The sequence below is a fragment of the Lissotriton helveticus genome, chromosome 9 (genome assembly GCF_964261635.1).
Source record: "Lissotriton helveticus chromosome 9, aLisHel1.1, whole genome shotgun sequence".
In the NCBI taxonomy this organism is placed as follows: domain Eukaryota; kingdom Metazoa; phylum Chordata; class Amphibia; order Caudata; family Salamandridae; genus Lissotriton; species Lissotriton helveticus.
In genome coordinates this window covers 901,168,053-901,744,768 of record NC_136070.1, presented here as the reverse complement: position 1 = coordinate 901,744,768, position 576,716 = coordinate 901,168,053, and the positions used below count along the sequence as shown (strand labels likewise).

The following is a 576,716-nucleotide window of genomic DNA, read 5'->3' as shown; positions in this document are numbered from 1 at the left end:
AAGGCACGCTCAACTCCAACACATCCCCTTTATTATCAAATAAAAGAAAAAGAAATAAATAACAACATCACCCATTTTTTTGACAGGAAAGAGAAAGAGCATTATTGGCAAACAGTGCAAAAGTCAAATTTAACTAAAAGCACAGAGCAGACAAATGCAATGAAATGAGAACAGAAAAGAGCAATGGAACGGAAGTAGCATATGAGAATAAAAAGAGTGTATGAAAATGAAGGAAGAAAAACAGGAAAGATAAAACAACCAACTCATGTATCTTTCTCACAAAAGATAAGCACCCACTCCCTCACACAAATAAAATAAAACAACAACCGAGTACAAACATAATGAGAGCTGGCCAGGCTAACAAGAGTAAAGTACAGGGTTGAGACAATGTGTAGAAGGAGCGATAAGATGAAAATAATACTGGATGCAATGAAAGAGTGGAGGACTGGCGTGGACAGGACAAATGAAATGAAGTAGTGTTAAGCAGCAGCAAACAACTTAGTTGCGCAGAAAAACACTGTAAAGTAAAATGTAATAAAAATGAAGCTTTAAGTGAAGTAAAATGAAATTGATGAATCCACAGAGGGGCCGAAAGGTAAAACTACCTGTAAATAGTAGAATACATTGTAAGAGATGAATCCACTGAGGGTGGAACGATCAAACTAGTAGTGCACCATGAAACAATGTGTAAAATGCACAGATGAGGTGTAAAGTACATATGAAGTGTGTACATGGCACACTGAACCAAACACAATGTGCGTGTGAAGTGTGAACATGGCACACTGAACAACACAAAATGCACATATGAAGTTTGAACATGGCACACTGAACAAAACAGAATGTACGTATGAAGTGTGAACATGGCACACTAAACAAAACAAAATGTGCGTGTGAAGTGTGAACATGGCACACTGAACACAAAATGCACATATGAAGTGTGAACATAACGCACAGAACACAGCAAGATGTATATATGAAGTGTGAGCATGGCACACTGAACAAAGTAAAAAGTACATATGAGGTGTGAACATGGCACACTGAACAAAACAAAAATATGTATGAGTATATTAAGGTGTGTAGTATAAACCACATGGTAATAAACATTATATGCAAACTGTAAAACAGGAAATAAATGCATGTGAATGTACACCATATAAAATAACGTAACTGTAATGTAACTAGGTGTAGCATATGATAAAGAATATGGTAGCATATGGTAAACAATGCCTCATAGAATAATGTAAACCCCGTAGAATTACACCAATCCTAAACAGAAAAACTGAGCATGCACTCCATGAAATAACTTATTTCAAATATGAACTGTAAAATATTGAGAAAATACCGATCTTTAAATAAAACTGCTAAGAATATCACTCCCATTGAAAATTCCTAAATAAGATTGTGGTAAGGAATAAATCCACATGTACAATTAGGTTAACTGCTAAAAAATATCCACATGTACAACTAGGCTTTCTCAATAATAAAATGTATCGAATACATAGGGAAGAAGAAATACTGTCCCCAGAAAATAATAAATTAAAATAATTAAAGTGGTCACCGTGGTCTGGTGTCTGGATACTAGCAGAAGACATTAGTTTCAAATGGAACTGCTGCAGTCTTTTCAAAACAGTAAATATAGCAGTAGTAGTCATTGAGGGAAACAACAGAACAGAAATGGAAGGTATCAGCATGAAATATCAGTCCATGAGTTCCTTCGAGAGATACATAACTGCTAAAGTGCAGAATAACACTAAGATCTGTAAATAAAATATGCTGGTTGTGAACGCTGTAAAAAACAGTGCAGAAATAAGCGATGCGAATGCCATGGCTGTAGAATCCGGTGACTGTAATTGCCTGAGGTGATCTTGAACTTTCAACTTATCAAGTTCAAGATAGAGGGACGTACAGCACGCAGTGCCGAATGGCTCACGGGATTTTGAATCCTCTAAGCGTCCCTCCGCAGTGTTGTGCCCTGCGCTGATGAGGTGACTTGGGCCTTGCTCTGGTCGGTGGCGCAGCGCGGGGGCAGGTTGCGCACCAGCTAACGAACCACACCGACACAGTGTGCTAGTCGGAAGTGACGTCCACGAGCGGACGTCATCCTTTTATTCAACCCCGCAGGCCACGCCTGGCCTGCGGATGTGGGGATGCGTGTGTGCGTCCAGCGACTAGACCGCTGCGGACATTACATCCCTATCCAACTATATATTTTGAATGAACACGACAGTCCCGTAATGCAAACATTTGAAAACAAAAATGCCCAGGTACTTGCATGTCCCTTGGTAACAGCTTCAGGGTTTCAGCAGACAGGCATAGTCTCCTACAGCCTGATTCATGAAGCGAAATAGCGCCCGCAATGGCTGCGAAAACGCAATTGCGGGTGCAAAACACGGAATCGGCATTCAAGTACGAAATAGCGAAATCGCTAAAAAATAATAGCGAGCGGAATAGCGATTACGCTGTAAAAGTCGCAGACTCCGGGAAGTCGAGCATTAGCGATAATGAAATAGCGACCAACCACGGAATCTGCGAATTGAATAGCGAAACGCAATATTGTCTCAATCGGCATTCATGAAAGAAATACATTAGCGAAAAAGCGCTAAATCGCACATTTGCGCGGCGCAATTTAAGGACAACTCAAAGCAGGTGGTAACCATAAAAGCCATGATTAACCAAAATTTGAAAAACTGTTAGCCAATCACCAACAGGTCCAGGCCTGACCAATCACACATAAGGACATTCAGCAGCAGCAATAGGCGTTCCACAATGCCTGGGATGTACATGGTGGTGAGGCGGCGAAGGCTACAGCGAGCAGCACGGAAGAGACGCATGAGGCAGGCAAGGATTTACCGGCAGCGGGTCACCTTGCTGGGGCAAACCAGAGAACAGATTTATGCTAAATACAGGCTGAATGGGGAAATGATCACCTGGCTGATACAAGAACTCGACCCCATCATGCAGCACCCAACAAGGCGAAACAATTCTGTGCCCACACATGTGCAGGTATTGTGCAGCCTGCACCTCCTGGCATCCGGCAGTTTCCAGGGCATAGTAGCCGCTGCTGGGGGGATATCCCAGCCCACCATGTCACGCTGCCTCCACACTTTTGTTGACGCCATGCTCAGCCAGCTCCACCGGCACATCACATTTCCCACGAGCCAACAGGATTTGGACCTCACAAAACTACAATTTTATAATGTTGCCCATTTTCCCCATGTCCTTGGCTGCATAGACTGTACCCACGTCGCCATCTGCCCACCAGCTGGCACGGAGTATATGTACCGCAACAGGAAGTCGTACCACTCCCTCAACATACAGATGGTCTGCAATGCCAAGACCATCATCACTGACATTGTGGCCCAGTACCCAGGGAGTACCCATGACTCCTTCATCTTCAGGCACAGCGGACTCCACACACGACTGATCAGGGGAGAGTTTGGGGAAGGACACCTACTTGGTAAGTACACTTTGTCGACAATGTCACATTGCTATGAAGTAACTGCGCTGCACAGGCAATCAACATCTGCTCCTCTCATACAGGTGACAGTGGCTACGCCCTACGGGAATACCTCCTGACCCCTTACCTCAACCCTGCCACACCTCAGCAACGCCGCTACAATGTTGCGCACATCCGGACAAGGAACTGTATTGAAAGGACATTTGGCCTGCTCAAGAGCAGGTTCCGTATACTGCACAAGACAGGTGGGGCCATGTATTACAGTCCTGCAGCGTGCTGCCGCATTGTGGCTGTCTGTGCAATGCTTCATAACATTGCAACCAAGCGCCGGATACCAGTTGACATCTCAGGCAGTGAATCTGAGGGGGACGACCGGCCACCAGCACATGCGCACCATGCACGCGGGGAGAACCCAGCTGAAGGCCACAGACGTCGCAACCACATCACAGCTAACAATTTCTAGCCCACCCCCTTCCCCCACCCCACATATCACAATTGCATGCAAACTGTAATGATTACACAAGGCGTATGTGTGCACCAAAATAAATGTATTTGTTATAATCACAAAAAAATAATGGGTCTTGGAAACAACTATTTACAAAATGCAGTATTCATGCATACTGCATGAGACGGTCCATGGCAGGCTTAAGTTCAGCCTGTGTCCCTGACACAATGTCATTGGCGCCTCCGGCGCACAATTTGCAGGCGCCTGGGAGGCTCTTCCTCATCCTGGGCAGCTGGAGCAGGCGTAGCCCTTGTGCTGCGCCTAGGTGGGGGGGCCTGCGTGGCAGAGTGGCTGCTGACACTGGAGGCACCCTCACTAGCATCATCACCCCCCACAATTGCCGGTAGCACAGGTGCGTGCAGTGCGGTGACGGCGGTGGTCAAATGCTCCAGCACCCGGGTAATATCCTCGCAGCACTGGACCAGTTGGTGCTGCTGGGTCAAGGAGCGCCGCGCAAGCAGGGTGGTGGCATTTGCCGAGACATAATTGGAGCGGCTATAGGTGGACAGCCGGCTCAGCAACTGGTGGTGGCGCCTGCTTGCAACACTGCGGTGCTTCACCAGCGCTGCAGTGTTGTCTTCCATAGCCGCCGTCATGCGGTCCATGGCCGCCGTCATGCGGTCCATCCTCTCCCCGACTCCAGCCACATTGCGGCCTATCTTATGAAGCTGGAGCTGGATTGCTCCTTGCTGCTGGGACTGCCGCTGGTGTATGCGGAGCATGCGCCGCTCCACGCTCATGCAGGCATGGAGATGCCCATTGCCCCGCCTGCTGTTGGGCCGCTGTGTAGCGGATGTGGCTGGCCCAGATCTTATTGGACGTGCTGCAGGTGTTGTTGCAGCTGGTGTTGCAGGTGCCGCAGCCACTGGAGGCACATTGGTGGGGTGCCTGGCTCTGGCAGACGGTGGGCCTGCAGGTGTTGAAGCAGCAGAGGCGGGGGGCCTGGCCTTGGCAGACGGTGGGCCTGCAGGTGTTGAAGCAGCAGAGGCGGGGGGCCTGGCCTTGGCAGACGGTGGGCCTGCAGGTGTTGAAGCAGCAGAGGCGGGGGGCCTGGCCTTGGCAGACGGTGGGCCTGCAGGTGTTGAAGCAGCAGAGGCGGGGGGCCTGGCCTTGGCAGACGGTGGGCCTGCAGGTGTTGGAGCAGCAGAGGCGGGGGGCCTGGCTGCTGGTGTTGGCGCTGCTGCAGGGGCTGGTGGCTGTGTATCAGGTAGGGATTCCTCCTCCTGGGCCTCCTCATCGATCAGCAGCCTCTCACTGTCACTGCTGTCTCCCGCACCTGTGAGGGTAAGTGGATACTCATTAGGTGCATGTGACTGTCAGACGTGCAGATGTTACATGCATGCTGGGTGTCATTCCCTGGGTGGCTGTGTATTTGCGCACTTTGGAACCTTTCTGGCCGCATTGTGGTACTACTACATTGTGGACATACTACATCTCCCACAATGCTTCAGGGCATTTCCTGATGCACAACATAGGCATGACTAAGGGCCAATGAGTGAGCCTATTTGGTCAGGGGCGGTCATAGGGGACAGGGTCGCAGTCGCATGCCACTTACCTTGGGTGTCTTGGGTGGGGCGGGAGGAGTCCAGAGGGGTCACGCCAACACACGCCTCCCTCTCCAACGTGTCCTCTACCTGGTCCTCCAGGGGGGTGTTGGGTGGGACAGTCGGTCCACCACCTCCGGTGCCTGATGCCTCACCAAGGCGCTCCGCAACCCTCTCCTTGGCACGGCCTCGGAGGTCGTACCACCGCTTTTTGAGTTCCTCCAGAGACCTGTCCGCAACGCCCACAGAGTTCACACTGGAGGCAATCCCAACCCAGATCCTCCTCTTCTCCTGCTCTGGGACCCTCCGGGAGTTGGCACCAAACAGCTGGTCGTGGTTGGCCACCACCCCTTCGATGAGGTTCTCCAGCTCCTGTTCGGAGAATTTCAGTTTGCGCTTGCGGCCAGCGCTGTTGCTGGGGCCTGGCTGGGGTTCCTCCGACATGGCGGTCGCTATTTCGGCGGGGTTGTGAGTCGCTAACGGCGGTTTAGCGGCAGCTTTCGGTCTTCAACACTCGACTGATAGCGTCACTGTGTTGTTTGGGGGTGGGATTTGGCTGCTTCCTGGTTGTGATGTCATCACGGTGCTCGTAATGCGTCTTCCCGTTTTCCAGATCCCGCGAGATAGCGACTCGCATTCCCGATCCCACGGGATTGCGAGTCGCTATCCCGTGCGATCGGGATTGCGAGTCGCTATCCCGTGCGATCGGGATTGCGAGTCGCTATCCCGATCGCAGGTAGCCGGAAATAGCGATTTTTCTGCGTTTTTTGTCGGTCGCTCACGGCTTTAGCGCCCGCGTGCGAGTCGCTATTTTTTCCCCGAAAAGTACATGAATGCCGTTTTGCGTTTCCTCAATAGCGAGTTGCTATTAATCGCTATTAGGGACACGCAAAACGGCCCGTACATGAATCAGGCTGATAGTCTCTGACTTGGTGGTGGGTTGGGCCATAGGCTGTAACGCTGGGAGTTAGCCCTACCACCTTCGGCACCTTGGCAAACATTCCTGGTCGTGACAGGCGGTGTCGAAGGCACCAACGCCAGTTCGTGTCCTTCTACTTGGCTCCTCATCAGTGTGTTATCTTCTTCCTCAGGAGTTGTCATCACGTTTGAGTCGGTTTCCCCTTCATCTTCCTCTGAGTTTTGTCTGTCCCTTGGCGGAATGGCCTTGAACCAGGAGGCGTTCCTTGACACTTCCTCCTCTCCTTTCTGGGCTGTGACCATGGTGCCCCTTGTGGATGTAACCGTCCAGGTGCCCGGTTCATATCGAGTTTGGAATTTTCCCCCTGGACGTCTGTTCCGAATGATCACCCGGGTCCCCGGGCTTACTCTTCTGGGGGTGGCTTTTCTGCGACGACTAGCTCGTTGGTTCCCTTGGCACCTCCGTTCCTGAACTACACCAGTGGCGACTGGGGACGGTGTCCACCCCGGGGCACTGGGATGAAGGTCTCTTCATGGTCCTTGAAACATGAGGGTCCATGGGCTGCTTTGGGTGGTGCAGTGAGGAGTGCTCCTGTACTCCCGTAGGAATTCGTGTAGTCTCTGCTCCGGGTCAGCCTGTTCTACCATTGCTATCCGGAATACTTTATTTAGGGTCCGCATGAATCTTTCAACGTCTCCATTTGCCTGGGGCCACTGAAGCGTGATGCGGCGGTGCTGGATTCCCCTTTGTCGAAGGAACGTAGCAAAATCAGCCCCTTGGAAGGGTGGTCCATTGTCACTCCGTATCTCTGATGGATACCCGAACATGGAGAATATCTTTTCTAGTGCCGGCCCCACGTGTGTAAATGCAGTTGAAGCCACCTTTTCCACTAGTGGATATTTTGAGTAGGAGTCGATGACCACTAGTGTGTGTCCCTCCCCTGGAAAACTCCCAAAGTCTATGCTAACCTTGGTCCAGGGAGACGTGCATGCTTCTTCAGTGATCACAGGTAATGGTCTTTCAGGGCCACTGGTCAGCTGACAGGCCATGCATTTCCTCACATACTCCTCCACCATGCTCTCCAGCTCCGGGAACCATACCTTTTCCCTCATGCGTGTCTTCATCTTCGTCGTGCCCTGGTGACCCCCATGGGCAAGTTGCACTGCTCTGTGTCTCAGGCTCTGGGGAATGACCAGACGTGATCCTCTCAACAACACCCCTTCTTCGGTAGCGCTTAATTCATGCCGGATCCGCCACATCTTCGTGAGAGACTCTCTGTCTTCCGCTGACCAGGAGTTGGGTGGGCGGAGGTAGTCAGCCCACGAACCTTCTTGAACCGCCTGCAGCGACCTCAGATAGATGTTGTCGGTAGCGGCTGCTTCTTTCACTTCCTCTATTGTCATGCTTTGGGGGCACGACGTGAGTGCCACCCATTGGGCGTATTCCTCACAATCCTCGTCCACTGACTCTGGTTCTGGTAGGGACGGATGTCGCGATAAGAAGTCTGCAGGGTTTTTGGCCCCCGGCCGATATACCACTTCCATCTCATATGGTTGGAGTTGGATCACCCATCGTTCTATGCGAGGTGGCGTGTGTGGTGCCGTCCCCTTGAAGAGGGGTACCAGTGGTTGGTGGTCAGTGACCATGACAAAAGAATGTCCTCGCAAGTATAGGTGGAAGTGGCCACAGGCCCACTTGATAGCTAGGGCCTCCCTCTCGATCTGGGCATACCTGGTTTCGGTTGGGGTGAGGGCTTTACTGGTGAATGCTAGCGCCGTCCACTGGCCGGGTTCATGTTCTTGGGTCAACACCGCGCCGAGGCCCACCGGGCTGGCGTCCACTATCACCTCCATAGGTTTTGTGGGATCAAAGTATGAAAGGGTGGCTTTCTCCAGGAGAGCATCCTTGATTCCCTGGAATGCTTCGTCTTGCTTTGGGCCCCACTGCCAGATAGCCTCTGCCTTGGTCAGCGCTCGTAGAGGTTCACTCCAAGTGGCTAGGCCTGGTATGAATCGGCCACAGTAAGTGGCCATCCCGAGAAAACTTCTTATCTCCGTCGGGGATTTTGGCGCTAGGGCGTCCTTGATGGCCTTGGACTTTCTTGGGTCTACCTGGATACCCTCCTGATTGAAAATGTATCCGAAGAATTCGATGGAGGGCTGGAAAAATTGACACTTTTCCTTGTGAAGTGTTGCTCCGTGGACACTCAATCTCTTCAAGACATCCCGGAGGTGTTTGTGATGTTCCGATGCGGTTGCGGAATGTATCAGGATGTCATCGCTGACATTTATTACCCCAGGCAGCCCAGACAGGAGTTCTCTAATGGTGTTTTGGAACACCTCCGCCGCTGAGGAGATGCCGAAGTTCAACCGCTTGTACCGTCGTAGGCCAAGATGGGTGCTAAAAGTGGTGATGAAACGGCTCTCCTCTGCTAATGGTAGTTGGCGGTATCCGGCGTTTAGATCAATTTTCGAAAACCACTTTGACCCATTCACATCAGCAATAATATCATCCATAGTGGGAGTCAGGTGTCTCTCCCTCCGGATCGCAGCATTTGGTAACCGCATGTCAATACACAGGCGGATTTCACCCGGTTGCTTAGGCTTTTCCACAATAACCATCGGTGATACCCACGGGGTGGGCCCTGTGACCTTCTCTATGACGCCCAATCTTTCCAGCTTTTCAAGTTCTTTCTCCACCAGTGGACGTAGGTGAAAAGGTATCCGACGGTGTCGCAGGGCGGTGGGAGTGACAGACCTATCGATGTGTAATTTGATTGGTTCACATTTTATACAACCCAAGCCTCGGAACAGTTCGGGGAATCGTCCCAGTAGCTCATCTACCTGGTGTGCTCTGATGCGATTAGCAAACGCTATTAATTTCAGGTCTTCAGCTGTGTGACTACTTAGCAAAGTGTCAGCCTCTCGGTTAATTATGTGGATTGTCGCCATCACCTCCGACTCGTCGGCCTGGATGGGTATCGTGATTTTTCCTTTGAGTGGTAGTGGTGTGTCCGCTCCATATGCGAATATCCTCGTCTTGGACGGTAGTACCTGGGGGCGCGGGCGTAACTTTCTGAACTGCTGCAGACCCATTACATTCACAGTGGCTCCAGTGTCGATTATTGCCTTGACTTCATTTCCCGCCATTTGTACAGCCGCCGCTGTTTGAGTTCTCGTGCGAACGAGACGATGTAGGCCTCTTCATCCTCGGACTCCGAGTCGTCATCCACCGTGGGTAGGTGTCTCTCTGTCGTCGATGACGACGATTCAGCTAATGACAGCTGCCGAATAGGTTTGGTGGGCGTTCGTGATTTCTTGAAGTTCTTTGACGTGTTCCTCCTTCGGCACACTGTCGCGAAATGGTTTGGAATTCCGCAGTTCGAGCAGGTTTTGCCCTGGGCTGGGCAATCTTTGGCCGCGTGGGGCTCATGTCCACAATATCCGCACCGCGCCCGGGGCGGGTCTCTCCGATATCCTTTCTGGGGTGGTTCACGTTGCTGGGTCCTTACCGCGTCTGCCCACTCAGTCTTGACGGTTTCTGCTTTAATTTGGGGTTTGTGTAGTGCTTGTTCCATAGCTGTGGCCCTGACATTCGAGAGGTCATGAGACCTGGCCAAGATTAGAATGTCTTCCAGTGAGAACCCTGGTTTGCGTAGTATCGATCCTCTCAGTGCCTTGTCTCGACGCCCTTGGATGATCTGTCTCCTTCTGGCTTTCGGTTGATCCTCGTCGGTACAGGAGCTAGCTAGCTCCCTTACGCGGGCATAGAACTGGTCCATGGTCTCGCCTTCCCTCTGGCGTGCCTGTCCCAATTTGAAAACTTCAAAGTCCAAATTTAGTTGTGGGTCAAAACGACCGTTGAGGGCCTCCACTGCAGCGTCATAGTTATCCGCCGCCCCCGTATTGGGCAGGTGTTTGAATAGTCTGAATATCTCATCTCCTGCATAGTGTAATAAAAGCGACCTCTTCACTCTTTGTCTGTCTCTCTTGTGACTACAAAGTAATTTTCCAGTCTCTCGAGCCATATCTTCCACCTTGGTGAAGCTGTGGATGGGTCCTCCATTTCACTGAATGGTGGTAACACCCCAGACGCGGCGTGTTGAAACGGGATGTTGATGGTAGCTGCTGGCGCATCTTCGTCCCCCATGGTGGCAGCTCGTCAGGACGGCCTTCCTTTTCTTATCCTTTTCCCATGACTCTGCTAGGCAAGTGCGAGCCCTTGCTGATTGTTTCCCCTCTTGCGCCGGTTCAGCGGCGCCACGTGGCAGCTGGCGGCCTACCTCGGCTCCGTCGAGTGCGCTGTAGGCGTCTGGTGGCGTGGGGAAAGTTGAGGTCTTGGTTGGGGTCCTTCCCAAACCGAATTGCTGCTTACACTCCCTCCAGGGCGCAGTGGGACACACCCACGATTGTTTCCCGCGTCTCACGCGCAATGCGTGGGCATTGGCAGGGTGTCGCGCGGATCCGCGGCTCACGCGAGATGCGTGAGATATGGCATCTGGTCGCGTCTCCGGTCCGGTTCCGCTCTCCGCTGCGCCGCGTCTCCCGGGCAACCACAGGAGCCCCCAGTGGCCGGGTGTGGAGGGGCAGGGGTGGTCAGGCGGGCAGGCCAGACTGCTGCAGCGGCCGACAGATACACGGTGGGCACTGCGTGAGGGAGCAGGTTGCTCCGCCTTGGCCACCGGTGCACGGCGAGGGTTGGGCCCCCTCCGCTCGTCGCCAATGTTGTGCCCTGCGCTGATGAGGTGACTTGGGCCTTGCTCTGGTCGGTGGCGCAGAGCGGGGGCAGGTTGCGCACCAGCTAACGAACCACACCGTCACAGTGTGCTAGTCGGAAGTGACGTCCACGAGCGGACGTCATCCTTTTATTCAACCCCGCAGGCCACGCCTGGCCTGCGGATGTGGGGATGCATGTGTGCGTGCAGCGACTAGACCGCTGCGGACATTACAAGCAGTAACAAGAACTGACTCACAGACGTCACAGAGGGGCGAAGCAGGCAGCATGAGCAAGGTAACGCTGTGTGTGCTGATATGGCTCACGAGATGTGAGACTCATTGAAAGTTTGAAGGTAAACGGTCCAACTGCCAAAGTTCCACAGCAGACAGATGAGAAACCGCAACACCAAAATAAAGTGCGCACACACGAGAAGACACTGTGACAGTCACTCTAGGGAGGATAAGCTCACCTGTGGTGTGACCCCTCGTGAAACAAAACACTATGTAAGAGTCCAATGAGCTGATCTTGTACACTGATCAGGTGTTGACAATGCGGAAAGCGGAACGCAATGTCCTTTGAATTGTGCAGGAAGCAAGGAGTGCTCAACTCTGTGAATGAGCAGTATGAGGCAAACGGGAGGCAAATTAAAGAAAACTGTATACTTGAGTTATAGCGAAAAATGAAGAGGTCATAGTTGAGGAGGCAGTGCGAAATCCTTAGTTAGGTTCATGTAAAAATGTCTCTCATAGTTTTCCCTGTTACTTGCTTGAGTAAGTTGATTGAAGATGTTTACAATGAGCGTTAGAGTCGGTTGTGCTAAAGAGTGGGATACCAGGACTTTTAAATGCACAGCTCAAAGTAAGAAAAAGATTACCTTGTGAGTTCTTTAGTTAACGATTTTCCGTGGAAACATAGGTGGCAAGAGAAGGTTCTTTCATCAGTATCGTCGCCAAATGTTGAAAGAGGGTTCTTTCAGATGAAATGATGGTTCTTCAGCAGGGTTAGGTTTAAACACCTTTATTAGCTACATGCATGTTGTATAGCACAACAAACCCACAACCACTCATCCTGGTATCCCCGCAGTAACTGCCACTTACAGAGCAGCAGGGTTCGAACGAGAACTCCAGGATAAGTGACGTGTCACGTGTCACATAACAATAGCACATGAGGGCAAGCGTGAAGGCACGCTCAACTCCAACACAAATGCAGCTCAGAGGTCCAGAAGGTGCGGAGGGTGAGAGAGAGGCCCTCCTCAGTGCCACATCTTGGGCCGGGGTCTCATGTCTGCAGCTAGGCGAGTGCCCAGACTCCCTTGTTGCAAATAGGACCCGGCTCTGCCCTCCATTCGCCCCCCATACCTCCTCACCTGGTGGGGTGCCGGCCACGGACGGTGGGTCTTCTGAGTGCACCTCCAGTCTTTCTCCAGGGGCCTTCCGCGTGTCCACCTCCACCTCCACCTGAGGGCCATGGTTGGATTGGCAGCACCCGCCTCCTGGGTGCCACAGGGCCCGTAGCCTTTCGGGGGACCTCACTCCATCATTCGGGCAAGGCAGGTCACGACAGCTCAGTCACGTCTCTAGCTGGTGATTTGCCGCACATAGAACCACGGCTGCTCAATGCGGTCGACTGCTACCCTTGTCTCTCCCAGAGGCCACAATTTTGCATGGGGTGTCGGAGGGCAAGCAGCCGGACAGAGTAGATTCCTGGAGCCTCCGAGGCAGGACAAGGTCAGGATGGAACAATGACGGCCCCTGCGATCACTTTGTTATGTTTCGGGATCGCAGCTGTTCACTACCGCCGGATGAGATCTACTCCCCCTCTGGGCGCTGATATTTTGTGTCAGGGCTGTGTTGCTGATCTCCAGCTCCCGCCTGCACCTTCAGCCATCCCAGCAGGTCTGAGTGCCGCCACTCATCACCAGAGTGTCTAGGGATTGACGGGGATGTCCCCGGCTCCTTTCCTTCAGGTAAGATGCGAGCGGATGATGGAGGGGTCCGGAGAACTCTGAGTGTGACCGCCAACTTCACACTCATAGCCACGCCCCCAACTTTTTTTTTTATAGTTTACTTACTTTTTTATGTCTTTCTTTCTGGTGTGTTACCAGTGTAGTTTTTTGGTTGCTTAATACTTTCTGGATGTTGTAGTATTTTCTTTTAGTAAGTACATGCAAAGAGATAGAAGTAGTAGAGTGTTTTGTTAATTATTTTACAATTTTAAGTTTAATTTAAGGTACGTTTTAGTTTAAATATATACGTTATACTTACCTAGAAAATTAGTTCCCTCTTTTGCTATATATATATATATATATGTATATATATATATATATATATATATCATTTGTGTACCTTTTTATTATTTTAATTGTGTGTGTGATTTTATTGGTTAAGTTTGTTTATAGTTTCATTTTATTGTTTTATTGTTCTGTTCTGGTTCCCATTTTTTTCGGTTATGTCAGTCTATAGAAAATTATAATTGGTTTTATTTATAATGTTTCAAATGTAGTGCATTACTTGTAAGTTTTATTTTAACTATATATATGTTTATATAGATTAATATTTATATTGTAAAATGTGTGTAGTATATTTAAATGTTTTTAATTCATACTGTTATGTATTGAGTTATATTATTTTTTGCTGTGATTTATAATTATTTTTTAATATGATATTTGTTTTATTGTTAAACATGTATATGTTGTTTAAGGTAGAAACTAGTTATTTATATGTTTATTAATGACAATGTAATTATTTTTGTAAACAGGGAGATAGGTCCTGGGGAGTAAGGACAGCTGGACCCTATGTAAATTCTTAGAGAAAAATAGTGCTGACCATACAAAAATTATAATAACTCCGTATTTAGAGTAACAAATCAACCTTAATTAAAGATTTGTTTGGTATTATTTATTTATACCCTTTTAATTCATTTGTTTTTTCGTTAGAAAATAGTTCAGACAAAAAGACATACCTTGTACATACAATTATTCAAAAAAAGAGAGAAGGGGGGAAAAAAAGAAGAACAAACTTCAAATGACTGTACTTAATCACAATAACATTTACATAAAACATAGATCCACAACTATGTACATTTGCACAATTATTTGTGTACCAACACAAATACTCATTAACAGTTGATTTCTAATCCAAAGAATCAAGGAAATTCAAGAAAAAATCAGATGGAGAAAAGATAAATCAATATCATGCACAGTATAAACAAGGCTGAAATGCTTAATCAAACTTTCAGTCATGAAGGGAGCAATTTAATCCCAGATCTTTAAACGGTGCTTGTCTCCATTTGGCCGACGCGTTTCGAACTCGCTAAGGTAATTTGCGTGTTCTCATCAGGGCTTATTGAATTTTCCTGCATAATTTTGTGCAAAAAATAAATGAAAAACGAAAATTTGCGTCACTTCCTCTAAAATAGTGAATAGCCTCATTTTATCGCTCCAATATATACAGTGAGAGCAAGGGGATTACCTTACTGGGGTAGTCGGAATTGGCTGGGGTTCAATTATTTTGTGACGTTCTCGCCGTGGTGTCTGGAAGAGGAAAGACCTCATCAATACAGTGTTCCAAAAGAGAGGGGGTTGTCTGATGCCAACCTAATGTGCACCCCTACCTTGAGTCTTGGCTGTGTGATCATTTCTTAAAATCCAAACTCGGTAGACATTCAATGTGGTTTAGTAAAGATTTCCCAAATGCCAAGAGTCCCGTTTGTGAGCCTAAAAAAATTGGTAAAGGAGAGCTGTAACTCGTCCTCGTTGTATAATGAGGCGCTGCTAGCATCCTTGACTGGCAATAATCTACCTGTACTCCGGGGCTCAGCGGAAATATTCTCACTGCTGCAGGCGGCGTCAAGCAGGGACGGCTCAATACAAGTTAGAGCGGACCGGGTGCTGTAACAAAGACGAGCACTCAATTACTAGCTGCTTGCCATATATGACACAGTTCGAATTCAGCGCGACCGGGCAGACATCACTTACCCGTTGTCTTCAGTTTTTGGCTGTGCTTCCAACTCCTGGCGACCTAGCATCAAAGCGCCATGTTGGAAGGAGGCGGTGGTATTTTATCAAATCACATGCCATTTGGGAATTATGGGATATGTAGTCCCCTACAATGCCTATACTCGTGGGGCTTTGGATGAGATTAAAAGCCACTATTGCTCTTTTTACAATCTTGAAATCTCAGACATAGAATTCAACCCTGTCTGAAAGCTATTAAATCTCAGTATCAGATAAGCTTCCTTTTTGAGAAGGACATCATCAACATCTTGTACTCTTTTGTTATGCCCAATGGTGTACAAAACAGTCCATCTAAAGTCCATTTCTGAATGGCCTTGTTCAATAAAATGTTGAACCATGGGAGCAGACGCAACTTTGTTTTTGATGCGTGATCTGTGTTGTGTAACACGAGTGTTAATTTGCTGGTTAGTTTTGCCTATGTGCAGTTTGTCGCAACTGCATGTGATTGCATAAACCACATTTTTGGTTCTACAATTACTAAAATTCTCATTCTTCCATTTTATATTCCTGTGTAGAAATTCACTACCCTCCATTGTTGTGTCACATGACACACAGTTCCCACATCTGTGGTGGCCCGTGATCTGTTTTAGACCCCATACTGATAATAAATCATGTTTAGGTTTCTCTATCGTTACATCAGCACGAACAATATGTTGGCCTATGCTTCTGTTTTTTTTTAAAGCAAAAATGGGTTTTGGAAATGGGCATTCAAGTTCTTCTAACAAATGCCAATTTTTAAGAATGGTTTGTCGTATCTGATGGGCATGGGGGCCAAATGTTGTGACACAAACCATCTTGTCCAGTTCCTGTTTGATTCTACGGTCAAGAAGGCACTCACGTGGAGTGTTGCGTGCCCTCTTGCAGGCATGTTTCAACAATTTTTTGGGGTATCCTCTGGTGATCATTTCTTCACCGAGCCCCCTGGAAGACCGATTGTCTCGGGATGTGACTCGTGCTTGGAACCTCTCTCGAAGTACGTTGACTATTTCTTGAAGCCTTTTGTGAATACTGTAAAGTCGTATTTACAAGATACCACTGACTTTTTGGTCAAAATTGAAAACATGGAGTTCAATCCTTCTACTGAGATCATGGTCACGATGGACGTGACATCATTATATACGCAAATCCCACAAAGTGAAGCACTAGAGGTCATGGAGTTATACCTTGATAAAAGAACAAGACCCCACAGGGTCCCTACGTCGTTCATCTTAGAACTCGCTGAATTAACCTTGAAGAAGAATTATTTTCGCTTCAATGACGAGTTCTTTTTACAAACGAAGGGGACAGCCATGGGCTGTCCTTATGCGCCGGAGATGGCCATACTGTTTATGGCAGAATACGAGAATAAGTTTGTGGAGAACAACAATCCCTACAAGAAGCATATAAAACAGTGGCTCAGATATATTGATGACGTGTGGCTCCTGTGGCAGGGGAGCCACACCGAATTGACAGAATTCCAACAGTGGCTGAACAACAAGCATCATGACATCAAATTTTCACTGGAACAGAGTAACTCAAAAATGACATTTTTAGATGTCGAAATAAGATGTAGTGACGGTTGCCTAAAATTGTCCCTTTTCAGAAAAGAGACGGACAGAAATACCATCCTCCACCATCAGAGCGCACATCCCAGAAATTTGAGGACCAACTTACCGTACGGGCAGCTACTCCGCATCAGGAGAAACTGCTCAGATATGAAAGATTACGATTTGCACTCAAAAAGTTTTGGGAAGAAATGATCACCAGAGGATACCCCAAAAAATTGTTGAAACATGCCTGCAAGAGGGCACGCAACACTCCACGTGAGTGCCTTCTTGACCGTGGAATCAAACAGGAACTGGACAAGATGGTTTGTGTCACAACATTTGGCCCCCATGCCCATCAGATACGACAAACCATTCTTAAAAATTGGCATTTGTTAGAAGAACTTGAATGCCCATTTCCAAAACCCATTTTTGCTTTAAAAAAAAACAGAAGCATAGGCCAACATATTGTTCGTGCTGATGTAACGATAGAGAAACCTAAACATGATTTATTATCAGTATGGGGTCTAAAACAGATCACGGGCCACCATAGATGTGGGAACTGTGTGTCATGGGACACAACAATTGAGGGTAGTGAATTTCTACACAGGAATATAAAATGGAAGAATGAGAATTTTAGTAATTGTAGAACCAAAAATGTGGTTTATGCAATCACATGCAGTTGCGACAAACTGTACATAGGCAAAACGAACCAGCAAATTAACACTCGTGTTACACAACACAGATCACGCATCAAAAACAAAGTTGCGTCTGCTCCCATGGTTCAACATTTTATTGAACAAGGCCATTCAGAAATGGACTTTAGATGGACTGTTTTGTACACCATTGGGCATAACAAAAGAGTACAAGATGTTGATGATGTCCTTCTCAAAAAGGAAGCCTATCTGATACTGAGATTTAATAGCTTTCAGACAGGGTTGAATTCTATGTCTGAGATTTCAAGATTGTAAAAAGAGCAATATAGGCTTTTAATCTCATCCAAAGCCCCACGAGTATAGGCATTGTAGGGGACTACATATCCCATAATTCCCAAATGTCATGTGATTTGATAAAATACCACCGCCTCCTTCCAACATGGCGCTTTGATGCTAGGTCGCCAGGAGTTGGAAGCACAGCCAAAAACTGAAGACAACGGGTAAGTGACGTCTGCCCGGTCGCGCTGAATTCGAACTGTGTCATATATGGCAAGCAGCTAGTAATTGAGTGCTCGTCTTTGTTACAGCACCCGGTCCGCTCTAACTTGTATTGAGCCGTCCCTGCTTGACGCCGCCTGCAGCAGTGAGAATATTTCCGCTGAGCCCCGGAGTACAGGTAGATTATTGCCAGTCAAGGATGCTAGCAGCGCCTCATTATACAACGAGGACGAGTTACAGCTCTCCTTTACCAATTTTTTTAGGCTCACAAACGGGACTCTTGGCATTTGGGAAATCTTTACTAAACCACATTGAATGTCTACCGAGTTTGGATTTTAAGAAGGGATAACACAGACAAGACTCAAGGTAGGGGTGCACATTAGGTTGGCATCAGACAACCCGCTCTCTTTTGGAACACTGTATTGATGAGGTCTTTCCTCTTCCAGACACCACGGCGAGAACGTCACAAAATAATTGAACCCCAGCCAATTGCGACTACCCCAGTAAGGTAATCCCCTTGCTCTCACTGTATATATTGGAGCGATAAAATGAGGCTATTCACTATTTTAGAGGAAGTGACGCAAATTTTCATTTTTCATTTATTTTTTGCACAAAATTATGCAGGAAAATTCAATAAGCCCTGATGAGAACACGCAAATTACCTTAGCGAGTTCGAAACGCGTCGGCCAAATGGAGACAAGCACCGTTTAAAGATCTGGGATTAAATTGCTCCCTTCATGACTGAAAGTTTGATTAAGCATTTCAGCCTTGTTTATACTGTGCATGATATTGATTTATCTTTTCTCCATCTGATTTTTTTCTTGAATTTCCTTGATTCTTTGGATTAGAAATCAACTGTTAATGAGTATTTGTGTTGGTACACAAATAATTGTGCAAATGTACATAGTTGTGGATCTATGTTTTATGTAAATGTTATTGTGATTAAGTACAGTCATTTGAAGTTTGTTCTTCTTTTTTTCCCCCTTCTCTCTTTTTTTGAATAATTGTATGTACAAGGTATGTCTTTTTGTCTGAACTATTTTCTAACGAAAAAACAAATGAATTAAAAGGGTATAAATAAATAATACCAAACAAATCTTTAATTAAGGTTGATTTGTTACTCTAAATACGGAGTTATTATAATTTTTGTATGGTCAGCACTATTTTTCTCTAAGAATGTAATTATTTTGGCATTATTATTGTAGTCAATATTGTGTAAGCCAATATTTTTGACTATATGTATATTTAAAGGTAACTATATGTTTGGTTTCGATATTTTTGTTTTTGATATTAGTAAATAATTATATATTTAACAGTGATAGTTATGATTTTATTAGTTAAGTATAGGAAGATTATATTTTTTGTTAATGATATTTAATTTCCAATATTTTTGCATATCGATATTGTGTGCCTTGATGTTGTCATTGAACTGGTCAAAGACTACATACCCACAACATTCCACATAATCTGTACAAGACATTCAGAACCATTTTGGAGACAATGCAGAGGAAAGGGGACTTGATTACACATCCTGTGGTCATAACCAAAGGTCGAACCTTTCTGGAGAACTATCCTGGAGTAGGTTTACCAAATCACAAACATACAATACCAAGATAACTCCTCTGCTACGCTATTAGCATGGTAGCTAAAATGGGGGACAACGAAGGGAATAAGAAGCTGGATAACGGAGGAGTCAAGCTCGCGAGCGTAATGGTCGCCTTTTAGCTCGGCTCCCGCAGCCCTCCGGCCTGATCGTCTATCCTGTATCGTATCCTGTCCGGAGACGACACATTATCGTAGAATTGGAGACGGGACACCTCACTTGCACTTACCGTTTGGCCCGGAGGTTTTGACGTGCAGCGGTTCCGAAGTTGTGCCCTCCGCCAGACCGGGGCCTCCGTGGAGCCTAGACCGGGACCTAGCCTGTGGGATCCGACGACTGTCGGCCCCGGTCGAGAGAGTGAACCAATGGTGAGAGCCGTTGTGGGAACATCCCGGTGATCCTGATCCGGGCCTGCCCTGGTGGCCGCGAGGCTGAAGTGGGTGAGATGCACCGGGGACTGATTCTGTGAGGGGGTCCCCCCCGCCGCTGCTGTGTCCGGCGGCTCTGGACCTCTACGCCCGGACTCTGCTTGTTTGGGGCGCCGGTGCTGGCGTAGGCGGAGACCCGCATTGGTCGGACATCCTTTCTGCACCACGGCTGCCATTGCTGGGAGCCCCCCGGAGCTCTGTAAAGTCCTACATTTTGGAATTGTTATTGAGAGTCGTGGAGGGTGGCGACTGGGCTGACTTCGCGAAATGGCGGCCAACCATCTGGAACTTGTATCGCCTCGTGGCGGCGGGCTTGGGTTGCCTGATTGCGCGGGGGTCTGGTCTGGTGAGCGTGAGCCTACCCTCAGAGATATCCTGGAAGCTCTGCGATTCCTGCGCGCATTCCTGGCCCCCGATGTCCCCGTGAGCCCGCCACGATCTGCCGCCATTTTGAGCAGCCGTTTCTTCTTGCCTCCCTCTTGTTTCAGAGACTCCATTGCCTCGCCCCCCTCGACTGCTGCAAGTGTTGCCGCCGCTGATCGACGATCATTTGGTGTGCCGTTGACTGTGGGGCTCCCTGCTTTTCGAGGTTCTGACCCCAGGGACTTGGTCATTGTGCCGCGGCTCTGTTCGGCTGGGATGCCCGGGAATATTGGTGGACTGCCGCCTGCGCCTGCACTGATGGCTTCGCATTTGTCTATTGCAGAGAACCCCTCGCTTTCCCAAACGGCGAAACTAATCTCCTGCTCTTCATCACCCGTTCTGCGCTTGCTGATGCTCATAAACTCTCTACTCAGACTTTTGTTCACATGCGGACCGATTGACCCCCCCTGTCTACATGGCAGTGAAATTTTTTTTCGATTGTGTGCTGGTCTTGTATTGAGTAGCTCACTTTACATTGTCATGTGGTGGGTGGAATTTGTGGTTCGGAAGGGATGGGGGTGATATGCGCGACTCGTGGGGACTCTTGCTGTACGACTTCGTGGCGCCACTGTTTGTACCCATAGCGCGGTGGGAGGTCCTCTCCTCTGTAAGTTTTATGGCGCTTGAAAGGGTGTCGTCCTGGTCTGTTTTTGCTGCGATTGTTGGGTTGGGCGGAGGGCTGCGGCCGACCGTATTGATTTCTGTTCTCATGCTCCTCCCTCCTGTTTTCTCCATTTATGTTTATGTTTCTTTTTGTCTCGTTCTTCTCTCTTTCTTTCTTGCTATATTTCGGGTTCTGGTTTAGGGCGACAGGCACGCTGTCTGAAGGGTAGGCCATAGCCTTCTACAGGGGTGCAGGGTGGGATGGGTGGGTCGGGATCTATTTGTTGTTTGTTTTATGGTTCTATGGCCCTTTTGTATCTCTTTATAGTAATGCCGCGTCTGTCCTTGCATCCCGTGGTATGTTCGGGGTGGGGTATGTGGCGTCGTCGATCCTCCTCTTCTGGGTTGGTTACTTTTTGTCTCGGTTGCTGTACCCTCCTTGTTACGGATGCTCCTGTTTTCTCCTGTACTCTCGCCACGGGACGCCTGTTTCGGCGTGGTCTTCTTTCTTTCGTTTTTGTGTTTCATTTCCTTTTATCATTTTTCCCCTTTGTCCTCCTCTCCTCCCCCTCTTTTCCCCCTCTCTCCCCTTTTCCTGGCCCCCCCCCTTTTCCTAGAGGTCACTATGACGGGTTAGTTTTGATGTAATGTTTGTCCGATCCCTCTGTCCTGGCTTGGCTGTGGTTTGGGTGGTGGGCATGTAAAGATGATAATGAACACGTGTCGATTATGTCTAAAATGTCCCTGTCTCCCGGTGTGTACTGTGTTGCCTCTCCTGTATTGCGGCCCCGTGTCCCCTTAGTGTCGCTGAGGATGGTTTTGGGACTTCGGACGCCTCTATATTGAAAGTGAGCCTATCGTATTCCTTATCCCCATATTATAAAATTAACCTTTTTTTGCTCCTGTTTCTTGGCCGTCTGGTTCCTAGGTGTTTTCCTCCCTTTTTTACGATTGTTTTGCCTCTGCTTTTTGCTGATTGAATATGTACTGTTTGCCTTGGAACCCGTGACCGCTTTACATATTGATGCCGGCCGATTTGGTTGTAGGCCTAGAATTGTATATCCTTTTGATGCTAATAAAGGTTTTTAAAAAAAAAAAACAAAAGAAGAAAAAAAAAAAAGAAGCTGGATAACAACACTTTTACTCTCGACCAAGGAAAGCCTGTTGGCAGAATGGCAGTAGCCTGCATCCAAAATATAGGATTGACTTCAAAGACTATGTAGATTGCTGGGGATGGAAAAAGTATTACATGAAAAAGAGAGCACATAGATGGAATTTAAAACTATATGGGCACCAAGGATAGACTGCGTACCTAAAGATTTGAATTGTTAAACTTATCCTAGATCTCTGAGGGCCCAACAAATATTACTAACGGAATATGATGTAAGGTTGAGGAAAGAGGATGGCTATACCAGGACCTCTTCAATTTTGAGAACTGATAAGTGACGCAGGAATCACCTACTAGAAGAAGCATGAGGGGAGTGTGGTCGCCATTGGGTTATACATTTAGGTTTAGTAAGGGTAGGGATAATAATGTTCTCAATAATATACAGAGGGAGACATAATTGCTTTCACATAACTCAACCTGAGAATTGATCAAAGGTGGTGGTGGGGGGTGGGTGATGTGTTTGAAACGTACAATGAAAATGCCCACTTTTGTTTTAAATTCAAAACAAATTATTGAAACATAAAATCAGTGCCGGCTGAAACAATGAAGACGTGGTGAGTCGGGAGAAGGTGGCACGGGATCTTTGGATGGGGAGTGCATGGGGTTAATAATACAAATAAAACCCCACTTAACTGGAGCTGCGGCGGCCTCCAGCATCACTTCATGCCTTCGTCTTCTCTTCCTGGTCCCAGGCTCCCAGCAAACACTGAGACAGACTCCCTGTGCAATCCCCATGCTGCTCTCATGTGAGCAGTGCGGGGATTGGTCTGAGTGGGCTGAAAAGACTCTGGGGGTTTCTCCAGGCTGGATGTTCAATGCAGCTGGGCTGGAAAAACTTAATTGTGCATAGTACTCCTCCTCCCCCTCCCATGCCCCAGCCCCACCCCTCCCTGAACATGCTAGTTCAAAGCCGGCAAATGAAAAATAAAATGATTTAGGTAATCATTTTATTTTTCCCCTGCTGGCTCAGAGCCAGTGGGGCGACACTCCTCCACCACTGTGGAGGAGCTGTCCCTGCATGAAATAATCTCTGAATTTACCTCTCCCATTCCTCATAGAACATATATCAAACCCTTTGTGAGTTTGTGTTTGAACCTTGGTGATAGTAACATATTGCACTGCTTTGCTTACTCTCACATTGTTCTCTGGAGAACAATTTAGATACATTTTTCAATCCGTCTTGATGTCTCTTTTGATTTACACAAACGTGGCAAGTAATACTTCTGTCTTTAGTATGTTATTTATTTGAACTTATGTATTGAATAAGTATTTGAGAACTTTGTTTTCAGAGTATCCCACTCCCTCCAAAACCTGGGTTATAAAAAAAAAATAGAGGATGATGCACTTGTGATCTACTTAAATTATTTCAAATATATGTTCAATGATTCTAAAGATTACTCTTGGAGTCCCTCTTGTTGTTGCTTGCCTGTATCCAGTTTTCCCCGGGAGGAACACGGTCCTCGGGTTTTTTGGGGGAAAACATTTTGGAAACGAGGCACATTTAGTTTGGTTAACTTGAAGCTAGACTGGCACATGATATAGCATCGGATTGATTTATCATATCATCACTTTAGTTTGTAATTTAGCTGAATTGAGCCCATGTAGTCCTGGCACTCCAAGCAAGAGTTGTTCAGCTTCCTGTTAAACTAGACACTAAAGAAGAGTAATCTTGCTTTTTGCTTCGAAGGATGTGAATGAACTTAAATTCCCCACTCAACCACATCGCCTGATCCAGAGTAAATCATTTCACCTCCCTGTACCCCTTCCGTAACTAAAATTATTTGGTTGACCATATATGAAATGCACATCAAAAATGTAACTGTCTTTTGACTCACTCATAAAACAATTAGTGCATTCCTTCTATTCCTGAATCCCTGTTTAGAGATGATCAATATTAAATGCCACTCAATGCAGTAATGAGGTTTAATGAATTCAAGTGAAACGCAAACGTCAAAAGAACTACTTTGAATTTCTGTTGAAACATTTATGGGATAGCACTTTTGATGTCTCTGCCCCTACTTTGAATCTTTGATCCAGGGCCCCAGCTCGGTCTCCTGTGAATTTTGAGGCTTGTACAAGCAATCAGGAGCCATGAGGCACAGTTTGAACTGTCTTTTGGCACTATGGCACTACCTCCAACAATGAATCCAGGAGAGACTGGCCCACTTTTTTAATTAACTTAAGAAATGTGATTACATCGGAATAAAGCTAATCAAATATTCCAGATTGAGTTAATCCTAGAAGGAGACCAAGCACATAGCAGGCAGAAAATCGTTAGCTAGTACCTTTGACTGAACCTTGCGCTCGTTGGTATAGATTTTACTGAAAGTCGGGCAGTGCAGCAGAGCGTGAACCTCTGCATAGCAGCTTTGCGCCTAAAGTAAAAAAAAACAGTCATCGACAAAGCCAATCAGTTTGGCTGTTTGGCTCAATCTTGTTTTGCCATGGTTTTTTTTAAACGTTAATATTGTGGGAGCTGCTCGGCCCTTGCTAATATAAATTAAAATAAGAACATAGGAAAAATCAAAAATATTTTTTTTTTGTCTCAAAGTGCACACATTGCCATAGGAGTCATGGGCACAGAAGGGAACTACTATGTATGTGGATATGATCGTTGTTAAAGAACAGAATGCCATCACTCACAGTGCAGTTAGCTAATGGCTAAAGAGGAATGACCCATGCCTCCATGTTCAGGGACAGCGGTAATTTGGCTGCTGCCTACGGATTCATCCTGGAGTTTCAGGAAGCGGCAAGGCGAGGTGTGGCCTGCGCAAGAAAACATCGCTGGTGCCCAGGCAGGGCTAAATCACAAGAAGTGACTTGGGATGTGACAAGCCATTGAAGTAAGGACAATGATGAAATACTCCCCCCATTGAGGCAGAATGTGATATTAGGACATTGGAGTCTATGATTTATTGTGAACTGGGTAGTGGGACATTGCCTTTCCAACTTGGCGGCCTATATGGATCGAAAACTTCTGCAGTCCTTTCTTGCTGGCCATCATTTTAAACTCACCAATTAGATGGTTGTGTATTATACTTAAATGAACTCAATGTTTTGCGACATATATATATACATTTGGAGCTCTGTTGGAGCGTGAATATAGTACGTGAGTCCTACCCTCACGAATTGAGAGGCACCTGCCCTAAGAGCTCTGCAGCTGCTGGAGGGATTTGCAGCTGCTATATATATATATATATATATATATATATATATATATATTTATTTATATATATATATATATTTATACACCTTTCTTCATGTCCACAAAGAAAAACGGAACGGACTCCACTTGTTACGTGCTTGAATATATTTAATTTTGGGCTTCTTGCTGCCATGACGCGTTTCGGGCTACCCAGAGCCCTTGATCACATGACATGCTCTCGCTATATATATATATATATATATATATATATATATATATATATATATATATATATATATATATATATATATATATATTTCTCCAACCAAAACGCCCCTGCGCTCAGGTGGGCACACATCACTGTTCTTCACCATCAGGTGTTTGTAAGCCTCGATGCTGCTCCCCCTTCGTTTTCATTCATTATCTGGCCATTTCCGACGCGTTTCGAGGCAATCACGCCTCTTACTCATGGGCTGACACAAATTCACAGAAAAGCTTGCCTGTTTGCTGTTATCACTATTTATTAGATGGAACCGCCTTTAGTGGGTGTGGCATTATCGTCATTGCCACAATGCATGATGGTCCTTGCAGTTTCAAACAGGTAAGATCAATGTACTCCTTAGTAGGCTCCGTGTTTTTGTGTTTCTTTCAGCTTCTTAAATCCTTTAGTAGGGAAGAATTATTCGAGGGGGGAGTCCATTTGCGCTATAGAACAGTGCGCTTCTAGACGGGATGCATTGTCCTGCCACAGCCTTGTCTTCCATGGGAAATGGTGCTCCTCCTGTTACCGCGGCTCGGGCAGCCGCGTAATTATTTTTCCAACCAAAACGCCCCTGCGCTCAGGTGGGCACACATCACTGTTCTTCACCATCAGGTGTTTGTAAGCCTCGATGCTGCTCCCCCTTCGTTTTCATTCATTATCTGGCCATTTCCGACGCGTTTCGAGGCAATCACGCCTCTTACTCATGGGCTGACACAAATTCACAGAAAAGCTTGCCTGTTTGCTGTTATCACTATTTATTAGATGGAACCGCCTTTAGTGGGTGTGGCATTATCGTCATTGCCACAATGCATGATGGTCCTTGCAGTTTCAAACAGGTAAGATCAATGTACTCCTTAGTAGGCTCCGTGTTTTTGTGTTTCTTTCAGCTTCTTAAATCCTTTAGTAGGGAAGAATTATTCGAGGGGGGAGTCCATTTGCGCTATAGAACAGTGCGCTTCTAGACGGGATGCATTGTCCTGCCACAGCCTTGTCTTCCATGGGAAATGGTGCTCCTCCTGTTACCGCGGCTCGGGCAGCCGCGTAATTATTTTTCCAACCAAAACGCCCCTGCGCTCAGGTGGGCACACATCACTGTTCTTCACCATCAGGTGTTTGTAAGCCTCGATGCTGCTCCCCCTTCGTTTTCATTCATTATCTGGCCATTTCCGACGCGTTTCGAGGCAATCACGCCTCTTACTCATGGGCTGACACAAATTCACAGAAAAGCTTGCCTGTTTGCTGTTATCACTATTTATTAGATGGAACCGCCTTTAGTGGGTGTGGCATTATCGTCATTGCCACAATGCATGATGGTCCTTGCAGTTTCAAACAGGTAAGATCAATGTACTCCTTAGTAGGCTCCGTGTTTTTGTGTTTCTTTCAGCTTCTTAAATCCTTTAGTAGGGAAGAATTATTCGAGGGGGGAGTCCATTTGCGCTATAGAACAGTGCGCTTCTAGACGGGATGCATTGTCCTGCCACAGCCTTGTCTTCCATGGGAAATGGTGCTCCTCCTGTTACCGCGGCTCGGGCAGCCGCGTAATTATTTTTCCAACCAAAACGCCCCTGCGCTCAGGTGGGCACACATCACTGTTCTTCACCATCAGGTGTTTGTAAGCCTCGATGCTGCTCCCCCTTCGTTTTCATTCATTATCTGGCCATTTCCGACGCGTTTCGAGGCAATCACGCCTCTTACTCATGGGCTGACACAAATTCACAGAAAAGCTTGCCTGTTTGCTGTTATCACTATTTATTAGATGGAACCGCCTTTAGTGGGTGTGGCATTATCGTCATTGCCACAATGCATGATGGTCCTTGCAGTTTCAAACAGGTAAGATCAATGTACTCCTTAGTAGGCTCCGTGTTTTTGTGTTTCTTTCAGCTTCTTAAATCCTTTAGTAGGGAAGAATTATTCGAGGGGGGAGTCCATTTGCGCTATAGAACAGTGCGCTTCTAGACGGGATGCATTGTCCTGCCACAGCCTTGTCTTCCATGGGAAATGGTGCTCCTCCTGTTACCGCGGCTCGGAGGGGGAGCAGCATCGAGGCTTACAAACACCTGATGGTGAAGAACAGTGATGTGTGCCCACCTGAGCGCAGGGGCGTTTTGGTTGGAAAAATAATTACGCGGCTGCCCGAGCCGCGGTAACAGGAGGAGCACCATTTCCCATGGAAGACAAGGCTGTGGCAGGACAATGCATCCAGTCTAGAAGCGCACTGTTCTATAGCGTAAATGGACTCCCCCCTCGAATAATTCTTCCCTACTAAAGGATTTAAGAAGCTGAAAGAAACACAAAAACACGGAGCCTACTAAGGAGTACATTGATCTTACCTGTTTGAAACTGCAAGGACCATCATGCATTGTGGCAATGACGATAATGCCACACCCACTAAAGGCGGTTCCATCTAATAAATAGTGATAACAGCAAACAGGCAAGCTTTTCTGTGAATTTGTGTCAGCCCATGAGTAAGAGGCGTGATTGCCTCGAAACGCGTCGGAAATGGCCAGATAATGAATGAAAACGAAGGGGGAGCAGCATCGAGGCTTACAAACACCTGATGGTGAAGAACAGTGATGTGTGCCCACCTGAGCGCAGGGGCGTTTTGGTTGGAAAAATAATTACGCGGCTGCCCGAGCCGCGGTAACAGGAGGAGCACCATTTCCCATGGAAGACAAGGCTGTGGCAGGACAATGCATCCCGTCTAGAAGCGCACTGTTCTATAGCGTAAATGGACTCCCCCCTCGAATAATTCTTCCCTACTAAAGGATTTAAGAAGCTGAAAGAAACACAAAAACACGGAGCCTACTAAGGAGTACATTGATCTTACCTGTTTGAAACTGCAAGGACCATCATGCATTGTGGCAATGACGATAATGCCACACCCACTAAAGGCGGTTCCATCTAATAAATAGTGATAACAGCAAACAGGCAAGCTTTTCTGTGAATTTGTGTCAGCCCATGAGTAAGAGGCGTGATTGCCTCGAAACGCGTCGGAAATGGCCAGATAATGAATGAAAACGAAGGGGGAGCAGCATCGAGGCTTACAAACACCTGATGGTGAAGAACAGTGATGTGTGCCCACCTGAGCGCAGGGGCGTTTTGGTTGGAAAAATAATTACGCGGCTGCCCGAGCCGCGGTAACAGGAGGAGCACCATTTCCCATGGAAGACAAGGCTGTGGCAGGACAATGCATCCCGTCTAGAAGCGCACTGTTCTATAGCGTAAATGGACTCCCCCCTCGAATAATTCTTCCCTACTAAAGGATTTAAGAAGCTGAAAGAAACACAAAAACACGGAGCCTACTAAGGAGTACATTGATCTTACCTGTTTGAAACTGCAAGGACCATCATGCATTGTGGCAATGACGATAATGCCACACCCACTAAAGGCGGTTCCATCTAATAAATAGTGATAACAGCAAACAGGCAAGCTTTTCTGTGAATTTGTGTCAGCCCATGAGTAAGAGGCGTGATTGCCTCGAAACGCGTCGGAAATGGCCAGATAATGAATGAAAACGAAGGGGGAGCAGCATCGAGGCTTACAAACACCTGATGGTGAAGAACAGTGATGTGTGCCCACCTGAGCGCAGGGGCGTTTTGGTTGGAAAAATAATTACGCGGCTGCCCGAGCCGCGGTAACAGGAGGAGCACCATTTCCCATGGAAGACAAGGCTGTGGCAGGACAATGCATCCCGTCTAGAAGCGCACTGTTCTATAGCGTAAATGGACTCCCCCCTCGAATAATTCTTCCCTACTAAAGGATTTAAGAAGCTGAAAGAAACACAAAAACACGGAGCCTACTAAGGAGTACATTGATCTTACCTGTTTGAAACTGCAAGGACCATCATGCATTGTGGCAATGACGATAATGCCACACCCACTAAAGGCGGTTCCATCTAATAAATAGTGATAACAGCAAACAGGCAAGCTTTTCTGTGAATTTGTGTCAGCCCATGAGTAAGAGGCGTGATTGCCTCGAAACGCGTCGGAAATGGCCAGATAATGAATGAAAACGAAGGGGGAGCAGCATCGAGGCTTACAAACACCTGATGGTGAAGAACAGTGATGTGTGCCCACCTGAGCGCAGGGGCGTTTTGGTTGGAAAAATAATTACGCGACTGCCCGAGCCGCGGTAACAGGAGGAGCACCATTTCCCATGGAAGACAAGGCTGTGGCAGGACAATGCATCCCGTCTAGAAGCGCACTGTTCTATAGCGTAAATGGACTCCCCCTCGAATAATTCTTCCCTACTAAAGGATTTAAGAAGCTGAAAGAAACACAAAAACACGGAGCCTACTAAGGAGTACATTGATCTTACCTGTTTGAAACTGCAAGGACCATCATGCATTGTGGCAATGACGATAATGCCACACCCACTAAAGGCGGTTCCATCTAATAAATAGTGATAACAGCAAACAGGCAAGCTTTTCTGTGAATTTGTGTCAGCCCATGAGTAAGAGGCGTGATTGCCTCGAAACGCGTCGGAAATGGCCAGATAATGAATGAAAACGAAGGGGGAGCAGCATCGAGGCTTACAAACACCTGATGGTGAAGAACAGTGATGTGTGCCCACCTGAGCGCAGGGGCGTTTTGGTTGGAAAAATAATTACGCGGCTGCCCGAGCCGCGGTAACAGGAGGAGCACCATTTCCCATGGAAGACAAGGCTGTGGCAGGACAATGCATCCCGTCTAGAAGCGCACTGTTCTATAGCGTAAATGGACTCCCCCCTCGAATAATTCTTCCCTACTAAAGGATTTAAGAAGCTGAAAGAAACACAAAAACACGGAGCCTACTAAGGAGTACATTGATCTTACCTGTTTGAAACTGCAAGGACCATCATGCATTGTGGCAATGACGATAATGCCACACCCACTAAAGGCGGTTCCATCTAATAAATAGTGATAACAGCAAACAGGCAAGCTTTTCTGTGAATTTGTGTCAGCCCATGAGTAAGAGGCGTGATTGCCTCGAAACGCGTCGGAAATGGCCAGATAATGAATGAAAACGAAGGGGGAGCAGCATCGAGGCTTACAAACACCTGATGGTGAAGAACAGTGATGTGTGCCCACCTGAGCGCAGGGGCGTTTTGGTTGGAAAAATATATATATATATATACACTCACACACACACACCTCCTACTGTCAGTCGCACATAGGTAGATATATTTAGGATGTAGTTTCCATAGCAAAAGCATTTATTCATTTGCCAATAACTTTAGTGTTGTTTAATGAATCATCGTGAAACTTTCATAACTAGTTTGCCCCTCACTTTAGCTGCTGTTTTGAAAGTTTTGCAGTGATTCATCAAGCGAGGCCGAAAAAAGGGGGAGGGTCCCAAAACACGTTTTCCCCATATTAATTTCCATGGTAACTTTAGACACAGCCTGGCAGAAAAGTAGATGTTGATTCAGGAAAGTGCCTTTTTATGATTTGGTGTAAATCCGTTCAGTAGATTATGGAGTTATTTAAAGGGATTTCCAATTGTATCTATAGGGACTCGGAGGATCCACGACCCCTCCCACAAACTTGCTGAGATCTGATTGGCTACCAACACTTCAAACCAAGAAGTGTTGGCAACCATCTTAGGACTCAGCTTGACCCGAGTCCCCAAAAAATTGTTTAAAAAAATAAGAAGAAAAGGGGCAGGGTAGAGATACCCTAACCCCCCTAGACCTCTTTGGAGGGTCCCTTAGGCACCCCACAGGGCCAAAAATGCCTTTTTGTAAACAATTTTGGCGGGATTTGTGGATCCTGCCCCCAAAATAATTAAAAATAAAAACGAAGCACAGGCTCCTTCGCTTTGTTAGTAAGTGGCCCCCGGGTGGGCCAGGGGCATTTTCATAACAAGGGATGGGGGTGCACAGGCCCTCCAGGGGCTTATTAATACCCGGGGACCACCACCTCCCTGGGGCTTATTTATTTTGAAACAGAGCACCTATCGGATCCTCCCAAGATCACCTCCCAAGGGTCACATTGCTAAACGAAATCTGGGGGGACCTCGTGGACCCCCCCACAGTGCCCCGGGGACCAGCACCTCCCAGGGATTATTCTCCCAGGGATTATTTATTTTTAAACGGGAGGCCTCAGGGCCCTTCCCCTGACCCCAGGGACCACCACCTCCCAGGGCCCAACTTCTTTTTGTAAAGATGGGCCGTTCTCCGCCCGGGGACTGCCACCTCCCTGGGGCAGGCCCAACATCAAGAAAGTAGAAAAATAAATTTAAGCCGGGCCCCGGGAAGTCACCAGAGGCCCGCCCCCTTTTGCCACCACACTGCAAATGCATCTCCTGGTGCACTACTGGTTTCCGGATGAAGACTCCTTGGTTGCTGAGTGTCCTTGGGGGACCCAAGAACCCCTCGTGTTATTTAAAGTATGTCCCACACAGCGCAATTACTGAGAGCTGAACAGAGATCCCGTCCCCTTTCTTCTTCACTCTGAAATTGTGCCTCCCGGTGCACTACTGGTTGAGGGATGACATCCTCTTGGATGCTGACGTTCAATGGGGGCCAAGAAGCCCTCCTGTTACCTCCACTATGTCCAACACAGCAGGATTCCTGAGAGCTCGTCGGAAGCCCCGCCCCCGTTCTCTACCACTCTGCAAATGTGACTACTAGTTAAAAAACCATAGAAATAGAAAACCTTAGAAATTCACTGAAGAAACCAAAGGTTACAGGGATGTCATAGTTAGGCTCAGATTTCAGTCGTACACAACAAGTGAAATTCAGCAGTTATATTTACCTTGGCTAACTATAACTTATGCCCCCGCAATGCACTGCATATGACCTCACATAATACATCACTCATGACATGGACAGTGACTTCATTGATGGCATCTCAAATGACATCACTGATGACATCATCCACAGAACCACTCACACCCCATACAACCTCTTGCATGCCCTCTCCCACCCCCGCACAATCACACACATACCCATTCACAAACCCATGCCAGTGCTCACACACCAACTCACTCCTCAAAAGAGTCACTCACACACCTACTCACTCGTTCAGCCACTCACACAACCATTCACTCACCATACAGCCATTCATACAACCAGTCACTCACCCATACAGCCAGTCACATTGCCACACACTCACCCATATAGTTCCTCACACATCCACTTTCCTACACAGTCACTCACATACACTCACCCATAAAGCCTCTCAACACAGCCACTCACTCACCCATATAACCACTCACACACACACCAACTTCCATACCCAATCACACATCCGTACAAGCACTCACACATCTTCTCACTCACCCATACAGCCATTCACACAGCCACTCACTCTCCAATACAGCCACTCACACATCCAGTCACTCACTCATTCAACCTATCAGACACTCACTCACCCACTCACTACACACCCACTTACCCACCTATTGAGCCACTCACACCACCACTCACTCACCAATACAGCTACTGAAAGACCCACTTACTCACCAATACAGCCACTCACACAACATCTCACTCACCCACACAGCTACTTACACACCCTCTTATACACACAAGGATACATACGGTCACACAGTCACTTGCGTAATATATTTTAGAAGTAGTATCACTTAGTAGTAGTGCACCTAGTATACTAATTTAACTTTTGTAGTAGATTAGTATACATATTTAACGATCATAAACTCTTAGAAAACACATACACTTGCTTGATGATCTCATCAGTGATATCATTTGAGATGTCATCAGTGATGTCACTGACCATGTCATGAGTTAAGTAATATGCTAGAAATGTAGCTCCCTGTGTGTGGGAGCAGCAACCGTTTCATCTGTTTCCCTGCCCACATGACAGCGGGCAGGGAAACAGATGAAAACTCTGCTTCCAACAAGCGAGAGCAGGTTGACAGCTCCTGCTTGCTGGAAGAAGAGTTGTTTGGTCTTGCTAAGGGATGGGCACCCTGGGACATACCAGGAGGTGACCCGGGGGTGGAGGTCCCGCGAGCCATTAATGGCTCCAGGAGAGGGGCTGTGCGGTCCACCTCCTTTTGTTTTCATGGGCTGTCTATGGGGAGGTGGTTGTGCCCAGGCCATATATGGGGCCGCGCTGCCCCCAAACACTTTTTAATGTGATTTTACCCATCGAGATGGTGGTACTCTGGGCCTGAGGTGTCTGTGCAGCCCCCCATTACTTTTTATTTAGCTCCAGGAATGTGGTGGTCCCTGGGGCTCGAAAGAGCAGCAGAAGGGAGGTTGTGTGCAACCCAAACTCTCCTTTTCTTTTTTTATGCCCCTGGGATCTGGCCCACCAGGGGGCTATACAGTAAACAAGCGCAGGAGCCGTTGCTTGGTTTTTTTTTGTCATGGATTCAGGACTCCGTCGTGATTTCATGCCAGACATTTTTTTTAATGCTTTTTTATCCTCAGCAGTGGAAAAACATTAAGTTGAGAACATACCACGTCAACCCCCGCTTATTTATACAGTTTCAGTGCTATTGAATACAAGAGAAATCGATGAAGTTAAACGTTTTTTTTTTCTTTCTTTTCTTTGAACAATAGCTACCAAAATGAACTGGATGAACTGAAGCAATATAAACACCAATTGGCCTTTCTGAATACTTAAATATTCTTTAACAACAATGGCTAATTGAATAACAAATGGAATGGAAGAAGACGATGTTATAGGAGAGGTGGGTATTTATTAAAGATGGAAGAAAGCAAAGCTTACACTTTTTAATAATTGATTTTATTATTTTCAGTTTGAAAATCTAATAGAGGTCCAGAAACCAGCCTTGGTCCTGAAGATAATCTAAAGTAAAAAGGGAATTTTTAAATGGGTCGACCTGACTATACACTAGGGAGTCTGGACTAAATAGTGAACAAACTTAGGCAACTCTAAAAAGGAATGGGTGGCTGAGTTTGTTTTAGATTAACCCTTAAGTGTGCAACTACTATGAGTTCACTCTAGGACAATAAGCAAAAAAGAATATTCCAGAATGCAATGCACTGGTTACTGGGTTAATGTCATTGTTTTTGATTTAATGTAATGTTTTGCTATTTTGATTTAATTTATAATGAGATTGTTTTTGAGATTGTGACAAAACCTATTGCACAATGTTTTGATACCGTTGTCAGACGAATATGGAAAGTGTTCATGGATAATGCCATAATGAAATTATTGTAAAAAAACATACAGAAAATAAGAAAAAGGTAAATGAAAATTAAAATACTTGATCACAAATACAAATAGTGTGAGTGAATAATTATCAGCTTAGATATTTTGTTGTTGAATTTAAATGGTGGCCTAACCCAGATGATAGAATAGGCCCAACCCGCCTAATAAATAGTTACAAAGATGGCACTGACTGCACTAGCTCAAAAAAAGGCCATTTTAATGTGACACAAAAAAGTGTGCCACGGTACAAAGGTGAGAGTTTTTTTAGGTCGAGCCTGGGCAGCGCATGCGCTGGACTCTTCACAAACAAATTGGCAGTAGGGGAAAAGTGCGCAAAATAGTATATGAATTTTTTCAATATTCCAAAATAGCATATGCTCAAAGGTGAGAGTACAACCACTACCAAGAGTTGTATAAGCAGATAGACACAAGTCTTTCTTAAGGCACAAACACAATTTCCAACCTGAGCAATGCTAGCAAATATAAGTGTCCATGTCAATAACACTCTTTCCCAAATTGTAAAGTTTCGTTTCTTCTTTTATTATTCCAAATTCATGATTTCTTCATATTATGTCATTTCACAGTTCAATCCAGCCACAGGGTGACCAAATCATAGAAAGTTCTTCAGCAATTGAAAAGCCAAAAGATAATTTTAATGTGATGCAAAAAATTGCGCCACGGTACAAAGGTGAGAGCTTTTTTAGGTCGAGCCTGGGCAGCGCATGCGCTGCTCTGTGTGACATGTTGTATTGGGGTATGGCATAGAAGCTCCGCCCATTTCATGCCCATTTTTTAATTGGCTCCTGTTACTGTCCTTTTGAAATCATTGCTTTTCATTCGTGATTAGGCTTAGTAGTCCTTCCTGGGTATCGCCTTGTCTGCCTTTGCAACCTCCCATAACGACTGGATTTTTTACTTGTGTTGTTACACGATCTACTTTATCTAGTCCGTGGGCACTATTTTCTTTAATGATTTTCCCTATTCTACCCACGTTGTTGCAGCACACCGGCACTGTTTATATTGTTATTAGTCATGTATTTTTTTTAATTTCCAGCACGGGCCGCTTTAACTATAGCGGCATCGCTTGTTTAAATTACGGTGCGGTCTGCTTTCACTTTAGCAGCCATGCTTTTTTATTTAATTGATACAGCGCGGCTGCTTTCACTTTAGCGGCAGTGCTACAAATGGTTTTTTACTTGTTCATTTTAACACTTTGTGTAAAAGTGCTCCATACGCGCTTTCACTTTAATGTTGGCCACGCCCCTTTATTTAGGCGCTGCTTACTGTAACCTGAATACGGTGAGCATCATTTAAAGAAAGGGGTGTGACCACCATTAAAGTGATCATGCATTTGACGGAGTTTGAGCTATTAACCTTAGAAATGACAATGCCTTTTATATATGTGTTGCTTTGAAAAATACATAAATAAAAGGCATTATCATTTACAATGCCAATAGCTTAAAATCTTGCAATTTCAAAACCTATTGCATTGAAGTTACTTTTTTTACTCAATGTACACTTTTCAGTACCAATGTCTATGAACTGGAAACCACCCAAGGGTCCCCTTGAAAAAATGTTTAATTTTGCTAAAATTACAAGTCACTTGGACTATCAAGCGACATTCCGCATGTCCATTATTAGCATCTGGTTTCATTGTGCACTAGGATTCCACACAAACACGGGCCATGCTACTTCACGCAGCTACATGATGCAAAACCATTTGCATTGCGCTTGTGTCAACTTTTGCGTGTAAAGTCACATCCCTTTTTTTTCATAGATAGAAGTATTCAATTGGGCATGTATCCCTCGTTCTCCTTAATTTATTAATTACTATTGTTGTGCCCTGAATCACCTAAAATTATTATTTGACTAGTGACTTTCTCACTGTCGTGCAATCTGCGCGTCTGTGGATGTCGCTGGAGGTCGAAGAACATTGCTCACGGCTCGTTACCCCCCCTTGAAGTTAATAGCTCTGCCTTCCGCGAGCCACACAGGAATCTAAAAATGCTTTCTCGGAATCCAGCGCAGCTTTGGCTAGGACAAACAGCACTCGCTCTGTGATTGGGGAAGCTAGTGTCGACAGACCCCGCAGGTTGAATTCAGCCTGTCTGATTTTGTATCTCTGCTTGTTTTTTTTTGCCCTACATACCCATCCAGCTGTCAGACAGCCTCTTCTCCTTCCGGTTCCGTGCACGCGCCCCTCTCGGTATTTGCTGAATGGATGTATTTTCTGCATGCATCAGACTGCAGCATTAATGCCCCGGAACATGCATAATTCATGGGGTGTAATGCAATTGTGCTGTCTGCTGCCGTGGCCGGGTAGGCTCTTTGAGGTTTTAGCGCGCTCTATTTTTCTCTCTTTCTCTCCGCACGCTACAAAAATAGAAACAGTTTGTTCTAAGTTTAGCCTGTGAGATGGCCCTCAGGCGGCGAGCCGCTGCACAGAAGCGGGTGAACTTCAAACCGGAGGTTGCCTAGACTCTCGGAGCGGTCAACTCTCAGAGGCTGCCTGGATTCAAGGCACTGGTGCCTGGAGCGTGTGTGCAGAGCTCAGATGCTGAGATTTGAGCTTCTCCGACACTTCTAATTTAAGAAAGCCTTTACACTACACGTGTGTGCCACTTATTGATGGCATTTCTGCTGACCTGGCTGTGGTCACCAGCTTTAGGAATGGTGAGGTTGAAACAGAAGGACTGATCAAGCCAATAAATAGCCTTGTCTTTTTTTCTAGTGCTCTGTACACATTGTTAATTTCGATTTATATAGCACCAAATCACCGACAGGTCTCTTAGCGCTTGCTTTGGGAACCCGTCCTGGCTTTCCCTGCGAGATAACCCCTACTGGGCACCCCCAAGGTGAAGACCAGGCATCCCATCGCAGTGGGGCCGTAGTGGAGATTTAGCAAGCTATTGCCCAGAGTTGCAGAGTGTGAACTCATGATTCGAGTAGGCACCGAGGCGAGAATTATCGAGTCCGTGGACATTTTGAGCTCAAGACCCTGCCGCGTCGGGAATCGAACCCTGGTCCCGGGTCTGACCTCTGCATCAGGGTCTGCCTCCTCTAACCAGTGAGCCACACTTCTCCACATTAACATTGAGCAATTACATGCAACTACCCGCAGATCTTCTTGCACACACAAGCTAACATCCCCAAATACAGGGCTCGAGTCTGGGTACCACGCGGGTGGACGGCGTCCCCCCACTTATTTTACCGGGAGCTAGATAACTGGAGCAAATGGAGCCACATATTCACTCATTGGCCTCTCTGGGGCGAGATCGGAGCTCATTTAGAACGCTGCTCACGCGCTGGCTTCTCTGATGCAATCGCATCTCAGGGGTGAGCGAGGGGAGGCAGTGAGTCTGATGGTGCAAGCCACCTTTCGTGACGTCACTTCCTGTTGTGACGTCAGCGTCCCCCCACTTCTTTTTTAATGACTTGTGCCCTGCCCAAATACATACCACCAGATTTACGTGCACCCATGTGTAATGTTGTGCTAGATTCCATGCAAGGGAGGCTTGGACCAGCGGAAAAGGAAAGGACGAAGGGGAAATGAGATAAGGAGAAGGAAGAGCTGGCGGTCTTCAGATTAAGGTTGGGTTATGAGGAAAGAAGTTAGAGAATTAAAGCTCCGTTACACTCACCAACATTGCATCAGGGTCTGCCTCCTCTAACCAGTGAGCCACACTTCTCCACATTAACATTGAGCAATTACATGCAACTACCCGCAGATCTTCTTGCACACACAAGCTAACATCCCCAAATACAGGGCTCGAGTCTGGGTACCACGCGGGTGGACGGCGTCCCCCCACTTATTTTACCGGGAGCTAGATAACTGGAGCAAATGGAGCCACATATTCACTCATTGGCCTCTCTGGGGCGAGATCGGAGCTCATTTAGAACGCTGCTCACGCGCTGGCTTCTCTGATGCAATCGCATCTCAGGGGTGAGCGAGGGGAGGCAGTGAGTCTGATGGTGCAAGCCACCTTTCGTGACGTCACTTCCTGTTGTGACGTCAGCGTCCCCCCACTTCTTTTTTAATGACTTGTGCCCTGCCCAAATACATACCACCAGATTTACGTGCACCCATGTGTAATGTTGTGCTAGATTCCATGCAAGGGAGGCTTGGACCAGCGGAAAAGGAAAGGACGAAGGGGAAATGAGATAAGGAGAAGGAAGAGCTGGCGGTCTTCAGATTAAGGTTGGGTTATGAGGAAAGAAGTTAGAGAATTAAAGCTCCGTTACACTCACCAACATTGCATCAGGGTCTGCCTCCTCTAACCAGTGAGCCACACTTCTCCACATTAACATTGAGCAATTACATGCAACTACCCGCAGATCTTCTTGCACACACAAGCTAACATCCCCAAATACAGGGCTCGAGTCTGGGTACCACGCGGGTGGACGGCGTCCCCCCACTTATTTTACCGGGAGCTAGATAACTGGAGCAAATGGAGCCACATATTCACTCATTGGCCTCTCTGGGGCGAGATCGGAGCTCATTTAGAACGCTGCTCACGCGCTGGCTTCTCTGATGCAATCGCATCTCAGGGGTGAGCAAGGGGAGGCAGTGAGTCTGATGGTGCAAGCCAACTTTCGTGACGTCACTTCCTGTTGTGACGTCAGCGTCCCCCCACTTCTTTTTTAATGACTTGTGCCCTGCCCAAATACATACCACCAGATTTACGTGCACCCATGTGTAATGTTGTGCTAGATTCCATGCAAGGGAGGCTTGGACCAGCGGAAAAGGAAAGGACGAAGGGGAAATGAGATAAGGAGAAGGAAGAGCTGGCGGTCTTCAGATTAAGGTTGGGTTATGAGGAAAGAAGTTAGAGAATTAAAGCTCCGTTACACTTACCAACATTGTGTCCGTGTCGTCTATGCTGCTGGAACGACACGACAACTGGTGGTGAGGGTAGTCGTTGGAACCCTGCTTACAGCCCTCGTGTCGACGGCAAAGTGAAGTCGAGAGCCCACCCCAGTGCATACTCACTCCAGGAAATGCCAAATCGTTGTGACGCGGCATCCGGAGCCTGCCTCGAGCATGTGTACTTAGACAAAGTTCACTAGCTACCGAGCCACTCTCCCATGCACCAAGGCCAACGGGCACATTGCGAAGCGCTCAGAATGACCACAGACCATCACACCGGCATGTACCCTGACTACTAGACATGGAGTCGTCCGTGAACATTGGACAACATATATCCAGGTATTTGGCACCTGCACCTACATTCAGTGCCTAATTAAAACAAGCCTTTGCAATGCAATAGGTCTCACATTTACGAGAGTTTGAGCTTTTGGCATTGTAAATGACAATGCCTTTTATGTATGTGTTGTTAGGAGAGAGTGTGGCGGGACAAAGCTATCGGAGAAAATAGTGCTTGGAGGCTGTAATTAAAGCTACAGAGTAACAACACACGTAACTGGGGTGTCCTCATGGGAGGTTACAATATGAAACAAGGCGGTACTAAGGAGGGACTACTAAGCCTATTGACTAATGAAAAGCCACAGTTTACAGTGAACAATGACACAAGCCTTTGAAAAAGATAGGTGGAGAGTGGGCAGAGCTTCAAGTTCATACCTGAATCCAGCATGCATCGCAGGGCAGCGCATGTGCTACCAAGGCTCGATGTAAAAAAGTAAGTTACCCTTTTGAGAACATTTACTCTTTCAGTTTGTGAATATCACAAGTAGTAAACTTACTACAGAGTGTAAACTCACTAAAAAATGTGTAAGTTACCTGTTTCCAACCCAGAGTAAGGCAGTTGGTGTACTCTTGAATGGGTGGGAGACGACCCTCCTTAAACCTTTCAGTGGTCCTCAATAAACCCCTTTTGCTCCTCTCTAATCTCATCCCCTCTAATAGTAAGTCTTCCCCTGTTCCCACCCACTCCTGTGTGTCCCTACCACATTTACTACTTAAATCTATATTTACATGTACGAAGACTCTGCAATCAGGGTGGAGAACGTCGCACATGTAAATATAGACCAAACGTACATTTTGTAGTACATTTTGCAGTACATTTTGCAGTACTACAGATGAAAGTATACTTAATTAGTGCTTGGTAGAATTATACCGATTTTGTATTTAACCCCTCTGCAGATTAATTAATCTCTGTGCTTGAGAAATTAGTGCTGCATTAATGCGCATTCAGTTATTGACTGTAAATCGTGCATATCCGCTGTTGGCTACTTGTGTCAGATAGGCACAGGCCGACATACTCTGTTGCCAATACCCATGCACCCCACCAAAGGCAGAGAGCAGCTGGGTTTGTAAATTAAGTACAATATATATACAGCAATGAAATTCACTGGTGAAAACCAGATTAAAAACAGAGTTATATTTCTGACTTAAAAGTGCAAAACCAATGAAGTTCACCACTTGTGCTTTCCAATACATACAACATATGCAATAACTCGTGCTGTCTGCCATGCCTGGGCTTAATTGGTAAATTAATCATTGCCAGTGCGCAAAGCTCTGCTCAGAAACTTGTGGCCGTTGCAATTAAATTTCGGCGTGCCAAATACCAAGGCTATGTCATCTTAAATCAAGCTCATGCCTCATTAATTCACCAATAGACATTTCATACTACCTTATCTTACTCTTTCATATTCCTGTTTTCTCCCTTTGTGACAGTTTTTCCATCTTTCTTTTTTTCCCGTTTTTCTGGGTTGTGTGTTTTCTCCTCACCTGTTGGCAGTAAATTTCTGATGCGTAAAAATAAGTGCTGGTCCCCACAAATGAGTGCCAGTTGCCCCCACTGGCAACCACTAGCTCAAATTTAAGCACTGCAGCATGCTCAAAACACTGATTTGGCAAACATACAGAAACAAAGAAAAGAGCTATCAAGAGAACAACATGGCGGTTGACACGAGATAGGGTACTTGTATGTTTTGGTGTTCACAACTGCTGAATTTTATTGGTTTTAGACGTTTGAACAAGAATGATAACCAGGACCTCTGGAATGATATGATTTTTGTGGCCATTGCATTTTCCACAAAAATTTTGATTTGATGCAGTTTCCACATAATCAATCATCGGCTGTATAATCTGCAAATTTTAACAAAAAAACTGCTTCTGGCTCAAATGGATCAAAAGTTATTAAGAATGCTGCAACAAGTGTTACCACTCATGGAAGGGCCTTTGCATAGGTTGACCAGCCCCCTTCCCATTGCTTATTGCTGCATGTGGGTGTTAAACCGGTACTAATGAGGTGTAACCTTTGCCTAGACAGTTAAAGTATTACTGCTGCAAAATGTACCAAATTACGCAGCATAATTTGATTTTCTCGCTGCATAATTTTATTCTTTCCTGCCACATAAATCCAGTGGCCCTGCCGTTAGCTGTGTTTTTTTCACTGAAAAAAAATATATATTTTTACTGGAAAAAAAACAACAGTTAAAGTAAAGTTATAGTTAGGTCAACATATCAGTGACAACATTAACGTTTTGAACTCCAAAAACCACAGAAATGCATCAGTTATAGTTGCAGAGCTAACTATAATTAGCAGAGCTAACTATAACTTGCTCCAGCGCCATACACTGTTTATGACTTCACCTGTTCCATCACTCATGACATGTTCTATGACATCATTTAGGACTTCTCAAATGAATACCTTAATGACATCAGCCAAACAATGTGTTTGTTTTATAGTTTAGAGGTTAAAAATAAATGTTCCCCTCGGTAAGACCTACAAGAGATGATTCACACTAGATATGCGACCGCATTCATACTCGACACAATTATCATTCCACTCAGGATGTTTAAAGCACTTATATTCACACAAATAAATGTATATAAAACATCTTTTTAATAAACAAAAAATGTAAAGATTATGAATCCACACAAACTATTTTTTTTAACTTTAAAAACACATTGGTGCCTAAATAAAACTCTTCATATATCTAAAAAGGAGAATTCATTAAGACAATCACATTTGTCTTACACATGTTAATTTGGACACAATATAGACAGTACAAAGAATGGGTATAGATTCCCTGTCTAGAACTAACTGCTGACTTTGCCAAATTTAACACAAGGAGACACTAGCGTCGACACGTTTCGGTGGTACAATCACAATGGGACCACCTTCTTCAGGACACAACTATTTTCTCCTTTATAAATGGATCTCATTTCAATCAATAATCACACCTATTATAAAATAAAATGAAAATAATATACATATCACTTCAGCTGAATAAATTATCAAAGACAGACAGAAATTTGCTCATTCTGACTATTTAAAATAAACTAAACATTTTGTAAGACACCACAATGTAAACAAATTACATTTGTGATTTCTAGCTTATAAGTGCTCCCAATCATCCCATACTGAGAGCTTGCTTAAAACAACAAGAAACAATCCTCTACCAAACCATTTGTTCAACAGCACTCAGCATGGAACATTCGTCACCTCCTCTATACTCGCTATTTCAACTCACCGGTGCAACCGCACTCAAGTGGATGTTTCTCCAGATCAACGGGAGTAAATAGATGGTGCTTCAAGAGTTGCTAAAATAATAAAGCCCCATCAAAGGACAGGTTACTCCCATGTCCTTTGTCCAGTTTAGCACCAGAGCGTGAGCCAATGGCTCCCAGGACTGGTTTGAACTGGACTTTCAACATATGTCATCAATCTCTGCACATAAATGAGTTGGACTAATTGTATTTCAAAAAAGGATTGTCTTATGCTTTGTTGGAATATCAGATGATCATATAATTGTGACTCTATCAACAGGAGTGAATATTGATGTATCAAATTTATTTATGAAAACTTTTATTTATATATGGAAGCTATGTTTGTATTTAAAAATAATGATTTTATAATCCAAAAAAATAATAAAATGTGAATAAATTCACTGATGTTTTTGTATCAATTATATTGACAAAGAAATGTAACAAATAATTATCCAGAGTTCTTATGCCCTTGCCTTCAGGTTAATAAGTACTGTGCCCGGTAATTCTTTTTCTAACTTGTATTTTCCTTGGTAGGGTTCATCCTATTTTCCAGCGGCCCCGTTCTATGTCCAGCCATTGAACTGGACTCTGCACAGGGACACCAAATGTGCCCCTCATGCAGACTTTGAATCGCTTGCCAGCCAACCCACCCAGCCCTAATACACTAAATCCTGTCTGGGAGGTGGTCATAACTCCCTGCAACAGAAGGCCTATTGTTCTGCCTTCCCCTGCTCAAGCTTGGCTCAGCAGCAGGAGGGCGGAAATGTGTCTCTGGTCGGCAGCAACCATTTTGTGCTGCTCGGGACTAATAGGCTGGTACCGGGAACCCCAAGAGCCCCACGAAGGACGCTTCTGATGGGTGAAATCATACCTTCCACACCGGTTACCAGTGTGGGGGGTATGATTCCAACATTTTTGACACCAAACATGATAGGGGTTGTTTCAGCGGTTTTAGAGTTGGTCATCACGCGGTTGCATAATGCCCCTCTATATATAGTATATGGCTGCTTCACTGACAAGTCGGGAGAATGGACTGCGTAGGCTGTTGGGGTGTCCTGCTCATACAGGAGCACTCTCTCACTTAGAACCAAGCACCCTGCCCTCAGGATTGTGAAGGCCTGCTATAGGGGTGACGTACAGGTTTTAAGTGCAGTGACCCTTAGATATAATAAACCTATATCTTAAGTAAGTGTTGCATGCACCTACTTACACAGGCTATAATGGCAGGCCTACAGTTCCCTTTTGAATGGTCTCCCATGGGTGGCATAATACATGCTGCAGCCCATGGGGTACCTCTGGGGTACCTGTGCCCTGGGTACATGGGTACCATTTACTAGGGACTGACAAGGTTAACCAAGTATCCAATCTGGGGTATAGCTAAGTACATGCATAACATTTTTAAGGAAAAAGCAGATAGACTGGGGTCCTGATTAGCAGGATCCCAGTCGGACCAGTCAAAAACAGCATCACATCAAGCAAAAAGTAGGGGTGACCATAAGAAGCAGATCCTTTCCTACAAACATGTCATAAGTGATGTAATATATGAGGTCATAAAAAGTGAATGGCGGCGGTGCATGTTATAGTTAGCTGGTAAGTTTGTGTGTTTATTTTAGTTCAAAACGTTAATGTGGTCATTTACATATTCACCTCCCTATAATATTACTTTAACCATTGTTTTTTCAGGGAATTTCTAAGTTTATAAAAAATCTTTTTTTTTTTAAATCACACCCAAATATAACATTACTTTAACCGTTGGTTTTGTCAGTACATTTCTATTTTTTTTAAACTGAAAGTAATATTTTATTACCATACCTAAAGTCAACCCCCTGTCGTGCGCACTGGGGTGTTGTGTACAGGGCCTTGCCTGTGGCCAGGCCAAGTAGCAAACACCTCACAGGCAGCCAATCCCACTCTGCACATGGGATTTGCCGTGCACAGCAGTGATTAGCAACACATCCTGGCCAACACCAAACCCATCTGAAGGCAGACAACCCCCAGCAGGCAGCCAACCTCATGCTGTGCACGGGCTTTCGTCGCATGCTACATGGCACGCATGCTACATGGCACCAGGAGGCAGCCAAACCCACCCCACGCACAGGTTTTGCTTGTGTGTGATGTGGGGTTTACCGCAGGGCCTATGTTGTAGCCAGACCCTGCTTCCAACTCCCCACAGCCAGCCAACCCTGTGCTGCGCACAGCCTTCGCCCATGGGCAGCAGGGTATTGGTCAGAGGGCTTGGCCTGCTGCAAGGCCCTGTGGCCAAACTCCCAGCAGGCTGCCAACCCTACACCGCCTACAGCCTTTGAAGTGCACAGTGTAGGGTTGACCTTCAGGCCCAGGAGGCCCCATTCCCTGGGGCCAAACCACATATATTAAGGGGAGAGGGCATGCAGCCCGACCCTTAATTGGCCTGAGGCCCCATCCTCCAGGGCCAAATACAATTAAACAGAGAAGTAGGGCGTGCAGCCCCCTCACTGAGCCTTAATAGTTCCAGAGGACTACATCCCCCTGGGCCAAATATAATGAAAAACATGGGATGGGGGCCGCTCCCCCTCCCCAATCCTTGGGTCCAAGGGTTTCCATCCCCAGAGCCATAATCATTGTAAAGGGAAGGGGATTTACGAGGCCCCCTCCCAGAGCCTTATTGCGCCTTAGGACCCCCATCCCCAGGGCCATATTTACTTTAAAGGTGAAAGAGATAGCATTGCCCCCTTCCTGAACCTCCTCAGGCTCTGGGGACCCCATTCCCCAGAGCAATATTTATTTTATTGGGGAGGGAGTTGTAGCATGTCCTCCAATCCCTGGCCCTCATTAGGTACTTGGTATGCCACCCCCAGGACCATATTTTGTTTAAAGGAGAGGGTTGCCCCGTGGACCCCCTCCCCATGCCTATTGTGGCCGGGACACCATCCCCCGGGGCCTCTATTTTAAATAGGTGCGTGCCCATGTGCCCACCCGGGGCACCCACCATGTGCACGTTGTGGGTCGCGGGGTGAGCCCCAGGGCCCCCGCCACCTCAGCCTGCTTCCTGCATCCTGTGGGAGCAAGCATTGCTCCTGCCTGAAGCTAGCATCTATTTATACTGCTCTCTCTGGGCAGGAGCAATCTGTTTTGTTTTCGTGCCTGCTTCAGTGTGGGCAGGGAAAGAGAATACAAGTCTGCTTATTAAAGTTCCCGCCTGCTGGGAGCAGACTTTGTGGTTGCTTCCGTTTGGCAGGAGATTAAAAAATGCTCCTGCTACACAGGTTTCCCTGTCCGCGCCGCTTCATCCCACTCTGTGTTTGTTGAAGAATCAAGGTGATCTTTTTTCTGTTAGTCACTTTGGTTAGAGGTGGTGCATGTTTACTTCATTTATTGTACCATGACCCTCTTTTTAATAAAGCCTTCTTAAGCTTTCTATTGGTTCTCTATCAAGCTTTGCAAATTGGAGATGATTTACAGAGAAGCTCAACGCACCGAGAAAACTATTTAACAGACTACCTACCTGGAATGAAGTTTGTGACTAGTTTTTGGCAAGAACTTCTGCTTCTACTGACCACTGTGGTTCACATCACTATAGCCTGCTGAATGTCAAATGTCATCTCTCGCGTGATTACCCACTTCCCTCAAGATTGGAATTGCCAGCAGCAACTTTGACTAAACATTTCTCTTTCTTATGAGTTGGTAGGCCCACAGAAGTATGTATCCTGAAGTCAAGGGGGCATAGCTACCACATGTCATTATGCAATGATTTATTTGGCATAGATGTTGAACTTTTCTATTACAATGATAAGTACGATAACATTTTCAAGTGGATTGCATGTTACTCCTCACAGCACAGAAGCGCTGTTTAACCCACACGGTGGAGAAACATTCACCCTTTACTTTGCAGCTCCAATACTGTGATTTTGATGGAAACTATGGTGACCACCACATTCCCTAGTTCCGTACATTAGAATACTAATAACCAGGGCTTTAAGTGGTCTATGGGGGTCTGAGCCCCCCAGTTTTTTGGGGGGCCTCGAAAGGGAGCTCTAGGGGGCTCTAGGTCCTCAAAGGTCAAAGGTAGGGTGACCAGACGTCCCGTTTTTTTGGGGTGTTACTAGTGTGGGTAACATGTCTTGATAGTGAAATACTGCCAATTTCGTTTTTCACTATTGAAAGGCTATCTTGCCCATAGGATAACATCGGGAATGCTGTGTAACATGTTTACCTGCATATCTTCCTATAACAGCAAGATAGACATATGGAATCTGGTATCCCTGAACTCAGAATTTAACAACACATCCTTTAGTGAAGATGGTTTTTAAATTCTAAGTTTGGAAATAGCACTTTTAGAAAGTGGCTATTTTCCTGTTCAACCTTTCTGTGTGCCTCTGCCTGTTTGTGTATTGACTATCTGGTTTGTGAGTGACAGGGGCTGGGGGCGGCTCCAGGAGGCTGGCTGAGTCAGCACAGGGCTGAATAGACCCCTCTGCATGTACTCTACATGCAGATGGGTGCACTCTGCCAGTGCACATCTTCTTCCTTTGTGAGTATGGGCCATGGCCATCAGACGCACCGCAGGAGGTGGAGCCAGCATTGTGGCAGGCAGGCACAGCCCTATTGAGACCCAGGTGCTACTCCTCCCACCACTCTGGTAAAGTGTTTGGTATTTTATGGCTTGTACCTAATAAATATACCTATTTGCCTATTTTATTATCAATTGCTGGATGCGACTTCATGATTTTCTTAAGCACACAATGCTAGTTATCTTGATCAGGGCCGGCCCTAGGCATGTGCAAAGTGTGCACCTGCACAGGGCCGCCAAACCCAGGGGCCGCCACAACGAGGATCGGATCGGAATGATCAATGATACATCGTGGCACTGGCGGCCCCCTGGCAGGATTTGGCGGCCTCCGGCTCCGACCCCGGCTTCCAATACTTCTGGCAAATCGGACTGAAAATGCCGAGCCACCGTGCAAGATTTCTCAATACATCCTTTAACAAGCATCAGGCCCATGAATAAACACACTGCTAAATTTAATTGTCGTGAGCATGAACGCTGCCAACGCCGGGTTATTAAAAACGGACACAGGTTAAAGAGGTCAACCACATGTTGATTATGAGTCAGTTACAATAATCTAGCCGGCTTTGTCCTGTCAGGGGTGATTTAGCATGTGTTGAGATAGTTTGCCCTGTCCAACGAAATGATGAATCAACAAAAAACAAATGCCTATACTGATATTGTTTAACAAAGATTTTGCCACCAGAGCAAAGAATGTTTATCCAAGCTGGGGAGTGCTTATAAGTAGCCTTTTATTAAATTGTCTTGATCCAAAAAACACAGGGGTATATTTGTATTAGTCATATACATCTGAGAACAAAAGCAACACTTTTACATACACTAAATACAATACGGACAAAAAAGGGGGTAAATAGATTCTTTAAAAACAATTCAACAAACATACCAAAGTCAGTCGTATCACAATCATACCTTACCATTCATACGTGGAAAACATACAAAAACAAATACATACACGATTAAGTAAACAGATAAACAATCATGTAATGTATTAGGTCTGCTGCAATCTATACAATTTATATACACAATAATATTTACAAGTATAATTCCAAATTACTCAAAGAAATCAAGTATCAGCTTGAGATGTAAACAGCAATTTTTTATACGCCAGTAATGTGACACTGTATTCACACTAAAGGACAGAAACCTATCGAAGGAAAGCAGACACTGAGCATGGAACGGCCTACGCGTTTCAAATCCCAGGGTTTTTAGCCGGGATTTTCGTCAGGGCCAGGTCATTCTAAAAAAAGAAGAAGAGAAAAAAGAGAATTCTATCGTGTGGATCTATAAAACTATTGTAGTAGAATATCAAGAGCGCTCTTCAGCATAACCACCCAAGGAGCTTTCTGCTTACCACTATGGAAAATATCCAGGGAAGGAGTAAAACCTGTGTGATGAAAAGAACAACATGTAGAGGACTATATGAGTGAGTTGAAAAACACGCAACGAAAATGAGGTTTGCCATGTGTCAAAACAAAGTTTACCTTAGCGGTATCTTGTGTTGTTGCAAGTTCAAGTAGGGGGCCTGTAACAGAGCAACGTTCGTTTTAGTGTGGCATGATCGAAGACAGGGCTCATGAATCAAACCAAAAAAGGGGGTTGTAGAGTGCTTACCAGCCAGTTGTGGTCAAATGCGTCCTTGAACGAGGACAATGCGGGTACAGATTTAAATCAATTTCTTCCAAAAAAGCGGCCTCTATTTGAAAGGGAAAAACGAAGGGCTCGTTTATTCCATGTACCAGATTACTGTGGGCATATTTGACAAACAGCCTAGTCCTGTTCGGGCTTACCGGCATGAAGCTCCGTTGTTCTCAATCAATCGGCGTCCCCTGTAGCACTGCTCTCTCGCGCATGCGTGGAGAGTAGAGAAACTTTGCAAGGCTACTCAATATATGTAACGCAAGTGCGCATGCGTGGGACAAAGACAGGCCGAGAGGGCATTTCCTCGCGCATGCGTGGAGAGTAGGGAGACATTGCAGGTCTAATCAATATATAGCGCTATTGCGCGAAACAAAGGCAGGCCGGGGGGGCATTTCCTGGTGTAATATATATTGCGCATGTATAGCGTCCCATAGATTCATTGTGTGGTGTTATAACTCCCAAGTTATAGCTTATATATCTCTGAAATCTCATTAAGTCCTTTGACTGCTGTGTCAAACTTTACAATTAAGTGGGCTTCCCTTTTGGATAATTTCAGCTCCATGTCTCCTCCTCGTGCATCTTTTTCAACACGTGAGATCACAGTCCATTTAAGGTCACTGAGCAGATGTTTACAACGTTTCCAATGGTTAACTAACGAAAGTCACCAGTGCCTTGGTCTGCTATATTAAAACAAAAATGCTTTTTAAAGATGAAATATTTTCTTATAGTTCCAGTGAACTTTAACTTTCACACACACATGATTTTCTCAAAACAGGTGAATAAGTTCTTTTATCCACAGCCAGGGAGAAAAAATGTCAAAAGAGATCATTAGGTTAGAGTCTAGACAGCGCTTACACTGCCTCTTGCAGGCATATTAGTTTATTATATTAGGAACATAGAGGGGCTTGGGGCCTGCCCAATGCGTAACATTGGTTGGCTTTCCTTGTCACTCTCATTTTTAACTGCTTCTTATTTCTCTCCCAGCTTGCCAATCTTGTGTATGTCCTTCCCACGGAACATTGCCTTATTAGTTTCTTTGTTTGACTGACATTGCCGCTTCCACTGCTTGCTTTCGAAACACTACTTTTTTTTTCCTTTTCTGTGAAGCACTCTATTAACTGCTGTGTTTTGGAGCCATCTCTCGTATGTGTTTCTCCCTGCACTCTGTGTTGCTGTCTGTTGCCCAACTGCTTCTCCTCGCAGTCCTCCCTTCTGCTCTCACCAAAGTGCTTCTCCCCATTCTTTTCCCCACTCACATCCAGCGTGTTGCTTTCCCTCACCCCCTGTCTTGCTTTCACTCCCGCCTACACTCTCAGGGCCGGCTTTAGGCATGTGCAAAGTGTGCACCTGCACAGGGCCGCCAAACCCCAGGGGCCGCCACGAGGAATCGGATACATACATATTCGTGGCGGCCCCTGGCAGGGATTTGGCGGCCTCCCCGGCTTCCACTATTACTAACTTCCAAAGCCCTGAGGTGTTCCAGAGCTTTTCCACCTACACTAAGAATGTTTTTTATCTCAAAAGATGTTTTCTTGTTGGATGGCATGATTACACAAGATGATAGTCTTGAGAGGAGTGTTCTACTCTGTTTATCTGTGGAATTTAGCCAGCACATACAACAGATGTTTCACTTAGATGGCATTGTGGGAGATACCAATGCTTTCAAGGCACAATATCTTGCTACAAGTAGCTAGTGCATAATAGATCATGTCCAATGCCTTCCAGTGTTCATAGCGGCCGGCGCAATAGTATCGGGTGGTGTGTCTTTCAAATATTATACAGCAGCAGCTTAAAATGCGGGAGAGAAATCAATTATCGTATATGTGCAGTGTCTCTTCTAACAAAGTTGTCAAAGTTAAACTATGCCCAGAACGTTATAAAGGTACTAATTTTAAGATTGCTACATACTCCGCCCCGCCCGGACCCCCTCTTCCGGGGCCCCCTACCTACGCTCCCTGCACAGGGCCACCATGAGCCTAGAGCCGGCCCTGTCTTGATTTAGACCACACCCCTAATCGGATAGGCAACACCTCTTTAAGAAATTGGCCACTCCCCTTTTAGAGCACCACCAGTTTTTTTCCCCACTTAAAGCCCTGCTAATAACAATACTAAAGATAATAATAATATCAATAATAGTAAACTGTATGGATTGTATTTTCTTATTGCTTTTATGTATCAGTTGTTAAGTTTGGCATCATGAACGAAAAATATAAACCCACCTGCCTTTTTTCTACAGAGCCTGGGTCGACCAAATCTAAAATGAAAACACTCGTTCAGATCCTCTAAAAATGACTTAAAAGCTTTCCATGGGCTGAATCTAAGACAGTGTTACCATTTGATTGTCTTGGCTGGTAGGGGCAAAATGCTTTTTGTTATTTACCTGAAATTGTTTCTAGTGCATCACAATTTGGTTATTGTGATGAGCACCAGGAAGGGAGGCAGTGTTTAGAATACAGTTGCTGAGATGATCTGAGTATTATGGTAAAAAGAACCCTCCTTTTTGTCTGTACATGCCAGCAAAATGGGCATGTGTCTATATTATGTGACTCCTCTTAGGATTCTAGTAGTTTCTTGTGATTTCAGGGAGATGCTTGACCAATACATCAGACATTCATTAATTGCACTGCTTTAGTACGAAGGAACAGGACATTGTTATACTGAAAGAAAGCTACTTTTAATGAAAGAAGTGGTAAAGGTGATAATAAGTAATCTGGATTTTGTTATAGATGTGGGTTGTACTTGTTAATTCTAATAGTTGTCCAACCATAAACAAGAATTAGTCACATGACTAACATGTATCTCGAATTTAAGGTTTCACCATGTTTTGAACCATTTTTGGACATTGTCACTACTGCCACTAACCAAGAGCTTGTATGTACACTTCTGGCTGGGTACTCTACTATTGAAATCTGTCACTCGCAGGTGGAAGAATGATCTGGGCGCTAATTAGTGCCCTACCTGTAGTTTGATTCCTTAAACAGAGGAACCTGTCCTGTTCTTCTGGCCAGGGTATCTTGGTTCCCGCCGGAAGTGGACTTGGCCATTGTGTTTGAACCGGGGGGTGACTCGTATTCAACTGTGAAAGGGTCTTGAAAAGTGACACCTCTACCCCTGTTGTGTTTGCTGTGAACCGTTATCTGACCAATGTACGGTGCAAATTCTTATCCCATTCAACTTTCTGAATAGCGGGGGCGTGGCTTGCGTGCCAGCTGGTGAGGACGGCTTCTTCGTGAGCTCCGCGACGGACTCGACCCGCGGATGCCGTGAGAGCGCATTTTCCCGTTTTTCGAACGGTTGAGACGGCTCCAAGGTCGGCAGAAGGCTTCGTGACCCTGATTATGCTGCTGTGAGAGGATTTCCTTCTTTGGGGAGACTTTCATGTACAGCGGTAACTTTTCCCATTCCTGAGACGCGGGCGGCCGCCATTTTGGCCGCTGAGCCCGTGTCTGTGTTTTAGTCACCGCTTCGATTCCCCTGCAGTTTATTTGGCAATTAACCGTCGCACTGCCATTCTTTCTTGTCATTATTTCGCTTCAATGCATGTACTGTACCAAATTCTGCCCTTCATTCCGTTTTTAACGTCTAGAATGAATACTGTGACAGGAAGGGGTGCCGCCATTTTCGAAGTGCCGAATTCGAAGTGACAGTTTGTTTCTCCCTTGTCACATATGCAACAGTGTCTCAGCAATTGATGTTTTGGCCTTACTGCTTACTACCTTACATGTGCTGCTCCTTATAAGTGCTCCCTATGAAGATGGATACTCTTATTTTCAAGACCTAATGCGGCATTTCTCTAAAACTTTGCCTCACAGTTCGTAAACAACTTGTCATGAGTGCTGCGTTTCTTCCTTTCAGCCTCTATTGTCCAGTTTGTTCATTGTAGCCGCACCCATTGATATTTGACAACTTCTGAGTGAGGCCCTATCGACACTATTGTCACGTGCTGTTCTGTGCAGTGTCCTACTTATTTATCTAACCTTTGCCACGCCTTTTGGCTCCTTTTCACGTTATCACCATGGCCAATGACTCCAAATTGTCTCAAACTGGTACCAAACCTAAACGGCCTAAGAATGACCCGCCTTCTCCCATTAAGTCTTCCTCAAACCCTGTTTTGGACTCCATCCTTGAGGAGGTTCGAGGTCTCCAGCCGTTCATGATTGCCACTAATGAAAGGCTTAAACAGATTGAAGACCGCTGGGTTCTTATGGAGGGCAAAGTCTTAAATTTGGAGCAAAGGGTTAGCGACATTCAAGATGCCTCCACTAAAATCCCACTATTAGAGCAAGAGATCCACAAACTCAAGATGCACACGGAGGATTTGGAAAATCGTAATCGTAGAAACAACCTACGCGTTTATGGTATTCCGGAAAATGTGGAAGGTCCTGACATGGTGTCTTTCCTACGTAAATTTTTACAGGATCTTTTGGATCTCCAACCTACGTCACACCCCTTAACATTCAAAGGGCTCACCTCCTGGGCCGTATAAACTCTAACTCTAACAAACCTCGTGGTATTATCATGCTCTTTCTAGAATTCACGGAGTTAATGGCTGTCCTGAAAGCCGCGAGGCTTAAACGACGTCTTCAATGGTCTGGACATAACATCTTTATCTCACAGGATCTCTCGACTGCGACAAATGCCCGGTGAAAGGAATTCTTGAATCTACGGCCTCTTATGCGACAGCTAAACATTCAATATGGCATCCTACATCCTTGTTTTTGCAAGATCACTCACAATGGTCGGACCCGCTCATTTGATGATCCTCAAAAACTTCATGCCTACCTAGAGAGCATCTCTCCTTCAACTATGGACACTGCTAACTAATGTTATTTACTGTTACTTTTCATAGCATTCTTCCATGTAGCTCTTCTCATTCTCATTGTGGTTCTTTTCCTCTTCCTTTTGACTTCCCTTGATTCTTTTCTTTTGTCTTTTATTCATCTTCTGCTGATTTCGTTCTCACATTCTTTCCTCTTTTTCTATTTATGTCTTTTTTCTCGGTAGCTCGTGGGGATATGTCCCCTATCTGGTGTATCCTTGCTCCTGATGTTTTGGTTGTTCCTTTCCTCTCCGATCAGGCTTCTGTGCCTTGATCTGTTTACTCTTATCTCTCTTTTATCTGTTCTTTTTTCTACCTTTCCTCTTCTTTCTTTTTTCTTTTCTTCTTTCTGGGTTCTTTTCCTATTCTCCACTACTATATATTTTTCTCTTCCTATGCAGTCTCTTTCTCGATTCTTCTTCTTCATGGTGTATTTCGTCATCTTGACTAGATTTTACCTTTGTGCTATAAGTGTTTTGAGAGTTCCCTTCTCACGTATTTTTTGTCTTTGTTGTTTCCTTTTCTGTAGTGATTCCCTTGCCATGTGTTCACTCCATGTGTCGCCCGTCACCCCTTTCCTTAATGGTGTGTAATTTTGTCTCATGGAACGTGCGAGGTCTTAGTCACCCTGTCATGCGTCAAAAGGTATTGTCTCATTTATCCAAACTTAGGGGCTCATTAGGATCGCGGACGGACTTGAGTCCGTCCGCGACCCCAGAGTAGGAGGGAACGTCCGCATGGGCAGCGGCGTTCCCTCCGTGAAGATTAGGATGTGACCGCCAGGGTGGCGGTCACATCCTCTATCATTAACATTGCAGCGGGTGCAGCTTCAAGCTGCACCCGCCGCAATGTTAAAAATGCATACATTGCATTTGTATGCAGAAAGCGGCAGGCACCGCGCGGTGCCTGCCGATTTCTGCATACAAATGCAGGGGGGTACCATGGGTACCCCCCATGTGCACCCCCCACCCCCCTTCACCCAGGGGGCTCGCAACGGGCCCCCGAATTCAAATTCCGTATGCTTTTCCACAGCGGAAAAGCCGCCGTGGAAAAGCATCTCTTTTACACTATCCTAATATGGCTGGCGGTGTCTGATAGACACCGCCAGCCATGTTACAGCTTTTCTGCCGCGGTTGTAAGTCAACCGTGGCGGAAAAGCGGCGGACTGAAACCAGGACCCACCAGCCATCCTAATGTGGCGGTGGGTCTTTGGTGGGTCCGCTGAGGATTTTCCGCATACTCCGGGCCGGCGGTGGCTTCCGCCGGCCCGGAGGATGCGGAAAATCCTCCATCCTAATGAGCCCCTTAATTCTCAAGTTGTTTATAGTTCTGATGTTGAATCACTCAAGTTAAAGAGACAGTGGGTGGATCAAGTTGTATTTTCTCCTGCTGTTCTTAAAAAAGGGGGGTTTGCTATTTTATTTCACAAAGCTTTAAATGTACAGATTATTTCCTCTCAACATGATGATGAAGGACGTTGGGCAATGGCCAAGGTAATTATCCAAAATAAGACACTGATTCTGCTAAATATTTATGGTCCGGTACGTCCTGACCCTAAGTTTTGGAATGCTATTAAAGCCCTGATTTCATCCATTGATTGCCCCGATTTTGTTATTGCAGGTGATTTTAACCAATGGTTAGACCCCTTCTCTGATAGATTATCCTCCATTAAATTTCAACCTGACAAATCTCATAAGAGCTTTCAATCTGCCATTGCCTCACGTCCTTTGTATGATTCATGGAAACTGTGTAACCCTGATGTGCTGGAATATACTTTTTTCTCTAATGTTCATCACACCCGCTCCAGGATTGATTACATTATGGTTAGTAAATCTTTACTCCCTTCCATTCAAAAATCTGCAATAGGCTCCATATTTATTTCTGACCATGCCCCTGTTTATACTACACTTGACCTCTCCCTTATCTCCTCTAAATTTAGTCATTGGAAATTTAACTCCTTTCTTTTATCTGACTCAGTTTGTTTGAAAGAAAGTGCTGAGTTTTTCAACTAATTCTTTTCCTTCAATAATCCTTCTGACACTTCCATTCCAAATAATTGGGATGCTTTTAAGGCTGCTTTCCGAGCGTTTACCATATCCTATGTTGCTAAGAAAAAGAAACTTAATAGGAAAAAATATGAGGACCAACTTCGGAAAATCAAAAACCTTGAACATTTGTATTTTTCCTCTAAATCCTCCTCTACCCTTCAAGATTTAATATTAGCCAAAACAGAGCTCAAAAAGATTATCACTAATGAGGCTTGTAACACTCATTAAAATCAAATCCAAATTCCATGGTGGCCGAAATAAGGCGGGGAAAATGTTTGCGAACTATTTGAAAATTAAATCTGAACGCAAAAATGTAGGCCCAATTTTTAATGATTCTCTAAATAAATTAGTTTCGGCAGATGAAGACATCGCTGAAGTATTCCATACCTATTATCACTCCTTATACACCGATGACACGCACCCATCTTATGTAAACTTATCATCCTTTTTTGAGGGCCTTCCATCTCCCCCGTCCCTACCAGATGAATTTTCTCTCCTGGAAGAAGAAATTACTCTTCAGGAGGTAACTCGGGCCATTAACTCACTCAAACGATCAAAGGCACCTGGTCCGGATGGCCTACCTGTAGAATTTTATTCCTCGTTCCATACCTTTTTTGCTCCAAAACTCCTACAACTCTTCAATTCCTTTATTTCAGATGCGAACGCTTCTGGGTCCTTTTTGGATGCAGTAATTATCATAATCCCGAAACCTGATAAAGATCACTCTCATTGTAAAAATTATCCCCCTGTATCTCTAATTAATTACGACTGCAAAATTTTTGCTAAAAGTCTTGCTTCACGCCTTGATTCCCTTATCCCCCGTCTAATCAAAATGGATCAGGTGGGCTTTGTGAAAGGTAGACTTGCTGCGGACAATGCTCGTATGTTCTCCAATGTCATTGCCCACAGTAAACATCTTAAAGTCCCTTTAGCAGCACTCTCCTTAGATGCTGAAAAAGGTTTTGATCGTATTAACTGGCAGTTCCTGTTTAGTACCCTACAATGGTTTGGCTTTGTTCCCTCTTTTATCTCAATGGTCAAACTCCTATATTCATCTCCCCGTGCCAGTATTTTTGCTAACAACCAATTTTCCTAGTCTTTCTCCTTATCTAGAGGCACTCGTCAAGGATGTCCCCTCTCTCCCCTATTATTTATTCTATGTCTCGAACCCTTTTTAGAAAGGATTCGTTCTAATCCTAAGATGACTGGTTTTACATTGTCCTCTACTGAAACTAAATTGTCTGCATATGCGGATGATGTGCTAGTATATATGTCGAATCCTGAATCCTCCCTTCCACCTTTTATGGATGAGGTCCAGTTATATTCCTCTATATCAGGATATAAATTGAATCTATCCAAAACGGAAGTCCTCCCACCCAATTCGCTCTGTTATCAATACATGTTTAATAATACTGATTTTGGTTGATGTCCCTCTAAAATTAAGTACCTTGATATTTGGTTTGCACCCTCCTTGAGAGACACCCTTAAATTTACTTTTGATTCTCTCATAAAGAAAATCAAATCCCTTCTTCAAATCTGGTCCCCATTATTTCTTTCTTGGTGGGGCAGACTGGATACGATTAAAATGATGATTACCCCCCATGTTTTATATACTGTTTCTATGCTCCCTTTCAAAATTCCCTTTTCATATTTCTCCCGCATAAACGCTATTTGTTCTAAATTTTTATGGAATGACAAGCATCCTCGAATAGCATTGCATAAGCTGATTCGCCCTAAATCTGAAGGTGGAGTTCGATTTCCCAATTTTAAAACTTATCACTCCGCTTTCTTGATTAAACAATCCTTTTCTTTGGCCTATGATTTTATTGATACTCCTGTACCTACCTGGATTCTCCTAGAACACTCTCTTCTGAAAGATTTTTCCTTTCAACATATTGTTTTTATGTCAAACTGTTCTTTTTTAACCAAATTCCCTATCTTAAAATACTCCCAATCAGTGTTGCATAATGTCTTCTCTTCTAACCTATCCCCTTTACAATGTTTTTTATTATCTGTTGTATGGTATAACAAATTTCTTCGATATAAAGGCAAATCGTTTTATTTTAAACACTGGAAAGAAAAGAATATTTTATTTGTTCATCAGTTTTTTGATAATGACTCTATCATTACGTTTCCGAAATTGCAAAATTTATTTAACTTGCCTCCATCTTATGTTAATGAATATACCATTATTACGTCTGGTATTCAGTCACACATAGCTTCCCTCTCACTGCCTGATGTTTTACCCTCTTTTGTTCCTACCTCTTCACTTTATCCTTTATTCTCTAATCAACAACCTAAGGCTGCCCTTGTTTATACATTGTTAATGTCCACTGTTACAAATCGTCCTAAATCAATTGTTGAGACTGCATGGGAAAATGACCTTGATATTTCTTTTTCTGTCTTGTTGTGGGATCGTATATGGTCCAAACTGTTTAAAGTATCTCCTGCTGCTCGTATTACCCAATCTTTATTCTTCATATATCATAGAGTCCTTATTACCCCTGTTAGTAATCATAAGTTTTCCCAAACATCTTCTTTACTATGTTGGTCATGTTCTAAAGAAACTGGGACACTTAAACACCTACTATACGAATGTCTCCCTGTTTTATCATTTTGGAAGAAAGTTTGGAAGATATGTATGCAAATATTTTGTTGTTCTGCTCCGTTATCTTTACAGACTATTTTCTTAGGATTGTTGTCGTCTGAAGTTGATATTATCTCTTCTTCTGCAAGATTGTTGGACTTGTTTATTTCTCTTGCATTTAAAGTTATTTTATTATGTTGGAAAGATAATTCTACAATCTCAGTTCACACTTGGTGGAATTTTGTTTGCGATGAACATAGGATTGCTATCGCTTCATCCCTTTCTGTCCCCCTGAAAATTAATTCCGATCTCCTTTGGCTCCCTTTTACCTCTTATCTTTCTTCCAACTCTCTTCCTCAAATGACTCTTAGTTCTCCCACTTACTTTTACCTTCCCCTCTCTTCCTTCTCCCTTTCTCTCTTCTGTCTTTTCTTTCTTTTCCTTTGTGCTTCTCGTCTCTTTTCTATTCCACATGTATCTCCCTTTTTCCTTTTTCCTTCTCCCTATATCCTTTTTATTATTTGTTTATTGCTCATTGTATATGCTTTGTAATCCTTCTTAATATGTTTATTTTTCCACTAATTTATGACATATGTATTGTATTTTAATTCAAAATGCTAATAAAACTTTCTTAAACAAAAAAAACAAAAAACTTTCTGAATAGCAAAACTGTGTATAACTTTGCTAACCAGGGACTGTTTATGGTCTGGAATCTGTTGTCTGAAACATTATGTACATTTTGCACTGCTTGATATTACACTGATTGCCTCTTTGCACCTAGAGTTTCTTGCACTATAGCAAACTTAGGGGCCGATTAGGATGGCGTACGGACTTGCGTCCGTCCGCCATCCCAGAGGTGGAGGGACCGTCCGCATGGGCTGCGGCGGTCCCTCCGTGCAAATTAGGATGTGACCGCCACCCTGGCGGTCACATCCTGGATATTTAACATTGCGGCGGGTGCTGCTTCAAGCAGCACCCGCCGCAATGTTAAAAGTGCATGTTTAACATTTACATGCACAAAGCGTCAGGCACCGCGCGGTGCCTGCCGCTTTGTGCATGTAAATACTGGGGGGTACCATAGGTACCCCCCATGTGCACCCCCCACCCGCCTACACCCTGGGGGCCCGCAACGGGCCCCCAAATTCAAAAGTACACATGCTTTTCCACGGCGGAAAAACCGCAGCGGAAAAGCATGTTTACAAATGCATACTAATTTGGCTGGTGGTGTCTGATAGACACTGCCAGCCAAATGAGAGCTTTTCCGCCGCGGTTGTAATCCGACCGCGGCGGAAAAGCAGCAGACAGAAACCAAGACCCACCAGCCATCGTAATGCGGCGGTGGGTCTTTAGTGACTCCGCAGAGGATTTTCCGCCTCCTCCGGGCCGGAGGTGGCTTCCGCCGGCCCGGAGGAGGCGGAAAATCCTCCATCCTAATCGGCCCCTAAATTAGTTATGATGATTTGCACTCCCTGGCATTGCATCAACTAATCTTTATATTATAGTACATTGATGACTTTGTACGGTCTTTGGACTGGTGAGGCGGATTCACAATGCAATGCAAACTTTTTTATTGATCTTTTCTCTCTGAAGGAGAGCTGTGTCTTTTAACTTGTTTTTAATGTTTTAATATTTTTAAATGTGATGAGCGGTCTTTTATTTCTTGTGTGCTTTGTTGGTTATAATAACCGAATAAAGTACTTTGGACGAGAACAAGAATTGTAATAAGTCTCACAATTTAGGTAATTATGCTAAGATAAGTAACTCTTTTAATCGACCTGAACAACTCAGCAGTGTTCAGGAATGTGCTGATGATTTGGAAAAATGATTCAATAACGTGCTTGTTATTTATATGGGGAATTGGAACAGTAAGTCCATTTGTTGATTAACAATGGGAAAATTAAATGTATTGCTAGCATGGATTCAGGTTCTCATATTACTATTATTTTAGGCAAGACACTTTCACTAAAATGTATGTAGAAATTAAAGGTAACAATCTCTTTGGGTGGAAAAAATCAAGGCAAATTAAAAATCATTCTTTGTACCTCTACGTCTCCTCCTGTTATGGTGGTTGATGTCATTTGTGGCTAGGTGAGGGGTATGTATAATCCATGTTAGGACTTGTAGACTAATTTGATTGGATTGCTGAAAGAAATCCAAGTATAGGATTACTTTGAAGGAAAATGCTGATCATATGTCTTCAGGATCACAGTGTTCTGTTATGTGTGAGACAGGATTTGGAAACACATCTTTTCAAAGCAGTCTTGTGATTGGGTTTTTTAAAGTAAATTCTTCAGATGGTTCAGTCCTGTTGTGTTAGCAATAGAAATCAAGTGAGTTACGGTTGTGTGCTGATTTAAAGTTATTGAATAAGTTCATTTTGAATGACTCTCATCCTTTACCAACAATTTGAGAAATCTTAGCACAGCTGGGTGAATCTAAGTTGTTTTCATCTATAAAAGTGACAACAGCATATCAACAAATTAAAATGGCTTAACTTTTGTTCCAATATTAGGTGTGTTTAGATTTCCTGCAGATTCCATTCGAGCTTGCATCCGTGTTTGCAACGTTTCAGAAAAAGATTTATAAGTTAATTGAAGAGGTCAGAGGCATCTTAGCCTTCTAGAATTACATTTTCATCCATAAGAAGAAAATTAATTAGGCTGCATACCAAGATTTATAAATTGGTTCAAGTTCAATAATGTATAGATAATGGTCTTAAAAAAAAAAATACATGTATTTCACATAAAAATTTTGACCCCAACCCTACCGCCCCACCCCCAACCCTTCCAAGGTCCAAGCGCAGCCTGTTCACAGGACCCTACAGGGTCGGCTATGAATAGCAGGACTAAACTATGCATGTATTACTTTATATCCATTCTAATACTCATACCCAAGAATGCAACATCAACTCATCTAAAGGGTCTTAAGTCTACAATCATTGCATTGCTTACTCAAACTTCTTTTTTAAAAGTTTGCTAAGGCACATGCAACATCTAAAAATGTCATATTAAAAAAAGTGAAAGTGCTTCAGTACGATGAATTATATTATATTTTATAAAAATCGATTTAAAAATCTGAAAATTAACCCAATATAAAGAAAGACAGTCTAATAAAAAATTAACATTAACATTTTTCAACCTTAATCCACACGTGCAGTTATTCTCAGCATCCGAAAGCGCATAAAATTTCTCGAGCCTAAGGTGCCGAACTTTCAAATCAACCCGAAATTTTATTAATAGGTGCAGCTGGTCTTCGGGGATAGCAGATATGTATGGGAACAGCCTCTGGTTATCCCAGGATTCCATCGTATAATTTGCTGAGGATTTATTTCTTACATACACTACATTAGACAACGTTGACACTCTTCTACAGGCCTCTTTTAATTCACCGTTGAAAGGTGTGAGGCCTAAGTCATCTTAAATTTCTCAATTTTTAAGGTCAGAGTGATTGTTTTCTAATTTGTTCCTGACCTGCTCCGCCCATTTTGGTTCAGTCCTTTTAATTTCATTTGCACAGAGAACTGATACCTTTTGAACCTCCGAGGACCTGAGTTTGTCCCAGAATCCCAGGGTTGATTTGTAGGCCAGTAAATTCCAAGCCTGCAGATCCCCCTCAAGTCTTATTGCCCGGCCCATCACACCTTTTGAAAGATCTATCAGTTTTTTCAAACATTTACCCATACACTTCTCCCAGCTTGCCTCCATGCTTAGGGTCAATAGCTCGGCCCCATATAGGCATTGTTAGGGGACCATCTTGTTATAGGTTGTTAGATGTGGGGGTCCAAGATGGTCCACCAAAGATGTTCTTAAAACGTACTAGGCCTTCTATAGTTGAAGCTGCCCTTGCCTCCACAATATCTTTATGTAGGGCCCAGTTCAACTTTTTAGTGAACATCATTCTTAAAAATTTGTAAGTGGATACCACCTCTACCATCCTATTGCCCAAATGCTACTTATACGGTTTCAAGTTATTGCCAAAGGACATTTTCTATTTTCCAGGTTAACCCTGAGTTCATTGTCCTCACAATAGTTATTAAATATATTTAATATCCTCTGTAGGCCTACTTAGGCCAAATCTAAAATAGCCAGGTTGTCTGCGTAGAGGAGGCACTATATGTGCCTGCCCCCAATATTCGGCGAGAAAGAATTGGTGGAAGAAGGCACTCTAAGGAGATCTGCAAGGAACAAAGAAAGCAACGCAGGGGCTAGAACAGAGCCCTGCCTCAGCCCATTTTCTAAGGGTATTCTTTTCGATAAGGCCCCATTGAAGTCAAGTTCAACTTGGGTCCAATTCTGTGAGTGTAGCTCTTGCAGTATTGCTAGTAGGCTAGTGGGAATTGCCCTTTTATCCCACAGTATACTCCAATCCAAAGGATCAAAGGCCGAGCTAAAGTTGATTAAATAAAACAAATGCCCTGTTGTTTCCATCACTTTTTGCCCCAGGGCCCACAAGCTGAAACAGTGATCAACTGTTGAATGCTCTTGCCTGAAGCATACTTGTTCCATTGGGACAATATAATTGCACTCAATCCAGTTCTTAAGGAGGCAAGATGGCAGCCGTGAGTACGAACATGCGAGCTTGAGCTCCCGGAACTTCCCCCCCTGCTCCGCTTACCACGCTATGGGAGCAACAATGACCAGTTTGGGTTTATATAAGCAAAAACAGATGCGAGTAGTATTACAGGAATTATATGCTAGTCACACTGAAGCAGAAGAAAAACTTAAGCAGGGCATACAAGCTGGTCAGGAGATTACCGCTCTGCAAACAGAAGTAGCCCGGGGCAAGGCCAAAATAAATCTGTACTTGAGTAAAGAAGATAGCCAAGAAATACTCTATTAATAGGAAACTAAACTATGAATATGGGGAGGCAACCGGGCGGTGTTTGGCACAGATGCTGAGATCCAAAGAGGCGGCTCAGAGGATCAGCTCAGTGGTAGACTCTAGGGGCAATCTTATAGAAACTGACGTTGTGATTTTAAATGTGTTTCACGATTTTTATGAGGTACTGTATACTGGGGAGGGTTATGACTCACAGGCTGGGGAATCCCTCCTACAGAACCTCAATTGTAAAAACTTGGATTCGCAAGATGCAGAATTGCTAGAGGCCCCAATCACTATTGAGGAGTTGGAAAGAGCTATCAATAGCTTAGCCTCGGGCAAAGCAGAAGGGCCCGACAAACTTCCACTTGCAGTATATAGAACTTTTTTCAGAGTATTAAAAACCGACATGCTTGTCACCTTTCAACAGGCCCAGGCAGGAGCTGCGCCTCTAACATGGGATGAGGCTAGCATTATAGTTTTACAAAAAAAAGATAAACCCGCTGAGCAACCAGGCTCATACAGTCCCATATCGCTTTTTAAATTCAGATGGTAAAATTTATGCCAAAATTCTAGCGACCCGGTTGGCTGAAGTAATAAACCCATTGGTATCAATCCAACAGCACGGTTTCATCCCCAAAAGGGGGACAACTAATCATTTCAATAAGGTTGTAACCCTGTTAGATATAGCTAGTACCACGGGGAGTGAATTCAGTTTGATTTTACTAGACGCTGAAAAAGCATTCGACCGGGTCGCTTGAAAATTTTTATGGGCTCTACTACGCTGCATAGGTTTTAAACAAAGCTTTTTCACTGCCATACAAGTCTTATATTGCCGTCCAACAGCTAAAACTTGCATTATGGGCCTTGAATCAAGCCCAGTACACATCACACAGGGAACAAGGAAGGGACGTCCCTGCTCTCCTTTGTTGTTCTCATTGTATATAGATCTGTTTTTAAGAATATTAGAACAAAGCGCAGGGATAGAGTCGGTAATTTGAAGGCAAGAGCATTATCGTGTGTTTGCGTACGCAGATGATGTGGCAGTGGTAACGCCGAATCCCATTAAAGCTATGCCAGAAATAGAGCAATTGGCGGTAGAGTTAGGAGCCGCTTCAGGATACAAACTCAATGTGGCAAAGACACAAATTTTATGTTCTAACATAGTTGCATTTGACGACCAGCGGGTTCTGAGTGAGGTATCATATCTGGGGGTCATGTTGAGGACATGTTTAAAATCACTGGTGGAGGGTAATTGGCGTAATATTTTAAATTATGTGCGGAAGCAGTTGGACCCGTGTAAATGCCTACACCTTTCACTCGTGGGACGATGCAATGTTCTTAAAATGTTGATAATACCTTAAATGTTATCTTTGTTTAGATCTGTACCATTGGAAATTCCTCGGGCTCAACTTATAGTATTACAGTCAATCTGTGCAAGATTTCTGTGGGCTCATGGTGAGCCCCGTAGAGCTATGCGCTATATGACCCTCCCTCGGGAGAAAGGAGGCTGGGGTGTGCCTGATTTTACTTTATGTTACTTTGTATGTATTCTGCAGCACATGAATATATTATTAACAGGGGCAAAACCAATTAGCGCTGCCGAAGCCCCATCGATATATCAAATGTTACTGGGCAGTGATGCAAAAAATCGGCTGTTGGTTTTCTTGTAGTAGCTTGGCTCCAAGTTAACAAAGTTTAAGGTTTTAAATACCGCTTATAAGGTGTGGAAAGCTGTGTGAAAGTATTATAGATTAGAGAGGGTATCTCATTACACCCCGCTTACAGCCACGACACTCCTCCCACCAATATTTTGGGACAGGATCATAGATAGATGGCGGACTAAAGGGATTCAACATATTGGTGATTTTTATATGTTAATGAGGGGTTGATGTCCTTTGAAATGTTAAGTGATAAATATCACCTTTCCAGGCTTGAATTTTTTTAATATATGCAAGTTCGCAATTATTTATGTAAACATCACTGAAATAATAAAGTAAATCCTGTTATTGGAGCCGTGAGCAAAAACACACGCATTGGTACACAGTACAATTTACTGTTAGACACCAAGGGCAGCGATTTAGAGGTGCACAATACAAAATGAGACAATAGGCTAGGGTGCCTCGGTACTCGGGTAGAAGTATCCATTGAATTGGTGGGGAGACTGTTAATATCTGCTAAACTCCGGGCACAAAACTACAAGACCGTGTTTAACCTTTATTATACCACAACCAGGCTGTCTAAATGGGGTGGGGCAAATGATGGAAAATGTTTTTGTTGTAGAACAGAGGACACCGACATTGTACACATCTTTTTTACATGTAGGCCCTTAAGCAACTTTCTCGGGCATATAGAGAAATTTTTAGCGGAAATCTTGGGGGGTTCAGTTAGACTGTCAGCTGCTCATGTATTGTTGGGGGTAGCTGAGAGAGAGGGATCTGATCAATTGGCTTATAAATATCGGTATCTGATTTTTCTAGCTACAGCTGTGGCCAGGTTATGTATTGCCTCAATGTGGCTTCAGAAGGATGCACCAACTTTTGAATTATGGAGGGCTAGATTTTTATCCATGTTTAACATAGAATATAGTTTATATGTATTGAAAGGTATTCGGAAAAATAAATTAGGCATGGAGATCTGGGGGCCGGTGGTGTCCTATATGGATGAATGAGATGGTAGGCTGGGGATACATCTTCATGGTCCTATGCACACGCACTTTAAGGAACTCTCATGTATCTAGATCAATAATGTAAATGTATGTATCGCAAACTGCTTTTTAAGTCTGTGTACTGTTTTAAACCATTGAACAATCTTTGTCTTAATGTATTCTAATGTATTGTAAATATCATGGATTAAATAAAAAAAATTAAATAAATTAAAAAAAAGTTCTTAAGTGAGATGAGAATTACCTTAAAGTAAAACATTTCACCAATATCAAGCAGGCTTATCAAGCAAAAATTGCCCGGGACAACCGTCTCCCTTTTTTTATACATAGGTTTGATTATTGCACCCTTCCAGCTTGGCGGAAATATACCTGACTTTGTTATAGATACAAAGACCTTAGAGAAGAAAGTTGCCCACCACAGAGTTAGGCCTTATTAGAATTGCAGGAAGGTTATCTGGCCCAGCTGCCTTGGTTAGTTTTAGGGAGGATATCAGTTTTACCATAAATTGTACAGAAAATAAATCCAATGACTCCTCCCTTAATTTATGCCGAATGCCTCCCGCGGTTACCTCTCTGGCCTTATAAATCCTACTTAAATAGGTGACCCAAGTATTTTATGGGACTGTGCACTTTAATGGTGAGTTTGACTTACAAAACCCTCTCTGACCTAGCTTCCAAAATGCATTCATATCCTTATCCTGGTGGGTGCTAATCATAAGGTCCCAATTTGACTGGTACCAATCCTGCTTCTTAGCACAAATCAAGGCCTCATACTCCTTTTTATGCAGTTGTAACCCTCTCTTTCAGTAGGAGCCTCCAACGAGCGCCTCACCCCTCCCACTTTCCTCAACCTCTTTCTAGCGATTAGGCACTCTTTCTCGAACCAGGAATGTTTTGAGGGCCTACTAAGCTTATTTATAAACCTTTCACTCTTTTATCCCTCCACTATCCTTTTCAATCAAAAATAACAGACTAACATGTTCACTTCTCAAATTCCATATTCAACTATACTAATTCACCACTAATCCTTTATGGGTTCCTGGAGTGGCGTGCTACTCAACAGAAAAGCGCTTCAACACCAATCAGGGGTAACAAGTGCTAAATAAATGCAAACCTTTCTTTCCCTTTTATCCCTCCGGTATCCTTCTCACTCCAAATACCTGACTAATATCCACCACTGAAATTACTTCATATTTCACCATATTAATTCACTACTAATCCTTTATGGGCTTCCTGAATAGCTTAAAATGTACTTGCATGTTTCACTATTCTAATTCAACACTAATCCTCTATGGGTCCCGGAGTAGCGTGCTACTCGCTGAAAAAGCGATTTGATGACTTGTCAGGGGTAGTAAGCGCTATATAAATGCAATTACAATACAATAGTTGCACACTGCAATTATGGGGGTCAAAAGTTGGACTATGTCTCCTAAGATTTCAGCATACCATTCCAAAACTTTGGGTCCTTGTTCCCCACAAATCAATGGGCACTTGGAATCGACATGTTTCTGCCAAACTCTATAGCTCTCTAGGGGTCTTTGGCATTCCTCAGGATATAGATCCAGTTTTACTAGCCTCCAAAAATTCTCTATAAGTGAGGTGTACGTCATTCCGTGTCTCTTTTTCAGACTATGTATAGCGCAATCATGTTTGTGCACACTTACTGGCTATCCATGCGACAGTAGGCTGTGTCCTCCGGGTTCAGAACTCGCAGTATCATTAGGCGTGTAGGTAAGTACGCTACCACTCTGGACCTGCTTATATTTCGGTTACTTGTTTAGTTTTTGGGTTATCTGCCTATATATCTAAAGTCTGTTTTTTATCAACATTCCATATTGGATTTTAAAAGTTCTAGTACCTTTGAGCGCCTAGAGTGCTTGCATAATTGACAGTACTGTGCTGTTGCCCGCCACAGGAGCTGTGTCTCATTGAGACACATAGGTAAGTTGCCCGTTTTTTAGGGCATAAAACAACAGGTTAAATAACAAAGTGACCTGCAACTACATGCTTTTATTGTATTATATATATACTCACTGTGGTTTTTATTTGATCCCTGGGGCCACGTGAACCTCCTTACAGCTCTATATATTGGAGCTTTAGATAAGAGTAGTTAGTTTGTATACGAGACATTCGGTTGTACATAGACCATTTCAGTAATTGAGCTTTTTTCATTAGTCCATTCTAATGACCTTTTCAAATTCAACTACATTTTGTTGGGCTACTGATTTTTAAGATCCCTGGACCGATGGACACGACCCATACCCTGGCTTCAATTTTCCAGAACTTTAGGTATGTAGCCATACTAGGGATGATTATACCTCAGGTTAGACATACTCCATGCATTTGCTACATGATCATCTTTTCGCCTTAGATTTTACTTTGAACGAGTGACCTACATTGCAACCAAGAGAGTTTGAGGACTCCTTACCAATGAGCCATCCATTATTTGTGTCCGATAATGTGGCTTACCAGACATTTTGCTCAGTGAGACAGCATGATTTTTGGACACATTCTGCTTCTACCTCTAGACACACATCAATCGGTGAGATAGCATGACTCCCTCTTGATTCTCTAGGCTTCGCTAGTGCCCTTATCTTGTAATAGTATTTGGTGTACTTATTTTTTATTTTTCCCTGTTCTCCACACCACTGGTTTTGAACTTGTGTTTAGCACCCTGCAGTCGTATAACAAGTTAGAATGCATCCCCTGCAGATGGCTTTCTGCCACTGAACATATTACAACTCTGCTCACCCTGCTTTCCTCAGTCAAAAGCGGATCTCCTAGTCATCCAGCACCTTTTAACATCCTGAAACAAGCAGCAGCCACTCTAGCTCCCAATTTAACAGATCTGATTAACGCCTCACTTATTTCAGGAACAGTCCCCACTAGCTGTAAAAGGGCCATGGTTAAGGCCCTACTTAAGAAGCCCAACCTAGACCAAACTGAGCTAGACAACTTTCGTCCTATATCTCTTCTGCCAAGAATAAGCAAAGTAGCAGAGAAATATGTTAATCATATCCTCTCGGGCTTCCTCGAAACACATAATTTGCTTCATCCATCCCAAACCGGGTTTCGACCTCGCCAGAGCACCGAGACTGCTCTTTTAGCAGTGGTTGAAGAAAGCAGAAAAATTCTGGACTCATGAGTATCAACAGCTATTATCCTCCTGGACCTTAGTGCAGCGTTCGATACGGTCAGCCATAAGACCTTGATATACCGTCTGAGTAACATAGGAGTGAAAGGGATTGTACTTCAATGGCTTCGCTCCTTTTTGGAAGGAAGATCCTTTCAGGTTTCTGAGGATAATATCCTTTCGAAACCCACTCCTTTGACAAGTGGGGTCCCCCAGGGCTCCTCTCTTAGTCCTACCCTTTTTAATGTTTATATGTCCCCCCTTGCAGCTATTGTCGCCCCTTCCGGAATCCGCATAGTGACATACGCCGATGACACTCAATTGGTGGTCGCACTTAAACAAGCGGATAATAATTTGAACGGTCTGTACACCTGACTTGAAAATATATCACACTGGATGAACTTGTCCCAGCTTAAGCTCAATGGTGATAAAACAGAGATCATGATACTGGGAAACCCCCTCAGCTTCAATCCCAGTCTCATGTGGCCACCCTGTATGGGTCCCCAGCTCCTAAGACCGAGATTAAGAGTCTGGGTATTTGGGTGGACCAGGATCTGAATTTCAGGACGCAAGCCAGAAGAACCACTGCAACTTGTTTTGGACTTCTTAAAATGGCACGTAAATTCCTTCCTCTTCTCCCTCCCCTGGCCAAAAAAGTTATGATTCAATCTCTTATACTCTCGAGGCTGGACTACGGGAACGCACTGTACCTAGGTGCCCCCGCCTCAGTCATTTCTAAACTCCAAGTAGTCCAAAACAGTGCGGCAAGACTGCTGTCAGGACTACCGAACAGACAGTCTGCAAAACCTTCAATACGGTCCCTGCACTGGCTCCCAGTTCAAGAACGAATCAAATTCAAGGCCCTGTGCATCACCCATAAAACTTTGCAAGGGTCCGGCCCCGCTAGTAACTCTGCCTTGATTCGCCCCTACAAAGCCAAGAGGGAACTCCGTTCAGATGAACTGTGTTTGGCAGACATCCCCAGAATAAAAAAAACTAGATGTGGGGGATGGCTCTTTTCCTATAATGCCGCCAAACTCTGGAACTCGCTTCCATTATACCTACGTACTATCCCTAGCCACCAGCTCTTCTGAAAACAACCTAAGACTTTTCTGTACCTCTGATCCTCTGCTCCCTTCCGTGTTGGTTTTAGCACTGGGACGCTTCCGGGTAGCCATGCGCTCTATAAATGTCTTTTCATTCATGTCTTTTCATTCATTTGATTCATTCATTCACATACAGACAGCGCACTGAAGAAGGATATGTTCATCTTCAAGTTACTCCCTAAACGCGCATCGGCCCATTTCTGTTTATTAATGCACTAATGTTGTATTTGAACATTTGATCAATTCAAACACAAGTATAGAATGAATTATTCTTGTTTGTTACTTTTGTGAATGTCTTTTTTTGCTTTGTATGTTTATTGTTCACTTGCTTCTGTATTGTCTTAGTCTTAATATGCTTTGTGAGTTCTGTTATTTGCACTGTGTTACACTTTATGTTTTGTTGGAAAATGTTTATTTATAGTGTTGTGGGTGCTCTCCAATTAAATAAATGAAAATATTGTGGTATATGTTCCTGTTTTTTTATGTGTAATGAATATTCATATATAAAAGGGGAAAAAAGTATTTATTTAATATATTTTTCTAGTTTTGATAAATAAACTTTAAAAATCATTGGTCTGGACGGACTGCAATTTACTAAATGATATTGTTTTGGAGAAGGCTTGTTGTTTACCTTGTTATTTCCCTGCTTTCTTCTCCAAACCCATCCAGAATAGTCAGGGACCCTCTTTGTTTTTTTCATTATGGCCTTATGCTGCCCAGCAGAAGAGAGGGGCTTAGAGCAGGCTACAGTCACTTGCAGCACAGGGGGGTCGCCGGTAGCACATCTCTGCTCCCTCACACAATGCAGGCCGCACTGTCGTGGCTCGGCACCTTCCTAGTAGGCTCTTGCCATGCCCTCTTGACGTCTGGGTCAAGGCATGTAATATCTATCATACACACCCGGTAGGGCACTGCAATGATGACTGCACACTCTCAATTTCTTCCTGAAAAAGGAGAAATGTAAAATGCTCACACTCGCTCAAGTCCTGTCTGCCCTGGACCCATGAGACTGGATGGTAGCATTGGACTTGCAGGACTTACTTCCATTTTCCCGTCCTGTCTGCCCACAGCTGTTATCTGCAGTTCATGGCACGTCACAAGCACTTTCAGTTCACTGTAATCCCCTTTGGCCTTACCAGCACCTCTCGAGCGCTTATCAAGGTGATGGCAGTGGTTGAAGCTCATCTGCAGAGATCAGGGGTGCCAGTGTTCCTCTATCTTGATGACTGGCTGTTGAAGGCGGGGTCATCCCAGCCAGTTGTTTCTCACATCCAGACTAGGGCAGACCTCCTGCACTTGCTGGGGTTAACTATTAATGTACTGAAGTCACACCTGACCCCTTATCACATGCTCCCTTTAATCTGAGCTGTTCTAGAAACAGTGCAGTTTTGGGTTTATCCTCCTGAACTGCAAGTGCAGGATATTCAGGGTATGATATTGATGTTTCAGCCTCTGTTCTGGGTTTCAGTGAGGATGACTCTGAGGCTACTGAGCATCATGGCCTCCTGCATGTGACACATGCCAGCTGATATATGTGGGCTCTCCAGTGGGACCTGAAGTTCCAGTGGGCACAGCATCAGGAGAATCTCTTCAGCATGGTCTAGATCTCAGAGGGAACTGCAAAAGATCTATGGTGGGGGTTAACAAACCATGATTGGGTCAGCAGCAGACCTCTCTCCCTTCCCCAACCAGAGCGGACTGTGGAGACAGATGTGAAACTCCTGGGATGGGGAGGCCATCTGGGAGAGGTGGAGATCAGAGGACTCTGATCCCCAGCGGAATCCAGACTACACATCAAACTGTTGGAGCATCTAGTGATACTGGTGGGATTCAAAGCCTTTCTACCCTCCATCAAGGGAAGGCTAGTACAAGTGCAAGTGTTCACAGACAACACAATAGCCATGTAGTACTCAACAAACAGGGCAGGTCAGGGTCAAGAGACCAGCGTCTCTGGACATGGCTAGAAAGCCAGGGCATTTTCCTGGTGGTTCAGCACCTGGTAGGCTCTCTGAACACCAGAGCGGACACATTCAGCCAAAGATGGCTACTGGGTCACAAATGGCATCTCCATCCAGAGGGGGTGCAAGGTCTCTTTCAGCAGTGGAGACAGCCTTGGTTAGATCAGTTCACCACCACAGAGAATAAGCAATGTCAGCAGTTCTGTGTGCTGGAGTTTCCAAGGCGACTCTTGCTCGGAGGTGCTTTTTGTCTCAAGTGGAGTTCAGGTCTCCTGTATGCCTTTCCGCCCATGTTACTCCTGCCCAGAGTTTTCCAAAATATTAGGAACTACTGGGCCAAAGTTATCCTTGTGCTTCTAGACTAGGCTCAGTGAGTCTGGAATCCTGGAGCATGGTCATCGAAACCTCCGATCAGGCTGCCCCTTCGGGAGGATCTTCTGTCGCAGCAGCAGGGGAAGGTTCTACAAAGAACCTGTCAATGCTCTGCCTTCAATCGTGGAGATTGAGCAGCAACAGTTGACAGCTTTGGACCTTCTGCCTATAGTCTATAATGTCATCTTGGCAGTCAGGCGTCCCTCCTCTAAGACAGTATACACCTGCCTTGGGGAAAGTTTGTGCCATGGTGTGCAGAAAAACAACTCGATCCCCTTTCTGCTCCCCTTTCTCAAGTCCTTCTGTTTATTCTTTATCTTGACCAGCAGCTCTGCTTTGGGCCTTTCTGCCACCTCTGTATTTCTTTGGTTGCCAGATCACACATCTCTTTTCTAGTGCCCTATTATTACAAAGGTTTCTGAGAAGTCTGCAACACTTATTCCCACCTTCTGCCTTCAGAATACTTCAGTGGAACCTTAACTTAGTATTGATGTTTCTGATGGATGCTCCCTTCAAGCAGCTCCATAACTGCCCTATTAGTCGCTTTACTATCAAGGTGGCCTTTCTAGTGGAAACAACATCTGCCCGTTGGGTCACTGAGCTCCAGGCTATGTCATCTAGGCCCCTGTATCTTAACATCTTCCCAGACAAGCTGGTCCTTAGCATTAGAGCTTCCTGTCTACCAAAGGTGGTATATCCCTTTTATATAGGCCAGTTCATCAACCTACCTACCTTTTACTCTCTACCTCATCCCTCTAAGGAAGAAGAGTGAATCCCCTGGCTGGACCCAAAAAGAGCGTTGTCATTCTATCTTGACACACTAAGGAGTTTCGGGTGGATGACTAACTCTTTGTGATGTATGTCGGACACAAGAAAGCTAAGGCAGGACAGAAATGGACCATCTCCTGATGGATCGTGCTCTGTATCAAAATCTGCTATGCATTGGCCAAGAAGCAACCCTTTGAGGGCCTGTGTGCTTATTCCACCAGAGCCACGGGTGCGACCACTGCATTAGCATACACAGTCCCTCGCTCTTGATATCTGCCAGGCAGCAATGTGGGTGTCTTTGCTTATGTTTACTAAGCACTAGTGCCTGGACAGTCAGGTCCGTAGGTTTGAGCACTTTTCCCGTTTGGTCCTGCAGAATCTTCTAGTGTGAATTTGTTCTGCAGACCCACCTCTGAGAAGGTATTACTTGGGTATCTATTCTAAGGTATTCAATGCTGACAATGCCACATCAAGCCAAACAACGCTATCTACCAGCACGCAGGGGTACTGCTCACATCAAATTTCAGGATCTTGCCCTTAGATAATGGAGACTCCAGGCCTAGTTGTTCCAACACAGTTCCCTCTTTGTAGCAGAAAGGGCTGGCCCAATGGAAGGAAGGGAAAGGGAAGTTGGGGCGGGCGGAAACGTAGCCCCATGGAGGTCTTGCCTTCCTACAATAAACCTCCCATCTGAGGCCTGTCCTCACAAGACAGTATTGTCAAATGTTCTGTGCTTGGCACCAAATAGCTTTGAATTCTTTGCTCATCTAAAAAATAAGGTCCTCCACGGGCTCCTTATAAACACAAGTCTTCCCTTTTCAGTTATGTCTAACAATCTGACGGTTCATAGGGTGGGCTCTTCGGAAAAGAACCTAGCAGGTGATTGTGTGGTTGTTAATTTCAGGCATCCTGCTATCATTCAGAGGCTGATATCCAGGGATTGATTTCCTCTGGAAACTCAGACCTCCATCAACCCCTTCCACTTGGGTTGTTTTTTAGTGTCACCTGCAGTTGGTGGGTGTAGATCCAGCTAGTCACCAAACGAACAACAGAGGGTCCCTGGCGACAAATACTAGGAGAGGAGGGCAGGGAAAATGCAAGTACAAGAACAAGAACCTCTCACTGCTATCTAATTAAATGTAGGCAATATATCCTACATCAATTCAAATATTGACATTGTCCCACAAACAGAAATTTTTGAAAAAAAATTGTCTTTTTTATTTACATAATGTTTCTGATAAATTAGAACATTATTACACAATCACATGACCCTGAAACTAGTATTTTATGAATGTTCTATATACACATATTTATACTATATACATAAACCCCCAAAAAGCAAAACGATCACACATACCAGCCCAATCAACCCACTCATACACCTCATACGGACCGACAGTCTCACTAATCTTTCAACCTCAACACATGAAAAAGTAAACACTATAAAGACTTTGACCAAACATATGATATATGCATAAATAGAATACAAAAGGAGCGCCAACGCGCATTTCGGAAAGGAACTCTTGATCCTGGATTCCTTCGTCAGGGCGCATTAAATCATTATTTCCATGTCTGACTATCTTTTTCTTGATTTTATAGTACAATGCTTTCCATCCAACTTAATAGTCCCACGGGGCACAATCTGTAGTGAGAGTTATACTCTGAACAATAGTCTGTAGGGGACAATGAAGCCAAAGTTATACATCAGTAAACTCAATAGTCGATTACTTAATATTGTTGCTGTGGGCATCCATAACAGAAAAAAAAATAAAAAAAATATAATAAATAGATATCCATTCAATTCTCAAGATACCCATAAGTGCTTGGAAAATTGAAAGTGCTCAAGAAATAGAAAAAAGTACCAAGCAAAAAATCACCAAGGTATAGTAAAAAGGGGGTGTCTCGATCAAGACCACTCAACCCAGAGTAAGCTATAAACATACCCTATTAGCTCTGGTTAATGATGCGAGAAAAATACAGGGTGATAGCCATACTATATATCAGTAGGACGTTCAAATCGGTTCCACGCATCTCAGGGTCGGGAATTCTGAAAATGAACATGGAGACCCAAAGGATCAAATCAGGCAGTCACTGAACAGACTGCTAATACCAAAGAACACCAAAGTACTATCAGATATCAAGAGAACAGCTATACATCGTGCTGTTTAAAAATAATACCAATCCATGGCCCGAGAATTCGAGCAGAAGCTAGCCTGTCACATAGAAGGGCACCGCAAAACTTGCCGGGCTTACAATAAAAGGAAGTATCCATAGTGCAAACGGACTTACCCAGAGTCCACTCATTACTAGATCGAAACTAGGCGTAGGTCTCACTCAAGTTATAAATCAGTTAGTCACCCCAGTAAGTTTCCAGAGCTCAACAATCTTTCCAAGACTGATGGACTCGCTTCAGGCCACACAGCCACAGCTCCCTCTATCCTTTCTATTTCTTACTATTGTATATTGGGGATTGGGATGCCAAAGTCGGCTACGAGCCAATCTATTGTCATCATTTTAGAATCACCAATGCCAAACCCCTGGCTGCCTCCAGTACCTCCTACTAGGGCATCTATAAATAATTAGCAGAAGACTTCTGTCTTTCTGGTTGATGCCCCATTAGCTGATGTAGGGACAGTAGTTGTAGCCTTATCTCCATCATTACCAATGCAGTGTAATGTTACAGCCATCCTTAGCTGGAATATTGCTGGGTTTGGCTCACACGTGAAGGACATGGAGTGAGGTCATTTTAGCGATAGCCAAGGGATCTGTATTTTTAAGGAGTAATCGGCTACCGAAAATGTATATAGAAGTGAACTTGAGTTATTGTGTTCTTGCTGTAGGGTCACTAGTTGGATGATCATCCGGTGGCTTGCTTCTTTGGCTGACTACTGCGTTGTCTTGCACCATAGAGGAGCTTCCTTTTGCATCACCTGATACCCAAGGTCTGATCATTTCTCCACTCTAGGTAATGCCCCTTTTGTTAATTAATATCTACAATAGGGAACTCTGGAAACTAGACGGAATCACATTTCACTTTATGGCAGCTGCACCCAGTCCGGAGGGGCCACTCTCCCCACCTTTTTCCAGAAAAGAATAGTGTCTGAGGCTGAGCAAAGGTCAGCATGACAGCCACTCTTCTTGTTCAGGTCAGGTAGCCAGGAGCAACACATGCGCTAAATGCTCAAGCTCTTGGTTTCCTGAGAGGAACTTTGCCAGGCTCAGGCATTCACAGCCCTGTGGGCATGACCTCCTCAGCCTGGCAAAAGTGCCTCGAGGCCCTCCTCCTCATGATGAGGGGTAGCATCACTGATTGCCTTGGACCTGGGTGCTTCAGTTTTAAGCCCTGGAGTGCCCAGGGCAAAGTATCAATCGGTGACGCGGGGTCAGCAGTCTCACTGACCCCATCCAACTGTGCAAAGAGTGAGGGACTGCTGCCTTCCCTCATTGATTAACCTTAGGTCAGCCAATGAGAGAAGGCAGCTGTCCCAAATCTCCTGGACCCTCTGAGACCTCCCTCCCGGAGAGCTGCAGTGTTTTTTGATGTTTGGGGTGTGCATGCGTGTATGTATGAATATGTGGTGTCTATTTGAGTGAGTGAGTGTAGTGAATGGTTGTGTGTGAATGCATGGATGTAAGTGAGTGTGCGTGTGTGCCCCCTGTCCCCCCCCTGCTAAAATTACCATTTGCCATTGCCTTTTGGATGAGATCCTGGCCTTATATAGCAGGAAAGACCGGGTCATTATTGCAGGTGACTTGAATTTAATTTACGAACCTAATGGCATCACTCAGGATTTGCCCTGTGAAGAAGATTCATTGTGTGGCATCCCCAAGCTAACATCTCCGTCAAGGAGCCATCTTTCTGGAGCAACTCTTCAAATGGTGGATTTTTCTCTCATATGTGGCCCCTGCTCATGCAATCGCCACTCACCCTCTAATAAATCTTCTGCTCCACTTTTGCGAGAAGGTCAAACACCAGCCACATTGATTATATTTGTGCAGGATATGATAGTGATAGATAGGGTAGAGAGCTATCACTACCCGCTGAAGTTAACTGTGCAGAATCTATTACTACGTGTTACGCTGACGTCTATCCAGCCTATTGGGTCCATGCTAGAGGTAAGCAATGATCACAGAAATGTGAAGTGGGAAGCTGTCTGCTCTTCTCTCGGGGTGGTTTCAGATATATTTCCCAATGTGGCTACCCACTTTGCTGTGATGCTTGGAAACTGGGGGTATCGTGATTTGATTATTGGTGAGCACACCAATTTATTTGCTGAGCATAAATACCTCATTGTGAAGAATTTTAAGCAGGCACTTAGGAGCCTTAGTTCGAATGAGTGGTTTGCACCGCAGTGCAGGGGGAACAACCTTAGTGAAGCTATAAAAAAATAAGTCTGAGCGCTGAACTCTGCTCCGCTTGCGTAGTTTTCTGCACACAGTGTTACGCGGAGCTCGCAGATTTTTTTCCCTCACTAGCATTCATCAATGTCAAGTTGGCGAGTACAAGCGAGGAAAATCCACTGGCGAGAATTTTCCTCATTCACGATCGTCAACATAAAGTTAGCGAGGGAGGAAAATCAACCTCCCGGCGAGATTTCTCAAAGCGGGTGGTCAGATTTCTCATTGCGAGTGGTCGCGTATGCTCGTGACCGCTCGCGTTGAGAAACCGCTTGCTCAATGCTTGCTTACATTATAATGACAGGGATGTTTACCATAACCATGACATTTGTCTTCTCTTCCCCATTCACAGTACTAGCCTTTCTTTTTATATAAAGTAAAAGAAGCTGTTATTTACAAAGTGACACCACTAAGAGGAGTTTAATTTCCTTGCTATTAGTCATTAAGTACAACAAACATTATATCCCTTTACAATATCATACAACCTATTACCAATAATCTTCAACAAATCATGTTGTATTAAAAAGATTTATATTACGTATGTATGTGATTATAATGATGTTAAATGTCAGCACTGTAATCAGTAAATGCATGTTTTTCTCTCAGCAATTTAAAATGCCAGTTCACAAAAAAAGCAAAGACGGGTAGTAAATCTCATTTCAATTTCGACATAAGGTGAAGTATCTTTAGAGTGCACTTACATTTACTTTTTGTGTTTATTTTTTCTCCTTTCCCTGCTGTTATTGCTCCTACAGCGTTTGATGGGATAACTCGGACACGCATTTTAATCAGCTGAAATATGGCTTTTACATTTCTCATTTTATTGTTCTTCACTAATTAGTGTTTTTGCTACTGTTTAATTTCATAATTTGAATGCAACTCATGTAGAACGGTGAAGAATACTAAAAACTAGGGGGCATATTAACAATACCTTTGCTGCACTTTTATGCCGCTGGAGCGTCACTTTTGTGACGCTTCGGAGGCGCAGTGTTCCGGCCCATATTTACAAAGCCACCATGTGTGGCTTTTCATGGCCATGTAAGTATGGCCCACTTTCACCCATTACTCTGCGTAAAAGGGTGTTCCATGGTTGTTGCTGTGGGTGTTTCCACGCATCCCCAGATTTAAAGATTTGGTAAACCTGGGGATGCGTCAGATTCTAACGCCTCCCCAGGGGAGGCATTAGAGTGGTGCGATGAGGAAAAATACCTTTATTTCTACTCGTTTTTTGCTCTTTCTATGTGTGCTGCATTTTGAAGCACACATAGAAGGAGTAAAATGGCATCAATGATTGTTTTTGTGCAAAAGGTGTCCCTTGCAGCACAGAAACAATCATCCCAGCAATGCAGGCACTCTTGAACCATTGTGCAATGATGTCTACGTTAGCGCTAGGTAGCCACTTGTGCGCCAGCTCGGGGAAAAGCACACAGATGTGTCGTATTGCTGTTAATACGACGCAACCCTGTACTTTCTTAATGACGCGTTGTTGTAGCACTGGGGAGGCGTTAGAATCTGAACCATTCCCAGTTTTACAAAACCGTGTAAATCTAGGAATGCGTCAGTATCCATGGATGTTGCGTAGGAACACCCAAAACAACACCCATGGAATGCCCCTTTCACGCAGAGTAATGCATGAAAGGGTACCATATTTAAAAGGCCATAACAAGCCACGCATGTTGGCTTTGTGTGACCTTGTAAATATGGCTCTTCATTGTGCGCCACCAAAGCGTTAAAAAAAGTGACTCTCCAGTGGCGCAGGAGCCTTGTCAATATACCCCCAGGTTTGCTGGTTCAGTGGACCAGTGCATAAACTCCAGGAAACTGTTCCCTCTCATGGTTACAATACAGAATTCCTGTAGGTTCACTTAGTCTCTCATACTTCTCAGGTCAAGATTGTCAACATAGCTGCCATTGACTTTTATTTCTGTTATATGTTGTAGTGTAGCTTTCCTTTTGTATTTTCCATGGTGTGTGAAGTACCGATATTATAGTCAGTAGATCTGGCTTTAATGTGCTAAAGCATGCAACCATAAGAATGCACAATGCTGCTTGCACGCATTAGCATCTTAAAGCCAGAGACAATCGCTTATCTCATGGTATTTTAAAAACTACAAGAAGGTAATGGCAAAGCTACACTACAATGAAAGTATAGGAGGCCCCCTAATGTGAAGGTCAGGGACCAGGGGAGTAAGATTAAAAAGTAAGGGTGTCCCTAAGAACGAATATCCCCGTAGGAGTGGTCAGTGAAGAACTTTAATACCCACTGCACCCTTTGCCTGCACAACCACCAAAAATGCATCTAGAGTATTATATCAATAAACAACATTTCATGTATCTGAAGGACCTGGACTAAATAACAGTATGCAGTTTAAACACTTACTAAGTGATAGTGTTATTTTAACAGCTAGTTAAAGTACTACAAGAAATACATTTTGCATAAAATTGAACATGAATTTATTACATTTCATAGGTAAAAACATTTTTTTACAATTGTTAGGCAATACACAAAGAAATTACAAAAAATATATAAAAAAACGTTATACAGTATATTATACAATAAATTAAAAAATGTTCTTGAGAACAAAAGTCGACACGGCGTTTCGGTTACAAACCTTCTTCAGGACAGTTTCTATAAAGAAACACAAAATTACTCAATGGTACTAAAAACATACATACAATACCTATGAACATGTATAAAAATTGTCTGACTGTAGTACATTTATGTGAGAATAAACATAAATATCCATTGAAAAATGGAGCTCTGTGATCACAAAGTGAATTTCTAAGTATTACTGTTTTTTAAAACTTATCGAAACAGATAATTCAAACTGTGTAAACAATATATAGTAGGATGATTTTGAGATACATCCGCTTTAGGTGGGGTCTATTTTGTGCAAGCCAGTAGAATATGACAATTTCATCTTTACTTTATAGGGATGGTTGTGCCGGTAATCAAGTGGGATTTTGCGCTATGGGGAAAGTTACATGTAGGTACAGCACCCAAGAGTTAAAGTGCTAATTAACGATTACATGGAGGATGATGTAATCAATAAGGCAAGAGTCTCTTACCTCAAACAGTATTTCTGTATCTCGCTCAGGTTTTTCTTTCTGAGATCAAATATTAAAAAAGGTGTCCTGATGTAGGTACACACTTAAGACGGCAACTATCCAGCTTAGTTAGACTGGGTCTAGTTGTATTGGATAATGTCTATAAAATTAAGAAAAAAGAGGAGTAGTTTTAGATCATGTCGTATATAATTATTCTCCTATCCTGCTAGTTGATCATAGTAGGGTAGGAATGTACCTTGTTATCAGATCAGTCAGTTCCGTGCTGTGTCAGAGGGGCCACCGATTATTGTTAGTATTGCTTTATTCATACTGTAAGATAAAAGAAGGCTCACATGACTCTTATAAATCGATACTAGTGGTCCTCGAAAGGTTTTCCTATTTTATAAAACTCACCAGGAAAGGGAACTCTGACAATCACTGTAGCCGCGTGCTAGATATGCTTCGTCAGCTATTTCTAAATATTAGAAGATCCTCGCGGTATCTAAAACATCTGTTGAAATATGAATGGTAAATGATTCCCTGTTATATCTTATTCTTTATTTAGTTATTTCTATATAGATGCCGATATATGTTAATGCGTCTACCTGTATGGTCTTGTACGCATAATGTTACTTGCAATAAAAAAATTGCTATTAAAATCGTAAACTTGTATTTCTATCTAGACCGTTTCTTTTGAACGATTTAAATCATATCATTTGCCGTTTCAAACTTAATCCTATGAGTTCTGAAAACTATCCATGTAATTACCCAGAGTAGAGGAGCCAACCTATTCTACGTAATTAGTTGTATATCTGCTCATTTTTATTTACAAAGAAAAGATACTGATACTCTCCTACCCATTCCTAAATCACAAATTCTGTCTATGTTGAGCTAGCTTACAGGATATACCCATTCCATCAGGCTGTTACCCCCATTGCGATAGCCCGAAATGACATTCACGCTCTAAAATTTCAAAATGACCTTACTACCACGCCGCAACCCGTGTGCTTACCCGAATACAAGAGAACGGCCTCCCTGCTCCTCCGATCACAGCGTCCGGGGTTCTGTTTTGTTCAATAGAAAACGTTGTGCACTAGCACGGTCTTGTTTAAATACAAGGAGCCTTGCTAATGGTCAATGTGAGATATTACGTTATTGGCTAATACGTAGTCACGTGATCGCGATGTCCAAACAAACCCGCGTTATGGGAAACATTAGCCCTAAGGGTAGGAGAGTATGAATAGACATCATAATTAAATACAAAGTTTATCTTTACTACTTTACGAGGATTATTTTTGATTTTTTATCTCACATTCAAAATTTATAATCGCTGTATTGCTATTGACATATTTGTCCTGTTCAGTGTGAATATCCCAAAAATTACACAGGAAAGACAACGATTTCATTGTACGGTTCCTATTGTTTCTACCTAGCGTGAGTACAACTTGTTACTCCAGATTTTAATTGCTGTCACTCAAAAAAGTTATGCTCATCAATTGCCGCAAAAGAAACAATTAACTATGAGAGAACTTTATTAAACCTTGTCAACAAGGAAAACTTTATTGGACATGGTTATTCATTCGTGAAGGGATGTTTATCAGAAATTATTAACTATGAGAAAACTTTATTAAACCATTGTCAACAAGGAAAACTTTATAGGACATGGTTATTCATTAGTGAAGGGATGTTTATCAGAAAGTGACAACCCAAGAAATTAAAAATTGTGTTGGTTGTGACTGTTTGAGACTGTTGGCTCATTCAGTAATGAACCTACTATTGGTATAATGTCCATCAAGGTTTGTTGATGAGAATTTTATCTTACAGTATGAATAAAGCAATACTACCAATAATCGGTGGCCCCTTCGACACAGCACGGAACTGACTGATCTGATAACAAGGTACATTCCTACCCTTCTATGATCAACTAGCAGGATAGGAGAATAATTATATACGACATGATCTAAAAATACTCCTCTTTTTTCTTGATTTTATAGACATTATACAATACAACTAGACCCAGTCTAATTAAGCTGGATAGTTGTCGTCTTAAGTGTGTACCTACATCAAGACACCTTTTTTAATATTTGATCTCAGAAAGAAAAACCTGAGCGAGATACAGAAATACTGTTTGAGGTAAGAGACTCTTGCCTTATTGATTACATCATCCTCCATGTAATCGTTAATTAGCACTTTAACTCTTGGGTGCTGTACCTACATGTAACTTTCCCCATAGCGCAAAATCCCACTTGATTACCGGCACAACCATCCCTATAAAGTAAAGATGAAATTGTCTTATTCTACTGGTTTGCACAAAATAGACCCCACCTAAAGCGGATGAATCTCAAAATCATCCTACTATATATTGTTTACACAGTTTGAATTATCTGTTTCGATAAGTTTTAAAAAACAGTAATGCTTAGAAGTGCACTTTGTGATCACAGAGCTCCATTTTTCAATGGATATTTATTTTTATTCTCACGTAAATATACTACAGTCAGACTATTTTTATACATGTTCATAGGTATTGTATGTATGTTTTTAGTACCATTGAGTAATTTTGTGTTTCTTTATAGAAAGTGTCCTGAAGAAGGTTTTTAACCGAAACGCCGCGCCGACTTTTGTTCTCAAGAACATTTTTTCATTTATTGTATAATATACTGTATAACTTTTTTTATATATTTTTTGTAATTTCTTTGTGTACTGCCTAACAATTGTAAAAAAAATTTTACCTATGAAATGTAATAAATTCATGTTCAATTTTATGCAAAATGTATTTCTTGTAGTACTTTAACTAGCTGTTAAAATAACACTATCACTTAGTAAGTGTTTAAACTGCATACTGTTATTTAGTCCAGGTCCTTCAGATACATGAAATGTTGTTTATTGATATAATACTCTAGATGCATTTTTGGTGGTTGTGCAGGCAAAGGGTGCAGTGGGTATTAAAGTTCTTCACTGACCACTCCTACGGGGGTATTCGTTCTTAGGGACACCCTTACTTTTTAAAGCTACACTACACACATTGTGTCTGCGTTTTGGCATATCAGATGTATTTGTAAAGGGAATGCTCACTTCTTGGGGCAACTTGGAGTCGAATATTCACTATTTTTAGGTTTCGACATGGCGATCTGCGCAAGCAGTTCGCGCAGGTGAAATCTTTTGTTTACCATACTGGCTATTGGAACGTCCCCCACCTCCCATTGGCTAGCTCCATAAATGGAGGCTAGCCATTGGGAGCCGGATCTGTCCGTCAAGGCCGGACCAGATTCGGGGGCGTTCCCGCGATTTTTTCCCTGGGCGTCCCTCTGTGCGGCGGTGGGCGGAGTTTTTTTTTTTTTTTCCCTCGGCATCCAGCTCATTCCGCGGCCGACCGCAGCCGCCGGAGGAAGTCCAGTTCCAGGTGAGTGCTTTTTATTCCGCCCCCCCCACCTCCCGCTGTCTGTGTGGCCCTTCCCGCCCCCCCTGACGTTGTCCATTTGCCCGTTACCGCCCCCCCCTCCCCCTCCTGCTGTCCGTCCGTAAATGCTTGTTTATTGTGAAAAGCTCCACCTGCCACCCGGAGAAGGAGGAAGTGCCGTCCTGTTCCTGCCCCTCCCGTGCCTGCGAGACCCCTAGACCGACCTCCGCGTCCCGGCCCGGGGCCACTGACCCACACCCACCTCGAGCAGCAGGGAGCGCGGGGGGGCACGGACAGAAACATGGCCGATGACTTTGGCTTCTTCTCCTCTTCGGAGAACGGGGTGCCCGGGGAGCCCGCGGAGCCGGAGTAGGACCCGGTGGCCGCCTTCCTGGCCCAGCAGGAGAGCGAGATTGCGGGGATCGAGAACGACGAGGTGTTCGGGGTGATCGACGGGGGCGCCGTGCCCACCGAGGAGCCGCCCGAGTTGGGTGAGCAGAAGGGGCGCAGGGAGGGGGCATATCACGGGCTCATCGAGGCGGCCAGTGAGGACAAATGGGCGGCAGGGAAGGAGGGCACCGAATAATCCATCAGTAATCCAAGGCCAGAGAGGCTTCGGGCAGGACGGCAGGCGGGGAGGGATTGTAGTTGTAGGGTGTTGGGTGTCTAGAGACAAGTAGGATTAGCAGATGACTGCAGGCTCTTGCAACCGTATAGTTTCGAGCGCTACACTTGCAAACCATTTTCATTTTAACTGGCCAAGACTACAGCTCCCAGAATGCATTTGGTTCTAGAATTAAAGGAAATCGCTGGGACATGGTGGCTCTGGAATCATCACATACTAAGCGAGGCTTGAGCTGCAGGGTCGAGTTGTTTTCCGACGTGATCGGAAGGGAGTGTACAAGGTTGGCTCCAGTGCAAGGTGGGGGAGGGGTGTATCGTGTTGTGCTTGAAGGGTGGCGACCGGTGATGGACGGTGTTGTGGTGTGTAGAAAAGAGACTGGGGCTTGAAAGGGGGAGGAGTGGGCCCTAGTATGCGTGCACTAAGAGCCCCGGTCGGTGATTTCTGTGGGTCGAAACTGCACCAGACAGAAGCTCACGTCCTCCAAAGGGCTCCGTCATCGTTATACGGAAGCCCCGTTCTCTCTGAATCCCCACAGATCCGTCTTCGCCATGTTGGTGCTATTAGAAACGGCGGCAGGGTACACCATCTTCAAGGTAAGGAAGGGGTGGGTCGGTGGGCAAAGGGGGATACATCGTGAGCACCCCGTGCTCAGAAACAGGGATTACTGTTCAATTTCACCTTTTGCTCTTACACTGGCCATGCAGTGCTATTTTCTTCTAGCGCCACGTGTTTGTTTGGCGAGGGCATATATATATATATCTTCTCCTCACCCTTCACTATTACCGTCAGTATTACCTTTACTACCTCATGTATTTGTGGTTGCTCACAGTTTTTACTACCTCATGTATTTTTTTTGCTCACAATTGTCACTATTACCTTATGTAAGTAACGTATGTTTTTGCAATCTGTTGTTGTAATGTTTCTCATTATGTTTCATCTCTGTTCTTAATGTGAAGCGCTCTGACGCCTTCGGGTAAAGTCCGCGCTATATAAAAATGCATAAATAAAATAAATAAATAATACATTCAAGTAAGAACGGGCTTTGGTTAAAGTGTCTGATATCCTGGAATTGTAATTCAAAGAAAAGTTGGTCACAGGTTATTTTAACATTGCCCACAGTGTCGGCTACACCACTCGTATTAGATTAACATGGGGCGGGCCAGTGTCACGGGAGGTTAGACCACGTGCTCATGTGATACACTTAAAATTAATTAGTTGCCTTCGCTTTATTTCCAAATCCAAGGGAGACCAGGCAGTTGATCATTACAGTATTCGATGCAATATCTATATCTTTCTTTTCACAGCATTCTATGTAATCATAGTCGTGCCATATAGAAGAAAAGAACAGGAATTGAACATCAACAAACTTGTTATCGATTTCCACATATTCATAACATTCGTTGTAACAAGTGTATCCCGTCACCGGGGAATCCTGTATTTCTACAAACATCCGTTTTGTCTGGAGATATTTACACAATGTAAAAGCAGTATACCAGATCTTAATTAATTTGCATTAAATGATCAGGTTGTGAATGTGGCCTGGAATATTTTCATATAGGGTGTGTTGAACTCGGAAAAGTATTTCAAAGGCCATGATACTTACATTTGTTCTTTTATTTGGCGTTTTCGGGAATTTTGGAACTGCGTTCCCCCTTGGTGGTGTCGATAAAGTTTCTACCCCGCCTTGTTATGGGTCTCATTCTTTGTTGGATATTTTTCTGGTATTATTCTAATGGTCTAAGGTGCAACCTTAATTTTTATTCTTTTCTTGTCAGAATGGCGAGAGCTGGAAATCCTTCCAGTGGCTCGGAGGGAGAGTCGCCTTAGTGTGGCTCTAGTTAGCGATTGTTGTTGGTATCTCTTGGGTAATCGTTTGAACTTGATCGGGGCCCGAGGCGGCCGTACCCGACAACAGTAGAATCTTAGACCCCCAAAAGAATGCATGTCTAAAAACAGTCTTAATAAGAACACACAATACAGCGCAGCCGCTTAGCTTCATCACGGTCGAATATACAATGTCATGTTTTTCAGTCTCTCTTCGATCTGTTTTGTCCATGTTGGTATCACCTTTTGTAGCTCTTAACTCTAGAGCGGTCAAAATCGTACCGTTTGGACTGGCTGTTTTTCTTTTTTTTTTTTAACCACCCACACCACAACCCTGTCGGTATCTGATGACTAAAGATTTATTTAGTAGCGCCTAAATTAGCCCCAATTTGATGCATCATCAGGGAACGAGTCCTAATTAGTGTGTGCCAAAGGCGAAACCGTTGCATTGTAAATGCTTGTTTTATATACAACTAATTTTATTGATCTCAAAAAGATGGAATACTGAATAGACCGGCTGAGACTGACTTTAACAAAGAGCATTCTAGTATGGCTACCCATTAGTGTGGATAGGAGCACGTGAACTGGTGGCCATCTTTGAATGTTTTTGTAACAAAAATCTTTCCATCGCGTCTGCACCCATATGTCCATTTTAGAATGATTGTTCCATTCTTTACCCTTTCAAGATGGCTGACACATTGCTGCCAAAAGTTGTTGTTCATCTTGGAAGGTTAAAATTATATGGCACTACAGCAAATAAAACAAGGCTTTGGCAAAGCCAACAGCACTGTAGCCAAAGCCAGAGCTATTCGTTTTGCCAATGCTTGTTTCTCTTGGTGTTTCACACGTAACTTTAGCAGCGCTCAAATTATCACATGTCAGAAACACCACTACTTATTGAGTCAATTAGCTTCTCAAAATGAAGGCCCATAAGCTGTACATATTACAAGTTAGCACTATTTACATTTCTGAGGTAACAAAGTTGGGAATGTTTGTCTACTTTTATTTACACGGATCTTTCATTAGACCGGCCCTTTGTATATTATGCTGCGTAGAATCAACGAATGTAAACCAATATTTTCTTACCATAACCATGAATCTTAATAAAAATAGAGAAGGAAGACAACATGGTTGACTCTAGTAACATTTGTAATTTCAAATTTGTAAAACACATCGCTAATGAGCATTAGCATTTTATTGGGGTGTGCGTAGTTGAATATTGAGTTAATTATGTAGGTGGTGGTATAAGATGTTATTTGCTTACCCTCCTCAAATTTCCACTTATGCTTCGTCAGTTCATGTTTCTCATTTCTGCTGCTCAGATGTCTGATGACCTTCAGTCTCTTCTTACAGGGTCCATCTTCAACACAAGAGTTACATTGTCATCTGTGATTTGACTCTCTTCCCGGTGCTTCGACATCAGGTCCTCCTTTTCACCTAGCTGAATCTTTTTTTTTTACACAGCAATCACAGTTCCTCTGTATACTCTAACTTTATTAACTTGGTTTGTGGCTGACTTCCACAACTGGCCAAATATCTTGCCACTTGTGTTGTGCATTAGGTGGCTATCAAGTGTGGAGATCAAGCCAAAACCCCACCAGCAAGGGCCAAGTGAATGTTTCTGATGCCTTGTTTCTTTCTGCTCTATTGACTTGTTTCTTTGGCACTGACCATTGCAAGATGGCACTGGATGGTCTACCACCAATACGGAGTACTGCTTGTTGAAATGACATGTTACTTTGTAACAGCAGGGCATATGTGTAAGTTGTATCAGGAAGTATCAAACTATGAAGACCCTGTGGTAAAGGACACTTCCTGTGATGCATTTCCTGTTTACTTGCGTATATTTGTGTATGCGTGGGATTTCAGTACCTGGAAAAGGCACAAATCTGGAAATAAAGGGTCTGTTATGACCGGGCCCAAGAATACAGCACGTGCACGAAATACATGTGTAAACAGCATATTACATTTATATACGGAGGGAGTTAGTCATTTAGTAAAAACAGTAACAGACTTTTATGAGGACACTTGGCCATAAATACCTGACCTGCCTATCTAGGAAATCCTGAACCTTCACCACCTCTTAAATTATTTTTAGACACCGCGTTGGCCAGTGGCAGCCAGTTTGGAAAACCTTATTTAGGGCCACTCTTGCAACATAAAGGGATCTAATTATCAAAATATTTCAACTGCACTGCATGGCTACCGAGAAAATCCAAATTTGGTGGTAATGAACTACAGGTTTTAACTGAGGAGGTAGAGAAGAAAGAACCCAGGCTCATGGTGCCTTCTTGTGTCAAACAAGCAATGGCAAAGCCAATAAGTCTCGCCCTTGCAAGAGGTATTGGCTTTGCTAATATGTTTTAGCCATGGTGTACACCAGCGTGGCTTCTGTTCAGAAGGACTAAAAGTTAGTGGGGTAAAGAAGAGAGGAGTAGTGTGGACTGTCGTAAAGTGGTTAGAGTAGAGTAGAGTGGAGTGTTATGGAGTAGCGTGAAGTGGCATACAGTTGAGTGGCATGAAGTGGAGTGAACTGAACTGGAGTGGCATGGAGTGGTGTAGTGTGTTGTGCAAGGAGTAGAGTGTCAGGCCATAGAGTGGAGTTGAGAGTTAGGGTGGAGTAGAGAGTCATAGAGTGGAGTGGCAAAGAGTGTCGGGGAGTGGTGTACAGGGTGTTGCTTTGAGTGGAGTATAGTGTTGTAGAGTACAGTGGCATAGAGCGTAGTAGATTACTGTAGAGTGGAGAAGTGTAGGAGAGTTGAGTGGCATAGAGTGTAGAGTTGGTGGCGTAGAGCAGATTGGAGTGGCAGAGAGTGGAGTGGCAGAGAATGTAGTGGCATAGTGAGGAGTGGTATAGAGTACTGTGTCGTAAAATAGAGTGCAGAAAAGTGGCATGGAGTGGCATAGAGGGAGTTGCATGGTGTGTTTTAGAGTGGAGTAGTGTTGTATAGTGGTATTGAGTGGAGCAGAGTGTTGTTGAGTGGCATAGAGTGGAGTAGAGTGGAGTGGAGTGGAGTTTAATGGAGTAGAGTGCCCTAGAGTGGAGTATCCTAGAGTGTAGTGCCATAGAGTAGAGTGTCATAGAGTGGAGTAGAGTGATTTTGAGTGAAGCGGCATAAAGTATCGTGGTGCAGAGTAGTTTGGAATAGAGTGTGGTGGCTTAGAGTGCATTGGTTTTGAGTAAAGTGGTGTAGAATGCATTGGTGTAGACTGCAGTGACATAGAGTAGAATGGCCTGGAGTGCAGTGACGTAGAGAAGAGTGGTGAAGTGTAGATTGCAGTGATGTAGGGTGCAGTGGCAGAGAGTGCAGACTTGCAGTGTGGTAGAATAGAGTGGCGCAGAGTAAAGTGGCACAGAGCAGAATGTCGCAGAGTAGTGGAACAGAGTAGAGTGGTGCAGAAAGCAATGGCATAGAGTACAGTGGTGCAGAGTAGAAAAGATGGCGTATACTTCAGTGACGTAGAGCACAATGGTGTAGAATGGTGTAGAGTGCAGTGACATAGAGTGCAGAGGCATAGAGTGCAGTGGCACAGAGTGCAGTGATGCAGAGTAGTTGGCAAGAGTGCAGTGGTGTAGTGTATTGGTTTTGAGTAAAGTGATGTTGAATGCATTGGTGTAGAGTACAGTGGCTCAGAGGAGAGTGATGTAAAGTGCAGTGGCATAGAGTGGTGCAGCAAAGAGTACAGGGGCATAGCGTGCAGTGGCATAAAGTGCTGAACAGTAGGGTATAGTGGCATAGAGCGCAGTGGTGCGGAGTAGTTGGCGTAGAGTGCAGTGGCATAGAGTGCAGTGGTGCAGAGTAGAATGTTTCTGAGTAGAGTGAAGTGGTGCAGGGGGAGTGGTGCAAAGTTGAGTGAAGTGGCATTAAGTAGTGGCATAAAGTCCATTGGTATAGAGTGCATTGTCGCAGAGTGGCGTAGAATGGATTAAAGCAGAGTATAGTGTAGTTTCCTAGACTGGCGTGGTGTACAGTACAGTTGCAAAAAGTACATTGGTACATAATAAAGTGGAATAAAGTGGGGCACCGTAGATTAGAGTGCTGTAGAGGGAAGTGGTTTAGAGGACATTGGCATAGAATGGCGCAGAGTACAGGGGTGCAGCGTGCAAAGTAGAGTGGCAAAGAATTCAGTGGCAGAGGTTTCAGTGGCAGAGAGTCAGTGTTGCAGAGTACAGGATTCTAGAGTGCAATGGTGTAGGGTAGATGGGCGAAGAGTGCCTTGGTGTAGAGTGCAGTGGAGTAGAGTGGGGCAGAGTAAAGTGATGTAGAGTGCAATGGTGTAGAGTGAATTAGCATTGAGAGTAGTGGCATAGAGTGTATTAGTTTTGAGGTAAGGGGTGTAGAGTGTATTGGCGTGGAGTGCAGTGGAGTAGAGTTCAGTGGCGTAGAATAAAGTGGAGTTGAGTGGCACAGGGTAGATTGCAGTGGCATAGAGTGGAATGGCACAGAATGGAATAGAGTGGTATATAGTGCAGGGGCGTAGACTAGATTATTTCACAGTAGAGTGCAGTGACGTAGCGTGCAGGGGTGCAGAGTAGAGTGTGGGAGAGTGTAGTGGCATGCAGTGCATTGGTGCAGAGTGCAGTAGTGTGGCATAGAGTGGTGCAGAATAGATTGCAGTGGCATAGAATGCAGTGGTGCATATAAGAATGAGTAGAGGGGCGTGGCAGGGCCGGCTCTCATGTGCAAGCTGTGCACCTGCACAGGGCCACCAAACCCCAGGGGCCACCACGCCAATATATATCCTTAATATATTAATCCTCTGAGGATGGATACATATTTGCGTGGTGGCCCCTGGCAGGGATTTGGCGGCCTCCGGCTCTGTTCCACTTCTAAACACCCTGACCCCCTCCCCTCTTTACTGGCCTGCGCGCTGCGCCCCACCCGGACCCCCTCTTCCGGGCCCCCTACCTACGCTCCTTGCCCAGGGCCACCCTGAGCCTAGAGCCGGCCCTGGGCGTGGTGTGGTGCTGAGTAGAGTGGAGTGGTGCAGGGTTGATTGAAGCAGCATAGAGAGTAATGGCATAGTCTGCATTGTCATACAGTTGTGCAAAGTACAGGGTAGTTTTAAGTGCAGTATTGCAGAGTGAATGAATGAATGAATGAATGAATGAATGAATACAAACTTGGTATAGCGCATGGCAACCCGGAGGCATCCCAACGCTTTAAGTCCCAGAGCAGGACACCACAGCTCAGCGGAACAGGAAAGTCTTCAATCGTTTCCTAAATGCAAGATGGTTGGATTCAAGCCGAATGTTCTCGGGGAGTAGGTTCCAACATTTGGCTTTGGCTGCGTGAAAAGAAAACCGTCGGCCACCCATTCGTGACCTCTTAACCCTCGGGACAGTCAGAAGGTTGAGATGGTTAGATCTAAGGACTCTGGACGATTGGTGATGGCAAAACAGAGTAGACTGTCATAAAGTGCATTGGTGTATAGTAGAGTGGCGTAGAGTGATTTGGCGTGGGTGGCGTAGAGAGCTGTGGCATAGAGTAGAGTACAGTGGTGCAGAGTAAAATAGATTGGCTTAGAGTAAAATGGCCTTGAGTGCAGTGGCATATAGTGCAGTGGCATAAGGTGTATCAGAGTAGAGTATAGTGGTGTAGAGTGTTGCAGAGTAGAATATAGTATTATACGAAAACAATGTTCCTTAAAAGAAACAATAGGGCAATGATTAATATAGACTTGAGTCAGTGCTATATTGAGGATGTGCAGCCGGACAGTCAATTTAATGAATTATAAATGTAAAGACGAATAGGAGCACACCAATACAGTGGGCCACAATCCTGCGTCCTACACATACACAAAACAATTACATTTGAACACAAACATTTCAGGCAAGACAAAGGTAGCTTGTGAAAAATACGAATAATTGGGGCAAGCTTTAGAGAAAACAGCAAATGTATTGTTTTATCACATTAGCTTAATGTGCATACTGTTCAAACAAGTTGACAACGTTTTAATCCTTTTAAAACAATGCTAGGATCATCATCAGGACGGGTTTAATACAAGCCTGAATTATTATAGTGCCTCATATACTCATACAGGTGGGATCAAGAAGAACATGAAGGCTGAGAAGAAGCCTGGAAGTCGCTTCAGTTGTGGACCTGGAATGAGTTATGTTGCAGCTGCTGTTAAGGTCTACGTAGAGATAAATTGGTGATGCAATGCTAGACCTGGGCTACGATACGGGCTAGGTGGCGGTGCACTGTCAGCCCATTAGGAGAGGAATCGGGTCCGGAGCTCGATGGCTGAGATATGAGACCTTAACAGCAGCTGCAACCTAACTCATTTCCGGTCAGCAACTAAAGCGACTTCCAGGCTTCATCTGAGCCTTCATGTTCTTCTTGATCCCGCCCGTATGAGTATATGAGTATATGAGTATATGAGTATATGAGGTACTATAATAATTCAGGCTTATATTAAACCCGCCCTGATGATGATCCTAGCATTGTTTTAAAAGGATCAAAACGTCGTCGACTTGTTTAAACATCATGCACATTAATCTTATGTGAAAAAACAAGTGCATTGGCTGTTTTCTCTAAAGCTTGCCACAATTATTCGTATTTTTCACAAGCTACCTTTGTCTTGCCTGAAATGTTTTTGTTCAAATGTAATTGTTTTGTATATGTGTAGGACGCAGGATTGTGTCCCACTGTATTGTTGTGCTCCTATTCGTTTTTACATTTATAATTCATTAAATTGACTGTCCGGCTGGACATCCTCAATATAGCACTGAGTCAAGTCTATATTAATCACAGCCCTATTGTTTCTTTAAGGACCATTGCTTTCGTATAATACTGACACACAAGCTCCTTATCTACCTTGTGGGTTCCCTTGTCTGTTTTAAAATATGAGTAGAGCATAGTGGCACAGAGTGCAGTGGTGCAGAGAAGTTGGCATAGGGTGCAGTGGTGTAGAGTGCATTGGTTCAGAGTAAAGTGGTGTAGGGCACATTGGCGGAGAGTGTAGTGGTGCAGAGTAGAATGTAGTGGAGTGGATTGGAACGGAGCAGAGCAGAGAGGAGTGAGCAAAGTGGAGTGGTACAGAGTAAAGTGAATTGGTATACAGTGTAGTGGCATTGAATGCAGTGTTGTAGAGTAGAGTGGCATAGAGTGGAGTGGTGCAGAGTGTAGAGTGCAGTGGCAAAGAGTGCAGTGGTGCATAGTAGAGTAGTGTGGGTTAGAGTGCATTGGCATAGAGTAGGGTGGTGTGGAGAGGCTTTTAGTGAAGTGGTGTAGAGTTGGTGTGGTGCAGAGCAGAGTGCAGTGATGCAGTGTGGAGTGGCATAGTGTGGAGAGGTGCTAAGTGGAGTAGCATAGAGTGGATTATGCTTTGTGTGGTAGTACACTTCCATTACAAACAACACATCTTCAATTAAAATCCCTATTGCATTTGTACAGGCATACAGTTTTACGAATTAAAGTAAACAGCACACAAACAATAATGTATGAAAATGTCATCACCTAGTGTATTGATTTATTAAAATTGTTTTCAAAAATGTCTTTCCACCACACTTTTGGGGTTTTCTAATTCTGAAATATCAGTACAGTTAATTTACAAACATTTACATTTTGTTGTGTGCTCGAAAAAAAATTACATCCTACAGCATTCCTCAAGCACTCCCCCAGATGCAGTATAATTGTCACATAAATCCTCTCACTTTGAAGTCAGGAAAAGAAAAGTACACAAAAAGCTACCTGGAAGACAGAGCATGGCATTATACCTCAAACTTAGAATGGGCAGTGAATGTGACAAGATAAGAAAAAGGTTTGAAGGCCTGTTTACAGGAATCAAATGAATACAGTAAGTAGGGTTTGGGTAAGGGAAAGGACAAACTCAAGCTGGACAGCCTAAAACAAATAAAGCCAGCAAATAGAAAGCAAGGAAATTTGAGTTGCAAACCACAAAGCCACTGGTAAAGAACTAGTGGAATACATTTCCAGGGAAGCTTTACAAATGTCCCAAGATGCCATTAGCAAACCACGCAGCTGTGCTGTCTGGTAGACTTCACCCTAAAAACAGCCAAAGGTAACCACAGACTTAGAGCAATATCATTCAGAACATGCATGCTTTATCATCCCATCCATGCGTAGTTGATGACTGTAAGAAACATTCTCAGGATCTCAAACGACGTGTGTGACGTTTAAAATCATAGGTATGACCACTGGAGCAGGATCAACTCTGGTTCTTGAACCCACACCATGCGATGGGGATGCAAAAAGTATCATCCACCTATCCATTATTGAGGGTTTTGAAGGCTGATCAGAAGCTGGGGGTGCTGAGGAAACAGGTAAGTGAATTTTACTTTGATATTTTGCAATTTATTTGAATAGATGGGGTCTCATACAAATTTCAATCTTTTTTATAATAGAAATATGCACGGGGCAAACAATTATGCTTGTATGCTGCATCATAATACAGAGATTGTTAGTAAATGTTGATTTAATGTTGTAAAACACAATAGCCTCCAGGCTGGCATATCTCATGTAATTCAACAACAACATTAACATGGCTGAAGCAGCCATGAGGAAACTTGGTCAGCTGCTGAACCACACACAGAAACTGCTGAGGTTCCTATATCTCAAGTCAACAGGGAAATAATGGTGACATTTGCGCAGATATCCCAACAACTTTTAGCTATGCAGGGCATAGATCTTTGATTGAAAACGCCAAAGCATCTACAGCGACTGTTGCAGCTGCTAGTGAACGTCTCACCACAATCAGTGACAACTTAACCAACTCAGTCCATCTCCAACACACCTAATGTAAGTCTGCAATGAGACGCACAGAGACCAGAGACTGGCCCAGTTCCAATATAATATAGGCTTATCCAGGGCAAAAGCTAATCATAGTGCCATAGACGGACAACAAACACAATCCAAGCCTTCACCTGCAAGGTTGCTCAAGAACAATTTGCATTGTTAGCAGCAGCAGAGGTACATACAAATGCCCTACAATAAAGGATTTCAGGCAGTTGCCTGCCTCTGATGTGCCTGAACTAGCCAAAAGTGACAAAGGCCATATTCCCACGCTTCCAGTTCAATCCTATCCTCCCAGCAGACCTCCCCCATCAGGCCGCAGAGGGGGGTCCACCAACACCACTGGGGCAGACGAAGCACCTGAGAAGAAGAATGGCCAACAACCCCTTGCATGTTGATTTCTAATTTTATTTTGTGATGTGGTAGTGCAGGTATTTTAGGACTGAAATGGCATGCACCCCAAATATCAAACACACAATAAGGGTGGGACAGAATATCGAGGACAACATTTAGGGAAACAAATATTCCCAGGTAAGTAAGTCTATATTTTCTATACCTAACTCCACATATATGTAACTATGCGGTACATATACCTTCATGGTATGTAGATGGGAGTGCAGAATAGTAAATCTTTACTTCCCTAGGTGAACTTACCTTTCAATATTGTGTCCCTTGATATTCAGTCCTCTATTTTCTTGTACCACAATATTGTTGTTGCCAATAGTCAGTAGAAGAACTGATTGGTATAATCCAGAGATTAGTACTGTAGGAGGTCAGGATGCCGGTTTCAGGGATGGTTGATAATTTGTGAGTGGGAGGAGGGGAGTTTGGGCCAGCAGACTGGTGCACAATTTCATTTTTGAGGACTGTAGAGTTTTTTGGGGGGAGTCTGGCTGATACGTAAATTTGATGGAGGAAAGTGATGGCAGTTTTTTTTTACAAAAATAAAGCTCTTCAAGCTATGAAATGTATGTAGCCTTCATTTATTCTTCAGGCTTCTTATTTTTTCGCAATACCATTTAATTTTGTGGTTGGTCTGCCGGTACTGACAATGATACCCTGGGTTGTTTAAGATGTGCTTTGTCCTATCGGATATAGTAATTTTCCATCTCAAAGCAATGGGTGCCCACGGGCAAAACAAATATTTATATATTTTAATCTCTGGCTTCTAGGAGTTTGAGTGATGGTCAGGACAAGCTGTACATGGATGTCACGTTTACATATGTACACAATTGTGTCTGATAATGTATCACATATATCTTCTTCACATCATATTTTATAGGTATTGTATTAAGCTGCAAAACAGCATATTTTTTGCACTATATAATGATTTATTTACATAAGGTGCGTGACAGCGGTGGGTTTGAGGTGTGACTTGTTTGTATTTGTGATTTAACTTCGTTACAGAATGCTCTGAGCAGGAGGAATCATCTGCTCATATTTATTCATGGCCTTTTGTTTGCATGCATCTTGTAATATCTGTGAAATATTTTTTCTGCACGCAGAGTTGTACCCAGGTTTTGTGCGCGATAAATCCACACACAATGAAACAGGCTCAAATTCCGCATGCCAAAAGTGGTATGAGGAAAAACGTGTAATTGGGTTGAGCGAAATGGACACCTGACCTCATGCAGTGATTTTGCTCTGAATGATCTGCGATGGAGGCCTCAGAGGGGTATTTGCTCTTCTCCCACGTATCTAGAGGAGTACTTTCTTCATTAATTCTGTTCTTAGATGGGGAAGTGTATCAGCACTACACTTCCTTTATTGTTTTATTGAGGCATTTTGCTTACTTTCTATTTTTGCTCACATTGTTTATTACTTATTGTTGGACTTGGCCCTTTTTGCAGGGTCATCCCTGAACTGTTTGCCTTCCTCTTGTATTTTGTCTGACCTGTTTTTGTTGGTTTTATGACTCGGGGCACTTTAACACTGCAGATCAGTGCTAGACTGCATAAACTCTCCCTATTGTAAATTTATGTATGGATTAGTGACTCCATGATTGGCTGAAATGGTTTACTTGTCTGACCCTAGTACAGAACACTGAGTGTGCCCAGAGCTTGTAAACCAAATGCTGCTGGTGGGCTTGCAGCACTGGTTGTGCCACCCACAGAAGCATCCTGTAAAAGTGTGTCTCAGGTCTGCCATTGCAGAGCCTATGTGCAGTCTGGTACTGCCATGTTGACTGTTAAAGTGCACCCACTTGCCAGTCCCTAAACCTTCCCTTTTCTGCATCTTAGTCACCCCTATGGTAGGCCCAAGGGCAGGGAGCATTGTAGGTTAAAGGTAGCAGGACAAGCCCTGGTGTGTGTGGCATGTCCTAATAGTGAATTGCAGCCATTTTTGTTTTTCACATTTGCAAGGCTTCCTGTTCCCCGTAGACCAGAATAGGCAGTTTAATTATTACATCTTATAATCCTAACTGATTCAGGGAACTAGGTAGAAATTTGAGTTTAGTATGTCTGAACTCAGAATGATAAAATACATATTTTGGTGAAGTTGGTTTTAACATTCTGTGTTTGAAAATACCACTTTTAGAAAGTAGGTATTTTCTTGGCTTTTTTAGATCTGCTTCTGCCATACCTGGGTTTCTGCTAGGAGTTTTCTGCAAGCACTCTGAGACCTTCGGGTGATTTATGCGCTATACAAGTGTAATAAAATGAATAAAATAAATTGTCTAACTATCCAAGCCTACCTCTACTACGTTGGGCGATTCCTTGTCTGGAGTTTGAGTGACAGGGGCTGGGGGATTCTAAGAGACAGGGTGAGTCAGCACAGGGTTGAATAGAGAGATCTGCATGTAGATGGAAGGGAGGAGTGGCACCTGGGACAGGAATAGGGCTGTGCCTTCCCTCCACAATGCTGGCTCCACCTCCTGTGCTGCGTATGATGTCCCTGGCCTGCACTGTGAAAGGAAAGAATGAGTCTTGTCAAGAAAGTGCTCCAGGTCTGACCAGAACTGGTTTGGACTAGGCAAAGGCCTCTCTGCCTTCAGAGAACAAAGGGAACATGAGTATAAAAGAGGGAACCCAAGCCCCAGAACTTTAGATCACTTTTGGGAAACAAGAAGAAACCTTTGCTGAGGAGAGGAACCAGAGCGACTGAGGAGAGACTATCCCTAAGCTGAAGTGCTGCTTGGGGGATTGGCCTGCAGTGGTTGCCTGACTGCCAAATAAAGGAGAGAGGAACTTTGTGTGTACTTTCATCAACTTGTGAAGGATCTCCAAGGGCTTGGGAAAGAGCCAGCCTCCTACTGAAGTCTCAGGGACAACAGACTTCATCCACCAGCTCCCCAAGAGTTTTTTGGAAGTCCCTGCAGTTGTGTTGGGCTTTCTGAGGGACTGCGTGTCCCAAGGAGCTGGAAGCGCGACTCACGAAGGAGAAGCGTGACGCCGAACTGCAGCAGTCTTCACAACGTGAAAGTGCCTCGCATCGCCGGAAAAGAGGATCGACGTCACACCAGACTCCGCCGCATCATCGGAGAAGTGTGTCGCAGCCACAGCCACTGTCGTTGCATCGCTGGGAAAGCATGTCGCCCCTGCAAGCTGTCGCATTGTTACCGAAGCCCCTCGCATAGTCGAAGAGGATTGACGTTGTATCAGACGCCGCCGCATCATTGGGAAGCGTGTCGCAGGGCCTGTCGCGGCTCAGACGAATCCGTCAGGCATGCACGCACCGTGTTGCATCCAAGAGAAGACGCCATCTGTGTTTCATTGCACCGGATCTTCATCGCATCGCGGCCTTGCGGGCCGCATTGCCACAGAAGCGCAGTAAGGAACGGACGCATCACCTCCCCTCACAGAGAAGAACCGACGCATCTCCTACACATCAGTAGGGACCCAACGCATCACTGTTCAACCTTTAGAGGAGTTGGTATGGAAGCCATTACTACATGACCACAAACATTACATATGCATGTTTACAGAAAGATGTGCTCTCAGCTGTACTTCAGGCTTGACAGACTGAAAATAAAGCCTTCTGTACCAGACCCCATGCCAGGCACTCCCCTCTGGGATAGCTCTGTTTCTGTAGCCCCCTCCCTAAAACTTCTCACCTGCTCTACCTTTCACCTGGTCGAAATTAAGAGGTTCAAACTTGAGATGCTTGGACAAAAGGTCAGATGTTATGACATGGTCAGGGAATTTAATCCAGAATAAAAGATGAAAAAGAGAGAAGAAGCAATAGGGGAGGGCCGATAAAGAGGGCACACACCATTTAAGGTGGGGGGGAGTAAGTGCTGAAGGCAGTGTAAGTCATCCCAGTTCCCACTGATTAGTGGAGGCTCGAAATATTGAGTGGGATCTGTCCAGTCACTTTAATACAGTAGCCAGAATATTGAGGGCCAAATATCAAAAGATATGTATGAATAGTGTAAGTATAGGTTTGCTCTACATAACTCGACCTGTATGTACTATGACGATATCTAACTTCCAGGTACATAGATATGGAGTTTACAATAGTAAATATATACCTACATAGAGGCATTTATCTCCTTGGTATTTTGGTCTTCTACATTTTGGCTATAATATTGTGGTAACCTGATAGTGCCTACTCGATATTATGGACTACAGCCCCACTGAATCTCCAGTGGTCCTTTTTGCTTCCCTGCCAAGATGTTTATGGGAAACTCTACCATTCAAGCTGGGGTGCTTGTGAAACTGAGGGGCCAATTTATCATGGTTTTGCGTCTCCCCTGCAAGTGGGCGCAAGGCTGACACAAATCCTAGAATTACATTTACCAAGCCATGCAAGGCCACCTTGAGTGGCCCTGCATGGCTTGGAAAATGTAGAATAATGCAAGACAGCACAAGTTGCTACCTTGGATTATTCTGCCCATGGGCGGTGTTCCATGGGTGTTGCATGAGCGTTCCCACGCATCCACCCATGGATTTTGGTGTATACCTAGTCGGCAAGTGTACACCCCAAAAAGGCAAGCCACACCCCTAGGATGGGCTGCCTGGTATATACAACGAAATAAATGTTCTGCAATTTTTTAGAATGACAGAATAGAGAGTTCTGGGAAGAAAAGGTGGCCCATTCCCCAGGATGTGGTCACCTCCGGGGTGTAAGGGGCACCCCTGACATCAGAACCTCAGATCTGACCGAACTGCAACAAAGGACACAAGAATAGACCCACGTCTGCAGCAGCTGGAGCTGCACAAACCAAAAGCATGATGCGCTGCACCTGTTGCAACCTTCCTGGAACAGCATGACTGCGATTCATCCTGGACCAAAGTTTGGTTCCCCCAACCAGAGGGACCCCTTTGAGAGCCAAATGCAGCACCAGACTCCCCTGGGTCAGTGGCACTAGTTCCCTGCAACCGCAGGTAAAAACCATGTACTGGAACCAAAGCATCGCTGGCCTTCAGGCCCTCCAAAGGATCACCCAGAAGTATATGTTCCAGTGCATTGTGGGAAATGTAGTCCTGAACTCCTGAAAGTGTCAGGCAGTTACTGGGTTCCCCAGGACCTGTGGAAATCAAAATAACTTTCTGCTTTGCTAACCGCTGCCAAAGCTTAGTGGCTTCAAATCTGGCACCTACCACCTTTACTCGACGCTGCACCTCAAGGGAACTCTGCAAAACATTCATCCGATGTCAGCAGTGGCTTCATTCTGACTTTTTGCACCTTGTTCCCCACCAGCACCATGTAAGCAATAAAACCAACATTTCTGTGGCTCCCACTTCAGCACCAAAGACAGCCAGGACAACACTGCACCTAGGCGTTTCGAGCCAGGTAAAATCAAACTGACTGTCGCGGCTTGGTCATGGACCCACATCACCTTTACCCTCCCTGGGTTCCACCAACTTGAACTGCAAGTGGACAAATTCACTAGTGCTTTTTCCCATTAACTGCAATGATAATGTTTTGCAGTACTAAATTGCACTGATTTATTTTCGCTTCTAAAGTCTATAACTTTGGCTGTACTTATCAGATTGACTTTGTTTTGGTGTCTAAATATATATAAAAATCTGCTTCATGTTTATAAATTGGTGTTGGATTTATTTGAGTTGTGCCAATTACTTATTGTTCATGTTTGTACTCTGAAATGCTTAACATGTGCCTCTAGTAAAGCGTGACTGCTCTTTGCCACACTACCAGGACTGAGCTATCGATTTATTATTGTGAATCCAAGGACCATCTTTGGGGTTTGTGTGGGTATAGCAGAGTAAAGCCTAACCAGCATCACTAGATATTATTCCACCTTCCTACAGATACTTGTGTGGACCCACATGCCTACTTTCAGGATTTTAAAACTATGTAAAAGGCAAAGGGAATCTCACATGATACTGTGACATTTATGCTTGGTGTACCAAACAGATCTCGAAGGATCAGTGACTGGAGAGATGGAAGTATGGTAATAAGGCTAACCTTGTGCATGTGGATCAACATTTGGAGTCGATATTTGACCTAAATAACTGTGACAGCACTTGGGGCCCGATTCACAGAACTAACTTAAGACAAAATCCTAAACTTACTACTTTTGGTATTCACAGAAGTTAGGATTTTGTCTTAAGTTTGTCTTAAGACAAACTTAAGACAGACTTAAGTTAGGATTTTGTCTTAAGTCTGTCTTAAGTCTGTCTTAAGACAAACTTAAGACAAACTTAAGACAAAATCCTAACTTCTGTGAATACCAAAAGTAGTAAGTTTAGGATTTTGTCTTAAGTTAGTTCTGTGAATCGGCCCCTTGATGATTCTGCAGCTAATGCACACATATGAGCAGCAAAGCAGGTAGATCCTGCGACAGCCTGAATGTCTCTACTTTTTGACATTTTAATTGTGCTACCTTTGCCTTTGTATTCTTTTTATTATGGGTGGGGAAATGTTTAATTCCACCCACGGAATTTGTCGACTACGCGTTACTCTTGTAATGCAGAGTTCTGGACAAATTCCATCAATCGCTGCATGCTCCACTCTGGAGAACACTGCTTACACTGTTTTAAAAGTGTCCAGTTTGCTCTTCTCCTTGCCTGTGAATTTTTCTGCTCCAATTCTTATTTCTATTTTCTGTCTCTCTTACTGTTTGGGTACAGGATTGTGCCCTACCACAAGTAATCCCCTTTTGTATTTCATTTATTGTCTTTGATTGTAATAAAATAAAAATCCTGGTCCGGCTGGACAGGTCAAATATATAGACCCTATTGTGTTCTATATTTAAAAATTACTCATATGTCTAATTAAGCTCAGGACCTCTGTTCACGTTAAATAACCAATCGCTGCATGGCAGAATTTTTCTTTCCAGAAATGCGACCACGAGAAACAGAAAAGAAGTTCTAGTTTACCAAACTGGGTTGGACAGGGAGATAAATTAGACACGAAATGGTAGATTTATTATTTTTTTGTGCAATGCAGTGCAGCAACCAAAGTTACTACATGGCGCAACCAGAAGAAAACAATGTGCAGTCCCTGTCTGAGACAATAAACCTACGATTTCACCATCATATATGTGTAGTGTGCTTGATCACTACACAATAAATATCCATATTTTCTAAATAGAAATATGGCCTGCTGTTTCTGTCATCCTTTGTACTAGCGCACAAACAGGTTGAACAGCACCTGGCACAACCTTTGCACCTTATTGCGAAGGTGTGTGCGCAGTGCTGAGCATACGTTTTTGACTGGACGAATACACTCCCAGTACCAAACCCAATACATAAATAATTTCTATAACATTATATGCATTGGATATGTGCTGTACAGTGCGCCACACCTGCAATGTGTGGAATGTTTAGAGAAATTCCAACATTTCTCCAACTCAGCACCTACTTTAAGGAAGCTTTATTTTTTATGCAAATCCCAGTCTATTTAAGTAGATTGGGATTTGCTTCAAACTCTACTGGTGCTTGCTCTGTTCCACCCAAGAACCACATGTACTGCACCCTCGAATCAAAGTGGCACAAAGAGGCACCAAGTGCAATTTGTGCCACAGAATGGCATCTTTCAGAGTGTAAAATACCTTTCGAGCTGGAAAGTAACCATCTTTCATAGACTTTGCACCGTTTTACATGACTTTGCGCTGGCACAAGGTATTGGTAATGTCACCGTTTATTGATCTTATTTACAGTCCTGCTGAATGATCATATCTTGCAAAACTGCCGCAGAAGGGGTTAAAACCATGAGGTGCGATAAAATTTCACTATAAAAATGGTGTCTGAAAATAAGGCCAGCAATAAGGCCTTTTAGCTACAAAACAACAACATGCACCCTTTGTTCTGGTTAAGATATGTTGCTGTGGATGTTTTTTGAGTTTCTGCACAAATCGAATTATGAACCATGTCTCAATCAAACATGCAGTATTAGTAAATGCAGTATTACTACATGCAGTATTGCTACATGCAGTGTTGCTGCAAACACTACCGGGACCAAATCAACCAGGTTAAATCTTGCAAAGCTTGCCCCTGGAAAAAGGCATGAAATTCTAAAATCCATTTCGGAAAATGGTAGTACCAATTTCTATGAGGAATTCTCCACTTAATAGGGGTAGATATGGGATCACTTGTAATTCTGTGGTAATTCCGCATCCCAGAATTATGCATTCCTTTATGTTAACATGCCTGCCTTATCGCTCAGAGGCTAAAACCGCGTATGTGATATGATTGTTGGAGCGTTGGTGTTAAAATGGATTTTAATGAGGTAGGAAGAAAGACAACTCGCCGCCGGCCTCAGTTGGCTGCGCGGGATCCGCTAGCAACCCAGAGGGATTCCCTGAGCAGATCCTCTCTCGCGAGATGGAACAGGCCCTTTGTATGTTGCTGTGGGCTCAATGTGTGAGGCGGGGCACATTGCGGGAGAGACGCAGCACAGAGAGCGTTTGAAGTGTCTTCGAAATGATGGTGAGCGCAGCTGGTGAAGAAGGTGTCATTTGATCAGTGACAAAGCAGAAAGACTACAGATGGAGGAACCGAAGTCTGAAAAAGATTCCAGTGATTGTCAAGTCCCAGAGATCGGCGTCTGCTTCCTGCCTAACTCCACGTTTCTCTGTGGTGCGCAACAGCTCCCAGTAGGTTGCTCCCAGTAGGTTTCCCGAACAGTACTTCAACACCCCTCTCGAAGGCAGTGCTTTATTTGTAAAATAATAAGTACCGGTGCTCAGACACCCACAGCTGGCACTATAAAATACACAAGATGATGGACGGAAGGTTGCACAATGGCAAAACATTCACCCCCAGTCACAGATCTGGGTTTAATCCATCGTTCTTTTGCTCACCAAGCCACCCCAGTTCAGACATGGCCATATGCAAATCAGTCTTGGCCCTGTGCCTCATGGGAACAGTCCAGCCCGTACTGCCAAGCCATGTCTTTCCTGGACCGGAATCAAGCATCCTAGAACCGGTTTCTGGCTATCAGCCGTTTTCAGCCAGAATAGCTTGACTCCAGTGGCTTAGTGAGCAAGGGGCCCGCGTCTGGGCATACCCTTCCCACATAGGGTGAACAGCAAAACACACAAGATGATGGACGGAATGTTGCACAATTTCAAAACATTCACCCCCAGCCACAGATCTGGGTTTAATCCATCTTTATTTTGCTCACCAAGCCACCCCAGTTCAGACATGACCATATGCAAATCAGTCTTGACCCTGTGCCTCATGGGAACAGTCCAGCCCAAACTGTCAAGCCATGTCTATCCTGGACCGGAATCAAGCATCATAGGACCAGTTTCTGGCTATTAGCCGTCTTCAGCCAGGATAGCTTGACTCCAGTGGCTTAGTGAGCAAGGGACCCACGTTTGGGCATACCCTTCCCACATAGGGTGAACAGCCTTGACCCTGAGGCACAGGGTCAAGACTGATTTGCAAATGGCCAGGTCTGAACTGGGGTAGCTTGGTGAGCAAAAAAACGATGGATTACACCCAGATCTGTGACTGGGGTGAATGTTTTGCCATTGTGCAACATTCCGTCCATCGTCTTGTGTGTTTTGCTGTACACTCTATGTGGGAAGGGTATGCCCAGACGTGGGTCCCTTGCTCACTATGCCACTGGAGTCAAGCTATCCTGGCTGAAGACGGCTGATAGCCAGAAACCGGTCCTTGGATGCTTGATTCCGGTCCAGGGAAGACATGGCTTGGCAGTTTGGGCTGGACTGTTCCCATAAGGCACAGGGTCAAGACTGATTTGCGGATGTATGACGTTACAACGCATGCTTTTACCACGCATGCTGTTACAACGCGGTTTTTACATCGCATACCATTACAACGCATAGTGCTTCTGGGTGCTGGATAGTGAATAGTTTAATTTACTATTCCAACTCCAGTCCCCGTGGACACTAGGGAAGGTTATTGGATAGTAAATTAACCTATTCCCTATCCTATAGCGCCCCCCAGAGCAATGCGTTGTAATAGTTTGCGTTGTAATGGTTGCGTTGTAACAGTAGTGCGTTGTAAAAGTTTCGTTGTAAGTGATGTTTCCCCTGATTTGCATATGGCCATGTCTGAACTGGGGTGGCTTGGTGAGCTAAATAACGATGGATTAAACCCAGATCTGTGACTCGGGGTGAATGTTTTGCCATTGTGCAACATTCCATCCATCATCTTGTGTGTTTTGCTGTTCACCCTATGTGGGAAGGGTATGCCTAGACGTGGGTCTCTTGCTCACTACGCCACTGGAGTCAAGCTATCCTGGCTGAAGACGGCTGATAGCCATAAACCGGTCCTAGGATGCTTGATTCCGGTCCAGGGAAGACATGGCTTGGCAGTTCGGGCTGGACTGTTCCCATGAGGCACAGGGTCAAGACTGATTTGCATATGGCCATGTCTGAACTGGGTTGGCTTGGTGAGCAAAATAACGATGGATTAAACCCAGATCTGTGACTGGGGGTGAATGTTTTGCCATTGTGAAACATTCCGTCCATCATCTTGTGTGTTTTGCTGTTCACCCTATGTGGGAAGGGTATGCCCAGATGTTGGTCCCTTGCTCACTACGCCACTGGAGTCAAGCTATCCTGGCTGAAAACGGCTGATAGCCAGAAACCGGTCCTAGGATGCTTGATTCCGGTCCAGGGAAGACATGGCTTGGCAGTTCAGGCTGGACTGTTCCCATGAGGCACAGGGTCAAGACTGATTTGCATATGGCCATGTCTGAACTGGGGTGGCTTGGTGAGCAAAATAATGATGGATTAAACCCAGATCTGTGACTGGGGGTGAATGTGTTGCCATTGTTCAACATTCCGTCCATCATCTTGTGTGTTTTGCTGTTCATCCTATGTGTGAAGGGTATGCCCAGGCGTGGGTCCCTTGCTCACTACGCCACTGGAGTCAAGCTTCCCTGGCTGAAGATGGCTGATAGCTAGAAACCGGTCCTAGGATGCTTGTTTCCGGTCCAGGGAAGACATGGCTTGGCAGTTCGGGCTGGACTGTTCCCATGAGGCACAGGGTCAAGACTGATTTGCATATGGCCATGTCTGAACTGGGCTGGCTTGGTGAGCAAAATAACGATGGATTAAACCCAGATCTGTGACTGGGGGTGAATGTTTTGCCATTGTGCAACATTCCGTCCATCATCTTGTGTGTTTTGCAGCGCTATAAAATGTCAGAGTGCAAATAGAAATGATGCACAGTCCCGAAACCATCTCAGGCCTCTTTAATTCACTGCCAGCCTCTCCACGTTAGCTCACTCTTTAAGGTGTCTGCTTTCTCCCTTTCTGGCTGATTTTCTGGCTTTCTTTTTGTTCGTTTTTCCCTGTGCTGGTCTCTGGAAATGTCTGATGTGGCGAAATAAGTGCCAGTGCTCCCCACCGGCAACCACCGGCTCAAAATAAGCTCTGCTCGAAGATAATTTGAACCCATCTTCACATACTGAGTTTGAACGCTTTTGGATTCAGCAACGATCAAAACAGCTGCATCATTAATCCTCTACCTAGGAACTTAATAAAGGTAGAAATTAGATATCAACAATAAACATGACCACGTTACAATAGGGTGACCCGATCTTGTGACCCCAAAACTGGGACATTTCGCAAAAATAGAGGAAGGACTAGAATTTTACATTAACGAAGTGGCTAAGAATAACAGCCCTCTTCAACATAGAAACACAGAAGAAGCACGAAGCAAATAAATAACATTTATTTTTTAAAACCAGCATCTTACCTGTTAATAAACATGCTTACTTATAACAGCTGCTAACTAGCCCTGCTTTGCAAAACCTAAAAAAGTGCCTCAAACAGTTTTCAGTTGATTCTCTCTAAAACCGGGACATGAACCAAATCTGCCAAAATCTGCCACGACAGCTGTTGGCAAACCGGGATGCCTGGTCACCCTACCTTACAACCAATGGCAACATTATATACCTGGAGCAGAGAGAATAGCATTGATTTTTGATTTGCAGATTGCCAAATTTACTCATTAAAGGGTATTGCTTTCTTCTTGTCCACATTACAACCTCAGGTCCAATTCTGTTAAGTGTGCAACTTTGTTTGTGCCCAAAAAGGTATTCCAATGTAAGCGTTACTTGCCCATGCATTACTTGCATGTGCGCTATTTACCCATGAGCAAATTTGTACCCTATGTTATGAGCCAGATTTATCAAAGTATTGCGTTGCCCTTGAGTCATGCAAGGGAAACAGAATTCTTTGGTCAGATTTACCAAGCCACACAAGGTCACCTTACGTTGCCCTGCGTGGCTTGGTAAATCTGGAGTAACGCAAGGCAGCACTCATGCCGGGAAGGCGTTACAAGGGTGAAGAGTGGGTGTTCCCCCACATCCACCATGGATTTTGGTGCATTCCCAGATTTACCAAGACTGGTAAACTTGGGAATGTGTTAAAATTCTATGCCTTCCCAACAGAGGCGCAACAAAGAAAAATATCTTTATTTCTCCTCCATGTTTCCTCTTTCTAAGTGTGCTGCATTCTGCAACACACTTAGAAAAAGGAAAACGCCTCTAAGGATTGCTTTGTGGAAGAAGGTATCCATTACTGCACAAAAACAATCCTACATGCAATACAGTGGTACAAAAGGGGGTGGTGATGGACGGAGCATCTGAACCAATCAAACACTCACACCCAGTCAACAGATCTGGGTTTAATCCATCACCGTTCTTTAGCCCACTCTACCACCCCAGTTCAGACATGGCCATATGCAAATCAGTCTGACCCTGTGCCTCATGGGAACAGTCCAGCCCGAACTGCCAAGCCATGCCTTCCCTGGACCGGAAACAAGCTTCTGAGGACCGGTTTCTGGCATTTCAGCCGTCCCTTGCTCACTTTGCCACTGGATTCAAGCAAACCCGGCTGAAGACGGCTGTAATGCCAGAAACCGGTCCTGGGAAGCTTATTTCTGGTCCAGGGAAGGCATGTCTTGGCAGTTCCGGCTGGACTGTTCCCATGATGCACAGGGTCAGACTGATTTGCATATGGCCATGTCTGAACTGGGGTGGCAGAGTGGGCTAAAGAACGGTGATGGATTAAACCCGGATCTGTTGACAGGGTGTGAGTGTTTGATTGGTTCAGATGCTCCGTCCATCACCACCCCCTTTTGTACCACTTTGTTCGCCATAAGTTGGCAGGGTATGCTCAGACGTGAGTCCCTTGCTCACTTTGCCACTGGATTCAAGCAAGCCTGGCTGAAGACGGCTGTAATGCCTGAAACCGGTCCTGGGAAGCTTGTTTCTGGTCCAGGGAAGGCATGGCTTGGCAGTTCGGGCTGGACTGTTCCCATGAGGCACAGGGTCAGACTGATTTGCATATGGCCATGTCTGAACTGGGGTGGCAGAGTGGGCTAAAGAACGGTGATGGATTAAACCCAGATCTGTTGACTGGGTGTGAGTGTTTGATTGGTTCAGATGCTCCGTCCATCACCACCCCCTTTTGTACCGCTTTGTTCGCCATAAGTTGGCAGGGTATGCTCAGACGTGAGTCCCTTGCTCACTTTGCCACTGGATTCAAGCAGCCTGGCTGAAGACGGCTGTAATGCCAGAAACCCGTCCTGGGAAGCTTGTTTCCGGTCCAGGGAAGGCATGGCTTGGCAGTTCGGGCTGGACTGTTCCCATGAGGCACAGGGTCAGACTGATTTGCATACGGCCATGTCTGAACTGGGGTAGCAGAGTGGGCTAAAGAACGGTGATGGATTAAACCCAGATCTGTTGACTGGGTGTGAGTGTTTGATTGGTTCAGATGCTCCGTCCATCACCACCCCCTTTTGTACCGCTACATGCAATACAGGCACACTTACACCATAGTGCAAAGGCGCCCCTGTTGGCCCTAGGCAGCCACAAGCTGCAAGGAGAGAGCAGGAATGCACCGTAATCTTGACTGCTAGGGGACATTCCTGCCCTCTCCATTTGACACATCGCAACAAGTTGTCTTGCTGCACTACGCCAAATTTTTATAAATAGGGGCCTCTGTGTCCATGTGTTTATGTTCAACCTGGCGAGGAATTGTTGACAAATATCCTGAATTTCTGATTTGAATTCTGGTAGATGATATGGGATGTGCAAACAAAAAATTAATGCTATTTGGTATGATCCACCGAAGTGCTATCAATGTTATGCCCCCTTGACGTAAAGTGGCACATAGAAGCACCAAGAGCAATTTAGCCTAAAAGATGCCTAAGAGACAATGAAGAATGCAAAAAGAACAATTGATGGATGGAATGATTAACAATGTCAAACACTCCCCCTCAGTACAAAGATGTGGCCTAAATCTATTGTTTTTTGCTCACCACGCCGCCACAGTTTGGGCCCAGCCACATGCAGATCAGTCTTGACCCTGCTCCATGGGAAGAGTCCAGCACAATCTACTAGGCCATTTCCTCCCTGGACTGGAAACAAGCATCCTAGGACCGGTTTCGGGGTATCACCCCTCATCAGGCAGGGTAGCTTGATTACAGTGGCATGGTGAGCATGAGACCCACGTCTGGGAATACCCATCCCACTTGGGGTGACAATGAAGCACATCAGCCCACAGTGTAAGGCGAGCAGGTATGCCTGACACATTGAAAGCTGCTGATAGAGGAGGACTACCTGACAGCTATGGTCCAAATTGATAGGCAACTGAGAAATGATCAGAAAAATATGGCCACCAGGTGCATCGAAACAATGAAGGAGGGTACCAGAAGTGAACAGCCACCTGTACAAGGAAATAGTGACAGTTATCAGAAATGAAAGGGACATTGGGTAAAAGGGTGGTTAAAAAAAGCTGGAAGAGAGTGAATGTTTACTGAGTTAAAGGTAAGGTGTCACTTTGAATGTAGAGAAAAAAAGAAAAAAATAAATGGGCATATTTACAAGGAGTTAACGCCACCAGAACGTCACTTTTTCCAACGTTCTGGTGGCGTTAATGCCGCCTTATTTACAAGGCAGTGTTAAGCCACTTAATGTGGCTTACCGCAGCCTTGTAAATAATATCCCTATTCACGCAGCACTTAGCGTGAAAGGGGCGTGCAAAGGGTGTTGCGATGGGCGTTCCACCACAACACCCATTGCTTTTTTACGCTGCCCCATATTTACAAGGATGGGGCATCACCAAAAATACCCCCAGGGAATACCTGGTCAAAAGCAAGCAATATAAGGAGAAATGTTTTATTTCTCCTTGTATTTTACTCTTTCCACGTGTGCTGTGTTCTGCACCACACATAGATAGAGCAAATCTCCTGTAAAGAATATTTATGTGCAGGAAGGTGTCCCTTACTGCACATAAACAATTGCCCTTGCAGTGCAGCCAGCGTAGCAAAATGGCGCTAGGGTGCCTGCGCTGGCGTGAGGCAGCTTTTTCAGCGCTAGGGGTAATGCAGAGGTGCGCCGCATTCTTGTGAATACAAGGCATCATTACGTTTTGAAACTGTGGAAGCGTAGTGTTACCAATTTTGGCGTAAGAAAGCGCATCGCCAGTTTCTTGTAAATATGCCACGAAGAATCTCCAACCAAACAGTGTCCTTTACACTACCAAACAAGCCGCTGTAGTCTTAATTACTGGGATCTGGGTCGCTGACCGCTTGGTGTACCACCACTATGTCATTTATCATCACCCACTGAGCTGAAGTTAAGTAACTGTAAGGAAGCAACTACTTCATTATTTATATAGGGAGGAACGCAATTAATGTAGCAAAAGATCACTAACGGAAAGGGAATATATATCCATTTTAAAACAAACAGTACACACAATATGATACATAAGGCAAAAAATAGCATTGATTTTTGATTTGCTTGCAAAAAATTCGACTTTTTCTGAATAGAAGCATAACGCTCTTGTTTGCTCCAAACTACAGTTTCCTATGCAAGACTTGTGGCCGTAACTGGATCCCAAGTTGGGTAGCACCTGATCACGCATCCATTGCGCATGCGCTGTTTGCTCACGTACAACATGCTACCCCTTTGGTACTAGCCTGCAGGTTTACAGCACTACTAGCCCGCAAGGTAACAGCAGGCAAAAGCTATCTTTTTGGCAAATAGCACAAAATTTGTTTTGTGTAGACAGGTTAGTGAACAGAAAGGACACACAAGTGGCATAGCAAGTGGGGGGGGGGGCACGAGTACCCTCCAGTTCTGCCCCCGCCTCCCCTCAACATGAACACAACATGCAATACCCCACATTACATTCGTAATAACCAGGAGATTCCCGTGTGGGTAAAAAAGGCCATGTTTAATTCTCAACATTGAATAAACATGACAAGCATACACGATGCATATTGATATTCATAATTACATTTTCCAAAAAACAACTCTTGTCCTTTTTCTGTTCCCCCAGCCCTAAGGGAGGAGCCCCATCTGGCTCGCATCTCGCGCTGGGGTATCCTACGCCAGGTGCCGTGCACCTGCCCCCTAGAGTGGTAGGCCCGCACCCCTGTTCCTTGTCCGTCATTACCAGGGCCCACCCCTCTACCACCAGGCTGCCCTGGGACTCCCAGGAGGCTCGAAATCTGTCGCCCTAGCCTCCCCAGCCGGTGGTGACTTCCTCCTTGCGGAGAGCTTACCATATCCCCCCTCAGAGCTGGCCTATGGAGTCCGCCAGGTGGCCTCCCATCAATCACTGTTTATTGCTCGCAGGTCTCTTTTCCGCAACAACGCCCCCTCAAACCACTATTCTCAGGGACGGGTAGGTGGGAGAAGGTTTGGTCCTGTAGCACGAAGGTCAGCAGCGGGGCACACACAGTCCGGTAGTGGTGACGGGAACAGAGACCTCGGTCAAGGGAGGTTGACCTTACATAGGCCCGAGGTCTCCGCCCACCCACCACTCCGGATGTGCGTCACCCGCGACCCGGAAGTGACCGGGGGGGGGGTTAGGGAGGCGGCCGTCTGCCCATTGGCCGCCCGGCCGCCCAACCTACAGAAGCTAGGGCGGGGCCCGGAGGGGACGTGCCCTAAGGGCGCGCCTCGTGATCTTCGTCGCTTGGCAGAGCAGCCTCTGGGGGCGATTTGGGAGGTTTCTGTGTTGGTCGATGCTGCCAGCGGCCAGCCTTTCTGGAGGTAGATGGGCGTCCATTACCTCCCTTTTATCAACCGCAGAGGTGTCACTCCCTTTTTCTCGCTGGGCCGGCCCATTATTATATGCATATTGAGCGGAGGCACAGGGCCTAAGAAAAAGTGGCCTCAATTGTTTTCAGGTGTGTTTCACCAGTGTAAGCTAAACCGTGCATTTTTTTAAATCCTACCTGCCCCCCCCCCCCCCCCCCCCCCCCGTTTTTAAATAAAATTTCACAGAAGCAGTGTTTTGTGGAAAGGCAATATGCAAATGTGGGCCACTTTTTTTTAGCGTGCCCGGGGCGATTTTTAATCCCAATCCAACCCTGCACTGACACAGTGATATTCGCACAAAAGCCGGCTAGTTGTGAGATCTTTGGAAATCCAACCGCGTTCGTGCCCGTGGTGAAGTTGCACAGGATACCCACAGCACCGGAATGGACATTTAGCTAGACGCCTTCTGTTGCGAGCGCTGTGGGTGCCCCCTGAGCATGGACAGGCAGGACATGGCCGCTGGAATCGAGCATCGCGCGTGCCAGTAAATCTCTCGCGACAGGGCGGCTTGGCAGCTGTTAAACACAAAGGAGGGGGCGAGGGTAAGCAGGGGCCGCAGAGAGCTAAAAATAGACGCATGCATATGAATGAGGTGGCACCTTTCGAAGGTGCAAATGAACTCTCACAGTTTGCATGCCGAAATAAACGCAGGCGCTGCGCTCCCTGCAGTCACCCTGGAGCACGCGTCACCTCCGCTGATGCCGTCAGCACGCTGTGCGCCGCCGAGGCCTTGACCCAGAGCCTCGAGGGCAGCAGTTAGCCGAAGCTTCCAGAGAGCTCCCAATTTAGGAAATGTTCAAACTTACCCGGTCTCCATCTCTGATAATGATTGAAGGGCGGCAGCGCTAGCCTCTCAGAAGGATATCTATGAGTGAACGGATGGAACACCGGGGTGGAAGATTCTGGCCCATCAGTGCAGTGGTGAGGAGAACAGCGCGAGCCTGCTCTGGAACCTGGCAACGACATTTATTCCCGCCAATGTGAAGGTCTCTCAAACCTATTCTAGGTGTGCTCGAAATGCAAGTTGAATATGTTAACCCTTACTTCACAGAGTGCAGTTGTGTCTTAGGGATCGAACTATCCTTAAATATGCACAACATACCTCCTTGGTCCTATAACCAGTGACGTAGCATTAAATGATGCAGCGGGTTGTAGTATCTTACATGTATGCAAGGCTTTAAGTGGGATGAAAAAACGGGGGGGGTCTCTCAAAGGGGCGTGGCCAATGTAGTTAAGGGCGTGGCTCAGAAACACCTAGAGCTAAAAATTCTGTGCTTAGCATAGTGTGACGCCCGACTCGTATTTTGCGGTTTCTGTCATTGCATCCAGATAGATGATACAACAACTAACATCATACCTACAAAAAGTCACGACTACTGGCTGTGTCAATGGTTGTTAGTTGCATAAGATAAATTAAGCAGAAACTATAGCTTGTACATAATATTGAAAAAGCATCCACTTAAACTCCTGGTGACACCACGAAAATGCTGCTGCTCCTAAGTTTCAAAAAGAGAAGGGAAATCTAGGGAGTAAATGACTCTCTTTAAACGATTTCCCTTCCCCTACAATGGTCACCTGGCATGACGTCTGCCAGCACGCGCACATGGATGTGCCTGCTGTCACTGCAGTCCGGGGAGAAAACAGTCCGCCTGTGCCAGGGCCCAATAGAGACCCGTTTCGAGGCCTCCTCAAAAAAACTGCCGGTGCTCAGACCCGCTGAGACCCGGCCCACTTAAAGCCCTGCATATATGCAATGGCCGTGGGCATAATGATGGCCCTAAAGGACTAGGGTTCCCTACGCCGCAGCAGTCTAGTCCCAAATACGAAGCCTGGATGTAAGAGGTGATAGTCTGCATCAGTGCTTAATTTGAGCAGTTAGTTGTCAATGGGGGCCACCAGAACTTATGCTTGGGGACCGGCACTTATATTTTCGCATCAGACATTTACGAGCGCAACAGAGGGGAAAACAATCAAAACGGCAAGACGCAGGAAGAGAAAGATGGAAAAACCGCCACAAAGGAAGAATTCTAGAACCTGAAAAAGTGAGATAAACCTCGATTAAAGGAGAATGGAGTGCATTTAGGACTACACAGCCTTGGTATTCGGCGTGCTGACATTCATTTGCACTACTCCAAGTTTCTGAGAAAATCTCTGGGCACCAACACTCATTTTTTTTTTTTACAAGCTAACCACTGCTTGCAGTTGGTTTACACATAGAAAGTGTTAACATGCCATTTTGACCTGATTCAGAATCCTTTCACACTCTTGAACTGAAAGAAATTGAGAAACAGTAGCTAAACTTTTAACAGGAATATAGACAGCATGTGGCCAGATGACTATTACTAGCAGCAAATTAGCAACGGCCCCACTTATTGTTAGAAGCCCGAGCACACCACTCCCCAGCTGAGCAAAAGTAAAACCAATTTAAACCAAAAGCAATAAAATAATACAAAAGAAAATTCGGAAAATACGCAGATCTCACAGAGGAAACCTCTTGCGCCACAGAATGCACTTCAAGCTAACACCCTTATACATGTGTTCAGTTCTACATTAGGATTATTCCTAGTGTGCGGAAAATCATATAAAATGTTGGCATGAAAAGAGCACCACTGTTGCTTAGTCTCCAGTGTCCATCCTCTTGCAGTCCTTAGGGGTTCAAATTTAGACGGAGACTTTATTTTGGTTGTTCCCAGCTTTCTCTGCTCATTGCGAGTCATTTGCTCTTTGGAATTCTTTATCTTTTCTACCAACTAGTTTTTTTTTTAAAACAGTGCATTTCAGAATTTATCAAGAAGTTGGCATGTCTTAAGATTATTCCCTCTGAAACCCCTTGATCACACCCAAACACTCCCCAAGAGAGACAGGGTCTTACAGGATGAGCCATCATGAGGCTTCTGCTCCAGGTTCAAGCTGGGCAGGAAGTCTGTAAGGGTAAATTTAGTAGCACTCCTAGGCTTGTTTCCTATGGTGAAAAAAGTGATCTTTAGGACTGAGCCCAGCAAACCAAGGGTACTCTCTCAGCACCGCTGATTGCAATAAATTCTCGGAAATCTTTCTGCTCAAAGAAACTCATTCGGTTAATTTAGGAAAGTGTGATGGCATCATTTACCACCAAGTGCCCAGCTTCCCCTTCTTGTTCTTTGCCCTTCGTGTTTCATATTTAGAAAAAGAGTGCCAGTTTAAGACTGCAAATAACTTCACAGCTCTATTACATACCACCAACACTTTGGATAATGATAGCCACATTTACTACACTTGGCGTCGCGGTTTCATCACTTTTGTGATGCAAACCTGCTGCAAAGTGTTGGGGTTTTGCTTTCTATGCAACGCAAACCAGGATCTTTGTTGGAAAGTATCCCAAAGTAATTCAATGTTGTGCTATGTGCTACTTTGAGCGACTTTGCTTCAAGGGGGTGCTCCATGGAAGGTTTATGGGTGTTTCCAATCAACCACTCACGTGCTTTGACGGAAATCCCTATCTACTATCATTTGTAGACAGAGATATCTACCTAAACCTTTCACCTCCTTTGGGCAGACGTAACAAGTAGAAATGTTTTAATTTCTTCTTATTTTTTCAACTTGCATGAGTGCTGCATTGTACAGCACATGCACAACGTTTGAAAGATATTAAAGGATATCATTTGTGCTGGAAGGGTCCCCTTTCAGTTCAACACCTATGGTTTGAAGAAAGCACACCTCCTTGGCGCATGGCAGTCAAAAGTGGAGGGGAAAAGAAAAATGTGCCATATCTTCGTAGGTATGCCTCATTTTCCTCTATCCCTTTGACACAAGACAGCACAGTAAATTTGGTTGCTATGCTTCTTTTTTTTTGGGCCTGGGAGTATTGTCTGCTTTTTGGCAGCATTCCAGAACTGTACCAGACATGTGTAGCAATGCCTTCTCTTAGTCTGTCATTTGTTTCGGTTCCATCACCTCTCCGCTTCTGCCTTTTGTCCTTGCCCGTTTATATCAGTTTTCTTTTCTCCCTCCGGGCGACACTTCACCCTACATAAGTCGCCATGACATGACAAGAGCCGACATGTTGTTGAGTTATAATGCTTTAGTTCTATGGGCTTTTTATCATGGAAAAGCATTGCTTCTTGGGAATGCCCTTGTCCGTTTAGAGTGATGCCTATTTATTGACAATATAAAGGTAGTATGTTTGAAAGAAGAAAAAAATATAAAATTTCTCTCCAATTAAAAAAATCTGGAAATGTGCCGACTGAACGACCACCAGTAATCTGTGAAATACAACATCATGTCGAACGCTACCCTTATTTTCAGAACAATATGTTAAATACAGCGGTAATGCCCTGCAGCAGTAATGGCATTATTTTGAGTCATTACGCTGAATTGCAAAGGTTTGCAGAAGAGCTGAGTAATAACAAGCTCAGATGGTAGAGCCCAGGTTTGGGCGATCGCCCCAGGCCCAAATGTAAATGGTACTTGTTCTCGCATTGGTTCATTTTGCTGGGCGTTGGAGGTGAGCTGGGAGACCAAATCGGTGCAGAAGCAAGAGTGCTATGGGCAGCCACGGCCGGCAGTGAGAGGAAATGCAGGGCGATGACGTGGGGACGGGGAGGGGCAGGGTGGGGGGTAGTAATGTATGGATTACGGAGTTTTACAGGTAAGTAAACATTTAAATAAATACAAAGAATTTCGTTGAGTGCACTGCATCCCAAAATGCGATGCAGTGCGCGCAACGAAATTCGTTTTATTTATTTAAATGTTTACTTACCTGTAAAACTCCCTAATCCATACATTACTACCCCCACCCTGCCCCTCCCCACGTCACCACCCTGCATTTCCTCCCACTGCCGGTCGCGGCTTGCTATGGGCCCTAGTGAAGGGCAGAAACATTGGCCCCTGAGCCCTAGTTGAATACTTAAATGCAATAATAAATGATACTTTGGGTTCACTGGGCCCAGGTGCCACTGCACCTGCTGCACCATTGATACCTACGCCCCTGGACCAAAGTGATATCCTGGTGTTTCTTAAACAAAAAACTGAGAAAGGGGAAGAGAAAATAAAAATATTCAAGGTAGTTACAATCGTAATATCAGAAGTGACCATAGCAAAGTTAGGTCCCTCATCTGGCAATGAAAGGCCTGAAAACATGGTCTCTGGGGTACTGTCTCCTCCTTAGGATTTGATTCCCTTGTTTGGGGTCTGGCAGGTTTCTTTTGGCACAGTGTCCACCTCAGGTCGCTTCCTCATCTGTGAGCTGTGATGCACTGTTCTGGACCTTTGCCATCAGGGGATCGTCAGGGGATCTGCAATATATGAAGTTACAACGCAAACAATTACAACGGATGCTTTTAAAACGTAGTTTTAACATTGCAGCTATCATTACATCGCATCATTTTACAACACATGCCATTACCACTCATTTTTAAAAACGACCATTACAACACATTCCAATACAACACATACCATTACAACACACAATACTTTTAGGGCAACAGGAGGGTAAGTGTTGGATAGTGTAGGGGTGAACATTACTATTTCCAATCCAGTGAGTGCAACAGTAGGGCAAGTGTTGGATAGTGTTGGGGTAAACATTACGATTCCCACTCCAGTGAATGCAACAGTAGGGAAAGTGTTGGATAGTGTAGGGGTAAAAGTGACTATTCCCATCTACCCCAAAACCCATACCCATCCTAAAACTAAAAAATCTCCATTACTTACCTTATAATGCATTGTAATATCATGCGTTTTAATGGCATGCGTTGCATTGACATGCTTTGTAATAGCATGCGTTGTAAAGGCAGTTGCGTTGTAACAGTTGCGTTGTAAAAGCAGTGCGATGTAATGACTGCTTTGTAATGGATGTTTTCCGGGGATCTGTCACTTCTAAAGGTTTAAAGAATAATCATGGTTCAAGGCCAGCTGTAAACATGTTGTCCAAGCAGGCCTGGTACTAGAGAGTGGGCCTGACCCTCCCAAGATAGCTCCGTGGCCCATCCAAGGCCTATCCACTAGCAGAAAAACATCCTCTGTTCTTTTTCTTAATGGAAACATCACACAGGCCTCACTAACTCTAGTTGTGCAACTTTCCTCCATAACCTCAATGCAGTGGGTAAAGGTCACACCTAATTTGTAAAATTTTCACACCGAAATACAGTAATAGGCAACTGAAAGGTGACCTGTCAACATTTGAGAAGGGCCTTCCAAAATGCAGCAATATATGTTTCTGTGCTTTTAGTAACTTTCAATCCGTTTGAACAGGGAACAATATTTTGTATTGTTAACATCTGTAAATTAGGCAGCAGATGATGGATTATGTGCCAACTGTGGCAAATACATAATTATGTAGAATATACTACAGCAGCAGAATTGCGTAATTCCAGTGGACCGGTTTATGGTACTGCATTAAGCAAAAATACACTGATAATTGTAAAGTTTTGAGTTCTAAAATTAAAAGACTTCCTGTTTCACTAGTACAACACAGATACAGAATGGGAAGGAGCAGTGCAAGTGCCTATTGTACAAAGAAAAGCAATGGCAACAATTCCATGGCAGCACTGGCTACATGTGTTGATACTTACTGCCTCTCCCATAGGCGACCCCGCAAGCTCTCTCTGTGTCTCATACCTGAGGGGGTGAGCCCTCCTCAAGGATCCTTGGCGGTGACCCTTGCCTGCATCTACCTCTGCATCTACGATCTACCGGACATTTGCAGTGCCTTATTGTGAGATGCCCACCCGACGACAACAACCCGGGAGGTAGGGTCGCTGGCTGCTCGCTGATTCCTAGCGGAGGCTCCTGCTAACATATCGCACCAACAGCGTCAACATGGCCTTCACCACCTGGCGCAAGCTCACCCCCACCGAGCCGGCTGACCGCAAGCTCTCCAAGATGGCGACGCGCCTGCAGCTGGCCTCCAGCTTCATCTTCCACCTGGACTCCCACCTTCTCTCCTGGACTTCTTGTTCTGTCCTGGCCGACACTTTGCTGCTGTTTTCGGACAGTTTTCTCTGGACTCTAGCCCTCCTTCCATTCTGTCGCCCTTTAACCCCTTATCCCCGTGGATGACCCTCAAATGTTTTCTCCCTTTTCTGCTTTCCCTTCTCTCCTTACCCTTGCATCCCTCCCACCCTCCCTTTGTGCTGTGACTGCATCCACACTTTTGGAACTCTGCTCTGTGATTCATTGAAATAACTCTAATCACTGGTAAATGCAGTAGACTCTTAGAGTATATCCATTCATTTCCCCTCCCTATGTATATAGGGATAACTCCAATCACTAGTATATGCAGTAGACCTTTGTACTCTCTACCATTCCTATGTGACCCTTAGAGTATAGCCAGTCATATCCCTCCCTATGTATATAGAGATAACTCTAATGACGTTTTATTCCTTCAACTGCTGTCCAGGGAGGCCATCGTGCAATTCCTGCTACGTGTTTGCCTGCTGCAGAAACCAGCGCCTTGAAAGCTGCACCTCGCGGTACCCGCTGCGCGGGTCCCGCATCGTTTGTCCTGCCTGCCGGGTGTCCAACAAAGGCAGAGGATAGCCGCTGGAGACATTTGCCGTTCCTGAGGGCGGGAGAGGAACACTCCTACAGGGCTGCGAGCGCCAGGTGAGGGACAGGGACTCCATCTCCCAGGAGTCCCTGTGTTGCCATCACCTGCACCTGGACGCTCTCCCTGCTTGCCCCGCCCCCAACCACCTCACCACTACATTCAGAACGGCTGATCCCCGCTAAGCGGGACGCGAGCGGGACGCCCGGGGCGAAGCCCGGGCAAAGGGCGGGCCCTCATCGGCCAGAAGAGGCTGGGCTGGGCCGGAGGTCTTGGTCCCTGTATCCTGTAAGTTGTGTTTTACTTCCTTATTGACCCTGCTTTCATTTGTGCACGTACGATGGCAACAGCTGTTACCAGCCCTGCCTCCGTGGGATTTGATAAAAATGTGGGCCACTTAAACCGAACCCTGGACGATTACTTCCTGAAACCAGCCCCCGAGGGTAACAAGGAGCTGCTGCTAGCAGAGAGGAGGGCGGATCGCCGCCGCTCAATAGAGCGTATGAAAAACAGGACCCTCTCTGAGCCCATCATGTCTGTCTCATTGGTTGATGATTTGTTCATTACTTCAGCTGACAACTCGTCACCAACAGCCAGCGTGCCCTTGCTCCTTCAGGATTGTTTAGCTCCAGCAATATCACCTACCCAATCTCAACAAGATTTATTGTTTGTGTCGAATGCCCCCAATAACACTTCCAAGACTTTGATTTCACCCACAATTAGACCTGGCAAAGTTGTAAGAGGGAAAAGTTTAAGGCCACTGCCATCAAAAATGATCGGGCCTCCACCACCCAAAAGGAGACGGAAAATAACAACTGCAAATAAGTCCAAATTAAGTCATTCAGAGTTTGGCAAAAAGGCGAATATTGACGCTATAACGTCATTGGGAGGCCCCGCCATTAAACAAGTACTGGTAGCTGTTTCTCCTATTTCAAAAACTTTAACACAAGCAACTACAGAGCCAGATATTGCCTATACTCAATTGGAAAAAGACTTACAACCGGCTTGTTTTAAGCCACTTCTGGACAATATTGAGTTGATCGTACGTACTTATACGCTCGCAATGGCAGAAAGATTTAAAGGGTTAGAGACAAGGTTGGGAAAAATAGAGGGGGACCTGACTAAGTTAGGGGATCTTGTTCGGTCAGAAGGGCCTTTAAAAGTGCAACAACAAAAAGTCACAACAAAAATGTACCCTCCCTCAAAAAAAGGTTCCACCCCTACACCCCCTGTATCCTCTGTTGGAAACAGTCAGGCAGCAGCCGCAATCCCAGTTACCCTTAACCGACCACATGCGGCCGTGAAAATATCTGACGGCAACAGTTCAAACAAATCTTTGCCAACAGATGCAGCAATAGTTCAGGGAAAATCAACTGCTGCTATCTCAGACAGTAATGCTGCCACCACCGCCAATACTCTGAATAGGGAACCTAGTACCCACCCGGATAGACATCTTAGACCCAATGGGAATGTGAACACCCGGGGGAGAGGTGATCAGATCAGGATACCGCCTGCGGAACTTCCACCAGAAGCTTTGCCGTACGTGGTTGTACTCACTGGGGTTCCAGAATTGACCAATGGTAAAAGGGAGGGATACTTCCAACTAAAAAACAAAATAACGCATTGGCTCTCTTTGTACAGACCTAAACCCAACCTGGTAAATGGCGAAATAGTCCATGTTCGGCGCCTGTCCTGGTTGGGGGGCCGAGCGAAGGATATAGGGGGTGACGTTGTGGTGATAAACTTTAGGGACAGAACAGCAGTACAACACATATTGAATTGGCCTTATGCCAATGAAAATAGCTGTATTGTACCACGCCCTTTGACGTACTTTTATCCCAGATCTGCCGTATTTCCCCCACAATATCCAACCAACAGCACCTACTTCACCCCCCAGTCCCTAATCATGGAGTCTGCACTGAATCCTGCCTATATGCCTTATTTAGCTCCGACACCTGCAATACAGGGGTGGAATACTATACCATTAATTAATAAAACAGAAGTAAAGGGTAGTATGTCACATCTGATCCCATTTACTCCCCTAGAGCTTTATAATAGGTTCGAGGCCTTTAGCGGTCTGGAGGAATGCGACTGATGTTTAAGGTGTGCAGAGGGTATTGGGGAGGGTGTAAATGTTCCCAGTAACACAAGGTTACAGGAAGAGAGGGGTATCTGTTGCTATGAAATAGAAACGCACAGTGCGGTAACAAATGCTGATATGAATAGTAGTTCACCCGTTGTTTTACCTACAGTGTCTTTTAGGATTAACGAGGTGTCTTTACCATCTTTATCTGCTAAAATGTCTAATAACAGTGTTTCTGTAAGTGATGGTGTTAAGGGTGTATGTACGACGGGTTGCCAGGAAGATCATTCTAGCTTGTCATTTGTATCTTTGGATCTTCCATTCACAGTCACTAACTCTCCTGTCCCGTATGGGGTTCACGTTCCTATCCGGGAGCAATTAGATCTGGTTGTAGCAAGCATTGTGGATACAAGGAGCTCACATAATGAGATACCAGCCTTAACACCCGCACCAACTATTAGTGACAACCTTATTTGCCCAGTATTAGCCGAATGTGTGAATCTAATTTCGTGGAACATAGCTGGATTGGCCGACAAGTTATGTGACCCAGTCTGGATATCATTTATCAAAAATTTCTCCATTGTGTGCCTTCAAGAGACGTGGTTGGAGGACAAAAATGTCCATATAGAAGGGTATTTAAGCTTTATTATTCCAGCAGTCGCCTCGAGCAGGGGTCGAGCAAAGGGGGGCCTGGCCACCTTTATAAATATGGGTTTGCTCTGTAAAACCAACATATGTCATAATGATAACTTGAATATTCAGATGCTTGACCTAAAAAATGGCAAGAATGCTTTGACCCTGGTCAACTTTTATAATGCTAATAACAGTAATGGTGGTTGCAACATCATATCCCTAATAGAATTCTTGAGAAAAAATGCACACACTTCATCCCGGAACCTGTTGATAGCAGGTGACTTTAACGTTCACCCATGCGGCAATCCAGGTTCTATCCCAATGGGCTCCTTGGGATGTAATAGTGTTGAAGGCTTTCATTTTTCTCACACCAGGGGTGGTAAGAACCTAAATGACTTAGTGAATGAAAATAATTTAACAGTAGCTATGTCCATGGTTCCCGATACTAAAATCTTTGACACTCCGACCTTTAAAGGACATGGTCAGGGATCCTTTATAGATCATATATTTCTATCTTCAGATCTCGTACAATGGGTTTTGCAATTTACCATTCTCCTTAGTGTATATAGTGACCATAACCCCCTAGTTATTAGCTTGGGTGGGTTTTTACTCACCAAACGACCGTCTCGCATCGATCGAGGCACTCTGAGCTGTATAAATGGCAGACGCCGTATTAAATGGACGACGATAAATAAAGACAATTTATATTCTAAAATTAATAGTGCATGTGAGGAGGAGCTGTTAGCATGCTCATCTTTTGATTCATCCTCTACGAATATTTTGTCGGGGTTCATGGGACTGGTTTCTAAAATTGGCGCCATGTTAACAGCACCAACAAAGGGGCAAAGCAGTACACATGTTAAATGGTTTGACCACAACTGCTCAAAGGCAAGCAGAGACCTGAAGAATGCCCTAAAATTTAAACCTAGAGACCCTGACTTGATAAAAAGTCTTCGTATGTCCTATAGGAAAGCATTAGCCGTAAGAAAAAAGGAAATTAAGGCTAATATGATAGAATCCCTCCTAGATCCCACAGTGCTGGGGAACAGCAGCAAGTTCTGGCAACTTATCAACAAACCTTTGTTTGATAACCCAAATGACACAGCCCTAGGTACAAGCATTTCAGAAGGGGAGTGGGTGTCTCATTTTAGTACAATCTTTAAGAGTAATGAGCATAGGGTAGAAAACGCCTTTTTAACATTACCTGTAACCCCTTTACGTTTTACAGTAAATGAGGTTGAGAGGGGGATCCAGGGTCTGACCAGTAACAAGGCCCCGGGCCCTGATGGTTTACCACCAGACCTATTTAAGTCTAGTATCCCCTTTTGGGCTCCCGTCCTCACGGCGGTAGTTAACGCAGCTGTGACAACGGGGTGCCCAAAAACGTGGGGTCTATCGACTATAGTCCCCGTTTTTAAAAAGGGCGATCGCAGCACTCCATTATGTTACAGGCCGATATCTTTAATAAATTCAGTAGTTAAAGTGGTAGGGGGGGGTAATTCTTAATAGGTTATCTACATGGGCTAAAGAAAAAAATATTCTGTCACCTATACAATATGGGTTCAGACCTGGCCACTCGACCATCACACAATGTCTGAACCTATACTTGATTTTAAGTAAATATACCCTGGCTAGACAAGGAACCGTCTACATGGCATTTATGGACTTGTCGTCCGCTTTCGATTGTGTGGACAGAAGTTTATTATGGGCCACTTTGTTGAGAATGGGAGTAGAGAGGAATCTTGTTAACCTCCTAGCCGACTTGCACTCGGACACTAAAGCTAACGTCCGTTACACTCAAGATCTTAAAGTAACGGACGAATTCAGAATAAATAGGGGAGTCCGACAGGGCTGCATTTTGGCCCCATTTCTCTTCAACCTGTATATAAATGAACTGGAGGAATTTCTTCTAAACATAGAAGCAGACTACCCCCTTGTTGAACGCAAGGGGGTGCCTGTGCTACTCTATGCAGACGATGCCGTTCTTATATCAAGGACGGCAATCGGTCTCCAAAAATTATTAAACTCCTTCTTTAAGTTCATGGAGTCACGTGGCCTTAGTATAAACAATTCCAAGTCCTACGTCATGAAAACAGGAAAGGGTTCTCGGAAAACTGACTCCTTTAGTATAAACGGAGAAAAAATTCCTTTAACTAACTCTTTCTCATACCTTGGGGTCCTTTTAGATCATAAACTAACGTGGGGCCCCGCAGTGTCCAAAAAGAAGGGCGAAATAACAAGGGTAAACTCGGCCATTCTTGGCTTTGGAAAAAAAGTTGGCAACTGCCCTACGGCCGCACTGCTGAAACTTTACCAGGCAAAAAGCGTCGCTGTTGCCTGTTATGGTAGTGAGCTCTGGGGCTATCGTAGGATAAAAGACCTAGAGGTTGCAGAAAACAACGTCCTGAAAAAGATACTGAGGCTACCAAGGGGTACTGGGAATTACTCTGTACACGAGGAGCTGGGGGTCCCATATCTAGGGGACAGAATAGCAGTAAATCCGGTTTTGTGTTGGCTGAATTGTTGGCTTAATACCGACATTCCACTCACACATGCCTTACTGAAAGAGGCCTTACTGTTAGACGATAGGTTTAAAATTCCGTGGGTAAAATATATAAAGGATTGTTTGTCGGCAATTGGCCGCTCTGACTTGTTTTATGCCCCCAACTTGATCACAAAACCTGATGTTGTTTCGGTAAAAAATGCCATATTATTGGTAAGATGTACTGACAGAGAAGAGGTCGAGATACAGAAGGACAGTGTTAGGAAACACTTATTACTTAAAACCTGTCCACAAACGGAGCCTTACTTGACATGGCCTATGACTAGTTATGAACGGTTTTTGTTAACAAGGTTCCGTTTCGATCTATATCACCTTCTACTAGCGGTACCAAGTGGGGCTCAACGGGGTGAAGTGTTGCCAGCTTGTGGCTGCGACGGTAAGTCTCCTCAAGACTTGGCACACTTTCTTTTCATTTGCCCTTATTATTCTATCCCACGGAAATTATACCTTAAACCGTGCCTTATAAAACTGAATTTCTCCCAAATCAAGCCCGCACTTTACTACCTACAACTACTGAATTGTGATTGTACTTTATATGTCTGTAACTTTTTTAAAAAAGCCATTAGTTTTAGGAAAAGTATGGACGGATAATCTTGCTGTGAATGTTTTAGGTGTCTTTTTAACCAATATAGTAATTTATGTATCTTTCTTAACCCTATATTGCTCATGCCCTTAGTGCCCGCTGTACCTTCTTTTTTATGTACTGTATATTGCGTCTTTCACTTGCCTTATGGCACGTATTGTTTGGTATTGTTTTTAAAAATTGTGTACTTATGAATTGTACTTTTATGATTGTAAAATCTACAATCGAATAAAGATTTTTGAAATTGAAATTGATTGACTAGTCTCCTATGTGACTTTTAGAGTATATCCATGTGTATCCCCTCCCTATGTATATAGAGAGAACTCTAACGACTAGTCGCCTATGTGTCTGTTAGAATATATCCATGTGTATCCCTTCCCTATGTATATAGAGATAGCTCTAATCACTAGAATATGTAGTAGTCCGCGTTGCTCTCTACCCTTCCTATGTGACTTTTAGAGTATATCCTGTCTTACCCCTTCCCTATGTATATAGAGATAACTCTAATCACTAGTTTATGCAGGAGTCCGCTGTGCTTTCTACCATTCCTATGTGACTCTTAGAGTATATCCATGTGTATCCCCTCCCTAAGTAGATAGAGATATCACTAGTATAGACCTAGATTTTATCCATTTGTATCTCCTCCTTGTGTGACTTTATCTCTTGTACATTTGCAATTTTTTCTGTTTGTAACTTTTTATAACGCATGTAATCCTAAGTCTTTCTATAACGCATGTAATCCTCAATCCGTATGTTTTCAACTGGTTCTTATGTAAGTCAACAATTTGCAAATTCTTTTTGTACCGTCAGTCCTTATGTTTGAAACTGGGTCCTATGTAAAGCGCGCTGACACCTTCGGGTAAAGTTTGCGCTATATAAAATCGCATAAATAAATAAATAAATAAATAATGCTGTCCTGCTATCCCAATATCCCAAGGTGCTTGTAGAAGGCAGAGAGCACTAATATAATTAGAAGGAACTTAAAGAACAGACATCCCACAATGGGGCACCGATGACTGGGGGTTTATTCTATCCCAACTAATTATCTCATTTTATCACATGAATGGGGGGAAAGGATTATAGTCAGGGCCACTGGAATTATGCGATTCTGATGATACAGCATTGTATGTGTAATTATGGATTTGTCACTTTTGCCACTTAATCTATCACCTGCAGCATAATCTTAAATGGATCAAAAGTTCCTAAAACACACATGATGTGTTTCTGCACAATGGAAGGCAAAGAAGATGGTGTAAGAGGAAGTTGAAGGAGGATGAAAAGTGAGTCTGAGGAAGTAGGAGGGTTGGAGCAGGGTACTGATGAGCAAAATGAGTGATGCGAGTAGGGGGATTGGTAAGCATGTACTGAGTCGGGTGGCGATAAGTGGTGAGCAGAGAGAGAGGGGTACAGAAGAGTCAAGGCAGACGATGATGCTTATGAAGGATGGGGAGATGAGAAAGGAAGGTGGTCACATAGGAGGGTCATGAGCAAATGATAAGTGGTGGAGGGGCCAGAGGCTGAAGTATATGGGTAGAACAAGAAGGAGAGACTGATCGACAGGCAATGTGATGGGTAAAGAGGAGGAGATGGTAATGGGACAGACTGGTGAGAGACAGGAGAATGTGAAAAAAGAGGAAGCATACTACCCCCTACTTAGGGAGACAGTTCAATTGTGTGGCACGCATATGAGCTGCATGTTTCCTCTTTGTTTTCCTTACCATACATTCTGCTCAAAAGACTAACAACAAACGAGTGGTGGAGAAACCAGCCATCAAATTTTAAGTTCATTCATTAACCTAGTAGACGTAGTCTTGGCAGAGGGGGCAGATTGGGGTAGAAACAGTGCCACATTTGATGTCTGGTTGTGTTTTGTTGCTCAGGTTGCCACCTTTGATTGCTCTTCCAATTGTTACTTCGCATACTTAGTTATAATAGGCATAACACCAGGTCTTTTTAGAACTCCTGTGTGTTCATTCATATGCGCTATGTGATCCGAGCCTTAGTGCTTCCATTGTTTAGAATTTGGAGAGCTACCACTGGGGAACAGGTACAGAGATAGAGAAGTGCCAGGCCCGATTACGCACCCCCAGGCAATCACACGAGTGTCTGTTTAGGCGAGAAAATGGGTGTGTCAGTGGCTCTATGGTTGAATGAGTGACTATGTGAGTACTTGTATGGATCTGTGAATGGGTATGTGAGTGGTGTGGGTGTGTGAGTACGTTTATGAGAGGTTGTATGGCAGTGTGAATGGGCATATGAATGGTTGTGTGGAAAATGTAATCATTGATGTCATCAGTAATGTCCTTGACCATGACATTAGTGATGTAATATGTGAGGTCATATGCAGTGCATTGCGGGGGCATAAATTATAGTTAGCTCAGGTAACTGTAACTGCTACATTTCTTGGGTTTTGTACAAGTGAAATGTGAGCGTAACTATAATGTCCCTGCAACCTTTGTTTTTTTCAGTGAATTTCTAGTTTTTTTAAATTCTATTTCCTAACTATAATGTCCATGTAACTTTTGTTTTTTCAATGAATTTCTAGTTTTTTTAAATTCTATTTCCTAACTAGAACGTCCCTGTAACCTTTAATTTTTTTTGCTGAATTTCAACGTTTTTTAAATTTTATTTCCTAACTGTAACCTGTAACTTTGGAGAGTTGGTGTGTGAGTGGCTTTGTAGGTAGGTAGTGGATGTGTGAGTCTCGGACTGGGTGCATGAGTGTCTGAGTGGGTCTGTGAGTGGTTGTGTGAGTCTCAGAGTGCGTCTTTGAGTGGGTATGTAAGTGTCTGAGTGGATTTGGGAGTGGGTACGTGAGTCTTTGAGTGGATCTGTGAGTGGGTGCATGAGTCTCTGAGTGGGACTGTGTCTGAGTGGGTAGATGAATGTCTGAGAGGGTCTGTGATAGTGTGCGAGAGTCTCTGAGGGGAACTGAATGTGGGTGCATGTGTGAATAAGTGGGTTTGTGAGTCTCTGAGTGGGTCAGTGACTGGGTGCATGAGTCTGTGAGTGTGTGTGTGTCTCTGAGTGGGCCTGTGAGTGTGTGTGTGAGAGGCTCTCAGCAGTTCTGTTCATTCTGATTGTTAGTCTGCCTCTTGGTGCTCATTTCTGACCTCTATTCCGTCTCTCTTTCTGACCTCTATTCTGCCTCTTGCTGTGCATTTCTCACTTTTATTTTGCTTCTTGCTACTCGTTATTGACCTTTATTCTGCCTCTTTGTGCTAATTTCTGACCTTTATTCTCCCTCTTTCTGGTAGTTTCTAACCTTTATTGTGCTTCTTTCAGCTCATTTCTGACCTCTACACTGCTTCTTTCTGCTTGTTTCTGACCTTTATTCGGCCTCTTTCTGCTCATTGCTGACCTTTTTTTCTGCCTCTTTCTGCTCATTGCTGACCTTTATTTTGCCTCTTTCTGCTAATTTCTCACCTTTATTATGCCTCTTTCTGCTCCTTTCTCACCTTTATTTTGCCTCTTGCTGCTCTTGTCTGTCCTTTATTTTTCTTCTTGTCCACTTTGAATGCGGGGTAGCCTCAAGGCCCCCAAGGTCCCAACTGGCTCCCCACCTCCTGTGGGCGCTAGCATTGCTCCTGCACGGAGGGAGCTGCAAGAAAGGCAACCCCTTTAATGCAGGAGCAATTGTTTCATCTCTTACCCTGTCCGCATCTCTGCGGACAAGGAAAAAGATGAAACCTCCTCTTCCAGCCGGCGGGTGCACTTTGACAGCTCCCGCCCACTTTGCTTTGGCGGGAGTCGCCTGTGCTCCTGCCAAGCTAAAGAGAACAGCTATGTCCCAGGAGTGGGCAGCCCGGGACAGAGCAGGAACTGGCCCTGGGGGCTAGCAATACCCAGGGCCATGTATGGATCCAACAAGGGGACAGCGGAGTCCCACTCATGTACTTTTAAGGGTCGGCCCCGGGGAGGTGGTGGTTCCTGTTGCCCTATGTGGCCAGGGAAGAGGGCCGTTGGCCCCTTTTCCATTTCTTTAAATAAACATTTGGCACCAGAGAGGTGGCGCCCCCCATTAGGTATTTTTTTTTGTCCCAGGGAGTTGGTGGTCCTCGAGACTCAATGAGCCTGATGAGTGGGGCCCTGTGCAACTCCCTCCTTTAAAAAAAAAATGCCCCCAGGTCCTGGTCCAGCCTGGGGCTGTATTGAAAACAAGCACAGGAACCTACGATTCTTTTTCTGTGGATTTGCGTCTCTGTTGCGTTTTCACAGCAATTAAAAAAATATATTCTTTTAGGCCCTGTCAGGGTTCCTGTGGGACACCATGACTAGAGATAAGGGGACAATGTACTCCTACCCTGCCCCCTTTTCTTTTTTTTAACATTGTATCTTGGACTTGGCTGAAGCCAAGTCCCAAGATAGCTGCCAACACTTCCTGGTTGAAGTGTTGGTAGCCAAGCAGATCTCAGCACGAGATCGGGAGGGTTCGCGAAGGGTCTGCGCATCTAGATAGCCTTATTTGGTTTTCTTTTAATATCTAAAAAACTACTGAACAGATTTACACCAAATAACAAAAAACACATTTTCTAGAACAAGAACGACTTTTTTGCCAAATTTGGTGTAATTCCGTCCAGGGTTTCGGGCTGTAGTCGTGTTCAAAATCCCTATGGGAATTAACATGGGAACCACACTTTTGTTTACACCCCCTTTTTCTCAGCCCCTACTTGACAAATCACCTCAAAACTTTGCAAGCACAACAAGAATCACTGGTGCACCTATTTGTTGTTGAAAATTTCGTGAAGATTCGTCAAACTGCACCAAAGATATAGGCAAGTCAAAAACGCTTTTCCTATGGAAACATGGTCCTAACTGTAACTACCTACTGATGGCCACCACTAGGTAATATATATATCGAAACAATACCATTTCAGGCTAAGAGTGCTGCATAAATTATGCAAAAATTAAATGATGAACTCTGGGTGGCTCCCAAGTTTAGGTGGAGAACAGCTCCTATATAGGGCACCCTTTAACACCAGTGACACTCTGAATCTGCTCACCTCAAACATCTGTGTTTCTAGCAAACATTTTAAGCATGGGATTAGTTTAGTGTCATCCACGCTGATCTAGAAAGGGACAACTTATTTTGCTATTTATACAGCAAAACCTTTAATCATAGGAGTAGCACAGTGCCATCCATGCTGAGCTGTAAAATGACAAAAGCTGTTTACCACTCCAGGAACAGCTTTGGATTGGTAACATTCCATCCATGCTAACCTGGAATGAATAAAAGCAACCCCTGACATGTGTTTCAATGTCATTACAGCTCATCAGAGAAGCTTAGTTTTATCCAGACACAAGGGAACAGCCAGTAAAATTAAATAAAAAACATTTCAGGTTTAGAGTGCCACATTGAAATTGGTTCAGTAGTTTTTAATTGTTATTGGCCAAAACATAGTGATATATTAGGCCGCGGTATGCTGCAGTAATTTTGTGGCATACCGCGGTAGGTGGCAATGACAAAACACAGTATTATTGGTTAATAAAAGGCCTTACAAAATAAAAAGGCAGCCATTTTGTTTTTATGACTGGTTTGGTAATCCATAAGGATGAAATGAGGCACATTAGCAAAATTTGTATAGGTGGAAGTATTCATTTTTTTACATGGTTTTTAAAATGTTTATGGACTTATGCAGTACTTTCTTAAAATTATCTAGGAAGTACTGCGGTACCTATTAAAATATATTATTATTAATATATGATAAAAGTCACTGTGCGATATACCACTATACTCCCACGGTACAACACGCCACTGTACTCTCCAACATGCCACTTCCCTCCATAACATGCCACTCCACTCTACGACCCTCCAATCTACTCTATGACACTCCACTCTACTCTACGTTACTCCATGCCGCTTCTTACTATAACACTCTACACCACTCCACTGTGCAACATACCACTCCACTGTATGACATGCCAGTCCACTCTATGGGATGCCACTCGACTCAACAACATGCCAGTCCACTCTATGCCACTCACACCATTCCACTCTAAGAAACTCTATGACACACCACGCCACTCTACACTATGGCACCCCACTCCACTCTACTCCACTTTATGCCTCGCCCCACTATGCCACTCTACTGCACTCTTCAACACTTTACGACACACACCACTCCATCCTAAGACATGCTACTCTACTCTACGCCACTCCACTCCACAGTACAACATGCCACTCCATTTTGCAGTACTGATTGAAATCTAAAAACATAATTTATATATCACAAAAGACAATCTACATCACACCACTCCACTCCACTCTATGATATTTTTATTTTTATTTTTATAAAACTTATTGAGCTCACAAATACCCGAGGGTGTCTTGGCGCTAGACAGAAAATCATAATGTGGCAGGGTTTATGTGTGATTAGCTTGGTCTATTGAGTAAATAGCCAAGTTTTTAATTGTTTTCGAAAAAGTATTAATGTAGGAATGCTCTTGAGTTGATTAGGAAGGGCATTCCATAGTTTGACAGTGGCAATTGAAAAGGATCTGTCCCCCAAGTAGCTTTCCTTGTTTTAGCTATCTCAAAAAGATTTGCCTTAGAAGATCAGAGAGTGCGAACTGGCCTGTATGGGCAGAGAGAATGCTTTAGAAAGAGTGGCCCTTTTTCGTGGATGGTTTTAAAGGCTATACACAGAGCCTTGAATTTAATTCTCTGCCTCACTGGTAACCAATGAAGTTTCCGAATGACACTAGATATGGGTTTAAACTTAGGCATTCCGGTGGCAAGTCTGGCGGCTGCGTTCTGCACCAGCTGAAGTTTGTTTAACACCTGTTCTTGTGCATTGAGCAGAAGGGCATTACAGTAGTCAACTCGGGACATTAGCAGAGTGGAAATCAAGGTATTTATGGTGTTTATGGGAAGGTAAGGTAGCAATTTCCTGATCATTTTTAGCGTGAAAAAGGAAGCGCAGACTATGGAGTTTGCTTGATGTATGTAGGAAAGTTTATTGTCAAAGATCACTCCCAAGTTCCTGACCTTGGTGACTGGGACAGGTAAAGGTCCTAGATCTTGAGGCCACCAGGTAGGGGACCAGCTAGGAGTGAGCTTGCCGAATACCATAGCCTCGGTTTTGTCCGAGTTAAGCTTTAAACAGTTTTTGCTCATCCAATTACTGATGGCATACATTCCCTGTTGGAATTTGTTGGCTACTTCCAGTCCATTGTTGTTGATAGCCAGGACAAGCTGAGTATCGTCACCGTAAGATGTAACTGCTAGGCGATGAGCTTTAATGTTCCTCGCCAAGTCCGCTACATAGATGTTAAAAAGTGTTGGACTTAGCGAGGATCCCTGGGGGACACCACAGGGAAGAGCGAAGGAACAGGATGAGTATCCGCCCATGGACTCCGATTGTTCCCGGTTGGCTAGAAAGGAAGAGAGAAGGGAGATGGCGCTCATAGAGATTCCGGTGTCTTTGACACAGTCGATAAGGGTTGGTATGATCGACCGTGTCAAATGCTGCGGAAAGGTCGAGCATTATGAGCACCGCTGCACCTCCTCCGTCCAAGATCATTCTGATTTCATCAGAAGCTTTTATTAGAGCAGTCTCCCTGCCATGACCTTTTCTGAATGATATGCCACTCTGCTCTACAACATACCACGTCACTATATGACATGCCACTCAACTCTACAACACTCCACTTCTTTCTATGACACTCTACGACACACCACTCCACTCTACAACCAGTGCCTCCTCTCTATCACTTGCCAGTTCACTTAACCTCATTCCACTCTGCGCACCTCCACTCTAAGACACTCTATGACACACCACTGTATGACACACCACTACACTCTACTCTATGATCCACTACTCCACTCTAGGCCACTACACTCTTCAACACTCTACTCCACTCTACGACACTCCACTTCACTCTACAACATTCCACTCTCTGATATGCCACTCCACTCTACGGCAGTCCACTCTATGGCAGTTCACTCTATGCCACTCCACTCTACACCTCCACATTTTAACACACACTGTGGCATACCACTCTGTGACGCGCCATTCCACTCTACTCTACGGCATGCCACTTCACTCTACACCACTCCACTCTGCAACACTCTACTCTTCTCTATGCCCCTCCACTGTGTGCCACTCTACTCCACTCTTCAACATTCTATGACAGGCCACTCCAACCCACTCTTTGACACGCCCACACCACTTCACTCTACTACACGTCACTCCACTTTACAACAGTCCACTTCACTGTACAACACTCCACATCATGTATGACATACCACCCCACTGTACAACATGACACTCCACTCTACGACATGCCACTCCACTCCATGACATGCCAGCCCACACTATGCCACTCCACTCTGTGAGATGCCACTTCACTGTAACGCATGCTACTACACTCTACTTCACTCTTTTCCACTCTATGATATGACATGTCACTCCACTCTGTGATACCTATTTAAATCTAAAAATAATAATTTATATATGAGAAAATACACTTTACGACATGCCACTCCACTCTACGACAATCCCCTTCACTCTACGACACGCCACTCCACTCTACAACACTCCACTTCACTCTAAGAGAGTCCATGCCACTGTACGACACGTCACTCCCCTGTATGACACTGTAGTGGGGCTGAGCCTTGTATTCATGCAGTGTTAAGTTAGCATAAGCTTATTAGAAGTTTAAACGCCATTTTACCTTTTGCTGTCTTTTGCACACGGCACACACGTTAACTATTGTTTAGAGTTAGACTGAGTGTTTTGTTTCACATGAGAATAACTTGTTTTTCTACAATGCTAATCTTGTTTCGTAAGCTTAGTCTGAACAGTGAGTGCCGAGGGCTTCAAGGTTATATCAACACTGTAGATGTTGTTAAAACTGATCAGTGCACATCCTAGCCATAACATATATGCAACTGTAATCAACTCAGATACTGGCGCCTTTAACAAGGCACTGTGTAGGCATGATTGAACACACATGGAGGACATTTGTCTGCTGAGAGCTTGTGCAGAACTCGATGTGATTCACTCCTGCTAATCTTTGAGGTATGGGGTCGCCTATGCAAGCCTAAGAGACCTTCTTTAGTTATAAAATAACCTACTAGCATGGGAGGGTGAAATATAGGTATAAATGTAACCTGTTTCTATTTAGCATTATTTGAGACGGACGCACGGTAAAGACTCGGAGATTTTTAAATCCCGGGCCCGATAGCGGGTTTTTTCACTACGTGAGGATACTTGTATATCTCTGAACCAGGGAGGATTGTTGATATAAGGAGGTCGCCATTAAGAGATGCTGTCAACTGATAATATTTAAAAACAGCACCTCATCTATCATCAGAAACAATCAAAATATACTTTCAGAAGTCAGCTCATTTAGAAATCATAATTCACCTAGTGAAATCTGGACGACACTTATGTAACTGTGGGTCCACACACCAGAAGTACATGCTGAATTGTTTTGGAGATTCGCAAATAAAAGAGGTGTTGCCCTGACTGTTGCCCTGGTTTCTTCCCAAGCACCGACAATTTCCATTAATAAAAAGATTCAAAGTGCTGGGACGTTTTTAATTGTTAATATTGTGCCTGAAGAAGGTGGTTGGACCTTTAATACCACCAAAACGCGTCGCTTCTTGGTCATTTTTTATTCTTATAACAAATTTGGTTGTTTTTTATGTATGTTTTCTGTACAATAGGATATCTCTTGCATAATGTTTAGAAATGATGAACTGTCCTTGCCGCACTTTACTATCTTATGAATTGTTTTCAGTAGATAGCAATTGCAATAATTTTGAGAAAAACATTGTGAAATATTGTATTGATATATTATGTTTTTATCAGAGCCAAATAGCTCGAGTCTGATTTTAACAGTTTTATGAATTATTGAAAATAAACATTTATACTTTTGATTGATTGGCCAATGTGTGCTTGTGTGATGTGGTCAGATTCTATGGTTTGAGCATCTATATGTGTGGTATGATTATGTCCCAAAGGGATTACATTTTTTAAGACTTCAGTCTAGTTGATGTCCTGTCCCTTTGGCAGAGTAGGACCCCTCTCTCTTGTTTTGCTCTATTTAGCATTATAACATGCTTTCTCCCTTTGTATTTTATGGAATAGTAACTATGCTGACAATCATATTTCTTATCATATGTCTGCTTGTATTAGCTAAGATGCTGCACCTGAGATCACGGCGTTAAAATAAACAGTTTAAACTTGGTTGTGTCTCCCTTTACTCCCTAATCTGGACTGGTATGAGAGTATAATGAAAGAGTTTTCATGTTTCCCACCTTACCTGAGGTATCCTAAGTCGCATGTTCTGGGTTGTCTAATCATTGGTGACGTTACTATAGGACGAAGAGCTAATGAGGCAATGATGCTAGTCTGGTAGGGGATTTTGGGTACTAAGGTGAGTTTTTGGCACACCCTAATTCACTGAGGTCCTGAGTCTCTGTGCTCAGTTCTGTGTCTGAGCAGAATCCCTGCAACATGGCACCCTAACAGTGGTGGTCTTATTACATGATGCTTGAGTAGTGCTTATATCAGTCCTTAACGCCTTCACTATTGTTTCCGGTTAACAGTGGTGACGGATAAACCTACCTATAGTTACATAGGTCTTTTCAAGCTTGAATCTTTTAAAACGGTTTCCTTTTGAATTACTACCCAGTTGTGCTACATTGTTTTGCATTGGACCTATCCTGTCTGTGTCGTTATGGGTGACATTGACATACTGTAGCATAGTCGCATTGCGGTCCGCAACCATTTGCAGGCTTATAACGTCACCTTGGAGGGCATGGCGGTTATTTTGGTAGTGAGTGCTGAGATTGCTTACCCGTTTGAGATTTTCTACTCAATGGTGACATTTCCTGCTGTGGATGCGGCTACTCAGGTGTTTAACACTTATACTCACACAGCCGTGCCCGTGGAATATGTTCCTTATAGGACACAGGAAATTCCGATTTCTGCATGGCAGCACCGTGTTTGGTTTAATGGTGCACTTCCCCACAGTGTACCGGTGATTAGATTAGGTCCTTTGTCCATTCCAGGCGCTTCTTGGCCTGTTTTGGCTGGATTTACCCCGCATCCTCGTGCGGGGGCAGTCCCAGTTGCTGAGTTGAGGTTCCTATATACCTCCGCTATGGGAGTTTTTAGGGCCTTGGTTCAATATGTTACCCGCAATTTCCAGGGCAGGGCCCCTGGTGTTGCGGTGCTTCCAGCTGGACCGAGCAGGATGAAGCTTAGTCCCGTCATGGTTAATGCGGTTATGGGCAAGCCTCCCCAGGATAAGGATGATATGACTTTCTGGCTGGAGGCAGTTTTTCCTAATTCAAGTCCTGTAGAAAAACACAGGATTCTTACAATTAGTTTGCCCAAGGACTTGGTACTGGAAGCCGGTGACTGCGAGTCTTGGGGTAGAATCTTTGTGGCAGTGTACTTGAGGTGCTTCGGCACTCCGTCAATGACTGTCCTTCCGACGGTCATTAAAAGTGTTCAAGATGAACAAGAACTGCGGTTGAATTGGGAATGAGACTCGTTGGCTCATTTGACGTAGTTTCCAATCTCGTCCTTTCTAATATAAAGGGAGATACAGTAAACTTCCAGGTTTCTAATGCTTTGCGCGAAGTCCCTGATGCTGACAAACCCCGACAGTTACCGAAAATTATTACGGCGGCTTATAAGACCATAGGCCGTAATAGTTTAGGTGTCAAGCCCTTTTCTGCTAAAGATAAAAAACAAACTCAGGGGTCAAAGTCTGAGAAGGACAATCAACCCAAAGCTCCAAAGTAAAATTGGAACAAAAACAAGAAACAGGGAAAACAGCAACAGAAACAGTAGTCCAGTCCCGTCCCCCGTCACCAGTGCCTGCGTCTACTGAGTGCTCTTATGACTTGTGCGACCGCGCTACGATTGAGTCACCTGATTGTTTTCAGGTTCCTGATCAACGTTCTCCTTGTTCTTTACAGGACACATCGGCCTCATCGTCCGGTGGTGGAGGCGGCGGCAGAGGACGGGGTGGCCAGTAGAGTCGCGACCAACCCCGACCGAAAGACGGAAAAGGCAAGCAGGACGATTCTTCACAGAAAATACCCCAGTTTCAGAAAAAGAAAGTTGCCACTTTAACAGGGAGATATGCCACAGATAGTGAGATCGCAGCTTCGGAATCAGACGTGGGCACTGACGCTGTTGGGCAGCGCGGCGGAGATTACCATTGTTCGAGAGGCCCTGCGTCCACTACTGAAGGTGACAGCAACTGACAAATTTGTTGTTGTTGAGACAGCTGATACTAGAGTAGCTCCCCCTGATAGGCTTTTTGAAATTGACCTTTTAATCGAAGGTGACATACTACGTACCATAAAAGGGGTATTTTGGGAAAATCTTACAACTACGTATGACATTTTGCTAGGGGAGGCTGACTGGCCCCCACCTTTTGTTCTCGCTGCTCCAAGAGGGGAGGAGGTAATCCTCCCTAGTTTTGCGCACACCGTGTCAAAGGAGCATGCGCTCAATTTTGCAGAAGAATGGGCTAAGGACCTTGCGCCTGCTTTGTACCATACTCACTGTGGTTGGGATAAATTCTCCCCCCAACATGAGATTTCCTTGCGGTCTATGCCACAGCATCAACCTCAATATCCCAAGCGGCGGGAAGCGAAAGCTTCGGTCGCAGAAATCCTTGAACAATTGGAATATCAAGGTGTGATTGAAACTTGTGTTTCTCCGATGAATAACCCTCGTTTTACTTGACCAAACCTGATGGTTCTTACCGTTTGGTATTGGATTACCGGCATCTAAACTCGCATTGCTGTACCTGTGCAGTACAGAATACCCACCGCTCTGCCCTAGTGGATGGTCTTGTGCGTAAAAGGTTTAAAACCACACTTGACATATCCAATGTTTTTTTTGCCCACAACCTTTCTGATTTAAGTAGTCAATGGACCGCCTTTACCAGCGGTGGCACACAGCGAAAATTTTAACGTTTAGCTATGGGCTATAAAAATAGTCCAGGTGTGTATGCTGCCCGTATAGTTTCTCTTCTAGAGAGAATTGACCCAGATGCGTGTTGTATGTGGATGACATTTATCTCACGGACGACGAGATATGGGCGCATCTGTGCCGCGTTGACCGCATAATTTGTAATTTTGCGGACTTCGGTTACAAATTTAACTATGCTAAGTCTCACATTGCAGAGTACACAGTTTTGTTTGTGGGCTATGAGCTCAACAATGAAGGTCGAGGATTGGCTCCTCACCTCTTGGAGAAATGCACACAACTGCGCGCTCCTACAACACTGAAAAAATTGCAGTCTTTGCTGGGATTTTTGAATTTTGGGCGTACTTATATTCCCGAATATGCCCAGCGTATCAAGCCATTATATGCCGCACTTATATACAACCAACTTTTACCAAATCGTGCTGACTGCCTGAACATTCGGCCATTTTGCAATCTTTGCAGGCTGATCTTCTAGAATCTAAATTCTTACTGACTCGTGATAACCACACCAAGCTGGTGATAAGAATCGTCCCTGGGGCGGTCAATTTCGCATACCTTACTTTTTAACGAAGGTGACACAGTGCCTATCGCTTACAAGTCACACTTGTACACTTCGGCTGAAATGCGATTTTCCACTGTGGAAAATTTTTGGACAGCAGTGCAAATGGCGATTTTGAAAGAACGCGCACTGACGCAGGGAAAACGCATGTTGGTTGTTGCCCCGTATCCTGCCTTGGAGGCAGTGACGAAAGCCAGTGTACCTAATTCTAAAGCTTTGCACCCAAGGTGGATACAATGGGCAACATCATTGACATCTCAGGATGTCACGTTCATTTTTTACGCCTCCTTGCGGTCGCAGGAGTTCTTGCGGTATGAATTTGTTCATCCTGCCCCGTTGACTATGCACCCTTTGGAGGATTTCCATTGTTTCATTTACACTGATGGTTCAGCGCAAGTTGCGCATGGGTCTAAGCACGCATACGTCTCAGCTTGCGGAATTGTGGTTGGTACCATGGTGAATGGAGAATTCAAGTCCGATGTCGTACATACACAGACATTAGGGGACTGTACCGCCCAGTTGGCAGAGCTCCGTGCTCTGATGCTTGCATTGGAGTACGCAGACCCTAGTGTGACTACTCTTATTGTGAGTGACTCTTACTACCGTGTCCAGTCTTACAATGACAATCTGTTCTTTTGGACTCAAAACGACTATCATGACTCCAAAGGTAGCACAATAATACAAAAAATGATCTGGGTTCGAGTGGCTGAACTTAAAGAGCAACTGCCACTCGTATATGTAATTCATACTCTTGGTCATCAGCGTGTGTGAGTTCACACTGTTGGCAATAGTCTGGCCGATGAGGCCGCGAGGACAGCAGTTTCAACATATTTGGTTGCAGCAGTTACATGTTCCAAAAGTAAGATTGATGATGACGTCTTGGCAGCAATTGCGTCTACTGAGAAGGGAAGTAAATATCCTACTGGGTTTCCTTCAAAGTATCCTTATCATTTAAGTCCTGATAAGTTCCTTATGTGAAAATACCAGACGTTGGTGACAGATTGATTCCCAACGCGGACCGCAGGTCAGCACTGATTACAGCTGCCCACGAGGGTGTTGCTTCCGCTCATGCGGGCGTTTCGGCTCCTGTATCTCAGCTGCAACAGCGTTTTTGGTGGAGGGGACTGTATAAACAGACGCGTGATTATGTCCTTCAATGTAACATTTGTCAGCAGATCAAGCCCTCGACTGCTATGCGTCCGCCCCAGACACCGTTGTACATTTCTAATAAACCACTTGGTTGTGTTTATTTGGATCACTGCCGTCCTTTTTCTTCAGATACTGCGTATAAGTACATCTTGGTTGCAGTTGATTCTTGCACGCGCTTTGTATGGGTGAGGCCCCACCAAAGTGCTGATTCACGAACTGTCATAATGGATTTGCATGTCTTTGTGGAAATTTTTGCATGTGGCACCTTCCATTCGGACCAGGGTCCAGCGTTTGCCTCTAGGGCGTACAAGGATGCCATGAGTTCATTGAGGGTCCAGGTCAAATTTTCGTCTCCATACCGGCCTGAGGGTAATAGTGTTGTGGAGCGGATCAACCGTGACTTAAAGCAATCCTTGACACCTAGAGATATAGGTACCGGCCAGAACTGGCTAGCTCATCTCAATGGCGTACAGCGTGCACTTAATAATCTCCCTAGAAGGTCTCTGGGTGGGCGGACCCCATACGAGATGCTCTTTGGTATAAAATGTTTGTCCCGGACCTTGAAGGTCTAGACCAGGCGGTGGCAGCTGCCCCCTTTGACGTAGATGAACATTGTAATGTTTTACAGACTATACAAGAGACGTGATACTGTCTTGCCAAGAAACACAAGCCCTCCACATCTGATGCTGCGTTGCAGATCCCGGTCGTTGGCTGGCTACCCCGAGTCAGAGAACTGGTCCGAGAGAAGCTCGAGAACAAGAAAGAGTTTGGCCCTTCATATCGAGCTCCAGTTCCTGTACTTGGCGTGCAGGGCACAAGAACAGTTGTTTTACCTCCACTTCCAGGTCGTAAGGAAAAAAGGTACATCTCCATTGACAATGTCAAATTACACAGAGTGGCCGATTCTTCTAAGTATGACACCTGCGGTCTCTTGTCCATCGATACTGAGAAATTCTGTTTTGGCCCCGGTTCCTAACAACAAGCCTGACGTTGCCTTCGAGATGCCTGCAGTTTCAAGTCCTTTATTGAATACCCCACCTGATGCTAATCTTGATGATACTGAGTATACTTACCCAACAGACTTATCGATGCCCGATTTACAAACCTGTTTGGCAACTGAGTCAAGATTTTCATTTGACACTAACTCTACCACATCGAAGTCCCCTTCAAAAATTTCTGTTTTTGCAGCATGGTTAAAAAAACATTTTTTGATTCCTCCTTGGACTTACATATGGTTGGGGCTTTTTGCAATTGTTTTGTTTATGTCAATTGGCTTTGTGGTGTATTTCTTCCGTCTTGTGAAAGGACACTACGTTGAAAAGAGAACTTCAATTCGACTAATTATTTAAACATTGGCACCCCCATTCCTCATCTCACAGATTGAAGAGGGACCTTACTTTTGTAAATATTACTGCTTGGCCCGTCTTAGATCGGATTGTATGGGATGCTGTTAAATTTCAGATTCACGGTCCCACAGAGGTTATAAATGTCCCGAACGTACTAAGAGTTTCTATGGGGGATGTGATTAAACAAAATATACGCTCTGATGATTGGGACGTTCAAGCCGTAGAGGCTTTGTTTTCAGATTTGAAATATTATGCTGCTTTTGATGCTGAGGATTTATATTTAGATTCAGCTAATTATGGTGATTTGTTCTATTATCAACACTATGGAAATCACTACCCACATAAAGCAAACACAAGGAGGAATATAGTTAATTATACGCAATGGGAACATTGCCCCGCTCCTGTTGAAGGCAGCTCAAGTTCTCTTTTAAAGAGATTCACTTATTTTACTGATTTTAATCAGTCAAATCCTAATGCATTTTATTTTAAGATGTCCGAAAAGTCCTCCTCCAAAGTTAGACTTACCAACACAAAATTGTTATATTCAAAGTCCTTTCTTGACCAATTGGCTATTGGGGGCTGTGAACTGTGGAAAGATACTATTGATCTTAAATCTGTTTGGGGTTCTAAAAATTGGCAAGTGCAAGGCACAGATGCTTTGCATCATGCATGTCTCATCCCAAACCATATGTTGTTTTTGATTTCGACAATTTCACAAACAACCTGCTTTGGATTGGCTGCAACTAAAAAATTAAATGCTCCTTCTTTTCCAGAGTTGGAAGAGTACCCCGAATGGGATAATAATACCAGTATTTCTATCAGGGAATTTATAGACCCTGTTGCTGAATTCTACTTTTAACATATCCAGTTTAGATCCTAAGGGTTGGTTGTTATGGCAAAGAAGTTAAGAATCTTGCCAACATTGTTTTCTGAGTTTGGCCCCTAACTACACGCAGGTTAGGGTGGATCCCCGTTTTGAGAGTGACCATTCTATAACTACCTATTCCGTAGGCAAACTGTGTCAGAATTGGCTCAAACACTCCACTTTAGCGTCAGTTAAGCTTCATTTGTCTAAATTGACTGACGATGTTGATCTGAATGACTTTGTCAAGGGCCCTGCTGCCGGCAGATCCAAAAGGTGGATATATGCTATTTACAAGGAAGTTTGAAACTGTCCCAGATTGAGGCTGATTCCCGCTCAAGAGCTATAGATCAAGCAAATTTAGAAAAAGTGCTAGGAGTTGTAGATAACAGCATTAACACGCTTTCTTCCCGCATTTACACATTAGATAATATTGTTTTGTCTGTTGTTGATATTGTGCAAGAAGATGTCTTTGTTTTGTACCATGGTCAAAATCAATTGCGTTCCATTATGCAGTTTGCATGGACTTTACAAACGTTAAAGGCAGGAACACGTCCTCATTGTTTGCCCCTTTTAATTTGTCTGACAAACAGCAATTTATTTCTATGTTACATATTGAAAAGTTAGAACCTCAGCCGTTTTCTGAGGCCGAGACAAAATCTGCTGTGTGGCTTGTCCATGGGTTAATAATATTACCTTTTCCTTTGTTCAAATTCGAAGCCTGCATGAAGTATTATGCAATTGGCAGGTATGAACCTCTGGGCACCTCTTATCTCCATGAAGCTTGGTCACTACCATTTACCTATAGGTGCCTGAGGGAGGGAAAAGAGGTTTATTTGAATGGTGAAGATTGCACAACAACACCTGATCACTCCTTACTGTGTAGGAATATCCAATTGCATGGCTCGTGTAATCAAAATGCACCTAATTTGGTCTGTGTCTTAAAAGGTGCTCCGACGCCGGCTATCACACCCACATTCACATTACTAGCAAACGCTAGCTATTTACTTTTAAATAATAAAGATTGTTGTGGGATGCTGGCTGGAATTCCTTACATCGTGACGGTCTCCCAACGTGTAGTTTGTTGTAAAAACGTAATGTTTCCTCGTCCACATGGGAAGCTGGATGTTTCCAACAGGCCATCGATTCCGACCTTGAAAGCAGAGTTCAACAAGATGAGTAGAATAAAAGCTCTTTTGTCCCAGAAAGAAGTCGCCCGTACATGTGCCCGTGAAACATCTGTCCTTCACGTGGCAAACACACGCACAGAAGTGCATGCGTTATTAAATACGGATCTTCCCCTGTATTTCGGGGAGTTAATTCACACTATCTTTAATGCCTCCTCGACCACAGGGCTGGCTCACTTTTTAAAAGTTGCTAGTAGTGGCCTTGTGACTTCCTTCCAAACTATATTCGGTGTGTTTCCAGCATTTTTTCATTCGATTTTTTTCCAGCCTCCTTGGTGGATTTACCTTGATGCTCGCTCTGGTTGCCGGAGTGCTTCTACTACTTTGTTTATTTAAGAATGGATGCACATCCAGTGCCAGGAGACAATTTGTCCCGGCTGTTGTTGCTCCGCAACCGAATGCTTGATTACTATGGAGCGCTGCCTCTGGCTACATTGAGTGCAGTTTATGGATTATCGTTTCGATTTTCCTTTTTCACATGCGTCCAGCCTGTCTTTCATTGCCTGAGCTGCAATTTCGAATGGGCTCTGGATTTGTGTCTCTGCAGTACGGTGTCTCCCAAGGCAGGTTATGATCAACTGATTAGCCCCTTATTTACTCATGAATTGCTTTGTTCTGGAGGCGGGATTATGGCCTTTGCAACGATGCATGGAGTCCTGGGACGTTGGAATATTTTTGCAGCAGTGAATGATTTCTTGGCACGCAGTTATATTGAAGTAAACCCGAGTTGTCCTCTGATGGTACTAGAGGCTCTGGTTGTTGAGGAACATGTATGCTCATTTCTGATACTAAATTGGATGGCTGAAATATTTTCGGATGAGAACAATGACTTCCTGTTGGAGGCTGTTGCAACGTCCTGTGCATATACACTGTTGGAGTGAGGTGCATGTCCTTCTCTCTCTCTTTTTCAAGACCGACGTCATATGCTGGACATCGGATTTAAAAAAAAAATCAATTTTTTCTGGCCTACTGGCTATACTGTGCCCACAAGTGATAACTAAATTGGAGTATTTTCAAATTTCGGAGTTTTCTCCCGTTTTTCCATCATGGCAAATTTGAACTTGATTCTATCTCTCGAACTTGAACTCTGAGTTCCTACTTTGCCCCCATTACTTGTCCGTGCTCCGATCAAGGGAGGGTGTAGTGGGGCTGACCCTTGTATTCATACAGTGTTAAGTTAGCATAAGCTTATTAGAAGTTTAAGCGCCATTTTACCTTTTGCTGTCTTTTGCACACGGCACACACGTTAACTATTGTTTGGAGTTAGGCTGAGTGTTTTGCTTCACATGAGGATAACTTGTTTTTCTACATTGCTAGACTTGCTTCGTAATCTTAGTCTGAACAGTGAGTGCTGAGGCCTTCAAGGTTATATCAACACTGTAGCTGTTGTTCGAACTGATCAGCTCACGTTCTAGCCACAACATATATGCAGCTGTGGCCAACTCAGATACTGGCGCCTTTAACAAGGCACTGTGTAGGCATGATTGAACACACTTGGAGAACATTTGTATCTTGAGAGCGTGTGCAGAACTCAATGTGATTCTCTCCTGCTAATATTTTAGGTATCTGGCGCCTATCCAAGCCTAAGAGACCTTCTTTCGTTATAAAATAACCTACTAGCAAGGGAGGGTGAAATATTGGTATATATTTCACCTATTTCCATTTAGCATTATAACATGCTTTCTCCCTTTGTATTTTATGGAATAGTAACTATGCTGACAATCATATTTCTTATCATATGTCTGCTTGTATTAGCTAAGATGCTGCACCTGAGATCACGGCGTTAAAATAAACAGTTTAAACTTGGTTGTGTCTCCCTTTACTCCCTAATCTGGACTGGTATGAGAGTATAATGAAAGAGTTTTCATGTTTCCCACCTTACCTGAGGTATCCTAAGTCGCATGTTCTGGGTTGTATAATCATTGGTGACGTTACTATAGGACGAAGAGCTAATGAGGCAATGATGCTAGTCTGGTAGGGGATTTTGGGTACTAAGGTGAGTTTTTGGCACACCCTAATTCACTGAGGTCCTGAGTCTCTGTGCTCAGTTCTGTGTCTGAGCAGAATCCCTGCAACATGGCACCCTAACAGTGGTGGTCTTATTACATGATGCTTGAGTAGTGCTTATATCAGTCCTTAACGCCTTCACTATTGTTTCCGGTTAACAGTGGTGACGGATAAACCTACCTATAGTTACATAGGTCTTTTCAAGCTTGAATCTTTTAAAACGGTTTCCTTTTGAATTACTACCCAGTTGTGCTACATTGTTTTGCATTGGACCTATCCTGTCTGTGTCGTTATGGGTGACATTGACATACTGTAGCATAGTCGCATTGCGGTCCGCAACCATTTGCAGGCTTATAACGTCACCTTGGAGGGCATGGCGGTTATTTTGGTAGTGAGTGCTGAGATTGCTTACCCGTTTGAGATTTTCTACTCAATGGTGACATTTCCTGCTGTGGATGCGGCTACTCAGGTGTTTAACACTTATACTCACACAGCCGTGCCCGTGGAATATGTTCCTTATAGGACACAGGAAATTCCGATTTCTGCATGGCAGCACCGTGTTTGGTTTAATGGTGCACTTCCCCACAGTGTACCGGTGATTAGATTAGGTCCTTTGTCCATTCCAGGCGCTTCTTGGCCTGTTTTGGCTGGATTTACCCCGCATCCTCGTGCGGGGGCAGTCCCAGTTGCTGAGTTGAGGTTCCTATATACCTCCGCTATGGGAGTTTTTAGGGCCTTGGTTCAATATGTTACCCGCAATTTCCAGGGCAGGGCCCCTGGTGTTGCGGTGCTTCCAGCTGGACCGAGCAGGATGAAGCTTAGTCCCGTCATGGTTAATGCGGTTATGGGCAAGCCTCCCCAGGATAAGGATGATATGACTTTCTGGCTGGAGGCAGTTTTTCCTAATTCAAGTCCTGTAGAAAAACACAGGATTCTTACAATTAGTTTGCCCAAGGACTTGGTACTGGAAGCCGGTGACTGCGAGTCTTGGGGTAGAATCTTTGTGGCAGTGTACTTGAGGTGCTTCGGCACTCCGTCAATGACTGTCCTTCCGACGGTCATTAAAAGTGTTCAAGATGAACAAGAACTGCGGTTGAATTGGGAATGAGACTCGTTGGCTCATTTGACGTAGTTTCCAATCTCGTCCTTTCTAATATAAAGGGAGATACAGTAAACTTCCAGGTTTCTAATGCTTTGCGCGAAGTCCCTGATGCTGACAAACCCCGACAGTTACCGAGAATTATTACGGCGGCTTATAAGACCATAGGCTGTAATAGTTTAGGTGTCAAGCCCTTTTCTGCTAAAGATAAAAAACAAACTCAGGGGTCAAAGTCTGAGAAGGACGATCAACCCAAAGCTCCAAAGTAAAATTGGAACAAAAACAAGAAACAGGGAAAACAGCAACAGAAACAGTAGTCCAGTCCCGTCCCCCGTCACCAGTGCCTGCGTCTACTGAGCGCTCTTATGACTTGTGCGACCGCGCTACGATTGAGTCACCTGATTGTTTTCAGGTTCCTGATCAACGTTCTCCTTGTTCTTTACAGGACACATCGGCCTCATCGTCTGGTGGTGGAGGCGGCGGCAGAGGACGGGGTGGCCAGTAGAGTCGCGACCAACCCCGACCGAAAGACGGAAAAGGCAAGCAGGACGATTCTTCACAGAAAATACCCCAGTTTCAGAAAAAGAAAGTTGCCACTTTAACAGGGAGATATGCCACAGATAGTGAGATCGCAGCTTCGGAATCAGACGTGGGCACTGACGCTGTTGGGCAGCGCCGCGGAGATTACCATTGTTCGAGAGGCCCTGCGTCCACTACTGAAGGTGACAGCAACTGACAAATTTGTTGTTGTTGAGACAGCTGATACTAGAGTAGCTCCCCCTGATAGGCTTTTTGAAATTGACCTTTTAATCGAAGGTGACATACTACGTACCATAAAAGGGGTATTTTGGGAAAATATTACAACTACGTATGACATTTTGCTAGGGGAGGCTGACTGGCCCCCACCTTTTGTTCTCGCTGCTCCGAGAGGGGAGGAGGTAATCCTCCCTAGTTTTGCGCAAACCGTGTCAAAGGAGCATGCGCTCAATTTTGCAGAAGAATGGGCTAAGGCCCTTGCGCCTGCTTTGTACCATACTCACTGTGGTTGGGATAAATTCTCCCCCCAACATGAGATTTCCTTGCGGTCTATGCCACAGCATCAACCTCAATATCCCAAGCGGCGGGAAGCGAAAGCTTCGGTCGCAGAAATCCTTGAACAATTGGAATATCAAGGTGTGATTGAAACTTGTGTTTCTCCGATGAATAACCCTCGTTTTACTTGACCAAACCTGATGGTTCTTACCGTTTGGTATTGGATTACCGGCATCTAAACTCGCATTGCCGTACCTGTGCAGTACAGAATACCCACCGCTCTGCCCTAGTGGATGGTCTTGTGCGTAAAAGGTTTAAAACCACACTTGACATATCCAATGTTTTTTTTGCCCACAACCTTTCTGATTTAAGTAGTCAATGGACCGCCTTTACCAGCGGTGGCACACAGCGAAAATTTTAACGTTTAGCTATGGGCTATAAAAATAGTCCAGGTGTGTATGCTGCCCGTATAGTTTCTCTTCTAGAGAGAATTGACCCAGATGCGTGTTGTATGTGGATGACATTTATCTCACGGACGACGAGATATGGGCGCATCTGTGCCGCGTTGACCGCATAATTTGTAATTTTGCGGACTTCGGTTACAAATTTAACTATGCTAAGTCTCACATTGCAGAGTACACAGTTTTGTTTGTGGGCTATGAGCTCAACAATGAAGGTCGAGGATTGGCTCCTCACCTCTTGGAGAAATGCACACAACTGCGCGCTCCTACAACACTGAAAAAATTGCAGTCTTTGCTGGGATTTTTGAATTTTGGGCGTACTTATATTCCCGAATATGCCCAGCGTATCAAGCCATTATATGCTTTGATACAACCAACTTTTACCAAATCGTGCTGACTGCCTGAACATTCGGCCATTTTGCAATCTTTGCAGGCTGATCTTCTAGAATCTAAATTCTTACTGACTCGTGATAACCACACCAAGCTGGTGATAAGAATCGTCCCTGGGGCGGTCAATTTCGCATACCTTACTTTTTAACGAAGGTGACACAGTGCCTATCGCTTACAAGTCACACTTGTACACTTCGGCTGAAATGCGATTTTCCACTGTGGAAAATTTTTGGACAGCAGTGCAAATGGCGATTTTGAAAGAACGCGCACTGACGCAGGGAAAACGCATGTTGGTTGTTGCCCCGTATCCTGCCTTGGAGGCAGTGACGAAAGCCAGTGTACCTAATTCTAAAGCTTTGCACCCAAGGTGGATACAACGGGCAACATCATTGACATCTCAGGATGTCACGTTCATTTTTTATGCCTCCTTGCGGTCGCAGGAGTTCTTGCAGTATGAATTTGTTCATCCTGCCCCGTTGACTATGCACCCTTTGGAGGATTTCCATTGTTTCATTTACACTGATGGTTCAGCGCAAGTTGCGCATGGGTCTAAGCACGCATACGTCTCAGCTTGCGGAATTGTGGTTGGTACCATGGTGAATGGAGAATTCAAGTCCGATGTCGTACATACACAGACATTATGGGACTGTACCGCCCAGTTGGCAGAGCTCTGTGCTCTGATGCTTGCATTGGAGTACGCAGACCCTAGTGTGACTACTCTTATTGTGAGTGACTCTTACTACCGTGTCCAGTCTTACAATGACAATCTGTTCTTTTGGACTCAAAACGACTATCATGACTCCAAAGGTAGCACAATAATACAAAAAATGATCTGGGTTCGAGTGGCTGAACTTAAAGAGCAACTGCCACTCGTATATGTAATTCATACTCTTGGTCATCAGCGTGTGTGAGTTCACACTGTTGGCAATAGTCTGGCCGATGAGGCCGCGAGGACAGCAGTTTCAACATATTTGGTTGCAGCAGTTACATGTTCCAAAAGTAAGATTGATGATGACGTCTTGGCAGCAATTGCGTCTACTGAGAAGGGAAGTAAATATCCTACTGGGTTTCCTTCAAAGTATCCTTATCATTTAAGTCCTGATAAAGTTCCTTATGTGAAAATACCAGACGTTGGTGACAGATTGATTCCCAACGCGGACCGCAGGTCAGCACTGATTACAGCTGCCCACGAGGGTGTTGCTTCCGCTCATGCGGGCGTTTCGGCTCCTGTATCTCAGCTGCAACAGCGTTTTTGGTGGAGGGGACTGTATAAACAGACGCGTGATTATGTCCTTCAATGTAACATTTGTCAGCAGATCAAGCCCTCGACTGCTATGCGTCCGCCCCAGACACTGTTGTACATTTCTAATAAACCACTTGGTTGTGTTTATTTGGATCACTGCCGTCCTTTTTCTTCAGATACTGCGTATAAGTACATCTTGGTTGCAGTTGATTCTTGCACGCGCTTTGTATGGGTGAGGCCCCACCAAAGTGCTGATTCACGAACTGTCATAATGGATTTGCATGTCTTTGTGGAAATTTTTGCATGTGGCACCTTCCATTCGGACCAGGGTCCAGCGTTTGCCTCTAGGGCGTACAAGGATGCCATGAGTTCATTGAGGGTCCAGGTCAAATTTTCGTCTCCATACCGGCCTGAGGGTAATAGTGTTGTGGAGCGGATCAACCGTGACTTAAAGCAATCCTTGACACCTAGAGATATAGGTACCGGCCGGAACTGGCTAGCTCATCTCAATGGCGTACAGCGTGCACTTAATAATCTCCCTAGAAGGTCTCTGGGTGGGCGGACCCCATACGAGATGCTCTTTGGTATAAAATGTTTGTCCCGGACCTTGAAGGTCTAGACCAGGCGGTGGCAGCTGCCCCCTTTGACGTAGATGAACATTGTAATGTTTTACAGACTATACAAGAGACGTGATACTGTCTTGCCAAGAAACACAAGCCCTCCACATCTGATGCTGCGTTGCAGATCCCGGTCGTTGGCTGGCTACCCCGAGTCAGAGAACTGGTCCGAGAGAAGCTCGAGAACAAGAAAGAGTTTGGCCCTTCATATCGAGCTCCAGTTCCTGTACTTGGCGTGCAGGGCACAAGAACAGTTGTTTTACCTCCACTTCCAGGTCGTAAGGAAAAAAGGTACATCTCCATTTACCATATGTCAAATTACACAGAGTGGCCGATTCTTCTAAGTATGACACCTGCGGTCTCTTGTCCATCGATACTGAGAAATTCTGTTTTGGCCCCGGTTCCTAACAACAAGCCTGACGTTGCCTTCGAGATGCCTGCAGTTTCAAGTCCTTTATTGAATACCCCACCTGATGCTAATCTTGATGATACTGAGTATACTTACCCAACAGACTTATCGATGCCCGATTTACAAACCTGTTTGGCAACTGAGTCAAGATTTTCATTTGACACTAACTCTACCACATCGAAGTCCCCTTCAAAAATTTCAGTTTTTGCAGCATGGTTAAAAAAACATTTTTTGATTCCTCCTTGGACTTACATATGGTTGGGGCTTTTTGCAATTGTTTTGTTTATGTCAATTGGCTTTGTGGTGTATTTCTTCCGTCTTGTGAAAGGACACTACGTTGAAAAGAGAACTTCAATTCGACTAATTATTTAAACATTGGCACCCCCATTCCTCATCTCACAGATTGAAGAGGGACCTGACTTTTGTAAATATTACTGCTTGGCCCGTCTTAGATCGGATTGTATGGGATGCTGTTAAATTTCAGATTCACGGTCCCACAGAGGTTATAAATGTCCCGAACGTACTAAGAGTTTCTATGGGGGATGTGATTAAACAAAATATACGCTCTGATGATTGGGACGTTCAAGCCGTAGAGGCTTTGTTTTCAGATTTGAAATATTATGCTGCTTTTGATGCTGAGGATTTATATTTAGATTCAGCTAATTATGGTGATTTGTTCTATTATCAACACTATGGAAATCACTACCCACATAAAGCAAACACAAGGAGGAATATAGTTAATTATACGCAATGGGAACATTGCCCCGCTCCTGTTGAAGGCAGCTCAAGTTCTCTTTTAAAGAGATTCACTTATTTTACTGATTTTAATCAGTCAAATCCTAATGCATTTTATTTTAAGATGTCCGAAAAGTCCTCCTCCAAAGTTAGACTTACCAACACAAAATTGTTATATTCAAAGTCCTTTCTTGACCAATTGGCTATTGGGGGCTGTGAACTGTGGAAAGATACTATTGATCTTAAATCTGTTTGGGGTTCTAAAAATTGGCAAGTGCAAGGCACAGATGCTTTGCATCATGCATGTCTCATCCCAAACCATATGTTGTTTTTGATTTCGACAATTTCACAAACAACCTGCTTTGGATTGGCTGCAACTAAAAAATTAAATGCTCCTTCTTTTCCAGAGTTGGAAGAGTACCCCGAATGGGATAATAATACCAGTATTTCTATCAGGGAATTTATAGACCCTGTTGCTGAATTCTACTTTTAACATATCCAGTTTAGATCCTAAGGGTTGGTTGTTATGGCACAGAAGTTAAGAATCTTGCCAACATTGTTTTCTGAGTTTGGCCCCTAACTACACGCAGGTTAGGGTGGATCCCCGTTTTGAGAGTGACCATTCTATAACTACCTATTCCGTAGGCAAACTGTGTCAGAATTGGCTCAAACACTCCACTTTAGCGTCAGTTAAGCTTCATTTGTCTAAATTGACCGACGATGTTGATCTGAATGACTTTGTCAAGGGCCCTGCTTCCGGCAGATCCAAAAGGTGGATATATGCTATTTACAAGGAAGTTTGAAACTGTCCCAGATTGAGGCTGATTCCCGCTCAAGAGCTATAGATCAAGCATATTTAGAAAAAGTGCTAGGAGTTGTAGATAACAGCATTAACACGCTTTCTTCCCGCATTTGCACATTAGATAATATTGTTTTGTCTGTTGTTGATATTGTGCAAGAAGATGTCTTTGTTTTGTACCATGGTCAAAATCAATTGCGTTCCATTATGCAGTTTGCATGGACTTTACAAACGTTAAAGGCAGGAACACGTCCTCATTGTTTGCCCCTTTTAATTTGTCTGACAAACAGCAATTTATTTCTATGTTACATATTGAAAAGTTAGAACATCTGCCGTTTTCTGAGGCCGAGACAAAATCTGCTGTGTGGCTTATCCATGGGTTAATAATATTATCTTTTCCTTTGTTCAAATTCGAAGCCTGCATGAAGTATTATGCAATTGGCAGGTATGAACCTCTGGGCACCTCTTATCTCCATGAAGCTTGGTCACTACCATTTACCTATAGGTGCCTGAGGGAGGGAAAAGAGGTTTATTTGAATGGTGAAGATTGCACAACAACACCTGATCACTCCTTACTGTGTAGGAATATCCAATTGCATGGCTCGTGTAATCAAAATGCACCTAATTTGGTCTGTGTCTTAAAAGGTGCTCCGACGCCGGCTATCACACCCACATTCACATTACTAGCAAACGCTAGCTATTTACTTTTAAATAATAAAGATTGTTGTGGGATGCTGGCTGGAATTCCTTACATCGTGACGGTCTCCCAACGTGTAGTTTGTTGTAAAAACGTAATGTTTCCTCGTCCACATGGGAAGCTGGATGTTTCCAACAGGCCATCGATTCCGACCTTGAAAGCAGAGTTCAACAAGATGAGTAGAATAAAAGCTCTTTTGTCCCAGAAAGAAGTCGCCCTTACATGTGCCCGTGAAACATCTGTCCTTCACGTGGCAAACACACGCACAGAAGTGCATGCGTTATTAAATACGGATCTTCCCCTGTATTTCGGGGAGTTAATTCACACTATCTTTAATGCCTCCTCGACCACAGGGCTGGCTCACTTTTTAAAAGTTGCTAGTAGTGGCCTTGTGACTTCCTTCCAAACTATATTCGGTGTGTTTCCAGCATTTTTTCATTCGATTTTTTTCCAGCCTCCTTGGTGGATTTACCTTGATGCTCGCTCTGGTTGCCGGAGTGCTTCTACTACTTTGTTTATTTAAAAATGGATGCACATCCAGTGCCGGCTGTTGTTGCTCCGCAACCGAATGCTTGATTACTATGGAGCGCTGCCTCTGGCTACATTGAGTGCAGTTTATGGATTATCGTTTCGATTTTCCTTTTTCACATGCGTCCAGCCTGTCTTTCATTGCCTGAGCTGCAATTTCGAATGGGCTCTGGATTTGTGTCTCTGCAGTACGGTGTCTCCCAAGGCAGGTTATGATCAACTGATTAGCCCCTTATTTACTCATGAATTGCTTTGTTCTGGAGGCGGGATTATGGCCTTTGCAACGATGCATGGAGTCCTGGGACGTTGGAATATTTTTGCAGCAGTGAATGATTTCTTGGCACGCAGTTATATTGAAGTAAACCCGAGTTGTCCTCTGATGGTACTAGAGGCTCTGGTTGTTGAGGAACATGTATGCTCATTTCTGATACTAAATTGGATGGCTGAAATATTTTCGGATGAGAACAATGACTTCCTGTTGGAGGCTGTTGCAACGTCCTGTGCATATACACTGTTGGAGTGAGGTGCATGTCCTTCTCTCTCTCTTTTTCAAGACCGACGTCATATGCTGGACATCGGATTTAAAAAAAAAATCAATTTTTTCTGGCCTACTGGCTTTACTGTGCCCACAAGTGATAACTAAATTGGAGTATTTTCAAATTTCGGAGTTTTCTCCCGTTTTTCCATCATGGCAAATTTGAACTTGATTCTATCTCTCGAACTTGAACTCTGAGTTCCTACTTTGCCCCCATTACTTGTCCGTGCTCCGATCAAGGGAGGGTGTAGTGGGGCTGACCCTTGTATTCATACAGTGTTAAGTTAGCATAAGCTTATTAGAAGTTTAAGCGCCATTTTACCTTTTGCTGTCTTTTGCACACGGCACACACGTTAACTATTGTTTGGAGTTAGGCTGAGTGTTTTGCTTCACATGAGGATAACTTGTTTTTCTACATTGCTAGACTTGCTTCGTAATCTTAGTCTGAACAGTGAGTGCTGAGGCCTTCAAGGTTATATCAACACTGTAGCTGTTGTTCGAACTGATCAGCTCACGTTCTAGCCACAACATATATGCAGCTGTGGCCAACTCAGATACTGGCGCCTTTAACAAGGCACTGTGTAGGCATGATTGAACACACTTGGAGAACATTTGTATCTTGAGAGCGTGTGCAGAACTCAATGTGATTCTCTCCTGCTAATATTTGAGGTATCTGGCCGCCTATCCAAGCCTAAGAGACCTTCTTTCGTTATAAAATAACCTACTAGCAAGGGAGGGTGAAATATTGGTATATATTTAACCTATTTCCATTTAGCATTATAACATGCTTTCTCCCTTTGTATTTTATGGAATAGTAACTATGCTGACAATCTTATTTCTTACCATATGTCTGCTTGTATTAGCTAAGATGCTGCACCTGAGATCACGGTGTTAAAATAAACATTTTAAACTTGCTCGTGTCTCCCTTTACTCCCTAATCTGGACTGGTATGAGAGTATAAAGAAAGAGTGTTCATGTTTCCCACCTTACCTGAGGTATCCTACGTCACATGTTCTGGGTTGTCTAATCATTGGTGACTTTGCTATAAGACGAAGAGCTAATGAGACACTGATGCTAGTTTGGTAGGGGATTTTGGGTACTAAGGTGAGTTTTTGGCGCACCCTAATTCACTGAGATCCTGAGTCTCTGTGCACAGTTCTGTGTCTGAGCTGAATCCCTGCGACAACACAACACTGCACTCTATGACATGCCACACCACTCTTTGACATGCCACTCCACTCCACTCCACTCTTTGACATGCCACTCCACTCCACTCCACTCTATAACATGCCAGTCAACTCTTCCCCACTCCAATCCATGCCCTTCCACTCTAAGACACTCTATAATACTCCACATCACTCTGGCATGCCACTCCACTCTAGGAAACACCACACCACTCTACAACAGGGCACTCCACTCTACGAAACACCACTCTACTCCCCTCTCTCAATCAATCAAAGGTTTGTAGAGTTTGGCAAATCACCCATAGGGTTTCAAGGCGCTGGAGAGTAGATTGCTTGTTGTTATACTGTTCATTCATAAAGCCAGGTCTTAAGTCCCTTCCTGAACTCCTGGAGTGATGAAGTGGCCATGAGGTGCAAGAGGAGGCTATTCCAAGCCTTGGCCACAAGGAGCAGAAGGATCACCCTCCTCTGTTGCTACAGTGGATCTGGGGGTGTTAGTGATAAAAAGAGTGGCGGATCGCAGGTGTCTGGTCAGTTGATGAAAGGTCATGCATTTGTTGATGTATGCTGGTCTTTCGTCTTGCAGGGCTTTGTATGCATGGGCCTGCATCTTGAACTGGCATCTCTTCAGAATCAGGAGCCAGTGAAGTTTCTTGAGGTATGGTGTGATTTGGGTCCATTTAGGGATGTCAAAGGTTAGTCTTACAGCTGCGTTCCGTATGGTCTGTAGTCTTTTCTAGAGATGTGTGGTGATTCCTATTAGAGTATGTCCAGTCTGTTGGTGATGAGGGCTTTTGTGATGGTCCTTCTGGAGTTGACTGGGAGCCATCTGAAGATCTTGTAGAGCATGTGTATGATGTAAAAGCAGGTGGATGAGACTGTGTTTACTTGATTCTTCATGGAGAGCTTACTGTCTAGTATGATGCTGAGGTTGTGGTCTGTTGGGGTAGAGAGTGTGTTGAGCTCAACGGGCCTCCAGGTATTGTTCCATGGTGAGGTGTTGTTCCCGAGGATGAGGACTTCTGTCTTGTCTGTGTTGAGCTTGAGCCAGATGTCCTTCATCCATGCTACTACATTCATCATGCATCTGTAGAAGTTGGCTCTGGTGGTGGAGGGGTCTTTGACAGTGAGAGGATGAGCTGGATGTTGTTAGCATAGGATATGATGTTGAGCCTGAGCAAACTGGCGATGCTGGCCAGGTGGGTCATGTACGTGTTGAAAAGGGTGAGGCTCAGAGACGATTCTTGGGGGACGCTGTAGATGATGTTCTTGGGTTCAGAGGTATAGGGTGGGAGATGGATTCTCTGAGTTCTTCCCGTTGAGTATGAGTCGATCCATTTGAGGGAATCTCCCTTGATTCCGCTCTGGTGGAAGCTGTTGATCAGGATGTGGTGGTAGACAGTGTCAAATGTGGCTGACAGGTCCAGGAGGATGAGGGCTTCTGTTTTTTTCGCAGTCCCGCAGGAACATGATATCGTCAGTGCCTGAAATCAGGCCTGTTTCAGTGCTGTGTTTGGCACGGAATCCAGTTTGAGAGGGTTCCAGGAGGTTGTTGCGTTCTAGGTGGGCAGTGAGCTGCTGGTTAATGGCCTTCTTGAGAATCTTCACTGGTAATAGGAACAGGGAGATAGGCCTGTAGTTCTTCGGTTTTGATAGGTCAGTGGAGGGTTTCTTCAGGAGGGGCTTCACTTTGGGGTGTTTCTAGCCCACAGGGGAGAAGGCTGAAGTGATGGAGGTGTTTAGGATGATCTTGAGTTCATCATCAATCTTCTTGGTTCCGAGGTTGCAAATGTGGTGAGGGCATGGGTCTGTGGGTTCTCCAGAGTGCACATAATCCATGGTGGAGATTGTGGCAGGAGTTGTGAGGGGGTCCCAGTGGGTGAGCAGGTGTTTGTGCTTGGTGTTCGATGGTGTGAGCAGGTTGATGCTGTCAGAGGCGGAGAGTTGAGGGTTTGAGGATTTCATAGATAACTGAGATGTTGTTGTGGAAAAAGTCCATCAATGTGTTATAAAGTTCTTGGGAAGGGGTGATGTCGTTCTCTGCAGCTGCGGGGTTAGAGAACTCAATCATGATGGTGAGGTGCTTCTTGCAGCAGTTCATGCTGGTTTATATGTGGTCTGCTAGGTTATTCTTCTTTGTTTCTTTCAGGAGTCTGTGGTACTGGTTGAGTGCGGTATTGAAGGTCGTGTGGTCTCCTTTCTCTTTGCTGGTGTGCCCTTTCCTCTCCATTTGATGACATTTGCTTTTGTGGCTTTCAGCTCCACAGTGAACCAGCAGGCTCTTATGGCAGGTCTTTTGGCTTTGGTTGGCTTGGCTGGGGCGATAGTGTTGGCACAATCTGTGATCCATTGTGCGAAGGTCTTTGCGGTCTGTTCTGTGTTGGATGTGGTGTGTGGGAGGAGGGCTTTAAGGGTGTTGTTCCACTGGTCTACTGATGTCTCTTTCCAGTTTCTGCATGTGGGGTTTTTTTTTTGGGGGGGGGGGTGCCCGTGCTGATGGGTCCTAAGATGGTGAAGTGGAAGCTGTAGAGGTTGTACTTGACCCGGTCCCAGGACGTGAAAATGAGGTTGAGTGTGTGTCCTGCGATGTGGGTAGGGTCGGTAACAAGTTGCTTGAGGTCCATGTTGCCTATGCTTTCCAGGAGGTCTGTTGTGTCAGTTGAGGTCTCCTAGGAAGATGTAGTGCTCGAAATCAATGGGAGTGGGGCAATGAGGTCCAGGATGGCATTGCAGAAGCTGGGGCATGGTATTGGTGGGTATCTTTTCTGTCCGTGTTAAGTTGGAAGATAAGGTATTCCATTGTAGGGGTCGGGTCATCTGAGGAGGTCGTGCACGGGATGGTGTCCTTGTAGATCATGGCAGTTCCACCTCCGTGTTTGTTGGTTTGTTCCTGGGGCGTTATCTTTTAGCCTTCGGGAGTGGCAATGGCAATGTCCAGCATGGAAGCAGGGTTTATCCAGGTGTCTGTGAGGAAAATGACATCTAGGGCAAGGGATGAGATTGTGCCCCAGCTCTCGGTGATGAGTTTGCTGAGGGATTTAATGTTGAGTAGAATGCACTGAAGTTGCATCTTGGCATTCTTGGTCGGCCTGGGAGATGCGGTTGTGTTTGTGGCATCTCTAGCATGGCTGGTTGCTTCAGTGCTGCAGGTAAAGAGGCAGTGCAAGCAGGTGAACGGCCCTCTGATGGTGCTTGGGTCACATGGCAACAGTGGTTCTTGTTATTAGTGCGTCCGGGGTCCAAGACTCAGAGGTCTGTGATGATGTATTTCTGCAGGATGAGAGGGTTCTTGGTTCTTGACGCGGTATAGGCGTGGACAGACGCAGACAGGCTTATTTTTGGCGTGCCTTTGTTGCACCAGTGGTACGGCTGCGCTGCAGCCTCGTTAAGTAGGTCCTGGGTGGGGACAGGGCACTGGGGGATCGGAAGCGAGAAGACTGGAGAGTGGGAAATGAGCATTGAGGCAGAAAAGTAAACAATCAGCAGTGCAAGATAAACGGCTGACTAAAGAAAGTGACAGGAAAGAAAAAGGATCGACTTGATCAAACTATCTAACTACGCAGATGCAGTGAAATGCAAATATACAGTTAAATAACAGTGCAGTATGGGGCAACTAATACATAAAAGGAAATGGCTACTACTGGTGGTGAGGGGCAGGAGGTGAGGGAGGTCACACAAAGTGGTGGCAAGGGGGACCTGGTTGCTTCAATTTGATCCAAAAGAAATCTTTCATCGCTGCTCGTCTGGATGGATTCCATCCCCGAGAACTACCTCATATGGCCAAAGATGACTTTGGAAACCATTTCCAAAAGATGTCCACAATAGATTTAGAGCTGAATAGATCTAGACCTACTCCTCAATGGTAGAAATCCTAACTCCAGACATAGATCCCAAACTGACCACTTTTTTGGGCAAGTTTCTTAAGGACCCTAAACATTGTACTGGCAGGTCTTGAAAAGCATGGCAAAACAAACTTCTTGATTTGTCGGATTTACTTTCCAAGGTCGTAAATTTGGCTTTTGGCCTTTATGGTCAAGGATTAGGGTACCCCCATTGACTCAGGCGCTCCTGTGGGATTGCGTCAGAGAGTTATTTGTCTCCATGGCAATGCACACTATTTACAGACTGCTGTAGATCAATTCTATCATGAAGAAACCCCAAACTGGCAACACACGAGGCAGGTGCTTCTGCTGGAGACTCTTCAGGGATCTCTTTGGAAAGGAGGTGGCAACGTTTGTAAACCCATTTGCATCTCTCAATAAGGTTCACGCTGCACTTAAAAAAGACTTCACCTTTTCATCAGTGCAGGCAGAGACTGGGCTCGCTCCATTAGCTTCTTGTCCTACCAGACCCTATGAAGTGGAAATACTTGATACATAGGCCTTTGCAGTGACAACTAAACAAGCAACCTTTTCTACTAATGAAAAGTTTGAGGCTACGGGGGTTGATTCCTGCATGAAGGTTTCCTCAGAGGGTCTTCTTTGTACAGCCAGCTACCATCTTTCTGGATCTGGGAGGAGAATATTTCTTTATTTGTACAGCTGGGAAACAATCACACATTACGCATGCATGATTCAGACAGTGTTGGGTTGTCAGCTCAAATGTTATTCAACTCCTACCCAAACAAATCCCCCCAGAGAGATCCTTTTTTCAATGCAGAAAAAACTTTATAGATCAAAATACGTCTTTACTGAAACAGGCCATCAGACTGTGTGCTACTCATCCCAATGGTTTGTGCAGCAATATTTGTTTTGTGGAAAAGAAGGACAAAGGCTTTGCCCGATGATCAATCTCAATTAATTCAATACTTGGATCCTTTATAAACATTAAAAAATGGAGATAATCCTTCTTTTGAGAGACTTGTTAAAAGAAGACTGATTAATGGTCCGGTTGGACAACAAGCACACCTATCTAGCAGTTCCAACTCTAGGAGTTGTTGGCACTACCATTTTAAATCTGTTCACTACCTTGATGTTTCACCAACTTACAGAAGCTGGTTGTAGACTTTTTTTTAGAGCAAGCTGGATTTGTTTGATCGTTTATCTAGATGATATCCCACTTATGTCTGGAAATTCCATCCTTCTCAAACAGCAACTGCACATGACAATCACTCTTCTTTAGAACCTAGATTTTGTGGTCAATCAAGACAAAGCAAATTTAAACCCTACCAATCAGATGAGTTTCCTGGGGTTTGACATAGACCCCATTTCAACATCCGTTCCCTTACCGATTCAAAAGATTTGCACGATTAGGAAGGACATTTGCAAGGTACTTGCAAGAGATAAGGTCACAATCTGTTGGGTGGCCAGACTGATAGGCCTTCTCCCCTCCTTCCTGGACTATTACACTACTGTCCTTTAAAGACTATTAGAACATTGGAATGTTGGTAGCTCCATTGAAACAATGGAGTGCTCCTGGTTTATAATGGCAGGTATAAGCCCGGAGCTCCAACATTCCAATGATTCTTTGTTCACGGCTCTGGCTGTGAACAAAGGCTTCAGGGAGCCTTAGGGGATTTTAATCCCCTTGCGCTCCCTGAAGGCTTTGTTTTATTTGTTAGAACATTCTGCCCTCTAGTGGCAGAATGTTCTAATAGCCTTATAGCCCTTGCAGCTGGGCTATACCAGCTTTGGCTCGGGCCTTTAACACTGGATAGGGGCTTTAATAGCCGGTATAGGACGCTATGGTGGGCTATAAGGCTAAAAAAATACTACATTTGTGGAAAGGCCTCTCAAGCTCAGACCTAATAAAATTGTCAACAGAGGTATGTCAAGAACTTCAGTGGTAGTTTGATCACAAGGAGGTATTGAATGGGTCATTTTTGGTCTTTTTCCAGATACTGCGACCAAATCGTATTCTAGCCGTTTGGATGGAGTATGAGATGTGGCGGAGTAACAACAGGAGAGATATGGTCCCAAGAGGAGTTATCGCTCCACACCAACTACCGGATCCTTTGCAATCCATTCCTACTCTCCATAGAAGACTTATTGTTGTATCCTTTTAAAAAAAGGCAATGTTTTGACAGACCAGTATGTCAACTTCTGAAGGGAATTTAGTCTCACCTATTAGCGGAGATTTCCAGAGACATTTGGCACTACTGCCTGTCTCACCCTGTTTGTTTCCTGGCAGTGCATCTCCCAGACAAGGGAAACAATGTAACAGACTAAAATTCCTATTACCTCACTTTAGGAAAGTGCCCATCTTTGTATGGTCACCTCCACTTTTTTCTCCAAATGCTGATGGTTATGACTCTGATAGTGCACTGGAGTCTGCTGCACAGACCCCAGTGTCTATGCTCTCTCCAAAAACGTATGTTCGGCGTAGTTATCCCAAATTGCCCCCTTATAAGTCCCTAGTATATGGTACATGGGGTACCCAGGGCATTAGTGGTAAAGGGGTCCCCAGGGCTGCAGCACATGTTTGTGCCACTATGGGCGGTACATGTAACCTACTAAAAGCAAGCCAGCCATTGCAGACCAAGGAAGCAGTGCAAGCTGCTCGATTTCGACTGTGCACTCTCCATGGGTGGCACATTCACCTACTCTGTGTTTAATGTATGTAAGGCACCCCTAAGGAAGGCCCCTCAGCCCAGGAAGAAGGGTGCGCTATATTAAAGGTGTGGACATGTAAGTGCAAACCTATATGTCCCTATAGTGTTGTTCCCTGTTGGAAAACACTATATGTGTTATCCGTCCATAAGATAACATGCACTGCCAACTGGGTACCCTTGAGATTGGCAGCTCTGTTATGGTACCCCTAAGATACTTAATCTTTGGTTTCACACAACATGCCTTCTCACCCCTGACATGATTCTCATGCCCTGAGTGACGTGAATGCACCCACAGGGCACCTTAGTGCTTTCCCCAAGCTTTACTGCATTCTGGCTGACCAGCCCAAGCTTTCCCGCCCCTACTGCTGCCAAGACAAGATTATGACCTCCTGTCAGACAGTGTGATGACTCCCAGGGGTCAGAGACAAAGGCTGGACTAGAAGGAGGTCACACCTCCCTCCTCCTCCGATGTAGAGAATTGACGCATCAGACCGGTGAACTTCAAAGCCTACACCACTTCTGATATGCACCTGCGCAGTCCCCCTGTGGAGGAAACAGCCCTCCTCTTGCCCCCGGTGCGCTTGCACCGGGCAAGGTGTGAAATTAGCTATGCAGAAGGTGTACACCCCCAAGTAGGCTGGCCACACCTCTAGGGTGTGCAGCCTGGTCTGTAAACCTAAAATGTAATTCTGCCATATTTAAGAAGGAAGACATTGTGGGTTCTGGTTAGAAAATGTGTCCTTCACCACTGAATATGGCCACCTCAAGGGCAGACTAGCTGCCCATTGGCTACTAGCTCCCACACCGATAACTCCCATAAATCTATGATTTAAGGGACCCCCTAACACCAGAACCCAAGATCGGAACAACTTACTTCAAGAAAGGACCAAGAGCAGACCTGTGTCAACGACAACAGGACTTTGCCCACCAGCAGAAAGCAAAGGAGAGATACATTGTCCCTAATGCAACAGACTTGGATCTGAGTTAATGACCCTCATCCTAGGCCAAAATTTGACACTCCTGAAGAGAGGGAACCTTGTGGAAGCCAGAAGTACCCTCAGTATCCCCTGTGGCACTAGTCACCCTGCAAACTGCAGGTAAAATTGCTCACCAAATCTAAAGAATCGCTGGTCATCAGGCCCTTTGAGGGATCATCCAAAAACATATGGTCCAGTGCATTGTGGGAGCTTTAGTCTCACCTGTATCGACATCTCAGGCCACTACGTTGCTCCCCCAGACCCAGTGAAGTTCCCAAAGCTTTCAGTTGTGCTTACCTCTGCCAATGCTTTTTGGTCACCAGTCTGGTAACTGACCCCCAACACTCAGCGCTGCAGCTACAGATAACATTGTGCAACCATCATCTGACGTCAACAGCTGTGTACCTGTTGTGTTTTTGCATTTGTTTTTTTGCAGCATTGAGTAAGCAGTAAAAACAGCACCACCGGCGCCTCCCGTTCAGCACCAAGGACAGCCAGAAAAACTCTGCACCCGGAACCCAGGGGCTAGGTAAAATTGGTCTGACTGTTGTTGCCTGGTCCTGCAGCCCACATGACCTTATCTCTATAAGGGTTCCTAGTAACTTTACCTGCAAATGATCGATAGTCACTTGTGGATTTTGCCATTGACCTCAATGTTATTTTGTCTATGTATTTTACTGCACTGATTAAATATGCTTCAACAATCTATAACTTTGGTTATATGTATGATATTCCATTTGTTTTGGTGTCTAAATTAAGATAAAAATAAACTCTCTTTTTATAAACTGGTGTTGGTTTTCTCTCGAATCGGGTCAATCTTTTATCGTTCATATTGGTACTTTGAAATGCTTAACAAATGTTTCTCTAGTAAAGCCTGATTGTTTTTTTGCCACTCTATCAGGAGTGAGCTAAGGATTTATTAGTGTGAATCCAAGGACCATTTTGGGGTATTGTGGTAATATTACATGGTAAGGCTTCCCAGCCATACCACATAATATTCAATTTTCCTACACTCACAGACTCCAACAAGTGGAAAGTGAATTCATCTTTGTTTTACAGGATAATTGAGAAATGACGGCCATGTCAAATGGACCTTTTTCCATCTCACCTGATCTTCTGACTGCCCCTGTTTTACAGTTGGAGACTGGACCCATTGGCAGTGGCAACAGATGTCTTTTTGTAGGACTGGAAGGGTTTGAATTATGCCATCCCTCCCTTCTCCATGCTTTTGAGAGTAGCTTTCCAGATCATGAAGTAAAGAGCAAAAATTATGTTAGTGTCTCCTCTGTGGAGAACTCAGAATTGGTTTCCAGTCTTCCTTGCCAACAATATTAGATTATTCAAATCTTTCTGATTCAACTCCTGGACTCAGGAGGACAACACCATTATTGATCAGGCATTATGAACTGCAGCTCGTGGCCCGCACACTTTCTGGAGACATTGGAAAATAGCAAGATTTCTGGATCAAGCTCTTAGCCTCGTCAATGAGGCTTGGCCCAACTTGACTTACTTGAGAATCCAGTCAGCCTGGTACAGATAAATACCCTGGCACATGTTACGGAATTTGGCTCCTTTGGCAGCAGATGTAACCTTTATGTTAAATTTCCTGGCATCTCTAGCAGCTGAGGGTCTTTCTTATAGAACAGTGACAACCTATCACTCAGCAATTTCTGCTGGTCATATACTTAATGCAGGTCACCCCATTGGTCAACATCCTTTAGTCTCCAAATTGTTGTTGGGTATTAGATTCCTGCCCCCCCTTCAATCAAGAAATTCTGTTTTATGGGATGTCTCTGTGGTCCTGAAATTTCTCCGTTCTTGGACTGAGTATTTATCCAGGATAACTTTCAGCATGGTTGGGTATATATTTCTTTGCCATACTCTTGTAAGTGTCAGATGTTTGTAGATTGGGCCTTGCTCCAGAAGGAGTTACCTTTTTCCTTTCTGATATCCTCTTTCCGATATCTAGGATAGCAAAATCTGCATCTATACAGGTTTCTTTTTCAACTTTTCCAGGAGACTGGACATTGGAGGGCATTTTTTTCGAGAAAATGTCAGAGTGCAGAGCTGTGCCAAATTTGGCAGTGCCGCACTCTGACATTTTCAAAGTGTAGGGATACGCTGTATTTACAAGAATACGGCTCACCCATGTGTCTTCCCTAGAGCTGGTGCTAAATTTAGCTGCCTAGCGCCAACGCAGGCACCCTTGCACCATAGCCCAAGAGTGCCTGCTTTGCAAAGAATGATTGTTTATGTGTAGGAAGGTGTCCCGATCACTAATTTCGATTTGTTACTTCTATGTGTGCTGCATTCTGCAGCACACATAGAAGTAGCACATCTTCATTATTTAATGATTGTTTATGTACAGGAAGGGACACTTTCCTGCACAAAACAGTCATTAATGGCATTTTGCTCTTTCTATGCGTGCTGCAGAATGCAGCACACATAGAAAAAGCAAAAACAAGTACAAATAAAAGTATTCCCCTAGTTTCAATATTCTAACACATGCTCTTGCATAACGTTAGGTTTTGGCACTGCCTCAGATTTACACCTCCTTGTAGATCTGGGGCAGCATCAAAAGAAGTGGTTTTTGTGGTGGACCACCCACAGCAGCACCTATTGCACATCCCTTTCAAGCTAAGGGATGCATGAAAGGGGCCTTATTTACAAGGAGGCTTTAAGCCACAAAACGTGGCTTAATGCCGCTTTGTAAATATGGAGAAGGGTACAGCGCCACCAGAACATTGCTAAAAGTAGTGACGTTCTGGAGCGCAATATCTCCTTGTAAATATGCCTCTGGGTGTGGTAAACTGTTTACAGGTCTATGAAAGTGTCACTTCTAAACTCGGAACGTCACCTTCTGGCAAATCGCTCATTTCTTTTTTTGGACCCTGGGTCTCTGTTTTGCTGGCCTATCATGGCTCGATGGATCAGATGGATTTTGTCTGAAGCAGGCATGGGCACTTCCATTTTTGGAACTTGCTCAGTCAGAGGGGCAGTAGCCTCCAAATCTTTCAATGTGGGAGCATCCCCTTAAGGATATTATTTGAATGGTAGATAGGGCAGCAGAATCTAGGGGCCTAATTTATGAGGCCCTACCGGCACCATGGTGCAAGGGTGCCTGCATTGGCGCACGGCAGCCCATTGTGCACCGGCACTTGGGAAAAGGCTAGGAATGCGCCGTGCCTTATAGATACGGTGCTTTCCTGCCCTTTTGTTGTGACGTGGGGCAGCGCAGCAAGATTCCTTGCAGCGCCGGCTTCCGCCAAAACCTCATAAATGAGGCCTATGATTCAAAAATCCTACTCAAATATAGCAAGTAATCCCTTTCCCATGTTTCTTGAACAGCTTTCAACTTGCTTAATCTGAAGGCTCCAATCTGGTCATGGATTTTTTTTTTTTACAGCAAAGGTGAACAAGAATTTTGAATTCTATTTAAGATACACAGTGATGAATATCCCAACTTTTTTTGTCTCACTTGTGAAGTGTACGGTACGGTTACAGAGTAAAATGTATGTTCATATTTCATTTCACTAGCCGAAATTTTCTGATAATTTTGCCGCCGATTTTATGAATTATCCATTTAGTAAAGTGTTTTGTTCAGTCTCAAATCAAAAGTAAGAATGAGCATTAACGTTACTGTTCAGGAGGGCATCAGTTTCTCACAACAAGGAGAGAGAGGCGGTTCTTATATCTGTCAGCCTTGTTTGTATGTGCATCAAAGTAGAGATTGGCTAACGAACTTTTGGGCTTCATGGGAAGTTTTTCTGAAACGTGTTATGATATTGTAGAAATTGAAACTACAGTGTGTTAATTATTTACAATAACATGGCTTCTGCAAAAATAAAAGCAGAAAAGAAATTGCATAATCCTGGTCTGCATACCCTTAATAGAACTGAAAATTCTTGTAGACATTTGCTATAACATTTTTTATTAGTTTCTGGCATGGGAATACATCCCACCAACATACACCCTAATTATACCCACCCTATCAATATCTAATCGCTGAAGAAACACACGCATTTCTCATAAATGATAGAGCATAGCAGCTCCAGGGACAAACAAAAAGGCATAAATATGTTAACAAACAGCAAAAACATCAGCAACTCTTATGTCCTACGAAAAGCCTGGGACCCAGGGACAGCATTTCAAAACACACCTAGGGTGAATGTCCATAGTAGAATCATTGGCGGTTAGCTGTAGGTCCTTGGTGTCCACTCAGACTGACATTTTGCACAATAGGGCAGTTTCCCCTTGTAAACTCATAGTTGTGCATAAGATGTAAATGTAGATATTATTTTTATTATTATTATTATTACATCAACAACTATAATATTGCTTCCTATGCTTTGTCAGCTCTTTTGTACAGCTTTTAGGACTGGTAGAATCAGGTTTGACTGCTTGGCTTTGAAGGTACCTGGGGTTCAAGACACCTATGAGGCTTCCAGTTGAGACACGATCAGGGTTTCTTTTTCTTTTCTTATAGTTTGTGTACCTGCACATGCAGCTTCTTCAGCAGTGTCTAATGTTGCAAAAAGGTGAACATGCCACTCTGTAGTCAGGGAGTCAGGATAGTAAGTGTGCAAGAATAGCCCCACCTAATAAAATAGCTTTCCCAATCATCCTTTAACTCCTCTGCTAACTGACCTACACTGCCTAGCTTGGAGCTCTTGCCTGAGATTTTGCTGCAAGGTACCAGGTCAAAGGTAGAACCAGGTGCTACGTCATACTTCAGGTGGCCACTGTTTCTTCCATCCAACATGTGAATAAGTCGGGCGAGGACCTGCTCGGGGGATTTGGCATGCCTTTCAAGGAACATTTGGGATCGTTTCCTGAGCAATGGCAACATTTTATAAACAGAGGGGCATATTACCAACGATTAGCGATATTTATCGCTAACGATGCTTAGCAACAAATTTTTTAACGCTAAGCATCGCCGGAAATTATCGCAGAGATAACTTGCTATTAGCAAGGTTTATCTCAGAAGTGATCAAAATCCTCGCGCTAACTGCCAAATGAGAGATTATCACTGGAAAACCAACGATAAACTCTCGAAGTTTGGCGTTAGCTTGATGATAGGGGCTCACAAACTTAGCCATGATATCCACCTTCCATAGGATATCATGGCTAAGTCAGGAAAATACCAGGTGTAAAAAAAGCAGTGCTAACCGCGGTTAGCGCTGCTTTCTTTTATCACGAACAGGGTTAGCGAAATCCTTGATAATAGGAGAAATGTCGCTTAACAACATTTCTCCTATTATTTTTCTCTGGAACGCCCCCTTTGCATCTCATTAGAGATGCAAGGGGAAGCGTAGAGAAAAAGGGTGCTAACATGCGAATTTGCTTGTTAGCACCCTGTTGCTGATAGGGAGATAATTTTATCTCTGCTTTCTTGGCTTTTAAAGCCAAAAAAGCAGAGATAAATCCCTTGATAATATGCCTCAGAATACGGGCAAGGCTTGCAAACATGATGGCGAATTGGCCCTCCTGTTTGTAGTGACTAGAAGCTGGACCAACACTTTTTGCAAGGAATAAATGTAGTTTTAGTTCTCTAGTGGTTGTCCTTTCGAACGCCAGCTGCACACGTTTGCTCGCTGGGTGCTGGACCCTGTGGCCTGAGTAACAGACGCCTTTCTCGTGAACTATACTTTGATTAGGTGGCATTCATTCCCTTCCATCATCGGAATTTTGTATGTCTTGACTTCTATTCTGAAATGTTTATGCCCCTTTTGATTCGGGAGTCGTAGCAAAAAAACATTCCTGCTCTGCGGCAGGTAGCAGTGAAGTGTCAACTACTACTCCCATCTGACTCTTATGTAGAAGTGTGAGTGTTTAGCCATGAGTTAGTTCTTAGGGGTTACACCAACTTTTTCCATTAAGGATGTTTTTACCTCTCAAGTCAAACTCTTGAGAAACTCATCCACGCGTTATTTTCCACAAAGTACCATTACCCCTAATCCACCTCTAAATTTAAGCCTAACCCTATTTATTAACCTTACATCTCAATTTTATTAAACCTTGCATTTTTTTAAACTCTTATTGCAAATTGATAGTTTCTATGTGCTTTAGTTTTTCTTCATCATTGCCTAGTAAAACGGTTCTTATTTTCACATTTCTTCACGTTGCATTTGTCATAATACATTTTCTTGTTTAAAATAATCTCTATTTTCAAATGGTGCAATTCAGGCATGTTTATTTGGCTCTCATTTAGGTGTTAGCGAGAGGTTGCAACTGATATAATTGATTGCTGGCGGGAGCGACAGCGGACTACTTTGGAACTTCTATGATTCAAGCAATAAGAATAATGAAATTTTAAAAAGTAAATAGTTTCGTTTTGCCTTGTGTTGTGTTAGTATCTGATTGTGCATGTTATCAACCATTGTTCATTGCAATTTGCAGCCTCAACTTTGCAATAACCATTCGTTTTTTTTTTTTTAAGTACCGTACCCCTATTATCTGGATCAAAGACTGTGATATCAGTTTCTGATAGGACTTCAAGGGCATGTGACGTCACGTGTGATTTACAGCGCTTAATTTGTAACAAACAAAATATGAGTGACTAGGCCCAAGATGTTTCTTAGAAGGCCACTGCAGCTTGCACCGTCTACTGTCCGAGTCTCTTCTTCCAAATGCCGTGCTGACGCTGCCTACTAACGATCACACTTCTGCAAATGTGATAATTTGGACTATTCAGAGTTATCCAAACGTGTAAGAAATGCCTGGACGTGCTGGCAGTATTACATTTTTAATTTTTTTCTGCTGGTCATATACTTAATGCAGGTGAGAGAGCACAAGTTTGAAAAAATGTATAAGTACGCCATATTTACAAGCACGTAGTTAGTTCACATGTACTTTGCACCAGAGTGTTTATATTTAGAAGTGAAATACACAGAGTGTCTTATATTCAGTGGTGAAATGCATAGAATGTTTAAGTAGAGTAACGATAATCATAACTGTGTGAGACTAATGTAGAAATGTTTGGGATGAATATGAAAACCTCATGTTCTCATGTTAAAGGAATAATGTAAGAGTTGAATGTAACTCTAAAACCCAGTATTTTGTGTAGGCCTCATGGCAATTCACAAGCAAATCTAAACGTGCTGCTAAAATAATGTGAGACAAGGTTGACATGGTTCTTTCAAAATGTACTATTGAACTTAGGGTTAAAAGTATATGCTTTATAGATGTGTTATTTTAGAAACGTATGCTAGTTAAGAATGTTTGCTGTTTAAATCAAGTTAACGTTTTAAGAGTGCAGGAACCTGCTGCATGTAAATCAAGTAGGCCAGAGCCGATAATGTCATGTAGTTTAAATCGTCATGTGCTCGTTAGAGGAGAGGTCGTGAGGTGTCCAGTATGAAGCTCAGAGAGTGTTTTATGGCCTAAGATATGGTGAAGTCTGGAATTTGAGGCCCACTGCAGGACGAGCTGTATGCAGGTGCGAGGGTCCTAATCAGCTCGAATGAAAGGGACTTTGTTCAGTGGCGCCTTGCGCAGGCCTGTAGGAGTTTCCAGGAATTTCAGGGGGTATCAGCGCACTGAAGAAGCTGCCTGGGAACCAAGGTCAACTTTAACGAGGGTCTTCAAGAGTACCATCATGGAGTTTGCCGCGGAAAGATGTACCACGTGAGGGGCGTCCCAAGGGGCGTTTCTATTGGAAATGTGATTTGGTATTAGGGAAAGTGACCCGGGAGGAGAGCAGAGCAGATGATTTTGGGAGCCTAAGGAAGCGGATGGGTAGGCAGATAGGCTGATCAGGAGAGACCCATTATCAGAGAAGAGACAAAGAGAAGTGCGTGATCTTCTTAGGAAGTCACCACGGCTGACACCTAGAGGGTTAAGATCTTGTTAAGTAGGGATGTCATTTAGTATAGTGTAGGGACAGACTAACCTTAATTTTCTTTTCTGTAATGACTTTGAGGTTGCAACTTGTATCCATTTTAGCAACCCTGATGGTATTCGAACTTGTACTTATTATTTTGTTCTTCAGACTCAGACTATTCAAGAAGTTCATGTTCATAGTGATTCCGATATACCTTTTGAATCTCATTTTGAGAAGTTTGTATCTTCAGTTATCTTTGACTTTATATTAAATCTTTAAAACTTAATTTTGGTCAGTGGTCATTTAGAGTGGTGTAAGTTCTTAAATTGATTGTTTACCTCGAGATTACCTTTTACTCAAGACAGGTACCAACGATCCAGTCGACAGGAAGAAGGGATTTGGCAAGATAATTAGTAACCAGTAATCCCGCGTTAGCAGTTGGTAGCAGAGTGAGGATGGTTATCTTCTTGAGGAAGGTAATCTAGAGAGGTTAGTTTACCCCAAGGCCCGAGACGTCGAGAGACGAGCAGCGGAAGAATCGTGTGCCGAAAGGTGCAGACGGTGCGAGAAAAGCAGCAGTATCGGAGAGTGAGTATAAAAAGGGTCATGCGTGAACAGATTGCGGTGTTTTGTGTTGTATTTGTATTGTAATGTCTTGCGGAGTTGAATGCCTGTAGTGTGAATGAGAGAAGGTTGTGAGCGCGCGCAACCTGGTAAACTGGTAACCTGGTAAACGGGTGAACTGGTGAAATCTTAAGTTCAGGCCAGAGCTTAAGTGGTTTTGGGTGTATCGAACATCCAGGGTAGTTGTCGACCATAGTACGGAGGTCACGAGGTACCATTGACCGCCGTGGATCCAAGATAGGGGGAGTGTAAGAGTGAGTGTATGAGTAACGGACGCTGGTCGAAAGTTACTGCGTGTGAGTAACCTATCGGAGAAGGTGATTGTCTGGAAGTAAACGGAAAGACATTTCGCCAAGTTAGGGGGACAACTACAGAAAGACTGTGGGCGTACAGTCAAAGAAAGGTGATCGCTTGGACGGAAGTAATCATTTTTCAGAGTATGAATGGGATGCGTGCATGACCGAGGAGACGAGCTGAGAAAGGAGGGGAACTGCTGCGAAGGGGGACGGGTGACGTCGGCTAGAGCCGCGCTCTGATTGAGCGGTTGGTGTGACGTTAGCTAGAGCCGCGCTCTGGTTGGGCGGCTAGAGTGACGTCGGAGGAAAGCCGCGTACGGATAGGCCAGTTAGTGAGAACGGCGCTGAGATTGGTGGAATATCATCAGGAAGTAAACAAACGCGGAGAAAAGAGAAATCATGAAGTGTTTTAAGTGTTTGAAAGGGATTTTTAAACGTAAACGAAGTGAACATTATTACGGGGAAGAGGCTCCCCCAGAGGGTACGCCAGCTCATTATATGGCAACGAATGTTGGGCTGCATACGATATTGTGGATTGGGGCTTGGAATAAGCTTACGGAAGGAAATGAGGAAATGCAGTTCCCGAAGTACGGGACGTTTAAATTAGAGGTGTTACATCGGCTAAAAGCAACCATGTCCTCATTGAAACCCTCACCTAGACCAACACAGTTTGAGGCTCTTAATGCATGGATTAAGGCTGCACACGACCGAAATTTGAACAGGCGTCAACAAAGGCTGACGCGATCGGTAAGGGCAGTGCGAGATTCCAAATGGGATGAGGAGGAAAAGCGTTGGAGGGTACAGACTATTGAGGTGGAGAAAATGTATCCGATGAGGGAGGTGTCAGGAGGAGGAAACCTCATGGAAGAAGACGAGGAAAGCGAGTCGGAGGACAATCTGATAAACAGATTGTTAATGGATAGACCACCTCCGAGAGTGGGATTGATAGAAGATAGAGGGCTCGCAAGGGAAGATGGGAATGAGATAGAGGGATATACACCACTCCCTATATCGGAATGGACACCTAGCAAAGGCGGAGAAACACCTCCAAACAACACTGTACAGAGTGTAGTGGGAAGGTTTGTGGTGCAGAAAACGCCAACCACAGAAAGGGTTGAGTCTGTGGGATTGCCAGACGCTCTTCAAGTGCCTGTTACCATAGGACCCATAGTTTCGATCTATAATTCTGAGAGAGATAGAGGGGAACAACAAAGGCAATTGGATAGGGAAAGGATTGAGATGGAAAGGAGGAATAATGTGACGAATGCATGGAAACAATTACCAGGTTCGGTAACGTGGAACACCCCATTAGACACAACTGTCGGTCCCAATTCAGAACAGGGAGGTCCGAGAGGACCAATGGATCTAAGGGGACCACGGCCAAGATCTTTTTCAGAGTTAAGAGCTGATTTGAGGGAATGGGACGGGTCCATAGTATCTCCGAGTAACAGGACAAGAACGGAACCAGAGTGGGAAAGCAGGGGAAACGGGACTGTATCTCATTGTGGGGCCAGCGAAAGCAGTCAGGGCCGGGAAGGCCAAAGTCAAGAGAATAGAGGGGATGCAGGTCCTACAAATCAGAGAGAACAGTCGGAACAAAATACTAGGATTGTAGAATGTGAGGAAATGTCCCGTCTCTGGGGGAACGGAGGAGATGAGGCGGTACGGAATTTTCAGAATAGGTTTAGGTGCCTTCATCATACGCTTGGGGAAGACGTTCAACATTGGAGAAAGGAGAACAGCGATAGGTCCCGCCACGCCTCGAATACTCAGGAAGCACAGGGAAGTAGGGAAGAAAGAGGGAGTAATAGAACCTCTTATCCTCAATCCCGTGAAACTAGCCAGGATGGAGAGAGAGAGGCTGGGAGGCATGAAGGAGTGTTTCACCACCCACCCCGAGAAGACGGAAAGGCATGGGACTTAGAGAGATGGGAACAGGGGAGGACTCCCTATAATTCACCAATACCTAAACGTAGATCTCGGAGCTGGGATGGGAGAGATGCGGATGGAGGAGCTAAATTGAGTGTCTTGAAAGCTGAAATAAAGGCAAAAAGGCTTGATGTTACCAGTTTAAAATCAGATGTAGATGAGATAATAGATGGAACATTGCCTTTGGAGAGGATAGAATTGTATGAACAGGATGAGTTATTGTTCATGGCAAAGGATATTACTAGGAAAGCTAGAGCGGTTCATGAAAAACTGACTGATTTGGCAGACAAGTATGCCGTGGATTTGTCTAGGACAAGGGCATTACAGAGTAACCACAGATTACAGTACGCAGACCAAGATCTAGATGAGAAGAGAACTGCTGGATTAAAAACACACATAAGAGAGCTGGTAACAGGGATAAGAGTGTGGAGAGAACTGGATAAATGGGAAGAAAGGTGGTCGAAAAAGGGCACAGTTAGGCGAAGTACAAATGTGATGACCCCTGAGGGAAGGGTAATGCAGATGGAGGCATTCCCTTTGCGAGAAATATCAAATGGAAATTATGTACATGTGCCCTGGAGTAGAGGAGACTTAGCCGCATTTACCAACTCATTCCCGAAGTTGCGGGACAACCCAGTCGAGTGGTATAAGCAGGTAGAGAGGTTTGTTAAAATTTCGAAAGTATTGTGGATAGATTTGAACACGTTGTTTGACATCGTGGTCCCATCTGATTTGTGGACCCCTTGTAAGACTAGTGTCGAATGGCCAAATGCTGAACCATTGAGAGATGTTCGAACTAATGGACCAGCTGAGATAGTCATGCGAAAGTATGAAAGGGTAATAGCATGGCTGAAAGATAAGGTACCACCACAGGATATAGATTGGGTAAAAATAGACCGAACAAGGCAGGAACCCAAGGAGACAGTTCACGAGTTTTATGAAAGATTGTTGAAAACATTCAAGCAATACAGTGGGCTAGATGTAATGGATCCCAAAGACATAGGGCAGTTCGTGTCAAAGTTTGTATTGGGGTTGAGACCTGATATTTGTTTGATGATACAGCAACATTTAATCTGTTGGCAGAACAAACCACTAGATGAGATTTTACGATATGCGAGGTACTGCAGTGACGAGATAGATTCTAAAGCCAAGAATCTAAAGGAGAAATTGATGGTGGTGCAAATGCAGTCCGCTGGGAAGGGTGGCCAGCAGAAGCAGGGGATGGGACGAAAACCAAATGGTCAGAACAAAGATAATGAAGAAGGGCAGAGACCTAGGATAGACTTTGCCACTTTAAAGAAAACGACAAAGTGTCATCTGTGTCATCAGGTGGGGCATTGGCGACGCGAGTGTCCCTTTAACCCTGAAAATGGAGAGCAAGAAGTAGAAGAGCAGGTCCAGGAAGACCCAGTGCAAAAAGTGACAGTCCCAAGCAGTAAGGTGGCCAAAGGGGGGACTTCGGCTCCACGGGCCCAATTCCCACAGCCACCGAAGATAGCAGCTGGAGGAAAGGTCTTTAAACAAATGCCTCTGTTTATCGAGGAAGAAAAATGTTATTACATTGATCCATTGACAGGACAACGGGTGAGCAGTGAAGAAGACTGTACCCTCGGGGCAGTTCTAGAAGTGGATCAGAGAGGGCCATTTGTTGAGGCAGAAGTGGCAGGGTGTCCCACTACGTTCTTAGTGGACACTGGAGCTACTCGTTCGACTCTGAGATCAGCGGTGGTTCCAGACTTGCCGATGTCAGGGGAAACAATTCAGGTGGTAGGAGTCGCAAATAAAAGAATGACTAGTCCCTTGACAGAACCAGTGTCTGTGAAAATTGGAAACCACATGAACGAACATCAGTTTGTGGTTTGTGACTCGAGTCCGGTATGTCTGTTAGGTAGGGATTTGTTATGCAAATTGAATTGCACCATATACTGCACCCCACAAGGAGTGGAGGTACAGACTACCGACGATGATGCTACCTTTAAGGTGGCCAATTCAAAATTCTGTGTAGAACTATATCCTACTCTGACTGTAGAAGATCTTCCACAAGATTTAAGAGATGCAGTGGCGTCAGAGGTGTGGGATTTCACAGGAGAAGATATAGGATTGATTAAAGGGGTAGAACCGGTAAAAATTCTGGTAAAACCAAATGTTGAGTTTCCAAGAACGCCGCAATACAAATTGTCCCAGGAAACGATTGCAGGAATAAAGCCTGTGATCGAGTCAATGATACAGCAGGGAATACTGAAGGAAATTGTGGGCAGTCCTTGTAACTCCCCGATTATGGGTTTGCAGAAACCTAGTGGGAAGTTTAGGATAGTTCAGGATTTACGAAAGATTAACAACATAGTCGTTTCATGTTGTCCCGTGGTACCGAATCCATCAGTAATATTGTTTCAAATACCATGTCAAGCAGAATGGTTCACAGTGATAGATCTTTGCCAGGCTTTCTTTTCAATCCCATTGGATGAAGAGAGCAGGTACCTTTTTGCGTTTAAAATGGAAGATCGCGTTTTAACATGGTGTCGAATTCCACAAGGATTCACAGACAGTCCATCCATCTTTAATCAGCTGTTGAAAAAGAATCTTGAGAATCTAGTACTGCCACAGAACTCGGTTCTGGTACAGTACATAGATGACCTACTTGTTGCGTCAGAAACAGAGGAAGCTTGTAAAGTAGATTCAATTGCCTTACTGAATCATTTAGCTGAAAATGGACATAAGGTATCTCCGAACAAGTTACAGTATTGTCTGACAGAAGTACAGTATCTAGGGCACAGGTTAGAAAAAGGGAAACGTAAGGTGTCCCCAGAGAGGATTGAGGCGATAATGAAAATGAATGCGCCTACAACTCAGAGAGAGGTTAGAATGTTCCTAGGAATGGTGGGTTACTGCCGACAGTGGATAGTTAACTTTTCACTGAAAGCAAAGCCCTTACAGAAACTGACGCACAAGGAGGTGAGTGATCCGGTACCATGGGATGAAGAATGTCTGGTGGCGTTTTTACAGCTGAGAGACGATTTATGTCGTGCTCCGGCTCTGGGAATGCCAGATTATGAAAAGACGTTTTCACTCTATTGCTGTGAGAGAGAGGGATGTGCTTTGTCAGTCTTGGCACAGACCCACGGTAATGCCCGTAGACCAGTTGCATATTTTTCGGCTACATTAGATCCAGTAGCCGCAGCGTTGCCCGGATGTCTCAAATCCGTTGCTGCAACGGGTGTCAGCATTGAAAGGAGCGAAAGTATTGTAATGGGACATCCAGTAGTGGTGTATGTACCGCATTCAGTTGAATTGTTAATGACCAGGACGAAGACGCAGCATCTGACCAATAGTAGGCTCACGCGTTATGAGCAAGTTATACTTGCCGCAGAAAACGTGACTCTCAGGAGATGCTCTGTCTTGAATCCTGCTACTTTGATGCCATTACCTACTGTAATAGAAGGCGAAGGATGTGAAGACCACGATTGCCTTGATGTGACTGAACTATGCACGAAACCCAGACCAGATATAGTGGATGAGCCATTGTCTGACCCTGATGAAATTTATTTTGTTGATGGCTCATGTTTAAGAGACGATACTGGTCGGTTAAGAGCAGCTTATGCTGTTTGTACCATTACTGGAGTGGTGGAAGCCGCTTGCCTGGAAGGAGTACATTCCGCACAGGTAGCAGAGATTATTGCCCTAACTCGTGCCTGCATAGCAGGAAATGGAAAGAGAGTCACCATCTACACGGACAGCCAATATGGTTTCGGTGTGGTTCATGATTTCGGGCAGTTGTGGTCTCAGAGGGGTTACATGACCTCCTCTGGTTCGCCCATTCGAAATGGAGAATTTGTGCGATTGCTGATAGAAGCATTACAAGGTCCTGTTGATATTGCAGTAGTGAAGTGTGTAGCTCATACTAAGAATACAGATTTTGTGTCACAAGGTAATAGATATGCTGATGAAGTCGCACGCTATTGTGCGGAACAAAGTTATTCTTTCTCAAAGGTGGAAATAGAAGGTGCAGAAGAAAAGACTGAATTAAGTATGATGTTAGAAACTGTAGACACTTGGGAGGATTTAAGAATAATGCAGGAGAACGCACCTGAAAAAGAGAAAAAGGCATGGGAAATAGCAGGCTGTGTGCGAAGTGAAATGGATTTTTGGGTTTCAGCAGATGGGAGAGCTGTGTTACCTGAAGAATTAGCTAATCCCATGGCGAGAGAAATACATGGTCCAGTACATCTAGGAAGGGATGCTATGATGAGAGTTTTTAGGCAGACTTGGTATTGCCCGAAATTCAGAATAGCAGCAGAATCAGTATGTAAGCGATGTGTTACCTGCCAACAACTGAACGTAGGCAAACGAACACCAGTCACACTGAGTCACATTGGGAGGTCAGGGGGGCCTTTCAATAGAATGCAACTAGATTTCATCGAAATGCCAAGAGTCAATCGCCTTCGGTATGTGTTGGTGATTGTATGCGTATTTTCCAGATGGGTTGAGGCATACCCTACACGTAGGTGCGATACACTCACAGTGGCAAAATTGTTGCTCAGGGAGTTGATACCGCGCTTCGGGGTGCCTGCCTCTTTGGAATCGGACAGAGGAAAACATTTTAACAGCGAAATAGTGAAGATGTTGTGCTCCACACTGAATATCGATCAAAAGCTGCATTGTAGTTATCGACCAGAAGCTTCAGGAATTGTGGAACAAGTGAATGGCACTTTGAAGAATAGATTGGCTAAAGTAGTGGCATCCACATCTTTGAGTTGGCCAGATGCTCTTCCATTGGTGCTCATGAGCATGCGCAGCACGCCTGATAGGAGGACAGGTCTTTCTCCCCACGAGATCCTGATGGGGAGGGCCATGAGACTTCCTACAGTTCCAACTACTGCTCTATTGAATATTACAGATGATCTGATCTTGGATTATTGTAAAGGACTGTCTGACGCCATCCATTCTGTGTCCCTTCAGGTGCATGCGGCTGAAGTTCCAACAGCGAGGAACCTGTGTCATGACCTGAACCCAGGGGACTGGGTCCTGGTTAAAAAACACGTCCGGAAGAACTGCCTAGATGTTCGCTGGCGTGGGCCCTTTCAGGTAATCCTGATCACGAACACCGCGGTGAAGTGCGGGGGGCTGCCAAATTGGATTCATGCATCCCATACTAGAAGAGTTCCAGCACCTCTAGAAGGAACAGCTCCCGTCCCAGACGAAAGCCCGGAAGTGGAAGAAGAGTCGCAAGAAGGGATTGAGGCAGCTGAGGAGGTGTCGGAAGAAGTTGGGAACGCATCGGATTCAGAAGAAGAGCGAAGGCAGGACGGCAGTGAGACAGAAGACGCAACTGAAGGAGAGAGCAGAAGTGAATACGACTCAGACTCAGATCCGTATAGGAGCGATCAAGAACCAAGTGGGAGGACAAGGAATAGGAGAATAAGGCTTGGAGCTGCCACTTGGCCAACAAGAAGAAGAAGGCTAAGTTTGAGGTCGGCCCAAGAAGAAACGCTTACTCCTATATCCGAAGACTCAGATCCAGAAGAAGATATCCAGGATCAAGCCGAGGAGGGTCTTAGAAGATCAAGTAGAGTGCGAGTGCCTAGCAGAAGATACTCTACTCCCGACTGGACCTACCTTGTTGCAGATGTCTGGGAGACACAGAACAGGGAGGATCAGGGAAGTGGAACTGATCAGAACTGACCCGATCATCACAGTACAAATAAAGTTTCTACTGCCAGGAGCGGAGACCGAAAGGTTGCTGACACTCAACATCGTTCATCCTGCTCTCCTGAGTGGAATAAGAAAATTGCTTTTAGAGACAGTTGAGTTTCCAGTTTGCTGTTCACGATATCCAATATTGGAGGGAACTCTTCTTCGTTTGGAAATGCTGGAACGAGTAGTAGAATTGCTAGGAGTGCTTATTGTTGTGGATTAAAGCCATACTGCGAATGTCTTCAAAGGGGTGCAGATCTGGAAAAGTGAAGAAAGTGATCTTGATTAGAACGGACCCCTTTGTAATTGTGGATATAGAACTGATAGTACCAGGATTGGAAATTGAAAAAACGCTAACTCTCAATTTCGTCCGTCCACTTGTCTTGAGCGAAATAAGGAGAATAATCCTAGAAAAGGTTGACTTTCCATGGTGTGGTACGAATTGTCCAGAACCTGAGGGAATGATACTTCGGATGGACATTTATGAAGAAGTAGTGTTACTCCTTGAGTCATACATAACTTCAGACGAAAATAAGACTTTTGAAAAGAAATTGTAAACTTGTTGCAAGATAACCTAGCGCCGAGTGGAAGAAGAAAAGTGATAGGGGTTTCATTTTAGTGGATGGAGAAGGGCTAGGGTTGTCTATTTTCTACTGGACTTTGAACTGTTTTGCGGAAACAAATTGTCAAGCTTCCAAGTGTTTCAAGAAAGACATTGCAAGAGAGAAAGACTTTGTTTGAAAAGAAGAGGAAGTGAATGCTGGAAGATAGTCGAAAACTACACTGTTTGAGAACATGGAGGCTGGCAACCCGAACCGCAGGGCAAAATGTATAGCTGTTACATTTTTAGGAGTAGTGGTTTCTCTTATAATTTTAGTGGTAACTGTTTCATTCCTAGCGGGACACGAAGGGGATGGAACCACAGTTAAGGAGGATAGGGGAGTGTCAACACCGAGAACTACCACAGTTAAGGAAAAGGGAAACATCAATGAGAAAGACAAAGCGTTGTTAGATGCAGAAGTAAAAAGGTTACACATGGATGAATCACAGGGGAATTACAAGTCAAATGCTTATGCTAAGTTGCTTTATGAATATGTTGATGCCATGGAGGTAAAGGACTGCTATGTATGTATGCAGTTACCAATTTCGGTGGAGGAGGGTATTAAATACCATCATCTCCCGTTGACATATGGAATAACGTGCAGTTTATTGTTAAGTATGTTTTATGGACGAGACGGATTTGAGTATTACTTCTCGAATTTCGACTCGACATTGCCAGAGGTTCCGAATTTCAAGCATTTGAACAAATGGGACTACTACAAAAGCGAAGACAGGTTACACAAATGGTTTATTCCATGGAGAACGTTAGATACTTCACATGCTCGAAACAACAATCTGACTTGTCAAATATCAGAAGTTGAGAAAAAGTTTATAGCTCAGGTAGATACTAGATACAGAAAGCAGAAGGCATTGAAGGCATCAGGACAAGGAGAAACAGATTGGACCAAGGAAGAAAGGGCACAACAACGAAAAGGTAGTATTGGTCCAATTGCTTTGGATAAGGAGAAACGGGGGAAACTGTGCATTCACAGGAGTTACTCCTACTATGAAAACGTTTATGTAGGACAAGTCAATTGCGAACATGCTTTTCAATTGGAGTACTACTCTAAGAACTTCATGAAAGGGATGCAAGCAATACCAAATGTATATTTTGTATGTGGAAGATATGCCTATGTGAAGTTACCAGATAATTGGTACGGATCATGCTATCTGGCTGTTGTCTTCCCTAAAATATATCATGTTGAGAATTTAGACACGCCTAAGAAAGAAATATCAACTAGATGGAAGCGAGGGCTAGGTGCAGCAGAAGTAATTGGAGATGTAATAGGTGCTGCATTCCCTTTCTTAGGATTGATAATGAATGACATTAAGATCAGGAGGTTAGCTACAGTCGTAGATAGACTGTCTGCCAGTACTGCAAGATCCTTGATGCTGATAGAAGGGGAGATGCAATCGATTAGGGCAATGGTTCTTCAGAACCGACTTGCTTTAGATGTTCTGTTAGCAAAAGAGGGAGGAGTCTGTAGGGCCTTGAAGGTCCAGGAATGCTGTACTTACATTCCAGACAATTCAAAGCCTCTAGAGAAGTATATACAAAACATCACTGCCATACACTACGAAATAGAGGACCTGGCAAAGGTAAATGTGTGGGAAAAAGTAGGCCATGGAATGGGTAAAGTTGGAAGTTGGTTTGCCAACTTAGGAAAGGGTATCGTTTGGTACATATTGAAACCCATCATCATAGTAGTGATTTGTGTAATCACTTTGTGGGGATTGGTGCGTTTGTATCAATGGTACAGAGCAAATAGGTTACAGAGAGCTATGAAGAAACAGGAAGAAGAGTTGACAGCGATGCAGGACACTCAATATAAGAGTCTGAAAGCATTAGAGAGTATGAAAAGAAGTGGTACTGTCCTGACTTCACTTTAAAGGTTCTACATTTTTGTGTCATGGTGATGATGACCCCTGAAGGTCATCAAAGGGGGGACTGAGAGAGCACAAGTTTGAAAAAATGTATAAGTACGCCATATTTACAAGCACGTAGTTAGTTCACATGTACTTTGCACCAGAGTGTTTATATTTAGAAGTGAAATACACAGAGTGTCTTATATTCAGTGGTGAAATGCATAGAATGTTTAAGTAGAGTAACGATAATCATAACTGTGTGAGACTAATGTAGAAATGTTTGGGATGAATATGAAAACCTCATGTTCTCATGTTAAAGGAATAATGTAAGAGTTGAATGTAACTCTAAAACCCAGTATTTTGTGTAGGCCTCATGGCAATTCACAAGCAAATCTAAACGTGCTGCTAAAATAATGTGAGACAAGGTTGACATGGTTCTTTCAAAATGTACTATTGAACTTAGGGTTAAAAGTATATGCTTTATAGATGTGTTATTTTAGAAACGTATGCTAGTTAAGAATGTTTGCTGTTTAAATCAAGTTAACGTTTTAAGAGTGCAGGAACCTGCTGCATGTAAATCAAGTAGGCCAGAGCCGATAATGTCATGTAGTTTAAATCGTCATGTGCTCATTAGAGGAGAGGTCGTGAGGTGTCCAGTATGAAGCTCAGAGAGTGTTTTATGGCCTAAGATATGGTGAAGTCTGGAATTTGAGGCCCACTGCAGGACGAGCTGTATGCAGGTGCGAGGGTCCTAATCAGCTCGAATGAAAGGGACTTTGTTCAGTGGCGCCTTGCGCAGGCCTGTAGGAGTTTCCAGGAATTTCAGGGGGTATCAGCGCACTGAAGAAGCTGCCTGGGAACCAAGGTCAACTTTAACGAGGGTCTTCAAGAGTACCATCATGGAGTTTGCCGCGGAAAGATGTACCACGTGAGGGGCGTCCCAAGGGGCGTTTCTATTGGAAATGTGATTTGGTATTAGGGAAAGTGACCCGGGAGGAGAGCAGAGCAGATGATTTTGGGAGCCTAAGGAAGCGGATGGGTAGGCAGATAGGCTGATCAGGAGAGATCCATTATCAGAGAAGAGACAAAGAGAAGTGCGTGATCTTCTTAGGAAGTCACCACGGCTGACACCTAGAGGGTTAAGATCTTGTTAAGTAGGGATGTCATTTAGTATAGTGTAGGGACAGACTAACCTTAATTTTCTTTTCTGTAATGACTTTGAGGTTGCAACTTGTATCCATTTTAGCAACCCTGATGGTATTCGAACTTGTACTTATTATTTTGTTCTTCAGACTCAGACTATTCAAGAAGTTCATGTTCATAGTGATTCCGATATACCTTTTGAATCTCATTTTGAGAAGTTTGTATCTTCAGTTATCTTTGACTTTATATTAAATCTTTAAAACTTAATTTTGGTCAGTGGTCATTTAGAGTGGTGTAAGTTCTTAAATTGATTGTTTACCTCGAGATTACCTTTTACTCAAGACAGGTACCAACGATCCAGTCGACAGGAAGAAGGGATTTGGCAAGATAATTAGTAACCAGTAATCCCGCGTTAGCACAGGTCACCCCATTGGTCAACATCCTTTAGTCTCCAAATTGTTGTTGGGTATTAGATTCCTGCCCCCCCTTCAATCAATAAATTCTGTTTTATGGGATGTCTCTGTGGTCCTGAAATTTCTCCGTTCTTGGACTGAGTATTTATCCAGGATAACTTTCAGCATGGTTGGGTATATATTTCTTTGCCATACTCTTGTAAGTGTCAGATGTTTGTAGATTGGGCCTTGCTCCAGAAGGAGTTACCTTTTTCCTTTCTGATATCCTCTTTCCGATATCTAGGATAGCAAAATCTGCATCTATACAGGTTTCTTTTTCAACTTTTCCAGGAGACTGGACATTGGAGGGCATTTTTTTCGAGAAAATGTCAGAGTGCAGAGCTGTGCCAAATTTGGCAGTGCCGCACTCTGACATTTTCAAAGTGTAGGGATACGCTGTATTTACAAGAATACGGCTCACCCATGTGTCTTCCCTAGAGCTGGTGCTAAATTTAGCTGCCTAGCGCCAACGCAGGCACCCTTGCACCATAGCCCAAGAGTGCCTGCTTTGCAAAGAATGATTGTTTATGTGTAGGAAGGTGTCCCGATCACTAATTTCGATTTGTTACTTCTATGTGTGCTGCATTCTGCAGCACACATAGAAGTAGCACATCTTCATTATTTAATGATTGTTTATGTACAGGAAGGGACACTTTCCTGCACAAAACAGTCATTAATGGCATTTTGCTCTTTCTATGCGTGCTGCAGAATGCAGCACACATAGAAAAAGCAAAAACAAGTACAAATAAAAGTATTCCCCTAGTTTCAATATTCTAACACATGCTCTTGCATAACCTTAGGTTTTGGCACTGCCTCAGATTTACACCTCCTTGTAGATCTGGGGCAGCATCAAAAGAAGTGGTTTTTGTGGTGGACCACCCACAGCAGCACCTATTGCACATCCCTTTCAAGCTAAGGGATGCATGAAAGGGGCCTTATTTACAAGGAGGCTTTAAGCCACAAAACGTGGCTTAATGCCGCTTTGTAAATATGGAGAAGGGTACAGCGCCACCAGAACATTGCTAAAAGTAGTGACGTTCTGGAGCGCAATATCTCCTTGTAAATATGCCTCTGGGTGTGGTAAACTGTTTACAGGTCTATGAAAGTGTCACTTCTAAACTCGGAACGTCACCTTCTGGCAAATCGCTCATTTCTTTTTTTGGACCCTGGGTCTCTGTTTTGCTGGCCTATCATGGCTCGATGGATCAGATGGATTTTGTCTGAAGCAGGCATGGGCACTTCCATTTTTGGAACTTGCTCAGTCAGAGGGGCAGTAGCCTCCAAATCTTTCAATGTGGGAGCATCCCCTTAAGGATATTATTTGAATGGTAGATAGGGCAGCAGAATCTAGGGGCCTAATTTATGAGGCCCTACCGGCACCATGGTGCAAGGGTGCCTGCATTGGCGCACGGCAGCCCATTGTGCACCGGCACTTGGGAAAAGGCTAGGAATGCGCCGTGCCTTATAGATACGGTGCTTTCCTGCCCTTTTGTTGTGACGTGGGGCAGCGCAGCAAGATTCCTTGCAGCGCCGGCTTCCGCCAAAACCTCATAAATGAGGCCTATGATTCAAAAATCCTACTCAAATATAGCAAGTAATCCCTTTCCCATGTTTCTTGAACAGCTTTCAACTTGCTTAATCTGAAGGCTCCAATCTGGTCATGGATTTTTTTTTTTTACAGCAAAGGTGAACAAGAATTTTGAATTCTATTTAAGATACACAGTGATGAATATCCCAACTTTTTTTGTCTCACTTGTGAAGTGTACGGTACGGTTACAGAGTAAAATGTATGTTCATATTTCATTTCACTAGCCGAAATTTTCTGATAATTTTGCCGCCAATTTTATGAATTATCCATTTAGTAAAGTGTTTTGTTCAGTCTCAAATCAAAAGTAAGAATGAGCCTTAACGTTACTGTTCAGGAGGGCATCAGTTTCTCACAACAAGGAGAGAGAGGCGGTTCTTATATCTGTCAGCCTTGTTTGTATGTGCATCAAAGTAGAGATTGGCTAACGAACTTTTGGGCTTCATGGGAAGTTTTTCTGAAACGTGTTATGATATTGTAGAAATTGAAACTACAGTGTGTTAATTATTTACAATAACATGGCTTCTGCAAAAATAAAAGCAGAAAAGAAATTGCATAATCCTGGTCTGCATACCCTTAATAGAACTGAAAATTCTTGTAGACATTTGCTATAACATTTTTTATTAGTTTCTGGCATGGGAATACATCCCACCAACATACACCCTAATTATACCCACCCTATCAATATCTAATCGCTGAAGAAACACACGCATTTCTCATAAATGATAGAGCATAGCAGCTCCAGGGACAAACAAAAAGGCATAAATATGTTAACAAACAGCAAAAACATCAGCAACTCTTATGTCCTACGAAAAGCCTGGGACCCAGGGACAGCATTTCAAAACACACCTAGGGTGAATGTCCATAGTAGAATCATTGGCGGTTAGCTGTAGGTCCTTGGTGTCCACTCAGACTGACATTTTGCACAATAGGGCAGTTTCCCCTTGTAAACTCATAGTTGTGCATAAGATGTAAATGTAGATATTATTTTTATTATTATTATTATTACATCAACAACTATAATATTGCTTCCTATGCTTTGTCAGCTCTTTTGTACAGCTTTTAGGACTGGTAGAATCAGGTTTGACTGCTTGGCTTTGAAGGTACCTGGGGTTCAAGACACCTATGAGGCTTCCAGTTGAGACACGATCAGGGTTTCTTTTTCTTTTCTTATAGTTTGTGTACCTGCACATGCAGCTTCTTCAGCAGTGTCTAATGTTGCAAAAAGGTGAACATGCCACTCTGTAGTCAGGGAGTCAGGATAGTAAGTGTGCAAGAATAGCCCCACCTAATAAAATAGCTTTCCCAATCATCCTTTAACTCCTCTGCTAACTGACCTACACTGCCTAGCTTGGAGCTCTTGCCTGAGATTTTGCTGCAAGGTACCAGATCAAAGGTAGAACCAGGTGCTACGTCATACTTCAGGTGGCCACTGTTTCTTCCATCCAACATGTGAATAAGTCGGGCGAGGACCTGCTCGGGGGATTTGGCATGCCTTTCAAGGAACATTTGGGATCGTTTCCTGAGCAATGGCAACATTTTATAAACAGAGGGGCATATTACCAACGATTAGCGATATTTATCGCTAACGATGCTTAGCAACAAATTTTTTAACGCTAAGCATCGCCGGAAATTATCGCAGAGATAACTTGCTATTAGCAAGGTTTATCTCAGAAGTGATCAAAATCCTCGCGCTAACTGCCAAATGAGAGATTATCACTGGAAAACCAACGATAAACTCTCGAAGTTTGGCGTTAGCTTGATGATAGGGGCTCACAAACTTAGCCATGATATCCACCTTCCATAGGATATCATGGCTAAGTCAGGAAAATACCAGGTGTAAAAAAAGCAGTGCTAACCGCGGTTAGCGCTGCTTTCTTTTATCACGAACAGGGTTAGCGAAATCCTTGATAATAGGAGAAATGTCGCTTAACAACATTTCTCCTATTATTTTTCTCTGGAACGCCCCCTTTGCATCTCATTAGAGATGCAAGGGGAAGCGTAGAGAAAAAGGGTGCTAACATGCGAATTTGCTTGTTAGCACCCTGTTGCTGATAGGGAGATAATTTTATCTCTGCTTTCTTGGCTTTTAAAGCCAAAAAAGCAGAGATAAATCCCTTGATAATATGCCTCAGAATACGGGCAAGGCTTGCAAACATGATGGCGAATTGGCCCTCCTGTTTGTAGTGACTAGAAGCTGGACCAACACTTTTTGCAAGGAATAAATGTAGTTTTAGTTCTCTAGTGGTTGTCCTTTCGAACGCCAGCTGCACACGTTTGCTCGCTGGGTGCTGGACCCTGTGGCCTGAGTAACAGACGCCTTTCTCGTGAACTATACTTTGATTAGGTGGCATTCATTCCCTTCCATCATCGGAATTTTGTATGTCTTGACTTCTATTCTGAAATGTTTATGCCCCTTTTGATTCGGGAGTCGTAGCAAAAAAACATTCCTGCTCTGCGGCAGGTAGCAGTGAAGTGTCAACTACTACTCCCATCTGACTCTTATGTAGAAGTGTGAGTGTTTAGCCATGAGTTAGTTCTTAGGGGTTACACCAACTTTTTCCATTAACCACTTGGGAGCTAGTAAACAAACCTCCCCAGTGCTGCGCTGTCCATTATCCGGTGCTGAACTGGACGTCCAGCGGTCGCACGCAGCACTGGGGAGGTAGTGCCCGTGACGACCGTTGGCCGACGGCAGCACTTAAGGGGTTAAGGATGTTTTTACCTCTCAAGTCAAACTCTTGAGAAACTCATCCACGCGTTATTTTCCACAAAGTACCATTACCCCTAATCCACCTCTAAATTTAAGCCTAACCCTATTTATTAACCTTACATCTCAATTTTATTAAACCTTGCATTTTTTTAAACTCTTATTGCAAATTGATAGTTTCTATGTGCTTTAGTTTTTCTTCATCATTGCCTAGTAAAACGGTTCTTATTTTCACATTTCTTCACGTTGCATTTGTCATAATACATTTTCTTGTTTAAAATAATCTCTATTTTCAAATGGTGCAATTCAGGCATGTTTATTTGGCTCTCATTTAGGTGTTAGCGAGAGGTTGCAACTGATATAATTGATTGCTGGCGGGAGCGACAGCGGACTACTTTGGAACTTCTATGATTCAAGCAATAAGAATAATGAAATTTTAAAAAGTAAATAGTTTCGTTTTGCCTTGTGTTGTGTTAGTATCTGATTGTGCATGATATCAACCATTGTTCATTGCAATTTGCAGCCTCAACTTTGCAATAACCATTAGTTTTTTTTTTTTAAGTACCGTACCCCTATTATCTGGATCAAAGACTGTGATATCAGTTTCTGATAGGACTTCAAGGGCATGTGACGTCACGTGTGATTTACAGCGCTTAATTTGTAACAAACAAAATATGAGTGACTAGGCCCAAGATGTTTCTTAGAAGGCCACTGCAGCTTGCACCGTCTACTGTCCGAGTCTCTTCTTCCAAATGCCGTGCTGACGCTGCCTACTAACGATCACACTTCTGCAAATGTGATAATTTGGACTATTCAGAGTTATCCAAACGTGTAAGAAATGCCTGGACGTGCTGGCAGTATTACATTTTTTTTTTTTTTTTTTTTATATTTATTAAAAGATTTTTTTTCCCAACAAACAATGTGTATCACAGTACAACCACCTCAGAGTATAGGTTAAGCATAAACGTAGACATTTGAGCATATGAAAAAACAACATAAAAAACAACAAGCATTGGAAATGCAATAGGTCTCGCACCATTAGAGTTAGTGCTTTTAGAATTGTTTATGGGGTTTTTTTGTAAATGTTTAGCATTTTTGTTTCCTGTAGCCAATGCTAAAGAATTACAAATAAAAAAAGCCATAAACATTTCTTAAAGCTGTAACTGAAATGGTCTGAGACCTATTGCACTGTGTGAGGGTGAGGGGTTGAGGGGTGAGTGAGGGTGAGGGGTTGAGGGTGAGTGAGGGTGAGGGGTTGAGTGTGAGTGAGGGTGAGGAGTTGAGGGTGAGTGAGGGTGAGTGAGGGTGAGGGTGAGTGAGGGTGAGTGAGGGTGAGGGTGAGTGAGGGTGAGTGAGGGTGAGGGTGAGGGTGAGGGAGGGTGAGGGTGGGTAAGGGTGGGTGAGGGTGAGTGAGGGTGGGTGAGGGTGAGTGGTTGAGGGTGAGTGGTTGAGGGTGAGTGGTTGAGGGTGAGTGGTTGAGGGTGAGTGGTTGAGGGTGAGTGGTTGAGGGTGAGTGGTTGAGGGTGAGTGGTTGAGGGTGAGTGAGGGTGAGGGTGAGTGAGGGTGAGGGGTTGAGGGTGAGTGAGGGTGAGTGAGGGTGAGGGGTTGAGGGTGAGTGAGGGTGAGTGAGGGTGAGGGGTTGAGGGTGAGTGAGGGTGAGTGAGGGTGAGTGAGGGTGAGGGGTTGAGGGTGAGTGAGGGTGAGGGGTTGAGGGTGAGGGAGGGTGAGGGTGAGTGAGGGTGAGGGTGAGTGAGGGTGAGGGAGGGTGAGGGTGGGTGAGGGTGAGTGAGGGTGAGGGTGAGTGAGGGTGAGTGAGGGTGAGGGGTTGAGGTTGAGGGTGAGGTGTTGAGGGTGAGTGAGGTGTTGAGGGTGAGTGAGGGTGAGGGAGGGTGAGGGGTTGAGGGTGAGTGAGGGTGGAGGGTGAGGGGGTGAGGGTGAGGGTGAGGGGGTGAGGGGTTGAGGGTGAGTGAGGGTGAGGGGTTGAGGGTGAGTGAGGATGAGTGAGGGGTTGAGGGTGAGTGAGGGTGAGGTGTTGAGGGTGAGTGAGGGTGAGGGTGAGTGAGGGTGAGGGGTTGAGGGTGTGTGTGTGTGACAGTAACTTGTGTGTGTGAGGGCAGTGTGTGTCAATGCAACGGGGCTCATGTTATCGACCTCAGAAGCATTAAAAGTGTGTCTTGGAACGTCTGAGGGCAGCTCGTGTTACAAGCTTGCTTTGAAGATGGTCATGCAGTGCTGGGAGTGGAGCAGATGGTCCTGTTTATGACCTGCAGAGCGCGTGTGAAGTGGGCGCGGATGAAGTGACTGGGGGGTGAGGGGTGTGCAGCCTGGTGTGCTGAAGCCTGGCAGCAGAGGCGGCGCGCGCCAGCAGAGGCGGCGCCTGCACACAAATTGGCTAAGTGGCTAAGTGGCTGGTGGCAAATGGACGCACATCAAAGGAGCCGCGAAAGTAGCATGCAAGCAGAGGAACCAGAGACTCATCTGATATCAATATTGTTCTCCTTCTGGGAGTGAGAAACTCCAGCTTTTAGAATGGTTTCATCACTCATCAAAAACACAATTCTACAACCAGAGACACTATCATTTCCCATTCTGCGTACAGATCTTCCCATGTGTAGGAGTGGTCCCAGTCACCGGATAAGTCCCAGCTGCGGCATTTTTTGCATAGCCATCTTTTTATTTGCGTACCTAATAATGTTTGATCTATACACCAATGCTATCGGACTCCATTCTGCCCCGCTCTATCATGGGCCGATTGCAGGATGCCCGATAGCTTCTTGCGACCTTTGGCGCCCCTAGACCACCTTCGCTCAGTAGTAAATACAATTATTTATATTGGAATTGAGTAATGTCTTTTCTGACTTGCTTTTCATTTCATGCATCACAGCCTCCCTACAATGTAACTACGAAAGGTTGGTATGGCAGGAAAGCTGCCACTTTAACAAGTGTCTGCTTGCAAAATGTGATTACCGCAGCCAAGTCTAATAGTTTGAAGCACACACTTCCAGCAGAAACAAGGAGAAGGGGGACTTACGGAAGGGCAATGCACCCCATAGGTCAGAAACAAATACCCCAAACATGGCAGTACACACACCACAGGGCAGGAAGAAGGGGCACCGACAGGGCAACACACAGGGCAGGGAGCAGGGATCCCGACAGGACAGCGCACAACACAGGGCAGGGAGAATGGGCAGCGCACACTACAGGGCGGGAGAAAAGGGAACTGACAGATTAGCGCACACCACAAGGCAGGGAGAAGCGTTATTGATAGGGCAGGGAAAAGCGGTACTGACCATGCAGTGCATGCAATGGGGAATCGAAAAGTGGCACTGACAGGGAAGCGCACAGGACAGGGAAAAGCGCCACTGACAGGAAAGCACACACCACAGGCAGGGAGGAGCGCCACTGACAGGGAAGCACACACCACAGGCAGGGAGAAGCGCCACTGACTGGGAAGCACAGGGCAGAGGGAAACTGCGCTGGTAAAGTAGCACACAGACAGAAATGCGAGATGCGCGCAGTGAGAGGGCAGGGAGACCGGCGTGCACTGGCAGAAGCGAGGGAGGCCTATTGTGCGAGTGTAAGATGGAGAATGACCTGTGCTGGGAATGGACCGGAGGATGCGCTCAATCACAGGGAAAGGCAAACGCTGAAACTGAGGGTGAACGGATGCGCAAAGAAGCATGCAGAGCAGCAGCGCTAGAAAAGCGAGCCAGCAACAAAGGATGACTGCCCGGAGGTCGTGATCAGATGTGGGAACAGAGACAGAATATACAGCTTCAGAGTGAGACGACGAGTGTCGACGGGGGATTGGAAAGAAGAGCAGTCAAGGGAACGGATTCTGCCATGATATGGCCGTAGAAGCTGAAGAAAAAGATCCAGTCGATCAGGGAGACTGAACAAGAGACCAAGAACGCTGGGCGCAGTGAGCCCCAAGGCAGCGCTAGATCGCCTTGCGATTCCCATCCAGACCCACATCTACCTCGGGCCAAGTCCCATCAGGAAAAAAAGCAACAATTAAAGAGAGTCCTGGACAGCAGATGACAACCTTGCAGGGTGGGATCTACGTGCTACTCTTCAGAAGCGAGAAAGCTGTCAGTCCCGCTCGCCTCCTACACAGCCCCTGCTGTACCACAATCAGAAGGAACGTGACGAGCGCCGTCAGCCAGACGCCAAGCAGGAAGGCAGCGTTTAACAAGCATCAACAAGGCTAGCGGCAGGCAGGCAGGGGAGGAGAGGAGGAGGGGGGAGGAGAGTAGGGGAGGCACGGCCTAGCGGCCGTGCAATCAAGTAGTGAGGGGGCGGAGCTGGGGGAGGCTGTGGAAGAGAGTAGGCAAGGCGACACGGCGGGAGGGGGCGGAGCGGGTAAACAAAGACGGACATGCACGCGCCCGTGACTTTTAAGGTCAATGCGCATGCGCATAAGCTTAATGCGCATGCGCATTGACCTTAAAAGTCACGGGCACTGCAAGGAATCGCCACGATTCCTTGCAAGTTAGATAAAGTGTGGATGAGCCCCTATAGTCTCGCTTGCTCGATGCGCATGCGCATCGACAGGCGAGACCTAAAAAGGAAAGGTTACCAACAATCTAGATTGTCCCTTAGGTTACATATCTCTTCAAGAAAAGGAGCATAAACGAGAAAAAACAAAAAGCAAAATACGGCAAGGGTAAGAGTAATATCTAAGTGTAAAATAAAGAGTAGGTATTAGGAATCTAAATCATGCACTCAGATCATCTCCAATCCCTCCATCCACCTCCGAATAGGGTCCCAGATTCTCAACCCAGCAGCCTCCCTCTCTTGCCTCTCCTTGGATATATTGCCTTTTCTAAATTGTAAGCCGCAAGCAGGCTTGCCAACCATTGCTGAAGCACCGGGGGTCTATTGTCTAACCAGGTCCTAGCTATTGTTAATCTATAGACTGCCATAGCTACAAACATAAATTCACACTGGGAAGTGTCCGGGTCTAGCCTAACCCCTAATGATATCAAAGTTGGTGAGAGTGCAATTTGAATTCCTAGTAGTCTACCTAAGAACGCCTCCAGACCCTGAATCAACGTGTGCAGTTGTGGACAGGTAGCAAAGATATGTACAATATATGCCTCCGGGAAATTGCATCGTGGACAAGTAATCCCTGAGGTGCTGCCCCATTGTGCTAGCCTGGCAGGTGTATAGTAGAGGGAATATATTGTTTTGTAATGTTGGGCCTGGAGCGGGGCAGAGCAGAGAATGGTGCACCCTAACTCCAACGACTCCTGGAACCAATGTGTTGCGATACCCAGTCTCTTAGCCCACTTATTACCCTGCGTGCAGAGATCGTCCGGTTTTCCTCCAGCTAGACACGCATAGAAACCCCTAATAGTGCAATCACCCCTTTTCCCTATTCTCTCAAGAATTTCATTATTACCAAAACCTGTGGGGCCACCCTGCTTAGTACTCAAAAAACTTCTAACTTGTAAATATTTAAAAAAGCTCCTACTATCTATATTGTATTTGGTGAGTAATTCTGTAAATTGAGCCATCCCCTCTAGGTCCATAACATCACCAATCTGTTCTATTCCTTTTTCGGTCCACCCCGCCATAACTGCATCTGCAAAGACTGGCTGCGGGTAGGATCTTTTTTTATATAGGCGTGTTTATCTATTGAATCTCCCCAACCCATATTTTTTCAAGAATGCAGTCCAGATCTTAACGGCAGCAATAACTGTCTTGAACCTAGTCCTTTTAAAATATGCAATATCAGTACAGTTTAAAAAACTGTTTTCAACCTCTGCTCCCAAAACCACCGCATAAACATCTAAGGAGGAGCTGGTGATCCTTTGGTCTACTCCACCACTACCGATCAAACCCTGCATGTATTGCAGTACAGCCGCCCAATAGTATAGCTTAAAGTCTGGTGCCCCCAACCACCTCTCTCTCTCTTGGGAGGGAAATAAACCTGTATGCCCTTCTGGTTTTCCCCTGTGCCCAGATGAACCTATTTAAAATGAACTCTAATGCGTGAGACCATTTATTCTCAAAATATAAGGGGATAGCTCTAAAGAAATAAATAAATTTGGGCAGAATTATCATTTTTATCACATTGGTACATCCCACTAGGGATAGATGAAGGTTATTTTTTCTTTCCAAGTCTAGCTTTACCCTTGTTATTAGTGGGGCGATGTTCAGTTCCACGACCCTATCTAGCTCTGCAGATATCTCAACCCCTAGGTATATTGCTGCGCTGACTACCCGGACATCATTGCAATCTGCATGCGGGTTTTTAACAACCTGAGTCTTAGACCTATTAATTCTATATCCTGAGACCCTCCCTAACCGTTCAGCTTCGAATTCCACCTCCCTGATTGCTATAGTTGGACTTGAGGTTAAGATGGCCATGTCATCCGCGTAAGCCAAAGTTTTAAATTTCTTACCACTCACTCTTAATGGGGGGATATTAATATTAGCTTCTAAACTTCGGAGCAGTGGGTCCATATAGAGTGCAAACAACAGGGGAGATGAGGGGCAACCCTGCCTAGTCCCCCTACTAATATTGACCAGCGCCGGGTGCCCTCTATTGACTCTAATTCTGGCTGTTGGTTCTTTATATAAAGACTGGATAGCCTTTATATAGCCTTCCCCTATGCCATACTGCTTCATTACGACCCAGAGGTAGTCCCAAGAGACCCTATCGAATGCTTTCTCTGCGTCTAAAAATAATGCTGCCATAGGGTCTCCTGGGATCGCCGTTGCATTGAACAAAGTAATAACTTGTCTGATATGCTGGGTAGTACCTTTGCCTGAAATAAAACCATGTTGAGACGGGCTAACCATGCACTCAATAATTCTTGCCAATCTCCTAGCAAATATCTTGGAATTTTTTTTTGCGTCTGCATTCATTAGAGTAATTGGCCTGTAGGACCCAGGAACTGATGAGGGTTTCCCTTTCTTCAGGATTCCCATGATGTCAGCCCCCGCCTGAGTTAAAGTGTAAAACATATCTGGAATCAACACACCTTGAAATACTTTATAAAATTCCACAGGGATCAAGTCGGGGCCAGCAGCCTTTCCAGAGGGCAGACTGCTCAAAGCTTCTATGATTTCCTCTACTTGAAATGGTCTATCTAAAGCCACCTTCTCCTCCTCGGGGAGGGAGGGTGCTGGAACATTACCTAAGTACCCTAATATATCCTCTTGTTCATTTCAATTATCTAAACTATAGAGATCTGTGTAGAATCGTCTAAAGACTTCCCTCACCTCTTCGGTTTGTGACACGACGTTACCCTGTACATCTATGATCGCCTTAATATCTGATGAGGAAAGCCTCTGCCTAGTTCGAATGGCTAGTATATGGCCCACCCTCTCGCTGAGTTCATATGCATTTTCTTTTTTGATTAAATAATTCACTGCAGCTTTGCTAGCAATACACTCTAAGGTTTCTGACTTAAGGGCAACACTTTTAAGAAGCTGCTGTTCTAATGGTGCATGCAGTTGGATGCTAAGGTTTAACTCTTCTTCAGCCTTGATCAAGCTTTTGATTAACTCCTCTGCCCTCTTCTTCTCCAGCTTCTGTTTATGAAGTACATAGCTCAGTGTCTCTCCCCTGGCACTAGCTTTAAAAGCGTCCCATACGATGCCTGGATCTGCAGTCCCTCTGTTCTCCTCCCAGAAGTTCCTTATCCAGATATTCATATTGTTTTATATATAAATTGTCCTTAATCAATGCCCTCTCGAAAGTCCACTGTATGTCCTGCTGTTAAAATCAGAGGATTATGATCCGAAATAATACGTGACTGTTTTTCAATCTGGGTACCACCAATCATAGAGTTAGATATCAAAAAGTAATCGAACCTGACCTAAACTTTATGGGAGCCGAGAAGAATGTGCTACCCTCCTTTATTGGGTGTAGTTTAACCCAAGGGTCTATCAAAGAGTTATGTAATACTAAGTCAGTCAGTGCTCTATGTGTTCTCTTCTTCCTCCCTGTGTATTGCCCCCCCAGTTTGAATAAATGAGCTTGACGGGTCATGGATATTAAAATCCCCACAGCAGATTATGGGTTCCGGCCAGTGAGCCAACTCTGAGTCTAAGAATTGAAACACCTCTGGGTCATCCTCGGTGGAGCCATATATAGAAGCCAGCGTGAGTTTCTCCCCTTTATAGGTTAGCTCCAGCAACACCCACCTCTCCCATTGGTCTTCTTTCTTTCTATCAACCGTCACATCTCTGATTTTCCCCAGAACTGCAACTCCTCTGGTCCTTGATCCCTGTTTAGAATTTGCCAATACCGAAAACCCCAGCTGCTCCAAGAAGTATCCCCTTGCACCCTCAATGTGTGTTTCTTGTAAACAAAGCAGATCCAAGCGGAGTGGTTTGAACAGTGCAGCCAATCTCATTCTCTTATTGACATCATTAAGTCTGCATATATTAATTGTCGCAATTCTACAACTCATTAAAATATAACAAATATGTAGCCAACCAATACAGATGGTACCTTAAACATATTCAACATATTCAAACTCAGAAAAAAGCAATTTAAGTTATACTGTGGAGCTTGTGCCCTGAGTGCTGTACTGTGCATCCTGTGCGTGATTACTCTTTCCCCTCTCTGCCCCCGCCTTCCCACCCCCCCACACCACCCCCCGAGCCCCTCTCCCATCCCACCCTACCCTCCCCCCCTTCCTACGGGCAAATAGGTCACTCTTGACCTATGTGTGACAGCTTGTGAGTGCAGTGGTCGCCGCCCCCCCTCCCGCGTAACTGCCTAGTGTACGATTCCTGACCTTAGACCAGCAAAAAGTAAGATAGTCAACTGAGCCTTTTCCTATCTAGCCACCCTTCTGCTTTCTCAGCTCATTAATGTATTCCTGTACCTTCACTTCGGATGTGAACATCCTTACATGCCCCTTTACAATAGTCTTCAGCCTAGCAGGGTATAATAGATATGCCTCATGCCCTAGATTCTGGAGTGACGTAATCAGCTGTCTGAGCCGCCACCGTCTCTCCACTGTGACGTGGCAGAAGTCAGGTCGTGCAAAAAAGGAAATCCCTTCAAATGTCCGCCTAGCCTCTGGTTTTGCTTTGTCCATTATATCCTGCCTAGCGAGAAAGTTGCCAACATATACAAGGATGGCTCTGGGTTTTGTGTTCTGTGAGGCCCCATAAGGTTTCCACTGTACTAGAGGAAACCGATGCGCCCTTTGTACCTCACTTTCCCAGTTCCATATCGTGATATCAGGGAATGCTCCCTTTAATAACTTAATTACAAATGTCCTAGCATCCTGACACTCCAGTCCTTCCGCCACCCCCAGAAGTCTTATATTGTTGCGCCGTTGGCGATTTTCGAAATCTTCCATTTTCCATCTCATGTCCTCTGACATTTTTTCTTGGGCTTCTTTAAATTCCTGCCAACGACTAACGTCATTTTCCAATCTGCCAGTCCGTTCTTCTACGTGGGATAATCTATCTGTTATTCCCTCGTACAGTTTATTCATTTTTCTCATGGAGCTCTGCATTTTTTTTTGCCGACACTTTAGCTCGGCGGCTCTCTGATCTAGTCTCCGATTGCATTTGTTTCAAGGTTATGTATAGCAGATCCAGTGACGCGGTTTGAGGAGTATTTTCCGTCTCCTTTCCCTCAGTCTGGGCTCCCCCGTCTGCATCCTCTTGATATAGCAAAGAGGTTGCTGAGTAATCCCAGCAAAGCTTCGAGTCAGAGCCTTGTGCAGGGGGGCTATGTGAAGAATTCGTTTTAGATTTGGCCCTTTTTCTAGGCTTTTGTAGAGTTTTGTATCCTGGTGGTGCTCTCTGAAATGAGGACTTTGCTGTGACTTCTGACCCAGAGTCCGACGTTAGAGATAGGCTACTTTCCCCCTCGCTTGAGAGGTAAGAATCCGAATCCTCCTCTACTGAGTGGAAGCGTTCAGCATCCGGCGTACCTGGGATACCTCCACCAGCAAGGGCTGAAGCACTACCCCAGCCGGCCTCCATCCACCCTGCCTCAATGTTTACTCCTCCTCTGAATGTACCATTGGCCCCTTCAGAGCAGATTACTAGGGCTCCAACATTATTAGTACTCATGCCTGCCTCCTTACTTGCAGACATGCCAACCCTCCCGATTCAGGCGTGAGACTACCGATTTCAAGGCTAGTCTCCCGCCTCCCGATTCCTACAAGCAAAAACCCGATTCCTTGGGGTTTCAGCTGACAGGGCTTGGTATTGTGTAAACTGCTAATTCCTCCAGCAATAGTCAGAGTGGCCATGCAGGGGCTCTAGAAGGGGTGAAAAACTAACAAAGCTTCATTAACAAGGGAATGGTCTTTTAAAGACCTGTGAAGTACTGGGGGGGATGTCGGGGCGGCTGTGTGTGCACACGGAAAGCCTGTTTCAGCCTGGGCTGTTACAGAGGGGGGTGAGGCGTGGGGGAGGGAGGGGGAGAATGCACTGCCAGCAACCTGCCAGACCAGTGTACAACACTTGCATCACCCTCTCTGCCTGCCATTGCGCTCCATACTTCTGAAAGGTAAGAAAAAAACGTGCATTTGCGTTTCAAATGTCCAATCCTGCAGCAGCACACTTCCAAAGCCCATGCATGACAGTAACCCGATTCAAGGCCCCATTCTCCGGATTTTGTTTTTAAAATCTCCCTCTTTGCTCTTCTGAAATGTTGGCATGTATGTACTTGCATACTGGGGTTGTGTGTTCATCGCTACTCCAGCTGTACTCTCCACATGTTTGTCCCCTGCTGCATCTCCATCTGCATATGCTACAGCCTCGCCTCCTTGCATGTTCTGTCTCTGCCCCGGTTGTTGCCCAGCAACCAAGTTCCCAGTGTCTTTGATTCGCTCTGTGTCACTTTCTACCATACCGCTTGTCAGTGCAGAAAGCTCCGGTACCTTTGTTGAGAAAGCTTCTCTCAGTGTTGGCTGTTGGAGCGCGGGATCTTTGATAGCTACAGCCAGAGATTTCGTCCCGGTACCGCTGCTTGCGGTATCTTTTGGCATTTCCTTGACAGCTTGCGTCTCGCTCCCGGCGCCATTGCCACGAGACGACTCCGCTTGTCTTCCGACATTCTTCCGTAGTTGGGATAAAGCGCGTGAAGCCGGCGCTGGTACATCTTTGCTCTCTCTACCGGTGCTTGCTGGCGGTGGTCACTTTGGAAGATCCCCCTCCTTCAGTTGCCTGATCCCCTTCGGTGCCATCGCGGTGCCGCTTTACGGATCTTCCGAGAAAAGGAGATGAGAAGCCGGGTTGCGAAAGCTTTCCCAGCCCTGCACAGCCAACGTACTGGAGCCGATTCTTGTATGAGGTAGGAGAGCTCAATAGACCTATTCATATCGCCATGTGGTCAGATTACTCCTTGGGAGGAGAGTGGGCTGATGCGACCGTCCACTGCAATCAGTCAGCGGCCATCTTGCCTTCCAAATACATCCCGGCAGTATTACATTTTTAATGTATATTGAATTGTTGAATTGTCTGATGAAGTGCGTTTAAAAAAAAAAGACATGTAAACTGTCATGTATGTGTGCCAGTGTTAAGAAATAAATGCCGGTGCCCAGCACTGGCAAACACCAGCACAAATAAAGCACAGGCTATGCCTATGTTTTTGGTGAACCTGTTACGGTATTTGTTTTACCCCAATTGATGGGCTATTTCATCACTCCCTCCTGCATCTTGGCTACTCTTTCCAGACCAGCTTGTTCCTTGTGTTCCTGTATCTGCTTTCTTCTTTTGAACCTTTTGCAGCAAATTTACATTGTCATGATCTATCGACTAACGGCACACCTCTATTGGAGCTTGTCCTACCTAGCTTTGCAGACCCTTCAAAGGCTTTGCTTAACTAGCCCCTTTTTTTCTCAACATCACATCTCACACCCAAGAACAACATGCGATCAGAGGCATTAAACTAGACCCTCCTACTGTCCAGTGAAATGGTATTTTCCCACTGTGTCGCTCTCAACCTGACACATTCCTAGCAGTGACCGTTTGGTACTGAAATGCCTGTCTAACTTGAAACCCTCATTTGAAGGGGTGCAATATTTTCTGGTCATGTTATGAAAATGCATGCCTGTCACTCACATGCCGCATACATCAGATCCCCAAGGACTGTGTCCCATAACACGATAACTGCACCCCAGTGGTCATCATGCATGACATGGAAATACTTCCTACATAGACTCAAAGCAAAGACAACAGTCTTCCAACCACACAGCCACATTGTGTAGCAAGCTATCCGTGTGGCTAGATGCTTCACCACCCCACGCAGGGCTAGTAATACAAATGCTAAAATACAATACAAGGCTCAGTTTGTGTGGATTTGGCTCACTCTTGGCAAACTGGAACTGCTCAGAAGGGTAGCAGGACGACAGGTTTCGCCTTAGATCTTGCTGCATCATGAGGAGGAAATCACATGGGCTGCTTTGCCTTTGAAAAAAGAAAAATTATTAAAAAGGAAAATTAGATTGCTTCTTTTTAAAGAACTGGAGAGATGAAAATCGGGATTTGACAAGCAGATCTAAAAATAGCTACTACAAATTACATTATTCAACAGGCAGGAGCCAAATCAGCGGAGCGAGGCGCGGGACTGGCACTCTATGTATTGAATTTCCTCAAGAGGAAAACAGCTTTCACATTTTATTCCATCACTTCAACAGAACTGGCTTCCCTTCCATTGTTTTCAAGAGTTAGAGATGAATGTTAGACGTACGAGATACAGATTGTGGTTGAATGTTTTGATTAAATGATATTTGAGTGAGCGATGGGTGTTGGGTGTTTTGATGAGATGATACATGAATGCAAGGTGGATGATAGCTGACTGAATGAAGGAATAGATTTGCCTCAAGTAAAAGAGATGTGTGTGAAGAATGCAATTAACAGATACAACAGTGAGATTGATTATGGATTAATCAAAGAAAAGACAACACTCATGGTGCAGATCTTTTCTGTATCATCTGAAAAACTGGCATGGATCTCATTTTCTTGACCTACTGTGTTGCAGAATCTGGCTCACAACATCTTTTATTGTAGAATATTAGAAAGCGGCATTATCCAACCCATGCAGGGTGGGACTAAGTAACACATTAATCTGCCTGATAGTTTTTTATCTGCAGGTGATATGGATAACAGAAGCAGGTTGTGGTAGGGTGTCCTCTCCCTCCAGGTCATTACAACCATTATTTCTGGCCCTGGTCTTTTCTGTGCTACCTAAATGTAAGACCTGTCAACCTTATGGTGATCTTCCACCAAACCTTTTGACTTCCTCTTCCATTATTTCTCAGATCTCTTTTTTGCTAGCTAATGTTAAAGTACATGTGCTCACTCCTAAAAACATGTTAACATTGGCTTATCCCCAGAGGGTAAATCTAATTTACTTATCTAATTTACTTATAAGTACCTAGTAAAGTGGTACTACATGTACCCATGGCCTGTAAATGTTATGCTACAAGTGGTCCTTCTTAAGAAGCCATTTAATCATGTCTCAGGTCAGGCCATTGCAGACTGCGTGTGCAGTTTTAAACTGACATTTTGACCTGGCAAAGTAAACCTTTTGCCAGGCCAAAACCTTCTTTTTTAATACATATAAGACACCCCTACCATAGCCTTTGGACATCCCAGCGGTTAGGGTGCAGTGTGTTTTAAAAGTTGGACATGCACTTATAAGATTTACATGTACTGGTAGTGAAAACGTCTTAAATTCGTTTTTCACTACTGCAAGGCCTACCTATCCAATAGGATAACATTGGAGTTACATTAGTACATTTATTGATCTGTAACTTCCAAATGGGAATAGGTAAGTAGTTCAAGTTTGGTGTCTTTGGAATTGTCATGAATAATCCACTCTTAAGGTAAAGTCAGATTTGCAATTACAATTTTGAAAATGCCACTTTTAGAAATCTGCCATTTTTCACCCTTTGTCATTTAGTGCCTGTAGCCTATTTCTGGGAGACATGACTGGGTGTAGCTAGAAGTTATGCTTTGTGTATTCCTTCTAACGAGCTACACACAACAGAGAACTTAGGTGTGCGTGGATGTGCCATCACTGGCAGGATGAGAGGGTGGTGCTGACACAGTCCTACTTACACTTTAACTAGTCTGGAGCCAGGGCAGGTAATGCAGTAAACCTGAAGATCTCAAAAGGAAACCTCTGAAAGTGTCTACCACCTGAAAGGAAGACCCATGTATAAATACTGGACCTCAAAATTCAACCAATCAGTATGCTTTTGGACCCATGGATACTCTGCATGGAAGAATAACTGCTGTGCTGCTGAAAGGACTGCAATTCTGTTTGACTGCTGCCCTGAAGCACTGCTGCCCAGCCGTTCTGCCCTGCTGCCCACTTGCCTGGGCGAGAAAGACTGGACCTGCATCTATTGAACCCAGGACCTCAGAGTGGCTCGAAGGGCTAGTTTGCTGGCCTCCTAACTAGAGCCTCTGGGACAGAAAGCTCCAACAACCTTGAACACAGCACCTAGACTCTGTCATCTCTGAGTCATACCTTGCCAAGTGGTGCCACCCCAGTTCTGGACCCTTGGAAGTGGGCCTGAAGGTGCTCTGCAACCTCATTGGTGGACCCAGGATAACCAACGCAGCACCTCTGCTGTGCAGTACAATCCGAGCAACATGGATGCATTGCCTCAGCTGCGGAGGTTCTCTCAATGAAAAGACTCAGCATCAACCTCGCAGTCACATCAGAACTGCCACCTGTGCAAAAATTTCCCAACGCAGGCCCTCACATCGCAAATCTCTTGTAAATTGCAGCCTCAATGATGATGCAGGTTTTCTCATCGCAGCCTCAGCTCCTCGGAACAGATGCATCACCTCGACTGCGCAATGCATCCCCGACGCTGAAATTTGCATCGCAAGCCCTCCTCGATGGGATCCTCGATGACGATGCAGGACCTTGCATTTATTGCTTCACAGCTTATTGGAACCGATGCATCGCCTTCGCTGCACAACATATCATTGGCACCGGACCTCGCAGCGCTCTGCAACCAGTATTTAAGGAGCTCTGTTCAGCGGGCCTAACTGGGTCCCTTTAGCCGGCCAAGACTCCATCACGGTTGGCCTGAACTTGTGACTTTGTCCTGGTCCGGCATGACCAGATATCAACAGCTGGAGAAATGAAACAAGTGGCCTGTGCACACATGATAAATAAAAGCAGGGCGAATACTGCAAGTCTAGAATACAAGTCTACAGAAACACAACAATCTCAGTAGTCCAATGTTGCGTTTGTTCTCTGTTTAATGCCGATCAGACGCCCAGCCAACAAGTTTCGTCAGGGTATTGGACCCTCGAATTCTTCAGGGCTATTAGGCCGATTGACTAAGAGGGGATCTATCTCCCCGCCGGTTGTACTTTTGTCCCGACTGCTGTGGGTGAGTTTCGCTACAAGAATGGACGTCAAATTGTGAGGTGGTCAGTACCACCAAGGAATGCACTGGTCGTGCGAGTAGATTTAGGGCAGCGAGTACGCCGACAACAATCCTGAGACCTGCGAGTGAACCGGTCTTCACTCGCAGGTCTCAGGATTGTTGTCGGTGTACTTGCTGCCCTAAATCTACTCGCACGACCAGTGTATTCCTTGGTGGTAATGACCACCTCACAATTTGCTGTCCATTCTTGTGGAGAAACTCAGCCACAGCAGCCGGGACGGGAGTACAACCGGAGGAGAGATAGATCCCCTCTTAGCCCATCGGCCTAATAGCCCTGAAGAAGTCGAGGGTCCAATACCCTGACAATACACGTGTTGGCTGGGCATCTGATCGGCATTAAACAGAGAACAAACGCAACATTGGACTACTGAGATTGTTGTGTTGCTGTAGACTTGTATTCTAGACTTGTAGTATTCGCTCTGCTTTTATTTATCACATGTGCACAGGCCACTTGTTTCATTTGTTTAAAGACCTTGTGTCTACCTAGGGGATTTGGGGTTATCCCCTTGCCTGTGGCATCATATTCCACTGACTTTTTTCACATACACACGGACACACGAGCAGGCGCCAAAGTATACCCCATCAATTGAAACCCGTTTTGTTTGTCTATAAACAGTTGGAGCTTTGTGCATTTTGGTGCTATTTACACTGAAATCTTTAACATTGCATATCACAGGTTAATTTAGGGATTGCTTGTACCTTCGCCCTGACAAGTGTTACGGTCCCTGCTTGAGTAGGGTTTCACCCCTCAACCATTAACCTAATATCTTACACTAATGCATTCTGGGTGGTGTGGTCCTGTTTTACTTACATCAAACATAATACTAGCACACCTGATCAACGGTTTGTAAGGCAAACGTTCAGGACAGGAAGCAGTGTCTGTAACGTCCTAAAGTCAAGTGGTCACCCTCGCTGTGTGCATGAAAGTTTTACTTCGACTGTGTCACCCCTCTCATGCCTGTCTAAAAACAAATCTCATCACTTTCAATATGTCAATATGTGCCTCTTGGTGGGTATTCTCAAACAGTCAATACAAGCTTAACGAAAGCAAATAACAAATGGGTCTTTTCTGATGGAAATAATTTCTGTGGAGACTTAACGAACGCCCAGGAGGGCTAAGAAAGTTGATTTTGGATACAAGTGGGCAGGAGTGGACTGAGAACTAAAGCAAGCCCTGGAAAATATTTTAATAATAGTACTGTTCGGAGGGTGGCCAGGTGGCTCCATCATTTTTCCAATTCTGGACTTTTCTTTTATGAATGTGTATTATGGGTGTTGTAGTTTTAATTCATTTTAATTGTGGCAATTGGACCAACACACGTGATAACAATGATATGTAAAAGCCCACAAATTGAAAAGTGCTGTCCCAGTGACATGGAGTCATGTGGTCATCCTATACCTCTGGCACCTTGAACAGGACGCAAGCCCAACCCTCCACAGCAATATTTGGGGAGGTTAGGAGTTCTCTCCACGCCCTTTTATTTATTTATTGTTTAGATACGGCCAAACGGCGGATTTTACAACCACATTTTCAAAAATGTTGGCTAAAAAGCCATAGCTTCTAAACGACGTCTAAAGGAAAACTCGTTTTACTTTCTTGTGCTTCAGGATCCCGCAGTAATAATGATCTCTTCTCCACAGCAGCAAATCGTCTTTGTACCTAGAACAATAAATACTGTGAGCCGCTCACTTAGGGTGATTTTGCACGCTGGATGGATCGAGGATAACACAGCTCCAAAAACAACCCTAGCTCCTGATGTATTCACTGTACATTTCTTGTGTTTGAGTTTGAATGTAATGGTCAAGACACGCCGTAGGTACGCCTGTGTTTTGGCATTTCAGCTTCACTACGTTTGGTGCATACGTCATTGCAGCACCTCCCATGCAGGATTGCTAGGAGCATTTTCGGCACTCCACCCTAAGTAGCATTTTGCCTGATGGAGTGCTCCCCATATTTTGAAAGAGGCCATTTTAGGACATTTTATAGTAATGTCCTCATTTACATAGAATCTGTAGCATGAAATCTCGGCTGTTTCTGTTTGTTCTCTTGCACTATGCTATGACACCACAATAATCGGGTTTCCTCACTCTCTTTGGGGCATATCAACAACAACATGCGATACCTTTCGCTTAGCGCGTTTAGCTTGTTTGTCATTATCGCCGTCTATCGCCGGATCACATCGCTGTGTTAGCGGTGTATTTGCAACGCTTTGCTAACTGGCGATGTGAAATCTGGTGATAGACGGTAAGAATGAGCATTAGTGTGCAAAATCCTACAATAAGGGACTGCGCTAATGAAAATGTAGATAATAGGGAGATGTGGACTTGACCTTGCGATCCACCTCCCATTATACAGATAGCTAAGTCGGAAACAAAGCAGACGTTAGATACCAGTGATAACCACGGTTAACGTGGCTTTTATTATCGCTTCGCATGTCAGGGGCCGGCTTGCAAAAACTGCGATGTCTGGTTAGCGAGTTTTTCCCTGTTGTTTCTGGGAAGCAATGCCTACTTCACATCTCATTAGCGATGAAGGCGAGGCGTTAATGTAATGGCTGCTAACATGCTCTAATGCATGTTTTTTTTTTTTAATAACATTTTTGTTATTCCTCATATACCAATAATGGGTATTCTAGATAGGGTATCTCCTCCTCTCCAAATTACGATGTTCCGACCTCAAGGATTAAATCCGAGGAATTCAATCCAGAATAGGAGAGGAAAGAGAATCCCCCTCCAGGCTCAGCTGTTTGCTATGCCCACTCCATACCCTTTAATCTGAACGACCCTCGGTTAGGTTGGAGACCAAGCGTCAACAGTACCCAGGTGAAATCATAGGAATACTTCTCAACTGTTCCGCCAAGCCACTAGGGCCGCCCAGGTCTTAACAAGGCTAGAGCCATCGCATGCAATGTCAAATTCGCTGATATATATATAATATATCTTAGGCAGTCAGCAAAGGTGGGAGCATTCTCTGACTTCCAGGACTTACATATTTCCCGTCTAGCTAAAATCATTACATAAAATATAAATTTGGTCCTCATCTCATTAAGCTGGTACTCTATCTCTAGGCCAGAAAGAATAGTCTTAGGATTAATAACAAAATGTATACCCAAAACTTCTGTTATAAATTCTTCGATTTTAGACCAAAAGAGCGATAGTCTTGGACACTCAACAAACATGTGCAAATCGTCCGCAGCGGAAGTCTTACAACGTGGGCAACAATATCCGGGATTCGTGAACGTAACCAATTTCTTGGGGGATATATACACTCTATACAAGGTGAACAAATGATTTAGTTTTAAAGGGGCTGATTTCACCACTGTATATAGTAATTTAAAAGAATCTCCCCAAAGAGCTGGTAGATTATCACATTGCAAAGCTGCCGCTTCTCCCCATAGTTTATTAAGTTCAAGTTCTGTGACTTCATCTTTCTCGTTTAGTGCCTCATACCAGAAGGAAATCTCCTTTTTCCAGCTCCCTTTTTTCTTTACTAGTTCAAATTTAGGATTAGTTGTTAAACCCCAAGATATGGTGCTACACCAGCTAGATAGCTGATAAAATTTGAACCTGGTGAGAGTTCCGTTTGTGAGCCAAGAAAGTGGATCCCACCCCAATAATTCTGAGTCATCAAGGAGATCCTGCCACTGCATAATACCAGCTGTTTTAAGGGGAAGCGATAATTGATCTCTGAGACGTTCGGGTGTTCCCGGGGAATCCCATATGGGAGCAAGGGGTGTGTAATAGGGGATACCTAATTTTTTTCTGACAAACACCCAATTTCTCAGAGCCGTGCCCAAGACCTTTAGTCTAACCTTCTTTTAAAATTTTGGGTCCACAAACTTAAATAAAAAAGATTAATGTCCTAGAGGGATACTATGTAGTAGCGCCTGAAATAGCCGACCCAAGCAAGATGTATCAGCTTTATCGGCCATTAACCTAAAGTTTTTAAAATGAAAAGCGTGGCAGTAGTGGAGAATGTCAGGCATAGCAAGTCCACCTGTCTTCATTTTCCTTCTTAGTTTTTTCAAGGAAATCCTGGGCGATTTAGAATTCCAGATGAAAGATCCTATTTCTCCCTGCAATTTGGCGATATCCTTGGGACTGAATGACAAAGGTATCGAGTTAAAGAGGAAGGTAATCTTTGGTAAAATAACCATTTTTATTAGGTTTACTCTCCCGAAGATGTTCAATGGCAGACCCGACCAGCGATGTAGAAGTACACTGATGTCCTTGTATACTCTATCGAGGTTTACTTTGGATGTCTCCGAAATGTTCTGAACCAGATGTACGCCTAGATATCTCATCCGAGACTTTGTTCCAGGGAATCGATCCTCCTGATTCCATTGCATGACCTCGGGTTTTTCTTTGTTGATTTTATATCCTGAGACCTCTCCGAAGGCTTCTGCCTGATAAAATAGTTGAGGGATTGATATTTCGGGATTGGATGTAAACATTAAAAGGTAATCCGCATATAAGGCACATTTTAAACCTAGTTCATTCATGCGGAAAGGTTCGATTAGAGCATCCGATCTTAACTGGATAACTAGGGGCTCTAGATATAAATTGAACAATAAGGGAGAGAGGGGACATCCCTGTCTGGTGCTGCGTGTAATTTGAACCCAGTCTGTAAGTAAGTTATTTACAAGAAACTTGGCCCTAGGGTGGAGATATAATGCTTTCACAGATGTTATGAAATTAGTTGGTATACCAAACTTTGACAAAGCTTCCCACAAGTACAACCAGCTAACTTGGTCAAAGGCCTTGGCGGCGTCGATAGCTACAATAGTTAATGGGGATTTTTCCTCTGTAGCAAAATCGATTGCAGCAATTGCCTGGAAAGTCAGTTCATTCAATTGTCTGCCAGGCATGAAAACCCTCTGGTCCTCATGGACCACAGACTTAATTACTTTGGCCAATCTCGCTGCCAACACGCCCGCAAAGATTTTATAGTCTGTGTTTAGCAGCGAGATCAGCCTGTAAGACTCGACTATTGTAGGGTCTTTATTCGGCTTCAGAACTAAGGTGAACGTAGCCTCTGACCAGGTCGGGGGAGTAGGCTCTCCTGCTAGATGTATTTTATTAAATAAAGATGCATGCATGTTAGTGGCGCTTTGATAATACTGAGTTAAAATAATCGCTGCTTTTCCAGCGCTAGGTGCCGGGAAAGCGGCATTATGTCTCTTGTTGATATGCCCCCTAGTGCATTGTTACACGTCTAACCCCTGTGTAGATCTATACTTAATTTTCAATTCCCCTCTTTGTACGTTGAATGTGATTGTGTTGATAGAGAAGCTCTGATGTCATTGCGTGCAGCCAGCCAATTAATGGTCTTACCAATGTTGCTATCAAGGAGTTCACCCAGCAGAGGGCCGAGACGTCATGCTTTGTTTACTTAACCTTGAAATGGGACACTTCAGGACCTAAAAGAGTTCACGGATTTGGTTGGATATGGATGTCCATTGGAACTGAATAAAATATGAACCTTCACGCTCACTTTTGAATTTCTAGACATTCTCAAACAATTTCCGCTTTCAATTTTTTTTAAGAAGTTTCCAGACTCAAAAGATGTTTCTTCTTGGAGGAACCATTTCTGAGGCTCTTTTCATCATTCTGGAGAGGTTCCCTCCCCAATTTCTCTCTAAAACCCATTTTCTCCTGCCCTTGACTGGAGTAAATGAACACTTTCCACTTGGGTGGAAAGCTACCTGGTGTGATTTTGTGAATGGTCAAAAAACTGCAAGTTTGTAGTTGTTTGCTAACCTCTGCGGGTGGACCCATACGGTTCTGCTCACAAACCTTCCCCTGCGAGAAAATGTCATCATATTGCCTGAATTTTCTTATGAGCAGATTCCAGTTACTCTGGCAAGCTGTCATTCTGATTAGGTATTTTACCCTTGTATAAGGCTTGTTTGTACACCTAAGTTGTACTTTTGTGCGTAAGTAGCTATACGATTCGAGCCCAGTGACGACCTGATAGACTGACAAATTAGAACTGAATGTAAATGAGACATTTACGTTTGATAGTTGGTACCAGCTAATAAGCAAAGGTTCAAAAACCAGGCCTTTCCATAGTGGATGGGGCGCATTCCTGGATCAGAATATTTTTGCCTGGAGAGTTGATTTTACTTGCAACGTTCCTGGATATGCTGTTTTGTAAACTGAAATTGATGATAGAAGCCGACCACCAGGCTCTCTGAGTCTGCCAATTTCCCTCCCAGTTGCACATGGGGAGTGCTCAGCCGCGGCCCGTGAAGGGAGTTACGGTGGGGCAGGGAGGCGGGGAGGGGGAGGGGCGGGGTGGAGGGTGCTAAAAACCGGCATATGGATAATTGCAGGTAAGTAAACAATTTAATTAATAAAACGAATTTCGTAGCGCGCCTTGCTTCGCAAAATGCGATGCAGTGCGCGCTACGAAATTCGTTTTATTAATTACATTGTTTACTTACCTGCAATTATCCATATGCCGGTTTTTAGCACCCTCCACCCCGCCCCTCACCCTCCCCGCCTCCCTGCTTCACCGTAACTCCCTCCACGGGCCGCGGCTGGGAGTGCTTCAAGTTTGGGATACTCCTGCTGTGAAATAAATGTTCTCTGTATGTTGTTCTGATGCTCCTTGGAGCTAGGTCTGCATTACATCATAAAATAAAAAAATAATAATGATAAAATGAATGCACTAGATTGCTCCTTTGAAGATGTACTCTAGTTTGTCTTGTATGTTTTACCTTCCTGTCTAAGACCTCTAAACACACCTGTCCACCTTCAAAGCAACATTCAACTTGACGACAGCCATGCCCTCTATCACTCCGTCCATATACCATTTATGGTTGGCACAGATTACATTAGGGTTACATTTATGGCAAGGACCTTTAATACAATAGTGGTAGCCACCACAAGAGAGTGCCAGATTGCAATAAATATGCTGGGGGAGGGCAAGCGCTAATTTGGCAAATTGTGATTTTGCTTGGGAGTCGGAAAATATTTGCCAATCATCTTTGTTTGTCTTAGTGGACACAATAAACTCAATCTATAACCTTTAAGTCATTCCACATGCTGAGTTTAACAAGAGTCTATTCTTACACTTCAAGAAGTAACCAAACCCCCAGACCATAAAAATAGCAGTCATTTCTTTGACCCCTGAAGAAGGAAGCATCCCTTATACTGTGCTAATGTGAGCAAACTTTAAGACACTGGTTGAAAATAGTGACACAAATCTTAACTTTGCAGTGCATTTGGAGAAGGGTATACTAAAATGGATTTAGCCTTCTAAGAATTTCTAACATTAGAAATATATTAAAATTGATCTAATTTTATACATTGAATGATTTCCCCTAGTCACCTTATACCTCGATGGAAACAAGACTTCCATTCCCATTACAGATTAAGAAATGTAGATGCTTTGTCTTTTTCCTCATATTTGATTATTTACTTACTCTGGTTCACAAATTAATAAGTATCCTCTAGTAAATTCTGCATTATACCCCCTATTTTGTAAGATTTGTATCTGTAATCCTCGATTAAGCAAATAAAAACGTAAAACAGATTAAAATACAAAGAATTAAGCTATTTAAATTGATGTATACGAATTCCATACCTAAAACCACAATTATTACAATCCAGTTGATACATCTGTGAACCTTAATAAAAAACACAATTTAATTTATTTCCATAATTAGTATAGAAATACAATGCATTTTTCCATCTTCACCTTCGAAATCCAGATAAATAAATGTTGCAACCTCTTCCTACGTCCCAGCACTAACAAACAAGTGAACAGGAGATGTAGGATATTATACAGACCTGTTATTTCATCACAGCATCTGCCAATGTTCTCTTTAACTTGTCAAAGAAAACCCTTGATTCCCCAACCATTGTTGATTCCAATTCGAAATCTTCATATTTCTCTTCTCATAAGTGGATGGCCTAAATCATTATTAGGCGTCCCTAAGCCAAGCAGGTTTGGCCCCTGTTCCTCATTGTTTAATTAGCTTTTATTGATTTGCTGAGATACAAAACGAGAAGCGTAAAGATTTATTGAACTTGCAGCCGTAAGGTTATTCAAGTTTCTTCCAGCCCAGTAAGGTAATTTGCCATGTTCACTTTGTAAACTTTAGTTAGTATTTGATATAAGATCCACCAACCTCCCAATTGAACTTCATGATGTTTCAGATCTACAGAGAATTTCAAACAAAAATGGCGACTGTATGCTTCAGGTAGACTCAATGCGCTTCTCTCTCTGATACCTCAACGTCGTTTCATGAGGTTGGGGTGAATGATGCAGATTACATCCTACATTATAGCTCCCAATAGAGACTATTTCCATGTTTGTAAGCACTACTGATTCGAAGATTGGGAAAATGATCTAGTACCTTGGTAGGGTGAGCTTATTTTTTTCCACTGAGGGCCAGAGGGGGGACAGATGGATGCAGACACAGCAATGGCAATTCTTTTCAGGTCGACAGGGAATGTGTTTGGGTAATTTGCTTTCTCATTGTCTCATGCCCTGTGCATATACATAAAAGTATCAAGATAGCAGAATCATACACACACCTCTTATAGGGCCTCAGAGGCTACGTAGACGTTAGATTTAGATTATCCTAACGATTACATTACTTCTTTTCAGAAACACTTATCTCTTCCCCAGGATTGTCAATCACAGTATTTCCTCTTACTTGCACTCCTTTCAAGTCCACCCCTCAGAGAGGTCTTCGGCCTCTTTTTGAGCAGTCCGTTTTGTTTCTCTTCTCTAGTCCTTAGAACAGTCAGGAGAGAAGGTGAATGCACACATGATATTCAAAAATCATACATTTATTGCAAAGTGTGTTCCGGGTTCAAATGATCCTTGTATTTTCTTCCCTGTCGATAACATTACCCTTTTGAATTCAGAACTTTCTTTTTCCACACTGCATCTGGAGGTCCTGATATGCATAGAGAACGTTTGCTGAAGCTCTGTTCTCTTTTGGCTTCCTAGAGCCTGCTTGCCTCATTTTCCAGTTCCATTGCTTATATCTTGTGACCCCTAGTCCTTTTCTGTGTTCATGCCTTCAAGGAATAACAATGTCCCCAGCATATCCCTTGTGCTCCTTTCATGCAGTCTACAGATGCACAACAAAAGAAACCAGGGAGTCTAAAGGCCAGCTAGTCTGGCCAGGCTGCCCCTACCGACTAAAAAGTCAAAAAGGTACCCAGCTTACCACAGGACAGCGTCACACGAGGGAACAACTACCGGTTAGTGAATAACATAGAACACTGCACAGACACCAAATCCATTCAAAAACCGATTGACAAAATCCAGACCATCAGATAGTGGATTCCCATCAAAAAGACTTGGTGATCAGTCATATCATTTGGCCATCCAAAGTGTGAATAAGCTCGTCCCCTGATCATAGGGACTAAAGGCCACACAACTGGTAGATGGGATTGGATTTGGTCCAAAGGTATCTACAACCTACCATCTGATAGCTGATTCTTGATGGGTATAGAACAAAGAATCAGTGCAACAAAACAAAGGTGGTGAGTTAAAATAACTCACCACCTTTGTTTTGTTGCACTATGATCAGGGGACGAGCTTATTCACACTTTGGATGGCCAAATGATATGACTGATCACCAAGTCTTTTTGATGGGAATCCACTATCTGATGGTCTGGATTTTGCCAATCAGTTTTTGAATGGATTTGGTGTCTGTGCAGTGTTCTATGTTATTCACTAACCGGTAGTTGTTCCCTCTTGTGACGCTGTCCTGTGGTAACCTGGGTACTTTTTTGACTTGATAGTCGGTAGGGGCAGCCTGGCCAGACTAGCTGGCCTTTAGACTCCCTGGTTTCTTTTGTTGTTCATATAGTGTATCTGGGGATTTGAACCAGGCAAGGGTCTTAAAACTTTGTATCCCTTTGACCCTCTCTTCACTGTTTGTTTTTGATATAGTCTACAGATGCATACATTATCGACAGACTTTGCTTAAGGAATGTGTCCTTTGAGGCATGCACCCTTTTAGTGGCTCATCTCAGGACTTTCTATGTTGCTTCAGAATTGAACAAAGGAGGAGAATAAAGGTGACATCTATGGTGCCCTGACCATTCCTCGAGTACTCACATTTACTTCCTGGGGCAATTATATGCTATTGCTATCTGCCAGTGACCCTCAACAGTGGAGAGTCGTCCAGCCGAGTGCCAAAGCCAGTGGCAGGCACTGTAATAAATCACAATGCCTTAAGTCTCACATTCCAAGGCTCTCAATCATGGCTCGTTAACAGATTTTCAAAAAGTAGATGAATGCGCACAACCTGAAGTTCGATGCCTGTGTTATCAAATAAACGTAGAAAATGTATAAGCTGTAGATGTGCTCCCGGGGTATTGCTCTCCGGTCTAGAGCGTGAATTGCATTAATTTCTATTGTAGCACACTGGGCATTGGGTGAGTCCCCCTGGGCACAATCAAGACCCTGTGAAGGGTTTATCTCTTCAAATAATTAAAAATGAATGAAATAATCCAAATTTCGTTGTTAAACATTCCTTGTATTCTTTCAATATGTTTTCAACATTGTTGTGGACTTAAAATTCAATCCGTAACAAAAACTTGGAAATAAGTCATCAATAACCATTCTCTAAATCCTAATTGTCCTTAGTTTTGTAAATCCCAATGCATTTTGGGCGCTTGGCCCTTCCTCAGGGGACAAACCTGTAGTGTAAGGGAAATTATATGTAATGAGGAAACTGTCCCGTTTGAAGTAAACAAAACTCACACCGTAATGTAATGTGAGTGCTTTTATCACAAGCTGGTGCACGATAATCACATGCTTTCTGTGTAACGAACAGTCCTCGTTATGCTCACAATGGGTTGATAAACCATAAATATGAAGCTAACGTGAGTTAGATGTTAAATGCAATCATCAGAAGCTAAAGAAAACCAGTGTAAAAAGTGTTAAAAAACGAAACAGCTTGAACCATGTAAGCCATTGCATGCAGTAAATCCAATATAAATGATAATGTAGATTTATCTCAAACTACTGAAGTGAATGTGTAGGATCTCCATAAACATACAGCGGAAAGACCCATTAAACGCAAAGCTGTAGCTCGTCGGCTGAAAAAAAACATGTTTTGGAGCTTATAGTGCTCGGAAAGTAATCGGCAGAAAAACAGTTGTGAAGACAAAAGTGCAACCAGAAGTAAAGGAAACTTAAAAAAAGGTCTGTTAGTAATAAACTGGTGAAAGCTAAAGAGCATCGCATGTCTCTGTACACGTGCAGGGAATGCCCGACTTATAGCGTTTTCCCTCTAGTGGTACTTACTCGTACGCCGTGTGGAGTTTCTCATGCATGTGCATGCGTATTTTACCCCTCCCTGGTGCTGCGAACAGCCAACGGCCGTCGCAGCCCGTCCACTCTTTAGAACGCCCGCACCGCCCTGGAATTGCCGCCGCGGTTAAGGCGTTAATGTTCAAGTGTGGCATGCTCTTAGTGTCAGTTGTAAATAGACGCGGTGAAACGGAGGCTCATATGTCTAGTTCTGTTTCTGGATAGGAAAATAAAAGCAGGACTTAAGAAAGTACATATCGTTCAATGTGAACTGTAGTGGCCATTTTGGAATGTGTTAAGAGGATGTGTAATCTCCTTACACAATGATGGTAAAATCATATATGCAGAGTCAAAAAATAAATATAAACAAGCAGTCTCCTAGATAAACAACAACACTATGCCTGTATACTGGAATCACAATATCTGTCAGTGTGTGGTGTTTACGAAGTAAGTTGAATTTAAATTAACCTAATTGAACAAGTCAGAGAGTTCAGTGAAATGAAGAGAAAAGTGCCAAGAGAAAAATGCAATCAACCATGATAAATTCAGTGGATATAGTCAGTCAATCAATCAATCAGCGTTAATGCCGGTTACAGGTAACCCTGGAATTCCGTTCTGTCGTTCATCCAATGTGGTTTCGGTGCGTCAAGATATTTGATCCAGAAATTCTCTCTTTGCAATAAGTAGTTGTTGTTATCTCTGTCCTCCTTCCTACAATAACTTCTAGAACCAAGAATTTCAGTTGACTAATGTTGTGCTTTTGCTCAATGAAGTGACGGATTTCATATTTTTGGTTCTAATGTTACTTTTGTGTTAGTTAATCCTGATCTTAATTTTCCTCTCCGTTTTTCCGATGTATACCTTGCCACATGGGCACTTCAGCAAGTAGATCACATTCATGGTATCACAGGTGGCTATAACTTTCAAATGGATTTTGGTTCCCTTCCTGGGATGTGTAATTGTGGTACCTTCAATAACATTATGGCAGTTGTTGCAATTATGGCTTGGAACCGTTCCTTTGAATTTGAATTGTGTATGATGCTCTTCATTACTTGTCAGCATCTCTCCTAAATGTTTCCCTCTTCTGTATGTAAAGATCGGATTTTCTGCAAACAGTTGTTTAAAGTAAGGCTGCATCGTTAAAATGGGCCAATGTTGTTTGATTAACTTCTTAAATGGGCCACTCATGGTGGAATATTTTGATACGATTACCATGCGATTTTGAATGGTTTTGGTCTTGCACAAAAGTAAATCACTGTGAGTTTTTTTATGACAATGAAGTTTAGCTTGGACAAGAACTGCTTAGGGTAACCATGTTCTGCAAATCTGTGTAGCATGTTTTCGATCCGTTCAGTGGATGTGACAGGGTTCAATAGTATTCTCTTAACTCTGAGTAGGTGCTAGTATGATAAAGGGCATTTTAGCGATTGTTGGTGAAAGCTATTGTAATGAAGTGTGTTGTTTCTGTCAGTCTTTTTTTCTGAAGATGTCGGTTTCTAACCCATGTTGGGTTTTTCTAATTTTAACATCCCAAAAAGTGATGCAATTTTCTTGTATTTCATGAATGAATTGGATCCTTTCATTGACGTTGTGCAGCTCACTTGATAAAGTGTCTGTCAGATCTGGGTGTGAGCCATTCCACAAGATGAAGATGTCATCTATGTATTTTAGGAATAATTTGAAGTGTGTCTTCCAAACAGGTGTGGATAAGATGTTGTTCTCCTCAAATCCACACCTGTTTGGAAGACACACATCAAATATTCCTATAGATACATAGATGACATCTTCATCTTGTGGAATGGCTCACACCCAGATCTGACAAATACTTTAAGATCAAATATCTTGACTCACTGAAACCACAAGGGATGAACGATAGAATGGACTTCCAGTGCTACGTGTAACCGGCATTACCGCTGATTGATTGACTGATTATTATATACATGTTTCCCCTTTTTCGCTTTCCACTATATTCACTGAGTTTATCATGATTGATTACATTTTTCTCTTTACACTTTTCTCTTTGTTTCACTGAACTCTCAGACTTGTTCATATAGGGTCATTTAAATTCAATTTACTTCGTAAACACCACGCACTGACAGATATTGTGATTCCAGTATACTGGCATAGTGTTGTTGTTTATGTAGGAGACTGTTTGTTTATATTTATTTTTTGACTCTGCGTATATATGATTTTACCATCATTGTGTTAGGAGTTTACACGTCCTATTAACACATTCCAACATGGCCGCAACAGTTCACATTGAACGAAATGTACTTTCTTTAGTCCTACTTTCATTTTCTATCATCAAACGGAACTAGGCGTATGAGCCTTCGTTTCACCGCGTCTATTTACAACCGACACTAAGAGCATGCCACACTTGAACATTAAATATGCATGAACATGCATGAGAGACTCCACACAGCGTACGAGTAAGTAACACTAGAGGGAATAAGCTAAACGTCGGACATGCCCTGCATATGTACCGAGACACACAATGCTCTTTACCTTTCACCAGTCTATCGCTAACAGACCTTTTTAAAGTTTATTTTACTCCTGGTTGCACTTTTGTCTTCACAACTGTTTTTCCCCCGGATTACTTTCCAAGCACTACAAGCTCCACAACATGTTTTTTTCAGCCCACGAGCTACAGCTTTGTATTTAATGAAGATTTCCGTTGTATGCTTATTGAGATGGCACACATTTACTTCGGTATTTTGAGATAAAGACGATATTTGTTCTTGCTACATTATCATTTATATTGGATTCACTGCTTGTCATAGTTTACATGGTTCACGCTGTTTTGTTTTTTAACACATTTTAAACTGCTTTGCTTGAGCTTCTGATGATTCCATTTAACATCTAACTCATGTCAGCTTCGTATCCACGGTTTATCACCCCACTGTGAGCGCAACGAGGACTCTTTGTTACACAGAAATCATGTGATTATTGTGCACCACCTCGTGATAAAAGCACTCACATCATTTTACAGTGTGATTTTTGTTTACTACAAACGGGACAGTTTCCTCATTACATTTAATTTTCCTTACTCTACAGATTTGTCCTCTGAGGAAGGGCCAAGCTTCGAAATGCACTGGGATTTACAAAACTAAGGAGGACAACTATAATTTAGAGAATGGGTATTGATGACTTTTTGCCAATTTCTTGTTAGGGATTGAAATTTAAGTCCACAACAATGTTGCAAACATATTGAAAAATTACAAGGAATATTTAACAACGAAATTGGGATAATTTCCTTCTTTTTGAATTATTTGAAGAGATAAACCCTTCTCAGGGTCTTGATTGTGCCCAGGGGGACTTGTTAACAGATTTTGTCACAGTGCCTGTCAGTGGGCCAAAAAATAAAAAATATAAAGGGAAACGTATTTACCCATGCTTCATGGGCAGTCAGCTCTACCTGGAGCATCAGCCAACCCTCTCCAAATGTCGATGCTGCTCTCATGCTGCAGATGAGCAGCATGAAAGCAGTGCCAGGATTGGCTAGAGCGGGCTACCTCGACATTCATCAGGCACAGGGGTCTGCTTTCCACCCAGCTGTCTAAGACAGCTAGGTGGAGAGGTTTACACTGCTCATGTCAGACTGGCTGTCCCAAGACAGCCGGCCAAAGTGAAATGTGCAGTGTAAACTGGTGGAGTGAGCACCACTCCCCTGCTGCCAGTCAGCAGCATTGCCCCACACACAAACACTGCTCACGCTGGGAGCAGTGAAAAATAAAATGGTAGTTCTTTTTATTACCATTAAATTTTTCACTTTTGATGCAATGGCAGTAGGGGGCAACGCACCCCGTCCTAATGGAGGGGGCACCTCTGCTCTCTGCTCAGATGCTTTAACAACAGTTAACCTCCTACACTAAGAGAGTGAACAGCTGTTAAATGACCACCGAAAAATGATGGTGCTAAACCAATAGAGAGAGCACATAATCAGAAGAAAGGGCAATTAACAGCTGTCCCCCAGACTCACCTAAAATATGCAGACACGTCCATTCTCTTAGTTAGCAAGCAGCATAATGGCAATTTAGCTGTCATCACCCACTTAATCTCGCCCAACACAGGCAAGTAAACACATCCGCTGTCTCGAGCAATGGCTGCTGCTACTTAACAGGGGTGGTGGGTGGAGGATTAAAAAAAGGAAACAAATTACTTACCTGATTATTGCTGCATCTTCTCCTCCATCCTCTTCTCTTCCTGTCAGCACACGGGCTCCCCTTGGCCAATCATGACACAGCTGTCACCAGCATGAAAGCAGGGTCATAATCGGTCTGAGCGGCCGATTTGGCTGCTCAGACAGTGCCTGGGAGCTTTGGGATTGTTCTCCACCCTGATGTACAACACAGCCAGGAGGAGAAATGCTAAGTGAGCATGGCTGTTTGGCCAGCCCAAGGCCGCCGGCCAAACTGTCATGTGCACTCATGGTTATCAACCACTCCTCCTCCCTGTGAACCCAGCCCAGCCCCACCTGGACCTAACCGGGCCTCTTATCCTTGCAAAAAATAGAATGAGAATAATGTTGTGTTATTATCATTTTATTTTTCCCTTTTCCACTGCTCTGCGATCAGTGGGGCGATGCTCCTCCGCCTTAGAGGCGGAGCCGCCGTTGGTCTCGAGCTGCTTCACGCGATTGTCAGTAAAACTAGAATTCCAGCAAACAACTGTAAAGTGTGTCACCATTGTTGGCATTCTGATGGGCAAGACTGTTCTCAGAATTCCAAAATTCTGCTAAGTGCGTCATCCCTGCTGAGGGCATAACTATTGAACTATTTATTGCTCATGCAACAGTTATGGAAGGAACCAACTGTGAAGTTGGGTGCACAGAGGAGAAAAAGGGCAATTAACAGATATTAACACTCAACTGAACAATAAAGTTATTAGCATTCATCCTTTTCATTTCACCCAAAACAGACAAACCCCCACTGTTCTTGTTTTTTTAGGCCACTACTTCACACTTTAAATGAATCCTGAACGCGGACCAATGATAATAGTGAATGTCCACACATAAGCATTCTAATTGGCTCAGCTAATCTCAGCATCTCTCACCACTTTATCTGATTTATTATGATGCCACCCTGGGATAGAGACCTATGTGCGATTGTACCATCCACCTCATGTCGCCTCACTTGCCTGCGAACAGGCGCAATGTTGAAGGTGATACTTAACAGCCAGGTGTACAGTTTTAATACGGGTACAAGTTAAGATTGAACGTGGTTACTATGTGTTGTGTGACATTAAAGAGACACCTTCTCAGCAAAGAAGACATTTGCCAGACAACTTATTAAAAAAAACACTTTTATTTACAGATTCGATATTTTAGAGTCATTAAGACGTTCATATCTACAACAGTATACCAGCCAGTTTCATATAAAATACAATAAATTATCTTTCAACAGGTGAGATGTATTGGAATATAATTAGTGCATAATACTCAACTGCTTTGGCAGTGGTTTGTTTTACAAGCGGAGATGCCATTTTTTAAATTCCATAATAGTTTTTAGAATAATTTTTACCTTGTGACTACAATGCAGAATTTTAGCTCAGGCAGCCAAATCTAAATATTTAGGGGCAGATTTACTAACATAGGAAGCAGTGCAATGCAGCAAGATAACTTGTTGCACTGCGTTAAATAGAGAGAACAGGATTGCACCATATCTACTAAGTTATGGTGCATTTCTGCCCTTTATCTGTGCTGGCGCACTAAGTGCAGCCTAACACCAATACTGGCACCCCTGCACTGTGGTGCAAGGGTGCCTCCATTGCAGACAGGATTGTTTTTGTGCGGGAAGGCACATCTTCCTGCACAAAAAATATTTTCTGAGGCTTTAGCAAGAGGAAACAATGAGGAGAAATAAATAATTTTCTCCTCGTTAGCCCTCCCCTGGGAAGGTGTAGCATTTTGACCCATTTCCTGGTTTACTGGTGTTAGTAATCTTCCCAGGGGAGAGTAACGCAACATAGTGACTTGTGCTGCCTTGAGTTACTACAGATTTGCCTGTGTTACCTTTGCATCACCATGCATGCACAAGGGCAATGCAAGCCCTTGATTACCTAGTCCATAGTTACATAATGGATGTTACATTGGCCACTGCATTGTAAACATTCACAAAACCTCCCTGTTCACATGCATCACTCTCTCTGCCAAAACTGAGCTGAAAGGAATTTACACTCCGATGGCGGGGGCAGGAGCAGAGGCGATAGGGCATACAAGGAGATTGGCAGAACGTGATGTCTAACAGTGCCGCAGACCTAACAGCCTCTGAGGAAATATAAAATAATTTTCTACAGTCCAGTCTTCCACTGGCAGGATTGCAGTATTTGTCCATGCTTTTTTAACAAGGCCACTCAATGAAAAATGTTTTTGAAGGAAGCCATTTTGTGCGAAGCTGACATTGTCTTAGCATGGGCTTATGCCCTATAAATGTGTTGATTCTTCCATTAACTAACGTCAACACCTACATGGTGGCCAGATACATGGTAGCAAAAATTTTGTCAGTCATTGTCCTGTCCAGGTGTAAATGCAGTGGTTGTCCCATAGAAGACCTGATTGGTACACACCAAGGTGCTCATATCTGTACAGCCCTGGGCGCTCGTAAAAAAGAGCTGGCAACAATGAGAATGAGCTTCAAGGTGGCTCCTTGTTTTTCATTAATGGCAAGTTGCAGAGACAAGATCATTGAGTGAGGATCCCTGAGATCCCTTACTCTGCAGCAATAAATTCTCAGTTGGCACCTCCTCTGCCACCTCTTTGACTTTTCAGAAATCCCTATGAACTTCCTGAGGGGATCAATGAATCCTTGCTTTTTCATGCCTACAAATGTCATGAAGCAGTGGCATTCTCCACAAGTCCTCAGACATTTCCTCCAGCCTGTTTGTTCAGCTTTAAAATTGTAATTGTCATTGTTAGCACAATGGCTGGAGTGTGGTTCAATCCAAAGTTTTCCTTGTTTTCACTAATCTGGCCTTTGGTGCCAGGGCCACAAAACTCTACCCAACCCTTTGGGATTCGAGAGACTCTCTTGGCCCTGGCCCCTGGCTGAACCTGTTGCCGGTGTCGGTGATGTTGAGCACGCCTTCTGCCTTAATGCGATGAGTTCATTCTTTGAGTAGGCAGTCACATGTGCTCTGCAGCAGTTTCAGTTCAAAACCTCTACAGTCTTTGATGAAGCTGTGTCTGGTAGCTTGATAGAAATTGCCCAGATGACTCTGTAGTTTGTGAAAATAGACCCTGTCTTTTTTGAAGAGTGACACATACATTTTAGCCATTATTTGATGTTTTCTTTACTTTCTCCCTGCGGAAATGCTCAACACCATGAGCCATACATGTCCTTATGTTCTCTGCCTGTTTTTCTTATCTGCTACCACATTGTTGGCCTTGATACATCTATCTAGTGCAGAGTATACTCGTCTGGACAATTTGACATGGTGAAAGGAAATCTCTCCAAACTTTTTTTTGTTTTAGTTAGAATGCACTGTAACATCAAGGAACATTTGTTTTCATTGTAAGCTCCAGGGAAAGAGATATAGACTTTTTGTAGCTGGTCTAGATCCATAATGGGTCAGACAGCATAAGGAGGGGTTTTATGGGTGATAGAGCAGAGACACTGTTTGGGGAATCGACATGCCCCCTCCAATGATCACATAGAATGTATGAAAAACGTGGACGTAGAGAATCCTTTGAAACTTGCATGGGGATAAAACATGGAACGCCTATATTAAAAACATTTTTCATGCAACAAGACTTAAATTCTGATCACTTTCAGTTGGGAAAGAGTGTAATTCTATGGAAAATTATGAGAGTAGGATATTTGAAAAATGTTTTATGGAAGAAAAGTAACAGATTTAGAGTTTGGCTGGTTCAGGTATCTGAGAAGGCAGTGGATGGCAAGTCTTAAATATTTGTGGTTGCTACACTCCATTTAGTTTTGTGGGGTGTCTAAGGTTTTAGATGGCAGAACATCAGAGGATCTTTCGGAGAAAACCTTTGAGTGACATCCTGTGACAGCCTGACCTCCAAAGGGTGGCCAATCATTGTATGTTAAAACATTCTCCCAAATTAGGGTGGTGGTTCTGAATGACATTTTTCCTGTTGAGACCACCAGGGAAAGGCTGGTGGTCATGAATCGGAAACAGGAGAAATGACTTGGGGGGCATATTTAAAGGGTCCTGCACAAAAACAATCATCCCTGCAATGCAAGCACCCTTGGGCTATGGTGCAAGGGGGCCTGTGTTGGTGCCAGTACAGCCAATTGTGCACCAGCGCCGACAAAAGCACAGGGATGCGTTGTATTGCTGTAAATACGATGCATCCCTTCACTTTCCTAATGATGCAGCTCGGTGTAGCAAGATGGTTTGCAGAGCTGCGCTGCGTCATTTTCTAGCAAATATGCCCCTGGGTGTTTATTGAAAACCTCAAACCTTTGCTGTGCCGGTGCATGAAATATATTTGGTGTCTTCAATGGAGCTGTGGCATCTCCGTAAGGGAACAGTTATCCCCACCTGCTTGGCAAGGATCTCCATATCTGGCAAGTTGATTTCTGCCAGGGGAGTGGAAGTCATCTCCTCAGGCCTGGCATGCCAACGGGCCACCCGCCAAACTCTAAATCAGCCTCTTGGTTTCGATTCCTAAGTTTCAGCTGATTAACTTTTCAAACATTGACTATTTAGAGACTATTGAGCTACATAAATCAAAATGATGATTGCATTAAATCCCAAATATCAACAGGACTGAATATTGTTGCAACAATATTGAGGGGCAAAATATTCATTTGCAAATCGATATTGCCAGCCTACTCCAAAATGATGACTGATAATTCATCCCATCTTGAACAATAAGCATTAGGTATTTCGAGTGCAGAATTGACTTTTCTGAGTAATGTGTAACTGATGTGCAACCGCATCTTTTCCAGAAAGCTGTCTAAGTATAAGTGTGGTCCTTGTCTTTCTCTGCATCACCTCGGCTGCTTTCTTTATCAGCATTACTCCTGCCATCTTCTATTACTCTGGTAGTTCTTCTCACCGTAACCTGCTCCTTGTCTTTCTTAAAATTACTATAGGCGTTTTCACAGCTTTAGATTTGCCTTATGGAATCCATCGTAGGTGAACAATACTTTGGTTTCTATTACATTTGAGCACATGTTTCTATTTATTGCACATTCTTAAACATTTTGATTTGGCATATTTATGTAAGTATTTCTGTAATTTGACATAAAGTTGATGCATGCTTCGCTGAAGCTAGTTTAGCAAATATGAAAAGTAGTTTCAATATTTTTCAGGACCTAGGCTAATTTGCAAGTTTGAAATGTACTGGTTTGCAAGTTACTTTTTTGTTGCATTTTACAATGTCTTATTTTCGTTTATGTAAGAAGCATTGGTTTCCGTTTCTGTTATTAACAGCTTTTGAGCTTACCCACTTGCAAGGAGAGAGCTTCTGATTTCTTTGGCAAATGTCATTGGCCCAAAACTGGCGAGCAGTACTTTTGGCATTAGAGGCATGGGAATGAGGATATGACATACAGTGCATTTGAAGGACACTGTACCTTGTTATTTTACTTCCTTCTTTTTTAATTATCATTTATCTCTGACTTAGTTTCTCTCTTCTCCATCTGCATTTCCCTGTTTCTCTCTCTCTTCTGTGGTTCCCAATCATTCCCAATTATTCCCTCGCTCCCTCTTTTTCTCTTTCTCCTTTCTTGCCATTTCTTTCTCAATATATTATTTTGCTCTCTTTGTCCAGGGCCGGACTGGCCATAGTGGTCACCAGGTGTTTTCTCGGTGGGCTGCCGCAGTGGATGCCAGGTTTGGGCCCCTAACCTGGCGTTTTTGTTACCGGGGGGGGGCAGGAGTATCAGACCCCTGTAACAAAATCGGCCGAAACCGACCCAAGTAAGCAGCTCGGCCGCACCCCTGCATCTTTCCTCCCCAGGGGGGCTGGCCGAGCAGTTTGCCAGGGCCAGTTTCCGTTCCCAGTCCGACCCTGTCTTTGTTCCTCTCACAACATTTTCTCCGTTTTCTCTTCCTCTACCTCACTTCTTCTCACTTTTTGTCTTTCCATTGCCCCTTCTGTCTGACCCTTCGAGTCTTTCCAAACCCACTCAGCAAACAAATTACTTGCGTAAATCAAAAAGACCCCCATGAATGTCGATTCATCAAAATGACAGGGATGGGGAACTGACATCACATATCCTCTCTCCACATCGATTTCCCAAAACTCCAGAGGTAGAGAAAGTGCCATGAAGCACCCATCCCCCCCCACACACACTCCTTCACATTGGAGGGTCATGGTATGGAAATTATCCGCTGTTGCTTTCATGCCCCTCAAAGGCAGTGCTAGGGGAACCAAAGATCATCATGGAATTGATAACTTGTCCCACTTGTTATTTGCAGAGCAGTCTCCTATTTGATGCTGAGCGGTTAAAACACGGAATGAAAACTAGAGAAAGTCAACAACGTTTGAGAACCAGGTTTACTTTCTTTTCCTGTGGCCACCTATGTGACCCATGAGAGGATCGTAGCAACAGGAGTGTCAAAGTTACCAAAGGGCAAGCCAGGGGTTGAAACATCTCCACCAGCTTCCCTTCATTCATTTCCATAAATATCCATCTGGAAAAAATGAAGTTGAGGATTTTGGTCATTGGTCTTTGAGCCTGGAGCCACATCCACCTACCTCTAAAGAGAGTAGATTAATGTGTCATGTAAAAGCGGTTAACTTGAATGGGCATTTACATAACTGGTTAATTTTTTTTATCTTCATTAACCTCCCCTTTTTCAGACATTCTTTGCCAGAGATGGGCAGTAGGGAGTAGGGTTCTCCCAGAACCTATTTAGCTTGTTTAAACTTATCTGAACTCTCACATTTACAACTGGTGTTGGTGAGTTTGAGAAGGGAACCTACAACTGGTCGGTGTAGATCTTTAGCAGAGATTGTGAAATAGCTCCATTGTATTATATTGTGTTGCAGCATTTATATAGCGCTTATCACCTCTAATGGGGTGCTAAAGCGCTTGCTTACATGAGTAGCATGCTATTCTGTAAGGTGTGTGGTTGCAAGGATGTTGCCTTTGTTTTGATCCTATGTATAAATTGCTTCCATGCTGTATATAATGACTACAGAGGTGTGATAATCGTGTTTTGGGAAGCAGTGTGTAACAGTGTATTTGATGATAAAGTGTGAGAGACAGATGCACAGTTTTATGGTTTTCAGTATGCTGGTAGCTTTGAAAAGCTCTGCAGGTCTTTCATATGATATAGTCTGCTTAGCTGGTTACTGCACTGGTCTGTCCAATGTGAGATTTTGTGTATAGGTGTTGTCCTTAGCTGGCATGGTTGGAGGGAGAATTGAAGAGATATATTGGGATTGGCATTTTTATTATCATCCTATATCTGAGTGTCTTTCTGAGATGTAAAGAAGTGGTCAGATTGTATAGATATTTGGGAACTGCAGTGGAGGACTATATTAGATTCCTTCAAATTGTCCAGTAATGTGTGATAGATCTCATCAGTTATTCCATTTGTCTTCATTTTGGTGATGCCTGTCTTCTTTGGCAGTACAATGCTCGTGATAGACATCCCTTTTGACACATAAGTCTTATGTGAATTTGAGAGGTATAAGTTAGAATTTGTTGCCGACTGCTGCACATTGTGGTTTTAATATTATTGTGGGCCATAAGTCTAGAGCATGGCATTTGTACTGAGAAAGCAGTGCCTCCTATTGGATGTTTTATGCTAAACTGGTATGATGATATGTTGGACTTGGCCCGCAGGGCTGGTTCACCCCTGAACTGTTTGCCTTATGTGTGACCCTGTGTCAGTGATTTTTGGGTCTCTGCGCACTTTTCCCTGGGTCCCAGAGTGAAAGTGCGTGCGTGTAGCATGGCTGGCCTGCCCTCCCATAGGAATGCATGGGGAATGTGTGTGTCCCTAGTAGTTCCTGATGCATGGGGAGTGCAGGCTCGAGTTTAGTATGTGTAAACTCGTGAGAGTGAATGCTGCGAGATGGTATATGCGGCATGTGTGTGTCTAGAAGGGAAGTGCTACTTCTGGACATTGATGTGCGTGTGCTGTGAGGGTGCTGGAGAGTGATTGGCTGGAGCTGGCTGGCATGCCAGGCTCCAGGAAGTCTGGATGGGTCTGCCCGGTGGTGAGTGGGAGATTAGCATGAGTGATGTGTGGGAGGAGTGTACCTGTGTCCTGGATGGGCTGGGTTGTCCCCACACAATGCTGGCTCCGCCCCCCTGTGGTGTGTCTAACGACCCTAGCCTCCCCAGTGAAAGAAATGGGTGGTTGGGCCATCAAGAGTGCTCCAAAGCCAGCTGAAACTGGTTTTCCCCCCACCCTGCACCTTGAAACAAAGGCTTTGGTAATATAAGAAGGGGCTGTGTCCCCTTGGAAAATGTTCTGCTTTTGGATCCTGCCAGAGGGGGCTGTTGCTGCTGCTGGGGCCAGGAGGACCGCCACTTGGGGTGTCTCCCCGCCTGGAGACCCAGTGTGCTGGCTCTGGCCCAGCCTTGCCCCCCCTGCCTGCCTCCAGCCCCTGCTGGAGCCTTGTCCTGTCCTCCAGTGCTGGGGAGCACTGAGGACTCCTTGCCTGCAGCCTGAGAGCGCTGCTCTCTGCCCTTCAGCGCTGAGAGCGCTGAAATCACCTGCCTAGCGCTTGGAAGTGCTGGATTTTGGCCCTAGCGCTGTGAGCGCTGTGTTTTCATCCTGTGGCGCTGGAGAGCGCCTACCCTTCGTTCTAGCGCCTTGAGAACACAGCCGGTGCCCACCCGGCATCTGATCGCCCTGTGTGGCGGTTTGACGGCGCGGGTGCCACCCCGCTCATTGCCGCTTTGTTTGCCCATTTTTATTGGATTCACGAGGGAGCCCACTCCTCGGATCCTGGGGAGCCGCCTGCCTGCCTAAGAAGCGAGCCGCCGCGCTGCCCGCGGCGACCCGGAAGTGGTAAGCGGCCCGGCCAATCCCCGCGCGGCCCAGGAAAGGCCGACCGGAAGTCCCGCCTCCTCCGACGAGCCGGGGAGGGAGAAGCTGCTGGCCGGGTCCCCGAGGCGAAGACTTTGAGGAGGACTGTTGTGGAGCCCTGTGTGATTGGGTACGGGAGCCCACGGAATGTGATTGGGACCTATTGTTCGATATGTTTCTCAGAGAGCAGTTGCTCAGTTGTTGTTCACCAGGGTTGCGCCAACACCTGTTAGGGTGTGGATTGTCTGAACCATGTGACCTGGCAGAGGAAGCAGACCGCTGGGAAAGGGCCAGAGGTTCTGTAGAGTCATTGGTGAGTGAGTCCAAAAGAAGTGGTTCAGGTATCTTCCAGCCCAGCGTGGTGGAAGAGGCTCAGTGTAGCCCAGCTAGGTCCCAGTATAGTGAGAAGGGTGTAGGGGCTGACTGCCTGGCTCAGTGGAGCAGGAGTCAGTGGGTGGCTGAGAGCCCCCAGAGGCCCGAAGCCCTGTCTCAGAACCTGGGTGGTTTCTTGAGGGAACACCAGGTTGGGGACCTAGGCTGTCCTGTTAGCCCATTTGAGGAGGATCTCCTAGTGAGTAGAGGACCTGGAGCGTCTGTAACCAGAGCTCCTGTGGTTCTAGAGGCTGGCAGTACCGCTCCGGTAGGGAGGGTACAGGAGTCCAGCGTGAGGAGTGATTGGGGGATGAGTTTCCCAGTGGATGCACCAGTGGACCAGAGACTAGCCAGTTGGGCTAGATCTTCTTGGAGGGACCCGGGTGGCGCCACTTCTGGTCTGGGGGATCGTCACGCACTGTCAGGTGGACAGAGGGCGGGAGATCTGCGCCAGACAGACAGTCACGCAACAGATGTGTCATCTGTTAGCCTCAGGGGGATTGTGTGTGAGTCCCCAGAAGTCCTGGAGTGCCAGGCAATTGTTCCACCGAAGGTGGATGGCCAGGTTCAGGATCAGCCTGACCTGAAGGGTAGGACGACTGTAACCAGTGTCCTGACGGGTTCTTCGTCCAGAGGAACTTCTCCAGGTGGGAGAGGGCAGACCTCTGGAAGGGGGTGCAGAGGGTGGGAGAGCCCAACTCTGACCCCGGTGCAACCTGAGGGGTTAAACCCTGGGTTGGCATGGCGTTCTAGGTGTCCCCCTCGCACGGGGAGGAGGAACCCTAAAAGAAGAGGTAAGGGGAGGAGAGCCTTCCCTGAGACTCCTGGTCCACCTGAGGTTGTAGACCCTAGGCTGGAGAACCAGTGGCAGTCTAGCCCTGTCTTGCAGACAGGAGGAGTGGAGAATGGCTACTATGTGCCCGGGGTTACTACCCCCCACTTCGTGAGTAGGCAGGAACCAGTGGCACCTGGGTGGCCTAGGGCCTGGTCCTGGCCGCGGACAGCTGAGGAGTACCAGTGGGGTAGCCCAGCTGGTCCTTACAGTAGCTTTAGAAGGAACCCTAGGGGTTCACCGTGGCATAGAACAGGAGGGTGTCCCGGCAGTGGCGGGCCTGCGTCCGTGTTCTATCGCCCCAAGCAGGGAAGTCCATCACGGTGGTGATTGTTCTCCCCTGCGTTTTGGCTGGAAGGGGGTTATGTTGGACTTGGCCCGCAGGGCTGGTTCACCCCTGAACTGTTTGCCTTATGTGTGACCCTGTGTCAGTGATTTTTGGGTCTCTGCGCACTTTTCCCTGGGTCCCAGAGTGAAAGTGCGTGCGTGTAGCATGGCTGGCCTGCCCTCCCATAGGAATGCATGGGGAATGTGTGTGTCCCTAGTAGTTCCTGATGCATGGGGAGTGCAGGCTCGAGTTTAGTATGTGTAAACTCGTGAGAGTGAATGCTGCGAGATGGTATATGCGGCATGTATGTGTCTAGAAGGGAAGTGCTACTTCTGGACATTGATGTGCGTGTGCTGTGAGGGTGCTGGAGAGTGATTGGCTGGAGCTGGCTGGCATGCCAGGCTCCAGGAAGTCTGGATGGGTCTGCCCGGTGGTGAGTGGGAGATTAGCATGAGTGATGTGTGGGAGGAGTGTACCTGTGTCCTGGATGGGCTGGGTTTTCCCCACACAATGCTGGCTCCGCCCCCCTGTGGTGTGTCTAACGACCCTAGCCTCCCCAGTGAAAGAAATGGGTGGTTGGGCCATCAAGAGTGCTCCAAAGCCAGCTGAAACTGGTTTTCCCCCCACCCTGCACCTTGAAACAAAGGCTTTGGTACTATAAGAAGGGGCTGTGTCCCCTTGGAAAATGTTCTGCTTTTGGATCCTGCCAGAGGGGGCTGTTGCTGCTGCTGGGGCCAGGAGGACCGCCACTTGGGGTGTCTCCCCGCCTGCAGACCCAGTGTGCTGGCTCTAGCCCAGCCTTGCCCCCCCTGCCTGCCTCCAGCCCCTGCTGGAGCCTTGTCCTGTCCTCCAGTGCTGGGGAGCACTGAGGACTCCTTGCCTGCAGCCTGAGAGCGCTGCTCTCTGCCCTTCAGCGCTGAGAGCGCTGAAATCACCTGCCTAGCGCTTGGAAGTGCTGGATTTTGGCCCTAGCGCTGTGAGCGCTGTGTTTTCATCCTGTGGCGCTGGAGAGCGCCTACCCTTCGTTCTAGCGCCTTGAGAACACAGCCGGTGCCCACCCGGCATCTGATCGCCCTGTGTGGCGGTTTGACGGCGCGGGTGCCACCCCGCTCATTGCCGCTTTGTTTGCCCATTTTTATTGGATTCACGAGGGAGCCCACTCCTCGGATCCTGGGGAGCCGCCTGCCTGCCTAAGAAGCGAGCCGCCGCGCTGCCCGCGGCGACCCGGAAGTGGTAAGCGGCCCAGCCAATCCCCGCGCGGCCCAGGAAAGGCCGACCGGAAGTCCCGCCTCCTCCAACGAGCCGGGGAGGGAGAAGCTGCTGGCCGGGTCCCCGAGGCTCCCCGAGTGGAGAGGGGAGCCCCGGGACGAGGGGAAAGGAGCCCCGCGGCGAGAGGAGCCGTCCTGCAGCCCAGAGCCGGTGAGTGTTGCGAGAAGCGAGGGGAGGGGCACCGGGACACGTTGTCGGTGTCCGCCCCCCCCCCTGCCCCCCTCAGCAGCGCGACCTCGCGCCCTTGTGTATAGAGCCAGAGAGGCTCTTAGGGGGCATTTCTCGTCCTGAGTCCCCAGAGGGGGGACTCCAAGCGCCCCCACGTGTTCGAGGGTCCCCCGTGAGGGGCCCTAACGCCCGCATCATTGTTGAGGAGCCCGGAGAGGCTCCTGGGGGCCATTTTGTTCGTTGAGCCCAGAGAGGCTCTGAGGGTGCCATCCCCTCGTGTAGGAGCCCAGAGAGGCTCCAGCCCTTTTGCGTGACGAGCTTGGGAGAGGCTCCAGCCTGCATTTGATTTACGAGCCTGAGAGGCTCCAGGCGCTATTTGTTGAGGAGCCCAGAGAGGCTCTGGGGCAGTGGTTCTGGAAAGAAGTGCCGGAGCGAGGCTCAGGGCGCCATTTCTTGTCCAGAAGCCCAGTGAGGCCCCACAGTGCCACAGCAGCGGTTCTTGAGCCCAGAGAGGCTCCAACGTTGCCCTAGCTTTCCCTGCACCAGTTGCCCAGCACTTTGTGGGCAACTGCGACGTTTAGGCCCTGACGTTGGGACACAGGGACTGTCACAGGTGGTGACTGATCTAAGTTTTGCGCAATGTTATTGCTGCACCTCTGAATGTATTGTTTATGCGTCATGTGCCTTTACACCTCTGAATGTTAACGCATCATGTGTGTTGTTTTTACATCCCTACAGGTAGTGTGACATGTAGGTGGTTGTTTTTCTCCCTAGTACAGGTGGTGCTAGTGAGGTCCTGTTACCAGTGATTACTGGTTGAATGGTCTACTTTTATATTGTGTGCTACACTGATTTTACTTTCTAAAGTGCTATTTCTGAAAGTATTATTTCTAGAAGTGCTGATACCCCTGACAGTGGTCCAAGTGGCCCTGTCCTGTGCAATATCCCTTGTAAATTCCGCCCGTGCCTGTTGGCACAGTGTAACAAGATGTGTGTTTTATCTGATGTATATTTATTATAATACAAAGGTTATTTTTATATAACCTTGTGTGGAGTTTCCTTTGTGGTGGGCCTTTGGTTGTTGTTGCTGGGGTGCATGCGCAAATACTTAACTTACATCGCCTCCAAGTTTAGCCTTGCTGCTCGCGCCACGTTACCTAGAGGGTGAGTAGGGGTTATCTTGGCGTGTAACTCCCTTGCCCTGACTTGGGTGTGGTGGTCTCTGACTGACTTTGGCGAAAGCCCTGGCCAGCCAGGGATCCCATTTCCAACATGATAAATTAAACAAATGTAGAGCACAGTGTTCTGTTTAGTTTGTATTGCTTTAATTTAACTTGTAGGTATAGTGGCCCTTTTCATTGGGAGGATCTCTGGACAATGCCTTGAACATTGTCTTTCTACCTAAAGGTAGCAATGTAGTGATTGCATAATTAGAGTTGTGCATTCTTTTGGGTAAAGGTGGAGAAGAAGCCCTGTTTATATTGATGTGCAAGGTGTTGGAAGATACAATCTAGTGTTTACATTATGTAATAGGGAGTCTTTGTGATGTTGTTAGCATGCAGTATCAATGATAGGCCTGAAGTCATGGTTACTTCTTGGTTTCTAACTTCTCTTGATGTTGTTGGAGGGACTTCAAGGGACATATTTACAAGCCCCTACAAGCCCCTATCACCACCACAACATCACTTTTTTAACATAGCGGTGGCGATTGGTGCCTCGCCTTATTTTCAAGGCAGCATTAAACCACTTAACGTGGCTTAATGCTGCCTTGTAAATAAGGAACCCTTTCACGGTATCCTTAGCGTGAAAGGGGATGGCAATGGGTGTTGCGGTATGCAGTCCACTGCCACACCCATTCATTTTGATGCTGCCCCATATTTACAAGGGTGGCGTTAAGCAGCAAAAATAGAAGTTACAACACACCATTTAAAGATTGTTTATATGCAGGAAGGGTACCTTCCTGCATAAAAACTATCTTCCCCTGCAATGCAGACACCCTTACACCATGGCGCAATGGTGCCTGTGTTTGGCACTAGGGATCTAAATCTAGCACCAGCGCAGGGGGAAATAACAGGGCTGCACCATATTGTTGCAGCCTTGTGTTTCAGGAGTGGTGGAGTGTGGCATTAAGCCAAGAAGACTCCGTCACTTCCATTGTAAATATGCCCCTAAGATCCTTAGGCCATTTGGTGGTGGGCTGGTAGTTTTGCCATTGACCGAAAGTCATAATCTCTGTCTTTGCAGTATTGAGCTTTTAGATGGTTATTCATCACCCATGTATTTATGGAGTGAAGGCAGACACTGAGTTGTGGATAGAAGAGGTTGTCAGGGTTATCCATATTTAAAATAATGTGGGTGCTATCTCCATAGTTGTAACAGACGAGGCTATGAAATGTAACTAGATTTGGTAAGGGGGCTTTGTAGATATTGAGTAATAAAGGGGATTTGATGAACCCCTTAAGAACACCACCGTGTTGTGTGTGAGGAGGCTTTGTAAAGGGAGTAGATAGACTACGCATTGTCTGTAAGATAAGTAGAAATCCATTTTTTTATAGATTCTGAAATTGTTAAGTCTTTGCAGTAGAGTATGGGGGTGGACAGTTTCAAATGCAGCTGATAAATCCAGAAGTTAGAAGGGAGAACCTTCTTTTTTTCCAATGTGAGCTTTAGATCAGCCAGGATGGATTTGATGGCAGACTCTGTGGCTCTGCTTGGTCTGAAGCTGGACTATTGGGATGATAATAAGCCATAATGTCAGTTAAAGTGGGAACTTTGAGTAAGCACTGCTTTCTCAAAACAATTCCTAAGAATGGTCCATTTGATATGGGCATGTCATTTTTCTGGGCCAGATGGGTCAGTCTTTCTTTATGAGGAGAGGTCTGACGTAGGAGATTTTGAGCTCAGGTTGGAATGAACCTAGAGCCAGATATTTGTTGAGGAAACATCTGTCCACCTCCCCTGCACAGGGTGAGCAAAGGCCATCTTTAAAGATATTTGGCAGTGCTATGTCTGATATTGATCCTGATGGTCTGACTGCAATGTTAATACTGAGGAAATCTTTTTGTGACAGGGTATTGAAGGTATGCATTGATGGATGTGTTGTGTAGTCCACATCCTCCTTCAGGCAAATTGTCAATCTTTTTCATTATTTAGATCAATTCATTGGAAGTTTTGTTACAGAAGTCTTGTTATCATGGTGTTTCTGTGTTTAGGCACTCTGGATTTCGAAATTCTGTTAGAATTTTATGGAGTTCTTTAGAAAGGCAGTCTGTTTTAGTTTTCTGGGTGGAGAAGTGGTGTCTTTTTGTTGTTTTGATGTTTTTTTTGTAGAATCCTTGATAGTGCTGTAGCATGCTTTTGTCTGTTTAACCTCCTGATTTTCTCCACTTGCGTTATAGTATGTTGAATTATGCTCTCATTCTTTTGACGCTGTCATTAACCCATGGAGTGTTCTTTTGAGGCACATAAATGGCAACACTATTAATCTGCTGCCTGGTTAGAAAGCCCTAGTGATCAGGTGACCTTAGGCCAATGGAAATCCTAGCCCTAACCATTATGAACCCTAGCCCTAGACTCTAGATCCAATGGGAACCCTGGCCCCAGGAATCAATCACAGCCTTGGCACTATCAACCATTCAAAACCCAAGTGCTAAACCCTATATTCAATAAAAACCCTAACCCTGGGAGCAACTCAGAACCATATCCCTATCACCCAATCAGAACTCAAACCCTAAGCCCTAGGTACAATAGAAGCCCTAATCCTGGGAGCCAATCAGAACACTAGCACTAGCACCTAACCAGATCCAAAGCCCTAAGCCCTAGGTCGGAACCCTAGCCCAAAGCCCTAGGTCCAATAGAAACTATTAATATATGCGCTGGCAAAAAGTCACTAAAATGAGTCGGGAGGGGTGCAAAATATTTAATATGGAAGCAAAGTTTCTATAGTTCCCGATTATTGTCGATCACACTGTTCATGGAATACTAAACTTTTCAACCGAAGCAAACATCTTTGTAATTTTGCACACCCCTACTCATGGCCCAAAGTCAGTTGACAGCACTGTTATGGGCCTGCCACATATTCTTCAATAAGTCTTCTTAGACACACCTGTAGCTTTTGCTTTAATACCTGATAACAGCTCTTGATCAAGGGATGCAAGTGGAGATTAGAGTGAGAGAAGCTAAAATAATCTCCAAGATGGCTTCTTAGTTAATTTTTGAGGGAGTCAGAAGTCTCTGATTGACTGACTTGGGGTAAGGTACCCGAATGTTACGTTTGAAATGTTAATATACAACAATATTGTGACCAGAATATTGACTAGGAGAATATTGTGAAGGCTAGTGTATATACACAAATATTGGTTTACTATGCTTAACACCACATTTATGTACCTTGACTATATATATTTTCAAGGTACATAGATGTGAACTTCAGAACAGTAGATCTATAGTTACTGATATATACTACTGCCATGATATTTTATTTGCCAATACTTTTGATATGATATTTGTGTGTGATGATATGTTTGCATTTGATATTGTGACAGACAAGTGTCTGTGGTGAAACTAAATGGATTTGAAACGAAAAACAAAGCTATGCTTCACAAAAACTACAATAAGACATTGTAATTAAAAACATGTAAAGACACCTAAGAACTGCAGAAAATGATATTATAAAATACAAATAAGCCCATAGTTGCATTCCACATTTCCACCAAAGCCACTCCCTCCAAACAATAAGTCAATAATTTTCACATGCACTGTTTCTTCTTTAAGATTTGTCTTGCACACCTAAGGACGAAATACACATTTTAAATGTCTTAGAGTTCCTGTTATAAACCCACTGAAGAGCCAGTTAAAGATAGAGTTTCAGTGCTGTTACATTTGCCCTTTGTGCTTAAAATTGCCAGATGATTTCATTGGATGACTACCACACAGAATTCCATGTTGCCCCTTGGAGGAGTTTTTAAAAGCAGGAATAATAGGCTTTTTAATCCGTTTTTTTCATTCATACTGGCAGCAAAATAGGTGTTGCCAAAATATCCAGAGGGGATCCAAGCCAAAGGCAAATTAGCAACAGATTGGTCTAAGGAACAGTTGTTCCCCAAGCCTTCTCTTAAAACCTAAACCCCGCTCTCTGAACACAAATAATCAGAGACTCCTGTCTGCTGATTGGAAAGTTGGATTATCTGTAATCTGCATACACTGTATCTAAAATGGTGAATATTTGCATAGACGTCACTTCTCATGGGGAATGGACTATCTTGGGCAACGTGGGACTGGTGCAGTGCGCAGCAGTGGCCCTCAACGATGGAGATATTAGAGATTAGGTTTGTGATGGAGGCTTTTGTGGCGGCTATGTTAGAGGGGATGGAAGACAAGATGTCAGTGCATGTTACTTCATTCAAAAGTGATTTAAGTCCCCTCTCTGCCCCAGGGTTATGCATAAGAGTGCCTGTGAGCGAGAGGGGAAAGCACCATAGCCCGATAGAGTGTCCTGAGGACCGGGTTGAAGAGTTACATATGGAGGAAGACCCTGAATTGTAACATGTGGCTGAACTCTTGACACCTTGGGCCAAGGGTGTCTCAATGGCTGATCGTCTTGCCACTGATGGGTCATGCAAAGGACTGGGGGAGACAGCTCTACTCACTGTCAGCTCCAACAGGGGTCATTATTCTCAATGGGGGTTGGTCCCACAATCCTATGTGAACCATCCAAGCTTGCTTTTCATCTGTGAAGGAAGGAGGAGGACAAAGAATTGGCCTATTGGGAAAATGTCAAAGGCCTTCTTCTTGTGGAACCATGTCCCATAGAAGGGGCCTCAAGAGTGCTTTTGAGACTGGGGAAGACTGCAGCAACATGGTAGTTTCAATGATTGATCAAAGCTGGGGTGATCATTGAATGCTTAACTTTGGCTTGACCCGTTGTGGGTAAAAGTAAGTTTGGTGTTGATGGCCCCTTGGCTTAGCCCTACCTCTGTGGCTGACCCACCAATGACAATGGACAGACTCACTGTGTTTGGAGAGATCCATAAGATTTGCCCTGCAATTCTGATCTTTGAGCTTAGACCTAGCAATGATCTGCCAACATGGAGCTGATGCTCTAAACATTATGGTTTCAAGTCATCACACAAGAGGGAGAAGGAATAAATAGATGTCAGACATAAGCTGACTCACTGGACTGCGTCCTTCCCAAGGCAGGCACTTGAGTCAGAGGGGTCATGTCCTTCTTTCGACCATCGCTGGTGGACTTGCGCCTGGCCTGCACACCCCTCATTGCTGTCCTAATTTTACGCCAGCCCAGGTGGTTGAGCTCTGCCAGGTTGAGAAGCACGCAAACCCCACTGACAGCAAACATAAAGACCAGGAAGACTGTCTTTTCAGTCGGTCGGGACACATAGCACTCCACCTCCTTGACACAAGGGTAGCGGTCACATTCGAAGATGGCAGGGACATTGAAGCCATAAAGGAAGTACTGTCCAGCCAGGAAGCCAATTTCCAAAGCGTTCCTGAAGACCACCTGTATGATGTAGAAGCGAGAGATGCCCTCCTGACGCTTTACCTTGGCGCTCTTCATGGTTCTTACTGGAGTGCTGGGGATCTCCTTTACCTCCAGGCAGTCAGGCTCCTCCTTGGAAGAGGAATCTGGGTTTTGGACAAGGATGCCATTGACGTTCTTTATCTTTCTACCCTCGCGGGTGCAGTCTTTTTCCAGCAGCGGATACAGGAAGGAGTATCGGCGATCTCGCTGCTTGGCCGACTGGTGGACAGAGTACGTGATGAAGCACAGGCTGGGTGTGCAAACCAGGATGATCTGGAAAACCCAGTAGCGGATGTGAGAGATAGGAAAGGCTTTATCATAGCAGGCCTGGTTGCAGCCCGGCTGTAGCGTATTGCACATGAACATAGTCTGTTCGTCCTCGTACACGGTCTCGCCCACGATGGCCACAATGAGTATTCGGAAGATCACCACCACTGTCAGCAGGATCCTGCCACAGACAAAAAGAACATATGTGTCAGGGGGATATAGAATTATACAGTAGTTACAAAAGTAATCAATACACTTTCAATTTTTTAAAAATCTTTTGTTACCTTTTATCGTCAATATTTTTTGGGGATAATATATTTAAAACACAATTTTTGTGATGCCTCCTAAAGGGCTGGACAAGTTATATACGGTCGAGAGAGCAGTTCCGATTCCCATGTAAATTATGTTTATTTTCTACTATTTATTTTTGAGGTGTTGTATTTCTGTGTGTTGTATTGTGCCAACATGATACTTTCAAGCCACTTCAGAGCACTTTGAAAACCTGATGAGATAGAAAGAAGGGTGGACATGAGTAAAAATACGGAGAGCAAGAAAACAGGTGAGGGAAGAAAGCAAGATGTAATGAAGAGAATAGCAGGTGGTGAAACAAGCATTTGCAAAGTCAATAGATTTCACGTTTGTGAGATCTATTGGCTTTGTCAATGTTTTTTAGACCTGATGCACAGAAGCACAAGCTGCTGTGCACCATGTCTTCAAGTAAAGAAACAAAATGGTATGACGTGGTTAACGCTGGCCGCGTCATAGCTCTTTTTTTCGTTACTTGCACAGCAATCCAGTTGCAGCAAAAATTGGGAGGAAGGGGAAGCTCACTTGATCTCCCGTGTCCATGTGTAATGTAGCTGGTGCTCGTGTAAAGCACTCCAATACATTCGGGCCAAGATTCAGCTACATAAACAACAAAAAACACAAAACAAAAGCAAACACAATCTTTACAAAAGCAACAGAGGTGCTGGGGAGAAGGGTTGGAGTAGTACCAACCTGCTGCAGAGGGAAGCAACATGAGGGAGCAGAAACACAAGGGACAGTGTAGGAGAGCAGGAGAATATAAGCAACATGAAGGCTGGGCAGGAGATGGACTGTGGCAGGCACTAATTGAGGGTGCATGTCCAACAGTAAAAAGAAAGTACCTCCAGTAATGCACGGCCAGCAGAAGGATGCTGGCTACAGACAGACAGGAATCTGTAGTAGGTCCGTGCTCCATGGTAGGGACCAACACAGAAAGTGCCTGGAGGAAGCAGCAGGAGGTGCTGACCAATCAAAAGCAAGGAACTGAGAGTGAGGTGGAAGCCAACCAATGGTAACTAATGGGCAGGCTCTAAGCCCATTTTTTAACATTTTTGTTTTGTTGACAAAACATTTCCCTGACAACGCATGCACGCTGTTCAGCCAAAACCTAAAAAAGATGGGTTGGCGATGGCAGAGGGGAGGGGGACAGCTGAAGCAGGTCGAGGAGAGATTCTGTAGACCGGTTGAAGAGAATGCAAGTGCATAAGGGGGAAGAGGTAAAGGGGTTAAGGTGGAAGCACACAAGGGGAGAGCAGGTGAAGAATTGTTGGAGGGCAGTGAAAGCACAGAAGTGGAAGCAGATGAAGTAGTCTGGGGAGGAGATGAAAGCACAGAAGAGGAGAACAGGTTAAGGGGATAGGTGGCCTGGATGAGGGGACAGTGGAGAGAGAGAAAGGACAGAAGAGGAAAGCAGATGAAGTGTTCTGGATAGGGGATGCAAGCATGCAGTGGAAGAGCAGCTGAATAGGCCTAGACTCTGATTGACAGTGATTCGTATCAGATTGATGGAGGTGTACACAGCACAAGATAATGAGGCGTTTCCAGGGACAATGGGAAAGCATGAGGTGAAGCACACTTCAGCAAATCAAGAGCTAATCTAGACTGCAAGGAAGGTGAAATGAGGTTGCTGCTTAGAAAACCCAACCAACCCTATGGAAGAACAACACATCTATGACAGTAAATTACACATATGAATAATGCTTAGGGCATATTTACAAGACCCTATCGCCACAGGAACGTCACTTTTTTCGATGTTCCTGTGGTGATATGGGCTTTGTCTTATTTAAAAGGCAGTGTTAAGCCACTTAACATTGCCTAATGCTACCTTGTAAATAAGGCACTCCTTCATGCTATAATTAGCATGAAAGAGGAAGGAAATGGGTGTTGCGGTGGGAGTTCCGCCGCAATACCAATTGATTTTGATGCTGCCCATATTTACAAGGGTGGTGTGAATATGGGGCAGCATCAAAATTAAGACCAAAAATAACCTGGTCTTAACATGGCAAAATGAGGAGAAATGCTTTATTTCTCCTTGTTTGTGCTGTGTCTATGTGTGTTGCACTCTGCAGCACACATAGCAACAGCAAAACACCATGCATGATTGTTTAAGGCCATGAAGGTGTCCCTTCCTGCACATAAATTAGCATTTTAAAAATGAAGAGTTGCAACTTTTATGTGTGCTGCATTTAAGATTGTTTATGTGCAGGAAGGAACACTTTCGTGCACATAAACAATCATTCCCACAATGCAGGCACCCTTGTACTATGGTGCAAGGATGCCTGCATTGGCGCTAGGCATCTACAATTAGCGCCAGCGCAGGGGGAAATGCAGGGCTGCACCCTATTGTTGTGAATACGATGCAGCCTTGCGTTTTCAAAGTGGTGGAGTGCTGCATTTAGCCAAGAAGTCTAACTCTGCGCTCCGTCACTTTCCTTGTAAATATACCTCTTTCTTTGTGAATTGAACTGAAATCCTAGTGGGTAATCGCAGTGCATTCTGGGACTCCAGAATCATCACGGTAGCCATCTTGAAGATGTATTGCTTATATTATTTCTCAGTTTTATGATTAGGGCTCCTTGTTTTATGGTACTTCTTTTTTTAACATGTCTGTTTGTATTTATCCATATTTACTTTTTGGCCATCTTATTGGTATTTTTCCATATTTATTTTGTGTTTTGAGAAAAATGAAGAAGTAAATTGATATATTTCCGCACTTATTTAACTGAAAAACATGCACTCATACTTTGATGCCTGCCATGTTTTAGTAAATTAGGCCATAACCAAGAACTGGGTCTGGGCTCACGGGCAATAAGGACAAGCCTCACTAAACTGAAGAACCAAAAACAAGCACCAGTATTGCCACTTATTTTTAAAGGGGGTTAGAAATCACCACTCGGTCTACTGAATTAAACAGTACACCTCAGGATGCTTTTTTTATCCAGAATGAATCAACTTTAATTCACAAAATTCAATGAACATATATTTCAACACGTTTTTATAAAATACAAAAATATTGCCTAAATCACTCTGAACTCTCTCATACAACACCACAGTCATTCACTACACCATACTATCTAAGACACAACCAACAAACATGACAAAAGCTGTACATTAGTTCATACAAAATATTTACAATTCACAATTTGCAAAAATAAACAGCAAAGGAATGAATTTAGGAGAATTTTTTCTTTTTTCTAAATAGAAATCCTAATACTGTAGAACAAAGGTCTATGCGTTTCAATGACCCATGATTTAAGGGAAATCTCGTCAGGACCACGTAGCTGCGAATGCAAAAGGAGAGGAGTGAGTCACTCTGCTAGAAGACCCTCCCTCTAACTCTTCTCATATTGAAAAAGGGTTTAGCTCCTACCTCAAAGGTGCTCGTTTTTCTTGGGGATTGGAATCTGAAACCAGAACAATAACAAACTCTACTTAGTCTCTATAGCAACCTAAGCAACCATCTAGTAAAGACCCACTGAAATGAACAAATACACTGAAGTGCAAGAATACTCACAGGCTTCTCATTCAACTCAGCCTATTTTTCGAGGAGAGAGAAAAAATCTGTAGGGGGGAATAATTGATGTGTGTCAGAGTCCCATGGTCGTATTTTTTAAAAAGCAAGACATATGAACGGAATTAGAACAGATTTGTTCTTACTTGTGAGGACGGCGGGATCCACAACCTGGGGTTTTAATTTGGTTGTTTGAGGCGCGCGTCGGTAACGCCTGTCAGGGATAAAGAGACAGGGTCAGTCAGCCATCCCCGCGGGCTCAGCGTCTGACGCTGCTATCCTGTGCTCAATATCCGAGCTTACCTGACTTGCCCGATCAGTGCAGCAGAACGGAGGACACCGCCATCTATCTCGATCTCTTGTCGGTCGAGACTGCTTGCCGCCGCGCTTGGCTGTCAATTTGACGTTGTGCGTGTCCTGCCGCTTCCTGGTTGCAGGGAGTTGTGGGATTCGTAGTTGTTACCCCTCTGTGCAAATTCTAGAGTAGATTCGTTTTTCCTGGGGGGGGGGAAAGGAGGGGGGGGGGAAAGAATTTGAAGTTTTGTTGTTTGGTGAAAACTGAATTAGTCTTGTCCTTTCGGAAGAAGATGCTCATTGAAGTTTGCCTCGATCAGAATTTCATAAAGGGATAGATCAGTGCCGCCGTTTTTGATTACGTATTCCATGGAACACCTCTCCAATTTAGAAACCGCACTTTTCTTATAGCCGGTAGATTTCTGACATTTCGTTTAATCCGTCAATGGCTGTATTGAATTTTAAAATTAGTAGAGCCTCATGCCGTGCCAATTTTTCTTCAATGTCGCCACCACGTTGGTCTTTCTCAATTTTAGCTATGACTGTCCATTTTAATTCCTCTATCGTGTGGTTGTTAGACATCCAATGGTTTACCAATGGCGCAGTATTTACATTATTTTAATACGTGATTTATGTTGACTTATTCTGCTTCGGATTTCTTGGCTTGTTTTACCAATATATAATTTATTGCAAGGACATTTTATCCCATACACAACAAAACGTGTTTTACAATTGGTAAATTTTTCATGTTTCCAGTGGATCGAATTATGTGAGAAGAGGGTCCCCTCCTCTGTGCTTGCACAACAAGTACAGGTGCCGCATTTGTGATGTCCTTGTACAGGTGGTAATCCTAAGAGGGAGCAGACTGTTGGTTGTTCTTTTTTCTTCATGGCTGCTCTCACTAGATGATTTGCCACGCTTTGATCTTTCTTAAAAGCGAATAAGGGCTTCTCTTTTAGAGAGCCATCAACATTTTCCACCAAATGCCAATTTTGAAGTATCGTTTTTTTTAATTGGTTGGAGTTTGCACAAAATGTTGAGACGCAAACTATTCTTTCAAGTGCAGGTTTTTCTCTTTTTTCCAAGAGAGTCTCTCTTGGTACCCACCATGCCCTTTTCATCGTTCTTTTAAGGAGCTTTTTGGGATAGCCCCTTGCTGCTAGATTATCAGTGAGGTTGTTTGCGTGGAACAAATATTCATCCTTGAAATGACAATTTCGTTTGATCCGAAGATATTGTCCGAATGGCAGATTTTCTTTTAAATTGCGAGGGTGATTGCTTTTAAAATGTAGTCCCTTGTTGCGATCTGTTTTCTTTTTGTATAATGTAGTCACTAGCCCTTCTTCTGTTGGATAAACCTCGACGTCGAGGAAAGCCATTTTAATTTTTGAGTAGCTAAGGCTAAATTTGATTTCTTGAGTTCTTGAGTTTAACCATTCATGGAATTGTTTAAGATCCTCTATGTTTCCTTTCCATGTCATGAAAATATCGTCGATATATCGACTCCAGCTAGTGATCTGTTCCGAGTACGGGTTGTTCTGGTAAATGAATTGCTCTTCATATAGGGCCATAAATAGAACAGCCAGTTCTGGAGCAAATGGGCAGCCCATGGCTACTCCACTTGTTTGGTAGAAAAACTCGCCATTGAAATTGAAATAATTTTTCTTTAATGCAAAACTTGCTAGTTGCATTATAAATTCAGTGGGTACCCTAGTTGGTTTTTCTCTTTCTTCCAAAAAGTATTGTATGGCATCTAGTCCATCATTTTGAGGAATCTGGGTATATAGTGAGGTGACGTCTAGTGTGACCAGTAGATCTTGATTGTCTTCGAATTGAATTGTGGGCAGTTTGTTAATAAAATCTGATGTATCTCTTAGGAATGATTTTACTTTGGGGAGGAAGGGTTTTAGGAAAAAATCAACAAATTTAGATATGGGTTCTAGTAATGAGTCACAACCAGAGACTATTGGTCTTCCAGGCGGTGTAGTGGCATCCTTATGGACTTTCGGCAGGACGTAGAAGAGCGGAGTTCGTGGATTTTTTGATTTTAAATATTCGTACTCTTTTTTCCCAATAATTCCGTCCTCAAAACCTTTTCCTAGGATATGATTCAGTTCATTTTGTAATTCTGTAGTTGGATCTTTTAGGATTTTTCTGTAGCATCTAGGATTGTTCAATTGACTCATTACTTCTGTTGTATATTTTTCTGTGTCCCATATCACAATCGATCCGCCTTTGTCGGCCTGTTTTATTGTAATCGATGTATCATTTTTTAGGTCTTCCAAAGCCTTTCTTTCTGATTGTGAGATATTAAATTTGGTCCATTGCTTTTTTTGTTCCATTTGGGTAATGGCAGATAAGATTGTTCTTTCAAAAGTGATGATTTCCTTTGCCACTTTGTTTGCTGGTGGGCAAAAAGATGACTTCTTTTTTAGCCCTGTTACCTCAATTGGTGAGTTGTAGTTAGTTTGTGAAAAAAATGATTTTAGTTTGAGTTTTCTACAGAACTCTAGTGCCTCTGTTTTTAATCTCACGTAATTGGTATATCTCACTGGGACAAAAGAAAGTCCTTTTTCTAGGATACTTGTTTCCGCCGGAGTAAGAGTCTTATTTGAAAGATTGAAAATTGGTGAGTCTACCAATTTTTGTAATTTTGCCTCCGCGTCGACATCTCCCATGGTTGATTGTATCGGGGCCGAGCTCGGTTTTGTTGTTGGCCTCTCCCTAAAAAAGGCGCCGATGACGGGCCTGGTTGTTGCTGGAAAGATCCTCTTTTGTTTGTATTTCTTCCCTGGTGTCCTCCCTCGTTTTCACTGCCACTTGAAGAAGATGAGGTGTCGGAATACGTGATAAATTTGTTATTAGATCTACCTTGATATTCCCCTAGATATTTTCTTGAATCAGGTCTTGAGTAAAATTCTGGTTGCAGGTAAGGGTACACTCTTTCTACATTAAAGGCTTTTTTATCCTTTTGGAATTGATTTTCTTTCTGATTAATGGTGAAATCTTTGAATTCCTGTATGTCCTTTTCTACCTTGTCCAGTAAAGTTTTTGCATCTGTAATCAATTGATTTTGTTCTATTTCGGCTTGTAGTGTTTTGATCTCATCCAACTGTTGTAGGGAGATGCGTTGAGCTGTTTCCACCGTTAAGACCATCAGGTCACGGCTGCACTTTGTCTCGATGAAACTATATCCCTTTTTGTAGATCGGGTCTTCGGTGAATATGACTGGGATATTTTTGATTTGTAGGCCAGCTGGTATTGTACCGGCTCTTAGATGCTGGAGTAGAAAATGACCGTGTAGGTCTGTCCGGATTTGTTTTTTCCGTAGTCTTAATAGTTTGTCTGTTTCATTTTGATTCCTTGCGGATGCACTTAACGTGACAGAAGAGAACAAGGGTGGTTTATCTAGCAGCTTTTTAATGTGCTCTTCACTATAGGCAAATGTTTGATCCTCTGACATTCTTTTAACAAATTCACACTCGATCAACACTCTACACAATCGAACTTACTTCACAACCTAACAACTTCCCTAGCTCCACTGTGGGGCTCAAAGAAGACCTCGCAGAATCCTCTGCAAAAATACCATAACCAAGAACTGGGTCTGGGCTCACGGGCAATAAGGACAAGCCTCACTAAACTGAAGAACCAAAAACAAGCACCAGTATTGCCACTTATTTTTAAAGGGGGTTAGAAATCACCACTCGGTCTACTGAATTAAACAGTACACCTCAGGATGCTTTTTTTATCCAGAATGAATCAACTTTAATTCACAAAATTCAATGAACATATATTTCAACACGTTTTTATAAAATACAAAAATATTGCCTAAATCACTCTGAACTCTCTCATACAACACCACAGTCATTCACTACACCATACTATCTAAGACACAACCAACAAACATGACAAAAGCTGTACATTAGTTCATACAAAATATTTACAATTCACAATTTGCAAAAATAAACAGCAAAGGAATGAATTTAGGAGAATTTTTTCTTTTTTCTAAATAGAAATCCTAATACTGTAGAACAAAGGTCTACGCGTTTCGATGACCCATGATTTAAGGGAAATCTCGTCAGGACCACGTAGCTGCGAATGCAAAAGGAGAGGAGTGAGTCACTCTGCTAGAAGACCCTCCCTCTAACTCTTCTCATATTGAAAAAGGGTTTAGCTCCTACCTCAAAGGTGCTCGTTTTTCTTGGGGACAAGGACATCACAAATGCGGCACCTGTACTTGTTGTGCAAGCACAGAGGAGGGGACCCTCTTCTCACATAATTCGATCCACTGGAAACATGAAAAATTTACCAATTGTAAAACACGTTTTGTTGTGTATGGGATAAAATGTCCTTGCAATAAATTATATATTGGTAAAACAAGCCAAGAAATCCGAAGCAGAATAAGTCAACATAAATCACGTATTAAAAATAATGTAAATACTGCGCCATTGGTAAACCATTGGATGTCTAACAACCACACGATAGAGGAATTAAAATGGACAGTCATAGCTAAAATTGAGAAAGACCAACGTGGTGGCGACATTGAAGAAAAATTGGCACGGCATGAGGCTCTACTAATTTTAAAATTCAATACAGCCATTGACGGATTAAACGAAATGTCAGAAATCTACCGGCTATAAGAAAAGTGCAGTTTCTAAATTGGAGAGGTGTTCCATGGAATACGTAATCAAAAACGGCGGCACTGATCTATCCCTTTATGAAATTCTGATCGAGGCAAACTTCAATGAGCATCTTCTTCCGAAAGGACAAGACTAATTCAGTTTTCACCAAACAACAAAACTTCAAATTCTTTCCCCCCCCCCTTTTCCCCCCCCAGGAAAAACGAATCTACTCTAGAATTTGCACAGAGGGGTAACAACTACGAATCCCACAACTCCCTGCAACCAGGAAGCGGCAGGACACGCACAACGTCAAATTGACAGCCAAGCGCGGCGGCAAGCAGTCTCGACCGACAAGAGATCAAGATAGATGGCAGTGTCCTCCGTTCTGCTGCAGTGATCGGGCAAGTCAGGTAAGCTCGGATATTGAGCACAGAATAGCAGCGTCAGACGCTGAGCCCGCGGGGATGGCTGACTGACCCTGTCTCTTTATCCCTGACAGGCGTTACCGACGCGCGCCTCAAACAACCAAATTAAAACCCCAGGTTGTGGATCCCGCCGTCCTCACAAGTAAGAACAAATCTGTTGTAATTCCGTTCATATGTCTTGCTTTTTAAAAAATACGACCATGGGACTCTGACACACATCAATTATTCCCCCCTACAGATTTTTTCTCTCTCCTCGAAAAATAGGCTGAGTTGAATGAGAAGCCTGTGAGTATTCTTGCACTTCATTGTATTTGTTCATTTCAGTGGGTCTTTACTAGATGGTTGCTTAGGTTGCTATAGAGACTAAGTAGAGTTTGTTATTGTTCTGGTTTCAGATTCCAATCCCCAAGAAAAACGAGCACCTTTGAGGTAGGAGCTAAACCCTTTTTCAATATGAGAAGAGTTAGAGGGAGGGTCTTCTAGCAGAGTGACTCACTCCTCTCCTTTTGCATTCGCAGCTACGTGGTCCTGACGAGATTTCCCTTAAATCATGGGTCATCGAAACGCGTAGACCTTTGTTCTACAGTATTAGGATTTCTATTTAGAAAAAAGAAAAAATTCTCCTAAATTCATTCCTTTGCTGTTTATTTTTGCAAATTGTGAATTGTAAATATTTTGTATGAACTAATGTACAGCTTTTGTCATGTTTGTTGGTTGTGTCTTAGATAGTATGGTGTAGTGAATGACTGTGGTGTTGTATGAGAGAGTTCAGAGTGATTTAGGCAATATTTTTGTATTTTATAAAAACGTGTTGAAATATATGTTCATTGAATTTTGTGAATTAAAGTTGATTCATTCTGGATAAAAAAAGCATCCTGAGGTGTACTGTTTAATTCAGTAGACCGAGTGGTGATTTCTAACCCCCTTTAAAAATAAGTGGCAATACTGGTGCTTGTTTTTGGTTCTTTAGTAAATTAGGCAGCCAAATCTAACAAAACACTACACTCACAGGTAAATATAAGCATTACATACAATAATTTATTAACGTATGCCTTCATTTAAGGAAATTTGATGTTGTGTTTTTTAACTCTTCATGATGTCTATCTGCTCAGCTGTTGGTCTTGAATTCATTACGGACAGCATCGAGAATCATTCACAAGAAGCAAAATTTTCTGTATTTTGCCGCTTTTAAAAATAAATACATTCGGGAAACACATTATTTTCGGTCTGTATTTATCTGTAAAAATCAGTAAAAACGGAATACTGAGACCCTTATTTATAATGCCCAGATTGCCAGTCCCAAATGCAAAGCACCCTGGGCCACTGAAGAGAGGGGAGTCGTGGACAAGGGAGAATGGGCATATAGAAAGTGGAGTAAAGGTTGTTAATCATTGACCTGGGAGGCTTTCACTTTCCTAGCCACACACAGACAGGGAAGGGATATAACCAAATGACTTTTAATAGAGTAACTTCTCGGTTACATTTATTACACATCATAAATTAATATGATCATAATGTTTACAAATGAGAGATTAGCATTAATATTATGAAAACTCACTGCAAGGTAAACTAATTGTTATTGTTATTGTTATTGTTAACTTAGTCTTTTATAGCGCCAACTCACCTACAGGTCTCTAGGCGCTCAAACCAGACAGCATGGAACCGTGCATGAGGACAAAAGAGAGGCAGGAGCATATAATAAGATTTTTTTAGCTGGATCAAGTACCTCCCTAAATAAAAAGGTTCTTAACAGCTTCCTGAAACGCAGGAGATTCGCTTCTTTCCGAAGTGATTCTGGTAGATTGTTCCAGATCTGCGGAACCAGAACCGAGAAAGACCTACCTCCTTTGGTTTTTAACTTATACCGAGGGCAGACCAAGAGCTGGGATTCGGCAGACCGCAGGACTCGCTTGGGGATGTACAGCTCCAAGCGCTCTTTGATATACGCAGGTGCTTGCCCATAGATGGCCTTGTGGGCTGTACAAAGGCTCTTAAACTCCACCCTCTGTTCAATGGGAAGCCAATGTAGCTTGAGTAGTAAAGGAGAGGCATGGGATCTTCTAGGTAACTTGAAGATCAGACGCGCCGCGTCATTCAGGACCACCTGCAATCTGTTGATCAAGATTTTAGGTAGGCCTAGATAAAGGGCGTTTCCATAATCTAGCCTCGAAACAATGGTGGCCGAGACTACCATACGGAGTGCGGAAAAGGAAAGGAGGGGGGCCAACTTTCGTAACTGTCTGATCAAGCCAGTGCACATCCCTACCACTGAGGAGATCTGACTGGCCATTGACAGCTCCTCGTCAATCTTGATTCCGAGACTTTTTACTTTGTCACTCGGTATCGGTGAGGGCCCTAGTTCCTGGGGCCAGTAGAGATCACTCCAGGGCGAGGCTGAGGTGGAGACCACCAATACCTCTGTTTTTTCCGGATTTATTTTTAACAAATTGGCCGTCTAACTAATGATTGAAAGAGTCCCCAGGCAGGAGGACAAGCTGCATACAAATTTACATGTGTTGGTTTTTTCTCTGCAACCTAATATTGTTTCTTCACATACATAATGTGCCTGCAGGACAGCTGAATTAATGAGCTCAAGGCAGTGGTGCTGGAACAATTTTCAGAGTGGAAGTGATGCCATCAATGTTACCTCGCTATATTCTTAGGGACTGTAGCAAATGAGCCACGCCCATTCAGCAAGATATTGGGATGGGTGTAGTATGTAGTTGCTGGTGAATCTGGTAGCACAATGTCGCAAATACCTTACTAAAGCATGGTTTGGTAGCACACTGTCATTTAGAGGCAGCAAATTTTTCATTGAAATATCTATTAATTTGGCACCGTTGTAGTTTTACTTCTAAAACTACACAGCTCACAAACCTTAATGTGTGGAAATAAAATGTGGTTTTGTGCAGCCATGGTCATTGCAGGTAAGAGCGGTGGGGCCGGGTAGGGGGATTTCGACGAACAGTGATGAGAGTTAATTATTTCTTTAATTTTCCCTAGTCCTCATCTGTCAAAATCGCCCTCAGCCGGCCCCATTGCTCTTACCTGCACGGGCCGCCGCTGGTTGTGTGTTCGAATAAAATGCCATTGTGCAGTCTTTCCTATCTTACCAGAAAAATTGCCACATAATTCACTTTTCAAAAGCCTCTCACTCTGCAGCCAGAGAATGAAAATATCAATCTCCATGTTAAAAGAATAAGAAGCAATTTGTTAGAGACATAGCCTGACATTTGACATCTGACTTTGAACGCACATCAAAAGAGTAAAAGATAAAAAAGAAAGGCCTCATTTAGAAGCCCTTTGCACCGCCAGTGCGTCACTATTTTCTATGCACCTGCAGTGCAATAGGCTTGCCCATATCTACAAGGCCATGTAAAGTCAGCATGCAGGACCTTTCATGGGTGTGTACATATGGGCCCCTTTCCAGCATTACTCTGCATGAAAGGGGCGTACCATGGGTGTTGCTTTGTCTATTTCCACACAATATCCATGAACCTGACACATTCCCAGATGTACAACGTTTTGGAAAGCTGGGAATGCGTCAGAATCCTACGCCTCCTAGTGGTGCAATGAGGAGAAATACTTTTATGTCTCCTAGTTTTTCCTCTTTCTGAGCATGCTGCATTATGCAGCACACATTGAAAGACGGAAATTCCATCAATGATTGTTTTTGTGCAGGAAGGTGTCCCTTCCTGCACAAAAACAATTATCCCAGCAACGCAGGCACCTTTGCAACATGACACAAGGGTATCTGGGTTAGCCGCAGAAGAGAAGGACAGGAATGATCAAGTGATACAGCACATTCCTGCCCTTTTATTTTGACGCACGGCAGCGCAGCAGGAAGGTTTGCTGCACTGCAGTTGTGTCAAATGTAGTAAATGAGTGACTACTATTATAGGCACATCCAGATCAAACAGTATGAGGACTCGAACAAGAGTTCTGCAGTGCCTTTCTGGAAGAAACAGATTCACTTTTTTTTAGAGGAGAAAGCTGGTACCCGAAAGCCTTTGTTTTTGTTTTTTGCAAGGTGCTCCTTGAGGGTGAGGTTGGTGTCCAGGGTAAATCCACATAACCTGCCATTCAGTTAAAGTTGAGGTTTGAAGCCTTCAAGATTCATGTAACTGAGCTGGGTGTGTACTCCTTTTTTTGTTTGTCGGACTTGACAAAATCCAATACTTGTGCCTTGGTTGGGATGACCATTTTGATACTAGAGGTGGCCACCTTTTTGTCACTGAGGATCACTATTGGACCAACGTTTTTACACAATATTCCAAAGATGCCTAGCATTATGCCTTGATTGGTCAAAGTTAGGCCAAGTATGGCCACAATAGGAAATAGAATGGTCCGCATTATTCGATCTTGGAAACCATAGCCAGGAACACAATATGTCAAGGATGACCATCATTGCTCCAGGGGTGAACACTGTTATGCCAGAGGAGGCCATAATTAGGCCAAGGATGCTCACAATATATCAAAAGTAACTTTCATTAGCCACCCTTATACTAGTTAAGGCAACTATGGTACAGAACATGTCATGATAGGGGCCCTCAATTTCTTCTGGTGGTCCCAGATACCAAAGATTGTTAGCAGAGAGGGACACTACACCAAATAAACTCCTGCCTAGGCATGCACAAATCTGCATAAATTGGCAGAGACAAGAATGTGTCTGCACACATACATGCTTACAGACATGTGAGCACACGCACACACAGACATGCAAACATGCATATACACACAACCTATATCTTTCCTGTAACAGCAAGTGTAACACGTATCTATCTGCACTCACACAGTTACTTTCCCTAGCTCCTGTGTTGCTTCAGCCTCCATTTTATAGACTTCCATCCAGATTCCCTCAGTTCCATACTAAAACCTATTTGCTCCAACTCCAATAGCTTTATAGGTCCCTGCACACATTCTCATTCTCTCTCAGGCTTTTTCGCACACTCTTCCAGTCAATCCCTCACATATCCACACACTGTAGCACTAGGACAGTCAACCAATCCTTGGTATCTCTACCTCTATTAAATATTTAACATTGGGTTACACGATATATTTATCTCACCTTTTGTTCTCACCTGAGAGAGACTTTTTTCACTTCTGATTCTCCACTTATAACCCTCTACATGCCTTTTGAAGAGTCCCAAATATAGAGATGCTCCTTTTGACTACATCCTTCTGAGTTCCTGCTCAAAGTGTCCTGGCTTAAGTGTGAACACTCAGAGGTAAGTGTGAATGTGGAGGCCTCAGAGTTTATAAAGCAACAGTTGTTACCTAGGAAACTTCAGGGCTCTCGGATTGAATAACCTGCTTGACAATATGAACTTCACAAATGATCCAGACCACGTGGGATGCTTATCAGAACAACTTATGGCAATGTGACCTCCACCCTCTCTGGGATAATCCTGAATGCTACCCTAAAAAATAGAACGGACCTCCTTCTACCTAAAGACCTTTACTACAATACTACCTACCCCAGGAATTTCTATAAAGCTTTCATTGTACACAAGCCCTGAGAAAGCCTCAGGCAAACTAGTCATCGGGGGTGAAACAATTGTAGGCTGATGCCATTCAATCATATTATAAAATAAAGTTGTTGACACTCCACCTTGTGAAAGATTAAACTAAGAAGCAGTAAAATGATGTCCAACTATCATCAATTCTTTGAAATATAAGACACAAAAAGTGATGTTAAATTCTCCTGTTTCAATCCTGATAATAGAATGGACTAATACACATTTGGTTGTCACATGATTGTGGAATGCAAATTCATATTGTACCACCCCTCCCCCTTTTTTCTTACATGCTCCCTAATACTGGGGAAAGGGTGCACCTAGTATGCAATTTACAGTTCTCAATGTAGCCGAGCACCATTTGGGTGGGTCCCACAGACCAGCGTCATTCTCATTGACCAGAGGCTTGATAACCATCTTTCCTGGCATCTGGACCCACCTTCCCCTCTTTATGGTGCGGTCAAGCAAGCGCCCCATTGTGTTGGATAAGAAAGTGATACAGGTCACTGGATCCGCAACGACCACTGAAGCGAGACGTCCTTTGTTCCCGGTACATTCTAGTGTGATAACGGTCATATGTGCCCTGTACATTGTACTGAGATAACTTACTTTACGTATAACTTTTTGCACTCCACTTCGATATTATGTGATGCTTCTTGGGACATTGTATAGGCCAATTTGGCTTAATGTATCCTACGAGTGATTCATACTGTAAAGCGCTCCGATACCTTCGGGTCTGGCTAGTGCTATGTAAAACTCATAAAATAAAATAAAAAAATAAAATAAATAAAATAACGAGCCATGCCAGACATGTTGGCACAAGGCTGTGGTTCAGTTTGGTGTTCATCACTCACAGTAGTCCTCAGTCATCCACCTCTAATGACCTATTATGGACCATGAAGGAGGACTCAAAGACTAGACCTTATGGAAACATGTAGGAACGTGTAGAGACTTCGAGTAGATACACCCTTGAGGCAAATGACGTGCACGGTAAAGGCAGTTTCTTGTCTGCTCACACATTAGATGCACACCGTGCATGACAAAAGTCACTGCTCATAACCTGAACACATTAAAGAAGAGTCTCGAACAGACATTGTCCTAGACTCCAGACACATGCATTCACACAGACAAATACATAAGTATGGCAGAATGCACAGACTAGCCTAGGGAGGATTAGAATAAGGCGTCTTGAGGAAAAAGAGCTTTATTGGTCCTTTTTGTGAAATTGGATTAAATGTTCTCCTCTGAGCTGTGGGCCAGCTTGCGGAGGTGTGCGGGTCAGTGAGGTTGTAGTATTAGCAAGGATGAAGAAAAAATGTGAATGAATATAGTCAGTGTAGTAGGATCATACCAGAATGTGACATATATACACCAAACAATTGTGAAGGGCTCTAGACCCTGTTGGCTGTTTTAGAGATCAACAACTTTAAAAGTTATGGTAACTGATTGACAAAATGATGGCATTCGGGGAATAGTGAAATATTGCATAATATCTAAGAAAGTTACCTGGATGTAGTTACTGTCCCTCATCAGGCATGGCAATTTTGCAATAAGGTTAACATCGCAACTGAGCCCATTTTCTAGACACTTTGCCGTAGTCACAATTTGTCTGGGCATAGTTTGGATTTCACTCACTATTACAAGGATTTGAAGAAAGAACTGGAATTGTGGAGTCGTTTCTGAGAGATTTCAAAGAAGTTTCACTGTAGATTGAAGAGGGAAAGCCCAGCACTGAATTAAAGACTGCTGAACACTGATGCAGAATGGAGCATAGATTTGATCCAAATCATTTGGAGTGGTGATTGGGGAAGAGATGGAGAACTATGTAGGGCCAAAGTGGTTAGAAGGCAGCTCATTATGCACAAATAACGTTTTTGTTTATGCTTGCAATTGAGTACAGCTTCACTGCTATATGTGTTCATGGTTGTAAGTATGAGGTTGCTGATGCCCTGTCTCGTTTTAAGAACAATCACTTCAGGGGGCCCACTCTAGAGGCAGAAAGCTAAATGACTCTCGCATCATGCAAATCCTTCGGAGATTTTGACTCCCGGATTTGAATAGTGGACCTTCCTTAATACCTCAAACACTAAAAAAGTAGGAAGTGAGTACTGAGAACTAGCATATTTCAAACAGAGGTTTGGGGGAGGATCAACACATGCTTACAGAGGAAGTTATTGGGAAGTTTGTTTAATGGACATTATATTGGGACAAACCAAAGCATCAGGCAGCACTGAGATTTGCTGCTTTGGCCTTTTTACTAAAGTCATGAAGAAAGGAAAGGTGTGTCATGATTCATGCTGAAAAGGATGCCGGGAGCTGAGGAAGAATTAAGAGAGCACCATCTGATAGGTGATGGGGCATCCAGATTCTGGAATTTGAGGTGATGGTGGGATCCTTAACAGGGGCACGCACTATCTGGCAGATGCATCAAAGTAAATACCAGGAGCAAATGGGCAGATTCTAGGAATCTGCCCCTTTGCTCCCGGTATTTTTGCATTTGGGATGCATCATCCCAAATGCAAAAATCGCAATTTAAGGAATCTCTAAATTGAGATTCCTTAAATTGCGATTGCATTTAAGGAATCCCAAATTGAGATTCCTTAAATGCAATGCATGAAAGTCAAAAAAATTGCGAATTCGCTAATAGGGGGAGTAAATTACCATGAAGTTGGACTTCATGGTAATTTGCTAAAACTTTGAAAAAAGCACTTTTGTACAATTTTCAAAGTTTCATGTTGCGCACACACATGCCCTTAGGGCATGTGTGTGTGCAACATATGTACATAGATCAATTTCAGGGGTGCAACAGGGTGTCATTTTGACACCCTTGCACCCTTGAAATTGCATGAGCAATTTGCGAGTACCTAATGGTACTAGCAAATTGCTCATGCAATCTCCAATACATTCCTATGGGCCTGTAGGCCCGTAGGAATTAATGGGACAGCATTCCTTAATTGCGACTAGCAATTTGCGAGTAGCAATTAAGGAATGTTAAGGAATCGCTATTTTAATAGCGATTCCTACATGCATAGGCTTTTGCTATTCCTAAATAGCGATTCCTTAAAAATCGCTATTTAGGAATAGCAAAAGGCTACGTTGATGCATCTGCCAGTATGCTCTTTGAGGAAAGTTTTGCCACATGCTTGCCTGCTTTGAAGCTCTGAGAGTCTGCAATAGAAGTAACCAGCAGAAACACTGATGACAACAGGTGTTGCAGCTGCAGAGCTACTGGGTGAAAGAGGACAGAAAGCTCGTCAGGATCCTGAAGTTCAAGACAGATCACTAAATTACTGCAAGGAATGGGTGATCCTCAATGCTAAAACCCATGGCATATCAAGCCAGGCTGAATGTCTCAAGATCAACTAACAAATATGGACTTGCTCAAATATCTACTACACTATATCCCCTACCCAAATATTGTCAAGTTAAGTAGTTGGAAGCATTGATTAACTATTTTAATTCCACATCTGCGTACTTTTACTATGTAGTAGTGGTCAATGTTGTGAACTCGATATTGTTGCATATTGATATTAAAACTTTGATAATGCGAATCCCCATAGTAAGGCCACAGGTACCCATCGCCGTACTGATCTGTTGGTGCCAGAGGATGAATCCTTTTTGAGATTGTGTCACTTATAGTGCGTAATAAAGAATTCCCTGCACTCTTGTGGTTGTGGGGCCATGCCACTTAGGAACACACATTGTTTAGGATCACAGGAGCTGCTGGAGCAGCAGCGAAAGAGCAGACCAAAGACGAGGTTGTGCAAATTGGGTGCTGGCGTACCAGTTCTGTTTGCTCAATTATTTGTGAGCAGCCAAATGACCGATGAAGCAAGGAGACAAGAATCCAGACAATGCGTGAGATAGACTTAAGCGAAAGCAGAGTAGTGCCTACTGGATGCCCAGGTGTGGCCTGCGGGCGGTTGGTTTATGGCGATCCAGTATTCATTTTCCTCCAGGTGTACTCACCAAACCTTGGCAACCCAGAGTTCTTATGGTTATGGATGCCAGTGAGAGTAAGCCTTCAGAAAATTGAGCAAAGAAACAATCAGGGATGACACTACCTAACCCGATGCTATTAAGGGCATCTAGAAGAAATATCCCAATGTCCCTAGGAGTTTTGGGTTGGTCTGAGGAAGGTTTGTCCCTTGTGAGCTGGCTTTATTGACAAGGATAGCACTGCTGGGTATGCCTTGGTCAAAGAAGAACAGATGGAGTGAATACAATTTTGCTGTCGTGTATTTTAATTTTACTTGCCAATGGTGCTTTTGACAACAGCCCTAAGGAGTTTCTCATTAACTGCTTGTGAATCCAGAGAGGTGTGTGTCTTGGAGATAAAAGTCTTGCGTTTTGGAAGGCGTTCAGAGATTGAGAAACCCTTCTATTTGCTAAGTGGAGGAAGTCTACCCAGTCCAAACTCCCAGCCAATCAGGGAGCTAATTGTGCAGTTTAGATGTGGCGGTGCCAGAAGCCATCAGGTAGAACAAACAATTAGGTAGGGGACAACAGGCCACGAGTCGCCCTTAGCTAGAGGCTGAGAACCTGATCCCAGAAGGTGGTGTGGTGGGCTGAAGGCTTATATTAAATACATTTTCTCAAAACAACTGAGTTCAGTAAATAGGTGGCAAACACTATTTTTGCCCTCTGAAGAAATTCTTATAATCCCAGTTTCAGAGTTTTCTACTATTTAAGGGCAGGCAGTTATGGCTATTTAATGCAGGCTTTAAGCAAGAAGTTTTAACCCTTATGGCTTTGCTAGATTGAAGCCCAGAATACGCTGGTAGGCCCCTCCTCTCCACATTTTTTCTACAGTGCACTTACAATTTCCCAAGTCTCTATACAATGTATCTGGGAGTGGTGTGATAACGATGCCTCATGATATTTTGAACAACGAGTTCGTTGATGAGGCACCCACTTTATACGTTTTCGTTTGAAAGACAGAGAAACATGCTAGGCAAAGTGCGCATGCCCACACGGTCTGCGTCACTCAAATCCCCGCAACTGCCAAATGATGCTCGAAGGTACGGAGAAGGTTCTGACCATGAAGTTAATGATTTGCCCAAGATCACACAGAATAAAAGTTTGAAGATGGCGCCTGGACCCGCATCATCACCAACTTATACAACCTGTTTTCATATTTTCCTAATTGACTGCAGCAAACCGTGCACAGTAAATTATGTTTCCAGTGACGCACCCCCACTCTCCCCGACCGTGATGGAATATTCAGCAGCTGATCTGTATCCGCGCACGCGAGCATGTGGTGGTGCCCGGGGCTGAGCCCGCTCTCTGACTGGTACCATCCTGTGTTCTGCACGGTGTGAACGCTTACTGGACATGATGTGCCTTGGCAATGCGGGCAGGGAGTGGGGCGCTCACAGTTGTGCTTCGCCGACTCATCTGCCTCGGCATAGGGTTCTACCACCTGTCCAGCATTTCACAAAAATGGGCTGCGTTATTAACCTATTACACCAACTCATTCGAGGACGAACCACAGGGATGTATCTTCTGGGGAGGGGGCAGCAGGGGGGTGCTTACCCCCCCCCCCCCCAATAAATTAATTTTCTGATAAATAGTTGGTTGCTTTCAGGGTATTGCGAGATGACAGTCGGATTTCAGCAGGAATTTTTACATACACACAGACAAAAACGCAAACACACTCTCTGTTTTGAAAGTCCTCAAATTTTTTTTACAAAATATTGTGTTTTCTCTCTTAGTACCAGTGCTTTAAATGTGACGGTACTATCTGGTGCGGAGTACCAGCACTTTTTTATTTTGAGAGGGAGAGTATCGGCACCTCTCAAGAGAGATGTGGTATTTTTAATTGGAAAGTACTTTTACTTCTCAAGACAGACATAATGCTTTTAATTGGAGAGTACCCGTACTTCTCAAGAGAGACATAGGGGCATATTATCAAGACAGGCGATAAAATTATCGCCGTTTTGGCGGCAGAAAACTGCAGCTAAAACGCCGATAAAGGGATTGATAATATGCTCTATGGAATTCCAATTGAAGCACATGTTAGATGTGAAGGACATCTAACATGGGGTTCAATTGGAATTCCATAGAGCGTATTATCAAGCCCATTATCGCAGTTTTAGCGGCAATTTTCTGCCGCTAAAACTGCGATAATTTTATCACCTGTCTTGATAATATGCCCCATAATACTTTTAATTGGAGAGTACCAGCACTTCTCAGAAACAAGCAGGTACTCTGGATCAGAGTACCTGCACTTCTATTTTTCCATTTCAGGCACTGCTTAGTGCTCCTGCCAAACCACATTCCTCTCCCTTCCCAATGCCCCTTAGGACCCTCTCATGCACCCTTCTTGTCATAATATGTGTTTAAACATTGCAGGCCTCATTTATGAGGTCCTACCACCACAATTGCACCACCGGAATGCCACTTTTTTGAAGTTCCGGTGGCGCAATATGCCACTGGCATATTTATAAGGCCACGTGAAGCCACATTATGTGACTTTTCATGGCCTTATAAATATGTGCCCCTTTCACACAGAAAACTGTGTGACAGGGGCGTTCCATGGGTGTTGCTGGGGCCGTTCACAGCAACATCCATGTTTTTTTTACACTGCCCCCGATTTACGAGAAATCGTAAGACTGATGCATCGGCAAAAACATACGAATCTCCAAGGCACGATGAGGAGAAATATCTTTATTTATCCTCTTTTTATGTGTGCTGCATTCTGCAGCACACATATATTTTTTTATTGCCTATATTTTTTTTGCACGTCTGTATTCTTTTTTTAGATGATCCTCCTTGGTGTTTGAGAAAATGATTTTCTCACAGTTTTTATAGCACACAGTAAAATGCTGCATATTGTTGTCATTCTCTTTTTGTTGTCTGCACTCTTATTCAAGTAGTGTAGTTTCATTTCCTTCTGTTCCCTGTTTTTTCTTTCACACTCTGCCTGAGGTATGTTGTTGGGGTGCACAGCCAGCGGGTGCATCCACATCTCCCTCCTACCCATGGAATACTGGCCAGGTTTGCCCCTATGGACTAACTTCATGGGCATTTATTTTGGCCAGCTGACTCACCATTGATTCATTTTTGGGCCTAGCTGGTTGTTTGCTGCAGATTTTGATGGCAGCACAATGGGGTCATCCTCCTGTGATGAGCAGGTCTGAAAGAACCAGTGGATGGTGTGGTCGGTTGCTGCTGCAGTGGAATTTTCTCACCGGAAGTGATGCACTTTGATTGCCAATGAAGAAACCTGTCTCTGTACAACAACAATCTGCCCAAGAAATTCATTTGAGCTTATCTCTAAAGGTTGGGGCCTTATTATTTGAGTAGTGTTCACTGAGTGGTCAATCAGATATCTAGCTTTCATTTTGTTTGTTTTTGGGTTTCCTCTTAAACCGTGTCACTCCAGCAGAGCCCATAGTGCCAATGATAGAGCACTGCATCAGTCTAGACAGGCCTTTCACCTCCTTTAAAAAAAAGTTTAGTGTACTATGAAGGTATTTGTTTTTCAATTTTGAGATTAAGGGTTTCCTGGCAGTTCTAAATAACTAAGACATTTTACAGTTTTTATTACAATTTCGGCATTTTTAGGTCCTTTGGTACCAAAAAAAGGTACCCAGTACTTATGTCTCACAATAAAGCTATTTCTGATTAGTTGAATGTGTTGATGGATTTTTAGAGATTTTCAATTGAGTGTATCCACATCCTGTGTGCTATGCTACCTTTTTTTCTGAGAGTTTTCTCTTTTGTTTGGGGGAGATATTCAACTCAGAAGTCAAGAAAACATGACATCTGGAGGAGACCAGAGAGCATATGAAGAGCCTCAGGATGAGCAGCAAAGCACAGTATCAATTACATGGCAGTTCATCTCCATACCAACTGCAGAGAGGAATATGTTAGCAAATCTGGTCACCAGTGGCGGCTGGCATCTACCGGGAGGGAGGAGGCGGGCAGGCGCACAGAATCAAAATTACATTAAAAAGAAGACTTACCAATAACATCCATGGCTCCGGAGCCCTTCTTTGGCCGACGGACACAGGAACTGGATGCTGCAGTTCCCTTCAATTAGGACGCTGCTCTCACGGCATGAGAGCAGCACCCTGATTGGAGGGGGCAGCCTCATTCGGTGTTCCACAGTGCTCTGGATCCCTGCACTTGCATTAACCCAGCTATTTGAGGACAGCTAGTTGGAGATGTTTAAAGTATGCATGTGTGGCTGGCCGTGTCAAGGCGGCCTGCCAAAAAGACATGCACACTTTAAACAGTGCAGAACTAGACTACACTCCTCCCTTCTGCCGTCACTAAGCAGCGACCCCGCCCTGATGCTCTGTTCGGGACGGGGGATGAAAAATAAAATGGTAATAAATTACCATTTTATTTTTCATTCCAGTGCTTTGGGCGAAATTTAAGTGAGACAATGCTCCTCCGCCCCAACGGAGGAGCCGTGCTTAATGGTCGCCTGTAAATTGTTCCAGAAAGAATTCCACAGGATAATTGAAAATGAGTACTCCTTTGGAACTTCTTGCAAGATTAAAAACTTAAATGCATGGCATTTCTGGCATTGGAATGCTTCAAAGGCTGGACAAGAAAGTAATGAGCGAGTATCTACGTCTTTGAAGGTAGTCCATAGTGTGCAAACTTGAGATCCTCCTTCACCAAAAGTCCTTGCAACTCAACAACACGACTTTAAACCTTAATATGCCCACACTGGATTGTTTTGCAGTAAGTGTTTGCATAAGAATGTGTAGGGAATCAGAGTGCTGCAGCTTGAGATAAGTAGGTGCCTGCACATTTAACAGACTGCCAACATTTTTTGTAAAACTTTTTTGGGATCCACGTTTTGATGCCCTGAGTTGTTCTTATTTTTCGTTGAACCACTAAAAATAAAAAAAAGACAAAAAAATGAAAAATGTTTAAAAATGCTAAATAGGTTCTTTATAGAGCCACCTTTATTCATAAAACAAATGAAGAGAAAAAACGTATGTTGTTTGTCATGTCTATCCCTTACTGTCAAAGTAAGTTACTATGGATCTGCATCCAGAAGTAGTTATGTTAGAAGGTCCACCCTCTCCTACTATGGACAGTAATGGTTGGGTGCAGGGCCTGGACTGCAGCCAAGCCCTACTCCCAGTGGCTACATAACAGTAAACCCCGACTGCACCTCGCCTTTAGCCGCGCACATCGGGGGTTGGCTGCAGGCCCTGCTCCTGGACCCCCAGACATGGATTAATGGCCTGGCTGGCAACCAGGCACTGTGCCCAACCTGCTGAACCATGTCCATACAAAGGCCTTGTGCAGCAGGGTTTGGGGGCAGTGCCAGGCCTGTCGCCAGACCCTGTGCCCAACTGACCATGGGGTGGCCAACAACCTTCTTGAGGGGAATTAGCCGTTACGGTTGGACATTTCCTATTGCAACAGGACGAAGACTAATTTGGATATGGCTGTTCTCTGTCTAGAGTGGTACAGTGGGTACAATACAATGGACTGAAAAGTAGCCCCAGAGATCAAGTGTTCCATCCATCACTTTTTTGTTTTTTGCAGCACATTCATTACATTTCTATGGCACTGTAGCAGGTTCAATGTTGTCTGTTGGTGTTTTATTGGGTGAAGTTAATAGCGAGCTTGTCAGTGCTTAGTTTAGAAATTATCTGTGTGAGTTAGAGAGAAAGTAAAAATGTATCATCTTGGGAAGATTGTTGTGGTGTCTTGTATGTATTGATGGGTGTGCTGAATGGTTTTTCCATTTTTCTGTAGATTGTGTGATTACATGCCCATTTACGAGCCTGTACAAAGCCTCATATATATGCCTCTCAATCTAGGTAGGTGCCTTATGATGCGAATGTTGAGTGAAATGAGGATATGACATGCATAGCTAGTTTTATGTGGAAATTCAAATGTGAATCTTGATGTGGCATGTGACAGTGCTGTCTTTTTCCAACTATATGAGAATGCAACTGTGTTGTGTGTGAGGCAGGGAAAAGGGTTCTAGTGGGTACTGTCTGAATATAACCATTTGTAGCAGGTGTGATTGGAACAAATGGGCCCATTAGGATCAAGGGCGGATCGCCACCGCCCACATGGAGGTGGCGATCCACCCGTGATCCAACCCCGCCCGCCACCCATTTCCCCCCTGCCATATTACTATGGTGGGGGGGGGACCACGGCGGACGGAAAGACCGTCTGCCGCTTTTCCACCCGGTCATCGAGTTTACCGGGCGGAAAAGGGTTTAATATGGTGGCGGTGTCTGTTAGACACCACTAGCCATATTACCGTGGGTGCGGAAAGATGCCACGGAAAGGCATGCGGGAATGGACTGCGGGGACCTGTTGCCGGCCCCCAGTTACTCTGGGGTGTGAGGGGTGCACATGGGGGGTACCTGTGGTACCCCCCAGCAGTTCCATGCCCCCCAGCAGTTCCATGCACAACATGGCAGGCACCACACGGTGCATGTCATGTTGTGCATGGAAGTGCACAACATGCCTTCCTGGCATTGTGGTGGGCGGTGCTGAGTGCACCGCCCGCCACAATGACAGGAATGCAGGATGCGCCTGCCACTGTGGTGGGCGCATCCTAATTGCCCCCACTGGAGCCCCGCCCTTATGGCGGGCGGTCCCGTTTCCCGATAGGGTGGCGGGTGGACAAAGTTCACCCGCCATCCTAATGGACCCCAATGTGTTGTGTATGTGCTGTGTGGCGAGTACTATTGGATGTCTGAAGAAGGTAAGAGGTGTGTTGGATGAGTGTGGTAGGGACTGGCTGTATTGTATTGTTTGCAAAGGCATATGGTTGGATGCAGACAGGGAGAACTGCTGTCATAAAGAAAGCTTTTCTCTAAAGCCAGCAGTTTGTGATGTTGAGTGAGGTCTCACAAGGGAAAGGACAGAAGCAAGTTAGCAGCCATATACACAGGTTGTTTATGCCTCTCAGTTACTGGGGAAGTAAATACTCTGCAGCTAGTGAAGTATAACGTATGGACCATAGAAGCATTTACTAATGGTCATAGGAAAGTTGTGATCTGATGGAAACCCCCCCACTTCCTTTTTGGAAGGCTAATAGCTTCCATGGTTACAATTTTGCAGTGAATGGTTTCCATGACACTGTAAATGGAAGTCAATAGGTGGGATACGTGCCAGGAAGATTATGACACACAGTGTTGAGGGAGGGGCTCAGGGAGATTTTTAATGAAAGCAAAGGATATGGGCCTGTTTAAGAATATGTTGGCGACTCTGCACTTGAAGTGATCTTTTAAGCATGCCACAATTTGAAAAAACTTTAAGTTCCAGCCTCCTCTCTTTGGAAGTTTCATGGCTATATTATTAGCTTTAAAAAAATCTAAAAAGGGCTTTATTCAAGAATTGCACAAATAATCCAACTCTAGGACAGATCCCTTTGAATTGATCATTGAAATATATATAGAAATGGTAAGAGGCGTGTTTCCTATTGACCTTGGAAATTCATAAAGTCAGCAACAGTGGAATCTTTGCTTAGTTAAGTAGTTCATGAGGTCGCAAACCTGTACCGTGCTACTGGAACGTACACCTAAGCAGCACCATGTGCTATGCTTGTATTGTCTTCTTCAGCCTGGGGCCATCAAGCCTGATGCTGTTTTGCCTCCATGCTCTTTAAGTATTTATCTAGTACATGTTCCTCTTTGTGAAACAGATGGGCTTAGTCTCCCAGGAGCCTGGGCAGCAGGAGCTTGTTCTGCTGGTCGAGGACAATGGGCTTCTAATGTAACCCCCATGGACCTCTGCCGACCCACAGGTCGGTCACGGTATATCCTGTCCTCATTCTCCCTCTGCTGCAACAGCAGCACGCTCTCAGCAGACCAACAGTGAAGGAATTTGAGGTATAAGTCAGTGCTTAATTTATAAAAAAAAAATAAGTGCCAGGGCCTTCATCGGGCGGACACTGCAGCTTGCACCACCCGTTGCCCCTGTCAGCGCCACCAATGACACTACCAACACAACTACTACCCATCACACTCTAACAAGTGTGGCAATTCATACTATCCAAGCCCTCAAAGCCATAAGAAGGGCTTAGGTGGCAGGTATTAGTCATTGTTACGGTATATCTGATTATTAAAAAACTATTGTGCTCATACCTAACTAAGGGAGACAGCGCCACTAAGTGGCAGACTGTCATAAGGACCGGTGCTGACAATAAGTACCGGTGCCGAGCACTGGACACCACCGGCTCAAATTAAGCACAGGTATAAGTATTTCTGATGTGAATCCTGGATCTTTGCTCTGTAACACTCTATGTCCACCCTGGCTGTCTCCTATCTGATAATGAGCTGCAGTTAAAATATAGGAGTTTGCTTTTGATTTCAAAAGGGAACATCTAAGGCATACATTTGGTCGCTCAGTGATATTTTTGTACCATTATTTTATTCGCTTTTTTGGACTCTCTAAAATAATAGGGATTATGTAGCAAGGCCTGCATTGTGCTCGCTTTCTTTTTTCCCTTGAATTATTCGGAGCCGTTTGTATTGGTTTCAAGCACATTGGCCTGATGTAAATAACACCTTTTGCTAGCAAGGACAGGCACTGCAGATGCTGATGGATTTAAGTGCTGCTGGTAAATGGCTAGAGAGAAGTTGGTAGTGTAAGACCGACCCTCGCATATTTTCGCGAACAACAACAATGGCAAAAGCAAGAAGTGTATCATTTCACATAGTATTTCATTGAAACTGATTCAGTGAGTGCGCACCAAATACAAACAGCAGAATAAAACAGGAATTGAAACGCTGTCAGTACCAGTCTACCATCACAAAAATGACCCACCAGAATAGACAGTGCAGTATGATCTTAAATAGCCCAAACGTACAATTCGCAAAACTGTACAGATCGGGTGACAAGAAGCCTGGGGCGGCTCCTCCGTTATTGCAGAGGAGCGTCGCTCCACTGCTGGAACCAGCATGAAAACATGTCAAATAAAATGATAATAAAACAATTAAGAAAACTGCTTTATTATAATTTTATTGTACATGTAAGAGGGAGTCTTGAGGGCGGGGCCATGAGCAGCAGGAGGAGTGGTGCGCACAGGGCACCAAGAGAACATGCCGGTTTGGTCGGCCGTCTTAGGACGGCCAAACCAACATGCACACTTGGATATCTCCCGGCTGTTGCTAGGAGATATCAGCAGGGCTCAGGAGCACAGGCTCCCAGTCCCTGCTGGAGAGTGAAACCAGCCCGCTCCACACAATTCCGGCGCTTCTCTCATGCTAGGTAATACCAGCGTGAGAGCAGCGTCTGGATTGGTGCACAAGAATCTGGGAGCCTATGTGTGCAGCTCCTGTGCATCAGGAACTGAAGAGCATAGGGGATTTGGGGGGCAGCCGAGCATCGCGAGGTCTGCCCCCCGGGCAGATTGGAAGGGGGAGGGGGCGAGAAGGGAGCAGCCATTTTGTGGCTTTGGGCTGCCTTGGGAATAGCCCAAAGGCAGCCCAATTTCAAAAGTAGCCCAAAGTTATTATAGAGGGGGTTAGCGCTTGCCCAGCCACCATTTTAGGTCTGGTGACCTGGTGGCTGGGAGCGCTTTGTCCCTCGCACTGCCCCATCACTTTTCCATGCTAGCGGCTGACACTGCAAGCAGCTCTTCAGACTCAATTTCTTCTGTTGAACAGGCTCCGTGTCTATTACACAATTTATTTGGAGTACTTCATCAACAATCACATCCACAGTCAGAAGGGAACTGAAGACCACTGCTCAGATTTACTAAGCCCTTGCGTCGGAGTTGCGTCACGTTGCTGGCTCAAGCCTGTTGCAAATCTGTTCTGGGATTGGCATAGCCATGTAAAACCCAATTTACGTGGCTTTGTAAAAAAAAAAGTAATTTATATAGTTCTATCTTCCGTTACCTTGTGTAGGGGTGGCAACACATTCATATTAAAACAATTACAGTGTAGCATAACAATTAAACATCACAGTTGTTAACCCTGTTGTAATTTTTTCGACTACCCTGTCTGCTATACTGCACTGCTTCGTAGTCAGCGTTAATGGCATTAAAAGTCTCTAAAAGAAAGACCGTTTTTCCATTTTTCAATATTTATAACTAAATATTGACTGAGAAATAGATTTTTTTTCTGTCTGTATTTTTACCTAGAAATCTAGAGAGTTTATGTATGCCCATTTCACATTGAGTTGTCTATTTACTTTCTTAAAAAGAACTGAATCATTTACCATTAGCAGTAAACGAGCACGCAGGTGTACTTTATCCACGGCTATATTCCCGGTGTTGGTTTACTTAGTGAAACCATGCCTATATTAAGAAAATTTTTGGGGCGTGCACCCAATGAATTCCATTTTTATGAGTTATATTTTCAGGAGTCGCCCATACAGTTAAGTGGTGGGGTGGGGTGAAGGGGAGAGTCGACAGACGACGACGAGGGAAATAAAATAAAAAAAAACACTTACCTTGCGCTTGACGAATCAGCGACTTGCCCACACCTCGCCCCAATGCTCTTCCACGCAGGGGCCGCTCCTGTATTTTTTTACCATTCCTTTAAAGGGTGTTGTATTTTTTTAGTGTTGGGACCGATCTCTCAAAAGCAGAGCAGCCTGTCCACTAACACTGAATTTGCTTCAGGAGGGGAGGTAGAGAGAAGTTACGACTGGTTGTATGTTCAACCTTTTAATTTTCCTCTAACAATTCCGGGAAAGGGAGGGGGAATTGTACCATCCCTCTCCTGGCCTCAGAGAAGTAGGCTGAGTCATTTCTGCAATTGTTTGGATCCATGATATTGGACACCTATTCTTCCAGCCCTGGGCTAAATTACAGAAGTGCCCCGGGGGTGCACAGGAGTTTAGACCCACTTTTACGTGCCCCTGGGGCACCTTGGTATTACAGAAGGGGCTGCCGATGCTTGTGCGTCCCCTTCTATTATACCGATAGCGCTGGCGCACAGAAACGCCAGCGCTATCATCAGAGGGCGGTCCATCATTTGCAGGGGTCTTGGCCCTATACAAATGTGAAAATACCTTTGCCTCTGTGCCCACGCCATGTTACAGATGGGGCGAAGAGGCAAAAAAGCTGCCACGAGGCGCACTGATTGTGCACCACCTTAAAAGTGGAACACTGTCCGTGCACCCCCTGATGACAGCTCTCTGGATAGGGAAAACGTGGTCCAATGGACCCCCACACACCCCCTTGCAGGTAGATACAGTCAATCACTGCACCTGCCTACAAGGGAATCTCTAATCTCCTTTAAAAGTGCCGGAGGGTTGCCGCCTGCTCAGTGAAACATTATGCGGTTTTGAAGCAGCCCCTCTGCTTTTCACATGAATGTATAGCCCCCAGGGCAGCGCGAGTTTGCGACTGATCTGGGGCAGCTCATTCATCCTAATACGGCGCTTTTTCCTTGTTTGCGCCGGGCGCACCTTTTAAAAGGACAAGGACAAGGACAAAGCGCCGTATGTATGTTACAGCCCCTAGTCTGTTTAAAGGATCTTGTAATCAGGCATTTTAGCCAAATTGATTCATTTAGAGTAACCTAAGAGTAAAACAACACAAATGCATTAGTTTGCTGAGTGGAAGCCCACGGATGGGAACATAGTGGTCCAATGAGACTGATCCTTAGGCTTGGTGCATGACTTTCATACAGTTGAACTGGAAGAGCATCACCAACATGAGCCAGACTTAACCAAGAGACCTGGTGGAGAAAGGCATTCTAAACCTGTGAAGCACCGTAGCGTCATCACTCCTGTGTGATTGGCCTTTTGAGTATTTATCAAGTAAGATAGACTGCGAAATTCTTGTTGAAGAACTCTGGTGCTCTGAAAATTGACATGGGCTAATGGCATCACCAAACTCTAAGGAATGACTCCCAACCCACTGTCAGCCATTCTTTGGGTTCTAGCAGTCTTGTGAGACCTGGTCTGCCTGGAACCTTCCTTCTCGGAAGGCGTCAGCTCATGCATTTTTTAAAAGGTTAGAGTGGGCAGTAGGTATGATTTCCCTCTGATTTGAGGAAATAAGGTAATTTTGGCTCTATAAGCATGCACCTGCTTATATGTTCATGTGGTAGGGTGGTGTGACAGGTAGCACACTGACTTTCTGTTACCACATTTTCTGTGGCCATCATACAGGACACCATCCTTACTCTGGCTTTGTGGGCAAAACATCAGGAAAATAAGCCAATGGCGTTATCTGCCTATTCTTGAAAATGACCATGGGGCATATTAGCAAGGAATAACGATATTTATCGCATAATGCGCTTAGCGCAATTTTTATCACTGCCTATCGCTGGATATGTTAGCGGAGAAAACATGCTATTAACAATGTTTTTCTCCATTGTGCTAAAATATTCAGCGATAGCGGCGAAATGCGTGAATATCGCTGGAAATCCAGCGATATTCACGCATTAACGCCAATGGGGACTTAACCTGACAATCCACCTCCCATTGGATAAACAGGTAAGTCATGTTTTTAGCAGGCATTAGATTATAGCAATAATCGCGCTTAGCACGACTTTTTATATCGCTAAACCTTGCTAATAGGCGAAAGCTGTGTTAGCGACTGCTTTCAGTCGCTAACAGTTTGGGTACTCCCACTTCGATTGTCATTAACGATAAATATCGCTGACATGCAAAGCGGGCCCCAAACCGGTCGCTATCGCCTAAAAGCTGTCGCTAACTGCTGTTAGCGACAGCTTGCTAATAGGGCGATAAAAATATTGCCGCTTTAGCGGCAAAAAGTGACGCTAAAGCGACGATTTTGCCCTTTCTAATATGACCCCATATTTTATGAATGTTTAGGACATGAAATGTAAGGTCGTAAGGGTTTGCCATGGAGTATTTTACTAAGATGTCTTCAAATTAAAAATCGAATCTACACCATAAGGGCAAAGCGCCTTGAGTGATAAAAGTGTGAGGTGATAGTTATTTGATGATGAAAAGGATTCTGTGCACTTAATAGCACAATGGCCGGCAAACATTAAATGTATCTCCATGGGGACTGTCTGTATCCTTCAAGTCTGGATTATTAATTCTTAATTTCGGATGTATGACGTTACAACGCATACTTTTACTCCGCATACCATTACAACGCGGTATTTACAACGAATACCGTTACAACGCATAGCGCTTTGGGGTGCTGGATAGTGGTAAGTATAATTTACTATTCTAACTCCAGTCCCCGTGGACCCTAGGGAAGGTGTTGGATAGTAAATTAAACTTACCTCTTATCCTAGAGCGCCCCCCAGCGCAATGCGTTGTAATGTCATGCGTTGTAATGCCCGCGTTGTAATGGTAGTGCGGAGTAAAAGTTGCGTCGTAACGGGTGTATACCCTTAATTTCATATGGTTCAAAATATAGGGAGGGCAACTCCTTTCTAGAAGTAAGTGAGCGGAATCCTTCCTTAATTGTAAGGAGAGTTGGTATGTGGAGGTTAAGAAACATCTACTACAACACAGGCATTACAACGTAGTAACGTTACAATGCAGACAATACCATTATAGTTTCATTACCACAAATTCCATTACAACCAAGTCATTAGAATGACTTGCTTTAGAGAATGCGGTGTTGGAAAGGTGTTGGATTTTAAGTCCAACACCTTCCCTACTGATACACCGACTGGAGTTGTATTAGTAATTTAAACTATTCCAAAGTCCAGCGCTTCCCTAAAGCAAGTCGTTGTAATGACTTGTGTTGTAATGGAACTCGTGGTAACGACACAGTTGAAGTATTGACTGTGTTGTTAAGCCACGCGTGGTTTTGGCAAGCGTGGGAACAGTTGCTATTCGTGGAGAATGATTGTGAGCTGGGTGCATGCTGTTCAACCATGGTCTTATCAGAAGAGTAGCTGACCGGTATCCCACAGCAATGGAAGGGTGGTCTGATTGTCCTCTTGCATGGGACCTGGCTGCCAATTGACCTTGTGCAAGTGAGCGATTGGCCAGACTGGTGGTAGGAAGAGCCTGATTTATGCTTGAACCACAATGTTATGAGAGTTTGCAAGAGTATGGAGAGAATAGGATGCGCTGTGGAAGAAGAGGACACCTTCAAGTAGGCTGATGCTCAGCACTCCATGGGTGTACCATTGTCAAGGTGCGGTCTGTGATTTGGGATATCTCTCAGAGTGAGACAGGCCCAGAGGAAGGTCTCACTGACAGGTAATATCGGGATAGGCACATCCTGATTGCTGGGAGCATTTCACTTGGGGTTGCTTGAGCCCTCTTCCAATTATTCCTGGAGATAGAATGGCTCTGATCCTGGCAGGTGATGTAGCACTGAAGAGGGCATTAAAAGGCCCAGACATACAGGTAACTGACTATTAGGCCCAAAAGCCGTGTTTGGGTTGGGCACTTGGTCAGTCCTCAACCTTCTTGCCTCTTTACTAGGGTAACTAATTGTCTCCTAACTTAAATGAAGTTTAATATACACATCTATCTCTTATAGCGTATCCTTTGCTTTACCTCCATCACAATAATTACAGAATCCTTTATAGATATTGTTGTTCAACCCTTGCAGTTCATGTTGATAGAACCTACTCTCCCATTTCAAGAGTCTCCTGCCTCCATGTCTGTGAACCATATAGTCCTCAGCTACCTCCGCCCTAGATCTTTGCTTTAATAATACCTTAAAGCAACATTTTAAAAAACTAAAAAATGATTTGCATTGCATTGCATTCCAGTACATGTAAAAGCTTGAAAACGAAGTACACATTCTGTTCAGTCAAATCTTCGGCAAAATAGAACTGTGCAGTTTGTGGACAGACTGAACACCAGCAAACACATCAAAGAAGAATGCACTCAGTTAATGAATTTAGGAAGGGCACATAACTGCTTGAAGACCCAATCAAAGAGAATTATACAAGCACATCTGAATGCAACCAAGGAAAAACGATGAACTTGAAACTTGGTAACTCAGAGCTTGTCCTTTGTAAATACTCCACAGTGGCCACTAGAAGAGAAAGCAATGATGTCACGAATTCCTAGTTTATTTGAAAACATCTCCTTTAGATGTCACTTACTACTTTTCTGGGTAGAGGCCACCCCTATATTTGGCTTAGCACCTGTACAGTTAACTCATGGCAATACATTAAGGATAAGTGCTTGTTTGATAAGTACTAAGACCTCTCACCAACACATCACTCTACACAAATATAATCCAACTTGGAGAGGATGGGAAAAGCCATTGAAGTGCAATAGCCACTCATCAACAACTGTAAAAAAATATATATTTATCAACAGCAATGCCACCTATGGGATGACACATTTTTGCAAATGATCAGGACTGTATAAGGAACATAGAAGGTAGAGCCGTAAGTAGGTATTTTTATGGCATAGCCACAAGCCGTATACTTAGTGCTTCTCCACACAGTCTCAACTTCAATCAGTTTGGGCACAGCAGTTGCAAAATACATGTCGGCTAATCGGTTCAAAATGCTGACTGATCCAGGAGGATGTCACAACTTTCAAACCATGGGGCTTATTTATGAGCCCTTGCGTCACTTTTATGCCGCTGGTGCATCACTTTTTGTGATGCACCAGCGGAGTAAAAGATGTGCCTAGTTGCACCATATTTACAAAGTGACGCATCTAGGTAGATGCGTCACTTTGTAAACCCCTGCGCCAGATTATGCCTGCGCCATGTAAAATGTATGCAAGGGGGGCGTTTTGACGCAAGAAAGAGTCATAGAAGTGACGCAGTGAAATCTATAAGATTTCACTGCGCCATTTCTTGGACGCTAATGCGTCAAAATCTAATGCCTGCCTCCTGGCAGGTGTAAGACTGACGCAGGCACTAACAACATGGGACTTGCGCATGTGAAAGTACACATTGCTGGAGTTGCGTCACTTTTGTGACACACTCCAGCAATGCGTCACTTTTGCGCCTACAGATACGTCAGAAATACTGATGTATCTGTAACTCCTTGCGACATGATACGTCATACTGTAAATATGACGCATCGTTAGTGTCGCAGGGAGAGCGCAGTGAAAAGTGACGCATCGCTGTTTTCACGCAGCAATGCGTCACTTTTCATAAATGAGGCCCCATGTATTTACATTACACTAAGCATTCCACAATGACACTATATTGATTATTTGTATCGCACGAGATGCTAAAGAAGGACCAGGAAAGAGGGTATTAACATGGTACAAGATTAGTGGAGGAAGCTTGTGATCTTCCTTAAAACAGAAGGATCTCAACTGAAGGAGTAAAAAGGTGCTTTTAATAGCTAACGTTGGACATTGAAACGGTACGCTGGGAGAAAGGGAGGTGAAATGGTAACAGCGATGGGATGAAGTAGAAGTCAGGGGGAATTCAAGATGTCGAAGGCAAGAATCAATGAGCAACAGAGTTTGAGAACTTGATACACTATTTGACAGATGTTTTGTTAAACCTTTTGATATTTATTTATGTTTTTACCTGGATGAAATGTTTACTGTTATATGTATGTTACTTTTATTGATGGAAAACCTAATGAATAAAGTGTCAATTGAACTGAACGAATATGTTGTTGAAAATCATTCACAGAGCTGCATTATATTGCCACCCTACTAATTTTGACTACCGATGAAAAGGACCCCGGATGGTCCCACAGAAATTTAATACATTCCCCCTATTCCCCAAATTTAAACCTACAAATGTAATCTAAGGACAGTGTAAGCTTCCAGGACAGACTACATACATTGACAAAGCAAAGACAAGAAGATTGGCAGACTTCATCCAGCGCACATAAAGTGTGCCACCATCTACACCACTGACACAGCATACAACTAGATATACTAATATTCAATGGACCAGAATGAATACGAAAGGATTTGAGATCTCATTTCAAACACCATTGATAAGAACATAGAATTATCGACAATGAGTTCTGGGCGCACAGTATTCAAGAGGCGTCACTTTGGAAAATATAACAAAAGAAATCAAAACTGAAATCCCGCCAAGGCTCCATACGACCCACAGTTGAAAGTCCTATGCAAGAACGCCAGGAAATTACTCTCAATTGTCCGACAGACAATAGACAGCAAAATAGTCTTTCCATGACAACCGTACCATTCCACAGGAATGAATATCTGTAGAAAATGAATCGTCCATACCGTTGAATATAGAACTATGGCATGTTGAAAGATAACGTTTGAACTGGTGTGTATGCCCACACTTCTGACCCACTCAAATTACCCTCTGAGCGACATTACAAAATGATTCAGTTATGCCTCCGGCAGTGATGAGTATCGATTCAAATATCTGAAGACCATGTGGAAACAAGATGAGAACTTGGGGCATATTAGCAAGAACCTCGTTAAAATTATCGCCGTAAAACGGCGATAATGGGCTTGCTAATATGCGTTATAGAATTCCAACGGAAGCCCAGGTTAGATGTTCTGCACCTGTCTCTGGATTTCCCTGCCCCGATTCTCCATTCCTGGGAGAACTTACAATGCCCTCTGCTGAAGGGAGAACACTTCATGTGCATCAAGGGTATTTATTTAATTAATTTATAGAGTTTTATATTCAGCAAACAATTTGTGTGCTTCATGTGCCTCAAGGGTATTTATTTATTTTATTTATAGAGTTTTATATAGAGTAAGCAATTTTTTTTTTAATATACACAGACAAACTTTGGGAGTTTGCATAAAATAAAAAAAGTGTTCTGAGCGGGTGAACAAAGCCTGGCAGCCACTTGGCTTTTAGAGTTCTCTGCAGCGTATCAGCTGCGCATGTGGATACGGTGCCTACAGAGAGATCACTAGCAGTCAGCTGTAGATTTATAGGATATGGTGGGTAGACACCGTCTGGGAAGCAGAAACTGGAATATCCGCTGGCCTGGTAGGCTGGCGGGCTGCCCAGACTACTATCAATGAGGCCCTAAGGTAAGGCATTAACATACATTAACTTTCTTACCAGTCATTATGCTGAATAACATGTCAACAATTATTTACACAACACACAGCGCAGCAGCCGAGAGGGACACTTCACAGCGAAAGGTATTTCTCTGTATTTTTTAGTTTCTTCCATAAAGCCTGAAGAAACGAGTTGTGTGATCATAATAGTGTGTAAAAAACGTTTTCTAGTCTACGTACCTTATTAATGTTTGTTAGGGACAGTGTTATCTACACTGCACTGACCTAGCATACTATGGGTATGTCAAAGTGGCAAAGGATTTCCCATCACATATTGGTGAAGTATTTTTGAAACTTCACAATCTTTGTGAATTTGTCAAATGTAGGAACCTTTTAAAAAAAAGAACGGATTACATTTGCATTTAAATTATGTATGTGGGAGAAACTTTTTTTTCCAAATACTCGCTGCAGTGGGAGAGCTCTCTTGCATAACATTAGTTGCTTAAAAAATCTATTTGCAAAAAAGTGTTTTTTGTTGAAAGATTCTACTATAAGCAATATTTGGAAATTAGACAAACTAAACTCATGCGTATACATATACATATTCTAACCAACCTCAATGGTACAAGTGGGTTGAACACATATTGTAATGGCCACAATATATACACAAGATCAGAATAGATCGTGCACAGCTTGTACTTTTCCCTCTGTTTGACAGTGTACTGTGCTCTTGGGAATCACTCCCTGATTGGGAGTATAAATAATAAACACTCTGGTAGCAACACCAAATCCTTGGGGTGTCTCCCTGGGCACAAGTGTAAGATGCTGTTTATACAGCCAGTTTCAAATAAAGAATTATTTTTCACTCTTCAAATATGTTGTTTTATTTACACATATTTCTTCATGGTTTATAAGTAAAACTCCATGTTCCACATGCATTGCTTTCACGTCAGGCGCTCATGATATTGCTTCCTCCCAATGCATTTCGGCGTGAGCCTTCATCAGGGGAATATCTAGAGAACTAAATAAAAAATTATATATTCACGTTCTTGCAGGGCCGTACCCCCGAAGTATAGCCACCACCTTGTGATTGGTGATTAAATGCAGTAAAGAAAAGTATTCATGGTATTTTCTGCGTGCTTTCTATGATGAGGTTAAACTTGATCTAGTGGTGTTTTATCAAAAAATAACTTATTTGTCTCTGTGCTCTTAATGTGGTGTGCGTCAGTCTAAGTTTGGCTCTCTGTGATGTTAATATCCCCGGTGCTAACGTCTTTTAAAATTTGTGTATTAGCTCATATCTACTAGCAGACAATTTACAAAAGGGATACCATGCATTAAGCTGCTCTAGAAGTGTGCATTCGATTGTCGCTTATCGGTTTCCCGAGTGCGCGGCGGTTATCTCCTTCTCTGCTCGCATATACGGATGCCCGTGTTAGTCAGTGATTTAAAACGTACGTCGTTACGTACTTCCTATTTTTCGTAGCGTGAGTGTTAGTTTAGCTCTCTATAGGTTAGTCAATAAAGATGAGAGAAAAAAAAGCCTTAGTATCGGAAGATTAGGATCGCGGTTTCTGACACCATCATAAGGACGATTGATTCATTACGGCACACACTGCTAAATAGCAATAATAATGATAAAGCAATAGTAAAAAATAAACGTATTGTAAAAACATTAAAACAAAAACAATATTAACGCAAACACATTAATTAGGTCCCAAAATATTGCGTGCTGTATGTTGTGACCATACTGATTCGTATGTGGTTGCCTGCAGTCCGATAGGTGCCTCCTATTCAGGAAGTGAATTATTAGGTATATTTGTCTTCTATCACAGGGTGATCTTCTTTATAAGTAGCATTGGAATACTACCCTTTCGTTCAAACCATTGGGTTTTAAAGTGTTCAGATAATAAATCCAATAATTCTCTCTCTTGAGTAAGGTGTTTCTGTTGTCTGTTCCTTCAGCCCTTTCTACTGTTTCTAACACGCAAGCTTTTAATTGGCTGATATGATGTTGAGCCTCTATGAAGTGAGATGTTACAGTAGACTTCATGGCTTTTATTCTAATATTACTCTTGTGTTAGTTCAACCGAGTTTTCAGTTTGCGTTCCGATTGACCTATATAGGCTTTCCCACATGGGCATTTAAGCATGTAAATAATGTTGGATGTGTCACATGTAGCATTAACACGTAAATAGATTTGATATCCTTTCATCGGGTGGGTGATATAGCCTCCTCGGATTATATTATGACAGTTGTTGCAGTTCCAACAAGGAGTTGTGCCACTGTATCCTTTTTTATTAATGATTCTGGTTGGATACCTTATAATTTCTCCTATATTTTTAGCTCTAGTGTATGCAAATAAAGGCTCTTGTTCAAAGATGTTTCTGAAGTCTTGTTCCTTTTTCAATAGTATCCAATGTTTTTGAATTATTTTCTTGTACTGTCAACTCATGTTAGAATACTTGCTTACACATGTCATTTTCTCTTCCTTGGTTTTCGGTTGTGATGTTAGGAGTTCACATCTTATTTTGTTGCCGGGTCCGTTGAAAGCTTGTGCCAATAGATCCTCCGGGTATCCTCGTTGTTTAAAGCGTGATATCATGTGATTAGACTGTTCTTTCTCTTTCATGGGGTCCGAGACAATCCTCTTGATCCTCAATAATTGAGAATATGGTAAATGCTGTTTTAGTGGCTGTGGATGAAAACTTTCGTACATCAAGGTGTTGTTTCTGTCCGTCGGTTTTCTATAAAGGTTTCTTTCAAAGCCTGTTGATTTTTTAGTGATCTCTACATCCAAAAAGTTAATGGTCTGTTCCTGGATTTCAAAAGTAAATTGGATCCTCTCATCTATGGTGTTCAATTGTACTATTTGAGTTTCTAATACGTCTGTTGTTCCTCTCCACATAATGAAGATATCATCTATGAAGCGTAAATACAGTTGTATTTGTGCTTTCCATGGTGCAGTGTTTAAAATGTATTTTTCTTCAAAATCGCTCATGACTATATTTGCATATGTTGGTGCTGCGCAATTGCCCATAGATGTTCCACTCTTTTGTAAGTACCAGCTGTTATCCCATTTAAAGTAGCTATGCATCAATGTAAATTCTAATAGTTCCAACAGAAATACTTTCATGTCTTCATTGTATTCAGTGTGCAGTAATGCCTTTTCTACCGCTTCAATGCCTTGTTGGTGAGAGATTGATGTATGTAGGGATTTTACATCAATGGTGCATAGCACTATTAGTTCTTCTTCTGTTATGGTGATGGTGTTGAGTTTATTCAGGAAATCTGTAGTGTCCGAGAGAAACGATCTCATCTTTATTACACACGATTGCAAATATCGATCCAGAAACTTCCCCACTGGTTCATGCAGACTTCTCCCTGTAGATACGATAGGACGACATGGTGGTCTTAGAGGGTCCTTATGAATTTTAGGTACCATGTAAAAACTCAGACTTATGGGATTATTCTGAATGAGAAATTCCTTAACCTTCTCATTAATGGTACCTCAGTTTACTGCTTTCTGAATGATACTTTCCAATGTGGCTTTGATTTCTGTGGTTGGATTGAAACCCAATTTCATGTAGATGTTTTCATCCTGTAAATGGTTATTTACTTGTTCCAAATAGTATGCATATAGTGTTTAGCAGTACTAGGGCAACCTCTTTATCAGCTTTCAGACAGGTTGCTTCTTGGTTGTTTGCAATTGACCGTAGAATACCAAATTCTTTGGCTGATAAGTTTTTGCGTTTATTTTTCTTGTTAAAATGTAGTTTTGATAAATCTTGTTTCACTACCTGTTCAAACAGGTCTAGAGTCTTATGACTCATCGGTGCCATATAGGTACTGACTGGTCTTAATCCTTTTAACTGATCTTCTTCCACAGGCCTTTGTTCTGTTATCACATTTTCAAAGAAATGACGAAATCTTAGTTTTCTCATCAGTTTGAAAAAACTGATGTTTAACTCCAACAAATTCGTGTGAGCTGTAGGTACAAAAGATGTTCCTTTTTGTAGTGTTCGTATTTGGCTTTCATTAAAATGGTAATCCGATATGTTGATCACTAAGTTCATTTTTGGGTTAATTTCTTGCTTTTGTCCTTCTTTGCTGTTACATTTCTCGTCTGAGGAGGTCCTTTTTAGGTTTTGCCTGGCGAAAAGATGCGCTCTGCGCATCTTTTTCGCGCAGGCGAAAACCTAATGAGTATTGTACTGGAGTTAGGAACGGCCCCCGTCTTCTATTGGCTAGCTCCATAAATGGAGGCTAGCCATTGGAAGATGGGCCTGTCCGTCAATGCCGGACCAGATTCGGGGGCGTTCCCGAGATTTTTTGGCTTTTGGCGACGTCACGCTACGTCAGCCAAAAGCCGGGAACGCCCCCGAATCTGGTCCGGCATTGAAGGCACCCGGAAGAAGTCCAGGTGAGTGCTTGCTTTTTTTTTTGCCGGTTCCCACCCCCTCTCCCGCTCTCCGTGTCTCCGGATCCCGTTCCCGCCCCCCTACCGCTGCCTCGCTCTCCGTGTCTCCCCGGCCCCGTTCCCGCCCCCCTACCGCTGCCTCAGCTCCCGTTCCCGCCCCCCTACCGCTGCCTCGCTCTCTGTGTCTCTGACCCCGTTCCCGCCCCCCTACCGAGCGTGTGTTCACGTACGAGTGCCTCCCTCAGAAGCGACCACTTGGCAGGAAAAGGTGAACTCTCGCAGCGCTCACATAAATATCCTTGCAAATAGGGGGCTCCTACTGTTTATAGCGTTGTTGTTCTCAGACGACCGTGTCCCCTGCAAGTGCTCATACTTTTTCCAGTCTGTTTAATTTTACCTCGAGGAGCCGTCCCTCGGTGGGCGCAGCCTTCCTTCCACAGGCGACGGCATTGTTTGCATTCTTTAGAGTCGCCATCTGCACCAAGAGGTTTAAAATCAAAGTGCACGAAAGGAAACGTGTTCTCTAATGGAACATTCAGCGAGCGCTGTACCTTGTTAAATAATTGATAAAAGGAATGGCGTGGAGGGAAGCTTGACACTGTACGGTATCGCTCTCATGCGATGTTTTTGTGGGCGCCTCCCAGCAAGGAAGGGGTTGAACACGCTTTTCGCTCGGTCTAAGCACGGGCATGACGAGGGTGAAGTGCTCAGGGGAGCGGAGGTTCTTTGTCACATCGACCAGAGCATCTTTTTCAGACCGAATGGAGCTAAATCTGCCAGAGTGCGGTGTCAGCATTCGGGCATGATCACTCAGGCGCTGGGTTTGAAGGGGATGTATAAATCTCCCCTGGAAGGCTTGTGCAGTCAAACCCCAGAACAACACATTTTTGTCTGGCTGATTTACTTCCTTTAGGTCGAGAGCATAAACATCGTGATGTGGGGAGCGTGGCTCCCTCCCCAGCGTCATCACTGGAGCGTTGACAGGCTTCGAGGCTCTGCTCGTCTGTGTTTCAAAATGTCACCCTTCCTGTCCTGTCTGGCAGCTTTTATTTATCGCGTGTCCCACTTTTCCTATTGCACGGTCGATAAGCAGCAGGAAAAAGTGGCTTCTGGACAGAGCCCGAACAGTAGTTTAAGGGCAGTCTGTTATTTATTAATGTCTCCAGAAAGATGGGGACAACACGCCAATGGTTGCAGTGTCTTTTTCGGGAGGTAGAGAGCTTTTTTTCCATATCTCTCAGTGGGCGGGATCGGCACAACATAGCGTCAGGTAGAGCAGAACTGCTGCTCGGGAGTGAGGTGATGGGTGCAGCGGGGGATGGGCAAGGCCAGGGGGACACGAGAAAATGGGTGAAAAAAAAAAAAAGCTAAAAAGACAGGAAAAATGGCACCGCATTTACATCTTTACAGTAAATGAGCTCGATTAGTTATTGCCCCCTGCAGAGATCTGTGCAGAACCTGCGGGCCACTGTTTGGATCACTGCAGGATGACTTAGACTTTCATTCTCCGAATGTCAATAACACGTATAACGTAAAGGTTGGAAAGAACAGGGAAAGGACGGTTACCTCACCTGAGAAAGACTTTCTCCTTAAACCTTAGAAGAATCTCCACTATTAGAAATACCATTGTTATATTTTTAAAACTCTCATTTTTTCCAAACCACCCCTGCTGATATTCTTCCATTAGAAACTGTCAGGGGGTGGTTTTGGCTGCAGTGGGAATACATACATTATTCATTCACTATCTCCTTGGCCATGAAGTGTCGGCAGTGAGCAAAAGGTCAAACTACACGGACAATTAGCAGCAACCTTTAATTCTACAGTGTTTGATGGAAATTGCCGCAGCCTGTCCTCTCGCAGCCTGTCCTCTCGCAGCCTGTCCTCTTGCAGCCTGTCCTCTCGCAGCCTGTCCTCTCGCAGCCTGCCCTCTCGAAGCCTGCCCTCTCGCAGCCTGCCCTCTCGCAGCCTGTCCTCTCGCAGCCTGTCCTCTCCCTGCCTGTTGTCGTGTCCTGGTGGCAGCAGGCAGCAGGCAAGAGCGTGCACTGCGTCCCCGAAGTAACAGCCCTAAAGCAAGCAAGAAGTACGCCCCCCTCCCACCAATCCCTGTTAGGTAGTGGAAACTGTCCAAACTGGGGTGCAGACAGCCCCTCTCACCTTTCGGCCTGGTACCACTGCACCAGCCGCACTACTTCCCTACTGACCGTTCTCCACTTCAGCCCCGTCTAAATTACAATTCCTGCTTGTGACCCTTTTGCCTGCTTGTGCTTGTTTTCGTGCCCCTGTTGCCTGCTTGTGCCTCCGTGTGCCCCTGTTGCCTGCTTGTGCCTCCGTGTGCCCCTGTTGCCTGCTTGTGCCTCCGTGTGCCCCTGTTGCCTGCTTGTGCCTCAGTTTTCGTGCCCCTGTCGCCTGCTTGTGCCTCAATTTTCGTGCCCCTGTCGCCTGCTTGTGCCTCAGTTTTCGTGCCCCTGTTGCCTGCTTGTGCCTCCGTGTGCCCCTGTTGCCTGCTTGTGCCTCCGTGTGCCCCTGTTGCCTGCTTGTGCCTCCGTGTGCCCCTGTTGCCTGCTTGTGCCTCCGTGTGCCCCTGTTGCCTGCTTGTGCCTCCGTGTGCCCCTGTTGCCTGCTTGTGCTGTGTGGGTGTCTGTGGAAGGCTCTGTGTGGGTGTGTGGAGGGCTCTGTGTGGCTGTGTGTGTGGGGAGCTTTGTGTGGCTGTGTGTGGGGGGGATTTGTGTGGCTGTGTGTGTGGGGGGCTCTGTGTGGCTGTGTGTGTGGGGGGCTCTGTGTGGGTGTGTGTGTGGGGGGGCTCTGTGTGTGTTTGTGTGTGTCATTTGCGAGAGACAATGCCATTTATTTATGTTAAAAAAAAACCTAAATAAAAATAATGTCAAGAGCAATGCCAATAGCTCTAACTTTAACAAAGGCAAAACCATTGCATTGTAAATGCTTGTTCTTTCTCCTTGTCTTTTTCTTTTTCCCCGCCGGGGTCTTCCCGTTCATTGCGGCCTACTTCTAAAAAAGGAACAGTAGATACTCTCTAGATACTCCCCTGATGAAGCCTCACACCGAAATGCATTGGGAGGAAGCAATATCATGAGCACCTGATGTGAAAGAAATGCATTGTGGGACATGGAATTTTACTTATAAACCATGAAGAAATATGTGTGAATAAAACACGCTAAATGAGTTAAACAACATAGTTGAAGAGAGAAAAAGAATTCTTTATTTAAAACTGGCTGTATAAACAGCATCTTACTCTTGTGCCCAGGGAGACACCCCAAGGATTTGGGATTGCTACCAGAGTGCACAATATATACACAGCCATTAAGAAAGAAAGAAAAGTTGTTTATTGTGTGTAATTGCTCTGATGCCAAGGTGGGTATGCATCATAAATAATGAGAGAACCGCTTGAATTGTACATCACGTTCAAAAATACTGCATGTTTAGCAATACAGTTTATGTTTCTATCTGTAGTAAAAGTAGATGTAATAAAAGTGCCACAAATAAATTCAGTAGCAGTTGACTGCAGTACTTTTATAAAGAGATGCAACATTTCCTACAACATTCCTGTAAAGCGTTAGAACGTAGCATGAAAGTGCGGCTGGAAGCTGCCTCAGAGGTAGAGAGGTACAGTGAAATTTGTGTTTGAGAAAGGGAAAAAATGAGACTGGCTAGAGGCTGCTTCAGAACGCTAGTACAAGTGATGTTGCTGATAGTGCACAATGTGAAGTATGAGCGTTGCTTACACAGCTGTGTAAATAATATACATGATGGTATGGAGTATTGCATGGCCTTAAATTTACTAAGGCTTGCGAGAATGCTCACGTGAATCTGCACACTTTTTGCTGTGATCTTAGACTTTACAAAGGTAATTAAAATGACGTATGCGCTACGTAACATGTGTGCAGATCTACACCTTGTAAATAACTCCCTTGGCTTCTATTCTTACTGTTCGCGTTGCAGCGCTAGGACGCCTGAGGGTAGCTATCGCGCTTTACAAATGCTCTTTTCATTTAATTTAATTTCATTTCATTTCGCTCTTGAGGGTAGTGGAAGCATCTCTCACTTGAGAAGCTAAGTCATGAATTATGGTTCCTACCCTATTGATGGGCAGTAAGGAGGAAAATCATACCAAGCTCCCCTTTGTGGTGTTTTGTTATTATTACTTACTATATAGTGCGCGAATCACCTCTGAAGCGGTATTTCTGCGCTGAAGCTAAACACAGACAAAACCTGGCACAGAGTTTTAAAATAAGACTGTTTTAAGCACTTAAACTGATGTAAATATATGCTATATCTGTCATATCAATGTGCTCATGTTGTGTATGTATCTGTTCATGCAACATTATAATGAACACACCTCAATGTTATAATGCCATATGAGACTGGGGTTGAAAAGTAAAGTAAAAGATACACAGATGATGGATGGTATGCAGAGCAAATTAAACATTCACCCCAGTCAAGAGATCTGGGTTGAATCCATTGTTCTTTTGCTCACCATCCCACCCCAGTTTAGACCCAGCCATATGAAAATCAGTTTTGACCATGTGCCTCATGGGAACAGTCCAGTCTGAACTGTCAAGCCAGGCCCTCCCTGGACCGGAAACAAGCATCCTGGGACCGGTTTCGGGGCATAACCCCTCATCAGAAAGGCTAGCTTGAATCCAGTGGCACAGTGAGCCCGGGACCCACATCTGGGCATACCCATTGCACATAGGGCGAGAAAGCAAAAGTCACACAGGTGATGGACAGAATGCAGAGCGAATCAAACATTCACCCCTAGTCAAGAGATCTGGGTTGAATCCATTGCTCTTTCGCTCACCAAGCCATCCCAGTTTAGACCCAGCCATATGCAAATCAGTCATGTCCCTGTGCCTCATGGAAACAAACAAGCCCGAACTGCCAAGCCAGGTCCTCCCTGGACCGGAAACAGGGCCGGACTGGCTACCGGGCAGTTTGGAATGCTGCTGAGCTGCTGGAAGATTTTATTGCAGTGGGGACTGATTTCGTACGTGGAGACCTGCGTGTACTTCGAAATAATGAAAACAAAACGAATTTCGTTTAGTACACACAGGTCCCCATCAACGAAATTAACCCCCAGCACAGCAGCATTCAAAACTGCCCGGTAGCCAGTCCGGCTCTGACCGGAAACAAGCATCCTGGGACCAGTTTCGGGGCATCACACCTCATCAGCCAGGCTAGCTTGAATCCAGTGGCACAGTGAGCCTGGAACCCACGTCTGGGCATACCCGGCGCACTTAGGGCTAGAAAGCAAAAGACACTAGATGGAATGCAGAGCAAATCAAACATTCACATTCACCCCAGTCAAGAGATCTAGGTTAAATCATGCCACCCCAGTTGACTTGAAAGGTCAAGTACGCATCATTTGAGGAGCAGGGGTCTTATCGGTAGACGGTGGTTGGCAAGCAAATATGGTAATCTGATGACTCAGGTCACCATGGATGCACAGCTACAATTCTGAATTTTCATTTAACAACCCTATGCATTCTGGTAGTTGTGCCTTGCTTCACTTCCATTAGTTTAGCTGAACTAGAACATATGAAAACCATGATTTGAAAAGAAAAGCTCAGGACTGTAACATTGTGTTCTGGGTGACATTGAATAATTTGGTGAGTAAAAGGCAGTTACTTCATTGTGTGCCTGGTGGAAAGTGTGGGGTCTCTACTAAATTGATCATTTACTGTACTAGCTAGTTGAGAATGTCTTTGTTCGACCAAGGGCATGCTGGGATGTTTTCATTCTGGTACAGACTGAATCCCCGTATTTTCGCAGTTGAATCAGTCTGCCAGTATCCTTAATTCACCACCAGATTTTGTTACATCCTGAGGCTAGTGAGCCTCAATCAGTACCCTCCAAGACTCTTGAGCATACATACCAAGAGCCTAAATTACTCTTGGCCTTTCCATCCCTTACCTCTAAGATGGTGGAGCAATATATCCTTAATACTAAATCTGCGTCACCTCTGGAATCGTGTCCTCCAGCAATCCAACCCACTGTAGCCAGCATTGTGGCTCAACCGCTTTCCAATTTGATGAACAAAAATATTCTTTCCGGGTGTTACCCATGGCAATAGAAGGAGGCAGTGATCAGGCCCCTTCTGAAAAAAAGCAATTTGGATAGTAAGGGCTGTAAAAACTATTGCCCTATCTCGCTGATTCCTTGTCCTGCTAAAATGCATCCTACTAAAACATCTTAATAGCCACCTGATGGAATTTGTAGAACAGCAGGGATGGCTGGAAAATTCTCAGTTTGGTTTCAAGAAATATCATGGACCTGAAACTGCGATGCTCTCTGCCATGGATTGTATTAGGCGCTTAGTGGATGAAGAACATGGTGTGGCATTGATACTCCTTGATCTATCAGTGGCTTTTGATACCATCTCGCTCTTGCTGTTGATTGAAAGGCTTCAAGACATGGGTATCACACATCAAGCCCTGGTCCTTCTTTCTTCTTTTCTTAGGGATCTTTCGCAGAGGGTGATGTTACAGCAAATATAATCTGAGTGTTTTTTCCCTGCCGTATGGAGTGCCGCAGGGCTCATCATTAAATCCCACCCTCTTAATCCACTATGTGTCACCACTTGCAGATAAAATTTGGGCTTTTGGGATGCAGGTCCTATCATACGCTGATGATGCACAGATTATTATGTCAGTTCCCAAGAACATTGCCACCACAGCAGAAAACTTCTTGCAATGCATGTCGGTAGTTGCAGACTGGATGGGACGGAATTCTCTGAAATTAAATTGTGATAAAACTGAATTGTTGCTCTTTGGCACATGTTCATTGAGCTGGAATAGCAATTGGCAGCTAGACACCTTAGGCACATGTCCCAGCCCTGTGGAGAAGGCCACAAATCTTGGAGTTTTCTTAGATATTGGACTTTCACTCAATACCCAGGCCAATCGCAACCTGCTTCTGGCTTACAACGATGCTTAGGAACAATTTTCCTCTTATTCCGCACCCAACACGAAAGCAGGTTGTGTTAGCCTTAGTTATCTCCAGATTGGACTATTGTAATTCTCTCTATCTGGACTCCAACATTAGCACTCAGCACAAACTCCAAGTAGTATAGAATGTGCTTGCTAGAATAACTCTTGACATTCCCAGGTGCCAATCGGCTGCAATGAGGTTGGGGGCCTTACATTGGCTCCCCATCAGAAAGTGGATTATGCTTAAAGCACTCAGTACAGTGCATAAGGCCATTTTTCTCCTGAGTCTGACAAAAAGATATATTTCACTGGCATTCACTGAGTAGAAACCTGCGTTCGGCACACAGGAACCTGCTTATTATACCTAGGACTCGAAAGAAGATATGGGGAAATAGAGCTTTCTCGATTGCTGCAAGTAGAATCTGGACTTCTCTTTTGCCAAGGCTGAGGGCTATCCCACAGTTGTTGCCTTTCAGGAAAGCACTTAAAACCTGGCTCTATGCTTTATAGACCGCTTTTTTCAGGTGGATTTACAGTTTAGGTTTTAACTCTGGATGACCGGCTTTAGCACCTTGATGCCTTTGGGTAACTGTTGTGCTCTACAAATCAAATTCAAATCAAATCAAACCTTGGTTTGGCTGATTGGTGAGTATTTTGTTTTATGGATGCCCAGAAATCAATGCTTATTAATATACAGAGAACGGTGGCCGTGTCTTATGCAAGCGTTAGTTATATTTCCCAGCAACCTCATCCCACGAATGGCCACAAAATTCTGTTAACATGACTACTGCCTTGTTATCAGTGAGGAAATGTGAAGGTGATAGTTATGCCATGTGCTAGGCCTGACAGATGAATGGATAATTTTTCCCCCCAGGTCTCTGTTGTATATCATTATTATGGCTCTCTGTTTTCCGTTTTTAAAGATTTTTACAGATATAGACAGAAGAAAATGTCTTTTCTGTCTGCATTTATTTTTAAAAGTGAATAAATGCAGAAAATTGTGCTTCTTTTAAGTAACTGTTTGTGCTGTCTTACATGAATTATAGCCCACCAGCTGAGCAGATGGACAGCACGGGAAATAAAAAAAACTGGATGAAATTTCTTTAAATAACTGCATGTGTTGACATACATTTGTGGTATAATGCTAATATTTACCAGCGGATGTAGTTTTATGCAATATTTGGCAGTTTAAATAGCTAAAACACAACAAACCTCAAACTATGAGTGCGCATCTATCGGTTAAATAAATATGTAAATGTACAGTTTTACAACTTAATTTATACGCAAAACACAAAATAAATATGGATAAATACAGACAAAATGACCAAAAAATAAATATGGATAAATACTGGTGGAAATGTTAAAAAATAAATGCCATAAATCCGGGAGACCTAATCATTATATAAACTGCTCTCTGTAACACTTCATACTTAATCAATTTATTCCATTTTAGGGTAAAAGGAGAGACATTAAATTGCATCCACTACATCACAGATAAGTACATCAGGAGTCATTTATAAAATGTTACATCAGGAGTCAATACATTGCAAAAATGATTGCATTGTTGGCAAGTAAATGTATGTATTTACTTTCCCTCAAAGGCCGTGGCACACAAGAAGGGAGTTGCAACTTTCACACCGTTTGTAAACCCAATTCAGACACATACTCTAATTTGCACTCAAAGTAGGAGTCACCTGGGACTTGGAATGAGGCTTTTTAACGACTTCAAGGAAGAAAACCTGTAAGAAATCAAACAGCCTTGCGGTGGAAACCTGGGTAGTGAACTAGCTGAAGGATGGGATGGAAATTTTATATTGAAGGACAGACATTCATCAACAGTTTTGAAAACGGGGATTCAGGAAATGGGAATGTTCATTGCTGAAAATAACCATAAACCTGGATTCGCTGTTCTGTTTTCTTCTGGGTGACGATTTATGACTTTATCAATTCGCTAACATTTCCAGAAGGATGCCTGAAAGTTGCACCAGATTTCCAGGCTTACTCCTGAGAAAATATTATGATTTTTCTGTGTTTTGCGTCTTCATTTGCGCTTTCATTCCACTAATAGTATAAGTAATAGTATAGCAACAATATGTTTTCTTTATTTAATTCAAAGTTAAATATTAGGGGGCATATTTATCAATCTTTCACGCAGCGCGCCACCTTGCTGCGCTCCACTCCGTGAAAGAGAAAGGGCAGGAGTGCGCTGTATTTAACATTATACGGTGCATTCCTATCCGTTCTTTGCGCTGGCAAACGTTTGACTGCCTAGCGCCGATGCAGGAACCCTTGTGTCATGTTGAAAGGGTGCCTACATTGAAGGATGGATGGCTTTTGTGCAGGAAGGTGCACCCTTGGGCAAAAAAACAATCCTGAGAGGCATTTTTCTCTTTCTATGTGTGCTGCAACGAGGAGAAATAAAGATATTTTTACTTATTACATCTCACCTGGGGAAGAGTAGTATTTTGACGCATTCCCAGGTCTACCACGAATGGAAAATCTGGGAATGTGCCAAAAGCATGGGTGGATGCATGGGAACACCCACGCTCCATCCACAGAACTCTTCCCTGGGGCAGAGTAATGCAAGGCAGTGATTTGCACTGCCTTGTGTTACTCTGGATGTATCAAGCCAAGAAGGGCCACACAAGGTGGTCTTGCTTGGCTTGGTAAATCTCACAGGTTTTGCATCCCCTTAGGTGGAGCAAAGGTGATGCACAACGCTAAGAAATATGAGTCTAGGTCATTATTACAAGTGGCCCAGTAATTGTTGTATTATTGAGTACAAAATCGGACTCTGCTGCTTTCTAATTGATCAATTGTGACAAATTCCACCCAATTAAGAATTTCTTGGGGATAATGTATAGACTTTAGTTCTTACTGCATTGAAATCTGCATGTTCCTGCATATTTCGTGCATTTTTTAGCAGGCTTGACTTGCTGATATTTATCACAAAACTCATAATTGCGATATTATGCAGTAACAGCAGTTACCGCACATATCCCAATTAATCGGTTCCCCATATAATGAGGGAGGTAACTGTAGGAAAGATATTTGTGAAAGGCCACATATAAAGTTGTTTTGTGCCATTCAATCAAAAACTTTCAAGGGTGAACATGCATTGTGAATGAATGTATGACTGCTAAGTAACTCTTTTTGAATTTCTAGAAGTCATTAATCAAGTCGTTGTGAGAATGTAAAAGTATGTTATGATTTCACATGGTTTTGAATCAGGCCCACTGCATTTAATCTCATCTCTCCATACGTAGGTGGCCGAAGAATAATGGCATTTTAAATGAAAATAACTGTACTGACTACAAAAACACATGTAAGTTCTGCATGTTGACGTTACAGAATTGAGTACGTTGGTTAGCTGATCTCTTGAGTGAAAAACAACACTAAAGAATGACGGTCTATGCTTTAAAGAGTGTAAAAGAAAGGAGTATAATCACTGACCAGAAAATTGCAAATGGATAATACAGGTACACTAATGCGATTGAGTGACGGAACAACGTAGGGAAATACTCTGCATGCCCTTACCATGCATTTTTTACCGTATATATATATATATATATATATATATATATATATATATATATATATATATATATATATATATATATATATATATATATATATATATATCCACAGCCTTGGCTCGATTCTGCGGTCCAATGGCGCTCTTTTCATCGGTGCTTTGACTTCCAAGCAGAGCCCCGCTTCAATATATTTCACAACTCCCTTCTTCCACGAAGGGAATAAGTCAGCACTCACAAAAGTTCCTTTCCCAATCCTTTTTATTTCATTATCATTACTCCAGCAATGCAAAGTAAGAACCAATACGTTTTGCAACCAACTGTCGCTTGTTCACGGTGGCAAACTTTATTCACTCTGTGGTGAACAAGCCTGTGAGGCACGCAAAACGCGTCCAACAGCCGTTTTGTAAATAAACTCTTATTTTTGCAAGACATGGCGTCGTCTCCCTGTACCTTGGTATAGGTTTTGGAAATATATATATATATATATACACACAATGTATTTGGAGGAAACCCCCCACACCCACAAACACACCCGCAAAATTACCTTAAATGCATGGTAAAGGCGTACGTTGTAAAAGCATATGCGTTGTAAAAGCATGCATGGTAAAGCATGCATGGTAAAGGTACAACATGGTAAAAACCACGCTGTAAAGGCTGTTTCCCCACTAATGCTCAGGTCACAGAGGGAGTCAAGACACCATCAGATATTACAGAGAGAAACCAAAATCAGTATGGTTGTCGATTTACGAAAATATGATGGGACATCACATGACCTTTGACCCCAGCGACAGCAGAGGAAGTTACATAATTTGACTCGTGATCTTGCTGATTTCAGAGACAGTGATGTCAGACGACCATTGACCGTGGTGTCATTAGCAAAAATGAAATCACTGAAATTAATAAAAATAAAACCAATAATAATAGATACTGCAAAACAACAAAAGTATATGAAGGTATATTTTAGATATCAGCCACATATTCACTATGTTGTTGTGATGATATCACAAGGGTTTGGCCACAAAAAGCCATCAGCATGGATAGGAGAACAGCAATCATAGATCGGCTATAGGCATCATTCTCATAAACGTAGCTTCAAATGCCCAGGCACAGATTCATACCCTGGAGTCAGCCATTGTATGTCAGCCATAATTTACCTAGGCACAACCATAATAAGCCAAGACATAGTTGCAAATACCAAAATACAGCCTCAAATGCCCAGGCAGAATCCCTATGCGTCAAGGCAAAACTAGCAGATGAATAGCACTCGTTACATCGCATAGAAATACCACGCATGCCTTTACAACGCGGGTATTACTACGCGATGTCAATTACAACGAGTACCATTACAACGCAAAATTTTACCACAACTATTTCTTTACCACGCATGCCATTTAAATGCCAAGGCATGCGTGGTTAAGCTATACTCAAGGTAAATGTTTGCAAGGTGAGTGACTCCAACCTACCCTACCCTAATCCTTAATTTACTTCCACTGCACAAGCCTCCCCAGACCCCCAGTTCTCTCCCTACAATAACCCTACACTACCCTGCACAACCCCGACAGTTTACTAATTCCTAAAACACTACCCTACACTACACAAACACCACAACACTACCCTAAACCCTAAAACTCTACTCCCTGCATGACCCTTCCCCTACCCCCAGTCCTGTCCCTACACTCTAACACTACCCTGCATGACCCCCGACACTACCCTAAATCCTAAACCACTACCCTACACTACGCAAACACCACAACACTACCCTAAACCCTAAAACACTACCCTACACTACACAAACCCAACACTACCCTAAACCCTAAAATACTACCCCCAGCACAACCCTTCCCCTACCCCCAGTCCGGTCCCTACGCTCTAACTCTACCCTGCACGACCCCCAACACTACCCTAAATCCTAAAACACAACCCTACACTACACAAACCACAACACTACCCTAAACCCTAACACACTACCCCAGCATGACCACCCCCTTCCCCAGTCCTGTCCCTACACTCTAACACTACCCTGCACGCCCCCTACACCACCTTAAACCCTAAAACACTACCCTACACTACGCAAACACCACAACACTACCCTAAACCCTAAAACACTACCCTACACTACAAAAACAATACAACACTACCCTAAACCCCAAAACACTACCCCCCACATGACCCCCAGTGCCGGCCCCTACACTCTAACACTACGCTGCACAACCCCCTCGACACTACCCTAAACCCCAAAACACGTCCCTACACTACACAAAAACCACAACACTACCCTAAAACACTAGCCCCAGCACAACCCTTCCCCTACCCCCAGTCCGGTCCCTACACTCTAACTCTACCCTGCACAACCCCCAACACTACCCTAAATCCTAAAACACAACCCTACACTACACAAACATTACTACACTACTTCTGCACTACCCTAAACCCATAAAAAGTAACCCCCACCCCAAGCACAATCCCCCTTACCTCTCTCTCCTCGTGGTTCCTCTTTCCTAGTTCCAGCGTGACAGAGGAGCTTTGCACGTCATTGTGAGGAAACAGAACAGCCCAGTTTTCTCACAACAATGTGGATAACCATTACATCGCATGCGTTTTAAAAGCGAATGCGATATAATGGTTTGCGTTGTAATAGTAGTCGTTGTTACATCGCAGGCGTTGTGACGCATGCAATGTAACAACTTGCGTGGTAACAGCCTCGCTGTAATGGCTGTTTACCCCAACAGATGCCCAAGCATAACCCAGTATGCCTGTGCTAACTGACAATGCATAACCATTGATCAAATGCTGTGCCTGGTTGGTACATATGTGAAAGCTCTCCCTATAGGAGACAATCTCCCCAGAGATGCATTGCTGAGCGCCAAGAGCAAATAAAGCCACAAAAAATGCATTTAGTCTGCTCACACATAATTTTCAGTCCTTTGGTTCTAATCCAGTCAAATCTGACTTTGTGCACAGGAATCTGTGTGCCTATTCTGGAAAGTGCATTTTAGCGTACTCACTTGTTTGTGTAATATATACCTACCTTTGAATGCTAAAAATGTAATTTTTCAAAACAAAATTGATATTTAATATAATCACTTTATTTTATGTGTATATTGAACATCCAGCATGGAAAAGGCATTCTGAACCTGCCTTGGGCACCCATGACATACATGAGTTATTGTTAGCCATATTTAATGCTCATGCCTCAAACTGAATTGTCTGTTGCAACTTTATTAATCGATGTTAGCTAACAGAACTCAAAACCTCTGTGCACCTCAGCACTCCTTGCTTGTGTGCACCACCATGTGTGCATGTAGACATGTCTCGCTGGTGAGCAGCTAGTGCTCTAGAAACTTTCCTTATTAAGTCACAGCCTACCTGTGTCCATATACTGACTACATCTTCTCTGTGTGTGGGCACAAGCCCCACTCACCTGTGTGCACCTAACACATCTTTGTAAACCTTGCTAGGTTTAACTGTATACAAACATTCATTTACCCTGCACCTACATAGCACCTCTCATCTGTGTGCAGCCAGGAACCAGTCATTGTTATGAGCCTGTATCACTTTCAGCTCTGTGCACCTTGTCTCTCACACAGAACCACCCCGCTACTCAGAATAGCTTGCGATTTCCGGAATCATCTCTATACTCATAACCTCCTCTTATATGTTGGCTTTTAACTATTCTCACCTGTGTGTATAGCCCTATAACCTGTCTGCGCCAATCTCTCTCTAACCCATTCACACCTACCTCTCCAGCATATACCCCTTTATCTGTTTTCATACAAGGCCCAACTAGGTGCACCTAACCCCCTTTCACGTGCAGAAACACAGCCTCCCAGCCATATTTATGCACCTAGTGCCCATTAATAGATGGGTACAATGCCTCCTCTAACCTATGTCCTGCAATCCCTTGCTCACTTTTGAGCATAGATTGCTCTATCACTTATATATGTTTATACTTTCACCTGTTTGGATCTAGATTCCTCACAATTTTGGCACTCTGCCTCACTTACAATTTACACCTATTCTGTACAGACATTGGCAGATATGATTTTCTAACAAGGTCTCAGCTATACCCATATTCTTAACACACCTCACCTGGTACACATTCCTAAAATGCATACACACACACAAATACATTTTAACATTGGTACCACAGACAAACATTCCTAAAACATGCATCAAAGCATACAGTAGCTATTACAAGGTCACAGTTCAACAGATATACCATATAAACTGCAACACAAACAAGGTAATACACAAATTTCACTCCTGACAGGGGTCAAAAGCAACCTATCAGGGGTCGCAAGCAGTAGTCTAAGGGTCTCAGCTGCAACCTCTGGTGACCCCGAAATGACATCTGTTAGAAATGGGGGTCTCTAGTTGGCAGTGGCTGACATCGTGTCCAAGTAGGGACCCTTCCTTCTAGTCAGGGTAAGGGAGTTACACAGCTAGGATAACCCCTGCTCACCCCCTGGGTAGCTTGGCACAAACAGTCAGGCCTATCTCAGAGGCAATGTATAAAGCATTTGTACATAAACACACAGTAACACAGTGAAAACACTACAAAAAGACACCGGTTTAGAAAAATTAATGATCTTTATCTCAACCAAAAGAGACAAAACAACAAAAATCTAACATACATAAATCAAAATATCACTTTCAACAGTTCAAAACTGTTCAGTCCATATAACACTATGGATGCATCACGGTTTGTACAAAGTACATGGGATGCGTAAAAATCACAAGTCGAAACAGGGAAGGTGAGATGCCGAAAATCAAAGCAATGTGTTGGTTTCTTACACACAGGGAAGGCAATGAGTTGGTTCCTTGCTTCCAAGAGAGGTGATGCGTTGGTTCTTTACTGCTACGCAGGGGAGGTGATGTGTTGGTTCCTTACTGTAAGAGGAGGTGATTCGTCAGTTTCTTACTGCATGGGGAGATGATGTATCATTTCTCATTTCTCCGGACATGCAGCTTCAGCTCCTTACTGAAGCCCAGCGTCGATGAGTACTTGGCGCACAGTTGCCCTGCGTTGACAATCTGGACGTGCTGGGACCGATGCAGCGGCAGTGAAACAGGCGCTGCGTCGATTCTCCCAGCCGCGAACAGGTGATGTGTTGATTCCTTCAGCCCCACAACAGGACCTGTGTCAGAGTCAGAGCGGGAGTCTCGGACGTCGGAGACATGGTGCACTGGACTCAGGCTGCGGTGGTTCTTTCACCCGCTGACAGGCACTGAGTCAATTTTTTCTGATGCACTGTGGTGATGCATTGGGTTTTCAACTACACGTCAAGCTTGCATTTGGAAAAATATCACTGAAGGGCGATGCATGGATTTTGAGCTCTTATTGCACCAGAAACTACCTCAAAGGACCCAGAACTGAAATTGGCACCACTTGGCAGGCCTCCTAGTAGAGGAGTTCAGGGTCTGTGGGTGAGGTATTTGATGGCCCTGAGACTTTTTAACAGGAGGTAAGTACACACAAGCCCTTGGAGAATCTTATCAAGCAGGGTACCAAAACAAAAGTCCAGGCCTTAGTCTCTCCAAGAGGGAAGCAGGAACTGCAGGCAAACCCAGCAAAGCAAAGACAGCAAAGGGGCAGTTCTCCTCCTGTCAGCTCTCAAGCTCTTACTATTGGCAGAGTCGCCTCTTGATCCAGAAGTGTTCTATAACTCTGTTGTTATAGTTCCAATACTTATACCCCTTTGGCCTTTGAAGTAGGCATACTTCAAATGATAGTCTTTGGAGTGCACAGATCCTGCCTTGCCCTGACCTGGACCCAGACACAGTTCATTGTGAGAGGCCAGGCACAGCCCTATTCAGGTGTCACTGACAACTCCTCCCATCACTCTAGTTCAGGAAGGCCCATCAGCCTGGTGACAGGCAATCAAGATATGCAGGGCTCACCTTAGCTTCCTTTGTGTGACTGTCTAGAGTGAATGCACAAACAGTCCAACTGTCAGTCTAAACTAGATGTGGATTCCACAGGCAGGCAGAGGCACAGGGTGGTAAAGCAAGAAAATGACCACTTTCTAAAAGTGGCATTTTGAAACACATAATTTAAAATCCAGCTTCACAGAAAGATATGTTTTTAATTCTGAGATCAGGGGGCCCAAAATCCAAATCTCTATTTCTTCCCAATCGAAAGTTACACTTTTAAGAAGTTACAAGGCATCTCCAATGAAGACCTCTGGGGGAGATGGTCCTTGCAATAGTGAAAAACAAAATTAGCAGTATTTCACTATCAGGACATGTACAGCACACCAGTACATGTCCTACCTTTCACACACACTGCACCCTGCCCATGGGGCTACCTTCGGCCTTCCTCAGGGATGCTTTACATCTAGTAAAAGGGAAAGTTTGTGTCTGGTAAGTGGGTGCACTTGCCAGGTCGACATTGTAGTTTAAAACTGCACTGACAGACATTGCACTGGCAGGCCTAGGTCATATTTGCATGGCTACTCATGCGGGTGGCATCAACAGTGCTGCAGGCCTACTAATAGCATTTGATTTAGGGGCTCTGGGCACACACAGTGCACTTTACTAGGCACTTACCAGTAAATCAAATATGTCATTCATGGATAACCAATCATAATACAATTTACGCAGAGAGCATATGCACTTTAGCACTGGTAGCGGTGGTAAAGTGCCCAGAGTCCTAAAGCCAACAAAAGAGGGTCAGAAAAATAGGAGGCAAAAAGGGTAAAATTCTGGGGATAAACCTGCCAAAAGGGCCAGGCCAAACACATCCACCACCGGCCTAAAGCCAGGGGAGGCCAATCAATGGATGTATGACGTTACAACGCATACTTTTACAACGCATACCGTTACAATGAATTTTTTACAACGCAAAAACTTTACAACGCATACCATTACAACGCATGTTTTTACAACGCAAGTACTTTTACAACGCATGCCATTACAACGTAAGTATTGGTAAGTATATAATATATATTTTTTTAAATTAATTGTAATTAATATAATTTAATTTAATGTAATTTAATTAATTTAATTTTTTTTACCCTGTACCCCTGTACCCCAAAAAACCCAAATTAACCCAGAACCCTAAAAATACCCCTGTACCCCAAAAACCCCAAACTGTCCCTGAACCCTAAAAATACCCCTGTACCCCAAAAACCCAAAACTGTCCCTGAACCCTAAAAATACCCCTGTACCCCAAAAACCCAAAACTGACCCTGAACCCTAAAAATACCCCTTTACCCAAAAACTGAAAACTGACCCTGAACCCTAAAAATACCCCTTTACCCAAAAACTGAAAACTGACCCTGAACCCTAAAAATACCCCTTTACCCAAAAACTGAAAACTGACCCTGAACCCTAAAAATACCCCTTTACCCAAAAACTGAAAACTGACCCTGAACCCTAAAAATACCCGTTTACCCAAAAACTGAAAACTGACCCTGAACCCTAAAAATACCCCTTTACCCAAAAACTGAAAACTGACCCTGAACCTTAAAAATACCCCTTTACCCAAAAACTGAAAACTGACCCTGAACCCTAAAAATACCCCTTTACCCAAAAACTGAAAACTGACCCTGAACCCTAAAAATACCCCTTTACCCAAAAACTGAAAACTTAAAAAAAAAAACATATAAAATATTAAATATAATTATATACTTACCAATACTTACGTTGTAATGGCATGCGTTGTAAAAGTACTTGCGTTGTAAAAACATGCGTTGTAATGGTATGCGTTGTAAAAGTTTTTGCGTTGTAAACGTTTCGTTGTAATGGTAGTGCGTTGTAAAAGTTGCGTTGTAAAGGTTGTTTCCCCAATCAATACCGTGATGGACTTACCTGATTGGGGCGATAGAACATGGACTCTTGCCAGCAACAGCTGTAGCATGTTCCGGTTCCATGCCTTTAAGAACCCAGTTGCATCCCTCTGTTCATACTCTAAGGGTCCACTAAGCTAACCCATGGAGAACCCCTCTACTCACGTATGGATACCATCTGCGCAGCACCTAACCTTACCTCGCTCACAGATGTATCCTAGTGGACAGACAGTACCACCATGGCCGACACTAGGATGAGGCCCATTCCACCCCCTTGGGTGTGACTCCTGCCCCCCACCCAGGGGCAACTAGGACCACTGGGAACAGCCACAGTGGCCACTGACAGCACAGAGAACCAGGTCTCAGGCCTCTTTAACTTTGGTGCCTTCTGAGAAGTGGGGGTGGGGTAGCTCCGGGTACTTGGCACCCTTTGTCCAATCTTCCTCTGACCAGTTGGTCTCCAACACGCTGTCCTCTCTTCTTGGGAGAGGTACCCCCAGACTCCAGAACTGTCAGGGCACTTGTGGCAAGTGTCCTTCACAATTCTCCCACGAGTTCAGGGGTGCTATCCTGCAACTGGTTTCCCACCCAAGGGTCCCTCCCCTCCCCTGCCCCCAGCCTTGGGCTCTGCACCCTCACACCCAGAATGGTACCCTCGGAAGACAAAACAGTAGGGACACTGCTAGCAGTCGACCCTCCCTTTAAGTCAGGGGATACACCCTGAACCTGGTCCTCCAACCCAGGGTATGTACACCTAGGCTGGACCTGTGACTGGCAAGCCAGGACTTCCAGGGAGGACCCCACCCACCAAGGAAACACATTCCTTGTGTGTTGTGTGAGAGTCTACACGGCGCAGGCCTCCAGCCTACTATCCATCTGACAGTACATGAAGAACTCCAAGGCCAGAAGTGGCCCCACCAGGGTCAGTGTTGGCCTGAGAGCTGGCAACCCCTCACCCACTATTTTTCTTAAACTTTATTCTAGGGTGGGAGACCGAGTCTCTGAGTCTTAAAATGGCTGTCATCACATCTTTGTTGATGCGGTGGCAATCAATCAGATCCCATCTTGAGATCTGTTGACTTTGCGGGTCCTCTGCAGCATGAAATATCTACATTTTTTAACCTTAATTTCTCTGAAACTACTGAATGTCATTACACCAAATGACAAAAAGCACACTTACTGGACCAAGATCTTGCTTGCTGCCAAATTAGGTGTAATTCTGTTTTTCAGACCTCCTTTCAGCCTAGGTCACAGTTTTCCTCTCTTTTTCTTCACTCCTCTTTCTCCCCTTTCCTCCTTTCTCTCTTGTAGGGTGAAGTCTGAAGATGAAAAATAAGTCCTCGTCCCAGTGGCGGGCAGTATTTACCAGGAATGGTGCAGCAGGGCGGGACGGGGGGTATTGGAGGAGGGGGTATATATTAATATAATAAAAAATAAAGCACTTCCCTTCAGGTCGGCCACCCAGCCGGCTGGCCCCTCTCAGTCCGCTCGCTGCCACCGCTTTTTGCTCCTGGGAAGCAAGAACCAGGAAGCACCTAGGCTCCTGAATCCCCTAACCAATCACAATGCTGCAAAGCAGCGTTGTGATTGGTCTGAGCGCCGTGGTTCGGTGCTCAGACGGGCAATGGGGGCCTGGGCATGTTCTGCACCCAGGCTGTAATGCAGCCTGGGTGCAGAATATGTCAGAGAGGGCCGGCCAAACAGTTATGTGCACTTTAGAGTGGGCAACCACTCCTCCTACTGGCCCCTGCCCTGGCAGTACAGCCCCGCCCACACCAGGAAACGGAAACCTAAAATTATAATAACGCTGGTTATTATCATTTTATTTTTCCTTTAACTACTGCTCGCAGAGCAGTGGGGAGATGCTCCTCCGCCTTAGCGGAGGAGCCGCCCCTGCCTGGTCCCTATAATTGAGTGCACTTCCTCTCCACCCTCAACCATCTGCAGAAATTAATCACTGGATTTAATGTAACTCAATACTGCTTCATCCTTGAATGGCTTAAGAAAGAAATCTATAATGGAGCGCAAATGAAGGTAGTGCAGAAGAAGGTCTGACTCTGTGATGGACGGTGAAAATATTGAATTAAATGGACATTATTGTACTGTAAGCAGGACTGAAAGATCCTACGGAAATATTGCAATGATGAAAAGAAAGAGGCAATAAAGTGAATGCGACTCTGAGAAAATATACAGAGAGGTTGAGAAATGAGAGACTATGATGATCGCAGCTGAATGCTGGAAATATTAATGAGAGAGATTGTAAATCCTGTGAGATTGACAGGAGGAGGATTCAGTACACACGACTACATTAAAAGAAATATATGTATACCAAGTTAAATCCTCAGGGAAAAGAAATGGGAATTTCATTGAATGCTTTAGAACTTTAAAGGCAGCGATTATGCTGCTCGATCATAAAAGGAGAAAATGTTACATTTGAAAATGTGTGCATTAAGATAAAACTAAATCCTTGGACATTTGTGGAAGTGCCTTTTTCTTTTAAATGTGTTGAACAGAGAGACATTTTGAGCACTAGCCGAATATATCCAGCTATTTGTGGCATTCGTTTTTTACCATCAGCCTCATTATATTACGTTATGCTAAGCTTTGTTATTTTATGTTATTTGAATTTATATAGGTCCAACCGCTACTCTAATGGCATCAACGCATATTTTCAGGAAATATACCACATTAAGGGGCCGATTAAGATGGCGGACGGACAAAGTCCGTCCGCCATCCTGTCTGGGGCAGGTACCGTGCCCCAAATTAGGATGCACCCGCCACAGTGGCGGGTGCATCCCGCATTTTTAACATTGCGGCCAACGGTGCTGAAAGCACCGTCCACCGCAATGTCAAAAATGCATGTTATGCGTTTCACAGCACAACATGACAGGCACCGCGCGGTGCCTGCCATGTTGTACTGTGAAACGCAGGGGGGTACCATAGGTACCCCTCATGTGCACCGCCCCCCCACCTTCACCCTGGGGGCCCGCAACGGGCCCCCAAAGCAAAGCCTGTATGCCTTTCCATGGCGGCATTGCCTCCACAGAAAGGCATCTGCATCCGGCCATCGTAATATGGCTGGCGGTGTCTGGAAGACACCGCCAGCCATATGAACCCTTTTCCGCCCCGGCCGCAAGGTGACTGGGGCGGAAAAGCGGCGGACAGTGTTTCTGTCCGCCGTGGTCCCCCCCGCCATTGTAATATGGCGGGGGGGGAATTGGTGGCAGACGGGCACAGATGGCGGACGGATCGCCACTGCCTGCATGGGGGTGGCGATCCGTCCGCCATCCTAATCGGCCCCTAAGTGAGAAAACTTTTTAAATTTTTTGCACAGGTCTGAAACATGTCATGTTTGGCGGACATGATAGAGCATGAGTAATTGCTCCATGTCAACTTTGTGATTTCCTTTGTTGACTAGAGTGAGACGAGGAGTGAGATTAACTTTTTCGTGCATTCACATTTAGAGTTTATCCGGTTTGAAAGGTCCAGGATATAGATGTAGCATTTTACTAATTTATCCAAATTACTTAGATGAGAGAAAACGTTCGGGGGCGTGGCTTGGACGCCGATCGGGATGGCAGCGTGAGCTCGCAGCTCCGCGCAGAATCCCGCTAATTCTCCTGTTTTCGGAACCCTAGGCGACCCGGAGACGACGCTCCTGCCCTCTGAAGTGTGAGAGGACAGCTGGGCACACTTGGTGGACTGCTGGGGGACTGCCGCCCCCGAGGAGACCGAGTCGAAGTAGCGGTTGAGGTGTTGCCGAGGGTGCGAAGAAAATGGCGGCGAGGTGGGCGGACGGCCCCGAACTTCAGCCCTGAACAGAGTTGTCGCCGGCTGGCGGAAGATCCTGGCGAGAGATCCTGTAATCCGCTGACCGAGGCGCTAGGGTCAGCGGGGCTGTGCCTTGCGGCCAAGGAACGCTGCCTCGCCATGTCCGGAGCTTGGGGACCCTAGCTGGCCACCGCCCTGAGACTCATCCTATCCCCCTCAGGCTCCCGAGGGGGGCGGCGGAGTGAAGTGTGCTTCGCAGGTGTGACACTTGTGCCTGTGGGTGTCGGTGGCGACATTGCACTGCCCGGTGCACGGCGAACGGCCCTGCCTACGGGCGCTGACGACAAACGGGCTCCTGGACCTGTGACGCAGCACCCTGGAATGGCGGCGACTGGAGGGCCGATGGCCGAGAGCCGCACTGAGGGGGACTCGGCGACATCAACTCAGCGGGGCGAGAGTCCCTCCCCGGAGCTTGACCGAGAACAACGGCTGCACCGGCGACTCGATGCCATACTTGATGCGATCGCCTCGACTAAGGACGCATTGCACCAGGACATCGCCCAAGTGGCCACGGGCCTGGGGCTGCTACGCGCAGATCATGCGAAGCTGGCGGACAGAGTTAAGGACCATGACCAACTGTTGCTGGACCTGAAACCATCGGTAGTGGCCGCGGAGCATAAGATCACTGACATGTTGGCCCGGCTGGACTCGTTGGAGCGGAGAGCGGAGGATGCAGAAGGCCGCAATAGACGGAACAACGTGCGGGTCGTAGGCCTTCCGGAACGGATTGAGGGGGAGGATGCGGTGGCCTATATGGAGACCTGGTTCCGCACTGTGGTGGCGCCGGAGGGGCTCTCTCCTTTCTTTACGCTGGAGCGGGCCCACCGGGTACCCGCTCGCCCGCCGGGGCTTGGCCGCCCCCCCCGCCCGATGGTGGTGAGGCTCCTCCACTACAAGGACCGGGATCTCCTCATTCAGCGGGCCAGGATGTCGGGCCCCTATGAGGTGGAGAACAGTAGGGTTACGATCTTCCCGGACTACACCCAAGCGGTCCAGAAAAACCGGGCATCGTTCCTGGCAGTGAAGAAGGAACTCAGGGAGGAAGGCATTCAGTACTCCTTGCTCTACCCAGCTAAGTTGCGGATCATGATGGATGGGTCTACGCACTTTTTCCAGACTCCGGACGAGGTTTGGCACTGGCTGGAGTTGTATAGGGCGGGGACGGACAGATCACATAAAAGTAGACGAGATGAGCCCAAGCAGCCCCGGGTGAGGCAATCGCAACGCATCAGATCTCGCAACAGGCGCCAGCGGGAGAGGCGGGAGGCTCTACTGGCGGCGGAAAAGAGGGATGCACTCGCAGCGACGGCGGCCATTACAGGGTCGCAACAGAACAGTGAACGAGCAGAAACTAACTCGGGAGGGGAAGGCAGCAAGACGGATGAGGAACTCTCAGAAGCGGACAGTTCGAAGGGGCCGGAGGTGACCCCACAGACTTCGGATGGTATCGTTTGCGGCTGAGATTGGATTGGGCTAGACTGGGACTTCATGGTAGGGTGGTATCCTGGTGATTGGGGACGGGATGCCGGAAGGGGGGGCTCTGTGCTTCGGGAGGGATGGAGGCGCGGGGCGTGGGCTCCGCTTGCTGGGGTCGGCGGTGATTCACCCCCCTCGGGCCCTTAAGGCCGACTGTGGTGGAGACCACAGGGTTAGAGTGCGAGAAGTTGGTTCAAGGTTTGGATGGGGGCGGACTTTGGGTTCGTGTGCTCTGTCCTGGGGAGCGGGGTTTGGGAAGTTTTTCTGTTTTGGGTATGTTCGGGGGGGGGCAACTGCATTGGGGGGGCTATGAACATTCGTTATTTGATTCGGACTGTACGAAGTTGGAATGGGGACATTACCTAATCTGAAATGCCTGACGTGGAATGTCCGGGGGCTACGAACTATGGTGAAACGTCATAAGGTCCATGCATATCTAGTACGCAGGGGGGTTCAGATTGCCATGCTCCAGGAGACTCATCTCACTAAGAAAGAGTGTACTGCCTTGCAGAAAAGATGGAGGGGCCAGGTGTTTGACACCACTTACTCAGCGTATGCCAGGGGGGTGCTGATCTGGGTGAGGGCGGGGATACCCTTTCAATTGCTGAATCAAGTCGTGGATCCGGAGGGTCGGTTTGTGGCAGTGGAGGGGAGGTTATATGGACGGGATGTGGTTTTCTGCTGTGTGTATGCGCCAAACACTGATCAAGCTCGATATTTTGATAGCCTCTCGGGGGCTTTGGCCTCCTTCCTGGCGGGCCCAATAGTGCTAGGGGGGGACTTTAACTCGATTACAGATGTGGCTCTGGATAGGTCCCATCCCCCTCTGGTGGACTCCCCGGTGCGCAGGTTGGCCACGCACAGGAAGGACTGGCAGGATAGATGGGGGTTGCTGGATGTCTGGAGGGAGCGACACAGGGAGACCAGGGATTACTCCTTTTATTCTGCACTTCATGACCTGCATGTCAGGATTGATTCGGTGCTCTGCGGTGGACCCCTAGCTCCGTTGATCTCCCATGCGGAGTACTTGGCTAGGACTATCTCAGATCATAACCCCCTATTGGTGCACATTCAGTGGCAGAGAGAGCGCTCAGTAATACCAACGTGGCGGCTTCGGCCGGAGACCCTTGAGGATCCTGTCTTCAACGACGCGGTTCGGCAAGGCATTGATAGCTATTTCGGAATGAATGCGGGCACGGCCACGAGTAGGTCCATTGAATGGGATGCAATGAAAGTGGTGGTGAGAGGGGTGTGTTTGGGTAGGTTTTCGAATGCTCGCACGGCTGTGTTGGATGACCTCATGAAAGCGGAAGATAAGTTGAGGGACTTGGAGCGCCGTAGGCCGGCTGGGCCGGACTTACAGGCCCAGCTATTAGAAGCGAAGGAAGTGGTCGCCACCGAGACGGAACGTTTAAGGTGCTATGACTACAAGCAGTATATCATCAGGGCGCATGCGGAAAGGGACAAGGTGGGTACCCTCTTGGCCAGACTGGCCAACCCGGAACTTAGGGGCTCCCCGATCCTCGGCATTCGTACTGCGCAGGGGGAGATGGTGTACACCCAGGCAGCGGTATTGGAATGTTTTAGGGGGTATTATGAGGAACTGTACCTGAGTCAGCTGGGAGTGGGGGTCCAGGATATTGAGGGATACCTGGGGGAGAGGCAGCTTCCGGTCCTCGATGAGGAGGACGCGAAGGAACTGGGCAGCCCGGTAACGCTCACGGAAATACGGGCGGCCATAAAGCATATGGCCCGCAACAAAACGCCCGGGGTGGACGGACTACCGATTGAATTTTATCAGCAGTATGCAGATAGTTTGGCGCCTAGGCTGCTGGCGGTGTACGCTGAAGCTTTCGAGGCTGGGGCACTGCCCGGATCCATGCGGGAGGCCTTGATTGTGCCGCTCCTGAAGCCTGGCCGGGATGCCGCGGATGTGCGGTCTTACCGCCCGCTATCCATGTTGACGGTGGATTATAAGATTCTGAGCCGAATTTTGGCCACCAGGCTGGCCCCGTATATGACGGGCCTGGTACATAGGGACCAGGCCGGGTTCATACCCACGAGGAGCACGGCGCTGAACGTTCGCCGACTGGTGGGGATAATGGACGCCATCTTGGACGAGGAGGGAGCCCCGGCGGTCCTATCTGTGGACATCGAGAAAGCCTTTGATAGTTTGGAATGGCCGTTCCTGGACGGAGTTTTAGAGAGGTTTGGTATGGGCGAGGGGTTCCGCAGGTGGACGAGGGTCTTATATGCTTCGGCGACGGCGAGAGTGCGTTTGGGCAGCCTGGTGTCTGCGGCGTACCCGGTGGGCAGGGGCACGCGGCAAGGATGTTCTCTGTCTCCCCTGTTGTTTGCTCTGGCGATGGAACCTTTAGCGGTCCATGCGAGGTCGGGTGTCAGGTATATGGGGATAGCCAGAGGCGGACAGTGGCATTATATATCGCTGTATGCGGATGACTTGCTCCTGTACCTAGCCGACACCTTGCGGGCGTTGGCCGGGGCAATGGGGCTGTTGTCGGAGTTCGGCCGGCTGTCGGGCCTTAAGGTCAATTGGGCGAAGACTTGTGTGTTCCCGCTGCGAGCGGGTTCGCCCGATCCTGGTGGCAACTTGGACGTGGTGTGGGAGCCATCTTGTTTCACCTATCTGGGTGTTCGCATCTACCACGCAACCGCGGACCTATTGGAGGGCAACATTGGTCGCTGTGTCCGGGCACTGAGGGGCAGCTTGTCTTTTTGGTCGACCCTCCCGCTGACGGTTCTGGGCAGAATTGCACTTTTGAAGATGGTGGCACTCCCCCGCTTCCTCTATTATTTCCGAACGCTGCCTATCTGGATTCCCCAAGGGGTCTTCAGAGACCTGAGATCGATGATTATTGGCTTCCTATGGGGGCATGGCCGCCGTAGAGTGGCCCTGAACACGCTTCTCCGCCCTAAGGTAGAAGGGGGCATGGCTGTGCCTGACTTTGAGCTGTATTATCTAGCGGCACAGCTGCAGGTTCTTACACAGAACGTGGCTAGGGTGTTCAGGGGCCCAGAGGAGGACCGGGACCGGGGGATACAACGCCATGTGCTATCCTATATTGTCATGCAGCAGAGGCTTGAGTTGCGGGCCCTCACCATGGAGGAAAGGACGCTCCGCTTGTGTTGGCAGAGGAGCCTTCGGAGAGCGAGGGCTTCGCGGCCTTATGCGCCGGAGATTCCGATCGGCATGCTGACGGCCTTGCCGCACGGGGGAGATTGGTCCCCGTTGCTGGCTTGGGAGGAGATGGGACTACAGGTGGTAGGTGATTTGTACATAGATGGGGCGTTGGCACCGTTCGAGGCGCTCCGGGACCAGTTCGGGCTGCCCGACGGGGGGTTCCTCCTGCACGCGGCAGTGGTGGCTGCCATACAGAAGCACTGGCAAGGGGGGCTCGCAGAACCGACGACGACTATGGCGTGCCAATATGTGGTGATGGCAGCAGGCACGATCAAAGCTGTGACGTGCCTCCATAATAGGATGCTGAATGAGGGACTGGAACCACTCCAAGGGCTCAAGGCTAAATGGGAGGAGAGTGTGGGCCGGCCCATACCGGATACGGCATGGGGACACATCCTGAGGCGTACGTGGAAGGGCACGAGAAATGCGCGCTTTCAGCAAGTGCATTTCTATGTGCTTCATAGGGCCTATTTAACCCCAGAGAAAATACAGCGGCACTTCCGGGTGCCGGATGCCCGATGCCCACGGTGTTCGTCTCTGGGTGCGGACATGGATCATTTGTTTTGGAGGTGCCCGCAATTGGGGACCTATTGGACGGAGGTAGGGGAACTCCTGAATGAAGTGTCAAACAGGGAGGTGGACTTCGATATGGCGGCGTGCCTGTTGCTCTGGTTCCCGCACACTAAACACACCAAGGTGACGAGCAAATTCATTGATCTGGGTCTGATATTGGCGCAGAGGGAGATATCGTGGCATTGGAAGTCCAGGGGGGGGCCCTCGCTGCGTAGATGGAAGAATGAATTGCTGCGGTGGTCTGCCTGCGAGAGTGTGCTCCGGATGAAGCAGGCTGTTAAGTTGGGGAATGAGAAGGTTTTGGAAGCAGCGCGTGCATGGGAGCTAGTGGTGCAGGCTTTGCGTGATTCTTTGGTAGGTGACGAGGATGGGGAGAATTGAGCCGGTGGACACCGCGGGGCGAACACAGAAGTGCTATATTCCGCGCTGTGGTGGATCCATCTAACTCGACAGGACGAGATGTACTCCTAGCAGTTGCCAGGGGGGGGGGGGCCTTGGGGGGGACTGGTTCATGGGAATTTGGGGTGGGACGGAAGCCATTAGAGGGTGGCCCACCTGGGTGCCTTAGCTCTATTAGGGAGGTGTGCACAATGTGGAGTATGGAAGGGCTGAGGGGAGCGGCCAGGCGAGATAGGGCGGTGGCGCCTGGGGGAGGCCCCGACGTGTGAGGTGTCACTGATTTATTTCTGGGATGGCTGACGGAGGTTTTGTTGTCGGTGGGGGGGTAAAAGCAGATACGTACAACGACTTTTCGACCGTGGTCCCCGTGGGACATGCACCGTGATTTTCTCCTATTGAATGTAACGACATGCCGCCCGGCCCCCGGGATGCGGGCTGAATGGCTGTGTTCAGTTTGGATTTATTATTGGAAGGAGGGGTATCACGAGTGCACTGGTTGATTGATTGTATCCTGTGGTCTCTAACTCTGCAATAAAAATATATTTGAAAAAAAAAAATGAGAGAAAACGTTCTTAAACTCAATCCTAAAAAAAGAGTTGTCCAACAAAATTTTAAGTGCTCACCATCTCTCTCGTCTATAGTGACCTTACCTGGCTTCATTACTGACTCATCTCTTTCAGTGATCCCAAATATGAACAAAGTCACCATATCTGTCAATTTATGCTTACTGGGCTAAGTTGCCCCCCCCCCCCATTCTATAGCCACACTCTTTTCAGTCATAAGGAAAATTGACCACTTTTTCCTATCCTCAGAAATAAGTATTAGCTTCCAATCTATAATGGAGCTCAAACTGGGTTAGCTAACCTTCAAAGCTCTGCACATTAACCACTTTACACCTCACCAAACCCCTTCAGTGTATCTGGCGAACAAAGAAGACATAGTAGTATCTTCTAGACTGCCCGCGGGTTAAGACGGTCCAGGAGCAGCACCAATCCTTTTCTGATGCAGCCACTTCCTTCTGGATCTCACAATTGGATCAAGGGACAACCAACCTCTCGCTGTCAGCCTTCCGTCCACACTCATGGACTCGCCTCATCAGTTTTTATCGATACCAGCCACACTGACGGCCTTCCCTATCACATATATGTTTCAACCACTCTGAGCTCAGTATATTTCTTTTGATTTTTCTGTGTTTCCTGGGCCTGAGAAATAGGTGTGTCGGATTTCAATTAATAAATAGTAATAAATATGATAATACACATGATACAAGAACATCTTGTTGGACATTTAATATGTTATATGCATCCCTATAAACCCACTCTCTCAAGCTGTACTTTGCATATTTTGTCGTAATTCATAACGCTCAAAATGTCAATTTTTAGGTGAAAATTGAACATAATCAAAATATTTCTCATCAGTTGGACATTCAGTCATAGCGTGACTATGTAAGTAACCGTTGCCGTGAACGCATTTGCAATATATTTTGCATGGAAAAGCCTTTGCTTTAAGGAAATTTGACAATATTTGTGGTACTACACAACATAGTGTAGCCTTCTAAAAATGGCAGCCTGGAATAGACAAAGCCATTCTTGCTTATGGTTTCAAAGAATGCCCCTGCACATGCTGTGCATAGAGGACTTGCAGAGACTAACTTGAAAAATCAAATAATAGCATTGATTGGTCAAGGTTTATGAGCTCAAGTAACAAATACACATCAATCAACACAACCAAGCACAAGTACTTTAAAGAAATCTCAGATACTGAATTCCATGTTGGGGAAAGGAAGATGGATGTAGTTATATGCCACTATGAACTAATTCATAAAACTTGGCAGTGCATTAACAATAAACATTGAAGTTCCAAGTCAGACTGCCCATGTGATTTACAATGCAATAAAGTTTGCTTGATCTAGGCAGATTGCAAACAAATCAGTGAAAGGATTACATCAGCGAAAAAGGGATGTGATGGAGTGGAGGCCGACACAAGACGCGCGTATCAAAGAAAGCTGCGCATCGCTCATGGCCAAGATTCTCAACGGCAATGACTACGGCGGCATTACTCCTATAGATGTCACCTAGAAATCGCAAATGATGTTAATCAATGAAGCAGATGCTGACCGCATAATGCCAGAAAATAGTCAGAAGGACAGTACTTATATATCTTTAGAAATAAAGTGCATGCTAAATCTTAAGGATTTTGGGGGCCTGGAGACAAGGATCTTAAGGGGGCAAGTTTGTAACAGCTTTGAATTTAAGATCCAGTTTCTGCTCTTTCATGCCCTCTTTGGCTCAGTCACTGACAGTGAACAGGCACACTCGTCCAAATTCTAAATGCGTTTGCATCTAATATTCAGGGATGATCATGGATTTGTGTTTTCAACACAGCAGCAACTCACTAATTTAACAAATAATCTAGATGACACCCTCCCATTTCTCATATGCGAGGTCCTATTTTGATCTAAGGATGTTGCATGAAACAGAAACACAAACGTTCTCTGCAAAATATATGTAAGACTCTGACACATCACGCCCATTACAAATAAATTAAAGGAAAACAGAATTTAAATTACTCTGTTTAAGAATTCATTCAAGGTCATCAGGGCAAACTCTGCATAACAGAGCTGGCTCTATCAGGGTTCTTTTTGGATGTACAAATTAAATTAATCAACTATCAATTTGTTACATCAATACATACCAAGGTCACTGACCGCAACAATTACCTTCATTACGAAAGTTTTCATCAGCCAAGCTTAAAACGTCATTTGCCTTACTCACAACTCCTTCGTGCTAAAAGGATTGCATCTACCCCTTGCTTATATGCACAAGATAGTCAAAACATCATCACCAAATTCCACCAACGTGGTTACCCGAGAAATGTCACTCAGACCGCAGAACACAGAGCATCTGCTCGAACCAGAGAAGACCTACTGAAACCAAAAGACAATCCCCAGGAGGAAGATACACGCCCTGTATTCGTCTCTAAATTTTCTACACAATCCACCAAATTAAAGAGTCGATTCGCAAACACTGGCCACTGCTGCAATTGGAAACTGATTTCAACAAAATCTTCGATAAACCACCGATCTTCGCTTACCAGCGTTCGAAGAACATCCAATCTCTATTGAAATAACCCACACTGCCAAGGAATATTGTCTTTAAAGGCACAATACCATGCCACAACTGCGGACACAGAAGCAGTATTATTCAAGGCAATTTTCTATCTCACCCCACACAAGGCACTCCCATACATCTTCAAGTTAATGCCACCTGCGACACAACTAATGTTGTATATATGCTAAAGTGCCCATGTGGCCTCCCATATGTGGGCAAGACTGAACGTAAAATCAAAACAAGACTTACAGAACACCGCAGCAACATTCGTACTAAGAACTTAAAGTCATGAATTGCTGCTCATTTTGTCCAATACTCACAATCCCAGTCAAATTCGATTTCTGATTCTTGAAGTGGTGAACAAACTTCCACATAAAGACAATAACAAACACTTGTTACAACGCAAATTATACTGGATACATCGCCTTCATGCTTTGAATCCGAAAGGACTCAATGACAGATTAGAATTAAGCTGTCACCTATGATTGTACTATGATAACCTCTTGATTATATACTTGGTCTCTCCTTTGTCTGTCTATTGATGTTTACTTATGTGTACCATTGCTTTGTTCATTTCATTTCCTACTTAGCTCATCCATCTTTCCCATTCTTTCCCACATTTATTTATCCTTCCTTTTCTCCTCTTCTTTAATTTTTTCTTCTTTTTAACCCTATTTATCCATCCAATTCTTTTGCATTGTATTTCCTCATTATTCCTCTTTACCTCTCTCACCCTTATGTTCTCACCTTGTGCCTCCCGAATTTTCACATAACACTCATTTTTATTTTATTTTATTTTACTTCCGGACTATTAGCTAATTCTGGCACATCCACATTGTTACTTTCTAGTACGCCTTGGTCCCACACTAATCGCGCTATCCATTCATTTTCCCTTGTCTGCTTTCCTCGCGTAGTCTGCCTTTTATGTCTACGCGTATCACTCTTCCTTACGCATGCTCGGCATCTTCCGGGTTGCTGTTTACACGGACCGGGTTTAACCGTCCTGACGCTGTCCTTTCACTTATTGCTCCAAGGCCGGTAAGTGGCCCTGTTACCTGCCAAAACTGTTTCAGTTTTTACGTTTCTCTGTTGGGTTCCTCACACACTTTTGAATCCCTTGCATGCACAGTCTCGGCGCTTCGCGTTATTCATTTCCTCATCTTGTCCCGTGTTCTCATTACACGTGGTGCACTCTTTTACTTCACTTTATGAGTTAATACTATTATTATCATTATTATTTTTTCCAGCCTTTTACCTCTGGGTGCTATGCCCATACTGATAACACCGTGGTTTTTCTGGCACGCATTTCACTTCATTTTCGGTTCCCTTTTTCACCCATTGCTGGTCCTAATCTAAATTTTCAACATCCTCACAACCTCCGTTATTACTAACATTGGTGAACACTTTAATTTTCCAGTTGCTCACACATAAACTTATATGGGTACTCCTTGACCCAGTTTTTTTACATATCCTATGCTCCCAGGAATCAGCGCTCTATAGCAGTTTTTTCTTTTTCACACAGATTCCCCCTGAAGAAGTGCAAACCTGCAAGAAATGCATCGGGGATTATTCTATTATGGAGTATAAATTCATATGAAGTGTGGATTCGTATTTATCCATGTATCAAAACTTTACTAACATATGATGTAATATGAAGAAATGAGACAGTTTTGAATACCCTTCTGATTGAATCAATTAAAGAATACAACGTTCTCAACAAATCTGAAATATTGGTATATATTCAATTACGCACTTTTGTGCACTAAGAGTGCCCAGGGATAGTCCTTACCCATCGTAAGGCTTTCTATGTTACTATTATTCAGCACCTTTTCGAACCAGGAGGTGATCTCCCGGAGCACCTATAAATATTTACAATTTATTTGACATTTTGGTTTACATTGTTCACTTCGGAGTGCAGCGGTTCTAATCTACAACCTCTATCAGGGTTCTCCCTGAAAGGATGGGGCCCTGGGCCAGAGCCCACTTTGCCCAACCTTAAAAGGTCTCTGAGTTACAGGGATGATTATAGCACAGTTGACAGCCATATTTGGTATGTGGAAAAATGTATCTAATCATTGTTACAGAAAGAAAATTACAAGTCAAGAATAGCTCGTATTCAACAGAACCTCTGATAATATTTAAGCAACTCAGGTTGCAAATCATGTTTTAGTTCAAATTAAGACAAGCTATAATTATGTTGTGTAAATGGAAGGGAAAGATGGGACAGCTCCAATTTAGTTATTTTCTGCTGTCAGGGATTTTTATCAAACAATATATAGACATCGATGACAAACACAGTACTGATTATCAAAAACTAAAATAAATGTTCATGGATTTAAACGTAGTTTTGGGGATTTGCATATGTGTGTGTAAGGTTACTTTAAGGGTTGGGTGGGATTTCTCATCATGAAGAATCCACGGTATTATTTCTTCTCACTTTTGCAGGACAAAGCTGGACAGGTTTGCACCTGGTTACAGTGACACACATGTTTTGTACATATGTAGTATTTCTACAGCATGATTCTCGCCAAAAGGCAGCAGAGTGCTACACAGGGTCAAAGACAAGCATGAAGTCAAAGTGGGATAGCAGAGGTAGGTAATGCATTGTGAAGTAATGATATCTAAAGAGGTGAGTCTTCACCTCTTTAATAAATTGGAGATGTGTTGGTTCAAGCCCGATGGATACTGGGGTATTGTTCCAGATGGTGGGTGCATCGACGGAAAAGACCTGCTGCCTTGTTGTTTCTTTTTTACATATATTAGTCTGCAGTCTGATGGTGCCTTGGTTGCAGTGGGCAGAGAACCACCGGAGATGGTGAGCTTGTCTGCAAGATAAGCAGGGGTGCTGGTTGTGATGTCTTTGTATATGGTGCAGCAGGTTTTGAAGATGCTACAGGCTGGCAAGGAGAGCCAATGGAGTTCCATCAGGATGGGGCTGATGTGATCACCTTTCTTCAGGTCCTCGATACGATTTACTGTAGTGTGTAGGATGTCTTTAAGGAGTGCTACTGTGTGGTCTGTAAGGCATTGGAGCTGGTCATTACCACCATCCAGATGCAAGAAGATGAGGGCTTGAACAGCTGTTCTGAAGCTGTTTTCTGGAAGAAATTGCTTCACTTGTTTTAGAAGAGGAAGCTGGTACCAGGCCCGCTTTGTGGTTTTCTGGAAGAAATTGTTTCACTTGCTTTAGAAGAGGAAGCTGGTACCGGGCCCGCTCTGTGGTGTCCAGGGTGAATCCAAGTGACTTGACATTCAGGGAATTAGTGTTGGAAGCTGTCACGGTTCATGTTGTTGAGCTAGGTTTGTAGTGATTCTTGTTTGTTGTTCTTGACAAATAACAGGAATTCTGTCTTGATAGGATTAAGCTTCAGGTAGCTGTTGGACTTCCAAGTCTAGATGATTTGCAGGCAAGGTTTGAGGCATTGGATATCAGAAACAGAGAAGATTTTGAGGTAAAGTCTTTTTACTTTTTTACCATTGACATATTGGTGAATATTAATGCTGTAATGTATGAGCAGAGCACCAAGCTGCTCAACGTCGAGGTTGAAAATGACAATAGACAGTTTGTGAACCTGGAGGACCTCGCAGGTTAGGGACCTGGAGATGCCCATGTGAAAAAGCTGGGGTCGGTTAGAAAGGTTAAATGAGAACCAGGACAGGATGTTGCTGGTTAATTCCATTTGAGGCTCCAGGGTGCATATGAGGGTGAGATGGTTAACTATGTCAAAGGCAGCCGAGAGGCAGCTGAGAGGTCCAGCAATAACAAGAACCATGGGGTATTTTCATCTGTGGTTAGGAGGGTATTTACTAAAAAGTGAAAGGTATTGGTGTCCATGCTGCACCATGTTCTGAAACCAGTGTGGTAGTGCTACAGTGTGGTTCTGAAAAATCTGGATTCATATTCTAGTACTGGACTCGAGAATAAAAACTTCGTCGAAACAGGACGAGTTTGGTATCAAAAGACCGAGAATGACGAGTACATCAAGTACATGTATTTTCGGCGTATTCGAGTGACGACTTCACCTCGAAATCGCCATTTACCTTCTAAACCCTTAGCTGCATGTTGCCCTCTACATAGGCCTTAATCCAGTTGAATTTGATTCCACAAGGACACATACTCCTTAATCGACTTCTCCCTGACCCCAGTACAAGTTAGAACCATTGTCCCAGGCCGAACTCGTTAGGTCAGTTCCCTCCCAGTGGCCGAGCAAGATAGCATCTAGGCCCAACCAGCCATAAAACCATTTCAGCGCGCACACCTGCCATATCTCGCTCACATCTTTCTCCACTCCTTTTCTTCACTTGCTTTATGATGGGGAGGTGACCATTTTTATTAGGGGTCCAGCGATATCTGATGAAATGTTGGGCCTTGCCGGATGATTTGTTATGGGCAGCACGACGTGAAATATGTACATGTCATCATGACTCTGCTTTTCTTTTGTAATCAGTAACCATAAATGAAATACCACGAATCCAAGGAATGTTTTGCCCAAGGCTGAAAATAATGTATAAGAAGAGAAGCCTGACTTCGTGAAAGTGTGCAGTCTCCTGAATATACTTGTATCGTACTTCTAGGACCCTGTCACCTTGGTTGCAGCCAATAAACGAATCTTTGACTTCACCTGGAAGACTCTGAAGTTTCTGTCGGTCTGACTCAGGAGAACCCGAGGTCTCTGGGTGTTGATCCCCTGGCACCGCTGGGTTACCGGTTCTGTGCCGGTTCTTAAAAACCCAGTACCTCAATTGGCGCCCAGCGTTTGGGGCGATTCCAGTGGTACCAATCAGCCTGAAGATCGTGAGGAGCTTCGTGTGGAAATTCCGGAGGAGGGCCCACCACCTCATCGACCCCTGCATGTCGACGTGGTCCGAAGGTCTTTACTGCGAGGTTCCCCGCTTCCAGACGGCTACAAGGACTGCTGCCCTGGCTATCGCCCTGATGTTGGACCCTTGAAATTTTCGGTAGAGCGAAACGCTGAGACGAGTCTTCTGGTGAAGCCATCGATATTTTTCAGTTAAGTATAAGTGGAGCGTCTCCCAGTCCTTAGTTGGACTTACTTTGTGGTATCTTGGAGATACAAAAGGTTTTTATTGGTTCTTGCAAGCACCATAACCGAAGGACTCGTGTATTCACAAGAAATATCGTAATCGATAAATCCTTTGAAGTTTTGGAACAAGACTAGAGAGCGAGGATGCCTAGTCTTAGACTCGGGAATTGGTTTTGTCTTGGTAGTAATAATAGGGACTCCCGATTGGAGGACTCATGTCCGGTTCCTCCAGTTGGAACTCCGACTTACGAGCTGTACGTTAAACATGGGGTAGGCCCCATCGTTTACAACGAGGTATGGATTAAATACACTAGGAAAGATGGTGTTTTAAAATGGCCCCAATATGGTAGCTTTGATTCTGAAATCTTAGACAACCTTGAAGTTAAACTCTTCAAAAAGAAAGCCCGGCCGGCGATGTTTGACTCTTTCCGCTTATGGCGCAAAGAAGCCAAACAAAAAGAAATTAAATTAGCTAAGAAAAATAAGAGAGAAGGGGGACTTTCAGTAATGCAAGCTGCCGTGCAGTTTAAAGATAATGAGGAAGAGCAGATAAATGAGCAATTGCACAGGCAACGTAAAATGGCGATAGATAAGTGTTATCCAGTTTTGCCGTCTCTTCAGCAAGGAACAGCAAAAGAGCGTGAAAAAGACCAATTAATGTCGCAATTATTAACTTCACCACCCCCCTATGCGCAGAATGCCACAGCACCCCCGCAACCTTTAGTTGCACAAGCTGCGCCTCTGGCTCTTCCACAGCACCCACCAGCTGTTCTTCAGCTGGCTCCTACTTCTTCGGTGCAGCCTCCTCCAGGCCCACCGACCACTTCTGCTTCATCTATGTTTTCAACGATTTTGCCTACTGTACTTTCTACATGTCCTAATGCCCCCTCTATGATTTTGCCTAGTACCACATCTATTATTCCTGATACCTCTTCTGCCATCTCTACCCCCGCCTTATCTCACCCCGTTTTTTCATCTGTTTGTCCTTCCGTTTCACCTTCCCTTCGGCAGAAAATGGCCAGCACTGTTACTAATCTTCTTTTACCCCTTTTCGGGTCGCCTGCTACGACCCCTAACATAAGTAGAAGACAGTTGCGAAGTCAACTGCCTGATTATCAAGAGAGAGATTCCCTGAATAGTTTAGCTCGGAAATGGGTCATGGACACTGCAAAATATGATTTACAGTCTGTCATGGAAGTTTTCCATCATTGGGAAGCAGCGACACAGAGATATGTGTTTGAACAGATGTGTGTCTTTCTTGGCGAGGATTTAGAAGACAATGATCAAGAATGCATCCCGCAAGAGATGTGTCGTGTACGATTTAAATTTGGAGAGGGTATGATTGTAGGTCCCGATGTGGAAAAAGCAGTTGAAATGCTGTTATCATATCGAAGTAAGGGAAGCAGTTCTGGGTCACCATCGGAATCTAGTGCATCTAGTAGGAAAAAGGCACGACAATACCCTATGAGAGAAGTTCCCCCACAATGGAGAGAGGGTGACGCGACAGCTGTCCCACCTGTCCTGCCCCACTTTCACCGCGTATGGGTACATGTTCCATGGAAGCGAGCTGAAGTTTTAGCACTCAAACAAACACTACCAGATCCGCGTAAAAATCCTGCAGGGTACTATAAAGAATTGTCGCAAACTGCTGGGTCATGTATAATGAATTTGGCCGATATCGATATGTTATTCGGGAACGTTGTTCCACAGCCCTTATGGGGAAAAATTCGTCATGTAGATCATGACCAGGAATTAGGTGACACGTGGGCTAATATTACTGCTGCAGATGCACGACAAGTTGGTGGTGCCAAGCCTGAGCCTCTGATAGCGGAACTACCTGGTAGAATAGTAGATTACATGAAAACGATAATGCCTGCAATACGCGTAAATTGGGATAAGTTATCTGCATGCAAGCAAAAGAAAGAAGAAACTGTCTCAGATTTCTTCACCAGATTTGAAGAAACATTCATTGACCACAGCGGTCAAGATATGACCACAGAAGGTGGTCAGAGATTGTTTGTCGATAAATTTGTGCACAATCTGATTCCAGACTTGTGTAGAAAATTGAAAGATTCGGAAAGTTCTTGGGCAGTCTCATCTTCAGCCCAGATATTAGCTACCGCACAGTACTACGAGAATAGAGACAAGGATGAGAAAGATAAAGTAGAAAAGAAAACTAGAGAACTCAAAACAAAGGTTTTGCTACAGCAAGCCTATCCTCCACGTGGTGGTGGTAATAAAAATAATAATGGTCAGAATAACTACCAGAACACTTTTCAGCAGCCTCAGAGAAACTTGCAGAGATTCGATTACAATCAAAACCGCGTAGGTCCCAATCAGTGTTTATACTGCAAACAAGAGGGTCATTACAAATATGACTGTCCTGCCCTGCCACAACGTGCGAATGGAATTACTGGCGTAAGAGGTCGTGGTAGTCAGCAAGCGCCTAGAGGTAGAGGGCGTGGAAACGCCCCTCAGGACGCACGTCCCCTTCCACCACAAAACTCTATGAACAGGTTTGACCAGCAAAATAACGTATCTGACAGGACAGCTCAATACTACGTTGATGAGTATTACACAGAAAATGAGCAGTGGGAGAATAATGATTGCTAGGACAGCCTTAGACAAGGAGAGGGAGTTGTTTCAGTTTCAGTAGATCAGAGTGGACCTTACGTTGAGGTGATTACATCGGGTGTGTCAGAACCTTTTCTGTTGGATACTGGTGCTACAAAGAGTTCTATTATGCACTCCAAACTCCCTGGCGCACCTTTGTCTGGCGAAATGAACGTTTCCGTAGGTTTTTCTGGCGCCCCGGTTAGAAATCCGATTTCTGACCGTTTATCTCTTTCTGTTGGTCCTTGTGAATTCGAAGCACCCCTTATTTTGACAACAGGTTGTGGTGAAAATTTGCTAGGATTAGATTTGCTAAAAAGATTGTATGCGACTTTGTACTGCTCTCCTTCAGGAGTACAACTGACTTTAGGTAAGAAAGTGGTTTCTCCCATGTATTTGTCGAGAAATACGCTTCCAGCAGAATTGGCACTTCTTCCAGATATTTTTTGGGCTACTGGTCCGAATGATGTAGGTCTTTTAGAAATTCCACCGTATATTGTAACATTGAAACCGAATGTCAAAATGCCACGAATTCCCCAATACAGAATATCCAATGAGTGTGAAAAAGCTTTGCTAGCGATTGTTTACGAGTTGATTGAAAAAGACGTAATTGAAGAAACAAGAGGCAATGTTTGCAATAGTCCTGTTCTGCCTGTTTTAAAACGAACTGACCCTTCTCAGCCACCTGTGTATAGATTCGTGATTGATCTTAGAGAAGTAAATAAGATAGTGGTGCCACAATTCCCAGTTGTCCCCGACATTACAACATTATTGACTATGATTCCAGCCTCTGCATCCTGGTTTCCGGTGATTGACCTGACGAATGCTTTCTTCAGTATCCCGATTGCTGAGGAAAGCAGGGATATTTTTTCCTTTAGTTTAGGTGGTCGCAGCTTCCGCTTTAAACGCGCCCCTCAAGGCTACTGTGAAAGCCCCTCAATATACAGTCAAGCTCTGAAAAGTCAGCTTGACACAATGGTTTTGTCCAAAGGTTCCACTCTCGTACAGTACGTGGACGATTTGCTCATAGCTGCGGATACTGAGAAAATATGTAAAATGGCCACGTTGGAATTACTGCGTCATCTATGTGATCTACATCACAAGGTGTCACTTTCCAAGCTTCAATATTGTCGGCAAGAAGTGACCTACTTAGGTCATCTCTTATCGAAGGAGGGAAGGAAACTGACCCCAGAAAGAATTCAGGCAATAGCTAAATTGAATGTGCCAAGAACGCAGAGAGAAGTACGCGCTTTCTTGGGCATTACATCGTACTGTAGACAGTGGATTCCAAATTTTTCGTTATTAGCCAAACCCTTATTGGCACTAACGTGTACAAATACACCCAATCCCATTCCTTGGTCTGATGAGTGTCAGAAAAGTTTTCTCGAATTACGCACAGCATTATGTTCGGCCCCTGTGTTAGGTAACCCCAACTACAGTAAGCCTTTCACATTATATGTCCACGAGAAGGAGGGCTGTGCATTGTCCGTGCTGACTCAGTTATACGGAGATAGACAGCGGCCATGCGCCTACTTTTCGTCAACTTTGGATCCGGTAGCACGAGCATTGCCAAGTTGTCTAAGGGCCACAGCAGCAGCAGCTGTTTCTATTCGACAGTCTGCAGGTCTAGTAATGAATAATACACTAATCGTGATGGTCCCGCATGCAGTAGACACATTGTTAAATAGGACCAAGACACAGCACTTAACTAGTGCTCGACTGTCCAGTTATGAATTGACGCTACTAGCGAGCCATGTGCACATCAAAAGGTGCAGTACCTTGAACATAGCCACATTGTTACCAATTGCTGAGGAATCAGATGCTTCAGAACAGCACGATTGTTTCCTCAGAACAGAGGAAGAGACGAAAGGGAGAGTTGATTTATTCGACACTCCTCTTGCTGAAAGTGATGGTACATTATGGGTGGATGGTTCATGCTTTAAACTCCCAAATGGTAACGTGACTACAGCATATGCTGTCACAACTTTGCACACAATCGTTGAAACTGCGCGAATACCACATGGTTCAGCTCAAGCCGCTGAACTCGTGGCACTGACGAGAGCATGTGTGTTATCCAAAGGAATGAAAGTGACTGTCTATACCGACAGCCAGTATGCTTTTGGAGTGGCTCACAGTTTTGGACGATTGTGGAGAGAACGTGGGTTCCTGACTTCGCATGGAGCTAAGATTCAGCATGGTCAGTTGGTGAATGAGCTTCTTGAATCACTGACGTTGCCCCTGAAAGTAGCGATCGTGAAATGTAGTGCACACAAGAAAGTGATTGATGATGTTGGTCGTGGAAATGCATTTGCTGATAAAACTGCTAAGGAAACTGCAAAGAATATGATGAGCCGAATGTATGTTGCGAGCCCAGAAAGATGGACTGGTGTTGTTGGAATATGTGAAGACACGATAGAAAGTGTGAAGTCCATCCAAGCTGAGGCCACGGAGAAAGAGTTAAGCATGTGGAGAGAAAGTACAGGGAGAATGGATGCAAATGGTTGTTGGGTTGAATCGACAAAGCAACAGAGATGGTTGTTACCCGATGCATATGTGCCTGCAGTGGTTACAATGGCTCATGGGATGGCCCATATCAGCGCGAAAGGGATTTGCGAGTTGTTGGCCCCAGTGTGGAAGAATTCAGGGATTCCCAAGTGTGCAGAGAATGTTGTCAAGAATTGCATGGTATGTCTGAAGCACAATCCTGGTAGGGGAACCCCAACTCCAGCTGGTCATTTTGCACCTCCTACGTATCCGTTCGAGGTTTTGCAGCTAGATTTCATACACATGGAGAGGTGCAACAACTTAAAATATGTGCTCGTGGTTGTTTGTGCCTTCTCAAGATGGGTAGAAGCCTATCCCCTAAGGGACAATACTGCCTTGTCCACAGCGAAAGCCCTTGTGAAAGAGTTCTTCCCCAGGTTCGGAATGCCTAGAATGGTCTGGTCGGACAACGGAAGTGAATTTGTGGGTTGTGTGATGAAAAGAGTGTGTGAAGGGCTAGGCATTAGGCAGAAGTTCCACGCTGCAAATCACCCCCAATCAGCTGGATTAGTGGAATGTTACAATGGCACGCTTAAACTTAAATTGGCCAAAATCCAAGCGAGCACAGGTCTTAAATGGCCTGACGCTCTACCCTTAGCACTCCTATCCACCAGAATGACTGTGCATTCGCGAATGAAACTCAGTCCCTATGAAATAATCTTTGGTCGGCCAGCCAACATATGGGGAGTGCCTAGGCCCACGAAGTTTAGCGAGCTGCAACACCCCATTTTGCTTGACTATTTGTATGAATTGACGGCTAAATTGCGTGTTTTATATCAACAGGTCCACAACACCTTGCCTCCGGTCTCTGAGACACCGGGTCACTCCATTGACCCCGGTTCCTGGGTGCTTGTCCGCAATTTCCGAAGAACAAGAAACGACCAGCCCAGATGGACCGGGCCTCACCTCGTCCTCCTGTCTACAAGGTCGACCGTTAGGGTGGAGGGGAAGGCCAATTGGGTCCACGGGATCCATTGTAAGAAAATACCCTTCCCTCTGCCACATGACCAATGGGTCCGGATAGGAGACACTGACTCAGGGCGCACAACTGATGAACGTGTAAAAGAAGCCAATCCTGATTGCGAAAGTGGGAACATTTTTTCAGAAACTGCGCCACCACCAGAACAATTGAACTCTGTGGAACCTGAGCTACTATTTCTGGACCAGACAGTACCCGGGAAAAGACGCTACAATTTGCGACCAAGAAAAACAGACTAAAGTAAAAGTGATTCATTTTATGATCCGAGAGAAAAAACCTGTGGACTAATAAAAAATTTGTTTTTTTCCCCAAATCCTATTTTTGAAAGTGCAGATTCTCCCATCTAGGTAACTTGCTTATTTTTGGGTTTTTTTCGAACCGCCATCCGGGTTCCGCTGCTAGGGTCGCGGTTGATTAAAGACTTTTGGGTGCAGCTGGCGACGATAGGTCGCTGGTTCCAGTTGGTCCAAGGGAGCCACCCTAGACTGACGGAAGCATCCTTTAGCAGAAACAACCTACCGCCGCGGGCAGCACCTTAGAGAGGATGGAGTTTCCTGCTGTGGAGAGACCTGCCAAACAAATGAACTTTAAGCAGAGACTTTTGAAAACAATAACGAAGAACATTTTTATAATAATGTGTATTTTTATGCTATTTAGCGTAATGGTCTTTTTGATAAGCTATGTTTTATTCTCTTTTCATGTGACATTCGCGCCCACTACATCACCCATACCTCCTCCTACTGTTTCCTCTCATTCTTTCCACCCTTTGCCTGACCACGAATCAAATAGGAGATTAGAGTTCATTAATAACTCCTTCGTTCAGCTATTACACCAACACCAACTTGTAATGAACACAACCAACTGTTGGGTGTGTGGTCTCATGCCCCACACCACGGATAGAGGTATCCCCTATTTGGTCCTGCCATTTAGTCGCAATGGGTCAGTATGGGCATATAGGACAATGTTCATATATGCACGAGAAATCCAACCCCTACGCTCGGTAAAAGACAACCTCAAGACTAGCGCCCTAGTCAAGGGTATAGTTGACATGATCAAGGAAGTAACTTCTTACGAAGATACCCCGGATGATGAGATACTTGCATATGTAGGTTGGAATGTGACCGGATATGGCACTACATTAAGTGAGAAACAGCAAGCCAAGAGATCGTCCCCTATCTGGATCGTACCCCATCAAGGTCACCTGTGTCTGCAAGGTATTGGTAAGAATCCCAGAACTCAGCTAGGGAAGAGTGTCTGTACAGAAACGTACGTTTTTGGATCTCAGACTTCCCCTGCCTTTTTAGCCGCTAAGGGTACTTATTTCATCTGCCATGATAGAGCCTATACATGGTTGCCCCCTGACTTCTCGGGCTCATGCTTTGTTTCATTCCTGTTACCTCCCACCTACACAGCAGCGGCGGATTACCATCGGACAAGGGTAGTTAGAGGTGTTTTGAGTAAAGAAGACACTGCAGGTCAAGAATTTGGTGACTTTGCAATGGGTGTTCTGCCGTTCTGGGGAGCCATGGCTAACAGCAGAAACATAAGGCAATTGACAAGGGTAGTTGAATCCACCGTGATTGAAACTGCTGGTGCCCTTAGTAACCTGACTGCTGAGCTCCAGTCGGATCGACTGATGACCCTTCAGAACCGGGTCGCTTTGGATGTAATACTTGCGGACCGAGGTGGAGTATGCAAATTGATCCAGTCCAGTTGTTGCATTTTTATTCCAGATAATGCTCCAACAGTATACGGGGCCATCTCCAAACTACATAAAATTTCCGAATCTATCCATGTGGATAAAGGAGATTGGTCATTAATGGGATGGTTCTGGGGACTGATATCTGCCTGGGGATGGAAAATTCTGATGGTCATTGGGATGGTCTTAGCCATTCTTTTCCTGTTCTGTCTATGCATACAGTGTGCTCCTGCAATATGTGGCCTCTGTGTTACATCATGTGTAAGGAAGCCTGTGTCAAGACATGAGCTCAGCACTAGAATGATGTTGCAGCAACATCTCAATGACTTTAGGAATATAGATCTGGACTCAGATTAACATGAGGATAGATTAATTGCCTATGTAAGGGCAAAAGGAGGGTCTGTGGTTCTGAAAAATCTGGATTCATATTCTAGTACTGGACTCGAGAATAAAAACTTCGTCGAAACAGGACGAGTTTGGTATCAAAAGACCGAGAATGACGAGTACATCAAGTACATGTATTTTCGGCGTATTCGAGTGACGACTTCACCTCGAAATCGCCATTTACCTTCTAAACCCTTAGCTGCAAGTTGCCCTCTACATAGGCCTTAATCCAGTTGAATTTGATTCCACAAGGACACATACTCCTTAATCGACTTCTCCCTGACCCCAGTACAAGTTAGAACCATTGCCCCAGGCCGAACTCGTTAGGTCAGTTCCCTCCCAGTGGCCGAGCAAGATAGCATCTAGGCCCAACCAGCCATAAAACCATTTCAGCGCGCACACCTGCCATATCTCGCTCACATCTTTCTCCACTCCTTTTCTTCACTTGCTTTATGATGGGGAGGTGACCATTTTTATTAGGGGTCCAGCGATATCTGATGAAATGTTGGGCCTTGCCGGATGATTTGTTATGGGCAGCACGACGTGAAATATGTACATGTCATCATGACTCTGCTTTTATTTGTAATCAGTAACCATAAATGAAATACCACGAATCCAAGGAATGTTTTGCCCAAGGCTGAAAATAATGTATAAGAAGAGAAGCCTGACTTCGTGAAAGTGTGCAGTCTCCTGAATATACTTGTATCGTACTTCTAGGACCCTGTCACCTTGGTTGCAGCCAATAAACGAATCTTTGACTTCACCTGGAAGACTCTGAAGTTTCTGTCGGTCTGACTCAGGAGAACCCGAGGTCTCTGGGTGTTGATCCCCTGGCACCGCTGGGTTACCGGTTCTGTGCCGGTTCTTAAAAACCCAGTACCTCAATAGGAGATGGTTTAATTGAGATAATCTTGGAGTTGAACATAGACTACTCATTCAATGATCTTGCTGATGAATAGTAAGTGAGTGATGGGCCAGTAGTTAGCGAGGTTGTCAGGGTCTAGTGTAAGTATATTTAGGAGAGGGAGAACCTGGCCGGTCTTGAGTTCTTCTGGAAAAATGCTGGAGTGAGGGAGACATTGCCAGTAGTGACTAAAGGTGAGAGAGTCAGAGAACATCCCCAGGGAGAGCTTTGATGAAGGACAAAGGTAAGACATATTCTTCATAAAAAGTGTCTCTGAGGGAATGGAGAACAACTGTTGGCAAAGCCAACTTATTTCACCTTTGTCACCTATTGGTTTTGCCAATGGTTTTTAGTGATGATGTACAGGATCCCCGATGCTGTGCACCATGGCTAAACAGAATTCAGAAAAGTGATATGAAGCGCCTGCCTGCCTCATTGTGTAGGTGCACACAACATGCATGCAAAAACCTAGAAAATTATGCATGTGCATTTTTGTTTCTTTTTATTTACTAGTCAAAGTTGGATCAGTAAATACACAATTAAAGAAGGTAGCAAGAAAGCATTTTCTTTTTTTTTAGAGTGGGTGGGGAGAAGGAACACATAGCGTGCAGTTGGGAGCAGCAACATGAAGAGTGTAGGTGAGGAAAAAAGGAAGGGGGTGAAGGAATGGGGCAGAAACAACACCCTGGGAAGGGGAAAGAAATACGAAAGGCAGGAGAGTAACACGGATGAGAAAGAAGAATGTGGAGCTGTTGGAGGAAGCACATGGATGAGGGAACAATTGGGGGAGAAGCACATGAGTGTGGGCAAAACACAGAGGGGGCAGGGGAGAAACACATAGACAAGAGACAGCAACACATGTAGCACAGGGGAAGGTGGAAGAGCATTACATGAGGGAGACAGGTAGAAAACACATGCACTCTGGTGAAGTGCTTGAACAAAAAGAGAATAGTGCTTTAAATGTGAGCAGAGGAAAGACACAAGTAATGCATTCATGCTACAGGGGAGGGACAAACACAAGACAAGGGAGTAGGGCCCACGCTATCTGACAAATGAAAATTAAGGAAATGAGAGTGGCACTAAAGAGCCAACCAATAGCAAGCACTGTGAAGGATCTAAGCCCACTGCAAGCTGGCAAAAGGTATTTTTGCCAACAGACACCTTGCACTGTCTGGTAGGGGAGACCTAAAAAGAGTACTAATAAATTATCGTTAACGCACATCTAGCTGCTCCTGCAGGGTAGAACAGTTTGGGCCAGATGTAGGTAGCCCAATACCGGTTGGTAACGGCCAAAATTACCGAATTTCGGCCGTTACCAACCGGTATTAGGCTATTGAGATGTAGGTGGCTACATTTCAGATTCGGTAATTTACCGAATCGGTAATTTAAGGAATCTGTAAATTACCGATTCCTTAAACTACCGAATCGGTAAATTACTGAATCTGAAATGTAGGGAGCACTCAAATGAGTGCATTGCACAGTTAAGGATTCGGTATTTACCACCAAATAAAAGTTGGTGGTAAATATCGAAAACCTTTGAAAAAGCAAATGTATGCTTTTACAAAAGTGCCATGTGGCAGACATACATGCCCTTAGGGCATGTATGTGTGCCACATGTGCACCCATGCACTATTCAGGGGTGCAACAGGGTGTCAATCTGACACCCTGCCACCCTTGAGAATGTTCCCCCTATTACCGATTCGGTATTTACCAAATCGGTAATAGTGAATGGATTCTCATTCATTCCTATGGGCCTCCAGGCCCATAGGAATGAATAGGAATTACCGAATCGGTAAATACCGATTTGGTATTTACCGAATTTTACCGATTCGGTAAAATTTACCAAATGGTTACCTACATACTATTTACCTATTCTTAAATACCGAATCGGTAAAATTCGGTATTTAAGAATCGGTAAATAGTATTTACCTACATCTGGCCCTTTGTCTCTTATTTGATAATCTGTTGCAGGACCCTGTGTATTGTTAAATGATTCATATTAATCTGATTGATTGGTAAAAAGTTATAAACACTGGGGTGCATTCACAAAACTGCATTTTGTAGTACATTTATTAATATTACAATAGTACTACTTATAAGTACTAATTATATAGTACAGAATACTATATACAAACCTACATGTTTTATAAGGGGAGATCTCCACCCTAACTGCGGAGGTCTCCGCACACGTATGCCTATGTTTTAGTAGTATATGTGGAAGGGACAGGACGGAGCAGCTGGAAAATAGGGAAATTACTACTTGGCAGTTCAGTCTGGACTGTTCCCATGAGGCACAGGGTCAAGACTGATTTGCATAAGGCCATGTCTGAACTGGGGTGGCTTGGTGAGCAAAATAACGATGGATTAAACCCAGATCTGTGACTAGGGGTGAATGTTCTGCCATTGTGCAACATTCCGTCCACCATCTTGTGTGTTTTGCTGTTCGCCCTATGTGGGAAGGGTATGCCCAGACGTGGGTCCCGTGCTCACTACGCCACTGGAGTCAAGCTATCCTGGCTGATGAAGGCTGATAGCCAGAAACCGGTCCTAGGATGCTTGATTCCGGTCCAGGGAAGACATGGCTTGGCAGTTCAGTCTGGACTGTTCCCATGAGACACAGGGGAGAGGTATAGGGAGGAGCAAAGAGGGGTGAAGGGAGGGATACAGAGGGAAAAATGCACCCACACACAAAAGTGGAGGCTTATCGCTATTCAAAAACTGAATTTGTACAGTTACTACCGCCAAAAAGGACCAATAACAATTACAAATGTATTCGGGCTCAGAGCTGGAGCTAGTTCAGCAATATACATGGCCAACCAATGCTACTGCAACACACTCCCATAGAAAATAATATAGGCAGAGACTTAAAATAAAACCTCGAAGGAAATAGTTTAAAAAACTTAATGTATTACAATTTTTTTAATATATATTTTTTTATTTTATCCGTACATAACAATACAATTTCAATTATGAATATGATTTATTGCAATTGTAATAGAAATAATTCAATTAAAAAATGTATGTTAAAAAAAATTAATTACATTAAATTAATTATATACATATGTTTTACTACCTTTTACTACCTAATAAATTATTATGAACATTTTACTTTAGGTGGATGCTATTTTTTAAATAAATATTTAAAACAAATAATTGTAATTTATTATATTATACTTAAATTAATTAACATTTTCATTTAACATTTAGTTAACTGTGCTATTGTATTTTAAACAATATTCCACATTCAAATTGATATGCAAAATTCATTTACATTTACATTTAAATTACAACTATTTTACATTTTTTCAAAACATAAACTTTTCAAAATGTCATAATACTTTACCATTGGAAGATGTCTGTCCTGATGGCGGAGGTATCCACAATGTATGTAGAACTTTAAATATAGTTGTAAAGTGACTACTAGTGGTAACTTTAAAGTTGTATATGATGTTTTTACCGACTCTTACTGATATCAGATGGTGAGCACTTGTAAGTCTACACTTCTGCATAACTTTACTCTCATAAATTATGAATAGCTGATAGTAGGAAAGTAACTCAAAAGTGTAAGGCTAAACTTTCATGTATAGATTTACTCATGTGTAAGTTTACCTTTGTCAATAGGCCCCAGTATCTATAACTGTTTACTAACCAACCCACACTTTTTTATAAAACTACCTGGGAGTTTTAGAAGTGGTAGGTACTGGTAATACAGATTCATAAGGCTGTTTATTTATTTTAGAAACCAAATCCATGTTTAAGAAGGGAGGTTTAACACACCTCCTGCATAGGTTGTGCAAAGTATGTAGATCGCAAGTTTGTACGTCAGTGGGGGGGACCCACTCTTTAACCGTTCTAAAGTAGCTACACTTTACAAGTGTGAGGCACTGCTGCTTTTGCTACTGGGGACCGATATTGCAGCACCACTGCAAAACCGGCCCCCAGCAAGAAAACCGACCCCCACAGCTTCAAAACCAGCCCCCAAGGCCGGACTGGCCGTTGCGGGCTCCGGGCAATCCCCCGGTGCGCCGCAAGGGTGGCGGCCGGTTTTGGGCCCCTGGGGGCCATTTTTGTTAAAGGGCCGTTTATGCAGCATAGCTTCAAAATCGGCCCTGTAACAAAATCGGCCGAAAACCGGCCCCAGCAAAGAGCTCGTCGCACCCCCAACCTTCCCCCGGGGGGCCGAGCACTTTGCCGGGGCCGGTTTTGTTTCCCAGTCCGGCCCTGCCAGCCTCCACCATTCCAGCTTCGAGAGGAAATGCCCGATGCCCGCTACAGCCAGTTCTGCTCTGGACATAGTAACATATTCTTCTATTATCCTTTGGTGCGATGGCTTGAATCCTGTCATGGGTAACTAAACCGGGTGTCCTTCCAAAGTGGATTTAACAAGAGCCATTTTCTTTAGTACTAATGCCTCTTGCATCAGCTAGGCGTTTTTATTGGTAATACACATTAAATAAGTTGTTTATTACTTTTTGAAAGAAAATACAGTTTTTGTTTTACTGGGAAGGGGTTTATGGTTTGAGTGGTATGTGTCCTGGCATGGCCAGCTCAACCTCCCACCCACCCTTCTTAAGTGGATAAACAAGGACCATTTACTTTGGTGCGGATACCTATTAACCTGTAGGTAATAGGCTTAATTAAAGGCAGAGGTGACGGGGTGTTCTACCGAAGTATGAGGAAATATGCCGAGAGAAATTGCAACAATTGAAAACGATCTGTGCCAGAGAAACAGCCAACACATTTTTCATGTCATTTGAGTTTCTTTTATGTACTATTATATATGAATGCATGCTCAATTACAATAGGTCAATGACTTCCTACTAGCTATGAATCTTAAGGAGACAACACATATCATGCATTTTGGAATCAGGGCTGGACTAGCGGTAGCAGGCATCGGGCATTTCCCCGGGGGCTGGGGGCTGATTTCCCACGGGTGGGGGCCGTTCTTATTGTTAATATTGGGGGTCGGTTTTGCAGCAGTGCGGCTATATTAGCTCCTAGTAGTGAAAGCCGTCGGGGGCTGGTACGTCAGCATTGCCAGGGATGCTTTGGGTTCCCAGTCCGGCCCTGTTTGGAACCAGTCTACGCTAGCCTTTTTGGGCCAGTCTGTCCTTACAGCATTTATATGTTGTATGTAATTGAGCAACTTGTGAAGTTTAGTGCCTACCAGTAGGTATTTGTTTATTCGTTGTGTTGCACTTAAGAGTTGCAATGTGCTTTTAAGCAACAGGGCAAGTTAGGTAGAAAAGGTCAGTTATGCAAACCTAGGAGAAGCCAACTGGTGATGTTGGAGTAACTCATTGGTTTTTGTGCAAAGGCAAGTATTATGTGTCAAGGCAAGTGTGGCAAGATGGGTTTCACCCATTTACTCCACTCAGATTTTGTGTTTTTTGATCACCCGGTTTTTAATCCTTTCCCGGTAATTGGACTGATCGTGTTTATGACCAGTGTCCATCTTTAAGGATAATATCACTACAAGGCAGCAATTGCAAGGGACACTGGGCTGGTTGCACATGAACATGTGTGAGCATGTGTGTAGGCTGCACACATGAGACTACAGTGGTGAGTAGGCCGGTAATTGTGTACAGGTAGCCTGCCACAGAAGGGACCCTGCCCAGGTAGGTGCTGACCCGTGGTAGGCCTTATAATATTAGTGGGCATTCATAAATAGTTCAGTAGGGTTTACATTATCCAAACTCCCTAGCGCATGTGAATCTCCATTAACCAATAGGAGAGCTCGGAGGCCTTTGCTGCCTTACTCTCAATAAAATGAGAGCATGAGCAGGAGGCGGGTCTACATTTCCCATCCTACCTGCTCCCCGGCACCGCCTCAGAATAGCCATTGTGGTGATTAGTTTAATTTAAACTTTTTTGATAGTAAGGGGCAGCGGTACTACTATTCCACACCAAATCGTCCCGCCATCTACAAATATGATTCTGTGGCTACGAAACGCATCAAAACCAATTAATTCACTTTCTGACCAGGTGACACTTTTCACATGACAAGGTGCATTTTCCTCCTGATTCCTGCATAGAAACGGCCCAGTCCAGACGCGGGCAACATTGGGGGAGTGTGGGGAGCCAAGTAGGTGATAGGGAGGACAAAGTCCCTTGATGAAGTAAGTGAGGGGGGTTTCTTCTTTTTTAATCGGCAACCGGAGACCATCTGTCCTGGATTCCTAGAGAAGAAATCTAATTTTCTCTTTTATTCTCATAGAGTGTGACTACAAGGATCGCCCACCAGGGCCGGCTGACCGTAGCGGGCACCAGGTGTTTTCCTGGTGGGCCGGAAGGGGGGGGGGGGTTTGTTACAGGGGGGCAGTTTTGCAGCTGTGCTGCAATATCAGCTGCCTGTAACAAAAGTGGCAGGAAGAGTGGTGCTTCCCACTCGCACCCTGCCTCCCCTCAGGCAGGTCGAGCAGATTCAGCGTTAATCAAGTGAAAAAATGGACACTTGTAACAGATCCAGACCATTAGTTGGAAAAACACTCCTGTAATTTGAATACTTCTGGATCTCATAATTCGATCCTAGATAAGTACCCATTGATTTTAATACAAGATCTACACTATTTTTATTAAAATACTTAAAAGTGCTGATCTTTTTTTAACTTTTTTTCTTCTTGCACTATATATTTTTTTTTCTTCTTGCACTATATATTTTTTTTTTCTCTGGCCACTGCAATCCAGACCAGAGGAGCCTCAGGTTGAGGCAGGCACCCACACTACCTATGGTATCCAATGATAACTGCCAACGAACCACAATGTAGGGGCGGAGGAATGATATATACCGCTACACCTATTCACATTGGGTCTTTTGAGGGTACCATAGTTTTTCCAACTAATGGTCTGGATCTGTTACAAGTGTCCATTTTTTCACTTGATTAACGCTGATACTGTTTGGGGAAATAAAATGGACACGTTTTCCTCGTCCCTCCTCTGATTATTCTAGGTCGAGCAGATTGCCAGGGCCGGTTTCAGATTGCAGTCCGGCTGTGATGCCCACCCGCCCTACCTCATGAAGCCTTATTAAATGGAAGAGATATAGGTGTTAGGGACACTCTACTCTTGATAAACAATTGTGTGTGCATGCTGGACACTATCTGCAAATATATTTGACTTTTGTTTGCATAGGTGTGCCTAAGCATGAGACAATACCACATATACGGGTCACAATTACTCCATAACAAAAATGCATTTGTGTGTTTTTTGTTTCAGATCCCATTTAAGGAAAAAGTCCAATATGGAGCCGATTTTAATTTGCAACTGTTATCTCTTAGACAGACCTCTGCTTGTGAACTGCATTAAGCCTACCCACGCACCGCCCGCCGCAATGCTAAAAATGCACATTGTGCTTTTCAATGCACAACATGACAGGCACCGCGCGGTGCCTGTCATGTTGTACATTGAAATGCAGGGGGGTACCATAGGTACCCCCCATGTGCACCCCTCACCCCACCGGAGTCCCTGGGGGCCCACAACGGGCCCCCGCAGGAGACTCCGCTTGCCTTATGGAAAGTCATTGTTTACAGCCCTTTGTAATATGGCTAGCGGTGTCTGATAGACACCACCACCATATACAACCCTTTTCCGCCCCAGTTGCTAGGCGACCAGGGCGGAAAAGCGCCAGACGGTCTTTCCGTCCGCTGCGAACCCCCCAGCCATCTTAATATGGCGGGGGGTCTTTGCAGCAAGGATGGTGAGCGGATCACCCCCGCCTGGCCAGTGATGGCTACCGCCAGCCTGGCAGGGGCGAATTGCCCGCCATCCTAATGGGCCCCCTTGTTCCCAGTTAGGACACAATTGTTGACTTTTTATTTGTGCAGGCCTCATATCCTGCATGACAAATAATAATATTCCAAGGAATCTTCTTGAAAAGATTGTGCACTCTCAACATCCTCGCACTTGAGTGATAAAGGAAATTATTGCCCGGTTCTCTGCCTTGTAAGGGGGGATAAACTCTGGGTAAGGTCAGATCCAGTGAATACATGGTGAGAGATATAGGGTTAGACTGCAAGAAAGAGAGAGACTAAAAACAGAGTTTGTATATGTGAGAGACACCGTGAGAGAGTACAGAAGAGCGACTGGAAGAGAGCAAATAAAAAGAGCATCTGTGTGAGAGAAATAGATCTCTGTTTTCCTCCAATAGTGCAAAAACAGAGCACATCTAATTTGCTACTTCAGCTAACATGGGATTGATGCAGTAAATTCATTTGTTCCAGCCCATATTATAGGACGGTTTTTTCACCAGAGTGAAAATGGAGAGAATAAATTGTGGAACCACTGTCAAACATATGAAACATATACTTTATGACTATAAACGAATGTATGTATGTAACAGAGATTTTAGCACACAAATAAATACTGCTACTGCTACAGTTCCCTATATTTTATCAACAGAGCAAACCAATTTTACAGTAGTTTAGTTCCTTATTTATTCGAAACTGACTAAACACATTTTGTATCAAAGAGCAATCAAATTATTCATGTTAGAAAAGTGGAAAAATATAATGTTCTCCATTTTCCATTAAATACAATAACAATGGTGTGAATGTTTCTTTTCATGTTTCCTATGGTGCAAATTCCCTTTGCTCCATTTCTATCCCACAAGCATCAAAAAGATGCAGTTGGATTTGGAGTGGTTTAGCGGTGTAGCTAGACCTTTTGCTGCCCATGGCGGTCCCTGCGTTTGCCGCTGCGGGCATATGTAAAAGCCGGAGGGGTGTGCTGGTGATTCTTTCGTAAGGCCCCTGACCCCAAAACTCCTGCCACCCGCGGTGGACCGCCCCCCCCCCCCCCCCCCCCCCCCCATCCCCTTGCTACGCCACTGGCTTGGTATATATTCGTTGCACCAGTACAAACATCCTATGATATTTGTGCACATTGAGTTTTGGAAAGAAATGAAAATGCTAATGTGGAAAATCAAAGTAATAGCATGGCCATCCAACCCAACAACGAGTTACTTGCCCTTAGTTACCTCTTCTGTCAAGTTTAGGAGGCAGCTGTTCCCAGCATTGGGTGGAAGTGATCCTTGTCACCATTAGGTGGCAACAGTTCTTGTCAGAATTTGGTGGAAGCAGTTCTTTTCAGCACTAGGTGGCAACAGTTCTTGTCAGCACTAGGTGGCAGCAGTTCTTGTTAGCATGTCATGGCTAGCACAGTGGCTATCTTTTCTTTCTGGCTACATTGTTCTGTCGTGCATTAATGCGCCTACGTATTTCGAGACCGTAATTATCCGTACACCTGTTTAAGCTCAGGAGAATTGATACAATCTTTTGCAAAAAAAACTGGAGCAGCACTGTAGTGTGCAAATGAGCTCTTCCAGCTGACACATTAGCTCGAGTAGCCCCTGGGCATAGCTGTCAAACGGGAGAGTGCAGCGCGGATATTTGTCCCAGGCTCGGCTCTCCAGAGTACCCCTGTTCTTCCCTCAGTAGCAATTAGCTTGACTTAAATGTGATTAAGGAAAACTGCAGCAGCAATTTCTCTTCCCTCGTCACTCCTGATGGTAACTCAGATCCGCGCGGATCGGAAGGTAACGTGGTTGCTAGGAAATACTCCTTTTACCAGTTTCCTGGATACAAGAGGTGATCGGATGAGAGGTAAAAAAGATGGGTGTAAAAAGACGTGGCTGTCTGATTGGCCAATAATGTCTGCATATTACCAATGTGTGAGGTACTACAGGAGGTCACTACATTCCTGGTTCTGCTAATTGCTTCTATAATGCCAAAAGTTGTATTTCAGAATATCATAAATATAAATACTGCTGTTAATTTAGGAGAATAGGTAGTAAGATGTACATGAGCTGGAAGTTGTCCACAATATTAGAGATGAGCAGCTCAGCTGTTAATTAGTAAAAAAAAGAAATAAGTGCTGCGGCTCTCATCTGGAAGTAGTTTGCACCAGACCATTTCTCCTGTTATAGCGGTGCTAAAACAGATCCAACTAACCATGAAAGTGAGGAGTGGATGTGGCACAATGGCCAGAGCTGCCAACTTCAGAGATGAGGAGCCAGGTTCGTGTCTCGGCGTCGGCTCAACATCCTGTGATTCTTAGCAGATCACTTTATCTCCCCCTGAATATGTCCTTAACTGGTGTTCATGAAAACCGCTGGTGTTGATGATTAAGTGCTGGTGCTGAGCATCGGAAACCACTGGCTCAAATTAGCACTGGAGCAGATACTGCTGAAATGCAGCAGCAAGTCATCTCCTTCCAGTATTAGTAACAATTGGCCAGTCCTTTACTTTTTAATGTTTTCCTTTTATAGTTCCCTATCCCTTCCATTTCTTTGCTTCTCGTCTTTTTATTTTAAGTTGCATTAAGAGTATACTACAGCTCCCCAGGCAGTGATAACAGGCCACTTGTTTTCCACTCATTTCATCTGCAGTGCGCCACATCCCACAGGGCCACTTCCTTCAAACCAGACAACGATTATGGAATGCTGTTGTCCATAGTGTATCATTTTTTTATTAAGATGGCAACATGCTGTTCTAAACATGGGGGCATTGTTGGAACTTTAAGCAATAGACTGTGTACAGCACCACAGGAAGACAAACACCTGCTGTTACATTTAATTTAATTACTGCAAGAATATTCCTGCTGTGTTTAAACAGTATCATGTTTTATTTTTTGAACTTGTTTTGTGTGTGTTTTATTGTGGTTGTGTCCGAGAGTGAATGAAAGAATGAGTCAGTGGATGAATGGATGCAGGACTGCAAAGATGAGTTGGACTATTTTTGTAAAGGATATTTAGGACACAATATTTATGTGAGAGTTTTTTTCTGTATACTTATAAGTGTGAGGCCACCAATTAGCCTTGACACTAAAGCATGCTCATTTTTAGGTGGATGTGCACGTGATCAGAAAATGCTGTCATTCACAGTGCAAGAGAGCCAATGACTGATGTGGACTGAACAATTACCCCATTATTGGCGGGTTCACTACCTTTGTTTACATGACTCGAGAAGACTATTGGCACATATGATTGTTCGCCATTGAAATATACAGGATTAAGTGACAGTGCGATTGTTCACGAGCAGTAGTTATAACATTGCAAAGCCTGTGTGGTTTTATTACATTACTAAGGGGAAAGGAGTTGATGGTGTTGCTCACTCATTAGTCTTCACCATGGGTTGGTGACATTGGTACCGGATGAAAGCAGAAGTACCTATGCTTCTGAGTCTTTAATAGGAATTATTTATTCTCTTTAGTTGAGATCCAGTGGCCAACTAACATTGACCACACCAGCACACAAATGACGTACACTGCTTGGAGGTAGGTCTCCGCTTCTTAAATAATGTTTAATTAGGACAGATATATCTGATGCATGTAGTAAACTAGCCACTCTAATACATTCTGCCCCAATAGGCGTTGTGCCAGACGGCACGTTTGTGTCCTGATTAGACCCGTGTAAATTGTGTGTAGGGTCGAAACATAGCATTCTAAAAAATCTTCTCTACAAATGTAAATTGTGGGATTTCATGGAACAAAATACCTGAATGCAGGCTTTAACATAGTGCGAAAAACAACCCACCCTTGAAGGACTATTGGTAATAAAATATGTGTAACACAGTAAATAAATCAGGCCTATTGCCTTTGTTGTGACTTTTCATAAGAAACAGATCAGACCTATGGCGTTTGAAATACCATTTCCTAGCGGACCAATCAGGCCTATAGCTATTATCATTGCTCGTCACCATAATTACTCAGGGCTGCTGTATTGAGCCTAAGTTTACCCATAAGGCAACCATCAGGCGTACAGTCATAGAATTGCAAAAGTATACAAGATTGCCATTGGTAAAGCAAATTGCTATCTCTCCTAAGAGGATTTAACAGGGATTCTCACAGTGCAAATCTTCTATAGCAAGGGTTTGTCAGAGGGGGCAACCAACAGCAAAACCATTGCCTACTCTGGTAATCTGTGAGATTCCATCTAACGAAAAAAAAATCTGTAAACTTTAATAGAGAGTAATAGCAATGCATATTAATTTTAACATATACTTTGTATAATCAATATGTCATGGATGCTGCTTTTATTGTAACTTTTCATAATAAACAATCAGGCCACAAACCTTTATCATTGATTTGTCAACTTGACCAACTTTGACCAATTGTGTTGGGCATAACCTCACAAGACAACTTTCAGGTGTACAGTGATAAAATTACAAAAATGTACAAAGTTAGCACTGTCAAAACAATATAAAATCCCAGTTTATAGAACCTAATAAGGATTACTATAGTGCAAATCTTCTATCCCAATTATTTGTTCCAGTGGGTCACCTACACCAAACCCCTTTTCTACTATGATAACCTCCGAGTTTCCATGTAACAAACCAACTATAGGCTTTAGCATAGTGTAGTGACAGACTACTCTTAAAAGCCTATTGCCTTTAACACATGCTTTTCACAATAAGGAAGTCAAATCTACTTCCTTTGGCATAACTTTTCATTGTAAACAGATCACACCTTAGAAATCTGACTTAACCTTTCCCGGTGAACCGATACGGCCTTTAGCCTTTCTCATTGCTTTAAAGCCATAACCAACACAGTCCAATTCAATTGCACATAAACTGGCAAATCTCATGCTCATAGCTATAAAATTACAAATATAGAAATATACAGTGTGCAAAGCAATATACAACCACTCTCAACAGGGCCTAACAAGAATCTTCACAGAGAACAACTCTTGGGTTTGTCAGATTGGGTGGCCAGCACCAAAACTGTTGCCTACAATGGTGATCTGTGAAATTACATGTCATAAAATGCCATTTTATAGACTGTGACACAATGTGCTAATCACCCACTGTTAAAATCCTGTTGGAATTAACAATTATTTTTCACAATAATGTAGCTTGGTCTACTGACTTTGTCATAACTTTTTATAATAAATTGGTCAGATATAAGACTTCGGATATAAATTTAGCCAGTGCACCAATCAGGTGTATTGTTTATCACAATAACCAACTCAGTTCTCCTCTTTTGAGCGTAAACTTTGCCACATGGCAACCATCAGGTTCACAATCACAAAATTACAAAGGTATCCAAAATTACAGTTGGTAAAGCAAAATAATATGGGCCATATTTACAAGCCCCTATTGCCACCACAACGTGACTTTTATAGATATTGTGGGAGCAATAGGAGCTTCACCTTATTTACAAGACAGCGCTAAGCCACTTGACATGGCTTAACGCTGCCATGTAAATAAGGCCCCCTTTCACGCTACACTTAGCATGAAAGGGGTGGGCAATGGGTGTTGTGGTGGGTGTTTCTACCACAACAACAATTGATTTTGATGCTGCCCCTATTTACAAGAGCAGCGTAAATGGGAGGCAGCGCCAAAATTAAGAGCACGGAAAACCTGGTCTTAAACAGGCGAAACGAGGAGAAATGCTTTAGTTCTCCTCGGTTTTGCTGTTTCCGTGTGTGCTGCGTTGTGCACACACATAGAAACAGCAAAACGCCAATGATCGTTTATGTTCCAGAAGGTCCATTCCTGCACATAAACAATCATTATAAAAAAAAGCAGTTTGCAACTTCTATGTCTGCTGCGTTAAGCAGCAGACATAGAAGTTACAAAACTGCATTTAAAGATTGTTTATGTGCAGGAAGGTCCCCCTTCCTGCAAATAAATAATCATTAAATGCACTATGGTGCAAGGGTGCCTGCTTTGGAGCTAGACAGCTAAAGTTAGCGCCAGTGCAGGGGAAAATGCATGGCTGAACGATATTCTAGTAAATATGGTGCATCCCTGAGTTTCTAAAGTGACAAAGCATGTTGTTCGCCTTCATGGCTTACCGACACGCTTCGGCACATTATTGTAAATATGCCCCTATTTCTCTTAAGAGACCCTAACAAGGATTCTCAGAGAGCAAGTCTGCTCTACACACAACACCAAAGCCCTTGCTTAGTATAGTAATCAGTGAGATCCCATGTAGCAAAATCCTACTCTGCAGGGTTTCATACAAAGTAAAAACAATCCACCCTCCAATGGATTGATGTTAACATGTACTTTCCACAATAAATATGGCAGGCCTTCTGCCTTTATCATTACGTTTCATAATCAACTACAAGCCTTTAGCCATGATCATTTACTTGCCACAATATTCAACACAGTCCTTTTGTATTGAGAGTAAGCTTTGTCACAAACCAAAAAGTACAAAGCAAGCATTTTTCTTCAGTGGAAGCGCACAACTTTGACCCTATCAAATCCTGTACTCTGCGGAACCCACATGTGTGTGGAGCCTAAGCCCCTCCTTCAGTAGTGTTCTGAAAGCTCTTTTTTGTTGATGACATAGGATTTCATGAAAACTGCACTATTAAGCTAGATCTAGAAATGCATGAAGATTAGTGTAGTCCTTGGCATCCCCTACTGCTCTCAAACACATAACTGCACATTCCTCATTACTGTTCTCTCTTCTGTGCTGCTGCTGGAGTAAAATAAACCATGTAAATGATCTACCTATCTAACACACATTGGCAGCGTTATAGTGTCATGCATGTCCCCCTAAAGGAGGTCAAATTCTATACCATTTATATTGTATTCTTTATATGTGCTAGAAAGCCTTCTCTAGACAGCCATACTGTTCCTGGTTCAGGCATCCGGATAAACAAACAAAATAATCACAGCTGTGTGGAGGGGAAGCACTATTACTGTGGAAGCACATAACTTCTGCCCAATCAAAACACGCGGCCCTGTCCACAATCCTGTGGGCGGATCCAAAGCCCTTTTCTGCGGTACTCCTTTTAGGTGGATCATATAAGATCTGGCAACATCTGCGCTGTCAAGCCAGGTCTAAATAGTAGTTTCCTGAACCATAGAGTGGATGGCTATAATGTATTCATTCGATTGGATTGCAAAGAACCTATGCTCTATAGGGAGAACTAATACAGCAGAAGGAATGAACGGGAAGACATCAAATAACAAGAAAGTAAATGAAGTAGACAAGAAACAATCATAAGCAAGGGGCTGCCCCGAGCCACATTCTAAGTTTTGCTAAGTCTTTCCATAACAGAAAGCTAAAAACTGTTAGCCAGCCTGCCTGACTTAAACTAAACAGCTGGTGCTGTTATTTAATGGGAACATGCTATCTCTGACTTAAGTGATAAAATACATTCTGTGGCCGAGAAGGATAGCTGATTTCTTTATAATAGTGCAGTTATCCAATTTGCTATTGGTATCCTCTTAGAGCAAGTTTGCCACATGTATGCATGCAATTAATGGGTATTTACAAAGCACAAAACTTTCTGCAGTGCAACAGTGCATTATACAATGACCACATTACAGGAGATAACCGCATATTTAGGTCCTCATTACGAATGGTCCAGGAATTGGTGTGATGTTATTGCCGCTGATAAAATCATAATCCGCAGAGTCTAAATTTATTGATGTGATAAGTGCCACCCAATTATGAGTTTTTGAGAAATAACATGTATGTTGGTACTTACCACATAAAAATCTGCATGTTCTGGTAAATACTGGGTGTTTTTCCTTAGTATATATTGGCAGGCTTAACCAGTTGATTTTTATTACAAAATTCATAATTGTGATATGTGCGGTAACAGCAGTTACTGCACATTTTGCAATTAACTAGGCTACTTGTAATAAGGTCCTATCAGCCAGATTCATCAACGGAAAATCGGCTCGCAAAGGGCCAGATTCTGAGAATCTGGCCCTTTGCGAGCGCAATTTTTGCATTTGGGAATCATCACCCCAAATGCAAAAATCGCAAATTGTGAAATTGCTAAATTGCGAGGAATTGCATTTAAGGAATCTCTATTTGAGATTCCTAAAATGCAATTCATGAACCATTTTTGAATTGCGAAATCGCTACTTTTGGCCGCTATTTACCGCAAAGTCTGACTTTGTGGTAAATAGCGAAAACTTAGAAAAATGCACTTTAGTGCATTTTTCTAAGTTGTATGTTACACACACACATTTCCTTTGGACATGTGTGTGCGCAACACCAGTCTACATTTACATTTCAGGGGTGCTACATGGTGTCCTTTGGACACCCCTGGCACCCTTGAAATTGCATCCTTATTTGCGATTAGCAAATTGCTAATCGCAAATAAGGAATGACTCCCCATTCATTCCTTTGGGCCTTTAGGCCCATAGGAATGAATGGGGAGTCATTCCTTATTTGTGATTAGCAATTTGCTAATCGCAAATAAGGAAGCTGTAGAAATCGCAAATAATATTGCGATTTCTACATGAATCCCCTTTTGCGAGTCTTTAATAGCGATTCCTTAATAAACGCTATTAAGGACTCGCAAAAGAGGACAATGATGAATCTGGGGGTTAGTGTTCTTTACCTCCAGAGGCAATAGTCATAATATCAGAGACAGCCTCATTGCTATGGCAATTCAAAAGCAGCTTGTTATCTCTAATTTGGAGTTAACCCATTTAGTCTTATGAATCAACTGCTGTTGGTTAGCTCATGAAGCGAGCCAAATTATAATTGCATTCTTTCTTTCAATCTATGTATTCTATTTCTAATGCAAAGATGTGTTTCTTAAGTAAGCTAATTTGCTGTACAGTTTGATCTACCTGTAGCAAGGCAGCACTTGAAATAATAGGCATGCACCTGCATTTCATATTCAATTTGTCGGATCTATTTCCTTTGCTGTTGTAATTTACCCATACCCAGTTGCTTTAATAAAATCTCAAGATTATAATTGACTTGCAGTTTTTTGATTGGAATTAATTCTCTTGCTCTTTTAATTGAACAACAAGCTCCAATTTCAGTGCTGAGAGTGTGCTATGTTTATTTACTAAGAGGATGTTCAGTCCACATTATTCTTGTAAGAAACCTTTAACCCCTTCGACGCTCATGACGAGCTCAGCTCGTCATGAGGTACACCTCTCGTACGCTCATGACAAGCTGAGCTCGTCATGAACGCATAGGTTTCCATTTGCGCTTAGCGCACAGCGGAAATGAGTGCGGCATTGATGCGGTTAAGTTGTGGTGACGAAGATGAAGAACATGAAAACAATTCGCAGTGCAAAACTTTTAAAATGCTTCTCGCTCGAAGTCATTTTAATAACTCCAAGGACAACATCATCAAAGAAGTGGAAATATATAAGTTAGCATAACAAGTAAACCTCCAGAAAATAGAAAGATTCTTAAAGATGGCAAAGAAGAGAAAGACTATGATGGGCAGGTAACAGAATTACAATTTAGAATCATTCAAGTGTAGGCATTCAAGCTCCACCAGAGGCTCTAACTAATTTAAAGATTATATGCTGTTATGTAGATTTGTAGAGCACACTATCACCCGGGAGGGTATCCTGCCTGTGAGCAGGTGTGAGTCGAGGGCGGTACATCGAGGACCTACTGGGGCTACTCAAAATGCCAGGTCTTCAGCTTCTCGTAGAATTCAAGAAATGAGGAAGAGGCTCTTTATGTGCTGCAGGTCATTCCATGCTTCAGGTGTGATGTAGGAGAAGGCTTGACCGCTGGATCTAGTTTTTCATGAGTGGGATTTGTGAAAGTAAAGTCCAGATGAGCAGAGGTGTCTGGAAGGTTGGTGAAAGCAGATGTATATGTTGAGATGAGCAGATCCAGGGGAAAAGGATGCCATTTTTGTGGAAATCTCTAGATTTGGAATGCTAGCCACTGCTGGGGTGGTGAATAAGGTGCCTCCACTGCTCCAGCTTAACGGTGGACAGCCTGCCAAACTGACAATGAGTACAATAGATTAATTCTTTTTACCTACAACCTATGTGGAAAATGGAACAATAAAACATATGTTAAAACATGTGGCTCTATGGAAGTCGTCTCTCAGTCTTAAAAAATATTATATTTCTGAGGCGACAGTGAGTGGAGATTTCACTTGATATGAGTTCACATTAAACACAGTAATGTCAAACTGGTGCAATATACTCAAAGGGAAAGTTGCAGTTATTAAGATGTTGAAAATAATCCCAGACTGAGAAAATTGAAAACTGTAAAGCGGACTTAATACAGTTAGCCACATTGGAGAGAATTATCTTCTTTAATAGAGATTAAAGGGATAAAGGGATGCTTTTGATCTGATCTGGAAGAATCTGTAGATGTTTAAGCTGATTAAAATTTGAAAGCCTTTATCTATTATATAACTGTGAAAATATGCCTTACAGCACTTTCTCTTTGGGTGAGGTTAATATTTCATCTTAGTTCTCAGATGGATTGTGAATAATTTGTTAGTGCTTCCTTCTACAACAATTCCTATTTTCAATCCACCCTCTGACCCTTCAAAGTGGTAAAACTGACATTGCGTATCTATTTCTCTAATAGTCCTCCTATCTCATATCCTGCATTTAGACTTGTACCTAAAAGTTCATTAATTTTTCTTTAAATTAGATCTGAGTTTTTTTTATGCTTTTGCAATATATGTCACAGTAACCTGGGGTTTAAATTGTGTTACTGAAAAGTTTTCAATGTTCTGGTTCTAAAGAAAGTGAGAATAAAAACAGCGCCACATACTACAACATAAAAACTACGTAACACATAACATAACACAACTTTCCTTGGCCTTGCTATATTGCTGGCACTAGATCTCTTGTTCATAGTATCATTTATTGTTTAACAATTTTGTACATTTACTTAGAGCTGTTCAGCAGCAGACTTCATGTGTTCACAAGTTCTTGCGTTCATGACAGAATAAGCAATGGTCAGAATGTCATTTTGCCTGAAAAAAAACGCTGCTTCTGCAACAATATTGCTAATTGTGCCTGAAATATTTACTTTGCAATGAATGAAACATGGCAGAATCACAAGTGTTATTAAAGACCTAGGCCCTGCAACCACAATCCCACACAAAGGGAGCCACTCGCTATAAGTGGCGGCTCCCCCGCTAAGGCAGAGGAGCGTCACCCACTGCACACTGAGTGAGCAATTAAAAACGGAAAAATTAAATTATATTAACAACGCTATTATGCTTTTATTTAAATGTACTGGCACCGTTGTTGTGGGTCGGGGCGAGGTTGGGCTGTTTAGCGGCTGGTTGAGAAGTGGTGGCACCTCCTAAGGGCTCCTACGTGCCCATGAATGTTCCTCACCCAGGCTGCATTACAGCCTGGGTGGAGAACATGCCCAGGGTCCCATTCCCTGTCTGAGCACCGAACCATGGTGCTCAGACCAATCACAACACTGCATTGCAGCACTGTGATTGGCTCAGGGGAGCGTGGGTGCTCACCAATCACAATGCTGCATTGAAGCGTTGTGATTGGCTCAGGAGAGCCAGGGTGCTTCCTGCTTCAACGGAAGCCAGGAAGAGGACCAGAGGATGGAGAAAAGGTGGTGGCCGGCCGCAATCAAGTTAAGTGTTTATTTTTAAATTCATTTTTAATTCCCTCCTCCCACCCTCTGCTCTCCCAGCACCCCCCGTCCATTCGGTAGCAGCCGCTACTGCGCGCTCGAAAGCGTGAAGCCAGGCAGGCAGTGCTTAATTTGGAAAAGAATGAGTGCCAGTGGCTGAACCTTTGCACAGAAGGTTGCAGCCAGTGCAATTGAACATAGGCATGCCAAACACCAAGGCTGGTAGTCTTAAATCGACCTCATGCCTCTTTAATACACTACCAGGCACTCCCTGTCCCTTTATCTCACTCTTGCAGGATCCCGCTTTCTGCCTTTGTGACAGTTTTCCTGTCTTTCTCTACCTCCTAATTTCTGATTTGCATATTTTTCCCTCTCTTGTGCTTGGTAAATATTTGATGCAGAAAAATAAGTCTGGTCATCAGAAATAAGTGCCTGTGGCCCCCACTGGCATCCACCAGCTCAATTAAGCATTGTAGGCATGCCAGAACTCCCCTGCCTAAAAGTTTCCTGCTGAATCATTTACCAATATGAGGGCAGGCTTAACAATCAAGACTGAGTTTTATTTAGATTTAGATGTGAAACCAGGGTCGGTCTGGCCTATAGGGCAATCAGACAGTGACTGATATGCTCATCTAAAATGTCAGTGTGTACGGTGTGTTTTTGGCTCTATGTGGCCTGTTATATGATTTGCTGGTACGGTTTTTACTTTTTACTCTTGACTTCCCTTATATTAAAACCCCCATTGCCTACAGCAAGCTGAAATCCATGCAGTTTTCCATACCTAGCAAAACACTTATACAGCATGTCTTTACAAGTTCAAAACTGCCCAATTTGCTAACTTGGGCCACTTTTATTGCACAAATGGCAGCCAATTATATTTTAGTGTTCGGGTCCAGGGCCTTTTTAACAGCATTATAGGCCCTGGGGCAAAGCAGTGCACTGGGGCCTACCTACACAACAAATTCACAGGAATACAAATGTTTAACGGAAGATTTGTCTTAAATTCGGCTGTGCATGGCGTCCTTATGCTCATGTTCCCCCCTAGCAACTGCCCAGCCTGCCCATGTGTTAAGACGACCCTCTTCGGGTCTACTTTCTGTCCCAGTCTGACCCTGTGTGAAATCCCATCCCAAAAATCATAAGAGCTCTCAAGTTGACACAAAGTGGGAAGGTAACCGTTTCAGCCATGTTCTTTTTTTGAACTTGTGTACTTGTATTTTGATTCCTGTTATAAATTCTGCACTAGAAATAGCACAATGCAAAGCTAAAGCTTCACTGGACATGCATCTCCCATCAGAGAGGGAATAACCCTGTAGTAATCTGTCCCTATATAAATATGGAATGCTGCCTATTTGGAACAAATGGTAAAAGGCAATGCATTATTGTCCCAATAGTGCTGCGCAAATCAGGTTGGGGATCAATGAAGGGCAGCACAGTGCAATAAGGCTGACACTGTAACTTTGTCAGGGAATTCTTTCGTGAAATATGGCTCCTTTCCCCCAAGGACTTCTTGCCAAAGCAATCACTGTAAGTGGTTAGCACTGTAATTGTTTTTTTTTTAAGGTGAAGCAAGTTTAAAGGTAATATGACCAAGTAGTAGTTCCATTATGGCTCTACTTAAATCACAAAGGTCATTATCAAAAGCATTTGGCATAGTGGAGTTAGCTTCCATGGTTATGAGATAATTTGGATTCATAGTGGCTCACTGGTTAGAAGCGGCAGACCCTGATGCAGAGGTCTGACCCGGGACCAGGGTTCAATTTCCGACGGGGCAGAATCTTGGGCTCAATGTCCACGGACTCGATAATTCTCGCCTCGGTGCCTACTCTAATCATGGGTCCCACTCTGCAACTCTGGGCAATAGCTTGCTTAATCTCCACAACGGCCCCGAAAGCGCTGGGATGCCTGGCTTCACCTTGGGGGTGCCCAGTAGGGGGCATCCCACAGGGAAAGCCAGGAAGGGTTCCACAGCGGTATACAGCGCCAGGATGCCTGAAAGGTGATAGTGCGCTTTACAAGTATACATACATTTACATATATAGTAATGTCCTTATAGGAGTGCTATGTTCACACAAATTACATTGTTAGTCAAACATGATATTCCTTCAGAAACAGCGATGCAACACTTTTCATTGCGCCATCCTTGCGACATTATGCACGCGCTGTATTTACACTAAGGTGCTCCATGTTGCAAAGATTGCACAGATACATCAGGAATCTTGACGTATTTGGTGGTGCAGTAATGATGCGTTGCTGTAGTGTGTCAATAAACTGATGCAACTCCAGCAATATGTCATTACACATGGGGCAAGTCCTGTGTAAAAGGCCCTGCATCACTCCTTACGTCTGTTTGAAGGAGGCGTGAGGATTGTGACGCAGTCAAGTCATAGGAGTGGCGCAGTGAAATCCTATAGATTTCACTGTGCCACTTCTATGAGGCATCTTTACGTGGGAACGCCCACCCTGCATAAATTATACCTGTTACAGGTATAATGTGGCACAGAGCTTTACAAAGTGAAGCATCTGCCTAGGTGTGTCACTTTGTAAATAGGGCGCAGTGTGGCACATTGGTTGCGCTGCTGCAGCGTCACAAGATAGTGATGCAACGGCAGCACAAGCCATCATAAATAGGGGCCTGAATGTTGGTTCATTCCCTGCCTAGTTGTTAGCAAACCCTTCAGGACTCATGATAACTGCAGGAAGAAGAATGCCTAAGTAAAAAACCTTGGGACATCAGAAATTAAAAGAATGCTCTTTGGAGGGTATGGTCTGTTCATCTAGCAGTATCACAAGAAGTCCAGCTCATCACTAGAACACAAACAAAATTTGACTGATGCTCACTCAGTGGATTGGTGCTGGGCTAGGGTTTCGCCGCTCAGGAGACTTGCTCAATGCTATTGTTTTGTGGTACTTATATAAAGCACCACCGCCCAACAGTGAAGCATTCCAGCAGATGTGGTAATCAGGAGAAGACTTTCTAAATGGTTCTGAGATTTCCATTGCAGACAAGATCCCAAAATATATAACACATATCTGTTTGGAAGATATGCCTATTGTTTGATACATGAATTACTATTTAATGATAATATTCTACATTCTCAAAATTCTGACTTATCTAAGGTTTTATTCGTTTTTGTGGACATAGTAGATTTATCATGCAGGAAATACCTCTTCTATAACCATTAGGCAGAATATGCCTCTTGGAAAGGTTTGGTTTAAAGCCCTCAAGTAATCATGAATCATGAAATCAGTCATCAGATAGGCCACCGCATAAACTAAATATAAGTGAGACTTCCATGGCGGGGATCTTAGACTCAAATTTGGCTACTCCTCTCCGGTGTAGCTAATAAGGACCTAAAATGAAGGACTGTAATGTGGGTTTAAGAAGAAAAATTACTTTTCATAATCGATTATAGCTTCAAAGAGCATCCCCTTCTCTCCCAGGCAATTTCCTCCCAAAAAAGGGACATTGCCTTCCAGTGCTTAATTTGTAAATAAATAAGTACTAGGGCTCTCGTCAGGAGGTCACTGCAGCTTGCAGCACACATCGCCCCTGCCATGCTGCCACTGATAGTAACAACACAACGACCACCCATCACACTCCTACAAGTGTGGCAATTCAGACTATTTCAGGCCTCCAAAGCTATGAGAAAAGTCATTTTAATGAATATTTAATTAATAAATAACTGTTGTTGTGGTAATCTCTAAATTAGCCAGAGAGCGCCACTTTGTGACACAATTGCCGGTGTTGACAATTAAGTGCCGGTGCAGAGCACTGAAACCACCGGCATAAATTAAGCACTGCTTGAGCTCACCCTGAACTCACCTTTCATTAAAAAACAGCTGGGCTATATTTTTAGGCTTTGCTTGTAAACATCTAAAACTTCTTATTGGAAATAATTGATTCCCATTCTTAGCTAAGCTCTCCTTGTGTTCCTTTTAGGTGTAATCAAAGGAACCAGTCCTTATCCGTTTCATTCCCACTTCTTAAATGTGCAATTTAGGAACAATGGGGCACATGCATCAATATTGCTTTTTGCGATTCCTTAATTGCGAAAAATAAGGAATCACAATTAAGGAATTGCAAACTGCAATGCATCAAGAAATCGCTAAAAAAATAGCGATTTCTTAAAATTCCTTAATTGCGATTCTCTAATTGAGAATCACAATTAAGGAATACCTCCCCATTCATTCCTATGGGCCTAGAGGCCCATAGGAATGAATGGGAAGACATTCTCAATTTGCGATTCTCCATTAGAGAATCGCAAATTGAGAATGCAATTTCAAGGGTGCAGGGGTGTCCAATGGACATCCTGTTGCACCCCTGAAATCTGCCTATAAGTACATCTTGCACACACACATGCCCAAGGGCATGTGTGTGTGTAAAATGGAACTTTGAAAAATGCACTTTAGTGCATTTTTCAAAGTTTTCTCAAATTACCATGAAGGTCAACTTCATGGTAATTTGCTCCCCTTATTAGCGAAATTGCTAATTTTTTAAGTTTGATGCATTGCATTTAAGGAATCTCAATTTGAGATTCCTTAAATGCATTCGCAATTTAAGAAATCGCAATTTTGCGATTTCTTAAATTGCGAAAAGTACAAAAATGATGATGCATCCCAAAAGTTGAAATTGCATTCGCAAACGGCCGAATTTTGCGATTCGCACCATTTGCGAATGCAATTTACAATGATGCATGTGCCCCTTTGCCTCCTTATGCAGCTTGAAGGGTACATGATTGGAAACCGCATAGCAAGGTTTTTCTAACAAATGGTTTAAAGGCAATTTAGCTTAGAAATGGCTCAAATTAACATTTTCAAATAAACTACCCTTGGGTGCCCTGATTAAAGATTGCTTTTTTCGCTGAGTAAGCAAAAAGTGCTGAATATTGTTTAAATCGATAATATTTTGGTGCTAATGCCATTAATTACATCCATCAACGCATCTTGCCAACAACCTTTAGCCTCACATGACTCCATTTCAAACCTTTAAAACTCTATCACAAAACAAGCCCCTACAATTGAAAATGTAGAAACGCGGCCCCATAAGCCTTTGGAAATTACCCAGATACTTGGCTCGTCAATCTGCATATGTCTATTTTTGCTCCAGTTTCAAAGCCTATAATTTCACTAAACACACCAGAATTATTTATCCTTCTATAGTACTCTGGATTTGGAATGAATGATTGCCGCTTGCAGCATTCCTAAATCTAAACACAGAAAGAGCTAAGGTGATGGAGGTACTGAAAATAGAGAGGATAAGAGAGGTTAAATGGAAGTTAGCGGTCATAAAAAGTGCAAATGCAGGGCCAAACATTACACCTTTGGAACTGACAGAATAATTTAGACTTCGTTATTGCCTGGTATGGGCCTCATTGCAAGTTCCTGGAATTAGGCGCAGGGATTAAAATGCATTTTCCTTAGAATGGGGAATAACACTCAAACCCAAGAGTACTGTGCCTCAAATCTGCATGCCTTCTCCCTTGCCACTGGAAATAATGGGCATATATTCTTACACATTTACCACCTGCTTGTAGCAGGTATTACAACATTGGAATGTTGGAGCTCCATTGAAGACAGTGGAGTGCTCTGGGCTTCTAATGGCTGGTAGAAGCCCGGAGCATCAACATTCTAATGGCTGTTCACAGCTGTTGCTGTGATCAAAAGGCCTCACGGAGCCCGAGGGGATTTCATTCACCTCGGGCTCCGTGAGGACTTTGTTTTACAAATTAGAACATTCTGCCCTCTTGTGGCATAATGTTCTAATAGCCTTGGAGTCCTCTGTAGAGGGCTCTTCTGGCCATTAAAGGCCCATTCCCTTGTTAAAGGCCAGAGACTAAGCAGACCTTTAATCCCTGATAAAGCCCACTACGTCTGGCTCTAAGACTATGTTACAACATTGGAATGTTGAGGGCCCCTTAAAGACAATGGAGTAGCCCAAAGCTTATAATGGTGGGTATACGCCTTCTGCTCCAAAATTCCAATGCTTGTCTTCGTGTTTCTCCCTTTTTAATTCAGAACATTCTACCCATAGTGGGTTTATTATTCTAATAGCCCTATAGTCCTCCTGCCTTGGGCCATACCAGTTGTTAAAGGCCCTCTCCCTCGTTATAGGCCCTTGCCTGTAGCTCGGGCCTACAACTCATGTTCAGGGCATTTCACAACCTGTATAGCCCTGGCAACGGGCTATAGTACATTTTCACAGAGCGGTTTTCAGGGGTGGGCCACCAGTGGTGTGTGGGGGAATGTACACAGCAGATGAGGGTAGAGCATTTGCTACTCCCCCTTTAAAGTGCAAGAAGGGCCAGGTGCAGCCTCCACAGCACCGACCTAGGGTCAAGGTCCCATGTCTCCGGGCCAGTGTCACCACAAAATAAATTTCCGCGTTGAAGTTTATGGACTTGGTGATTCTGGGCTCAGAGAAACCAGCAAATATTAAATTGGCTTGGTGCAGTATTCCTCACCCTGGGATACCACTCCTGTTGTAATAATGACCCTGAAGTGTCTTGTACTAGCAGATTAGGCCACCGAGAGACCACAGTAAAGCATTAAGACATGATAACGAGGCCGAAAATTGCAAAAAACACAGTTGATGGACAGAATGTAGAACAATGTCATACATTCACCCCAGTACAAGGATCTGGGCCTAAATCCATCGTTTTTTTGCACTCCACACCACCCTGGGTTAGACACTGGCTATATGCAAATCAGCTCTGACCCTGTGCCTCATGGGAACAGTCCAGTCCAAACTACCAAGCCATGTCTTTCCCAGACCGGAATCAAGCATCCAAGGACCGGTTTCTGGCTATCAGCCTTCATCAGCCTGGATAGCTTGACTCCAGTGGTGTGGAGAGCCTGGGACTCACGTCTGAGCATACCCAGCCCACTCGGGGTGAAAATTGCAAAAAACACAGTTGATGGACAGAATGTAGAACAATGTCATACATTCACCCCAGCACAAGGATCTGGGCCTAAATCCATCGTTTTTTTGCACTCCACACCACCCTGGGTTAGACACTGGCTATATGCAAATCAGCTCTGACCCTGTGCCTCATGGGAACAGTCCAGTCCGAACTACCAAGCCATGTCTTTCCCAGACCGGAATCAAGCATCCAAGGACCGGTTTCTGGCTATCAGCCTTCATCAGCCTGGATAGCTTGACTCCAGTGGTGTGGAGAGCCTGGGACTCACGTCTGAGCATACCCAGCCCACTCGGGGTGAAAATTGCAAAAAACACAGTTGATGGACAGAATGTAGAACAATGTCATACATTCACCCCAGTACAAGGATCTGGGCCTAAATCCACCGTTTTATTGCACTCCACACCACCCTGGGTTAGACACTGGCTATATGCAAATCAGCTCTGACCCTGTGCCTCATGGGAACAGTCCAGTCCGAACTACCAAGCCATGTCTTTCCCAGACCGGAATCAAGCATCCAAGGACCGGTTTCTGGCTATCAGCCTTCATCAGCCTGGATAGCTTGACTCCAGTGGTGTGGAGAGCCTGGGACTCACGTCTGAGCATACCCAGCCCACTCGGGGTGAAAATTGCAAAAAACACAGTTGATGGACAGAATGTAGAACAATGTCATACATTCACCCCAGTACAAGGATCTGGGCCTAAATCCATCGTTTTTTTGCACTCCACACCACCCTGGGTTAGACACTGGCTATATGCAAATCAGCTCTGACCCTGTGCCTCATGGGAACAGTCCAGTCCGAACTACCAAGCCATGTCTTTCCCAGACCGGAATCAAGCATCCAAGGACCGGTTTCTGGCTATCAGCCTTCATCAGCCTGGATAGCTTGACTCCAGTGGTGTGGAGAGCCTGGGACTCACGTCTGAGCATACCCAGCCCACTCGGGGTGAAAATTGCAAAAAACACAGTTGATGGACAGAATGTAGAACAATGTCATACATTCACCCCAGTACAAAGATCTGGGCCTAAATCCATCGTTTTTTTGCACTCCACACCACCCTGGGTTAGACACTGGCTATATGCAAATCAGCTCTGACCCTGTGCCTCATGGAAACAGTCCAGTCCGAACTACCAAGCCATGTCTTTCCCAGCCGGAATCAAGCATCCAAGGACCGGTTTCTGGCTATCAGCCTTCATCAGCCTGGATAGCTTGACTCCAGTGGTGTGGAGAGCCTGGGACTCACGTCTGAGCATACCCAGCCCACTCGGGGTGAAAATTCCAATGCTTATCTTCGTGTTTCTCCCTTTTTAATTCAGAACATTCTACCCATAGTGGGTTTAATGTTCTAATAGCCCTATAGTCCTCCTGCCTTGGGCCATACCAGTTGTTAAAGGCCCTCTCCCTCGTTATAGGCCCTTGCCTGTAGCTCGGGCCTACAACTCATGTTCAGGGCATTTCACAACCTGTATAGCCCTGGCAACGGGCTATAGTACATTTTCACAGAGCGGCTTTCAGGGGTGGGCCACCAGTGGTGTGTGGGGGAATGTACACAGCAGATGAGGGTAGAGCATTTGCTACTCCCCCTTTAAAGTGCAAGAAGGGCCAGGTGCAGCCTCCACAGCACCGACCTACGGTCAAGGTCCCATGTCTCCGGGCCAGTGTCACCACAAAATAAATTTCCGCGTTGAAGTTTATGGAGTAATTCTGGGCTCAGAGAAACCTGCAAATATTAAATTGTCTTGGTGCAGTATTCCTCACCCTGGGATACCACTCCTGTTGTAATAATGACCCTGAAGTGTCTTGTACTAGCAGATTAGGCCACCGAGAGACCACAGTAAAGCACTAAGACATGATAACAAGGCCTTCTTCTGTGTCTTGCTGAATTTCTAATTACAAACTAACTAATTCGAATAATTAGCTGTGCGCTAGAGATTGAGGAATAGCGTTCACACTTGGGGAATGGCAGTCATACGTTGCCTGACCTCCAAAATTCAGGCTAAAAGAATGGGACAAAAAAACAACGGAAGATATGAAAGCAATGTCTGAATGGTGTGTAGATAGATTGTGGACAGTGTGGGCGAGAGCAGATAATGGAGCCCGGCTGGACCCATCCATTATCTATTTCTCAGTTTAAGTATTGAACAGCTTCTGTTATTAGCCCTGTTGCTGAAAATGCCTTTTCTGAAGTGTTATTTATCTGAGTCCTTCAAAAATAGCAGGACCCAGGTGCCTTTTGCCCTATACAAATCTCTTCGTGTGATTGTGTCTCCTGCATTCTAAAGAATATTTATTCCCGACTAGTGACTAAAAACTAGAAACACTGCGCTTTTCATAACAAGTTAGGTGCCAGAAATTGTTTAACTGAATACACATAAAAAAACTGTCAGAAAGAATATCAGTTGCACAGATGTTTGCACACTGAGGGCCTGATTCACGGAACTAACTTAAGACAAAATCCTAAACGTACTACCATTTACTCATTTTGGTATTCCCAGAAGGCACTTACTCATTTTGGTATTCACAGAAGGCACTTACTCATTGATGAGTAAGTGCCTTCTGTGAATACCAAAAATGAGTAAGTGCACTTGCTCATTTTGGTATTAAGGAAGTTATTTAATTTTAGTGTGTTGAGGGGTGCTAATTGGCATCAAATGCAAGTGTTTAGCAAATGGTAACTATATAGAGCCCCACAATGTTTTGCACAAAACAATCCCAGTATCCTGGGCCATTGTTTTCGATGCTCTGATGGGTCTCTTGCCAATTGGCTGCATGTAATTGGTCACTGTTTGTTTATTCAGGGATTCAGGAACTAAAGATTCCATTATCTGGAGATTGAATGGCAGATCAGCTTAGCCCCAAGCATTTGGTTGAAAGTTCTGGGGTATGATCCCATTCTAGGACAAACTGAACAAGCATTTACAATGCAATAGGTCTTGCAATTGCTTGATTTTGAGCTGTTGGCATTGCAAATGGCAATGCCTTTTATAATATTAAAAGGCATTGTCATTTACAATACCAATAGTTAAAACTTTTGCAAAAGCGATACCTATTGAAGAGCATTAAGCGGGCACCGCACACTGCTCAGTGTTAAAGTAAAAAAAAAAAAAGGAACGGAGCGCGGTGTCCCTGAAGCAGGTTCTGCGCTCAGATTTAAGAAAAAAAAAAAAAAAAGAGAGCGCAGTGTTCCTGAAGCGGGCACCGCGCTCAGTATGAAAGATAAAAAAAATAATGAAACAGGGCATGGTGTCCATGAAGTAAATGTTGCGCTCAACATGAAAGTGTAAAAATAAAAGTTTAACTGAGCGTGGTATCCTTAAAGCGTGCACTGCGCTCAGCATGCAAATACGAAAAAAAAGCAGCCGCCATTGTCCCCATCAGTGTCAATAAACAAAATAGTTCTCACCCACTAGATAAAGCAGACCATGTAATGAGCCAAGTAAAAGGTCCAGTCGTTATGCGAGGCAACAAATGCAGACAAGGTGGTACCAAGGAGGGACTAAAAAGCCTAATAATGAATCGGAAGCCAGCGTTTCCGAAGGATAATGATATAAGCCAACAAAAAAATTGGGGTTAGAGTAGGCGGGGCTTCCAGTACATAAGCTACTACAGTATACCTTGCAGAGCCTTGCAGAGCGAGCAGCACATGCCCGCTGCCGCTAGGCTCTACCTACAAAAACGGACACGGTTATTATATATAGCGACAGCTGTGGCCTGGTCCCTTCTACTCCAAAAATGGCTAACCAATATTGTCTCCACAATGAGCGACTGGTTGTAAAACAGGAGCAAGTTAGAAACAATGAGCATACGCAATACAAAACAGGGGTGAAAGTATTTGAAAAACTGTGGGGACGGTCTTTCGTTTGAAAAACTGGGGTCAGATTAATTGTTTGAATCATGTTGCTTTGCTATCATTCAAAATTATGATCGCAAATGCTGAAATTCGCAGAATTTCAGCGTTTGCGATCGCAATTAGGCTTAATGGTATGTATAAAAGCAAAATTGCCTTGCAAAATAAGGAATCGCAAATTTGCGATTCCTTATTTTGTGAATGCACTTAAGGAATCGCAATTTGTGATTCCTCAAATGGAATGTATGAGGCACCCAAGTTGTGTGAATATGGCATAAGGAATCGCAAATTACCACCAACTACAGGTTGTTGGTAATTTGCGATTTCTTTCAAAAATGCAAATTTTTGGCATTTTTCAAAGTGGCATGTGGCACACACACATGCCCTTAGGGCATGTATGTGTGCTACATGTGCACCCATGCTCATTTCAGGTGTTGCAACAGGGTGTCCTTTTGACACCCTGGCACTCTCTAATTGAGAATCACTAATTGAGAATGTCTTCCCATTCATTTCTATTGGCCTCTAGGTCCATAGGACTGAATGGGGAGGTATTCCTTAATTGTGAATTGCAATTTGCGATTCGCAATTAAGGAATATGTAGGATTCGCAAAATTTATTGCAAATCCTACATACATAGCGTTTTGCGATTCTCAAAAATTCGCTATTTGAGAATGGCAAAACCTAACATTGATACATATGGCCCTTTATGAACTCTTACATGCTCAATCCTAAAGGCTGCTGTATTTATTGTATATATTTTTCTAGTCTCTTTTGCTGGTAGCTATTTGCTGAGGAGTGTCATCACTATCTCTATAAATTACCCTGGATATATAAGGTTATGAAATATGTATTTATATCATTGTTGGTGCATGAACAATATTGTTTTTGAACTTATGTATTTGTAACGCAAATTTTGAAGTCTGATAAAATATATCTATATAGAAAAAAAGATTTCAATGCCCTTTAAAGAGGGCATCAACCGATGTTAACTACTCGGAATATACAGGCTTGAGCCGAGTGTGCATAGTTGGAGGTTTATGGGAGCAGACACATGAATGTTTTGAGAGAGAGAGAACGAGAGTGAGGAAGGGCAAAGTTATAAAGAAAGCGATGAGAGAGGAAGAAGAGAGAGAGGAGAGAAGGAGAGAGAGAGAATGGGTGCAAAGAAAGAGACTGCACAAGAGACAAAGGGAGCTGATCTGGTTTGCACATTTTTGCCCAACCTTATCGTTCCCTGTCTGGCCCTATGCACCACGCTTTCTCCTTTGGTGCACATCAACTAATGCTCCTCTGCAGAATATCTGCTGCTGCTCTACTGTAGCACTTCATCATTTATCCACTGATGCATAACGCGTGGTGTTCTGCTGTCCATCACTCTGTACTGCCCTCTGAACATTGGCTTGTGTTCCTTGCTGCTCTTCTTCATATCTTACACTGTCACACAACATCCTGTGTCTTCTGTGGCATTGACTTATCAATGATTATTGGTCTGTTTTCATTGTAGCCTGTTATATGTTCTATTCTATGTGCTTGGTTGTCTTTGTATCATTTTGTTTAACCACTGGTCCAGTGCCATCTCCATTGATTTGCCAAGAGTCCATCCTGATGAAGACCCTTCTACATTCTTACATCTCCTAAATCCAGCCTGCAGTTGCAGCCGTGGATTTGTAACATATGGTGGTTCCACACTCACCTTCTGCAAAACCGACCCCCATTCTATTCCTTTATTTAGTTCTTGTATGGATTGCTTAGTATGCTTCATCTGCTACTGATTTGGCTTCTCATAGGTCGGGATGAACAAATATTTTACTTTTTTAGCTGTGGTAGGCGGATGGGAATCACTGCACGCAGCCGCAAATTTTGCTGGATCCTCTTTTACGGTTGTATGCCAGAATATCGTTGTCAGAAACAATTTTTAACATAAATATCATGACTTAAATATTATTTACAAAAGCCTCATCCTATTTGGTGAAGATTTTCTATCATTAACTCCAATAAGGCAATATTTTTCTTAACGAGATTTAGGACACAATATTTATGCCAGCTGATATTCTGACAATGATATTCTGGTACCATACTTTCTCTATAGAGGCCAAAAAAGGCCACATTTTAGACAGTAGTTCCAGAGTAGCCCACATACCATTGAGAATTAGTGGTATGCAGCACGATGGGTCTTTGAACAATTCGAGAATTTTTGGCATTTTGGCTACCTGTATCTTTGGTTCCACCATGGAGCGGGTTTGCATTGGTTTGTAGTCAGTCCAGAGTCAGTACACAGGCAATCATCGAAAAAAAGAAATTGCCAACTTCAGTCAATTCACCTTTTTGCTGTAGTTCTCGCCCAATCCCACTCATAGGCAGAGAACTGAAATCAATTTAGGATCACATAAGACACTCTGCAGCAGAATCGCATCATGGCTACAATTCAAGTGCCATATGGCGAAAACAAGACCTCAAGGCCTCTCCTGTTTTGCAGCAGGCCTTTGGGCCATTCAGATCCCACAAGTTAGCCCTCTTCAGATCTCACAAGCCACATCCATCCTCTGCTTTAGCTAATGTAGCGATTTCAAGCAGCAGTGGGGGAAAAAGACTATTCCGATGCAGCGCTACATCTCCCAGAAAGCTCTGGGGCCAGAAGAAACGGAACGCGCCCTCTGGGCGTCGTCCATAAAGACCCTCCTTTTCCTGCAACCGGTGCTTGTCAATCCTTCCCGTCACGTTCGCGTTGGAGTAGAGCCCAGTAGTATTTTCACGTCAGCCCAGAGACGCCGAGGTGCGGACGCTTGCCTTCCCGCAGGAGGAATCAGCCCAGAGACGCCGAGGTGCGGACGCTTGCCTTCCCGCAGAGGGAAGCCGCCGTGTCTCCGATCTTTTGTTTTCTTGGGGGTTGAGGTAGGACCTTTATTTTCTTAGAGCACGGCCGTGCTAGCTTTACTTTTGTGTGACATAACACCCCAATAGTAACTTTGGAATCGAGATATATCGAACCTGTTGCCGGTAAGCCGCATGTAGTGAGAGTAACTACCTAAGGTGATACCGACACTTCATGAAAGTGACATACTTACCCCAGAGACCTACGTTCTTGCATTCTTCAGTTATCCTGATTTCTGACTGCCAGCGAGCAGGTTATTAGTAAGTATCTGATTACGTGAGGCTGCTTTGACGTCAACTTGTATTCTTAAGATTTATCTACATCAAGAGTTCTTGTGTTTCCAGGTAAACGTTAAGACTAGAAGACATCCGCTTCCTTAGACCAGACCAAGACGGGTGTCTTCACTGCTGCCTCCCCCATCAACCTTCTTCCCTCTGCCCCGAGGGCTACCTGTCCCTGGTGTGTGCGTTCGCACAGGGAGGGTCAGTGCTATAGGGTATAGGGAGGATCAGCATCTAGCTGTGGTCCCCGCTGGATATAGACTACAGGTTAGTGGCTTTTACTTGTATTTCGTATTGGGTCATCTGTCTGCTGCTAACCCTTACAGCTAAGCTAAAGCTCTTCTTCTTCAAGCAACTTCCCATTGCAGAATACACTCAGTGGTACCTTCTACCCTTCCCACCAGTGCAAGAACCCATTATTCACCGCCGCTTCCATTGCACCAAAACCTAGTTTTGTCCTTCACCTCTGCTTACTGTGAAATCCCTTCTGACATCCACATGCTTCTAGACGGTTGGCCCGGGCCCGCCTCCCATAGAACGCTGCCCCTACTCATCCCTAACCGTTCCACCCGCACTCTCAAATTGGTTGCCTGCTCCCCCCGCCTATTATCCCACGCGTGTACAAGACACCATAGCTTTAGAGGTAGATATGAACTTTATGAATCTCATACATACATGCATACATTACTGCCTGTAAAGCACCAGGGAAGCGTCAATCCATTCCCCGCTATAACTGCTGCTCTTTATTAATACATTGAATTTATAAATTGTATGCATAAATAAGTTGACTTCCTCTGCATGAATAACAACGCTGTGGAAATGTGTATTTTACACCTCATTTCGACACTCTAACTTATGAAGCTCTTACACACCCCCTAGGGCTTAGTCCTTGCTCTCAATAACTTTCAAATAAAAAATTGTGTGACGTATGTAATTTTAGTCTATCTGTATCAAGGCCTGTATGTGTGCTGGTCTGTTTGCATGGGTGTCTAAGTGTGTGTGTGTGTGCTTGTGGGTCCATTCTGGGTGTGTGCCCATATGGTTGGTGCCTGTGCTTGCAAGTCCTGAACATGAGACAAACCGATTGGATGTAGTTAAGTGTTTGTGTTTTAATTGCCAGATCCTCTTATTTCAGCTGCTGCCGTTCATTCATTTGTTGGTAGTACACCAGAGCGTTTTTCCATTTACTTAGCCTCTCTCATTCTTCTCCAGCTTTTTATTGTTGTGTCGTCATATATTTGTAAGAATGTATGCAGATGTACCTAGGCCCATATTTATCAAGGTTTTGCGTTGCCCGTGCACCATGCAGGGGAGCACAAGAGTGACGCAAAACCAAAGTGAGATTTATCAAGCCACATAGGCCATCCTGGGGTGGCCCTGCATGGCTTAACAAATTTGGAGTAACACAAGGCAGCGCAAATCACTGTGTTGCGTTACTCTGCCGCAGGGAGGTGTTCCATGGGTGGAGTGTGGGTGTTCTCACGCATCCACACTAGGATTTTGGCTCATTCCCAGATTTACCATTAGTGGTAGACTTGGGATTGCGTCAAAATGCTATACCTTCCCAGGTGAGCCATTTTTGTTCCTTTTTCTATGAGTGCTGCATTCTGCAGCACACTTAGAAAAGAGGAAAATGCCTCTCAGGATTGTTTTTGTGTAGAAATGTGTTCCTTCCCGTACAAAAACAATCCTTCCTACAACGCAGGCACCCTTGCAACATGGCGCAAAGGTGCCTGCATTGACGCTAGGCAGCCAAAAGTGCGCCAGCACAAAGAGAGGGACAAATTGTGCTGTATAATGTTAAATACAATGCATTCCTGCCCTTTCACGCAGCACATCAGAGGAATGTTACTTGCTGCGTCATGCTGCATGAAAGATTGGTAAACCTGCCCCTTAATATTTGTATAACGGTAACCGAACCGAAAAGCAGCAGGATTATTTTGGGCGGTGAAAGCACCTCATTAAACCGATTTTGGACTCTGCTTTATGTTTGGATTATTTTGTAAACTGTTTAATGATTTACTTGTTTTGGCAGAAGCATAAAAGCATAGCTCATGGAAAACGAGAGAGGCAGGTTTAGAGGAGAGTGCAGGAGACCAGTGGCTGATGAGGTGCATGGTACACAGGATAGTGTGCAGATTGGTCATGCAGCTACTATTGTGTCTCCACACTGCACCCTCGCTATGGGTTTCTATTAAACATGGGTTGGTATGAGGAGGGAGAGGTGCTGTGGCTCATCTCTCCCTTCATTGATAATATATCTCCTTAAATAAAAGAGATTAGACACAAAAATCTACACACACTCTGTGTTGTGAGAATGAGCTCCAGTGGTTAATTTGTGAAATAATAAGCAAAGGAACCTGGTGGGGTCTGTTTCTGGTCTCTTGATTATATCTTAATACTATGGATCTAAACTGAAGAATAAAGCTATGATCTTGAATTACACCTATGGACTACGGATCTTTCATTATTTTAACAGAACCCAAACCTTGTGAATGTCAAGTTGCTGGACACCAAATCTGCATAGTCTTGATTCTTCCTCATGCCTCTTTCTTTCACCACCCTACAATTATTCCCTCTTTATCCTATTGTTGCCCTTTTATCCCTGCTTTTGCTCTCTGTCACTGTTTTCCTGTCTTTCTCTTCCCCCTTCTTTTTCCCATTTTTTTCTTCACTCTTGCTCATGCTCTGAGTCAAAGTGTGATGATGAAAAATGTCCAAGTACCACAAAATAAGTGCCCGTGCTCACCACCAGCAACCACTGGCACAAACTAGCACCTAACAGAGAAAACAAGATGGTAGGCTGACTGATCTCCGAAAGCAACTGACTGAAGTGTAGCACTAGGGGGGTTACAGTTTTTGCCAACAATGTTGGCGTACGCAAGTTGGCATTTTCATCTTTGTACAATGTAATACAATGTTATTCGGCAAAATGGTCAACACTCTTAGGGCAACAGGCGGTGCTTAATTTGTGCCGGTGCTTTCCGGTGTTCAGCACCGGCACTTAATTGCCAGCACCGGGGCTTATGACTGTCTGCCACATGGTAGTGATGTCTGCCAATTTAGGTACGAGCACAACAACTTCTGTTTATTATTTCCATTTCAATTTACAATTATTAGTGTTTGCCTCCAAAGCCATTCTTATAGCTTCGGGGGCCTGTAATAGTATGAATGGTCACACTTTTAAGAGTGTGATGATAAGTAGGGTGTTGGTGCTGTCATTGGCAGTGGTGCCAAGGGCAACGCATGGTGCAAGCTCTAGTGTCCTCCTGTCGGGAGCCCCGGCACTGGTTACAAATTAAGCACTGACAACAGGAGAACAAAAATGCACACCCCTACCACTACTTTGACTGTTGTCCCAAAGCCCTATTGGAGCTTTGTGCTAGAACATTTTATTAATTTATGGGGCACTAAAAATTCCAAATGGTAGTTAAAAAATATAGGCCTCTACCCCAGGTTGAGCAACAAAAGAGTGATATTGACTCAATTTTTAGTTGATGAGTCAAATAAATACACAGAACCCACAGCCAAACTGTTGATGGGCTTACACATGTCACTTTATCAAGGCTGTAAAACCCAAGGTAAAAATGAAGACCGTAATGTATGAAGTGGCTTAACGAAAGAAGGCAAGCCCTCTCACACACCTCGGATGCTGGAATCCTAAAACAGACTGTGGACGATTTACATACATTGAGTCATCGAATATGTCCTATATAGGGTATACAATGCGCCAGTATCAAGCTATAAGGTGTATGGGCAACATAATATAAAGTAGCACAATTATGAAAAAGTGAATATGAAAGATGATAAAGTTCCTCATTGATTATGTGTGACTCCTCATTATATGGAATGATAGCCACCATATCTACCTTTTTCTCTAGTGTCCTCACCGCCGTCATACACTAACCGCACAAACGACTCACAAAATAAAGTACATGACCTTGCATGGGACAGCTATTTTATACTAAAAGCCATAGATATACTAAGTTTGTATGCAATCATTCAGCGTTATCTGGATTTGAAGGCAAAAGAACCCTTATTTTATAGATCAGCCAATTACCTCAACCGTTCAATAACGCTATCGGAACTTACAGACTTTGGGCCCCATTTTGAGTCTGCCAGAAAGTGGCGGACGGTGTACTACTATAGAATGAAAGTACCACTGCACTCTCTTGTAATTCAGAGATTATGCTAAAGATTTCTTTAAGTGTGAATGATTTTAGGTGCTACGTCACAAAAGTGCTGGAGTACCATGTCCCCAAAGTCCCGGTTTGTCTGCTTAATGTAGAGCTGGGTGAACAGTCATGTTTTCACCAGCGGCTACTCCACTGGGTCTGCCAACGGAAACCTTACGGACATTGGATTGTCGGTCTCAGTACTAGTACTCATCAACCATTACTTAGAGAGGATGTTCTGACTTACTTTTTTTCCCTTGGGGACCACATAGGAATGCACAGTGTCCTGACTCTGGAAAAACAAAAATTACCTCCATAGCCTAGGAGAAAACTCCCATTGTGTAAGGACTATTTGTTTTACAGCAACACTTTGGGAGTTTGTGTTGGTGAAAAATATTTTTTTGCTCCGCTGCGTATTGAACATCGCACCAGCTCAGCAAAGCTTCAGTGCCTTCAGAGGAGCCACTGCGGTGGTGCCTACTCAGCAGGCATAGAGATCTCTATTAGGCAGGTGGACATCTCTAAATATGGTGGGCTGTAATCCCATGGACAGTGGAGTACATCCCTACACTGTCTTGTCTGAACAGACCATAGGCTGCCAGAGCCCAGGAAGGCCCTTTGGGCCTCATTTATGAGGCCATGCGTCACTTTTACGCCGCCGGTGTTTCACTTTTTGTGACGCACCAGTGGTGTAAAAAATGCGCCTTGTTGAGTCATATTTACAAAGTGACGGATCTAGGTAGATGCGTCACTTTGTAAACCCCTGCGCCACATTATACCTGCGCCAGGTATAATGTATGCAAGGGGGCGTGTTGACGCAAGGAAGGGTCGTAGAAGTGACGCAGTGAAATCAATGAGATTTCACTGCGTCACTTTTAGGACGCCGTTGCTTCAAAATCTTGCACCTGCCTCACAGCAGGCGTAAGACTGACGCAGGCCCTTTCACATGGGGCTTGCCCCATGTGAAAGGATGCATTGCTGGAGTTGCGTCACTTTTGTGACACACTCCAGCAATGCGTCACTTTTGCGCTTACAGATCCGTCAGAAATACTGACGTATCTGTAACTCCTTGCGACATGATGCGTCATACATTAAATATGACGCATTAGGAATGTCGCAAGGAGAGCGCACTGAGAAGTGACGCATCGCTGCTTTCACGCAGCGATGCGTAATTTCTCATAAATGAGGCCCTTTGTGTCTTCTAATATTTTTCATATATCAAGATAAGCTTATCCATCCAAGTATGGTACTCCAATCCCTTTGGCCTTGCTCCCTCTTAGGCCAACCTTTTCACAGGTTGGTATGAGATGAAGCATGCTGGGAAATAGTCGCTTTTTGTAACTGGCCAGAGCTTAGTCCTGTGGGTCAGGCATATTGATAGGATATCATTCTTATTCAGAATGACTCTGGGGAGTAAATACAGAAGCAGCATGCATTTCTCACAGACAATATCAATTTGAATCTTGAGTACAATCGATAGAGTATAGTTTATTTATGAAGTGGAAATACACGTACAAAATGAACAGAATGCAATAAGAAGATACAGCTTGTCAATAGTGTATTGATTGTTGCATCTGGACACCAAAGGAAGCAAATTAACAGTAACCCCGTTGGTGAATTCGTAAGATTAAACATAAATTATAGACTGTCCTGGATACAGCTATGAGAAGAAGACAGACCACAGCAATAAGGACTTGCAAGAAGCTGTAAGTAGTGCAAGAAAACTGGGAAGGACTAATTTGTGGAAAGATAGAAAGAAAATGCCCATTTTCTATGATCTCCGGATAGGTTCATCACTAAGAACATTGTGGAATATAAAACAATTGTATGAGATTTTAAACAAGCCTTTGGATGTGGTACCTTCTGGCCACGAAGGGCATGTTGGTTGTGGTTTATTGTGTTTTAATCAAATCTTCACTTAAAATTAATTGTCACTAAACGTGGGGAAGTGATGAGTACCTTTTAACCACCATTAGCTATTTCGACTTCGAACAGTAAAACATTTCATTTTTGGTGCCTCATGACTTGATGCAAAGCTCACTTACAATGTCTACAGATCTGAGCTTGTTAGAAATGCAGTATTTCTGTAGAACAGCATGTAGGCACTAGCAGGACCTTCATGTATGTGTCATCAGAAAGCATATTACAGTATTTTTGAACTTCTACAAATACCAGTGCAAAATCATTTTTCACAATTTTTCTACTTTCATAACACAGAGTTGCATAAAAACAAAAGTGCCCCAGTGCATATATCAAAAAGAATTTTACACCAAAGTATAAATCACCTACCCTGCCACTAAGGAATTAACCAGGCGTGCAACACCCATTGGCCTCAAAGGGCTTCAGCACCCTCGTAGTGTGTGGCAGCCCGGGGTGAGACACTTCCCGGGCTCGCTCACAGCTGCACCCGAGCACTTCACAGGTCTTTAAAAGACATTGTGCATGTGGGGCTTTATTGTTGTTTCACCTCTTCTAAGAGCCCCTGCAGCTCGACTCTGCTGATTGCCTAAAGATTCAGCCCCCCCACCCCCGAAATTTTTTCTTAGCCCCCCCGAAATTTGACTCTAGTTGCGCCTCTGGAATTAACGCATCATTTGCCCAGCGACAGTGAGGCATCGCCGCATCACCTCCCCTGCCTAGCAGTAAGGAATCGACACATCACCTCCCCTGCAGCAGTTAGGAATTGACGCATCACCTTCTTTGCCAGTAAGGAATCAGCGCATCAGGTGCTTTTTCCACCGCCTCACCCCGCTACGCCTAGCATCGTCTTCGATTTTGAAGCATACAACTACTTCAACAGACACACAAGCTGTTCTACATTTCTCTCTTTGACTTCAAGACGGACACATGACTCTTTCAGTCTCCTATTTTGTCCCTGATTCCATTCCTCAATGCGTCCTTGTCTTATACTTGTGTGATTTTGTAACCACTTCTGATGTATTGTTAAACTGTGACTCATATGAATACCCTCATGTACCTCTTGTAAACGTTATCTCATAACATGTAAAGCTCTCTGATACCTTCGGGTCTAGTTACTGCTTTATAAAACTCGAAATTATAAAAATTAAATAGTTTGTGAAACTGTTGCTGAATATATATCAATCTTTTTTCTTGTAAATACATTTATCATTTACATTTATCAGTGCCACAGAGTTGCATAATCCATTATATGTATTTTCCTATTTATTGTTCCTAAAATGTTTTTTTATCTGTGCTTTTATGTTTTTCAAATGAAATACGAATAAAGCAATTTTGACTTGACTTGACATTATAAGTACTCTTTTTAAAAACGTGGAACAGAATTACTAATGCTTTTGTTACTCATATGATAAAAATCGAATATACGTATTTTGCCTTATACATAGTCCCAACTTTAACTTTTGAAAAGCTGAACATGTGTGGCCGTTCTTTCTCTTTGTTGCTCCCGAATGTGGTTTAAATACAACCATACGACACTCTTTATTTGTTTATTGACTATAACCGGGGAATAAGAGTGTCAACCCACTCTCCCTACCTCTCTTCTTGTTGATTGGCATGTATTTTACCTACATTTTATTATGTAACATTGTAATATGTGAAATTAATTTAAGCAAAGTTTGCTTAAGTGAAGATACCACTGTGCAGACAGAAAAAATGGGGCGCATGGATTTACCACTTTTTTTTGTTTGCGTCAGTGCAAAGTTTATGTAATTCGAGAACGGGGTTATAATTGTCGCCACTATGACTGGCCATGCTTCAGTTTCAGTTTGTTTAGCTTTATTCGATTTTTATACAAAATCATAAAAGCACAAATATATGATACATTTAATAAAAACATGTAAGCACCAAAATTCATAAAATGTGACGCAGACATAAAATAAATATTAATAAAGCCATTATGTTATTAGTAACAGACCATAGTTAAAAATTGACAGATCAGGTGGTGCACAAATAAATTATTCCATTGACACATGGTTTAAACAGAGGAAATCAATTAAATTTCATAAAATCCGTAAATTTTCTGATAAAAGAAGGGATAAAGTTAAAAAGATCAATTTCAATTTACAGGCGCTACAGGCGGTTCCCATAGGTCACATGGTCTTCCTCAAAATAATTAAGATTCTCAAGTAAGAAGCCACTGCTTTGACCACCAGAACTGTTTCTAGCCGCTTTAGTTTGCAATACGCGGCCCTACATCCCCTGATTCCCCATTTAATAAAGATTGGTTTCAAAAACGATTTCCTGGGTGCCACAAAAAATGTACAGAAAAGAATCGAATGAATATTCGATTGGTCTGATAGGCCGTCACAAGGGCATTTCACCAGATGTTTTGACCAGTCATTATGGTTGACTGGCCATGCAAACTGAGATGCCAGGCTTCCAAATGAGACATCCTCTGTGTCTTCTATTTCATGGGAGCTTTGGCAGAGGGGCTTTTGGGTAGTCGTTCCAGCTGTGGTCCCCAGGCAATACCGCCCTCCCGTGTGCATGCCTCTGCAACACCTGGTCCCACATGAAGGGAACTGCTGCTCTTGACCCGGCCATGACACCTAGATGTTAAAGCGGCAAGATTAAAGGGATGAGAGTGTATTTTCTCTTTCCATTGCCAGCAGAGAGACACCATATAGGCTTTAAAAGCAGCCTTGAGGCAGTGTAATTGCCTTGCAAGCAGTGAACATGATGGAACAGCGAGTTTCCCTCTACACTCCCTTGTTTGTTTGTTTTTTCCTTTCTTCCTCTAGCCAATCTCTCCTTTCCCACTCCATCCAACCCACCTCATAGCTCACCAGAAACAATTGGGGTTACAGAGAGGTTTAGATATAGAACCCAACATATTACCAGCTTCCAAGAGAACGGAAGGCGATGTGGTCTAGCAGCCCAGTTTGGAACAGGGGAAAGAGGTTCGAATCCCATTTAGGCTCAGGGGCAGATTTACAAGCCCCTTGCGCCACTTTAGCGTCATTTTTCCCAAGTTAAAAGTGACGCAAATGTGGCGCAAGTGGCTTGTAAATCTGCCCCTCAATATCCTGTGATTCTGGGCCAACCCCTTAATGCCACCAGCACCCCCAACCCCGCCCAAAAAAAAAACAGGATCTAACCTTGCCTAATGTACTTTGGTGCACATGTAAAGCGTTCTAATACACTTGGGCCAAGATTGCACTAGAAATAAAAAAACTAAAAAAAAAATGAAAATGCTCATGCAGCGCTTGATGTACATGCATTTAGCCTACAGCAGACCTCACCTATCCCACAACAGGCCTACAGCCTCCACTATTCAAATATAGCCCTCATTGACTGTAGCACAGCACAGACAGATCCCAGCATGACACAGAAGCACCCCAATCCAGAAGCAATGGTAGACTGCAGCCCTTTCTTGCCTACCTCTGAAATGTACAGCTGCACTGCTCCCTTCCAAAACCTGTAATAACCACTTTGTCACCCCACCTAACACTTCTGCATTGAGCACTCTATGCCACCTTTCCTGGCGTTCTCTCTGTTCATTATAATCTTAAAACTCTCCAATGGACAGACCAGATCTCATTCACTTCAAAAACACAGCCCTCTGATAGCATTTGTCATATTTTGTTCTTGACTTTGCGCTCATCTCCATGGAATCCAGCCTTCTGAATGCCATTCAGAGATGCTGGTTACCAAGGAGACACACTGACACCAGAGGAATGGATAACTTTAAAAAAAGGGGGGACATGTGGATTGTTATGCTAATGATCATAATAATGAAGATGGCACTTGTATAGCATACAATGTGCAGGTTGTGAGTGCGTGTGAGAGCCAGTGCTTTAAATGGGCCGGTACTGTCCGGTACGAGTACCAGCACTTTTTTATTTTGAGAGGGAGAGTACCGGCACTTCGCGAGTGTGACGTAATACGTTTAATTGGAGAGTACCGGCACTTCTCAGAAACAAGCAGGTACTCTGGTATAGAGTACCTGCACTTCTATTTTTCCATTTCAAGCACTGGCGAGAGCGTGTGCAGGACTGTAGTGGGGCAAAGGGTTTTGTCTGCATTTCTGTAAGTCAAGTTCTCTCAGCTCTGTTCCTTTGCATAAGGTGGCAAATAGCCAATGATGTAATCGAACAAAATGCAGCAAAGATCTTGGGTACTCCCATCTATACACATAATACACCACTGAGAACTTTAGCAGGACCAAACTCATTTGACATTCACATTAACTAACATGAGCAGTTACATACTTTTCAGGGGTGAAGGGAGAGAGGCATTTCTAACAGTTCCTTTGCTTTTTCCAACAGCAGTCCTGTGGCAGGAGACAACTCATGGTAATGACTGGGAGCTAGTATACAAGGACTTACGAGGTGGGCAGTTGAGTGGTAATTCTGTGGATACTGCGGCACATGTGCAACCGTTTTTAGCAGTTACAAAGAGAGAATGGGTCCGTTTGTTATGCTAAAACAGCTTGTGCAATGTTCCAACCTTAATTTGCGAGTCGGTATACTATTACTAACTCAAAAAATAGGGTTTGTGAGTCGCTATTAGGAAGGGGCATGCCAAGGGCATCCACTCCCAATAGCGAGTGGCAAGGGTATGTAGGATAGTTTTGCAACTGGAATGCGGTTGCAAAACAATTGCAGTTTACCACCTACTTCAAATGGGTGGGTTAAGCCAGTCGCAAATGGGAAGGGGTCCCAAGGGCACCCCGAGGACCACTTGTCCTTTGTGACTGGCAGCAAAAACATTTTTTAAGAGCAGGCAGTGGTCTCAGGGACCATGGCCTACTCTTACAAAATGAAACAGAAACGTTTCATTTTCTTTTTGAAACTCATCCCATTTTCCTTTAAGGAAACCTGGCTGCATTTAGAAAAATATAGTTTCTCTATTCAAAAGCAAATACAGACATGGCGTTCCGCTGTCCTCAGCAAGCAACAATCCCTGTGTTATTGCTCATTCCCAGTGGGTCACAAATTGCGACCCGCCTCATGAATATTGATGAGGCAGGCCCATTGCGACTCCATTGGGAATCACTAATGTGTCTGAGACACATTAATACATTTTGTTTTGCAAGTCTCTAATTGCGAGTTGCAAACAATTGCAATTAGAGACTTACAAAATGAAACTGTCGTACATCTGGCCCATTGTCCAAAAGGTACCAAACTCTACTTAAATGCTAGGAGGCTGGCATTGAGTATCCATTGTGATACCTCAGAAATAGGGTGACCAGATCTTGAACAACAAACACTTGGACTTTCCACAAACATAGAAGTAGGACTACAATATTGCATTGACTGATGGGCGCAGTATGAGGTCATTGACAGTGTTTACCAACACAGGAAACAGACAATGAGGCACAAAGGGAAATTAGATTATTCACTAAGGGTACCTTTTATGCACACAGTCATCTGTGTTCAATATGTTGGTTTCTGATAAGGTCTGCCAAGTAATTCTGCATTGGAACACATGAAAATATGACACCCTCTGTGTTCAGCCGACCTTCTCTGAAAATGGCGACATTTACTAACTTTACTGAAATTTGCCAGGGCAGATGATTAAAAACCAGGACTGCCCCAGTAAATCTAGGACATCTGGTCACCCTAAACACATGGGCCCTGGTGAGGCTGCAGATTACATGGCCAAGCAGTGGAGGTGATTGTCTCTCTGGCCTTTGACCATTATTTGTGAAGACAGTGACTACCTTCACTTCAGTCATCTAGAGCAGACATGATCGATTGGGGAAGAAAGAGAGGGTAATGAAGGCAGGCATGCCATGAACTTTGTCATCTCTTTCCATCTTTCAGCGTACAAGTTGGCACACAGCTTTGAATCACCTCCCACTTCACCCTCGACTCGGCTGACTAGGACTTCCATCAGTGCTAGAATACTAATAATAATTCCAGATTTGTAAAGCGCTACTTATCACCCCTAAGAGTATGTGAATGTGAATTTTACCATTTCCAAGGCACAGAATAACTCCAAGACGTTGTTTAAGCTTGTCAAAGAACTGTCTGGCACGACATGCCAACCCAAATCCCCGGATCTTACTGAATTACAATGTGAAGATCTTGCTATGTTCTTTCTCAGTAAAGTTGAAAAAATATACTCCACACTTAATGAGTCCAAGCCTATCAATGCCATACAGCAAACCAAGAAGTCTTCTCAGTCAATTAGAAGTACGGCCCCCCAGATCTGTGTGCCCTCTGCAACTATCAGCAATCCAAAAACTTGGGTGCCCCTGGATAGTAACTCTTTCAGACGGATTGTAGACAGCCTGAGATCTGGTTCTCCCAGGGACTCTATCCCCATTACTGGGCTTCAGAAACGCGAACAGTCCTCTCTGCTGTTAATTATGGAGTTGTGCAATGCGTCCTTAAAGGAAGCAATGGTTCCATCGGCGTGGAAGCACTTCTACAAAAAGTTAATGCAGACCCCGTGCAACTGTCTAATATACGCCCCATTTCCTTGCTTCCGGCCTTTTCCAAAATATTGGAAAAGCATATTAATCTTCAATTGATGTCATTTGTTGAATCCCAACATTTTTTGCATGGCTCACAGTCTGATTTTAGACCAGGCTTCTCAACTGAAACTACTCTGCTCGGAGTCACAGAATGTTACGTAACTGTGTTGACACTGGGGACACTGTGGTACTCATACTGCTGGATTTAAGTGCCGCTTTTGACACGGTTTCTCATACTGTGCTACTGCATGCACTGCAATCATTGGGAGTAACTGGTTCTGCATTCAACTGGCTTGCTGGTTTTCTGACTGATGGCACTTTTCAGGTCTTTTCTCCCACGGCCTGCTCCAATACACATTCTTCACCCTATCGGGTTCCTCAAGGTTCCATCCTTAGCCCTCCCTTGTTTAACATCTCTGTCGGGCCTCTGGCGACGATTGCTGAAGATGCTGGGTTGTCCCTTTTCTCCTATGCCGATGAAACCCAGGTTGTTTTTTCCCTTTCTGCTGAAAGAGCGTCTAAATCATCATCCCTTCAGTCTGGGCTGAGGAACATAGCTGGTTGGATGCAAGCCAACCTGCTCAAACTCAATGGTGAAAAGACGGAGGTGCTGATTCTGGGTAAGAACAAAGACCTGTGGGAACCTCAATACTGGCTGCCTGAAATGGGCGCTCTGCCCAGCTGAAACATCAGGTCCAGAATTTAGGTGTTATTATCGATGACCAGTTATCAATGAAGCAACAAGCGGTGAAAGTTCCTCGCTTCAGGAAAACCAGAGTTGGTGGACGCTCCTTTGGTGTCCTGGCAGCGAGTCTCTGGAACACTTTACCCGCTGACATTCGTGCCTTACCGGATCTGTTGTCTTTCAGAAGAGCTATCAAAACCTTTTTGTTTCCACTACTCTAAATCTGTTCCCCCGCTCTATCTGGTCTCTCCGTCTGGTTGTGTTATTTTGTCCAATATAGCGCCGGGACGCCACTTTGCTGTGGCAGCTGAGCGCTTTATAAATTCTATAACATAACATAAGATAACAAAGTGTCTTCGACCTGCTTCACTTTCCTCAAATGGCTCAGGAAAATCCTTTGGATGCTGCCTTTGTCTACACAACAAACCGTGGTCCAGGCTCTTGTCACCTCCAGACTGGACCATGACAACATTCTGTATCTAGGAGTCAATAATGACGTGTTACGTAAACTACAGATGGTGCAGAATGCGGCGGCTAGGCTACTTTGCAAGGTTCTTAAAACAGTTTCCATCTCAGGCTTTCTTCGGTATCTTCATAGGCTCAGGGTTGAGAATCGTATTAATATCAAAGCACTGAGCTATATGTTCAAAAAGGAATTTAATAAGGCACCCCAATATTTGAATGCCTTAGTACATCCTCATCTCCCATCACCTTCTCTCCGTTCCTCCTCTCAGGCTAAATTCACGGTGCCTAGGACCAGATTGTCGCGAATGGGCGGTTGGTCCTTCTCTTGTTTAGGTCCCTCTTTGTGAAACTCCCTCCCTGTGTCACTTCGGACTGAGACTTTATATGAGAATTTTTGTAAGTGTTTAAAAACCTGGTTGTTTAATATGTAGAGTACTTTCTTTCTCCTTCTGTCCCTGACACCGGCGCCGGGAAACCCTTGGGTAGCTGTGCGCCGTATAAGATTAAAATAACATAACATAACATATCCAGGCACTGGGGGCCGTCGGGGAGAATAAGTGAGATATTGCCCAGAGTCCCGTGATGCTGAGCTGAGCTGCCCCCGGTCATCGAACCGTGACCTTGTGCTCGGGAGTCAGTCACACTAGCCGCTGCGCCACACCTCTCCTTTAGACAGGTAGAATTAGTCCTATTAAGCTGGGAAACAATTGCTCTTAAAATTCAAATGCTAAGAGACAAGTCGCTTAGTGGTATGTGACACAAGCATGGTCATCTGAAGCTGAACACAGCTACCCCTCTGAACATTCAGCTGCTAAACTGAGCTCAAAATGCATCTTTTGTGCCTTGCCAAAGTAAGCATAGCCCAATAAAACAGATGATTTTGACCAGCTGTATTCTTAAATATACATTCACACATTTATTGCTACAGTGCAAATACCACGTTCCATGTAAGCATCCTAGTGCAGTCGAGACATTTAAGGCATGGGCAAATAGAGCAATTGCTCAGGGCCCCCACCTTCCAAGGAGCCTCTGGGAAAGTGAACTTTATCTCTGTCTCACATCTATTTTTCCATCTTAACCTTTAACATATTTTTAAATATTATTTGGCATCATGGGTCTTGAATTAGCTGAAAATGGGTAATAAAATGCTAACTTGTTCCAAACATGGGCTTCTAAAGTATGCTAAGGCCAGACTTCCCAAAATTCTTAAAATAGCACCGAGTACAGGATACCTAAATTGAGAACTCACTGCTTACTGCACTACAGATTTCGCTTTACAACCTGAAAGGGTATTTAATGAGATTTTATATCATTTCGTGCTTTTAGTTCACCCCTCTGTTGTCTGGCTACAAGCCCTTGTTTATTACTAGTGCACCCGAAGAACAGCATCGCTTAAACCATAATTTAAGATGGGCACAGAGGGCCCGATTCACAGAACTAACTTAAGACAAAATCCGAAACTTACTACCATTTTGGTATTCACAGAAGGCACTTACTCAGTTTGGTATTCACAAAAGGCACTTACTCATTTTGGTATTCACAGAAGGCACTTACTCATCAATGAGTAAGTGCCTTCTGCAAATACCAAAATGAGTAAGTGCACTTGCTCATTGATGAGTAAGTGCCTTCTGTGAATACCAAAATGAGTAAGTTCCTTCTCTGAATTCCAAAATGAGTAAGTACCGTCTGTGAATACCAAAATGGTAGTAAGTTTTGGATTTTGTCTTAAGTTAGTTCTGTGAATCGGGCCCAGAGTAATTTGCTATTTATTCCCCGGTTAATGTAATGTAACTGGTCCTTTTGTAAAGTGCTCTGACACCTTCTGGTAAAGTTCACCCTAAATAAAAATCACATTAAATAAATAAATAAAAAGTACAAGGAAAAGAGTGTTAGGCTCCGCCCAGTTGTCGCCTTCCTTTGACACTCCTTCTCCCCTTCGTTACCTGTGCCCTCTGCACTCTTCTAGTTAAAGTGCTGCGCTTTGAAGCATCTCCAAGGCAGTGTCAACAAATAGCATCTCATGAAGTTGTGTTATTTACTTTGCATGTTCCCTCCTTCCATTTGATATCCTCAATTCCTCAATCCCTTCTACCCCTCGCCTTTCCCCTGCAATGCTTCGAAGAGGCCTCATGGCGGATGTATGTCATTACCACGCATGCTTTTACAACGCATGCCTTTACCACGCAACTTTCACAACGCAAGTCGTTACAACGACTTGCGTTGGGGGGTGCTGGATAATTTTTAAGTAGGGAGAGTATGTATCCCAAGTTAAGATGCTATGTAAGGTTAAATCCAGGTGCTGGATAGTGAATAGTTTAATTTACTGTTCCAACTCCAGTCCCCGTGGATAGTAGGGAAGGTCTTGGATAGTAAATTAACTATTCCCTATCCTAGAACACCCCCCAGCGCAAGTTGTTGTAATGACTTGCGTTGTAAAAGTTGCGTGGTAAAGGTACTGCGTTGTAAAAGTTGCGTTGTAAACGCTGTTCCCCCCTCATGGCGGAGCACAAGTGGCATACAGGCAACATACATGACATGGCATGAAAGACCCTCAGGACCCTGGTCACGCAGGAAGGAAACAGTGAGCAGCTGCCTCGACCCCCCCTTAGGCCGCTTGTAGTTTCCAGGCACTTTAAACGCACTCTTGCAGAATATGGAACACTGCACGTCAGCAGCACTTTCTCAACTCCTTCATGTGCCCACTTAATCTCTGAGGCTGCTTGTTACTGTGCATACTGGTAGACACGTTATTAAATGAAAAAAATCAGGCAGTTTTCAATATTGAGAAGTCATCCTGTATTATTGAGTGTCATACCTGATTCTGCTCAGAGCACCCCTAGAATATTTGAATATCAACCATGTATATTTTGGCAGCGCAGGAGCATATTAAAGCAGCAATTCCGCCTTGATGTATCGGCTGTCGCATTAGTTTCTGTGTGCTGGTCGCTGGCACAGGAATTGTGCTGGGCATTATAACTCCTGGCAGTGTTTACAGCGGGTGCTCTCTCTCTCAAGGATTTATGGCGGCCATGTTTTCTGCTGATGCCGTGCCTTTGCTAAGCACTTTCTCCTATAGCAATTTTTTCTGCTGTACATCTAGTGTTTCTGCCAAGAACGCAATTTTGTGATGGACATTCTCAATGCGGCAGACAAGGCAGAATTGGTTTCTTTTATGAACTATCCTTAAGAAATGCATGTTAAAGCTAATGCCTGTCAGTTGATAACATTTGTGAAAATGTGATTTCAGATGTTTGATTGTGCTTAGCTTTCAAATACCTCTTAGGAGGAGAAAACTCCCAAGTATTTCTTGCAGGAAAAGGGTTTGCTTGCTCACTTTGTTTGCTCGCTCAGTATTTCCCCCAACTCTTATGATTCTGACTTGCTCACTATGGGAGTTTCCCCAAGTCCTATGAGTGTAATGAAAGGACCTGTGGGATGTATTTGAACCTTGCGAAAAAGAGGGAGCACACCTCTTATCGGCTCATCCCTGGACCGGAAACAAGCATCCTGGGACCAATTTCAGGGCATCAACCCTCATCAGCCTTGCTAGCTTTAATACAGTGGCACAGTGAGCCCGGGACCAATGTCTGGGCATTCCCGGTTAACGTAGGGCAAGAAAGCAAAACACACAGATGATGGACGGAATGCAGGTCAAATCAAACATTCACCCCCCAGTCAAGAGATCTGGGTTGAATCCATTGTTCTCTTGCTCATCATGCCACCCCAGTTTAGACCCAGCCATATGCAAATCAGCCTTAACCCTGTGCCTCATGGGAACAGTCCAGTCCGAAACCGTTCCTAGGATGCTTGTTTCTAGTTCATGCCACTGGAGTCAAGCTATCCTGGCTGATGAGGGGTGAAACCTCAAAATAGGTCCTAGGTGCTTGTTTCCAGTCCAGAGAGGACCTGGCCTGGCAGTTTGGGCTAGACTGTTCCCATTGGCGCAGGGTAAAGACTGATTTGCATATGGCTGGATTCAAACTGGAACGGCAAGGGGAGCAAAAAAAAGATGGATTTATACCCAGATCTCTGTACTGGGGTGAATGTATGACATTAGTCTGCCTTCTGTCCATCAATTGTTCTTTTTGCATTTGTCACCCCGAGTGGGACGGGTATGCCCAGACTTGGGTCCCGTGCTCTCCATGCTACTGGAGTCAAGCTATCTTGGCTCTGTGAGGTGTGAAACCCCAAAACTGGTCCTAGGATGCTTGTTTCCAGTCCAGGGAGGACCTGGCCTGGTTCGAGTCAGACTGTTCCCATTGGGCACGGGAGCAAGACTGATTTGCACATGGCTGGTTTCAGACTGGAATGGCATGGGGAGCAAACAAAAGGATGGATTTAGGACCAGATCTCTGAACTGGGGTGAATGTATGACATTGTTCTGCATTCTGTCCATCAATTGTCCTTTTTGCAAGAAAATAGAACATTGAGAGTTTTTTGTAGTCTCTACTTTCATTTCACTAACAGTGGCTTGCAAAAGGGAAATTATTTCAGGACTGGGTCTAAGCACTTCTGTATGTACTGAGAAATCTGCCAAGTCCAAATGTGTGCCATATGTTAGTAATGTAGAAATTAAGATATTCAGGGTTACAAACGAATGTTTCTACAAAATAGGCCACGGATGGGATAGGTAAGCAGAGATCTCTGTGTTTATAAATGCAGTTGATCCTTTCAAAAAGGGCTAGTATTGAATTAGCATTCTGACTGAAGTTTTCTATAACAAGTAAAGGTGCTTTCTCCAAAGTGAGGCCAAGGATTGAATCGATGTTGACACTGCATTTCTTTCTTGACTTCGAATCGTGCTTTCAGTGTGAGGGGCAGAAGTTAAATAGACACGAAGCCTGCACCCACTTGTCCGGCATCCATTCGGCCATTCCTTTGGCCGTTTGTCCATCCCTTTGTGCTTGTCTGTTTCCTTGCCTATCTATATATCCCTGCGTTGGAGCTATCTGTATGTGTGTGTGCTGTGGGGAACTGTATTTGTACTCTGTGTGTTTGTTTGTGTGTGTATTTTAAGTTACTTTATGTGCACTGGTGACTGCATGTTTGTGCATGTGAGTAATTCAGAATGAGTGAGGAGTGGGACTAAATGAGACAGAATGAGTCAGAGTAAAATGCGTGAGACTGTGTAAATTAGTGAGACCAAGTGAGACTGAGTGAGTCAAGTGAGACAAGTAAACTTAGTGCAGGAAAGTGTGGGAGAACCCTTCAAGAAAAGCTCTTTGGATTACTTCCCACCACTTTTAAAGGTCACCGGCCATCACTGACTGTCATTTGTGCCTCTGTAATTTCCTTAGGGTTTGTACTCTGCACAGTGCACCTCATTTTGGTGCACTATGTAGAGATCCAGCTTCCTACAATTACCATCTGCTGTACATTATAAGGCTATTGTAAAGTCACTGGAGGGTTGCATGATCATATAGAGAACTAAGGCAAAAGGCCAAGTTTCTTCATAAGGTAAAAGAACTCCAAGGTGACGTTTAATATCCTTTTAACATACAGTGGAGAGTATTTTATTTCTTACAGTACATGAATATATACATCACCATCACTTTTCTCACAAACCGCTTAAATCCCTTGTGTATTGCTCTTTGATATGATAGATGTGGATTGATTACAAATGGTTCAGAAACAATGCACTATTTATTGCACCTCATAAATAATGATACCCCAGAGTATGTTATTTATTGGGTGCAATAAATGGCATCTATTACAAGTTTTTGGGGAATATAATGGAGATTTTGGTGTTTAAAACACCAAAATCCTCATTGTCTGGTAAATACCATACACATTTCCCTTGTTACATTTCAAAATGTATTGAAGGTTAAGATACTTAAAATTTCCAATAATTATTGGATGCTATAAATGCTTCCAAGATCGTAATTCAGACCTATGCACAAACAGGGGTTTACACACACGTTGGAATACACTGACACACTGTAGTCAAGATAGTATTGTTGCAGACATGAAGATTGAAAGCAGAATCTGTAGTGCGAATATAAACACCTCAAAAAGTGTTGGTAATTTTGTTTAAAAAATCTTATTAGAACCAGTTTAATATAAAAATACGATTACAAAAGGGCTGGAGCTTAGAATGAGTAAAGAAGAAACATGTTTCAGAAATATTTTGTTTCTGCTGATTACTGTTGTCTTTTGAAAAACAAATCATAAGAACAAAACACCAGTTCTCTTTTTCACTGTCTGTATTGCTCTGTGACCCGCCATCCACCTTGGCTGCTTTCTTTGGCAGCAGGCAGTATAACCTCACAAGGAACTGTAATAAGGTATTACAGTTGTGCAGCAACATCAGTTTCTTATTACTAGCGACTACAGACTTCACAACTCAACAGAAATATATGAATTAGAGTCATGTTTTCGTACTGGAATTGCAGGCGTTCATGTTCTATAAACCCATAAACATAGACATAGGAAGATAACAAGATTAATAAATAAGCACTTCAAAGTTCTTATGAGCATCTGGCATATCTCTGCATGCATTAGATACACTCAAATAAATTATAAACATAATTAACCAAATGAAACTATCTAACAATTTGTGCAACAGCTCAACGACAGTCTGAAATCTATTTCTTTGGCTAACTCACAAAAGGTTAAAGCCCACAAGTCTAAATATAGCTAGAATTGTAAAATATACATCTTGTTTAGGTAATAGTAATAGACTTGAGACTCCAGGGCTGTCATTCTGTTGGATCACAAGAGCTTACAAATGTCATGTGCACGGGATCTCCTGACCTGTTTCCCTTTAAAGGATCAGACCTTTCCAAACTCTGCACAGACGTTCAGCCACGGTCCTTATATGGTATAACACTTCCTCTGAAGTGAGAGATCACACACAGCACACCGGTTGGAATTTCTGACATTTTAGATGTTTACCTCAACTTCCCCCAGTGCTTAGAGATTGGCACATGGGATATCACTCATGATGCGCACATGCTGCACTTGGGACCAATGCCTGTCAATAAAATGGTCTTTGGTCAAAGGGCGACCGCCTCACTCCATGTCATTACAGACACAGTTTCCAATTCTGGGCTTTTGTCTGTCAGACTAATGTATTCTGGGCAGTCTAGTCTTGGTTTGCTTCCCCTGTGCTCTAGTAACACATCTGATATCAATTATTTGTAGATGTAAAGTTCAGAACTGTAAACAGTGTCCTTGATGACATGGGTAAAATGGTCAGCTTAGAGTAGTCCCACCACCAAGTTCCTGAACCATCGAGGTACATAAAACAGAGAAGAAATACAGACAGGAACCATCCTTGCCAGATATCTACTATCCATAGAGAGCACAGAAAATCTTCCAGTGGACAGGGGCAGTGAGTTGATTTCAGAGTTGATTGAGCACACAGATTCTAAGGCCTCGATGGATCAGCACACACTTTTCATACAGGTCTATGAGTGGTTTGCTCCTATGGAGAAATTATACTCCTTAGTATAGTACCAGAGTGTGAATAGCTGTTGGTTTTGTTTTTCAGCACCATCAGTAATACATATGCTTGCCAAAGGGATTGACACAATATTTCCACATGAATTTCCCCACAAAGCTTCCCATTATATTAAATACAAGTGTAACTAGAGCACAAAAACATCCCCAAAACGTCAATTTGTGCCCACAATTTACCCCAGATTCTAAATGACCTAAAAAGGCTTGTCTTACCTCTGTGGTCATGTCTTTTTTAACACAATAACCGGAAAATAGTAATGTAAAATGAATATTTTGACTGTACGTAAATAAATACAAACATTGTTATGGGGAACGGCCCTCACAAATTCTTCTGGAGAAGTTTGTAATCCCTATTCTGTGCTTGCTTGTTCTTTCACCCATTCCCCAGCACAGCTGGTGGATTTTAGCAGAACTCTGGTGTTTGGTCACAGACAAGTTATGATGTCAACCAACAAAAAAAGAAAGTCTATCTTGGAAACACTGTTAGGAAGAATCTTCCTCATAACAGCAAGTCAGGTTTGATGAATGCTTTTAGAGCATCTTCATAAATCAAAGGTCTCATCTGGTACCTCTTTCCCCACCAGATGATCACTTTTCATAGATTTTTGAGTGTCATCTTTTCTGTTCCGTAAGGCATGATGATCTCCAGCCGTTTTGTGGCGCCTGTTTCTTGCTTGGGTATCAATTCCCTAGCAGACTCCTTAAAGGAGTCAGATACACACACTTCTTCCTTACATGGATGGATAGTTCCTTGAGTGGCTGAAGTAGACCCAGGTCAAATGTTATGGAAAAAAGTCAATATCGGCTGGTCATTTTATTGAGTTGCAGAGATTTGAGATTTTAGGATTTGCGCTGTACCTATTGATGGATGTATCTATTCGCAATGTGTTTGTTAGAGACATATCTATCTCACTAGTACTACTACTAGGTGAGTAGTGTACACTAGTTGACTGTTCTTAGTTTGTTTGTGAGTCCCTGATGCTCGCTCCAAGTGATTGATTTTCTAGCTTTTTTATATCTGTTTTGGTGGGGTTGATTTATTTTGTGTAACAGGAAGCAGATTGATTTGGTTTTACGTTTTAAATGTTGGGGCTATGATGTAGTCTGCAGTGATGCATACGGTGTTGTTGAGTGTGTCTGTGTGGGCTGCTGAGGCAGTCAATGTAGGAGAGAGGCTGTAAAAGTAGCTTCTTCTTAACTTCTATCACTGAATACATTTTAGAAGGAATTGTTTTTGTTCGTTAGGGATGGCCTGTGTGAAGTTGTTTATGGTGTGTGATTGTGAAAGGGATAGGAAAGAGGGCTTTGTAGTGTAAGAGAGAGAGATCGGGTGCGAGGTTGTAGCGGAGATTATGAGGACTAGCATGTCATTTGATTGGCATCTCACTACAGGGCAGTATTGACAATGTCTCTGTTCCTATTTTTTTCACCAACAAATCAACTATTTCCGGTGAGCAAATCTACATTGTTCAATGGAAGCAAAGCAAAACCACAACACTTAGAATAAAATAGGCTATCACACAAGAGTCCAAGACTGGAAACAGTGTCTCTCATGACCTGCAGAGAGGTCATGTTATATTTAACATTTGGGATCTTAAATGTAACATGACCTCCAGAAGCTTCTCTTCAGAGTTTCGGTGTACCATTCCCTGGAAGAATGACGTTTTCATGACAGATGTTGTTGGAGCTGGTGGGGTTGTGACAAAGTTAAAGTAGTAATCTGTGAAGTCTTTGTTGTAGGCAGAGGGTGTAAAGAAGGTGCCACATGATCTAACATCCGAGATGCACATTGGTCAACAATTAGCTCGAGACCCATCTGTGGGTGTTTCGAGCTCAGCTACATAAATACCTAGATCAACAGCATTTAACTCATTTGCTAAAGGTTTGTAATGTAAAAATCCCACCGGTGCTATCTTTTGGGTTTGAATTTATTCCACTTTGTAGATGGTCCTTAAATAGTGTGCAGGGCACAATTCTCCCCTCTCTGTTATCTTTATGGAAATGTTTCCCCGGACTAGGTATTCAATGAGAATTGAGTCTTATAATATTTTAGTCACATACCTGCACTGACCATGTGGAGTAATGTTCACCAAAACAAATACTTTTCAAAATCATTTATGTTTGGAGTGGATTTTAGAAATGTTTAGGAATTAACTTGTGGTGGCAAATGTCTCCATCGTACTACAGCATTTAAATCTTAATTTGTCTGAATTATTGAGTTGATCATCCTTTAGAAATAAGAAATATTCAAAGGAATGCAGATTGCAAGCTTATAAATTGATAAATCGCTCTGTGGTATACTCTCTTTCTTTCAATATAAAAGTAGAAAAGCTACACCAAATCAAATTCAGATTAATTCAATTTTCTAGTTGAGCACAAATTGAAATTATTCTATTTCAATTTGCGGACCAGGAGTTTACCCGAATTCAGTACTGGGTCGCTGCTATAGGAACCGAAATGAGGGAGGGCACTGTAATTCATGAGGAGGCATAATTCAAACTCTTGATCACTTATTGTTTGTTTACCCATATTTGGGAATAGCTCGTTGGATATAATTGAGGACTATGTTGCATATGCCGAAACATCCAACGAAGATATGTTTGCCCCATTCTGCCCCACTAATGTCTATCAAATCTTTTAATTTTTCAACTTTTATATGAGTATTGATTTGATTTTATGCAAAATATTTGAATTGCTGTTTTCAATTGCATCTTTTTAATTGTTATTATTAAAATTTAGTATTTCTGATTTATAGTTTTTACTAATATGATTTTTTTTAATTTTTATACCTCACATAAAGGTCAATATCAATTTCAAATAAGCAATACGTCACAGCGTCAGGTGATAGATTTTACAGATAGAGCGTGAGGCAGGGTGGTAGATCTTTAAAAGAATCAGTGGATATGTGAAAGGTGATCGGCATGTAGATTTATGGATTATGGACTCACTGACTGCTATCAGATTGTGTGTGAAATGATGCCTGGGAATCCTCCTAAGAAGCTTGCTAAAAATGGAGGCCAAGTATAGTGATAACCAGCTATCAATGATGAACTTGGCATCCAAGTGTTTGTTGGCTGTGAGATCAGCTATGCTTTTTGAACATTCAAATGCAGAGGTAGAATTGATTTGCATGCATAAGGTGGTCGTGCACATGTTTTACATGTTATCAACAAGTGCACATTACCAGTTTCCATAACAACTCAATATTCCCCGTAAGAAATGTTCATAATGCTCTGGCATAGGAACATGACCAATTTCTATAATGTCCCAAACACACCCACAGGTTTCATAATGCTTCCATTTCCATAATGTTCACAATACCCATATAAGAAGCTTTCATAATGCCCAAGTTTGATCCCACTGCTCACTTTGAGAGAAGTACCCAAAATATCCTTTCCTCGTGGTTGATACTGCATAGTCTCATCTCTTTGTAAACCTGGCATTGGGCCCATTGTGGTTGAAACGTGTAGTTCATTTCAGTACAACTGGTCCGAAGTGCGCTTTCAGTTTATGACACATACAGTGCACTTGCAATTTTATACACAACTAAATATGACTACATCTGTATGCCCATACTTATTTACAATCTCATAAACTCCACTCTTCTATTCTCCAGATAGTTATAGTGGGGATAAATGACTGTGTGAAAGAGTGTAGGCTGGAATGTGAGTGTGTGTGTGTGTGTGTGTGTGTGTGTGTGTGTGTGTGTGTGTGTGTGTGTGAGAGAGAGAGAGAGACTCCACGTGTGACTGTCAACTCACTAACCCAGTTTATTCATCTATATCACTTATCACACTCTTGCACATTACTGTCTCACTCGCTTCTGAGTGTGTGTGTGAGACTGTCTGCCTATGAGTGAGTGTGTGAGTTAGTTAAGGTGACAACTATACAAACATAGAATAGTGTGATGAAAAAGGTGGTGGGGCTCTAAAATGGGTGTGGTTGAGAAGCTTGTACATGAGGCGTGGCCTATGGAATTAGTACATGTGAAATAGCATCCTGTGGTTGACAAATTCATAAACTGGGTGCCAATGGGCAAAAAACAATCAAAATCCACAGGATATTTAACAGTTTATATATATACATTTATCAATGGCCAAAAGCAATAAAAGAACTTGACAAGGAAGTTTAAAATTAAGTAGCAATATGTAAGTTATTAGGTTGGAATGAAATAATGGAACAGCAATGCAAACAACATTTTTCCAGCTGTCACAAAAGTTATTTCTGGAGACAATAGCTGGGTTTGAACTGATGTGGCGAAGTGAGCTAAAGAATGATGATGGATTCAACCCAGATTTGTGACTGGGGGTAAGTGTCTGAAAACTATCAGTGCTCCATCCATCATCTCCTTGTGTTTGCTTTGTTCGGCCTAGGTTGGCAGGGTATGCCCAGACGAGGGTCCATTGCTCACTTTGCCCATGGATTCAAGCTAGCCAGGCTGATGAAGGGTGTTACCTAGAAACCGGTCCCAGGATGCTTGTTTTCAGTTCAGGGAAGACCTGGCTTGGCAGTTCGGGCTGGACTGTTCCCATGAGGCACAGGGTCAAGACTGATTTGCATATAGCTGGGCCTGAACTGAGGTGGCGAAGTGACCTAAAGAAAGATGATGGATTCAACCCAGTTCTGTGGCTGGGGGTGAGTGTCTGAAAAGTTTCAGCGCTCCATCCATCATCTCCTTATGTTTGCTTTGTTCGCCCTAAGTTGGCGGGGTATGCCCAGACGTGGGCCCCTTGCTCACTTTGCCACTGGATTCAAGCGAGCCTGTCTGATGAAGGGTGTTACCTAGAAACCGGTCCCAGGATGCTTGTTTCTGGTTCAGGGAAGACCTGGCTTGGCAGTTCGGGCTGGACTGTTCCCATGAGGCACAGGGTCAAGACTGATTTGCATATAGCTGGGCCTGAACTGAGGTGGCGAAGTGACCTAAAGAAAGATGATGGATTCAACCCAGTTCTGTGGCTGGGGGTGAGTGTCTGAAAAGTTTCAGCGCTACGTCCATCATCTCCATGTGTTTGCTATGTTTTCTCTAAGTTAGCGGGGTATGCCTAGACCTGGGTCCCTTGCTCACTTTTCCACTGGATTCAAGCTAGTCTGGCTGATGAAGGGTGCTACCCAGAAACCAGTCCCAGGATGCTTGTTTCCGGTTCAGGGAAGACCTGTCTTTGCAGTTCGGGCTGGACTGTTCCCATGAGACACAGGGTCAAGACTGATTTGCAAATAGCTGGGTCTGAACTGAGGTGGCAAAGTGAGCTAAAGAATGACGAAGGATTCAACCCAGATCTGTGACTGGGGGTGAGTGTCTGAAAAGTTTCAGTGCTCCGTCCCTCATCACCTTGTGTTTACAATGCAGCACTAGCATATGTCATGCAGGAAGGTAGTTTTTTTTTCTTCAGGCTGTGACTGCCAGTAACAGAGAGACCTCTAGACCCTGGGTCAATGCATATGTTTTGCTTTGCCAGGGCTCAGCCTTGGCCTACTCAGAGCACTGACTATGAGTGTATTATTTTGTGAATGTGTGTGAGTGAGAGTGCTGCAGACAGAATAGGGCTCAAGTAGGCATCAAAGTTAGAAACAGAAGGCACCGACAAACAAGGGAGAAGAGGAGCGACGCTCCTAATGAATTATGGAAGCAGAAGCAGTTCATGTTTCTCTTTAACAAAGAAGTTACATGGGCCAGTATGAGAACATCAGCACCTTACTGTTAAATTATTCATGAACTGCAAGAATAACAAAACAAATAAATGCATGAAAAAAAACTTGCAGTCTTTTCATTGAAAGATGGACCACACATACCCGTATGCATTTTGGTCTGCTGTCAGATGACAAAGTGGCTTAGGAACATTAGCACAGGGGAGGAGTGACGTTCTGTGAGTGGACTGTGAATCAACCACTGTGAGGACAACCAGTGCCAGCTCATGAAAAGGAAAGGCAGACTACCTGGCAGCTCGGAGCCATTGCCTCTCCTCTGAAATCCACGTAGAAATCTGCTGGGTTGCTTCAGAATAGAAAAGTCTCCTTGTATAAGTGCTGTTGAACTTGTTGTGATGAGATGCAGTCTCCTGGAGTGCCTTGGGCTGAATTCCCTCTGACCACCAGTTAACATAGAATAAACTGATTCAGTAACATTGCTTGCAACATGCTTTCCCATTAAAGGCATACGTCTTAAATGGGGTTAGAAGTCTGTACTCACTTTAATATTTGTCAAGTAAAATATTAAAATGTAACATGTTGAGTGACACCAACCACTTTGACAAGATTGGGAGGAGCACAGGCCTAAACAGTCATGCCATTTTTGTTATTTTTTTGTGTAGAGCGCTACATAGCACCTACCCGTGGTGTCAGCGAACTTTGGGACTAGGAGGGGGAAAGTGAAAAGCAGTATGTGGAAATAGTCAGTAAACGTGCTGGTAAACGACCCAACCAACGAGTTTGCAATATTCCAGTTGATACCCTTGTCCTATTATGACCAAAAATGGTGACAAAACCCTGAAGTGCAGGAGTCACGAGAAACCTGGAATGATGACGCATGGGCAGTCTTAGGACAGCGGGGCAGGAACAAATGAAAGTGAAAATTAGATTTTTCGACCAGGACTGGACTAACCAAATACCAGAGCCGAGACGTGGTTATTTAAGAATCCCTCTCTATCTGATTCTTTGTTTTTAGTCAGGATATTGTAGGGGGCTTCCATGCCACATACTTGACTGGGGCAGAAATTGTTCTTTTATATAAAAAAAAGGCTGTCCATCACTTCCATCTAATTATAGGCCCATAAGCCTTATTGACTGTTCCCAGAAGCTATTCAGCAGAATCCTCCTAGGAAGGTTCTAAAAATGGCTAGCTGCCGAGGAAATGCTCACCACCCTACAGGCTGGCTTTAGGGAAAGCACCAGCATGCTGGGTCTGGCCTTCTGCCTCCAAATGCTTTTCTGGAAGGCAGTGGTTCTGGGAGGTGGGAGGTTATTTGTAGTGTTTGTTGATCTTCGTTCTGCATTTGACCTGGTTTCATGGCTCACGCTTTGGCAGGTGCTGGCCGATATGGGTATCCCTAAATATTTACTAGCCAACATCATAAGACTTCATGAGCACCATTATGCCCAGATGAGGTGTGGCCAATATGGCGAGCTGACACACCCCTTCCCTGTCACAGGAGGGGTCAGGCAAGGTTGCGTTTTAGCACCTAATATTTTTACACTTTATGTTAATGATCTGATTGACCATCTTAACGGGTGTGAGGGAGATTCCCCAAGTCTCGCAGGCATCCTTACTGGAGCGTGCGCACACTTTTGAGTACTTAGGATTGATCCTTACGGAGCATTTGGACTGATGTCACCATGTTGATAGGTGCTACCTTAAACTTGAGCAACATACTGAGGGGTTGTTAAAAGTGCAGAGAAGTTCCAAATTCCATCCAATTTCACAGGTGCTGCAAATTAATAAACAACATGCCATTGGGGTTGCCCTTTATGGGGTAGATCTTTGGGGCGAAAAGGATGCAACAGCCCTTATACTTGTGGAAAACCGACTACTGTGCCAGCTGACATGCCTCCCTTTCAGCACCCATTTGGGGTTTAGGGATGAGACCAATCCTCTATTGGAGTATATTCTGGACTACTCCCAAGCTTATATCATACAACCAGGGATTGGAGAAATGTTTGGGTCTGCAGGGTCTGACTAAATCCCATGGATTAGACACACTGAGAAAGTCGGGTAATGGGATTTTGTGGGATGACCTGAAGACAGCGGGGTCTATTAAAAAGAACACCATCAAAGTCAACTATGGCCAGCACACAAGGAACCTAATGCAGTAAAACCTCTCCTTCAGCCCCTGACTGACCCTTTCCTTTAGTGAAGGATGAGTTTAAGGCGGAGCGGTTCCTAAACGAGATTGAACCTGCAGTAGCTAGGAAACTCTACCTCCAGTTTTGTTATGGCACCCTTCACCTGCTCTCCTTCACCTCAGGCCAGAGTCGGTCACATGAGTGGGATAGGTGGGCATGCCCCTCCTGTGGAGCATACACTATTCTTCCGTCCCACCTATGAGGAGGGAAGATACAAATTGATACTACAAGTATGCTGAATTTTAGGAGTTAAAAACATGTTGAGGCTGTTTGTATTATAAGATATGACATAAGGCAAAACATTGTCCTTGCTGTCTCTCAGTACCTTATGATGATCGCGAGGACTAGGACCTTGAAGTCCAAACTTAATGCGAGACCTGACATCACAACAGCACAGGGTGCTCCTAGGGTCCCTATTCCCCCTCTTGCACTAGCACTCTGAGACGGTGTAGTCCATGAATGTATCTGTACATTATTAAAGCAAAGGGTGCCCTTTGAATCTTTATTTTCCCCTATGCACCAGCACCTTGAGAATCTATGGACCAAGATTGTATTTGTTTACTTTTGTGATCCACTTGTGACCCGTTTTACTGAGTTTATTAATTGTTTTGTCTGTATCAATTTGATCAAATGTTTTTATGATCCATGTCTGTTTTAAACATGTTTTATCACTCTTTTTGGTGTTGTTTGATCTTAATGTTTTATATAATGTTTTATTGTACTTGTAGCAGCATTGACAGAAGCAGCTGAGCAGACTGAATCATAAACAGAGATCATGGGGTGTAAAGCTGGAATTGCCACCTAATGGTTGAGAAAAGTTTCTGCTAGCACTTAGCAAAAGTTCTTTAAAGGTGGCCGATGGATTTACCTGGCGTGGCTCCTTCCCATATAATGACTGAGCCATTGGGGCCCCATACAGATGTACTTTGTAGGTACACCATCGCTGCCATGTTGGAAAGAGAAACTGGAAGGTGGTGATGGTCTTCCCTTTCACACAAGTCCTCAGAGGCCGCAAAAGGATCTTTAGTAATATTGTATAAAACAACCAAATAAATATAATATAAAATAGTTCACAGTGGGTGTGCTTTGTGATGAAATGGAGTGAATTGACGCATCATGGGCTTCCCTCATCCTATATATTATAAGCCTATTACCTGTCACATTGGTTACAAACCACATTTTAGTCAAATACTCAGCACCTATCTGGGTTAGTAGACTGCAACAGTTTTCATGGACTGCTGGATTAGAAAAGCCACAGAATGCCAACTAATCACTTTAATGCCACAGGAATTTAGTCATATGTGTAAATTGTGTATGTTAGAATTACTGGCACCGTGGGTAGAGCCCATGCCCATTAGTTACCACTTAGGGGCAGATTATGATGTTGTTCGGAAACTGTTCCGAATTAATCATCTCGGAATCGTTTCTGAATGAATTGGGTCTTGCCAGTCCAAACGACCGATTACGATACTTCCCAACATTGTTCTGTTGGACATACATTGATTTCAATGGGAGCCTGTGTACCAAATCAGAACACAGGCTCACGTTGCAAAGGGGTTGGTTGGGGAAAAGCATGCAGTCTGTGGTGCGCACCCCATGGTGCTTGACACATTGTATATGGTTGGCAAGAGGGGTCCCTTGGGTACCCCCATGGGCCCCAATCGGACACCTCCGGGTGAATGGGGCCCGCAACGGGCCCCCGAAGGCAGACTCAGACAGCTGTTTCATGTCAGGCAGACCGAATCAAAACAAATTAGTCATCGTAATCGCTCGTTCGGAAACCGTGTCCATAGAGCTGTACGATTCAGCTCCGAAAGACTCGGGCTGTCCGAATGCCTTTCGGAACTGTTTTGGACTGCCCGAACGGTTTCCGGGCATCGTAATCGGTCATTGGGAAATGTGTAGGAGTTGTTCGGAAACAAGGGTTTCAAATCGGATTCTGCATTACCAAATCCCATTCGGAGCCTTTCCGAACTACAACATCATAATCACCCTCTTGTTTTCATATTTGTCAAAAACAATATTATACTAAAAAGACGATTGACACCAATAATTTTTATATTAATCGTCAGTATTGGGTTGAATACAGCCGCAAACAGCTATACCAGTATTATTGATAATCAAAAGTGGTGGTCTAAGTCAATCCCTCCTTCCAAGAAGATGGGGTCATTTCAAGCCCAGATACATTTTTATTAGATTCCCACTTCTTACTTCTGACTCTGCAGCCTCGATATGGTGTCACTCGCAATCCCCCTAAACGTTAGAACCATATCCCACACTAAGTGATGGTGATACTGCACCCTCCTGATATCCCTTGGTGCCATCAAGTGACAAGCTAATACAGCAACACCCAAAGTCCAAACACATTGGCTAGGCGGCCCAGCACCACCAGTAATCCTCATAGCTTTCCTTAAAAGTTCCCCATTAGGAGTATTCTAATGAATCTTGAATTGAAACAAGAAGTACATGCTTACTAGCTGCTTTTAACCACGATGGCTACAGCTGTGTATCACAAGAAACACCTGATTTACATAAAAACATTGATACAACTCCTCTCATTTTTAGAACTTATTTGTAACCATGCATTAATACGCATACAGGGGAAAAGCTAGCAGTGACCTTCCTAGTTCATCAGGGACAACCCCGCCCGTTCCAAAAAAATATAGCCTGCATGAAAATCGGAGAGTGGGAATATTCCACTAGGGCACACAAATGGCAACCAGAAACTCCCGACATGGAAAGTTTACATAGACACCCTCGAGCTGGAAACATATTGTCTCCAACCTGTTGGATTCTTTGAGTTGAATCATGCAAGAGCCACCCCTCCAACTGCATGGGCTGTGTCCAGTGAAAAAAAAGATTTTCCACCCTGCATTGGCAGGGCCTAGTTTACGCAAAAATAGGTTTGTCATTTGTGAACTGTCATTGGCTACTAAAGCGCTGGAATCCCTATGTAGCGGCCATTTCTTTTGTCCGTAAAAGCCTGAAATTCATTTTGGAATCTAGTATACATTTTACATCACACCAACAATGCAAGCAGGGCCGGACTGGCCATAGCGGGCACCGGGCAATTCTCCGTTGTGCCGCACGGGTGAGGGCCGGTTTTGGGCCCCTGGTGACCATTTTTGTTACAGGGCCGTTTTAATCGGCCCTGTACCAAAATCGGCTAAAAACCGGCCCCAGAAAGAGCTCGGCTGCACCTCCAACCCGCCCCCCCCCCAGTGGGGAGGGGGGGGGGGCAACTGGGGGGGGGGCGGGGGCGGCCGCGCAATTTGCCAGGACCGGTTGTGGTTTCCAGTCCGGCCCTGAATGCAAGCGCTCTCATGAGCATACCTGTCCTTTAGCCTCTACTATGACATCTGCCCTTTCTCTGTTCTACTTCCCACATCAACATCTCAAATGTAGAGAGAAATAACCTTTAAAGGAATTCCAAAACACAGCCTGAACGAGGGATCCTCATGTGGCACTAAGCTTTGTGAAAGTTTATAGATACACATTGGGAATATCAGGGTTTTAGCAGTGACGCTAAGCACCTTAGCTTTGCCAGCCACTACAAAGCCACATTCATTGATGTGAATTTAAACGCACCCCAATAACTTGAGGAAACCAGTACATGGGTAGTTTTTTACACTGGGATCCTTTTTAAAAGTCCTTACTCATACTGCACCTTGGCATGTGGCCCCATTATTAAACACAGTATGAAATATCCACAGGATTTTAGAAGCTAAATGCAAACCACAGATACTGAAAAAGCCAAAAGGTCTGATTTGCATATTCAGTTTGGACTGAAGATTTAAAAAAAAAAAAAAAAAAAGCTGCAGCCCTGAAAAAATGAAAAATAATTGCATCCTGCATACCGAGCGCCTACGAAATAAATAATTTAATGTGTGATGTTTCAGTGTAATTTTGTGGTGTAAAATAGTCCCTCATGCATTTTAGTGCAAGCACCAAAAGAGGGTGGAATGATACATACACCAAACAGCCAATAGCATGAAGTGAGACAGAAAAACTCTTCAGGGTGGAGCCAATGTCAACTGATGTTGAAGAATTGGCACTAATAGCTATTGCAGACAGCTGTGCTGTGAAGCCCACCCTAATCATGGTAAAAATTGTATACTGTGTGGTGGTAATTTTTAATATATGGGGGCATCCACTGCACATTTTGACAAGAAATGAGATCCACTCCTGGGAAGCATTATATTTCATTGCCTTGCAAGTCATGAAAGGAGTTTGATATTTAATGAGTGCCCTTTCAGAACCTATGTGTCTTTTGAGCACATTTATGTAAAAATGCTGCTTTATAATGCAGTAATTGTACTCCTTTTTTTCTAAATTTGCTCTTGGTGAGAACCCCCAGATGCTCCTTAGAAGGGGTAAGAAATACTCGCTTTGCTCGGTTACAACAATTCAGGGCAAGTATTACGTCCCGCCACTTTAACCCCTTGTGTGCTGCCGTCGGCCAACGGCCGACGCAGCCCCGCCCATTTTGCGGAAGTGCCGCACTGCCGCGAAATCGCGGCCGCGGCAAAGGGGTTAAAAAATCAGCAGCCACCACACAAGAAAACAAGGTAAACATTCTACTGAGGAGCACTTTTATTTCTGCACCTTCTACTGGTACCGAGCCTTTACGCATTAGGCTTTATAAAAAAAAATAATAATTCAACAGTGCAATGTGCACTCTATACATTAAATTAAAAAAATATATATAAAGAACAAGCACAAGTTATTGCTGTGCTTCATTAGAGTGAATTCATAATAAATTATGTATAACCTTCGCCTCTATGCTTCGCACAAGTGATAGTGCATTGCAAATGATCATAAACCCAAAGGTATTAAGAATGAGGAATAAATGAATACTATAACATAGTTCATATTCATTGGCAATGTACATACTTGATTGATGGGTCCGCTGCACTCTCCCTTTTCGTATGGTTTCATGGTTGGGAAGGGGCAAGAGACACCAGTTTAGGAGGTGTGGGGCAGGGTGGATTTGGAATTAGATTTAATATTGTTTGTTGTGGTTCCCTTTTTTATGCTTATGCACTGTAAGTAATTGGGCTATAAGTTGAGAGAGGGAAGAGTCTCACTCAAGTAATGAATACAATCCTTGTCAGGGTGAACCACAAAAGTCACTAACTAAACTTGTGCTTAACCCTCAGGTAGCTTGGAACCAAAGCAGTCATGCTTACCTTAGAGGCAACGTGTAGTTTTTTTATTCAGTGTTCGAACAGTAATAAATTGAAAATACAACACCAGAAAATTTCCAAGCAACCTTAGACAAACAGAATAGAATTGAATAATTAAAATGACACCAAACAACAAAAATCCAAATAGTAGAACCTGAGTAATGAACTTTTACATTTTCAGGCGAAAATAGCACGGGTCACGCTGAACTGGGTCGAAGGTCAGACGGACCGTGGTGGAGTGCAGCTCCAATACAGGGACCAGGTTTGTCCCAGTGAAGAGTTTATCTACTTTCAGTCCAAGCCCACGTGAGAAGCCTCAGTTGGAACTTCATGTTGGCGGGGGCCGAGAGGAGATCATATCGGAGTGACGAGCAGGTCGCTGTAAAAGCTTTGCTTTGGTGAGAGACATGGGCGGTCACTGTTTGGCTTGAAGAGCAGTTTGCTGTTGGAACTTCGTGTTGGCAGGAGAAGCGGCGATTGTTGCTGTCGTAAGAAGCAACAAGATATGTAGGGTGGTGGAACAAAAAGAGGACTGAGTTGGAATCAAGACTAACAAACTTGGTATTTCACAACCCTGCTGTCAGCAAGTGCCTAGGAAAACCTTTTTTTCAACAAAGTTTTCCCTGTATAGCCTAATCGTCCCCCAGGACCTGGAACATCTAGTTTTTAGAGAATCATAGAATACAATATACCTAGAAACATGTGCTTGGATCCCTCCAGAGAGTAGGGAACGTATACAGGCTCCTTGAAAGGTGCTATACTTGGAACGAAAGGCCACAAGTGGATAGATCGCCCGAGAGTTCCTTTGGTTAAAACCAGCGGTGGCCAGTGCAGGTAAGAGCGGTGAGTCCGTTTTTGGGAATTCACAGACGACCATGAAGAAAAATTCAATATATAATTAATTCTCCCTTGTTGTCGTCTGTCGAAACCCTCCCCCCACCACCTAGCCCTACCGCTCTTCCTGCACAGGGCGCGGCTGGTTAAAACAGCAGTTCATTTTAGCTTGTTCTCCCAAATCTTGTTTTGTACCCCCTTAGAAGTGTTGTGAAGAAAACCGAATAATAACAAGCTTCCAAAGACTAAATCTATCAATTTCTCAGAACTTCAATAATGCTTTACTCACATCTGATCCTGAAGCCTCAATTAAAGAGGCCGTTTGCAATCTAGATGATTTGGCCCAATCTTAACTCAGGTGCAAATTGGGCACCTGCTAGTTGCAATTTCTGCGGGATGCAGCAATTAGTGACTGACTCATTTTTTGCACTTTAATCCGAGCATGACCATTCAGAAAGGGAATTTCTGCACAAACTGCACTTAAACACACCCATTCTGATCTGAGTAACTCAGCATTTGCACAGTTTGCTACTCTGATTTTGGCCAAGTTACACCAGGAATAAATTCCAAGAGCAAACACCTGTATCCGGCACAACTTTCCACTGACTTGCAATCCTTTCTTGGGAGTCAACAATAGTTTGTGCCTAAAACGAGATTAGCCACCCAATTGTGAGTGTGGCCTTAGAAGAAGTGCTCAGTTTATAAAGAGCATGTATTTAAAAGAGAGGTCATATCTACATCCGAGTATTTTTTGTCAATATTAAAATAAGGGACACTGTATAACTTCAAAGAAACATTGCATATGGCATAAAATAAGGGAACATTACATTCAGTTTCTGGCAGTAACAATCAGAACTTTCAAGCTGTTTGCTTTTCTTTCAACATGTAGTATAGGTAGGGCTCCTGGTTTTATGTTTTTTTTAATGTTTCTCTCTCTATCTATTTTTTTTGCTATCTTATTGTTATTTAATTTGTGTTTTGAGAATAAATTGAGGCATAAAATGGTATATTTCCATATTTATTTAACTGCTAAACATGTACTCACACTTTGATGCTTTTCGCGTTTAAAAAAATTAAGCAGCCAAATATAACATAACACTACACCCACAGGTAAATATTAGCATTGTATACAATATATGCTATCATATGTCTATACTTAAGGAAATCCCATCCTGTGTTTTTTAACTCCCCATGCTGTATATCTGCTCAGCTGTTGGTCTGGAATCCATGAAGGACAGCAGGGAGAGTCAGTCACAAGAAGCACAATTGTGTGATTTTATGTGCTTTTAAAAATAAATACAGACAAGAGACACATTGTAGGAGACACATTGTTTGCTGTCTTTGTATATCTGTAAAAATCAGTAAAAACGGAAAACTCTGAGCATTAATTATGGGGCAGGAAATGTCTGCTGTAATTTGTGTTGGAAACATTGGTGCATGGGTTTACTTTGCACCATGCCATCTGGTTTCACCCAAAGGTGCTCTTTCAAAAGTAAAACTTCTGCATATGTTCCCAAAGCAAAATTTAGAGGACAGTCATTATATTGTGAAAAGCAAGATCAAAGAGCTTCAAAGCACTTAATAATGGCAAGAATGTTCATATATTCTAGCACAAAAGTATTATCCAGATTGATCTACGAATTTTACTTTGTTTTCTTTAATTTGTACAAAAAAGATAGGAATCATACTTTTGATATTCTAGGCAATGTTTATCGCAAAAGATGATTTTAGTAAACAAAACTTAGTGCAAAAAGATATGTTGATTCATTTTCCCAACAATAGCTTCTCCACAAAAGGGTGTGTTCAAAAAAGGGCAAGTGAAAAGACAGAGGGGGATATGTACAATGAAGTGGTGAAGTGGTGGAGTATGTCGTTAGACTCCTGGGATTAACTACACACTCCACAACTTCGGAAACGCAAGGCTGCACTATATTTACAAGAATTTGGTGCAGCCTTGCATTTCCCCCTGCGATGGCGCTAAGTTTAACAACTTAGCGCCAATGCAGGCACCCTTGCACCAGAGTACAAGGGTGTCTGTGTGCAGGGGAGGATTGGTTATGTGTAGGAAAGTGTCCCTTCCTGCACATAAACAATCCTAAAAAGCCCTTTTGTAACTTTCATGTGCGCTGCTGCAGCACACATGAAAGTTACAAAATGGCATTTAAAAAAAAGGTTTGTTTATGTATAGGAAGGGACACCTTCCTGTACATAAACAAACCATGGCATTTAGCTTTATCCATGTGTGCTAGCAAAAACGAGGAAAAATAATGCATTTCTCCTTGTTTCGCCAATTTAAGATCAGGATTTCTCTGCTCTTAATTTTGGCGCTGCCTCCTATGTACGCCACCCTTATACATAGGGGGCAGCGTCAAATACAACGGGTGTTGCGGTGGAACGCCCACCACAACACCCACTGCACGCCCCTTTCACGCTAAACATAGTGTGAAAGGGTGCCTTCTGTAAAAGGTAGTGTTAAGCCGCTGCCTTGTACATAAGGCAAGGCCCCTATCACCACGAGAAGGTCACAAAAAGTGACGTTCATGTGGCGATAGGCGCTTGTACATATGCCCCAAAGTTGAAGAGGAAGGAGATAATGTATGTGATTTTCACCTGGGGGATTTCAGAAAGATGCCGGAACAAAAAGTGAGTCAGTGTCCAATAGAGTGGGATATTGCAAAGGAAAGATGTGTGAAGGGGAGAACAGGAGTGTGTACGCCTTCCACAGACCTTGATAATGTTTAATTGACAGTCTCGTATTTTCAGAATCGAAACATTTGAAGTTCTAAATATTAGCAGCATTATAATTATTTCTGCTAATTTACTGACACTGCTACCAGGCATTGTCAAAGTCAATAGGTCAGGCTTGGTTTTGGTATATGCATGTGAACTGTGATGTGATAACAGAAAACACCAAGAGAGGCACCCAATTATTAGACACGTGGAACCCTGTGTAAGGTACAGGATTATATTTCACAAATGTTAACCCAAAGCCTTAATCGCCTAGGCCAGGCCTCCTTGAAAGTGTTCCTAGACACATTGCAGTGGCCACACCTGCTTTAGAGAGTCCACACCTTGTTCATTCACTTAATACACTGCAAGACAAGCAAGGAAAATGCTGCATTGTATGAATAAGCCTTCGTAAACAAAATAGGCAGGACAGAAGCTTTGATTATCTAGCAATTCCACAACAAAACCAACTGCCTTTTTCTCTTCAATTTAAAAGCACAGCAAGTTTCAAAATGCAAAATTCGCACAAATGGGAGAGTGGATAGTACATGAAAGGCCAGGAGTATGACTTCCCACATGTGCTATGCAACCTAAAAAGCAGCCTGATTCTTAGAAGAGAATACTTTTCCTTTGTGTTTTGTGCTATGTTTTTCTGACCAGTAGATAAACTTCCCAATATGAACCAATTGAATGAGAGCAGGTAGGCTTTATTTTTTGCATTGCTTTTACCCCTTGCACGCTCGTGGCGGAACCATGCCGTCACGAGCCACGGTGGGGTTGTGCTGGTGACGGAATGGTTCCGTCACGGCCCGGCGCGACGCCTGCTGATTTCGCGCCTGCGCGGCGCTGATTTCGTGCCTGCGCAGCGCGTTCTATTGAGCGGACGGGGCCGTGACGGAACCATTCCGTCACAAGCACAGCGCCACCGCGGCTCGTGACGGAGTGGTTCAGTCACGAGAATGGTGGCGCCGCCCCTCCCCCCCCCTAGCGCCACGGCGGAATTACCGCCGCAGCCAAGGGGTCAAAAAAAGGACTGTTGACTCTCATCTACACCAGGTAGCATGCTTTATCATAGAATCCACTCCTGTACACAGTATATCAACCACAACGCACTCATACAGAAAGTAGCACAAAATAGAAAGAAAAAACAATGGGCCTCATCTAGAATTTGGTGGACAGGGTACTCTGTTACCAACATGACGGAGTACCTTGTTTGCCAAACCCTTGGTCTACCCATCCTATTAAAAGTTTACTCCAACAGCCTGATGGAGTGCTGGCTGTCGGAGTAAGAGTAAGAGACTGCCAGCACTATTTCGGCTGATGGTCTGAAGTCCTTTTGTTTGTTCGTCGCTGTATGGAAAAATCGGTGATGACTAACAGAAACATTAAAATAATTATCCAACCACACATGAAAGAAATGAAAGGGTAATTTGTTATTTCTTTATCAAATACTAAGTCAAAACTGACAGTCGGAGTCCAAACAACCGTTGCTACCTTCAAAAGGATACAGAGACCCCCTCTGATCAGTAGGGATCTCTCAATAAGGCAGTCTTCTGTCCATCAGGATGGTAATGTCCTTCATCACTCTGATGGACAGAGTAAAAACTGTCCTACTTTAACTCCTTCCGTGCGGGGCTGTTTCCCCCGCTGTGCTGGGGGGCGGGGGGGCGCGTACAGCGCCCCGGTGCTCATGACGAGGTCAGCTCATCATGAGCTACGGCGCTCCGGTGCTCACGACGAGCTGAGCTCGTCATGGTCACACCCGTTCCCATGGAACGCTCAGCACAGCAGGGGAATCAGCCCAGCAGGCGAGCGTTCCACGGAATGGGCGAGGTCATAGCGCCGTAGCTCATGACGAGCTGACTTCGTCATGAGCACCCAAGAGGTTAAGCAAGTTCCAATGTGTTCTTCTTCATCCACCACTGCCAAGCACTCTTAAACTATACTGCCTACCAGTATGGATGACATGTGACTCCTACACGTTGTTCCCCTTCTGTCTTATGTAAAGTTTCCTATACACTAATTTACACACGTATGATTGATTGTCTCTTTGTAATATGGATTCGATGTAAAGTGTTTTGACACCCTACACTGGTATAAGTGGTGCTATAAAACTAATCAAATACATCTGAGAGAGAGTCATTATGGAGACTTGAGGGGCATTGTTAAAGGATGGCAATGAGGATATCCATGCTGGAGGTGGTCGGGGGGGGCAAACAAACATTGTCGCACCAGGCACCACCAGCGCTAAAGCTGGCCCTGGGAGCAAAATGCAAGAAATTACCATTTCGTGGATTTTACTCTTAGCAAAGTAAGAGAAACACCCTATTTTTCCCCTTATTTCTAAATATGACAGTATGACTCGCTAATGAACTTATATGTGGAATAAGATTCTCACAATTTTTTTATATTTGTTGGAAAAACGTTCCCAGAGGTTTCAATAAAAATGATGTTTAAAAGTGCAAAAAAATACACTTGAACCATTATTACAGTAAAAAATAAAATAATAATGCTTACCCATAAGTAAACAAGCAGGCATCAGAGGGCACAACCTTTAGAGGACAAATTCTTACTGAAAAAATCAATAAACTGAAAAGATGCACTACCTTAGCAGATAGCCACTTATGAGCCCTGCAAAAAGCCACTGCCTGGTCCTTTCTATCCAGACAATTTCTAGGAAATGATCAATTTAACAAGTTGATGCCATACACAGTGCCTAGCAGACAAGGAAGCCTTCCAGCGCAAACAGTTTACAGCCACATACCGACTGAAAGTTGATCCGAGGAAAGCTAAACCCCTTACAGTAATGTTATCAGCGATAAATTTACCATATGTCGCTTTCACAGACAGTAAGCTCTCCTTCTGCATGTGCAGGCAAAATCCCATATGTCCAAATCTGGATTTAAGATGAAAGCAGAAAAGAACATGACAGTCTCACGCACACATACCCACAGCCCCAACAGCCTGGACCCGTCAGCGCGGATCCTTGTGTGCGCTTCGATACAACAATGAACTGCAGAGGCTAAGACCATGGACCTAATGAATCCAATAAGGAGAACCGTAAAGGGGACATTTTCTCAAGCTAAAGGTCACTTTCTCTTATCCCTTTTATTAAGCACACACTGACTTTATAGCTCAGTCTGTGCACAGGAAAGACGAGTAACGGATGAGGGTTTGCTTATGTTGAGGCACCACAAACAAGCACTAGCAAAGCAATAGGTCTCGCCTATGAGCGAATGGCTTTGCCAATGTGATTGAACCATGTTGTACACCAGCGTGGCCTCTGTTCAGCATGGCTAAAAGTTAGTGGCATAGAGGAGAGTTGTGTCGAGTGTCGGGTGGAATGGCGAATAGTGGAGTAGAGTGTTGTAGAGGGGTGCAGCAGAGAGTGTTGTGTATTTGAGTGGCACAGTGTGGAGTTGTGTAGAGTGACATACACTGGGGTGACATAGAGTAGAGTGGACTGGGAAAGAATGCATTGGTGTAGAGCAGTGGTTCACAAACTGTGCGCCATGGCTCCCTGGGGAGCCATCAAACCTAGCTACGGGAGCCGCACACCAAGTACTTTATAATGCATTTAATGTTGAAGGGTCTGTTGGCTTCAGTTAAACTGATTAGACTTAAACGCATGTCGATGATTTGTAAGTGACATGCCTAAAGCTGTAAAGGTAGTACTCAATTGTTTGCATGTCGAGGGAGATGACCTCCATATTTCACTGGATCCCCACATTCCTACACTCCCAAAGGAAGCGGAAGATGCCTGATTTATTTTGTTAGACTCGTTAATAGTGTTTTTTTTCCCCAAAGGCATTTTACACAAATGCAAGTTACAAGAAAAGTACAGTTGTCCTGTCTCACTAAGTATTATTATGTACTCACATTTGTACTTGAACCATAGGTACTTCCAGTACACATTTCTCAGTATACGTACATTTCCAGACAAGCCTGCTCTCTCCTTGAGCACAGTGAAGTAAAACACCATATACGGCATAATGCCAACATTTGGAAACAACAAAGAGGGACGCTAAGAAATAAAAATAAATCAGGAATTTATATTACTTCCTTTGATTTGGAGGCAACTTTAGGGAGGACACAGCAAAAATAAAGCTGTATGTGGAGCAAAAAACCGTGAGTCACCCTGCTGAGACAGGTGTGTTGGCACGTATGACATGGGTAGAAATTGAAGTGCATGCAAATATTTTTCAAACGCAGAAACACTTTGGCAATGGTGCCTACATGCATAGGGGTGCTATCTAGCACAGTAAGTGGGATAAAAAAGTTTGAGAGGGTACTCTAAAAAAGGCATGGGCAAGGAAGTGTAACTGGATATATTTTATTAGGAGCAACACCGTAGTAATACGAAACACCCTGCGTACATCATTATAATGCCTTCATCAGCTTCATCATAATTATTTTCAGGGAGAAAAATGCAAGGACTCCAGAGGCCAGGCTTACATCCTACCCACCCTCCAAAAAAGTAACAGTGTGGAGCCACAGGCAATGGCCAATGGGTCAAGGGATCCGCGGGTCGCAAACGTTTGGGAACCACTGGTGTAGAGTATTTTAGAGTATAGAGGCATAGAGTGCAGTTGCATTGAATTCAACAGCATACAATGCAGCGTCGTAGAATGTAGTGGCATAGATTAGAGTGGTGTATAGTAAGTGGAGCGGTGCTGAGTAGAGTTGCGTAGAGTAGAGTGGCCCAAAGTAGAGTGGCGCAGAGAAGAGTGGCGTTGAGTGTAGTGGTGCAGAGTGCAGTGGTATAAAGTGCAGTGACATAGCGTTGAGCGGCGTAGAGTCCAAAGTGAAGTGGTGTACAGTGGAGTGATGCAGAGTGCGGTGGCACAGAGTAGAGTCAAGTGGCTCAGAGTGCAGTGGTGTAGAGTATAGTCGAGTAAAGCAAACACAATGAGATGATGGGCAGAGGGCTGAAACTTTTCAGACACTCACCCCCAGTCACAGATCTGGGTTGAATCCATCATAGTTCTTTGGCTCATTTCGCCACCCCAGTTCAGACACAGATATATGCAAATCAGTCTAGACCATGTGCCTCAGGGAAACAGTCCAGCCCGAACTGCCATGCCATGTCTTCCCAGGACGGGAAATAAGCATCTTGGGTCCAGTTTCGGGCTAACAGCCCTTATGAACCAGGCTAGCTTGAATCCAGTGGCAAAGTGAGCAAGGGACCCACGTCGGGGCATACCCTGTCAACTTAGGGTGAACAAATCAAATGCAAGGAGATGATGGACTGAGCACTGAAACCTTTCAGACACTCACCCCCAGTCACAGATCTAGGTTGAGTCCATCATCGCTTTTTAGCTCTCTTTGCCAGCCCAGTTCAGACACAGTTATATGCAAATCAGTCTTGACCCTGTGCCTCATGGGAACCGTCCATCCCGAACTGCCAAGCCATGTCTTCCTTGGACTGGTAAACAAGCATCCTAAGACCAGTTTCGGACTAACAGCCCTCATCAGCCAGGCTAACTTGAATCCAGTGGCAAAGTGAACCTGGGACCCATGTCTGGGCATTCCCGGTGCACTTAGGGTGAGAAAACAAAAGACACACAAGTGATTCTCGCAGGGGCAGGTTTGTGAACAGAACCAGATGGGTCCACCCGCAGATGTTAGTGAACAATCACAAAATTGCAGTATTGTGACTATTCACAAAATCACAAGTATAGTCAAGATGCAGAGAGTGCAGTGGCGTAAAGTGGTGCAGAGTAGAGTTTAGTGCCATTGATGGCAGTGGCATAGAGTGGAGTACTGCAGATTAGAGTGGCATAGAGTTCAGAGGAGTAGAGTACAGTGTTGAAGAGTACAGTGTCAGAGTGCAGTGGTGTAGAGTGTAGTAGTGTAGTGTGGAGAGCAATGGAGTGGAGTACATTGATGCAGAATAGAGTGCAGTGGCATAGAGTGCAGTGACATTAAGTGCAGATGTGTAGAGACCATTAGCTTAGAGTGCAGCGGTTAAGAGTAGATTGACATAGAGTGCAGGGGCATAGAGTGGAGTGGAACAGAGTGGCGTAGACTGCAGAGGCGTAGAGTAGATTGCTTCAGACTAGAGTGAAGTGGCGTAGAGTGGTGTGGGGCAGGGTAGAGTGCAGTTGCGTAAAGTGGCATAAAGTGTAATGGCATAGAGTAAAGTGGTGTAGAGTGCAGTGGCATAGAATGCAGTGGTGCAGGGTGGATCAGAGTGGTGTATAGTGAATTGGCGTAGAGTGCAGGGGCATAGAGTTAGGTGTTACAGGGTACAGTGCATTAGCGTAGAGTGTATTGGCATAGAGTGCAATGGTGTAGAGTGCAGTGTTGAGGAATGGCATAGAGTACAGTGGTGTAGAGCTGAGTTGTGCAAAGTAGATTGGTGTGGCCTAGACTGGAGAGGTGTAGAGTGCAGTGGCAAAGAGTGCACTAGTGTAGAGTGGCGAAGAGTGTATTGCTATAGAGTAGAGTAGTACAGGGTAGAGTAGAGAAGCGTAGTATGAAGTGCCATAGAGTGCAGCCGGGTAGAGTGAACTAGTGCAGAGTGCAGTGGCGTGGACGGGTGCAGAGTCAAGTGGTGTAGAGCTCCGTATTGATGGTATGGTAGAATACTGACATTACATACCTTAAGAGCCTAAACAAATAAAGCCACCCAATAGAAAGCCAGAACGTGTGAGTTACAAACCGCAAAGCCAATGGTTATCAATGCATTCCTTGGTCAACTTTCTAAAAGTACCCAAGATGTCTTTAGCTAACCCAACATCTGAGCATTCTGGTAGACTGTGACCTAAAAAAGCTACCTTGCAATCCTTAAACACATCATGGAACTCATTCAGTGGGCCGGTGAATTCTTGATTTGGGCAAAAAGAGATGCCTGCACAAATGGGGACTACAAGATTTGCGAAAAGACCACACAGACCAGACAAGTTTTACCATTCAATTTCAGGAGGTAAAACTGAGTGAGCAAAATTTGACTGAGGAAAGATTGCAGTATTCCTGGTTCTCTGCCTTGGAACAGGTAATGCAGTAAAACCACGTCCACATGTTATTTCCCGACCCCTGGATCTGAAAATTAGAAGGGGGAACATGGTGGGAAGGGGGCAGTTTTACCCTGCCAAAATGCCATAGCCTTTAGCATTGGTAAATTTCTGGGATGAAATTTCGGACTGCAAATCCAGAGAAACTTGGAAGAAGTCACATATTTGTTTGAGAAAAGGCAGACACAAAAAGTGAGTTTATATCTACATACTGTGGCATCATTCACTAGTGACTACTCAGTGAAGATTAATTTAATAATACACGTTTTTAACTTGCTCATTAAATAGTAAATATAGAAGCTTCCTAATTTTACTTTAAACATCAAATAAAATAAGGCATTGTAGAGTTAGGAAATATGTGCAGCTGTCCTGGAATAAACAGTAAAAGAGAGTGTTCCTTGAATGATTATGTGAAAGGGGTTGACACATTTAACACAATAAAACTATTTTTGCATTGTGTGCCGCTACACTACGAGCAATTTCAGTGAACTCATCTGATAGAGCTGTCAGTGCAACTGACATCTTTACTGCGAGACAACATCTAAAGGAACAATTTATCTCCAATTATGTTTGTGTGCCTTTCAGAAAAAAACAGATAGATAAAAACAAAGTTAGAAGTCTATTCTCATCCATGCAATTTCGAACCATTCTGAAAAGTTCTTTCCCCCTACTTTTTTCCTTGTATATCAGTGGCACAATTTGGAACGGAGATTTCCTGTGATGTTTAACCCGTTAAGTGCTGCCGTCAGCCTTTGAACGTTCGGAGCACTACCTGGCTGGTGCTGTGCACGTTCAACGGCCGACGCAGCCCCGCCCGTTCTTTAAAACGGCCGCACTGCCGCGAAAAAACGGCCGCAGTTAACGGGTTAAAAGAAGCAAATGTTTGAAAACTGCATAAAATACGTTTGCAGGCGCATGCTTTTTAAACTGCGCAGCTCATCACAATCTGTAACCAGTGTATGCAGGGAAAAGCCTGGATGTAGCAAAGGCCAATATACTGAAATTGACAATAATTACATTTTAGCTTTTTCCGTTATCTATTTGGACCAAAATTGCCAGAATATGCTATCAATATGTGAATTATAGATGGGGGCTGGTAGGTAAGCAGTGCTAGAAAAAATGGGCTATGCCCTCTATAACAACTACCTAAATCCTAAACGAGAGAAAAAGTTTAAAGACAAATTCCACCCTAGCGCCAAACAAAATGATAAGCAAATTTTTATGAACCATTTGTTATTTTTACTGCCTGTATCCTTTGATATCGGAGTTTTTCTCTAGAGCCAGTTTCTTTCAATATATTATATTTGTGACCGTAGGAACAGTGTGGACTTCCAGTGACGGATCCTCTGCTATGGCGGTGGAGCGTCGCGCCCCCCTACACCGCCAGCAGCCTCAAAATGGCAGGAAAGGAAAAATAAAACAATAATAAACACATTTTAATAACGTTTTATTTTTCCTTTTCAGCCGAGTCTTTGAGTGCGGGGCCATGGGGTGACAGGCTGCAGGAGGAGTGGCGAGCACTGTTGTCAGTGCGCATGAACGTTTGGCCGGCCATTTCAAGCTGGCCAAACTGTCAAACGCACTGAAGCTGTCTCCAACCTAAGCTGCATTACCTGGTTGTAGACAGCAAACACAGACTCCAATTCCCCCATTCTTCAGAGCGTTCAGGCCAATCCTGCGGCTGCTCTCATGACATGAAAGTAGCCTCAGGATTGGCTGCAGTGGAGTCTGGGAGCCTGTGCCTGCGAGGAAAGGAGCAGAAGAGCGCAATGTGACTGGCTGCAGGTAAGATTTTTCATTTACTTATTTTTTATTTTGCCGTTCTGCGTACCCCTCCCCCTCTTCACTCTTCCACACACCAACCACTAACTTCACTCTTGAATCTTTAAAAAACATAGGTAAGGATATGTTGTTGAACATTGTGCTTTGAGGAGGTTTCACACTGCAATGTTTATCTCTCTATGTACATGTACACATATTCACAAAAAAAACTACACTTAAGGTTTAAAGGGGAGTAGCCGCGTAATGCACTTGCAGTGATCAATTGTCTATGACACGAAACCCAACAAGACTTGACATACCACTGTTAAAATACTTATGTGATTATGTTTTTGTTTTTATGGTAAATATGCCCTAAATGTAATAGATTTCCTTACAATAATCTTACTGAAAGGTACTGTAATACTTTTGTTTTTTATTTTTATGATTTTTGCTCTCTTTTTTCAAATATTGTAATTGTAACTACGTTTATTCTGTTACTCTACTAATTGGATGTGGTGTCTTGCTTTTGTTTTCAAAATCAAATAAAAAAATGTTAAAGCTAAAAAACATTGATCAGCTTTAACTCCTATTTCCAACATGAAATTTTACTAAGATCTTTTGCTTCCTTGTATGAGAGTTTCAAGGATTGAGGGGCTTGGTTCAATAATTCAGAGATTTAGGGAAATGGTAATTTCACAATTGATTGTTAACCAAGGTAAGTATCTATTGTATTAAAGCATATCAGACTATTGACATCTGGGGGCAGATTTACCAACATTTTGCAGTGTATTTGTGTCACAGAAGTGACACAAACCAGAGCAAAATGTTTTTTTTTAGTATTTACCTTTCAGCACAAAGCGTTTTTTGCGCTGGAAATTGCCTACAAGTAATACAAAGTAGCGAAAAGTGCTGCTTTGATTCACATAGCTTAATGAATTATTATTGGTATTCAAAATGTGTTGTTTTTAGTGAAAATATGTTTTTCCTGAAAATTAGCACTTTTAAATGTTTTAGCTTTTTTGTGATAATTAATATGTACTGTTGTAATGGTTTTAAATAACTAAATACAAAAAGATATTCTTCGTAAGAGGGAGACATACATTGTCAAAAATTGTCAAATTGTCAGAATCACTTAGCGTCAAGGGGGCATTACATGGGCGTTCCGATGCAACCACCGTGCCGTGCTTTTTGATGCAAAACCCTATCTACCAAAAAATGGAGACAGGGTTTTGCGTAAAAAATAATCGCCTTTTGAAAGCTGGCGCTAAAGGGAGAATTTTTAATTTCTTCTTCTTTTCTCCAAGTTTGCATGCGTGCTGCACTGTATAGCACACATACAAAGCTGGAAAAAATGTAATACTTGTCTAAGCATAGAATTTTGTGCTGGAAGGGAAGTACAAAACCTATGCTAGACTCATGCTCACACACCAGCACTATGGCGTAAAGGTATGTGTGTGGAGCACAGCAGCAACATTCTGCTAGGGAAAGTGGAGGACAGGGTCATATCTCTATAGATGTGGCGCTCTCCTGCACCCTTGCCTGCCACACAATGCAGCCTAGCATTTTTGGCTGATGCGCTGCGTGGGGTGACAGTTTTGCTAAATCTGGCCCAAGGTGTAACATACTAGACATGCTAAACACCTCAGCCTCCTTTCATTCTTAATAGTCTTTATAAGCACCGTATGATTATATGTTTCCTGCTGGATGGTGTTTTTTTTGTGGCACAGAAATGGTGCACCTTTTTCAAAGAGGTACAAAAGGGGGTGGTGATGGACGGAGCATCTGAACCAATCAAACACTCACACCCAGTCAAAAGATCTGGGTTTAATCCATCACCGTTCTTTAGCCCACTCTGCCACCCCAGTTCAGACATGGCTATATGCAAATCAGTCTGACCCTGTGCCTCATGGGAACAGTCCAGCCCGAACTACCAAGCCATGTCTTCCCTGGACCGGAAACAAGCTTCCAAGGACCGGTTTCTGGCATTACAGCCTTCTTCAGCCTTTGAATCCAGTGGCAAAGTGAGCAAGGGACATTTTTCAAAGAGGGCAGGTTTTGGAAACAATTATGTCATACGATATATTGTTGATGATGTCATCTGTAATGTCATTTCTGAGCCCATACACTGTGCATGGTTCTAATGGGAGCTAAGTTGGGCATGTATCTCTGCGGAGGATTTTTACGGGTTTATTTTGAATTTTTATGCCATAAACATATTTAGGCTCCTTTAGGGCCTGGTAGAACTGCTAACTGGTTATATAAGAGCAGATACCCAGCTCTGCCTCACCCATGCTCTCCCAGGGGTCCCCCATACTCATCTACCACAGCGTCACCGGTTGCAATTTGCACCCTTTCAGGCCAAGCATTCTGGCACCTGTACACTATGGCAGTCACAAATATGAAGAAGTGCCTGAAGCATGTGTCTCGAGAGTCACAGCACTGGCTGCACCAACAACTGTGAAAATTAAAGACTTTTACTGAAGTGTTACCATGCACAGCATTTGCCATAATGCATCTGAACGAACTGAGTGCTGGATTGTGAGGCAGTGTGGTCTTCTGCCATTGTTTGATAAGGCTCCCTTGAGCTGATAAGGTGACATGCTGTGGTTGATGCACCTGCACTCAGTGAGTGGAACAGAGACCTGAGAAGACTGTGAGCAGCATTTCCAGCACCTCACAAACAATGGTGAAAACTAAAGACTTTTACTGGAGTAAGAGTTACCATTCACTGAATTTACCATAATGCATCTGAGCGAACTGAGGGGCCCATTAGGATGGCGGGCGGACCTGAGTCGCCCGCCATCTCCACAGTTTTGGGGCCGGCCGCCAGACATGTGTCCGCCACCATGGTGGTCGCATTCTGCAATTTAACATTGCGGCGGGTGCTGCTGACAGCAGCATCCGCCGCAATGTTAAAATCGCATGCCAGGCATTTCACTGCACCACATGGCATGCACCCCACTTCTCTTACCTGCACGGGCCGCCGGTCCCTGCAGCTCTGCTGTGGCCACCAATATTTGAAAAAGGTGTGGGTGGTCTGGGTGGGCACCAGGGCACCCACGGTATAGAAACTAATGACTGGCACCCAGCGTGGTGCTGGCTGACAGAGTCAGCTGGGCCTGGGGTGGCTGCAGGCCTTCCCCTTCCGGCCCCAACTTTTGATAAAGGGGTGGGTACCGGGGCACCCACAGTATAAAAAATAATAGTCAGCTCAAATTCAGCGACTACCTTGTGATTGGTTACGTTGCTGTATTTTGTGGTATGTACAACATTTTAAAAAAGACTCAAAAACATGTTTAAGGTTGTTTGAAAAATAGGCTATTTTTAAAATATATTGAGACAATATGTATTAATAAACTTTGCAATGTGTATTTTTTATAAAATATACGTATTTTTATAAATTTGTATGAATTTTTGACAAAGTTAATATGTCTGCTTTACATACGTAGATGGGCTCACCTCCTTATAAAACCAATAAGCCTGTCTTTTATATTCTATATATTTATCAAAAGGGGTTGGGTGCCCTCAGAGGGTGCACTGAGGGGGTTGGGCATTCACGGGGGTTTGTGAATGGCCTTAGTCATCTTACTTTACATATCAAGTCACTCTAAAAGCCAAATGTTATAGCTTGCACCCTCAGAAATTACATCACTGATGACATGTGCAGTGATTGAATTTTTTAACATCCATAATGACATCTGATATTCCATCATTGATAATAACATTGTGCATGACAGGTGAGTGAGTTGTAGTTATTTTAGGGCAAGAGTAATAGTTACATGAGATAACTATAACTGGTGAAACGTTGTAAAATGTAAATGTATTGCGACTTATATAGCGCACGTATCACCCGAAGGCATCAAGGCGCTTGCTTAGGGAACCCGTCCTGGTATTCCCCTGTGAGATACCCCAGCGGGGTATCCACAAGGTGAAAGCCAGGCATCCCGCCGCGAGGGGCCGTAGTGGAGATTAAGCAAGCTATTGCCCAGAGTTGCAGAGTGTGACCCTGTGAGTCGAGTAGGCACCGGAGTGAGAATTGTCGAGTCTGTGGAATTTTTGAGCCCGAGTCCCGCCGAGGCGGGGAATCGAACCCTGGTCCACGGCCGATCTCAGCTTCCGGGTCTGCCGCCTCTAACCACTGAGCCACGCTTCTCCACGTTAGGTTTTAACTGATATTTCACCTAACTATAATGTCTCGTTTAACTTAGTTTTTTCAGTGCATAATATCTATCTATCTGTCTATCTATCTATCTATCTATCTATCTATCTATCTATCTATCTATCTATCTATCTATCTATCTATCTATCTATCTATCTAAATTTTCATAGAGAAAAACAAAGGTTAAAGTGACGTCATAGTTAGGGGAATATGTCAGTGTCAACATAACATGTTGAACTCAAAGAACCACAGAAGTTACCAAGTAATAGTCAGCAGAGCTAACTATAACTTGCATCCCACAATGCACTGCTTATGACCTCACATTTTACATCACTCTTGACATGTTCTATGACATAATTTATGACATCACTGATGACATCTAAAATGACATCACAGCCTTGTGGAGGGGGATTGGGAACAGGGCCTATGGCCAATTCCATTCCCCAGGGCATTTTTTTTTAAAGGGGAGGGGGTCTGTGTGGTGCCCCTCCTAGAGAATTAGTAGGCCCAGGGGACCCCATCATCTGGGGCTAAATAAAAGAAAAGAGAAGAGGGCACACAGCCCCCTCCCTGGGCCTTATTTGGCCCCAGGGTCAAAGCAATTCAAAAGAAGAGGGGCCATGCATCCACGTTCCCCGAATGTTATTAGGCCCTGGGGACCTAATCCCCAAGGCCAAATTCCATAATTAAGGGAGAGGGGCATACGGCTCCCCTCCCCAATCTTCTTGGCCCCATCTCCAGGCCAATTCGAATTAAAGGAAGAGGAGGCATGTGGTCTACTCCCCATGCCTTAATAGGACCTGGGGACCCCATTCCCAGGGATGAGTTCCATTAAAAAGGGGAGGGGACCGTGTAGCCCCCTCTCTGAGTCTAATGTGGATCCGAGGCCCCTTCTCCTGGTGCCTCTCTAAATTATAGGTTAGTGTCCCAGTACCCACCCAGACCACCCACCAAGCAACACTTATATTAAGGGGAGGGGCCCACAACCTCATTAGGCCACCGGGGACTCCATTCCCCCATGGCCAAATTGCATTAAAAAGGGGATGGAGGCCATGCAGTCCCCCTCATCAAGGCTCATTAGGCCCTGGAGACCCCTTCCCCTGGGTCCAAAAGTCTATGGAAAATGCATGGGAATTTTGCATTTTAGGACCCCCCTCATTTCTCGAACCCCAATGAACGGATCATCCCAAAACTTTCCATGTACAAACTAGGCAATAAAGAGCACCTGTTTGGGAACCTTTATGATGATTCGTCAAACAGTACCAAAGTTATAAGCAAAACATTTCCTATGGAAATGCTGACCTAACTATTAACTACCTGGTACTGACCGCCACTGGTGTAGTTACCATAGGAAGGTTGTTTCTTAATTTGCCAATAACTTTGGGGTAAATTGACGAATCCTTGTGAATGTTTCAAAACTAGTTCGATGCTTACTTCAGCTGCTGTCTTGAAACTTTCAGGGTGATCCGTCAAGCGGGGGCCAAGAAATAGAGGAGTCCCAAATGCATTTTCACTATGTTAATTTCCATAGGAAATTTTAAACAAGGTTACAGCCCGGACTGCTGAATGTAATTACAACAAATTTGGCAGAAAGGTAGCTGTTGGTCCAAAAAACAACCTTTTTCTTAAATGGTGTCAATCTGTTCAGTAGTTTTGGTATTATTTAAACAAATTCCCAGTTGCATATATACAGGCCCCAGTGGATCTGCGACCCCTCTCGATCTCGTTCTGAAATCTGATTGGCTGCCAACACTTGTCATCTTGCAACTCGGTTGAACCACCAAAAGCCTCGCCTCCTTTACCCACCACTCTGCACACTTCATTACTACTTAACAAAATACAGAAATTCACTGAAAAAAACAAAGGTTACCGGGACTTTATATTTAGGAAATGGAATTTTAAAAAAACGTAGAAATTCACTGAAAAAAACTAAAGTTTACAGTGATGTAATAGTTAGGCTCAGGTTTCACTCGTAAGAATCCAATGAAATTCAGCAGTTATAGTTAGCTGAGCGAACTATAACTTGCGCCCCTGCAATGTACTGCTAATGATCTCACCTATTAAATCACTCATGACATGGTCAGTGACATCACTGATGATATCACTCATGACATCACTGGTGACCACTCAATTAACATCACTGATGACATCATCCTCAAAATCACTAACGCACCCACTCACACCCCATACAACCTTTCATACACCCACTCCCACACATCCATTCACAAACCCAGTCACAGACCCATACCAGTAATTATACACCCACTCACTGATTCATAGATCGACATGCACATTTAGTCACTCACACATACAGCCACTTATACACCCACTCACTCACTAATCCAGCCACTGACATATCCACTCATATACCCATATAGACACTCGAACATTGAGTCAGACACCCATAGAGATACTCACACACCTACTCACTCACCGATATAGTCAATCACATAGCCACTTACTTACCCATAGAGCTACCCACACACTCACTTACTTACTCACACAGATACTAACACATACTCACTCACCTATACGGTCATTGACACAAGCACACACTCACCTATATAGCCACTCTCACATTGACTCATTGACCCATACAGTCACTCATATACCCCATCACTCACATATACTGTCTTTCCCATACCTAGTTACTCATCCATATACCACTGACACATCCAATCACTCACCCACACAGCCATACACACACACTGACCCATACAGCCCTTCACACATGCACTCACTAACCCATCCAGCCACTGACTCACCCACTCACTCATACATACAGGCAATCACACATTCGGACACTCAGACATCCATACAGGTACTCAGACAGCCAATCAGCCACCCATCCAGTCACTCACACACCCACTCACACACCCACACAACCACTTAGACACCAACTGAAAGACTTATAAAGACATTCACACAACTAGTCACTCACCAATACATTCACTGAGACACATATTCACTCACTTATACAAGCAGTCACTCCCCAACTGAATCCTCCATACAGGCACTCATACACCCTGTGATTCACCAATACACCGTGGTATATATATTTAACTCTCAAGAACCTTTTTAAAACACTCACAGTCACTGGATAAGGTCATCAGCGATGTCATGAGTGATGTCATTTGAGATGTCATCAGTGATGTCACTGACCATGTCATGAGTGATGTAATATGTGAGGTCATAAGCAGTGCATTGCAGGGCACGAGTTTTAGTTAGCTCAGCTAACTATTACTGCTGAATTTTACTGGTTTCGTATCAGTGAAACTTTCACCTAGCTATAATGTCCCTGTAACCTTTGTTTTTTTTTGTGAATTTCTAAGGTTTTTTACATTCCGTTTCCTAAATATAATATATATATATATTTACAAAATATGACACTGTTGCTGAACACCTTTTTAGGTCTCGCCTACGACGAACGCGCTGAAAGCGCGTTCTCGCAAGCGAGAACTATAGTCGTCGTCTCAGCTGTCTGAGACCGACGAAGGGAGACAAGACCTGGCCGCGCGCAGCGTTTCCCCATAGGATAACGTTGTGCGCGCGGCCAGGTCTTGTCTCCACAGCATGGCAGGAAAGGATCGGATCGCGTCGCGCGCCTCTCTGGAATGCAGGGGAGTCTGCAGAGAGGCGCGCGATGCTGATAAAAACTTCGCTGAGCGCCCCCCTCCTTCCTGTTGCTGGATCAGCTCTGTTTTGTTCTTGTTCGAGGCGCTGTTAAAAGCTTTGCCTTCACTATAACAGTGAACGTGGGAGTAGTCGTGCACCGCTATGGGGGCACCACATTTGTCACTATGTGTGCTCCAGTGCACACACCGAGCCCACCCCGTCCATAAACAATAAAATAACGCACTGCCCGTGTGAACTGGAGGAGTCACCCGTTCTGCAAGCAATGTACATTCTACCATGTGTGCTCCGGTGCACACGCCGAGCCCGCCCGTCCTTAAGCAGCAAAATAATGCGCAGCCCTTGTGAACAGCAGCACTTGTGCACCGCTCTGTATGCGCCGTACCTCCGCCATGTGTGCTCCGTTGCACGCAGCAAGCCCACCGAGCAACGGTACTTCAGTCACCGCTTGGCAAGAGAGCCCTCAGATCTGCGCTTGGCAGTGCACAGACAAGCATGGCTGCTGCCACAGGGAGGTCCGCGCCTTTCCATCCGCTCCTTCTCTGCATCTGTGGAACATGCCAGGTATACTCAGAGCTGCTACTTCGGTTTCTCCCTGGACTTCTACCGTGCCAGCGACGGAAGCTAAGGCACACTGGGGCCCTCAGCTTTACTCAACACCAGGGGAGAGCCCGGTTCATCAGCCGGGCCTGGTTCTTCAGGGGAGATCCTGGGACTTTGCTCGGACTCTAGGGGATTATTTAGGATTTGGCGGACTACAGCCTGCCATATTTAGAGAGCTCTGGCTGCCTGGTCAAATCTCTTTTCCCTTCAGAGCAGCCATAATGGCTCTGCTGAAGACCCTGTACGCCTCTGCTGGTTAGCTGAATGTGTTCACTCGCAATTTCTTTTTTTAAACAAACTCTCAAAATGGAGGCTATTTAAAAAAAAAATAAACTAATGGCTCCGCCAACGTGGGATTTGACCCCCGGCACCGAGGGACATAATTACAACTTACCTAGCGCTAAACTGCTTACTGGTGAACCGCTGCTGCTGCCTTTCTGTCCTGAACGCATGATGTGATCCTGGACAAATCCCTTTACCTCATTGCAATACCATGTCGTGCTCTGCCAGCGCTAGCAGTGATGGTCTGCACATCATCTGCGGGTATCTATCAATTCAGAACTCGCATTTACAAGTCATTTAAAACGGGATTTTGGCACAGACAGGACAGAGATGCGGATCAAAACAATATTAAAATGACCACCTAGCCTGGCCTGCCCTGTTGCTTATTCCTTAGTTAGAAGATTTCTAAGCAGGCTGGTAACACCGTAATTTTAGTGCCTGAAAGCCGCAAGCAAAATGTCATTTTGTCACACACTTGCTCCCCAAGTGTAGAAGAAAAGTAATTAAGCAGGCCTTTAGGTGTTATTCAGTGTCACTAGTGGTTTTAAGTACTGGCCTGAACTTAAGTGTTTGTGTCTATGGCCTGTCATCCCCTTCTTTCTCTCTTTCTCACATAATCTTTCTATTCTTCTGTCTGGAGTTCATTCACCACGTTGTGCACAAACTACCTATCACTCTATATCTGCCTATCTATTCTCTGCAGATCTCACCCCTGTCTATTCACAATGCCACACAATTCCACCATACAAATACACTACACACCACCCAACTCCACCCCACCCAATTCCACGACTAAAAATTCCAATTCAACCCACATAATTCCACTCCAAACCACATACATCCAAACCAAGACACTTGGGTAAAAGACATTGTCATTTACAAATACAATAGCTCTAACTCTTGCGAATGCGAGACCGATTGCATTGCAAATGCTTGTTATTATTGCTGCAAGGTGATTCAGCTTCAGAAAGCCTTTGTCAAGTGAAATGCCCCATCTGCCTTAGAAACAATATAGCAATACATTTTTGCCTATGAAAAACAGACCTCTCCCAACTGAGTGGAATAGATAATAGTTATTTACATGAAATCAATTCTTTTTGATTAATTCATGATGTGCATAAGTCAATATATCAAGCGATTTGCAGCTATAACATGTTAACATATAGACGGGTTATAAGGATAACCTAACTGTTACTTACAAAGGAGGACGGGAAAGGTTGTGGTATTTACCACACCTGGAAAATCACAACACGAAGCCATTTGACAGTACTGGATGCACTAAATACCTCAAATTCTAGTTTTCCCGTGGAAAATGAGCAATTATATTGTGCTTAGAAATGCAGGGGGCACACCCCATGAAGCAAGTTGAGCTTGGTGTGTCATTACTTTGGTACAATTTGAGATGGGAATTTTATGTGACAGCACTTTTGAAATTCACCAGTCAGCTACAGTAAATGCATAGAATCTTTTATACACCTTGTATGAAATTGTTGGAAACTGAGCTCCTCTGTTCGCCATTGTCACTGGTTGGATCCATCGAGGTAGGGGAGATGATCAAAGTGCTCCAATCTGCTAGAAGGATGACAGAGCCTTGAGTGACTTGGTGAGCACCACCTGCGAGATAGCCTTGTGACCGGAGTCTGCAGCAGGCCGGATTGCCAGGCTGGAGGGAGGAGAAGATGAGAGGCTCCCACTAACAGAAGAAGATTAGTGAATATGAAGGACAACCCCAGAGCACTGGATGCATGGAGGAGCAGTGCTCTCAAGACCTGGGCTGCCCACCAGCAGCAGAGAATGTGAGGCTATGACTATGGATCCCTGTGGCCTAGTGTGCGCCAGCACGGCGGACTCATGCTACTCGCCGAGACGTGCCTGCCCGGGAGGTAGGGGTCTCCTAGACATCACTGCACGAGCCTTACCCTCTGGCCCGCTTTGGCACAACTCCACGAGCAGTCAATGTTGAAAAGGTATAGGACTTGGCTTACTTATACCACTCGTGTGGTTAAACACATTGCAGGAAGGGGAGTAAGAGGGCTTTGTGTAGGAACCTGAGCACGGGGACCAGAATTGAGTGGATTGATGCTCATCAGCCAACCAGTGGCTGCCCATATGGGAAGTGAGACCTGGGACTAATACCATGGCTTGAGCTGGTGTCCAGACTACAGCACAAATAATGTATGATAGGAAGTTGGGCCTATGTCGCAAGTTGACCGGAAGGGAACAAGGGAACTGGAGTGAGGGCCTCCCCATGCCCTCCAAAAAGAAGAACCCGACTTGTGGAGCATTCCTAACTTATTTGGAGAGTAAGTGGCCAGAGTCCACAGATAGGACCGGCGACAACCCTGATGCTACGATGGTGCTCACCAAGACCGACCTCCTGGACAGCCTCCGCTCATTCAAGGCTGGACTCCGTGACAAACTGCACCAGGACTCAATGAAGGGCCTGGTGGAACTGCGAGCAGACCTGGCCACTAAGTTAGCAGACTTCAGAATGGACATAAATTCCGTAGGACAAAATATCTTGGAGGCAGAAACCCATCTTGACACAGTGAAACTGTCCCAAACAACAACAAAAGAGAACTACACGCCACTGAAAGAGAAACTCCACAATGGCAATGAAAAATTGGTAGCCCTGGAGAATAACTCCTGCGAGAAAACCTCTGCCTTCAAGGCCTCAGTGAGGAGGTATTATATGCTAACCTGGAGTCCTTTGTACAAGGGATATGCTCATCCCTCTTGGGGGACATTCGCCCCAAAATAACCATCGACTGGGTGCACCCACAAATTGACCCCTACAACAATGCCCCAGGGAAGTGCTAGTCAAGTTTCAGTATTATACAACAGTTACAAAAAAAGGGGAGGCATGCTCTAAGGGCCAATTGTGAACAGTTTTTCTAAATCTGTCCCAACTGACCCTCCAGAGATGAGTGGCATTCCATCCCATCACTCAGATACATCGAGAGGACAACATACGCTACAGGTTTGAGCTCTCCTTTGAACTGGGATACAAGTGCCACATGATCTCCGGCGCTCAAAAGGTGACATCCTTGCTTGGCATCGCCATTGAAGCTACACCCCATGGGACACAGACTGAAGGAGTTGCATCAGGTCCTTGGTGGGCACATCGAGAGGACCATCAATGTGGGCGACCATAGGCAAGACCACAACCCGTGAAAGGAAGGTGGCGCCCTAGGAGACAGGCGATAAGGTTCCAACCAAAAGAGGACAAAATACAGGAGACGCCCACGATAGGGGATCAAGAACGGCTCTGATACCACATGGACTACGCTAAGACTGCAATGGCTGCCGCAAGGAGTACAAGGTTCCTATAGCATTACATGCAGTGACATTGGTAGTGGACATTAGCTGCGGAGAAAACCTTGAGTAGCTGCAATGTTTACAAGAGGGCACCTCCGCTACGGGGTCAAATGGGGGGATACAGGAGAAGAGGTGAGAGTTTGCTTCCTGCTACCATAAAAACGTGCACAAAATATCAAGGACCAAGGTAATCGCTTATGGGCAAGGTAAGATTTACTATTATTAAATCCAAATCTATGTAGCCCGATGATATATCGTCGAGGTACATAGATGCGGAGTTAAGTAACGTAAACCTAAACTTACCTATATATGCTTACCTTATCGATAATATGATCACTAATATTTTCCCACAATATCATGAAACCATGAATTTTTTAAAATGATGTTTAGGTGAAAAACCCAAGGGCAAATGTGTGTATTTGTTTTTTAAAGAGATAGGTTTCTGCCCAGAAACAACATGGGTAAAGGTCAAAGCAATGGAGAACTGGTATAAAAGCCCTCATACATCTCGCCCTTAATTGGTTAAACAAGCAGCGTATCCAAAAAGTAATAAAGTAAGTTGTTTGCCGCACAAAGGCGTGCATGACTTATTTTTCAAAACATACATGTTGTGCTATGTTAGAACTGTGAAATGCATCCTTTGAACAAATTGTAAATAAAACAGCGGAAATATAACGCCTGGATGGATTTCAATTGGCTCCTACCCATTGATTAGCTACCTCAGATCCAGGATGTGAGATCAGCTTCATTACACACACACAAACCTCTTATTACAATGACTTGTTTGCATACACCTGCCTGTGAAGATTACAGAGTTCTAATAAATAACTACTGGGTTGCCTTACTTACACAATGTACCAGCAAGGGCACTGCTGCTGGAGGAAGCAGCTTCAGAATCCAGCTGGCTGAACATGTTATTTGAGTGTTTATGCTTAAATTCTAGAACGCAGGCACCTAAAACGTTCCTTCCTAGAATTAGTAATTTTCGTTGGGGTTTACTCTACCAAAATTGTTACAAAATGTACAAATCATTAGGTTTGCCATCAAAAATGCTGCTGCAAAGTTGGTGTGTACATTGGTATGCTTGTATTGCTGCAAGTACAGGCAGAATAACATTGTTCTTTTAAGAAATTGATCATTTGTTGTTTGTTTTACTAAGCAACAGCATTCACAGTTTAAAAATATGCAAAAGTATGTGTACGTTCGAGCCAGGACAGGCACTAAAAGGAATGGAATGCGCAAAGAGAGAAAATGGAATTTCGTCTAACCAGTGGTGGCTGGTGAACTAAGAAAGAGTGAGGCATTAGACCAAACAATGATTTTTTAAATAAATTTCATCGGAAACCAATAGTTTTTACATGTTTTTGGCTCCTAAATCGAAGACAAACATTTCACATAATAAAAAATAATCAGTGGCACTGATTGCATGACTCGCCTGAGGTACAATTTGCTGGTAGTATGGTTAGGTACCACCTGGTCTGAACATACACTCTCATCCAAGCACTCCTCTAATACAGATATGTGAGCCATAAATATTATACCAATTACAGTTGGCAGATGCAGGTGTGTGTGGGCACCCCGTACTTAACTATAGTGGAAGTTGTGGTCAAGACAGAAAGAAATGTGCAGCCCTGTGTGTGGGGAACATAACAGCAGCTGAAAGTGACAATGGAGATGGCTAAGCTGTGATGACCGAGCTGTTGGTTTTGGCAGTTTTGAAATTGCTGGAGATGCAGCAGGTGAAGTTTGAAATGTCTTAGAGGACTTGACCTACATGTGGGCAGTGCTTAATTTGAGCCGGTAGTTTCTGGTACTCAGCACCAGCACTTAATCATCAACATCTGCGCTTTTCATGAGCACTAGTTAAGGACACATTAATTTACGGGGAAATAAAGTGATTTGCTAGGAACTTTGAGCCGATGCTGAGACTCGAACCTGGCCGTTAAGCCACATTCTCTCCCCAGTTTCATGGTTAGTAGTTGGCTCTGTTTTAGATGGCGCTAACAGGAGAAATGGGCTGGCGCAAGCTGCCTCCCGACAAGAGCCTGGCACTTATTTTTTTTTACAAATTAACCACAGCATGTGGGTCTGTGTAGGAGTCTTGGCGTGAGGGATAGGGGCTGCTTCTAGCCGCTTAACCGCAGCGCAAATTCCGCCGCAGTGCGGAGGTTTGAGAGAGGGGGCGGGGCGCGTCGGCCAACGGACGTGCGCAGCACTAGCCAGGTAGTGCTCACGATGGCCATTGGCCGACAGAAGCAGCAAACGGGCTAGAATTGCCAGGGGCAGATACTAGTCTGTGTTCATCAACAGAGCCATGGTAGACTTCAGCAGCTCCATATTATGATTTGGGAGATGCTTGTTCCCACCGAGTAATGCACTGTGCACTTGCGCTACCGCTACACTTCTTCCACTGGGATGAGCAATAACAAGTTAGCAAATTAACTACAGATTGCAGGAAAATTGGCGCACAGCAGAAGGGCAGGGAGTAACAGGATCAAAGAACCCAGTGCATTTTAATACTGCTGTCCAGCCTGTCAAACTGACTGCACTCAGATATACAATTATCTCTTCATCCCAACCAGAAGTCATTGGAGCCAGCAGTAATCTCGGCAGCTTCAACAATACTTTCCCAGCCGAACAAAACGAGAAATCTCAACACTCATATTGTGTTCAAGGGTTGAAGTTAATTGAAACATTCCAAAAGAGAACATGAAACAGATCTGTGCCTCCTATTGTAAAGTGCAGATTGCAGGAGTCTCTGGGGTCATTGGGGCTGGTAAAAGGGTAAGGAGACACAGACAACAGACACAGGCCCAGATGTACAAAGATGCCACCAAACGCAGCGCAGCACTCAAAGTTGCTGCGTTGGGTGACAGGGAGAAAGCAGGAAAGCGCCATATCTACAGAGATACAGCACTCTCCACCACTGTATCTAGCGCTGGCACGCAATCAGGCTGCCGAGTTCTACGCACACACCTTTGCACCTCAGTACAAGTGTGTCTGTGTAAGTCTTAAATTGGTTTTGACTGGAAGGATGTCCCTCCAGTACAAAAAAATACTATGCTTCGACTAACTTTAACCCCTCCCACGCTTATGACGGAACCGCTCCGTCAGGGCCCTCGGGTGGGCCGTGCTGGTGACGGAGCGGTTCCATCATGGACCGCTCGCCGTGCCTGCGCGGCGCTGATTTCGCGCCTGCGCTGACGTTCTAAAGAACGGGTGGGGCCATGCCGGAACCGCTCCGTCACAAGCACAGCCCACCCGAGGGCCACGACGGAGCGGTTCCATCCTAAGCCTCGGAGCGCCGCGCGGCCGCCCCACCCCCTTAGCGCTGCGGCCGAATAGCCGCCGCAGCGAAAGGGTTAAATCTTGTCCCACGTTGGATGTGCGCTGTACATTGCAGCACACATGCAAAGTGGGAACAGGAGAAATAAAAGCCTTTCTCCTTCTAATACTTGTTTCAAAGTGGTGTTATTTTATGGCTCAGAACCCACTCTCCTTTTTTTTTTCTCGGAGTTTTATATAGCGCGACCTTGACCCGAAGGTATCAGGTATAAGAGCGCTTTACATGAGCACCATTTGCATTACAGACGGGCGCATTCATTTTTGTTAGGCACAGGGAGATTAAGTGATTTGCCCAGAATCACAGGATGTTGAGCGTCGTTGCCGAGACTCGAACCCGGTTCCCCAGATTCGAGGTCGCCCGTCCTAGCCGTTAGGCCACATCCTCTCCTTTAAGTAGTAGATAGGGTTTTGGGTCAAAGACCATGGGTAGTTCCATGGGAACATCCATGTACCATCCATGGAACACCACCTTGAAGCAGAGTAACAAGCTGCTTTGTGTTAATTTCAAAAACAGCAAATAATTGGTTTCCCTGTGTGAACCACTTTTGTGACACAAACACAGAGCAAAATGTTTGTAAATCTGGGCCACGGTGCGCTCCCTTAAGTCCGAGGCTGACAATGCATCAGCATGTAAATGGCTCCTCTCCCACCAGCAGCTCAATGATGGCTTTAGGTGCATGTGACCAGTGTCGCCACACAGCTTACCAAGCCTGGGGGCGGGGAGTGCCATTGGTGGCCTGAAAGGAGGGGACTTCAGAGCAGACCTGTCAGGTGAGACAACAGGTGCCCACAGATGTCATTGAGTGCCCAGCAATTTCCAAGGGATAATAATAATGGCAAACTATATCTGGTGGTTAATGTACTTGCTGGAGACATCTGTGTTTGACTAGTCACAGTTCTGACTCATCATAAAGTAGCAGAGAGGTTTAGTGTGCCTGCTGCAAAGCACAACTTCTAACAGGCTGATGATTTTTTTAAATTTTATTTCGACAGCTCATTGGGCTACTGCTTTTTTCTGAGAGATCCTTTTGTTACTTGCAGTTAATAAATGACAATCCTTCAACTGTAATACAGTAAGCTATGAGCTGCATGCAAGCTGCAAAGCATAGGCTTAGAACTGTATTGTTATCTATTCAACCTTTTGTTATTCTGAGGATGCTACAAACAATATCTTTGAGTTAGATAAATACTTATTGAGATAGATAACCCCAACCACAATGTTACATCTTAAATGCTGATTTTGTGTTTCTCCAGAAGACCAAGCCCTCAACATAAAATGTCTACCAGTATAGATGACATGTGATTCGTACACCTTGTAGTCCCAAGTGTGTTATTTATAATTTCCTGTACATTGACTTACACATGTCTATGATTTATTGTTCCTTTATAATATGTGTGGGTGATCTAAATTGCTCTGAGACCCTGACATGTTGTGAGTAGAGCTATAAAAGAAATTCAACATGAGAGAGAGGTTTTGTAGGGATGAGGGGCACTGTTGGAGAGTGGTAGTTAGGGAATTTGTGGAGAAGGAGGTCATGGGTGGGTCAACAAAGTCAGTCTTGCACCACTCCTAGCCCTCACTGTGAGACCATGCTCCTAGCCCAGGCCAGTCTCCCTCTTAAATTAAAATGGTAGTGCATTACACCTAGCAGCTCGCTGATATTCTACAATGCATGTGGTTAACTTCAATTAACCACTCCCATGCCGGTGACGGAACCGCTGCGTCACCAGCCACGGACGCGCTGTGCTGATGACGGAGCGGTTCCGTCAAGGCCCGCTCGGCGCGCCTGCGCGGCGCAGATTCCACGCCTGCGCTGGACGTTCCATTGAGCGGGCGGGGTCGTGACGGAACTGCTCAGTCATAAGCACAGCGCACCTGAGGCTCGTGACGGAGCGGTTCCATCACAAGCATGGGAGCGCCGCGCGGCCGCCCCACCCCCCTAGCGCTGCGGCGGAATTTCCGCCGCAGCGAAGGGGTTAAAGCATGCACAATGTATCTGTTTACAACTTGCCTCCTGGTATGGCTGATGACAGGAGGTCTGCAGACCGGTGTCCACCCTCACCTATCACAACTCGTCAGTGGGGGAAGTGTGGTCAGCGAGGCTTGCAGATCACACCTGCTCCCGTTGCCCATGACGGATCAGGGAAGGTGCACCCTTGTTGGTTGACACAAAGCTTTGGCAATGCACAGTGGCGTAACGAAGGTTTGAGGGCCCCCCCTGCAATGAACATGGAGGGCCCCCCGCTCCGTTTTTTATCTGGATCGCTCTCAGACCTGAGTACTGTGCTGAGGGGGTCCCCTGCAGCTGGGGGCTCCGCCAGCACCACGGGGGATGCGGGGGCCTGTGTTACGCCCCTGACAATTCACACGGCTGATGCCTAATGTAACTGGTCTGTGTTCAATTAGCTAGATTGCCCTGCATCAAAGGGGGCAGGCCCAAACAGCAAGTCAGAAATTAGATGAGGCCGAAAAACCTGCAAAACAGGCATAGGCGCACTAGAACCTGCGCTAAGTTGTGCCAACAACCATGACTCTGTTTGATGCTCACATAGCGGAAATGTTACAGTGATCACAATGGGTGAAGGGTATGGGACTTTCAAATGAAAGTTAAATAGGAAGCAGGAAACAGTGAGAGGAAAGAACAGGATTTTTTGGAGAAGATCCAATGCCCATATTTACAAGCTGCCTCTGCTCCAAGTGCCAACTCTTTTGATCTATCTATGTAGCCACTTGGTCGGGTGATTTTTAACCTGTGACTTATCTTTAAATAGCTTTTTGCCCTTTTAAAATCTACCTTTACAAAATGCTTACATTTTCTGATTTTAAATGCTGGAGCAAAAAAGGAAACAGGTCTGAAACAGAGATGTGAGGCATAGGTGGAGATCTCTGATGATTTTTAACAAATTAAACCTCAATGATGCTGAACATAACTGTGAATATCGATTCGTACTCTCATTTTTTAAATGTTCTGTTTCAAATCTACTTTAACAAAAAAACAGTACACTTAAATCGCAAACGTAGGTCAATTCCTGACAACTATGCCATAGCAAATGCTGCATTTTCCACATTTCCTATTCCATTAAAATTCCTTATGGAATTGCCTCACTTGATGGCTGTTTTGTTATATGTAGGTCTGGGCGGTAAATTACGTTTCGCTCGCAGAATTTGGGTAATTTTGCGTTCCGCGGAGAATGCGGAATTGCCAAAAATTCTAAGATCTGCGGCTTCGCAGAATTTTTTGCTTGTTCATGCTTTCAAAATGCATGCTTGCAAGATATTTCCCCCGAGCATGCAAACAGCATTTGCAAACAGGAAAAAAGAATCGCGAACGGGCAGAGCTTTTGCATGCTCGCGGAGATTTTTTACCTTTTCGCTGAGCTTTGCGTAGCACGACTACGCAAATTCCACCCACAGGGTCTGCATTTTACTTTCTTATTAGAACAGGAGTAAAGCAACTTTGAATTTGTTGCTGTGAGTAATACATTTTCAGTTGCTAATGACTGACCTTTAATTAAGTTTTTTAAGCTTCATCCATAAATAGTTTATTTGAACAAATTTCAAGAGTAAAGATTTTCTTCTTGAAAATCATGGTCTTTTTTGATCTCTGACAGCGTCTCAATTTTTACGTGTAAAATCAGCTTAAGATTGACCGCAATGCTGAAATAAATGTTTGCACTGCTAACAAATTAATTACATTTGCCTTAAAAAAATTGTTATGATTTCCTAAGTGTTGCGATTTTTGGCTTTCGTATGGATATAGTTGCACAACGCAATGCACTTAAGTAGACAATTCATGTTACTCTATCATATAATGATCAAGGCACTTGGAACTATGCGATTGTGCCACCATATCATTTTCTGCGTAATTCGGGATTTGCCACGCAATCATCAGCTGCATAATTTGCAAATTAAAAAAAAAAAATGGTTTAAAGCTCAAATGGATCAAAGGCTACAAAACGAAAGCTTCATGCGTGGTGCAGTGACGTCACCGAACCTTAGCAACAGTCAAGTGGTCACCTTTCAGTTGCTGATAATATATTGACGTATTAAACTGGTACTAAAGGGGTGCAACTTTGCCCAAACAGTATTAACAGTTGTAAAAACAACAAAATAACAAAATCATACTGCTACACAATGTGCTGCATTACTCCCCATAATTTGCCTTTTCGTGCAGCATAATTCTGTCAATGAGGCAGCCGGTGTCGGTATTGGGAGTACCTGCCGGGCGGTGACGTGGGGAGGGAGAGGGTCAGGGTGGGGGGGGGAGTAAACTATGGATTACGGAGTTTTACAGGTAAGTAAACATATAAATAAATAAAACAAATTTCGTTGCGTGCGCTGCATCCCTAAATGCTATGCAGTCCCCGCACTCTGCCAGTTCATTGTATCTAAGCCCCTTTGTTCTTAACACATCTTCCACATTTATTTTCCATGAGTTTGATCCTACCGTTTGAGGTGTTGCTGCATAGTTAATACCAGTAATGAGCTGAGCTTAAGCTGTCTCTGTATAAGAGTAAAGTCGACTGGCTGAAGCTGGATGATGCATTTTTAATTGTTTACTCGTTGGTGTTCTTCGAATGGTTCATTATTCATAAAAAATACCACTGAAAGGTATTTCGATTTAAAATGTTTTATGCTCTTTGCTTCAAAGCGTAGTTTGCACTTATCAGGGAGATCTGAAGAACATAAGGAAGAACAACAATTTATTTCGCAAGAATCAGGGTAATTTCTTCATTAATTATACCTAGGTGTAATATTGTGCCCCACATTCAGAAGTAATTGCATAATAGAATAAAACTCAGCAAAATGTGTGGTGGTTTTCATGTGAAATGTTGCCATGTATGTACAATTACCAGTGGAAGGATGTCTGGATTAACTGTACCTGTAGGAATGTAATCTACTATGAATTTCAGAGTGTTCTCAGAAGGTAATTTGAGAAATGAAAGAATGTCAATGCACTTAACGTAATAGCTTATAATGTCTCTAATAGCCTATAATGTCTTAAAGATTATGGTGAAAGACAACTAATGTAACATTTAAATATTTGAGATACTTCAAAAAAGGCTTTTTCCATAACTATTAAATAGGGAGTGCATTGAAGTTTCATCTTAGGCAAAATAGTTTCTTATTTATCTATTCAAATTTGTATAAGTAAACCTGCAGCTCATTTTAAACCTATGTAACAAAAGGCAATGTCTCAACAGGTATCAATTGAAGGCAAGTTTAAATATGTATAAAGTAATAATAGAAGTACAAGGAGACAAGAAAAGAGGGAGACATCAATGGTTATGCAAAAAATGCTTGGAGGGGTTTTATGTTTAGGATTTGGAAAGAAGCACTGTGTTACATTTAATGGCATGTGACCTGTATGACTTGTGTAAGTTTGTGCTCGTGAAGACAGTGAGCGGCGCAAACTGACAAGTGTGAACCAGCGGGGGCAGTGCAAAAAACAGTAATGTTTTATAGACAAAACATTAGTGATGGTCCACTCTTCTTTAACAATAACTAAGAGACAATTTACAGGTTTGTAAGAACCGAAATACAGATGCGCCTATTGAATTGCGCTAGGCAGTCAACGACGTTTTGACCTGATAACAATGCAGGTCATCATCAGGACCAGGTTACATTTATTTGAAGTGTTGCATAGGGCCCACCAGGGGGGCACAAGGATGGAGATCTGTGAGAAGGAAGGTGCTGGGATCAGGGTCACAGTCTGTCTTAAGCGGTAGGGAAGGAAAGGGTTCCTCAGAGAGGTTCCGCCAGGAATGTCTGGAGCCTCAGAGTAGAAAAGACCACATTCGGTCGACTAGGGTTGCTGTGAGTGGAGCAACCACCGTCGTTGTGAAGTATCGTCGATCCAAGGGATGGCAACAATGTTAATGGTAGTGAAAGTGAGGCTGACGTCCAGGATAACGGGCGTCCAGCAATGTCCGTCGGATCAGGACGCAGGGTGATCCACCATTAGCGGCTGGAACAGGGATCAGAAGCGGCAGTGGCGTGTGTCCATGCAGCTCGGCTGATTCAGGAAAACACTCAAGGAGTCTCCTTGTTCTTCTATAATTACTGTATACATATTTAAGCTTCCTTCAATTGATACCTGTTGAGACATTGTCTTTTGTTACATATGCTTGCCACCCAGGTCTCATCTGGGTTTACGGGTTACCTCCTGTTGTTTAGGGCTCATTTTAAACCAACATAGTCTGTGTTATCCCTGCCATACAGATGGAGATTTTTCAATGAAAGTACCACTGCAGACAAGGTGGGATAACTTTCAGTGAAATTCTTCAATGTTGGCCTGCCCGTCCTGTCATGGTGGTATGATGGACTGGTTGGCATTCTTGTTTTTTTTTTTATTTGAAGGTAAACCTCCATAACACGGTTGTTTTTGAAAACTGGGAAATTGATGTCTGTCATATACTTAGAATCTCTCTTTTCTCCTGCCTACAAATCGCCATGTTTCCCCCAATTCTAAGTGAAGCAAGGAAACATGAGAGGTTGGCTGATGGAGCAACAGACGCATTTAGGCAGAGGCCCCATTCCAGCCCTTGGCTAAATGATACCACGTGTCATTTCTTCTTTATTATTTGTTACCTCGGCCTTGTCCCAGCCTGACCTTAGCTTTTTCACAACTTAAAACCAGAGTTTTATATCACCACAAAATTTAAACGCATTCTTATTCTTAAAAATATGGTCCTGCCAATGTATTGCTTCATTGAAATAAAGCAAGCAGCTTTATGTTCTGATATCAAATTTGACCCACTGAAAATATGAACTATGTAATTGAGCCACTCAAAGAAGAAGCATTTACAATGCAACGGTTTCGCCTTTGGAAATGTTAAAGCTATTTGCAATGTAAATGACAATGCCATTTATTTATCTGTTTTCAAAACCAACACATAAATACAAATGTTGTCATTTACAATGCCAATAGCTCAAACTTTTCCAAAGGCGAAACCGTTGCATTGTAAATGCTTGTTAAATATTGCCTGAGCGCAATAACAGAGGAAATGCACTGATACGCAAATATGGCGATCGAATTATAATGATGTTTGGTTGTGTTTTGCATATTCGTCCCTTTTTAGTTTCAATTTCAGGTAGGTTTAGAGGAGGGAAGGGGCGGGGTTGGAGTAGACGAACCGGAACTCGCTTTTACAAACGAATGCTGAAAGAATGTTGAGACAAGTCAGGTCCTGGGCCGCGCTGTGATTGGCTGACGTCACGGGGGTGTCCCGGGCCGGCAGCCAATCACAGCGCGGCCCGGGACAAAGGGGCGGGGCTTTAAAAAAGCACCAGAAACGCCCCCGAATTGCGTTTTCTGGAGAAAGCGCGATTGACAGCCTCTGTCTCCCAATGGCTAGCCTCCATTTATGGAGCTAGCCAATGAGAGGCAGAGGCGGTGCCGACATCCCTACTGTAGACAATAGTTTTCGATCTGGGAGTGGCACTGCGTGCCCCTCGCCAGGTCGAAACCTAATAAATAACTGAAAACGAGATTAATCGCAATATGATCTCATGTCATATAAAAGGTGTAAAGAGAATGAGTATGAGAGTCGAAAGTACATAAATAAGAATGGGTCATGGGGTGAACATTTTCTAAGACTAATAAGAAGGAAAAAGTGAGATTGAAAATACATAGGAAGACATCGGAGCTGTTTGGGACAAGGAGAAACGTGTGCTTGACGAGGAAGAGAGACTAGAACATGACTGTATGAATATTACATATACTGAAGTGGGACAGTAATATATTTGGGCAGGCCGACATGAATGGAAAAACAGTAGTTAAGACGAGAAAGAACAAAAATGTTTTGAGAGACAAAATGATGGGGAAAGATCTGCTTCTGTCCATATTACAGATATTAATGTGTCCACTTTCAGTAACTGAGGAGATCTTTTGTGAAAATTTGAGTAAACTATGTGCAACAGTCTGTAGACAAATTGAGGTGATATCTCATTTATAAATGCCTGCATCTGCTAGCAAAAACACCCTAAAAGTACCAACAATTCCGGAAAGGGTAAATGGTTAGCTGTCTGAGGCCCTCGCCCTTGTAATTAGTTTATTCCTGCTATTCAATTTGTGCTAAACAATTTATCATTTACCACTGAATGAACATATCTATTCGGACAAAAAGTTAGAATCTAGCAGGCTATTTAAGAATGGGTGCTGCATAAGGGGTTAACATGTTAAAGACATTAGTCTACACCCGGGATGATTTGTAATGTCTATTAGACTAATATCAGTACAGCGACCATCCCAGCATCCTGGAAAGAATGACTGTTTAGAGGACGTCAGTGCCTTCCAATTAGAACTTGGTGTCATGTTATTTATATAATACCCCATATCGTGGAATCCTAATAAACATCATCCACAATTTGTATGAAACAATGCTTCATAATATGTAATCGACTCATTTTATTTCTGTTCTGATTCAGAATATCCGATCTATAAAAAAAACTGCCAACACTTGTTATACAAAAAGTCACTCGCCAACTTAGGGCTCACTTATTTCTTCTTCAAGCGTATTGTGTTTCCATCATAAAAGTTATTATCTGTTTTTTTTATCATTGACTTTTGCAGATATGCATTTCATGACAGCTTTAAATTGAAAAATGTCTTTGAATTGAGAACGTTTGCCAGTCCATGGCCTGTGCTAATGTAACAGGTAATTAGGCAGCAACTTCTGGCATGGGTCGAGGGGTTAGATGCTTTGCAAATGGGCAGCCTTGTGGCAGAATGCCTAGAAAACATTGCACAACGTATGTATATTCTAAAAGTTCAAATCCAAGTCTATTGCAAGCTTGTAATGTTTATTTTCTCCACACCTGAATACCTATTAGGCTACTTTCAACATTTGTTTGGTCGAGAGTTTTAGACAAGAATGGCCTTTCAGGAATGCATGTCTGGCACATCTCGTGTCCTTCCCTGCATGTCGGTTTAATGTAAACTTTATTTTTGTGTGCAAAAATAATTATGTTTTCCGAGTTGATTACTCAAACATCCTGTCCAGCTTGTTTATAAATGCATAGTGAGAAAAAAAAAAACAGAAAGCCTAGGTGTTTATATTCTCAACAAACAATACCGGTAAAACCATCAAAACCTGTGGCTTTAAGAATATTGTTGCAACTTTCAGACTAGATCTTGCATTTCACTGAAACAAAAAGCAACAGCTCTTAACTAGGCACCACCAGAGTGACTGTCAATAGCTGTAAAGAGGCTGCAAATAACTGCGTAAAGTACAAATTAGATAAGTAGAACGTAAATGTTTACGCATAATATGAAAATGTTTATATGCCATTATAGGTTGCAATGTGATATAATCCCTACTCAAACAAAACTCAAACTAATTTGTATCCAGTGATATTACAGGGAACCCCCAGGGACGACCACGGATATTCATCCAGAGTCACGAACAGCAGCATCAAAACGTGACTTTGAGCTTGGGCACTTTTGAGACCGGCCTTACTTGGAGCTGGCACGTTGTGGTAGCCTCACGTGCAACTCTGCCACCTTTGCGAGATTGTCCCTGCTGTCTGAAAGTGGCCTGGTGATGCGGGAGGGCACAGTGCCCTCACCACAGGGACTCAGCCACCAGCTCTCCTAATGCACATCGCCCAAGCTAATGACAAGCCTTCCCGGGGCAGGTTGGGACGACTCCTCTGTCTACCAAGTACCAGCCACCCTACTGGCAGCAATTTCCTTACTGCGCCGCCCGCGCGCCCTGCACAGTGCCTCTGTCCCTACCACGCTCGCACTAAAGTTTCAGGAATGCTGCCAGGCAGAAGTTGTGGCAGAGTTTCATATCTCCCTTAGTTACCTGCTGATGTACCCGTCTTCGTCCCCGTCGCACGTCTGGAACAGGCGCCTCATGCGCTCTTCCTCGCCAGTGCTTGAAGTGTCGCTGCTGCCGCTACTGCTTCCCACCGGCTCAGTGGCCATGGCCCCGCTGCCCCCGGGACGTTGCGCCTCGCCCTGGTGGAGGAGAAGCACTGCATCCAGCAAAGCAAGCTGCAACCAACGGCACAAAGCAGGGTCAGGCGCGCCGCCGCCCGCAGGTCCGGGCGCGCGCTCCGCTGGCCCCCGCTGTCAGCGCAGCTGGAGCCCCTTGGCAAGCGCGTGCGAGCAAAACCTTCACAAGCACACTCTTCTTCGCGGTTACTTCAGAGGGGGTTCGGGCCGCTGAGCGCATGTGCTTGTTTTTGACGGGGAAAGGGGGGAGTGACAGACTGAGAGTAGTGAGGAATGTACAGAGGGCAGAGCTGCCAAAGTGTGAGTGATGCGCTACTGCTCACAGCTGCGGAGCACGGAGCTGGGCTCGGGAGGCAGCAGCCCCCAGCTGCGACCGTCCCATGGAAACCATAACTCGCAGTGGAGAGCAGGAAGTTTTAAGAGGTATACAGATTACATATGGTAATTTGTTGAAAAAACGTGATTTATGCCTTGGATGACGAGGCATGGAGGCAAATTGCTGCGGAGGGAGGGGGGGGGGGAGTGGGACTGAGGAGACCTGCGGGCGGAGGGAGGGAGGAAGCGGGAATGAGGAGAGCTGCGGAGGGAGGGGGGGAAGCGGGACTGAGGAGAGCTGCGGGGGGAGCGGGACTAAGGAGAGCTGCGGAGGGAGGGGGAGCAGGACTGGAACAGAGCAACAGGTCGTTTCGCGATTCGGGGGCGTGTTTGCGTGCTCTCCCCTTCCCATTGGCTGGAAGGTAAAATTCCAGCCAATGGGAAGAGGAGAGGGCGGTACTTAAAAAAAGACCCAGAAACGCCCCCGAATCGCGTCAAGGCGGGCCCTGAACTTAGTGACGCTCCTCTCCTCCAATGGCTGGCCAGCATTTACGAGGCCAGCCAATGGAGAAGAGGGGCGTGTTCAGCCCCCGTACTACAGACAAAAGATTTCGGCTCCGCCCACTGCTTACGCAGTGCGACGGTAGCCGAAACCTAAAAACAGAAATTTACTTTGGTGGATACTTGTAGCTTTAGCATTTCTTTGGCCTGGCTCACTGGACTGTTTATTGTATTCTGTATAACTTGTGTATTAGTGTGCCAAAAAGCTTCTGCTCATGCTGGCTTTATAAATAGATTTGACATATAACAAAATGTGAGCCTTTTAAGTGTTTTCCACTCGTATATGTTGTTTCTGTCATCACTAATTTTAACCTTGACTTCAAGTAAGAATTTTCAGATTTTTTTTTGTTTTGCTTTTTTTAATCAAATTTATTAGTGTTTATCCTAGAACAGTGGATCTTAACCTTTTGACTTCTATGCAACCCGAATCAATCATATTGAAAGATGGTGGTCCCAGTCTAAGCAATTTCTACGATTTGAACCTCAAAACAAAACATAAAGATGTAGAAATAAACATAGATCAAAGAAATACATAAATAATGACATATTTTACTCACAACAAAAAATGCAAAAATTGGCATTTTAAATTTGATGGAATGATTGGGCTTTTTAATATTTAGCTTTATTTATAGGAGATGAAGTGATGCGCTAGACAATTTGTTATTTTTGCTCTTAATGAATTCTACCGTTTTGTCCGCGCACACCAGTGTTTTTTTTTAGGCCACCAGTCATCCATACTACATTCTGTTTGATAGGCGTACACTGCTCCCACAAATCAAGTTATTGATGCCAACTTAATTTTTAGGCTCTACTTTCAAATTACTTTACACTTACAAAGCATTTTGAAATATCCAATTTTATATTACATTTTTTATGTATATGCACCTTATTCATCTGGTAAAATTAGTTCATTTTCTGAGGGTTCGCATACCCGCAAATAGGAGTTGTGGAACCAGAGGAGTTCATAAACACCAGGCTAAGAACCACTGCCCTAAAAAATGGTGGGCAGATTTATCAATACAAAACTGAGCAGAACAATTACACAACTGACATTATCACAGGGGCAGGCGACCTCTGTCTTTGCCTTCTACAGCACCGTCAGCTGGATTCAATTGCTTCATTTGTTAGGCATGCAAGCAGATGGCATGGGTGAACTGTAGATTATTCACGGAACAATATGTGGAAAAGTCAGCAATTTACTATTGATATATGCCTTCGATGACGTATTTGCCCAAATTGGGGGTACTTGTAAATGGGCTAAAGGATTGGCAAGGCTGTTCATTTTAGCTGGTAAAATTATTTTACCAAACTTCAGTAACCCATATGGCAGGGGTACAGCTGAGCTGCAGCAGAGCAAGCTTCCTGAACCCAAAGAATCAGTCCAAGATAGGTGGCTTCAGCAGCATCAGCAGTGCTGGTTCACTCAGGCATACAGAACAGTCACAGTAAAACCAGCTGCAATGAAAGCTTCCCTTGTCCTATAGCAGCTCCAGGGTCTCATCCTGGATGACCTCAAGGTGATTAAACAATTTTAGAAAGAATCCATGAGACTAAAAGAATACTGGTATGCAGATCCAAAGACAATAAAACCAGCAGCATTCAGAGATTTTGTTCATACTGTACAGAGTACATAGCAGCATTCTCAGTGGATTATTACTACTAGTTCCAGACACCACCACTGCCGTATTGTGTATAGGGGCGTGTGAAACCTGTGGAGTTTCACTCTGTGGAATTCTGTGGAGTTACATAAAAACTCAGTGACATTCTATGGAGTTCAGCGAGCCGGCGGAATTCGAATCATTGCATTGCTCGCGCTGATTTTTAGCACCAGGAGCTTGTTTTGCACTGAAAAATCAGCATGAACTGCACCACACAGCACACCCGAGAGTGCTGCTTCTTTCTGCTGCTCAAGTAGATTTTCTACTCAAGCGACAGCTTTCTCAATGCAAACTGTTGCGACCCGCTGCAACAGCCTTCGTTGAGAAATCTCACTGGGAGGAGTACTAGTGCCTGAAAATCACGCTATGGGATGAAAATTCTTGCTTGCGTCGCCAACTTAATTTTGACGAGGTACGCACAAGAAATCTGCATTCTAAATCGAATGTGGAATGGGAAAAACTTTGCGAACTCCGCCGGCGGATGGCATTTTTGCCGCCCCTAATTGTGTCCCTCTTTGTAGGCCACAGTATTGCGTCTAGGATTGTATAACGTGCTTGAGGACCCCTATGGATTTGAGTCAGGTTCACGATGACTCACTTGTAGCCATGTAAGGTGATAAATGGATGATGACTAGATAGTTGATGGAGGGTAACTTGAGAGTGGATAGTGAATAGTTGATGTTGAATTGTGATTGAGGGTGTATGATGACGGAAAGATGAATGGAAACTAACTGGTGAAGAGAAGGGGAATAATGAATGGATTTTGAATGGGGAACGGTGAATGGATGGTCAATAAACGTTTTATCTACACAGTCTCCCTTAAATTCATATCCAAAACCTGGGTCCGAAAAAAGAAAAGTCAATCTTTCAGTCAGTCATATAATTATGAACAACTCAGCGAAAGTCCCCATATATATTCAATAAACTCTGGAAATTGCAATTCCATACTGACTGCTTTTAGAGACACTCTACACACCCTAGACTTCAATAACCTCAAAGAGGAACATTTTATAAAACAATGACAGGTATCCTATAATCCCAATACCACCAGGCACTGCAGTGGATCACCAATAGAGCAGGTGGCATGCACATATAGATTGAAGACTTCACAAGAGAAGCAAAAACCCCATATTCCCAGAGGCATGTGCAAGGAAGTCTACCTCAAAGATTATTTTAGAAAAAGTGAGCCTCAGAGCCCAAAATACTTGCCCATGCAGACATTTTGCAATGCACACTTCAGTCTCAACCCTCACTCAATTTCAGAAACACACATTTTTAAACATTCATTGTCAGATAGTAAATAGTTCAGCAGTGAGTGCCAACGAGTGCCTCCAGTTATAAGATGCGACCCATTAATAAGTACACCCCCTTTACCCGAAAGGGCGCTTGACCAAGTTCGCTTTACCATAGATACACGTCTTTGAGAAAGCTAAGAGATGAGATCTATATGGCTACCTGCTGCCCTACTGACCTTTTCAAATCAATGTAGTAGATTTCTTCTAATGCTGCTATCACCGAAATGGTACTCCAGCAAAATGAGGTCCGTGCTCCCTACTTTGTGCATATGTGGGTGTTTGAAAGCCCTATGTCATCTGTGCTACTTTAGGCAGCCCTGTCTTTTTGGACACTAATTTGTTTAGAGATTATATTTGTAGGCCCATACATGCAATTAAGAGAGATTAAACTTGAATGACTAAGAGGCAAAGTAAAATTAACTGAAAAGCCAGGGTTGGCTAGAGATTCCACACAGGAGAGGTTATTTGTTAGTAGAAAGGGATGCACAAAAATCGTGCAAGGATCTCTCCTTCACTACAAAGAACATTACCATTTGCAGGGTGCAGTCTTGCTGTCTCTTGTTGAGTGATAATAATAATAAATTCTTTATTGTGTAGTTAATAAAAACCATTACAATATAGTAATAAGTAAAAAATATACTTTCATATGCGGACTGTTATGCAAAGGAGTACAACATTTTAAAACAACCATTGATAAAAATACTAAAAACACAATTGTTCTTGAGATCCTAGTGGTTTCGAAAACTTATTCTAAATTAGCCAGTGCAATTTGAAGTTCAAAAGTTCAGGCTTGTATTGTTGAGTGGATGTGTTGTTAGTCATGTAAACAAGAAACATGGGTGCATTGTGGCTTCCCAACTACAGAGGATTTTGGACACATTACTGTTCCCTCTTGTCTCTTATTTGCTAAGTTTCAGAGACCTTGCAAATTAGCTTAATTCTGCTATTAAATGCTCCCGGAAAAGAGTAGTCACAGAAAAATGGGGTAACCCAAAATTAACCCGAAAGACCTGGGTAACTTATAATACAGACAAACAATGGTCCGATCGGAAAAAGCAATAAGAGGCATCGGAGAACTGAATATATTAAAAGATCTCCTACTACTATATGGAAAATATGAGCAGAGAGTAAAATATGTCAAGCACACCATGCTCCAGCCCTGAACTTTGATTTTACAAAGCTTACTCATCTTGTGCTTTATTGACTGTTTCAATACCAAGTAGCCAGTACTATAATTCCAATAATACATTACGCCGGACTGGAACATAATGTTCCTTATGGCATAGTGCCATTTTGTAACCATCCTACCCTCACACATATATACACTCTCTGCGTGCATGTTTTAATCACAAATTGCCATTTTTATTTCCTTGGTAGAGTGCCACAAGCTGAATATAGCTTCTATGCACTCAGAAAGGAATAAAATGATAAATGATCTTCAATAAATCTGTAAATATATGAATACAGGGGGATCAATCACAGCCGAAATGATGAGGGTGTGGGGGGAGGGGAGATGGCTGCGGTAGGTCCAAACGTGTAAAGTTCGAAACAAAGAAAGGTGGCTGCATCACCATACTGTGCAATATGAAAAGTGCTGTAAGCTATTGGATTTAAGATATTTCAATTCAATTCAATTATCTTTATTTGATCATACAAAAGTAGATCATTTAAGATAAACATGTTTAAAACACACTGTTAAAAAGACAATAAATAAACTATGGATTTAGCAAATAAGATACAAATACAAAATTACGGAAATTAAAGATTTAAAACAGTGCCACAGTATGTGCTAAATCTGTTAAAAACATTCCACAGTATAAATCTATTTAAACACAATATCACCAGTAAATATACAATAGTACATTTATTACTCATTTAATAATCATGTATTCATAAATGTAATAATTTAAGATTCATTTATGAATAATTAATTTACTAAATCATGTAAGATAAACATATATAAAACACACACTGTTAAAAACACAAAGATAAGCTTAGCTTAGGATTTAGCAAAGAAGAAACAAATACTAAAATACAGAAATTAAAAAGATTTAAAACAGTGCCACAGTATTTGCTAAATCTGTTAAAATCATTCTACAGTATGGATCTATTTAAAAACAATATCACCCGTAAACATACAAAAGTGCATTTATTACTAAGAACGCGGGAGATCAGTTAAAGCCGGGACATAAGGTACAAAATCATATGCTGTGCCATCATTTAGAACAACCTAATTATCCTCTGTCCTAAGATACTTTTCAGAAAACAGCCAACTGAATAACAGGTGTCATAAATAGCAGGTGTCATAATCTTCAAGCTGTTGGAGTAAGAACAAATCAGCCCTACACTGGTACACCTATATCTCAGCAACAGAGGCAATAACAACTTCCTTGTAAAGGGGAGATATTATTTGCAGAAGAATACAAAGTTCAGCAAAGACTGGGGTGGGGGATCATCGTATGGGCAGATGCATATATCTGCGTGGGAAAATTGCCCTTGCGTAAAACATATCATCCAACGAATAGACTACAACCTAACCTAATATTTCAAATCAATTTTTGATATGCCAACTGCCCTAAAAAGCAATTTCTTTGAAGCATGCTTCTAAAGGGATGTGCTACGTACATCTAGTGCAGGGCAGAGCAAAACACCGTTGCAAAAGACCTATTACAACCGAATGGGGCATAGCGTGTTAGATGTTGTTTTCTTTGTGTATTTTGTCAGTTTCAAAACCGCTTCACCGAGGTGGCAATTCCGCCGTGGTGCGGCGGTTTAACGATTGGGCGTGGCCGCGTCGGCCGACGGACGTGCGCAGCACTACGGAGGTAGTGCTCGCGACGTCCGTTGGCCGACAGAAGCTTCAAAGGGGTTAAAGACGTGAACTTGTCCTAAGAGCATTGGGGCGCTCTACATGAGCACCAGTTTATATTATAAAATGTTTTAATGCACGAGGAGATGAAGTGATTTACCCAGAGTTACAGGGTTAATTCAAACCTGGTTCCTCACGTCCAAAGAATGCAGCTCAGGCCATCCTGCCACATCTCTTATTTCTAGTAGCGAAACAATTTTCTTTTTTTCTGATCCACTCAATGTCTTCTATAAATCATTTGCTGTATAATGTTTGTCTTTCTGCTGTTAAATGACCCACTGTGCCCCTCTAGCCAGGCCTACAACATTGGTATTCCTGTCTCAAGACTTTCCAAGACGTCCCAGAATGGACATCTAGCCTAAAAAAAGTGTGCACCACTATCCAGCAATGAAAGATCCAAAGAGCTCTACAGTTCATCACTGTCTTGAAATAGAGTCCACGCATGTATTTCAATATTGACAATAATAGAGCTCATGCATTGAATATCTATCATGTCATGCACCATTGTCCCACCACTGTGACTTCCACAGAACGCTCACGGTGCACCTCGCACAGTGTCCAGGACATGTTTCTTTCACTATACCTGTAAAGACATCTACTGAGCCTTTTCAAAGCACCTCTGTCTTCACTTGCAACATCCAATGAATCCTAAGGACGTAAATAGCCACCAACACCTCAAAATGTAAATTCTCACTCTCTAGACCTGCAATTTACACTTTTGTACCAATATTAAAACTTCTCTGGGGCAATCAACGTGCAGGTTTTATCCTAATTTGCAGTGTGCACAGAGCTCTTAGTACTGAGATGTAGGCAGGTCTCTCAAAATGCACCTCTCTACTTGCACAGATCAACAGTATATGTACATTTAAAAAGAGCTCCTACAATGGATGCTTACCCTGAATTGTCATGCAAAGCTATCTCACAACTGAGACAGCCACAGAACTCTCACAGTGCACCTCTATCTTGGCATGTTGTGCACCATTATATCCAGGGCTTAATTTGTGCTGCGTTTACTGGTGCTCTGCACCGGCTCTTACTTATGACAGTACGCCACATGATGGCGCTCTCACCTCATTTTTAGTACAGTACATGTTTTTAGCAATTGAGTGTATTACAAAATAATAAAACTCACACATCCACAGTGGCGGCCGGCACAGGTAAGAGTGGTAGGGCGAGGTTGAGGGGTCACGTCGACAGACGAAGGAGATAGGTAAAATAAAATTAAAAAATAAAACCATTTACCTTGCGCACGCCGCATTGCCGACTTGGCGAAGCTGCGAGCGCAAAGTAAGTGATGTTATTTCTTTTTTTATTTAATTTTACCTGTCCCGTCGCCTGTCGACTACCCGCCCCTCTCATCCTCCCGTGGCCCCCCCGGCTGACCCCATCTCTCCGCTGTTCTTACCTGTGCCGGCTGCCACTGCACTTCCAGGCCATCCCTACAGGGGAAGGTGACCTGCAATACGCAAAATGTCACACTTGTTTAAGAGCGGTGCTTAGTTGGCAATGCTGGCCCTGTCGTTAGACTGCGGTGGCAGCAGCTGTGTGTGATGCCGGCTGCAGTGGAATACTTTTGGACTTGGCACTATGATTTTTACAAATAAAGCACTGACTATATCAGTTCGAATTCACATACAGAAATCACACACAGCACTGGTGTAGTGAGCTCCTGCATACAATGGTGTCCCCAGTGCTTAGATAAAGGCACGACTCGCAGAGTGCACCTCTATCTACACCACAGGACCAATTCTGATTTACCCAGAAAGCTGCCGCGATGTACATCCACCTTGACCTGCACCACTACTGGTGCTGGATCAGTCACGGAGCTCCTACCATACAATCTCATCATTCTGAACAGCAGTGTGCACTTACATCTCTGTTCAGAGCCGTCAGCGGGGCACAATACTCCTTTATGTTGAACTGAATTGCCCATGGATGTGCCAGTGCTTAGTTATATAGATATTAGTCTGATAACTATTCTTTGGGCATTCCCACTCCTTGCACTTGTATTCCAAAACAGACATATCATGAGAGCTCTAACAAGGCAAAACTACCATGACCTGTGCTTCAAACAATCAATCAGAACATTTGTAAAGCGCACTACTTACCCGTGGGGGTCTCAAGGCACTGGGAGGGGGGGGGGAGGCTGCTACTGCTCAAATAGCCAGGTCTTGAGTAGAATTCTTAAGGTTAGAAGGTCCTGCTTAAACCCTTTCCAAGTATTAACACATTCCTTACAGGAGTTTCCATAATGCACTAGTTTCCTGAGCTCTCGCAGGGCACTTCACAATGACTAGTAAAAGACTGGAGTAGCTTTCTACTACACTGTTCAGAGCAGAAGTAAAAACAAAGTTAAGAAAAGGATTCTGAAACAGAAAGACTCAGGGCCACATGTATGAAACAATTTTCCATTCACAAATGGTGCGAATCGCAAAATTTGGTCATTTGAGAATGCAAAACAGCCTTTCATGAGGTTTTGTAGTCGCAATTTTAGGTAAACCCAAAATTCCGATCACCTAAAATTGCGACTACAAATTTGGAATCAAATCCCTTAGCACATGTACCAAGCATTTTCTAAATGCAAACTATGCATTTAAGAAAAACTTCGATGTCGATGGTAACCATGTGCAAAATTCAAAAAATGCACAAATATGTATTCTTCAAAGTGCCATGTAGCGCACACGTGCACTTTACATGTGCACATTTTTTTTTTGGGTGGTGCTTCAGGCGGGCTTAAGGTCCCCAGACACCAGTGACTTTGCATTAGCGAATTTGCGATTACCAATTACGTGATCGCAAATTAGCTAATGCAAAACTATTCGCACCTATGGCCCATAGGAACAAATGGAGAAGTGTTACCTAATAGCGATTACCTGTATCCCGAATCACTATTTGGTAATATTAAGGAATCACTACATCTTTGGCGCTTCCTTACATACATAGCATTTTGCGATTACTAAACAGCAATTCAATAAAAATCGCTATTTGGTAATCGCAAAATGTTTTTTTTATACATGTGGCCCTCAGTACGGATGGGCAAAATCAAATTTTTGGGGCATTGTAGAATATAGGCAATATTCATGAAGTTTAAACATATTACGTGAAATGCATTTCGTCGGTCATATGCATAAAAAATGTATGCAAGTCTATTGTATATAATGACACTGGTGGGAGACTGGTTTGAGTAGAAAATACCTGTAGGCCAACGCACACAACAGTTTTACAGGCCCTGCAAAACATATTCTGCTCTAACCAGCCTCCTGCATGCAAACAATTATGCTGAAAAACCTAACCACACAAGGAGAAAAAGAGAGAAATACGAGTAAAACCCAAAACGGTAATTGTGCGAGATTAATCTCATGTAATAATCTCTTTGCCTTGATGTTCTCAGAGAACAATGTGTTTGCTAAGGATGCCTGTAAAGCTCGACACATAATAATGCCCTGTGCCTTCTTTGCATTCTGTTCTTAGAAGCAGCCCTTTATATTAGTTGCACTGCATTTATTTTCTATTTATATGAACATGAAGCTGGTTCCATTTGGTAAGGTAAAACTCGGTGAGGAAGGGAAGTGTGAATCTTTTTTGTAATTATAAGTGACAGAAAGTTCGCTCAGGGGGGGCTCCTCCGCTATGGCGAGGGAGCATTGCCCCACTTCTGCTTCTTCAGCAATAGTGAAAAATAAAATGAAAATAAAATAATTGTATTATCATTATATTTTTCACTGTTTCCTCTGCTGGGTAGCCGAGTCTCAGGGCGGGGCAGGCCGGGCCATCCTGGGCGTCAGGGAGGAGGAGAGGTGTGCACTACAATGTGTGCATGTCGGTTTGGGCCAAACCGACATGCGCACTTAGAATTTCTGTGCGCCAAACCGACATGCGCACTTAGAATTGCTGTGGACAACTCACAGGCTCATAAGTCCTGTCTGAGAGGCAAACCAGGCAGCTCAGACTATTCCCAGCATGAAAGCAGCATCAGGATTGCATCTGGGAGCCTTGCAGTGTGCATCAGTAGAGGATTGGGAAAGGAGCAAGATGGCAAGATGGCAAGATGGCAAGACGGCGGATGCAGCATCAGGTAAGTGGTAATTTATTTATGTTTTTAATGCTTTACTTTGTTTTTGTATTCCCCCGCACTGCCACCCTACCACACCACATTGAGAGCAGCCACCACTGAGTTAATTTTTCGCATTAATGGAGAGTTTAGCCTCCAAAGAGCATGGATTTGATTGGAAACAAATTTTAAATTCAGACAGTGTTTGTGACTCTTCAACCTCAACCCTAATTATCAGCTCATTAAAATAAAACATCAACACTCCCCATTGGATTGGAGGGCAGCCATTTTAACAATACAAAGGAGTACAACAGCGGAAATGATTCATTAGTACATTAATATTGCTTGTACAAACTACCTTTGTTTCAACCCTGCCCTATTGATGTCGGCGATCAAAAGGTGGGTATGGTACCAAAGTCCACTTCTAAGATTGAGGGGTTTACTTCCTCTTAGCCCTCCAAAGGTTGTCCTTATGTTAACATAGAGTACACATATTTCACAAAGCATTAAATAGCATGTACATTTTTGTCTAAAGTCCAAAGGAAATCATTAAGATGGCAAATTAGTAACCATCTCCAGCTACAGACAATAAACGCTAACCACAACAACAAAGCATACAAAGAAAATATTGATCACCCTTCTCGAACAAAAAACAAACTGCTGCCTTTGAATGAATTCTTGAGGCCTGGGTGTGAATGTATCCAAACCTAGCGGCAATATACCTCTATACAAATCTCTTTTAACATAACATAACCTACTTTTAATATATAAATTAAAGGAAGCATCTTCAAAATGCAACCTGGCGTCTGGTCCATAGTTTGGTCATCCAAATTCTCTGGAGTCTTCCACAGATCATTTAAAAACACAGGGCCTCGTTTATGAGTTTTAGGCGCAGGGCAGCGCCGCAAAGAATCTTGCGGCGCTGCCGTACGTCAAAAGAAAAGGGCAGGAATGTGCTGTACCTATAAGATACGGTACATTCCTGCCTTTTTTTCCTGCGCAGGCGCACAATGGACTGCCATGCACCAATGCAGGGACCCTTGTATCATAGTGAAATGGTGCCTGCTTTGCAGGGCTGAATGATTTTGCGCAGGAAGGGACACATGCCTGCACAAAATTAATCAATTCAGGAGATTTCCTCTTTCGATGTGTGCTGCATTCTGCAGCACACATAGGAAAAAGAAAAAACAAGAAGAAATGAAAACATTTCTCCTCGTTTCGCCCCCTCCCCTAATGCCCCCCCTGAGGTGGCATTAGATTCTGACGCATTCCCAGGTTTACGATTTCTGGTAATTCTGGGAATGCTTCAGATTCCATGAGTGTTGGTTGGGAACACCCACTGCAACACTCATGGAACACCACTATCACACAGTGTTCTGCAGGAAAGAGACATATATTTACAAGGCCATGAAAAGCCACGTAAGGTGGCTTTACATGGCCTTGTAAATATGCTGTTAGGCAGAAACCAGGGGTATACCCAAATTACCCTCCTATACCTGGGCATCGGACATCATACATGAACAAAGAAGATGAATACGGAGGAATTAATATCTTATTTATTTTCAATGTAGGGCACAATTAGTTACCCTAACATAAGTATATAGTTCTACCCAGACCGTTTATCAAAATTAATTCAACACACATACATGCCATGAGACCGATCTCAGACCATAAGTCATTCTAGGATACGTAAATAACAAAAACATACAACAATACATGTACGTATGACAAAAAAGAAAAAAATATATATATACAACACTCTATATAACCAATACCCCAACTGGTTATTTGATAGCTAGTGTTCATACATTAAATCTGGGTGATACACTCAGAGGTAGTCCTTACAGCACCTGAGGTATAACACCTCTCTATCCTTTCCACTCTATGTGCTGCCGTTATTACAATATTATTTTTGGATTAATGGAGACTCCTCTACAAGAAGCTGTCGACACGGACGTGTTTCCGCCGTCAATTTCTTCTGGCCTCCTCAGGACAAGGGCAATGAAACCAATCTAAAATATCCATAACAAATATATATATATATATATATATATATATATATATATATATATATATATATATATATATATATATATATATATATATAAAAATGTAGAATATCCATATCTATCCTATATATTACACACAGCGCGCTGGGTCTCTGCGCCTCTACCAACCAAGAAAACCATGTAAATATGCGGTGGCACATTGCGCCACTGGAGCGTCAAAAAAGTGACATTCTTGTGGCGCATTAAAAGCCACAAGGAGCCTCATAAATGAGGCCCACAATGAATAAAACATTCTTAGCTTTTAACTCACCAAGCTGATTTTCACATTCCAACAAGCTGTTTCAAGTACAAGCTCATGCGAATCAGAAAGATGTGAGCTTTACAAGGCTCTCTTATTACACATATCTTAATATTGAACACAAAGTTCATACCTTCGGTTGCACAAATCTTAGAGGCTCAGGCAGCAGCCTCACACACTAGAGAATATATCCACTGATTAGGTGGGGGACTGTAGCGAGACTAGTTAGCTGGAGAACAAGACAGACATTACCCTCCATAAACACAAAAGTGCAAAAAATGACCCAATCCCACCTGCCATTCTTGCTTTAGGGAATAAATAAATTCTCCAGCTGTTTTTATTACATATCATAAACACAACATGCAAATTCAACTGATATATTAATTTTGAATATATAGAAAACTGTATGTACCTAACTAATGCATAAAGAATATCTTACCAAAAAATCTCACATTACATTAAGAGTCATGGTTGACCACCTTCTCTCTCAGGATAGAGGGCTCGTGGGTCAGCATAGAAGCTGGTCCCTCAAACAACAAACTTGTTTCTTAGGCTAACGCACTCAGGTAGACATTCTTCAGGAAACAGAAGGCTTAGGGCTTCAGAGTTGTCCATCACATTACAGAGATTACACAATCACAGACTACAGAAAGCACAATTATCAAATATGTTACAGACACACATCTCTAATGTTTCACCATAGAAACATTTTACACACTCAGACAGAAACCCAAAAGTCTCAAGTTTCAGTGTTTCCCTCGGGTTACAGAAAATTTGCAAATTCAAACTTCAAGTAGCAGAACTTTACAACATGTTACGCAGATCTCTAACGCTGTGAACATCCAAACTATGACTCTGGTTTTGGAGATCTCACAGGTTTAAATCCAATCAGGAAGAAATATATATCAATTATCTCGCAGGTGTAGGTTGTGGACTTTTTAAAGTTATAAGTTTCTCACAAGCTAAGGAATCTTACAGCAAAAGTATGTATCAGGCCAGACAATGAGATTTTACCCACCTGAGCCTCTCATGTCAATGCTAGCTATCACGTTACAGAGATCTTACAAGTCTAGACATCTCACTACGATCTATCCTACATGTAACATAGAAAATACATGTCAACATGATCTATGGAAGTATCACAATCATTCAAGATACATATCTCTTACACCTAAGGAAGGTTTCTCCAAAGAAGATCCTGGAGGACTGGATCCATACCAGATTTTTCGCATAACTACATTTAGATAAATGTAGTTATCTTAAAAATCAAGCATGGATCCGGCCTCCAGGACCGACTTTGCGGAACCCTGCTCTAAGGCATCTAATAGCAAACCTTCCCCTCAAATAGATTTGTGTATGTTGTGCATGATAAGCCATCAGATCCAAGGGCCTACCATGGCTGACGAGTGGCAAGACCTGAGATAGACAAGAGGCACATATTGGTACTAGAAGTCCTTAAAAAGGGAACTATAAAAATTCTTAAGAATCTAATACAAGAGGATAATATTACACTTACTGAGGAAGACATAGCCGTGGAATCAGATTGTGATTATTTAATTTGAACCATGAAAAAGCCATCTAAATGATCTCAAACCATGTGCTGGCCAGAGAATTTAATACATGAGAATAATGAAGATTAAACTTGAAAACGTATATCAATGAATAAAGACATAATATACCACAGGAACACTGTTTGCATTACTAAAAGTAAATATTTGAGATGATGGTGCCATCCCAAAATGAAATATTGACATGAGGTATACCGACTAGGCAAGTTGTTACACACGGTGGGTTGTACCGCTCTGGTCATATTTTTGCACTTGACTAAACCATGCTGCACAGCAGCTGTGCTACTGTACAGCATGGCTACAGAAGCACTCACAAAGCCAATGGATCCTGCATAGACGAGGCCTCTTGGCTTTGTCAGTAATTGTTTTCCACCAATTAATGGTCTCAGGCTAATTCCTGTACACAATTGGATAGGAAAATGGATATAAATCAATTATTGTGCCTTAAAGAAAAAGGCCATGGGCAGTGAATTTTTAGGTCAGGCTGGTGCCTCTGAAACAGCCACTTTTAACCCGCTGAGCATTATTTGCGAAATGTGATCTGCAGGTTGCACACAGATCTCTTTGACAGGTGCGGTTACACTTTGAGCCTGTGGTCTGCAGATTGCACGCACATCTCCAAGAGCGTATTTTATTCGCATTGAAACTTGTGATCTGCATGTTGCATACAGATCTCTGCATCCAGTACATTAACTGTTGGAGAGGCTTTAGCCGGCTGCCTGTAGGCTGCAAACACCACTCAACAGCATCCACAGTAACCCCTTAAGTAGTGCTTAATTTGTGCCGGTGCTTTCCGGTGCTCAGCACCGCACTTAATTGCCAGCACCGGGGCAATTAAGTGCGGTAGTGGTGTCTGCCAATTTAGGTACAAGCAAAACAACTTCTGCTTATTATTTAAAATTTAATTTCCAATTATTAGTATTTGCCTCCGAAGCCATTCTTATATCTTTGGGGCCTGTAATAGAATGAATTGTAACACTTATAAGAGTGTGATGATTAGTAGTGTGTTGGTGCTGTCATTGGGAGTGCTGCCAGGGGCAATGGATGGAGCAAGCTCTAGTGTCCTCCTGTCAGGAGCCCCGGCTCTAAGTTTTTTTTATAAATTAAGCATTGCCCTAAGATGATATCACACAGAATGAAGCTTACAACCTTCCTGCTGCACAGATTTTTGCAATGGGTGTAGCAAACCCTGGTATGCTGTCCTGGGAGGGAAGACGGATTTCACCCGTCTCTCTCTAGCATGTTTAGTTCCCAATAAGCTGTACTACAAGGAGTGAAGTCTCTGGTCTGCATTTTGCACTGAGATCTCTGCAGCGGGTACAGTAACCCCATAAGGTGTCATATGTGGCATGCAAAGCGCTCTGATGCCTTCGGGTCTAGCTAGGCTAAAATAAATGTCTGCTATACTTGTTATCTATATTGTGAAAATTTACTGCTATAAAGCGCTGTGACTCAGATGCTCTGTATAGACTTGTTATCTTTGATGTGAAAATGTACTGTTGTAAAGCACTCTGATGCCTTTGACTCATAGGACTAAGAAGAGGAACTGAGAGTTTGAGTGCAAAGTTCTAAAAGAATTGTGAATCGCTGGCGAAATTTCTACACTATAGAACAGCCTATGCATATGGCATATTGTTTGATGAGAATTCTTTGTTTGACTGAAGAGTGGTTTTTATTTGGGTTTCATGGTAAGACTGGTTCCTAGCTGGACAGCAAAGTTTTCAATCCTCTGGAGTTGTCCAGAAGAGGATTCTGGCAGGCCCAGATAGAGGACGTTGCCATGGCTGATTATTTCTTAGCAAACACAAACCAAAACTACTTATTGAGTGTGAAGAAGGTGCGACAGGTACAGCAGAATTTTTCCTAAAGTCTCAGAGAATAGACCTGCTAACAAAACAGCATTGATCTGGACTTGGAAAAGAGATCTGAATCCAGTAAGACTTCTTATGATTTGACTTTGGTTGCTGGAGAGGGGGCCTCCCCACAGACATAGGCCAAAGAGAGGGGCTAGCCATCGCTCAATGGTGTTACTGACTAGCAAGATATCAGTCTTGTTAGCATGGAGTTTAGGGAATTTTGTGCCATCCAATGCTGGTCAGACAGGTGGTCAGTTTGGCTGTGGCTGATCATCAAGGCACACAATCAGCTTCATATCATTAGCATAAGAAATCATGAGACAGCCTGAAGCTGTGATCGGTTGGGCTAGAGGTCAAACATAGATGTTGAAAAACATCGGGTAAAGGGTAGAGCCCTGTGGACCCCGCAGTTAACAGGCAGAGTTAATGAATGGTAAGGTGAAAGTGCCACCTACTGAGTCCGCCCTTTGACGAAGGAGGAAAATCGTGCTAGAACAGACTCTTTAAACCCGAAGTTCAGCCAGGCAACTCAGTAGTGTAGCATGACCCACTGCTGCAACCTAAGGCCACATGGGTGAAGTTGTATTATATTAGACCTCTGGGGATCACAGTAGGAACAGGCAGGACAATTGCAGCCTGTGCTGCAATGAGAGATACCAGAGTTCCAGTGCTTAATTTGAGCCAGTGGTTTCAAGTGCTCATCACCGGCACTTAATTGCCAACACTGGCACTTATGACAGTCTGCTGTTTGCCTGAATTAGAGATGAACACAACATCAAATGTTTAAAAAGAATACAATATGCATTAAAAATGACTAATACCTGCTGCAAGCCTTAGGGGGTCAGGAATAGTCTGAATTGTCACAACTGGAGGTTGTGATGGTCTGTACCTGTGTTTTACTGTTCTTGGCAGCACGGGCAATAGGTAGTCCGAGCGGCATCTGACGAGGGCCCTGGCACTTATGTCTTTACAAATTAAGCACTGCAGAGTTCTGATCCTTTGAGCGAAAATGCAGCACCCATTGGCAGTTCAGGGTTATTGTTACCACTGTAAAGATACGTAAAAGAAAGAAAGATTCCATGTATGGGCTCTTAGGCTACAAAGCCACATCCTAGAAGTAATTGGATTTTCATTATGTATACTCTAAATAAAGTAGAAAATCACTGGCAAATTGGTTTAGCTGCGAATAACAACTCTAATGAAATTGACACCTACTTAGCTATGGGAAAACTAAAGCTGTGGCAAAGCAAAGTTACCACCACCATTCTACAAGTTTCGTGAACACGGCTCTGCTAGAGGGATTCTCCACCCATCTTTCCACTACTTAATAAGTTCACAAAGCGGGCTGTATCAGAGAACCAATACACATGGTCACTGTTATAATTACGAGTTAAATGCATTCGTAAAGAAGTATTGGGTACAGTAAGATGGGCATATAGAGTATCCTGGAACAAGCAGAAAAAAGTCAGCTGTATAAAAACACACATGACACAGGAGGGTGTAATAGAAACCCTTTGTAACTAGTCCACTGGATTTTCACTAATGATTTTGAATAAGCATGACCTACAATACATTGACGAGATCTCCCATTATGTCCATCATGATTTAAAAGAAGAGCTAGATATCCTGCAGAGTTTGGTACATTTAAGAATTACAAGTATGGCCTACATAAGAAATCAAGAGCTTACACCAGATGAAGGTACTACTCACTTGCATCAAGCCGAAACAGATCAAGAACAAATATTGGCACACTGCTCTGTTCACTTAACGTAAATGAAAAAGGTGCCAAGAAAAACATATATTGCTGTCCGAAAGTAATGGACAGCTTGGTGAGTGATACTTACACATCATAATAAAGCCTGATGGGAAGGTGGTGAAGATTGCTGTTCAAGCAAATCCATAACCTAGCTGGACCTCCTGTTGCCGAACTCTGTTCCCCCCGCCTGCCAAAAATCTAGTTTGTTGCATGAAGGCTTGCTACCCTATGCAAAGTGTCATTTAGGTCCTCTTCCCTTGCCCTCATTTTGATGCAACTCTGAGAATACAAGCCACATCAGGCACCACCATCATGTTGGCATTCTACAAAGTCTCCTTGTATCCCCCAACCCTGCAATCTAATAACCTTTCCACGTAATCAGCCTTGCCAAATATGGGTCTTAATTGTAGGAGAATCCCAATCAAACAGGTTGTAGTCTGGAACATTGAGTAAAGGAATATTGTGATACCTTAATACTGTAGCCAAAATGCCAAGGACCAAACTACTGAAAATTATGTGCATATAGGGAAGTAAGGATTTACTATTCTTGATTACACTTCTATGTACCTGGAAAAAAAAAAGAAAAAAAAAAATATATATATATATATATATATATATATATATATATATATATATATATATATATAGTCGAGGAACATATATGTGGAGTTGTGCAGTGGTGGCCGGCTCAGGTAAGCGCGTTGTGGGGTGTGGCAGTGGGGGGGAGTCGACAGACGATGGAATAGGTGTTATTATGTTTTTAATTATATCTATTCCGTCGTCTGTCGACTCCCACCCCGCTCCGCCCCACCGCCCTTACCTGTGCCGGCTGCTGCTGGAGCTATGTATAGATAATCTAAACATGCTTGTTGATATATTTGTCTTTGATATTTCGGCTATGCCATTAAGGTACATCAATAGCCCCTACAGAATAATACCCAGAATACAAACCAATCAAACATACTCTCATAAATATACTACTGCCGTTCCATGTGACAAGAGACCGTCCCTAAGGTTCCTTGCCCCCCCCCCCCGCTACTCCAAAACCACCCACGGTTGTGCTGCCAGCGCCCAACGTCCCCCGCCTGCTCTACAGCTGATGGCCAGCAGCACCGACTGACATTAAAGCACAATTCATTAACGTCGGGTAAGACTTATTTTCAAAGCCTGCTGTGCGAGTGCGCGAGAGGTGATGTAGCGCTGTTTGACCGGAGAGCCATTTGTCAGCAGCGCTTCCCTCGTCCTCCCTCCCGTCAAATACCTTCAGGATTCGATAATATAAAAGACATCCGCGGCCGCAGCGCCAGCAGAGAACGGGAAAAAGCTCCTTATTAGGAGACGGAGCGAGGAATGCGCGGAGCGGAGAGAGAGAATGGTGCACTCTCTTGCACATCTGTATCAGCAGAAACAGACTCGCTCTCTCACGCGCCCCCCCCCCCCTCGCGCTCCCTTTCTCTAGCTTTGCTTTTCTCCTAGATCTCCCTCTTTTCTCGCCAGCTCTCTGTGTCTCTCGTTCCCCCTCACCTTTTTGCTCCCTCCCCAAATTTCCCCGTGTCTCTCTCTCTCTTTTTCTCTATAACTTATGCTTAAAACCAGGGCTTTAAGTGGGATGAAAAAACTGGGGGGTCTCTCAAAGGTGCGTGGCCAATGTAATTAAGAGCGTGGCTTAAAAACACATACGCTAAAAATCTGTGTATATGTATAGCATAGTGTGCAGCCCGACTTGTATGTTGCTGTTTCTGTCAGTGCATCCAGATATATGACACAACAAGTAACATCATACTTATAATAAGTCAGGACTATTGGCTTTGTCAATTGTTGTTAGTTGCATAAGAGAAATAAGCAGCAACTATGGCTTGTATATAATATTGAAAAAGGTTCCCCTTTAACCCCTTCAGCGCTAATGACAAAGCCAGCTCGTCATGGGCGTTACCTGCGCTACGCGGATGACGAGCTGGCTTTGTCATAAACAGCGCATTTTTGAAATTCCAGCGCACAGCGGGAAAACGCGGTAGCGCGGTAGAGGTTAAGCCCTGGTGACATCACAACAATGTTGCTGATCCTGAGTTTCAAACAGAGAAGGGAAATCCAGAGAGAAAATGACTCTCTTTAAAGGATTTCCCTTCCCCTAGAACGCTCACCTGGCATGACGTCATGCTGTAACTTCTCCACTGGTGAGAAGTGAACAGTGTGAGTAGGCCACTGCGATGTGCCTGCTGTCTCGAAACGGGTCTCTATCGGTTCTGTTTTGTGCCCTGGCACTTTTTTCCGGACTGCAGTGACAGAAAAATCACGGACCACCTATGTCAGGGCACAAAACAGAGCCCGATAGAGATCCGTTTCAAGGCCCCCTTTAAAAAACTGCTGGTGCTCAGCACCGGTGAGACCCGGCCCACCTAAAGCCCTGCATAAAACTACCTTAACTCACAGCGAATCATACATGTTAAAGTATATAAGTACAAAACCTATCACACCAATAGAAATTTTCAAACAAAGATTTGTCATTCAATATTTCCAAATTCCACAAAATTACACGAAGTGAAGAGAAATAGGGTTCATTTAATCCCAAAGGCTTTCCCTCAGTCCAGCCAACACGTGTTTCGTCGATTGGGCGGAAACCCACGACTTCATCAGGGCTGATATCAATTGCTAATGGACCTGTGTACCTTCTAGCTGGTTATATTTCCGGCCCAGCTTATGTGGCATGGGCAAAGATTTTTTCTCTGTCAGGTCTTAGTCAGTAGCAAGCGAGTCCGCTTCAAATCGGTAACTCTTAATGTTCCCCGTACTCCGGTAATCTATTTATTTGATCCCGGCATAAGTCTAAGATCGTCAAGTCCTTCCTCCAGTGATATCGATGGAGTGAAGTTTTCGCCCGCTCCCAATATTATGGAGTCCTAGGGCGGCAAAAGTCCCACTAGTATCCCGACCGGTCGGGATACTAGTGGGACTTTTGCCGCCCTAGGACTCCATAATATTGGGAGCGGGCGAAAACTTCACTCCATCGATATCACTGGAGGAAGGACTTGACGATCTTAGACTTATGCCGGGATCAAATAAATAGATTACCGGAGTACGGGGAACATTAAGAGTTACCGATTTGAAGCGGACTCGCTTGCTACTGACTAAGACCTGACAGAGAAAAAATCTTTGCCCATGCCACATAAGCTGGGCCGGAAATATAACCAGCTAGAAGGTACACAGGTCCATTAGCAATTGATATCAGCCCTGATGAAGTCGTGGGTTTCCGCCCAATCGACGAAACACGTGTTGGCTGGACTGAGGGAAAGCCTTTGGGATTAAATGAACCCTATTTCTCTTCACTTCGTGTAATTTTGTGGAATTTGGAAATATTGAATGACAAATCTTTGTTTGAAAATTTCTATTGGTGTGATAGGTTTTGTACTTATTTATATACTTTAATCTGTGGATTACTGGTGGGTTATGATGACAACCCATGCCTAGGCACCCAATGACATACATAATCATCAGTATAAATATTAGCCTATATATCGTGAAGCGCCAATTCCGCCAAGATTAGTCATCCTCTGAACTTGTAGAATCATACATGTTGTCATGTTTTGAGCCTAGTGTGTTGAGCATTCAGTGTGCATTACATTTGTGAACAGCGCTATGATGTGATTTTACAAAAAAACCCGAAAAAGGGTATTTTCAGCAGTTTTTAGATGCTGGGCCTATTTCCAAATGCGCACAGTATTTTTAATGTTTATTAACCTCACCAGGTAAACACCGATTATTACCCGAAGCGGTTTTACCCTTCCCTTCTGAGTAGTGCACGTCGGAATAAGAAATTACATGCGTATATGTGTTTATCCACCAAATTACTGCATGTTTTGTCTGTTTGCAACTGTATTTTCTGAGACAAATTTTGTAACGTTTTATCTGGTGAAATGTGTCTGTGAATAAAACTGCACATGTGCAGTAATTGCTACAAGACTCGAAATCCTGCTTCTAGCACAAACTTCTGTTTTGAATTTCTGTGGAATATCGATGAATAGGATGTGGCGTAACGGTCAGAGCTGCCGACTTTGGAACTGGGGAACCATTTTCGGGGTCGGCTCAACATCCTGTGATTCTGGGACAAATCACTTATTCTTCCTTTGACTACCATAAAATGAATGTATCCTTGTGTAGCGTAACTGGTGCTCATGTAAAGCGTTCCTATACCTTTGGGTCGAGTTTGTGTTACATAAAAAAATATATATATTGCAACGTACTACAAGTTGTAATTTTGGGAACTAACCTATTAGTGCGTAAATTGGTTCATAAAATTTCTTACCATTTGGAAAAAGTCGGTATGGTATTTGCAACCACTTTTTATGAATAGAAATTTCATACATCACTGTCTTAGGTTGTAATTCCACCCCTCACCGTAACCTAAGATTGACCAATCGGAATCTTCTCTGCACACTCTGCTGCATCCTACTTTGAGTTCATTTATGATCTTGGACCCTTTGGCTGGAATTCACTTCCACCAGCTTACCAAGAAAGTCCCTTTTTAGAAGATATGAAGCACGCCACTGACAGAGTGGGTGAGGGTTTTCAAAAGAGCAGAGGCAGCTCCTCCGCAGGAGCGGACGAGCGTCGCCCCGCATGCTATGAGTGCAGCAGGCAAAAACAAATAAATAAAATGGCATATTAATGCCATTTTATTTATTTGCTACTGCACTGGCTCATGCGGTGTGCAGAGCGAGGGTCGGAGTGGGGCTGAATCCTGCAAATGCAGGATGAGAGCACTGGTCTACAGTGCGCATGGCAGATTGGCGGCCATCTTGTGACGGCCAACCCGATATGCGCACTCTAGACCCAGCAATTCACAATCTGTGAAACAGCCTGGAGATTGCTTGCACAGGCCCCCAACCTAAAAATGAGCGCTGGGTGTGCCTGCTCCCACCGATCCTGGAGCTGATTTTACAGCATGAGAGCAGATCAAAAATTGGTTGAAATTGCATTCCACAAGCAGCAAGGAAGTCTTTCCTTTTCCTGCTCGTGGACAGCAAACAGAAGTGCTGCACCAGTCGTGCTCCTGAATTTATGGTGCGTCGTGTGCCTTCGCGCCTCATCATTTTTTATTTTAGCTAGCCGCCACTGTAAAAGAGAACATGTTAGTTCTTCCTGGGGCCATACCACCAGCATTCAAATGTATAAACCACAGTTGTTGAGGGGTATAGGATAGCTTGGAGTGTTGATGTGAAGAAGTAGGGAAATATCCTTATATCGACAGAAAAGATATATCTGCCCCCCCCCCCCATCATACTTTTTCAGTCTTGGGAAATATGGTGTGTAACAGAGAATTTTAAAGACATTTCTGAAGAATCATCTACTTCACGAAAGCAGAAACTGAACCAGATACCTCACAACTCTCAACATTTTTAAATGTGTGACTATATCAGCATGTTTCTATTTATTTATAGAACTATAGTAAGCTGTACATCTGTCTTTACTGTTAAATTTCTCACATAACTGCTGTTTATCCATTCCTCAATCACTCACTTAGGTCTATTTTAACCATCCCATCTGTCTATTATTATGCTGGGTACCAATTATGTTCTAAAACACATTAATTCTCAGGATGGTATTGCTAGCATCAATTAATAAAGACAAATATTTCTATCAGAGGCTCCATATAGATGCTGAAAAGTGCATCGAAAAGAATAGGGCACACTGCACTGCATGGAAAGAAGAGCACATATTGAGGATTCTATAAGATGAATTGAGGGCACTTTAATAGGGCACTGCACAAAACAACGACTTCAAATGCAGGTCATCTCATTACTGGTAAATCCAGCTGGCTAGGGAGTAGACATCTTTGATTTGTCACAAGATAGATTCAGCCTGAGGCTTTGTAATGAGTTGAAGATGTCTAAAATCATAAATGAAGACATGTGCTTAATGAACTGTAAATACCCAAAGAGAAATGTAAGGGGTTGTGACATTCATATGTATACATATGAGAGAGCCGTGCCATGAATCTGACAGTGCTGGATTTACCAGCTTGTGTGTTGGATCCCTTTTCAATAAAAGACTCAGTATAGGTTTTTATGGCCCTAGCAGTATGGTCACATTTTCTCAATCCTTTGACAGGTCTGATTCTGCATTGTGGGCGACTTTCAGATTGTCCTCTAACCAGATGGGGAACATCCTTTACGACGCGGATGTTACCCCGCGCAACCATTACGACGCGTCTCTTACAACGCAAGTCGTAACCACGACTTGCGCTGGAGGGCGCTCAAGAACAAGGAATAGTTAATTTACTATTCCAACACCTTCCCTACTATCCACGGGGACTGGTGTTGGAATGGTAAATTAAACTATTCCTAAGTCCGCACCCTACAGCGCAAGTCGTGGTAACGACTTGCGTTGTAAAACACGCGTTGTAACGGTACACGTGGTAATAGCCCGCGTCGTACCGTCATACATCCAACCAGATATATGTATTTTGGAAGACAGCACTCATCACTGCAAAAACAACATTAAATGAGAGGTTGGAGAAGGGATTCCACTCCCGAAAAGTATAATTTAGTGAGATTGTAATGAATACACAACATTTCGAGTGTTTTCTGATTGTATCAGACTACCCCCAAGTTGGTTTTGAGAAAATACATTATTTAAAGCACAACCAGCTAGTAAAAGTAGTTGGAATCTGATTGAATTTTCCAGGATGGTTGTTTCTATGGCATTCTATGAAATGTGTCTGAAACAGTACATTTAAAAGAACACTTGACTATTATTACTGGACAAACTCAGTGAATTTTTGGAAAATTATTGAGCTGGTTTGTTGCATGTGAGAAAACTGAACAGAGCGTAGCAGCACTTTCACGGGTTTAAGGGTTTTCCATGAGAACATTTTGGGGAAAGAACGAGTCAGATGGTACATTTTACAGCGCATTGGGACAACAACATTTGTCTAAGCTGAGAATCATGCACATACAATTTTACAGGAGCGTGATGGGTGTCCCTTGGAAAATTTCAGAGAAAATATGTGGTAAAAGGTGAATTTCCAACATTTGACCAAAAGTATCCGTGGATCATACCATCTGCTGAGTGGATGTACAGCAGTGCAATTGAAATATGAAGATGGTTCAACCTCCAGTGAATGGAAATTCCAAACTCTTCTCCACTTGCAGTAGGCCCAGCATGCGATCCCTTTCTGGTGAAGACCTCTAGGCAAGTTTATCGCCTTGCTATGAAACACATATACAAAATGGGACAGAGTTATGTATCCTTTTCCTCCATCTTTTTTGTGGCAAGTACCAAAACTGGTAATTATGCCAATAGCATCTAATAGAATAGCACCAACATCTCTCAGTATTGATGACAAATGTTTAAAGGGACACAAGCGACATTTATCAGCAGGGCTGCCATACCTTAAATGGGGTGGTATCAACACTTTTTAGAACAGCTGCTAGACTTTTATGGACAGAACACAAGACCTACTAACTCTTCACAGTATGAATCTATTGTCCTAATTGGGATGCACCAACATTTCACATCAAGGATGGCAGCCGGGCTAAAGCTTTAAGATTTTTAGGCAAGTAATGGGGGAGAAGGAAAACTGGACAAAATAGATTTAAAAAAATAGCTGTAAAGGGGGATTTCGTAATTCTTTTCCAAGGAAGGTTTTATGAAACCCGCCACCAAGGAGAAGACAGCCTTTGTTCCTGTGTCTTTAACTTTCAGCTCTAATATCTTCACCCTTATACTGCCATTAATCATCAAACCCAGTGATACTCAAAGTAGGCTGGGGGGCTGATATACTTAAAAACTCCTTACGTGCTCTTTTTCCTATCACACATGGCACCAGAGCTAAAACGACACCTAGGTAGTGGATGCTCCAGAAATTAACAGGAACACCCATTGGTTTTGTAGCAAGGAGAACAATAAACAGTCTGCAGACTGCGTACATTGGCCCAAAGAACATGCCCAAATGGGCTTCTAGGAGGTTTGCTAAAACTAAGGGGCAGATTTACAAGCCAGCTGCACCACCAGTATGTCACTGTTCGTGACGTACTGGTGGCGCAGGGGGCTCCACCATATTTACAAGGACAGGAAAAGCCACCCTAAGTGACTTTTCCTCTCCTTGTAAATACGGCCCTTTCACACGCAGCACTTTGCGTTGAAGGGGCGTTCCATGGGTGTTGCTGTGGGTGTTCCCATGCAACACCCATGGAACAAGACACATCTTCAGATTTACGAGAAATCGTGAATCTGGAGATGCGTCTGAATGCTACGCCACCTCTAGGGCGTTTGAAATGTTTTCATTTCTCCTCGTTTTTCCTCTTTCAATGGGTGCTGCATTCTACAGCATGCATTGAAAGAGGAAAATGCTTGTAGTGATTGTATTTGTGCAGGAAGTTGCCCCTTCCTGCACAAAAACAATCTCCCCATGACGCAGGCATCCTTGCACCATGGTGCAAGGGTGCCTGTGCCAGCGCATTGCTGCAGTTTGTGCGCCAGCGCAGGGGGAAGCACAGAGATGCAATATATTCTTGTGAACATGTTGCATCCCTGTGCTTCGGAAGTGCTGCAGCGTGGAGGAGCCAAAGGGCTTGCGGTGCCACGCTGCTACACTTCCTTGTAGAACTCCCCCCAAGGATGTTGGTCTTGATTCTATCTCAGACCTCTTTCTTTCCACACTCTACACTTCTGTTTTTGTTGCTGCTCTTTTTCTTACCTGCATTCTCCCTTGGTCACATTTTTTCTACCTTCCTCTTTATTCAGCTTGCTCCCTTTTCTATCTTGCCTCTCTATTGTTCTGAGTATAATGATGAGGAATAAGTCCCAGGCAGCAAAAAGGGGTGCAGGTGCCCACCACCTGCAACCACCTGTTCGAATTAAGCCCTGTTTGACTACTCGGCCAAGCTCCCTAACAGAGTCAAGCAGTATTGGACAAGTCTTACAGGCAGGTCTGGCAGTCTGACTCTGCTGAATGGGCCAGCTTGAAAGGGCCAGTGTATGGGACTTGTTTTTGTCCTGTGGACCATAAAAAACAGTCCAGTGCTTAATTTGTGCCAGTGGTCCCTAGTGCTCGGCACCATCACTTAATTGTCAACACTGGGACTTCTGGCAGCCTGCCACATGGTGGAACGGTTTGTCCGATTTAGAGATGAGCACAATACTTAATAATTCCATATACATTAAAAATGACTTATACCTGCTGCCCGAGCCATTCTTATACCTTTGGGGTCCTGGAAGTGTCCGAAATGTCACACTTGTAGGAGTGTGATGGTTAGTGATCTGTTGGTGCCATCGTTGGAAGCACTGGCAGGGGCAATGATTAGTGCGCGCTGCCGTGGCCTCCCACAAAGGGCCCTCACACTTACTGTTTTACAAATTAAACACTGAAACGGCCCACACTTTGGATCCTTCAAGTGGGCCCATCTGGCAGTACCAGACTGTCCAAAAGGCCGTCCATCATTGAGGTCAATGAGGTTTTGGGGGCCCAAAAGTCTGCTTCAGAGGCACCCTTGGTTCTGCGAGGTCAGGTGTGCTCTTTAACCGCATGCGTGCAGCCGCGATTTTTCGCGCTGTGTGGCTTTTTTTTTTAAACGCGTTACATGACCAGCTGAGCTCGTCATGAGCATGCGAGCGGCGCAACTCATGACGAGCTCAGCTCGTCATGAGCATGGAAGGGGTTAACTTCAAAAATCTTATGGGAAAAGGCCTGTCACGCAAGAATAGAGGGGCGAGGGCAGGAAGGAATGCCCAGAGGGCAGGGCAGGCACAAAGAGCAGGCATGAGGCAAACATGTCCTGCCCGCTCTTTGTGGCACGGCAACACCACATTGTCTGCGAGCTCAGTCAGCGTGCTTCCTGCAACCTTTCTCCAGGGACCCTCCTTTCTTGGGATTCAGGAGCAGCTCTGCCAGGCGAGTGCACATTTACAGCGAGAACATCCCCCTTTCAGAGGGGATTATCACATGAAGTGACAAGGCCTTCACGTCGTGACACTCTCCGGAGCTTTTGTGGGAGCTCGGAAGCTAAAAAGCTCGTTAAAAAGGCGCGCGCCCACTGCTTCCGCCTGCGCCGCCTTGAATCTGAGGTGGAAACGGTTCCGGAGTAGGCGCGTGAAGGGCTGGACATTCAGCGGTTTGTCTCTGAGGAGGTATCCTTTCCACTACAGCAAAGAATATTCAGTGGAAGGAATATACCTGTTATGGGAAGCTTCACAAGTTCATTATTCCAACCTGGAGTGAAACATGAACAGGTACGGCGCAGAGCTGTTTATTAACGATCCAGTTTCAGTTAAATTCAACAAAACTAAACAAAAAGGCAACCGCATACTGGGAGACAGAGCTAGGGACTACGCTCAGCGAGAGAGAACAATAACTTCTATGGTCTTCCCCCACACAAAACAAAATAACGCCAACATTAGCACAAACAAAATCTTGGCTACTGCACAAGATCTATTGGACACCAGCACATCTGGCGAACCTGGGGCTCAGAGAGAACGACTTTTGTTGGAACTGTGACAAAGTGAAGGGCGACTTTGCAAACCTACTATACCACTGCGTCAAGGTAAAAAAATTCTGGGCTAAAATATTCGACTTTATAAACAAAACAATAGGATGTACAATCAAACCAGAAATTGCCTCCCTCACAGCTGCATTCCTAACCACTGAGCTAGACTCAAGACAAGATAGGGACCTAGTAGATCTTCTAATCACAGCGACAGTAAAAACAGTCCTCACCAAATGGAAAGAAACCGCCAAGGCAACCTTCAAGGGCTGGCTTAACTGGGTCACATACCTTAGGGGGGCGGACACAATCTCCCTCCAACACTCACCATGGAAGCAACAACACAGGGGCATGTGGGAGACCCTGGACAAATACCTGGACTCTTACGACCCGCCATAAAGAAGACCAAAGCCAAGTCAGCATCCATAGGACTGTAAGCCCCCAACACAGGGAGCCAAGACGGACGCAATAGCAGCGAACTTCTTGTAATTTTCTTCTCACTCTCTCTTTTCCCCTTTATTCTCTTCTCCACACCTCCTCCTCGCCCTATAAGGGGACAGTTGGATAAGGGGACCAGCCTAGCATGTTTATAGCTTTAAAGTAGGACTACACAATCCAACGAGTCTGGGCTGAACCTGGAACGAGTTGCCCATGATAAATGTATGTTATATGTTTATGTGTTTGCAAAAATCAATAACAATTTTGTTGAAATTAAAAAATAATAACAAACTACCACATACAAAAGCCTAACTAACATCGTTTCCATTCAAATGAATACATCCCACGCGGTACTGATTCAAACAATGCCGCACCGCATGGAATGTTATTGGAAGTTGACACGAGTGCATGAGCACTTGTGTCCACTTCAAATATCAACACATAACACACCTCCCTCCTTTATTTAAAAAAAAATTATTTTAATAAATTATACAATTAAGAAAGCACAAAATCTTTGAGTTTAACAGGTAACTTACGAATTCTCAAGCTTCTGGTAAGACATGGTGGAGCAGGAATACCTTATTCAGTAATAGATGATTCAGTACTTGAATTACTTGCATCATCTCCATTCACTTGCAAAAATACATTTGAAGAATAATTGTCATCACAAAATTCCTTCCTGCCTTTATAGATTGAAACTCTATTAAAATTCCAAACACTCCCATCTTCCACACGTACTGCATTCTTAAACACTTCCACTACGTCCAAAGGATTAGATCAATTAGATAACCCTTTACGTACAGAACAACCCTTCTTCAACCATACTAGATCTCCCACCTGAACAAGACAATCCCTTACATTCCTATTTTTTAGCAAATCATCTTTCATTTTCAATTTATAGGCATCTACTTTACGACGAAATTTCCTTGAAATCAATTTCAGCAAACTCTGCTTGTGTTCTATTCCTATTTCTTAGCCACCATGGAACTAGTTTTGTACTAGGTTTGCGACCTCTCAACAATTCAAAAGGAGTCAACAAAGTAACTGCATTGGGAGCTGTTGTATAAGAAAGTAACATGGATTGTAAAGCTTTGTTCCAACACAACCCACCTTTAACAGCTAGTTGAATTGCTTCTTTAACAACCCTAATAAATCTCTCAATTTGACCATTAGCCTCTGGATGGAAGACTGCACTCCTTTTGTGAGTTATTCCACATCTCAATAAATAGTCCTCCATCTTAGACCATTTCTATGGGGGACCAAGTTCACCATCAAGTCTGACAATAAACCTTTAGTTCATATATTATCACCAGGTGGTGGACGCACACTGTCATCTAGATTGGCTAGATTGTCATCAAGGTTACAGAATTTCCAATATTCTTTGGAGTATGTTCCTGGTAAAAGTAATGTTCATGCTGACTGTATGTCAAGGTTACCCTTTCCATGTAAAGAATCAGATAGTGTTGACAGAGATGAATGTGAAGTAGCTCATGTTGTGAGTGATGTGAATTTATTGTTCAATGACAATTCTGTTGTTCATGAGCAGTTGTGGAATGAAGAAATGGAGAAGGACCAAGAATTAAGAGAAGTAAAGAAGTTTATAATAAATGATTGGCCAGAAGAGAAAGAACTCATAGGGAGTTTGGCTAGTTATTATAAAGTTTAAGACAAATTGGCTATTGAAAATGGCATTATTCTAACGGGAGATACATTTATTCCACCTTTTGGTCTCAGGAAGATATTTGTTGATTTTGCTCATGATGGGTATTTTTGTATTTCTATCACCGGCAGACGTTTAAAAGATAACCAGAGGAAAGAATATACCCCTCTTGCCAGCATCCCATTCTTTCGACAATGCGAGTAAAAGTGGTTTATAGAGAGTAAATAATGTAATTCTGATTAACCATGGCTGTGTGATTTAGAAAGTAAAAATAAAATGTCATTTGATTACATGGCTGTTTGTAGGAATCCATACTTTCTTTGTATCTAGATTGTCATACTAATGCAAATATTTATTATGCCTTGAAGGCCTTCTGATCAGGGAGCAAGAACAGCATATCTCCTGTCTGTGGCAATCTGCTGCATTTTACCATTTTATTTTTCCTGCTGGTTAGGAGCGGGGCGGGGCTAGACGTCACAGGAACAGGGGGAGAAGTGGTGGGACTCTCTTAAGAGTGCATGACGGTTTGGTCGGCCACCTTGGGCTGGCCAAACAGTCATGCGCACTTTGCATGTTCTCCACAGGCTGTATGCACAGCCTGGGTGGGGAACATGCCCAGGGCCCCAGTCCCTGTCTGAGCACCGAACTACTATGCTTAGATCAATCACAACACTGCTGTAACGCAGATTAGTGATTGGCCAGGGGAGTCTGGGTACATCCTGGTTCCTTCCAGCTCCAGAAGTGACGAAGAGGACTAAAAGAAGGCGGCCGGCCGGTGTGCTAGTAAGTGGTATTTCTTTTTATTTGCCCCCCTGCCCCGCCACCCCTGTTAAGTGGTGGCCTCCACTGTACATATGGCATTGACTTGATTCTATCAGCACAACAGGAGAGTTGGTCTCCTGCGCACCTGGTGTAGATTTGTCAAACCTAATTTCTTTCATTGGAAGCCATGATGGCAGGAGTAAGTGTGCATGTGTATGAGTGCATATGCGTGTGTGTGCATGGTTGTGTTGTTGGAAGGGTAGGGTAAACTATGCCATGCTGTAGCGCTCTTCTGGTTGGGATGGCCAGGTCCCTTGTTGGGCTGGACACAGATTGGGTGCCAATGCACTGGTGAATGGTGAAATGACAAGCAACTGAGTACCATTAGGAAAACTAGGTAGGATTTAAAGAGTACTTCAAAAAGGGGGAAGAAAGAAAGCAAAATGGCGGACAGATGGGCAGAATGTTTCAGTCAGCTGCCCCAACAGCCTTTGGCCTTGGGCTCTGGGAGGGTAGCAGGTACTTTTTCCAAAATGTGAAGCTGCACCAGCAGGAAGCAGTGCCCTCGTTAAGTGGAATGTGCACGCATCATGCACCATTGCAAATGCAGTTTGTGAAACAAGGTCTGAAAAGGTCATGGCATCTTCCTAGTAGGAATGCTAGAAGTCTCCTCGGCTTCCTTATTACACCTCTAGTTAATTTTTTAAGTCTTTATCTGATTTTAAGAACTTCAGTGGCACATCACTTATCTGATGCAGAGGGTAAAAGTATGGCATCTTTTTTTAGTTGAATAATTTTTAAAATCAAATGTATTACATCTTTCATGCGCATGATTGCAGAAAATCATGTAAGTCTGAAGAGGGAAAACTACCGGTATCAGGGCACCTACTTCAATATAGCCAATGCTGACTATCTTAACGCCTCGCTCCCATATGAACTCAGAGTGCAGAAAAAGTTCTTGTTTCCGGGGAGAAGGAAGTGCCCAAACAACAAAATGTAATCTTGCCTAGTTCGCTGAACATTTGCACATCTGAGCTGCCTGTATTGTGGCTTAGAACATGAACACCTACAAGCTTATGATTTATGTAATGCACACCACAAACTGAATTGTCTCTTGAATAATAGGTATTGTAATAAAACTAAGGAGCCATAGGACACTCCTATAAAAATCGGCAATGTATTCTCTTTTAGGTTGAGTCTAGCACAGCGCGCATGTGCTGCACTATGGGAGGCTTCTTGGAATTACTCCAAACTTCTTTGTGTGGGTTAGACTCCTCCCACACATTGGATTGGCGTTTGAGTGTGTCTTTCAATAATGAAAGCATGCAAATGGCCAAAGACAGGTGCATGTCCCACCTCCTTTCTAATGTGTCACTCCCACAGCGTTTTGCTCTCGGGAGAGAGCAGAGGCACCCAGGGTGGCAGCTGCATTCCTTCCACAGCTGGTGCCTTTAACAAGGCTATTTATGCTTATGTGCGCTTCTGGGAGGGGTCATGGGGCAAGGGCTTTGGCTTTGAAGGTGTCTGTTTACAACATGTCTGTTTTTTTCTTATTGTTTCTGTTCGGGTTTTAAACGTGCGTGCAGAACAATACGTGTTCACCCTACGTGAGTTTTTTTATAAAATTAGGCAAGATAACCGCAAGCTTGTTTAAATTGCTTGTAAACAATAAATAAAAATGCCTTAAACGTGCTTTCAAAGTAATACACTCTTACTGTAGTTTTTGTTTGTGTCTGACTGAGATAAAAGGCTACTTCAGAGAGCACGTGTTAAGTATAAGCTGTACCAACTCAAAACTTAGATCAACACTAAGAAGTTAAGGCAGTAGGGGAAACAGGCGCAAGACAGTGCAACGCGTCTCTCAATTCAAATTAACAAAGACAAGAGTGCTCAAGGCTAATATACAACCACTGCCAACAGTTGTAAAACAGATAGACAGAGTCCACCCTCAATACAAATTAACAGTTAAAAGCCTGGTACAAAAGGGGGTGGTGATGGACGGAGAATCTGAACCAATCAAACACTCACACCCAGTCAAAAGATCTGGGTTTGATCCATCACCATTCTTTAGCCCACTCTGCCACCCCAGTTCAGACATGGCTATATGCAAATCAGTCTGACCCTGTGCCTCATGGGAACAGTCCAGCCCGAACTGCCAAGCGATGCCTTCCCTGGACCGGAAACAAGCTTCCGAGGACCGGTTTCTGGCATTACAGCCGTCTTCAGCCCGGCTTGCTTGAATCCAGTGGCAAAGTGAGCAAGGGACTCACGTCTGAGCATACCCTGCCACACTTATGGCGGCCAAAGCGGTACAAAAGGGGGTGGTGATGGACGGAGCATCTGAACCAATCAAACACTCACACCCAGTCAAAAGATCTGGGTTTGATCCATCACCGTTCTTTAGCCCACTCTGCCACCCCAGTTCAGATATGGCTATATGCAAATCAGTCTGACCCTATACCTCATGGGAACAGTCCAGCCCGAACTGCCAAGCCATGCCTTCCCTGGACCGGAAACAAGCTTCCGAGGACTGGTTTCTGGCATTACAGCCGTCTTCAGCCCGGCTTGCTTGAATCCAGTGGCAAAGTGAGCAAGGGACTCACGTCTGAGCATACCCTGCCACACTTATGGCGGCCAAAGCGGTACAAAAGGGGGTGGTGATGGACGGAGCATCTGAACCAATCAAACACTCATACCCAGTCAAGAGATCTGGGTTTGATCCATCACCGTTCTTTAGCCCACTCTGCCACCCCAGTTCAGACATGGCTATATGCAAATCAGTCTGACCCTGTGCCTCATGGGAACAGTCCAGCCCGAACTGCCAAGCCGTGCCTTCCCTGGACCGAAAACAAGCTTCCGAGGACCGGTTTCTGGCATTACAGCCGTCTTCAGCCCGGCTTGCTTGAATCCAGGGGCGAAGTGAGCAAGAGACTCACGTCTGAGCATACCCTGCCACACTTATGGCGGCCAAAGCGGTACAAAAGGGGGTGGTGATGGACGGAGCATCTGAACCAATCAAACACTCACACCCAGTCAAAAGATCTGGGTTTGATCCATCACCGTTCCTTAGCCCACTCTGCCACCCCAGTTCAGACATGGCTATATGCAAATTAGTCTGATCCTGTGCCTCATGGGAACAGTCCAGCCCGAACTGCCAAGCCATGCCTTCCCGGGACCGGAAACAAGCTTCCGAGGACCGGTTTCTGGCATTACAGCCGTCTTCAGCCCGGCTTGCTTGAATCCAGTGGCAAAGTGAGCAAGGGACTCACGTCTGAGCATGCCCTGCCTCACTTATGGCGGCCAAAGCGGTACAAAAGCGGGTGGTGATGGACAGAGCATCTGAACCAATCAAACACTCACACCCAGTCAAAAGATCTGGGTTTGATCCATCACCGTTCTTTAGCCCACTCTGCCACCCCAGTTCTGACATGGCTATATGCAAATCAGTCTGACCCTGTGCCTCATGGGAACAGTCCAGTCCGAATTGCCAAGCCATGCCTTCCCTGGACCGGAAACAAGCCTCCGAGGACCGGTTTCTGGCATTACAGCCGTCTTCAGCCCGGCTTGCTTGAATCCAGTGGCAAAGTGAGCAAGGGACTCACGTCTGAGCATACCCTGCCACACTTATGGCGGCCAAAGCGGTACAAAAGGGGGTGGTGATGGACGGAGCATCTGGACCAATCAAACACTCACACCCAGTCAAAAGATCTGGGTTTGATCCATCACCGTTCTTTAGCCCCCTCTGCCACCCAAGTTCAGACATGGCTATATGCAAATCAGTCTGACCCTGTGCCTCATGGGAACAGTCCAGCCCGAACTGCAAAGCCATGCCTTCCCTGGACCGGAAACAAGCTTCAGGGGGCCGGTTTCTGGCATTACAGCCGTCTTCAGCCCGGCTTGCTTGAATCCAGTGGCAAAGTGAGCAAGGGACTCACGTCTGAGCATACCCTGCCACACTTATGGCGGCCAAAGCGGTAAAAGGGGGTGGTGATGGACGGAGCATCTGAACCAATCAAACACTCACACCCAGTCAAAAGATCTGGGTTTGATCCATCCACTGCCAAGCCATGCCTTCCCTGGACCGGAAACACTGTTGGACTGTTCCCATGAGGCACAGGGTCAGACTGATTTGCATATAGCCATGTCTGAACTGGGGTGGCAGAGTGGGCTAAAGAACGGTGATGGATCAAACCCAGATCTTTTGACTGGGTGTGAGTGTTTGATTGGTTCAGATGCTCCGGCCATCACCACCCCCTTTTGTACCAGTTAAAAGCCCGAGCATCAATTGTAAGCATAAAAGTACATATGAATTCACAACTCTCCAATAGATTGGATTTTTTTCGTTTATTATTCCATTTTCAGAGCATCCTCAGTGATCACAATTCTTGCTGGGTGCTGTTCAAACCACAGGGAACCACAAGATTGCCAACACGTGTTTCATCAGGCAAGTCAGCCAAAAGACTTCGTCAGGGCAAAAAAGAACAAATGAAAGAACCAATATAAGAATCTTCATGTGGAACACAAATTCGAACAAAGCTGGTTCCTTTAAGACAGCAGTGCAGAATGCTGTAGATGCTGAATCTTCATATTCATGATTACTTCAAAGTAAAAAGGCAAAAGGACTCCTTAAGAGAATCGATACAGCAACCAACAGCATGTGTTTTCTTTCGGCGTCGAGCTAGACTTAGGTCAGTCTCTACAACAATGTAGTGTTTCGAAGTAACTTTGTACAGTTCTTCTCCATTCTGCATGGACAGGCCAAGAAAGTTAACGCGGAGTGATCACGTACGGGAAAAGGAGGCTCCGTCCCTCTCCAGGAGCACAGTATGGGTCCCACCTCCAGACCTCCTCCTTCCTTCAGTCAGACCAGAGGGACTGGGTGAGAGTCAGTCACCTCTTGCCGGAGGCATTATTTCACAGTTAACAAACTGCACAGAGGTCCTTCCAGTTACCAGCTCTTAGTGAGCGGAAGATAGCGTTGTCGCTCACTTCCCAGTTCCAACAAAAAACTTTGGAAAATCAGTGACAAACCAGTTACAACTAGTCAACCGATCTGCTTAACAAGAGGTGTCCTCATGTTCGATGGCCTGTTGTCTACCTGAGGACCAAGAGGCGATCACATCTCTCTGGTCATCTCTTAGGAACACACAGTTCTTTCGCAGGGACATCACCTCTTTCCCCGTTGTTTCAACAGTCCCTCCTCTACTTCCAAGATCTGAACCATGTATGTTTGTGCTCTGCCTGTCCCTCCAATGTGTCCAGACATCCATGCATGCTCCGCCTCTTGGAAGCACACACAGGTCTGGGCTCCATTACCCTCATGCCACACACAAACTCCAGCAAAGACCGTCGGGGCTAGGTCTGTGCCAAGTCCTTGCCCTACAGTCGGCAGGCATAGAGTCTTCATGTCATGAAAAATCCTGGTGCGAATCTAAAGCTTTGACTTCAACACTATCAGATATCTTAAAACATAACAGAGGTAGGTGGTGTCCCTTCCCTGATCTTCCACCCATAGCCACTCCCTTGTTTACTTATGGCTAAAACTCTAAAGTCATTGGCCCCTTCCATGGCAAACCAATGCTGCTTCGTTTCATCTTCATTAACCCAAGCTCTTTAAAAAACTGCACCTACACGGTACATCTTGTCTCCTCATTCACCTACAATGAACCATTGGAAACTACGCAGCGGAGCCATGCTGGTGCAAGCCCACTCCAAAAGATTCACTGCCTACAGAGACTTGCAAAGGCAGCAGGCTTCACGCTCTATGCCAGCAGACTACAACAGAGAAAAATTCAGGATTTCGGGGAGACATGCATAAAAGTAGTTTTACCTACAGAATGCAGTAAATCCTTCATAAAGTCTTGTCCTTCTATAAGGAACACTTTACAATTCCATGAACTGTGAGTAAGGAACATTGCCCAACTGCATATCTCATACACTTAAAACTACACTATACCAGTGAGCGAAGTAATGAACATTACATACACTCAAGTACTAAAATTACATTTAACCACTTGTTGTATCAAATGCTGCACTATAGAGACACAGAGCTAATGAACAGAGCACAATCTGGCTGACTCACTGACTGACTCTCTCACTGTCGCTCTCACTGACTGACAGTCTGACTCTCTCTCTCACTGACTGACTCTCTGACTCTCTCTCACTAACTCTCTCTCTCTCACTGACTGACTCTCTCACTCTCTAGTTCATTGACTGACTGACTCTCTCACTCTCTGACTGACTCTCACTGACTGATTGACTCACTGACTCACTGACTCTCTTATTGACTCACTGACTCTCTCACTCTGTCTCTCACTGACTGACTGACTAAATAACAGACTCTCCTGCTCTCTCTCTCACTGGCTGACTGACTCTATCACTCTCTCACTCCCTGCCTTACTGACTCTCTCTCTCACTGACTGACTGATTGACTCACTCTCTCACTGACTGACTGACTGACTCTCTCTCTCACTCTGTCTCTCACTGACTGACTGCCTAAATAACTGACTCTCCCGCTGTCTCTCTCACTGGCTGACTGACTCTCTCACTCCCTGACTTGCTGACTCTATCTCTCACTGACTGACTGACTGACTGACTCTCTCTCTCTCTCTCTCTCTCTCTCTCTCTCACTGACTCCCTCACTCTGTCTCTCAGTGACTGACTGACTCTCTTACTCACCCTGTCTCTCACTGACTGATTGATTCACTCACTCACTCTCACTGACTGACTGACTGCCTGACTGACTCACCCACTGACTTACTGACTGACTCTCTCACTGACTAACTGGCTATTTCACTCTCTCTCACTGACTCACTGACTGACTAAATGACTTCCTCCCTCTCTCCCACTCTCTCTCTCATTGACTAACTGACTGACCGACTCTCTCACTGACTGAATGACTGACTCTCTCACTGACTGACTGACTCTCTCACTCTCTGACTGACTGACTATCTGACTGACTGACTCTCTGACTGACTGACTGACTGACTGACTCTCACTCTCTCTCTCTCTCACTGACTGACTGACTCACTCTTTCTCTCACTGACTGACTCTCTCACTCTCTCTCTCACTGACTGCCTGACTCACTCTCTCTCTCACTGACTGACCAACTTTCTCACTGTCTCACTGACTGACTGACTGACTCTCTCACTCTCTCTTACTGACTGACAAACTGAATGACTCTCTCAATCTCTCTCTCATTGACTGACTGACTCACTCACTCTCTCACTGACTGACTGACTCTCACTCACTCTCCGACTGACTGACTGTCTCTCTCTCTCTGACTGACTGACTCTCTCCCTGACTAACTGACTGAATCTCTCTCTCTCACTGACTGACTGACTAACTGACTGACTCTCTCACTGACTGACTGACTCACTGACTTACTGACTGACTCTCTCACTGACTGACTGACTCTCACTGACTGAGTGTCTCTCTCACTCTCTCTCTTTCACTGACTGACTGACTAAATGACTGACTCTCTCTCTCTCTCTGTCTCTCTGACTGACTGACTCTCACTGACTGACTGACTGACTCACTGACTGATTCTCTCACTGACTGATTGACTCACCAACTGACTGACTGATTGACTGACTCTCTCACTCTGTCTCTCATTGACTGACTGACTAAATGACTGACTCTCTCACTCTCTTTCTCACTGACTGACTGACTCTCTCACAATGTCTCTCACTGACTCTCTCACTCTGTCTCTCACTGACTGGCTGACTCTCTCACTCACTGACTGACTGATTCACTTGCTCACTCTCACTGACTCACTGACTGACTCTCTCACTCTCTCTCTCTTACTGACTGACAAACTGAATGACTCTCTCAATCCCTCTCTCACTGACTGACTGACTCACTCTCTCACTGACTGACTGACTCTCACTGATTCTCCGACTGACTGACTGTCTCTCTCTCTCTGACTGACTGACTCTCTCACTGACTGACTGACTCTCTCCCTGACTGACTGACTCTCTCCCTGACTGACTGACTCACTGACTGACTCACTCACTGACTGACTCTCTCAAACTCTCTCACTGACTGACTGACTGATTTACTCTCTTACTGACTGACTGGCTCTTTCTCTCTGACTGACTGACTCTCTCACTGACTGACTGACTCTCTCACTGACTGACTGACTGACTGACTGACTGACTGACTGACTCTCTCCCTGACTGACTGACTGACTGACTGACTCTCTCACTGACTGACTGACTCACTGACTGACTCTCTTACTCTCGCTCTCACTGACTGACTGACTCTCTCACTCTCTCACCTACTGACTGACTCTCACTGACTCTCTGACTGACTGACTGACTCTCTCATTCTCTCTCTCTCTCACTGACTGACTGAATGACTGACTCTCTCACTCTCTCTCTCACTGACTGACTAACTAACTGACTCTCTCACTGACTGCTCTCTCACTGACTGTTATACAGGTACTATTTCCCAACCTTCACTCTCCTGTTATTTATGCCACCCATAACAAAAAAAACATAACAAGCAAACATTGGGAAAGGCAGATAGGAGGTGCCAGTATTGAAAGGACAAAAAACCACATAGTTTATTGTTAATACTTTTTTTAATATGGTCGTCAGTTGTACATAATGCTTTCTTGGTCATATATAAGGTAACAAAAATGCTTCTGACGCTTCTTTTTTATAACTTTTCAGCATGCTGCAGACTTCTGTACAGAACAGATTAAAGACATAGGCAAAGTCAATAATTCTGGCTAAACACTTATAAGGACCCAAAGGCGAGACCTATTGGCTATGCCAATGCTTGTTTACACTATAGCTGTGACATAGTGTCTCACTTGTGATAGGATTATGTTACTGCTCTACTGTAATAACTTACTACCATTGAGATGTAATGACATAAAGCCCTATTCGAAGATGCAAAAGTCTGTGAAAAGAAGCTCCTCTAAACAAATGCACATAAAAGACATTTATGGCTACTTAACCCCTTAGCTGCGGCAGCTATTCCGCCGCAGCGCTAAGGGGGAGGGGGGGGGCGCGCGGCGCTCCCGTACTCATGACGGAACCGCTCCGTCACGGCCCTCGGGTGAGCTGTGCTTGTGACGGAACGGTTCCGTAACGGCCCCGCCCGCTCTTTAGAACGTCAGTGCAGGCGCGGAATTCGCGCCGCGCAGGCGCGGCGTGCGGGCCATGACGGAACCGTTCCGTCATCAGCACAGCCCACCCGAGGCTCGTGACGGAACGGTTCTGTCACGAGCACGCAAAGGGTTAAGGGCCCATGCATAAATGGGTGCACAAAGGTTATTCCGCTTTTTTTTCCCTAGGCACTATCAGAAGCACACTGCAAATTGCACTTGCTCCCGTTGTGCTCAGACACTTGCCATCACACTTTATCTGGTAGTAAGTGCCTGAGTAAAAAAAAAAAAATAATAGAAAAATACGATTAAGGTGTGCAAAATTAACACTGGGACACTGAGCTGGAAGATTTCGCGTAACATTTGGACAACAAAACATGTAACAAAATGTATCAACATATTGCACCACTGCAAAGCCAGCAAAACGGATGCACACTGGCTCAAGATGTTAATCCGTTATTTACTTTTCAGAGTAAAATTGTTTTGTGCTGGAAGTTTGCTTAAAATTAACAGAAATTAACGCTTTGCATGATTCTGCATCAAGGGGGCTTTCAATGGGTGGTACATGGGCGATCTCATGCAACCACAAATGGTTTCTGACACAAAGCGATGGTTCCTAAAATATGTAGACAGGGTTTAGTGCCAAAAAAGCCTACTTGAGGCAAGCACAAAATCGGAGAAATGTTTTCTTGTCTCCAAACTTTTCCTCATTTTGCATGTGTGTTGCACTATACAGCAAACTTACAAAGTGTGAAAAGTTTAAGTGTTAGTCTAAACATAGCATTTTGTACTAGAAGAGTACCCATCCAGTTCAAAACCTATGCTAAACTCATGCACATACCATTGAACAATGGTGCGAAGGTGTGTGTGTGTGACTCTAGGCAGCCAGAAAAGTGGGCCAGTGCTACAGAAGAAAACACCAACACCATAGCTCAGTAGATATGGCGTTGTTCTGTTCTCTCCCTGTCATGCATTGTAGCACAGCAACTCTGGTTGCTGAACTGCAAGAAAAAATACTAAACTCCCCCCAAGTATTTGTGTTGAAGTAGGGGCGTGAAAAAGGTCACCATGTATATCAAGGAGCAGGAAAAGCACAATGGAGTTTGCTTCTATAGTGACAACCTGCCAACACCCTCTAAAGACAAGGGGCACTTAAGAAATGCATCTAGGACATCACTTAGTCATCCCTAGCCAGCCCTTGCTGGTCGTGCCCAGCCGGCTGGCCAGAAGTGCCTTTATGAAGCACTGTCCCTGATAATTAAAACAGGTTCCCACCATTATGCCCACAGTGGTATTGTTGGTGAGCCTTCATAAAACATCTCATTTGGGCATTAACCCGTTTACCACGGCGGACATTCCGCCGCGGTGCGGGCGTTCCACGGAGTGGACGGGGCTGCGTCAGCTGTTGGTCGTGCGCAGCACCCCAGAGGTAGTGCTCGCGTCAGCCATTGGCCAATGAGAGCACGCAACGGGTTAAATATAAAAGAAAAGATACAAAGCATCATTAAAATACATATACACAGATAAAGTTCTTCATCAGAACTATAGGTTATAAAGTTACTGCAAATCCTCGCAGATGTCTAGGACCTCAAAGGTGAACTTGGCCTTGTTCTGCTGCAAGGTCACACAACCTTTATGTGACTTTCAATATCCTTACTACATATGGTGGGAGACATTTTATCCCACATAGTATGACTCACCTCAAAGGTATGTTTCAGTGGCATCAGGAGGATTAAAGGTTGAACCGGCCCTGATGTGATACAAACCAGTGGTTTATAAGGTTTACAAAAATCTTTGCAGCAGGCCCATAACCAGTGGACTATCTTACTAGAGCAATTGGAAATGCCATTTCAAAAAATGTTTGACTTTGCATTAGTGAAGGGTACACGCATGGAAGAGCTCAGTGCTTGACGACAGTCCCTGAAGAGGGCTTAAGGCATTTAAAGGCATGTCCTAGAAAAGGCCGTGCTTGTGTTATTCCGATATTTCTTGTGCCGTGTGGAGAACTGCCGCGGTCTGTGCCTTTGTGGGCATTACTGGTCAGCAGGCCGGCTTAGAGCAGGATGTACAGATAGGCACTTTTAGAAAGTCCTAATGCACACTTACCGACAAAAATTCCCTTGAAGACACTCACACACTGCAAAACATGTAGTGGCGGCTCCTCCACTAAGGCGGAGGAACATCGCCCCACTGATCGTTGAGCAGTGCAAAATATAAATACAATTATAATGTACACTGTGGTGCTGCACAGTGGCCAACCCTTGGCAAAGATTAACTTTTCAAGTTTTCTCTGATGAGTTCTATGTTTAGGAGCTAAACTCATACGAATGAAACTATGGCTCAGAGACAATGGTCATTTTTATTAAAGTTTCAAAATAGTGAAGTAATTCTCTCAAAAAATGTGCCACATTACTTCGGATAATTTGGCTTTTCATTGTGGAATATTTAGCAAACACTCATGCATAATGTGCTCTTCCATTGGTGCATAATGTCTTTGGTCCTCACTTTAACCCATTGCAAAATGACCAGTAATGGCATTCATTTGCTTAGGATTTGAACAGAGTGGGCCCAATGCGTAGGAGGACCACATTGCCGTAACGGGCACCGGGTGTTTCCCCGGTGGGCAGAAGGTGTGGGGGCCGGTCTTCGGCCCCTGGGGTCTTTTTTGTTACCGGGGGCCTGCAATATCGCCCCCTGTAACAAAATCGGCCGAAACCAGCCCGAGCAAACAGCTCGGTGGCACCCTCCTCCCTCCCCAGGGGGGCCGGCTGATCAGTTTGCCAGGGCTGGTTTTGGTTCCCAGTCTGGATTATTTTTCCAAGAGTATTTTTTTTTCTTTTACCAGTAACAGCTGCTCCTGTAGCAGCAATGGGGGGGGGGGGGGGGGGGGGGGGTGTTGAATGAATGGGTGCTTAAAAAAAAAACACCTGTTTTACGGCATCTTCTTCCTGGCTTCTTCTCTGCAAAGGAAGCAGGAATAACCCGGCTCCCAACATTGTGATTGGTCTGAGCGCTGTGTATTGGCACTCAGCCAGAGACTGGGAGGCTGGGCTTGTTCTCATTGCAGGCTGTAATGCAGCCTGCATGGAGAACATGCAAAGTGCGCATGAATGTTTGGCCGGCCCCAGCGGGCCAGTCAAACATTCATGTGCACTTACATAGTGCCCACCACTCCTCCCCCTGCTCTGAGAGCAGAGCATATCTACCCCACACCACCCACCGAGACACCGCAGCAGAAAAAATAGCATGATAACGTAGAGTTATTATCATTTTAGTTTTCCTTTCTTTCCACTGCAAAAAGCAGTGGGGCAGCGCTCCTCCCCCTTAGCAGAGGACCCGCCACTGTGTTTTACACTAGGAAATTCAGGAGCAAATTGCACCATAGTTGGGAATAAGTCACAGAAGCTCAAAGAAAATATTTAGTGAATCAAGCCCCATTTCATCACCAGATTTTAGCTAACAGTGAAATGGAGCACTAAATGTGTAAATGTAAATGTATATTGATACTTGTATAGCGTACTACTCACCCGCAAGGGTCTCAAGGCGCTTGTACGAATACCGCTGTGGAACCCATCCTGGCTTTCCCTGTGAGGTGTCCACTCCTGGGCACCCCGAAGGTGGAGGCCAGGCATCCTTAGCATTGTGGGGGCCGTTGTGGAGATTAAGCAAGCTATTGCCCAGAGTTGCAGAGTGGGACTCCATGATTGGAATAGGCACCGAGGCGAGAATTATCAGGTCCGTGGAATTTTTGAGCCCAAGACCCGCCGAGGCGGGGAATTGAATCCTGGTCCCGGGCTAGACCTCTGCATCAGGGTCTGCCACTCTAACCATTGAGCCACACTTCTCCAATCAATCAAGGACGGCAATATAATTTTCATGTTTTTCCCCTGATTTTTGGTACAAAGCTCTACATCTAGTAGTAATACCGGATGATTAAACAGATGACTCTATGAGGTCCGTTAATTACAAGTGAGTTAGGAAAGGGTCAGGTATTACCAGTGGCCGATAAATATGGACACCGCAGGGTGCACTTTTTACCTAATGCAGTAAAAATACCACTAATTATGAGTTTTCATCTGGAAAATGAAGAATACACCACTTAGGGCCAGATGTAGGTGGCCAAATAGCGAGCGCTAACGCTGAAATTTTACAGAATTTCAGCATTTGTGATCGCTATTTGGCAGCGAGCAATGTAGGTAAGTTGAAAGCTAGTAGAAAAATAAGGAATCGCAAAATTGTGACTCCTCATTTTGCTCTTTCATTTAAGGAATCGCAAATTGCGATTCCTTAAATGCAATGTAAGTAGCACAAAAGAGAGTGCACTTTAGCCTTAAGGAATCGCTAATTACCAGCAACTTCAAGTTGATGGTAATTAGCGATTTCCTTTAAAAAAGCACTTTTTTGCTTTTTTTAAGTGCCATGTGGCACACATTCATGCCCTTAGGGCATGAATGTGCACCACATGTGCACACATGCACATTTCAGGGGTGCAACAGGGTGTCCATTTGGAAACCTGGCACCCTTGAAATTGCGCCCGCATTTTGCGAGTGCCTCTTGGTGACTCGTGAATTGCGGGAGCAATTCCTATTAATTCCTATGGGCCTCTTGGCCCATAGGAATGAATGGGAAGCTATTCCTTAACCCCATGGCTGCTCAGCATATTCCCCTGCTGTGCTGAGAAATCTGAAATCCCACACAAGATGACGAGCTGGGCTCGTCATGAGCGTGTGAGGAGGCTACTTCATGACGAGCCCAGCTCGTCATGAGTGTGGAAGGGGTTAATTGCGGATCGCAATTTGCAATTCACAATTAAGGATTATTAGGGAATCACAAAAAATACTGTGATTCCTACCTACATGGCATTTTGCGATTCCTTAATAGCGATTCCCTAAAAATTGCTATTAAGGAATCGCAAACATGCATTTACCTTCATCTGGGGCCAGATGTATCAACATACCCTTTTGCGATTTCTAAATAGCGATTTTTAAGGAATCGCTATTTAGAAATCGCAAAATGGTATGTATGTAGAAATTCGCTATTTTTTAGCGATTTCGTAAAATTCAGATTGAGATTAATTCCAAGGGTGCAGGGGTGTCTAAAGAACACCCTGCTGCACCCCTGAAAATGACATGTGTGCGCATATGGCGCACATACATGCCCTAAGGGCATGTATGAGCGTCACATGGCACCTTTAAAAATTGCATAAAGTGCATTTGTAACAGAAATCGCAAATTACCACCAACTACAAGTTGGTGGTAATTTGCGATTTCTTAGCCTAAATTCGCAATTCTGAAATGGTTGATTTATTGCATTTAAGAAATCGCAATTTGCGATTTCTTAAATGCTTACGCAATATTAAGGAATCGCAAAATTTGCGATTCCTTAATATTGCGAGGCATTTTTCTTCATACATACCATTTTACTATTTTTTTGTCGCAAACGCTGTTTTTTAGCGATTCGCAGCGTTTGCGACTAAAAAATAGCTTGATACATCTGCCCCCTGGTCCTTAGTCCTTTTCACAACAATTTCCTCGTGTTTTAGAATACTTTTCACAACAATTTCCTGGTGTTTTGGAATTTTCCATGTATTTTTGCATGGTACATTTTGGCAGGTTTGACTTATAGAAATTTACCAATGGAAAGTTTTGGGGGGGGAAGGGGAGGGGCAGTGTTTCCTGTATGTCCTACAGTTCTAGATAATGGTCAAACAGTAGTTTGTGCACAAATCGGTATTTACTGGTCTTAGATCCTAACAAGTGGGTCAGGAAAAGGCGATGTATTTACATCACTTGGTAAATACAGACACTACTGTGATGTGTAAGTACGGGGCAGGGTAAATAGCTCTTATTAGAAGTTTCCAACGGAAACTGCTAAATTACATGTTATATGTATAGCTGGTGGTTTCCTTACAGAAATCCATATGTACCTGCACCTAGTGCACATTTTCCACCTGGTAGTGACACTAACCACAGAAAATAAAATGCTCACACATACACAGCCTACAGGAAGAAAGACCAAATGCTATCACTCATATGTATGTATGATGTATGTATGTTTAGTCAGAAAGACAACGTTCTCACATTTTAACACATCTGTAGGGAGTAGCAATGGACTTATCAGGCAGTGGTGTATGTGTGTATGTATGTATGTATATAGCATTTTTATAGTGCAAACCTAGCCAAAAAGCAGGTGAGCGCTGTACATGGTTAAGGTAATTTAAATATTTATGATATTTATGGTTGGATTATAGAAATCATATGTGGAAAGTGTATTTTATACTTCCATTTATTTATTGTGATTTTCTGAGGGATCTATTAACTGTAATTCATGAAATGTATATAACTGTCTTTAGCACAAATGCACTTTACAAATTGATGTTTTTTGCACAACCTTATCCGTCTCTTACCGGTGCATGAAAAATAGACAAACATATCATGTTTGAAGCAGATTACGATCAAAGGTTAATATTAGGGGCCCCTCAAAGAATTTGCTTCGAGGTGATTACTATACTGGAAACAGAAACTGTTTAGTGTTTTTAGTATTATTTGGTTTTAAACAGAATTTTGATTATTGCACTGAATTGTTAGGCACTGTATATGGTTTCTTCATTTTAGGATGTGGTTGTGCATTTTAAGCTGGTATTAATATGTGTGTGTGTGTATATATATATATATATATATATATATATATGTATGTATATATATATATATATATATATATATATATTTATATATATTTATATATACTGTTATACCTTTCGAATCCGATTATGTATGGTATTTAATTGGCCACCATTTGACATTTATGTTTTTATTTTGTGGCCATATGATATGCGGAACTAAGAGTGTTTCGTCCATGCCCATGAAATTGTCAATTGCACTTGCACTTTTAAAATGTAATGCTAATGAGTTGTCATGTGATCAAGGGCGGGATTACCTGAAACGTGTAATGGCAGAATTGGCAAAAGAAAATAATATTGCACAGATACCTGGGTCCACGCACGTTTTTCCTGGATGCAAGCGGAAGTAGAGAGCGAGTTGAGGAACATATATATATATGTATATATATGTATATATATGTATATATATATATATATATATATATATATATATATATATATATATATATATATATATAGATAGATAGATAGATAGATAGATATATATAGATATATATATATATTTCAATCCTTCCCGGTGAAGAGATGGACGGCCAGCCACACCAACGGAGCATAATTTCACAGTTGTTTATTGTTTGGCATAAACTAAAAAGATGTGTTTCGACCTACATCAATCTTGGTCACATGTATATATATCTTTCTCTTCATGCAGGTTCTCTTTTTTTCACTCCTGCTTGGCTCGTTTTTCATTATTTCCTCGTCGTTCTCTTCCTCCTTCTTTCTCTCTTTTTTGCCTTTCCCTTATTCTCAGTCAAAGTTTGATGATGAAACATATGCCCCAACTCCCAAGAAGAACACTATTGCCATAGCCGAAGGAACCATGGATGGAGGGCAGGGTGTGTGCCCCCCCACTCCGAGGTTTTGGAGGTGGGGGCCAAACATGGGATATACTCCCAGGTTTTGAAGTGGAAACTGAAATGTTCTATAGAACATGACTATCTGATGCCACTCTGCACATCATCTAACTTTCTTTGAAGTGCTGCAATCTGAAGAACAGTTTCTGTGGGAGCTGCATGACCTCTTTATTTTGTTAATGATTTCATTGCGGTCACTGGATTGTTTAGCCTCTCCTAAAATTGTTGAGTTTTGTAAGCCACAGGAGCCAGCAGAATAGGGGATGGTAGGAGATGGTGTTTTAAGTCAATATTACTGCTAGCTGGCTGATTTGAGAAACAGACCATTTTAGGTGAGGCTCAGCACCTCAATGACTGCAAAAAATAACTGGCAAAAATGAAGAGGTCTTGGGAGCCCCTAGAGAGTATGATCCTTAGGAGACATCTCGTCAAGGAGACACTTGCTAAATGCTGCTTCAGTTCACAGAAATTTTCTATCACCAAGTTTGATCTTCCTCATCTGTCGAAGCGTTCCAAACAAAAACTTATGACAACGCACATTTATATACAGGGGTATAGTTTCAATTTGATTTAAGGTGTGGTAAGTTTATTTATTGAATCCACGTACTAACACTAATTCATGAAATAATTAAAAACAAAGCATTGTTCTTCGCAGCTGCCTCTGAATGGGGGTGGTGAGACGGGGAATGGATAAAAAAAGGAATAAATAAATAAACTTAACTTGGCCGCCGCACGCCTCTCCTCTGTCCTCTTCATCTGCTGGAAAGCACCAAAAGCTCCTAGGCTCCCATTCTTTCCTAGCCAATCAAGATGCTGCATGAGCAACGTCGGGATTGGTCGAAGGGGCCTGTTTGGCCGCTCAAGCAGTACCTGGGAGCCTGGGCTTTTTCGCCATAGGATGGGCAACACAGCACAGTGGAGAACATGCTAAGTGCACATGACGGTTTGGCTAGCCCAGAAGGGCCGTCCAGGCTGTCATGCACACTTAGAGGAGTGCAAACCACTCCTCAGTCTGCTTTGGTCACAGAGCCCAGCCACGCCCTGCCCAGACCTGGCTCCGAGTCCCGCATAGAAAAATGTATTATAATAATAACGGGGCATATTATCAAGCGGCAGCGATAATTATCGCTGGCCGCTCTTAGCGCGAGTATAATTATCGCCGGCTATCACTGGATTATATCGCAGAGATAGCGCGTTATTATCAACGGCTATCTCCAAAGCGATATAAAATCCAGCGATACCTGCAAAATGTGCGATTAGCGCTGGGAAACCAGCGATAATCGCACAGAGATAGGCAAATCCATGTAGATAGGGCAGGGTGGTCTCATCCTAATAATCCACCCCCTATAGGCTATATTGGCTTAGTAAGATTCAGAGCAGGCGTAATGAAACCTGCGATAAGCGCGGTTAGCGTTACTTTTATTGTCGCTACACAGGTTAGCGATCAGATTGATAATTGGAGAAATATCTGTTAGCAACATTTTCCACCTTATTTCTGCCAGTTACGCCCAGTTTGCATATCATTAACGATGCAAAGCTGGGCATTGAGGAAACGGGCGCAGAGGCATAGAAACACGCGCTAGTGTGTCCTTGCTGGTAGTGCGATAAAATTATCGCCGCTTTTCGCCCGCAAACGGACGCTAAAGCGGCGATAATTTTATCGCGGGGCCTTGATAATATGGCCCAACATTCTGTTATTGCCATTTAATTTGTATTTCTTGCACCACTGAAATAGCACTGGGGCGGCACTCTGCCATAGCAGAGGAGCCACTACAGGTTCTTCGGTGTTACACAGAAAAGAGAAGGATATAATCCTACAGTGTATGAACTGCGCAATGTGTAGCCAGGGAAACTGTGCCCGGTTACCGCGTTTCCCACTAGACCAAACAGATCCGCAGCGCGTCTTTTACTTCACTATCGTTTTCCTTACTCAACCAATTTGGGAGCATGCTGAAGTAATGCAGTTCAGGATCTGCGCTCTACAAAAACCTAACTGGGATATGATTAATGTAAAAACATTCTTGCTGCATAATTAACAACAATGCAGGCCATATGAATGGAGAACATGACAAGCTGACATACTTTGTATAACCTGTGACAACATCGTTAGTATCGTTTTTGTTATTCTTGAATGATTCATTTTTTAAAAAAAATAAAAAAAATTACCTTAAATACATATCACTCAATTCAAGGATATAATTGTATATACTTAATTGAGCAACTGAGAAATGTTGAAACACACACACACACATATATATATATATATATATATATATATATATATATGGATTTTTTATTTTAAAGCACATTTGTAATATATTTTCTTGACAACTGTTGCCTAATTTACATCTTTTGGTGGCTTTGCTCATGCTTTGGCTCTCAGAGCCAGTGCCGAAATGGCATAAATTAAGCACTGAAAATGCAATTATCAAACACATTTGCAGACCGAGGAAACTACATCACCAAGTGAGACAAATGATGTACTGGCTCCCTGTTCAACAAGCCATGCACCGTGAGTTTCTTAGCCTTTCCCCTCGGGCATGTTGGGACGCGGTGCCCAGTGTGCGGCAGGACCAGGCCTCACACGGTGTCCCGCCTCCGCGCGCTCCACTGGCCTGCGGGTGACGGTTAAACACGTCAGGAGTGCAGGCCGGTGTGAAATGGGGGCATCATTTGCCTAAAAAACTGCGACATGAACTAAAACGTAATTTTCCAGGCACAAATTAAATGGATGTAACTTAATAATTAATGCCCTATATCACATGAAGCATGGCTTGACAGTGATTTGGCCTGAATCTTTTATGTTTTTATGTTGTAGTGAGTTGCACTTATTATAGAATGATGTTATTTAGATTGCAACTGTTGTTATGTGCTGGCGGCATAATGCGAGAGAGGGTTTTGGGCTGCAATTCTTTTACACTATAAATAATAAACAAACACTTGTATTGCCTAAGTACAGGCATGTCACACCATGGGCACTCACGCACACCAGGAAACAGTTACACAACTCTAGTACTGTGAAGTCACACACAACAGCACTTTATCAGATATATACTGAACGCATCCAGCGCTTCGAGGTGGCTTAAAAGCCATTATAAAGCACTGTACAAACAACGGACTATTTAACTGCTTGGTACTAACAACCAAATAGTTATGTGAATGTACAGGTACAAATGAGACAAGTATACTCTGACAGGCACATAGACAGAGTCATTCATACAAACTTGCCCAGGCATACTTAGAAGACACAGGCATACCATAAAGTCTCTCTCTCTCGCTCTCTCCGTTTCTGTTTCTCTCTACCTCTCTCACTTACACACACAAACACACACACACACACATATGGTAGTATACGCTATACAGCACTACGCTTCACAATTTATATCACAACATTATCCAACACACACCATTAACAGAGAAACAGAATCACACTGAACACTGCATTCACACAACACTAGGCTATCAAACTATCAAACAAAATTATATAGGCAAAAAAGGAGGTGGACTAGAAGTTATATTCAAGCTAGCAAACATAATTCTCACTAAAGCTGACGACATTTCGATACAAGGTTCTAAGGCCCTCTTCACCAGATGCAATCCTACACCAACTTCCTCCTGTAACTTGACACAGTTTCAAATCAGATAACACTACACTACAACCTATGCATTCTTGGTGACCTAAACATTTGGCTTCACCAACCCAATATGCCCCATCCAAAATCTATCATCGCTTCATCACTGGCCTAGGCACACTGAACCTACATCAGATCATCCACAAACCCAAACACATCGCTGGACACATCCCAAATGTACGTTTTGCTAATTTAGACCACCATTTGCAGGCTCTCCAACATAAAAAACCACCAAGCAACACACCTAAAACCACCTTACATGCAACCACCTTTCGATCGTGGAACAAAGTCAATTTTGAATACTTAGAAACACAATCAACATCCAGCACAGATCGAGACACAAACTTCACATACAGAAACCCAATCGTTATGCAAGTCAACAATCAAAAAAATTCAAAAAAAGGTGCTATTGAAACAGAATTCAAAATACTAAATGTGCATATAAAGATTTTTATAAAATTCTCACTGAATTTCGTAGATCTAAATGCACAGAGGGAACTCATCCCATTACTCAAAAATTCACAGACAAACTGGCAAATCATTACACAACCTAAGTAGACACGTTGGACTCGTATTTAAAACAAAGGAAAACCACCAGCACCAGCCCATTCCCAAAAATCCCTTACAAAAGAAGTAGGCTAACCCAGTCTCTACATTCTTTCAAAAGAATATCAAAGAGAGGAATTATGGATCTAGTCAAAGCAATAAGGCCTACCGGCAGCTCTTCTGACTCTTGTCCACCACAAATCTTCAAGTACATTCTTTTAACTACATCTACTGCCATACCAGTAAGAAGAATTATCAATAATTCCTTAATTACAGGAATCATTCCAGATGACCTAAAAAAGGCATGCATACATCCATCATTAAAGAAAACTAACCTGGTCTCACTTGACCCCGGCAAATATATACCAATTACAAATGGATCTTTCCTGGGCAAACTGACTGAAAGAGCAGCATTTGCTCAGATGTCACAATTGATTGAGGATAACTCCATACTTTTTGACTTCCAAACAGGATTCCATCCAGGAAAAGGCACAAAATCTACCCTCAGTGCCATCTGAGATGATCTTTAAAACACTGTAGATCAGAACAGGGGTGCTGTACTACTTCCCTTAGGCCTCTCAGCTGCCTTTGACACAGCTGACCATCAAACTCTAATACAAAGAGTCTACAAAGCTGGCATAGAGGGGACTGATCTCGACTGGATCACATCCTACCTTCAAAACAGAACAAATGTCATCCCCCCTCCTCATCCAAACCATACTTCACAAAAATAGGGGTCCCTCAAGGATCTATGATGTCACCCATGCTTTTTAACATCTACATGAAGTCATTACTGGCAAAGATTAATGGATTTCAGCTCACATGCTGTAACTATGCAAATGACACACAAATAATCCTCAAACTGGAAAGCCCCAAAGACATTGGAAACTCACAAATCGTCAGTTGCCTCAGAGTCGTTGATCAGTGGATGACATGGAGCCATCTCAAATTGAATGCTTCCAAAACTGAAATACTCACATGTGGTGAAATTATGACTCACTCAGCGCCTGGACTGATGATCTGGGACCACCTCCTAAAGTATCTAAGGAAGTAAGAAACCTTCGAATTACCATGGACTCCAAACTATCAATGAATGCCCAAGTGGACAAATGAGCAAGATCAAGATTCAGTACTATGAAAACTCTATGACGCATCTCCTCCCACCTGGGATTTTCACACAAGGTCTAGGCTACTATCTCTCTTGTATTATCTAAACTTGATGATGCCAATGACCTCTACCATGGATCATCTTTATCAACTATGACAAGATTACAATGGATTCAGAACTCTGCTGCCAGACTACTCCTACCTGTAAAGCCATATGCCCACATCTCACCTTCCATGAGGGCCCTACATTGGTTACCGGTTGGCAGAAGATCCACATTTAAGCTCCTTTGTAACACCCACAAATCAATAGATAGAACAGGACCGCTTTTCATCAAGAATAAAATCACCAAACACATTCAACAAAGGAACATCTGCCCCAAATTGGCACCTCACCTCAAAATCCGACCATACAAGAAAAAAACCATAGGTCGCACGTCCTTCTCTCTTCGAGCCGCTAAACTGTGGAATTCAATACCCTCAAACATAAGATCAACCGACAACTATCTTATCTTACCTAGGGCTAAAATATATATATTATTCTATGCTTAACATGTATATAGGTCACTCCAGAGTTTTCATATAAGTTATTTGATTTGATGCTTATGGTTCTCCATTTATTCATCTACCGCAATATATAAATATTATCATAACCATTAATCTACAATTGATTCACTATTAAAATATTGACTTTTTAAAATACAAAAATACACAAATTCATTAGCTTAAAGTACAGCAACACTTGAAAGTCTGAGTTTATTAAATACAAATTAAATCTTGATATATGACCTTCCTTAAACATGCATACCTTCATGTACCTATGTATGTATATATTGATTACTTTACTCCTGCTGTAAAATATGTAAAATGTAAAAAGATGTAAACAATTCAGTCTCTCCAATGCACTACCCTATGTTTCACCTTATATCTCTTTCAATATATCCCCTACCTCCATTTCTAGACTCCCCCCTTCTCTACCCCTCCTTGGATCAAGCCAAACCTCATTTTACTAATATGATCACCCAAACATCCTTTACTAAATTCTTCCTTCATGTATTCCTCTTTAGTCACTGACTATCTTCACTGTGAGTGATGTTTTTTGCCCATTCGAAAGAGACACACCCACATGCAAGTCGTTCCCTTCAATGCCAGGTACTACTATTTCAATGCATGATTTTTTTAGATCAAAAATATATTTTTGCTTTTGGCAATGCTTTTTTCAGATTGACATTGTTCCAGCAGCTTCCTCAACTATAATGTTTTGCAAAAATCATAACAAAACAAGCATTGAAAAAGTAAACCCCTTTATTTTTGTTGTCTTCTTATCGCAAAACAGCATCATTGTACAATACCTCAGTCATTCACTCTTCATTGTGAGATTCACCCTAGCTACATATCATGCAATAAAATGCATTTGCTGATTTTTCAACATTCCTGTTGGAAATGTTCATGTCAATAAATAAATGTTCATAGACACCTGTTCCTAACTACATGCACACTCTTCTAAATAGAAGGGAGCATATACTGTACCAGTACTACTAGACACCAGTACAAGGATGGAGATGCGCAAGAATTCGTAAGCACTCAAGCAGAGCCACAGGCAACACCAAGTCCGTACTTGGACAGAAACAAACAATGCAGGTATTTTTGTGAACCAATATGGAAACACATGCAGTACTAACACATACGCACTTTCAATTCTAACACGTACAGTACTGACATTCATGCAAACTTTTTACAGATACACAGTGCAGAGACATATAGAAACATAGTACAGACACAGATATACATAGAAGCTTGTTGCTGGCTCTTATACATAGCAGCAGCACTGACATTCATAAGTCTCCTGTACAGAGAAAAAACACAATGCTGAGACTGACGAACTTCAACTGCTAATACCCATATGAGTAGCACTGGCTCTCATGCACACATTGCAGAATGCAGAGGTACATCTCTGTCTCTGTCTCTGTCTCCTGTCTCTTTCTCTCTTTCTCTCTCTCTCTCTCTCTCTCTCTCTCTCTCTCTCTCTCTCTCTCTCTCTCTATATATATATATATATATATATATATATATATATATATATATTGCCGCTCCTTGTTTGTCCAAAAACAAGCGGCACACAAGCAGCAGCGTTCTTACTCCTTTATTGGGTATGGATCAATGTTACTCCAGCAGTAAATAAGGCAGTCTCTCGTCAAGAAATATTAGCCTGACGCGTTTCGAAGTCCGTAGTCTTCTTCCTCAGAGGCAATGACGGGAGGAAGTGCTGGCGTGACCTCCCACAGTTCAAAATTAATATGTTGCGCCCAGATGCATTTTGGGAACTGTGGTGCCAAACAAGGAGCGGCAATTGATACACGGCAGTCCGGCCGTGAAGCGTGCACCACCTCAAGACGCTGGGGCCGTGCGGCTTGTTATTCAACCAAGTCGTATTTGCGGAACAGCGGCGTGGGATTTAGGATGTGTCTCACCAGCAGGGGTTCTATTCAAGAACTTTTCGAGCAGCACCATTTTCGAGTGCATCCATTCGAGGATTGAGTAGTGGCACCACAGTTCCCAAAATGCATCTGGGCGCAACATATTAATTTTGAACTGTGGGAGGTCACGCCAGCACTTCCTCCCGTCATTGCCTCTGAGGAAGAAGACTACGGACTTCGAAACGCGTCAGGCTAATATTTTTTGACGAGAGACTGCCTTATTTACTGCTGGAGTAACATTGATCCATACCCAATAAAGGAGTAAGAACGCTGCTGCTTGTGTGCCGCTTGTTTTTGGACAAACAAGGAGCGGCAATATATATATATATATATATATATATATATATATATATATATATATATATATATATATATATATATATATATATATATATATAAATATATATATATATATATATATACACACACACCACCGTATTCTACACCATTCTACTCTATTCCATTCCACTCTATGCCACTCCAATGTATGCCACTACACTACCCTATTCCACTATCTGCCATTACACTCTACCTTACTCTACTGTACGCTACTCCACTCTACATCACTACAATCAACGTTACTCCACTGTACACTATTACAGTCTACCCCACTCCACTCTACACCACCCCACTCTATGGCACTCTACTGCACACTATTCCACTGTACGCCACTCCAATCTACGACACTCCACTGTAGGATAATCCACTATGCGCTATTCCACTGTATGAAATTAGACTCTACGCCACTCAACAATACTCTACTCAAATCTATGCCACTCCACACTACCCCACTCACCTATATGCTATTCTGCTGTACACTACTCCACTGTATGCCACTCCATTGTATGGTATTCCAGTCTAAACTACTCAACACTACGCAACTCTAGTGTACATCACTCTGCTATACACCACTCTACCCTTCTCCACTCTATGCTATCTCAGTGTATGCTACTGTACTCTACGCTATGCCACTCTATGCCACTCCACTCTACAGCACTCCACTCTTGGCTATTCCACTGTACGCCACTCCAATCTAAGCCACTCCACTCTACCATACTGTACCACACTTCTTTTTATTCTTGGACACTTCACTGCACAACACTGTAATCCACTCTTGGAAACTCTGCTCTTCTGCACTCTATGACATTTTATGACACTCTATAAACCGCCATTCCAATCAACTGTATGACACACCACTCCAATCCACTAGTCTCTCAAACACTGTATTCCTTTGTATTCTACTCCAGTTCAGTCTACTCCACTCCACACTACTCTTTTAAACACACATCTCCACTCTATGCTATGCCACCCCACTGGACTCCACTCCAGTCTACTCAACTGTATGACACTTTACCGCACTCTATGGCGCTATACAACCCTCCATCTTACGACACTCTATTTTATCATACTTAACATCACTCTATGTAACTTCACTGTACAAGACTTTACTACACTCTGTGCTATTATACCATACTGTACTCAACTCTATTCCCCTACACTACACTATAATTTTCAGAAAGACAATATTTCGGAACCCACCTAACTTTAATGGACATGAGGCTGGTGATTTTTTTAATGTAACAAAAACATCATGTCATAGTGCAGTATCATTAATAGAAAGCACATTTCCCATTGAAATGGGCACTACATTTGGACAGAAATATTTTTACTGATAAAACTTGATTGCACACAAATGATAATGGGCTCGATTTTAGCTTTCCTAACTACTGAGTGTGTACCGTTCATTTATAGGTATCACATTTTGCTGTGTGTTGCAAAAAATGTCACCCTACACCCCAGTTTGTCACATAAATTGCTTTTCTTATATTTTTCTGACTGAATTATGAAGAGTTTGTAAACACCAATCACTTTGTTAAAACAGCATATCCAGCAATTTGTCAGATGACATAGCCTGACATTTGACCTCGGTCTTTGAAGTGCAGTAAATGTGACAAGATAAATACAGACTTTACAGGCTTGGATTTATTGCTTGGATTTTCGTGACCCACCAAAAATCAGTTCACGACCCACAGTTTGTGAAACACTGGTATAAGTGATATGATATAAAAGAATAAAAGAAATGCATGGAGAAGACGCGAGTTATAGTTAATGTAGTGTAGCTATTGAGTTGAATACACTGTGTATGAAGGTGTGTGGGTTATAATAATTTGAAGGCGTTGTGAAATTATATATTAAAGGTGTAAGTATAAATTTAGAATTTTTGTGTGGTTTAAGGTTGGTTGTAGATAAAGAATAAATAAAGTTATACTAATGTAACGGTAATGTTACAGGTATTACTATAAGTGTAGTCATTTATGTTTGGTTTGTATAGAAGGAATAAATAACATTTTTCTAACTATACTATATATATATATATATATACACACACACACACACACACACACACACACACACACACAGAGAGAGATTAACCACACAAATACACTCAGCAGTGCCACTCCTGGACACTTGTTCAGACAGACACACAAAGTCTTGACACACAGTACTGACACAAATTTACAATCAGTATTGACACTCACACGCAGCTTTAGACAAATGCATAGTACTGATGCCTCTGAACATAGAGTACTGACACTTAAAAGTACAATATTGGCATGCATGTTTACGTTAACGGTATTGAGATACATGCATTACCGACACTCATATGCAGAGTAATGGCATTCATGCACATTGATAAAGAGACAAATGCGGTACTGACGTGCACTCATGCAATAAAAAGATGTATATGCAGATTATGTGCAGACACTCACACACACAGAATTGACACTTATGTATAGCACTGATGCTCGTACTAACAGTACTGACATTCATAAAGATACAGAAGCTTCACTCATGGGCATAGTACTGGGACTTTACAAAGAAAGACTGGCACTTACATATATACTCAATACTGACACACATATCAGTTTAGATACAAATAATACAGGCTTTTGTGTACACCCATTTCTGATACACATACATACAGTACTGGGGCTAATATTCCCATGTAAAGAGGAGTAAGCGCACAAGAAATAGGGAGGGTTAAGTCTTGGAGTATGTCCTGCTATCATATGCACATACAGATGAATACTTTAGGCTGTACTGTAGAGTGAGGCTGCATGTTTTACAACTGTGAACGAAATCCTTCTTTCATGGTGAAAGTCCGCGTCTACCCAAGGGCCACCTGCTTCATCCACAGGCTTCTCCTCACGCTGGGAAACAGCAGGGTTCCATCATGGATACAACATTGCTTAGAGGGAAGCACTTCCTGTGATGTGATTAAGAAGTGTGAAAAGTTGTGCAGAGGAGAGATAACTAGTGGCCAGAGAAAATGATAACTGTCTCCTACTAGACTCAAACTTGTCCTCAGTGGACAGAATTTAAAGGAGATGGGGATAGATTTCACCCAGACAAAGTAGTTGACATGTTTCTGCCTCAAAGAAATGCCCTCATCAAGAGGTGCAGTGACAATCATCAGGACATTTCCCTCTCTGCTTATGTCAGCGTAAGGAACTAGTGAATGTAAAAGAATAGTTGGAATACAACATCATTTGCCTTTCTTTTGAGCTCCACAGGAGCGCAATCTACATGAGTCAATATATATGTCCTAACACCTTTCAAACTTTTTAAGTTCAGAAGTAAGTTTATTAGCGTAAATACTTTAGCAATACAGATAAAATTAGAACAATGTATAATAGAAAAGTTACATACAATATATCAATTATATAACCAGCAAACAAATATGGTTCGAGTTAGATATAATGGAATACATCATGCATAAATAGAAAAACGTCAAATTATGAGCAAAATTGCATCATGTATAAAATGTAGAAGTGCAAAGGAGAAAACAAAATACAAAATAAAGTAAAGCATGTAATATTAATCGAAAAGATGTTATGGGGGTTTAGCAACTTTTTGTTGTGAAGGAGTCGGATGTAGCGAGCGACTTGCACTTGTGTCAATGAAAAGTGTAACAGGTGACCATAAGTCTAAGCGCTTTGGTGCCACGTGTAATGGATATACAAAGATGCATCTAGCCTGTGATTATAACAAACAGCATACCACCATACCTGGTAAGATAGTTTGGTAAAGTCCTCCCAATTCTTGGTAATTTGCTGAAAAGCCACTGCCAGCAATAGGCCTATGATCTTAACATTGGACTCTGAGTTTTCCCAAATAGGGCACAAACTACCTAAAAAGATGTGTGAATGGATAAGAGGATGGTTGGAATTAAAAATTGAGTTAATTTGAAACCATTCCTTTTCCCAAAAGCTCTGGACGAATTTACATGCGAAGAGCATGTGAAATAAGCCAGCATGCGGTAACGAACAGGACTAACAAAGATCTGAAAGATGAGAGTGTCTTGTATGAAGTGTAAGTGGAGAAAGTAGTAGTCTATTATGAATGAAAAAGACCCTTTGCATGGTATTAGCTGCCCTAGACGATTTACGAATTTTAAGCCAGATTTTACCCCAAAAGTCTATCGGCCAGGAGATTTCTAAATCGGTTTCCCACATCAATTCTACCTTGGGTTTATCTCTTGGACGAGCCAAAGTATGAAAAAAGTGTAAATAGTGGATGCCTTAGATGCATTGATAACAAGGGTCCTTAGCTTATCTGCATGAATAAGCTCATGTGAAGCAGTTGGCTGGAGTGACTTAAATTGTGTGTGGGCATTTTGAATAGCTTCCAATAAAAGAGAATATTTGGACTTAAAGGATGAAGGTAAGGTAAACAAAGAGCTAGCCCTTTCAAAGGACATAATATGGTCTTGATGATAGAATTGATGAAACCATATTATACCACGCTGTCTCCAGGTTTTCCCAAAAAAGGTTTATTATTGATCAAAATATTTTTATTATGCCAGATCGACGAGGCTAATGAGGTCAAGATAGCAGGCGGTATTGTCTTGGAAGTATGTTTGAGTATAGGGGTGGAGATAGATTGCAGTGTACGTGTAAAGGAAAGATACTCCTGAAAGGAGAATGGTGAAAGGAAGGATTTTTCAAGCAGAGCCCATTTGGGAAGATATGTAGAGGGGTCAGAAAGCAATGTTGACGCTTGGTGTAAAAGGAAGGATTTGTGATAAATAGGGAAATCAGGAAATATACCCCACCCTCTGATTTTGAACGAATCAATTTTTTAGATAGACATGTGTGTTTTTTTGGTGCTCCATAAAAAGGAAGATAAAATGGAGGTGAGTTTCTTAAAATATTTGGAGGGTATGCACAATGGGATATTAGAAACTGCATATAAGACTATGGGCGAAAGCATCATTTTAATGGTGTCCAAATGTCCCCACCACGATAGATAGAGGGGGTGCCATTTCATTGTTAAAGACGACAACTTTTGTATGCAGTTTTCCATACAACGGGAGATTGTCTCTGTAATGGTCGTGGTAAAGTGTAAACCTAAGTGCTTAATGTATTGGGGACTCCAAGTAACACCTGAAGTGACGAAATCAGCACTGAGAGTGTATTTGGTGAGAGGTAAAATCTCACACTTATCTTTGTTCAACTTATAACTAGAGACAAATGCAAAGGATTGAACTTCTGCTAAAAAAGCAGGAAGAGAAGTCTGAGGATGTGATAAATATAAACGAACGTCATCAGCATATGCTGCCATCTTGACAGTGGTGTCCTTAAAAGTGAACCCATGAATATCAGCATTTTGATGGATTCGTAATAAAAAAGGTTCCAAAGCAAGATTAAAAAGAAAAGGAGAAAGTGGACATCCTTGCCTGACGCCTCTACGTAGGTGAAAGTAAGAAGAGACGTCACCATTTGCTGATACAGCTGCCCTAGGACTGGAATATAGAAGAGATATTAGAGTAATAATCTTTGGGCCGAAACCAAACCATTGAAGTCCGTGGAAAAGATAAGGCCATTCAACTCTGTCCAATGCTTTTTCAGCATCCAAGGCTATGGCTGCTAGAGGATGGGAAATATGTGAGGCTTTAGACAGAATATCAAAAAATAAACGGGTATTGTCCCTAATGCGGCGCCCTTTAACAAAGCCGGACTGTTCTGTGCCTAACAAACACCTTTCAAATTTGGCATGGGATGTGGGGGTTTAATATCTGGTCCTTCTGGACTGCGAGCCCTGGAGGCATGTTTCAATCTCCTCTCTCCACTGATTACCTCCCCTCTCCACCTATACACCGCCTATTCACATCTCCCAAAGTGTTGCCCTCTAATAGGGTTGTAGTTCATGGTGGCAGTGGTGTAGCTAGAGCTTTTGCCACCCGAGGTCGGTCCCCGAGTTTGCTGCCCAGTGACCGTGGTGGAGGTGGGGGAGGTGGGGTGAAAGGTGGAAGTCGACAGACGACGACGAGGGAAAATAAAAATGTTATAAAGAAAAAAAATTACCTTGTCCTCGCCGCATCACCGAGTCGGCGATGCGGCGAGTACAAGGTAAGTGATTTTCTTTTTTTTTCTCTCGACAACGTCTGTCGACTCATACCCACAGCTCTTACCTGCACCGGCTGTCATTGTTGATGCCTCTCATACACACCAAAAGGCCCGCCTCCACCTCAGCAGCTAGATCTGCTCCACGGCCACGGAAAATTGCTCACCTCATGTGAAGTGCCGCCTCCCTCAAAAAAGTGCCGCCCGGGGCGGACCGCCCCATCTCGTTATGCCACTGCATGCTGGCATCCATCCTTCTGTGCCCCAGTGTGAGGAGGAGCCCTATGATGAAGCAGGCCATCCGTGGGTGGACGATGCCTTGTGACCTTTAGGCCACTCCAACCTACAGCCTGGAGTATTCATGTTTTTGTGCACATGTACAGCGACACACAGCACTGGGACTTCTATACCTATGGCATTGACCCTTGTAAGCACAGTATAGGCACTTACAGGCACGCAGTATAGACACTTGCATGCACAGTACTGTCACACATGCCTACTGGTACATAGAGACACGCATAGTGCAGACATGTATGCACCCACGCCGCACCAACATTCATATGCAACGTACTGACGCTGTTTCACACCTGTACTGTAACAAACACAGAACTGCGACTAACACAGACGCTGCACGGACAAGAGTATGCACAGCACTGGTACGTGCTACTCTGGTTACATACACACCATACACATACACACACAAAACCACACACACACACAGGTGGGCAGAGAAGTGAACACGTCTCTGCAAAAAAAACACAGGATGTAAAGCCTCAGTTGTCCTTATCAGGCTGGCACCAGAGCCCATGGCCCCTGCTGCAGGACACCGTGAAGTAATCTCTGGAGCGACCCGTGACCTCCCACCTCACGCAGCCACCGTCCCTCGCTCTCGCCCTGCGTGTCATCAGTCCCCCGCCTCCCTGCATAGGCATGCAGCATCACAGCGATGCAAAGCCCTTCCATGATGGGGCTGAAAGCAGCACACAAAGACGGACGGAGCCGGCCTACACTGCTCTCATTCCCGGCGGCCAGCCCACCTCCACAGGGGTGGCGGCGGGAGGCTGGCGATATAGTACAGAGGAAGAGGCGGGCGGAGAAGGATGGGTCATTTGCGGTGTGGGAGACCAGGTAAAAGGAAAGACGCGAGCCATTCACTCCATTAGCATATACGGCGAAGGGAGGGTGCCGCAGGGCAGAGGAGCCCCCCTAGGCGATGAGAAGAGGGAGTGCGGGAGGTAGGGCACACCGGAAACTCACAGCTTAAACAGAGGGGAGAGGACAGAGATGGGTAGGCAGGTGAAGGATATAACAGGTGTGATAAGAGAGAGACACGCACACTTCAGCCCACACGGGTCTACCGTTTGCTACCTCTTGTATTTTGTTTGGGCACATTTGTCACTTTTCCCTCATGTAATTTAACGTTTGCTTTTGGAATTTATTCACTTGTAATTTTCTCCTCATGTATCATTACTGTTCCTATTGTGAAGCGCTCTGACACCTTCTGGGTAAAGTCCGCGCTATATAAAAACGCATAAATAAATAAATGAATAGATCAATAAATAAATACATTAATTAATTGCGGGGAATGCAAAGGAAAGAACGGAGTGAAGGTGAGTGAGTATGAGGATGCAGGCTGAAGGGAATGGGTGACAGGGAATAACCCCCACCCCATACGATCACGAACAGGAAAGGGGAGGCAAGAGTAGCACGGGATGGTGATAGCATAGTGTCCCCAGACTAGGATGCATGGGGGGGGGGGGGGGTGCTAGGCGAGTGGGTGGTCAGGTGGCAGAACCGTCTCCCCACCCCTCCCATTTACACAAGCGGATGTAAAGGAGCATGGGAATGTGAATAGGGGTAACATGGAAGGAAACCACCATTCCGAGCATTATCAATGAGAAAGATAAGGGACCCTGGCGGCATGTACCACAGCTTCGGGGGAGGGGGTCGCCGGCCCGCACCTTACCTCCCTATCATGGTGGAGTGCTGCTGCACCGCCGCCTCCAGCAGCCTCTCCAGGATGGTCCATTCGCCCATCGCGGCCGCGGCCAGCGTCCGGCCGCGCTCCGGACCCCTGTGCCCTCCGTGCTCCGGACCACCTCTCCCGGCCCGTGCTCCGCACCTCTGCTCACTCACACGGCCGCTCCTCCTCCTCCCGCGCCCATCATCCTCTCCAGGAACTCAAGAGATCCCCCGTGATGCCCGTCAGGACCCCCCCTCCCTCTCCGAGCATCCCCGACCGCCCCCTTTCCCTTCCGCCGGCAGATGCGGGGTGCTAGTGTGCACGGGGGCGGGCAGGTAGGGGCCGGCGGCGCACCGGCAGCGCGGGCTGTGCGCGCAGCATGCTGCAGCCTCCGGACCAGCAGCACTGCCTGTCACAAGCCAGGATGCTGGGGTGGGCACGCCAGCCAGCCTCCCTTCAAGGAGGGGGGATTAGCGGCAGACTCACTTCCTCCCCCACCTCACTACCTCCTTTCCTCGTTAATCAGGATCAGTGCGCTCAGCTCCGCGGGGTGGCAGCCGATTGGTTGGCACGTATTTAAGCTGCTTTTTTTCCCCTTCTTTTTAACCAGAGCCTGGGCTGTTAAATGAGGGAAAGTTTTGGAGGTGGGCTGGGTCCCGAAGATCCCTAGATCGGTTACAAAGGCTATTGTGCTTTATATACATATTTACACTTAATCACACCTGTGTGAATAATAAAAACATCTTCTATCGGTACCTGGCAACGGGGACATCTTCAATGTTTGTGGGTACCTCAGCCAACACATACCTAAGGACCTCTTGGGGAGAAATCTAGAAGTCAAAACTTGAAATAAAACCACAATTTAATGACACATTTCCACATGTGGGCTCCTGGGTATGGATGCGCTTTCTCCATAAACTCTAGTCCTAATTCCAAGTGGCCTGTTAATGCCAGTTTGTTTGGAAATAGAAGTTCCATCCAAATTCAACACAATCCTGCCTAGCATGTGTAATTCCGCAGGTGTTTCCAGGAACAAAGGCACCTGTACAATTAGTCCCTAGAAAATGGCGGGGACACACAGAGTTTTTGCTTAAATTGCCCAAATTGCACATAATCTAGCTTCAGGCAGCAGCTCATTCTCTCCGGTTAAACAGACATTAAGAGAGATATTGGCTTCACATACAAAATCTTTTTTAGTGGCCATGCAAAAGGTAACCCTGCAGTTAAGGAGATTTTATGGTCTCAGACTTGAATAAGGAACGCTAACTCACACATTTCCTGGATCTCACAGGCTCTGCCTTGGACAGCAGGTAGCTATTTGATGACAGATACTGCATGGCTTCGGACATCAGATAGAACAGCTATATCTCTGGTGACCCAGATATCACAGGCTAGCAGCAGAATGTGCCCTCACGTTACAGAGATTTTAAAGGCCATTGCTGTGTAGAGAGTGGAGCTATAGTCCAATTCCTAGAAATGTTAATGGCCTGGACCACTGCCAACCTAGCTATCTTTTATGCTACATAGACACACCTTATCAGGTCAAGCTGTGCAGAGAACGTGTGCTAGGTTACATAGATTGTACATGTTATGGTCGGGGATTTAAGACTTTTTCATCAGATTACGCAGTCTCAGACTTTCGACAGTAAAGCAATCCCTTAAATTACACATATTATAGACATTTAAACACCCAGCAGCACAGTTGCACCCAGTTGCACAGATCCACCAACAGCAGTATCCCCACGTTTTTGAGATCTGAGAGGAAAGTGATAGTTCAGGCTGCAAAGATTTTAAAGACTCATGACAGCAAAGATGGCTTCCAGGCCACTCATCTGGGAAAAGAGCCAGCGTCCTGGGAGATACATGTTAAACGTGACTGGCTCAGGACTGGGATAGCGAACATCATTCTGCGGGACAAGTTCTTAAACAGAAATGATTCTACAGCAACTGACCCACTTCCAGAATGGACTAACAGGTAAATACTGAAGATAAACAAATTGGTGTCCTATATCTCTTTGGCAACTTCCTTAAAGAGTCCATATACAGTCTGGTATCAAGAGCTTTCAGCCTCCAGGGCGTGCTGGACTCTGAATTTTGTAAATGTGATCCAGATGGAAAAGCCAACATGTTTTTCAGCACATGGTTACTTGCCAGTTTTCATGTAGGTCATCATGGTGTAGCAGTGCGAGAATCCCTCACAAAAACAAAGCAGGCGTCGTAAATAAGGCAGCTGTGTAGCTGCCTATCTCAGACAAAACAGGCGTAGCTCACGCAGCAGAAGTGCAACTTACTGACACACACAGAACAGGCACAGTGTGATCAGAAGCAGTGCTAATTGGATTTATGACGGTACAACGCGTACCGTTTCAACGCGTGCCTTTACAACGCGTCTTTAACAACGCAAGTCGTTACAACGACTTGCGTTGTTGGGCGTGGATAGTGAATAGTATAATTTACTATTCTAACACCAGTCCCCGTGGATAGTAGAGAAGGTGTTGGAATAGTAAATATACTATTCTTTATCCTTTAGCGCCCTCCAGCGCAAGTCGTGGTTACGACTTGCGTTGTTAAGGACGCGTCGTAAAAGCACTGCGGGGTAACATCAGCGTTGAAAAGGATGTTCCCCGTGCTAATTTCACTCACCAGCAGAACAGACACAATACAGGCAGCAGTATGCTTACTTTCCTCACATACAGAACGGATTGACCACATGCAGCAGCGGTGCAAACTTACCCCAGGTACAGCACAGGACATGCAATACCAGTGCACCTATCTTTCACAGCAAGAACAGTTACAGGAAACTTGGCTGGACTGCCAACATCCTTCACTCAGAAAACAAGCACAGGACAGGCAAAAGCAGTGCAAGCTTCATAATCAGAAAATACACTGTTCAGGCAGCAACAGGGTGAAATTCCTTCAGAAAGAGAACAGACACAACATAGGCAGAATGAGTGAATATCTGTGTCACATGAAAAGAGGCACATCACAGCAAGCACCTGTGCAGGCACCCATTACACATAGGCAGACATTGACAGTGCAAGATTCCATCCCAAACAAGATGCAGACAGCAGCCAGGTACTTCACACATAGATCAAGCACCCTTTGGAGGATCACCACCTTTTAGTGGTTGAGGGGCTTGCATGTCTCAGTGACCTGGAGACCTAAGCCAAAGGGAGCTTAGTGTCCTGGCAGTTTCACCCAAGCCAGACAGATCAATGGGTAGAGAGCAGACGAAGCACAATCCATTGGTCCTCAAGGTTGGGGGTTGGGAACCATGCTAGCTACGTTGTCCCATAAAAAAACATTCGGTATCGAAACAGCAGAAGCAGAAATACCTACTAAATCTTCTGGGCATGAGGGACTTTCAGAGTATCTGCAGGAGGCATGCATGATTGACAGAATAAACTACTGACAGAATAACAGAAATTCTGAGTGCCAACTGCAACACCAGAATTGGATTCTGGAACGTACAGATTATGTATGACACAGAAAAGCCAGAGATGAGGCTAATATCACCTGGAGGCAAACTGTAGAAACTGAAATGAAGGCCCTGAGCCATGCCTGGAGCATCGTAACAGAACCTTGGTCAAGAAAAACAGAATTGGAGGTCTTTTGGTATTGCTATATATGCCAGCATGCATAATGGACAATAATAGTAGTATAGATTAAGCAGCAGCAGCGCAAAGCTCCCTCACACACAGAGACAGTTTTTTCCCTCCAGGCCACAGTAAGGCAATACTTGAACGGTGTGCACAGGAATGAAAGAAATGTCCAGGAATTAGCCGTGAAATTTTTCAAAATTCTTTATTGATCAAACTTTTGATCAAACTTTTTAAGCGGTTCACAAGAAAAACAAGCATTTGCAATGCAATAGGTCTCGCATTTGCGAGAGTTTGAGTTATTGGCATTGTAAATGACAATGCCTTTTATTTGTGTTGGTTTGTAAAACAGACAAATAAAAGGCATTGTCATCTACAATGTCAATAGCTTAAACTCTCACAAATGCAAGACCTATTGCATGATGGGAAAGCAAGACAAAATGATACTCGGAATCTCAGAGTCAAAGGGCTTTGTCAGGCGCGAAGGGATACTGCATTGTGTGCATTATTGGCCAGGTGACCGCGATTCACCAAACTGTGATCCTGGGCAGATGACAAATTATGTGGCCTACTCCATTATCTGCGCTGTTTGAGTGACACCTAAAAACATGATGCATCCAAACATACAGAAAAAAAACAATACTTTGAGAGTTTTAATCCTGAGTCGAATTTGATTGTGGCAAAAAAAAATCAACTGTATTTGCTGGCGCTGAGAAGTCTTCTGCACTTGGGCTGCTGTATGAATCTAGCTATTTGAACTTTAATATATCTCGAGTGGTACGAGTTGGTGGCCGAGTGCTGCACAGATCCTTGATAGATGAAGAGACTAGAATGTTGAGTTTCACAAAAGTAAAATGTGAGTTTCTCCAACAGGAGGCACTGTACAGCTCTCCGGTTTCCCAGGTATGTGTGCGAGTAGCTCATCTGGCTCATCTGGGTCAGGGTGAGCTCCCCCGTGAGTGCGTTAGCCCTGGCTTTTATACTGAGATATAGTACTTCAAGGAGCAGACTGGTAGCCATGAGAGCTTGGGCTCATTGAGACACAAATCTTGTATATGCGGCCATGGCGTAGCTTCCGTGGGTGCAGCCGCACTGGGGCCTACTGATGATCCCGGATAATTGCTGTATTTCACATTTGAAACAGTGGCTGGGCATTCCCTCCCTTGCACTAAAGACCCATCACTACACTCTGACTACGTGACTACTTTGGAGAGATCACTTTTGAGAGACGGACACGTTGGCTCCTTCCGAGTACACTGCACGTTTCCAAAAACACGGCAGTACGATAAAGTAAGTGCTTCCCAGCACGACTCTGTCAGCACCAAGGACGGGAAGCCACCTTGCCTGTCCGGCAAAGAAGGGTGCGATGAGGTGAGGACGAATGGGGCACGAGAAAGCTGTTCCCAAGCTCAGGAATTACACGGTGATGCGACCCACACATAGTGCTTGGTTTCCGGTCTAACTTATGCCAACCCCGAGGGCACAAGCAAGCACTGAAGTGCCATTTCCCGGCCTGCTAGAAAAACTCGGACTGGTTTTGTCCCTCCAGCCCCTTCTGCAGCTGGAGAAAAATGAGAGTCTATTCATCAGCCAGCACACTCCTGCTAAAGGCACTTGAGAGGAGACCCGTGAGCAGCGAACTCCTTGCAGATAGAGGAGCCGGGGGCAGAGAGGGCAGAGCTGCACCTTCCACAGCGCCCATGGGGCTACCACCATACTGAGGCACTCGCACGCAGGCAGACCCCAGACACACCGCAGATCACCGTCCCATCTAGGATGCTGGAGACACACTCACACGCTTCAGTGCCCCCGTCATGGGTCGCAAGCAATATAAAACAAGAGACGTGTGGCACGTACCGGGTGAATCCCAGCACTTGTGCCTAAAAGGGAGAGGATGTGGCTTAACGGCTCGTGTTGCAGCCTATGAAGCTGGGGAACCAGGTTTGAGCCTGGGGAGAAGCTCAAACACCCTATAATTCTGAGCCCATCATTTAACTCTCCGTAACTTAAAAAAAATTAACGTGTCCGACTGTAATGCAACTGGTGACCATGTAAAGCGCTTTAATATCTTCCGGTCGAGTTCGCGCTAATAAAACAGCAAAATAATAATAACGAGATCACATTAGCTTAAACTCTGACGTATTTGTTCTACGTAGGGGTGAGTCCATGTTGTATTCAAAGTAGATTCCTTCCACGTGTCTCATAATGTCAATCACGAACGAATCAAGGCAGGTTCACGCATATCGTCTCATCCATTCACGCATATCTTCTCATCTGACATTCAAGAGCGCAGTTGGCCTGCAGAACCAGCAACCCCACTGGTACATTGTGGCTATTTGCTTGAGGACGGGAAGTACAGAAATATAAACCGACTATTTCTGAATGATTTGGCTTAATGCTCTGCCTGCAACGAGGCGGGCTCTACTTTGATAGGCAGGAGCCTGCGAAGTTCCAACAGATTCCCTGCCTCTGTAGCAGGCTAGCAGTGACGTAGGCACGTAACTCGTCCGGAGCGCGGCAGCTGCATGGACTGAGTGAGCAAACAGGAGGGATTTAGAGAAAGGTTGGTCCGTTAATGTAGTGAGAGCCGTAGAGTTGGGGGGGGGGTGCGCACTCATGTGTGCGCGCGCCTTTGTGTATGCGTGCGGTGGCGGGGTGCACTCGTGTATGCGCGCGCCTGTGTGTATGTGTGTGTGTGTGGGGGGGGTCCTATGTATGTATGTATGTTCGTGCGTGGGCGCTTGTGTCTGTGTGTGTGTGTGTGTCGGTGTGTGTATGCGCATGCGTGTATGGTGTTTTGCGCTTCCCAGGAGACAGCGCCTGGCCGCAGCGCTCGTTCGCGTGCGCGTGACACTTTCAAATCGCCTCCAAGGCGATGCGCGCGGCCAGGACTGTCTCCTGGGAAGCGCACATGCCGACAAAAGGGGCTCGGCGGAGACGCGCTTCGCGCGGCTAGCCGAGACCTAAAAAGGAGTTCAGCCAACGCGTTTCGTTCTCCAAGAGAACTTCGCCAGGGCTTCTCAGGGAACTTCCCCTCTTGAAGGAGAGAAAGCATAAATTTGCAGGCGCTGTAAGTGAGAGCGTATAGTATATGCCCAGAGGGAACCGAGTAACCAATGGTAGTTCTTAAAAATAATAGGATTCAAAGGGGTGGTAAGGCTCCAAAGTTCACAAAGGGAATCCAAAAAGGGCTCCTCCCAAGGGCAGCGGTGTAATGAGTCTTAATGTGACACATTTTATAAAGCGGTCACTGTCCCATTTTCATTAAAAAGACATCCAATAAAGCTCTTCTTAATAAAAGGCATCCAAGTGAGGCTCTTTGTGGGTGCGCAATAAATCTGGAAGGTAAATTAGTAGAACCAAATACCATCGCGGATGCTCCAGGCAAAAACTCTGGAGTGAAAAGGGGGAACTAACCCAAGGCTGAGATCGGGCCTGAGGAACCGCACGCCAGCACCAAGCCCCTCTGACTCATTATGACAGTGTCTTTTCAATGAAAGCAGCACCACTCAGCATCTGGTCACCCTATCAAATGGACACATAAAATGATGGCCCAGAGTCAAATTTTCTCCTAGTTTGAAAAGTTCCTGTCTCTCTGGGTATGTTTATTCCACCAATAAACCTTACAAGTAAATGAACAACTAGTATAAAGCTATAGGCACCCATTCATCTGCCTATTCTTCATCTATCATCTGACATCATTTATGGAGCAATATTTGAATTTGTTAATTTTTCATCTATCAAGACTGCCCTTATTCACCAAATGCCCTTGCACTTTCAATTTATCAATCCAAATCCATTTATCTCTACATTTAATTCATAACAAAACAGTATTTACTCATTATGAATCAAGACAATCTTTAAATTGCTAATTTTATTCAGCTATCTCCATGTTCCATTCATTCCCACTACTAGCTACCACCCATCTATGTAGTGATTTCATCAGAGAAACACAATAAAAATATAGTAATCTTTCAAATCAGTCAATCCACACCCTCCAAACATCAACAGATTCCATCTATCAAAGCATTCATTCAATCAACACATCAATGTCAATTTATTGATCTAACACACTGGTGATCTGTCAATTTGAGACATTATTCAGATCATGCAAACCACCAATTAAGTTTATTCAATAACCAGACTATTTAATTCCACAAAGCTACTCATATAAATGAATCTATCAAAGCAATTTGCATTACATCCATCCTTCCACCCAATCAATCAATGAATCTAAAAGGTCAAATTAATTGAAAAATATAATTTCATGATCCATCAAATGAATGAAAGCATGAACTTTCAGCCAAAACGGTGGTACCTTAGCAGCACTGTTATGCCCTTCTGGACCCAGACACAGGCTTGACACACATTGGCAAATGGATATGCCCCCAAATTAACCGAAATAAACAAAAGGTGATGGGAGGAATATTGCAATAGGTATAAACTGGCAGACAAGTCAGTGGTCAATACAACATAAACACCAGCAATATGATGAACTGACGCAAGAAAAACCTCTAGCTACTGTCATATATTATTAGAGAGTTAAATGACCCCCTCAAATTAGACATTTATTAGCATACCTTAATCACTATATATTGATGCAGCTATGCTACAGGAAACACACCTGACTACCAACCCACAGCCACCACAATGGTGGTTAAATGTAGAGGCTATAGAACATTGTCCATATATTCTTCTTATGTCCATGGCACCACCATACTGGATACGCGGTGTATCCAATTCACCCTTCTTGAAATAAATGATGAACAAAGCAGATACAACCTTCTATGAACATTGATACATGGCAGGCATATCAAATTTATAAAAGTAAATGAGCACAACCTAGATGGTCCTGACTTTATACAAGAGATCTGGCATGAATGCACAACTCTAGTACCGCAAGCTGTCCTCTGAGGAGGGGATACCAACCAAATTTTAAACAGGAACATGGACCTTTCCCATCTAACGAGCCTTACACAAAACTCTGCAGCACAGGCCCTACAGAATGTCATTGATTCCCATGGCTTGATAGATATATAGAGAAATAGAGACTCGTCCACTCAGGATAACACTCACATTTCCTCAGCATATGATACCGATTTTGATTAGATGAATGAATAGGAGCCCAAAATATTTGTTCCTAGGTAACCTCTATGGATCACCCGCCACAGACTGATTATGATCACATCCACAATGGGAGCAACAAGGGGATCAAGAAGTCAGACCGCCCCACACTCCATCAATTATAAACACTACTAGGTCTGACCTCCAAGAGCAGTCAGTCACAAACTTTTGGGAATCCTGGGAGTTATAACAACCGTTGGAAAAACCTTCCTAGTACAGTTCCGTTCAACAATCCACAAACTGATTAGTCCTTTCTGCTCCAATTTAAAAAAGATTGGTCAATAACCACATCAAATACACATACCACCGTGGTACAAAACCTTCACATCAATGTGTATGCCAAACTCAACATATGAGATAGTGAGAAAAATGTGTGAGAAAAGCTATAAAAAAAGCACCTCATGTGCATAAACCCATGGGGCTGCTGGATGGTACTTGCCAGTATGCCCATGTTATCATCATCGGTTGCTTTCGTAGCCTTAACACAGAATAAAGAAAAAGAGGTGTGTATTAGAATTCCACAGAGGTGGAAAGTCAAACAAAAAAGTGTGCGACAGACAACACTGAGACTGTGTGGCTCACTCAGTGTTCATTCGTCTCCAACCGTACAAAGAGAACCAAGTTTTCACATATTAAAAATGAGGTATCACTCACATACAACACATCCTGTATTCAATGTTGTGAGTATCCTCAATTTAAAAAGCAGGCATGTATCTGGCCATTTTCACTTGCCAAAGGCTAACATGTTTCGTTGCCAAACAATCTAGGCAACTTCATCAGGACTGTTGGGGAACCAGTCTTCACCCCAGTCCTTTTTCACACCAAATTGAGTGGCTGCTTGTGTCCAGCATACTTGCAACCACCTTCAGTAAAGGAACCTGCGCCAAATGATCGCGTTCCGCTTTAAAGACCGTAATTGTCAGTCTCTATCGCACTAGTGAGATATTTTCACATTCTCTTGTCCTCCCCGATTATGATCACTCACCAGTAAAAAGTAGTGATTAAAATACCAAAACCTCAATATCAAGCACTCACGTGGCACTTACCAACCCTTGTACTCCTCAACACAGTGTTTACAGAAGTCATTAAAATTACATAGTAACTTTCTTTCAACTTAATGAAAAGTTAGTTAGCTTGCTGAATATTCAGTGGGAATGCTTTAAAGCATATATATGAGGGATTTGTAAGGAAAAGCAGCATGGAGTAAGGGTCTACAAGATCGCCTTGATAAATTGGAATGAGGACATCATCACTTTGCAAGGCAGTATGCACAAGCTCCATCCACACAAACTGTGAAAGACATAAAAACGAAATTCATTGAATTAAAGGAGACCTCTGCACAGTAAGTTAAGTATCTTCATAAATTTGATATGACAAGAGTATACAGTGAGGGAGAAAGATCAGGGAAGCCATTAGCCTCACTTATAAGCCACTCCTGTGAAGCCCAGTGTGTTGTACGAATAGACAATGGAAAAGGCGCACCATCCTATAAGTGAAACATCTGAAATCTTGCCTTCTATGGGATATTATCATATTTATTTTGACTGTATCACACTTGTATGGTTGAAGAATGCACAACAACAATTCCTTGCCACAACTATTATACAAAATGCCAATGTTTATCTCCAGCATGCCTACTTGTAAAGAAACCAGGAAAGGACAATTTTCCTAATACATTTTATAAATTATTCACTGATTTGCGTACCCCCCCCAAGTTACAACAAGTATAAAATGAAGCTCTTTCCACCTGGACCCCCTCCACCCCCCTTCGATGGGGGAAACTATCGTAGTCACACTGTTAAAACCTGGCAAAACCCCAACACACTGTGATATATACAGACCATTCTCATTGATAAATATTAATGCCAAGGTCCTTGCAAAAAGATTACTTCTACTCCCTTCGAACCTGGTTCTATTTGATCAAAGCTGATTTGCTCCATACAGATCGAAAGCCCACAACCTTTGATCCGTCATTGCTGGCATCAAAGAGTTACCGAGGCTGTTCAATGAATGGAGTCTAAAAGACACTGAGCTGCCCTTACACCTAGATTCACATTTCTCTTCTTTCTAACATATGCACAAACAAACTTTCACATTGATTATGTCTTCAAGTCTAAAGCCATGATGCACAAACTATACTCAGCAGACATTGTGGATATTTCTATTTCAGATCACATGCACATGGGAATTGTGTGGGATCAAGGTCATGAATGAAAACCAATTAGACACTGGTGAATTAGCCTGGAACTGTTTTGAAAACTGGTACAAAAGAAGAAATTAGCCCAAAACATCACAGGATTATTTTACCTTAATCTAGAAGGAGACATTTTTCTTTCAACTAGATTAAATGCCCTTAAAGTAACCCAGAGAGGGGAAGCAATCTCAATAATGACTGTTCGGATTAGAGAGAAAAGGTGTATTGAGAATATGTTAACTACTGAACTGAGAGACCTTTAAGAGTAAATAAACAACAATTCACCAGATTAAGTCATATAAAACTAGCAATACCACAGAGTCAACTAAAAGTCAAAACCCAAATTGAGCTGAAATGACCACTTTAAAATTAGGCAGATAATCTATGAAAACGATAACCCTGCTAGACCAGCAGTTGAGCCTCAGAAGGACTAAGAGATACATAACAAAATCTAATTAACAGAGTAAACATTGGCCATTTGCGAGAAAGGAAAGCACAAAGCCTTTTGAATCGTCTTCCTAGGGTTTTATTCACAAGACCTGGAGGCCATAAATTACATTTGAGGCTTTGTAAAGGATTGCAGTATCCTACCAATTCTGCATTCCTGTAGAAAAGCTTCACACCAACCCACTGAAGTCTCTGAAATTATAAAAAAGCAGTTAACAAAACGAATACAGGCAAATCCCCAGGCCCAGATGGACTCACTGTATTGTTTTACAAAACCATAATTGGGTAATCACATGGCATCCCACTTTAACAAACGTGATTAGGATTCTAATATCACATGCTCTATGAGAGTAGCTGATTTTTTCTCTATTCATAAATCAGGAAAGGACCCGATTAATGTTTGGCATACTGACCGATAGCCTCAATTAATGTGGATGTTAAAATCTTATAAAAGGTGCTAGATTACCCAGAGACACATCCTGGCCATAGTTCTGAGCCTATATGCTTAAAAGACATAATGGAGATAGGACTTGGTCAAAGGATGAGATGGTGGATTAAAGCAAATTACAACCCAGTGGAAACCAGTGTATGGATTAATAATCTTAATGATCTATAATCACACACTTTCACCCTCCGGGGGGGACACGCCAGGGATGTCTCTTCTCCCCCTCCTCCTTTATCTAGCAACTCCAGCCATTCAAATACACTAAGCACAAGCAAATCAGGGAGAAAGATTCAGAGGAAAACAACATAAGGGGTACCTCTTTACAGATTGTATTCATATGACACTAAGAAATCCAGGAGTTTTGCACCTGTGGTCAAAGAGGTTCTGGGAGAGATCGAGCAGATACTGGGATTCAAAGTAAACCAGGCATAATTCGAGATAGTAAATCTAATATTTACAGGCAATGAGATGCTACAAATTATGACTGTGTCATTTCTGTTGAGCGAAAACCTTAATTTAATACTTGGGCCTCCATTAAACTAATAACATTGACGAATGGTGGAAGACTAACTGGCCAGACATACAGAGATAAAAGAGATGTAGCTAGTTGTAACTTATTATATATCTGTTGACTGGGTAGAATACTCCTTCAAATGACCATAATGCAAAGCCTCTTTTTTCAGACACTTCCTGTGCAAATCCCTGAGAGGGAAATAAAGACCTTTAAAGAAACCTGGGGCAGATGTATCATTGAGTTGTGTCACCCTTGCAACACGCATGGGGGTGCAAGTGCGACACAGCAACTAAATAAGATTTAAAAAGCCATGCTAGGCCACCTTGCATGGCCCTGCATGGCTTGATAAATCTACAGTAACGCAACACAGCGCAAATTGCTGCATTGCGTTACTCTGCCCCAGAGAGGCGTTCTGTGGGTGAAGCGTGGATATTCCCACGCATCCACTCATGGATTTTGGCACCTACTCAGATTCACCATTACTGGTAGACCTGAGAATGTGTCAAAATGCTAAGCCTTCCCAGATGAGGCATAACAAGGAGAAATATCTTTATTTTTCCTCTTTTGTCCTCTTTCTGTGTATGGTGCATTAATGTTTGGAACTAAAAAAACATAGAAATGTACCAGTAATAGCTAGCAGAGCTAACTATAACTGGTGTCCCGGCCACCCGTTGCTTATGACATAACATGTTACATCCCTTATGACATGTTCTATGACATCATTTATGACATCACTGGTGACATCTGAAAAGACATCACTAATGACATCATCCAATGAATGTGTTAGTTTGTTTTATATTTAACACAGTGGTGTTTAACTACAGAATATGCCAGTTTACTCTGCAGGCTTTTTCCCTGCATGCAAATAAAACGCGGATGTCACAACTAGCGCGTTGTAACAACGCATACCATTACCCCGTAAGTCATAACAACGACTTACTTGCTCTAGGGGGGCCACTGGATGTTGGAATAGTATAATTTACTATTCCAACTCAAGTATGTGCAACAGTAGGGAAGGTGTTGGATTTTAAATCCAACACCCTCTGCCCCCTCTGCAAGTCATTGTTCTGACTTGCGGAGTAAGGGTATGCGTTGTTACAACGTGGTCGTTGTAATGACCGCGTTGTAATTGCCTGAGGGAAAAGGATTTGTGGTAAGCAATGTTTACCATAACTACCATATTATTCTCCTACCTACTTTTTTTACAGCCTGTGTCCAGCTAATAGGTGTACGTGTTTTGAAAGGGCATGTGCTCCTAATGCATCTTAAGTGTGTAGAAGTATTGAACACGTTATAAATGATTGTACTGAAGAGTAACTCTGTGTGCAGGTGACCCTAGACGACTTGTGTTCAGCATGTTCCACACAAGCTTTTTGGATCCGCAGAAAAAATTTCCAACAGCGCAAAGATTCAACTTACTACATTCTAAGTATTGTCAGTAGCCTTGAGTTATTACACATAATTGTCTCAGCATGACAATTTCTGCATGACATGAAACACTGTGTGCACCAGGTAATAACCTTTGTACATGTGCTTGTTTAGCTCCAGAAGATGGGTTATCTGTAAAGTTTTCACCATATTATGAAGGCTGTATGTAGAGTGATCTTTAGCACCTTCAGACCTTGGTTTTTTAAGTGAATAGTCTCTCTTTGGACAAGTTGTGCATAGTGTACACTGTTCTTAGTTGATACTTTGTAATTCTTTGTATTGTATTTATCATGAGAGTTTCACTATCTGCAAACAGTGTGGTACAGAGTAAACTATCTCCATGGAGTAAACATTGTTGATAGTACCCACTTTTCTACTAATATACAATTCATTTCTCAGTGTAGGTTCAGTGACTGTCAGGGTTTGATACAGGTAAAGAATGTCCATAGTAGGGCATTAGTTATGTAACAGGTCTTGAGTATCTGGATGAACAGTTGTATACAGATCGAACAGTACAGGTATATCCTTTTATCTGTGGTCCATAGCCAACATGAACTTGGCTACCCATGAAAGTGTATGGTATAGGATCAATGTTGCACATAACACAAGCTTGCTTCACCTATGGGGGTTGTATGTTTCATAGCATTAATGATACTTAATATTATTCTGAGTTATTTTGCACTTACTTTCACAGCTCTAATGCCATACGCATTTACAGAGAAATGTGTACAAAAGAAGCTTGGATGATGCCATCATTGATTTCATCAGTGATGTCAACAATGATGTCATATGATATGTCATCAGCCATGTCATAAATGATGTCATCGAATATGTCATGAGTGATGTAATATGTGAGGTCATAAGCAGTGCATGATTGGGCGCAAGTTATAGTTGAGTTTTCTAAATACAACTGGGGAGTTTCTGTGTTGTTTTGAGTTCAAAACATTAATGTTGTCACTAACATATTAACCTAAGTATAACGTCACTTTAACCTTTGTTTCTTTCAGTTAATTTTTAAGGTGTCATTTAAACAAAACAGATTTTTTTTATCGCACCTAAGTATAACATTACTATAGCCTTTGTTTTTTTCAGTGGATTGCTAACTTTTTTTCAATGTAAAGTTATATTTATTACCATATGTTAAATCAATCCCCTGCCACGCATGCCCAAAGGCCGGGAGCAGCTGAGGTTTGTCTGCAGGGCCTTGCCAGCAGCCAGGCCCTGTGGAAAATCCAGCACAAGCAGCTAAATCCACACCACAGACATGCTTTGGCGTGTGCCGCGTAGGGGTGGTTCTCAGGCCTTGGGGACCCCATCCGCCAAGGCCAAAACATATATATATATATTAAGGGGAGTAGGCATGCAGCCCCCCTCTCGAGCTTTAATAGGCCACAGGGGACTGATCTTCAAGGCCAGTTCCAATAAAAAGTGGAGGGGGCCAGCATGTCCCCCTCCCCAAGCCTTAAAAGGCCCAGGGGACCCCATCTCCCGGGGGCAAATACAATAGAAAAGCGGCAGCTATGTGCTCCCTCCCCAAGCCTTCTTGAGCCCTGTTGACCCACACCCTCAGGGCCAAAATCTAAGGGGAGGTGACATGCAGCCCCTTTCCCAATCCTAAATAGGCCCCAGGGAAACCATTTCCCATGTCCAAATACAATAAAAAAGGGAAGGGTAGGCCACACATCTCCCCTACCTGAGCCGTCTTGCTCCCCGGGGACCACGTCTTCCGAAGCCACCCATTTTTTAAAAGGGGTGAGGGGACGCGCCGCTCCCCTCCCCAATCCTCTTTTAGTCCCAGGAGCCTATTCCCTGGAGCTGTCTGTTTTTTAAAAGGGGAAGGGGGCATGTGGACCCCCTCCTTGAGCCTGATAGGCCCAAGTGACACAATCCCCGGGGCCGCATTACATTATAAATGGAGGTGGGGCCGCATGGCCATCACCTTGGACCATCAATTTTTTTAAAGGGCCCTTCTCTAGCCTACTTTGGCCCCAGATACCCCATACCTCTGGCCTCCATTATTTATAGGGAGTGCCCCGGTGCCCACCCAGGGCACCCACCAAGCACAACGTTTATTTTATTTATTTCTTTTTATTTATGCGATTTTATATAGCGCAAACTTTACCCAAAGGTGTCAGAGCGCTTTATATAAGAACCAGTTGAAAAACATAAGGACTTAGGATTACATGCGTTACATAAAGGATACAAACAGAAAAAATTGCAAATGTACAAGATGTAAAGTCACACAAGGAGGAGATACAAATGGATATACTCTAAGAGTCACTTAGGAATGGTAGATAGTACAAAGGTCTACTGCATATACTAGTGATTAGAGTTATCTCTATATACATAGGTAAGGGATACGAATGGATATACACTAAGCGTCACATAGGAATGGTAGAGAGCACAACGGTCTACTGCATATACTAGTGATTAGAGTTATCTCTATATACATAGGGAAGGGATATGACTGGATATACTCTAAGAGTCACATAGGTATGGTAGATAGTACAAAGGTCTACTGCATATACTAGTGATTAGAGTTATCTCTATATACATAGGGAAGGGATACAAATGGATATACACTAAGCGTCACATAGGAATGGTAGAGAGCACAACGGTCTACTGCATATACTAGTGATTAGAGTTATCTCTATATACATAGGGAAGGGATAAGACAGGATATACTCTAAGAGTCACATAGGAATGGTAGAGAGCACAGCGGTCTACTGCATATACTAGTGATTAGAGTTATCTCTATATACATAGGGAAGGGATATGACTGGATATACTCTAAGAGTCACATAGGAATGGTAGATGGTACAAAGGTCTACTGCCTATACTAGTGATTAGAGTTATCCCTATATACACATATATATATACATACATGGTAGATTTCCTCAGGCAGAGTTCCATTAAGTGGGGTCGGAGGGGGGACATAGTCACAACACCAAGGGAGGGTGGGAGGGATTCGAGGGTATGGAGAAAAGGCAAAACAGAGAAGGGAAGAAACATTTGAGGATCCTCAAGGGGGAATAGAGGGAAAAGGGTAAAAGACGAGGGAATGGACAAGATGACGGGTCAGGGACCAGAGAAAAAAACGGCTGAGAACAGCAGCAAAATGGCGGGCAGCACAAAGGGAAAAGTAAAGAAGTCCATGAGAGACTGTGGTCCACAATTGCAGTGTCTCAGGTGTTTCCCGTACCGGGAGCTGTAATTATGGTCATACGATTCTCCAAAGCGTCTTATAGGAGTGCCCCTAGTCAAAATAAGGTGCCCTGTCCGGCCTGATGCCTGCTTGTAAAGGCGCACTCTGGTGCTACATGGAATCGAGCTCACCATGTGTGGTCTCGGCCATCTTGGAAGCAGGCAGACCTCGTGTCATCTGCCTTTGAGCCTCCGGTGTCGCCCCTTGCAGTGTTATGTCAATCCTCAGGGTGACCACCGGAGCGGGCTCCCTGGATGCCCCGTGCTGTGCGTGGCCTCCGCTTCAATCAGTATTCAGCCCAAGGGTGCCTTTGTTGCCATGTCAGCCGCCGCCCGCCATCTGAAAGTCAGGCACTGTGTGGGAGCACTACTCTGGTGCCCCGGTCTGCCCCGCAACTGCCCTCCAAGTCTGGCTCACCGCTACAGCTGGTGTGCGCTCCGTTCCAGCACCCGACGGGCATTCTCTTCCCAGATCGCCTCCGCGGAGGATCGCCGCAGCCCGCCGGTGTGCTCCCTGTTGCACGCGCGTCGGGACACACTCCGCTCCGCTGACTATGCCCTCCTGATGACCCTCACAGGTCAGGGTCTCTCCGGTGCTCCGGTTATTTTATGGCGAGGGCTGCTTGTAACGCCGATTACCTCAGGCGCGGTCTGCTGCGGCCATTCCCTGCCGATGCTGCCAAGATGGCGGTCTTTGTCCACGGCTTCCACAGATGTCGCCCTCTGTTACAGTCACCACTGCTCCACTTGCCCTGAAACTCGAGGCAGCCATGCTCTAGGGTACCGGACAGCAGAAGTCCCCTCTATGGCGCAGTCTGTAGGCTGAATGACGGCGGTATCCCCCTGAATAGGAGACACAGGTCGGGAGCCGAGGCGGATCACCTCTGCCTCGGCACCACCGAGTGAGCCATGAACTGAGGAGAACCCCAGGGCCCATGCAGCCCAAGCTGGCTCCCCACATTGTGTGGGAGCCAGAGTTGTCACCGCCCGAGGGAGCAGCTATTTATGCCTGCTCCCTCTGGGCAAGAACAATATGTGTTTTGTTTTCATGTCTGGAAACAGAACACAAGTCTGCTCCCAGGTGAAGGGAGCCTTTTAAAGATCCCACCAGCTGGGAGCAGACTTTAGCCTAATTTTGAGTTTGGCAGTACACGACCGCTAAGCCCACGGTGGTGCAGCCGTGGTGGTCCAGCCACCTCTGCACCGGTGGTCTGACTTACAACTTGGGTGGTCAGGCCTCCATGGCATCTCCGCAACTACCAGGATCAGAGATCACTGGTGGTGACGTGGTGGTCTGAGGTTTGCAATATGCTTGGTGGATGTCCTGCGGCACAGCCAGGCATATTATGACTTTTCTCACCGGCAGCGGTCTCATGGAGATTCTTACTACATGAAGCTGCTGGCAGTGAGGAAAGAAAGGGGGCCCCAAAGGGCCGCCTCTTGGCCCTGTGCACAGGGGTGGACATGTTGTGCCCCCTATGTGCATGCACCCCATTCCTACATGGCATACAAAAGCACAGTCCATGACTTGCAGGGAAGGTGCACTGGAGGTCCAGTGGTGGTACAGTTCACATATAAGCCTTTAAACTGCACCGCCGCGGGATCGCCATGCTGACCCGCCCGCCAGACTATAATAATGCTCATAATATGGCAGGCGGGCAGAAACCATTTTTGGTAGTGTGGGAGCAGGGCGGTGGTGTGGTGGCCCACTCCCACACCGCCAAACCCGCAATCTTGCACTTAGTGTTTTCTTCCGTTTAAAGAGAAATTTTAAAATGCTCCAGCCAGATGGGAGTGAACACATGTTTCCCTGCCAGCAGTAATGTGGGCAGGAGAACTACTGTGTGCCAGGGGTGGGCTCCTCAAGACACTGTAAGTGAACTTGCCCTGGGGGATGGGGTCCCAGAAGCCATTAAAGACTCACTGAGGGGAGCTGCGAGGCCCCCCTCCACTAAATAAAACAATTGGGTCCTGGGAATGGGGTCCCCAGGGCCGTGCACCCCTCCCCTAAATAACTACATATGGCCCCTGGGGCCTAGTCTATTTGGGGGTATGGGTGCATGCCCCCTCTCTTTAAATACCGAGCTCTGGAGATGGGATCCCGGGGCGCTAAATGGGGAGACACATGAAGCCCTACTGATGCCCCCTCCCCATATATATTTCTAAAAAAAATGGAGGCCGCTATTTTTTTGTTTTTCCGTGATCTCACAGTACTCCAGTGTGATGGGTGGCAATATATGCCGATTTTTTAAAACTTTGGCCCTGTGGGGTCCTTCTGGGTACCCCCATGGGGCAGAAGGGGGCAGAGTATCCCTGCCATGCCCTTTAATATTGTTATTTTTTTAAAGTTCAGGACAGGGGACTAAGTCCTTGAGTCCTGTAATGGCTGCCAGCAACATTTTTCTCAGGTTGGTGGCAGCCAAACAGAGCACTCTGTCCTGTGGGAGTAGGACTCCCTCAGGATCGAGATATGCCAAGGGACAATCAGAGCACTCTATTTTAAAATTGGTGCTCCCACAAGACTCTCGCCAGGCTCTTGCGGACCCATCTGTCCCAATATACAAATATTTTTGTACCTTAATCTTTCAAAAACTACTGAACGGATTTACACCTAATCACAAAAAGCATAATCTGCATTGAAGATCTAGCTTCCTGCTAAATATGGAGTGATTCCATTCAGCGATTTTCACAGTAGTGCTTCTTAAAGGAGTCGATGAGGTTTTTGCGTTTTGGGAACTCCTTTTTTCTCTGCCCCCGCTTGACGGGTCACCCCAAAATTTTCCATACACATACATAATAATATAATATAATTTATTATATATATATCACCAAATCATGGTCGGCACTGGGTAGTTAGAATTAGGGACTCGTTTCCATACGAAAAGCACTGTTTGACAAATTTTCACGAAACATTCCAAAAAACAAATTTCATGCACCTCAGTTCCTTCCTAGAGTGTTTCGATGTGATCTGGGAAGCAAGGGCCAAGAAAAAGGGGGGTCCCAAAACAGGTTTTCCATAGGGAAATTCGACACAGCTACAGCCAAAATGGCTAAACGGAATTACACCATATTTAGCTGAAAAATACATCTTGGTCCAGAAAGCGCGCTTTTTTGTGATTTGGTGTAAATCCGTGGAGTAGTTTTGAGAAATGACAGTTCAAAATGTATGTATATATCCTACCAGGGAGGATTTGGGCATCCATCAGGTCAGAGGATAAGATCTGATTAGCTACCACCACATCAACAAAGATGGAGCGACAGCCTTTTTAGGACTTGGGAACTCAGTCTCCTTTCCTAAAAAATAATCAAAAACCATAGAGGGGCAGGATAGGGATAGCGTGCCCCCCATAGTCCTGGTGACCCTCAAAAATCTGTATTTATTTTACCCATAAAGCAGATCTGCGGTACTGATTAAAAACAAAATGTGGCGAGTTCCTGCCTCTTTAAAATAAGCCTTCCAGGGTGGGCCAGTGCCCTGGGAGTCAATGCACTTTGTGATTTCGGTAGACCTGCTTGCAGCCCCCTCACCAATCTACTAGATGCCACTGCGGCATCCCCTGGGCTGATTTAATTAGTAATGGGGAGGGGGTCGTGAACCCCCCCTTCCGAAGCCATTGGAGTCCCCGTGGGTTCCATCTTCTGTCACCCATATTTTTGATTTAGGGGAGGGAGGCATGCAGTCCCCCCTAGCCTAAGAGAGGCCCCAGGGACCCCGTCCCCCGGTGCCAGTATTTCTTGGGGGGAAGAAGGGGTGTGCATCCCTTTTTCCAGAGCTGCTCATTTATTGCTACAGCAGCAGGGCCTCATAATGCCATGCAGGGATATTTTTTTGTCATGTTGTTCATACCAGTGGTGCCCTTAGACGGGGCAGGGTTAACATCAAACATTTTTCAATGCTGCAAGGTGCACATGAGCCCCAGAGCAATATTCATTGAATCATTGAATGCATGACCACAGGAGAGCTTACCATATTTTGTTAAAGCATTTAAAGCTGGGCCTGTATGCTCTTCAGCTGAAATGCAGGGACCTCTGCTGGTTAGCTCTATGGCAGTATTCTGTGGCATGAATAATGTTAAAAAAAGAAATCTTCATGTTTTTTTAATAGGTCTATTGAAAATATTTTCAAAGAATCACTTTTATTAAACATTGCTATATGTGAGTTTGTAAAATATACATTTGATTATGGTTATTGGTGAATGTTTGACAAAGACATAGACTTGCTTTGTATTTTTTGAAGAGCTGATCCCTTGATAAACGCAAAAGGCCCTCTTTATATTGCTGTATCACATAGTCAGCCATAAATGCTCAGGGTAGATTGATGCGGGCTGAGGGCCTGACTGGGGGCAGGCTATGTGCCGAACACCATGACATGGACGGTGAAGGATATCTTGCTTTATGTTAAAATAAAAAACATAGAAATTCACTGAGAAAAAACAAAAAATAGGACATTATAGTTAGGCTAAAACATACCATTTTAAATTATCAAAGCCACTGAAATTCACAAGTTATAGTTATCCCAAGTAACTTGTGCCCTAAAGTAACTATAACTCATGCCCTCTCCATGCACTGCTAATTACCTCTCATATTACATCACTCATGACATATTCTGTAAAACTATTGATAATATCACAGCAACATCTGTCAATCTTTGTAAAGTACCACCCTATTTAATGAAAAAGTCAACCATTTCAACACTTCCACCAACCATAGCAATCCACTTAGCAGAAAAATCCCTGCATCATATAAATCATACAACAACATAAAACAATTTATTAAACCCATCTACCAATTATGTCAAAGAACAGATCAGTGAAATCCATCTATTATACCAATTAATCTGTCAAGTAAGCAAGTAAACACTTATATCAAATTTATACCTCCATCAAAATAACCCTGGCATCAAACAGAACCAAACATCAAATCAAACCATTCATTAGATCATCCAGTTGATTAATTACATCGGACTACCTCAACCAAGACATCAAATTAACTGGTGCATTAAATCAAGCAATCCATACATTTAAAACATCATCAAACCAATCCACTTGCCAGACCTACTTCCCATAAAATCAATTCATCAAACTCTTCCAGTCCAATACAAAAAAAACAACCAACTGATCATATGAACAGCAGGGAAAGGATCTCTCCTTTTAGGGCCAGTGTCAGCGGCCAGTGTCAGTGGAGCAGGTCGAATAGAGGAGGTCGTGAGCCTCATAGACCCACCAAAGCCAGGGTCCTGTTCACCGGACGCCTCTCCGACTGACATGCGGCTCCGAACCGACCTGGGCTTCTCCCGCGAGATCTTTGATCGCAGGAGAGGCAGGCAAGAAGAGAATTAGAGGCAGGCTTCCTGTCTCCCAAGCCTCCTTGTGTTATCGGGGGTCAGATGATGGAGCAGTTTTCACATCTACTCGGCCCTCCCTCGCTGACGGGCCCACAAGGACAACAACTGCATCGGAGGTTGCGAAAACCTGCCCTCGATGCGAACACCATGTGTACGGCAATTGAGCGGCCGTAGGCTCGCTCTGACGCGATCAGTTTGACTGTATTGGTGATTCACTTAGGGGAGAGGTAAAAGACCCATTAAAGATCCTCATTCATTCAAAACGGGTCCCACTTCGGTCTCGAGCTCACTAAGGATGATGGCATAGTTTGAAGAATTGTGGGAGGGTTAATTTATTTTTATTTTTGGCCCAAGACACCGCTTGCTTGTTGGTCCCCCCCGCAAACTCAAAATTCACTTGCATTTCTACCAGCTCAAGGGGGCATTGCAAGGAACCCATTTTGGTACTTTTAACGAAGACTTACACCAGATCCCCTTTTCTGGCAAAATGGCACTCATTTTGACATTAATAGAAATAGGACTAATCCCTCCACACTGAAAAGACAGAGGACTTTGCCTCACAACTCAACTCAGAAAGAAAGAAAGGAAAGGATAAATAACAACACATCGCATATTGAGAGGGACATAGGACTTCCCCCCAAAGCTAACCCATTCATAGAAAGTGTGATAGAACTGCCTCTCAGAGCTCAAGATATCTTCAGAAAATCAGGCGGCCATCATGGACTGATCTCATTGTCAATGGGAATGAGTTATTCCCAAGCAGGAGTAGACAGAATCCAATGATACTTAATCTCTTATGTACACAGGTGAGAGACTTACCTAGCCCTATCTATACTACCCAGTTCCTATACCATTGTTGTACCTATATTGACCTGGCCTTGTCAGTGGCTCCCCTTTTGTCTTCATCACCCATCACGACCGTCTGCCCTCATCCCCCCTCTCATCACCTCCCTATCACAGCAATTTACACAATCACATACCAGCTTACACAGGACTGGCCCCTTTATGGGCCAAAATGCACGACCGCTCATAACTCCTCCCACCTCATCCTCTACTAATATCACCTTTCTCGCACAATCCTCCCTTCCTTCTTCACCCCCCACCACTTCGCCTGACATCACCTCTCTAGCACACTCACCCTACCTTTCTACCCCCACGGATAAGCGGCAACTTCACAATGGAGCGCACAGGACAACATACACATACCATTAAGTACCCTCCTAACCTCTCAAAAAAAGCAACCAAACGCTTTAAACATACTCTGCTAAAAACACACCCGAGACCCCAATCTCAGACCCCTACTTCTCTACAAACAAGGGCTATATAACTAATAGCATCATTTTTTACACAAAGAGAAGAGGCCAATGGAGGAAAGTTTTTTGCGCCCTGCTCTTGGTTTCCTCATCCAGGAAAATAGCACATGATCTCAAGATCTCTATCATACCCTCACCATTCTACAGAGCTGCAGCAACAATCACCATTTATCATAATGGGATTATCCTCATGCAATCATCAGACCTCAATCTAATCCTACTCAATAACATCTTTCATCTCATCAAGAATAAAGTCCTCAGACCCTATCCGTCCTGCCCAGGCCCCCCAATTCCACTGCTGAATTCCCTTCAAGGCATTCACCTCTTACGAGCCAATCCTTTTATACTCCCATCCCTGCACCAGCAGACATCCTAGGATATGAGAACCCCCCCAAATCCTACATCACCCAACCTACACCTATTACCCAATCAAGTAGCACCTCTTACAATCGGCCCCCTAATATCAGGAATACCCCCATATCCCTAATCCCGCTGCACATTCACCAGTACATACCTCTCCGCCTTTGGTTATTTCACCCCCCCTCTCCGGATAGCCGTTCAGGTAGATCTCACTACGCAGACTCAGATTACTGTTACCCTCCAAGCCCCTTCCCTAGCCCATCCACCCCTCCCCTACCCCAAACAATAAGCACATCACCCACACCAAACTCTAGACTCAACAAAATATTACTTTCATTACAACAAGTCGAAGATGACCTCCAAATGCTACGGGACTTGATGTTGCACCAACCTAAGATCAGACGACATGCTGAAGATGCGAATAGGAACCAACACAGTAACAGCCCCCATACCCGTACCAGTTGCAATTATGATCCCCAAATCATCCGCCCCCAAGATGGAGAACTGTTCCTTACCCCAATGCCACAACCCGACTGGTCCGAAGGAAGAATCCTCTATCATCCAAAGATATATACTCCCTTCTCCTCTCCTAAGATCTCCCTCATCCCAGCCAGAACAGAGAGTACTCAAACAATCTGAATACACACTCCTCAATCCATATCATCCACTCCAATACACACAGAGCTCCTAATCACAAAACTAGAGGTATAACCTTAGAGAATCTTATGCAAATCCCACTTGCACAGGAACCTCCAACCACCATCAAGCCACATCTCAAATGTATATTACTAAACTGTAGATCAGCTTCAAAACACACAGCTGACATAGCTGATCTTATACTCACTCACAAACCTGACCTCCAACTTTTGACTGAAACATGGTTAAATGAGTCGTCTATGCCTATCCTAAACATACTGGTTCCCCCCCAACCATGATATTACCAGATTAGACAGACCCGATAGACCAGAAGGCAGTATTGCCTGCACTCACCGGAACAGTCTCTTAGTGAACCGCACACATTCACCAGTTCTATCTACATGTGAATACCTCTGTTTAGATATCACAAGTAATAACAAACCAATCTGTTCACTGCACACATTCTACCACTCGCCAGGTGACAACCTCACATTCATCGAACAATTCATGGATATCGTGACTACAAATACTGGACAGCAAAATACCCAAATATTCCTCGGAGATCTCAATCTCCATTGGAGTGACCTTAATGACCCTGCGGTAAATAGCCTCAAAGCATTCCTCTTGACCTTGACCGTATCCGAATCTGCAACCGCCCCACACATGACAAAAGTTCAATCCTTGATTTGGTTATTGCCAATGCTGAAGCCATTCAGCTTGACATGATCCTATTATTACTATTATTATCCTCCCCTGTGAGTGGTTGGACCATCATTTCATCGCTTTCTTCACCAAGGAATCAGTAAAATTACGCCCAGCACAACATACGAGACCTAAAATATGGAAGAGTGTCAACCTCCTGCTCCCCCCAGAAGACCTATCTGATGATCAAGCTTTGACAAACCACTACTTTAACTCTATGACCACGATATTAGACCCAACTGCTCCGTTACAATTGAAGAGGCTCTCCACAAAAGACTTAAAACCCTGGTACGACGGTAGACTCAATGAGGACAGACGAGCCCTAAGACTAGTTTAACAGTGATGGAGATCATCACCATCCCCTGACCACCTCAAACTGCTTAGAGCCACCCGAAACTCCTACTATAGAAAGATCAGATGTTCAAAAGCAAACTTTTTCAAAAATCAATTAGGCCAAGAATCAACACAAAAAACTGTTTGAACTAGTCAAAACTCAATCTATTGGCTTATCTCACCCCCCCCTCTCCCAAGCTGGACAGTGTGCCCCACCCAGCATTTCAAGAATTTGCCTCCTTCATGAAGAAGACAGAATACTTGAAGACGGACCTACATAATTCCTTAGTATCTCAGACTGACACTCAGGAGGACACTTTATTTTCCCCCTCCAGCAACCCCAATTATTTGCATATCTAAGTTCACCCTAAAAAATAACGCCACATGGTCCTCCTTCACAACTTACAGTGAAGAAGTAATATCAAAAGCGTGTACATCCTTGAACTTTTCCAACCACTTCTCAGACCCTCTTCCAGTAAATTACCTAAACGACTTCATACCACTGCTACTGCCACTTTGGACAAAGATTATCAATGCCTCTCTACTCCAAGGAATCATTCCTGAAAATCTAAAATCGGGGCAAGTGTCCCCACACTAAAAAAAACAACAGCGGACCCCACGGATTTAAATAATTACCGCCCATTTCCAACATCCCAACTCTGTCCAAATCTTAGAAAAATGTGTACTCATCCAGTTGGATAACCACATCACCCATTTCAACCTGCTCAATCAATACCAATCTGGCTTCTGTGCAGGGCATAGTACTGAATCAGCTATGACCCACATAGGAGATGACGCACTAAAAATCCTAGACCAGAACGAAGCCTGCCTGCTAATCCTGCTTGACTTATCTTCGGCTTTTGACACAGTCAACCATGATAATCTCCTAGACCTCTTGAAATATAGAATGGACTTATCAGGGTCAGTACTAAATTGGTTCATCTCTTTCCCCCAAAATAGATCCCAAAGTTTCAAGGTCAATCAATCCCTATCCATGGCCGTCCCAGTCACATTAGGAGTCCCGCAGGGCTCTTCCCTCTCACCTACACTGTTCAACCTATTCATGGGGCTGCTCACTGATATCCACAGCTCATCAAATATCCATTATCACATGTACGCAGATGATACACAACTATATTTGAAGATAAAATCTCTGGAGGACATCAAATCTCTCAATCTAACGCTACTAAAAACTCCCTCAAGCTAAACACCCTCAAAACAGAATTCCTCTTAATCGCACAACCATTCAACCATCATACAAGAACGTCTTAAACAACTAACAGCGCTCAACTGCCAACCTCTTATCATTGACTCAGCAAAAACGCTGGGAGTAATTCTGGACAGAAATCTAAACATGCAGAAACACATCAGTGCCGCAACAAAAGGAGCAAACTTTCAGATGAACACCTTGAGAAAATTAAAATCCTTCCTTCCAGCTAATGAATTCAAACTGGCAGTCCAAGCAGTAGTAATCCCAAGAGTAGACTGTGGTGGTGCAACTCTCTGTGGACTCCCCAAATCTACGGCCCTTCTAGGATCATCGATCAACTCAGCGCCAGGCTCATCACAGGCTTTAAAAGAAACTGCTACATTTCCCCTGACCTTAAAGCTCCTAACTGGCTACCTTTGGAACAAGAATTCAACTAAAAACCGTCTGCATGACCCATAAAGCCCTACATAACAACACTCCGATGTATCTGGCCCAGAAACTGGTGCTCTCATGTAGCAACAGATCCTCCAGGAGCACCAGCAATCTTCTTCTGAAACCACAAAGATTTGCCAAAAGAGAAAACATATAATCGTGCCTTCTCTGGAATCGCTCCAAGGATTTGGAATGCACTGCCCCCAGAAGCCAGACTGAATCCCTCTACTGCCTCTTTCAAAAAAAGAAGTCAAAACTCTTCTCATGACTAAACTCACATTATCATTGTATCTAACTCTCACTGCCTGAATTGTAGGACATTACTCTGACATAGAGTGTTCTTTGGTTCAACTATCCTCTTTGTAATGCGCTCTGATACCCGCAAGTGTTATGTTCGTGCTATATAAAACCTTCAAAATAAAAAAAACTGAGCAGCATTGAGGAAAATAATGGATGCTGGGGGATGGGGCTCCGATTTACTATTCTCGCTGCAAATGAAACAAAATTGGGGAAAGCATTGGACTCTGGAGGGGTCAGATTTACTATTCCCACTCCAAATGAAACAGAATTTGGGAAAGCATTGGACTCTGGAATGGTTGGATAGTCTATTCTCACCCCAAACTAAGCAAAATTGGGAAAAGCACTGGACTCTGGGGGGGGATCAAATTTACTATTCCTCTCCCAACAAAACAACGTTTGAGAAAACCTTGGACTCTTGGCGTTGTCTGATTTAAATATTCCAATTCCAAACTAACAAACTTTAAAGAAAAAAAGATGTGAACAATGTATGTAAATAAATATAAGCATTAAACACATCAGAAATGTATTATCAACTAAGGTCAACAAACACCAAAATAGTATTAAAACACCTATTGACGTAATGTAAACATTGATAATTTAATAATAGCTGCCATACATTTAGACTAACGCAATAATTTAATTTCTGAAAAATAATTTTTCCTTTGTAAAAATTAAACACATGTTGTCTTACAAACAACGAAAATGTTTTAAAAATCTGAATTTTTTTAAACAAAATATTTTCTTTTTTACTAAAAAATCAAAAATGAAATACATTTTAACCAAATAAACACACACTTATTTAAATCAAAAATAAATATTTACATTTTAAAACACTCCGTAGCGAAACTCCTTTAAAATCTTCAACCTTAAACAGAACCCAAATATATATTTAGACAGCAAATAAAAAATATAACAATATAAATGTAATTTACATCAAAACATTAAAAACATGTTAAAACCCTCCCCTTCCAAACCCCTATAAAACCCAACATCCCAAAAAATAAACAACTTTAAACTTTGAATTTAATTAGAAATATGGTGATCCAGTTATAAATTCTGGGCTCAGTCAGGTCAGCCACAATGGGTATTCTGAGATCTTTCTCTAAAAAAAGGGAAAATAGTCCAAAGAATTTTCAAAAAGAAAAAAATAAGATTTAGTTATGTTGGTGACTAGTTTCAAAAACATGACTAAATCTTGTATTCTTTCCCATCAGGTGTAGCGACTACAAGCGATAGTGGATATAAATCTGTATACACAGGTTTTCTGTGACTAACATTTTGGCTGTGTTAACCAGAAACATATAGTAAAGTGTGTCACGTCTTTCTTCCCCTTGGGTAATGTTGTGGGATGAATTCAGGGCCTGAACAGACAGGTTTGTAAGATAACATACTGCTGCCCAATTGTCTTCTGAATCAGAAATCTCTTTTCGAATCTAATTTTTATTAATTTTATTTTTCAAAGAAAGTGCATTTTCATTAATAAATCTTTACTTTATTAGCAAAGGAAAGCAGCATTTTAATGAGGAATGATCAATTAGACTGACATTTTAAAGGCATAATCAGAAAACATGAATATTAGTTAATAACAGTTTCCATTCCCTAAATCTATTTCCCTGACTATTCTCACTCCACCTAGAAAGGAAAAAATCAATTAAATCAGCTGTCCTTACGTGAGCAAGAAGTCCGACAGCATGTCACGTCAATCAGGACCCGGAAAGTGAGGAGCACCCCCCTGCCCATGGGGTCAGGTTTTATACCTTTCTGACTAGCTAAACTTTCTACAATTGTATACTTTCTTGGAAATGCAGGTTTCCCATTGGCTGTTTTATGTCAGTCCACATTAGGTCATCACCGCTTCTTGATCAAACTCAGGCTTTTTCTTAAGCCCTATTGTCCTTTGCTTACGCGTCATTTGGCTTCCTCAAAAGTGTTACTTTTTCTTTTCGAGATACAGTCCACGACTTCCTAACCTTGGCAATGTCGCCTGATTTCCTGTCCTTGAGCCTTTTTCTCAGAGAGCACATTCAACACAGTTAATAGTCTGCATCTTCTGTCAAAATCAACAACGTGGTAAAAGTTTCCACTTCTGTGCGAATACAAGGCTCCACTCTGGACAAGTTTCACGACCACAGCCATTTCTTTGCAGGCCTAAGGCCTCTCTCGGAAACTATTATTTAAACAAACACAAGACATCAATTAATTATAGAATTGAGACCCATTCTGTTACCCACCCCCTCTGCTAAATTAAAAACCCATTAATTTATGTTACCTAGCTGAGCACACAAAGCTGCATTTTATATCTACCTTCTTCATTTAGGTCGCAAGGATTCTCCACGAGCTTTTGCCACAGAAAAGACATAACATAAGCACACAAATAAGCACATGCCATTAGTTAAACAGCCGCATTTAATACTGACAAAGACAATAGACAAGGTTAGTTTATTGTTTTCTTCACATTTGCAACATAGAGCACATATGTTAATCCCACGTGTTTTTCTGAGAAATGCATTTTAAAACTGAGTTGATTAATAATTTCATCACATGCTTGTTAGTTCAGTTATACTTATTATGGAAGTTTAACTTTGCAAGTTTGAACAAAATATTGTTCATCACCTTGCTCCATCAACTTCCTCATCTGATGATTTCAAAATGACCAAACTATACCCAAAAATTTTAAAAGAACATTTTCAACCCTTGAACATGTTTTGGACGTTCTCAGTATTAGTATTTCTAAACTTTTGACTCAGCTGTTTGTCTGCAACTCTCATATTGAGTTCTACGAAACTCTTCTAATTCTATTTATTTTTCATTTTCTTTTCTAAGTTTGTAAATTCTTTTCTTTTCCCTTACATATTTCTTTCTCTTGTGAATCATGCAACTAATTTTTAACAAAAGCATCACTATGACTATGACTATTAAAGGATAAAGTATTTTACCTATGATTGAACTACCAATCTCTTGAAACCAGTTTCTGATTGCTGCAAATCTTTTGCTCAAACGTTCTGAAAAATGTTCATCTTCTAAAGGTTCTATCTCACTATGTAACTCAGTTATATTCTTGATATACAACTCTATATTCTGGCTCTTGTCTGGAATATATGTACAACAATGCTGGACATGTAAAATTCCACAGACTCCTCCTTCTTTTGCTAGCAGAATGTCTAATGCAAGACGGTTCTGCATTACCATCGTTCTCATAGCAATAAGCTCTGTATTTACTAATTGGAATCCACTAGCAGTTTCAGTTGACAACCTATCAACAATTGTAGACATTTTTCTAATTTTGATTGCATTCAGGGTTATTCCTACCATAGGTATTAATGCACCAAATATGTCACCCAATATTTCAGAAAAGCTTTCTCTTCTGAATCTACTCAGATGATTGCTATTTTCAAATGAACCTTTTGCATTTCTATCTACATGAAAAATCTTTGGAAAGACTAAACCAATATAACAAGTCCCATTCCAGTGGTCTGGGAGATTGAAATAAGCTTTGTTCCCACACACAAAATAGATTCCAGGGAAAATTGGATCTTTGCCTCCTTTAAATCCCCATCCCCCTAAGATACGATAAGTATCTTCACATTGAACTACACCAACAAAGTAATTATCAAATTGAGTATTATCTCTTCTTATGCAAAGTTTACCACTAACAGGTATATCTATATGAATTGCAACATTCTCGTTTCTACCATTGAGCTTTTCATCTTCAATTTGCCAAAACTTAGATTTGGTCTGTTTCAACATTTCATTTCGCTTGTAGATTGCCCTTCTCTCTTCGACCATGTTTAGGAATGTTTTTTTCTCCGTTCTCAATTTACATGTTAAATTATTTCTAAAAGCATACTCATAAGTAAGTTCATTAGTTACTATGAAAAATTCCCTCATCTATTTAGCATGTTTCAGTTTATTCAAGCTGTTATCAACTTTTAAATTTGCAAAAATGTCGTCAAAGTTTGAGTAATAGTACTCTAAACAACCTGTTTGATAAAACAGACTAGCTATTACACTGCAAGTAATACCATAAGTAAGAGGAAGCATATTATAGGTGACGCCTTCAGAAACAGCAGTAGGTAATTTCACACAAATGTAGCAATCTTTCACATCCATCACCTTAACATATTCAGATAAAAGTCTTGAAAAAGTATTACTAGAAAAATCTCCTACAGATCTATCTTGGTGAATCACTGGTCTGTGCTCAATTATTCTATTAGTCTTATCTACTAAATCATGGTTATCTTGTTTAACCACAACTTTACTATTCATATTAGTTTTGTACATCTCCTTATCAATTCCAAAAGGAAAAATGACAGCTAAAATCAACCAAACCAAAATTATAAAGACTACACATATTGAAGACAATTTGCAACATCTTCTAAGTATCGAACATCTCGAATTGCTATTAGTAGAAGGCATCTTTACTTTGAAACAAGAGCCTTTCAAAAAAAATCAAAAATGTAAAACTTACTAAATATGCACACCCCTCTTTTTACTTTTTTTTTTAAGAAACCTTATTTTCTAACAGTTTTTCTTCGACCTTATGTCTTACATCAATGTGTTTATCCAGCTAACACAATTTCTTCGACCTTGTGTCACCTAACACAGTTTCTTCAACCTTGTGTCATAATAAAATCAATCATTATCACTTGTGTCATCTAAATCTTCTTGGCTACTACTAATCACTTCCACTACCGGTGGGATAATAATATAAGTCCACTCAGGTGACTTATACTTTTGGTTTGGCTTAACCACTCTTTTTGCTCTACTACTAATCACTTCTATTTTCTTTCCTGCTTGATTTTTCTTATCTGAGTCTCCTCCTCTCTGACTTGAGACCTCATTAACTTGATCTTTTGCTATTTTGAATTTTAGACCTTCATTTTCATTTGGCCAATTTCCTCCTTTTCTTGATAATTTCTTCTTTGGTTGAGTAAGATTACACTCCACTCTCCAAGCTCTTTTTCTTGATCTTTTTACTTTGGAATCATTATCACTTTCATCTGATTTGCTTTCTGAGATTTCAATTCTAGATTCAGGTACTTCTTTACTCGGCAGTTTCACTCTGTTAGGAACATCATCCTTATAGCTGGTACTTGGAATTTCGTCTTCTTCTTCTTCAATTACTTCCAGTCCACCAGTTTCAGAATTTTCGTTCCTTCTTCCAGAGCTTCCAATCTGCTTTTCAATACTCGCCTGATCTTGAATCACTTCTTGTTCAGACTCTTTTTCTGCTTCTTGATTTAGCAGGTCTTCTTCATTTTCAGAGTCTTGTATCACAATTTCTTCATTTTCTCCATTCAATGCCTCATTCGCATTTGAATTTTCCAGATGTCGACCTTCTTGTCGATCTTCAGGATCTGGATTTATTTCAGGTTCTTCTTCAGAATCTGAATCATCTGTAGTATCACCTTCGTCAGGATTTTCAGGAGCTGGCACAGGAATGGTGTGACTAGCATGAATCCATCTCTTCAATCCTCTACACTTTACTGCATTTGTTGTGACAAGTATCACCTGTCTTGCCTTCTGTCACTTGGGTACTAGGCAATTTCTTCTTCGGTGTACTTTTGTTCTCACTCAGTCTCCTGGTAACAGATCATGAGCCTGTTCTTTCTCTTTGGTTATCACTTCAATTCCCACCTGATGGAACACAGAAGTCACCACGTCAGATAGATTCTTGCAGTATTCCATTATGACGCTATCATTAATGCTCATTAGTTTAGCAACTGGAACAAATGCTTGCCTCATGACTCTACCCATGAGAATCTCGTGGGGGCTCAAACCTGTTTTTCTATCTGGAGTACTTCTCAAAGACATTAGAACAAGTGGAAGTGCATCAGTCCACTTCATTCCTGTAGCTAAACACATTTTAGCTATCCTATTTTTTTGTGCCATTCACTTGCTCAACAACACCTGATGCTTCTGGTCTGTAGGCACAATGCAACTTCTGTTTTATGTTCAGAGCTTCACAAATCAATTTTAACAATCTGTTTTCAAAATGAGTTCCACGATCAGTCTCGACCTTCACTGGAAATCCATACCTTGGTATGATTTCTCTCAAAAGCAATTTTGCCACAGTAACTGAATCATTGTGACGTGTTGGGAACGCTTTCACCCATCTTGAAAACAGACAAATTATCACCAAAACATATCTTAACTTGTTATGGGGTGGCATGTCAATGAAATCCATCTGTAATCTTGTAAATGGACCACCCTCCCGTCCTATGGTTCCCATGCTCACAACTGTTTTTCTGTTTGGATTGATCTGTTGGCAAACTAAGCACCTCTGACAAAAAGATTCGACAATTATTCTAAATTTTGGATTGTACCATGTCTGTCTAAACAACCTGATCATTGAATCTCTTCCAATATGTCCTGGACCATGATACATTCGAGCCATGTCAGCAATCATGCTATCTGGCATTACTGGTCTGTCATCTTTGTAAACCCAAACTTCATCTTCTTCTCTCTGTCTGCAACCTGCTTTTAACCATGTGTCTTTCTCCTCATCATCTGCCTCATCTTGTAAATCTTTCACTCCTTGCCATGTCTCAACTACAGATGTTAGCATAAGAGAGTTCAAAACATGTTCATTGTCTTTTTCCCGATTAATGGACATATTATTCTTTGCACAGAATTTTGCAATTGTGTCAGCATATGCATTTCCTTTTGTCATGTAATCGTCACCTTTTTTATGTGCTGTGCATTTCACAACAGCAATTTTCTCTGGTAGCTGAATACCATCTATCAGCCTTTTAATCAATTTTGCGTTTCTGATTGGAGTTACTGCTGATGTTAAATACCCTCTTTGAGACCAGAGCTGACCATAGTCATGGACTACACCATATCCATACTGACTATCAGTCACTATGGTAACTTTTAGCTCTTTTGCTTTTTCACATGCACGAATCAAAGCAATCAATTCTGCTACTTGAGCTGAACGAATTCCTTTGAGACAAGAGGCCTCAACTACATCTGCAACTGTGCACACAGAGTATGCTGCACTTAGAACACCTTCATCTGTTCTTAAGCATGAACCATCAACAAATAGAACGTAATCTGATTCAGCTAATGGGACATCTTTAATATCCTGCCTAGGTTTTGTACAATATTCCAATACATCTAAGCATTCATGATCAATATAATTTTCATTTCTGATTGCTGTTATAGTACCATCAGGCAATAATGTGGAAGGATTTAAATTCACGCATCTTGCAATCGATACATTATCTGATCCAAGAATAACTTTTTCTTATTTTGTTAACCTGTTATTTGTCAAATGCTGTGTTTTGCTTCTAGTAAGGAGAATTTCAACCGAATGTGGTACATATACTTTTACAGGGAATCCCATAATTATCCCTTCACTTTGTTCCAAACTTACACTAGTTGCAGCTACTGCTTTTAAGCAACCTGGTAATGCTTTTGCAACTGGATCAAGCACAGCTGAGAAATATGCTATTGGCTTTCTCAGTCTTCCATGTCTCTGAATCAGAACTGATAATGCACATCCTTCTCTCTCACTGCATTACAGCTCAAATTCTTTTTCATAATCTGGCATTCCCAATGCTGGAGCTTCACACAAACTTTTCTTTAGCTGTTCAAAAGCTTCTAACTCAGTTTCTGTTAGGGTAATCGGATCTTTTATGTCTGCTTTTGTCAGTCTCTGCAATGGTTTTGCTTTTACTGAGAATCCACTAATCCATTGACGACAATAACCTACCATTCCTAGAAACATTCTGACCTGTTTTTGTGTTCTTGGTGGTTGCATTGCCTGAATCATTTTTATTCTCTCAGTTGTCACTTGTCTGATTCCTTTTGCAATTCTATGACCAAGATATTTTACTTCTTGTTTACAAAACTGTAATTTTGCAGGAGACACTTTATGTCCCTCATCTGCCAAATTATTCAAACGAGTAATGGTATCTGTTACACAATTATCTCTCGTTTTTGCAGCCACAAGGAGATCATCAATATACTGCACTAACGTAGATTTTCCAGGTAGATCTAGATCTTCCAAGGATTTCTTTAGCAACTGATTAAAAATAGATGGACTCTCTGTATACCCTTGAGGGATACGACACCATGCTAGGATACGGTCTTGAAACCTGAACGCAAAAATTAGCTGGCTTTCTGGATGCAATGGAACAGTAAAGAATGCATTACATAAGTCTATAACTGTATACCATTCTGCATCATGCGGAATCTGATATAAAATTACCGCTGGGTTTGGCATAACCGGGCATCATGGAACAACTATTTGATTAACCTTTCTCAGGTCTTGAACAATCCTGAAAGTTCCGTTTGGCTTTTTGATTCCCATAATCGGTGAATTGCATGGACTGCTCTCAATTTCTTTCAGAACACATTGTTTTATGAATTTGTCAATTACAGGTATGACACCTTCAATAACTTCTGCTTTCATTTTATACTGAGGAATGTTTGGATAATCTGCTCCTTGTTTTACTGTGATTTTAGCTGGATCCACATTTTTCATCAGACCCGTTTCACTTCCAGTGAGATCCCAAATTTTAGCATTTACTGTCTCTTTTAATTCTTCAGGTAGATTATTTTTATTAAATACAGGGAATCATTTGTTTTCTTCTGCTTCAACCATTAACATTGTTAGCTTGTAAAGCCCATCTTCTTCTTGAGTTTGGAGCTCAATACCATCCGATGAGCAATATATTTTACAGTTCATCTTGCAAAGGATGTCTCTTCCTAACAGGTTTACAGGACTGCTGTCACAAACTACGAATCTATGCATGTCCTTAAATTTACCAATTTCAACTACAACTGGTTCTGTTAAATCTGTTTTAATTTGTTGGTTAGCTACACCTACTACTTGATTGGGTCCCCAGAGAGAGGTAGGTTTTCTATTTCCACTGATCTAACAGTAGAACGGGTAGCACCTGTATCCACTAGAAAAGTGATTTCTACATCATTCACTTTACCATTTACAAATGGACCAATCTGATCTACCTCAAGAGTGGCTCCAAGCACACACTCCTCCTCCTCTCTCAGGCACCGTCAGAAGTAATCCTCAGAATCACTCCCTCCATCTTCTTTCAACAAATACTGTTGAGCAACATTTGACACATTCACTCTTGGCGATCTGTTTACCTGTTCACCTCCGCAGAATCCTGTTTCTGTACTGTATCTCTGCACATTTACACAGTTTGGAAGTGGCAGTTGTGGTATCTGACTCTGTTGCTGTTGTGGTATCTGACTCTGCTGAAACACTACCTGTCGCTGTAGCCGTTGCTGCTGATTTATCTCATTCTGCATCTGTGAATTTAATGATGCATTTTTAAAATTTCTGGGCGGATTCTTACATTCACGCTTCCAGTGTCCCATTTCGCCGCAATTAAAACATGGGAGTTTCTGCTTTAACTCTTCAATATTTCCCATAAATCTGGGCTTATTACTTTTAAATTTCCCTTGATTTTGATGAACATTTTTATTTTCTAGTGTTGCTATCTGTTGTTCAGCCACTTTTACCTGTGCCCACATAGGTTTTTCCTTTAGCTTCTTTTGTTTAGCATCTAATTCATCACTGCAGTATTTTGCTTTTCTCAAAATATCATCTACTGTAAGCGATTGCCAGCCAACTATTCCGGATCTTATCATTTCACCAATTTCAGGTCTTAAGCCATAAACAAATCTGTAAATGAAATGGCTCATATCCTTTTCACTCAATTTCTCATAACCAGCAGTAATCTTTCATAAAATGAATGTACTGATTATTTTGGCTCTTGGTTTGTTCTATCTATTTTAACCCAATCTACTTCTTTTGGGGGAATCTTATTTTTCAACCATACAATCACTTTTTCATACACATTCATAACATCTGATGAAGGAGCACCTGTTACCTTATCTCAAGCAGGTTCTTCTTTAGGCCAATATATAGAAATTTTACATTCTGTCCATAGATCTGATGGGACAACTATGTCAAAGAATCCATCGAGATCAACCCACAGAACTTTTGAGACCTTTACAAATCTGTCTACCTGTCGATACCATTCCACAGGTTTTTCTCTCAGCCGAGGAAAGTCATTTGTAAACAGTAAAATGTCCTGTCTTGTCCATGGAACATGCACATACCCTCCTCCTGGTATTTCTATCATTGGAAACTCATTTGCTACTTCTCCTCTTTCTCTTTTTTCTTCCTCTCTTTTCTTTGTCCATTTTACTCTCCATTTACTTAATTCACCCAATCATTTTAGAAACATAATTAAATCTTTTATATGAATGATTCTTCCTGTGGTATTCATATTTTCAATGTCTTTTTCAGAGAAATCCACCCTGTAATGTTTCTGCAAATGTTACTGTCTACTCAGATCTACTTCTAATTCAGCAGCCATTTCCTCCAATTGATCATACTTGGTTTTCGTTTTCCATTGTATACTTTTACAAATAAATAATAATTCATCATCTGGATATAGCTTCAAACTATCAGTTCCAATTGTACCAAGAATTAATTCCTCTAAATCTGCCTTCAATTTTGCAACATCAAGTAATTTATTTTCTGGGGTTTGTGGGGTGTTCGTTAAATCTATTTTATTCATACTCTTTTCTGGAGTTGCAGGATCAGATTCTGCACCAAATGGAGTTTTACATGATGAACTTTGTTTAAAAGTTAAATCGGGCATCATTGTTTTTTCTCGGTGAATTTCTGATAAATCTGAATAAAATTTATCAGCCACTTTTTGAATTTCTGCATTTAATGGAACAGTCAAAGCTGAATGTCTAACTTCTCTTTGATCAAATACTGGAAGAACAGGTCCAATCGTTACTGGTACTGTTACTGCTTCCATGCTTTTAGTTAACTGCTGTATTAATTCATCTTTTGATCGGAAATATTCTGAAGTATTTGGTATTTCCTCACATCTTTCTGTTCTCATTACATTTCTTGGGATTTCATTTCTCTGAATCGGGGTTTCTGTGTAATTTCTATTTTCACCTGATATGCTAGAATTAGATCTTGTTTCTACTCTTACGGGTGTTTTTCCATTATTCGAATTTGAATTTGATCTAGGGGATGCCTCATCAATATTTTCCTTTGGAGGAGCACTTGGGGTAGCTCTTGGTGGGATTGGGACTCTTGGGGAAGACCATGAACAAACTGGTTGATAAGGTGGTGGTTTTGTAATATAAATCTCTTCTAAAACCGGATCTTCTAATTCATTTTCTTCATCATTATTATCTTTCTTTTGAGCACTCTTTTGACCAGACTCCTCAGTGACCATGATTCTTGTTGGGTACAAACCATCACACATATCTGTACTTCTCCACCTACGCATTCTATCCTCATGCGTTTCCCAATTAATATCCAGTCTAGTGCCTCTTATTATACCTCTGTTTTCTCGTTCCAATTCAAACATTTCATCCTCCCATTCAGCTAAAGCCTCAAATTGAGTAGGTCTGGGCTTTGGTACAAGATTCATCATCTTTTCTCTTAAGTTTTTCAAACCTTAATGTTAAACGATCCATCTTCCGGCCATGCTAACACACCATCATTTTTGGTATATTCCATCCAATTCTCAATGCAAAGACAAGTATGATAACCATATTCACCTAACATATAAGCTGAAGGTGTTTTGTACTTATGAAGTAACCTTCCACCTCGCGTTTCAATTTTCTTGTCAGGTCTAAGTTTGTTTTTCAATTTCTGAAACCATGAAAGCTTCTTTTTCTCTTTCATGTAATAATAATCCATGTTTTTAAACTGTTTCCCTTGCTCCGGTGAAGATCGTAACAAGGAAGTTGGAATTCCGCCGCACCAACCAATCCGTGCGTGAAACTCACTAACAAGCCAATCAGGTTAAGCTACGTCACCACCTTTCTCAACCAATAGAATTATTACTTTCAGGATGAACCAATCAGCTGTCAGCTCGTCTTAGTCACGTGAACCAATCAGTGCGCCTACTGTGACGTATGTTAGCCAATCACAGCGCAGACCCTGTGACGTACACTGCCGCTGCAGCTTCTCCGTCTCTCGCTCCTTGAACTAACCCCTCCTTTACAAAATATTTTCACAGCGCCATATTTTACAAATCTTTCAATGAAATTCAATTAGTAACTCCACAAAAACAAACCATTTGTCTGTTTCGCTAAAATAAAGTGATAGCTTTTACAGTCACTCAAGTATTCTCTTGCGTGAAATAGACAACGCTATTTTCACAGAATATTTAATTTTGTTGATAAAGTAAGGCTACTCTACCCTTCTAACAAGTAATAACAAACTCGTTTCTCTCTGAATGCACATATAGTAACAATTCAAAGTTTGACTCGATCGTATATTACAAAATCATTTACACACATCCAAATGGAAAAAATCCCTAACCATACATACATGAGACTAGGTAGGACTTTAACCCACCATAGAGATCCTCACTCGCCAGTAAGATAGACGACGCTTTCTTACCCTTCACTCAAGCTTGGATGAATTCTACTACTCTTTTCACAGTGAGTTTTAAAACAGGACACCAGTCCCTACACTCGAAAGCTACGAATTCATAGACAATGATTACTATGCATTCTACCTAGCACACCTAAAATCCCTAAACTTGTGCTGTAGGTCCACAACACTAGTGATAATGATAATACCACTATTTTGAAACAGAACAAATGCACTGTGCAACTTCACTTGTCACACTACACTTTAGCCGGCAAACCAGGAATTTTCACACTGCTGGAAAAAACCTTTCGACAACTACATATAACAACCGAACAAACTTAACATGTTTTAGTCATATATCCTATGTAATCACCATGTAGCATGTCAGTTACCATAGTAACCGTAACTCCGCTACCAAGTTAATTGATCCAGCGCTCTGAATGAAAAACTGTCTCACCAACACTACCTAACACCACAATACTCACCATTAATCACGAATCATTAACACAGGCCCATAAACCAACGAGACAATTTTTGAGCGGCTGAATCATGTGACCTAATTAATCAGAACTATTCACAATCTATTTACATATTTATATACAACTGCAGTTTATAATTTCTTACCATGGTTTTTCCAACATAAATCATTTTAATTATGTCACTTAAGGCGAATGGATCAACTGATGGCAACTAGACCATGAATAAACAAGACCAGCTTGTCTTTTCGAATCTAATTTTTATTAATTTTATTCTTCAAAGAAAGTGCATTTTCAAAATCTTTACTTTATTAGCAAAGGAAAGCAGCATGTTAATGAGGAATGATGAATTAGACTGACATTTTAAAGGCATAATCAGAAAACATGAATATTAGTTAATAACAGTTTCCATTCCCTAAATCATTTCCCTGACTATTCTCACTCCACCTAGAAAGGAAAAAATCAATTAAGTCTGCTGTCCTTACGTGAGCAAGAAGTCCGACAGCATGTCACGTCAATCAGGACCCGGAAAGTGAGGAGCACCCCCCTGCCCATGGGGTCAGGTTTTATACTTTTCTGACTAGCTAAACATTCTACATTTGTATACTTTCTTGGAAATGCAGGTTTCCTATTGGCTGTTTTATGTCAGTCCACATTAGGTCATCACCGCTTCTTGATCAAACTCAGCCCTATTGTCCTTTGCTTACGCGTCATTTGGCTACCTCAAAGGTGTTACTTTTTCTTTTCGAGATACAGTCCACGACTTGCTAACCTTGGCAATGTAGCCTGATTTCCTGTCCTTGAGTCCTTGAGCCTTTTTCTCCGAGAGCACGTTCAACACAGTTAATAGTCTGTATCTTCTGTCAAAATCAACAACGTGGTAAAAGTTTCCACTTCACGAATACAAGGCTCCACTCTGGACAAGTTTTACGACCACAGCCATTTCTTTGCAGGCCTTAGGCCTCTCTCGGAAACTATTATTTAAACAAACACAAGACATCAATTAATTATAGAATTGAGACCCATTCTGTTACCCACCCCCTCTGCTAAATTAAAAACCCATTAATTTATGTTACCTAGCTGAGCACACAAAGCTGCATGTTATATCTACTTTCTTCATTTAGGTCGCAAGGATTCTCCACGAGCTTTTGCCACAGAAAAGACATAACATAAGCACACAAATAAGCACATGCCATTAGTTAAACAGCCGCATTTAATACTGACAAAGACAATAGACAAGGTTAGTTTATTATTCTCTTCACATTTGCAACATAGAGCACATATGTTAATCCCACGTGTTTTTCTGAGAAATGCATTTTAAAACTGAGTTGATTAATAATTTCATCACATGCTTGTTAGTTCAGTTATACTTATTATGGAAGTTTAACTTTGCAAGTTTGAACAAAATATTGTTCATCACCTTGCTCCATCAACTGCGACATGGGGGAGATTGTTTTTGTGCAGGAAGGGGCACCTTCCTTCACCAAAACAATCAATTGAGGTGATTTCCTCTTCCAATGTGTGCTGTGAAATGCAGCATGCATTGAAAGAGGAAAAAAATGAGGAGAAATGAAAACATTTCTCCTCTTTGTGCCTCGCTACGCCACCCCTGGAGGTGGCGTTGCATTCTGATGCATTTCCAGGTTTACGATTGCTCGTAAATCTGGAAATGCATCAGTGGATATGAGTGCACCCATGACACGCCCCTAACAAGAAGAGTTGCGTGAAAAGGGGTGATATTTCCAAGCAGACGTAAAGCCACACAAGGTGGCTTTACGTGTGCTTGTAAATATCACGCAGTAGGTTGCGCCATCAGGGCATCACACCACGTGATGCCCCAGCGGGGCATGGGGCTTGTAAATAAGCCCCTCAAAGTTATTTGCAGATCTTTGACCCTAAGAGAATGAATTAGGTCCTGAAGACAGACGTGGATCACCTGTAAGTTCAAGGTATTCTGCAACCATCATTTTCCCACAAGCTAAACTGAAGGACAAACCTGTTTCTTGACACAGTGAGACAAAATAAATAATCAGAAACGAACCAGATCTAACTATCTATCATTCATTTAATTTTATATCGGTTTGGAAAACCTGCAACAAAATGTTGTTAGCTGAGACAGTAAGAGTAAAGTTTACAACCGCTGGTGCATGGGTGCTTTTACCGGGGGAAGGGGGGAGGGGGGCTGTCCTCAAAGAACGGTATCCGTATGTAGGATTTATTTAAACTAGATTTAAAAGACCCTGAGCTTGCTCCAATATTCATTTATGTTTAATGACTCTAGAGAAGAATATAAGTGTTATTCCACAAATTTGTCATTCCATTTCGCACCGTGGAAGTCTATTTTCTCATGTAATATTTAAGGCACTGATCTGGAGCAGATTTCAACTTGCGACACATTTTTACAAACTTTTACAACATTAACCTGTTCAAACAGGTTAAATTCCAGCTTGAAATGAGCTGGTGAAGTTGCATTAGGCAATCCGAATGCATGTCTACATACATTACATTGAAGTATGCCCCTAACTCTTGGCAGATTTTCCTTCCATGGCTTCCACCCCACTTCACCCTCCACCCTGTGGCCTCCTCCATCTCTAGTCCTTCTCCCTCTCCGAATGGAAATTAATTTGACAATTCATAATTTACCTCTACAGGTTGTGTTAGACATGTGTGACTTTGTAACCACTTAATGATGTATTGTTCAACTATGACTCTTCTGAATCCCCTCATGTACCTCTTGAAAATGTTATTACATAGCATGTGAAGCTCTCTGATACCTTCGGGCCTAGCTAGCGCTATATAAAACTAAAAATAATAATAATAAGTTAACGCGACAATTAATGTACTTTTAACGGTTGTCAAAATTGGCTCTAGTGAAGGGACGTCGAATTTTCTTGCTAGACTATTAAAAGGGTGTCTGAGGGAGTGAGCATTTGATTTTAATTAGGAGAAGGGATGGCGAAAACTACCTCTCTCGTCAAAGAGTATTTTGAGGAATTTATAGACAAGGGCACTGTTCAATTGTCGACCATTAAGATACTATGAACCTGATTATTATTTTTTGTAATTGCATCTAATAACTACCACCTGGGTGTCTTTTTGAAGTTCATTTCCTTAAAATGTTTACCACAGAATACTTCAATGTGGCAATTAGGGACTGATTACGATGTCGGTCGGAAAGCCTCCGACTGCTAGTCGGAAGCTTTCCTACCGTGGTCAGAGGCTTTCCGACCGACACAATTGGCTTGCGGTCCGACCACCCGATTACGACATCAGCGTTCGGAATGTAAACCAGCCGGTCATTCCGACTCCATTCCGACTGGCTCTCCAAGCCTTCCAGCTGGTCAGAACCGCATCGTAATCCCCTATGGATGGCGTTTTCACCTTCATGGGATTACTATGTTGGTTTTACCAGCATTTCCTTGCCGGCACTTCCGACATGGAAAGGCTGTCAGAAGGTGACTTTAGGGGCACCTATCAGGGCCCCCTTGCCTCTGCAGTCTTCGGTTGGTGGTCGAGGGGGTACCCAGGGTACTCCCTTGTAAAAGCCTCACTGTGTGTCAGGCACCGTGGGGTGCCTGACACAGGGTGCAGGGTTTAACACACACACACATTTCTCTATAGGAGCTTGTATTACTGCTGGTTTATAGCCGTGACACAAGCTCCCATAGGGAAAACCGAGTATGCTACCGAACAGTGTTTGGTCGCATCGTAATTAGACGGTTGGAACCACCAACCAGAGGTCGGTCGGTCCCGAGTCTGAGACGGTATTGGTCAGAGGCAACTCCAAGGACATTGTAATAAGCCCCTTAGACTTTGCAGGCCGATCAAAGGTTTATTTGACAGCACAATGTCATTGTCATACTACATGTAGTTAACTGTGCACCAATTTTCGGCGAATGGGCTGACATACAAGTTGTCATTCAATTGCAGTGTTTAAATTAAATACAAAAGGTGAAAGCTCACTTCCTTGCTTTAGGCTGTAATTAGTTTATATGTTGGTTGAAACAAAATTTCCTGAGACATCTTTTACTTTTGATCTTTTATTGGTAGCATCCAATTTGCCCCTAAACGTTTTTATTAAGTGCCCCACTGGTTACATTTTGTCTACAAAAGTAGTTATTGAAATTTGTGAAAGCTGCTTTCAGGTGAAAAATTCTGAAATATTGAAAAGTCAATAGCTTTTTCAACCATTAAGAATAAATCTGAGACATTGTCCTGTATACCCATTGCTCGATGGATTTTTTTTTTTTTTTAGACCCGAGACATTGGGTATCAGAGCAATTTACATGAGCACCAGTTTCATTACAAAAGAACACATTCATTTTTGTTAGGCCCTGGGAGATTAAGTGATTTGCCCAGAATCACAGGATGTTGAGCATCGTTGCCGAGACTCGAAGCCGGTTCCCCCGCTTTAGCTCTAGCTCTAGCTCTAGCCATAAGGCTACATCCTCTCTCACAATTCTGTGGGAAATAACTTTGATTGAAAGGTACCAATAAAAGTGTATCGACCCAGACTTCTAGATCTTTCAACAGGCCTTTAGCAACAAATTGTGAATCAATATTCAGCAGGGCAATGAGCATATAGCTGGCTGGTTCTAATATTTGAACCTTTATATGAATGGGTTGCAAAACCGTGCCAGGCCTCAGGAATAACTCGAAAGATGTAACAGATATATGTAGTGGGTTTAGGTTTCTCTCCAAAACCCACCTTCATTTTAAACAGTCCTTTGAAAACCTATTGAGTCCTGATGCTCCATCGCATCTCCTGCTTGGAATTATATCATAGTGCTGTAACAGGGAAAAAGTAGAGTTAATTATAATCACTATACCTCGTTATTATGTCTGCTGAAGTAAGGTAAATAGTGCCCTGATAAGAGTGTGTAATGTTAGGGACCAAGCTGTCCACTGAGGCGGCATTGCCTCATTCGGAGGAGTTATCTTTTTCCAGCCTTTTATTAAAGGACCACATTTATTTTTTAGTTTTGTTTTTGCGTATTGTAAATGATATATTCCAGGTTTATCTGTTGCATACAAAATTGCTTTCCTGTGTGCACGCTCAGGTGATTTTATCCAAAGTACTCGTTTCTTTATTTAGAATTTTTTTCACTTAAAAACTGATGATAGAACCACTGTTGCCTTTTTTTTAGTGGTATTTTGATAATTATGTTATGTTATAGGAACTTAGGGGCATATTATCAAGTATGGCGTTAAAATTATCACCGGTTTAGCGGCAGAAAACTGCTGCTAAACCTGCGATAATGGACTTGATAATATGCCCTGGAGAATTCCAATAGAAGTCAATGTTCACACCAGAACATGGACTTCTATTGGCATTCTCAAGGGCATACTATCAAGCCCATTATCACCGATTTAGCTGCAGTTTTCTGCCACTAAACCGGCGATAATTGTTAAAGCTGCTCTTGATAATATGCCCCTTAGTTAAGTGCAACATCTCACTCCCGCAGGAGTCTATCAGCGCTGTCCTAAAAACATGACAAGACAGCCCATTAAAATAGCCAGGTCTTCAGCAGTTTTTTTAAAGCTGGTAAAGTTAGTGGAAGATGGAATGTGGAGAGGAAGTTTATACCAATGAAAGGGGTCCAGGTAGGAAAAGGCCTGACTGCCATATCTCACAGTAAGGATGCTGTGGCGAGTCAGGAATGCTTTACCTTTAGATCTAAGATTTCTGCTGGGGTAGTAAAGGGTAAGCTTTGTCTGCAGATAGGCTTTGCCCATGCCTGCCAAGGACTTTTATGTCAGACAGAGATGCTTAAAAAAGGCTGCTTCTTAACTGGTAGTCAGATTGTCAGCAGCGGCTGGCACAGGTAAGCGTGTGCGGCGGGGCAGTTTTGTGGTAGGGGGGAAGCCAATAGATGACAGAATAGGTATTATAAATTTTTTAATTATATCTGTTCCGTCTTCTGTCGACTTGACACCATCCCACCGCGCCCCGCCTCACCGCCTTTACCTGTGCCGGCCACCGCTGAAGATATTGCAAAGGGTCCTTGGAGGGAGATAACGCAGCTGTATTTTGTACAAATTTCATTTTTGAAAGCAGGGCTTTATTTGCAGCTATCAGTAAGGCGTTTCCATAGTCCAGGCGGCTCATGAACAGACATTGGATCAGCGTTGTCCTGTACCTCAATGGTAACCAGGTGGCTGAGAAGCTGGTAAACAGTCGATTGTCGGACTTCCTGGAAGCTAATTCCCTCCTGGGCGATTCCCAAACGGGTTTTCGTCCCGGTCAGGGGACTGACACCGCCCTGCTGGCGGTCGTGGAGAACGCAAGGAGCATTCTGGATTCGGGGGGATCAGTGGCAGTGATCCTCCTGGACCTCAGTGCTGCTTTTGATACCGTGGACCATCAGGTGCTTCTCCAACGGCTGTCGGGGGTGGGGGTCACTGGTGTGGCTCTCAAATGGTTTGCTTCCTTCTTGGAAGGTCGGACTTTTGAGGTGTGGGAAGGCCATGGAAAATCATCTACAATCCCTCTCCAGTGTGGGGTGCCACAGGGCTCTTCATTGAGCCCTACTTTATTCAACATCTACATGGCCCCCCTGGAGAGTGTGGTACTGCCGCTGGGTATTAAAATCATCAGCTATGCTGATGATACCCAGCTGGTGGTTGGCCTCTCCCAGTCGGCGCATCATCCCGACCGGCTGCACTCGTGTCTGCAGAAGATCTACACGTGGATGTGCAGCTCAGCGCTAAAGTTAAATGGCTCCAAGACGGAACTCATGCTGCTGGGGAACTCCTCTCCATCTTTGTCCCCCAGCAGCTGGCCTGACTGTCTGGGCCCGGTACCCACCCCCAAGCAGGAGATCAAGAGCTTGGGTGTGTGGCTGGAGCAGGGCCTTTCGTTTAAAACTCACGCTAAAAAGACTGCTGGCGTGTGTTTTGGCCTGCTCCGCTCAGCCCGGAAGATCTTACCTTTGCTTCCAGCGTCCACTAGGAGGCTCCTCATCCAGGGATTGATCATCTCGCGGCTGGATTTCAGCAACGCGTTATTCCTGGGCGCACCTGAATCTACCCTTAACAAACTGCAGCAAGTGCAGAATGCGGCCGCCAGGCTCTTGACGGGTCTCCCCAGGCGCCAGTCTGCTCGCCCGGCGCTGAGGGCTCTGCATTGGCTCCCTGTTAGGGACAGGGTGAAATTCAAATCACTCTGTATAGCCCATAAAGTTCTGCATGGGGTAGGCCCACCTATTCTGGGGGAGATGGTTCAGCCTTACAAGGCTTCTCGCTCTCTTCGCTCCGACCATCAACATCTTCTTCAGGTCGGGAGGGTGAAGAGGGCTAGAACCGGTGGCAGAAGGTTTTCGATAAATGTGGCCACTTTGTGGAATTCACTGCCCCTACAACTTCGCTCGGAAGCTAGTCTTCTCCGGTTTCGCAAACTTTTAAAGACGTTTCTGTTTTCTGTTTAACCCTGCATTATTCTTTGGTAGCGTTATTATCTGGCGAGCGCTGGGATGCCTATCTGGTAACCAGGCGCTATACAAAACTCATAATAATAATAATAATAATAACACCTTTTTAAGCAATTGCATGGTAGCAAAACATGTATCACAGACAATCCGAATGTGTTATTTCATGCCAACTATAAATGTTACTGTTGCTTCCCTTTTTGTTACAAGATTAGCTCACGTTGCACGCATTTCAACTGATTCATCAAAATGCCTTTGCATGTTAAAGATAAAACAGCTGTGTCACCTATACATTTAGTTCATGTTAATTGTTCAATCTATTTTAGGCAATTGCGAGATCTAATAGTACAGTATTACAACTTACATTTATAACCTATGGAAATTGGCCATCTTATCTTTTCTTATTGTGAAACCCCTAATAGATCTGAACATTTGCCAACAAATAACCTATTACAGTTTGATAAGAATCTGAGATACATGTTGAAGCCATTGGTTGTTCACTGGGGAATGTGACATTTAATAGTCTTTAATATCCTCCTGCAGCATGTTTGGCTTCCTGGCCTTCAACCTCCAGCTCCCCATACTCCTAAATGAAGAAATGTGGGGACCTGACTACAAAACAGCAGGACTCAGTTACCAAGAATTTAGATTTCCCTTCTTGCAATCATACATGACACATAGATAAAAAGTTTGCCCACTCAATTTGAGCTAAGAGTTTGCATTCAGTTTCCTTTTGGAGCCTCTCTACACATCAAATAGGGTTGTTATCGTGGCCCCCGAAAGAGATCAAGCAACTAACTGCACAGCTGGGTAAAGAACATTATGGGCTCGATTATGATGCCGGTCAGAGACAACATCTCAGTCTCGAGACCGACCAACCTCCGGTCAGCGGTCCCGACACTGCAATCACAATGTGACCACACAAATGGTGCGGTTGCATACTCCCATTTCTTTATGGGAGCTTGTGCTGCAGCTGTAAACTGGCTGTAGCACAAGCTTCCATACAGAAATGGGAGATTCTGTTAATCCCTGCACCCTGTGGCAGGCACCTCAAGGTGCCTGCTACGCGTTACAGGGATTAACAGGGGGCACTATAGGTGCCCCCTTGGCCCCCAACCTGAGGCTGCAGTGTGAAGGGGGCCTTCTAGGGGTTCCCAAACTCACTTTCCGACAGGCCTTCCATGTCGGAAAGCCCAACATGGAAAGCCTGTCGAAAACTGAGCATCGTAATCCCAATGGCAGAAGTGCCGTCCATTGGATTTACGTTCTGGTCTCCAACTGGCCAACGAACTCCTTGAGCCTGTCGGAATACAGCTGGAATGACCACCGGTTTCCATTTCAACCGCATGCATTGTAATGTGGTGGTCGGAACTGAAACCGCAATGAGGCTTTCCAAGCCTCATCGCAATAAGGCCCTAAATCCTTTCAGCTAGGAATATTCAGAGGTACGGCTAATGCATACTTCATAACAAAGAGGATGTGGCCATTGCTCCTCTTGATCCTAATGATCACAGGAAGTAGAGTCTTAGAACCAGCCTCCTTTTCCCTTAAAAGAGCACACAACCTGTAAAATATGTTCTGGACCATGCAGCCTGGCACAAAAGCTTACTTCTTAAGTGGTGCCGACATTCTCTGTTGCATCAACTGGCAAATGATCACTTTTACCTTAGATAGTGTCCTCTGATAGGAGCCATGGCTGTGGGATTGTTTTCCCTTTCCCCTTGAGCGTCCAAGCAGAAGTTCTTCCAGGCTTTAATGCACGGCTCAACTTGGCAACTGGGAACATGGGGCCAGATTCACAGAACTAACTTAAGACAAAATCCTAAACTTACTATCATTTTGGTATTCCCAGAAGGCACTTACTCATTTTGGTATTCACACAAGGCACTTACTCATTTCGGTATTCACAGAAGGTAGGAGTCCTACCTTTAGGACTCCTAAATGCCTTCTGTGAATACCGAAAGTCTTAAAATTAGTATTTTTCTCAATTTAGTAGTAGTAAAGTTAGGACTCATAACTTTAGGACTCCTAAATGCCTTCTGTGAATACCGAAAGTCTTAAAATTAGGATTTTTCTCAACTTTACTACTACTAAACTGAGAAAAATCCATATGGCTGGGTTCAAACTGGAATGGCATGGTGAGCAAAAAAACGATGAATTTAGGCTCAGATCTCTGTACGGGGGTGAATGTATGACATTGTTCTGCATTCTGTCCATCACCTGTTGTTTTTGAATTTGTCACCCCGAGTGGGACGGGTATGCTCAGACGTTAGTCCCGTGCTCTCCATGCCACTGGAATCAAGCTATTCAGGCTGATGAGAGCTGAAAGCCCGAAACCGGTCCTTGGATGCTTGTTTCCAGTCCAGGAGGACCTGGCTTGGCAGTTCGGGCTGGACTGTTGCCATGGGGCACAGGGTCAAGACTGATTTGCATATCGCTGGGTTCAAACAGGAATGGCATGGTGAGCAAAAAACGATGGATTTAGGCCCAGATCTCTGTACTGGGGTGAATGTATGACATTGTTCTGCATTCTGTCCATCACCTGTTTTTTTTGTCCTTTCAGCTTATGTAAGACTCCAGTGGTGTTTCAGCACTTTGTAAACGAGGCGTTTAGGGATTTATTAGACACCTATGTAATTATGTACCTAGATGACTTCTGGAATTTTTACTGAAGACCTACAACAACACTGTTCATAGGTTAGAGAACTGTTGACTAGACTATGACCGCATTCTCATTATGCTAATTATGAAAATTGCATCTTCGAAGCTCCCTGTTTTATATTTTATCTCTGCAGCTTGTGACAGTATGGATGATGAAAAAGTTATGGAATGAACATCATTTAGGGGTCGTAAGGTGTTGCAGCTGAGACCCCTGGCACTGCTTTTGAAATCCTCGGAGTCAGCTAAAGCAAAATCATTTTTTTTTTTTTTTTTTAAGTTTTAATAAATTTTATTTGATCCAAACAATGCAGTCATGACATTCAATACATTAATACATCAAATTATAAATCAGATTTCATTTGACTAAACAACTTACAAAATATTTCTACAAAGGAAAAAGTGGAAAAGGAAAAAATAACCAGCAAAAATAAATAATATTACACAAAACCTACAAAAAGACTAAAACCTAGAGTGGGGCAGAAAATTAACCATAAACCAATGAGCCCCTAATAGATATTCCATCATTTTATCCACTCCTCAATTGGTGTCCAGATCTTGGGCGCCAACTTCCTCCTCCTCCTGCCCTTTAAAGAAAATACTGAAAATTCAAGCTTATAAATAGCAAGAGTCTAGCTCTCCAGTTCATAAATGTCGGTGCTTCAAGAGACAGCCATTGCGAGGTTATACACAACCGGATCTGAGACATAGCTATATACAAAAAGGCCGACATATACCACGTGTTACCAATATTCCCTGAGTCATAGCCCATTATCACCATTTCTGGAGTCAGGGTACACCGAATCTTAAGCATACTGTTAATAAAATGCACAACTTCTGATAGAAAATCAGAGAGACGTGGGCAAGAATAAAGCATGCGGATGACATCTGCTGCAAACAACCCGCACCTTGAACAATGGTCCCCTTTTCTACTACCCCATTTTGCAATTCTTGCAGGAGTGTAATATAAATCAAACAGTGCCATGTAGCTTTGGGTCTTAAGACTACCAGACACCAACACCTCACTGGCAAACTCCAATGACGGTTTTAAATCAATACTCGACTTTCCGAGTTTACCTTCCCATTTGACACTTTGGACCCCTAAATCATCCATGAAACTAGACAATAAGTAACAATACAAAATTCATATCCTGACTATTTTTTTTATTAATTCAAATATGAGTAATTTATCAAACAAAGAAGATGACCCACTCAGATGTTTATGGACAAAGCTTTGAACCTGAAGATATTTAAAAAGATCGTGCGGAAGCAACTGAAAATTGCCCTTCAGAGAAGAATAGGTTAATAATTGCCCGTCCCTAGCTAAGTCCCCTATCACCTGCAAACCCTGCGATTGCCATCTAAAAAAAGTCAGCTATAGCAAAATCAATGCTAATAACAGAAGGTAAAAATTGTCTTGCTGAGCACGGTTTACTTTTTACAGCTTCCACTGGAATCGGGACTGAAAATATATAATGAATTTAAAAATAAATGAAATAAAACACACTCATATATATTTTTTAAAAGTTGTTTCTGTGTTTCATTTTTATAATTACATGAAAGTTTACATGTTTGAACAAAACCTTCACCTCTGTGCTTCGTATGAGTGTTAGTGCCTTACATTATAAACATAATTGTAAATTAATCAACAGCAAGGAATAATTTAAGTCCATAGCACAGTTCGTATCCACTGTATGGGTGTCATCTTCAAACAAAAAGTAGTGAAACTACCATTGGATTTTAAAATCTAAGTCTAATTGTAGTTTTACTATTTTTTTGAATTCATAAATTCTCTCTGGACTCTGCATGCATGCAAGACAAAGAGGAATGAGTCATGTTCCCCATCATTCCTTTTCAGCACCCTAATTTAAATATCGGTGAGATCTAAAATAAATATCAGTGTTGTGTTGCTATACTTAAAATTGCAATTATTATGGAAGTTTTGCAGTCATTTAATGCGGTGTCATCGGGGTTAAGGCCATATGACATCACTTCCTGGAGAAGATTCAGGGTCAAAGTTGAGAACACATCGCTTCCTGTGATGTCAATGAAGTCAAAAGGTGTATGAAATCACTTCCACTACCACTGGCGTTTTGGTGAATTGAAACCCATGAGCTAAGGCAGCGTGAGAGTGTTCCAAATCCACCAGTGTCAAAGAAATTTAATATTTCATCAGTTCCACCAACTTTAGTGCCATTCTATACAGAATTCCTTATGAATTATCCACCCATTGTTCACCTAACTAAGAAGAGGTTTCTGTTTCACTGGTCTGAAGAGCAAGAGAAGGTTTTCCACTAAAAGAAAGCAGCCTGACAACAGCTCCTTTTCATATGTGTTCAGATCTTCAGATATCTTTTATTATGGAAACAGACATCTCTTCTCTGGCAATAGGGGCAATAATGTCACAGTGGTATACACTTTTTGAGGCGTTACATCATGTGGCATTTTGATTAAAAACATTAGCTGTGATGGAAAATAATTATCCTATCCATCACTATGAGTTGTTGGCAATCAAAAAACCTTCGCCCATTGACACCACTACTTAGAGGAGGCAAAATATGGGATCACAGCATGAACAGCCAATAAAAATGAACTCTTTCTCTTTTTCTGTATCATGAAGGGAGTTAATTTGCATCACGCCAGATGGACCCCATATTTCTCTTGAGTTAACTGCAACACCATCTAGCGACAAGGTCTTCAACATGGCAAGGCTGACATCCTGTCAAGAAAATTGAAAAGCTCATAAGACAAACTTCCTGCCCCATGCCTTCTCACTACTGAGTAAAACATTTATAAGAACTGCAAACATTTCTGTAATAGGTATCTGATGCTCTGGCCATCGTAGAGGCCAATGAATGGATTAATCAATCTATCTATCTATCAAATGGCACTTACATAGAGCAGCTTATCACCCATGAGGATATCCAGGCGCGTGATGCTGGGGTTGATGGATCAACATCAAGCCAGGGGTAACGGGTAAAGAATTCTATTCTGTGCAACAACAGAGCACTGTTGTTCTACCATACAAGCTACAGCCAAAGGCTTTATGGTGGTGCCACAAGTTCCCACGGCAGACCACTGTGAAGCAAGGAAGATGAAGGAACTCTTGGATGATAGTTTAGCTGGCCATAGGTCTGAAGCACAAATCAAAAACTATGGGCCTTATTTATCAGGCCGTGTGATACTTTTACCCCACCGGTGCGTCACTTTTTGTGACGCACCAGCAGCGTAAAAAATGTGCCTTGTTGCACCATATTTACAAAGTGACGCATCTAGGCAGATGCGTCACTTTGTAAACCCCTCCGCCACATTATACCTGAATCAGGTATAATGTATGCAGGGGGGGCGTTCCGGCGCAAGAAAGGGTCATAGAAGTGACTCAGTGAAATCTATAAGATTTCACTGCGCCACTTCTAGGATGCAAATCCATCAATATCTTATGCCTGCCTCACAGCAGGCGTAAGACTGACGCAGGCCCTTTTACAAGGCTTGCCCCATGTGAAAGGACACATTGCTGGAGTTGCGTCATTTTTGTGAAACACTCCAGCAATGCGTCACTTTTGCGCCATACAGATACGTCAGAAATACTGACGTATCTGTAACTCCTTGCGACATGATCCATCATACAGTAAAAATGACGCATCAATCATGTCGCAAGGAGGGCGCACTGAGAAGTGACGCATCGCTGCTCTCACGCAGCGATGCGTCACTTCTCATAAATGAGACCCTATGTATCCCATTGCTCTGTTTGCGTACAAGCCAAGGGCAAGCACAAGTAACCTGCAAGACCTTTACAACCTCTACCAACATCTGCATGGGACCATGTCTTCTAGTGATTTCATAGTTAAACTAGCAAAATCTCATGAGTGTGACACCTTACTAATTAAGATGGACCTCTTCACAAAACCATGCCAAAAATTCCCACAGCCCCGCAAGACTCTTTTTGGATAATGCATTCTCCCAGAGAGAATCATCACAGACAGCTATACCCTTTTTGCTTCACAGTTTTGTAACATTCTTTTGAAAAGGCTAGGAACTGTAAACTTCAAATCCACCAGCTGTCATCCAGAAGCAGGTGGTGTGAAATAATGATCCCATTAGCGCAACTGTATCTCTCTTCAGCTCTGTTTTTCCGCTCATGCTAAGAAATGCTGAAGGTAGTGCCTGTCACTGATGTTTTGAGCCTCACTTTTACATCTTGGTTCCAGACAACAGGAAATGTTGATTAACTTGCTGGGCTGGAAATGTTTACATTCTTTTTACAACCGAAGATCATCTTCTTCCTTTCTCATGATCTCATCTCCGGACCACTGTGGCTCCCTTTATTGAGTTGTAGCACATGGTGCTTATTGCAAAATTGTATAAAGAATGTTGTAAATGTGTGTCTTGCCTTTGTGAACAGAGCATGCTTCCCTTCCATCATTCTAGGGGAATCTTTGGCTGGCTGAGCCTGTGATTCACAGACTAATAATGTATCATTTTGTTAATTAACGCTTTCAGACTACATTTAGCATGTAGGCAGAATTTGATAATTCCTGGCATATTGGCTGGGAAACACCTAGGCTTGGCCCGATGCATTTATTGGTGTGAGGTTCGAGGCAGCACGGCAGCCCCTGATGCCAACAATAGGATGAGGAATGGGGAGCTTAGGTGGAGAACAGCTCCGCAATCGACTCGCCGATCAGGTCAGACATTGTTACCTCGGTTGCAAATTATATTTATTGACTGTTTAACACCTTCGCTCCGGCGGCTATTCCGCTGCAACGCTAAGGGGGCGGGGGGCGGCGCGGCACGCCCATGCTGGTGACAGAACCGCTCCGTCACCAGCCTCGGTTGAGCTGTGCTGATGACGGAGCGGTTCCGTCATGGCCCCGCCCGCTCAATAGAACGCGCTGCACAGGCGCGAAATCAGCGCCGCGCAGGCGTGTCGAGCAGGCCATGGCGGAACAGCTCCGTCATCAGCACAGCGCCACCGCGGCTGATGACGGAGTGGTTCCGTCATCAGCGCGGAAGAGGTTAAGGTTACTCTGCCTTTGAAAACTGGGATTTATAGGTGTGCCTGTACTCCTAAAGTATAAAATCAGAAGGTTCTAGAAAAGGATGGGGAAGCAGATGTTGCCTAGCACCTAAGGAAGACAGTGCATTTGTGAATGAAAGAGGTGTGCTGAATACCACAACTAGAAACACTGGACCTGGGCTCGAGTCGGGGGTACACGCGGGTACACGGCGTCCCCCACTCTTTTCACAAGTTGGACACCGTCCACCCTGCAAGAAGTTGGGCCCCACAGAAATATGCTGAACTTGTCCCGGTGTAATTATCAGACACCGGGACGCGTCCAGCAGCACCTGCACGTTGTCTGCTTTCCATACTCAGCAGCAACGTGCAGGCAGCGAGGGAGCCTTTTTCACCTCCAGCTGGGCCGAAGTTAAGGGGCCATCTGGCCTCCTTTTGTTTGTATATGCTGACTGGGGGCCGTCTGGAACCTTACATTTAAATGTAAATGACACAGAGGGAAACAAAGGCACACAGCTTGCCTTCTCTTCACAGGTACTTAAGAGAGGCAGCTTTTGCCTTTGTTATGTCCCTGTATATAAATGCAGACACTGTAAGGCTGTCAGATGGGTTAGTCTGTTCCAGTATTTACACAAATAATGTAAATAGCACTATTTTATTTCTTTTATAGTGCTACGTCGTGAAGTCATATGGGCGTTTGCATATTGTCTTACTTGGTCAGTCCCCCCCACTTCTTTTGGTAGGACTTGCGCCCTGTACTGGACCTACAACCCATGGTTCTCTCAGGCCTGCTTCTCAAGGCACTCCTGCACCTAATCCCTTGGTGAGTCTGGTTCGCCCTCTTCATTGTGAACCTCCTTGGTTAACTCACCATGTGGCTGTCTGGAGTGGGCAGGTGGCAGGCGTGGGGTACACAGACAGAAAGAGTCAGCGGAACCCCTCCAGGACATGCGTACAAACCGGATGCGAACATTTCTTCATGCTGGCTGAGCACCCATCTGCCCATGGACTGCAAACGGAGGGGTTTCCATGATCCCAATCCCATTTGATTGAATAATGTAATGACTTGAATGCACTTGGTCACTACTTACCTGACTGCAACTTCTGCATTACCCATCTCACACATGCTGAACAAGCAATGTCCTTACCCAATCAATGCACGGCAACCGCCTCGCTTCCTGACGACTGGAAATACGCTGAGATCAACCCACTCCTGCAGAAACCCTCGGCGGACCCCACCGACCTCAAAAACTACAGACCCATCTCCCTGCTTCCGTTCCCAGCGAAAGTCATCGAGAAAGCCTCAACAGCCAACTCGCCACATTCATCGAAGAGCACAACATCCTCGACTCCTCCCAATCCGGCTTCAGAAAAAAACACAGTACGGAAACTGCCCTCCTCACCGCCACAGACAACATCTGTACCTTACTGGACAAAGGAGAAACAGCAGCCCTCATCCTCCTCAACCTCTCAGCGGCATTCAACACAGTCTCTCACTGCACCCTAATACGCAGACTCCACGACGCAGGGATCCAAGACAAGGCCGTCGACTGGATCCCCTCCTTCCTCTCCAGCAGAAGGCAGCGGGTCAGACTCCCCCTTTCCTCTCAGACCCTACACCTACCACCTGCTGAGTCCCCCAGGAGTCCTCCCTCACCCCTACGCTCTTCAACGTCTACATGTCTCCGCTCGCCTCCATCGCCAGAACCCATGGACTCAACATTGTGTCATATGCAGACGACACCCAACTCATCCTCTCCCTATCCAACAAACCCAACACCGCCAGACACAACTTTCGAGAAGGCATGGAAGCCATCTTCAAATGGATGATACAACAAAACACCAACAAAACGGAAGTAATCATCATGGGCCCAAACCCCGACGCCTGTAACGACACCTGTTGGCCCTCTGCCCTCAGAAGCCCGCCCACCCCACATACTACGCACGCAACCAAGGAATCATCCTGGACTCAGGGCTCAAAATGGACCGCCAGATCAACTCTGTCTCCGTCTCGTCCTACTGCTTCCACACCCTCCGCCTCCTACGTAAGACCTTCAAATGGATCCCCCTCGAACGCAGAAAGACCATCACTCACGCCCTGGTCACCAGCAGGCTCGACTACGGCAACGCACTCTATGTCGTAATAAACAAAAACCTCACCCACAAGATACAGAAGATCCAAAACGCCGCTGCAAGACTGGTCCTCAACCTGCCAGGACACTACCACATCTCCCAGCACCTGCGCACACTCCACTGGCTCCCCATTGAAGCTAGAGTCACCTTCAAGATGCTAACCACACACTCACAAGGCTCTCCACGACACCGGACCAGCATACCAGAGCCTGGAACAATCTTCCGCTCCACCTCAGACAGATAACATTGCTCCCCATCTTCGCAAGAAACCTCAAAACCTGGCTCTTCGACAGATCCCCTTCTTGATGGACTGGAACCTGTGACCTCACCCATCCCCCAGCGCCTTGAGACCCTTACGGGTGAATAGTCGCACTTAACAAACACCTGATTGAATGCATCATGACTTATGCCGTTCATCTTTCAGATGATGTCTGTGGACTAACTCGCAAAATCGCCAACACGTGTGACTTCATGGGGTATAGTGAATGTAATTTGAGCATACCCATGAAGATTTTAGAGACTTCGTTAATCAATTTGCTGCACTTTTATTGATTTACATTCTCTTCTGTGCTGGCTTGATCACCAACATAGCCAGTAACAAGGGTTCTGCCACATGCTACCTCTTGAATGTTTTGAGTAATGATGATCTGGGTGGCACATCTGATCATAGATCTATGGACTTTTATTAATCTGATATGGAACAAAGAGTGATTGATTTGATGTCTATTGAAATGTCTTAAGAGTTGCACCAATAAATAGTGCAAAAGGGAGTTATTGTGTACTAGTGAATTTGTTAGCATAATTGTAACTCACTTCAGCAATGTATTCCTGCTCTTGCTAGCAAACGCCTACATGAAGTGTCCATCTCTGATTTTGTGATCTTCTCTTTCACATCTCGGCACCCAAAATGAAAAAGAATTGCTTGCTCAGCCAAATATGTATATATTCTTGTTACAACTGAAAGTCATCTTCTTTGCTTTCTCGCAAACTCAGTCTGGGGCCACTTTGATGCTCCCTTTGTTTAGCTGCATCACATGATCCTCATTGCAGAACCAAAGTCATAATACAGGGAAACATCCTTTACAACACAACTAAAACAATGCACTACCATTACAACAAAACTTTTACAACGCAGAATCCATTACAATGCATGCCATTACAACGCATGCCATTACAACGCAGCTGCTATTACAACGCATGCCATTACAACGTAAGTATGGGTAAGTATTTAATCTAATTTTAACCCCTACACCATCCAACACTTACCCGACAATTACGCCCCCTGGAGCTAGAATGGTAATTTTTACCCCTACACTATCCAACACTTACCCTATTATTACGCCCCCCCCCCCCCGGAGTTAGAATAGTAATTTTAACCCCTACACTATCCAACACTTACACTACTATTACATTTCCATTAATTAAAAAAAAAATACTTACGTTGTAATGGCATGCGTTGTAATAGCAGCTACGTTGTAATGGCATGCGTTGTAATGGCATGCATTGTAATGGATCCTGCTTTGTAAAAGTTTTGTTGTAATGGTATGCGTTGTGAAAGTATGCGTTGTAACGTCATACATCCCATAGTACAATAAACATGCTTAGCTGCTAGCTTTCCTGAGCCTGTGATTCACAAACTAATATTTTCCCTCATTAATAAACCCTTACCATCCGGAAATGGGCGCCTGGCCAGCCCAGCTATATTTTAGGCATCAGAAGGGCGCTACCCACGGGTATTAGAGGTGGGTGGCATGATGTGGATTGGGCCCCTTTCCTGTACATGTTTCCCAGTCCTTTTGCATTATTAATTTTCAATATTTTCCCACTGTTTATTAGAGAATTGGCTCGTCATTTTCCTTGAAAGTCCTATTATCTTTTCCACTGTATTGCTTCTATACCCAGTGGCGTGGCTAGCCCTTGTAATGGGGAGGGTGGTGGTGTGTCCGCGGTCATTTGCATTGCTGCCTGCAGTGGCTGCATGAAAGAATAGGGGGCAGAGACCACCGGTCCCAAAACTCATGCCACTTTGGGCAGACCGCCCCCTCTTGCAACGCCATGGTCTATACCCCCCTTCGTAACAGCAAGGGGAGATCGAATGAGGACAGCAACTATGAGGCCCAAATGATAGTATTTGAATATGAACGACCGGGGGCCATAATATCAAGAAAGGGCGATACATTATCGCCGCTTTTATCGAATTCACAAGGGCATATTATAAAGCGCATTATCGCTGCTTTAGCGGCAGTTTCCTGCCGATAAAAGCGGCGATAGTATATCGCCCTTTCTTGATAATATGGCCCCGAGAGTGTTATTCACCGAGAACAAGTTTCACTTGTGTTTTAGATTTGTTATCTCATGTCACACTTCTGTAATTGAATTGTAAAAGTGCAAAATGCCAATAAATAGAATAAAAACATAAATAATTAATAAACCCTTCCAGACTACAGTTGATGCATGAATAGATTTTCTTATTTTCTTCAACAATGGAAAGGCAGAAAGAATAAATCAAGCCAATGAACAATATGTCCGATGTTTTCTCATGAATCATCAATAGGATAGGGCAACGCTGGTAACTGTATCTGAATTTTCATACAACAGTTCCTAGCAGAGCTCTGGAGATGTTTACACTTTTTCTGCACATATGCCTTACATCCACACATGTTGCCTCAAGCCTTGTGTCCCACATCTATACCTTCTGTGACAAGCTAATTACAAAGGATCAAATCAGTTGGCAATCAACTCATCAGCAGCCAGGCTACAGTAAATATGTTTCTCTGACAGGCATCACAGACCTATTCCTCCTTACAAGGTTAGAGATTAAAGGTATTGTTTAGCTTTTAGCCGACAGGGTGCTTCACCACATACATGATGGATTCCCATGACTGCCAAACTGGTAGTTCACCTGTCCTATTAAGAGTTGAACAAATGGTTGTTTCTGCCAGAAGAGCCTTGCTGGCTCCACCAGCATAAACTATAGGCCAGCATTTCCACGGATATTGGGCTGCTGGCCTAAGTACCGCACGACCATCCACCTAATTTAGGATAGCTATTCTGAAGTATTTGTTTCCTGTATGGGAGCATCAGGAAAAATTAAAAAAATTAGGAGAATATCATATTTCTGTAAATATTGTGCTCTCCTCCTCTCACCTTTTCACACAGCACAGCATTTGCGGCTGCTGCAGTGCGCTGTGTGAATAAGTGGTAAATCTGGCCCTCTGTTTCCAATCTACTTTCACAGCCATTTATATTCAATCTTTCCTCTTTGTCTAGTTCCATGTCTGCCAATGCCTATTCTTGCTGATCTTCTCTATTTCTTTTTAGGTCCCAGCCTACCGGACAGCGTAGCTGTCTTGTTTGCTAAAGACATCTTGTGGACATTCGGAAAGTTGACGAAGGAATGCATTTTGCCTGCTGCTTACCATTGGCTTTGTGGTTTGTAACTCATATTTTTTGTTTTTCTATTTGCTGGCTTTATTTGCTTTAGGCTGTCCAGTTCGAGTTCAGCCCTCCCATTGCCCAAACCTTGTTTACTGTAGTCTTCCATGACCTCGCTTTCTGTAAAAAGGCCTTTAAATCTTGTCCTTATCTTTGTCACATCAAATGTCAGACTATCTTCCAGGGAGCTCAGTGTTTATTATTCTTCCTCTAACTTTAAAGTGAGAGGATTTATGTGACAATCATGCTGGCTACTAGGGAGCTGCTTGTGCAAGGCTGTACAATGTTATTTTTTTAGCATACAACAAAATGTAAATGCCTGTAAATGCACTGTGCTGACAATCAACTCAATATATTTCCACACATTATCATTTGTGCAGTGTATACTTTTATAAGTAAAATTGTATGTGAGTGCAAATGCAATGGTCATTTCAATTTAAGATGTGTTGTCTATAATGGTAGTATTCTACCATATCATACATACTCCATGTTACCCCACTCCATTGTACACTGCACCACTCAACCCCACTGCCCTCTACCCTGCACGACTCCACACACTGCCACTTCTCTCTATTCATCTCTGACACTGTACTTCTCTGTACGCCACTCAACTCTAGGACCTTAACTCTACGATACTTTGCTCCCTTCACGACACTCGACAACACTGTACATTACTCCATGACACTCCTCTCCACTTCACTTCACTCCTCTCCTCTCCACGACACTTTACTCGACTTTATGCCACTCCATAACACTCCACTCTACCCCACTTTACAGCACTCAACGCCAGCATCCTTTACCGCGCTAACCTTTAGACATGCTGAACTGCAGCCACTCTGGTGTACAACATTGCTGAAACCTATTGGCAAAGCCAACAGCTCTTGCATAGGTGAGACCTATTGGCTTTGCCAATACTTGTTTTCTCCTGTCACATCCTGATTCATCCTCTGTACACTCCTCTTTATCCATCTCTTTCCTCTCATTCACCCTTTCCTATTCTCCTTCTTTGTATTTATAGATCCATCTCTATCGACAGATCGCTCCTTATTTTGGTGTTTTTTACATTTCTATTCCTTTCCTTTTTTTTCTTTCCCTTTTTTCTAGCCGCATTTCTTCTCTCCATACATTGTCTTCTTCCTTCCTCTCTCACGCATTCTCTCTCTCTCTCACCTATCCCCTTTGACTTCCTCTCACTCAACCTTCTATCCTTACTCGTTTCTCTCTCTGTACTCCAATCGTTTTTCTCTCACCTCAATGTAGTGTATCACTGCTCACTCTTTTCTCTATATAGCCTTTCCTTTCACCCAGGATGTAACTGTTTTTTTTCTGTTTCTGTTCCCAATTTCTACTCACTCATATTCCCAATTTGTTTCTCACCTATCTACCATTGTCTCACCCTCATTTCAACCCTTCATGACTCAATATTCTCCTATTTCCTCTATAACTAGTTTGATACCCTTCTATCTTATACTAATGGTTTCATTCTCTCTATCTGTCTATTTCTTTCCCAGTACTAATAGTCTCTCTCTCTCTCTCTCTCTCTCTCTCTCTCTCTCTCTCTCTCTCTTTGTATCTCTATCCCACTTTTTCTAGTTACCCTCTCCTCCTCTCTTTCTTTCTCCCGTCTAGCCCTCATATTTCTCTCTCACTGTCATTCTATAACATCTCTATTGTGTGTCTCCATTTGTATAGTTCTTATCTCTGTATGAAAATATGTATTTGTATGCACATGGTATTTCTATAGCGCAACCATGGACAAAAGGCATTGTAGCACTGTACAGTATCAAAGACAAGCATAAAGTCAACGAGCGTTAGGAGAGGTAGCTTGTTGAGGTTGGTTAATGCATTGTGGTATTGTGTTCTTTATAGAGGCGAGATTTCAACTCTTTCCTAATTGGATTAGTATTGGGGCGGTCCTGATGGATACGAGGATGTTATTACATATCCTGGTTGCAAAGATAGAAAGACCCTTCTGCCTTATTTGTTGTTTGCACACTTTTTAATCTTCAAACAGATGGTGCCTTGGCTGCTGGAGTGCTGAAAACCACCAGAGATGGTGAGCTTGTCTGCAAAATATGCTTGGGTGCTGGTTGTGATGGCTTTGTCGCTCCTTTTGTCTTTCTCTTCATGTACTCTATACAATTATTTATTCTGTTTCTATTGCAGCGTTCTCTCTTTAGTCCCTATTTCTCTCTCACCCATCACTTAATCCCTAAACTCAATCTACCATACACCCTCTCATGGACTCATTTTTTCTCTTATGTCTTCCATTTCAGTTTGCGGTAGGGGTTCCAGTCTACCCTCATACCCTAGATTCTCTGTCTCTCTCACACACATGCACACGCATACACACACACATATGTACACACAGTAACTCTACATGCGTGTGGGAAATAGAAGATCCCTTTCATGAGTGGGAGAATGTGTACCCCAGAACTGCATTTCCCAAGGCAAGTATATGATGGTTTTACGATTTTTGGCCTCAGTGCACAAGGCTATCAGGCATGTGCTCCGAAGGCTCACTGTAATGTGGAATGCCTCTACCCATAGGTTTCTGTTGCCTTCCAGGGAGAAATGCCTTCGGTCCGCTCCTGTTTTTCTAATTGGGCTGCCAGTTTCCTTCAACCGGTTCCTTCATTCCATTCATGTGGGACATGGATGACACAAGTATGGTTACCCTAGGTATGTATAGTGGGATTGATTGGAGGCTATATGATGAGTAAGGCTGTGGGAGTTAGGGAATTAAGGGGCTTATTTGCAAGGTCTCTGCACCACTGGAGTATCATTTTTTTAATGCTAAGTTGGTGCAGAATGCTGAGCCATATTTACTAGGCCATGCAAAACCGCCATGCTTGGCTTTTCATGGCCTTGTAAATATGGCCCCATTTCACACATTACTCTGTGTGAAAGGGGTGTTTCATTGGTGTTGTTATGGGTGTTCCCAAACAACTTAAATCTACTTGGAGCCAAGGAGGAAAAAAGGAGGAAGTCGCCCCCCACTCAAACCCTATATAAACAACACAGGACTCCTCCTTGAGGACACACGTTACTTTATAGACGTGAAATATGGGATATCCAATTTTCTTTCATTCCCTTTCCCACTCCGATTTTATTCTGGGCTGCAAACCTTCCAAGCTAAAATTGGTTTCTATTCTACCAAACCTAATGCTGAATTGCCAACACGTTTCGTTGCCAACTTGTATCGCAAATTCATCAGGGATTACAGGGGTTCATCCTTTCATTCATTTCACTGTGTTTTTCAGTTCAACACCTGTAGTGGTAGACAATGACATGTGAATAACATTAAAAATCGCTGTAAAAAACCAGTCCCATGCCTGCAATCACAGGCACAGTGATAACAGGTCACTGTAGTGGCACTAGGATCATTTAAAACACAATTACCTCGAGGTAGCGAAGTTACAACATACCCGCACACCTCCTCTCAGGGTATCCGTGTCAGCTGATCACGTGTCCCTGCGAAACCCAACGTACTTCTGGGATTCTATTAGGGTATATAAAGAAATTTTTCATATATGTGGGATGTCCTGTAACATTTATTGGCATGCTACACCCTTGTAAATATACATTTATTTAAAACCATCCGCCGGGTTTGTCTGTACCGGATTCTTAGTTAATTAACCCGGATCATGTATTCATTACTGACACACTCGTCAAAGTCATGGCTCTGCTTAGGTAATCCGGTTTCCCCACAGACGGTTATCCCTTGTAACAGAGGTGAGAGCCCTCGTACACCCCCTTCCTTATTGTTAGAACTGGCTATTTCTGGTAGGCTAAGGCTGACGCCAAAGCCAGGCAAAAACCACCATTCTAGTCAGGGCAAGGGAGTCACACGCCAAGATAACCCCTGCTCACCCCCTTGGTAGCTTGGCACGAGCAGTAAGGCTAAACTCGGAGGCAATGTGTAAAGCATTTGCGCCAGCACACAACAGCAACAACATACTAGGCACACCACAAAAGGAACTCCACACAAGGTTATATAAAAATAACTTCTGTATTGTCAAAATCACATCAGATAGAAATCACACATGTACATTGTGCCAGTTGGCACGGGCAATATTCATAAGGGATTATGTACAAGACAGGGCCACATGGGCCACTGTCATAATCAGCACTTTTAGAAATAGAAATACTGTCAGAAATTAGAAAAAAAGGATATAAAATCACTGTAGTACAAAATAACAGTTATAAATCACAACCAGTAACTACTGGTAAAGGTAGGTACACACTACACAATACTAATAACCATAGGCCTAGATCACGCATGGACACATAACCTCTCTAGTATAACTATACTAGGCAAAACCCAAACACCTAAGAATAAAATACACTTAGGGGTATCAGCAAGAACACATTACACATGATGCATCAAAAACACATTCAGAAATGCAGGGAAAGAAAAACACATGATGCATCGACCAACACATTCAGAGGTGTAAAATCAAGGGAGACACATGATGCATGAAAAACATTCAGAGGTGCCAGGAAAGAAAACACAACTCAATAGCGCAAAGACACATGATGCCTAAAACATTCAGAGGTGCAAGGAAAAACCACACAATTGCGCAAACCTTACATAAGCCACTACCTGTGGCAGTCCCTAGGCCAACTGGCCTTGTTGGGGCTAGGACGCCCTGTAGTCCAAAAGTCAGGGGCCTAAACGGTGCAGGTGCCCACTACTTGCTGGGCACCTGGGAACATCACAAGGGCCTAAACGTTGCAGCTGGCACCAAGTGCTGCGCAGCTGTAGCAGGCCTGGCACCACTGTGCCACCTCTGTCCCACCCAGGGACTCTCTCCCCCATTGCGCCTAAACGGTGCAGCTGCCCACTAATTGCTGGGCAGCTGGAGACAAAACTGCGACAGGGCTCTCACTAGCCCTCAGGACAAAACTGCGCCACCCTGCTGGAGCCACACAGGCTCTGAAAACAACTGTGCCCCGAACGTTGGAGCTCTGAGGCTCTGGCCACAACCATGCGGCCTGGGTTCTCACTGGCCCTTCTCTAAACAAGGGTGTCCAACGTTGGAGCCACGGGGCTCTAAACAAAGCATGCCCCCAGAGCCTCTCTCAGGCTCTCAGTAAGTAAAAATGCCCATGAGCCTCTCTGGGCTCGTAAATACAGAATGGCACCCTGAGCCTCTCGGGGCTCTAAAACCAATGTGCCCCTCTGGTTGGAGTCCCCCCTCTGGGGACTCGAGCTCGCTGAAAAATGCCCCCGGAGCCTTTCACTAGGCTCAAAACAAATGTCACGGAGCCTCTCTGGGCTCTAAACTGCAAATGCCCCCGTGATCGTTGGAGCGGCCCTCTGCCAACTGGGGCCGCTCTGAGCACAAAGAGAAGGACGCCCCCGCACTCACCGGGACCTCGCGCCGTGAGCCCCTCAGGGCTCACACAACAAATGGGTCCTCACGTGGGCCTCTCAGCGCCCCCCGTAAGAACTCAGCACCACTGGAGGGGGGGGGGCAGGCACCGGCAATGTGCCCCGACGCCCTCCCCCCTTCACGTGCACACCAGGGCCCCACTCACCGGCTTGCAGACCTCCCGCTCGTCCATCTCGGGGCTCTCTTACGCCGGGCAGCTTCCTCCTCTTCCCGGGGCTCCCTCAGCACACGGGAGCCCCGCAGCAGGCCTCGCTTCCTCTTCTTTTCCCGGGGCTCCCTCACAGCTCACGGGGCCCCGGGCGGCCATTCCACGGCCAGCTGCCTCTCTCCCCGGCCGGCGGGCGGGACTTCCTGCTCGAGCGCAGGCTCCGCCCACTTCCCGACCACAAGTGCCTGACTTCCTCTCTGTGGCCCGGCCGCGGCGGTGACCAAACGGTGGCAATAAGGAGGGGTGGGCACCCTCGAAATTAAAATGAAATAAAGAAGCGAGGTGGGCACTCGCAAAATAAGTAAATAAACGGGCAAAGTCGCAGGGTAGGCACCTGCCAAACCTCACGCAAAATGCGTGATGGCGACACGCTTGCTATGGGTCCAAATAAAGCACTCTCCCAGCGCTATAAGCACTAAAGCAGCCCCTTGAGTGAAGGGGGCAGGAGAGCCAGGCAAAGGGGTCCCCAAAAGTCCTGGCCAGCAAAGTCCAGCAAAAAGTCCTTTAGGGATCCAGGACAAGTCCGTCAGGTATCCAGGGGCTGGGCAGGGCCCAGGGATTCCCCTGGGCCCAAGCAGCAGCATGCCCCTGGCAGATTCAAGTCCAAAAACAAGAACATTTTGGAAGGGGACACAGCCCCTTCTTATACAGAGAAAAGTCTTTGAAGTCTTTGTGCAAGTGGGCCCTGAACCCGGTCTAAACCAGTTCTTGGGTGTTGCTGGAGCCCTTGGGCTTCCTGGCTTTCTTCTTTCTTTCAGTATCAGGGACAGAGGTGACAGTCGCCCAGCGGGGAGGTGGAGCCAGCATTTTGGCAGGCAGGCACAGCCTCATTCACTCCCAGGTGCTATCTCCTCCCACTTCCCTGGCAGCAGATGCCGCCTTTCATCCACGGGCTGACTCAGACAACCTCCTGGGGCTCCCCAGCCCCTGTCATCCTCAAACCAGACAGTCAATCCACAAGCAGGCCCAGGCACTCCTGGGCCAGGCTCACCAGCCAATCACACGCCAGCCACAGACTACACAAATATGCCAACTTCTAAAAGTGGCACTTCTAGACTAGACACAATCATGCCGCATACACCATTACGCAGCATTCAATCTCACGAGTTCGCACATATCAAACTCCACCCTGCACTCCCCACACATCAGGAACTACCATGGGCATACATATTCCCCATTCATTCCTATGGGAGGGCAGGTCACTCACCACACATACACAGAGAACTCACGCACTTTACACTGTACCACAGTGAAAAAGTGCGCAAAGGCCTAAAACCATCAACACTAGGTTCCAGAAACAGGCTAGGAAAAAGCAAAAAAAAGTTTCGGGGTGAACCTGCCAAAAGGGCCAGGTCCAACACTTATCAACTCATTTTATCTTACAAGGATATCCCATCTAAAATCAGCGGAATTCGGCCAGTAACATAATCCTTACCGCTGCCGCATCCCACCGGCGTTTAGAAGCTCCGACAGCGAGCGTTGCATTCGGCTATGATTTAAACACCCCCTCTCGTCACGCCCTCCAATCGCATCCTACGCTGCACAGCATGCGAGGAAATAAGGATCTTAGAGCGTAATCGCGGCTGCCATCTTAGAATGTGTTCAAACGAGTTATGTTACATGCTTCTATAATGTGATGTGGGATCTGATAACTGTAGAACAGAATGCAAATTACAGCTCAAGCTCTCTCTATCTCATTTCTCAGCAATAATTTGCAAAGAATTAGTGATACTGACGGAGAAAATGGATTCCATAATCACCAGAGCCGCGTTAAGATCGCATGGAAGATGAAAATTAAGCAAACTTCGCGGGATTCAAAACATGCTATGGCCATGCCCTTCATATCATATTTTGATTCATATTTTAATTCTGACGGGCATTGTCAACCGACAAAGTTCCTCGCATGTCATTGCCAACCATGACTCCAAACTAGTCTCACAACATACAGGAACAATCATAGGGAGGAGTGGAATAAACCCAGAGGTAGAAAAATGGTGTAACCGTATCTACTCTGATGCCCTAGATGTTAAACAAGTGATAGCTGCTGATCACTCACTCACTCTATTTACTGTTCTGAAATCACCCAGAGATCAGTATCTGCTGACCTTATTCCATTCAATAAGGTCATTAAGACCCTCCTTGTCTGCTTTCTCTGAGTAAATCCATCTAGCCTCCTTTCTAGCCAATATATTCTCAATGTTGTGTGACTCACCCAACATCCTCTCCAATACCACCCACCTAAGGTCCCTGGGTTCGTGTTTTTTCTCATTGAAGTGTTGTACAAGGCGTGTGGAGAGTTTCTTGGCTTTGATTGTACTGAGGTGTTCCTGAATGCGTACCTTCACCTTACGGGATGTTAACCTTAGTAGTGAAGACCGCAACTGCAAGTCAGTCTATAAATCACATGCGAAGTGTTGCAGTTGCTGAATCGTCTAAGGTACCAGATCCTTTCATTATTTAAGGTTACCTCCTTTGTAGCATGGGTCAAAGTGCAAACAAAGCAGTTTGCACATGGATAGTGACCAACCGGCATGGAACTAGCAACTGGAGCAGTGAAGTTGCGAGTATGAACCAGCATGTCCTTTAAATTGGGAGCTCTCTTAAACGCAAAACGCGGTAGTGGCATTTTGTCTGAAGATGTATTCAATAAGGACCAATGTTTCCTCACGATCTGTCTTGTTTGGGTAGATAAGGGATCGAAGGTCGTAACCACTGGTATGCAATCATGCTTTACTTTTGCATTTCTTTCCAGTAAGGCCTCCCGGGGAGTATTGAGGGCTCTCTTACAAGCTCTTTTTACTATCTTCATAGGATACATGATCCGGGTTAATTAACTAAGATTCCGGTACAGACAAACCCGGCGGATGGTTTTAAGTAAATGTATATTTACAAGGGTGTAGCATGCCAATAACTGTTACAGGACATCCCACATATATGAAAAATGTCTTTATATACCCTAATAGAATCATAGAAGTACGTTGGGTTTCGCAGGGACACGTGATCAGCTGACTCGGATACCCTGAGAGGAGGTGTGCGGGTATGTTGTAACTTCGCTACCTCGAGGTAATTGTGTTTTAAATGATCCTAGTGCCACTACAGTTACCTGTTATCACTGTGCCTGTGATGCAGGCATGGGACTGGTTTTGTACAGCGATTTTTAATGGTATTCACATGTCATTGTCTACCACTACAGGTGTTGAACTGAAAAACACAGTGAAATGAATGAAAGGATGAACCCCTGTAAGCCCTGATGAAGTTGCGATACAAGTTGGCAACGAAACATGTTGGCAATTCAGCATTAGGTTTGGTACAATAGAAACCAATTTTAGCTTGGAAGGTTTGCAGCCCAGAATAAAATCGGAGTGGCCAGCAAGCCTCTCAATTTTATAGGTGAAAATTACACTTTTTGATTTTTCACGAGGGGTGTGATTGTTGACTTGTGCACGAGTGGGAGTTATTATTTATGTCTCCTTAATAGTGAAATTATTTGTTGATTTCACTTACTCTTTTCTTTTCCTTTTCCTTCTTTCACGATTGAGAGAGAGTAACCAATGATGATAAGTGGGTAAACTGGCAATCATCAGCAAACAACCCCTTGTGGCGGTTCTACCGTGAGGTGCTCTCTCTCTTTCCCCACATTTTTTCATTGTATGGAAAGTGGGGTTAGTAGGTGGTAGTGGACGTGTGGTTTCCTGTCTACAAATGTGTCACTGTTATGACTTATATGAGTAAATGAAATTCATATACAAAAAGGGAATGAAAGAAAATTGGATATCCCAATATGTCGCGTCTATAAAGTAATGTGTGTCCTCAAGGAGGAGTCCTGTGTTGTTCCCACACAACACCAATGGATTTTGATGCATTCTCAGAATTTTAGGGTTTCATAAACATGGGAATGCTTCAGATTCTAATGCCTCCCTAGGGGAGGGATTGAAATGGCGCAATAAGGAGAAATACCTTTATTTCTCCTCGTTTTTTGCTCTTTCTATGTATGCTGCATTCTGCAGCACACAAAGAAGGAGTGCAATGCTATCAATGATTGTTTTTGTACAGGAAGGTGAACCTTCCTACACAAAAATAGTAATCCCTGCAACGCAGGCACTAGGCAGCTAATTGCAGCACTGCTCCATTTTCAAATAAATATGCCCCTAAATGTAATACCCTGCATGTGAGTGGTGCTTAAGTTAGGGGTTAAAGAGGACCTGCCAGACAGCACAGTAAATTACTGGGAGCCTCCTAAGAATTTCTGAAGCCCGTTTTAGTAGAGCTCACTATAGGGTGTAGAGTGCAGAGACAGCTGGCCTCTTCGTAGTGTAAGGAAACCCCTTGTCCCTTCCTCCAGGCTGCTCTAAAGATGTTACTCTCAATAAGCTAAGAGTTGGTTAAATATAGAATCCTTTCCCTCTTTTGTGCCTTTGTTTTGAGTCTACCTTGTCAGGGAGCTCTCAACCCCACTCCACCTTCCTGCTGACACTAAAAGATAAAGATGTGACTTGACAAATCTGGGAAGAATACAAAAAAGTCAGGAATTGTCTGTAACCTATCCCAGAGCGAACTTGTGGGATTCTTGGGTCCCACAGCAGAGGAAAGCAAGAAACACTTCTGTGATCTTGTGTTGTGGAAGTTGACTGTTCCATAACAGGAATGTGAATCTTCAGCAACCTGGCAAGAGAAGGGCTGTCCTGAGCCTTCCTTGAGAGAAAGAGCTTACTGACTGCTGAGGAGGGATGGTGGAAGTACCCTTGCAATCAAGGACAAGCTTCTTAGAAAAGGACTGCAAGGAGCAGGGAACTGAAAAAGGCTCAGGAAAGGATGTACACTGTAGGCCATGTGGAGAGGACCTGAGACTCTGGAGCCTATGTGGATTACACAGAAGTGCCTGCAATGGCTTGGTGCTGATGGAAAATGCAATCATAGCATTCAGTGTTTCACAAAAGAGGATGAAGTGCCTGTGACAGCTTGGTGCTTAGATAGTCGCTGAACAGTAAAGTAATCCTCAGGACATCAGTGGTAAATTATTACAATCTGCACACAGTTACACCTATTTGCCTTGGGACTTCTGAGAAAGTTCCACAGTATGTAAATGTTTGTGTGTGCACTCCTCGTTCCTCTCTTTCCTGATCTTAGTGTACTCTGCTCAGTTGCTATTGGGATGGGTTTGGACCAGTTTCCCTTTGTAAATGTTGGCAAAAACATACTTTAAGAGTAGGCAGTTGTCCGAGGGACCACAGTCAAGTCCCAAAAAAGTTTGTAAAACTTGTCATCTTTGTTGATTAAAAAATAAAATCTTTTAATTAACTTTTGCATCATTCAGCATACACCGTTGGTAAGATACATATGGTATTCACAACAGATCAGAACATCTTCTGTAAGGTATCAGTGAGTTCTGGACATATCAGAGCTATTACGGCTCATCAGACATAGCAATGCATTAGCCTCAGGCTAAGAAACCCTTGTGTGGCATACCCATACCCTACCTCCCACTCCCAGTCTGCTCTTTAGAACCCCTGTAATTCCCACCAAGACACAAGACACCGTACTTTCTTCCATTTTTTTGGGGCATCCCCTTCCTTGATACACCAACTGTTCTGCTCTCTGTCGGCAGTTCATGTCTGACATCCACTCTTCTAAGCTCGGAGGTTCCATCTTGCCACAGGCTCGGGCTATCTTTTGCTTGGCGACCCTAGCTGCCAGTGTCATCTAAATGCCTAGCTATCTAGGCCTTGGTTCCTCCCCGATATATTTAGTATAAGCCATTTGGTATCTCTGTGCTGGACGTCACCTAGGCCAACACTACGGTTAGTTGTTTCGAATAGCCTTGGATCTTTGGACAGTTCCAAAGGATATGGAAAATATGCTTTCCTGGTCACACCCCTATAGGCATAGAGGCATTGCTGCTCTCCCGTTCCCACACAGAATTGCCCTGGAAGTTAAATTTTTTTTTTTTTAAGTTTTATTTATTTATGATAACGGAACTCTGTCGAGATCCACATAACAGTTTGTCAATAAAAAGAAAAAACGACATTAAGTACATAATCAAAAAGAAGAGAAAAAAAAAATATATATATATATATCAATACAATGTTAAAAAACATTTGAAAAAAGAAAATAATTTAAAGCAAAACATTTCGTTTGGGGGATTAAACATAGCTACAATAAAATCATAAGCAGTAAAAATACCCAACTGAAAACACAAGGGTTTTAACCATTTACGTCTGTGAACCATAAGGGCTGGACAAACAAAAACAACATGGTATAGATCCTGGGAATGAAGTTTACAAAAATCACAGATATCTGTACCACCATGCCATTTAAACAATAAACAATTTAATGGGAGTAAATCATATCTCAACAAAAGAATAAATCGCCTAACTGCATGAGGAAGATTCCAACCTAAATATGGCTGAAGTTTTTTAATTTCACAAGAGTTGCCGAAGGGGAACATTCCTCTCTTAGATTTTCGGATCATACTGTCAGTTCTAAAACTCAACTCCCAAGACGTAGTCTTTAAGGATAGCTTTAGTTGGGGAGCTGATAATGTAAAAAGACTTTGTTCATCTATCTGTAGTAAAGAAATTGCCTGTCTAAAGTTCCTTACGATAGAGGAATAGACATTATAGGAACCCAACAACTCACTTTTTATTTGAAACCTCAGGGTGCCAGGCTTTCCTTCAGCTATATTAAAAACCCAACGCACCACACTCGCTACTGCCTGGGACCCTGGAGTAATAAGATCTGTGCAAGATCTGCAATTGGACCAGAGGGAATCTCGTTCTAATAGCAATTTCCCTGGGAACGTTTCATCTTTTTAAATGCATCACATATTCCTTTATCAGAAACTAGCTACATTTAAAAAACTGATGCATTTAGAAAAAATTGATTGCTTAATTTAAAAGCAATTACAGACACGGTGGTCCTGCTGACCACAGCAGGCCACCGTCCTTGTGATGGCAGTGAATCATAGTAGTTTGCAATTTGCGACCTACCTTATTAATATTCATGAGATACGTCAAACTGCAACCCAATATGATTCGGTATTTTGCCAACTGACCGGTTAGTACAAAGGTAGATTCGCAAAATAGCACTGGATTGTCTAAAAGTTAGTGTGAAAATTGTTACCACTTCTATCCAATCCAGTGTATGTGCCTCTGGCACCTAGTTTCTTATGCGTGCGATTGCTACATCTGTGTCTTGCACTTTTGCACAATTTGAGCCAAATGTATTAATATCTGGCCACAAAATGCGGGACGCAAATAGTGACCAGTATTTTTGCAGCTATTAAAGGTATTTAAGAATCAACCTTTGTACGAATAGGTTGGTTCTTAAAAATCCAAATCATAGTGGGTCGTAATCCAACCTACATCATGTACATAAATGATATAGGGCACAAATTGCAACTCATTTTCAATTGGAGGATATCACATGGATGGTGGCCTGCTGGGCCATCAGACAACCAAATCTGTGATCACTTTGCAATAAATTGAACTTTTTTTTTTAATGCAGCCTATTTTCTTTAAAGGTAAAAGGATAGTGTTTTAAAAGAAAAGTTTAGCGTTCTTTGTTTGGGTAAGAGTTGCCAGTAGTCTTGTGGACCAGTCTGCCTACTATTCAACAGACTTTTTTTTTTACATTCTTCAAGTAGAAGGGCCCCGAAGCAGAGCTTCAGGGTAGGTAACGTCTCAATGCATGGATATTCAGAAGGGTCCCCTACAACACAACCCTTCCAAATAGCGATTCTTTATCCATTTCTAAGCCTAATATAGGAATTGTTAAAAAGTTACTGACTCCAAAATGGATTTAGTACATTACAAAAAGCATTTTTGCAACCGCAAACTCTTCAGTTCGAAATGCTTTATACATCTGGCCCTTTATGTTTTTTAATCTCTTCACTGGAAACTGAAATAGATTGCTTATTGTCCCTGTTTCTATTCCTGAGTCTTTGAATATGTTAATGCAGAATTATTGTAAAAACACCAGCTCCGCTGCACCCAGTCAGGCCACAATGTCGGCCAACCCTGTGCATTGTTATCCAGGAAGGGAGCTCTGCAGGCTGCCTGATACTGCAGCACACAGCTTCCTCTTGCCAGCTCTCAACAGCTGAGAGATAACATGCATTGGGCTGTCTGCCACTGTATACCCTTTGTTTTCAGACACTACAGAGATGAAACATGCTTTACGGAAACAAGAAAATGCTTGCAAGACAATGTAAGTGGCAACTTTGAAACACAAAAGCCAAATCAATGTCTTGTGTCTGAATCAGGTTGTTGTGCACTTGTCAAGCTCATAGAATACTCTTCTAACGCTTAATGAGGCAACAATTTAATAAATAATACAATTTCAATACAGCTTTATTGGCAAGACCATATCTGAAGGTATTGTCAACTAACAGTTATTTCTACAAAACCTAGAAAAAACACAATGTGGCATCTTGCTTTTCAGTCTTATCGACGGCTCTATAGAAACAAGCATTGGCATAGCCAATAGGTCTCGCCTTTGGGACCTTAGAAGTGTTTAGCAACGCAACACGTTATCCTGGATGTTACAACATCTACTGTAATTTCATGTGCCACTGATGATGTGAGGAGGCTATGCACAACAAGGATGCACGTATACTGAATGACAGGTGCTACGAACAACGGGAACAATTAACAACAATCTCTTTTATTAGAAAAAGCTGCTTAGAATGTTCTGAGGCTGGTGTTGTGCACTGTAGATAGGGATTACATAGAAAGCGGGTTTTCTTATTAGAGGTCTGTTCTATAGTTAACTGTGACCTCACAGCAACTTATAAACATTTCACCGGAAAGAATGCACATTGGTGTATCTACATCTTTCGACCATACATGGAGTCAAGGGGGAGGATCAGTATGCATGCAGTATGACCGTCAGTACAGTCAGTCCAGCTTCCATCTTGTTTGAGGATTACATCGCTTTTCCATAGGCAGGAGTATGTAGTGCTGGGACCTGGGTAAATGAGTAGTGGCAACTAATCTCCGGTCAAAATTAACCACAGTAATAAGTTACTTCCATCGTTTAACACTTAGTCATAGGTGTTTAAGTATTCTCAGTGCAATTTGACCTTCCGTGAATGGCACATTCTTTATCTAAAAGCACAGCCGCATGTTTTGTTAGTTGGCAACTTTGTACAAGTTTAGGGAACCTCGGAAAGCACTGCAAAAAGTTGCTTTGGTTGTGTGACACGTGGTCATGTTAGTTGGATTTCAGCTCCGTTGCGGGGTAAAGAAACCCCAGAATGAACCGCAACTGTAAATTACATTCATCTTATGTTGTCTAACACTCGGTTATAGATGTTTAAATGGCCCCAATACAAATACTGGCTCCATGCACAAGAATATTTTAGTTGAAATGCCGTATTACGTTAATACGCCTGCAGCTTTAAAAAGGAAGGGGAAGGGTGTATGTGTAAGCAAGGATGCCAACATGATAGAAAATGAAACCGACATCTGACACAAACCTTTGACAGTATGAGCTGGATGGAAGGCCCCCTTGCTGCAGTGCTGCCACAAACATATTGTCACCTATTCACAGAACAAGTGGAAGCGCGAGAACGAGGCTGCAGTGCAACCTCCACCGCAGCACTAGGCCGAGGCTCCACCTGAAGACGACAGCACTCGGCGAGGACTACAACAGTGTGAGAGGCCCCCAGGTCAAGAGTGAAATACAAATAAGAATGAAACGCACAGAGCAAGGTAACAATAGAATCAGATCGCCCTGGAATAAACCCTCTTTAGAACAAGATAGCGCTGAGCCTGGAGTACAACTGCTTGACAGGGAGACTGCACTGGAATGAAGCAGAACAGACAGAAAAAAATCAAAAGCATGGAGCGTTGAGTGTAAATAGTAACCTGACCCACGAGGAGTGCAGCTGCCACCCTGCGCGCCGCTGCTTGCTCCCGAGAGCAAAACACAGTGGGAATGAACATTACAAAAGAGGTGGGACATGCACCTGCCTTTACCCATTTGCGTGCTTTCATTATTGAAAGACACACGCAAAAGCCAATTGAATGTGTGGGAGGAGTCAGACCCACACGGAGTAGACACAAGAAGCCTCGCAGAGCAGTGCATGCGCGCTGCTAGGCTCGATCTAATGACTGGCTATGTCCAGAGTAGAGGACATTTTAAACAATTATTTTTGCTACAGTGCTTACACTTGAATTACACATTCTGAGTAAAAATTCAAATTCAAAGAATCTTTATTCGGTGATTGAAAATCACCATAAAAGCACACACATATATACATAGTAAAAAGTCATTAAACATTTCCAAGATCCTTTGTACAGGGTGTAAACAAAGCATAAAATACAAACAGTGAAACAGTGTATGACACTTAAAAGGCATAAAATTTGAGACATTTCATTCTTCTCCCCTGGTGTGTCTTAAACGGACCGCTACCTTAATAAAATTCATAATACAACATAATGTTAAGGGGTCCGAGGCTTTCTGTAAAAATACTAGTGCCTCCCTAGCGTGGGCCAGTACAGAAGCTCAATATTTAGAAACTATATTATTTTCCCACAATATTGTTTTGGGCCAGATGTATGTATATTGGATTCACAACAAGTGGTCACAATTTGCGCACCAACTTTTAACGACTTCATTAAAATTTTGCGAACCGATCTATGTACTTATACGCCGGTTTACCAAATATCAGATTGCAATGGGTCAGAGTTCAAACCACCTCTTGAACATTAATGAGGTAGTTGGAATTAATTGCAGCCCACTATGATTTTCTGCTGTAACAGGGTTGGCGACCTCTTGGGGTCAGCACACCACCAAGTCTGAAATTGCTTTAAAAAAAGCAGTGAAACTCCTGAAAAGGTTTTTTTTATTTATAGGTGCATATAATCAATATGCGAAGCTAGATGACGCGTTTGTCATCATAATTGTTTAGTCATTTTGATACCTTAGTGTCTTCAAGTGCTGCATTGTTTTCATAACATAAGATACAATCGGCAATCAGACACTAAAAAAAAACAGGTATCAAGCCATAGTCAGAGAGGGACCTTGTGCCAGGACTATCACACCAGAGGCCATGCCGGCTCACAGCAGCAACCAGCCTCAGTCAGAGGCCACATCGGGGACAGCTAGGCTATCCTGTTTAAAAGCAAACACAAGTAAATGATGGACAGAGCACTGGAATCTTTCAGACACTCACCCCCAGTCACAGATTTGGGTTGAATCCATCATCGTTCTTTAGATCACTTCGCCACCTCAGTTCAGACCCAGCTATATGCAAATCAGTCTTTAAACTGTGCTTCATGGGAACAGTCCAGCCCGAACTGCCAAGCCAGGTCTTCCCTGAACCGGAAACAAGCATCCTGGGACCGATTTCTGGGTAAAACCCTTCATCAGCCAGGCTAGCTTGAATCCAGTGGCAAAGTGAACAAGGGACCCACATCTGGGCATACCCTGCCAGCTTAGGGCGAACAAAGCCACACATAGCCAGAAGGCATCATATGGTGGTAGTCCATTGGCTAGAAACTTCATCTATCCCCACAGGGCACTTCTGGGCATATCAATGGCACCCTCGGCACCTTGAGCCTCAGATAATGAGCTAACTGGAGAAAGGACTGAAGAAGGACTGCCCTTCTGACCCTGGACCTGGAAAGAGAGACTGTATCCACAACTGGACTACATCTGCCGTATCATGGGCAGGCAAAGAGAGGACTGTGCCTTTGGCTCCTGGCTTGTGGGAAAATTACTCCCAAGCACCACCCCAAAGAAGTGACTCTGAGGGTCAGTCAGCTGACCCCTGGAACCAGCCACAGGGCCATCAATGCTGAAGAGGCCCGTTCTGGCAAGGGACTAGCCACTTTCTTTGAATCACCGCTGAGGGCCGATGGGCGACCTAAGAGACCGTTCCTCAACAGCCAAATGTTGCACCCGAGTCTGCGCAACACATGAGCGTTGTCTGAGTCCAGATTGGTTGTAAAAGAGGGACACCAGCCTTCACCATTGGATTTTGTTGGACCCACTGTGTACAGAGATCAGTAGCCCAGCCACAGCTGGCCTTCTACTGGCTCAAAGAGGACTCCGAGGGACATCAACCTCTATGGCCAAAGTTGCACCAGCTTACCCGTGGACTGAGGATTACCCACAAGGACACTCCCATCAACTGCAAAGCACCCAGAGCATCTAACAGCAACCTCAGCATCCTGTCCCCCCAGCATCATGATCACTCCATTGAAGTCTATGGCAGACTTGATGTAAAGCGTGGAACTGGACTTTGTTGGCCAGGTAACTGTCCCAATACTCTTTAGAGGCCCGCTGACCGTCAACCTGACGGATTTGGTCAGCCTACCCAGGCTGGGGTAGCCAAACAAAACTCTTTCACATTTTTCAAAATGTTATGGTTACTAATGCTTATTTGCGCTTTATACTAAAAAAATTTATGATTTACTTAAAAGTCTACATCTGCGGAACCCTCGGTGGATTTTGCTCATCTTGGTGACTAAAAATTCATAATTTTTTATTTTTTTTAAAATAAATGGGTATCGGATTTCTTTCACGTTGTGTGACTCTCTTATTTCATTGTTCAGTGCTTCCAAATGCTTTGCACTAGTTCCTTTGTTTAAACCTTGCTGCTTGAAGCCACAGCTACCCAGGTTTACAGTAAAAGTTTAACAAATGAGCCTGGATGTACCCAAGACAGTTTTGCGAGTGTATTAACCGGTAAGGTGGTACCATCATACCATGCAATACACCACAATCCTCACAACAGTGCTATAGAATCTAGTAGCATAGAGTAGAGTGGCGTAGAACAGAGTAGAGTGGCATACAATAGAATGATGTAGAGTAGAGTGGCAGAGAGTAGGGTGGAGTGGCATAGAGTAGAGTGCTGTAGAGTAGTGTTGAGTGGAGTGTCTTAGACTGACGTAGAGAGACATGGAGCTGGATGCACCAAGTATTTTTCTCCTCACAAATGGGCCGATTCGCCCATTTGTGATCGCAAAAAATGATTTTGAGATGCATCAAACCAAATTTTGCAATTCGGTAACCTGTTACCGAATCGCAAAATGGGTTCGCGATTCGCTATTTGGAAGGGGCGTGTTTAGGGCGTCCTTTCCAAATAGCAAATCCTAACAGTATGCATGAATGTTTGTTGACCGTGAATGCGGTTGCAAAACATTCGCATATTACCACCTATTTCAAGTAGATGGTAAGACATTCGCAAATGGGAAGGGTCCCCCAAGGGACCCCTTCCCCTTTGTGAATGACTGTAAAAGTGCTCCGACTCCATTTTACTCCACACAAACCCCACTCAACTCCATGCCACTCCACTCTATGCCACTTGATGCCACTGTACACCACTCCACTCTATGCCACTCTACCCTGTGTCAATCCATTCTATGCCACTCCACGTCACTCCACTCTACTCTATGCCACTGTCCACCACACGATACCACTCTATGGCACTCTACACCACTTCACTCTATTCCACTCTGTTCCTTTCTACTCTGTGCCACTCTATACCACTCCACTTCACTTCACTCAACACCACTCTACTCTATGCCACTCTACTTTACCCCACTCTACTAGATGCCATTCTCTGTACGCCATTCCACTCTATGATAATCTACTCTATGCCACTCCACTTAACTCTACGTCATTTTACACTTTGGCGCACTACACTACTCCTCTCTAGGCCACTCTACTCTGTGCTACTCTACTCCACGCCACTCAGCTCTGCTCTACTCTATGCCACTCCATTCCGTACAATGCCACTCTATGGCACTTTACACACTCCACTCTACTCAACTCTATTCTCCCTACTTTGTGCCACTCTATGCCACTCCACTTCGCTCTATGCCACTCCACTCTATGCCACTCTACTCTACCCCAGTCTACTTGATGCCACTCTCTGTGCAGCACTCAACTCTATGACACTCTACTCTATGCCACTCCACACAACTCTGCGTCTCTCTACTCTAAGCGGCACTACACCACTCCACTTTACGCCACTCTACTCCACATGGTGGTCTGCTGATCTCAGCAGGCCACCAACCCAGTGATTTTTATGATTCCTAGGGGGTCGCAAATTGCGACCTATCACATTAATATTCATAAGGTAGGTCATTTGCAACCCCTTAGGAATCCCAGAAAGTGTACTGCACACTTTCATGCATGCCGTTTTGCAATTCCCTAATTGCGAATCGCAAAGTTTCGCAATTAGGGAATCGCAAAACATTTTTTTGATGCATCTGCCCCATAGAGTTGAATGGAGTGGCTTATAGTGGGTTGAGTATAGTGGCATAGAGTGCATAGCGCATAGTCGGGTAGAGTAGAGTGGCATAGAGTAGAATGGCAGGAGAGTGACATTATCTGGATTTGAATGCCGTTGAGAGGCGTAAAGGAGAGTGTTGTGGAGTGGCATAGAATGGAGTGACTTAGAGTGGTGTGGAGTGGCATGGAGTGGTGTGGAGTGTCTTGGGGTCAAGTAGCATGGAGTGGGGTGGCGTAGAGTGGCATAGAGTAGAGTGGCATAGAATATAGTGTAGTAGAGTAGTATAGAGTGGGGTGGTGTAGAGTGGGGCTGAGTGGAGAGGAGGGGTGTGGAATAGAGTGGTGTGGAGTAGAGTGGCATAAAGTGGAGTGGTGTAGAGCCACTTAGAGTAGAGAGACGCAGAGTTGTGTGGAGTGGCATAGAGTAGAGTGTCATAGAGTTGAGTGCTGCACAGAGAGTGGCATCAAGTAGACTGGGGTAGAGTAGAGCGCATAGAATGGAGTGGCATAGAGCGAAGTGGAGTGGCATAGAGTGGCACAAAGTAGGGAGATTAGAGTTGAATAGCGTGGAGTTTGTAAAGTGCCATAGAGTGGCATTGTACGGAATGGAGTGGCATAGAGTAGAGCAGAGCTGAGTGGCGTGGAGTAGAGTAGCACAGAGTATAGTGGCCTATAGAGGAGTAGTGTAGTGCGTGAAAGAGTAAAGTGACGTAGAGTTAAGTGGAGTGGCATAGAGTAGATTATCATAGAGTGGAATGGCGTACAGAGAATGGCATCTAGTAGAGTGGGGTAAAGTAGAGTGGCATAGAGTGGAGTGGTGTTGAGTGAAGTGAAGTGGAGTGGTATAGAGTGGCACAGAGTCGAAAGGAACAGAGTGGAATAGAGTGAAGTGGTGTAGAGTGGCATAGAGTGGTATTGTGTGGTGGACAGTGTCATAGAGTAGAGTTGAGTGACGTGGCATGGCATAGAATGGATTGACACAGGGTAGAGTGGCATAGAGTGGAGTGGCATAGAGTGGAGTGGTGTACAGTGGCATCAAGTGGCATAGAGTGGAGTGGCATGGAGTTGAGTGGGGTTTGTGTGGAGTAAAATGGAGTCGCATATAGTGACTTAGAGTGGAGTGGTAAAGAGAAGAGTGGAGTGGGATAGGGTACAGTGGCATAGAGTATTGTGGCATAGAGGGGCATTGAGTAGAGTGGCAGTGAGTGCAGTAGATTGGCGCTGAGTAGAGTGGCATGGACTCGAGTGGAGTGGCTTACAGTGGAGTGGCGTAGAGTGGTATTGAGTGGCATAGAGTAGAGTGGTGCAGAATGAAGTGAAGTGGTGTTCAGTAGAGTTTAATGGCATGAAGTGGAGTGGTGCGAGTGGTGTAGTGTAGAGTGGAGTGGAGTGGCATAGAGTATGGTAGAGGTGCATAGAGTGGAATAGACATTTGTTGTATGGAGTAAAGTGGAATGGAATGGCATAGAGTGCTTTAGAGTGGGGTTGCATAGAATGGAGAGGTGTAGACTGGCACAGAGTAGGGAAGCATAGAGTGGCATATAGTAGAGGGTCGTAGAGTGGCATAGAGTGGAGTAGCATAGAGTAGAGTTGCATAGAGTGGTGTTGAGTGGTGTCAAGTGGAGGGGAGTAGAATAGAGTGGTGTTGAGTAGAGTGGCACAGAGTAGAGTGGCATAGACTAGAGTGAAATGGTATAGAGTAGAGTGACATAGAGTGGAGTGGTGTAGAGAGGCCTAAAGCGGAGTAGAGTGTCGAACAGTAGCTTAAGGTAGAGTGGCTCAGAGTAGTACAGTTCTGGGTGTAAGTAACTAAAGTGTCAATAGACATGGAAGATAGGGTGAAAGCAACATAAATAAGAAGCCAGTCAGTCAGTCAGTCAGTCAGTCAATTATCTTTATTCGATTATTAAAAATCATAAAAGAACGAGCAGTGATACATAACAACATTTCATTTCATCTAAACACATAATTTGTTTAAAAAACCCTAAAATCACATTTACAGAATAATTTATACATTAGTATTAAAAAGAGTAAAATCAATACAGTATAAAAAGTAAACATTAACCTGGGACAAGGTGCTTAATATTAGAACAATGCTTATTTGTGCGAGCACCTGCAACCAGAAAGCTAGCAACATGAAATGCTACTTTTGGGTTCGGAAGAAGTTGCAGGAACAACAAAGCTGGTTTTTACCTGTGTAAAACCCAAATTGCACAGTATTGGCAGCAAATATTTTTTCCTATTATCTTGGTAATGGCTGCAGAAGAAAGTAAAATGAGTCGTGTCCTGGATAGAAAAATTATCGCAATCACATGGTTCAGCATTTTCAGGTCTAGACCACTTTTTAAAATTACCCAGAATGTGATGGATCAAATCCAGGCGGAATCTTGTTAAGAGGAAACGGTGGAATGGTTTATATACCAGTAAAAGGTATGGTTCCGTTCCTGGGTCTGTTATTAGCATACAATGTTTCCTGACCGTTGGTTTAATTAAATCTATAGCTTCCCTCTCCGAGGTATAAAAATTTGTCAGGAGATTTTTAACTACTTT

The 576,716-nt window shown here is 43.8% G+C and overlaps 1 protein-coding gene across 1 annotated transcript; it reads right to left on the bottom strand.

The window, feature by feature from the left end:
• Positions 1-237,028: 237,028 nt before the first annotated feature.
• LOC144783040 (gap junction delta-2 protein-like) lies at positions 237,029-493,323 on the bottom strand. Its single transcript, XM_078662220.1, has 2 exons — positions 493,197-493,323; positions 237,029-238,053 (listed from the first exon to the last, which is right to left on the bottom strand). The coding sequence occupies exons 1-2, from the start codon at positions 493,265-493,267 to the stop codon at positions 237,222-237,224; spliced, it is 903 nt and encodes a 300-aa protein (XP_078518346.1). The 5' UTR covers positions 493,268-493,323; the 3' UTR covers positions 237,029-237,221.
• Between the last annotated feature and the right edge of the window lie 83,393 nt (positions 493,324-576,716).

What these genes read in the sequence shown, in the direction of transcription:
- LOC144783040 (XM_078662220.1), bottom strand. Translation starts at nt 493,267, where the DNA reads ATGGGCGAATGGACCATCCTGGAGAGGCTGCTGGAGGCGGCGGTGCAG. An exon ending in CACTCCACCATGATAGGGAG is followed by an intron (nt 238,054 to 493,196) that starts GTAAGGTGCGGG and finishes TGTCTGTGGCAG; the next exon opens with GATCCTGCTGACAGTGGTGG.